The sequence below is a fragment of the Bos taurus genome, chromosome 6, assembly GCF_002263795.3.
Source record: "Bos taurus isolate L1 Dominette 01449 registration number 42190680 breed Hereford chromosome 6, ARS-UCD2.0, whole genome shotgun sequence".
Taxonomy (NCBI): Eukaryota; Metazoa; Chordata; class Mammalia; order Artiodactyla; family Bovidae; genus Bos; species Bos taurus.
In genome coordinates this window covers 57,143,420-57,720,135 of record NC_037333.1, presented here as the reverse complement: position 1 = coordinate 57,720,135, position 576,716 = coordinate 57,143,420, and the positions used below count along the sequence as shown (strand labels likewise).

Sequence of the window (576,716 nt, the reverse complement as noted above, 5' to 3'; positions counted from 1 at the left end):
CATTGCTGGGTCAAAGCACATATTTCAATGAAGGAATCACAGAATTTTAAAATCTAGCTCCCAGAGCTTGCCAAGTTTAAACTTCTAATTTTTCAAAGAGTGAAAACTCAGACCCAGAGGGACTGAATGCCTAAAGATGACTCAGTCAGGAAGCTGTGGAGCCAGGTCTGGAACCAGGAGTCCTGGCTCCCAGCCTGTTATTTTAAGTGCATCTTTCCATAGATTCACTATGGGCTTGGGTGATTCTCATTCGATTGTGGGAGTTTATAAAAAAAAACATTTAAGCCACAGCCACTTTAAAGATGGAGGATTTATAATGGGAATGTATCCACTAGGCCCACGTTTTAACAACACCTTCTTTCGAAGGGTTGGGACAGTGTCTGAAAGCTCTGTTTAGAGACCTGGTTACTTCAGAGGGAAAAGCAGAAATCTTAAGAAGTCATGCATAATCCATTTGCCTGGGAACACGAAGGGGACCTGAGAGCCAGCCCTGAAACCTTCGTATTTAAAGCAGTTGTCCGCAGACATAATGCCCTTAGCTTGATCAAAGGGCCGGGCCACACAATCCCAGGAACAGGAAGGCTGACAAGGGGGGAGGGTCCCTTTGTCCTGGAGGACTGAAGGCCTGGAATCCGGATGCCTAAGCAGGCAGGGCTGTGGGCCCATGCAGGGAGGGGCTGAGGCCCAACCTGTCCCCCAGATTCCTCCCCCTGCCCTCTGCAGACACCAAGAAGTCCCGCGGTCTCAGAGCCCTGCCCTCTCTCCGTCTCCTCTCACTCTTCTTCAGCTGTCAGTGAAAAGAATTCCCCCAGCCCAAAGGCTTTGCTTGAACGATTGCCCTTTCCTTCTGCAATCAGAAAAGGTAAGCGCCCCAGTTTAACTCTTTCTTAGGTCTTTCTCCCAGCACGTGGTTTCCTAACCAAATATTTCACGTATCGTTCGGGTCACATTCTTGACCTTGTTGTTTCAGGTGCCTGATAATTCTGGGCTAATAACAGCCCAGCCCGCACACTGGCGGCCACTCTCCCTTTCCTCCCGGGTCCCTGGACAGCTTTCCTGGGCCCATTTTTGTGCTGGCTTCTTCCTGGAGAATTGCTCTCCCCCTGCAGCCTCTCTTTATAAACGTGCCTGCACTGAAGGCTTACACCTCAGATTCCTGCCCCTGGTGCCTTTGGCCTGTTCATTATTTAATTTTTCTTTCAGACCCCTGTCTGTCTGGTAATGTCTGCATGCTGTGATTGTTTTCATTTTTCCAAGTCTCCAAACACCCATCGTGGACAGCCTTGAGGAGAAGCTTTTAAGGTGTAACACTTCCCCTGCGCCTGCGCAGATGGACACACAGAAGCGCATTAGGAAGATGCGCTTCAGACCCACCCACATTCTTCGAAGCACAGAATTTCAGTGATGAAAGGGCTTTAGGCACTGCCCTTTGACCTTATCAGCAACACCACCTTCATACCCGCTCTCCTGTTTTGCAAGTTGTTGGAAAGGGCCTTTATTTTTCTCCAGTTACTCAAACATATACACAGAAAGTAACTTCTGGTTACTTAGTGAGGGCCCCAAACCTGGTGGTTTGGGGTCCTTGTAAGAAGAGGGACTTGGGACACAGGCATGTGCAGAGGAAAACCATGAGAAGACACGGAGAAGAGAAGATGGACGTCTGCAAGCCAAGGTGGGAGACTTCAGATGAAACCAACCCTGCAGACACCTTAATCTCAGATTTCTGGCCTCCTGGTCTGTGAGAAAATAAATTTCCTTTGTTTAAGCCACCCAGACTGTGGTACTTTGTTATAGCAGCCCTAGAAAGCGAACACAAGCTTTAATATTCAAATGGTGTTAGTTCTATATGGACAATGAAATTAATCAAAGAGCACTTTCTGGGCAGGAAGTGGTTCTTCTGTCCCCGTATGGGTTTTTAGGTATGGAATTCTCGTTTGAGGACAAGCAGTAGATATTCAGCATGTGTTTATTGGGTACCTAGCACATGCCTGGCAGTGGGCAGAGACTCAGAAGTCAGTGACTCTGTCTAGATTCTAGATGAGGTTAGCATCTCACTCTGGCAATGGATGTGTGTTGATGTGGAGTCCCAAAGACACCTCCTCCCTAGGGCCTAATGGGTGCATCGTAACAAGGTTTTTCTTCTTTGGTTGCTAGACTGTTTGCTAAAGTATTGCTTTGTTCAGTCGCTAAGTTGTGTCCGACTCTTTGAGACACCATGGACTGCACGCCAGGCCTCCCTGTCCCTCACCATCTCCTGGAGTTCACCCAAGTTGATGTCCATTGAATCGGTGATGCCATCCAACCATCTCCTCCTCTGCTGCCCTCTTCTCCTTCTGCCTTCAATCCTTCCCAGGATCAGGGTCTTTTCCAATGAGTTGGCTCTTTGAATCAGGTGGCCAAAGTATGGGAGCTCTAGCTTTAGCATCCGTCCTTCCAATGAGTATTCAGGGTTGACTTCCCTTAGGGTTGACTGGTTTGATCTCCTTACCGTCCTAAAGTATTAAGTGCAACTATATAAAATTGTTGTTGTTTTTTAGCATAGGTTAAAAAGCCCTACTAAATACGAGTTTGCTAGACTGCATCCTGAAACAGAAAAAAGAGACTAGTGAAAAAAATTATGAAATCCAAATAAAATAGTTTGGTTAGTAGTAATGCACTAATACTAATTTTGTAGTATGCCAAGTGTGCCATGCTTATGTAATCTGTTAACACTGGGAGAAACAGTGGGTATATTCAGAATGCTTTCAGACAATTTTTGTAGCTTTTCTATAAATTTTTTTCCAAAATAGAAGTTCATTTTAAAAAATATTTGAATATTAACCATTTTACATAATTTGGTAAAGTCTAGAGGCCTTGAATATAAAGTAGATTGCTGACTCAATCTCCTAATTATACAGTAATGAGATTTATGTTTGAAATTTAAGTTTTACCTTTAGTTGTTTTAAAATGATTGACTAAGTATTTGTACCCTGGATGCCTGGTCAGTCTAGGTAAGAGAAGCACATAAGCTGACCTTCAAAGACAGAGAGCCCAGTGGCCACTACCGAGGGACTGTGTTGAGCAAGACCTGCTGTTCAGCTTCTCTGTCCTCCATGATTGTCTGAGAAAAAAGCCAATTTCTTGAGGACTCTATGCTACTGGAATGACTGAGTCTCCCTGCTCTTCTTGGCAGTCAGTGGGCACCCAACATGGCCTCATTCAAAAAGAGAATATCACTTTCAACTCCCTTCTTCAGCTGAGATCCTGTTTTTATTCCCCATCAGGTCATGAGAAGATAGAGGATTATGCTATACCCCTTTATGGGGAGTCTAGATTCTCCTTTAGAGGAAAAAAGAAAATTTATCCTTAATTTATCCCGACCAATACCACGTGAAATACTTGTTTTGTTCAGCTGGCAAGCATTTAAAATTTTTATGAATTATTTACTACACTTTTAAATTGGGAAGCCTCACAAAAGTATCTGGATATTAGGCTTTTCTTGAACCATCACAAATTCTAGCAACAGAGACCTGTATTCCTACATGGGAAAGATTGGCTGGAGCCAAGGAACCACTGTGCCCTTTCATTTCCCATATGTGCCCTCCATTTCCCATAATCCCACACAGCTCTTTCTATTCATATATGCTACTTGTTCCATGGCTTCAAGCATTTGAGCTTACAACCTAGATCAGTGCTTTTCAAACTACAGATTATGACCCCTTTGTGGGTCATGAAATCAGTATAGTAGATAGCCAACACTAAATGAAGGAAAAGGGGAAGAAAGGGAATGAGAAAGAAGAGGAAGAGGAAGAAATGGAAGCTATCAGAATTTACCACCTGCAGTAAGGGTTTGTTGTATTGGATGAAATTTTGTTTCTATGGTTTTTTGTGTTGCTTGCACATAGATTATATTAGAAAATGTATTTCTCCCTATGAGTTGCAATAACATGTTTGAAAGCCAAGACTAATGAAAATTTAAATAATTCAACTTTTTGGTTAAACAGTTAGTTTGCTATATTAGCGTACTCTTTGTGTAACAAAGTTTTTCCTTAAATTACCTGAATACATCAGGAGTGGGGCTTTATTTGTTATATAATCATAACTACAGAATTCAAACCAACATGATAATATCAGTTCAGTTCAGTTGATGAGTCATGTCTGACTCTTTGTGACCCCATGGACTGCAGCATGCCAGGCTTCCCTGTCTATCACCAACTCCCAGAGCTTGCTCAAATTCGTGTCCATCGAGTTGATGATGCCATCCAACCATCTCATCCTCTGTCGTCCCCTTCTCCTCTTGCCTTCAATCTTGCCCAACATCAGGGTCTTTTCCAATGAGTCAGTTCTTTGCATCAGGTGGCCAAAGTGTTGGAGCTTCAGCTTCAGCATCAGTCCTTCCAATGAATATTCAAGACTGGTTTCCTTTAGGACTGACTGATTGGATCTCCTTGCAGTCCATGGGACTCTCAAGAGTCTTCTCCAACACCACAGTTCAAAAGCATTAATTCTTCAGCACTCAGCTTTCTTTATAGTCCAACTCTCACATTCATACATGACTACTAGAAAAACCGTAGGTTTGACTAGATGGACCTTTGTTGGCAAAGTAATGTCTCTGCTTTTTAATATGCTATCTAGGTTGTTCATAGCTTTTCTTCAAGGAGCAAGCGTCTTTTAATTTCATGGCTGCAGTCACAATCTGCAGTGATTTTGGAGCCCAAGAAAATAAAGTCTGTCACTGTTTCCATTGTTTCCCCATCTATTTGCCATGAAGTGATGGGACCAGATGCCGTGACCTTAGTTTTTGAATGTTGAGTTTTATAACATGGATCCCTATGAATCCTTGTAAAAGATCTGTAATAAAGGAATAAAGCATCTAGTTGAAATGGAAGAAGAGATCAATCTTCTTGGTATTTTAAGACTTAATGATCTAAGACCTATAATCCACTAGATTGCATAGTTGCATGTTAGATCATATTAAATAATAATCGGACTTATTTACATAGATTTTGGGGGCTCCCCAGGTGGCACTAGTGGTAAAGAACCTGCCTGCTAATGCAGGAGACATAATACAGGTTCAATCCCTGGGTCAAGAGGATCCCCTGGAGGAGACATGGCAACACACTCCAGTATTCTTGCCTGGAAAATTCCATGGACAGAAGAGCCAGGCAGGCTACAGTCCGTGCAGTTGCAAAGAGTCAGACATGACTGAAACAACTTAGCACACACATTGATTTTTAGAGCAACTACTTTAGACTAGATCAGCACCATACAATAGAACTTCTGTCAGTGGAAAATTCTGTATCTGCCTTATACACTCGAGAAACAGCTAGCCACACATGGGTCTTCATTATTCAAAATGTACCAGTGTGACTGATGACCTGGATTTTTAATTTTAATCAACTTAAATTTAAGTAGCCACATGTGCGTGTTGGACAGCGTAGCTCTAGACTTTAGAATGTGTATCTTGAAAGAAGGTTGGCTCTTTTTCATTTTCCACACTAGAATGTCCATTGGCCTGATAGAATCATCTAATTCAGGCATTGAACCCTTAAGAGCAAGGCAGGCTGCCACTCAATATGCTCAGAACAGTTTACTTTTTTGGGTCCAGATCATTGCTAGAAACAAATTTATCCAGCTTCTACATATGAACCCTCCAAGTTCTTTTATTGTTGTTGTTCTTTTTTATTTATTTTTAATTGGACTATAATTGCTTTTAGTGTTGTACTAGTTTCTGCTGTATGGCAATGTGAATCAGCTATATGTATACATATATTCCCTCCCTCCTGAGCCTACCACCCCGCCATCAGGTTCTTATCCCCACTGATTTGTGCTTTTTCAGATTAAAAATTGCTTGAAGAAGATTATGTGATTTTTTAACTATACAGACAAAAATATAATAACTATTATTTAATAATTGCAATAGTAATAATAAAAGTAATAAATAGTAACAACAGTAGCAGCCACTTATTAAGTGCTTACTGTGTACTTGGTGGAGAAGGCAATGGCACCCTACTCCAGTACTCTTGCCTGGAAAATCCCATGGACGGAGGAGTGTGGTAGGCTGCAGTACTTGGTACTGTGAGAAGCACTTTGTATACCTTATCCCACTTATTCACATTAATTTCATGAGGGTGCATTATCCTATATGAAGAAATGATGCTTGTGAAGTTTATGTAATTTACAAGGTCACACAAGTATGAGTGAATGAGGCATAACGTGACTCTGGTTCTGTCTGCTACAAACCCCTTACTGTAACCACTGTGCTATCCCAGAGGATGCTAATAAACTGTGTTTTTCATCAGAACATTATTTCCTTGATAATAGCTGAGATAAATTATTGATGGCAGTGCTAGGCCAGGGCCTACCTCTTATGATTTCAAGGCATGTGCTCTCCACTGCGTTCCCCTTATCATAGAAGCTGCTTTGGCCATACTGCAGGAATTGGCCTGTATGTTGCACCGAGACAAGCATTTTTAAATTTGGGAACCCATTTCCTCTTTAATACTAAAAATTACATCTTGCTCTATTGGTCTGAAGAGGTCTTTCCTGGTGTCTCAGACAGTAGAGTCTGCCTGCAGTGTGGGAGACCCAGGTTCAATCCCTGGGTTGGGAAGATCCTCTGGAAAAGGGAACGGTAAACCCACTCCAGCAGTCTTGCCTGGAGAATTCCATGGACAGAAGAGCCTGGTGAGCTACAGTCCATGGGGTCTCAAAGAGCCAGACACAACTGAGCTATTAACATACACATACATTGGTATAAAGACAAATATATTAATAATCGATGTTAAACCATTTTCTTCTACCTGAAAGTCTTTTTCTTTGTGATTTTAAAAGAAATGGAAACATTTTATGAGCCCTGTGGTAGGTAGAATAATAACCCCCTCAAAGATGTCCATACCCTAATCTCAGAACGTCACTTTTTTGTGAATATGTTACTTTTATGGCCAAAGGAACACTGCAGCCATGATTAAGTTAAGAATCTTGAGATGGAAAGATTATCTTGGACTATTTGAGTGGATTGTGTAGAACTCCAAGGGTCCTAAAAGGAGAGTCAGAGAAGGAAATGGGATGACAGAAGCAGTGTGTTAGAGGGACACAACTTGAGCGAGACTCGACCGGCTTTGAAGATGGGAAGATGGAAGGGGCCACCAGTGAAGTTAGGCAGGCAGCAGTGTCTGGCCCCATTGCTGTGTAATGCAGGAAAGACAGAGATCGGGAGAATTTTTTTCACACTTTCAAGAAATCACAGGATTCAAAGTGATTGTGGAAGAGACTTCAAGCCCAACTAATAGGTGTCCCCCCCTTTTGTTTTTCCCTCAGAATGTCTGGAGACAATGAAACTGTTGGCTGGGATTGTTTACTTTCACCAGAGTTGGTGATTCTGATGCTCTGCAGAAACTATCAATACATGTGGGAGAGAATGAGCAGCATCCGGGAAAAGTGCCTGGATGAGGAGAGAAATAGAGACCAAGAAGGGAGAGGAGGCGGAAAGGCGCAAGCGCACTAACGGACCTGAGGATGTCAACAGGGAGGGAGAGAGGGATGTTTATAGAAAAAAGGAAGGGAGGAAGAAAGGGAAGGAAAGAAGCAAGCAGTCTGGGGTTTGAAGGGACCCAGGAGGAGAGGTGGGGAAAGAAAAGAGACAAAAAGCAAAGCAAGCAGTGAGCCTAAACTGAACTTCCTTTCTTTCCATAGCTGACACTGAGTAGAGCTGAACTTCACAGGCCAGAAGCCATCTGCGGCATCAGCCCAGTTCCACAGCACTGCCCCGGGCTGCGGGGCTGCACTCACGGGTCAGGGCGGAACGCAGCTGGAGACACCGAGGAACTCCCATATGGTCAGAGGCTCTGCTCTCTTTACACAAAGCTGCTATGGACATCAAAGTGGCTCCCTGTGACCCGTGGTGTTCACTGTTCAAGCTCAGAGGCCTCTCTTTCAGTCTCAGGCCATCTTTGTAACTGTTTAAACCGGTCATCTTTAGGGAAGTAGACCCTATGCCCAAATTTGTAATGATTTCTATGCTTTCCAGGGTGTGGGTTTTGTTTAGTTTACCGCCAATAGTCAGTTGGTTCTGGGTGATCTTTTCACCTCTTGGTGTCACTTAAAAAGAAGTTTTTTAAAAAGGAGACATTTCTTTATTTGTATATATGTATGCATACGTTGAATATGGAAACATTTTGTGGGTACATACACATACACACGTATACACACCCACACTCTCATAAGGCTTCCACATACAGTTTCTAGGAAACCAAGAACAAAGCATTGCAGGGTATTTCTGAATAATCCAGAGTCCCTCTTTCATTTCGACTTTTATTATCTTAGAGAGTATGTCTTTCAGTGAGATACATTTCTTAGCTCTCTAGACAATTTTCTGGGACCACACTTCGATAGGCCCCTCTTACGGTTTTTAATTTTACCCCTTTCAGTAGACTTTTGCACATATAATCATTCATTTCTGTAAGCTCTATCCCAGGAATTTTTTTTAAAACCAATTTTGCCCGTGTGGCTTTTAATTGTCCTCCCAAATTGTGTCTGGTATGCCGACGTCCTCCCCACACCCCCAGGTTTAGGCTTTCGGCTTTCTCAGTTCGTTCTTCCTCGGCTGACACTGGGTGGTCTCTCTGCCTTGTCTGGTCTTCGGGTATCACGAACAGCTCTGTTTTATGTTTTTCACACAGTTCACTTTTCAGTCTGGGCTTAGGGACTGAGATATTATTCCTTGTTCTTCTTTCTTAATGGCTTGTAATTTTTCACAGAGGATGACATTTAAGCTTTGTCACCTTGGGTATCAAATCTGTGCATAGATAAACAAACAGGACAGCAGTTACATAACTTCTTCAGTCTCATTTTACATATATATATATATATATATATATATATATATATATATATATATATTTCTCCTGCCCTGAAGCTAGGGGACAGAAGAGTTGATGTATTTTAATCTTCTCTTGGACGATTTATTTAACAAGTGCTTATACTGTCCTTACCATATTCCAGGCACTAGGGCACAATGCTTTCCAAATATGAGCCAATTCCATCCCCAGGACAACCTCCTGAGGATGGTGCTGAGATTCTTCATGTTATGTAGCTGGGGAAATGGTAGCACTAAGAAGTAAACTGCTGCTGTTGCTAAGTCACTTCAGTCGTGTCCAACTCTGTGTGACCCCATAGACAGCAGCCCACCAGGCTCCCCCGTCCCTGGGATTCTCCAGGCAAGAACACTGGAGTGAGTTGCCATTTCCTTCTGCAATGCATGAAAGTGAAAAGTGAAAGTGAAGTCGCTCAGTCATGTCCTACTCTTGCGACCCCATGGACTGCAGCCCACCAAGCTCCTCCATCCATGGGATTTTCCAAGCAAGAGTACTGGAGTGGGGTGCCATTGCCGTGTACAAAATCACATGTCCGATAAGCAGCAGGGTTGGGATTCAAATCCAGACATTCAGATACTGTATCCAGACTGTTAACCACGATATTATGGCGGGGAAATGGGGCATGAATTTCTTGCTTTAAGGCTTTCTGGTTAAGAATCCACTTGCCAATTCCCTGCAGGGGACATGGGTTCAATCCCTGATTGGGGAAGATTCCACATGCCTCAGAGCAACTAAGCCCATGCACCACAACTACTGAGGCTGTGCTCTGCAACAGGAGAAGCCTGCGATGAGAAGCCTGTGCACCTCAGCTAGACAGCAGCCCCATTTGCTGCAACTAGAGAAGGCTTGTCTGAAGCAACGAAGACCCGACATAGCCAAACTAAATAAATTGATTAATTAATTAAAAAGAAAAGACTTTCTAATGAGTCAGTTTAGTGTTTCCAGGACTAACATCAAATTTTGACTCTTTACATTAGACACAAATGCTTTTCTTTCTTTTTTCAAAATACTTGAGGAAAATTATTACAGCTTGTAGCAAATGAATGCAGAGTCCTATAATTCTGTGCAGGTATTTTATTTGCATCTTTCCCTTTTGAAGTCAGATGGTCTGAGTTCATTGTTCTGGAAAGTCTGATGGCATCTGTGCCTCTTTTCACCATATTACTGCTCTCCCTTCCCTCTCATCGCTTTTCATAAGTTTTTTCATCAACACACAAGGCCTGATTTATGTTTTGAGAGCCACACCCTTTTCAACAAAGCATACACAGATGCCATATATAAATGAAAAGTGACCTTTACCCATGAAAAGAATTTTGATGAATTGCAGGAAGTAATATACTGTGAAGGGAAAATACTTGTTTGATCTTTTTCTTTCTTTCTTTTTTTTAATGTAAATCACTTCCCATGAAGAACAATCTGAGTGTAATGAGGTTCTTTAAGTGGAGACTACAAAGACCCCCAGCATATTAGAGAATAATTTCATTTGTGCTGGTCTCTGACTTACTACTACTAATGGGGTGTGCATATCAGGGAAGCAGCAAGAAGTTGAGGGCTGATGAAGGAAATGATAAAAAGCATTTAGATTAGTCAATGACTATTTCTTGGTTACAAAACATGGGCTGGACTCTCCATAGCAATGTTTTCAGACTATAGACTGGGACCCATTAGTGGACTCTATGGTCAGTGTTAAAAGAAATTTTAAAAATTAAAAGAGAAGAATAGAAAATATCAGAATGCATGACACAGGAAAACAACAGATAGAGTTTTGTGAAACTTTTCTAAATGTGTGTGTATACAGAATGTCTATAATAAGCTGCAATGTAAACTGTCTCTCTTACTATGCATTACGTTCAAAAAGTGTTTGAAAAATACTGCTCTGTATTGAAGAGCAATACAATACAATACAATACATTGAAGAGCAATGGAAGTAGCCAAAGGCTTTTTCGCTACCATCTGAGAACGTGCACTACAAGACAGAATGAACTTTCTTGATGTTCTAAAGGTGTTAGGGGAATTCTATACAGGTGTTTCTGCAGGGAGTATTAGGAGAGAGGAATTGTAATAGGAGTAAGTGGCTCTACTCTTCTGGTTAGTGAGGGTGCATTTCTGAGATGAGGTCAAAGAAGGACTCTGAAGAGGGAGGTCAGAGTCTAAGGAGATAGGAAATGGTGGCTTTTCCAACCTCACAGGCTGGGAGAAGAAAACCCAAGTTGCAAATGGCTGATGAAGGTAGACTTGTGGAAATCTTCTAGTAGGATCGAAGGAGCAGGATCCAGGAGAGAACAAGATGAGGAGAGTGGATCTATAATTGCAAACTACATGTGTATTGGCCAAAACTGAACCATAGAGGTTTGCTTAGACTAGTCTGCTGTTTTTAAAATTAAGACGTTCTCACAAAGATTGGGATTTCCGGTTCCTCTAGAAAAGTAAGGCCTTGCTCCCCTCAGTCTGTACTCATACATGGGAGTAGTTGGCTGGTACTGATGAGCAGGCACTCCCTGTATGCTGTCCCATGGGATTGCCCCTAGTACATTCAGCTCTTAAAATTGAAATTTAATTGAAAGTTCAGTTTCAAGTAGCCATATTTCAAGTGTTTGATAGCCACATGTAACTGATGTCTACCATATTGGTCAGTACAGGTATAGACCATTTTTATCATCACAAAATTTCTATTGGACAATGTTGCTGTTAGATCCTGTGTGCCCACTAGTCACTGCTTTCCCCTCCTTGGGGTAGCCCCACTCCTTCCTGCTGTCTGCCTCACTCTTCAGGCATTTCTATTTGCAACTTATGTTCAGTTCAGTTCAGTTGCTCAGTTGTGTCTGACTCTTTGCGACCCCATGAATCACAGCACTCCAGGCCTCCCTGTCCATCACCAACTCCCGGGGTTCACTCAAACTCACGTCCATCGAGTCCGTGATGCCATCCAGCCATCTTATCCTCTGTCGTCCCCTTCTCCTCCTATCCCCAATCCCTCCCAGCGTCAGGGTCTTTTCCAAGGAGTCAACTCTTCACATGAGGTGGCCAAAGTACTGGAGTTTCAGCTTGAGCATCATTCCTTCCAAAGAACACTTAGGGCTGATCTCCTTCAGAATGGACTGGTTGGATCTCCGTGCAGTCCAAGGGACTCTCAAGAGTCTTCTCCAACACCACAGTTCAAAAGCATCAGTTCTTTGGTGCTCAACTTTCTTCACAGTCCAACTCTCACATCCATACATGACCACTGGAAAAACCATAGCCTTGACTAGACGAACCTTTGTTGGCAAAGTAATGTCTCTGCTTTACAATATGCTATCTAGGTTGGTCATAACTTTCCTTCCAAGGAGTAAGCGTCTTTTAATTGCATGGTTGCAGTCACCATCTGCAGTGATTTTGGAGCCCAAAAAAATAAAGTCTGACATTGTTTCCACTGTTTCCCCATCTATTTCCCATGAAGTGATGGGACCAGATGCCATGATCTTAGTTTTCTGAATGTTGAGCTTTAAGCCAACTTTTTCACTCTCCACTTTCACTTTCATCAAGAGGCTTTTTAGTTCCTCTTCACTTTCTGCCATATGGGTGGTGTTAGGTTGGCTAAAAAACTCTGTCAGTAAATTGTGGGAATTGAAACCTATCCTAGTTGATCACTGACTCACTGAAGTATCTTGAATTGAGTGTGTGTGTGAGTGTGTGTGTGTGTGTTCTTTGCAAAGGAAGGAGTAACATGAAAATGACAGAGACTGTGTTTGTGTAAATAGCATCTTATAAAGTTACTTGTACAGAAGAGTGGGTTTCAGTTAGAGTTCTGCATTAGAGGGAAAAACTGTAGAAAAATAAAACTGATTTTCTGTCGTCTGCAGCTGTGAATATACAGTGGGGGGGTCAGGGCAGAACCAAAAGGATCAAACCTGGTGACAGTAACTAACAATAAAGCAATGAAGAACTTGCCAGATAAAAATTAGCATCCCATTACAATGTGGGTGGGTAGAGTACCTTCTGACTCTCTCCAAATATTACAGGACTCAGGGAGACCTGACAATGACTGAGTTTATCTGATGAACATAGAAGGCCTGCTGAGGTAAATCAGACCTGAGAGAATTGTTTGGCTTTTGTCATGTTTGGCTGACAATTCTAAATTTACCATCTCAGCTTAAATATCCATATTATTTATGCAGGTACAGTCATTAAATATTCACCTTTGAGCTCAGTAACACACACACACACACACAAACACACATATCCTTTAATTTCCAATGCTGTTCCCAAGAATACAAGAGGGCAGAGGGCTTCTAGAGTCATTATATATTAACAAGTTAGGGGTTGTATTTTAGCCAATTTTAGTTATTTTTTCTATCTTGATTGCCTTGTCTTAAGCTCTTTTCCTGTGGAAGTGGGTGGAAAAGAGGAGAGAACCCTGAAATTCTTTGGGCAGTGAGAAAATTTTGTTTTTCAACCTGCATTTGTTCACTGGCATCACTACCTACATTTCCCCAGGTTCGCATATGAGAATAATTATTCCTCACTTCAGGAAATCCATTTTTAAAAAGTCCATTTGACTTCAAAGGATCCAGCACCCTTACTAGGGTCAGCTCAGCCGAGGAGACAGCTGGCAGGAACCCTTGCCCCGGGGCGAAACTGGACTTTCCTGGCTCCTTATCTCTTGGAGCTTGTGCTAGAGTCCTGGGAAGTCAGGGCTGTGCTCACCCAGTATAGGAATGTCTGTCCCTAAGGGCTGAAAGTAGGGGACAGCTCTGTCTTTCCTGGAGTCAAGACCAACTGCTTCAAACCCCCAGTGCCTTTTACAGGGGCAGTAAAAGGGCCCAGCACAGGGTCAGGGCAACTGCCATCCTGCCCAGATATGTGACCTTAGGTGAGTCTTTTAGCATCTATGAGTTTCTGTTTACTCAGGTGTATGGAAGCATTCAACTGAATCAGTCTCCCTTTTGATAAATATAAAAATCTCATGTCCTTATTGGATCTACATCACGGTCACTGCAAAATCAAACTTCCTCCTAAAGCATCAATAGAATTAGGATCAATGTTATACTTTGGTGAATAAAACAGAAAATGTTCACATTTGCACATGTGGTAAGAGTTAACTCTACTTAAGGGCCCCACACAGCACTTCTTAAATCATACTGGGCAGAAGAATCATTTGGAGAGGCTCATTTCAAATGCAGACTCCTGAGACTTCCCTGGTGATCCAGTGGTTAAGACTCTGAATTTTCACTACAGAGGACATGAGTTCAATCCCTAGTCGGGGAACTAGGGCCAAAATATAAATAAATTTTTAAAAATGAAAATTCCTGAGATTCTATAGCAGGTTTGGGGAGATGCTAGGAATTGCATGAACAATCACACAAGGTGATTCAGTGTCCAGAGGGGATATTTAGAGGAATCTTGGCACTGGCTCTAAGTTTCCAGATATAGAGAAACCATGTCAGTCATGTTCAGCACAGAATTCCAGTGCACCCCGTGCCTTGTAGGGAACTCAATGTTAGCCATATGCTTTGTTAATTTAATCCCTCTAATACTTTTTGGTAACATCCAAGAAGAACATGTCAAGTTTCTTTTGAGAGCAGTTATTTTTACCTAATTTGTTCACAGTTGTAGGTTCAGCGGGGAAGATATGCCTGGCACATTGAAGTCTCTTAGTAAACATTTATTTAGAGACTAGATGGCTATCTATTACACAATGATTAGAATTGCTCTTCATTTTCCAATTATGAAATTATGTTTCCATATAATTACCCTCTGCCTCCAGAGGGTAACTGTGGCCTCCCCCATCACCCAAACCCAGTGAGAATTTACAACCCAATTTTCTCCCCATCAAAGTGGAGGGATTTAAGAGCAGCATCTCAATGATGCTCCTAAAGCCCTAGCTCAGCCTTCCTTCCTGAAGAGGCCATAGCGTGGGAACCCTGCATCAACCCCCTCCACTCCCCTCTCCCGCCCATCATCACTAGCCTCCAGCAGCCTTCCCCAAAGCATACAGCTGCACCTGACCTCACGCTGCAGCATCATCACTAGCCTCCAGTAGCCTTCCCCAAAGCACACAGCTGCATCTGACCTCACGCTGCAGCACTGTAATCAATGAAGCTCATAAACTGCCTGAGGAAGGACACCCCAGTGTAATGAGCAGTCCCCCTGCCACCACTCCTGTGTGGCCGGCCACCACTCTATCATCAACACCTGCTGGCCCGCCTGCCCACCCCCACCCCCCAAAGGAGCAGTTCTGGCTCCTGAATCTGTGCTCTCAGCAACAAGCACAGTGCCCAGTGAAGGATGAAGGAAGACCAAGGTGGGGACCACAGGAAGGTAGGAGAGCAGAAAGTGGGGGGCTGCTTGCCCCTGGCAGGTTCAGAGGACACTTCCTCAGAGTGATCCTCTTGCCCTGAACTAAACTTGTCCACTCCTATTATTTTCCCAGCACATCCCATTCTTTTCTATCACTGCACAGTTAGCAACTGTCAATGGCACCCCACTCCAGTATTCTTGCCTGGAAAATTGGAGTCGGAGACGACTGAGTGACTTCACTTTCACTTTTCACTTTCATGCATTGCAGAAGGAAACGGCAACCCACTCCAGTGTTCTTGCCTGGAGAATCCCAGGGACGGGGGAGCCTGGTGGGCTGCCATCTATGGGGTCGCCCAGAGTCGGACACAACTGAAGCGACTTAGCAGCAACAGCAGCAACTGTACATTTACTAGATTCCCTTCTTATTTATTGTCTTTCCAACTAGATTGTAAAATCCATGGGGCAAACCCATGTCTATTCTATGCTCTACTCAGAATCTCAAAAAAAAAAAAAAAAAAAAAACCCCAAAACTTGTAGGTATCCAAAACATATATATTGAATGAAGGGGACAATATACCTAGTAATTTCCTGAAGCTACTCTGATCGATCCCTGCTCCAGGCAGGAAGTCTTGCTTCCTTCAGTTAGTCTTCCCCTCCACTCCTACCCTAGTTCCCCCAACAATGAGCAAACTTCCACACCAGAATGTGGGAGTGACAACTCTGGTTATTTCCCAGAGTGTAGGAGTGACAGTTTTGATTGGTTATTTGCTGGGGACACCTATCAACTGATACAAATAGTTTGCTGGTTGACACAGGGTCTTTAAAAATGACATGGTACTCCTGTATCAATAGAGATGATCTTACCTTGAAATTCATTTTTAAATGAATAAATCATAATAGCTCTCATTTCTGAACATTTACTCTGTGCCAAGTGCATAATGATATCCACTGTTTATGGAGCATATGTGCCAAGCACTTAAAATATATCACTTCATTGAAGCCTTACAAAACCAAAGACAGGTGCTATTATTGTCTTCATATTATAGCTAAGAGCTTGGATAAGTTAAGTCGTTTGCCCAGGGTCACAAAAGTAGTACATGATCAAGAAAGACCATCTCTCTCTCTTGCTGTCAGACTTCCAAATCTATGATCCATCTTCTGCTCTTTGCTCTGAAATCTGCTTTGAGGAAGAGGTCTACTCATCCCCAGTGGATATGATGAACAGAGGACATGAGGGAGGGACCAGGTAAGGAAAGGAAGAGAAGGCAGATTCCTACTTGGGCAGGAACTGTAATCTCCCCTTCATGAAAAAAAGGAAAGCTTCAGATCAGTTGAGGGACTCATTCCAATGGGCCAGGGTGGTAGGAGAAGTTTATGTTTTATTTATTTTTTTTAAGATTATTTGTGTGTGTGTGTGTTTATACCATTTTAAAAGTCTGTATTGAATTTGTTACAATATTGTTTCTGTTTAGTGTTTTGGTGTTTTGGCCTCAAGAGATGTGGGATCTTAGGTGCCTGACTAGGGATTGAACTTGCACCCCCTGCATTGGAAGGTGAAGTTTTAACCACTGGACTACCAGAGAAGTCCAAGGAGAAGTTCAAAGGTACAGATCCAGTCTTTCTGAGGCTCTGCTGTCACTTTAGATTTGCCCAAACGTGAACCCTGTTGCCTTACTCCAGTATCAGATGCCTTAGGGACAACAGTGGGCCCAAGTCTTCTTGTGCTTCATCCATCCTTAACAGGAGCACCCTACAGCATTGTGGCTGGGTAAGCAACTCTGCTTAGCAAGTGAACAAGAAATAGTACAATTCTGACATGTCTTCTCCTAAAGTCTTCACTGTGTCTCAAGGAAAGTGGCTGTTTCCAAGCATGTCCCAGAACACACAGCCTCAGCAATGCTTTTGTTTATCAGAAAGGTGAGGTGTTTATCAGAAAAGTGAGGTGTTTATCAGGAGGTGAGGCACCAGTGTTAGTTATGTCTTTGACTTTGCAGTTATACTTGAAGCATTAAAATAAGGAAATTTTACATATCTTTTTCTCCTTCCCATCTTCCTACCCTCCAAACTTACTTCTTTCTTCCCGTACTTACTCCCATTCTTCCTTCCTTCCTTTTTTCCTTTTTTTTTAAAAAAGAAAACATCAAAAGTTTGATGTCATTTGAAGACTAACATTGAACTGTCTTGACCTATTGAAAAGAGTCATTATGAAATTATGGATTCAACTATGCATTGATGAAACTTTTGACGAATATTTTTGTTGAACATAATTCTAGTTGCATTGATTTCTTACCAGGTGTTTTGGCTTAGTGTCTAAGATAGAGTTCTGATGGTCTCTCAGAACTGCTCTAGAAAGTTTTGTTTTAGTCAGCTGGGTTGCTCTAATGGAATATCATAGATTGAGTGGCTTATAAACAACAAATATTTGTTCCTCACAGTTCCGGAGGCTGAGAAGTCCAGGGGTCTGGCTGATTCAGTATCTGATGAGGATCCACTTTCTGGTTCATAGACAGCTGTCTTTTCCTTGTGTTCTTACCTGGCAGAGCGGCAAGGGAGCTCACCTCGGTCTCTATTATAAGGGCACTAATCTCATTCATGAGGGTCCTACCCTCATGACCTAATCACCTCCCAAAGGCCTCACCTCCAAATACCATCACTTTGGGAAGTAAATTTTAAGGTATGAATTTCCAGAGAGACAAAAACTTTCAGTGTACGACAAGTTCCTTCTCAATGGTTTAACTTTTTACTGTTCCTGGTGGCTCAGACGGTAAAGAATCCACCTGCAATGCAGGAGACCAGGGTTCTACCCATGGGTTGGAAAGATGCCTGGAGAAGGGAATGGTTACCCACTCCAATATTCTTGCTTGGACAATATCATGGACAGAAGAGCTTGGCATACAATCCATTGGGTTGCAAAACAACTAACTTAACTGTTAAGAAAGTCCAATTTTCAGATTGAAAGTCTTACTCTACTGCTCAAATTCCAGAGGAAACTCAAACTGTGTAAGAGAAACAGCAGGAAAAGCAAGCCACCTGGATCTGTGAATCTCAAGCTATTTCTGCAGGCCCCATCCCCTACTCCATCCCCCAAGCCCAGATTTTTCACTACTACATCACCAAAAGTATAGGCAATCAGTCAGTGAGTTTTCTGTCTTATAGGCTTAATCTGGGAGCCTGAGACCACCTGACCTTTAATTAGCAGCTATCAAGGGAAATAAAAAGGGAAATAAATATTAATAATATCTATTTTATAAAACATTCAATTTTGTTCACATGAATACTAATCAAAGCCTGCATAAAATTGTAGCACATCATGTTTGAGGAAAAGATGTGAGTTATAATAGATCCTATTTCCATAATTCTAACATGCTGTAATTTCCATCTGATGAAATGTAGCTATGAAATTAAAAGTGCCATTTTATGTGTGAAAGTTCTAAACCTGGAGTAGAAGTGGAGGAAGATATTTTTTAGAGTTTTGAAAAAGACTATAGAAAAATGATGGAAATATGAAGTGTTCTCTTGAAATTTATTAACAATTTAGGAGAAATAGTAAGAAAAGCAGTCAATTGCTTTTGATTGCTATGAGGGGGATAAAAGTCTTTAAAAATGTTATATTCCCAGCCCCTAGAACAGGGTCTGGCAAATAGTAGAGCCTCCATATTTTTTTTTTTAATGAATTTTTGAGTGCAAATTGGGGAAGAAGGCAGGAGGAAAAGGCAGAGCAGTCTAAGAACCATATTTCGTGAGAACACCAGTTTTCAAGAGGGAGGTGGTGTGAGGATCTGAGTGGGTATGATAGTTGGACCACAAAGGCAAGGTGTCTGTAGTAGTTTCTCAGGCTGTCATCACAAAGTATCATAAACTAGATGACTTTAAGAAAACCCAGAAATTTATTGCCTCATAATTATGGAGCTTAGAAGTCTAAAATCGAGGTGTCAGCAGAGTTGTGCTACATTTAAAACCTAAACAGCCATCTTTCCAGGCCTCATTCTAGCTTTAGGATGTTTAGATAGGCTCACAGTTTTCTGGCTTTATCCTTCTTATATGCCACAGATCTAGAATTGCTCTTTATATTATGTGGCCTAATAATAAGTTTTTGTTTTGCAAGAATAGCACAAAGAACTTTTTTTCCTGAACCATCTGAAAGTGAGCTGCCGACATAATGCCCCATCACCTTTGATATTTGAGTACAATTTTCCTCTACACAAAGACATGAATCACAGCACAACCATAAAAATCAGAAAATTAACATTGACACCACTACCACCTAATCCTCAGACCCACCTAGTTCCACCAACAATCTCAATGGGGTCCTTCAAACAAAAGGATATGATTTATGCTTACATGCTACATTGAATTGTCATGTTTCTTCTGTCATCTTCAGTGCAAAAAAATTCCTAGTCTTTCCTTAACTTTCATGACCTTAATACTTTTAAACCGGGCTCACCGGCCACATCCAGCCTGGTCACTCAGTTTTAGAAAGAATATTTTACCGGAACCCAGTTACATACGTTCATTTACATATTGCCTAAGGCTGATTTGGGGCTACAACAGCAGAGCTGAGTAGTTGTGACAGAGACCATATGGTGGGCAAAACCTACAATATTTACTTCTAGGCCCTCTATGGAAAATCTTTTTTGACCCTTGTGTGAGACAGTACTAGAAGGGAAGAAAAAGAAATGAAAAGAATAAATATCAGAAAGGAAGAACACTAGTTTTAGTGTATTTTATTGCTTTCATGGAAACTCCTAAGGAGTCTATAGAATAACTGCTAGAACTAATAATTGAATGTAGCAAAGCTGCAGAATATAAGGTAGGTACAAAAAAACCCAGTCTTGCTACTCTATGTAAGCAACAATTGGTAGACAATATTTTTAATTTCATTAAAATATTGTCAGGAAACATGCTTAGAAATAAATTAAAATGTGCAATCCTTCTACATCAAAAAAGAGAAAAAAATGCTGAGAGAAATTAAAGACTTAAATGGAAGTGAAAAGTGCAAGTCGCTTAGTTGTGTCCTACTCTTTGCAACCCCATGGACTGGGGCTTGCCAGGCTTCTCTGTCCATGGAATTCTCCAGGCAAGAATGCTGGAGCAGTAGCCATTCCCTTCTCTAGAGGATCTTCCCAAACCAGGGACTGAACGCAGGTCTCCTGCACTGCAGGCAGATGGCTTTACCATCTGAGCCACCAGGGAAGCCCAAAGACCTAAAGAAAAAGAGAGAAGTACTATATTCATATACTTAAGACTCAAGATTGATGAGATGTTAATACTAACCAAACTGACTATAGATTCAATGCTATCCCACTGAAAGTTCCAGCAGTATACTTTTAGAAATCAACAAGCCTATTCTAAAACTTATCTGAAAATTCAAAGAATCTAGAGTAGTCAAAATTATTTTGAAAGAGAAAAACCAAGTTAAGTGACTCATACATATGACTTCAAGATTATGATTTCAAGATTGTGACCAGCATTCAAATAGCTCCCAATCATCCCTGCTTGCTGATATTATCCTTGGGTGGTCCCTTCCCAGGTGATAACAGGTTGGTCTGTGTGGCCAAGAGTCTATGACAGAGTGATGATATGTTGGTTCCCAGATTAAGTTATGAAAGATATTGTGATCTCTCTCTCTTTCATTTCCTTCCCTCTCTTATTCTCTCTTTGACCACTTGTTCTGAGAGAAACCAGTCGGTCCTGAACAGTCCTATGGACAGCCCCACATGGTGAGGAACTGAAGCTCATGGCCACCAGCCAGCAAGAACCTGAGGCCTCTGTCAGCAGCCGCATTAGTGAACTTGGAAATAAACTCTGCAGGCCCTGCTCAGTCTTCCTATGACTGCAGTCCTGGCCAATAGTTTGACTACAAGCTCATGAGAGATTCTGAGATGGAACTACTCAGTTTAGGTGCTCTCACATTCCCAACTGTCAGAAATGGTGTGAAATAATTATTGTCTGTTGCTTTATGCTGCTAATTGTTGTAATGAGATAATTGTTATACAGCAATAGAAGACAAATGCAAAGACTTACATTTAACTTATAGTAATCGAGACAGTGTGGTATTGACATAAGGATTGAAAATAGCTCAATGGAACACAATAGAATTCAGAAATAGACCCACACATAAAGTCAATGGATTTTTGACCAAGGGACCAATATAATTCAAAGAGGGCAGTCTCTCCAAAGAATGGTGTTAGTAGACTCTTTGACATACCAACCACCAAAAATAATTCAAGGTAGGATACAGAGAATACCTTGGGGTGGGCAAAGATTTCTTAGACAGGCTGATGAATAAATAAAGATGTGGGATATACATATGAATATATTATTTGGCAATGAGAAAGAAGAAAATTCTGTCATTTTGATGATACGAGTGGATCCTGAAGACATAATGTTAAATGAAATAAGTCAGACAGAAAAAGACAAACATCATACAATATCACTTATGTGTGAAATTTTAAAAAGCCAAATTTATAGGAGCAGAGAGTAGATTAGTGGTTACCAAGAACTGGGGCTGGAAGAAATGGGGAGATCCTGGTCAAAGGGTACAAACTCCCATCTATAAGATGAGTAAGTTCTATGGATCTAATGTACATCGGGGGGACTATAGTTAACTGTGTGTGTGTATTTTCCTCCACATCTTAGCTCACCTACCAGGGATTGAACCCAGGTCCTCAGCAGTAAGAGCACAGAGTTTTAACCACTGGACCACTGGGGAATTTCCAACAATGTTTTATTATATGCTGGAAAGTTGCTTAAAGAGTAGATCTCAAATATTCTTTCCACAGAAAAGAAATGGTAATTATGTGAGGTGATGGAGGTGTTAACTAACTCTATTGTGGTAAACACTTCAAAATATATGTGTATAAAATCATCACATTATTTATCTTAAACTTACACAATATGAGGTCAATTATATCTCAATAAAACTAAGGGGAAAACCACATATGTCCACAAAGACTTGTACAAGAATGTTTATAACAACTTTGTCATAAATGGTAAAAACCTGGTAACAAGCTAAATGTCCCTAAACAATTGAAGGGTAAACACATTATCCTATATTTATACAAAGAAATACTACTCAGCAGTGCAAAGAAGCATATTAATGATACATACAACAAAAGTGAATGGATTTCAAAAACAGTATGCTGCATCAAAGAAAGCTAGACACAAAAGAGTACATACCTGATAATGCCATTTATATAAAGATCTACAGGTAAAACTAAGCTGCAGTGATGGAAATCAGAACAGCAAGGGGCTCTCGATGAGAGGTAACTGATGGAAGGGAACTGGAGAAAACTTCCTGGGGGATAAAAATGTTCTGTATGTTAATCCGGGTGCATGTATTTGTCAAAAAACTCACTCAGCTGTATACTTAGAATCTGAGCATTTTATTACATGTAAATAACCGTGCAAGAAGATGAATTTGAATGCTTTGACAGGGCAGGCACTTTATAGATCCTGGCTATTTATAGCACTGCAAACATACTAGTTGGTTTACATCAGTCCTGAGAGAGACCTAGAAAATGGGAGGAGTGTCGAATTGAGTCTTAAGAAGGAAAGGAGAGAATGGAGAAGGGAGCCATTCAAATGGAAAATAAACACAAACCAAAGAGGTTGAATATTCACTTGGCCTTGGGTCTTACATTGCCTTGGACTATTTTCCCCTTTTCTCTTTAAGATGAGATTTCAAACTCTTCAAGGGTGGTGATGCGTCTTATAAGACTTTGCATTTCTTATAACTCTAGCACTATTTTCTGAAGAGAGATAGAATTTGGTAATACCATAGAAAGAGAGAGAGGCAGCGAGCTGTGATTTCAAATACTTTTCAGTGAGTTTTTGCGTGTGTTTCCTGGAATGGTTGACTAACAAATTACATGAGAACCAGGACTGTTCTGTGTTTCCCAGTCGGGCTTGGTGTCTGGCACATGGAATAATGTATTTTCATTGATTAACTGAAGTGTACACTAGAGAGAAAAGTAAATGAGCTTCTCTCAAAGGCCTATTGTCTCTCCTCCCTCACCATCCCCCACAATCTCTCAGCAGTGGAAATCTTTAAGTATGCTTTTTGTTGTTTTACAGCCGTTTGCATTTAAACTGGGCGTATCTCTATCCCATTTTATTAGCTATTTCTCATACCAGCCCTGTGAGGTTAGCGCTGTTATCTGCATGTTACAGGCAAGGGCACTGGGAGGTGAAGCCATTTGCCCAGGTCAGGATCCACAATGAGCTGCTGGGAGGGGTGGGATGTGAGTGCACTGGTTCCCTCTCCAGCCAGCTTTGCTGGTCCAAAGAGTGTGTGGCTTCCAACAAGATAATAAATGTGGATTTTCTATACCAGACTTTGAAAACCATTTTAAAGACATTTATTCCAAGAAGAAAGAGATAGGATTGTAATTCTTTGGCCTGATTCCTTTTCCTGAGAATTTTTTAGCTACTGCCTGGCTGCCTGGGCTTCCCTGATGGCTCAGAGGTAAGAATCTGCCTGCAATGCAGGAGGCACAGGTGATGTGGGTTCGATCCTTAGGTGGGGAAGATCCCCTGGAGGAGGAAATGGCAACCCCCTCCAGTATTCTTGCAGGGAAACGCCATGGACAGGGTAGTCTGGAGAGCTATAGTCCATGGGGTCTCAAAGAATCAGACATGAATGAGCAACTAAGCACGCACACGAGGGCTGCCTAGGTTCAAGTTCTTTGAAATGACTCATTCTATCTAGAGATTCAGCACCTTTAGTTCCTACTCTAAACTGTTTATTTAACTTATATACAGAGTACATCATCAAAAACGCTGGGTTGGATGAAGCACAAACTGGAATCAAGATTGCCAGGAGAAATATCAATAACCTCAGATATGCAGATGACACCACCCTTATGGCAGAAAGTGAAGAGGAACTCAAAAGCCTCTTGATGAAAGTGAAAGTGGAGAGTGAAAAGGTTGGCTTAAAGCTCAACATTCAGAAAACGAAGATCAGGGCATCCGGTCCCATCACTTCATGGGAAATAGATGGGGAAACAGTGGAAACGGTGTCAGACTTTATTTTTCTGGGCTCCAAAGTCACTGCAGATGGTGACTGCAGCTATGAAATTAAAAGACGCTTACTCCTTGGAAGGAAAGTTATGTCCAACCTAGATAGCATATTCAAAAGCAGAGACATTACTTTGCCAACAAAGGTTCGTCTAGTCAAGGCTATGGTTTTTCCAGTGGTCATGTATGGATGTGAGAGTTGGACTGTGAAGAAAGCTGAGCACCGAAGAATGGATGCTTTTGAACTGTGGTGTTGGAGAAAACTCTTGAGAGTCCCTTGGACTGCAAGGAGATCCAACCAGTCCATTCTGAAGGAGATCAACCTGGGTGTTCTTTGGAAGAACTGATGCTAAAGCTGAAACTCCAGTACTTTGGCCACCTCATGTGAACAGTCGACTCATTGGAAAAGACTCTGATGCTGGGAGGGATTGGGGGCAAGAGGAGAAGGGGACGACAGAGGATGAGATAGCTGGATGGCATCACAGACTCGATGGACGTGAGTCTGAGAGAATTCCGGGAGTTGGTGATGGACAGGGAGGCCTGGCGTGCTGCGATTCATGGGGTCACAAAGAGTCAGACACGACTGAGTGACTGATCTGATCTGATCTGATCTGATCTATGGCAGAAAGCGAAGAAGAACTAAAGAGCCTCTTGATGAAAGTGAAAGAGAGTGAAAAAGTTGGCTTAAAACTCAACACTCAGAAAACTAAGATCATGGCATCTGGTCCCATCACTTCATGGGAAATAGATGGGGAAACAATAGAAACAGTGACAGACTTTATTTTTGGGGTCTGCAAAATCACTGTGGATAGTGACTGCAGCCGTGAAATTAAAAGATGCTTGCTCCTTGGAAGAAAAGCTATGACCAACCTAGACAACATGTTAAAAAACAGAGACATTACTTTGCCAACAAAGGTCCATCTAGTCGACCTATGGTTTTTCCAGTAGTCCTGTATGGATGTGAGAGTTGGACTACAAAGAACGCTGAGCACCGAAGAATTAATGCTTTTGAACTATGGTGTTGAAGAAGACTCTTGAGAGTCCCTTGGACGGCAAGGAGATCCAACCAGTCTATCCTAAAGGAAATCAGTCCTGAATGTTCATTGGAAAGATTAATGCTGAAGCTGAAACTCCAATACTTTGGCCACCTGATGCCAAGAACTGACTCATTGGAAAAGACCTTGATGCTGGGAAAGATTGAAGGCGGGAGGAGAAGGGAAAGACAGAGAATGAGATGGCTGGATGGCATCACCGACTCAACAGACATGAATTTGAGTAAACTCCAGGAGCTGGCTATGGACAGGGAGCCCTGGCGTACTGCAGTCCACGAGGTCGCAAAGAGTCAGACATGACTGAGCGACTGAACGGAACTGAACTGAGTTCCTGCTCAGATCCTCCATCTCCAGAAGTCCCCCTCCCTTTAGCAACCTCCCAGTAGAGCCCACCCAGATAGTATAACCTTAAACAATATTTTAATTGGAGTAAATTTTATAAAGTTGGAAGGGAATTTAGGGCTTATTTAATCAGGAAATATTTAATGTGGTTTGTTCAGTTCAGTCAAGTCACTCAGTCGTGTCTGACTCTTTGCAACAACCTGTCCATCACCGACTCCTGGAACTTGCTCAAACTCATGTCCATCACATTGGTGATGCCATCCAGCCATCTCATCCTCTATCATCCCCTCTCCTCCTGCTTTCAATCTTTCCCAGAATCAGAGTCTTTTCCAGTGAGTGAGTTCTTAACATCAGGTGGCCAAAGAACTGGAGCTTCAGCTTCAGCATCAGTCCTTCCAGTGAATATTCAGGATTAATTTCCTTTGTGATTGACTGGTTTGATCTCCTTTCAATCCAAGGGACTCTCAAGAGTCTTCTCCAATACCACAGTCCAAAAGCATCAATTCTTTGGCACTTAGCTTTCTTTATGGTCCAAGTCTCACATCCATACATGACTACTGGAAAAACCATAGTTTTGATTAGACAGACCTTTGTTGGCAAAGTAACGTCTCTGCTTTTTAACATGCTGTCTAGGTTGGTCATAGCCTTTCTTCCAAGGAGCAAGCATCTTTTAATTTCATGGCTGCAGTCACCATCTGCAGTGATTTTGAAGCCCCCAAAAATAAAGTCTGACACTGTTTCCACTGTTTCCCCATCTATTTCCCATGAAGTGATGGGACCAGATGCCATGATCTTCGTTTTCTGAATGTTGAGTTTTAAGCCAACTTTTTCACTCTTCTCTTTCACTTTCATCAAGAGGCTCTTTAGTTCTTCTTCGCTTTCTGCCTAAGGGTGGTGTCATCTGCATATCAAACTTCCATAAATCTAAAACATATGTAAAATTGTGAATCAGGATCCGTATAACTTTTTTCCCCCTTAGAAGATCAATCTTTCAGATAATTCTCGTTAAAAGTGGTCATGTCCCGAATGGACAGGAAAATTGAAGCAAAGTGAGTTTAGAGAACCTGCCTTAATTTTACACAGCCAGACAACTCCATCCAGACTCTCAATTCTCCAGGAAGACAGCAGAACTGACTTCTCGTGCTTCCTGGAACATGCATTTCATTTGAAGAATTAACACCCACAGGCTCTTTGACTCAGATACTTAGTTCTAAGAAACTGGTTTACCCCATATGGCATCCTTCATTAAGATAAAACCACCAGTCTTTTCCTTCAGCTGCATAAATCGGCTCTCCTGGAGGACAGTCAGCAGAGGGATGCAGGATTTCTGTGTCCTTTTCCTGAACGGAAGATGGAACATCAGCATTTCCAGAATTCCCGGTTCTGATACCACGGCCCAAGATGATCAGCGATCCTATTATCTCGTCACCAGCTGACTCCCTTCAGACACTGGATTCAATTAAGACAAATGGTTTTCAATCTAGTTTCACTTTAGATTTCCCCCAGGGGAAATTTTTCAAAATCCCCCTGCCCATGGCCAGCCTGCACCCTAGACCAATTAAATCCAACCTTCCAAAGAAAGGACACAATATAGAGTATTTTTTAAAGATATGATGCGTAGCTAAAGTTGAAAACCACTAATAAAAGCAAGAGAAAAAAACCGTACTGCTTAGACTCCTATTATGTACCAGGGTTTTACGTACACTAGCCCTTTTTCTCCTTCCAACTCAGAGAGGCTCTATAACTTTTCTAAAAATCACAGCTGGAAAGTGGCAAAGCATAGCTTTAAATCCAGGTCCTTGTAATTCCTGGATTTAAAGCTATACTTTCATTGTAGGAACATATGGCTTCCTGAAAGCTATCTATAAAACACAGATTCAGTGATGATCAAAGGAGTCACCATCAAGCACCTGGTACATAGGAGATGGGCCTGAATAATCTCTATTACTCATTTCTCTGCCTATTCATTTATCTAGAACGTTCCTTCTGGCCATGCTATGACATGACACCAAGACTTTAGGTTAGGGAACTTTGGGTTAACCTCAGCGACTACACAGTCATTACGCCTTCTTTATACATTAACCATCAGTTTCAGTTCAGTTGCTCAGTCGTGTCCGACTCTTTGCGACCCCATGAACCGCAGCACGCCAGGCCTCCCTGTCCATCACCAACTCCCGGAGTTCACTCAGACTCACGAACATCGAGTCTGTGATGCCATCCAGCCATCTCATCCTCTGTCATCCCCTTCTCCTCCTGCCCCCAATCCCTCCCAGCATCAGAGTCTTTTCCAATGAGTCAACTGTTCGCATGAGGTGGCCAAAGTACTGGAGTTTCAGCTTTAGCATCAGTTCTTCCAAAGAACACCCAGGTTGATCTCCTTTAGAATGGACTGTTTGGATCTCCTTGCAGTCCAAGGGACTCTCAAGAGTCTTCTCCAGCACCACAGTTTAAAAGCATCAATTCTTCGGCGCTCAGCCTTCTTCACAGTCCAACTCTCACATCCATACATGACCACAGGAAAAACCATAGCCTTGACTAGACGGACCTTTGTTGGCAAAGTAACGTCTCTGCTTTTGAATATGCTATCTAGGTTGGTCATAACTTTCCTTCCAAGGAGTAAGCATCTTTTAATTTCATGGCTGCAGTCACCATCTGCAGTGATTTTGGAGCCCCCAAAAATAAAGTCTGACACTGTTTCCACTGTTTCCCCATCTATTTCCCATGAAATGATGGGACCAGATGCCATGATCTTCATTTTCTGAATGTTGAGCTTTAAGCCAACTTTTTCACCCTCCTCTTTCACTTTCATCAAGAGGCTTTTTAGTTCCTCTTCACTTTCTGCCATAAGGGTGGTGTCATCTGCATATCTGAGGTTATTGATATTTCTCCCGGCAATCTTGATTCCAGCTTGTGCTTCTTCCAGGCCAGCGTTTCTCATGATGTACTCTGCATAGAAGTTAAATAAGCAGGGTGACAGTATACAGCCTTGATGTACTCCTTTTCCTATTTGGAACCAGTCTGTTGTTCCATGTCCAGTTCTAACTGTTGCTTCCTGACCTGCATATAGGTTTCTCAAGAGGCAGGTCAGGTGGGCTAGTATGCCCATTGGGATCCACATAGTCAAAGGCTTTGGCATGGTCAATAAAGCAGAAATAGATGTTTTTCTGGAACTCTCTTGCTTTTTCGATGATCCAGCGGATGTTGGCAATTTGATCTCTGGTTCCTCTGCCTTTTCTAAAACCAGCTTGAACATCAGGAAGTTCACGGTTCATGTATTGCTGAAGCCTGGCTTGGAGAATTTTGAGCATTACTTTACTAGTGTGTGAGATGAGTGCAATTGTGCAGTAGTTTGAGCATTCTTTGGCATTGCCTTTCTTTGGGATTGGAATGAAAACTGACCGTTTCCAGTCCTATGGCCACTGCTGAGTTTTCCAAAATTGCTGGCATATTGAGTGCGGCACTTTCACAGCATCATCTTTCAGGATTTGAAATAGCTCCACTGGAATTCCATCACCTCCACTAACTTTGTTCGTAGTGATGCTTTCTAAGGCCCACTTGACTTCCCATTCCAGGATGTCTGGCTCTAGGTCAGTGATCACACCATCGTGATTATCTGGGTTGTGAAGTTCTTTTTTGTACAGTTCTTCTGTGTATTCTTGCCATCTCTTCTTAATATCTTCTGCTTCTGTTAGGTCCATACCATTTCTGTCCTTTATCAAGCCCATCTTTGCATGAAATGTTCCCTTGGTATCTCTAATTTTCTTGAAAGATCTCTAGTCTTTCCCATTCTGTTGTTTTCCTCTATTTCTTTGCATTGATTGCTGAGGAAGGCTTTCTTATCTCTTCTTGCTATTCTTTGGAACTCTGCATTCAGATGTTTGTATCTTTCCTTTTCTCCTTTGCTTTTCGCTTCTCTTATTTTCACAGCTATTTGTAAGGCCTCCCCAGACTGCCATTTTGCTTTTTTGCGTTTCTTTTCCATGGAGATAGTCTTGATCCCTGTCTCCTGTACAATGTCACGAACCTCAGTCCACAGTTCATCAGGCACTCTATCAGATCTAGCCCCTTAAATCTATTTCTCACTTCCATTGTATAATCATAAGGGATTTGATTTAGGTCATACCTGAATGGTCTAGTGGTTTTCCCTACTTTCTTCAATTTAAGTCTGAATTTGGCAATAAGGAGCTCATGATCTGAGCCACAGTCAGCCCCTGGTCTTGCTTTTGCTGACTGTATAGAGCTTTTCCATCTTTGGCTGCAAAGAATATAATCAATCTGATTTTGGTGTTGACCATCTCGTGATGTCCATGTGTAGAGTCTTCTCTTGTGTTGTTGGAAGTGGGTGTTTGCTATGACCAGTGCATTTTCTTGGCAAAACTCTATAGTCTTTGCCCTGCTTCATTCTGTATTCCAAGGCCAAATTTGCCTGTTACTCCAGGTGTTTCTTGACTTCCTACTTTGCATTCCAGTCTCCTATAATGAAAAGGACGTCTGTTTTGGGTGTTAGTTCTAAAAGGTCTTGTAGGTCTTCACAGAACCGTTCAACTTCAGCTTCTTCAGTGTTACTGGTTGGGGCATAGACTTGGATTACTGTGATATTGAATGGTTTGCCTTGGAAATGAACAGAGATCATTCTGTCATTTTTGAGATTGCATCCAAGTACTGCATTTTGGACTCTTTTGTTGACCATGATGGCTACTCCATTTCTTCTAAGGGATTCCTGCCCACAGTAGTAGATATAATGGTCATCTGAGTTAAATTCACCCATTCCAGTCCATTTTAGTTCGCTGAATCCTAGAATATCTACATTCACTCTTGCCATCTCCTGTTTGACCACTTCCATTTGTCTTGATTCATGGATCTAACATTCCATGAATGTTCCTATGCAATATTGCTCTTTACAGCATTGGACCTTGCTTCTATCACCAATCACATCCACAACTGGGTATTGTTTTTGCTTTGGCTCCATCCCTTCATTCTTTCTGAAGTTATTTCTCCTCTGATCTCCAGTAGCATAATGTAACAGTAACCATGTTACTTTGTAATTTCATTGTATGGGATATTAGGTTTTAGGCCACTTAAATTGATGGACTATATATAAAAATATGTCTTTTTACCCATTGCAATCATGTTAAAGATGTTTTAATGCTCTGCAGTCAGACATGACTGAGTGCCTTCACTTTCACTTTTCATTTTCATGCATTGGAGAAGGAGAAGGCAACCAACTCCAGTGTTCTTGCCTGGAAAAATCCCGGGGACGGGGGAGCCTGGTGGGCTGCCGTCTATGGGGTCATACAGAGTCGGACACCACTGAAGCAACTTAGCAGCAGCAGCAGTCATTACTTCTCTCTTGTCATTATAGAATGGTATAATTCTCCATTTAACTCATGGAAAGTTAAAAAAACTAAGATGAAGACTTCTGATTCCATCATGGAAAATAGAAGGGGGAAAAGTGGAAGCAGTGACAAATTTTATTTTCTTGGGTTCCAAAATCACTACAAACAGTGCCTGCAGCCATAAAATTAAAAGACACTTGCTCTGTGGAAGGAACTATGGCAAACCTAGACAACGTATTAAAAAGCAGAGACATCACTTTGCTGACAAAGGTCCATATAGTTAAAGCTATGGTTTTTCAAGTAGTAATGCATGGATGTGAGAGTTGGACCATAAAGAAGTCTGAGAGCCAAAGAATTGATGTTTGGACTTGTGGTGCTAGAAAAGACACTTCAGAGTCCCTCAGACTGCAAGGAGATCAAACCAGTCAATCCTAAAGGAAATCAACCCTGAATATTCGTTGGAAGGATTATTGCTTAAGCTGACTGAGCTCCAGTACTTTGGCCACCTGATGTGAAGAGCAGACTCACTGGAAAAGACCCTGATACTTGGGAAGATTGAAAGCAAAAGGAGAAGGGGGTGGCAAAAGATGAGATGGTTAGATAGCATCCCTGACTCAATGGATGTGAATTCGAGCAAACTTGAAGAGATAGTGAAGGACAGGGAAGCCTGGTGTGCTGCAGTCCATGGGGTTGAAAAGGGTTGGACATGAGTTAGTGACTGAACAACACCAACAACAATGTTGGCTTTAGTGGCACTGCCCACTCACAAAGTTGAAACCTTGTATAACCAGATCATCTATCCATTCATCACTGTCTTCATAAGACTAGAACAGAGGCCTGTGCCCTAGTAATTCTGAAGTTTCCCCTTTTCTTCTAGTATATTTATGAGACTTGCAAATCATTAAAAAATGTTTTTCTGACTTGGTGACATTCATTCAAACAGGATATGAATGGGAGCAGGAGCTTTAAGACAAGATGCCTCCTTCATCGCTTGCATGCTCCAATGTGTACGACTCTTTGTGACCCCATGGACTGCAGCCCAGCAGGCTCCTCTGTCCATGGAATTTTCCAGGCAAGAATAATGGGGTGGGTTACCATTTCCTGTTGCAGGGGATCTTCCTGACCCAGGGATTGAACTCATGTCTCTGGCATCTTGTGCATTGGCAGATAGATCCTTTACAAACTCTACCACCTTGGAGGCCTCCTTGGAGTGGAACAAATGTTGGCACCTTCCAAGGAGGAAAGGAAATGACATTGTTCAGAATGCCTCCATCTGCTGACAGGTACTGAAGCGTTTGACTGAAGCAGTAATAGTAATGATAGCTAATGTTTACTGCAGCCTCTTAGTCCAGGCATTGTCTGAAGTGCATGTTGGTGAGAGAGAGAGCCAGGATTCAAACCCAGGCGGTCTGAATCCAGAATCTGGTTTCTAACTTCATGGTTATATTTTGGGAGCTACCAGTGGGCTGCAGGGATGCTAAAGAGGAAGTGGGGTCACCATGCTTTTATCCTTCCTTTGTCTTCCTTTTCTTCCCAATTATTGTTTACCAAGTTGAAGAAAATAAGGAAACCCCTAGACCATTCAGGTATGACCTGAATCAAATCCCTTAGGATTATACAGTGGAAGTGACAAATAGATTCAAGGGATTAGATCTGATAGACAGGGAGCCTGAAGAACTATGGACAGAGGTTCATGACATTGTATAGGAGGCAGTGATCAAGGCCATCCCCAAGAAAAAGGAGAGCAAAAAGGCAAAATGGTTGTCTGAGGAGGCCTTACACACAGCTATGAAAAGAAGAGAAGCGAAAAGCAAAGGAGAAAAGGAAAGATATACCCATCTGAATGTAGAGTTCCAAAGAATAGCAAGGAGAGATAAGAAAGCCTTCCTCAGTGATCAATGCAAAGAAATAGAGGAAAATAATAGAATGGGAAAGACTAGAGATTTCTTCAAGATAATTAAAGATACCAAGGGAACATTTCATGCAAAGATGGGCTTGATAAAGGACAGAAATGGTATGGACCTAACAGAAGCAGAAAATATTAAGAAGAGGTGGCAAGAATACACAGAACAACTATACAAAAAAGATCTTCATGACCCAGATAACCATGATAGTGTGATCACTCACCTATAGTCAGACATGCTGGCATGTGAAGTAAAGTGGGCCATAGGAAGCATCGCTACGAACAAAGCTAGTGGAGGTGATGGAATTTCAGTTGAGCTATTTCAGATCCTAAACAATGATGCTCTGAAAGTTCAGTTCAGTTAAGTTCAGTCACTCAGTCGTGTCCGACTCTTTGCGACCCCAATGAATCGCAGCACGCCAGGCCTTCCTGTCCATCACCAACTCCCGGAGTTCACTCAGACTCATGTCCATTGAGTCAGTGATGCCATCCAACCATCTCATCCTCTGTCGTCCCCTTCTCCTCCTGCCCCCAATCCCTCCCAGCATCAGAGTCTTTTCCAATGAGTCAACTCTTTGCATGAGGTGGTCAAAGTACTGGAGTTTCAGCTTGAGCATCATTCCTTCCGAAGAAATCCCAGGGCTGATCTCCTTCGGAATGGACTGGTTGGATCTCGTTGCAGTCCAAGGGACTCTCGAGAGTCTTCTCCAACACCACAGTTCAAAAGCATCAGTTCTTCGGTGCTCAGCCTTCTTCACAGTCCAACTCTCACATCCATACATGACCACTGGAAAAAGCATAGCCTTGACTAGACAGACCTTTGCTGGCAAAGTAATGTCTTTTCTTTTGAATATGCTATCCAGGTTGGTCATAACTTTCCTTCCAAGGAGTAAGCGTCTTTTAATTTCATGGCTGCAGTCACCATCTGCAGTGATTTTGGAGCCCCCAAAAATAAAGTCTGACACTGTTTCCACTCTTTCCCCATCTATTTCCCATGAAGTGATGGGACCAGTTGCCATGATCTTCGTTTTCTGAATGTTGAGCTTTAAGCCAACTTTTTCACTCTCCACTTTCACTTTCATCAAGAGGCTTTTGAGTTCCTCTTCACTTTCTGAAAGTGAAAGTGCTGCACTCAATATACCAACAAATTTGGAAAACTCAGCAGTGGCCACAGGATTGGAAAAGTTCAGGTTTCATTCCGATCCCAAAGAAAAGCAATTCCAAAGAATGTTCAAATTACCACACAATTGCACTCATCTCACATGCTAGCAAAGTAAGGCTCAAAATTCTCCAAGCCAGGCTCCAACAGTACATGAACCATGAACTTCCAGATGTTCAAGCTGGATTTAGAAAAGGCAGAGGAACCAGAGATCAAATTGCCAACACTGGTTGGATCATCGAAAAAGCAAGAGAGTTGCAGAAAAACATCTACTTCTGCTTTCTTGAGTATGCCAAAGCCTTTGACTGTGTGGATCACAACAAGCTGCAAAAAATTCTGAAAAAGATGGAAACACCAGACCACCTTACCTTCCTCCTGAGAAATCTGTATGCAGGTCAAGAAGCAACAGTTAGAACTGGACATGGAACAACAGACTGGTTCCAAATTGGGAAGGGCTCCGGTCCCATCACTTCATGGGAAATAGATGGAGAAACAGTGGAAACAGTGTCAGACTTTATTTTGGGGGGCTCAAAAATCACTGCAGATGGTGACTGCAGCCATGAAATTAAAAGACGCTTACTCCTTAGAAGGAAAGTTATATCCAACCTAGATAACATATTCAAAAGCAAAGACATTACTTTCCCAACAAAGGTCCGTCTAGTCAAGGCTATGGTTTTTCCTGTGGTCATGTATGGATGTGAGAGTTGGACTGTGAAGAAAGCTGAGCACCAAAGAATTGATGCTTTTGAACTGTGGTGTTGGAGAAGACTCTCGAAAGTCCTTTGGACTGCAAGGAGATCCAACCAGTCCATTCTGAAGGAGATTAGCCCAGGGTGTACTTTGGAAGGAATGATGCTAAAGCTTAAACTCCAGTACTTTGACCACCTCATGCGAAGAGTTGATTCATTGGAAAAGACTCTGATGCTGGGAGGGATTGGGGGCAGGAGGAGAAGGGGACGACAGAGGATGAGATGGCTGGATGGCATCACTGACTCGATGGACATGAGTCAGAGTGAACTCCGGGAGTTAGTGATGGACAGGGAGGCCTGGCGTGCTGTGATTCAATGGGGTCGCAAAGAGTCAGACACGACTGAGCGACTGAACTGAACTGAGAAGAATCTGGAGCGATCCATGTCTGGTGCTACTTCTAAGTGTGAAAACAATAGTATCTCATTTTTACTGAACGTTTTTTATATACCAGGTTGTTCTCAGCCCTTCACTGCGTGGTTGCATTTCATCGTATACCAGCTGCACATGGGTTTTAAAGTTTTACCATGGGTTTTAAGGGATTTCCAGGTGGCTCTAGTGGTAGTGGTAAAGAACCTATCTGCCAGTGCTGGAGACTTAAGAGACATGGGTTTAATTCTTGGGTCAGGAAGATCCCCTGGAGGAGGGCATCCAACCCGCTCCAGTATTCTTGCCTGGAGAATCCTATGGACAGAGGACCCTGGCTGGCTATGGTCCTTGGGGTCACAAAGAGTCAGACACGACTGAAGCGACTGAGCACACATGTACATGGTTGTTAAGTTGCAGGATAGTATTGTTCTGTTCTTCTTAAGATAATACAGAGCCAACCTGCCCCATTCTCCACCCTCCTTTCCCTTGTCATGTGTCTCAGAGGTTGGTTTTCTTGTACGATTCATCCAGGATTTCTTGTCCTTTGGCTTCCGGTCAGATTCAGTTAAAGTGTGTCCCCAGCAGAAGATGAGAGTTGGGTGTAGAGTTGTGTCCCCCCTGCTCTGAGCTTTGGCAATGGCTGGGCTTCTCTATCAGTGAGCAGGGCTCTTGTCAGGTAGCCACTCTCCCCCAGCTACAGATATCACCAGATCCCCATAAGAGCTTTTCCTTCTGCCCTTTCAGACCTGGGATGACTGTGACTTCCAGTCATTGATAATCTCTTGGTACTTTATCAGCCCCTGTTGCTGTCGTTCAGTCACTAAGCCATGTCTGACTCTTTGAGACCCCATGAACTGCAGCACGCCAGGCCAGGTTTCCTTATCCTTCACCATCTCCCGGAGCTTGCTCGAACTCGTGTCCATTGAGTCAGTGATGCCATCCAACCATCTCATCCCTTGTTGCCCCCTTCTCGTCTTGCCTTCAATCTTTCCCAGGATCAGTCTTTTCCAATGAGTCAGCTCTTTGCATCAGGTGGCCAAAGTATTGGAGCTTCAGCTTCAGCATTAGTCTTTCCAATGAATATTCAGGGTTGATTTCCTTTAGGATTGACTGGTTTGATCTCCTTGCTGTCCAAGTGACTCTCAAGAGTCTTCTCCAGTCCCTTAACCCTCCCCACATCCCTGTAAACAATTCTCCCCAGTTATCCCTTATAGAGTGCCACCTCTTTCCTACTGGTTTCTGGCTGATCCAGCTAGCACTTGAGAGCTTACACAGTGCCACTACCCCTTTATCTATTAGAGTAGCTGCTTTGAGTCAAGAAGCCCTAGTTATGAAACCCAGTTTGATCTCTTACTAGTTATATGATTTTAAGCAAGTTATTCAATCTCTCTGAGCTGTAGTTTACTTACTCACAAAATCAAAGATAATGGATTAGGGAGAATTAAAAATTATATGCAAACTAGCCCCATGTTCTGCGCATAACTGGTGATTAATAGAATTAGAAATGGCAGATACTGTCATGAAAGTATGTCAAACTTAATTATTAAATTAAAATAAATTAGTCTATAAACAGTCTATTAAACTGACAGACGGCTTTTTTAAAGATGATAATCCCCAGTATTGACAGTGATATAGGGGAAGGCACACACTACAAGTGAAATAATAAAATTCAGGGAAGCATTTCTGAAGGGCATTTTATCTATAGGTATATAAAGCTTTGCCAAGAAAATGCACTGGTCATAGCAAACACCCTCTTCCAACAACACAAGAGAAGACTCTATACATGGACATCACGAGATGGTCAACACCGAAATCAGATTGATTATATTCTTTGCAGCCAAAGATGGAGAAGCTCTATACAGTCAGCAAAAACAAGACCAGGAGCTGACTGTGGCTCAGACCATGAACTCCTTATTGCCAAATTCAGACTTAAATAGAAGAAAGTAGGGAAAACCACTAGACCATTCAGGTATGACCTAAATCAAATCCCTTATGATTATACAGTGGAAGTGAGAAATAGATTTAAGGGCCTAGATCTGATAGATAGAGTGCCTGATGAATTATGGACTGAGGTTCGTGACATTGAACAGGAGACAGGGATCAAGACCATCCCCATGGAAAAGAAACGCAAAAAAGCAAAATGGCTGTCTGGGGAGGCCTTACAAATAGCTGTGAAAATAAGAGAAGCGAAAAGCAAAGGAGAAAAGGAAAGATACAAACATCTGAATGCAGAGTTCCAAAGAATAGCAAGAAGAGATAAGAAAGCCTTCCTCAGCAATCAATGCAAAGAAATAGAGGAAAACAACAGAATGGGAAAGACTAGGGATCTCTTCAAGAAAATCAGAGATACCAAGGGAACATTTCATGCAAAGATGGGCTTGATAAAGGACAGAAATGGTATGGACCTAACAGAAGCAGAAGATATTAAGAAGAGATGGCAAGAATACACAGAAGAACTGTACAAAAAAGATCTTCACGACCCAGATAATCACGATGGTGTGATCACTGACCTAGAGCCAGACATCCTGGAATGGGAAGTCAAGTGGGCCTTAGAAAGCATCACTACGAACAAAGCTAGTGGAGGTGATGGAATTCCAGTTGAGCTATTCTAAATCCTGAAAGATGATGCTGTGAAAGTGCTGCATTCAACATGCCAGCAAATTTGGAAAATTCAGCAGTGGCCACAGGACTGGAAACGGTCAGTTTTCATTCCAATCCCAAAGAAAGGCAATGCCAAAGAATGCTCAAACTACTGCACAATTGCACTCATCTCACACACTAGTAAAGTAATGCTCAAAATTCTCCAAGCCAGGCTTCAGCAATACGTGAACCATGAACTTCCTGATGTTCAAGCTGGTTTTAGAAAAGGCAGAGGAACCAGAGATCAAATTGCCAACATCCACTGGATCATCGAAAAAGCGAGAGAGTTCCAGAAAAGCATCTATTTCTGCTTTATTGACTATGCCAAAGCCTTTGACTGTGTGGATCACAATAAACTGTGGAAAATTCTGAAAGAGCTGGGAATACCAGACCACCTGACCTGCCTCTTGAGAAATTTGTATGCAGGTCAGGAAGCAACAGTTAGAACTGGACATGGAACAACAGACTGGTTCCAAATAAGAAAAGGAGTTCATCAAGGCTGTATATTGTCACCCAGTTTATTTAACTTCTATGCAGAGTACATCATGAGAAACGCTGGACTGGAAGAAACACAAGCTGGAATCAAGACTGCCAGGAGAAATATCAATAACCTCAGATATGCAGATGACACCACCTTTATGGCAGAAAATGAAGAGGAACTAAAAAGCCTCTTGATGAAAGTGAAAGAGGAGGGTGAAAAAGTTGGCTTAAAGCTCAACATTCAGAAAACGAAGATCATGGCATCCGGTCCCACCACTTCATGGCAAGTAGATGGGGAAACAGTGGAAACATTGTCAGACTTTATTTTTCTGGGCTCCAAAATCACTGCAGATGGTCACTGCAGCCATGCAATTAAAAGACGCTTATTCGTTGGAAGGAAAGTTATGACCAACCTAGATAGCATATTCAAAAGCAGAGACATTACTTTGCCAACAAAGGTTTGTCTAGTCAAGGCTATGGTTTTTCCAGTGGTCATGTATGGATGTGAGAGTTGGACTGTGAAGAAAGCTGAGCGCCAAAGAATTGATGCTTTTGAACTGTGGTGTTGGAGAAGACTCTTGAGAGTCCCTTGGACTGCAAGGAGATCCAACCAGTCCATTCTGAAGGAGATCAGCCCTGGGATTTCTTTGGAAGGACTGATGCTAAAGCTGAAACTCCAGTACTTTGGCCACCTCATGCAAAGAGTTGACTCATTGGAAAAGACTCTGATGCTGGGAGGGATTGGGGGCAGGAGGAGAAGGGGACAACAGAGGATGAGATGGCTGGATGGCATCACTGACTCAATGGATGTGAGTCTGAGTGAACTCCGGGAGTTGGTGATGGACAGGGAGGCCTGGCGTGCTGCGGTTCATGGGGTCACAAAGAGTCAGGCACGACTGAGAGACTGATCTGATCTGATGTATTGGAATACAAATTTTGGTTATTTCTGGATGGTAGGAATATAGTTGATATTTTCCTCTGTTTTTTTTTTTCCCCCTGGATTTTCTGACTTTCCTACAAGGAACATGATACAGAACATTGTATGGAACATTGTGTAGATAGGATTGCTCTTGGCTACAAGTAACAAAAAGCCAAACTCAGTGGTTCAGTGGCTCAACAAAGTGAGGACCAAAGTCTGAAATTTTTATGGTTTTTCCTTCATGATCTTGATGCGTCCACAGCCCCTCCAGTCATCACATGTGTTTTCAGAGTACAAAACGGGACCAGAAGGACTTGTGCCTTTCTCAGGAAAACAAGAGCTTTCCCAGGGACTCCAGGACAGACTTACGTCCCACTGGCCAGACTGGTGCCACATGACTACGGCTAGCTGTAAAGCTGAAGAGAGAAGGGAGGTGGGAAATGGAGGTGAGTCAGCCCCTTTGCAACATCTGCCACAAACATAGATTGCTTTTGTCATAAAAAATAAAGGTTATTAAAACATTTCAAACAAAAAAAAATTTGGGGGGGGGGCGATTTACCTTAATGCCTCCTCTGCCACCCTCCCATCCACTCTGGCTGCAATAGCTAGAAAATCATATTCACTGAGCCAAAAGGGTGGGGAAGGATGAAGAAACTTGAGTGGAGGCTGCACCCTCTAGGTGGAGGGAGTGGAGAGATGGGCAGAGTGCCAGAGACCTGGGAAATCAGCCTGTTGCTTGTTCAGCCAGCTTCATCTAGGTGTCCCTGATCTGTGTGGCTACACAAAGCTTATCAACAGAGACTTTTGCAACGTCGATACTTTTGGCCCTGCTGTTATTTTGTAGTGTGCAGAGCTGGCTTTGGTAGTTCATCAAGCTTACTCTGGGCTCAGCAGGGCTTCCTAATGAGCATAAAGAACATGTTCATGACTCCTACTGAGAGACTGGACCCAGATTGCCTGGCTCTAGATCCTGGCTGTGCCACTTACCTGTTATGTGATCTTGGACCAGTTACTTAAGCAATCTATGTTTTGCTTCTTCAACTGTTAAATGGCAATAATAATAGTGTGCATTTCATAGGGTTGTTTTGAAAGGTTAGATGAGTCAGTATTTGTCAAATGCCTACAATGTACCTGTCACATGGTAAATGCTATGGAAGTATTTGTTTAGAAAATAAATGTAAGAAAGGCAGAAACAGCCATTGCTGTCTGGATCCTATTTGTTTGAAGTCACATCTTACATGACATAAATCTGAAACACCTAAAGCTACAAAGAAGGGCTGAATTTTTTTCCTGTTCCCTGCCAGCCACCCAACTTGGTCTCAGTAGGGAGCAGGGGAGGCAGAGGAGAACCCACAGGAAGCTAAGAGCTATGGAACACCTTCTGGGTGGTGTAGCAAGCAGTTCATTAAATCTTATGAGGCAGGTATATATTGTCTTCATTTTACAGGTGGGGAAACTGAGGCTCAGAGGAATGGAGTAATTAGGCCACAGTCATATGTTGGGATTCAACCCCATACCCTGAATGTTACATGTTAAGATATTTACACAGGGCAACTTTCCTGTACAAATCGTAAAAGGTTTAACATATACATCAATCCCTAGTTGAAAAAGACTTTGTACTTAAAAGACCCTATCACAAATCCTTCTGTAAAATGCTGTATTTATCTATATTTAATTTGGCAAATTTGAACTTTCATATATTGTGTTTTCTTACAATATATAGTGTGTCTCTCTTGTTTAAAAAATAAATTCCAAGGCTGAAACTCCAGCTAAAATTCTTTTGTAGGGTAGTGGGGAGGAAGGAGTGTTAGTGGACTTTTTTGCCCTTGTTTGTTTGTTTGTGTCTGTGTGTGTGTATGTGTTTTTTGAAGTGTAGAATATAGTATCCAAATATAGGATGTACCCTTGAAAACAGCTGAAGCTTATAACCCTTATTCCCATGTCTCAGGTGGCACCAGTGGTAAAGAACCCACCTGCCAAAGCAGGAGACATAAGAGATGTGGGTTTGATCCTTGGATCAGGAATATTCCCTGGAGAAGGGAATGGCAACCCACTCCAGTATTCTTGCCTGGAGAATCCCATAGACAGAGAAGCCTGGCAGGCTACAGTCCATGAGGTTGCAAAGAGTCGGACACGACCTAGGACACACACATAACCCTTATTAGCAATAAATGACCATTTTGTTGCCACTTCCAGGCATACTGTCTTGAAGCTCAAAGCCTGGCTTAAACCAGTTGAAATTGTGCATAACTAACATCATAAATATCTTGCAGGTCAAATTCCTCCATTCCTCCTCTCTGCAGTGTTAATGCCACCTTTGAAATGCCAGTTCCAAAGAGATGCAACCAGACATAGCTCAATGGTTTCCTTTGTGACTCTGATCAAGTTCAAGCAAAATGTAAATGTTTCAGGAGAGTTCTCTATTCTTGCCCTTTAAGAAAAAAAGAAAAAAAAAAAAAGATCTCTAAGCCCCACCCAACCCCACCCTTAGTTTCTAATGTTCTGGAGTCAGCAGTGCAAGAGACAGAGCCAAAATATAAAGAACTGAAAAGAAAATGGGCTTTTTTTTTTTTAAACTTTTGTTCCCAGCTCTTATACCCCACCTCCCCTAAATTGAAGTCCAGGGATCTGGGATCTATCTGTCCCTGACCTGTGCCACCTGGGGACCTCTCCCTGGCCTAGGGCCAGGCCTGTGCAGGCTGAAGTCCATTCCAGATCAACCCTTAAGGCCATCCAAGGGGAATTAACCCTTTCAAAAGGCAGGAGGTAACCTCCAACAGACCCACCTTCCTATTTCGAGTACTAATCTTTCCCCCTTTTATGCTTTTGGCTTCACAGTAGATCTCATTCTTCTGCCAGGAGGTTAGAGGGTGCAAACAGCCAAGAAGCAGCTGCAAGGAAGCTCTGAAGTGCCAATCTTGTAGGTAGGGCGACCGCCGCAGGCAGAAGAGACCAGGAGAGAGATTAAGTGAAACATTAGCCGTGGCCTTTTGGATTCAGTCCAGTGTCTTTCAATTATTTCTTTATGTGCTTTTGGTCCTGGGTTTATTTGGCATTGGACAGGCATCCATTAGAAGATTTCACAATGATTTGCCATGTTACAGTTCTAAACAGATGTGAACTTGTCACCAAAGGAAATTTATGTTTTACCATCTTCCCCCCCCCTTCTCCCTGGGGAGCTGCAGGGAAAAGCATTCCAAGCGAATTAATCAAAATGACTAGGTAATGCTCTAAAAATAATAAACGGTGTTGTAGTCTGGATCTCTTTCAAGTTTGAGCTTATTTTGTGAGCTTGAAGATCCATACATCACATCGCATGTATATATTTTTTATTAGAGTGAAGTGGGCAATTGCATAGTAACAGATAAGTTATTAAGACACATAAATGCAATTACTCTCATAACCCTGGGCTGCATTTTAACTAAGTTAATTAAGCAACTGGGCCAAGGAGGGGGCAAAGGGTAGGTGTCTTAATGATTCCTTAACTTGCCTGCAGAAGCCAGCTATGCAAATCAGGACAGGCTATGACTCTGAAATCAGGGCTGGACAGAAACGGAGGGGCAAGGTTAGAATAATAACAAAAAGGGAGAATAAATGCCGCCTCTTCTTGGGCTTCCCTCAGCTGCTAACATAAGTTACACAGTTGCTAGACAGAGGCAGGAGGACTGGAAGTTTTGGAAAACAGGTTCTATAAAGTCAGTGGATAATGAAAAAACAAACAAGCTGGTAACATTACTATCACCATATTTTCAAAATATCTTCCAAAAGCTCCAAAAGAATACTTTTATATTAAAACAAACAAGCAAACAAACAAAAACCTGTAGCAGGGTCCTGGGTTCTCCATCTTGGAATGAGATTAGATAAGCCTCAGGGTGAGATTGGGAAGAGAAATCCATACTGGAAAAAAGGAAAGCATGGATGATAAGATAGATTTTTTTCTTATTTTAACTGATGCAGTTTTTCAATTTTCAATTGGCCTCTTTTCCCTAATATATGTCCCAAATATCCAAGAGCAAGATATTCTCTAAAGATCTGTATCCAAACCACCCACAGCCCTCGATGAGAATTTACGTACATCAGGCAGGAGCTACTAAGCCCGTGTGACTGTGAGGAAAACGAGGAGCAAGGACTGCCCAGGTTTGTCTTGCATGCCCTTTGTCTCCAAATGCAAGCCCTGCTGTTATTAGGCTAAATTATCCACAAAGATAATTCCAACCTAAGAAGTCTCATCCAGCCTCAGAATGCTTGTTAGATAATTCCCAGGTCTTCATTCTCCAGAAACGACGGATTGCAGTGTTGCTAATCTCAACCTGCTTTAGCCGGCTTCCATTCATCATGGCTGGCAGCAGAGACTAGAGGGTTATGGGTAATTGAATTCCAGCCAACCTTCCAACCTAATTTAAGTCAACCCTTTGACCTCTTACCTGACCAAATCTGCTGCCAGAGTTAGTAAATAAATATTGTTTTTCCATTAAAAGAAGCTTTTTTGAATGCCTACTATGTGTCAGCTTTGTGCAACATATCCTTTATCTCACCTCATTCATTCATTCTGTCAACACTTTGGTGGGAACCCAGACACGAGGAATTAACAGATAGTGAAGATGAGTGTAAAGGTCATCTCAGGGTCGGTCTGGTGGGGGAAATGTGTGCTCTGCAGACACCCTGACTTCCTATCTTTGAAAGAAGATAAATCTTTAGCTCTGACAGAAAGCCTGAAACCTCTTGTGCACAGGAAAATGAAATGATAAACATTTCCCTTCTCTCAAAAAGAAGCCATGTAGGATCTTTGCAGTCCAAAGACTTCCATTCAAATCCTCCCTCCTCTGTATTTGACACACTGTGTCAGATATCTATTTAAGTTCTCTGGGCCTCATGTGATAAGGAGACCGGGGTGTGTTGTGGGGGAGGTGGAGGGGAAGGAGTAACAACCCTAACTGGCAAGGCTATTGTGAGGACTTGAGGATTAAGTGCCATACTGTGGAGGGGAGCTCCTTGTAAACTGTAAAGCTCCTCACAGGCAGGAGATTACTGCTAATAATTCTCACACACTGCTAAAACTACCAACCAGCTCTGAGACCATAACAGAAGGGCTTCTGATCGAACAGTAGACACTCTTATTTTAAATCATGGAAGCAAAAGTGTAATTTCTTGTGAAATTTGCTTCATTTATTTTCTTTGGTAAATCTCTGGGTCACCATCACATCTGCTGCCTGTATGTATGATCTGGGTTTTGTTGCCAGAAAGCGTTCTAACATTTCAAAAGCATTAGAAATCATGTTCCTGTACCTATTATTTCTCATCCTCAGTTAGAAACCAGCTCACCAGGGACTAGTCATGTTCGACTAGTTACCCCGCCCCCCACCTCAAGTCCATTCTAAAGCTGGCACTGAATGGCTACAGATAATATTCTTGGCAGCAAAATTTTTTTAGGAACAGTCAAGATCTGTTCAGGGAAAAAATTAATGTATTTGAATAATTTATTTTCCCTTTTTAATTCTAAAACGATACGAGGCCCTAAGATTTCACAAGCAGCCAGAGGATCCTGAACAGCCAGAGCTGCTGGGTTTAAATGGTAATGCTAATGGAATTATCAGCTGATGCTGGATAACTGTCGGCTGAATAATTACCCAGGCAAAGATGAGGTATCGCTGAAGATAAACAGTGAAGGAGGGACCTCAGTGTTTATTTTCCACGCTGCAGCTTAATCTCCTCCACTGTTTAACTTCATCAGCATCACTGCTAACCCCAGGGCCACACAATTTCACTTAAAAGAAGGAAATTAAATCACCAAAACATACATGCAATTGTAAACAGAGCTGCAGGAGATGTGGGCTGGGATGTTTTTGCTGCTATAGTCAATGGCAAACAACTGTTCCCTTTTACCGGCTCCTTCTCCATTGTGTGATGAAAAGGACAGCAACATTTACTGAGCATTCACCGTGGGGCCATGCTCTACATTAAGCATTTTCCATACATGGTTCTAGTTCATCTTCATGTGCAACAGAGTTAAGTACCAGTGGAGGGAGCTGGGTGTCAGAGAAGATAAGTAACTGGCCCAGGGTTCTAGGACTAGTGAGCAGTGGAGTAAGGCTTTCAATTCTGGTGGACCAGCTCCAGCTGTTCAAAGAAAAACACTGGAACACCCATGTTTCCCCATCTTGAGTCTGTTCTTGACTTCACAGATGAGTCCAGGCAGTTTTATGACTTCTACAGCTGCCCCATGCTATCTCTATTGGAAATGCTGCCAAATCTCCCGTCTGGTCCTACGTCTGGATTCTGTTTTATTGAGAAAGTATTTGCATCCAACCCCGTGTGGCCAGTCTTGAACTTTGTAACTCAATTCAGAAGGCCTTCACATTGGCCAAGTTCCCTGCCTTCTTCAGCCAGTCTGTAAGTAATCACTGCCTCCTTCTAGTAGGTTCTTCCCCCCAGAATGTATGAAAATAAATTTTTTTTAAACTAAAAGAATATTTCAGTGCACACGTGTTTATCCTCCACCAAATCCAACAATTGTTGTCGACATGCTGCCATATTTGATCAACTAATCAGTCAACTTTTCTATTTTTCTTTCTGAGCCATTGGGAAGTTAGCCTCAGAAATCGCTATGTCAGCCCAAAGCATCATTCAATGTGCATCTCCTAAGAATATAGAGCATTTCCTACAAGATCAGACCTGAGAAATTATAATTCCTTAATATCATCTATTATCTAGCTCAACGATAGATCTCTTAACCATTCTTTAACTTTTATGGATTTTTAAAAATTAATTTCACGCATGGTATTGGTAGTAATGTCTCTTTCAGTTCAGTTCAGTTCAGTCGCTCAGTCATGTCCGACTCTTTGCGACCCCATGAACCGAAGCACGCCAGGCCTCCCTGTCCATCACCAACTCCCGGAGTTCACTCAGACTCACGTCCATCGAGTCTGTGATGCCATCCAGCCATCTCATCCTCTGTCGTCCCCTTCTCCTCTTGCCCCCAATCCCTCCCAGCATCAGAGTCTTTTCCAGTGAGTCATCTTTTCGCATGAGGTGGCCAAAGTACTGGAGTTTCAGCTTTAGCATCAGTCCTTCCAAAGAAATCCCAGGGCTGATCTCCTTCAGAACGGACTGGTTGGATCTCCTTGCAGTCCAAGGGACTCTCAAGAGTCTTCTCCAACACCACAGTTCAAAAGCATCAATTCTTCGGTGCTCAGCCTTCTTCACAGTCCAATTCTCACATCCATACATGACCAGTCAGGAAAAACCATAGCCTTGACTAGACGGACCTTTGTTGGCAAAGTAATGTCTCTGCTTTTGAATATGCTATCTAGGTTGGTCATAACTTTCCTTCCAAGAAGTAAGCGTCTTTTAATTTCATGGCTGCAGTCACCATCTGCAGTGATTTTGGAGCCCCCCAAAAATAAAGTCTGACACTGTTTCCACTGTTTCCCCATCTATTTCCCATGAAGTGATGGGACGGGATGCCATAATCTTTGTTTTCTGAATGTTGAGCTTTAAGCCAACTTTTTCACTCTCCACTTTCACTTTCATCAAGAGGCTTTTTAGTTCCTCTTCACTTTCTGCCATGAGGGTGGTGTCATCTGCATATCTGAGGTTATTGATATTTCTCCCGGCAATCTTGATTCCAGCTTGTGCTTCTTCCAGTCCAGCGTTTCTCATGATGTACTCTGCATATAAGTTAAATAAGCAGGGTAGTCACTGGTAATCTGGAATCACCTCCGTCTCCATCTTTATTTTTTTCCTACACTACATTTAGTTTTCTAAGACTCTGTCTAGTATGGGCACAGCTGAATTGCTTCCTGTTCCTAAGGGTCTCTGCCAGTCTCTACTTTCAACTCTTATCCAACTGCTAGTGAGAAGGCAGCTCTAGACTTCCCATGTGGGATGGGCTTGGGGGTTGCAATGTAGTAATAAGGAGTGGGCGGGTGAGAGGACTTCTGCATAACAAAAGCATTTTAAAAGGCTTAAATTGTTGATTTATTTGACATGGCTGCTTCCCTTTCAGGTGATAAATGGTGAATGATACAGACTGAACAAACTGTCTACCTTCAAACCTCAGCTTTGCTACTTACAAGCTGTGTGACCTTGAACAAGTTATTTAACCTCTCAGTTACTCAGTCTTATTTTTTGTAAAATTTTTTTGTAAAATGGTGAATTAGAATAATGGAATCTAATTCACAGAGTTGGGCTGACACGAGTTGGTAAGCGCAGAGCAGTGAGAATCCTGCCTGGAACAGCATGCTATCCACACGTGTTAGCCATCATCATTATTGAGTCTTCCCTCATCTACTAACTTCCCTCTTTAGTCATTTCCTGGAACTGGAGCATCCAGAATCTCTGGCTGCCTGATAGTTTTACCCACTGCCATTCGATTTTTTAAAATTGATTCTGATTGACCTAGGGAACATATAGTTTGCCCTCAACCACATCCTCTTTCCTCTCTCCCTAATTCTCTGTTTTGTTTTTCTAATCAAATTCTTCAAAAAAAATATCCATTTGGTCCTCCTTTTTCCTATTATGTTATACGTCTGGAATAACTTCCTTACTTTTTGGACTGAGACATAGCTTCACCCTTTGATTTAAGATGCAATTACATCAGTTGTTTCTAGTCCAGGAAGTCTTTCTTGCTTAAGGGAAGGTCGAAGCCTCTTGGTTCCCATTCATTCTTTCGGTCAGACTGCCAGTCTTTCAGTGCACTTTGGGGCCCCCTATAAGGAACTGAGTCCTGGCTGAACACTGGAGTATACAGCAGTGAACTAGACCTCGTCCTCGATGTGGACAAATAACCAGCCAGCTACTCACAGTGATTCTGAATGGCAGGAAGGGATGGGTTGAAACAGGTAGTTCTGGACTCTCCCTGCACGTGGACCACACTAGAAGAAAAATTGCAAGAATGTTAATGGGTCCCTTTCTCCAAAGGTGTACTCTCCATTGTCCTGAAATTCTTGCCAGAGTACTTCTAGAGTGGCTAGTGTTGCTTCCTGTTTTTCTACAACTCCTTTCAACATTTCTAAACTCTTTTAAAGCTTCAGCTATTACTATTTCCATTAAAAAGTGTGTATTTTATTGGAATGACTGTTATAGCACAATAGCTTCATCTGAAGAATGGGGATAATACTAATACCTACCTTCCAGGACTGGCACAAACATTAAACGAGTTAATAGAAAAATGCTTAGAATGCAGTATAGATTTGTATGTTTGATAAATAAATAAAAATAAAGTTTGTTGAAATATCACAATGGAGTCAAAGAGAGTATGACTCAGAGCAGGTGAGTTTTGAGTGGGTTCAGGGGCCCTGACTCAAGGAGCAGATGAAGCAGGAAGCCTTTGAAGACATTAAGGAGAGGCCAGAAGAAAATCCAAGTATTAATTTTGACTACTTGAAAAAAAGTGTTTTTGGTTTTTTTTTTTCAATGTGGCCGCATGTACTTTCTTTATTCTGAGTTCTGGGCTCTAATAAACCACCTCCAAAACAAATACGCCATCATTTGGTGTGTTTCAAGAAAGAAACTTGCTGGGAGAAATAGTTTCCATGGATCTACTGAGTTTTGCACATCTTGTGAGGAGGGAGACTGACGCCCTTTGGGAATATCTTTTTGAGGATGCTTGTATAGTGAACAGCCTTGGAAGATAGAAATAGTGTCTCCCTCCAGTTTGAAGAGCAGAATGTTTGCTGCCATTATAAATGTTCAGGTTCCCTAAGCTCAGGTTCCTCCCCTGTAATGACGTTCCCATGACAACAGGATCATCTGGCCCTCTTCTCATCATCCTATGGGAACTGGGGGTCAGCTGACACAAAGGCTGATGCTCTGGTTGCTACTATTGCTGTGAGGAATAAACTGTTCTTTGTTTCTGAACCCAGAGTCTCAAACTTCTACTAACTCCCATGAAAATGCAGCAGACTAATTTGTTAGCTTGCAAGTAAGATAAATGGCAGCCCACTCCAGTGTTCTTGCCTGGAGAATCCCAGGGACGGGGGAACCTCATGGGCTGCCGTCTATGGGTCGCACAGAGTCGGACACGACTGAAGCGACTTAGCAGCAGCAGCAGCAGCAAGTAAGGTAAAGTCTCAGATCTTCAAGGTTCTTGACACAACTATTATTTACAGTCCAGGTTCCTTCTCCTCTCACAGTCCCTTGTTGGGCAAGCAGTCCTAGGTGGTTCTTGGGGAGTGGGTGGCCCAGGTCTCTATCACACGATCCTTCTGCTTGAATAGGACAAGCATGTGGATCAAAGGCAAACAATCTATGGGCTAGATAGTAGTCCATGAAGCGGTCTAACATGCAAGCTTTTTCCTTTGGTGATAATAATGACTAACTTCACCAATCAGGTCCTTTGTCTCAGGAATCTGAGCTTAGGATACAGAGAATCTGTCAGTTAAAGTGGAAGCAGCCATGGAGTGACCTGTAGAGGCAGACGCAAAGAGTTAACAGAGGCAGGCTAATGGCAGCTACTGGGACAGCAAGGAGTGTCAGTCAGTCAGGGCACAAGGAGGCATGCTGTCCCATTGTCTCCGAGAGCCCTGACCTCAAGGTCTCTCTGTGTCAGTCTGCTTGGGCTGCTGTAAGAAAATACCATAACTGGGCAGCTTGAAAGCCACAGAAACTTACTTCCCACACATCTGGAGGGTGGGAAATCTGAGATCCAGGTGGCAGCAGATTCAATGTCTGGTGAGAACCTGTTCTTTCATAGACAGCCGTCTCCTACTGTAACCTCACAGGCAGAAGGGGCAAGCTAGCTGTCTTTCACAAAGACACAAATCCTGATCACGATGGTCCTGCCCTAGTGATCTTATCCCCTCTCAAAGGCCCTGTCTTTTCACACCACCACTTCAAGAGGTAGGGTTCCAACATATGAATTTTGGAGGGGCACAGCTTTCAAACTGTATCTCTCTGTCTCCTGTCTTTCTTTTGGTGAAACTTGATTATTCAATGATTTCCCTACTCTTTGAAGCCGAGCAAAATGGCTAAGCTTTTTTGTTTGTTTTGTTTTTAGCTTTCCATCTTTCCTTTTAATAAAGCAGGGGAGACCTCACTGTCACATAATGGAATGATTACTGCCTCTCCCCAGCCCTTTCTCTTCCTCACTCAGACCAGATTACTATCTAAAAATGGTAACTCTGTTCTCTTCCCTCTTCCCCACTTCCTTCCCCTCTCCTTACCCTACCTAGTTCCTCCATCACTTCAGCCCCGTGTCCCATTTCAACAAGAATAACAAACTGTACATTTGACCTCCTTCCAAATGTGCCCATTTGAGATCACAGGCTTGTAAAAATGAAAGCTTGAGGGAGTCTTGCCTCTGTGACTTCCTTCTCCCTTTCTAACCCAGCAGAGCATTCCTGTTCAGTGACTCCCCAATAGCTCTGGGCTTATAATGTCCCAGTTTGCTGTGTTTTCTCTTTCTTCTTTTTGCCCCAATCTTTCTTTGTGTTGTCTGGCCCTCTCTGAGCCTCCCCACTGTCTCTTTTGTCAGTGGGAGGTTCATCCCAGCTCCTGGTGCTTGGTAGGCACACAATCACCATAAATTCCCAGACTCTTCACCCCAGCATTCTTTTTCTTCTGCCATCCTAACCCTTCTCTCCCACACTCTCTGCATCTCTTTTTACTCTTAAAATATATCTATGAAAAACCTAGAGAAAGAAAATAAAAGCAAAGACTAAAGAGTACTTAATAATTTTATTTTCTAAACAATAAAGAATACATAATGTGTGTTTTTTTGTAAATGGTTTTACAGATGACAGTGATAATCTAATAAGTGTTTATAGGACACATAATTGTGTATTTACAGCCTTCTGCTGTTTGAACATTTAAAGTTTTTACAAAGCAATCTGTACCACCAACACTCAGAATAGACATAATCTGGGGTGATTTAGGTTGGATCTGTTGTATAGCATTTTAGGGACTGATCCTAACACGATACTGTGGGGAAGTATTTGCTTTTCAAATAGTGTTCTTGTTGAAGTATGAGTCAGTTGGCTGAGATTAAGCCAAGGCTGGTGACAGCTACATGCATTTGGCAAACTCTTTGGGGGACAGAGTGGGAGGATGCAGGCCTAGTACGCAGAGACCATGTTCTCAGTGTCAAGTAGCAAGGTTCATGGGGTCTCTGGATCATCAGACAGACCTAATCCATCAAGAGACCAGGAATTTGAAACAGACAGACTCATCAAAAAAAAAATCAATAAAACACACAATGAGTTTTTCAAATGAACCAAATTATGTGTGAACATTGTAGAAACATTAGAAAACATAGCCAGGAAATTAATAAATAAAATTATCCATAATTTCACTACCCAGATATAACCACTGTTAACATTTTGATGTAGATCCAGTTTTATTTTCCATGTGTACTTATATTTTACACACATGCAAATGGGGAAAAATTCTCTTGCAGTTTAAAAAATTTTTTTTGCTTGCACTGTCTTGTGACCAAAAATTAGACATCCACAGCAAAAGGTTAAATGGTTACTTGGCATTTCACTGTGTGGACAGTCAAATGATCAAATAGATTAATAGGTAATTAACATATTTGATTATTTGGGTTGTTTTTAATTTTTCATTATTATAAATAGTGATGTCATGAACATCCTTGGACATTGAACATTTGCCTGACTATATCCTTGAGATAACGATCTAAAAAAGGAATTTCGAGGTCAAATGGCATGCAAATCTTCAGAGCTTAATTACCTACTACAACTATGAGCGCAGTGCTTAGTCGCTCAGTCTTATCTAACTCTTTGTGACCCCATGGACTGTAGTCTGCCAGGCTCCTCTCTCTATGGAATTTTCCAGGAAAGAATACTGGAGCAGGTTGCCATTTTCTACTCCAGGAGATGTTTCTGTCCCAGGGATGGAATCCCTGTCTCCTGCACTGGCAGGTGGATGCTTTACCACTGTGCTACCTGGAAAACCCTACTACAACAATACCTTCCAAAAAGTTTTAATCCATTACAGTTTCACCAGCAGTCACATTGGATTTTTGAGCAAAGCTTTCAGGCCAAGCTCAGTCCTAAGAAGGAGTTTGAGAATCACTTGCTGCTAAAAATCACAAGATGGCTTGAGGTAAGTGCAAAACGGAAAATACTGTTGTTCCTACAAGGCTCTTTGATGCTGTGACCTAGGTCAATTCTACCAAAAGGAAAAAATATCCTGTGTATGTAGACACAATATACACTGATCATGAAAGCAACCAAAACCCAGTGGTTTTCAAACTCTAAAGAAATAAACCCTGTCCAAGAATCCTTGGTCAGAAAAACAAGTTATCAAAGTAAGAGTATTCAATTTTCACAGCTGCATGACAAATTATCACACTTAGTAATTTAAAACAACACACATCTGCTATCTCACAGTTTCTTTAAGTCAGGAGTCTTGGCATACCTTATCTGGGATTTCTAAAAGGTTGTAGTTGAGATGGTAGCTAGGACTGGGTTCTCATCTAGAGAATCAGCCAGGAAAAGGTGGGCTTCTCAGCTCACTCCACTTACTGCTATAGGACTCATAGAAGCTTGATTCTTCAAAGCCAGCAAGGAGAGTAAGGCTTCACAGTGTATCTGCTAACAAGACAGAGTCTTACACAGTGTAACGTAATCATGACAGTGGCAGCCCATCCACTTTGCCATATAACAGAATCTAATTATGCCCATGGCACCCCACCACTTTTGCCATATTAGAAGCAAGTCATAGGTCCCAGCTACACTCAAAGGGAGGGAATTACACAAACACAGGAAAACCAAGATGTGGGGATCGTGAGGGCCACCCAAAGTCTCTTCATCATGGTAAACAACTCTGAAATTTCTCTCCTTAAAGTGCTTTCCACATGAGTAATCAAGGGGGCTGAAGATGGGAAAATGTAAAAATCTGAAACTCATCAGCCTAAAAATAGTCTTCCTATGTCTCTCATTTCAACTGGAGGTGAATGACACAACATTCTGTAAACAATCCCTGGCCCTGTGATAAATGTGGCATCATCGAAGGTGCACCCTGGAGCGAGTGGTTCATGTCTTCCTGGGAATTCAGTTCTACATCCCTATGACTCAGTTATTTTCTCCCAATTTTGTCTTGTGGAATGAGGTGGCTTATTCCCAAACCCATGTCATGATGACCATAGCTGAGACATTTTCCATGTGAAGTTGTGCTCACTATTCTTATGTCTCTAATTACTATCTCCCTGAAGACCTAGCCATGAGCCTCCACAGCCCTTTGAAGAATTTAAAAAGCACAAAGGGAGGTAGGCAGTTTAAAATGTTCTTCAAAAACATGATAGAAATCGTGTTATTAAAAATGGGCACTAAAGAATTTCCCCATCAATGTCCGCAATTTTATCTTCCTTTTCAAAACTCTAGGGAGAGTTTAGGTTGCATATTACACACCTTCTTTTAAATTTTTTAATTATTATTTTTTAATTTTTTATATATTTTTTTCTTAAATTTATCTTCTAATTGGAGGAAAATTGCTTTACAGTGATGTGCCATACAACAATGCAAACCAGCCATAATTATACATATAACCCCTCCCTTTTGAGCCTCTATTTTATTATTATTATTTCACACCTTCTTTGTAGTGCAGTCAATCACTACCTTCATTGTAAAGCAGCTATAACACAGCATTTTCTCAGGAAAACATTGTGCATTTCATGTATCTTCCCCTCATTGTCCACAATGAACATCATTTAAGATTGCATCAAAAAACCTTGGAGGAAGGGTAAGGGGAAAAGATCTCTTAAAACACTTAGCCTTACTCCCCTTCTTGTCTTCCAATTGGTTCCCTTTCCTGACCCATATTTAGAGAAAAACAAGCTGATGGCCCAGGGGAAAGTATGATAAATGACTGGAAGATAGTCAGCTTCAGTTACACAACACTGTACAGATTTTAAAGGCTTAAGTTCTATGTAACTGCGTCACTGTTCAGCTTATCCCTTCCAAGGGCTGTTGTTCAGTTACTCAGTCATGTTCGACTCTTTGCCACCCCATGGAATACAGCACTCCAGGCTTCCCTGTCCTTCACCATCTCCTGGAGCTTGCTCAAACTCACGTCCATTGAGTCAGTGATGCCATCCAACCATCTCATCCTCTGTCGTACCCTTCTCCTGCCTTCAATATTTCCCAGCATCAGGGTCTTTTCTAATGAGCCAGCCCAGGTGGCCAAAGTATTGGAACTTCAGCTTCAGCATCAATCCTTCCAATGAGTATTCAGGGTTGATTTCCTTTAGGATTGACTGGTTTGATCTCTTTGCAGTCCAAGGGACTCTCAAGAGTCTTCTCCAAGAACAGACGTATGGATGCAGGGAAAGGGGAGGAGAGGGTGAAATGTATGTAGAGAGTAACATGGAAACTTACATTGACATATGTAAAACAGACAGCCAATGGGAATTTGCTGTATGTCTCAGGGAACTCAAACAGGGGCTCTGTATCAGCTTAGAGGGGTGGAATGGGGAGGGAGATGGGAAGGAGATTCAAGAGGGAGGAGACATGTATACTTATGGCTGATTCATGTTGATCTTTGACAGAAAACCACAAAATTCTGTAAAGCAATTATCCTTCAATTTAAAAAATAAATTAATTAAAAAAGTTTTCTCCAACATTGCAGTTAAAAATCATCAATTCTTTGATGCTTAGCCTTCTTTATGGTCCAACTCTCACACCCATAAATGACTACTGGAAAAACCATAGCTTTGACTATGTGGACTTTTGTCGGCAAAGTAATGTCTCTGCTTTTTAATATGCTGTCTAGGTTGGTCATAGCTTTTCTTCCAAGGAGCAAACATCTTTTAATTTCATGGCTGCAATCACCATCTGCAGTGACTTTGGAGCCCAAGAAAATAAAGTCTGTTACTGTTTCCACTGTTTCCCCATCTATTTGCCATGAAGTGATGGGACCGGATGCCATGGTCTTAGTTTTTTGAACCAAGGCTAAATGTTGTAAGTGCACAGTGAAGATGGTGGGAGAAAAACATTTAATGTGTTCAAAGCCTATCCTCTTCCTCTTGCCTGCTTGGTTTCTTGCCCCCCACCCACTTATCTAAGGGAAAGAAAAGAATTGCAGAAAGATTTGCCAGAGAAACCAGACTGGGAAATAAAAGACTGTTCCCCAGAGGGTGGGGGTGGTGGGGAGTGGATCTAGCCCGGGACTGTGTTTGGGGAATTGAGATCTTCATTGACAGGCAAGATGAAACAGAAACCAGGAGAGAAACAGAATGCACTCAGATAAAAGTTTGGGAGGACCAGGAATTGGGTGGGAGGAAGTTAGGGCTGGGCAGGGGGTTTTAGTAACAGTGGCTCTAGAGCTTATACTTGGACTCTCTTCAATGTTTGAGGGAACTGTTAATGAAGATCAGTGATTCTATTTAGACTGGGTTTATTTAAGTGTTACATCACTCTGGTCCCCCAAAGCATGTATTATTACATGCAAGCACGTAGTATCATGACCTCTCTCCACCCCAGCATGATCTCTTCCAGCTGTCTTCACAAAATGCCACAAATTAGGTGGCTTAAAACAACACAAATGTACTATTCCACAGTTCTGGAAGCTAAAGTCCAAAAGCAAAATGTCAGCAGGGTCCTGATCCCCCTGAAACCTACAAAAGAATTCTTCCTTGCATCTTCCTAGCTTCTGGTGTTTGTTGGATATCCTTGGCATTTCTTGGCTTGCAAACACATCACTCCATTCACTGCCTCTATTATCACTTGTATTCTCTCTGTGTGTGTATATGTGTCCTCTGTGTCATCCCCTCATTATAAGGACACCAGCCATGTCAATTTAGGCAGTACTAGCCCCATAGGACCTCACCTTAGCTAATTACATCTGCAAAAACCCTGTTTCCAAATAAGAGCACATTCTGAGGTTCTGGGTGAACATGAGTTTTTTTGGGGGGGTGGGGGGAGCATTATTCAACTCAGAACAGATAAAACATAAAGAAACACACACATACACAAAGCTACTAACCAATTAAATTTAGTTTTCATACTCTAATGTGTTGTTTTAGAAACAAAGTCAGCGGTGTTCTGCTTGGGGAAGGAATTGTTCTGAAACCTTCAAGTTTTTATTTATCTGAAATCTTCCACAGGAAGGTGGAAAGGGTAAGAGACATTGGGATTGTGCACCAGAAGATGACTTCCAACCCCCTTAGCTGAGTCTTTCTTACAAGAACCTCATTCACCGAATGCCAGAAGATGCCTAAGACCATATTTTCATCAAATCAGGGAGCCTGTAAGATTCAGGACAGGTAAAATCCAGTCTCAGACTTGTCCCAGGCTCAGGTGTCCAAAAGAAAAAAGTAAGTTCTTAACTTTGTATAACTGACTCAATTGTCCTTAAGTGTCCCCTGACCCAGTGCCACTGACTGGTGAGAAGTGCTGGTGGAACTGAATTATAGTCCAACCTGGTAGACTCAGGCTATCCCAGGAAGCAGTCTTTTTGAGTGAGTCAGTTTTTCCAGTTTACATCACTCTCCCTGTTGCCTCTCCAAGACGGTATCTGGGCATGTGGGAAGCTCACAAATTTTGGGTCAGCTGGGGAGAGGGAGCCTTGCACTTCTCCATAGCCAGGAGCTAGCAAGTGTCTGCAGTGATGACTGATCTGCTATTAGCTCAGGCTGTTCAGAAGTCCACTGCTGAAGTGTGCATTTGGGGCCCTTGAGGTCTGGTCTCTCTGTTTGGACAAGGCTCAAGGTCCTCCCTGCTGACTCAGCCCCACCACAGTCCTCGTGGCACTCTAACGCACTGCTTCTCAAGACCTAGCTTGGCAGAGGGCCCTACCACATGCCCCAGCATGGCCACTGTTCCCCCCACAGGCACCAGGAGGCTCTCAAGAAGACAGAGGCGTATGGCCCCAATTGTCCCCTTCTGGGCCACTCCACCCATCTTTAATAATTCTCAGCTATATCCTCTGCACAGGACCAGGACTGCAGTGTGTGAATGACGTAAAAGAAATTATGTATTGCCACACTACCCTGGCTCGCTCCACCCTCTGAACCATGGATGGTTGGGGTGGGGGTCAGAGACTAGAGGTGGAGTAAATGCTTGAACATAAACAGGAAGACAGCAAGAGCTTTAAGAGAAAGTCACAGTACTCCCAACCCAATCCCAATATTACTGTGGGAAAATGTAGTCCATAATACTGGGGTGAGGGCAAAGCGTGGCACTGAAAAGACAAATCAGAAATGAAGCACTATGCCCTAGACCAGTGCTCTCCAATAGGATTTTCTGCAGAGATGGACATACTCTGTGTCTCTAATTGTCCCCTATGCAGTGGTTCCCCAACCTTTTTGGCATCAGGGACCAGTTTCATGGAAGACACTTTTTCTACAGACTGGGGTTGGGAGACGGTTTCAGGATGATTCAAGTGCATTACACTTATTATCCACTCTATTTCTGTTATTATTACATTAGCTCTGCCTCAGATCATCAGGCATTAGATCCTAGAGGTTGAGGACCCCTATACTATAGTAACCACTAGTCACATGTGGTTATTGAGCACTTTAAATGTGATTGGTGTCACTAAAGATATGAATTTTGAGCTTAGTTTATTTTTAATTAACTTAAAGCTAAATTTAGATAGCTTAAATCTTAACCTATATGTATCCCGAATCCCTTGGGTACTTTGGTGAAGCTCATGAACTCCTTCTTAAATTAATGTATAAAATAGATAGGATTATGATGGAAACCAACTAATTTTACATTTATGTGTTATTAGTCTTAAATTTCAGAGAAGGTGATGGCACCCCACTCCAGTACTCTTGCCTGGAAAATCCCATGGACGGAGGAGCCTGGTAGGCTGCTCCATGGGGTAGGAGTCCATGGGGGTCGCTAAGAGTTGGACACGACTGAGCGACTTCACTTTCACTTTTCACTTTCATGCATTGGAGAAGGAAATGGCAACCCACTCCAGTGTTCTTGCCTGGAGAATCCCAGGGATGGGGGGACCTGGGGGGCTGCCGTCTATGGGGTTGCACAGAGTTGGACACGACTGAAGCAACTTAGCAGCAGCAGCAGCAGCAATCTTAAATTTAAAGTTATTTTTAAAAAGGTTGGTAATATAGTACTCTATTTTCTTCTTTATTCATGCATTAAATATCAATCTAGCAGTGAGCCTAATCATCGCAATTGTGAACTAGTGATGAACATAAACAGTATTTTGAGGTCATGTAATGTGATATGAAAATGTCTATGACTTACATAGGTGATAAAGTCACAGATACCGCTAATACTGTTGTGGTTTGGGTTCAGTTAGGAGTTAGGGGGGAAAAAAAACAAGTACAACTTTTTCCCATCAATGTTTACAAACCTCCTGAATTCTCTTCACAGATCTGTTGAAGATACAGGAACGTATGCTAAAAATCCGTGCTCTAGACTTATGTAAACAAGACAGGTTGATGAGTTAGGTTGACACATTTGAAGAAATACTTATGGAATGCATTCTTTATGCCAGGTACCATTCTAGATGCTTGAGTTGCAGTTGTAAATAAGACAGACAAGTTGGAATTCTTGTGTGTTTTCAATAAGCTTATATTTCAGTAGAGAGGAAATATGATGAATCAATAATTCAATCATTTCAGATGGCAGGAAATGCTGTGAAGAGTACCTAACAGGTTGATCTGATAGAAAGTGACTCAGGGTGGCTATTTTAGATTGGGTGGTCAGCAAGGTCTCTAGAGAAACTGACATTTGAGTTGAGGCTTTAATGGAAGGATCCAGCCACATGAAATCTGGAGACAGCACCTTTTGAGCCTGGGAACAGTGAATAGAAAGGCCCTAGAGCTAAAGGGAGTTGGTGACGGGAGGAGCATAATCAACGAGAGAGAGCACCCTGGAATTGAGGTCAGAAAGATGGAGAGGGCCTGAGTCGGTGCTAGAATCTGTGAGTTGTCATCACATGTGGTAGGGAATTCAGATTTTATTCTAAGTCAACTCACAGTGAAAAATGGTTGCATGACCCTCTTGGTAAAGAATGGATGAAATGGGTAAGTGGAAGCAGGAAGTTCATGCAGGAGGCTGTTTAAGTCTTTCAAGTGCAAGGAGAAGGTAGCTGATGACTATGAAGTCACAATACAGAGAGAGAGGTGAACGTTTCCAAGTAGAGCTGATCAGCTACAGTTAGAGAGCACCAAGGAAAGAAAACATTTCCTGAGTGACTCAGGTAATGTGACTTACTGAGATGGAAGAATAGTGGGGGAAATTGATTTGGCACAGAATCAAGACATATTTTAGTTGTATTAATACCCTTTAGGTGTTGAAGTAAAGATGGTCGTATATATGAATTTGAAGCTCAGTGAAGAAGTTAAGACCATAAATGTTGGACTCACCATCATAGAGATGGTATTTTAGCCATGGATTGAGTGAGATCAAACAAGAACAGTGCTTATACAGAAAAGAATGGGTCTGATTTGAACCCTACGGAAAGCAAGTATTTAGAATTTTTAAAAATTATTTATTGTGCACCCTTTTTAGGTCTGTACTTTCAGGTTTTTGCATGTACCCTAAGGCACTTCCAACATTAGAGTGTATCTCTAACCCCAAACAGCCGCTCTGATAAATTATGTGGTAAAATGTGACCTCATAAGGCTTCTGAGAAAATGCAATTATCCTATTTACAAGGACCCATTCCCATACATCCCATAATAACGTCACAATGATGCTTCCATGGGCTCTTGTCATTCTATTTTGGTGAGTCCAGCATCTTTGAATCTCCTCCCTGCATTGGAAGAAGTCCCCACTTTGTGAGTTCTTCCTTCCTCTCTGGATTTCCTATAGTGCAGGCAGGTGACCTGGTTTCCACCCCAGACTTCCAGCAGGAAGCTAGAGGCATAAAGTTGCAGATTCTGACCCCCATCCATTCTGGAGAAGGTAGTTGCAGCCACATTCACTCTAGAGCCAGGAGTGACAGCTCTTAGTACTGTCAGTGATGCAGAATGTACAGGGGGAAGTAGAAGCATTTCCACTGGAGTTGTCTATGCAGTCATAGGGAATTTTTTTTTTAGCGCATTCTCCACGCTTGGTTTGCTGGCCTTCTTGGAAATTCTGTGATCCTTTTCTGCTAAACCAGTGTTGATATTTGGGTTTCCTAGGAAACAGACAGACAGAGATTTGTGTGCAGGAGGTTTTTGGGTGGAGCAGCCTCCAGGATCAACATCTGTGAAGGGTGAGGGATGCAGGATTGGGCAGTGGAAGAACTTGAATCGTCATCATCTGATCCTATGGGGAGCTCTAGACCTTGGGGGCTCTTCAGAGTTGCCCTGAATTGAGCTGAGGAGGCTAGAATTTTTTATCCCCATGACCTCCACTATCCAGTCACTGGACATAGGCTGTCCCAGGACGGGGCATATCCTTGGGTAAGGTGACTGTCAGGTTGAGAGCCATATCTAGCCAGAGATGCAGCAGAAACTGTCAGCCACCAGCACTTTCAATCTCCACAATGATCTTTACAGTTTGGAAAGCCATTATTCCCCAAAAATCTACTAATAATCTGCTGATTTTCTTCAAAGTTCGAATAAGAAATTGAGGCATAGAAATATTAAATGAACGATCGAAAGTGGTGGACATGAAACTCAAGCCTTAGTCTTCATAATTCCAAATCCTGTTACTTGGCCTGCACCATGTGGAATGATGCAGAGGAACAGACAAACCCTCAGGAACAGGCAAACTATCTAAGAACCAGAGTAAGGCCTGGTAGATTTAACATTTTGAGGCATATCACTTTGGAAGATTTTCTCAAGAACTCTCAGTCTAACCAGGATTTGGGACAATGGAGTCCAACTGGAACCTCCATTTGTAAAAGAGTCTTTCCCTATACTCCTGTGCAAAAAAAAAAAAAAAAGCAAACAGGACCACTAAACAGCAATCAAAGCCCCATGCTGGGTGTTATCTTTGATATGAAGCACCTATCCCTACTTTCACTTATGTTCCCTCCTAGGTTCCAAAATCACTGTGGATGGTGAATGCAGCCAAAAAATTAAAACATGCCTGTTCCTTGGAAGAAAAGTAGTGACAAAACCTAGACAGCATATTAAAAAGCAGAGACATTACTTTGCCTGCTGCTGCTGCTGCTAAGTCACTTCAGTCGTGTCTGACTCTGTGCGACCCCATAGACAGCAGCCCACCAGGCTCCGCCGTCTCCAGGCAAGAACACTGGAGTGGGTTGCCATTTCCTTCTCCAATGCATGAAAGTGAAAAAATAAAGTGAAGTCGCTCAGTCGTGTCCAACTCCTAGCGACCCCATGGACTGCAGCCCACCAGGCCCTTCCGTACTTTGCCTACAAACATCCATATGACCAAAGATATGGCTTTTCCAGTAGTCATGTATGGGGATGTGAGAGCTGGACAATAAACCAGCTGAGTGCTGAAGAACTGATGTCTTTGAACCATGGTGCTGGAGAAGACTCTTTAGAGTCCCTTGGACTGCAAGGAGATCAAACCAGACATTCCTAAAGGAAATCAACCCTGAAAGGACTGATGCTGAAGCTGAAGCTCCAATACTTTGGCCATCTGATGTGAAGAGCTGACTCATTGGAAAAGACCCTGATGCTAGGAAAGATTGAAGGCAGGAGGAGAAGGGGAGAGGATGAAATGGTTGGATGGCATCACCCACTCAATGGACATGAGTTTGAGCAAGCTCTGGGAGATGGTGAAGAACAGGGAAGCCTGGCATGCTGCAGTCCATAGGGTCACAAAGTCGGACAGGACTGAGCGACTAAGCAACAATGGCTAGGTTTCTGGGTGAGAGTTAAGGTCTGCCAGGGAAATGTACTTTCATGACGTTTGGAAGGCAGAAGAGAGAAGGTGACCATTTTCCTATAAATGAGACAGTGGACAAAAGGAAGGAGCAGCATCCAGACTCCGCATCTTCTGCCTGGTAATCGGTGGCAGGAACAGAGCTGGCATCAACAACAACCTTTTCCTGACCTACAGCTTATAGCTACAATTGTTGATTTTGAAGCCAAAGGGCCAGGAGATGTCCCCCGATTTCAACCTCTCCAGCCCTTCCAAGAATTTTGTTAGCACTTAATTTCCTATATTAAGCCAATGTCTCTTTCTGTTTGAAATATTTACTGTGGTTTTCTTTTTCCTGTGCAGAATCTCATCACACACCCCCAGGGTGAAGCCAGAGTCCCTGGCTTTGCTTCACACACCCACACAACTGACACAATTGGGGAAAGAAAGTTCTTACTGGAGAGAAACACAGAACAAACCAAGTCCCTAAATATGAGATGATTCTTCCAGGGAAACCAGTGACAATGGGTGGACTTGGAGCCTCGTCTTGCTGTCTGGATTATAATATTCAACCCTTCTGACCATGACATGTGGTGCCAGCATAGACCTATTCTTCGCCATGCAGCCACAGAGAGGTGAGGCATGAAATCCCACCAGGTGGTCAGGATACTTCCCAGCACACTGTGTTGATAAGATGCTTCTCTGATAAAGCAGATGTGCAGGCGCCCAAGACCACTGGCAATTAACCAAGTGTTGACGGCTCACGTGGTAAAGAATGCAAGAGACCTGGGTTTGATTCCTGGGTTGGGAAGATGCCCTGGAGAAATGAATGGCTACCCACTCCAGTATTCTTGCCTGGAGCATTCCAGGTTGGTGGGCTACAGTCCATGGTCGTACATGGACTGAGCAAAGAGTCATACATGACTGAGCGACTTTCACTCACTCACTCACTCAGCTAAAGTTGTAGGCACCAAAAGCAATGAATGAAGAACGCTTTACGCGCCTCAGGAATCCCATTCCCAAGAAATGGAGAAAAGTAATAAACTTTTAGAACTCAAAAATCACTTGGATTTGTAGCCATTAAAAGCCAAAAGACTTTTCAAATAAAGATGCCATTTTTAGAGGAGGACAGAGCCAAAGCTGCAAACAGTCTTTACAAATTCAAGCTTTAAACAAATATTCAAGGACTGACTGCACACAAATGCAGAACCTGGAAGACAGAAAGTGCTATGAAACTTGGTTGAATGATACACAATGAAAGAAAGGATTAAGGTAACGTGCAGGCACTCTTCCGTTTTTTAACAAGAATCACTGAAATATCCAGTTTCCACTTCATAAGGCTGTTGCTATGTTTCAGGCAACAGCTGGTCTCACTCTACTGCTGTGGGTACAATGAGTTCTAGTAAATCCTGTGTAATAGATGTATTCGTATGCTCCATCCTCTTAAAAATCTTAATTAGGGTGCTGTCTTTTAAGCAAAGCATTTATATAGTTACTTTATTGCGCTTGAATACAGTGTTAGCTTCAGTAGACTTAATATAATTGTATAGCATTGTTTTTTTTATCTCTTTACAATGAAGGGAATATTTTTTATCATCACTACAGAGTTATTCCCATGGATATTTAAGAACCATTGGTGCAAAGGTTTATGAATCTCTGTTGAGAAGGAAAAGACTTAAAGATATAGTAGATGGTGATAGTTTGGCCAGTTATTAACTTCTACAAACCTCAACTTCTTTGAGGTTGGGGTCAACATCTTCCTTGCCTACCTCATGAAGTAATTGAGAACACCAAATAAAATACTATACATAAAAGGGCTTTATAAAGAGCTATGTGCATTTCAAGGGTTGTGTGTATTTCAAGAGCTATTACCATACCCATAGAAGCTTCTGACCTTACACTCCACATGGAGATGATGCTGGTGCTGGAAATTTACAAGAATTAACGTAAAATTGGACTTTCAAGAGGCATGGGACTAGAGGGCAGAGAGAGCTTGGATTATTTAGAAAGATGATGGAGGATAAGCAGAGTCAAGATCCAAGGCATTTGGGGAACAAGGGACAAAAGACAAATGTGTGGTCAATTAGGCCTTAGCCAGGGTACACACTGACGTTCTGATACCACATCTGTGCCTCCTCTCCATGACGCCAAATTGTTTTTCAGGCCTCCACCCAACCAGCCTCACCCCAAACCTCATTCTTTCTTGCATCCGAGATCAAACAAACTATTCTTCATTTAAGCAAGTGGATGTTCTGAAAAACCCTCTCCATGTACTCCTACAGCACCAGGATTCCATTTATTGAGGTTGGATGTCCTATACCCTCTAACAAGTGGATAAAATGGAACTTGGCTGACATCAGGTTTCAGTTGCCCATGCACACACAGATATATCCTCAGCAGTGTAATTTTCAAAATTAAATGACAAGGATTTATGAAGGAGGCTCTAATGTCTTTTCAATAACACTACATTAACAGTACTCCAGTATGATCTGTATCATTTTCTTTATCATTATACATCATAGAACCAAAGGAATATTAGTCATTTTTCAAATTATGGAGTGAAATTGACTGTGTTGTCCACAATATATCTAATAAGAAAATGCAACTATTTTAAGTCCAGCTGTTTTATCTACTTCTTTTAAGTATACCAAAGTTTCATGTATTTGAAGTGTTTAGGCACAGAGGCAGTTGTACAGTAAAAAGATCACCATGTTTGAGGTCAAAAAATATAGTTTGAATATAATACCTAATAGTTGAGGAATTCTGAGCAAGTTACTCTATCCCCCTGGGCTGTAGTTTACCAAGCTCTTTTCATAAAATGGGGATGATAGCATTTACTTCACAGGGCAAGGATCAAATGAGATATTGTGGATGTAAGAGCTTTGAAAAATAATGTTCAGTTTGGTTCAGTCGCTTAGTCATGTCCCACTCTTTGCAACCCCATGGACTGAGGCACGCCAGCCTTCCCTATCACCAACTCCTGGAGCCTGCTCAAACTCATGTCCATCAAGTTGGGATACCATCCAACCATCTCATCCTTTGTCATCTCCTTCTCCTCCTGCCTTCAATTTTGTCCAGCATCAGGGTGTTTTCCAGTGAGTTAGTTCTTCACATCAGGTGCCCAAAGTACTGGAGCTTCAGCTTCAGCATTAGTCCTTCCAGTGAATATTTAGGAATTATTTCCTTTAGAACTGACTGGTTTCATCTCCTTGCAGTCTAAGGGATTCTCAAGAGTCTTCTCCAACACCACAGTTCAAAAGCATCAATTCTTCAGTGCTCAGTTTTCTTTATGGTCCAACTCTAACATCCATATATGACTACTGGAAAACCATAGCTTTGACTAGAGGGACCTTTGTTGACAAAGTAATGTCTCTGCTTTTTAATATGCTGTCTAGGTTGGTCATAGCTTTTCTTCCAAGGAGCAAGCATCTTTTGATTTCATGGCTGCAGTCACCATCTGCAGTGATTCTGGAGCCCAAGAAAATAAAGTCTGTCACTGTTTCCATGGTTTCCCCATCTATTTGCCATGAAGTGATGGGACTGGATGCCATGATCTTCGTTTTTTGAATGTTGAGTTTTAAGCCAGCCTTTTTGCTCTCTTTCACTTTCATCAAGAGGCCCCTCAGTTCCTCTTCTCTTTGTGCCTTAAGAGTGTTGTCATCTGCATATCTGAGGTTATTGATATTTCTCCCAGCAATCTTGATTCCAGCTTGTGCTTTATCCAGCCTGGTGTTTTCCATGATGTACTCTGCATGTAAGTTAAATAAGCAAATAATGTTAGGGCCTTTCCTTATTGATTGTGTGTTATAGTCACAGACAACTGTCCTATTTACAGATACAATTATGATATTGGAAACTCTCAAATATGTCCTTACCACAAACACTAATTTCAAAGTTTTTAGCTGAAGATCAAAATTAAGATCTATCCTTTCCTTCTTGGCTTCCCTCTTCCTGTCTCAAGTTTCAATATTTAATTGTGGTCATGCCTTTCTTGGCTAACATCTCGTTGAAGATCAAAACCCAGAGTCTCACTGACAATTTTAGGCCCACCTAACTGCTAGCCAGTTAGAGAGCCTTTTATATACCTCAGTATGTTCCTAAGAATCTAAGTCACAGGAAGAGTAGAGGGAAATGTGGAACAGTCTTGAAGCTCTGAGTGAATGGAAAAGGAACTCACAAGGGTTATAGCAAAATGTAAAAGCCAAATGGTTCTCTGTACATCAGTCTTACTGATTTCGAGGGTCCGTTTATCTATAAAAGCTCAAAATGGAATACCAAACTATTTCTTTTAATCCACTGGAGAGTAAAGGAAATGTTAATCCATTAATTAACCTGAAAGTTAAGTCAAAAAAAAAATGAAAATATATTTTCTGGCAGATGAAACCTACTAAGAGTCTGTTGAGGTTTGTGGGGAACCAATAACTAGCTCGGCTTTTTCTTGTGCATGCTCTGAACCTAGAAGTCAAACAAGAGGTTAAGACAGGTAGACAACCAAACCATCACCTTTATTATTGATAATATTAAATTTAAGAGCATGGCTAATCACTCTAAGTGGGCTTCCTAATTCTTTCTAACAGTTAAAAGCCTGCTTCATCTCTACATGCCACTGGGCTTCCCTCACTGCTGACTTATTCTGTGTCTGAGAGCAATAATGACTTGTTCTCTCTACAAGTGGGCTTCTTCCCAAGAGAAAGGGAAGAGGAAGGAATTCAAGAATGTATGCTCAGCCCTCAAATTCACCCTGAGGAAGAATAAAGGATGGAAAGCAGAATGTAATGCCAGTGGAAGTCCTTCCACATGGATGGAAAGATCAACGCCAGGAAAGAAGCATTCCTCTATAATACATCGACCATCTTTTTCAGCCAAAAGTAAATTTCTGTAAGAGGCATTAACTCTGAAATCCAAAATATCACACAACTGTACTTCTTAAAGATGATGATTTGGATGAAATATCCATATTTTAAGAATACTCATATATTGCAAAATGTTTGGTTGCCACATGTTTTAAGTTTCTTCTTACAGGGCTTTCTCCTCTAGGTTGTCTACTCTGCTGATTATAAAATCATCCATCAACTCAAGTCTAGTAAGACAAGGGTTGAAGAGCAGTTGGAAATAGAGGGACTGAAGTGATGGCTGGTTTCCAGATCACAGAGTCAAGGCTATGAAACACTTTGCAAGATGGCACATTTTTTTTTTCTCCCTCAGCCTGGATTACTTCGTACTGTTCCTGATTCTCCTGGCAGGAGTCCTGCTGAATTCAGGAAAACCATATGAAACCCATCCCGGGCATTGCCAAAATAAATTGTTAATCATATCAGATGTAGCACCAAAGAGTGCTCCATCGTAGGCAATTTTCTGTTCTGTAACTGTTCCCCTTGGTTTCATTCAGGATCTGCCAAGAGGAAAGGAAGCCCATATTGAACATGCCACATCTGGTTATCTGCCAGAGGAGAGAGAACAGCGGGGGATGCTCATGGGGTCAGAGCAAGGGTACTCTTAATACAAACGGGAGATGTTCATTACAGCCCAATTTCAAATATCCCTCTGGGGATATAAGAGTTTGGAATGCTCTACTCTATCTATTACAGCTTGAGAGTATGAGAATCTCATGAAAGTTCACTTTTCACAGAGTAGGGATGACCATCAGCATCTGTGCCTGCATGTCTCAAAAATGGCTTCTTTAAATACAAAAATTATTAAAAATTACTGCAATTGCTTCTGCTATCTGGTTCGATTAAATGGAAACAGGCTCACCTGAGCACTTAGTTATCTGGACTATCGTCTGTTTCTCCATTATGGGATAAAGAAAGAAGTAAATGATAACCAGAAATTTTTTTTTATAGAGCGAAAGCAGAATAGATAAGCAGCATCCAAAATCTGTCCTAGGGAAGACCACATTGACACATCTAACCTCATGATAATAGACCCTTGGAAAACAGATTAATACTTTTAAATTGAATCTGTACCCCTCTACATTTATAATTATGCTAGAGTTGTTGCAATGAGCAAGTAGAGGGGTTATGCAACTCTTGAATATTAATCATGGCATAGGACTTCTGTGTTTATCTAGGTGAGAAAAGTAACTGCTAGAGTTCAAACAACAAGAGAATTTTGTCCAGGCCTCAGGTTCCCAACTAAACAAACTCAGTATCCCTCTTTAGGCCTTCATTTTACTGAAGTTCAGCTACTTCAGAAAATAAAACATGAAGGTTGTTACACTGTCCTTCTAAAAACTTGTCTGTTCTAGGGACTCCCATCATGCCTATTTTAGATATAAATTTTTATTTCAGCTTTAATAAAGTAGGTTCTCTTCACCAAGCTTCATTTTTCCATGACTCATTTAAAGAGTGATTTATACATGCTCATTTGTTCCAAGTTAGGCATCTCCCTGCTTTTCTGAATTTGGAGAGGCTTCTTACCTGAACAGGGATCCTGAGTCCAAGTCTGAAGTAGAACTGTCATGGCAGAAAATTGCTGACATTCCTAAAGTCGATCTAAACATGTTGTCAGACCCAAGGGTTGGATTAACACCTGGAGATGGTTAACTAGTGAGGGAGGAGGAATATATTTAACAGAGTCTAAGGGAAAATGCATCCCAGCAAAGCAGACTGGATACAATTTTGCTATATTTTCAACATGAAACTTCCAAATTTGAAGTTTCAATCTACCAGTTCAAAGACTAGCAATGATTTTCCTGTGTGTGTGTGTGTGTGTGTGTGTGTGTGTGTGTGTGTGTGTGTGTGTGTGTGTGTGGTGGGGTGGGGGGATGTGCGGGGAGAAGGTGGACATTTTTGTGAAAAAATTCAGTTCAGTTCAATTCAGTCATTCAGTCGTGTCTGACTCTTTACGACCCCATGGACTTCAGCACGCCAGGCTTCCCTGTGCATCACCAACTCCAGAAGCCTACTCAAACTCATGCCCATTGCATCAGTGTGCCATCCAACCATCTCACCCTCTGTCATCCCCTTCTCCTCCTGCTTTCAATCTTTCCCAGCATGAGGATCTTTTCCAATGAGTCAGTTCTTCACATCAGGTGGCCAAAGTATTGGACTTTCAGCATCAGTCCTTCCAATGAATATTCAGGATTGATTTCCTTTAGGATTGACAGGTTGGATCTCCTTGCAGTCCATGGGACTCTCAACTGTGGTCTTCTCCAACACCACAGTTCAAAAGCATCAATTCTTCGGTGCTCAGCTTTCTTTAAAGTCCAACTCTCACATCCATACATACTACTGGGAAAACCATAGCTTTGACTAGATTGACCTTTGTTGGCAAAGTAATGTCTCTGCTTTTTAATATACTGTCTAGCTTGGTCATAGCTTTTCTTCCAAGGAACAAGTGTCTTTTAATTTCATGACTACAGTCATCATCTGCAGTGATTATGGAGCCCAAGAAAATAGTCTGTCACTGTTTCCACTGTTTCCCCATCTATTTGCCATGAAGTGATGGAACCAGATGCCATGATCTTAGTTTTCTGAATGTTGAGTTTTAAGCCAACTTTTTCACTCTCCTCTTTTACTTTCATCAAGAGGCTATTTAGTTCTTCGCTTTTGGCCATAAGGGTGTTGTCATCTGCATCTGAAGTTATTGATATTTCTCCTGGCAATCTTGATTCCAGCTTGTGCTTCATCCAGCCAAGCATTTCTCATGATGTACTCTGCATATAAGTTAAATAGGCAGGGTGACAATATACAGCCTTGATGTACTCCTTTCCCAATTTGGAACCAGTCTGTTGTTTCATGTCTAGTTCTAACTGTTGCTTCTTGACCTGCATACAGATTTCTCAGGAGGCAGGTAAAGTGGTCTGGTATTCCCATCACTTTAAGAATTTTCCACAGTTTGTTGTGATCCACGTAGTCAAAGGCTTTGGTGTAGTCAATAAAGCATAAGTAGATATTTTTCTCCAACTCTCTTGCTTTTTTGATGATCCAGTGGATGTTGGCAATTTGATCTCTGGATCGTATGCCTTTTCTAAATCCAGCTTGAACATCTGGAAGTTCATGGTTCCCGTACTATTGAAGCCTGGCTTGGAGAAGTTTGAACTTTACTTTCTTAGCATGTGAGATGAGTGCAATTGCGTGGTAGTTTGAACGTTCTTCGGCATTGCCTTTCTTTGGGATTGGAATGAAAACTGAACCTATTCCAGTCCTGTGGCCACTGCTGAGTTTTCCAAATTTGCTGGCATATTGAGTACAGCACTTTCACAGCATCACTCAACTTCTAGGATTTAAAATAGCTCAACTAGAATTCCATCACCTCCACTAGCTTTATTCTTAGTGATGCTTTCTGAGACTCATTTAACTTCGCATTCCAGGATGTCTGGCTCTAGGTGAGTGATCACACCATCGTGATTATCTGGGTCATGAAGACCTTTTTTTTTATAGTTCTTCTGTGTATTCTTGCCATCTCTTCTTAATATTTTCTGCTTCTGTTACGTCCATACCATTTCTGTCCTTTAAAGAACAAAAATAAAGGCAATTAAGAGATGACATGTTTGTTTTCTTATTGTTACTATGTGCTGAACCATTCTCAACAATGTTAGAGATAAAACTCCTTTACTCAAAAAAAAAAAATCTTTTATTAATCTAAGTTCTAAACATGTGCTATTGTTACTGTTGAGTTTAATAATACATAGATAAGCCTCAAATTGGAACACTGTTACTTATCCTTTAAAAAAAATTGTATGGGACTTCTCAGGTGGAGGGGTAGTAAGGCATCTGTCTGCCAGGGCAGGAGAAGCAAGAGACACTGGTTCAATCCCTGGGTCAGCAAGATCCCCCAGAGGAGGAAATAGCCCACTCCAATATTCTTGCCTGGAGAATCCCACGGACAGAGGAGAGCCTGGTGGGCTACAGTATATGGGGTCGCAAAGAGACATGACTGAGCCACTGAACACTGAAGACACTAAAAAAACTGAAACACTGCATTCCCCAGGAAGTTAGGTTGTAGAACTTCCAGTGATACAGCTACTCTTGACACGCTGGACACAGCTTACGGACAACATTCGTCTCAATGTAAGTTTATGGCTCAGAGTTATTGCCACTCCCTTTGGATACAGTTCTTTCTCTAGTACCTGTGATACAAAGTTCATCAGAGGAAAAATTTCACCGTGTTTTCTTCTGGCTATTATTGTCATTCATTTCATTTCATGATTATTCCTGAAAAAAATTTTCTCATTTGGGGAAGAAGTGTCTTGGAAGATGACCTGCTCTAAGCATCAAATATACCAAGTACACCACTTGGTTCTAAACCAAATACACAAGAGTGTTTCTACTCTGAAAAAGTACAAAAAGTGATCAAAGGAAAATAATGATTTATCTGTGGATGGATACATATTGATAAATGAACAAATCTTGTTTGTTATACAAAGATTTGATGTAGGGTCTTTTTTTTTTTAATGCCTACAATAAAATAGCAAAATGCAAACAAATCATTTAAAAATTAGGATGAGGATCCCTTAATAAAATTACTTCACAAGTACTAGTCTCAGTTCTTTAAAGGTAAAAATTATTTGACTTGTCATGGAACCCATACCACCTCAGGAAAGACAATTTCATGGCAGAACACATAGAAAGGTTTCAAGGAAGAGTTAACTGTGTACTCGATCTGTCTTAGGTAATGAAGTGCTTGGCATTGACTTTCCAGGCAGAGCAGATTTTAGTGCATGTGCTATTGTTACTGTTGAGTTTAATAATACATAGATAAGCCTCAAATTGGAACACTATGTTACTTATCCTTTAAAAAAATTGTATGGGACTTCTCAGGTCGTGCAGTGGTAAGGTATCTGTCTGCCAGTGCAGGAGAAGCAAGAGACACTGGTTCAACCCCTGGGTCAGCAAGATCCCCCAGAGGAGGAAATAGCCCACTCCAGTATTTGCTCCGACAATAGCAAATGTTCCAATATTCTAATAAAGAGCAAATCATTCCCCACACTTAGTTGAGACAAGTTCCAGGCAACTGGGTTAAGGATGAGTCAGGAGTGAGGAGAGTAGCTGAGACATTTTTATTTACTTAAAAGAATCATTTCACATGGCATCCCTGTGTTCATGAGGCATGTAGCATAGTGGTCCAGAGCATGGCTCTGAAGTCAGCTTCTGCATCAAAGCCTGGCTATGGCCACATAGCTTAATTTCCTCATCTGTCAAAGAGGGATAATAATACTAAGACCAACCTTATAATAATGTTGTTGTGAAGGTGATTGAATTATGCTGTTGTTATCACTCAGTAGTCGTGTACAGATGTGAGAGCTGGGTTGAGTGCCAAAGGCTGAGTGCCAAAGACTTGATGCTTTTGAATTGTGGTGCTGGAGAAGACTCCTGAGAGTCCCTTGGACTGCAAGGAGATCAAACTGGTCAATTCTAAAGGAAATCAACCCTGAATATTCATTGGAAGGACTGAAGCTGAAGCTGATCTCCAATAATTTGGTCACCTGATGAGAGGAGCCAACTCATTGGAAAAGACTCTGAAGCTGGGAAAGATGGAGGGCAGGAGAAGGGGGTGACAGAGAATGAGATGTTTGGATGGCATCACTAACTCAATGGACATGAGTTTGAGCAAACTCCAGGAGGTACGGAAGGACAGGAAAGCCTGGCGTGCTGCAGTCCATGAGGTCGCAAAGAGTCAGACATGACTGAACAAGGACAACAAGCACTTAAATACTCCTCATTCCCATTACTAGAAGCATTAAGATGGAGTTGAATCCTGACTCTCGACATGGAGTTACATTACACTACTTTACATGTTAACTCACCACATTACACACACATTTGAAAGTAAAATGAGAGATTCTGTTATGTTCCAGCTACTTGGTAAATTTAGAAACAAGGAAGTGGCCACTGCTCTCTTCTGTACTCTTGCACCCTGCCTTGAGAATAAGGGAGAAAACGGATACTCGAAAATAAATGATTAATATGTTTTGATCCAAGACCCAGTTCCAAGTATTTGGTAGTTATTACATTAGTTTCTGAGGGAAGCCATAAAAATTACCACACACTAAGTGGGTTAAAACAATAAAAATGCTTTAGCTTGCAGGTCAGGAGGCTAGAAGTCTGAAACCAAGGTTTCTGTTGGGTCTTATACCCTCCAGGAAAGAAGGTTCTACAGGAGAGACCCTCCTTGTTTCTTCCAGTTTGGGGTGGCTCCCAGCTATCCTTGCAGCTCTTTCTTTGGCTCGTAGCTGCCTTACTCCAATCTCTCCCTGTGTCATCACATGACCTTCTTCGCTCTGTGTGTGTGTCTGTGTCTTGACATGGCCGGTGACTGGATTTAGGGTCGATCTGGACCCATGTGACCTCATCTTGCTGCTGCTGCTGCTAAGTCGCTTCAGCCATGTCCGACTCTGTGCGACCCCACGAATTGCATATGCAAAGACCCTGCTTCCAGACAAGTTCGTGCGGCGAGCTTCACGTCCAATACTGTGGACACGAATTTCGGGAGACACTATCTAACCCAGCATAGCTATTTATGGTCACACTTTCCCAACTGTAGCTTCAGGTCATCACTATCTTTTATGTCCTAGTCTTCTGACTTTGGCACCCTCTCTGCTCCTCTCACTGTTAACTGTGCCTTGAGGCATAGCTACCTCACAAGGGAATGCTTTAGAAGCCCACTTCTGCACTGTTTTTACCTCTTTTTTGGCAAAGCAAAGCAGGAGCGAATAAATCTTCGCCTTGGAGCTGTGCTTTGCCACTTGGAACACTCTCCATTGGAAAAGGCAATATTTTCTCTTAGAAAATACATTTCAAGTTGCAAACAGTCAATTTAGAAACTATTTTTAGAAATGCTGTCAGCTCCACGTTGGGGGCTGCCTGTATTGTTAATGAGACATCACGCAGGGTTTTGGACTGTCATCAGAACCACAGCGGGAATCCAGCTTCAGTGTAATTGCTTCAGATAACTCTGTCTTTGATTTTTAAGAAATGAGTATCTTCATCAAATATAAAAATTTTATTCTGGGGAGACTCATAAAAATCAGTTCATTTATTAGATAAGATTCTAACCTGCATGCTAAGAATTCCAATATGATATTATTTAGTATGGGTTCTTCTAAAATCAGAGCCTGGGAGGTCTTACATCCAGGTGGTTAATTTGGGAGATGATCCTGGGAAGTAGGGGTGCGGGAACAAGGAGAGCAAGAGACAGGCAAAAGGAAAAGACAAAATGAAGTGCATGGTCAAGGTCACTGCTGTGTGTGAGAGAAGCTTGGTTGCCCAGGACTCTGGAGAACTGTAGAGAACACCTGCCCAAAATCATCCTCTCAAAAGACCAGAGGCTGGAGTACTTCCACAGGCCCTTCTCACCATCAAACGAGTTCTGCCTCTGGGCATCCTTCACACTTCTGATCTGTACCTGCCTGGGAGAAGGTGCTGGCAGTACATGACAAGGCTTCACTTCCACGTAACTGTGCACCAGGGCTGAGGATTCCCGTCAGAAGGGGGCCAGGGGAAGATTGCACAGGGACCAAAAGCATCTGCTGTATTGGAATTCCTTCTTTTCATCAAGGATGTTATCTTCACTCTGGTCATCACCTAAAAGCTAGCCACTCTATGAATTAGAAATGGCATACAGCGTATTTCTTTTACAAGTAAAAGGCAATTAAAGTATTTTTAGGTAGTATCGCATCAGCTCAGATGTGCTCAGCAGCAGTACAAGAAGATCCAAATCGGGATGGTGTGAAGAGAGGAACAGAGGCTGGTATGGCATTCTGTGCTGTGAGATAGCAACACTTTTAGCCTCACGAAGATAGCTGGGATCCTTCTGCAGGCTCACTTCTGCTGTGAGAAGCCTCATCAGGGACTCCTGGCAGGCTGGCCTGAGGGGGTGGGTTCCACAGCACCATTATAACTTGCTGAATTTAGCCAAGGAGGTGCTCCACCACTGAATGGAGACTTCGCCAGTGAAACTGCTGGAATGTTCACGTTCTCGGTACCCAGAGAGAATAGCCCGAAGAGTCTGAGCTTTGAGGAGGGGCAGCAAGGTAAAGTAGGGTCTCCTAGTAGCACAGCTCCAAGTGGTGGCCCAAACATTTGTCTTTATATGTACGAGATGCTTCTGTGCATGTGCAGCTACTGTAACCACCTAATGGCATCTGAGCTAGCTGTAGCATCTCTACTTTAACAGTGTATCTATAAATTATAGCTCCACATGGTTTTGAAATATTTTATGTGAATTTTTTTTGTTAGATGAGAAATCCATTTCTTATTAATCCAAAAAATTTTAGCACTAAATTGTCAATGACAAAAAAAAAAAAAATGAGCTGTGGAACTTACCAATACAATTTCAACTATTGTATTTTTAAATAGTCTTTTTTAATGATTTAACATTTCTTCAACTACTTTCACAAAATTTCTAGTCGACAGTTACATTCAAGTATTTGAAGATATCATTATTACAGATTACGGTCAGTAATTTCCATAAAGCATAAATCTCTGATTAAAATAAATTATGTTCACAAAAGCAAGTCTGAATTCCTCATTAAAATGTTTGAAATGCTATTATTTGGAAATTTTACATAAATTCTATATTCAATATATTCCCTCCTCAATGCATTTTATTTTCCATATAGTATAAGCTCTCATAGAACATCTATGCCAGCATATTATACAAACATTATCATTTTCTATGTGTACCATCTCATTAAAAAGAAGCAAGCATTTTGAAACAGGGCTATTTATTATCTCACATAAGAAGTTTGGAAGAAGTACAATTCTTGGTTTAATTTCATTAGATGCATAATGACATTAAGTGCCCACAGTTCTGTCTTGACCCTGCCATCCTCTGTAGCTTAGCTTCTGTTCCATTATATCCCTTCATGGTTGCATGCTGGCTGTAGCAATCTTGAGCATTATACCCTTATGCAATAATATCAGAATGTTGGAAGGAAGAGTGTCCTTTCTTCAGGCCCATCCCCAGGGCAAGAAAAGCTCTCATAGAAATTTCCTTGCAAACTTTCCATCACATCTCAATGATCAGAATTTATTCATGCCACTTCCCAGAAAATGAATTACCACATAAATCAGAATGTTCCATTGTAGGCCTCAGAAGTTGATCCTGGCTGATATCGAAGGAGAGGAAGTTTATAAAGGATATTGGTTTTGACTCACTAATAATCTTAGCACCATTAAAAGGAGGACCAGCCAAAGTGCACCTTACAATGAGGTGATACAAGTAACCAGCACATTCTGTGAAGTGTCCTTGCAAAATCATGAAATTGAACCTGAATATTATCAAGTCTCTAGGTCCAACTGGAGAAGGAAATGGCAACCCACTCCAGTATTCTTGCCTGGAGAATCCCAGGGACAGAGGAGCCTGGTGGGCTGCTGTCTATGGGGTCGCACAGAGTCGGACACGACTGAAGCCACTTAGCAGCAGCAGGTCCAACTACCAGTTTAAAGGAAACACTGGAGCTAGAGGAACTAGCTAACAGCACCACAAGGGGAAGATCAGCTGAATCTAGGATATAGGCCATTATTTGGGGCAAATGATTCACGTTTTCCAAGAAACCAATTGCATGGGGGGAAAAATGGAGGGAGGGAGACTGTTAGAATAAGAGACTTAGAAGACATGACAATCAAACTCAATAATGTGAACATTTTTGGATCCTGATTCAAGGAAGCTGACCATGAAATGACATATTTGAGACAACAAGGGAAATTCAGATAAACTGGATATTAGATGATATAAAGGACATTAGACAGTCTTCCCTGGTAGCTCAGACAGTGAAGAATCTCCCTACAGTGCAGGAGACCTGGGTTCAATCCCTGGGTTGGGAAGATCCTCTAGAGAAAGGAATGATAATCCACTCCGGTATTCTTGCCTGGAGAATTCCGTGGACAGAGGAGCCTAGTGGGCTATAGTCCATGGGGTTGCAAAGAGTCGAACATGACTGAGCAACTAACATTTGCTTTTGTCTAGCTTTTGATCTTTCTATAATACATTACAAAATGTTGAACAAATACTGAGTAGCTCATTGTATTTGGAGGAAGACCTAAGAGCTAGGCTTTAAGGTTATCCCTAACAACCAGTTCCCCAGACTATGTCTCAGAACTGGCGTGATAGGAGACAGCCTCAGTCACTCCACTCTCACTGAGCACCAGAGGAAACTGTTGCCTTTTCCGAACCAGGAACTGTCTTTAAAACTGGTACTTTTGACACTAAAAGACAGACATCTCAATTCCTCCTCAGAGTCAGCAAAAGACGGAAACATCACACATAGCCTGTTTCCTCATATTGCTCACTTTTGAATTGAAGTTTTATACAAGCACATCTGATGGGTGGAGTCTCTGCTGTGTCCTAGCTTCAAGAGAGTCTGAATTTAAGCCCTGACTGATACATGAGCAAGGCAGAATATGTAATACCAACATGTAGCATATCCCAATCTTCCTCAAATGTAGAAAGGCTATCCAAAAGATGATGGGTTCCCATGCCTAGTGCAGATGTCCACTATATCCTACACAATAATCACCATAGATTAAGATTCATCTTTCAGGCTGGAGAGAGACTCAGTCATCCCTGGTTTCAGAGGGCTTTCCAGCCCTCTGAATGGTACTAATGGTAAAGAGCCTGCCTGCCAAAGCAGGAGACCTAAGAGACACAGGTTTGATCCCTGGGTTGGGAAAATCCCCTGGAGGAGGAAATGGCAACCCATTTCAGCATTCTTGCCTAGAGAATCCCAGGGACAGAGGAGCCTGGTAAGCTACAGTCCATGGGGCCGCAAAGAGTCACACGTGACTGCAGAGACTAAACACCAACACCTGACTAATACAGGGTTCTAATGGCAAGGAAGAAAAGGGTTGGGATAGGGAGAGCCATGCAGGAGGTGGCTGCTGGGATGGTAACCCATAGTGATTGCCACAGATGTTAAAGAGTCAGTGTGATAGTTACCTTTGAAAGTGACCTGATCTGGAAATCAGATTTGTATGCTATCTGTATAGTCTTGGGGGCTTCCTCGGTGACTCACTGGTAAAGAATCTGCCTACAATGCAGGAGCTTCAGGAGACGCAGGTTTGATCCCCAGGTTGGGAAAATCCCCTGGAGGAGGGCATGGCAACCCACTCCAGTATTTTTGCCTGGAGAATTCCATGGACAGAGGAGCCTGGCAAGCTATAGTCCATGGGGTCGCAAAGAATCGGACACGACAGCGATTTAGCACAAAGGCATATGCATAGTCTTGGATTAGTTGCTTAGCCATTCTGCCTTTGAATCAAATGAGCAAGTTCGCTTAGCTCAGTGATATTCCCCTCTCCTCTCCACCTCCCACCCTCCCTTCCTCCTTCTCTCCATCTCTGAGGAATCCTAGGGAGCACTACACACTTTAAAAAATTACTTGACTAACTGATTTTTCAGTGAGTCCCCCTTCCCCCAACTCTAGTATTTTATTATTCAGTGACTCCTCTTTGGACCAATTTCTATTTCATATTTTGCTTTACATTAATAGAGCAAAGTTTTCTATGAAAAGAGTCAAATAGACTAGGGGCCACAGTAGCTCGGTTTCCTAACACTCCTCGGTGAATTATTTGTCTGTCCCTCGGTGTTCCAGGCAGTCAGACATTCAGGTGCTGAGATTGCCAGGATGTAGATTGAATACTTGCTGTGTTCATGCTTTCGTGTTATAAACTGTCTAGGAAGAGGCTCTGTCTAATTTCTCTTCATGTCTGTCAATCTCCCACAATGCCCTACACAGAGAAGGTGCCCAGGAACTGTTGGTAGATGATTTGTTGATATACGAACACAGTTTTAATGTTCTGAGCACTTTACACCTTATAAATCACTAGTACAATGGACAGTGACTAGGGAATGGGTTCCTTAGGGCTTCAGGAGAGGGAGGGGCCCCTTTGAGGCGATGAACACACAGAAGACACTCCAGAGGTGGCAAGTAAAGCTACATCTCTTACCATCTTCTCCACCTCCTACTCTGTGCCTTGGATCACTGGTTTTAAAACTCTTCCATTTATTTTCAAGAACCTTTATCCTTCCACCTCACCCATCTTCCATGAGCAGTCTAGCATGTGTCCTAGTTAGAATCAGTGCAAAAATACATGGATGAAATTCAAGACCAGTGTTGATGTAACTTGCATTTTTTCTTACAAGAATCAGACCTACCGGAAGACATTATGATGCCGTGAGATCTCTTTGATAATCTTGCTCATCATGAAGAAGAGAAAGAAGGAAGCAAAGGTTAAAAAAACTATTTAACATTCTGCAGTGGGTGGTCCTTTCAAATACAATTAGATTGACACAGTCTTCATCTCTTCTTCTATTTGCAAAAAGACTAATGTCCTCTAAGTTCATCGTGTCTGTCCTCTGCCTTTCAAACCACATTGAGGGTTTTATCAGGAAAGGAACGGATCCTCACTCCCTCCTGTAAATTATATAATTGGAAAGCAATAAATTTAAAGATCTAAAAGAACCACCATAGTGAAACAATAACTTACTCTAATTAATAACCATTTATGTCTCCCATTTGGTGAAGTGCTTTGGAAATGTAATCACCTTTTAGTTTAAAGCATATGCATTTTGTGAGTAGAAAATTATTTCATTTGTGAGAATGAGAATTAAATATGGCTTTTAATCAGCCTGGAGCTATTTAGGGCTAGAGGGACTTTAAAAATATTAGCAGTACTATGAATTTGCTACAGTTGTTTAAAAATCTTATCTTACCATAGATGACAATTTTTCCTTCTTTCTAATCAAGAGAAAATTAAACTTAAAGGATAAAAGTATGTACAATTATATAGTATTAAAGCAATTAGTGTTAAAATTCTCAAATGTTAGCATTATTTTTGAAAGTCTTGTCTTTATTCATGACTTGATGTTTTATGATTTATCATTTTAGGCAACATGTTGCTGTATTTAGAACTAGCCATCCAGGTACTGAGCTCCAACTATAGAAAATTTCTAAAGATATTGCTACCACTGATAAATTCACATTAATGACACTAATTGTTCGGTATCTGTCCTGCCAAGAACAAATGTCATTTTCTGAAAAGTTTAGAGATTGTCTTTTTCCTAACTTCAGACTACCTTGTAGAAATCTTTGTTTAAAATTTGCTTTTAATAAATGTGTGCTGTATCGGAGTTGGGAAGACATGGTGGTCTGCACACTGGGACAATAATATGTGGAAAGTTCTTTGTAAGCTTTTATTGGATTCTCACTATTAGTGTGGTCCAACCAGAATAGTAGTCTTTTTCCCTCCAATATTTTATTACAAAAAAATTCAACATACAGAGTAAGTTATACAGTTCTACGGTAAATCCCTCTATATCCCTCTCTAAACTCTATGATTAGTATTTTGCTATATTTGCAAAAAATAGTTATCACATAACTATTCATCTAGTCATCCCTCTATCCATCCATCAAGCTACTTTTTAAAATGAAAATCAGATTAAGTTACAAATAATAGTATACTCTCTTATAAATACTTCACTGTGCAAATAATAGCTGGAGTTCTCTATTTTGTTATGGAATTTTTGAAAAATATATGTATATCAAAATATGTAAATCTTCAGTACTTCATTTGATAAGTTTTGAGAAGTGCCTGTCTGTGTATCTGAATAGTTATTAAAATATAGAACATTATCATCACTGCAGAAAATTCTCTCTTGTCCTGTTCTAGTCAATCCCCTGCTGCTACTTCCCCACTCCGATTTAATCACTATTTGGATTTTTTTTCACCATGGAATAGCTTCTCCAGTTTTAGAACTTTGTATAAACGGAATCATCTATACATACTAAATGTATAAGGTTTCTGTTACTGAGCATAATTCTTTTGAGATTCATCCATTTCATAGCCTATTTAGTAGTTTGCTTCCTTTGTATTACGCTGTAGTATTTCTTTGTGTGAATTTATCAACTTTATCTCTTCTTCTGTTGGTGGTCATTTAGATTGTTTCCAGTCTGGGATTCTTGAATAAAGCTGCCTGTATAAAATTTTTGTTTTTCTTGTAGATCTATACTTCCATTTCTTCTAGTCCCTTAATGCCTCCAGAAAGGAATGTAGCTTTGATTTTCAACACCTTAATTTTAAATTTGGGTGCTTTAAGCCACTAAATTCCAAGTGATTTGTTATATGTGTGTGTGCTCGGTTGCTCAGTTGTGTCCAACTCTTTGCGACCCCATGGACTGTAGCCCACCAGACTCCTTTGCCCATGGGATTTTCCAGGCAAGAACACTGGAGTGGCTTGCCATTTCCTACTCCAGGGGGTCTTCCGGACCCAGGAATCAAACTTGTGTCTCTTGCACCTCCAGCGCTGGCAGGTGGATTCTTTACCAGTGTGCCACCTGGGAAGCATCATAGAAAACTAATACAGACTTTGGTACTAGGAAGTGAGGGTATTGTATCACAAATACCCTAAATTATAAAAGTGGCTTTGGAATTGGGCAATGGGCAGAGGCTGGAAGAACTTTTGAGGTGCAGGATTAGAAAGCATAGATTACTTTGAACAGATGGTTAGTAAAAATATGAGTGTTAAAGACTCTGCCACTGAGGGCTCAGAGGAAGTGGAGACTATGGTAGAGAAAACATGAATTGCCTTGAGAATGCCCAAATAGTTGTAAACAAATGATTAGCAGAAACAATGGGCTTTAAAGGCACTATTGATGAGTGGTCTGGAAGAATACATTATTGGGAACGAGAGAAAAGGAGGTCCTTATTATACAAGGCAGAAGTTCTGTCGACGTTCACCTGAACAACAGAAATTGTAAATGATAAAATTGTATTATTTTCCCAGAGGAGCTGTCTAAGCAGAATGTAAATGTGAAACTTGGTTTCTTCTTGATGCTAGTAGAGAACTATGAGAAGAAAGAGATAAACTGAAGTAAAAACTATTAAAAAGAAAATTAAAGGGAATCATAACTTGGAGATTTGGTAAATTATCAGCTGATTCAAATTGCAAAAAATGCTAGAAAATAAGAGATCCACTATCAAGAAGACATGCTCTAAAGATAAGAAGGGGGTGGCAAAGCAAGCTTTGCAAATGCTCCGTAAACATGTGAATCATTACCTATAATAAATCTCTTTTATATTCAATATATCTATAAATATTTCATTGGTTCTATTTCTCTGGAGAACCCAGAATTATATATAGTCATAATGTATTATTATTTTTTTATATATTACTGAATTAACTTTATAAACATTCTGTTAGAATGTCATGAAGGATATTGGTCAATAATTTTATTTCTAATATCTTTATCTGGCTTAGGTTTCAAGGTAGGCTAGCTTCATAAAACAAATTTTTGGAAAGAGTTTATCTAAGATCAGTTATTTATTTATTATTTAGTTCTTAAAAAATTGACCAAGTTCAGTAGCAAAATAATCTGACCCTGGAGTTTTCTTTGTGTAAAGATTTTAGAGAAAAATTCAGCTTTTCTAATGGAAATAGAGCTATTCATTTTTTCTATTTTCTCTTGTGTCAGTTTGGGAAAGTTGTATCTGAAGAAAAAATTTTTTGTTCTAAATTATCAAATTTATTGTGAATTGTGTCTAAAGCATCTCTTTTATTCTATTCATGTCTACAGGCTGTCTACTGCTATTCCGCCTTTAGTTCCTGATATTCATAATTTGCATTCTTTCTCCTTTATTCTTGATCAGTTTACAATGGTTTTACCAATTGTAGAAGGTTGAGGAAATAAAAATGATGCATAATTCAGAGAGCTTAGGTTTACTTGTGTACTAAGAACTGACATGTATTATTTCCCAATTTCTACTACTGTTAAGTCATTTCAGTTGTGTCCGACTCTGTGCGACCCCATAGATGGCAGCCCACCAGGCTCCCCCATCCCTGGGATTCTCCAGGCAAGAACACTGGAGTGGGTTGCCATTTCCTTCTCCAATGCATGAAAGTGAAAAAATAAAGTGAAGTCACTCAGTCGTGTCCAACTCCTAGCGACCCCATGGACTGCAGCCTACCAGGCTCCTCTGTCCATGGAATTTTCCAGGCAAGAGTACTGGAGTGGGGTGCCATTGCCTTCTCCTAATTTCTACTAAAGGATCATATAATAAAATATTTATTGCATGTAAAATCATACAACTATTTTCCTATTTCTCAGCCTTTCTCCATTTACTAATCTACAGAAAATAATGCAAGAGCAGATGAGTTATATGGAAAAAAAGCCATTGAGTTTGACCAAAACCTATCATTACAGCATCAAGATTAGGCAACATATCCTAGTGGTTAAGAGCTAAGCTTCTGGAAATCAGACAGACTTGTGTTTATATATTGGCTCTAGTGCCTGCTAGCTGAGGACTTTAAACAATTTACCTTATTCTTCCAAGCTCATAATGTTCCTAGGATTAAATAAAATAATACATGTAAAGCATTAAGTATAATTATTGACCCAATGTGTTCAAAGTATTTTAGGCTCTTATTTCTATCACTTTTTTGTTGTTGTCGTTCAGTTGCTAAGTTGTGTCTGACTCTTTGTGAACCCTTGGACTGCAGCACGCCAGGCTCCTCTGTCCTTCACTATCTCCCGGAGTTTGCTCAAATTCATGTCCACTGAGTCAGTGATGTTATCTAACCATCTCATACTCTACCACCCCTTTCTCCTATTGCCTTCAATCTTTCCCAGCATCAAGGTCTTTTCCAATGAGTCGGACCTTGATTCATGGACCTAACCTTCCAAGTTCCTATGCAATATCATTCTTTACAGCATTGGACTTTACTTTCACCACCAGACACATCCACAACTGAGCATCATTTCCGCTTTGGCCCAGCTGCTTCATTCTTTCTGGAGCTATTAGTAATTGCCCTCTGCTCTTCCCCAGTAGCATATTGGACACCTTCCAATTTGGGGGGACTCATCTCCTGGTGTCATATCTTTTTGTCTTTTCGTACTGTTCATAAGGTTCTCATGGAAAGAATACTGGAGTGGTTTACCATTTCCTTCTTCAGTGGACCAGGTTTTGTCAGAACTCTTCACTATGACCCGTCGGTCCTGGGTGGCCCTGCATGGTGTGGCTCACTGAGTTACACAAGCCCCTTCCCCACGACAAGCGTGTGATGATGAAGGGGTTTCTATCACTACCATCTCTATCACTAACCCAGTCGGATTTAATCTTAGATAACAGAGTTTAGCTTATTTTGTGTGTTTTTTTCCCCTCCTGTTATTCATTGTCTAAAGAATTTTTACTTCCTGTCCTAAAGTTTGTGAAATGCTGCTCAGCATTATTTTACTAGTACATGGTTGTAAATTATCTTGAGAGAAATTTTGACATCAAGTGGAATGTTGTCCTTGATTGATTGAAGAGATTTCTGTACCATTTCATTTGCATAGTTCTTTGGGGAAGAAGAGGGTATGACCAAGACTTTTTCCACGTGTTCTTGAAAATTATCTAAATAAGAACAAAAAGGACATTAAAATATAGCCCCAAGCAAACAGGAAACTGACTTTTTCTTTCGGGAACTTAGTCAAAAGCCAACTTTTTGTGGTTTCTGTGAAGGTTCCTCCCACAAAGTTCAGATATTCGTCTTACATTTTCAGTCTCTCTTTCCCTCATCTTCCAGGCTACCTGCAAAGACCTCAGCCCTTCATTCACCTCCCAGAAATAGCCTCCAAAGATGCCTGCACAGATTTTTTTTTTTATTCTTTATTTTTCTTACAAAACAGAATTTTTTCTTCTGTCTAAGATGAAGACAATCTCATAGAAATACCAGACAGCCACGCTGGCTTCAGGCAACTATAAATAATTTCCCTATCCACAACCAAATACAAGTATCTGGCATGCTGTTTATATAGCCCATTAATCATTATTTAGTCAAAGGAAGTGTCAAGCAATGGACAAGCCTGGACAGAAGATGCGTCTTTTGTGGAGAAACTCTTTTGCCTTGTTATACAACTACAGATATTTTATAGCCATCATGATTTAGGATAAGAATGTTAAGTTATGCTCAAACTCATGGCAAGCTTTTGACTTTAAAAAAGTGACAGAGCTGGGTCAATTTATTTGGAGAAAAAAAAAAGAGAACTTGAGGGGCACATACTGTTTGCTTTCCTCATTGCAAGTTCTTTTTTCTTTAAAAATATATATTCAACATGTTTTCATGTAATGTGAACCTGAGTGTGTAGATTGTTTTGTGATCTATTTTTTCACTTCTTTCCATTTTCTATACATAATAATACAGATTATATCAGTCCATTCTAAAGGAGATCAGTTCTGGGTGTTCATTGGAAGGACTGATGCTGAAGCTGAAACTCCAATACTTTGGCCACCTCATGCGAAGAGTTGACTCATTGGAAAAGACTCTGATGCTGGGAGGGATTGGGGGCAGGAGGAGAAGGGGACAACAGAGGATGAGATGGCTGGATGGCATCACCGACTCGATGGACATGAGTTTGAGTAAACTCTGGGAGTTGGTGATGGACAGGGAGGCCTGGCATGCTGCAATTCCTGGGGTCGAAAAGAGTTGGACACGACTGAGCGACTGAACTGAACTGAACTGAACTGAACAGATTATATATTTGTCATCATTGACTAAGGAGCAGTAAATCAGGTTACAATAATTTAGTGTGCTTAGCTATTCTCCTATTGGTGAGAATTTGAATCGTTTCTAATTTGCTAGCTACTATAACAGATATTGGACAAATAACAACTTCGTTAGGCTTCCTTGGTGGCTCAGACAGTAAAATCTGCCTGCAATGCAGGAGACTTGGGTTTGATCCCTGGGTCAGGAAGATCCCCTGGAGAACAGAATGGCAACCCATTCCAGTATTCTTTCCTGGAGAATCCCATGGACAGAGGAAACTTGTGGGCTACAATTCATGGAGTCACAGAGTCTGACACGACTGAGCGACTAACACTAACACTTACTTAAGGACTTCATTATCTTAATTATCCTCTCTCTTTTGGGGTTATTTTCTTTGTATATACTACCAACAGCTCTGTATATCATATTAAAACTTTCTTTTGGGGGGATGATCTGAAGGAAAGCTTTATTTTAAATTAATTCTTTGTAATCAGATTTTACTTCAAATATTTGAGCACTGGTTTATTTTTTACAACCACATTCCTTACTTTTATTCAACCTATGAGACATTCCAGAATCATAGAGTCAAAATAAGAACTTTGGAAATAGCTTATTCAACTATTACTATTGTACCTTACGTATTATACTAATCCCAATCCTCCCCCCTTTTTATAAATGAGGAAAGTGAGACCTGGAACAGAAACTCTGAGAGTGAAATGCTAGTACTTTCGTCTTGTATTTGAATATGACATTTTGCATTTTGAAAGTTTTACCTTGAACTATTACCTATAATTACCCCATTATATTGTCTCAATGGTCCCATGAAATTAAAAAGACAAACTTGTTGCCTTTTTAAAATTTTACTTTGATTTTTGGAGGAGACATTAAAACCTTAAAGTCACAGAGTTAACTTTTTTTTTAACTTTTTATTTTGTATTGGGGTATAGCCAATTAACAAACAATGTTGTGACAGTTTCAGATGAACAGCAAAGGGACTCAGCCATACATATACATTCTCCCCCAAACTCCCCTTCCATCCAGGCTGCCACATAACATTCAGCAGAGGTTCTCTGTGCTATACAGGAGGTCCTTGTTTGTTATCCATCACACAGTTAAGCCAGAATACAAACTCATTTTAGTGACTTCTTTTCCATGATTCTGTCCTCAAGACTACAAATATTCCAAAATTAGAAACATAAATTAATTCACATGTGTGGGAATGTTAACTTGCTACTTTTTATAACTGTTATAAAACTGTAGACTTTCCAACACTGGATTTTATCATTTCAAATATCTGATCATTAAAAACATTATTCTGATTAGATAAGTGGGCAGTTTATAATTTAGAAATTAATTTTGTAAAGTATTTATTGGGTGCCTTCTATATGTCAGACACTCTCCTCAGAACTAGGGATTCAGAAATAAGCAAAATAGACACAATCCTTGCCCTTATGGTTAATATACATTGAATTAAAATGTTCAACCTTACTAACAATCAAATGTGCACATATAGAAATGCAGCAACCATGTACTTTTAATTATTATTGTATCATATTAGCTCTTTAAAACAAAAAGAGAAAATGCTCAAGACTTCCAAGTGTGTACGAAACTGATATCTCATACACTAGATTAGAGGAACTCCAAGATAGAACCCTCTGCTGGGAAAGAAATTTTGCAATAGAAACAGAGCCTATGAAATGCCTATAGGTTTTGGTTCAGAAGTCTCACTCCTTGGAATCTTAACAGAAAATACTAGATGCACAAAGATATTCTTTTCAGAGATCTTCATAATAGTTTAACATTTTTTTAAAAGGAAGGATGATGATAAGAACAAGGAAGAAAAACATGAGGTATCCACACGATAGACTTAAATATCAACTTTCAGATAAGACATTTTAAATACTTTGTATAGGGGGAAAAAAAAAAGACTATGTAAAATGGCATAGTCAGTATGAATATGCCTCTCCTGGAAGGAGAAATATCAAAATGATAATATTATGGGTAGTTTATTTTTTACCTCCTGTTACATTTTTTGGTACTTTTTAGAGTTCAACAGCAAGATTTTATTACTCTTATCAACAGGAGAAAACTTTAGCTCTCCATCCCTCAACCCCCCTCCCCATACCCTCCCACTCACACTCACTGTATTCCCACCACCACCAAATAATGTCTTAGCCACAGCTGTATTTGTCTTTGTGGAGTTGCAGCACTGAAAATGCTAATGGGAAGAAAAGGGTACCAGAGGATGTGTGAGAACTGTGTTTTCTTTTTCTCAATTGTCATCTTATATTTAACTCTGAATAATTCTTTTCCCCTCTTTTATCATATTTGTGCCGGACTTACATATAACAGAGGTCCCCAAAGAGAATTTAAACATTAATGTTAGGTTAAAACTTCATCCTACTGCCTTTATACACTGGATCAGAGCCCACACGTATCATAAATGTACCTGAAGTTTCATTCAAACAGCTTTGCGCAACTAAAATTAATCTCTTACTGGGTAAGCGCCCTGTGTCCCTGATCCCATATTATCCTCCAGCCCTAGTCATCCAGAAAAGGTGGAAATGAATCCTAGCAAAAGGCTCAAAAAAACCTGCCAGATGCACAGGAGGAAATGTCTTTATTCAGCTTTGTCCACAGCTTTTCCATGAACTGCTGTGGGTTTATCTGGATGGAATGTTCCGTGCTGGCAATGGCAAGGTCAACTCAAGAGTTAAACCTGACCAGGTCAGAAATGTGCTAGGGAGTGGTCTGAGGGACTGGAGGGCGTGGAGGTGGTGGAGGGGGTGGGGGCTGGCAGGCACTCAGGGGGTTTGTGATCCTGTCCATCTGTTCTCAGGGCCTTGAGAGACTTCCGATGACCTGCCCCTCCTCTCTTCCAGTCGCTTCTGCTTGTCTTGATGCCAGATGCCATGGAGCTGTTAGGATCACTGATCTAAATGCAATGAAACAGTAGAACGAGTTTTGGTTACCGATGGAATTTCCACCCAGTAGCAATTTGTTGTTGATGCCTTCTGAATCCTTAAAGAAAAATCCTTAATAAGCTTATGTTTAATATTGCACTCAATTGGAAATATTAGCTAGGAAAGCCTAGCTCTGAAGGATTTAGATTATATATGTTTATTTCTTTTATTACTAATGCACATTTATATGTGTGCATTATTTAACAATTAGATTCAGAACAAAATATTATTATACTATATCATGTTGTATTATTGAGTGCATGCATGTTCAGTCACTTCAGTTGTGTCTGACTCTTTGTGACCCTATGGACCATAGCTCACCAGGCTCCTCTGTCCATGGGATTCTCCAGGCAAGAATACTGGAGTGGGTTGCCATGCCTTCCTCCTGTTGTATTATTATGTTATACTAAATAAAACCTTTAAGATGAAACTAATTCTCAATGCCCAAATAGTTTCCAAAAGAACATATTTAATATAAATCAACTTGGAACTCTGACAATGCACCTTGTATTGAGTAAGTTCTACTGAAATATTTGTATTCAACTGAAAAACATGCTAGAAAGAGTAGCAAGGAGTCAGGACGCTGTGTGAAAACTCTGGTCTGGCTAACCAGCTGCAGAATTTGGGGAAGAGTTTACTCTCCACCTTTGAGCCTCAGCTTCTGTATGTGTAAAATGAGATCATTGTAAAACAAGGACCTCAAAGTCTTCATCCAGCGTTCTGACACAGAGCTGATGGGCTGGGCTCTCAGGAGTCTATGTGTCATCCATGGTGGTTACTAAGGAAAGGAATTCCAGGGTCCACACTCTTGACTGCCTCTACTACATCTAAGCATGTGCTATTGATGATGCAAGAGTGTGTGTCCATGACTTCAGGCAAACATACATGTTCCAAAGACTAATAATAGTGAGACACAAGGAGGGACAGGAACCAGAGAGAAAAAGATGGTTCTGGGGTTGTGGGCAGGGCCAAACATCATTGAATAGAAGCACAGCATTGAGAGAAGCTAGCCTGAGCACCAGTCCCCATAGCAAGACCCTATCTCCTCTGCCATCCCTTAGAAAGGACCACTATAATCCACCCTCACCAAGAGTAAACAATTCCTTTATCCTCCATGATTTTGAGGTTGGGGCTTCCCTGGTAGCTCAGCTGGTAAAGAATTTGCTTGCAATGCAGCAGACCCTGGTTTGATTTCTGGGTCAGGAAGATCCCCTGGAGAAGGGATAGACTACCCACTCCAGTATTCTTGGGCTTCCCTGATGGCTCAAATGGTAAAGAATCTGCTTGCAGACCTCGATTTGATCCTTGGCTTGGGAAGATCCCCTGAAGGAGGGCATGGCAACCCATTCCAGTATCCTTGCCTGGAGAATCCCATGGACAGAGAAGCCTGGCAGGTTAAAGTCCATGCAATTGCAAAGAGTCGGACAAGACTGAGCAACTAAGCACGACACAGCACAAGATAAGAATCCCCCCCAACCCTCCTCCCCAGGGTTCATAACTGGCCCTTGAAATTCCAGCAGCAAAATACATATAGGCTTATGATGGTTTATTACAGTAGAATTATTCGTTTATTTCACCAGCTCTTGCTGGGCATCTTTTTATTGCCAGAAAGCTGTGGAGACTGGAGGCATAAAGAGGGTATAGTCCCTACCCTCAAGGATAGCAAAGACTTGCACATAACCATTAACTCCTTCTCAGTTCTATGGGATTTACAACGTGCAGTAGAGTCATCAGAGACATGATCATATGGTACCTACAGTGATGTCTTCTTACATCCATATACTATCTCCTGGGCCAGTTATGAAGTTGCTGACTTTCAGTGTGAAGTGCCCCCTTCTCTGCTCTGCAGCTGGGTTCCTGCAGACTGCAGCTCTTCTCTGCCAGAGGGCTCTGTGCTAGTTTCTGCCGTCATAGCTGCGAGGCTGAAAGAGGAAGAGCCTCGCTTTGTCTTGTCTGCCTCCTGGTCCTGGGAGTGTCACTCCAGCCAGGCTTCTTCACTCCAGAAGTGACAGTTCCTTCCCAGAGCAATAACTGAATCCAGTTTGCAGTTTTCCCAACACTTAGAATCCGCTTTGTGGAGTGGGCCGCCAGGACCACAGCTGGCAGTAGGCTTCGCCGAGTCTGGGTCCCACAGTCCTGGGAGCTCAGAGACACCAGCACCAGCAAGTAGCATCCACTCTTCAGAGGTCCAAGTTTCAGTTCCATGGGGCCTGCCCTCGTGATTTCTAAGTTTTAATCATGTAACCTCTTCCCTTTGTTTCCTCAGCCCTGGGGGCGGTAGCTACTTCCTGCAGTGACAACCTCCATGGTATCTGAGACTTCCCTTTTCATCTTTCACTTACCTGTGAACATCTCCAAATAAGGGATTTGGTTTCTGTCTCCTGATAAGACTCTAATGGATGAGACTCCTTAGATAAATTGAGAGTCAGGAGAGAGAAGAGTGAACATCATGAGTTTTGGAGTCACCCAGACCTAGATTTGAATTATGGTTCTGATCTTCCTGACCCAGGCGTGGAACCCGTGTCTCTTATATTTCATGCACTGGCAGGAGGGTTCTTTACCACTAGCGCCACCTGGGAATCCTTCTTATACTTTTAACAGCTACCTAATTCCTTCCAGCCTTGATTAGCTGCTAACAAAGATGGGGTTTCCAGCTGTCGTGAGGCTAGCTGAAGGTCTTGGCACAAATGGCCTGCTCAGTGATAGCAGCCGTAACCATTACCAGATTGTTAGCTTCTAAGGCCAAAGCCAAGGTCTTGTACATCTTACCATTCCCAACAGGATGTATCATAAATCTATTTATGTGAGATATACTTAATAAGGTGATACTGAATGAAAAAAGTACTTAAGCTATTCATGGATGAAGTGAAGTACTTAACTTGCACAGATCTAACATGAAACCCTTTGTGGTGGTCAGGTTTTATCTTGAAGTTATGGTTTAGAACATCTTTTTAAATTGCTATTTTAAAATAAAGAGTAGTGAATTGACCTGGATGATAAGAAAAGAAAATCTGTGTCATTCATTCTTCTATCAGCCTGGCAAGTTGTCTCAGAGCCTGACGAATAGGATGTCAGAATGTACCATAACTTCTAGAAAGAAGCCAAATTGGGTCGGCGAGTGACACATTTGGGGCTCTTCCCAGCTACAAAGCAGACACTAGTTTTGTTTTTTGTTTCATGGAATACGTCATAAAGAGAAAGATTTTGACAACTCATATAATCAGTGATATCTCTTCTGAGTGTTGAATTCAAGACTCTAATGTAAACCCTGAAAATGAACAAGGTCCCAAAGGAGTGTCCGGGGCCTTCGCAAGTCACTGTGGATAAAAGTCGTTCCAATGCCAGAGGGGAGAACAAAGCATCTATTCTTTTCAGTACAACAGATAGATAGACACCCAATCTGGGTAACGGCTGTGTACACAGGAGAAGGAGGAAGTCCGCAGTGCTTTCTTGTTTCACATTTAGGGTTGTGTGGGGTGGGGCCTGATAAAGGTATTTGCGTCTAAGTGTGGAAGGCTTCCCCAGTCCTGAAGGCCTGGATGGGGATGTGGAAGAACTCAGTTCATTCCAGAACATTGCCTTCCCACAAAAGCCTACAACATCTATAAAGAGAAAAACAGCTGCCCCAAGATCCTAAATCATTCGTTTCTCAAATAAGCCATGAATCTTAGCTAACCAGGGGTGCAGGTTTGAAAGAACCATAGTTTGCTATCCTCTTGAATGGCTTTCCTAGCCTTGAAGTAGCTTTTGATTTCTTTGTGAAACAGTGTGACCCTAAACACAGGAAAAGAGACTGCAGCATGCAGGAAGAACCGGAGAGCTAGTCATTCTGTTTCCAGAAGACTTTTCTTGTTTCCATCCATTTATTTGGGGGTTGGCCAAGGCCGTGTCCTCCAGAAAGCCTTTTCTGAGCATGCACCCTTCTCTTAGAGCAGGTGGGCATTGCAATGAACACAGAATCCCACCTGGACTGTGAGCCAGACACTGTGTTTGCTCTCTGACAGTCACACACACAACACACACACACACACTGCACAAAAGAGAGAGAGAAAGAAAGAGGAAGGAAGGAAGAAAGGAGGGAAGAGAGGGAAAGAAAGGAAGAGAGAAGGAAGGACAGAGACAGAGGGAGGGAAGCAGGAAGGAAGGGAGACAGGAGAAAGGAAAAGGAGGCAGATGGGAGAGAGGCAGGAAGAGAGAAAGAGAAAATTAAGAGAGACAGAATCATTCAGAAACAAAGTGTTCTCAGGCTGTGTGAGAAACAGCCATTTGTAGAGATCATTGCTACTACACAGACGGAGATTATCTTTTCTTGGATTAATCATTGCCCAGGCTGGAGGTGGAGCACCTGAACCATCTGCACAGAGCACCTGGGGAAATAAGTCTGGGTAACCTGTGAGGGTGAAGCGCTCTGACTGTGTCTTGGACGTTCATTAGGGTGTGGAGTCACCTTCGCTGCATTAATATGCTGCAAGCTAGGGCTTTACCCCTTGGTCTGGACACATGGCTGGTGGTGGTCCACCAGGATGCCAGGTTTACAAACAGAGACAGCAACTTTCAGCAAACTGGGGCCAGGGCAGAGATGGCAGTGAGGGGAAGATTACCAGATTAGATCAAAGCCAGAGGGGACCTCTAGCTGATGACTATGCTTCAGGCATGTTCAATGACAGCAGCTTGAAGGCCAGGCAAGGCACAGAGACCTGTGTACCCTTTAAGCTGAACCTGCACGTCGTCCGTGCCGCTGCTGCCAGTCCTCAGCTGGCTCTCAGTTATCTCAGGACACCAAATCTGTGCATCTCTGCCCCGCCATGCCCAGCCATTTCATTACCTTGTGGTTTCTTTTCCTCTTTGGTTTCCTAGCTACACTTCTTTCGAAAACTGTTAACTTTCTTAGTTAAATTAAGGTATAAAGGGAATGCTTACATCTTAGCTAGGTAATATAAAGAGAAAAAAAAGCACTCATACATAGACTAGGCATAAGTGAACATACAATCGTATGTCTGTACAGGCTTGGGAGCAGTGGAATGCTGTTCAGTCCCAAGTCTTTAACTAACAGCCTTAGACAGGAACTTCCCTGGTGATCCAGTGATTCCATGAAGGACGTGCAGGTTCGATCCCTGGTTGGGGAGCTAAGATCCCACCCACATGTCTTGCTGCCAAAACCCATAAAACAGAAGCAATATTGTAACAAACTCAATAAAGACTTTAAAAATGGTCCATATTAAAAAAAAAAAAAAAACAAACCCAAAATCAAAAAAAAAAAAAAAAAATAGCCTCAGACAAGTTAACCTCTCTGAGCCTTGATTTCCCTGTCTATTAAATGAGGGTGATAATCATACCCATTTCACAAGACTGTGATAATAAAGATCAAATAAGTTAACAGGATTGTGGTAGAGGCTGCTCCACGTCCATCTGTAATATCTATTCCCTCCTTTTTTCTAGTAATGAAGTTTTACCTGGATTCATGGCCATCTGAAGGAAAAATTACATCTCTGAGTGTCCCTGCAGTTAGTAATTCCATTTGACTCAGTTCTAACCAATGAGTTACACATGGGGCCATGGTGGTCAACTTTTAGGAAATGTCCTTAAGCTGGAAAAGAAATGCCTTCACATCTTCTTCTTTTCTTGCTCATTAGAATGTGGAAGTGATGGCTAGAGCTTGAGCAGCCTTCTTAGTCCAGTAGACAGTGCACTAACCATGGTGGAAGAGGCATCCTCAATATGAGGATTAGGAGAATATGTTGCCTCACCAATTTAGGGACAATGCCCTTTGTCAGCTCGGAAGCAGTTATGGAACGAGAACGACGCCCCTTTTCCCTAGGCAACATAATTCTCCTAAAAGAAAAGGGGGGAATGAGAGAGTCATTTCCTAGGCAGGTTGATAAGGAGTCTAAGGGTCCCCAAGGAGAGAGGGATCTGGAATTCTCAAGGAGGAAGAAAGGACAAACTTTTTTCCTTCTACATCCCTTAGGATTATATAACAATAATGTATCCTGCCTGAGGACAGTCTCTGGATTAAACCTTCTGGTTAATTCTGTTACCTTAAAATGTAGATTATGGGAGTAGGTCTGGTGAGGTCTTTACAACCTCCAGACATTCTTTGGATTCATTGGAGAGTATATAACTTCATTGCCTACACTAGCAAGCGGGTACTCTTTCTGCCCCCTTCTGATGCCTATGTCAGAAGCTTTCTCTATCTCCTTTATACTTTAATAAAACTTTATTACACACACACACACACACAAAAAAAAAAGAATAAAGAAGACTGGATTCCTGTAAAGTTTGAGGGTGCCATTATACAGCCCTTAAGTGCCTACTTTGGGATTCATTACAAAAGAGTAATGAACTAACTTTTGGAAAAAAAAAACAAAAAACAACATTTTGAGAGAGTCCTCAGGTACCATTACACTACAATCTAACTAGGGCTATAGAGTATGCAGAGTGATTAGAATAGGAGAGATCTTATTGTCATTTTTTCTGATTTTTAGGAAATACATATCAAAGTTCTCAAAATTACAGACATGAAGCAGATGGGTCAAGAGGGCCAAAGAGGGAGTATTGCTCTACCCCTCCATGACCTTGGCACCATTCCCAAGGCTATATGGATAGGACAAGAAATACAGTCTTTACCAGGCAGAGGCTATGGGCCACCAGCCAGAAGGGAGCACTCAGCCTCCTGGCCTCACTTTATCCCCACTGCTAATCCTCTTCTGCAAGCAGCAGTATGACCTGGAAAGGGGGAAAGGACAGAAAGTGCCCCCATGAACCACACAAACTTCGGACATCAGTAGACCTGAGTTTGTGCCCTGGCACCTCCATCCACTTGCTGTGTGACTTTGGGCTAGTTTCGAACCTCTCTGAGCTCCAGTGTCTTCACATCAAAATGGATCATGGGATATTACTCGCTCCTTGGCGTTGCTGTAAGACTTAAACAAAATGTCAAGTTTTGAACATAGTGCCTGACACATGATAAGTATTTGGTAAATGTTTAGATGTGAAACCTGAACTTCATCTCACCATTCCCAACCACAGCCACAGGCTTCATCCAGAACCATTTGAGTCTCTGCAGCAAGGACTCTTTCCCCAGCTGTGCCTTTTGCTCACTACTCTCTACACATAGCCCCATTGCTTCTTTCTGTCTCTCCTTATCTTCCACAGATTTTCCAGGCACCTTTAAGTCCTCCTTGACTCTCAGCCCGGGGCAGTCTCTCTCTCTTTTTCCTGGACGGTGCCAGCATTTGATGTCCAACCACTCATTAACATTTACTGCCTCAGATTGGTATTGAATTTCAAAGTGCGTGTCTCATCTTGCCAGCCTTACCTTATGCTCTACACGGGTGTGGCTCATGCCTGTTGCACCTTCTATCCCCTCAGCCCTTAACTCAATGAACACTTGCTGAGCAAGGAAACCAAACCCAATTATCCAGAGCCCTCTAACTAATTTCTCTTTTGGAGTCCTTTTTGAACCTACATGCCTATTGGGCGGGCTTCCCAGGTGGCACTAGTGGTAAAGAACTCACCTGACGTGGATTCTCTCTGGGTTGGAAAGATCCCCTGGAGGAGGGCATGGCAACCCACTCCAGTATCCTTGCCTGGATAATCCCATGGACAGCAGAGCCTGAAGGCTACAGTTCATGTGGTCACAAAGAGTCAGACAGGACTGAAGCAACTCAACATGCATGCATGCCTATCGGGCATCAGTGTTCCTCAGAGTTCAAAGCACATGGACAGTGGTGCCTTCCTGTGACATCATCAGGGGTTCAGTTACCTTTGCTCCTGAGCATCCAACTCAGGACCAATAGCACAGATTGCTTGGCTGACCCTGGTCAGTCATGGGGAATAAGAGGAAAGGTGAGAGAGGATTTCACTTAGAAGAAACTCATTACTCCAAACAAGTAAGATGATGTAGAGAAATGTTTTAGGGGTGGTAAGTCAATACTAATATTTGGAGTTTGGGAGCACATGGGATTTGTCTTTTGAAAGAAGAATACTGCGATGGAAGCCATCACTATTGTTTTGAATACGAGAATGCTTTTGTCTTTTAAAAATCTATTTATTCTTGACCGCACTGGGTCTGTGTTGCTGCCTGAGGCCTTTCTCTAGCTGTGGCAAGCCAGGGCTTCTCTCTTCTTGCCGAGCACGGGCTCTAGCATGCACGGGCTTCAGTAGTTGCTGCATGTGTGATCAGCTGCTCCCTAGCATATGGGATCTCAGCTCCGGGTGCTAAGTCGCTCCAGTTGTGTCTGACTCTATGTGACACCATGAGCCTGCCAGGCTCCTCTGTTCATGGGATTCTCCAGGCAAGAATACTGGAGTGGGTTGCTATGTCCTCCTCCAGGGGATTTTCCTGACCCAGGGACCGAACCTGCATCTCTTACACCTCCTGCAATGGCAGGCGGGTTCTCTACCACTAGCACTAGCTTGGATCAAACCTGTGTCCCTGCACTGGCAGACAGATTCTTAACCACTGGCCCATCAGGGAAGTCCCTGCATTTGTCTTTTTAAACAGGTATGCTGGACTTGTTTCGTGTGCACGCTGTCTCCAGTGCCTTAAGGGAATGAACAGAATGGCAAGAGCACTGAGCTGATCACTCTGGAACAGGGTTCCTCCCCGGGACCGGAGGCACTGCCTTCCTCCAAGGAAGCTGGAAAGATCCACAGGACTGTTAGGTCATCCCAGCTGCATGGTGGGACAGAAATATTACAAAAGGAATTCTCCCGCCATCACTATCGCTTTTCAGGTAATTGAGGACTCATTAGGGATGCTTGTTAACAATACAAATTCCCTCGTTTCTAACTCCAGCCTACCCACCCCCAGGGACTCAACAGGGCTATGGTACGACTCAGGAATCTGCATTTCCACCCAAACTTCAAGTGCTCTCGATGCAGGGCATGGCTCACAGACTACACTTTGAGAAACACTGCTTTAAAAGAAAGACCTTTCACTCTGAACAGGAGCCACTACTGCCTTCCCTCTTGCACCCCTTCCACCTTAGATGTGGCAATAATAAAGCAATGAGTTAATCATCTCAGTTAAAATGCAGACGGAGCAGTAATTTGAGTACAGTTTTGGACTAGAGACACTCCAGTTCTGGAGGTGTGTGGGTGGTTGGCCCTTTCAAGGCAACTTGCTCTGAAGGGTGGGTCAAAATGTTTTGGCGGGGGGGTGAAGGGCATGTCCTGGAAGTGCTCCCTAACTGTGGACAAGAGAAGGACATTGGCCACCAGCTGCTGTGGGAAGGTGACTCATCAGCCTATGTGGCAGTAACCACTGGCTGGCGGAATGACTCCCTTGGCCGTGGGGGGCCGTGGGGGAGGTGATGGCTGTGACTGGAGAGAGCAGTGCATTCCAGAGGAGAACCAGACCTCCTGCAAGGATGCCGATCTGTGCTGTCAGTCACCTTGGCAGCAACGGAGGAGGGAGAGGGAGGGGTAGATGAGCGGTCTCAGCAAGATGGCAGAGGCACCATTTAGTCATTGGTGTGAACAGCCTTATGTTCACTACCCCGGACTCACCCTGCCTCCTTCTCTCCCCCATCTCTAAATCCAATGACTAAATCTGGTCCATTCTGCACTTTAACGTCTTCCAGGTGCCCCCTCTACCACTACCTTTGTGTCACTGCCGTCATATACCACCCATCTTTCTCTTTCTGTGTATCCCCACCATTATGACCCAGGCTTGAGTCCTGTCATCGCTCACTTGGACTCCTGTCCCTGCTTCCTGCCTCCCTATCTCTAATCCATCCTTCCTACAGCCACCAATGTGTTCTCTCCAAAAGTGAAAATCCAAGCATAGCATTCCCTTACTTAAAATTCACAGCTAGAAGGGGAAAAAAAAATCCTCAGCTTACCACGGCTCAGTGGTTCTTGAACTTCACTGTGCCTCAGAATCGGAATCACCTGGGGGCTTGTTAAAACACAGCATGAGGCCCTAGCTGGAATGTTCTTCACTCTTCCACATCTTCCTCCTTTACCCACTGAATTCCTGACCCTATAATCTCTGTGAGGCCTTCTCCATCTCTTTGCCTTCATCCTCACTCCACCTCCCCCACCATCATCATCATCACCACCCACACATGTTGAGTGCTTGCTATGGTGCATTCCGTTGAATCATCACGGGAAAAAAAAAAAATCCATGATGTGGGTCCCATTATTCTTCCCATATAATAAAGGTGTTGAAACTGGGGCTCAGATAGGTTCAGAAACTTGGCCCAGTCAGACGACTAGAAAGCAGTGAAGTCAGAATTCAGTGCCTGGGCTCAGGATCCCAGCAAATATCAACTCATCCAGATGGAATTAAACCTTTCTTCCTCAATGCTCTCAGAACACTCTTCCTGTCACACATCTAAATCCACACACAACCAGGCTGAGTTATTTGAGGGTGGGTCTTCACCGTTGTTTCCTATGCCTAGCCCACAGAGCGAACTCCATGCTGAGTGAATTATGCGCACTGGAGTGCTGGCAAACGTAAATTTTTTGATGGGCCATAAGAAATGAGAAATATTCCAGATTACTTAAATTCCTTATAATACGCAAACTCAACATATAACATGCCAACAGGTACCGTTTCATATTGGGGATACACAAGTATCACTCTATATTAGGGGAAACCCTGAGACAAATGAAAATACAAAGAACATGATTGCCATTAAGTCGTCATTTTGACCTTTCCATCTTTTAGACATATTCAAAGTACATGGAGGTTTCTCTCTGGAATAGCATGATGGCAGAAGTGTTAATTTTACAGGAAAGTTTGGTTAAGTCTTTTCTACTGATGCAGAAAAATAACTTGAGAAGTCAGCATATTAAGCAAAAAAAAAAAAAAAAATTTACAGGAGTATGTGTTTAAGAGTGAAATTTCACATGTATTTGGAACCAAGGCTGAAACAATGCTTTCTGTAAATGAGCACCATTCACTAGAGAATACAACTTATCTTCCACATACAAATCCAAAGTATAAGCAAATGGCAACTTTTTGCTTCTCTCTTTTACTAGGAAGGAAATTGTTGCCAGCTAGCCCCCAGGGCATCTCTCCCCTGCTGCATCTTTGCTTTCCTGGGTTAAGACATTAGATTTTTGGTTAAGAAAGGGGAAAAAAATGAGAGAGTAAAAGTGACCTGTCGGCACTGATTTTCCAGAGCTAGGGCCTGCCTCATGGCTCCTCCCCATCTCACTCTGGGCTTGGGGCCACGCAGTGCCAAAGGTAGTGCTCCTTTTCCACCTGACTTCAAAGCCTTTGTCAAAACGAACCGTAAGTTAACAGGCTCTGTCAACATGGATGCCTCTTTGAAGGCACGTTAAGGCCAAGCGTCAAAGGCAGCTTGGAAGGCAGTGAAACAAGAGGGAAAGCCGCACCTCTCCCCTCCTGCAGTGTGCATTCTAACTCTCTTGCTACCAACTGTACAAAACCCTGTTCTCTCTAGGCTTTGGACCCAGAGTAGCTCACTGTCTGGGCCTCTGTGTCTTCTCCCTCCACTTAGAAGCAAAGCTTTCAGGCCTTCTGGGACCTGCTGAGGCCCGGAGCTGGGGCTCCTCCTTGGTGGCAATGGGGAAGCTTGGAGTTCCTTTCACCCAGTGGGCATAGAGGTGACTTCATTCTGCAACTCCCTGAGTCTGGTTTTCCCTTCCCTACAAGTCAGTAAGCACAAATCTGTGCAGAGAAGCCTGGAGTTCTAAGCATTCGCTCAGCAGAAGGGGAAAAAAAAAAAAACCAACATACCACTTTTCCAACCCAGCCCTGTTAAGGACATGGTCTCAGACATTTCCTGCCTGAGCCTCAGCGGCTTCCCTCCTCTTGCACACGTGCTCCCCCTACTGCCTGCTGCTGGCAACGCAACCCTGGCTCCAGGAGACCCAGGAACGCCCCAGCCTGGCCCTGGAAGAGCCATGTTGTAAGGCTGCAGTGGGACTGCCAAAAAATGAAACAGTAGATCCTTAAGAATTCTTCCATGGCTTCGGTGAAGGGCCCAGGCTAAGTCTTTACATTTCAAGAGTAAACTCTGTAATAAAGACTGAATAAACAAATCTTCCCTGAATAGAATTTTGCCAAGTAAATTAAATGTAGGCTTCCCTCTAAGAGTTAAATAAGTGAAAAGAGCTTTGGACTTGGATTGAGAATAGAGGACTCAGATTCAGGTTATGCTCCTTTTTTAAAAATGAGTGACCTTGGACTTAACCATTTTCAGTCTGTTTCTTCATCCATTATTTGGGCATATGGCTCATCTCTTAGTGTTGTGAAAAGTAAATGAAAGAATGTGAATGTGTGAGAAAAGTGTTTTATAACATAAAAATTTAATATGAGCTATTATTTTTTCCCTTCCAATGCAACACACACACACACACACACACACACACCTCCCTCTTTCATACATTTCAGTGGAAATGGTAGGGGGAGGCAATTTAAACCCCCAAAAGGAAGTAGGACAAGGAAGCTCAGTCACAAACAGGAAGTAACAGAAATGCCATCAGAAAAAATTGGCTCAAGCAAAAGAAAAAAAAGTCATAGGTTACGTTTTAAAGATCAAGTTAGACTTAGTTCATGATTTGGGGTGTTGCACAGCCCCCTAAGTTAGGGGGTTTTCAGAGATGATTAGGTAACTCTTTTGACCTTGATTTGACCTCACAAATGGGAATTCTCCGGGGCGTTTTTTGGATCTCTGTAGTTGGTAGGTTCCTGCCTTTTTAAATGTAGGTCTCTCCTCCTTTTCCCCTGCGGCCCTGGGAGGGGCCCAGCGCCCTGAGCTGGGGCCCCGCCCTCGCCCGCGCCCCGGAGCCGCCCTGCCTCCTCTCGGATTACTCCTCCCTTCCTGGCCTCACAAACTTGCCACATTGTAGGTTGGCTTCTGCAGGAAAAGTAAGAAAAGCAGTGCAGTGCCGGCGCACAAAGAAGTTTTACAGTGCTAGGGTTCAGGTCCAACTTTCCTTCCAAATTTTTGTTAAGAAGAGACAAAATCTTGGATATTTTCCTAGGAGGAAAAAAAAAAAAAAAAACAACCTAAAGGAAAACAAAATAACATGTCAGGACACATTGTGCTATTTATTTTCTTGTTTTTCCTCTCATTCTTGAAACTTCCCTTCAAAAATCTTACCACCTTTCTTGCCTCTTCCTTAATCTTGTGTGTTTTTAGCGTAGGGACAGAGAGGATTTGAAGCCTGAGGATTTGAAGCCTAAGGATTTTAAGCCAGAACCAAGGAGGAGGGCATGGCAACCCACTCTAGAATTTTGCCTGGAGAATCCCCCTGGACAGGGCAGCCTGCTGGGCTACAGTCCATGTGGTCGCAAAGAGTCGGACATGACTGAGGGACTAAGCACAGTATATGTCAAGCATTCCTAAATCTCGCCATCTGTTTGCAAAATCAGGGTTCCTTTTCTGGCCCAAATGAAGAGACTGGTTTCTGCCTTCTTTCCCCAGGCTTTTTAAATTAAACTACTCTTAAGCAAATTGCTTGAGGAAGGTGAGATTTGGAAAGTAAGGAGATCCATGTCCATCTAAGTGATTCAAGTTTAAGGATAGTGGCATCAGTTCAGTCGCTCAACAGCGTCCGACTCTGCCACCCCCATGGACTGCAGCACGCCAGGCCTCCCTGTCCATCACCAACTCCCAGAGTTTACTCAAACTCATGTCCATTGAGTTGGTGATGCCATCCAACCATCTCATCCTCTGTCATCCCCTTCTCCCGCTCCTGCCTTCAATCTTTTCCAGAATCAGGGTCTCTTCGAATCAGGTGGCCAAAGTATTGGAGTGTCAGCTTCAGCGTCAGTCCTTCCAATGAATATTCAGGACTGATCTCCTTCAGGATGGACTGGTTGGATCTCCTTGCAGTCCAAGGGACTCTCGGGAGTCTTCTCCAACACCACAGTTCAAAAGCATCAATTCTTCAGCGCTCAGCTTTCTTTAGAGTCCAACTCTCGCGTCCATACATGACCACTGGAAAAACCAAAGACGAACCTTTGTTGGCAAAGTAATGTCTCTGCTTTTTAATAGAAGGATAGTGCCGTAGAGACACAAATCCTAAAGACTGTCCCCTGTCTTGTTGCAAGTTTAGTGTACTTTGTGGCGGCCTCCGACTGTGTCTTGGTCTCCAGCTGTAGGTGTACATTTGGCAACTGTACTGTCAGGATGCTGATAATGGTATTTTCAAAGTGTTTTCACACTTGTGCTTCATAACAACCCCAGGAGCATGGTGAAGGGATGGAATTTGCTGCTGTTACAGACGAGGAAGTGAGGAGAAGGAGGGAAAAGTGATTTGTCCAAGGCCACTCAATTGGTTCCCTACAAAACCCAAACTAAGAGGTCAAGATCTTCCAAATATTACACTGGTATTTAACGCCCGGTTTGGAAATGATTACCAACAGGCTCTACAGGCTCTTGTTTATGCCAAAACAAACTGTCTTCATTTTTAAACTAGGGTAGCATGAACATTTAAATTAACTTTTTACAAATTATGTAAAGTGTGTATCATTAGCAAAGGGACTTAGAGGCCCTTTTCAATAGACAGTATTTTTTTTAATTAAAACTTCATTTTTAATAAATTTAGGGAGGGTATAATTCACTTACATGACTAAAAATTCACAGTCCTAAAGCCTAGTACACTTGGGAAATCTTGTTGCCACCTCCTCCCCCTTCATCTCTTTTCTCCACTTCTTCTCTCCCTCACTGGTAGGTATTTTTATTATCTTGAATCCTACCCCTGTTTCTTTAGGAAAATACAGATAAGTACAAATACATATTCCTATTCTTATGTATTTACAGTCTTAAAAAAGGGAACACTTTGAATTGGTTTTCTGGTTGTGGTGGTGGACTTTGCTAAACCATCTCTCTTTCCCCTGGGAAGCTCAGGGATCTGCAGACAATTCTAGTGTGAGAATCTAGAGGCTTCAGCTGGCTGTAGAGGTTTCAATTGGGTAGCTTTACCTGGTAAACCTAGGTCTTGCCCTCAACCAGAACCAGATGCAGCTGCTGCAACCCTGGGCTTCGATAACATACTACTACAGGACAACTAGTTGTTTCACAAGGAGAAAGTCATCTATATGCCCGAGTGAAACCCACATGATATGATGGCAATGTTTTAAGCAGTAATTGTCTGTTACTGTTGCTGGAAGGATGGTTAGTGACGAGTGCCATCACTATGGGACTCATTCTACTATGTCCCACTGTGACAAGGTCATAGTGCCTGACAGACAGAGGGGCCATCTCCAGTACACTCTCCAAGTAGGATTCTTCCACCAAAGGAGCTTTCGCATCCTTCCTGTCATCAGTGGCACTGAAAGAAAAATCAAAGATCAAACTCAGGCTATGGCAAGGAGGAAGATCAGGGGCTCTCTGAGAGCAGGAAATCCAGGCCAAGAGCCAAGCAATGGAAGGACCAGTGTAGGTCAGAGCACCTGGGCCATCACTGCTCTAGACTCAGGAAAAAAAAAGGCACAGACCAGACCAGCAAGTGCAGAGACTGGCCAGGAGTTTACAGCAGCTCCTCCTGAGGAGGGATGGGCATGCAACGGGGCCCCTCCAGGTTCTCTGTACCATTGACGGGACAGATGCTGAGGAGAGGGCTGACAGACATGCCATAGAATCATCTGCTGTCCCTTGTGTTCGTTTACTAGGGCTGCCACGACAAAGTGCCACAAGCTGGGTGACTTAAATTTCCGAGATGTATTGTCCTGCCGTAATGGAGGCTAGAAATTCAGGACCAAGATGTCTGCGGGGCTGGTTTCTCCTAAGGGTTAAGGGAGGAATCTGTTCTGGGACCCTCTCCTTGGCTTGTGGATGATCGTCTCTTCCTGTGTGTCTTCTCATCATCTTTCCTCTGTGTGTCTAAATGTGCCTCTTTTTATAAGGACACCAGTCATACTAGGTTAGAGCCCATCCTAAGAACCATTGTTTTAACTTGGCTACCTTTGGAAAGATCCTGTCTGTAAATAAGGTCACATTCTGAGGTACTGGGGGTTAGGACCCCAACATATTTCTTAGCTTTTAGGTTTTTAAAGAATTTATTTAAATTAAAACTTATAGCTTACTGTCAGCATTAATAGTAACATACAGTTAATAGTTTTCACCCTTTTAACTGGAAATACCAAAACTCAAGAGTTTCTAGAGTTGTTGGTGTAATTATTATTATTGTCATCATTATTATTTTATATGGTGCAATTACTATTAATAAAGATTTTTGATGTTGAATGTGAGAAATTTGAAAGCCCATATTCTATCTTTTCTATTCCCATGGTATTTCTCTGGGACCATAAATTTCAGAGAAAACTGTTTTCTGCGTTTATTTTATTGTGGTGGAATAGACTTATACATTTTGCCATCATAACCATTTATAAGTGTACGTTTCAATGCCATTAAATACGTTCATATTGTTGTGCACAGTCACCACCTTCCATTTCCAGAACTCTTCATTTTGGAAAACTCAAGTTTTAGACCCATTAAGTAAGAACTCCCCATTCCTCCCATCCACCAGCCCCTGGCAATCACCACACTACTTTCTGTCACTGTGGTTTGGACTACTCTAAGTACCTCACATAAGTGGAATCATGCAGTATTTCTGTTTATGTGACTAGCTTATTTCACTTAGTATAACGTCCTCAAGATTCATCTGTGTGGTAGCATACTGCAGAATTTTTTTCCTTTTTAAGGCTGAATAATATTCCATTGTTTGTATATATATATCACCTTTTATTTATGCATATCTTCATGTTTTAACTACTGTGAATAATGCTGTGATGAACATGGGTGGACAAATTTCTAAGACTCTGCTTTTAATCTGTTTGAATACATATCCAGAAGTAGAATTGCTAGATCATATGGTAATTCTATTTTTAAACATTTTAATTACTGTAAGTGATGCTGTGATGAACACGGGTGGACAAATCTCTCTTCAAAACTCTGTTTTAATTCATTTGGATGTATACCAAGTATTAGTAGAATTGCTAGATCACGTGGTAATTCTGTTTTTAATTTTTTGAAGAACACCCTACTGTTTTCCCAGCAGCTGTACCATTTTACATTCTCACCACCAGTGCACAATGATTCCATTTTCTCCGCATCCTGGCCAATGCTTATTTTCTTTTTGATAGTAGCCATCTCAACAGGTGTGAGGTGGTATCTCATTGAATTTTGGTTTGCTTTTCCCTGATGATGGTGATGAGCATCTTTTCACTCTTTTTCAGATCCACAAGAGTCCTCTCTATTTTCAGAGGTGTTGGCCTCACACCCCCATTTCAATATTGAGAACAAAGCTGTACAGTCTGTGGAAGTGGTGAATTAATTGGGCGTATTATGGTAAGTAGGAGGCAGTTTGAAACCCCTCTGCTTTCTCACTGGTTGCATATACACCAAGTCTAACACGATCTCATTGTGAAGAGTGGGTCCTGTCATTTTCAACAAATCCTTTCTTTGTTTTTATAAAGTCCAAAGCAGAAAAAAAAAAAGAGAGGAAATCCCTCCAACGTTTATGCTATAAACCACACTCCTTCACCACTCTCACCCCTCAGGACATACACCTCACCACTGGTGTTGAGATCCTGATGCCCAGATTGTACAAAATTGCATGCTCCTTTTACTCAGAAGAATGTTCTTTGCCTACAGTTTTTAAGACATACTAAGCTAAAATGTGCATATCACTCTATCTAGAGTTGGGCTTTTGGTGATGTGGTGTGGTTACTAATCACTTTACTTTTGTTTCTGTTAAACCTGGCCCGACATCTCGCTGAGACGCTGTGACAAACACTTTGGGTCCATGACTCGGCAGGACCAGGTGTGGCCGGGCCCACCCCTTGTCAGGCAGGCGAAGGCAGCCAAGCTCGCTCAGTTCAAACATGCTCGAGGGATTCGGCACCTGGAAATCCCCACAAAGCTAGTTCCATTCCAGATCTTTCTCAACACCCAGAGGAGAGAACACAAGAACTGATTGTCCTCACAAGATTTTCTGCCTGCAGTTCCATAGTCTAGGGGTTTGTGTGGGCCGAGGGTGGCTAGACACATTTACTTATTAGTGTAGGGGCTCAAGTCAGAAAGATGCCCTAGAGCTCAATGACCGAATGTTGCACCCTGGGATTCTGTGGGGTGATATTTAGAACAACGTGATCCCCAGCCTGTGGGTGCCAATGTCAAGCCCCTCCCCCAGGCTCAGCCCGATGGCCTATTTTCCATAGGACTTTGTGATTCTGGTTTCTTGTTGCTTCCTGTCGTTCTTGTTTTCCACATTTCTTGGGCTCCATCCAATGCTGAGTAATGATTCATAGCCAGAAGGCCCGAGGCGAGAAGCTGCCACTCCAAAGAGGGAGTAACTAACAGCTCCAGGCACCAACGGCGGGCCCCTCACCCGGCCCACAGGCTCCTGGCCTCTACGCGCCTACAGGAGGAGTTGGTGCAGGGTGGGGTGATTTGTTTTCTCTGGCGGGGCTGGGGAGAAGCGGGGGTGTGCCCAGCTGAACCTCCATCTCTGGTCTTCCCGGGAGAGGTCCCTTTGTACTTCACACACAAAATGTGATGTGCAACAGTCTCTCACTTCCCTTCCTTTCTCCTTCCCTGTCCCACCCACGCCAGGTTCTTCTTTGGAAGGATTTTACTCCAACATTGCCTTGCGGGGAAGGAAAGAAAGATCTGAAATCAGGGAGGGGGAACACAGTGACTTTCCTCATGTGCCCTGAGTCTGTGACATCCACTGGTCTCTGAGCTGGCCCCAACTCCTGTGGGGTGGACCCCCAGGGCTGGTATGGGAGTTCAGTGGGGCTGACAGAAGGCCTCAGGGAGGTGCCAGCCTTGAGAGTGAGCTCCCAACGGGCACTGTACGAGATTATGGCAGAGGTGAAGGCAGTACCGACAGCCAAAGTTCACTGAGTGCCTTCTGTGCGCCAGGTGATGTTCAATTTAACACTCCCAACAACCCTACGAGGTCCATGTAATCGCTGTTTCCATTTTGCCAGTGAAGACACTGAGTCACAGAGAGGTCAGGATCACACAGTGAACACAAGGCAGAGCTGGGGAGTTGTAGCCCTGGAAGTCCAGCTCTTGAGTTGACTCTCAGTCACAGCTCTATATTAACCAAGACATGGTATCCTTGTTCCTGTGTTACAAATGAGAAGACTGGGGAGTGGTGTGCTCTGTCCCACACTGCTAGGGGACACAGATGCCAGGCGCCTCCCGTCCAGTCCTGCCCACTCCTTTGTTGGGCGGGGAGGAGTTAAGGAGGGGTGGAGTCAGGATGTGACTGCTTCCTACTCGCCCTTCTCCACCCCAAGTTTCCACCTTCCTCCTGAAGCTTTGTGCTCTTGTTTCAGATGACAGGAAGCTACCAGAAAGAGAGCCAGATAGTGAGAAGCAGATGAGGAAATCAGAAACCTGCATTTGTCAATCTAGGAATCAGTCCAACACGTCTTATGGAACTGAAAGCTGGCTGCCCAGGTAAAGTGTCCAGATGCCCCAGGCAAAGGGAGGTGAACATTAGAGGAAGTTAGAGTTTCCAGAATGGTGAATGTTGGGTAGTAGAGAAAATAGAGAAGGCTAAGGTGTGACAGAAATGGGCTAGAATTAGATGCCCTAGATCTCTATGGTGGGAAGAGCCAGAGAGATTAATGAGTCCAACCTCTTATACACTATTATTAGTGAGAACTAACATTGCTTGGGCACTCCTGTGCCAGGCATTGTGCTAAGTGCTTTCCATGTGCCTATAACAATCCTATGATGCAGGTGCTATATTTGTCTTCACTAAGAAACTGAATCAAAAGTTAATTGGCCCAGTAAAAGGTAGATCAAGGCAGTCTCCCTCTCTCCAAAGCCCACATACTTTTGTACTCTTTAACATTTTATGATGAACCATTTTAAACATATACAAAATAGAGAGAATATTATAATGAAGCTCCATAATTTCACTGACCAGTTGCAATAATCATCAACACAAGACAGATCTTATTTCATCATTCATCCCTCATCTACCCTTCCAGTACTAGATTATTTTGAATCTCATACATATTATTTCTTATTGTATCATCCTATTGGTATCAGTGTATATTCTAATTGGTATCTCCAAGAAAAAAAGACTTTCTTAATGTAGCCATAATACCATTGTTGTAGCTAAAAAAATAACAAAAATTTCTTAATACCATCAAATATCCAAACATTGTTCAGATATCTCAGACTGTCCCCAGATGTTTTTTTAATAGTTGATTTATTTGAACTGGGATTAATAGTCTCTATATTAAAAATAGAAATACCATATTATCTGGCAATTTCAGTCCTGGGTATCTATCTGAAGAGAACAAAAACACTAACTCAGAAAGACACATGCACCCCGATGTTCATACCAGCCTTAGTTACAATTGCTAAGATATGGAATCAACCTAAGTGTCCATCAACAGATGAATGGATAAAGAAGATGTGATGTATGTATATATGTATGTATATATGTACAACATATACACACACACACACACACACAATGGAATACTACTAAATTATAAAAAAGAATTTCATAATTTGCAACAAGAATGGACTTGGGGAGTATTATGTTTACTGAAATAAGTCAGAGGGAGAAAGACAAATACTGTATGCATCACTTACATGTGGAATCTAAAAAATAAAGCTAGCGAATATAACAAAGAAGAAACAGACTCACGGATAGAGAGAACAACCAGGGTTACCAGTGTGGAGAGGAAAGTGGGAAGGGCAAGACAGAGTCAGGGGATTAAGAGATACAAACTACAATTAATATGTATAAAATAAATCAGATACAAAGATATATTGTGCAGCATAGGGAGTCTAGCCAATATTTTATATTAGCTATAAACAACTTTTAAAAATTGTGAATCACTATGAAGGAATGATGCTGAAGCTGAAACTCCAGTACTTTGGCCACCTCATGCGAAGAGTTGACTCATTGGAAAAGACTCTGATGCTGGGAGGGATTGGGGGCAAGAGGAGAAGGGGACGACAGAGGATGAGATGGCTGGATGGCATCACTGACTCGATGGACATGAGTCTGGGTGAACTCCCGGAGTTGGTGATGGACAGGGAGGCCTGGCGTGATTCATGGAGTTGCAAAGAGTCGGACACGACTGAGCGACTGATCTGATCTGATGGTATGCACTTTACACTTACATAATTTGTAGGTCAATTGTACCTCAATTAAAAAAAAAAAAGTCCCAACATTTGGTTGATACGTAAAGTCCCCTCCCTGCTGCCATTGTTGAAGAGACAGAGTCACTGGCCTTGTAAACTTTCTCACATTTTGGATTTTGCTGATTATATCCATTTGGTGTCATTTAACATGTTCCTCCATCCTCTGTACTTCCTGTAAACTGATAGTTAGATCTAGTGGTTTGATTAGATTCACATTTAATTGTTTGGCAAAGCCACTTCATAGGCAGTACATAGTCGCAGCCCTTATACTTACACCTACTTTTCTCCGGAAGACAAAAGGTCAAATCTAACTCAGGGTAGAGTCAGAAAAAAGCCAGAACCAGGATTGGAACTCAGTCTTCCAGCCCCCTGCCCTTCCACTCATCACTGGACTTGACTCTAGAATATTCTCTTTTACTAGGAGGACAGTTTGGCTGTCATTTAATCCTCTACCTCCTTCTCTAAGAGAAGCCAATAGAGGAGCAGTGGGAAAGTTCAAGCCTTTCTCTGGCACATGGTACTAGCTTAATTTTAAACATGATGGGAGGGAGGGGTCTCCTCAAGGCTGGATGGGGCTGTGTACCTTCTGCTTTTGCTGGAGGACTGGAAGCATTTCAGCCAGAAGTCTGGCATGGAAAGGAGATAGAGCTCCTTTCAAATATTGAGAACTAATTTACTTGAGTACTGATAGGAACATTTCATCTTTTTGACTTATCCATTTTCCTTGATAGAAAAGAAGTAAGTGAACACTCAGTGCTGGAGGCCTAATGAGGCACACAGAATTCCACTTGGGGGAAAAGGAAAGGAAGAGCTAGTGAAGATGGCAACCCTTCTGTGCATTTCAGCACAGGGAGCACTTTTTTTTTTCCTATTCCTGCTACACTGAGTATACAAATGTCAGAACCAAAATTGATTCAGATAACCAGAATTCTTCCCATTGCAATGGGAAGAAACCACCCTATACCGAAGATTGGACCAGGGAGAGGGGTTGGGGAGGAAAGATGACCTGAAGGCACAATTACAGTGAGCATTCACATTCATTGGACACTTAAAACACACTGGGAAGATTATATGCAGTATCTCACTGGGGCTTCCCTGGTGGCTCAGACAGTAAAGCGTCTGCCTGCAATGCGGGAGACCGGGGTTCGATCCCTGGGTTGGGAAGATCCCCTGAAGAAGGAAATGGCAACCCACTCCAGTACTCTTGCCTGGGAAATTTCATGGACAGAGGAGCCTTGTAGGCTATAGTCCATGGGGTCGCAAAGAGTCGGACACGACTGAGAGACTTCACTCACTCACTCACTCACTTAATCATCACAACAGCCCTGCAAGGTAAAACAGAGGTGCTTTAATCGAATCTGCAGGTGAGGAGGGATGTGAAATCTCACAGATACTATCAATGAGGCAGAATTCAAATCTCTGTCTTTCTCATATAGTGTCTGTAACTTAACCATTAGGTTACAAGGTCAGCCAAATGAAGATGGTGATTTGAGAGGGGCTAGAAATCCAGAGGGCTTCCCTGGTGACTCAGACGGTAAAAGAATCTGCCTGCATTGCAGGAGACCCAGGTTTAATTCCTGGGTTGGGAAGATCCCCTGGGGAAGGGAATGACTACCAATGCCAGTATTCTTGCCTGGAGAATTCAATGGACAGAGGATACAGTCCATGGGGTTGCAGAGTCAGACAGGACTAAGCAACTAACACTTTCACACTTTTTTCTGGGAATCTAGACAGGAGCTTCTATAGGGTTCAGGAATGGCTTGGATAAGGAACACAGGGGCCCCTAGCCTTGGGGGACAAGTCATCTGATATTTTAACACAGGTCTCTGAAGTTCATGAATCGAATTTTATGGACAGAGGGATGGGAAGCCTCCACAAGTAGTTGCCATAGAGAAGTGATAGGCACTCTCCTGCTCCCTCTCTGTCAAGTTTAAGGCTCCTAACTGGAAAGGATTATTGGGGTCACATCTGACACATGTAAAGCCTTGTGTAAATTTGAAAGTGACACCTCTTGAAGGGAGATAAATTGCAAAAGCTGCCCCTCTGGGAGGCCCCTTCTGCAAGAGTGCTATCTGTATAGGGCCCACTGCTTGGGCCAACGGTGGGTCGGATTTCAGCCCCCTTTATGGTCTCAGCCAAGCCGTAGAGTATGCAGCAGTCTCTCAAAGAGCCAAGCTGGTTTTCCACCCAACATGCTGTGTGTACACTTGTCAAGGCCAAGTGACCCTTGCTGAGCTGTTATCATCTTTTGGTGGTTGTTTCATGTGACTGTGGTCTCAAGTCAGCTCAGAAGAGGGCAGAACCCAATTACTAGATTACTCACGCTGCTGATTTTCTTTCTTTCTTTCTTTTTTAACCACATCCACAGCTGTGGCACATTCAATGCTGTGGCAGTCAAATTTCCCCTGTCTAACTCAAGAGGCCAGGTTCCCCCACCAAAGCCTCCAAGGGCCGCATGGTTCCCAGGCCTGAACCCTGCCTCCAACAAGGCCTCTTCTGGTCATCAGGTCCAGGTAGGCTAAGTGCAACCCTTCTCCAAAGCCTCCTCTGACTGTGCCAGCCCCTGCAGATATGCCTGTGAAAGCCTAACCGGCCTGCAGGGACACCTGTACTCCAGGCCAGCTTCAGGAGCAAATACTGGTGAAAGGAACACACACAGAGATGGGCTGACACGGCAGCTCCAGAGACCTACTTAGAGATCTTGGAGGGCCTCCTAGGGAGGTAGGGAGTGAAGGTAGCTCACCTTGTGGGCAAGGACACAGTGGAGGCACCAGGGAATTTTGTTTGTTTGCTGTTTTGTTTTGTTGCTGCTATTGTTTCATTTATTTTACCTTTTCTAATATATTTTAAAATTTTTCTAACTTTGTTTTTTACTTTTTGTTATTATTCTACTCTTTTCTGTTTGTGTCTTTTGTTTTTTGTTGTTGCTGCTTTTTTCTTTTGATATTTGTGTGTTGTTTTGTTTCATTTTGGTTTTTACTTCATTAAATTTTTATCTTTAAAAAATTTTTGTTTTTGCTTTTGTCATTTTTGGGTATTTGTCTTTTGTTCTCTTAGCTTTTCTTTTAGTTTTTTGTTTGTTGTTCAATTTTTGTTTTATGTTTAGGTTAGTTTTGTTTTTATTATTGGTTTTGGACTCTCATTTGTTTAGATGTCTTATTTTTTGCTTTCCCTTTTTTTTTGGTGTTGTTGGTTTGTTTTTTGTTTGCTTGGATTTGTTTTTATTATTTATCTATGGTTTTATTTCTGTTTTCCTTTCTTTTTTTGTTTCTGTGTTTGTTTTTGTTTGGTTGGCTTGGTTTTTATTATTTCCCTTGGGCTTTGTTTGTCTGCTATCTTTTATCCGCCCCCCCCCCAACCCCCCCGATGCTGCACATCTTGCAGGCCTTGATTCCCAGGCCCGGAATCAAGCTTGAGCCCCTGTAATGGGAGCACCAAGCTGCTGGACTACCAGAGAAGTTCAGGCCCCAGGGAATATTAATTGGTGTGAGTTCTCCCTGAGGTCCTCATCTCAGCACCAAGATAGGGCTTGACCCAACTACCTGCAAGGTCCAATTCTAGATGCCTCTGGCCAAACAATCAACAAGACAGGAACACAGCCCTACCTATCAACAAAAATGAGGTGATAGAGAAATATGTTACACATGAAGGAGCAAGGTAAAAACCTACAAGACCAAATAAATGAAGAGGAAATACCTGCAGTCTACCTGAAAAAGAATTCAGTATAATGATAGTAAAGATAATCCAAAATCTCAGAAACAGAATGGAAGCACAGATCAAGAAAATACAAGAAATGTTTAACAAGGACCTAGAGGAACTAAAGAACAAACAAATAGTGATGAATAGCACAATAACTGAAATGAAAAATATACTAGAAGGAGTCAATAGTAGAATAACTGAGGCAGAAGAACAAGTAGGTTAGCTAGAAAATAGAATGGTGAAAATAACTGCTGAGGAACAGGATAAAGAAAAAAGAATTTTAAAAATGAGAACTGTCTCAGAAACCTCAGGACAGCATTAAACACACCAACATTCAAATTAGTGGGGTCCCAGAAGAAGAAGAGAAAGGGTCTGAAAAAATATTTGAAGAGATTATAGTCCAAAACTTCCCTAAAATTGGAAAGAAAATAGTCACCCAAGTCCAGGAAGCACAAATAGTCTATACAGGATAAATCTAAGGAGAAACATGCTGAGACACATATTAATAAAACTAACAAAAATTAAATTTGAAGGAAAAATGTTAAAAGCAACAAGGGAAAAGCAATAAATAACATACATACAAGGGAATCCTCATAATATTATAAGCTGATTTCTCAGTAGAAACTCTGCAGGCCAGAGTAGCAGGAGTAGCAGGCTATATTTAAAGTGATGAAAGGCAAAAACCTATAACCAAGATTATTCTACCTAGCAAGGATATCATTCAGATTCTATAGAGAAATCAAAAGGTTTACAGACAAGCAAAAGCTAAGAGAATTCAGCACCATGCAACCAGCTTTACAACATATAGTAAAAGAACTTCTCTAGACGGGAAACACAAGGGAAGAAAAAGACCTACAAAAAAAACAAACCCCCCAAAATTAAGAAAATGGTAATAGGGACATACCTATCAAAACATTACCTTAAATTTAAAAGGATTAAATTCTCTAACCAAAATACACAGACTGGCTGAATAGACACAGAAACAAGAGCTGTATATATGCTATCTACAAGAGGTCCACTTCAGACCCATGGACATGTACAGACAGAAAGTGAGAGGATGGAAAAAGACATTCCATGCAAATGGAAATCAAAAGAAAGCTGGAGAAACAGTACTCATATCAGACAAAATAGACTTTAAAGATTGTTACAAGAGACAAGGAAGGACACCACATAATGATCAGGGGGTCAATCCAAGGAGAAAATATAAAAACTTACAAATATTTATGTACCCAACACAGGTGCACCTCAATACATAAAGTGAATGTAATAGCCATAAAAGGGGAAATCAACAGTCACAGAATAATAGTGACTTTAACATCCTACTTGTACTAATGGACAGATCATCCAGACAGAAAATTAATAAGGAAACACAAACTTTCAATGACACACTAGACCAGATAGACTTAATTCATGGTTATAGGACATTTCATCTGAAAGTAGCAGAATGCACTTTCTTCTCAAGCGTACATGAGACATTCTTCAGGATAGTCCCATCTTGTGTCACATATCAAGCCTCATTAAAGTTAAGAAAATTGAAATCATACTAAGCATTTTTTCTGACCATAGCCTATGAGATTAAAAATCAATTACAGGGGGAAAAAACCTGTAAAAAACACAAACACATAGAAGCTGAACTTCTGCTACTGCTGCTGCTACTAAGTCGCTTCAGTCGTGTCCAACTCTGTGCGACCCCATAGACTGGCAGCCCAACAGACTCCACCGTCCCTGGGATTCCCAGGCAAGAATACTGGAGTGCCATTTCCTTCTCCAATGCATGAAAGTGAAAAGTGAAAGTGAAGTCGCTCAGTCGTGTCTGACTCTTCGCGACCCCATGGACTGCAGCCCACCAGGCTCCTCCATCCATGGGATTCTCCAGGCAAGAGTACTGGAGTGGGGTGCCATTTTCCTTCTCCGGGGGATCTTCCCGTCCCAGTGATCAAACCCTGGTGTCCCACATTCCTGGCAGACGCTTTAACCTCTGAGAAGAAATCAAAGACAACAAAAAAAGATGGAGTGATATACCATGTTCTTAGATTGAAAAAAATTCAATATTGTGAAAATGACAGTGATACCCAAAGGAAACTACAGATTCAATGCAATCCTTATCAAATTATGCAATCCTTAGCAAATCCTTATAAAAAAGTCCTTATCAATGGCATTTGTCACAGAATTAGGACCAAAAGTTCTACAATTTGTGTGGAAACACAGAAGACCCTGAAGAGGAAAAGCCATCTTGAGAAAGAAAAATGAAGCAGGAGGGATCAGGCTCCCTGACTTCAGACTAGTCTATAGTAATTAAGACAGAAGGGCACTAGTGCAGAGTCACAGATGGACCTATCATATAGAGTGAAGGATTAGCCTATCATAGAGACTATCATATAGAGTGAAGTAAGTAAAAAGAGAACAAATATCATATATTAACATTATATATGAAATCTAGAAAAATGGTACAGATGAGCCTATTGGCAAAGCAGAAATAGAGACACAGGCATAAAGAACAAATATATGGACACCAAGGGGAAAGGTTTACTGAGCATGGCCCCGCCCATCAAACAAGACCCACTTTCCCGCACAGTCAGTCTTTCCCATCAGGAACCTTTCATAAGCCTCTTTTCCTTGGAGGGAAGACAGAATGAAAACCACAATCACAGAAAACTAATCAAAACAGTCACATGGAACACAGCCTTGTCTAACTCAGTGAAACTATGAGCCATGCCATGTAGGGCCACTCAAGACGGACAGGTCATGGTGGAGAGTTCTGACAACACGTGGTCCACTGGAGAAGGGAATGGCAAACCACTTCAGTATTCTTGCCTTGAGAACCCCATGAACAGTATGAAAAGGCAAAAAGATAGGACAATGAAAGACGAACTCCCCAGGTTGGTAGGTGCCCAATATGCTACTGAAGAAGAGTGGAGAAATAACTCCAGAAAGAACGAAGAGATGAAAACAACGCCCAGTTGTGGATGTGACTGGTGATGAAAGTAAAGTCTGATGCTGTAAAGAACAATATTACATAGGAACCTGAAATGTTAGGTCCATGAATCAAGGTAAATTGGAAGTGGTCAAACAGGAGATGGCAAGAGTGAACATAGACATTTTAGGAATCAGTGACAATACATATGGACATCACCAGGTAGTCAATACCAAAATCAGATTGATTATATTCTTTGAAGCTAAAGATGGAGAAGCTCTATACAGTCAGGTAAAACAAGACTGGGAGCTGACTGTGGCTCAGATCATGAACTCCTTATTGCCAAATTCAGACTTAAATTGAAGAAAGTAGGAAAAACCACTAGACCATTTAGGTATAGCCTAAATCAAATCCCTTACAATTATACAGTGGAAGTGACAAATAGATTCAAGGGATTAGATCTGATAGACAGAGTGCCTGATGAACTGTGGATGGAGGTTCGTGACATTGTACAGGAGACACGGATCAAGATCATCCCCAAGAAACATGCAAAAAGGCAAAATGGTTGTCTGACGAGGCCTTACAAATAACTGAGAAAAGAAGAGAAACTAAAGGCAAAGGAGAAAAGGAAAGGTATACCATTTGAATGCAGAGTTCCAAAGAATAGCAAGGAGAGATAAGAAAGCCTTCCTCAGTGATCAATGCAAAGAAATAGAGGAAAATAATAGAATGAGAAAGACTAGAGATCTTTTCAAGAAAATTAGAGATACCAATGTACCAAGGGAATATTTCATGCAAAGGTGGGCATGATAAAGGACAGAAATGGTATGGACCTAACAGAAGCAGAAGATATTAAGAAGAGGTGGCAAAATACACAGAAGAACTATACAAAAAAGATCTTCATGACCCAGATAACCACCATGGTGTAATCACCCACCTAGAGTCAGACATGCTGGAATGTGAAGTCAAGTGGGCCTTAGAAAGCATCACTATGAACAAAGCTAGTGGAGGTGATGAAATTCCAGTTGAGCTATTTCAAATCCTAAAAGATGATGCTGTGAGTGCTGCACTCAATATGTCAGCAAATTTGGAAAACTCAGCAGTGGCCACAGGACTGGAAAAGGTCAGTTTTCATTCCAATCCCAAAGAAAGGCAATGCCAAAGAATGCCCAAACTACCGCACAATTGCACTCATCTCACACGTTAGTAAAGTAATGCTCAAAATTCTCCAAGCCAGGCTCCAACAGTATATGAACTGTGAACTTCCAGATGTTCAAGCTGGTTTTAGAAAAGGCAGAGGAACCAGAGATCAAATTGCCAACATTGGTTGGATCATCGAAAAAGCAAGAGAGTTCCAGAAAAACATCTGCTTCAGCTTTATTGACTATGCCAAAGCCTTTGACTGTGTGGATCACAACAAGCTGTGGAAAATTCTGAAAGAGATGGGAATACCAGACCACCTGACCTGCCTCCTGAGAAATCTGTATGCAGGCCAAGAAGCAACCAGTTAGAACTGGACATGGAACAACATACTGGTTTCAAATCAGGGAAGTAGTATGTCAAGGCTGTATTTTCTCACCCTGCTTGTTAAACTTATATGCAGAGGACATCATGTGAAATGCCGGGCTGGATGAAGCTGGAATCAAGATTGCTGGGAGAAATATCAATAACCTCAGATATGCAGATGACACCACCCATATGGTGGAAAGCAAAGAGGAACTAAAAAGCCTCTTGATGAAAGTAAAAGAGGAGAGTGAAAAGTTGGCTTAAAACTCAACATTCAGGAAACTAAGATCTTGGCATCTGGTCCCATCACTTCATGGGAAATAGATGGGGAAACAATGGAAACAGTGAGAGACTTTATTTTTGAGGGGATTCCAAAATCACTGCAGATGGTGACTGCAGCTGTGAAATTTTTAAAAGACACTCGCTCCTTGGAAGAAAAGCTATGACCACACTAGACAGTATATTAAAAAGCAGAGACATTACTTTGCCGACAAAGATCCGTCTAGTCACGGCTATGGTTTTTCCAATAGTTATGTATGGATGTGAGAGTTGGACTATAAAGAAGTTGAGTACCAAAGCATTGATGCTTTTGAACTGTGGTGTTGGAGAAGACTCTTGAGAGTCCCTTGGACTGCAAGGAGATCAAACCTGTCAATACTAAAGGAAATCAGTCCTGAATATTCATTGGAAGGATTGATGCTGAAGCTGAAACTCCATTACTTTGGCCACCTAATGCAAAGAACTGATTCATTGGAAAATACTCTGATGCTGGGAAAGATTGAAGGCAGGAGGAGAAGGGGAAGACAGAGGATAAGATGGTTGAATGGCATCACCGACTTGATGGACATGAGTTTGAGCAAGCTCTGGGAGCTGGTGATGGATAGGGAATCTTGGCATGCTGCAGTCCATGGGATCTCAAATAGGACATGACTGAGCAACTTAACTGAACTGAAGAGGAAAGGGAGGATGAGATGAATTGGGAGATTTGGATTGACATGTATGTACTTCTACATATAACATATTTAACCAGTGAGAACCTACCATAACACAGGGAACTCTAGTCAATGCTCTGTGGTAACCTAAATCGAAAGGAAATTTTAAAAAGAGGGGATATATAAATATTTATGGGGTTTCCCTGGTGGCTCAGAATGTAAAGAATCTGCCTGAAATGCAGGAGACCTGTGTTGGCAAGATCTGGAGAAGGGAATGACTACCCACTCCAGTATTCTTCCCTGGAGAATTCTGTGAACAGGGGAGTCGGATGGGCTACAGTCCAGGGGGTCTCAAAGAGTGGAACCCAAATGACTAACTAACACTTTCACTTTCATGTATACTTAAGCTGATTCACTTTGCTATACAGCAGAAAATAACACCACATTGTAAAGAAACTATACTCCCCCTAATTTTTTAAAAATGCACAGAGTATTATAGTTACATTGCTTGAAAATAAAAAGTAGAGATGAAGTGAGTGTGATAGTCATTCAGTCATGTCTGACTCTTTGTGACCCCATGGACTGTAGCCTGCCAGGCTCCTCTGTCCATGGAATTCTCCAGGCAAGAATACTGGAGAGGGTTGCCATTTTCTTCTGCAGGGAGAGATGAAGGCTTAAATACAAAGAAAAAAAAAAAAAAAGAGGCCAGGCTGACAGTACTGTATATGTGACCATATTAATCTTTCTTTTTAATAGAGCTGATTAAGCTAAATGGCATATTTATGTCATTGGATTTTGTAAAAGAACATGAAAAACAACTGGCTTTTTATAAACATTTTTTTAATCATGCGAAAAGCTCAAGGTAAATATGAATCTGTACAAACTGTCAGGAAATAAATTTGGTTGTGACTTGGATATGGTCATTCCACTTTTGGAAATTAATAGTCAAGAAATTCTAAACAGAAAAGAAAAACAAAAAACTTCTTTTTATAAAGATATTCACTGCTGTATTATTTATAATAGGGAGCAAATAGAAATCAGCTGTTCTTTATGGTGAATTATGATATGTATTATGTAACAGTTTTACATAGTTTTTAGAACTTGTGCTTGTTAAATGACATAGATGCCTATCTTATTGCACGGGGAAAATATCAGGAAACATGTAAATATAAAGTATGGTCACAACTATGCCAGGCTTGCTTAAAAGACTTCAGAAAGATATACTAAAAGCTGTCTTATTAGACTAATGATAATAACGAACATTATCATATTTTTATTATGTACTGGGTATTGTTCGAAGTGACTTACATATATTAACTCAGTTTATCTGTGCAGCAACACCTTGAGGTAAGTACGACTATTATGATTCCATTTTACAGATGAAGGAACTGGGGCAGAGCATTAAGCAAGCTAACCAAGTCTCCTAGTGTGAACAAGGTCAAAGCTGAAAGAGAAATCCAGGAAGCCTCAATGGCCATGTCTCTTAGCTGTCAATCAGTTCATGGAAAAATAGAAAAAGGATAATGTGGAAAGATATCATTAAAAATGTTACATGCAACAGGGTGAGCCTGGGACATTTTGTCATAATAGAAAGCAAGGAAGCTGCAAAAGATTCGAGGGCTATCGTCAAGAGCACTCAAGAGCTAAATGGAAGAGGTTCCCCTCGCCTAAAGAAAATACTCCTGGGAATCAATAATGGTGGTGCATTGAAACACATCAATATTTTGAAACATATAGGTTTAATTATGCAGGAAGAAAAAGACCTGCATTGGTCCCTTTAGAGGAGCTAGGAAATAACTCATTATTTTGAAAACTGGTAAATAGAGGAAAAGTATTTGTACTGTACAGAACCTAGGGTTACTAAATTGTTGATGAGGGCAAATTTTTATTTATGGAAATATTCCAGATAATTCTGAGGAATTGAGGAATGAAGCAGAAATAGTAATTAGCACAATTTTTAACCCCCAATAAAATAATGGATTAGGCAGTAGATGCTAATGTTACAGAAAAAGACATAGCCAGAGTGCGTACTTATTTATGGAATTATCACATCACCATCTATGAAGTATTCAAGCTACACAAACAAAACGTGAATCAGTTGCATCTCTAGATGTGACTCTCAATTTATAAGAAATGCAGGAGACAGAGAAGTGCTTTAAATGACATGATGGGGAATGAAATTAGCAAAATCTAGTCTGGGAAAATTTATAGAACAGGATTGCAAGAAAAAAAGATGGAGAGTGGGGCCTTAGATATTAAAAGAGACTAATTGCAACAATCTCATCTGCATCCTATTTGGAGGAAAAATTCCTTAAAACATTTTTGAGACAATCAGAGAAATTCAAATACTGCTTGGATGTTTTATTGAATTAAGGGATTATTGATGCTTTTGAACTGTGGTGTTTGAGAAGACTCTTGAGAGTCCCTTGGACTGTAAGGAGATCCAACCTGTCAATACTAAAGGAAATCAGTCCTGAATATTCACTGGAAGGACTGATGCTGAAGCTGAAACTCCAATACTTTGGCCACTTGATGCAAAGAACTGACTCATTGGAAAAGACCCTGATGCTGGGAAAGATTGAAGGCAGGAGGAGAAGGTGATGACAGAGGATGAGATGGTTGGATGGCATCACAGACTCAATGGACATGAGTTTGAGCAAGATCCGAGAGTTAGTGATGGATAAGGAATCCTGGCATGCTGCAGTCTACGGGGATCACAAAGAGTCATACACGACTGAACTGAAGGGATTATTGTTCATTTTTTAAGTGTGATGATGATACTGTGTTATACTTTTTAAAAGAAGTCTTGTCTTTTAGAGATGTATTATTAAATATCTGTGGATGAAAATATATTATTTCTAGAATTCACTTTAATATGTTTCAATAGCAAGGGGGAAATGAATAAGGGATGGATGCAATAAAGATTGGCCATTGACTGAACGTTGTTGAAGCTGAGTGATGAGTACATACAGGCTGATCATACTCTTCTTTCTACTTTTATACAGGCTTTAATATCTCCGTAGTAAAATATTTTTAATGATACAAACATATCTTAAATTTGATCTTATATAAAGTATTTAAATATTTTACTGTAGAATTGAGGGCTAGTAGTAGGCAGTGAATGAAGGCATGGACTAAGGACCAGACTGCCTGGTTTGACCTTCAGTGCTATCACTTACCAGCTGTAAAATCTAGAGTAAGAAACTTGATATCACTCTATCTCAGGTTCCTCATTTGTAAAATGGGATTAACAATGCCACCTACTTAATACTTCATTGATTTAATATGACCAAAAAATGAGTAGAATTTCTCCAGTGTCTGAAACAGTTCATGGCACATACTGAGCAGGATATGAATTTAATATTTTTATTGAATTTCTTTTCTTTTTTGTCTATGGACATAAGAATCCTGAAAAATGTCTTCACTCATTTTGCATTTTATAAATATGACTCTGATCCCACTTCTGATCACCAACTCCAATTCTAACACCAACTAATGATCCTGGTACCAATTCCAGTATGTGGGAGTTCTCCCCACATATCCAAGCAATTACTGTTCAGATTCTATTCAACTCAGTTCTTACACTATTTGGGGAGAGCATATGAACCCGCAGGTTAAGGACTCAGTCCCATGAGATTGCCCACACACCCTCAACTTTAGATGCCAGTCATAAGTTCAGGCATGTTTCTGACCCACTGGCTATACGCTGATGTTTCCAACAACTCCCTCCTTGGGTTCAATGAATTTGCTAGAGTGACTTACAGAACTCAAGAGAAACATTCTACTTAGTAGACCACCAGTTCACTATAAAAGAATATAACTCAGGAATGGCCAGATGGAAGAGATGCATAGCTGGGGAGGTATGGGGAGAAGGCCCAGAGCTTTCATACCCTCCCCAGCTATGCACTCTCCCCAAGTGTCCATGTGTTCCCTGCCAGGAAGCTCTCCAAACGCCCTCCTTTTGGAGCTTCATTGCATAGGCATCATTGATTAAGTCATTGGCCATCGATGATTGAACTCAACCTCCAATCCTTCTCTCTTCCAGGAGGTCTTGGTGTGGGAGTAGAAGATTCTACCCTCTAATCACTTGGTTGATTGTCCCAACCAACCTCCATCCTTAGGCTACACAGGTGCTTCCCAAAAGTTTCCTCATTAATGTAACAAAAGGCACCTTTTCTACTCTCATCACTTAGCAAATTCCGAGGGTGCTAGGAGCTCTGTGCCAGAAATGTATTAATATTTCTCATTACTAATTTCAGTATAAATAACAATATTCACCTATTCAATCACTCACCCTAAATGTATCAGCTGCAATTTTCCAGTTTCTTTAAAATGGAGCAAGAATTCAAAGATACTGAGGGCAAATCCTGCTAGATTTTAATGTTACTTTCAGTCTTTTATAGTTGCTTGTCTACACCTAATCTGACAGTATTTTTTTTTTATCATGCCTCACTTTTATCAAGCCTTTCAAAGAAACTTGATTTTCTTAAGACTGTTCTTTCTGCATTGTATTTTTATTATTTACCTGATTCCTAATTACATTACAAATTTCTATTGCAACCATTTCAAATATGTCTGGGAACAAAGAAACTGGCTCTTGGTAAACAGACAACGCAACTGGTGGCAGACGTGCTCAGATGTTTTCTGAGAATGCCACTCGAACGTGTTAAGCGGGCTGAGGGCATCAGAAAAGTGCTTTACAGGTAGAGTGGAGGCTGCATCAGTCAATCTGGTGGGTTTATTAAGTGGAAATCAGTTAGGGAAACCTGGTATATACATGCCAACAGTGGCTGTGTTTGGGTAGCCCAGTCTTCCTTCTATTCCAATCTGTTTTAATGATTATGTGTGATAATTCCACAAAAATTAAAAAAAAAATCAGCACTTCAAGTTCTTGGTGGGGGGAAATACATATATAGTTAGCAAATCTATCCACAGAGGACTAGAATGTAAACACAAAGAAAATGTGCAGTGAATATTGGTCATCCAGACACTCTTGCATGCAAACAACAAGTGGCTGAATTCTACGAGCTTCCCGTAACTGATTTCCACTGTTCTTGTGGGAAGTGACAGTGAGGACCGCTGATGCTCAGACCCTAGGACAGTGTGTATATCAAACACTGCTGTTGCATGATGCCAATTCCTGAATGCTACAGCAGTCCAACTTCATACTCAGACGGTTCACACACTCTAATATTCACATTCTAGTTTCATTTTGACTTTAAAGTTACACAGAAACCAAATGATCAAAACTGCATTTCTTTCTAAATCTACATGCAAATTGTGAGGCAGGGATTCCCCTTGTCACTGGCATTCCTTTACAGAAAGGATGCTGGGCAACCTCAAGCACCGAAGATGTGAGCTGCCTGAATACCAATCCAATTTTGCTAAATTAGACATATCCTGTGTTTGCCCAAATTTCACAAAGCTCACTCTAGTCTGCTTCTCTGTGATATATGATGTTACTATGCTTTTTGATCAACTGTTAATTCTCACAGTCCTCCTTGAACAGGAGAGGAAGTGAGAGAGGTGTGTAGCTACTGCTGTATTCATTCTCATCACTTGACAGAGGGGGAAGCCAGAGTTACAAGTCAGATCTGTTTTTATCACCCTGGGGCATTCCGCATCTCTCCTCTGACTTGGAGACTTGATCGTAGGGGCACTTCATGAGAGGTGCTCACAAGAGAAATATTTGAACCAAACTCACCTCATTAACAGTGGCAGTGACAATGACCAACTTTGGAGCATTTAAAAATACAGGTGCAAGATACTGAATTTCGTTTTCTGTGCTATACAGTAGGTCCTTGTTATTGATCTATCTTATGTATGGTAGTATGTATCTGTTAATCCCAAGTTTTGAATTTTGATAACCTATAATGAAAATGTATACATGCATAAATATATTTATGTATAATTGTACATCTGAAATATTGTAAGTCAAATATATTTCAATTAAAAAGAAGGTACAAATACAATATAACATATACATATATATATATAGAGAGAGAGAGAGAGAGAGACTGAGAGAGGGTTTCCCTGGTGGCTCAGATGGTAAAGAGTCTACCTGCAATGCAGGAGACACAGGTTCAAACCCTGGGTTGGGAAGATCTCCTGGAGATGGGAATGACTATCCACTCCAGTATTCTTGGCTGGGGAATTCCATGGACAGAGGAGCCTAGTGGGCTACTGTCCATGGGGTCACATAAAGTTGTAGCCAGAACACACCAGTTCCCAGTCCTCATCACTTCACTACATGTTTCTAGAAGTCTGAGCCTGAAGTACTGTTCAGAGAGTCCTATTGCCTAACGAATTGTGCAGACCAAGTAGCCAACCTTGTCCCCAATCTCCTTAAGTGTAATGATGTCATTCACAGACAGTACATTCATATTTACATTTCATCAGGGGAATGTATTTCCTTGTTATCACAACGTTCCCTATGATAGCAAAGTCAAACAGAAAAATACACGGCAACTCCCTCTGAAGAAACCCCCTGCAGCTAACATTTCCCGCAACTTGCTCCACCTTACTCTGTTTTTCTTCTAATTGCCAGCAGATCATTCTTTCATATACTGAAAATTTGCTGGCATTATTCAAAATAACTCCAAACCACAAATATTTATTGGATTCATTCATTCACTTAAACAATTATTGGAGAATCACCAATAATTTATACAAGATGCATGAGAGCTAGGCTTGGAAAAGAAAGATTAGCATAGCAGTGCCATTTCTGAAGTCAAGGAAAAATGGTATCTGATTATGCAATCAGATACTTTTGAAATTATTGTTATTCTCATAGGACTCTATGCATATAATTATTGTGAGAATGTGAGAGTTTCTGCAATACAGAAATCCAGCTAAAGGCAGTCTAAAGCAATAACAGCAGAGTGTCACTATGGTTTCTTTGGAGTCCACAGGCAAGAAAGAATCCTAGAGAATTCCAAAAATGTAAGTTGCTTTAAGCCAAAGTCTAGAAAAAGAGGAACATTTATCAAAAATATATTCCTCCAATGCTATCTAAACTAAGCCCAGCTATTTGGTTTTCAATTTATTATTTCTCTCAGTCTAAAAAATAAAAATCTAATGAAATATAGATCAGAAGATGAAAATGAGGTCAGTGCTGCTTCTAGAAGATTGTTCTCAATAATTTCTCTTTGCACAGCATCTGTGCAGGGTAACTTTGCTGCTGTTATAGTTAAGAGGTGTTATGTATTTTCCCCTCCTTTAATCTGGGCCAGCTTTGCAAGCTGCTTTGGACTAATAGGGCTTCCCTGGTGGCTCATCTGGTAATGAATCCACCTGCAATGAGGAGGACCTGAGTTGGGAAGATTCCCCTGGTGGAGGGCATGGCAACCCATTCCAGTATTCTTGCTTGGAGAATCCCCATGGACAGAGGAGCCTGGTAGGCTACAGTCCGTGGAGTCGCAAAGACTTGGACAGGACTGAGCGACTAATCACACACCACAATATAATAGAATGTGATGGAAGTGATGCTGTGTGAGTTCCAGGCCAGGGCGTCACCAAGCCTTGTAGCTTTCTTAGAACACTCCCCTGAGACTTCCATGTATGAAAAACAGCTTAGATTATGGATGTTTAAGAAGCCACAAGGAGAAGCACTGCTAGGCCTGTGAGTGAGGCTGGCTGGACTTCCTAATCCACCTTCTGAGCTTCCAGCTGGTTGCAAACACATAGATAAGCCCAGGTGAAACCAATAGAAGAAAAGCTCAGGATGATTTATAAATTACTGTTGTTTTGAACCATATAAGTTAAAAAAATACATATATATATAATAATTTTTGTCATTCTAACCATTTTAAAATATACAATTCAGTTGTATTTAGTATACTCACAGTGCTGAGCAACCATCGCTATCATCTAGATCAATAATATTTTCATCACCCCACAGGGAACCTGTACCCATTAAGCAGTCGCTCTCCATCAGCCCCTCCCTCCAGCCCCTGAAAACAACTCATCTGTTTTCTATCTCCATGGATTTCCCTATTCTAGGTATTTCATATTCATATATGGCTTTTTGTGTCTGGCTTCTCATTTAGCATGATGTTTTCAAGTTTCATCCATATATTTTATGGCATATATCAGTAGTTCACAACTTTTTACAGTCAAATAATATTTCATTGTATGGACATACCAATTTGGTTTATCCATTCATGGATTAATGGACTTTTAGGTTATTTCTACTCTTTGGCTATTATAACTAATGCTGCTATGAATATTTGTATGTAAATTTTTGCTAGAATAACTGTTTTTCAAATGTCTTCAATTCTTCTGAGTTTATACCTAGGACTGGAATTGCTGGATACTATGGTAATTCTATATTTAATTTATTAAGGAATCACCAAATGAGTTTCCACAGCAGCAGGTTTCCATTTCGCATTTCCACTGGTAAATAGGAGGGTTCCAACTTCTCCACATCCTCTCTCCATAGCCTCAGCACCACCTGTTATTCTCTCTGTCTCTCTTACAGTCATCCAAGTGCATTGGAAATAGTATCTTACTATGCTTTCATTTTCATTTCCCTGATGACTACTGATGTTGTGCATCTTTTCATTTGTTTGTTGGCCATTTGTATATCTTTGGAAAAACAGCTGTGTCTACTCAAGCGCTTCATTTTTTAAATTGGGTTTCTTTTCTTTCTATTGTTGTGTTGTGAAAGTCTTTTACAAAGTCTGGGTGTTGTTCTGTCTCTCGGTCATGTCCAGCTCTTTGTGATCCCATGGACTGCAGCACACCAGGCTTCTCTGTCCTTCACCATCTCTAAGTCTGGATACTAGACCCTTATCAGATATATGACTTTAAAATATTTTCTCCCATTTTGTGGGTTGTATTTTAACTTTCTTGATAGTGTCTTTTTTGATGCACAAAAATTCTTAACTGTGGTGAAGTTCATTTTTTTTTTCTTGTGTTATTTGTAATTTGGTGTTATACTGAAGAAACTGATATCAAATTCAAGATCCTGAAGTTTTACCCCTATGTTTTCTTTTAAGACTTATGATTTTAGCTCTTATATTTAGGTCTTTGATCAATTTTGCATTAATTTTGTATATGATGTGATGTAAAGGTCCTACTTCTCTCTTTACATGTAGATTTCTAATTGTCCTAACACTAAGTGCTGAAGAGGCTATTCTTTCTTCATTAAGAAGAATAGTCTTAGAACTCTTGTCAAAAATTAATTTAATGAATCACTGATTTTGAGGCTGTTGTCATGTAGCAATAATTAACTGATACATTTCTTGACCGGGTGAAGTTCGCCTGGTGAATATAGTATATTCTGTGCTCATAATCATAATGTACCTCATCTTTCCTTGAAACTTTACAAATAAAATATGTAAGAATAATGGAAAATAAAATAATTTTTCCTTGACCATAAACACATCAAATAGATCATGAATGGAAAGTTAGCTTGCATCACATTTAAGGTTAATATTCTAGGAATGGCCACTTGTGACTTGATATCCGAGTTTCCAAAAATAGGGCTAACCTTCTAGGGTTTATATTCATTGTCTTTTGCTGTATACAAAATTACATCAAAACTTAGTAGCTTAAGACAATAATAAACAGTTACCTCATACAGTTTTTGTGGGCAAAGGAATTCAAGCATAGGGCTGATTGAATAACTTTGTGTTACATCAGCTGCTTTCTTCCAGATGAGTGATCCAAGAAAGCAAGACAGAACTTGCAAATACTTTTATAAGCTGGTCATGAATGTTATATAAAATCCTTTCAAAATATTTCTATTAATTACACAGATCAGCCCTTGCTCATTGTGGAAGGGGACTGACTATACAAGAGCATGAATTCCGGGAGAGAATCATGGAAGGCCATCTTAGAGATGGCTACCACAATCCATCCTCTGAATTATTCATGGCTTCTCACATGCAAAATATACTCACCTCCTTTCGAGGACCCCAAACTCTCATTTCATCATAGCATCAGCTTAAAGTCCAGACTCTCATCTCATCTAAAGCAGGTCCAATTCCTTGAGTAGAGTTAATCTTGATTTGAAGGCCTGTGAGCTTATATGCCCATCTCTCATCCTCCCAAAATCCAGTTTATAATGGTAGCATATGAGTGAAAAAACTACAGTGTGGAAAGGAGAGACCTACTAGAATCACCCCTCTCTCTCTGTGAAAGTCATTCAATTGTGTCAAACTCTTTGTGACCCCATGGACTATATGAACCGCACAGTCCATGGAATTCTCCAGGCCAGAATACTGGGGTGGATAAACTTTCCTTTCTCAAGGGAATCTTCCCAACCCAGGGATTGAACCCAGGTCTCCCACACTGCAGGCCAATTCTTTGCCAGCTGAGCCACCAGAGAAGCCCAAGAATACTGGAGTGGGTAGCTTATTTCTTCTCCAGTGAATCTTCCCAACCCAGGAATTGAACCAGGGTCTACCAGTGTCACTGGTCTGTGAAAATTCTGAAATTCAGCAGGGCATTTTTTCATAATTCCTTGATTGGGAGTTAAGTTTTGGTAATAATTCTCTGGCTACTGACTTCACCCTCTGGGCTCACGTTTTTGCCCTCTGAGGCATCATTCCCTTCCCAAAAAGGTTTACAGTTCAATAGCTTTCTCAGACTTCTTCCTGCCTATAAAGTTTGGGGTCCTTTTCTTCATTTTATATTATTTTTCTCTTTTTCAGCTCAAGCAGGAGATGGTTTTGCCAATACAGTACTATTCTCTTAAAACTTTTTCAATAATCTATAAATATTATTGATAGTCATTATATTAGTCAAAACCATGCCCACAAAACTCTTTGAGATAAGCACTTCTATATCTTAAGCGTCTATGAAGAATACCTGGGGACATCACCCTTAAGCTTGTTAGAAGCCCTGTTGTTTGACCCAACAGTTCTCTAAGACACTGACTTAGATCTTTCTAGATGTTAGCAAGGATTTTACAGGCACATCCTTGCCTTCATCTCTATATCAGGCTTTCCTGAGAGGCCTTGGATTTGATCTTTGCTCAGAAGTCATTTCTAAATTTTAGTGTCATTTGACATCTACAAAGGCTGGAAATTTTTCAAATCCAGAAATTCCAAGCTCTTTTCTGATTAACAATTCTCCTTTTAGCTTTTTGTCTTCTCTCACATTTTACAGCAAGGCTAAATCAGGGAGCACCTTTAATAATCTGCCTGGAAATCTCCTTAGCTAGATACCCTGGTTCACCAGATACTTATTCTTCTTTCCATGTTATCGCTGGCAATAACATTGCTAAACTTTCTGTTTCTATGCTGCAAGGGCTCCCTTTTCTCTGGTGTGCATTAACATTTTCCTCACTTTCCTCACCAGGAGCCTCCTCAAAGACCACCTGGCTTCCGAAATCTGTTCAAAACCATTTAGACCTTCACTTAACACTCTTCTCAAAATCTTTCTGGTTTCTACCCACTGTTTAAGCACAAAGCTTCTTCCACATTTTTGATTTTTGTTGCAGCAACATCCTACTTCCAGGTATAAAAATGTGTATTAGTTACTGTTTCTGTATAACAAATTACCCTAAAATTAGTAGCTTAAAGCAACAGTAAATGTTCATTAAAAAAAAAAAAAAAATGAAACTCACATAGTCTCTGTAGGAAGTTGGAAATTGCTGAAGCTGAGTAGTTCTGGCGTGGGATCTCCCATGAAGTTGCGGTCAAAATGTTGGCCAGGGATGCAACCATTTAAAGACTTGATTGGAGCTGGAGAATCCACTTTCAAGATGACTCACTCACATGGCTGGCAAAACTGTTGGTTGTTGGACAGAGGTCCAATTGCCATGTGACTCTCTTCATAGGGTGACTGAGTGTTCTCATGATATTGGCATGGGTCAGTGATCCAAGACAGCAAGGCAGAAACTGTACTATTTTTTATACTCTAGTCTCAGAAGTTACACACCATCACTTATTCTATTGGCCCCACAGACAAATTCTGATACAGTGTGGGAGGGAGACTACACAACGGCAGGAGGTGGGACTCATTGGGGCACATCTTGGAGACTGGCTGCCCCAGTATGTATATTTCATTCATGTGCTTATGTACTTCCATTGTGATATACCATTACTTTTTTCAACAAAGAGTTATTGAGTATCTACCATGCACATAGATCTTGGTACTAAAAAAAATACTGATTTCCAAAGCCTACAAAAACACTTCCTCTCATGATCTTAATTCCAAATGTAGAGAGACAGACAACAAGCAAATAAAAAACTATGTCAGATGGTGAAAAGTGCTATGAAGGGCAATCAAAGAAGGGCAGGGGTGTTGAGATAGCAAGGGGTGGGGTCAAGGATTGCACTTAAAATAACATGGTCAGGGAGAACTTCCTTGAGAAGGTGACATTTGATCAAAGATCTGAAGGCAGAGAGGGAGTGGTTTCTAGAAGAAGAGCTTTTCAAGACAAAGAGCAAGAACATGCAGAGACACTGGAGTGGCAGCATCTTTGAGATGTTGGAAGAATAGCAGAGGAGCCTGTGGGTCTGGAGCAGAATGAACAAAGGTGAGAGTACTGATGATGAGGCTCGAAATAGTGGGGAAGGATAGGGTTTATAGGCAACTGAAGGGACTTGAGCTTTTGTGCCAAGTGATTGGGGAAACAGTTCAAGGATTTCAAGCAAAAAAGTGACATGATTGGAATTAAGAATTAAACAGGATCACTAGTTGTTGTGCTGAAAAAAGATGAAGGAGTCTAGTACCTAGGTGATGGCGTGGATAAAGTTGACAAGAGACATGGAGTCTAGTAGCTAGGTGATGGAAAGGATAAAGTAGATTACAGAGGCCTGGACCAGGAAGCTGATAGATGTTGTGAAGTTGGCAGATGATACTTTGAAGGAAGAGTCAATGGCATTTGCTGATGAACTCAAGGTAGAGTAGAAAAGAAGAGCAGTCAGTAAGAAGTTTTGAGGTTTTGGTCTGAGCAAGGAGAATAATGGAGTTGCCTTTTATTAAGATAAGAAAAACAACAGTAGGTTGGGAGAGGGCTTGTAGATTAAGAGTTCTGTCTTGTACAAATTTAGTTTGAAATGTCTGTTAGACATCCAAGTGGAACTGTTAACTAAACAATTGGATATATATGTCTGGAATTTGGGGGAGCGAGTATAGCTAGAGATGAGGTCCAAAGATTAAATCCTATCACCCCATTGATAAGAGGTTGGGCAGAAGAGGAGGAATAAGCCAAGGTGACTAACAGATGGTGCAGCCAGGGAGCTGGAGGAAAATGGATCTAATGTGACATCTCAGAAGCAAAATGAAGGAAGAAGTTGTTTCATCAGATGCTCCACATACGGTATGTCAGGTAAGATGAGGACTGAGAATTGACCACTCGTCTTAATTCCTAAACTGGAGTTTAACAAACCAGTTTTTTAAATGATGTAGTGGCTTTTCCATTACCATGTATGTGATTATGTTTATATTTAATTTGAATTCTTTGTATAGTTAATAGCAAATGGAACTATGCACACACACACATACCCAGACACATAATTCAAGTTGTCCCTTGGAACCCATGGGGGATTGGTTCCAGGTCTTTCACAGATGCCAAAATCACAGATGCTCAAGTCTCTTATAAAATGGCATAGTATTTGCATATAACCTACTCATATCCTCCAGTATATTTTAAATATCTAGATTGCTTATAATCATATCTAGACTACTTAGAATTTTATTACCTAATAAAATGTAAATACTATGTAAATAGTTGCAGGTGCACAGCAAATTCAAGTTTTCCTTTTTGGAACTTTCTGAAACTTTTTCTGAATATTTTTGTTTTTGTTTTTTTTGAATATTTTTGATATATGGTTGGTTGAATCTGAGAATGCAGAACCCACGGATACAGGGGGCTAACTGTACTTATAAACATGTCCTTAGTCTAGTCAGTGAACCTAAATTGTACATTTCTTAGTATAAGCTAATGTGATCTTTCTTAACTGTAGACTCCAGCCTATGCCCTCATCACTCAATTATAAGCAAGCTATGCAATTTATAACATTCTTTAAAAGAATAAAGCAATCAGCTCAAGTGCCCCCTCAGGAAATGAATCAGCAGAGTGCCATCTATAGGAAAGCAAGCTAAGGATGTAGCCAAAAAAGTTAAAAGTATCTTTTTGCTGGAGTATTTGGAGTCTAAGTCATTGGCCTTATATGTGACTGAGAAGGCAGTGCCTGTAACAGTGAGCACAACAGCATGGAGATTTTCATGCACTGAGTCTATCCTAAGTTAACGTCTTGAATAAATGTTATAGGACAAATAATGACCTGGCTTAGTGGAGTCCTTACTTAGAATGTTGGGCTTTCCTGGTAGCTCAGACAGTAAAAAATCTGCTTGGAATGCAGGAGACTCAGGTTCAATCCCCAGGTCAGGAAGATCCCCTGGAGAAGGGCTACCCACTCCAGGATTCTTGCCTGGAGAATTCCATGAACAGAGGAGTCTGGGGGGCTACAGTCCATGTGGTCACAAAGAGTTGGACATGACTGAGCGACTAACACTTTCGCTTTTTTGCTTTACTTAGAATGTGAGCCATATGACTTATATGACATACAAAGTATGACTACATATTTCAAGAGTGGATTTTTTAAAAAACACTCAGAATTGAGATAGTTGCGAGAGTTTTGTCTTTCAAGAGAAAAAAATATATACTGATTCTAGTACTGCAAATATTTATCAGCTGGCATAGCCAAGTACCAACCAATCAATGGAGAGACTCAACCAATAAAAATACCCAATTAATTAAAACAAAAGGAAGTTGTAGGCAGCCTGTGTGTCCATTTTGGGGCAGCCTGGCTGTGATAGTCACCATCACTGCAGAGACTGTTTTTTAAATTCTCCACCTGGTACCTTAGATGCATTTACAACTCAGAATGCCAGTCATGATACGTATTACGGTGTGGCATAGCTTTTGATTCTGAATAGTAATTCTGTACTTGATCATAAACTCAGGTCACCAGAGCTGGACCCAAATGGTCTAGACTTTTTCCACATCTATTCAAAATAATGTTCATAGGTGATTTAAGTGAGTTTAGAAGAGAAGTTCCACAGGTGGAAAATTCTGGTGGGGCTCTGCATTTCCCCAGGCTCCCTCTATCCTCCTGGCCAGAAACAAGGTGATGGAAGTTGAAGTCTAAGAGTCAGGTTGGGTGAGGAGGGGCATCACTAGAGACATTACACACGTGAATCAACCAAATGGAGAGATAAAGTCCATAATTTGGAGTCACAAGGACATGCATCCCTCCAAGGGACCTCGTGAGAAAACAAGGGCAGGTCAGAGTGTTTCAGGTGTAGTCCTAGGATGCCTGCAACAAAAATTCCTACAGTGTTTCTTAAAAAGGCAGATTCCTGGGACCTGCCCCAGAACTAGTGAACAGAATCTTTGCAGGGCTGGGTTCTGCAATTTGCACCTGTCCTCCCGGTGAACTTCATGCAGGCTGAAGCATGAGAACCACTGAAACCTGGAAGAGGAATGAGATAAGGAGAGAAGTATTGACTGAGTCGGGGAGGGCAGGTGGCTGGACCCCTGGCACCACATAACAGGGTCAGTGTCGTGGACACCTTGCGTTTAAGAAAACCAACAACCTGACTCTGTGTGAATTAAAATCACATATGCAAGTTATATTTCACAGAGAAAGAGTGTAGTACATCGAAAAAGGCCTTAAGAGGTTTTCAGAGGCCTGGGGTATTTCTCTTTTTGGAGGTTTGAAAGTGAAAGTGAAAGTCGCTCAGTCCAACTCTTTGCAACCCCATGGACTATACAATTCATGGATCTCCAGGCCAGAATACTGGAGTAGGTAGCCTTTCCCTTTAGCCTTTCCCTTCTCCAGGGGACCTTCCCAACCCAGAGATCAAACCCAGGTCTCCTGCATTGCAGGTGGATTCTTTACCAGCTGAGCCACGAGGGAAGCCCAAGAATACTGGAGTGGGTAGCCTATCCCTTCTCCAGCGGATCTTCCCCACCCAGGAATCAAACCAGGGTCTCCTGCATTGCAGGCGGATTCTTTACCAACTGAGCTATGAGAGAAGCCTTTTTGGAGGCTTAAGAACTTTTAAAAATAAAGAAACAATGGTAGGAGATGGGCAAAATGGGTGAAGAGGGTCGAAAGGTACAATCTTCCAATTAAAAAATAAATAAGTCATGAGGCTGTAATGCATAGCATGGTGACTATAGTTATTAATACTGTATGGCATATTTGAAAATGGCTAAAAGCACAGATCTGAACATATTCTTATCACAAGAAAAACAATTTGCAGCTGTGTACATGATGGATGTTAACTAAACTTATTGTGGTGATCATTTTACAAGTATAGAAATATTGAATCATTAGGTTGTACACTTAAAATTATTGTAATACAATATTATGCATCAATTATGCCCCAATAGAAATAAATTAAATTTACAATGAAAAAAAGCAATTAAAAAATTTAATGCCAGAGGTATACATGTGTTCCCCTGTGGCGGATTCATTTTGATATTTGGCAAAACTAATACAATTATGTAAAGTTTAAAAATAAAATAAAATTAAAAAAAAAAATTTAATGCCAAAACAAAGTTACAAAACCTGTGATATATTTTACATGCATGCATGTAACAAATTAACGTTTGACAGCAGCCAAAACTAATAGTAATAAGTAAGTGAGAGAATACAATTTTCACACAGAATTTATTTTTAAAGTGTTAGTTTCTAATGCATCTAAAGTAGCAAGGTCTGGTTATACAGTAACAAAACAGTTTGAAAGCTATATGAAGGACAATTCTAAATCTTTCAGTGTGTTGCTTTGACTGTATCTGTTATAGTCTCTTTTGAGGGTAAAGAAAGAACGCTGGGACAGATGTACACTGTGCACAGGAGGTTCAAACCGCAGGCGCCAACACTCACCTTTCCACGGAGCCTGGTAATGATGAGCTCCCTGGGCTGAACTGATTCCTGGGACACCGCCTACAAGTGTGACCTTAGGCACTTCATTTCATATCCTGTTACACATTTTTCCCAGTCTGTAAAATGAAAGAAGATGATTGCTGAGGTTCTTCCCAGTTCTATTATCTATTATCTTTTCATCTGCTGTGGTCTATTTACTATGCATTTCTCCAATACCTCTCATCTCTTCCCAGAGTTTCTAGAATTTCCTTGGTGCCAGTCAACTGTGTAAAACTCACTTGTTCCTTTTATTACACTTCAATTCAGTCTCTTGCTCTGAGTTCTTTGTCAATGGTACAGCTCTTTAATAAACATTTCACATGCTGTCTCAATAATTGACAACTAATTAACAGGAAAGCTCTGCTGCTGGGGGCTGGTGATTTCAAAAAGAAATGAGCAGGAAAGTTGCTTTGCTTTCTGTCTCCACAAGCTCCTGCCGTTGTCATTGTAATATGTTGGAGATGGTGATCCCTTAATAGTGTGAACAATTTTACTAGAGACCTCTGCTGAAACTATCCATTTGCTATCAGAGGACCATATTGATCCTGAAGAACTGTCATTGAGTTCCAGAGTGCCTGTAAGAAATGGACAATAGGAAGTATGCTTCAGTCTGGGTTATTCCTTTCTCTGAGAAACACATTATAATCAAATGGAATCTAAGTGATTTCCTCCACTGCTCCTGCAGGCTGGAAACACTGACAAGGAATTTCCAGTAAAAAAAAAAAAAAATTAGCAACTGGTCCCTTTTCCAGATACTTCAGTTAATCTGTCCCCTTCTAAGATGCTTCTGGGTGTCCATTATGGCCCCCTCTTTGGAATTCCCTAATTTGCAAACGATATCATGTGGCCATGCTTCCCTGGCCACGGGAATAGGACCTAAAGAGACTCATCTCTTCATTGACCATTAAGACAGCTAGGCACAGGAGTTCTGTCCAGTGGAAGTACTGAATACATGTTCTGTTGGAGTGGTTTGGATGATGGGGAGAGACTCTGAAAAGGAGCTGCTAGTGACAGACACAACAGAAGCAGAGAAGGGAGCATAGGGTCTCCCCAGTGGCAAACCACTAGACTGGGTAGCAACAGACATGTGATAAGAGACCTGATGAGCGTGCTCTGAACCACAGCCAGTGCTCCATCATGGCCACTGCACAGAAAAGGGGAGCATTGCAAGTCTTCTTCATCAGGAGGGTAACCTGAGCATGCAGCTGAAGTTGCTACCACCATTGAGAGTCCAGTGCCAAGATTTTGCCAGGTCAAACACCACTTGCAGTCGGTAGGGTGAAACACTATGAGTCTCAACTTTATCCTCTGAAATAATAACACAAAAATATACCCACACTTACACACATTGATCAATATATTGCTGTTCAATTGCTAAATTGTGTCCAACTCTCTGAGACCCCATGGACTCCAGTACCCCAGGCTTCCATGTCCATCACCATCTCCTGGAGCTTGCTCAAACTCATTTCCATTGAGTTGGTGATGCCATCCAACCATCTCATGCTCTGTTGTCCCCTTTCAACTGATGCTGTGGTACTTTTTTAATAAAGAGAAAAACAAATAGAAGACTGTGCTGTTTCACTGGAACTGGTTGAGTGGTAAAAATGAAGACTAATGACCAAATTAAAGCAGAGGTTTAGTATCTGGAAAGGCTGACTCCTGATAGCAGTGTTTTTCATATTTACAGGTAGCTAGAAGCAGGAATTGAATGTCATTACTTTCTGTATGAATTTCTTGTAAGGCACACATGTTTTTGGTACCATACAAGAAATGGAAGGAAGGATGTTGTTTAGGGAGCAAAGAGTCCCCAAATAACCTAAACATATGCCATGAAAATGGTGGAATAAATAGTGGCTCACCCATACTGGTAATGTCCACCCATCAATTTTTTTTTTACTTTAAATTTTTAAAATTAATTTTTATTGGAGTATGGTTGGCTTTGCAATTTTGTGTTGGTTTCCACTGCACAGCAAAGTGAATCAGCTACACATATATATTTATCCCCTCCTTTTTGGATTTCCTTCCCATTTAGGTCACCACAGAAAATTGAGTCAAGTTTCCTATGCTATACAGTAGGTTCTCATTGGTTATTTTATACATAGTAGTGTATATATGTCAGTCCCAATCTCCCAATTCAACCCACCAATCAATTTTTAAAAGTGAGGTTGACCTACAGGTATGCCTATGGAATGTTTATAAGCTATATTGTTAAATAAAAGAATACTACACCACGATGTCCACTCAGCAGTCACCAGTCAGGGAGCTGATCTGTCTTTAGGTACCACGAGGGCAGAGAGAGTCCCCCAGTTTCCCTGCAGCATATAGACACCAACGTGGGGGAAAGAAAGGAAAGGACACACTCCAAAAGGACAGACTTATCCTGAGGATACTTTTTAGACCACCCCAGGTGATACCCATCTGAACTTGAAACAGAGTGTTTAAATGGAGAGGGGACTGTTTAACCCAGAAGAGACTGGAATGTTGCTTATTATCAAGTCTGGACTTTACTGGATACCCTGAGGGTGAGCCTTGTGAGGAGCTTAGAGCAGTTTTTTAGTATTTTTGTATTCTGTTTTATTTATGGCTATGCGAGGTCTTTGTTGCTGCATGAGAGCTTTCTCTAGTTGTGCCTAGAGGGGGCTGCTCTCTTCTTGCAGTGGATATTGGAAAAGACTCTGATGCTGGGAAAGATTGAGAGCAAAAGAGGGTGGAGGATGAGATGGTTAAATAGCATCGCTGACTCAATGGACATGAATTTGAGCAAACTCTGGGAGATAGTGGAGGACAGGGAGCCTGGCGTGCTGCAGTCCATGGGGTCACAAAGAGCTGGACATGTGAGCAACAACAACAGCATGAAGTGATAAAAAGACTCTCTGGGTCTAGAGCGATGAGATGTATTCAAATCTTTTTTCATCCACCAATCAGAAGTGTGCATTTGGGTGTCATTTGACCTTCCTGAGTTTCAGTTTCCTCACTAGAAAATGGAGATAACAACTTGTAATCCGCCATCCCACAGAGTTGTTAAGACAGAATGAAGAGAGACCATGCATATGTAGGAACACTGTAAGATGATGATGTGATGATGGTGATGCCCGTGGTTGGCATCTGAGATGCTTAGGTGCCTAGACTTAGATGCAAGGAGTGTCTTGGAAGCACAGGGGTGGAGCCAGCTCTTGCTGCCTTTGTAGCAGTTTCCCCAGTTCTTTACGTTCAGAATTCTGTGAGTACTCTGTAACACGCATGCTGTTTCTAAACAGTTATGAAACACGGGTGAAATGGAGACAATACATTCAGTGAATAAATTACTCTGCTAAGCGAAGCCAGGTCAACAACTTCTACTCTTCTTGCTCACCTAATTGACTTATCACCTAGTGTTCACAATTAGACTAGAAAGTCAGGAGAAAAGAGCTAACTTTTGCATGCTTGCAGATGCCAGGAATCTTACATACATCATTTTGGTTAAAAGTCACAGTGAGAGGGTCTAATTTCCATTCTACAGATGAGGAAACAGAGGCTTAGAAAGGCTTGGTCAAGATCACAGAGGAAGTGAGTAGAGGTCCCACCATGCATACCTGGAGCTGACTGTAACACCTGTGTTTTCCTTCTACTACAGCACTGTCTACCCAAAAGCCCAGCAGCTGACATGTGGGCCGATCTCTTTTTTAAATTACAAAAGTCTTTAATCCAACAGCATCCACCATCAGCATGCATGCATGCTCAGTCATGTCTAACTCTTTGCGACCCCATGGACTGTAGCCCACCAGGCTCCTCTGTCCATGGTATTCTCCAGGCAAGAATACTGGAATGGGTTGCCATTTCCTCCCCCAGAGGGTCTTCTTGACCCAGGGATCGAACCCCCGTTTCTTACATCTCCTGTATTGCAGGCAGATTCTTTACTACTGAGCCACTGGGGAAGCACTTTCACCATCTTATCACCATGGGTAAATCTTAATTTTCCACAGTAACAGAAAATTGGGACAACAGTCTGGATGATTAAAATCTCAAGTGTTTCTTTCCAACAGTTCCACTCTCTTCTTTCAATCTTAATTAATAACAAGGAATAAATTTGGCTGATTGATTTCCTTTTTCTATCCTCTGCTGTACAAAATCCCTCTTCAATTTTGGTGAAAGAAGCCAACAAGATGTGAGTAGACTGATCAAGGAAGCAGGAAGTCCACAGACGCTCCTCCAATTGGACTGCAGTCCCCAGGTAATCAAGGGTTGATTAAATAATTGGGATAGAATCTAATTAGGGCAGACTTTGCAAATGCCCAAAACCCTCCACAGCTAAAACTTAAGCTAGTTGTTTTCTACCTTGGATCCCAAGATACCTGGATTTTCACAAAAGAATAAGGCAAGGGACAGTTAGAAATCATTTTCAATATTTTAGCAAATCTAGCATCATTCACATATCTTCAGGTTAACAGACCAAAATACATGTTCAAGAATCTTGGCTTCAGGCTGGAGTTCAAGACAAATTCATATGAAATATAACTATCATTCAGTTCAGTTCAGTTGCTCAGTTGTGTCCGACTCTTTGCGATCCCATGGACTGCAGCATGCCAGGCTTCCCTGTCCATCACCAACTCCCAGAGCTTGCTCAAACTCATGTCCAATTGAGTTGGTGATGTCATCCAACCATTTCACCTTCAGCTTAATAATAAAGACAGCAAAAGCAACAATAAATATTAACTGAGCACTTTTTCTGTTCTAGGCACTTTATACTCATTTCAGTTGATGCTCAAAACAACCCAATAATGTAATAACATTCCCCTTCTCATAGATAAAGAACTGAGGCACAGAGAGGTTAAGTTCCTTGGCGAGAGTCCAAGCTCACACTGCTCACCACACGACAGGCCAATAAATTGAGAGACAAGTTGTTGGGGTAAGGAATAGTAACTTTATTTGGAAAGCCAACAGATGGAGAAGATGGTAGGCTAGTGTCCCAAAGAATTACTTAACTGGAGTTAGAATTTAAGGTTGTTTTATACTAAAAGTGGAAGGGTTGCTTGTTGCACATTTTTGCTGTTAGAATCCTTTGTTCTTACAGGTGTCCACTTAGGTAGGCCATGATGTTCCTGTAAACCTCCAACAAGACAAATGTTATTCTCTGTTCTGCAACATTTTATCTCTATATGAAAGGTCAGAGCCTTGAGAATGGAATATCCTGAATATTCCAGGCTACAGGCAATATTCTTAACTTGTAGCAAAAGCAATAGAAAACAATGGTTAAAGTAAGAGAAACATCCAATATGGAGTCATATTTGTTCTTCCTTATTACAGGTAGGCACAGCTAATAAGTGTAAGAACCTAGCTTCACTGGTTATTAGTTGTCTCCTGGTGATCAGAAGCTATGTTTGACAAGTACATATATATCTCTGAATAATATAACATGGAAGGAAAGGGGGAGATTTATTTTTACTACGTCAAGGCAGAAGAATAAGGAAAGGAAGTCCCTCACGGCAAAAAGTTTAATGAGAGCTGAGTTATGCCATTCTGATAATGAGAGTTACTCTCTGGGGCTAGTAGAACCTGAAGTGGCTTGTTGTTGTTCAGTTGTTAAGTTGTGTTTGACTCTTTGCGACCCCTTGAATTGCAGCACGCCAGGCTTTCCTGTCCTTTGCTATCTCCCAGAGTTTGCTCATGTCCATTGAGTCAGTGATGCCATCCAATCATTTCATCCTCTGTCACTCCTTTCTCCTCTTGCTCTCTATCTTTTCCAGCATCAGGGTCTTTTCTAATGAGTTGGCTCTTTGCATCATGTGGCCAAAGTATTGGAGCTTCAGCGTCAGCGCCAGTCCTTCCAATGGATATTCAGGATTGATTTCCTTTAGGATTGACTGCTTTGATCTCCTTGCTGTCGTCCAAGGGACACTCAAGAATCTTCTCCAACACCACAGTTTGAAAGCATCAATTCTTTGGCACTCAGCCTTCTCTATGGTCCAGCTGTCACAGTTCAGTTCAGTTCAGTGGCTCAGTCAAGTCTGACTCTTTGCGACCCCATGGACTGCAGCACACCAGAACCCCTTGTCCATCAACAACTCCCTTGAGCCTACTCAAACTCATGTCCATCGCGTTGGTGACGCCATTCAACCATCTCATCCTCTTCGTCCCCTTATCCTCTTGCCTTCAATCTTTCTCAGCATCAGGGTCTTATCCAATGAGTCAGTTCTTCCCATCAGGTGGCCAAAGTATTGGAGTTTCAGCTTCAGCATCAGTCCTTCCAATGAATATTCAGGACTGATTTCCTTTAGGATGGACTCGCTGGATCTCCTTGCAGTCCAAGGGACTCTCAAGAGTCTTCTCCAACACCACAGCTCAAAAGCATCAGTTCTTCAGTGCTCAGCTTTCTTTATATTCCAACTCTCACATCCATACATAACTACTGGAAAAACCATAGCCTTGACTAGATGGACCTTTGTTGGCAAAGTAAGGTCTCTGCTTTTTAATATGCTGTCTAGGTTGGTCATAGCTTTTCTTCCAAGGAGCAAGCATCTTCTAATTTCATGGCTGAAGTCACCATGCAGTGATTTTGGAGCCCCCCAAATAAAGTCTCTCTCTGTTTCCACTGTTTCCCCATTTATTTGCCATGAAGTAATGGGACCAGATGCCATAATCTTAGTTTTCTGAATGTTGAGCTTTAAGCCAACTTTTTCACTCTCCTCTTTCACTTTCATCAAGAGGCTCCTTGGTTCTTCACTTTCTACCACAAGGGTGGTGTCATCTGCATATCTGAGATATTGATATTTATCCCAGCAATCTTGATTCCAGCTTGTGCTTCATCCAGCCCAGCGTTTCTCATGATGTACTCTTCATATAAGTTGAATAAGCAGGGTGACAATATAGAGCTTTGACGTACTCCTTTCCTTATTTGGAACCAGTCTGTTGTTCCATGTCCAGTTATAACTGTTGCTTCCTGACCTGCATACAGATTTCTCAAGAGGCAGGTCAGGTGGTCTGGTATTCCCATCTCTTTCAGAATTTTCCAGTTTACTGTGATCCACACAGTCAAAGGCTTTGGCATAGTTAAGAAAGCAGAAATAGATGTATTTCTGGAACTCTCTTGCTTTTTTAATGACCCAGCAGATGTTGGCAATTTGATCTCTAGTTCCTCTGCCTTTTCTAAATCTAGTTTGAACATCTGGAAGTTCATGATTCATGTACTGTTGAAGCCTGGCTAGGAGAATTTTGACCATTCCTTTACTAGCGTGTGAGATGAGTCAATTGTGTGGTAGTTTGAGCATTCTTTGGCATTGCCTTTCTTTGGGATTGGAATGAAAACTGACCTTTTCCAGTCCTGTGGCCACTGCTGAGTTTTCCAAATTTGCTGGCATATTGAGTGTAGCACATTCACACCATCATCTTTTAGGATTTGAAATAGCTCAACTGGAATTCCATCACCTTCACTAGCTTTGTTCATAGTGATGCTTTGTTTGTTAGTGAAGTCAAGTAAGGTCCACTTGACTTCTCATTCCAGGATGTCTGGCTCTAGGTGAGTGATCATACCATCATGATTATCTGGGTCATGAAGATCTTTTTTGCATAGTTCTTCTGTGTATTCTTGCCACCTCTTCTGAATATCTTCTGCTTCTGTTAGGTTCATACCATTTCTGTCTTTTATCGAGCCCATCTTTGCATGAAATGTTCCCTTGGTATCTCTAATTTTCTTAAAGAGATCTCTAGTCTTTCCCATTCTATTGTTTTCCTCTATTTCTTTGCACTGATCACTGAGGAAGACTTTCTTATCTCTCCTTGCTAGTCTTTGGAACTCTGCATTCAAATGGGTATATCTTTCCTTTTCTCCTTTGCTTTTCACAGCTATTTGTAAGGCCTCCTCAGACAGCCATTTTGCTTTTTTGCATTTCTTTTTTTTAGGGATGGTCTTGATCCCTGTCTCTTGTACAATGTCACGAACCTCAGTCCATAGTTCATCAGGCACTCTGTGTATCAGATCTAATCCTTTGAATCTATTTGTCACTTCCACTGTAAGGGATTTGATTTAGGTCATACCTGAATGGTCTAGTGGTTTTCCCTACTTTCTTCAATTTAAGTCTGAATTTGGCAATAAGGAGTTCATGATCTGAGCCACAGTCAGCTCCTGGTCTTGTTTTTGCTGACTATATAGAGCTTCTCCATCTTGGGCTGCAAAGAATATAGTCAATCTGATTTCGGTGTTGACCATCTGGTAATGTCCATGTGTAGAGTCTTCTCTTGTGTTGGTGGAAGAGGGTATTTGCTATGACCAGTGCGTTCTCTTGGCAAAACTCTATTAGCCTTTGCCCTGCTTCATTCTGTACTCTAAGGCCAAATTTGCCTGTTACTCCAGGTGTTTCTTGACTTCCTACTTTTGCATTCCAGTCCCCTATAATGAAAAGGACATCTTTTTTGGGTGTTAGTTCTTAAAGGTTGTAGGTCTTCATAGAACCGTTCAAATTCAGCTTCTTCAGTATTTCTGGTTGGGACACAGTCTTGGATTACTGTGATATTGAATGGTTTGCCCTGGAAACGAACAGAGATCATTCTGTCATTTTTGAGATTTTATCCAAGTACTACATTTCGGACTCTTTGGATCACCAGAATGGCTACTCCATTTCTTCTAAGGGATTCTTGCCCACAGTAGTAGATATGATGGTCATTTGAGTTCAATTCACCCATTCCAGTCCATTTTAGTTTGCTGATTCCTAAAATGTCAACGTTCACCCTTGCCATCTCCTGTTTGACCACTTCCAATTTGCCTTGATTCATGGACCTAACATTCCAGGTTCCTATGCAATATTACTCTTTACAGCATCGGACTTTACTTCTAACACCAGTCACATACACAACTGGGTGTTGGTTTTGCTTTGACTCTGTCTCCTCATTCTTTCTGGAGTTACTTCTCCACTCTTATCCAGTAGCATATTGGGCACCTACCGACCTGAGGAGTTCTTTCAGTGTCCTATCTTTTTGCCTTTTCATACTGTTCATGGGGTTCCCAAGGCAAGAATACTAAAGTGGTTTGCCATTTCCTTCTCCAGTGGACTACATTTTGTCAGAAATCTCCATTATCACCTGTCTGTCTTGGGTAGCCCCACACAGCATGGCTCATAGCTTCACTGAGTTAAATAATGCTGTGGTCCATGTGATCAGATTGGTTAGTTTTCTGTGATTGTGGTTTTCAGTCTCTCTGCGCTCCGATGGAGAAGGATAAGAGGCTCATGGAAGCTTCCTGATGGGAGAGACTGACTGAGGGGGAAACTGGATCTTGTTCATTACTTTTCTAGTGTGTGAGATGAATGCAATTGTGCTAGTTTGAGCATTCTCAAATAACAGGGAGGGAACACAGCCCTGCCCATTGGCAGAAAATTGGATTAAAGATTTACTGAGCATGGCCCATCAGAACAAGACCCAGTTTCCCCCTCAGTCAGTCTCTCCCATCAGGAAACTTCCATAAGCTTCTTATTCTCCTCCATCAGAGGGCAGACAGACTGAAAACCACAATCACAGAAAACTAACCAGCTGTCACAGGTACTGGGAATTTTGGTTCCATCTGTATTGGAAGAGACCACCAAAGGTGTTACTAGTCAACTGAATCTTGAGAAGAGTATAATATTCAGAAAGCAGACACATGCAGAGCTAAAGTAGTTTCACTGCAAAGATGGAAGCAGGGTTGATTGCCTTTGTCCTAAGCCTACAATATTCACATTTCTTATATATCTATGAAAGAGACTTTATAGGTATCAGAAAGAACTTTTCAGCACAGCTTCCAAATCCCTTTTAATGAGAAGCAGTACAGTTGCTAGGAATGCCATCTTGGGAGCCAGACTATCTGGGTTCAAGTCCAGGCTCCTTACTAGCTGTGTAAGTGCCTCAGTTTTCCCATCTATACAACCCAGGTGGCAACCATAACACCTACCTGATAAGGTTGTTGTAGGGGTGAAAAGAATTGGTTTTTGTCCAGCACTCTAAACCTCTCCTGGCACACAAGAAGCACTGCACAGGTTTTAGCTAGTATTATTGTTGAATGAAGACATCTATGGAATCAGTAATGAAATCTGTGTCTGGCCTTTGAACAAATAAAAGTGATCAAATTGGGGGTTACGTTTACATCTAGGATGATGGAAGAACTTACTATTGGAAAGAGCACTTGGGAAGTTTCTAGAGCTGATTTTGTATTTTGTTTCTCAACCTGGGTGGTAATTACACAGGTATTCATTTTATAAAAATTGATTAAGCACTTCTCTGCCTGTGTGTGTGTGTGTGTGTGTGTGTGTGTTTCCAGTGTCCCATTAGAAAAAAACAAAGTAGATGAAGGAAAAGGAAGAAAGAGGAAGAAGAGTGGAGGAAGCAGAGAAAGAGGGAGAAGAAAGAGAAAAAGACGCTCTGTTCAGTGTGAGTCGTCCCTTCTCCCCCCACCATGACCAAGCACTTTTGCAGCAAATGCCTTTTCATAAAATACGTAAACCAAGGTTTGTTTTTAACTCATTTTTCAGGTGAGAAAACTCTGGCATGGAAAATGCTTATATAGCATCTTATTCAAAGTAAATGAATAGCTGAATTGAAGCACAATTCCTGAGGAACAGAATCTTAACCATCAATGTGCTGACAGGTCTACATGGAGCTGGTGAGTCCTAGGGCAGGGACTAGGAGAGGGACGTCATGAGCCCAGCTTGAAAACTAGACAGCCAGTGTGCATAGTCCGTGAATCACTGTACCCCTTCCAGGAGACGTCCAGAAGAATCGAAGTCTAGAGGAGAGCTACACACACACCATGCAAGAGGAGGTCCTCTTGTAGAGTAAGTTTTCTCTTGTAGGGAGTCTCTTTGTAGAGCATCAAAGAACAGTCATGAGTCTGAAAACATCTGAGTGGCCAACTTGTACGAGAGGAAGACTAAGGTCTCAGCAGGCCTGGAGAATTATCTTGACAACCTGCCCATCAGCAGAACTGGAGAGCATAAAGCTACTTCAGTTGGTGACACTTCCCCTAAAATCACTGTGGAGGGCAGGGTGGGCAATTCTGGTAGTTCGTGGTGACACTTTATGGCTACTTATCATCCTTAGCTCCAGAAAAGCAACTCCTGGCAAATTCCCACTGTCCATAACATCTCGTGCAGAAACCCTGCAGAAGTGACTGGTTAACTGAATACGGTTGGCCTTTTAGAGTTACAGGGACCTACAGAATCACACAGACCAATCAACTACTCCTTCCTGGAGAAAGGTCAGAGGCCAGTGAGGCAAGGGAACTCACTCAAGATTGCTTAGTTAATTAGACAGAGAGCCAGGAGAAGAATGCAAATGTTCTGCTCTGAGGAAAACTCCTGAAAAAGGCAGTGAGTCTTCATAATAAGACACATTTTCTCCAAAACTTGAGATAATAGTGTTTAAAATATTGGTAGGGGCTGCGTTAGGCCATAAATCTCAAAAACGAAGCTTATCTACCCAAAAATAAAAACATCAAATGCATAAGCTTTGGAGGTCTAAGAAAGATCTCAGGATTTATTCCCCCATCTCACCTCTGACTCCAGTTTTAAGAGTGCCACCCTGTATCAGGCAACTTCTAGAGATAAGGAGTGAGCAAGACAAAGGAAGCCCTGCCCTGATGAGCTCACAGATCAGGGAGGGAGAGAAAGAGAGAGAGGAAGACAGAGAGAGGTTGAATTAATAATTCTGTAAAAATGAAATTATTTGAAGAGAAAGCACAGTTTTCTAGAAGAGCAAGTAACAGGTGGATTATGCTAGAGGATGAAGGAGTTGGCTCTTGGTTTCATGTCTCACCCCTAGATGAACTTCTCAGATGTAGAACATTCTCTTACAGCCAAGTGTGGCCCAACAGTGAATACCACACCCTAGATGCTAGAGACACAGTGAATCCTAGGGGTGAGTATTATAGCCCCTAGGGACTAGGATGGACTACTCCAGCCCTCAGGGACAACTTAGACAATCTTTCAGAGAAACCTCCCAATCAACCATACATCCATAGCTCACCTTTGTAGAAAACATAATTTCTCATAGGTGGCAAAATGTTGTTTACTGGGAACACATCACTCTGCTGTTAACACAAATCAAAGGCATTCATTGGAATGTGGCCTGCATGAGGCTGGGGTTTTCTCTTTCTTGCTCTCCACTCTGTTCAGCATCTGGGAGACATCTGGACACAGGAGGTGCTGTCAAGCATGGCTTTGCAGGATGAATCCGCGCACTCGCATGAAGAATTTTCCCCATTCTGATCAGATCATGAAAATTAAAATCAGGAATGAAAGCACTAGCTCTGTGCCAGGGAACAACAGCAACAACAAAAAAGCAGGGGGAGTCAAATGGAAACAGGACAGTGATCAATTTATAAAAGAGCCACTTGGAAAGTCCCCCAGCTCTTCCCTTATTTCACACACAGGCCAGAGGTGAGCAAGTTCTGACAAGTCAACTCACCCTGCCTGGGAATCGTGAGTTGTTGTTTAGTTGCTATGTTGTGTCCAACCCTTTGTGACCCCATGGACTGTAGCCAGTCATGGGATTTCCCAGGCAAGAATATTGGAACAGGGTGTCATTTCCCCTTCCAGGGGCTCTTCCTGACCCAGGGATCGAACCTGTGTCTTCTGTGTTTCCTGCTGAGAGGCCTGAGCATTATTAGCGTTTATAATGTTTCCAAATGACACCAGTGCTTCTAGTCTGGGGACCGCACTTTGAAAGCCCTGGAGTGAATCGTATGCATGAAATTAATTCTGACTGGTGGAGAGGAAGGAGTCTTGAGGGATGGATAAGAGTTCATTAGACAGACAAAGCAAAAGAAAGGCTACTATGGGAAGAATTATGAACAAAGAGGCTGGAGGAGCTTGGTGGGGTGTGAGAAACCACAGGTGAGAAAGAAGCAGCTGGCAAATTCCAGAGTAAGTGCAGCAAACGGGGTAACAGGGAGGAAGCTGCTGCCATCTCCAAGGGAAAGGTCACAGACTCTACCCACTCTACTGAACTGGAGCAAATCCGTGGGGAGAGCAGGGCATTTCCGGAGCCCCAGTCCCAAGCACAGAGAGGCTGGCTGTGGGAAGGGCTGGGTCTCTCCTGCTTCATCTCTTCGGGAGCCTGAGCAGTATCACCCCGGGCCATCAATTGCATGCCATTCCCCAACCCCACCCCCCACTCTCCCCTCCTGCTCAGAATAAATCACAGGTTTTTGTTTTCTTCTTAGATGTCTGAGCTGAGGCCCACAGAATAGGTTTCCATTTGGACAGGGGCTCTTGACTCTGCCAGGCGAGGAGAAATTAGGTCAAGTTAATCACCGCTGATGTCATGAAAGCAGCTTTCCTAATGGGAGCCCTGATGGAGGGTGGGGTGGGGAAGATGCTGAGAACTCCACAGGCTGCTAAGAAGCTCTGGAGAAAGGTGGGTCCCTGGGCGGTGCCCGCCCAAGGCCTTTGAAATTCTATTCATGGAGTTTTACGACCACATGCAGTGAGTAAATTGCACCTGCAGGCAGCTGCCCTTTGCCTTCCCTGGCAAAGGGCGGTGGAATTCACACTAAAAACTTCTGTCAGAAGGTTAGTGCACAGGATTGGAGGACTAGAAGGAGATGGAGTTGGTCTGTCCCTGACCGTGTAGTGGGTCTTGTACACGGACTATACTGCAGCCCTCTGCTCAATTTCTCAGGGCCCTTTGCTGTGTTGGCACATGTCCCACTGCCCCTAAGCCACCCTCTCAGGGCAGTTTGGGCAGGTCTTTGGAGCACCTGAGTTCTTCAGGATGTTTCTAACCATGGCACTGAGTCCATGTAAAACTGGAATGGAGGTGGAGGTGACTTGTTGAGAGGTTATTTGTCATTTCCTTTTCAAGCAATTGTTTCCAAACACCTGTGCATGAACTAGTTCCCTCCGATTTTGTTTTAATTGGCTTAGAGTTTACTTACAATGTTGTGTTGGTTTCAGGTATACAGCAATAAGGCCATATCATATTGCAAATTGAAGTAATAAGATACCACTATACACCTAGTAGAATGGTCAAAATCCAAAATACTGACGAAACCAAGTGCTGGCGAGGATAAGGAGAAACAGGAACTCTCATGTATTGCTGGTGGGAATACAAAACAATACAACCAGAGTTGATCTGCTGTGCGCCTGAAACCATCACAACACTGTTTATCGGCTATACTCCAATATAAAAAAAGTTTTAAAAAATACAAAATAATATGGACAGTTTGGGAGAGAGTTTGGTGGTTTTCTTACAACATTAAACATATTCTTACCATACATTCCAGCAGTCACATTATTTGGTACTTACCCAAATGAACTGAAAACTTTTGGTGACACAAAAAACTCGATGCAAATGTTTATAGCGACTTTATATACAACTGACAAAGCTTGGGAGCAACCATGATGTCCTTCAATAGGTCAATGGATAAACTGTGGTATATCCAGAGAACAGAATATGATTCAATATTAAAAAAAAAAAAAAGAGCTATCAGGCCATGAAAAGGCATTGTTGTAGTTGTTGTTATTGCTTAGTTGCAAAGTCATGTCTGACTCTTTGTGACCCCATGGACTGTAGCCCCTGTAGCCAGGCGCCTCTGTCCATGGTATTTCCCAGGCGAGAATACTGGAGTGGGTTGGGCTATTTCCTTCTCCAGGAGATCTTCCCAATCCAGGGATTGAACCAGCATCTCCTACATTGGCAGGCATATTCTTTACCGCTAAGCCACCAGGGAAGTTCCATGAAAAGGCAGGAAGGAAACTTCAATCCATATTACTAAGTGCAAAAATTAAATCTGAAAAAGCTACATATTTATGATTCCAGCTATACAACATTGCGGAAAAGGCTAAATTATGGAGACAGCTAAAAGATTAGTGGTTGCCAAGTGGTTGAAGGGAAGGAGGAAAGATGAATAGGCAGAGCTCAGAGGATTTTTTGGGCAGTGAAACTATTCTATATGCTACTATAGTGGTGGATACCATCATCATACATTTGTCAAAAGCCATAGAATGAACACCACCAAGAGTGAACCCTAATGTAGACTATGAACTTTGACTGATAATTATGTGTCAAGATAGGTTCATTGGGGCTTTCCTTGTAGCTCAGCTGGTAAAGAATACGCTTGCTATGTGGGAGACATGGGTTCGATCCCTGGGTTGGGACGATCCCCTGGAAAAGGGCAAGGCTACCCACTCCAGCGTGCGTGTGTGCTAAATCTCTTCAGTTGTGTCTGACTCTTTGCAACCCTATGGACTGTAGCTCACCAGTCTCCTCTGTCCATAGGATTCTTCAGGAAAGAATATTGGAGTGGGTTGCCGTGCCCTTCTCCAGGGGATCTTCCCAACTGAGGGACTGAACTCGAGTCTCTTAAGTCTCCGGCACTGGAAGGCAGGTTCCTTACTGCTAATGCCACCTGGAAAGCCCTGCACATGTGTAGGGACAGGCATAGATAGAATATCTCTGTGCCTTCTGCTCAATTATGCTGTGAACTTGCGAATACTATAAACAGAAAGCTTATTAATTAAAAAACAGTGCAAAACCAGGCAACAGGCTGGATTTGGCCTGTGAGCCTGAATTTGCCGATCCCACTGTTGGGGCTTGTGTTTTTGCTTTCAAACTTCATTTGCATTCTGGGTAGCCACCATGCACAGCATGCAAATGGCTAGAAATGTTGGGGCAAACTGAATTGCCAAAGAAACCCATGGCCAGACAGTGGCCAGACACAGGGATGTTGTATGGAATCCGGCAGCTTTTTCTACCTGTAAGCAAGCTTCCTGGTCTTCAGGGCAAATGATAGCAGAGGGCCTTAGCGCGGAGAGAAGAATCAGGGGCCTCAGCTCCCAATAGGCAGCTCTTGGAGCATCTCAGCCCTGACACCAGTCCCCCAGGAGCCATCACTGAGTAAGTCAGCAATGGGTTAACAGCCAAACCCAAACTGAAGTTTTACCTCCACTGCACCTATAGAATAGCAAGCAGGGTCTGGATTAACATTTAAGAAAATAACCCCTGAGGACAGTGCTCTCTAATAAAAGAATCCTATTTCCACTCCACCCTCCACTTGCTTTTTTTTTTTTTAAGCAAGTCTGAAACTAGCTTAGAAGGCTGTCAAGTTATGAGTGAGTGATGAGTCAGATGTTAAACCAAACAAGTTTGCTCTCCTTGTGCTACTTGACACCTGCCTTAGCAATGAGGGTGGGGCTAGTGGAGAGGCCTCAGCAGCTGCGGCCCTGGGCAGACACAAGCAGACAAAGTCCATCCAGATCAAGGAGGCAGCCTCACCACCCCCAGCTTTGACATTGGCCTGGGTACTCTGTTCTTTAGAGTTTTGCTCTGAATTGTGTCATTGCTGACTCCTTCTTAAAGTAACTACTTAAGTAACTGCTACCCATGGACTGTAGCCTGCCGGGCTCCCCTGTCCATGGGATTCTCCAGGCCAGAATACTGGAGTGGGTAGCCTTCCCCTTCTCCAGGGGATTTTCCCAACCCAGGAATCAAACCCGGGTCTCCTGCATTGCAGGCAGATTCTTTACCATCTGAACTACCAGGGAAGACCAAGAATACTGGTGTGAGTAGCCTATTCCTTCTCCAGGGGATCTTCCTGTCCCAGGAATCGAACCGGAGTCTCCTGCATTGCAGCTGAGCTACCAGGGAAGCTCGAATAACTACTTAGACCTATAAAATATTCAATACCCCAGCCAGATGCTTAAACAAAGGAATGCCCTGGCAGCTGTGCCTTGAGAGGGCTGAGGTATTCGTGGGTTGAGAGGGCTGAGGTATTCATGGGAAGATTCACTCTATCTTCTTCCCCATCTCCTGTCAGCTAAGAGCAGTCCTCAAATATTAAATCTGGGAGTAAAGAAAAGAAGTTACATTTACTATATTAAATTAAAGAATGTTATATTACACTGGATCCTCACTTTGACTCTATGAGGTGGGTCTTATTCTCCCCATTTTATGGATGTGAAACTGAGGTTCAGAGAGATGATGATTATCCAATGACCCAAAGCTAGGAAGTGGCAGACCCAGGGATAGAACCCATCTCTCCTGTCTTCCGGGGCACAGCTCCCTCCACTGCACCAGCTGGGGAGTATCCCCACTTTTATCTCGAGCAGACTATGAGAATCCAGAAGTTTCTGGGAGAGTTGGAAAAGGCATAAATTTGGAGTGGCTCCAGAGTAATTGTGGGGAGCTAAATCAAATCCAACTTCGATACTACCATCCTATGAACTTAGTCTGCTGGGTTGGCTCCAAAGCAAAATGGAATTCTCAGACCCATGTCAGGTAATCAGGTTGAATTTGTTGAGTTGTTGAGATATAAACTGCATGATTCATCTTGCAGGCACTATAAGATGCAAATATTTATTACCTAAAGTTTTACTCATGATTACTCCTAGAGCTTAATGCCCAGATGGAGGACAGCTTGTTTACACTGAATGAACTGCAGTCCTGTGGGAGAAAATAGCCCTCCAGTACTCCCTATGAACTTTGACCTTATAAAAATGGCCCCAGTTCCCCGCCTCTCCTGTATCCATGTTGTCTGCAATGTGAAATTATAGCTGTTCCCATCCAAATGTAGAGTTTATTTCCCTGCTCCTTGCATCTGGGCTGGCCTTGTGATTTGCTTTAGCCAATAGGGAAAAAGCCACCTTTCTTGTGACTGGGCTAATAAATCAGGTTGGATCCTAATAGCAGACAGGATCTGAACTTCCTCTTGTTAATTATTCAGTCTGGTGGGCAATGTCCAGTCACCCCTTCTGCTCCCAATCTTGGTTTTATACTCTTATGGTCATGATGCTCTTAATGCCTGGCTACCTTAATTCTCAAATTGCCTGTACCCCCGACCTTTGATTTGGGTGCCTCCGGGGATAGCTTGAGGGCTGCTTGCATGAACATCCATATAGGTTCTGCTGGTCACCTACACTACCTTGCGTGTGGCTCCCAGACAAAGCCCAGTGCCTGAGCCCTGCTTTAGCCAATAGAATGTACCAGACGCGATGGTGTGCTGATTTCAAGTCTTATACACTCCGCTTGCTCTCTTTAAACTCTCTGCATCCATTGTGTAACAAGCTGGGGCCAGTCTTCTAGAGAATGATACCACGTGAAGCACAGACAAGCTATCATAGCTGATGCTGTCTTAGACAAGCTGGCCCCCATCTCATCTAGTAGATGATGACAGATACATGATTCAGACCAGTCAAGAGGATAAGAACTGCATAGATAAAGGCAAGTCCAATTCCTTCCCCTGGAATTGTGAGCTAAACAAATTTTGATTGTTTTAAGTCAGTTTAGTTAGTTTACAATAACTGTATGATACACTCAATAACTTTTTATAGGAATCCATCCCTAGAAATACAATCAGAAATTCCAACAAAATATGAAAAAGCTTCTCAGTGCTAATTATAATAGCAAAGCAATTTTTTAGAAACCTAAATAACAAGTAATAGGGGATTGGTAAAATAAATCTTGATATATCCATACAATGCAATTTTATTTTTTTATTTTTTATTTTTTTTTAGAGATCCATAAATGACCTGCACGGGCTTCCACTGCAGTTTTGAGAGTCTGTTTCTCCACTGGCTTTCTCATGTAAATGACAAGGCTTACGCTGAATTCTGGGTGAGGGAAGAATACAGGAGTGGGTAGCCATTCCCTTCTCCAGGGTATCTTCCTCACTCAGGAAATGAACCTGGGTATCCTGCATTTTATAAGTAGATTCTTTACCATATGAGCCACCAGGGAAGCCCCTCCCACCAAAATGATACACAGGCTTTCTTGGAGTGTACGTGTGTATGTGTGTGTGAGAGAGAGAGAGAGAAAACAAGTTGGAAAAAAAAAAAAAGAAGAAGAATGCAGGGGAGAGGGGGGGTTACCCCAGTAAAAAGAGAAAATATATTAAAGATTTCAACCCATGAAAAAAAACCTGATTTTAACACATACAATGCAATTTTACAGTACAGCTATTTAATGTAGAGAGATCAAACAGTTTATGGTACAGCCAACACTGCAGAGTACTCTGTAGGTATAAAAAACAAGTAACAGCAAAATAAGGACTATCTCAATACCCTATAGTGATCTCTAAGATATTGTATTAAAAAAAAGATTGAAAATGTATGCATATCTGGTCTGAGAAGTAGAAGGATGAATAGGCACAGAAGATTTTTTAGGGCAGTGACACCACTCTGTAATGACACTATTAATATAATGATGAATGAAGGTCATCATACATTTGTCCAAACCCATAGACTGTACATCATCAAGGGTGAAACTAAATGGAAACTATGGACTTTGGTGAAAATGATGTGTTAATGTAGGTTCATCAATTGAAACAAACGTGTCACTCTGGTGGGGGACGTTGAAGTGGAAGGGGTTGTACATGTGAGGGGATCGAGGGCATATGACAACTCTACTTTCCACTTGATTTTCCTGTGAACCTAATTCTGTTCTTTAAAAATTGTCTATTTTAAGTATGCATAACATCTAGAAAAAGGGAAGAGAGCAAATATGTATGTTTGCATATATTTTAAGACGCAGGAGAAGAACAAAGAAAGTTTTTAATGGTCATGCACAGGAGGGGGAGGAAATAAGGTAGAATGTACGGAAACAGAAGATGAACTTCTCTAATGTACCATGGTGTGTCAATTTGACTTAGGGACGTGTAAATATTGTGTAATTATGAAATAAAAGTGTATTACTTCCCTAAAGATAAAACCAAAATAAACTCCAAGAACCTAATAGTACATGGAATTGTTGACATAATAACAAAGAAGGCATTTTAAATGACTTTGAAACATACAAATTGACACCCAAGGAGATATAAACTAAGGCCAAAAAAGAGATAGAGAGTTATAAAAAAAATCTTTGTTTTCGGTAATTACTGTGGATGGTAATATAATTATTTTGAGGCTGTTGTGTATATATTATGGGATTAAAGCCTCAGGATAACTATGTTGGTGTTGTTAAGAACCAGGGAGGAATGAGATACAGATATTAGATCAAGGAGGTAAAGTTAAAAACTCATAGAATCCTGGAATTGAATTGCCAGTATTGGTATGCACTTTTGATGTATTTTATCCTTAACTAAAAAGCTCAACTCCAATGATTGAAAAGGCCTAAAAATAGTGATCAACCCAATAGCACTGAATACCCTTCATCCCCAGATTATGATCTCTAAATACCTTTTTGTATCAAAAGGACTCTTAAAGAAATGACTGACTCTAGGTCTAGATAAGAAATGTCTGAGATATAAGTATGAATATCTTAGAAAAATAAGGATGCTGTCAGATTACAAGGGTCATATTGTGAACAGACACAAGACCCAATCTGAAAAGGATCTCACTTGCCAAAGATGGGAAAATTTGAGCCTCAGTAAGGACTTTTATTGCAATAAACTACAATTCATGAGTTCATAATGATAATGATTTTTAAAAATTTATTGCTCCTATTAGCAGATACTAGAAACCACCTCATTTTAAAACAATTGGTAGAAAAGAATGAAGATTTATCTTACCTTTTCCTTACAAAATGTTCTTCAGAGTACCAAATAGTTGATAAGAGGAAGTTTATAGAATTATTTCAGCTAATACATGAAAAAAGGAATTCAAACATCATTATTTTACATTTTCTAAAAAATTTATAATCTGAGTGAAAATTATGAGTGGGGCTGACATCATAAAAAGAGTGACAACCAGACGTCATGGGCCTCCTCATGAAAGTTCCCAGCACCATCTATGAAGTATTGTTATCGAAAGAATCCAATCTGAATCTGATAGAGCCTCCAGTTCTGATTCCAGTTTACAGAAAATACAGGGGAAACTGGAATATGTCGAATGACATCACAGCAATGCAGTCAACAAAACCAGACCGGGGGACATTCTTTAGGACAGAGGATCCTCTTTCTTCAACTAATAAGTTGCAAAGAAAGTAAATACATAAATAAAAGAAGGAGAATCTGTACATTAAGAAGAGACTTATCAACTTGTTTCAGTAATGATAATAATTATGAAACAACTGGAGACATTTGTATCCTGGATAACAAAAAGTTGTTATCAAATTACGGTTGCCATTTGAAGGAAGGAATAGCACGAGTCATTGTTTATTGGGAATCCACCAAGTGCTCAGCATCATGTGAAGCACCAGACATTTAGTATCTCATTTAAGTCTTACAGCAACCCCAAGGATAGCAGCTATTGGTCTCACTCTTCAGTGAGACCTCAAAGGCATGAACTATTATTTCCAAGCCCGTTCAGCTACTCAACCACCAAAACTTGTGCTCACCTATGATCTACACTCATTTAACTCATTTGCTATTAGAGCAAAGCATTAGCTTCAGCCAAAATGTTTAACAGCCATGGAAATATTTGGTAAGTTATGGCAGATTCTCCCCGGGGAGTACTGTGGAGTAATGTAAGATGATAATTATGAAGACTTGGTAGCAATTTAAAAGTATGTTTATGATTAAGCAATCACAACATTTCACATGTATTCTAATTTTAACCACAGTTAAAGAATATGGAGTGCCAAATATTGAAAAGGAACAGGGTCAAATGACAGACTTATTGCCTTAGGGTGATGATACTTGGATACATTTTATTTTGACTTTGCAGTTTGTTCTTTAATGATAGGTTACTGTTACAATACAAACTATATTCTGATCCATGTTTTATTTCTTTAGGGTTCTGTTTTCTGTTGAGGTGGTCTATTAGTTTCCTATTGCCCTGTAACAAATTGCCACAAATTCTAGTGGGCTTCCTTTGTGGTTCAGCTGGTAGAGTCTGCCTGCAATTCAAGAGACTTGGGTTCGATCCGTGGGTGGGGAAGATCCCCTGGCGAAGGGAAAGGCTACCCACTCCAGTATTCCAGCCTGAAGAAGATTCCAGCCTGTATAGTCCGTGGAGTTGCAAAGAGTCAGACATGACTGAGTGACTTTCACTTTCATTTTTTTTAGTGGCTTAAAACAACACATTTATTATCTTATAGTTCTTGAAGTCAAAGTCCAAACTAAGTTTCTCCGGACTGAAATCAAGGTTATCAGCAGGCCTGAGTTTCTCCTGAAAGCTCTAGGGGTGAATTTGTTTCCTTGTTTTTACCAGCCCAGTGACTGCCCGCATTCCTTGCCTCAGGGCCCCTCCCTCCGTCTTCGAAGGCAGCAGTGTGGTGTTACCACTCATCCTTCTCTGCCTCTGCTTCCATCATTGCATCTTCTCTGACTGATTCTCTTGCCTCCCTCTTATAAGGACCCTTGTGATGACATTCAGCCTACATGGATAATCTAAGATAATCTCCCCATTTTGACAGACTCGACTTATTCACACCTGCAAAGTCCCTTTTACTCCATAAGGTAACACAGTCACATAGTTTCAGGAATTAGGACATGGACATCTTTGGGGGCCATTTTCATCTCCCACAGGTAGACCATTCATCTCACCATCCACTCTGTGCTCACATGTTGCTGAGTACAGTGTGTTCCTCTGTGATGCCAACAAGGTCTTAACCAAATGGAGAAATAAACAGTGCAAAAAGTAAGCATTGTAACGGGGCAGAGGACAGGTAAGTAGCCAGTGAGCACCCCTGGAACAGTGTGGAATCCTGGGGTCACATCCAGCATGCAGAGTCAGTGCTTTCTGGGAATCAGCAGAAATGGGGCTGCTTACATGTGTGGTCTTTGTGTAAGAACAGGTCAACTCCCATCAGTGTTTGGGAACCCTGCCCGGGTCAGCTGAGGCTGAGCAGTTATAAATAAATAAACAAACAGCTTCCCGTAACTGCAGGAGTCACAGTGTAAAGGGCTTTTGGAATTAGGAGTATGAAGCAGGAACTAGGATTTCTTGAAGTTACCCAGTGGCAGACAGGAATTTGAAGACAGATCTTGAAAGCTCACAGCTTGAAAAGTAGGCACCTGGGAGCCAGGAATTCCTCTGGGACAATCAAACCACTGTGTTGGGACAGCTGGGAGACATGTAACAAGAACCCAAATGTCAGTGTTTGGGGAACCAACAACATTGTTCAACTCTATCGCACAAGTGGTGATACTTATGCCTCCAAATCCTCTGGGGACTCTGGGGTTATGGAAAGTTTCTCTGGTTCTTCTCTTTTCCCCCACCATTTCCATCTGGGAGCTCCTTTTTCTTGAATTAGTCCAGTGAATGAGTTACCTTGCCACTGTCCACGGGCTGCCCAGGTGAGGGCACACAGCTTTTCTCCCTTGATTTCTCCAAAAACATCAACCATATAAGGCTCAAGTCTGAGGCTCAGAAAAGAATTATGGTACCAAAATTCTAAACAATTTTCAAATTGAACAATGGACTTTCCTATTCTTATAAACACTTCTGTCTCATTACTAGTAAATCCTCCACGTACTTCCATAAGCTTCTTATCCTTATTCATCAGAGGGCAGACAAAATGAAAACCACAATCACAGAAAACTAATCAAACTGATCACATGGACCACAGCCTTGTCTAACTCAGTGAAACTATGAGCCATGCCATGTAGGGCCACCCAAGACGGACAGGTCATGGTGGAGAGTTCTGACAAAACTTGGTCCACTGGAGAAGGGAATGGCAAACTACTTCAGTATTCTTGCCTTGAAAACCCCATTAACAGTATGAAAAGGCAAAAAGATAGGACACTGAAAGATGAACTCCCCAGGTCAGTAGGTGCCCAATATGCTACTGGAGATCAGTGGAGAAATAACTCCAGAAAGACTGAAGAGACAGAACCAAAGCGAAAAAAATGCCCAGTTGTTGATGTGACTGGTGATGGAAGTAAAGTCCAGTGCTGTAAAGACAATATGGCATAGAAACCTGGATCAAGGTAAATTGGAATCAAACAGGAGATGGCAAGAGTCAACATTGATATTTTAGGAATCAGTGAACTAAAATGGACTGGAATGGGTGAATTTAACTAAGATGACCTTTATTTCTACTACTGTGGGCAAGAATCCCTTAGAAGAAATGGAGTAGCCCTCATAGTCAACAAAAGAGTCCAAAGTGCAGTACTTGGATGCAATTTCAAAATATTGCTTTAGAGGACATGCCAGGTGGTCCAGTGGTTAAGACTTCGCCTTCCATTGCAGGGGTACGGGTTTGATTGGGATCCCCAGTCGAGGAGCTAGAATCCCACAGGCCACAGGGCAACTAAGCCCATAGGCTACAACAAAGACCCAGTACAGTCGAAAAATAAAATTAAATTAAAAAAAAAATCTTGCTTTAGACTTCCTTATTTTCTGTTTCCTGGATGCCACTCTGATTTCTTACCCTCAGACTCAATTCTACTCACTTTTTAATGCAGATGAATTGCTCTCTGCTAGATTCATTACTGTGCCCTGCCAAGCCCTGGGCATTCCACTCCAGGTGCTACCCTCTTAGCAGCAATGAAGAGTAGAAATAAGTTTTGAAATGTGACCTTTCTTCTCTATCTCCCTCTAGTCTCTGTGAGAGAAAGAGGTCACTACAGAGGTAGATTTCCTGTCTGAATGTATGCAGTTTCCTTAGGTGCTTTCTGTCTTAAATAGCAGTTCTCTTCTTCACATTATAGAGACAAGATGGGGAAAGGGCCGATTTAGGGACCCAAAGACCCAGTTTCCAGCTCCAGTGTTGCCAAGTGACCTTGCATAAGTCACTTCACTTCCCTGAGAGTTGGCTTCCTTGCTGTAAAGAGCCACAGTGATGTCGCAGAGCTGTTATGATGCTTACAGAAGAAAATACGTGGGAATCTTTAAAAGTGGTAGAAGGCTATGGACTAATGGAGGATTGTTATTAATGTTAGCAAGGAAGCTACTGTGTATGCAGTTGGCAATCAATCAACCAGAGAAGTGGCTGGTTGGTTAGTTGGTTTCCCACACTGCGTTTCAGAGCTGAGTGATACAGAAAACTAAAATGAGTTGACTCGATGACCAGTTCAGGCCACACTGATTTCAGAACTGGGCATTCCTGCTGTCAAAAGCAGACAAGGCCACCCACATGCAGAGGGTGATGGGGAAACTGTGGGTAATCTTGAGAGGCAACTGGCATTTTCCATAGTTTTTAGAAAAAACGAGAGAGTGACAATGTTACCAGCTGGACCCGTGTGGGGGCTGATGTCATGAGACTTGGAGTCTCTTGCCTTCTGAGTTGGGTCCAACCAATGGGAGAGATGAAAGTGTGGAAGAGTGAGGTCAAAGTATTGATTTCCTCAGCTCAGCCCTTTTACGGTTGCTGCCTGTTGCTACTTGAAGGTCACAGTGGTCCTCTGTACCCAGAGATTTCCTCCAGTGACCCATCTTTCTTCTTGCCCCTTCAGGCCAAGAGTAGTATCTGCTCCCCAAGGTTGCTAATCTATCCTGGTTCCTGCTTCATCTGTGGTCAGTTTCCCTTAAACTGTCCCTGTAAAATATTCTTCTTACTTACCCTATTTTGTATATTAGTGTCTTCTTGCTAAGACACTAACACACTTCTTTAAATCCATGACAGGCTAACAAAAAAGTTTAACGTGATAACACAAGAAAAATATTTTAAAATCTAGTTAATAGTCAATTGCAGTTAGAACCCCGAAAGATATGCAAAACAGAGCATAGGTTGCCAATGTAATATTCAGATTCCAGAAACAGCTCAGCCTGACATCACTGGCATTAGTTCTGTCCTGACTCATCTTGTGTGACAATCTCATCGTTTTGAAAATACTTGGACAAGGCCAGGTCACAGTGCCCAGCCATATCCTAGCTGTTGACAAAGACCTCTGGTTCCTTTTAGGATATTCGTCTTTCTTAATTGGAGTACCAGTTAGGAAACTTAATTTCTAAAAGAGTAGTTTTGATGCCAGACTAATGAAAGACATCTGTAGTGGGTTCTGTTTTATAAATGGGACACTCTCTCGTGTGCTTCCTTGCCAGGATTTTTGAAGACTGATGAAAAAGCAAATTCAGTAGATAGGTCTCTCATCCTCAGTTGGTTATCAAACAAGTACTATTGTCTACTGAGTGTAAGCATGGTATGTGCTAGAGCCAGGGTCCTGCTGGGAGGGAGAACAGAAGTGAAAATGTTGCTCCCTTTCCTTAAGGAATTTACAGTGTCATATACACACACACACACACACACACATATGCTTAGCCACTCAATCAGGTCTAACTCTTTGCGACCTCATGGACTGCAGGCCGCCAGGCTCCTTTGTCCATGGAATTTTCCAGGCAAAATTGGAGTGGATTGCCATTTCCTACTCCAGGGGATCTTCCTAACCCAGGGATCAAACCAGTGTCTTCTGTGTCCTGAATGTACACATATTCATCTAATGTAGGTATAAATAAAAATCTTTATATTTTGCTCAGTGTTGAGGCTAGATCTTGTGTGTCTGTCTGCATATCTGTCTACTTGCATGCCAAAAACAAAGGGCAGGTTTAGCAGCAGTGTGAATTAAGAAAAAATTATTGAGTTTCAGAATTAATTATATGAGTTTTACAGTTAATTATTTGAGTTAATTTGTTTAGCCATATGGTAAATTATTTCATCTTTCTAAAATTTCCACATCTGAAAAATACGTAAAATAAACAAAATATATTGAATATACAGATAGACACAGCTGCTATGAAGATTTGATGACTTGAGATAAACCAAGGAGCCTAGATTGAGCTGGCACTTTGGAGGCCTTCATAAAATGTCAGTTGCTCTCTCTTCCTTCAGAAAAAAATAGACTTTGAAATCTATTTTTATTAATAGCTTGTTTATAAAGGCTTTGTCCTGGAAGAGGGCATTGGAACCCACTGAAGTATTCTTGCCTAGAGAATTCCTTGGACAGAGAAGGCTGGTGGGCTATGGTCCATAGAGATGCAAAGAGTTAGACACAACTGAAGTGACTTAGCATGTGTGCATAAAGGCTTTGTGTAGAAGATGAATCTTTCAAAGAATTTTGACAGATAAGCAGGGGGCCAACAGAAATCATGACCTCTTCATATACTGCCAGAAAGGGAAAATCACAGAACTGGAAAAAGAAAAAAAAATCCCTATAAATGTTAGGCCACCCATTCTATTGCCTCTAGAGAGAATTAAGCTAGTCCAGAGAATACTCTTTTCCAAAGGAATTTCTAGAAATGTAGTTTCACAACCCACCTAGGTATTAGTATCTCTTGCTGCTGCTACTGCTGCTAAGTTGCTTCAGTCGTGTCCGACTCTGTGCGACCCCATAGACGGAAGCCCACCAGGCTCCCCTGTCCCTGGGATTCTCCAGGCAAGAACACTGGAGTGGGTTGCCATTTCCTTCTCCAATGCATGAAAGTGAAAAGTGAAAGGGAAGTCGCTCAGTCGTGTCCGATTCTTCGCGACCCCATGGACTGCAGCCCACCAGGCTCCTCCATCCATGGGATTTTCCAGGCAAAACTGCTGGAGTGGGGTGCCATCGCCTTCTCCTAGAACCACTCAAATTTACTCTTTAAACTCTTATCTTCAAGAACTTCTCACTACTATTCAATACAGATATTCACCTGAAATTTCAGTTCCACTGCCCCCTCCCCACCAAGCCTATGTCTCCTGAGATGGTGTAAAGTTGCTCACACTTCATACCATGGCTGTCTCCATTTCCTTTTTATCATTTGTACCTTTTGCTTTCCAGTCTTCAAGATGTTTTTTGTAGGAACCAGATTAACATGGGAAGGAGACTTTGGAAATAAGTTCAGCTTAAGTCCTGAGCTGCCTTAACCCTAGGGAAACTTTAAAATTATCACAGCTGGACTGACCACTTTGTTTAGAAGAGTTGGAAAGCCTCGAAAGCCAATTCACACACCTTCCATGACCGTGTGTGTGTGTGTGTGTGTGTAGGTTATGTGCAATCTGCTTGCCTCCTCAAGGATTGTACCTTCTGCAACAACCAATGAATTAGCCACTGACAAGGTGATCTCTGATGACTGCAACTACTGTTGTACCCAGAATTTCAAACATCATTTAAGCAATTCATTTCCAGTCCACAACACAGTTTATTTAGCAGGAAGGGACAGTGCCACTCTGTAAATCGGCAAGAGACTGAGGAAGAGCTGGCAGAGAAGGGCTTCCTTGTTTGTTTCCTGGGGGTGTGCCCTATGGACTGTGATAGTTAGGGGAAGGGTGGGGCCCACTAGACTGAAAATGATAGGAAAGGTGCTTTCCTGATTAATGAATTTTATTGGGGCAATCCTTTGATGTAAGGTAATTACCATCTGCTGAACTTCATTAACTAGACCTCATAAATGGCCGGCTAGGGCTCTAAAGGGAAGAGACAGTATTACAGCTTGCCCTGAAGCCCTTAACTGGAGACCATTCAAAGACCAGGTCCAAATGGTCATCTCAAATACAGAGATGTGCTTTTTCAATGAAACCATTTTTGGAAAGAAGGTATCTCTGATGCATGGCCCTCTTTGGGGTATCCAGTGAGCATTTAAGCCCCTGGGGCAGGCATATATGATTCTGACCCTCACTGAGTTTATTGTAATTGCCCATTGAATTACCTGTCTGCCCTGCTTGGCAATAACATGTTATAATTTCTACCACTGGGAAAGGATAGAGTGTTTTGAAATCACATGGCAAGGACAACTAATGAAATTAAGAAAGTCATGAGACGTTTCCCCAAGGAGGTGAGATCTCAGCCAAGATTTAAGGTGAGGCCGTCTAATCAAGCTGAATGATCAGGATGGCAATGCTACCTCCAGCATGGTTTACCAATCTGGTGCTTCTCAAACTTGAGTGAGCATTCAAATCACTGGGGAATCTTATTTAAACATGGATTCTGATTCAGTAGATCTTGGGGGCCATGAGATTCTCCCAGGTAATGGTACCAGTCCAAGGATTACTCTCTGAGTAGCAAGGTGCTACTCAGAAGGTGCTAGATGACCTTCTGAAGTACTCAGCTTCTCTATGCCTTAGTTTTCTAGTCTATAAAATGGGCTTCCAAAGGCTTGAGAAACATGGAAATGAATTCAGCTGTGGCATATTCTGACCTGATCACATTCCTGACAAATACTTGTTGATTGAACAAGAATCCCTAGAGATCTGTCAAACTGCCTTTCCTTCTATCTTATCAGTATTTTTTTCATCTGCTTATACAATTTTTTAAAAAGTCCTTTTCCTACTTCAGGTTTTATACTATTATTAGCTAGAGGATAGCTCCTAATATACGATGTATTATGCAAAAGAACAGAATTATTTAAAACATTAAAGTTCTTGAGCTGAAAATTCAAAAAATATTGTTGTTGTTGAGTCACCCAGTTGTATCGGACTCTTTGTGACCCCAAGGACTGTAGCCCTGCCAGGCTCCTCTTTTCATGGGATTTCCAGGATTTCCCACTGGAGTGGGTGCCATGCCCTCCTCCAGGGGATCTTCCTGACCCAGGGATGGAACACGAGTCTCCTGCATTGGCAACCAGATTTTTTAGCACTGAGCCACTAGGGAAGCCCTCAAAAGCTGTTGGTATCTTATAATTTTGGAAGTTAACTGATCCGTGGATACGTGCTATAATCCTGGAGCAGAATCAGGGCCCATGGATGCTAATTTCTTCACTCAGTGACAAGCATTTGGTAACATACAGCCTTCTTGCTATAATTAGCTTTCAGGTTAAACATCATAACATTTGTCTCAGAATTGCAAAATTTATACTTGCAATCAAACAGATGTTAAATTCAGGGGCTTCATGACTAACCGTGAAATTTACCCTTTTACTTTGACATCTTGGTTTTCCACAGCATCTCACCCAGGGCTTGAATCAGAGTGTGAAGGGAATTTTTGAAAAAGCACCCACGACTGGGGCAAACTGAGATGTGGGTGGGGTTCTTCTGAGATAAGAAAGTGATAGCAAAACAGGAGCAAATACAAGCCAAGCAGACTAAGTAAGGGAAATTATATATTTCACTGATAGGTTCACCAGAACTATTCTCTTTGAGAACACTTTGTTAATATTATTTTTTCTTATCTTTAAGACATTTCCAATCCTTTTGTTTTTATTTTAAAAAATTTATCTATAATTTTTTAAATTTACTTTTTATTGAAGTATGGTTGATATATATTATATATGTAAATATAGTGATCCACAATATTTAAAGTTCATTCTCCATTTATAGGTATTATAAAACATGTTGTACAATAGATCCTTGTAGCTTATTGTATACATAATAGTTTGTACCTCCAATCTCTCATTTGGGGTGTTTTTGAAAACTCCCATTTCTCAATTTCTGCCTGATTGCTTCTTCCATCTAATTCACACTCAGAATTAATTCTGAACAATGTATGAGAGTGAGAATAGGCTTCACCTACTTCGGTTAGAAGACACCATCCTTCCTCATTTATTGAGCTCCTACTATGTGCTAGGTGCCCTAATGGGCCCTGAGCAACCAGTGGTGTGTGTCTGCCTTCTTGGACTTTTTAGTCTAGTTGGGGAAGGTAGATGAAGGTAAACAAATAAGTACATAACTTGAACAATGTGCTCTGAAGGAGATAGGAGGAGTTCGGTGCCAGAGAACAATGGGCAGGGGAGGAGGGTGTGGTTGATTAGCAGGGCAGGGAGGATCTCATTCAGGGAGTAACACGAAAAACCTGAACTGAAGAATGAGCAGAGACCACTATGCTAAGTGTGGGAAACATGTTCTTGGCAAGGGAGCCGCGTGTGCCAAAGTCTGGAGTGTTCTAGAAACTTGTGAGTTTGTGCTTCTTCATAACCCAAACTAGCTTCCTGGGAGCCTTAATGTTCCTCTGTAGGAAAAGTCAAAATATAGTGCACAGAGATATTCTATGTGTGTGTGAGTTAACTGAGCAATTGTGTCTGACTCTTTGCAACCCAATGGACTGTAGCCTGCCAGGCTCCTCTGTCCATGAGATTCCCCAGGCAAGAATACTGGAATGGGTAGCCATTCCCTTCTCCAGGGAATCTTCCCAGCCCAGGGATCAAACCCAGGTGTTCTGCTTTGCAGGCAGATTCTTTACTGTCTGAGTCACCAGGGAAGCCCAGAGATATTTTATAGAGAGACTTATATGTTGTGATGATTAAGAGCATAAATCCTGAAGACATACCGATTTCTAGTTCTGCAGTTCACTAGCTGTGTATCCTTGTGCACATCATTAAATCTTCTCCAACTCAGTTTCCTCATCTATAAAACAGAGAATAGTAATAGCTCCCACCTTATAGGGTTGTTGGAAGGACAAAATGATGAACAGGTTAATACTTTCTGGTACATAGTAAGTGGTTGGTAATGCCAGCTCCTCTTAGAGGCAATTTTTAGAATATAAGAGAAGTAGGGTGCTGAAACCAACAAGGTAAAGTGCTAGGAAAGCACAGAGGCAGGAAAAAGAATTTCCACTGGAGGATATCATGGTGCAGGTAGCTTTTTAACTATATGTTAAAGGACAGAGAGATGTTGACTCTCTAAATGTGGTGAAAGCAAAATCAGCCACCAGGGGATCTTTCTCAGCTCCTCTTTTCCTTCATCTTTCACATCTAATTGATCATCAAGTCCTTTCTCTGATCACCCACCACTGCCTTTGACAGTGATCTTATCCAGACCACTGCGTTGACAATTGTCTTGTCACCTGTCTCCCTTCAGACCCGCACCCATGCCTGTGCTACACTTAGGACAACAATACAGGGCAATTGTCCCTATAAGGGCTTGTTTTCCCAGGAGCCTGAGCCTTCTCCCTAAGTTTGTGATTGAGTTCAGCTTTTGAGCTGAACTGCTATCCACTACTATTCCCCTCTGCATCCATCAGACTTCAGTCAGAATAAAAGAAGCCATTCTAGGTGTTTCCAAAAGTGGGAATTGAACACAGAAGACTGACTTGCAAGAGAAGAGCCAAAAAGCCAAGAGGGTTCTTTTTTTTAAAAGTAATTATTTTTAATTGGAGGGTGATTGCAGCCATGAAATTAAAAGATGCTTACTCCTTGGAAGGAAAGTTATGACCAACCTAGATAGCATATTCAAAAGCAGAGACATTACTTTGCCAACAAAGGTCCATCTAGTCAAGGCTATGGTTTTTCCAGTAGTCATGTATGGATGTGAGAGTTGGACTGTGAAGAAAGCTGAGCACTGAAGAATTGATGCTTTTGAACTGTGGTGTTGGAGAAGACTCTCAAGAGTCCCTTGGACTGCAAGGAGATCCAACCAGTCCATTCTGAAGGAGATTAGCCCTGGGATTTCTTTGGAAGGAATGATGCTAAAGCTGAAACTCCAGTACTTTGGCCACCTCATGCGAAGAGTTGGCTCATTGGAAAAGACTCTGGTGCTAGGAGGGATTAGGGGCAGGAGAAGAAAGGGATGACAGAGGATGAGATGGCTGGATGGCATCACCGACTTGATAGATGTGAGTCTGAGTGAACTCTGGGAGTTGGTGATGGACAGGGAGGCCTGGTGTGCTGCAATTCATGGGGTTGGTTGCAAAGAGTCAGACACAACTGAGTGACTGAACTGAACTGAATTACCTTATAATGTTGTGCAGGTTTTCACCATACATCAACATGAATCAACCATAGGTATAAACATGTCTCCTCTCTCTTGAGCCTCCCTCCCACCTCCCACCCCACTCCACCCCTCTAGGTTGTCACAGAGCACCAGGATGAGCTCCCTGCACTATACAGCAACTTCCCATTACTTATCTACTTTACACAGGTAATGTATATATTTCAATGCTACTCTCTCAACTTATCCCATCTTCTCCTTCCCCTGCTGTGTCCATAAGTCTGTTCTCTATGTCTGAGTCTCTATTCTTGCCCTACAAATAGGTTCATCAGTACCAGCTTTCTAGATTCTATATATATGCATTAATATGACACTTGTTTTTCTCTTTCTGACTTACTTCACTCTGTGTAACAGGCTCTAGGTTCATCCACCCCACTAGCACTGACTCAGATTCATTCCTTTTTATGGCTGAGTGATATTCCATTGTGTATATGTACCACAACTTAATCCATTCATCCAACAGGAGGTTTTAAGTAATTTAAACATTAGCATTTGCAAGAAGCTGCTAGCACTCTTGATGGGGGAAGGAGGTAGGGTGGCCAGAGCCCTAAAGCTGACACCGTGTGACCAGAGCTGAAATACAGCAGGAGCTGGAATGTGTGGAGGGGCTCTCCCACTGAGGAAATGGAGGAAGACAGCCTCTAAAGGAGACGCTGTTGGAAGCTGGAAGCTTGAAAACACTCTGGCTTCTCCCCAACTCCCTCCTGCCAGGCTTCTGCCAGTGTCTTCCAAGGGTGCCACTTGTCTGGAAGCCAAATGGCAAAGGAGACTGGGAAACGTAGTTGCCGGGACACAGTGCAGAGCCAGGGAGGCCGGGGAGGGGCACAGGGAGCAAGCAGACAACCAACCTGCAGTCACTCTTCTGATTCTCCTCCCACTGCTGCTGCTGCAGGTCTGAACTTGCTGTCCCCCAGCTCCCCTAAATGTAATCAGACCAGCTCCTTGACATCTACAGACTAAAGACCAAACTCTGCAGGGATGAAAAATAGCAATAAGAAGGTATCTGAGAGGCTGGTCAGAGGGGACCTCTGTGAGAACACCACCCCACAGCACCGCAGGTGAGATACGAGGCCCAGCGAGGGAAGGAAGCACCCTGCTCATCTCTCCTGGGGGTGAGAGTGTTGAATAGATTTGAGCACTGGTCCTGTTGGAACTTTTGGCTAGTGTTATCATTAAAAAAAAATAGGAAATGTTCATGTGCACATTTGAATCACTTTTGATACTTTTTGAGGTGCTTTCAGAAGCATCACCCAATTTTATCCTCACAACAGCAGGCAGGAGGACATTATTATATCTCATTAAAGCCACAAGTAAGCACAAGAGGCCAAGGAAGGAGAAGTGCTCAGCACAGGCCAATGACAGAGTGGTCCTTGAACTTGGGGGCCCTTATTCCTGATTGAAGTTGTTTACATCAGGCCCAGACCTGGGGTCTCAAACCTCTCAAAGTCCTTGCCGTCAGGATGTGGCCTCTACCCAAGGTTTTCAATACACAAAATGCTGATCAGAAATCACACATTAGCTAACTAAATGTGAGGTTGAGTTTTTCCTATTGGACTTAAGACCCCTTAGTTTGGTAAGTAAAGTTATCTGTGAGAAAAATGAATTATTAACTAATAAATTGTTTATTTAGTGGGAAGAAAAAAAAGTTCCCACACACGGGAAATGAAGAGAGCAGTAGGAGGTGGGGGAAGACAAGAAGCTCTGACATGGTTTTACACATTCCCCTTTATAAATTTCTCTTATGCTTTGTTTCTTGGTTAGAATTTTTCTGTCAAGCAGGGGCAAGATGAGAAAGGTTATGAAATGGGGATAAAATAGAGTAAAGAGAGCTTAAAATTAAACTTACAGAAATTGGTGCAAACTCTCTGAGGGACAATTTGATGACACCTGTATCAATATTCCTAAAAACGTGCCCTTCCTTTGAACCAGCAATGTCATTCCTAGGAATTTATCATAAAGAAATAAATCACAGTTACCCACAAAAATATATTTTTTAATTAAAAAAATATATATATTTTAATGTTCATTGCAGCTTGACTTGCAGTTGCAAGTATATTACAGCACCAAAGTGAAAAAATTATATATTACCTAATTCCAGTAAATTACCTAATTCCAGTAAATAGAGAATTTGTTAAATAATCTGTATTACATTCATACAACAGACTGTCCATTCATACAACAGGCCATGGAAAGTGATAGTACAGAGGAACATATAAATAAATCAAATTAAAAAATCAAAGTGAGCTACAAAAATTTATATCAAATTGATAATACATCTATATATACTATAATTACAGTTGAGTAATTTTTTCTTATCAATGTTATTTTCTAAACTTTCTACACTCATTTGATTTGGTTATCCTTTTCAGTGTGAAAAACACCTATTAATGTTATGGTAAAGGTGGATAATTATTTTAATCAGGTTTATTAAGGTATAGTCTGTATATATAGGAAAAAAATTACATTTTAGTATTTAGTCCTGTGAGTTTTGACAAATATATACAACATAATCAAGACACAAATTTTCCATCATTCCAAATAAGTTCCCTTGAGTCTCTCTGTAATCAGTTCCTTCTCCACTATCAATCACTGATCTGTTTTCTCTCGTATAAATAGAATCATATCATGTGTAACCTTTTGAATCTGACCTCTTTTACTTAGCATCAAATTTCAAAATTACACTCTTACATGAATTAGCAGTTCATGGTATGGATATAATATAATATGTATATCCATTCATGAGTTGATAGACATTTGAGTTGCTTTTAGTTTTGAGCTATTATGGATAAACCTGCTATAGATATTCTCATACAGGGTTTGGTATGGACATATGTTTTCATTTCATATACATTTCATAAATACTTGGAAGTGGAATTGCTGGGTCACATGGTAAGTGTATGTTTAGCTTTGTCAGAAATAGCCAAACTGTTTTCCAAAGTGACTGCACCATCCCAAGCTTCTCCAGCACTTGGAATTGCCAGGTTTTTTTGTTTGTTTGTTCATTCGTTAATGTTTTTTAAGTCCTTCTGATAGTATGCAGTGATCTTTTTTGGTTTTAACTTACATTATTTAATGAAAAATAGCATTAGGCATCTTTTCATGTACTTATTTGTATCTGTATCTCTTCTTTGGTGAAAAGTTTGTTCAGATCTCTCACTGTGTTTGCAGGGATTATTTCTTTTCTTATTTCTGAGTTAGAAGACTCTTCATTTGTTCTAGATGCCCATCCTTTATTGATATGCAGTTAGTAAATATTTTTCCCAGTTTCTGGCTTGTCTTTTAACAATATTTTTATTGTTTATTCTTTATTTTGATGAAGCTCAACTTATTAATTTTTATGAGCTGTACTTTTGTGTAGCATCTATCAAACGCTTACCTGCTGGCTCAGAGAGTAAAGCATCTGCCTGCAATATGGGAGACCCAGGTTCAATCCCTGGGTCAGGAAGACCCTCTGGAGAAGGAAATGGCAACCTACTCCAGGACCCTTGCCTGGAAAATCCCATGGACAGAGGAGACTGGTATGTTACAGTCCATGGGGTCTCAAAGAGTCAGACATGACTGAGTGACTTCACTTTGTGTAGTATCTGTGAAATTTTTAGCCCAAGCTCACAAAGATTTTTCTCCCATGTTTTCTTCTATAGTTTTATAGCTTTAGGTTTTACATTTTAGGTTTTTCTTCAGGTATGTATTTGCAAATATTTCCTCCCAATGTGTGCCCTGTTTTTCCAGCTTATCATATCTTTTGGTGAGAAAACATTTCCAGTTTTGATGAAGTAAAACCCAATTTTTATGGTTTGCATGAATGTTCTTACTCTTACACATACACACCACAAGCATTCTCTACCCCCGCCAACCTCCCTGCTTTCCTTTATCCCTTCCCCTTCCTTCCTCGCTCCCTGTCCTTCCTTTCAACTCTCCTCCCCCCCCTCCCCCCCCCCGCCCCGCCGCCTCCTTTCTCTCACAGAGAAAGCCCTAAGATATTTGCCAAGGGTGGTGTAATGCAACGGTCTATGAAAACCCAGCTCCTCTTGAGGGTTTCTGCACATTGTGGTTTTCCAGACACGAGTCAGAAGCATAGGGAGGTAGATGAGCAAACCCGGTAGACAAAAATCACCGAAAGATATATAAATAGCAGCCTGTGGTTCAGGGGATTATCAAACCCACACACTTTAAACCACTCTTCAAAGGTGAGGTGGGCACACACTTTTCCTCTTGTGCTTCAAAACTTAAAGGGGGGATTGCTCTGTGGAAATAAGTGAATATAAATAAGCTCATTATTACTTGGTTTTAAAGGGTATATTTCGACACTTTTCAATGCAAAAAATTGACTATGGAAGTTGAAACCTCGGTCAGTATAGCCCATTTCCCAGGGTAAGGGTGTGTTTGGACAGGTATCTTATTTCATGGATCAAAAAAGGCCAGAGCCACTTCACAAGTGTTTCATGACTTGCAAGAATTTGAGGTCTTAAGCTGACCTCCGTTTTACATAGTGTTTCATAGGAGTTAAGGGTCAATTAAAAAAAAAACAAAAACTATGAAAAGTATAATGTTTTGAACAAAAATACTTAAAATCAGTAATGAACTGGCTGAGAGAAAAATCAAAATGAAAAAATCCCTTATCCTTATGATATCATTTAAGAAGGAAAAAATTGAGGTCAAACATTAACTTTCATAGTACTCATGTTTCAGGAATCTCAGTATCCCTCTCTCTCTCTACCTTTGTCCTTTCTCTCAAACTTGGAATTGGCAAAAATAAAAAATAAGAGTAGGGCTTTGATAGGAAAATAACTTCCACATTCTCTTTCCTCTCCTCATGTGTAAACAGGAACAACCTCAGGACCCCTGAACAAAGAAATAAAGACAGCGATGCGCAAGGCAGCAAGCGGTACTGTGAGCACTGAGACTTTGAACAAACATCTACATTTACTGGGCTGTACTCTGTCTTGATACCTAGAAATGACAAGTGGAGGACAGAGGAAGGGAAAGAGCAGTGACACCCAATATGTTCTCCAGACCAATGAACTGTAGCACAGTTGGCTCCCCGTTTCTCTAGGACACTTTCCGAGTCTTAGAAAATGATTCAATACATGACAATTCACATTTCGTTCTGAATGTCTGGAACAAAGAAACCTATGGACAGGACATGAGCCAAAGAAATGGGTGTGGGCAGGCATTCAGGGCTTTACAATGACTCCTCATTATGGACCTTTTAATGACAGGACTCTTAAGCACTTTTGTAGAAGGATGAAGGCATAGGTGGGGCTAATAGTAAAAATCCTGCCTGTCGATGCAGGAGATGTAAGAGATGCAGGTTCTATCCGCAGGTCAGGAAGATCCCCTGGAGGAGGGAATGGCAACCCATTCCAGTATTCTTGCCTAGAGAATCCCCATGGACAGAGGAGCCTGGTGGGCTATAGTCCACAGAGTCACACAGAATCAGACACAACTAAAGTGACTTAGCGTGCACAGATGAAGGCATAGACCAGGCCTTCCTTGGGACTCTGTTGTCCCCACAGCTGCCATTTGGCACTTGGCATTTGCTGCCTTGAGTTATGGGTAACTGTCCTCATGGACATGACTTTTCTACTCTGGCTAAATCTTAAGTTCCCCAAGGGCAAGAATACCCACAGTGAAAGTGAAAGTCGCTCAGTCATGTCCGACTCTTTGCGACCCCATGGACTATACAGTCCATGGAATTCTCCAGTCCAGAATACTGGAATGGGTAGCCTTTCCCTTCTCCAGGAGATCTTACCCACCCAGGGATTGAACCCAGGTCTCCCTCATTGCAGGCAGATTCTTTACCAGCTGAGCCACAGGGGAAGCCCATCCCCCAGTACAGCACAGTAAATAAATGTTTACTGACTAACATTTATTGATATAAATAGAAGGGTATATACAGTTTCTGGAATTCCCAGGTGGTACTAGTGGTAAAGAGTCTGCCTGCCAGTGCAGGAGACACAAGAGACATGGGTTTGATCCCTGGGTTGAGAACATTCCCCTGGAGGAGGGCATGGCAACCCACTCTGGTAATCTTTCCTGGAGAATCCCATGGACAGAGGAGCCTGGTGGGCTATAGTCCATAGGATCACAAACAGTTGGACACGACTGAAGTGATTTAGCATGCATACAGTTTCTAAAAGATTTTAAAACAATATTCTCAGAAAACTCCTAGAATAAAAATACAAAATATTTGGACTCCTTCCATGATAGATAGTTGTTGTGGGTTTTTTTTTTTGTTTTTTTTTTTTGTGTACATGCCCATCCCAAACTCCCTAACTATCCCTTCCCCCATCCCTGCCCCCGGCAACCCTAAGCTCATTCTCAAAGTCTGAGTCTGTTTCTGTTTTGTAAATAAGTTCATTTATATCATTTCTTTTTAGATTCCATATATAATGGGGGTCATATATTTCCCTTCTCTGTCTGACTTCACTTAGTATGACACGTTCTAGGTCCTCCATGTTGCAGCTTTTTACATAGAATTTTAAAATTTTAGTGCCTGTGGCAACATTATCACAAGCATAACTTGTTTCCTTTACAACCCTATGCATAATGCATACATGCTCAGTCATGGCCGACTCTTTGTGACCCTATGTAGCCTTCCAGGCTCCTATGTCCATGGAATTTTCCAGGCAAGAATACTGGAGCGGGTTGTCATTTCCTACTCCATGAGATCTTCCCACCCCAGGGATTGAACTTGCTGCGTCTCTTGCATCTCCTGCACTGACAAGAGGATTCTTTACCACTCCACCAACTGGGAAGCCCTGTAAGTCTAAGCAAAAACCAATTTAAATTTTTGCATTTATATCCACCCTTAAAGCCATCAGATAAAAGGCACTGTTAACCTGATCTGTCCACATATGTAAAACGATTAAAACAGTGGCTGGCATACATGTGTGTGTTAGCAGTTATCACTGAAGATGTGGAAGATTAGATTATTGTTTACAAGTCTTTACTCTCTCCTTTAATGGAATTATATGTCCACATTCTGCCATGTGGCTTTGCTGTGCCTTCCAGAGTAGCTGTGAGGACAACATGAAAGTGTGTGTGAGTGTGTGTGTGTGTGTGTGTGTGTGTCCATATCTGAAACATAATATGTGCTTATTAAGAATTTGTTGGATGAATAAATGCTTAAACCTAAGGGGAAAAGAAACTTCCCTCTATGTCTTATAAATATCAGTACTGTAACCACCTCCTTTTCTTTGAAGGACATGTATTAGTGAGATATTGCTATGTTAATAGTGGATAACAAATACTTTACATAGCAATATATATATCTTCCTATCTAACTTTGAGCTTTATGATTTGCTTTAGCCAATGAAATATTAGCTGATATGATGCAATCAGAGGTTTTAAATGTACTTTTATAGCTTGGCTTGGCCTCTTAATTTTCTGAATCCATCATGACCAGTTTATGCCTCTGGTAGCTGTTGATCTCACAAGAGACTCGGGGAGCAAACTTAAACCCAAACTAAAATACAGCCATACAGTCAGCTCACAGACCCATGACTCAAAGATCTTGATGTTGTAAACCATTAAGGTTTTTAGAGTTGTTTGTTATAACAACAATAGCTGGCTAATATATAACCATCAAAGAAAAGGACATGGTCACAGTATTGAGATTCAGTGTGTATATATATATATCAATATCAATACTAGGAAATGTCAACCCACTCCAGGATTCTTGCCTGGGAAATCCCATGGACAGAGGAGCCTGACAAGCTACAGTCCATAGGGTCACATAGACTTGGACACAACTGAAGTGACTGAGTATGAATGTACACACACACACACATATATATATGTAAATATATTATAAAACATGTATAAAGATACAGATGATATCCTTTTATTCTTAAGTTTAAGTATTTATTCACTCAACAAATTCTTAATGAGCTCTTTTTATGTTCCAGACATGGTGATAGAGATTTTAAATTAACAATATTAAGACAAAACGGGCCCAAACAATGCAGAAGATTGTTTTAGCTTATTCTTCCACCCCATAGTGACTGGTGTTCAAATCCTTCTCCCCCATTTCACTCTTCAAATATTTAAACCCTCATACGAGGAAAGTTATGACCAACCTAGATAGCATATTCAAAAGCAGAGACATTACTTTGCCAACAAAGGTCCGTCTAGTCAAGGCTATGGTTTTTCCTGTGGTCATGTATGGATGTGAGAGTTGGACTGTGAAGAAAGCTGAGCGCTGAAGAATTGATGCTTTTGAACTGTGGTGTTGGAGAAGACTCTTGAGAGTCCCTTGGACTGCAAGGAGATCCAACCAGTCCATTCTGAAGGAGATTAGCCCTGGGATTTCTTTGGAAGGAATGATGCTGAAGCTGAAACTCCAGTACTTTGGCCACCTCATGCGAAGAGTTGACTCATTGGAAAAGACTCTGATGCTGGGAGGGATTGGGGGCAGGAGGAAAAAGGGACGACAGAGGATGAGATGGCTGGATGGCACCACTGACTCGATGGACGTGAGTCTGAGTGAACTCCGGGAGTTGGTGATGGACAGGGAGGCCTGGCGTGCTGCGATTCATGGGGTTGCAAAGAGTCGGACACGACTGAGCGACTGAACTGAACTGAACTGAACCCATCATATACACAGCCCTCTGAAATCCCTAAGGGCCACCTGCCACTTTCCCTAGACTGGGGGATTTCCAGCTGAGAATGGAAACTCTGTAGTCTCCTGCATCTTCTCAAGTGTCTGCGGCTGACTGTGATATGAACCTAGTTTGGGGAACTGCAGGACACTTGGCTGCTGCATGCCCACATGCTGCTTACTGTCCTGCCTGCCTGGCAGCACTCAGCATCCACGTTGCCATCTCTGACTCCAAGTATCCCAGAGCTGGAGCCAGATAGTTACTGAAATATCTCAACATTTAGCTCTTAACAGCCAAAGAATCAATATTTAACTTTTTTTTTTTTTTTTTAGCTCATCTTCCTCATGGGGCTTGGGTGCCAAGCAATGCTTGGGAAGGCCTCATCATGGAAACAGGAACAGAGAGAAAGATTTTGAAGGGTTGCTATTGGTAACCCCTACACCTGGGTCTTGATGCCTTCTGGTTGCAAAAAAAAAAAGAAAAACTGTGAAATACAGACTTCAGAGCAAGGAATTTTATTAGGAGTAAAGAGAAGCACTACAGAATCATAAAGACTATCAATTTACCAGGAAGACATAACAATCCTAAATGTATGTGCATTTAAAAACAGAGCTTCAAAATACATGGAACAAACATTAATAGAACAGAAAGGAGAAATAAATCTTCAATTGCAGCTGAAGGTTCCAACACTCTTCTCTCAGTAATCAATAGAATAAGCAGACAGAAAGTCACTAAAGCTAGAGAAGACCTGAATAACACTATCAATCAAGTTGACTTAACTGACATTTGTAAAAGACTCCAAAATGTCAGAATATATATTCTTTTCAAATACACATGAAGCATTCACTAAGGTAAACAGTGTACTCAGCCATAAAATACATTTCAATGAAATTTTCTAATTGAAATCATGCAAAGGATTCCTAAGACCTCACTGGGATTAAATCAGAAATCAATATCAGAAATACAGGTGAAAACTTCCCAAGTATTTGGAAATTAAACAACATGCTTCTAAATAGAAATAGATCAGAGAGGATTTCAGAAGAGGCATTAGAAAATATTTTGAGTCAAATGAAAACAAAAATAAAGCTTGAAAAAATTTGTAGGATGCAACCAAAGCAGAGATTAGAGGGAAATGTACAAAATTAAATGATTATATTAGGAATGAAAGGATGGAAATCAATTATCTAAGTGTTCCTCTTAAGAAGTTATAAAAAGAAGAAAACAATAAACCCAAAGCAAGAAGAAAGGAAATGATAAAGATAAGATCAGAAATTAATGAAACTAAAAGCTGATTCTTCATAAAGATCAATGCAATTTATAAGCATCTAGCTGCACTAATCAAGAGAAAAAGAAATGAGATGCAAATTACCAATATCAGAAATGAGAAAAGTTTTATCACTTCTCTTATAGATCTTTCTGTAGGCAGACATTAAAAGGAAAATAAGAGAATATTATGAAATATTTATGTTAATAAATTCGATAATTTGAATAAAACAGACCAGTTCCTTTAAAAGCACAAATTACCAATACTCATCAAATATAACCTCAGTAGCCCTATCCTTTGGAGAAGGCAATGGCACCCCACTCCAGTACTCTTGCCTGGAAAATCCCATGGGCGGAGGAGCCTGGTGGGCTGTAGTCCATGGGGTCGCTAAGAGTCGGACACGACTGAGCGACTTCCTTTTACTTTTCACTTTCATGCATTGGAGAAGGAAATGGCAACCCACTCCAGTGTTCTTGCCTGGAGAATCCCAGGGACGGGGGAGCCTGGTGGGCTTCTGTCTATGGGGTCGCACAGAGTCGGACACGACTGAAGCGACTTAGCAGCAGCAGCAGCAGCCCTATCCTTATTAATGAAACTGAATTTTTAGTTTAAGAACCTTCCCACAAAGGAAACTCCAAGTCCATATGGCTCCACTGGAATTCTACCAAACATTTAAGGAAGAAAAATACCAGTTCTACACAGACTTGCAGAAAATTGAAGAGGAAGTATTTCCAACTTACCCTATAAAGCCAGCTTTATTCTAATACAAAAACCAGACAAAGATATTTTAAGAAAAGAAAACTGCAGACAAAGATACAAAAATTCTAGACAAACTTTTAGCAAATCAATTCCAATAATATAAAAACAACATAATTTAGTAGAGTTTAGCCCAGGAAGGCAAGATTGGCCTAAAATTTGAAATTCACCACATTAACAAAAGGAAAACCATATGAGCATCTCAAAAGACTCAGAAAAAGCATTTTAACTCCAACATGCATTCCTGACAGAAATTCTCAGAAACTAGAAACCTAAATTTGATAAAGAGCAGCTATGAAAAACCTATGGCTAACATCTCACATAATAATGAGATAGTGAATGTTTTCTCCCTAAGATTAGGAAAAAGACAAGGGTGTCCAATCTCACTACTTCTATTCAATATTCTCTTGAAAGTACTAGCCAGTAAAATTAGACAAGAAAAAGAAATTATAGTTTTATACCCAGAATATAGGTATATTTCTCAAAAATCCATAATAAGAAAACAAAAGCCCAATTTTAAAAAGTGGACAGATGATTTGAACCAACACTGCTAAAAGGACATACAAATGGCAAATAAGCATATTGAACATCTTTTATGTTCAATATCACTAGCAGTAAAGGAAATAAATTAAAACTATAATGAGAAACCATGTCACACATCTTAGAATGGAAGATGTAACCACCGATATCAAGTGCTAGGGCTTCCCTGGTGGCTCAGATGGTAAAGAATCTATCTGCAATGCAAGAAACCCGGGTTCAGTCCCTGGGTTGGGAAGATCCCCTGGAGAAGGGAATGGCAACCCACTCCAGTATTCTTGCCTGGAGAATCCCCATGGACAGAGAGCCTGGTGGGCTACAGTCCTTGGGGTTGCAAAGAGTTGGACATGACTGACTAATACTTTCACTTTCAGTGAGGAGTTAGAGCAAGTTTAACTATCCTGTGTTGCTAGCAGGAGTGCAAAAATACAGCACTTTAAAGGAGTTTTGCAGTTCCTAATAAATTTACTTACCATATATTTGCCACATGACCCAGGAATTTCACCCTTAGGTATTTATCCCAGAGAAAAGAAAGCATAAGTATGTGAATACTTACAGTGGCTTGATTTTTAACAGTGAAAAACGTATTACAGCTCAAACACCCATTACCTAGTGTATGGTTAAACAAACTGCAGTACACCCATGGAATGGAGAACTGTTCACCAATAAAAAAGAGACCAACTCCTGATACATGAAACAACATGGATAAATGTCACACCCATTATGCGAAATGACTAAAGTCAGATTTAAAAGACCACAAATGTATCTTCCATTTATGTGCTATGCTTAGTCACTCAGTCGTGTCTAACTCTTTGTGACCCCATGGACTATAGCTCGCCAGGCTCCTCTGTGCATGGGATTCTCCAGGCAAAAATACTGAAATGGGTTGCCATACCCTCCTCCAGGGGATCTTCCCAACCCAGGAATCAAACCCAGGTCTCCTGCATTGCAGGCAAATTCTTGATGCTGTAAACTGAATGCTGTGTCCCCAAAATTCATATTAAATCTGAACCCCTGTGTGATGGTATTTGAAAGTGGGGCCTTGGGGAGATGATTAGGTCATGAGGGTGGAGCCCTCATGAATGAGATTAGTGCCCTTAAAAAAGGGACCTCAGAGAGCTCCCTTGCCTCTTCTGCCAGATGAAGACACAGCAAAATGCTGGCCATCTATGAACCTGAAAGTGGACTCTCACCAGATGCCGAATCTATTGGTGCCTTGATCTTGGGCTTCTCGGTCTCTTGAATTCTGAGAAATAATTTTCTGCTCTTTTTAAGCTACCTGGTTTACTTATTTGTTATAACAGTCCTGAATGAACTAGGATGGTGACCTCCGAAAAAGGCAAAATGTTGTAGAGACAAAAAAACAGACCACTGGTTGCCTGGGTTGGGTGAGGAGAGGGCTTGATTACAAAGGCACATGAAGGAATTTTTGTGGAGGGATGGAAATGTTCTTTCTCATTTATGGTGGCTACTTGGTCACGGTCAAGTTTAAAAAAAAACAAACAAACAGCTGGGCAGGGCTAGAGTTCAAACCTGCCTTCCCGTACTCAAAGAATCTGAGTGGGTTCCCTGTGAGCTGCCCGTGGGAAATCCATCAGGGCCGGTACTGGATCTCACCCCCTTCGTGTCCTTCAGTGTGGCCTAGTGAAGGAACACAGCTCACAGCCCCACTGTCAGCTCTGTCACTAACAGCTGTGTAGCTGTGGGCAAGTCACTTTCTTTTTCAGTCCTGTTTCCTCAGCTGTGACTTGCCCCGTGAGAACTATACACATCAAGCTTAGTCCGGCTCTCAGTTTCTCCGACATTCCCCAAGGTTCTTTCCTTGTGCTGGAGAGGATGGATGCACGGCCTCAGCAATTTAATCTGTCTAGCTTTGGAGTTTTAAGTGCTTTTTTCAGACTTCAGTTCATTGGCCCTCACAAAATCCTGTGAGGAAGCTAATTATCCCCATTTCATTGTTTAAGAAATGGCAACCCAGGAAGATTCATCAATGTTCCCCATCACAAAGTTGTCCCAAAAGGCAGAACCAGTGCTCCCATCTTTCCAGAGGCCCTGTCCCAACTCTGGGTAACATCAGCCACTGGGCTCCAGATCTGTCAACATGTCTCTCTGTCCTCCATTAGGTTTAGGGGTTTTATGAAAATGTTTTAAGTAGTCCAGCAGTTTTCTAGTTGGATAAGCAAACAACGGGCCAAACAGAATAGGGGATTTATAGGCTGTCATCAAGTCTGGTCTTCAGAGGTTGATGTCAACCTGGAATTCAAAGAGAACACACTGCTGCTGGCCCCAGTGCCTCACTAACAGGAAATCCATTTACAATATTGCATCCTTATTGCGTGCCAGGCACTGTTCTAAATGTTCTGTGTGTTCTCCTGCTTAGTCTTCCCAACCACCAGTGGGGTTACCATATGTAACCCCAAACTATACATGGGAACAGAGCTCTGAGAGATTTAAAGCTATGTTCCATGGCTTATGCTTCTCCTCCTACCCATCAACCAATGTGCATCTTTCAAGATCACAGAAAGATCTACTCCACTGAAGAAAGGAAACAAAGGAAGGGAACGAGTGGGAATAAGGGAGGAAGAGAACAGAAAGGCCCGCAGGCAGGTACAGATGAAAACAAAGCAAGATAAAAGTGAGCATCAGCTTCTCTATCAAGGCAGATGGTGGTTGCTTAAAAGACTTATGAAAGAGGCCCAGGAAATAGACCAAAGGAGAGAGGCTAAGTACTGTGTGGGAACCATCACTCCATCCCATGTCAGTGCACACACACACTGTCCAAGACCACTGATCATCCCAACATTACCTGCTTCATTCTTCACATCTGACAGCCCTGGCTTGTTTCACTTGCGTGTTTATTTTGTTTAAGTTCTGCTTGAAAGGGCTCTCCAAGAGAGGCGGAAGGGGAGGAGGAGCGGGGGAAACAACTCTTTAAAAGAGAGTTTAGTGATTAAAAAGGAGCCAAGATCAACAGCTCTGAGGGCTCCAGCAGCCCAGGAAGCCAGCGAAGCCCTGGAGTGGGTCTCCCTTTAAAATGCCACCACCACTGCCGTCCAGCCCTCCTCGCCCTCCTTCCTGTCCTCTCTCTGTGGCCGGTGGTGGTCACCCTTCACACCACAGGCTTTTCCTGTCACAGCTGACTTTGCTCTGGGTGAGAAAGTCTTTTTGAGATAGCATCTGCAGCGACCTCAAAACACAAGTCATCTTGTTGACCTCAAAGACAACAAAGCATCTGCTGGCCGAGCGCTTGGCATCTGTACTTCCCCTCCATCTCCCAGAGCTTAGTCAGCGTCAGGCACCTAGAGAGGCAATGGGGGTGTAGAAAAAAAGACTGGATGATGATCAGGAAGCCCAGGTTCCAGCTCCAGCTCCATCACTCACTAACCATGCGATCTCACACCACCCAGTCTTGGGGACTCAGATTATTTATCATGGGAGAGTGACATCTGTCCTGCCCACCTCACAGGGGTGCTGAGAGGGAGAAATGAGACAGGGCGTCTGAAAGTGCTTTCCACAAACATGAGGGAATGACAGGTACTCAAGGAAGGTTTGCTGCTTAACTGATGGCCTGAGTGACAGATGATGCTTCAGGCGACAAGGCTTCCCTGCCTTTTTGGAAACACTTTTCACCAGAAGCTACAGGATGATGGATGCAGTCTTCAGGGTCAAAGACATGATTACAAATGTCAAACTGGTTGAACACTGTGTTCTGGCCAAGGAGTTTCCCACTTGCTCCCTCCTCTAATGGAATTCCTGTCCCATTTAACACAGTGTGTCTGTGATGGAGTCTCTAATTAAAGACTTGCAAGAAAGATAAAAAGTCATTATGTCTCACTTTAGGAAGCACTCCTATTACTTAGGGCTTCCTGTGAGAGGCCCCTGAGGAATGTCTGTCTTCTGAGACTTGGCAAATCCACCAGCTTTTCTGGGCTTTTCTACACTTGGTCACCAACACACAGATGTTCTAAAGCTCTAAGTGCCCCTTTCAGCAACTACTGAGCCCGGTAAGCTTAATCCCAGGCTTCAGAAGAAGCTAAGAGAAAAGAATCAAGACCCATCCATCTTCTAGTACTTATAGAAAGAGCAAGCAAGTCACTCTTGGAGAAGGAGAATCAAGACATTGCATTAGGACTTCAGTGGATAAGAAATCCACCTGCCAATGCAGGGGACATGGATTCGATCCCTGATCTTCCAGGGAAGATCCCACATGCCTTGGGGCACCTAAGCCCATGTGCCACAACTACTGAGCCCATGCACCTAGAGCCTGTGCTCTGTAATGACAGAAGCCACCACAATAAGAAGCCTGTGCACTGCAAGGAAGAGTAACTCTTGATTGCTGCAACTAGAGAAAGCCCACGTGTAGCAACAAAGACCCAGCCTAATCAAAAATTAATTAATTAATTTTAAATATATATATTTTTAAAAGACTACATTAAGTAGGGGTGTGGGGAAAAGAGAAGTGAGTGGGGGAAAGAGAAGGGGCCCTCATTGCTGTGTTGACTTGTGTCTTAAAAGGTGAATGTGACTGCTGTATGGAGAATAAAGTGGGAGTGGAGCTGGGGCAGGGAGGTGGACTGGGGGTAGGGAGATGGTAAGGAAGCTATTGGGAGAGTTCAGTGGAGATATGATAAAGGGGAGGGCCAAAGTCAGCAGGTAAGCAATGAGAAGTTGTTGGGTTTGATGTACAGCTCAGAGATCTCTTGGAGGCTTGGAGCATCCTCTACCAGTCTCCATGTGTCAGGCCATTTGCTAAAGGTTTTCCCCTTAAGATCAAGAGTAAAGCAGGTGTAACCACTTTACCACTTATTTAACACTGTGTTGGAGATCTTAGCCAGTGTAATCAGGCAAAGAGAAAGAGGGGAATGAAGGAAGGAGGGAAAGAAGAAAGAAAAGGCATTAAGAATGGAAAGGAAGAAGTAAAATTGTCTCTTTTGAGTGGACACCAAGACCCTGTATGGAAAACATCCTAAGGCATCTATTTTTTAATTACTAAAATGGATAACTGAGTTTTATAAGGTTACAGGATAGAAGGGCAATATAAAAATTATATTTCTACATACTAGCAAAAAATGGCAATGGATGTAAAACAACCAAATTAGAATAGCATCAAAATAAAATATAGAGAGATCATTTTAACAAATTATGTGCAAGACTGGTATTAATACAATGAGATTTACAAATGTTCACTGAGAAAAAGCAAAGAGAAATGAAACAAATGTATTCATATACCACATTCTGGGGCTTCCCAGGTGGCGCTAGTGGTAAAGAACTCTCCTGTCAATGCAGGAGACTCAGGAGATGCAGGTTCGATCCCTTGGTTAGGAAGATCCCCTGGAGGAGGGCCTGGCAACCCACACCAGTATTCTTGCCTGGAGAATCCCATGGACAGAGGAGCCTGGGGGGCTACAGTCCATAGGGTCACAAAGAGTTGGACACGACTGAAGCGACTTAGCATACACGTACCACATTCATGAATTGAAGGATTCAAAAGTGTTGTCAGTTTTCTCCAAATTGGTCTCCAAGTGGATTCAACAAAGGCCAATCTGTATTTCAGCTGCCACTTTTGGTAGGAGATTACAAGCTAATGAAATTAAAAGACGCTAATCCCTTGGAAGAAAAGTATGACCAACCTAGACAGCATATTAAAAAGCAGAGACATTACTTTGCAACAAAGGTCTGTCCAGTCAAAGCTATGGTTTTTCCAGTAGTCATGTATGGATTTCAGAGTTGGACTCTAAAGAAAGCTGAGCGCCAAAGAATTGATGCTTTTGAACTGTGGTTTTGCAAAAGACTCTTGAGAGACCCTTGGACAGCAAGGAGATCCAACCAGTCCATCCTAAAGGAAATTAGTCCTGAATATTCATTGGAAGGACTGATGCTGAAGCTAAAAGTCCGATACTTTGGCCACCTGCTGGGAAAGATTGAAGGCGAGAGGAGAAGGGGATGACAGAGGATGAGATGGTTGGATGGCATCACCAACTCAATGGACATGAGTTTGAGTAAACTCTGGGAGTTGGCGATGGACAGGGAGACCTGGCGTGCTGCAGTCCATGGGATGGCAAAGAGTTGGACACAACCGAGTGACTGAACTGAACTGAACAAGCTAATTCTAAAATGTAAGGAAATACAATATATCTAGAATATCCAAAGCAATTGTTTAAAATAAGAACAAAGTTGGAGGCTTGCAGTATGAGATTTTAAGACTTACTGAAAAGCTACAGCAATTAAGAGAGCCTGGTATTGGCATAAGAATAGTCATGTAGACCAGTGCAACAAAACAGGGGGTACAGAAATCAGCCTACACAGATACGATTGATTGATTTTCAACAATTGATTTCCTATGGTGGAAAAAATAGATTTTTTAACACATAATGCTGAACAGCTGAATCATCACATGAAAAAAAAATGAACATTGACCCATAATTACACCATATCCCCAAATTAACTAGAAAAATTATTAGACACTAAAAGTATAAAACTTCTAGAAGAAAACCTGGGAATCCCAATGTAGGCAAAGATTTAGCAGGAGTCAGAAGAAAAAACTGAACTTCATCACAATTGAAAACTTTTGCTCCTCAAAATATGCCATTAATTAAAAGGCAATCCAGAGACAGGGAAAAAAGATTTGTAATATGTATTACTGACAAAGGACTCCAAGGTATATACAGAATTCTCAAACTCAGTAGAGTATTAACAAAATAACCCAATAAAAAGTAGTTAAAAGATCTGACTATTTACCAAAGAAAATTTTTTTAAAAATACCATGGCTTTTTCAATTCTGCCATTGTCCTCCTGGACTACACATGTACACACACACACACACACACTTTTTTTTACTGCTAAATTTTCACTTGTCTTTCCTAAGTCATACTCAAGGTACGTATCTTCCTTGGTAAATATGTAAATACTGCTGTCTATGAGCTTTTATCATTAGATGAAGAACTTGCCTCACATTATTATCATTGTCCATTTCAGGATCTATTTCCTCCACTTAAATGTGAACCCCTTAAAGGAGAAGATTGTGGTTTCTTTATCTTGTTATCTCTATCACCTAGCACAGGCCACAGCATGAATAGGTGCTTAATACATTTTTGTAAATGGAGGGGAAAAAAATTCCTTCCTTACTTCCTGGAATGCACTTTACATCTTGATCTTATTATTTTTGTTAAATTGGGCTCTTTGAGGGAATAAGGAATCCTAGATCCATGAGATCATCACATTTTAGAGCTCAGAGGATCTTGAAGTTTATAAATTGTGTCCTGCAAACCTGAGGGGGTTCCTCAGAAACCATCTGCAAGGGCTGAAGGACACTCCTCTGTAATCTCATTCTAAGGGATGCATATTATTCTATCGTTGCTGCTGCTGCTGCTAATTCACTTCAGTCGTGTCCGACTCTGTGCGACCCCATAGACAGCAGCCCACTAGGCTCCTCTGTCCCTGGGATTCTTCAGGCAAGAATACTGGAGTGGGTTGCCATTTCCTTCTCTGTTGGGGTTTATTAAAAATTACTTTGAAAAATCCCTCCTGTTATAAATTCAGATGTTTGTCAAGATTTTATGTTTATGTTTGATACTAGAATGAACCTCTTGCATGTTTAATAATTTCTATAATTATTTAAGTCTAATAGTCTATTATTAGATCCATCCCAACTCCATCCCCTTCCTACCACTGACTGTGGTATCATTGTTATTTGAAGCCAAGTAATTAGTGCATCAGCCAAATGTTACTTCCTCCTTGGGATTCAGTAATCAGTGATCTTTCATTAGTTTTTACTCTGCAGTGTCACATAAAACACACGCCTTCCTTTGTCTCCCTCAGTTCTTTATCCACTTCCTCTAAACACCTCTGCACATCTGTCTCTATCCCACCCGCTACGGATTTGAGTATAACACCAGAGGTAACAGATGCAGGAGAGGTGAGAAAGTCCTCTCTGTGGGTTTAAAAAATAAAATACAAAATAAAATAAAAGCCCATCTCAAGGAAAAAATGCAACATGTGCGATCCTCCCAAATTTTGGAAACATGTGGAGAGGTTTAGATAGAAAAAGTAGGGGTTATTATTCTAGTAAAATTTGATTATGAAAAATGTTCTGAAAGAGGACACTGAAAATTTGTTGGGTTGTGTTACCAAAGGGATTTTCATCACTGCAAATGAGACATAGGAAGAATAGAACAGCAACATTTTTAAAAATTATACATATTTTTATGTGTTCTCAGGAGAAAAACCGTATTTTCCTAGAAGAGCAAAAAAAAATTACTTTCACACCATAAAGTATTATAACGCACATCTACTATAGAAATTGCAGTAGTTTGGATAAGAAAAAAGAAAAATGGAATTATTTTTATATATCTTATATATATTCACATATCTTTTTTAGAATTAATAATTTTCAATCAATTCACAGTCATCTTTCCAGGCTTCTTTCTGTGTGTTTGTGTGTGTGTGTGTGTGTGTATGTATGTGTGTGTGTGTAACCAAAATGGGATCAAAGTGACATAGAATCTGTTTTCCCCTCTGTAAACCACACCTTGAACATCCCAATGTAATTCATATTCTTCATATTCATATAGCATCTATTCATATCTAGCAAAATTTCTTTCACCAATCCCCTACGCACTGAATATATAGGTTGTTTCTCATTTGGAACCATTATAACAAACTCTACAGTGAACATTCTTATACCTACAGCTTCAACAATTGCCCTAATTATTTAAGATGCTGCTGCTGCTGCTAAGTCACTTCAGTCGTGTCCGACTCTGTGCGACCCCATAGCCAGAAGCCCACCAGGCTCCCCCGTCCCTGGGATTCTCCAGGCAAGAACACTGGAGTGGGTTGCCATTACCTTCTCTGAATTATTTAAGATAAATTACTTGAAATAGCATTCTGGGTCAAAGGATATGTAAAAAACTTGAAAAAATTCCCTTATTCTTATTCCACAAAAGATAATCTTTTAAGTTTTATGACAGGCCTCCATCAGCACATATGACTCTTCTGGACTTGGCTCCATGTGAGTTCCTGGTTAGTTAAATGATTTTGGTTGTTAAACTCATGATTGCCAAACTACAAGTATGTTTGTGCTGCATATGATTCACCTAACACAGGTTTTTCCTTCTACCAAAAACCCCTGGGAGGTTGGCATTTCCTGCAGCCTGTTTCACCCTAACTTAGTCATGGTTGCTAAGTCCTGCCTTCCTGGCTTCTGCCTCCTAGTGGATGTGTGCGCTTAGAATCTTGCTGCCCCTGAATCTCTAATCTCTCAGCACCAAATTCTGTCTTTTAAATCCAGAGCATTTTCCACTGGGAAATCTTCCATTAGTTTGTTTCTGCCCATGTTTGTAACAGCTTGTAATTTGGCCACCTGGCCAATTTCATCAAGATGTTTATATCTGATGGATCGTCAATAAAGATTAAATGGGCAGCAAGTAAGCTGACCTCCCTGGTCCCACCCATGGCTCCACCCTGTGTCAGTTTCATCCTTGGATTTCATGACACTTCCATGCTTTCTAATTTTCATGTGACCACACTTTGGCTGAAGAAGCTGGGCTCCATGGTCACACCACACTTTGATCACACATTTCCCCAGACTCTTAAATGACCCCGTGGGCTGGAAGGCCTCCATATACCTTTCCATCTCCAAACCCTGCCTTCTCTAGCTTGCTCTATATTCAGGAAGGTCACTGGGACAGCCTGCTTCAAAAGACTTCACAGCCGTCTGGCATCCAGTTGTGTTTAGCCAACTGGGAGCCCTGCAGGGGAGGGAGGGCAGGGTAGCCTCTCAGCTCCCTTCCTCAGAACCGATGCCCAGCCCTTCCACCAATAGTCACTGCCTTGTCAGGAAGCCCTCGTCACACAGCTCTCTCCAGGTCCCCCACCCACACCCTCTCCTTGCCCTTTTCCTCCTAGGAATGGTCACAGCCCTTTCCTACCATTCCTGGGCTCTCTATGCAACCCCTGTGGTTGCCCTCACCCTGCTCATCCCTTGAAAATAATGTCTTTATTAAATTCTCCTTGACTTACCCAATAGGAAAGTGTCATCTCTTCTCTACTGGGACCATGACTGATACACCATGTAACACGGCCAGCCCTTGGATGAGGCTACTACAGGGCTGGGCTGGACTCTGTTGAGGTCCATCACCTCTGCTTGCAGACAGATTGCAATGAGGCCAAGTGCCTTCTGGAACTGAACCTCATATCCTCTCAGATCCATAAACATGTAGCTCTTTTGGAGTTCTTACCATTTTTTGATACAAAAGAAGACTTTGAAATTCTCTTGACAAGAACTGTTTCAGATGTTCCAGCATTTTCCATTTATACATTTAACAACAAATATTCACCGAGCACTTCCTATGTGCAGACACTGAGCCAGACTCACCTGGGGCAGACGCACACGTCAGAGTGTGAGAATAAGCTGGAACACGAGACCAGCAACCCTGGATGCTCTGCAGAGAAATCGCTTCTCACAAAAAGAGTGACCTTTTGTTCTATGTTTCAACTGGTTGAAGGCCAGTACCCCTTCTTTCTGGAGGTCTCTAGTCGACATTCCATGATATCCTAAAAGAACGTCACTCTCAGAAATATAAGAAGACAGGAAGGGAGAGCCTCAGTTTCTTTGTATTCAAAGCTTCGCCCTGAGCACCCACAATCCTGTCTGTCCTGTCTCCAGGGGTTGTCACCAGCCTGCCACTCACCCTGCCTCTGCTCTCTCCAAGCCTGTCACCCTCTCACACCTGACCTGCCCCAGCCCCAGCTGCAAGGTGTGTGTGTCCCAACATGCCACAGCCGTTACCCCAGTGCCCCCTTTCTTCTTCCCGATCTGGTCTCACTCTCAGTTCATTAATTCTGGAGACTGAACCTCAGACTCGGCTGCCTCTATCATCAATCACCCCTCAGGCAGTGAAATCGGTATTTCTCTTCAACCTTCCAGGTCTTTGATTCTTGCCTTCTTTTGGCGAGTCTGACCTAGCTCATCTCTGGCTTTTCTTGTCCCATACCACCTTACGGAGCACCTGCTTTCATAGTTCTGGTCTCTTAAAGCCCAACTCCTCCCCCACCCGTTCCCAAACTCCAACAGTTCTTTTTTCAGCCTCTTCTAATGTCTCTTCTTCAGATGCCCTGAAAAACCAATTCTCTTCCTTTTCTTTATTCTCTACTCTCTTTTTTGTGCCTTTTCTCCTTTCCTTCTCTACATTTTCGCCTCTCACTCTTCCTTAAAAGAGTTACAGGAATTCCTTGCTCTGAAAAATATTTTCCTGGGAATTTGTATGTAATTAAAGTTTGTAACATTTGAAATTTGGACAACATGTTCCAAATCATCATGTGATGCTGATAGTAATAAGAGCTTCCAATTACTACGTTTGCTACATACGAGGCACTGTACTGTGAACTTTATACACATCAGCTAATTTAATCCTTACAGAAGCCCTTGGAATAAGTAAATATTATCATTCTGCCCAGTTTACAGTCAAGAAAACGGAAGCTAAGAGAGGTGCAGGGACTTGCCAAAGGCCACACAGCAAATGGCAGAGCTCAGGCTTCAACACTGGCCTGCTGGATTCCAAATCCCAGCCTTCTTGCCCTCATCGCCTCACTAGTTAAAGTAATCCCATTGTAATTTCCCTTGAAAGGATCAAGCTTCTGCAACAGAAAGAGCCCCTCCCCAACTACCCAAACTGTAAGTTTAAACCTTTATATAAGGAACCTCCCTCGGCGAGACACACCCATCCTTCTTATGAAGTGAAGTGAAGTGAAGTGAAGTCACTCAGTCTGACTCTTTGCGACCCCATGGACTTAGCCTACCAGGCTTCTCTGTCCATGGACTTTTCCAGGCAATAGTCCTGGAGTGGCTTGCCATCTCCTTCTCCAGGGGATCTTGCCGACTGAACCCGGGTCCATCGCATTGTAGACAGGCACTTTACCATCTGAGCCACCAGGGAAGTCTAATCCTTCTTATGGGGTGGGGGAAATCTCCCAGGTGACACCTCCTATTTACTGTCCTTCCACAGCTGGTCCTGTACCACCGGGCATGGCAGTGGGTGGAGAGCCATCCAAACCACCTCTTTATATCCTGTCACTGACAGGTCCTCCCCAGGATGATTCCGTCAGCTGATCTGCCTGCCTGACAGAGCCATCACAAAGGACAGCAGCAAACATTCGACTTTGACTAGGGTTAGAGCTTCTACTGTGGAGAAGGCAATGGCACCCCACTCCAGTACTCTTGCCTGGAAAATCCCATGGGCAGAGGAGCCTGGTAGGCTGCAGTCCATGGGGTCTTGAAGAGTCGGACACGACTGAGCGACTTCACTTTCACTTTTCACTTTCATGCATTGGAGAAGGAAATGGCAACCCACTCCAGTGTTCTTGCCTGGAGAATCCCAGGGTTGGGGGAGCCTGGTGGGCTGCCGTCTATGGGGTCGCACAGAGTCGGACACGACTGAAGCAACTTAGCAGCAGCAGCAGCAGCAGAGCTTCTAGTGATATGCAACCTCTGTCTGGTCTGTGTTTCTAAAAGAATGGCTTTTGTGGCTCAGGTGGTGAAGAATCTGCCTGCAGTGCAGGAGACCCAGGTTCAACCCCTGGGTTGGGAAGATCCCCTGGAGAAGGAAATGGCTACCCACTCTAGTATTCTTGCCTGGAGAATTCCATGGACAGAGGAGCCTGGTGGGCTACAGTCCATGAGTCACAAAGAGTTGGACACAACTGAACTAACACTTTCATTTTCTTTATAAAAAGCAGATGCAAATGGAGAAAGACCAGGTACCTAGTTAAACTAAGCCATGATAGTTCAATTATTCATTCAACAAACACACGCCAAGTGTCAATGTTCCTGGGAAAGAGCAAGGTATTGGGCTCTCTCTTCCCAGGGGTTTATACATCCATCAGCAGAAGGAATAAAAATATTCTGTGTACCAGTGGTCAACTGTATTACAATTAAGCAAACATTTACTTTGCTCTTCCCTCTCACTCCCTCAATTTCTGTCCCATTGACTGGGGACTTGGCCATGTAAAATACTTTTGTGAATAGAATGTGGGCCACAGTGATTGCCAGTTCCAAGTGAAGCCTTGAAGAGGCATTGCAAATGTCTGCTGGCTGTCTTGAACACCTGCCCTCCTAAATGGAAACACTGCTGGCCAATGGGGGCTGTTCGTTCAGCCCAGGTCCCAAAATAAGAAGATACATGGGGACAGTCCTAAACCACAGCACAACTCACAGCACTGACACAACACACAGCAAATAATTTACACTTGTTATTGAAGGCCATTAAGAACTTGAGGTTGTTTGTTACACAGCATTATTGCAATAAAAACTGGCAAATCCATTCCTATACAGAGCTATATTTCAAACCTCCCTCTGGTATTTTTCTTGCTTTTTAAATTGAAATCTACAGCACCCTACAAAGCAGACACATTGCTTTGCCAACAAAGGTCTGTCTAGTCAAGACTATGGTTTTTCCACTGGTCATGTATGGATGTGAGAGCTGGACTGTGAAGAAAGCTGAGTGCTGAAGAATTGATGCTTTTGAAGTGTGGTGTTGGAGAAGACTCTTGAGAGTCCCTTGGACTGCAAGGAGATCCAACCAGTCCATTCTGAAGGAGATCAGCCCTGGGTGTTCTTTGGAAGGACTGATGCTGAAGCTGAAACTCCAATACTTTGGCCACCTCATGTGAAGAGTTGACTCATTGGAAAAGACTCTGATTCTGGGAGGGATAGGGGGCAGGAGGAGAAGGGGACGACAGAGGATGAGATGGCTGGATGGCATTACTGACTCCATGGACGTGAGTTTGAGTGAATTCCGGGAACTGGTGATGGACAGGGAGGCCTGGTGTGCTTCACTTCATGGGGTTGCAAAGAGTCGGACACGACTGAGCAACTGAACTGAACTGATAGGTGATGAGTTTCACTGATCCATCCAAGGTATTTGCAGAACGACTAGTAAGGTGAGGAAAGCAGTCTGAACAAAAGTTACTGATTTACACATCATAGAACATACCTGCAGAAACCCCAGATACCCAACAGCAGCCCTTCTACAGACAGTACTGCTAATCACTGCTACCCACAGACACCTTATTTTCTGTTGTTCATTATCAATTTCTAAAGTTAACATTAGCCACATCAAGAGCAAGTACTTGTTTAAATACTCTGAAAGCTACAAATGAATTGAATGTCTATAATCCAAGACTAAGGCAAGTCAGGAAGACAGGAAACTGGGTACTGTGGCTTAGAGGCCTCTCCAGTCACCATGTGGTACAATATAGATGTTCAATCTTCTTTTAATTTCCTTTAGTTCAACGAATATTTATTGAACATGTCCTATGTACAAAGGGAAGAAGGCATGGTTCCTACCCTCAACTCATTAGCTTACCATCTCAAGGGAAGGAGGAATATTTACATAACCATAATTAAAGACAACACACCTAAAGTATTTTGAAGGAGTGCGGAAATGTTGCCAGGGTTGGCTTCAAAAAAGAGAAGCACGGCATCCAATCTGAGGAGGTCAAGAAAAAAGAACGTTTCAAATATAAGGAACTAAGGTGCAGGGGTTGAATGGGATAGAATATGAACGATTGAGAGAGTCAATAGGAAGATCAGGAAAGTCCACACAGCGCACAGCCTTCAAGACCAGGCTGTTGAATTTATAGCCAAACCCAAGAATGACTGAACACGCAACGAGATTCATCACGTCCATTTTGACTAGGCCCTTCTCTGGCCCCCAAGATTGAGTTTTTCTGAGAACTTCAAGTTATGAACAGCTGGAGCCTCCACAAAAACAACCAGTGGTAAAAGGTGCCAGTGAGAGGTAAAGATGACAGCAAGACGGTTTCCGTGAGAACAGGCACGCTGAGCAGGTGTTTTCACAGTCTAGACACCGTCCGTCCCGCTGAGGGAAGAGGGATCAAGCAGTGGGGTGGGCCGTCCTGAACCTCACTTACCCTTGACAATGGGGTCTGGCCTCTCCAGGAAGCAGCATCCCTATAGGCTGCTTGTGGCAGGGTAGGGCAGGGCAGGGCCCCCCTCCCTCCCCCACCCTAAACCCTCCCCCACCCTCCCCCACTCCCACGCCTCTTCCCCAGGCTGCACCTGGCCTCCAGCCTCACCTGCCCCACCTAGTTACACCCAAGACTCTACCTGGCCAGAAAACACATCACTATCAGGCAATTACGAAACAAGATGAAGAAACTCCAGCTGTACTAGGTTTCTGGCTGCACTCAGCTAAGCTGCTCCAGTGCCCTCGATATGCCTCTAGCTTTCTGCTCCCGCCCTATCAGAGCCATCTGTTCGTGGGTTCTTCCCCACTGGGCCATACACTGTGCGGGGACTGTCACCTTTGGGTCCAGTGCCTAGTCCCTGGATAGCACCTGTTAAATAACAGCAGCACCCGCCTTTCTGTGTATTAAAATGCTTTTTCTCCACCCGCTCTGACATATTATTTCACTGAATCCTTGAAACAACCCAACCCTACTGAGCGGTTATTATTATCCTCAATTTGTAAACAGGGAACTTGAAACTCAGGAAGATTAAGTAATCCCTCCAAGATCATGCAGCTAAGAAGTAGAGACGCTGAGATCTATCTGAGGTCAGGCCCTTCTCATAGAAGTGGGTTTATATGCATTGTGTATGTGTTAGTTGCTCAGATGTGTCCTACTCTTTGCAACCCCAAGGCCTGAGGCTCACCAGGTTCCTCGGTCCATGGGATTTCCCAGGCAAGAATACTGGCTTGGGTTACCACTCACTTCTCTAGGGGATCTTCCCAACCCAGAGATTGAACCCAGGTCTTCCATATTATGGGCAGACTCTTTACCACCTGAGCCACCAGGGATAAACTAGGTCTCGGGAAAAATAAAACAGAACTTCCTCACTAGATTGATCATTTGGAAGAAAAACTTCTTCGAGGGTTGATACTTGGGAAATTCCCCCTTGGCTGGTGTTTGGCAGAGACATACAGGGCCTGTCTTTATTGTCTTGATAACCTGAAACGGAATATGAGTGTCTCAGGTGGGAGTATAGGGAACTGACAGGAATAACTCTGTAACTCAGAGTTACACATGCCAAGGCAGATGAGAACTTCCCCAAGAAAGCCAAGGGCAGGGGCCTGGACAAGGGATAGCGATTTGTAGGCAGGCCTGACACACCTGTTGGGAACTCTGCAGGGGCCTCAGCCACGTGCACAAGTTCAGAGGACAGCACTGATGGGAGAAGGGTAGAGGCTGGCTCAGACGGAAACTTAAATTACCGGCTAGAGGTTAATGGGAATCTGAGCTAAGAAGATTGCCTGCTAGCACTAACATATTCAAGAGGGCATTTGTCTCAGGGAAGCCTTTTCAATCCATGGAGGAATTAGTCCAAAACCTAGGTTGTTCCCTAAAAAGAAACTACACCCTAACACTGCCATACAATGACCAGCGCCTGTGGAACCACGTTCCACAGGCCAGCATCCAGGCACATCGTGAGGGCTGTGTGAAACAGCTGGGTTTCCTGGCATAGCGACCCTGGGTCAGGAGCTGTAGATAAAGAGGATGACTCTGGACTCTCACCCTGGACTTGAGCAAGGGCACACAGGGATCCACCCTGCTGACACCAGTCTCCACCACCTGGCTCATCAGGATGAAATTATTTTTGTTTGCAGCTCCACCCACGGCTCCACCTCAAGAAATAGTAGGTAACAGCATCCAGCCTGGTCTGACCCCTGTCACAAGGCACTCAGAGCACACACAGGTCTCTAGACAGACCCAAGAGACCAAGGCTTCTACAGAAATCAAGGCGGACACTGGGAAAGCCTGCACAGAGGGAGGGGCCTTGGGCCTCAAAGCATTTCCTTCTCCCTCTACCTGAAGACCAGTTAGGGACCTAGTGAATGATTTACAACTAGACTATTTATACAAAGGAGAGCATTAACTTTCTGGATCACTCATCCACAATAAATAATGAAATGCAAGATTCCGTAAGGCTTAAAAGATAAATCAGGCAATAGGTTAATAACTGTGATTTTTTTTTAAAAAAAACCTTTGCCTAAATTCAGACTTGAAAGAAGTTAGCCACGTTAAATGAAAGGCTGGCATTTTCTTAGATAAGCTAGAAGCTCAATAACATCAGATGACAGTTCAGCGTAGGTACTCAGGTAAGGATGGGGAGCCAGTCTGCACCAGAATCCTAGACCGACCCACCTCCTTCCCTCCCCCTCATCCCATAAAGAAAGCAATGGAAAGTGGCAAAGTCAGGTCACTCGTTTCCAAATGATCCTGCTTTAAGAACGCAGGATAAATGTTAAAATAGATTAATTTAGCAAACATATTGGCAAGAACTTTGTCTTTGTGAGTTTTGCTGAGTTAAACTGTTTTCAATTAACATTGTTTTTCAACTGCACTGATTTGGAGCCAGGCTTGGAATATTTATCTTTCTTTTCCCAGCAGGAACTGCTTCTTATGCTTACTTCATTAACAGTTATGAGTCTAAAATCAATTGACTAATATGAAATGTCAGAGGAGAAAATTGGGGTCAGCAGGGTAATGCTGCCCTCTTGAATATGTTTCCAGTCTTGGAAAAACCAGTCACAGAAGTCATAATACTGTGGGTCTTGGCTCTACCCATATGGCACACTGGTCATATCAGAAATGAGGACGGATCACCCAAGCTAAGAACTGATATTTGGCTTACGTGCTCTGTTGTGGCCAGCCTACTGCCCGTAGTTGTACAGTGTGTGGCCTGTACAACCAGACAATGCAGGACTGGGGATGGTCTTCCCAGTTGTGTATGTCTGGTATGTTTCTGATTGGCTGGTGCTCTTGCTGGTCGTTAAAGGTTGTTTCTAGCATTCTGTCAAGGGCCAAGACCCTGCTGCTTACAGAGACTCCTTTACTGAGGTCATTTTTTGCTCATTTTCCCCCTATCTCTGGGGCTTGCTTAAAAGTACCCCCCTACCAGTTTGGAGTGGGAATGCTGGTAAGTGTTCAGTCTGTACATAGTCACTTCCTCCTTCTCTTCTGGCCATGGCCCCCATCTACCTGGTATCTCCCAACCAGAGATTTTCTGTTTTTCCTGAGAACAAACTTCCAAATGCCTTTCAGGGGAGCATGATCTCAGAGGGATGGGTTGGGGAAGGTGATGTGGATCCAAAATTTCTCAAAAAGGTTTCACCCCACTTCCTACATTAGCTCCTCTTTCATGATAGTTCCAGAAACATCTATGCCTTTTGCACAGGTTAGTTAGCAGTGTTCCCCATTGCCAGTTTGAGTTTTTTCCAATCTGCTAAGTCAGCTAGTACATGTCCATCTTTTGTTCAACTTCAGAAATTATGTTGCCGTGTCTCTTCTCCTATTCCCTATGTCCTTGTGAGTTCATTCTTTTAAAAAAAAAAAACTCTTGTCATTTTAGTTGGGTTTGGGGAGAAAGTTAATCTAGATGAGTATGCTGAGTCCACCATCTGAAATTCATGCCAGAATACAGTTTTTAGACCTAGCTACACATCCAAGATTTCCAAACTTTTAATTTTAAGTAATATTACTATATTAGACTGGGCTTCCCTGATGGCTCAGGAGGTAAAGAACCTGTTTGCAATACAAGAGACCTGGGTTTGATTCCTGGGTCATGAAGATCTCCTGGAGAAGGGAATGGCAACCCACTCAAACATTCTTGCCTGCAGAATCCCATGAACAGAAGAGCCTGGTGGGCTAGAGTCCATGGGGTCTCAATAAGTTGGACACGACTGGGCAATTAACACACTATATTAGACATTTTAGCAATATAAACTCTGAAAGAATCTTTAAGTTCAGTTCAGTTGCTCAGTCGTGTCCAACTCTTTGCGACCCCATGAACCGCAGCACGCCAGGCCTCCCTGTCCATTACCAACTCCTGGAGTTTGCCCAAACTCATGTCCATTGAGTAAGTGATGCCATCTAACCATCTCATCCTCTATGGTTCTCTTTTCTACCTGCCTTGAATCTTTCTCAACATCAGGGTCTTTTCAAATGAGTCAGCTCTCCGCATCAGGTGGCCAAAATATTGGAGTTTCAGCTTCAGCATCAGTCCTTCCAATGACCACCCAGGACTGATTTCCTTTAAGATGGACTGGTTGGATCTCCTTGCAGTCCAAGGGACTCTCAAGAGTCTTCTCCAACACCACAGTTCAAAAGCATCAATTCTTTGGTGCTCAGCTATTTTTATAGTCCAACTCTCACTTCCATACATGACTACTGGAAAAACCATAGCCTTGACTAGCCAGATCTTTGTTGACAAAGTAATATCTCTGCTTTTTAATATGCTGTCTAGGTTGGTCATAATTTTTCTTCCAAGAAGTAAGTGTCTTTTAATTTCATGGCTGCATTTGCCAACTGCAGTGATTTTGGAGCCCAAAAAACTAAAGTCAGCCACTGTTTCCCCATCTATTTGCCATGAAGTGATGGGACTAGATGCCATGATCTTAGTTTTCTGAATGTTGAGCTTTAAGCCAACTTTTTCACTCTTCTCTTTCACTTTCATCAATAGGCTCTTTAGTTCTTCACTTTCTGCCATAAGGGTGGTGTCATCTGCATATCTGAGGTTTTTGATATTTCTCCTGGCAGTCTTGATTCCAGCTTGTGCTTCTTCCAGCCCAGCGTTTCTCATGATGTACTCTGCATAGAAGTTAAATAAGCAGGGTGACAATATACAGCCTTGACAGACTCCTTTTCCTATTTGGAACCAGTCTGTTGTTCCGTGTCCAGTTCTAACTGCTGCTTCCTGACCTGCATATAGGTTTCTCAAGAGGCAGGTCAGGTGGTCTGGTATTCCCATCTCTTTCAGAATTTTCCAGTTTACTGTGATCCACACAGTCAAAGGCTTTGGCATAGTCAAGAAAGCAGAAATAGATGTTTTTCTGGAACTCTCTTGCTTTTTCGATGATCCAGCAAATGTTGGCAATTTGATCTCTGGTTCCTCTGCCTTTTCTAAAACCAGCTTGAATATCTGAAAGTTCATGATTCATGTACTGTCGAAGCCTGGCTTGGAGAATTTTGAGCATTACTTTACTAACGTGTGAGATGAGTGCAATTGTGTGGTAGTTGAGCATGCTTTGGCATTGCCTTGCTTTGGGATTGGAATGAAAACTGATCTTTTCCAATCCTGTGGCCACTGCTGAGTTTTCCAAATTTGCTGGCATATTGAGTGCAGCAATTTCACAGCATCATCTTTTAGGATTTGAAATAGTTCAACTGGAATTCCATCACCTCCACTAGCTTTGTTCATAGTGATACTTCCTAAGGCCCACTTGACTTCACATTCCAGGATGACTGGCTCTAGGCGAGTGATAACACGATCGTGATTATCTGGGTCGTGAAGATCTTTTTTGTACAGTTCTTCTGTGTATTCTTGCCACCTCTTCTTAATATCTTCTGCTTCTGTTAGGCCCATACCATTTCTGTCTTTTATTGAGCCCATCTTTGCATGAAATGTTCCCTTGGTATCTCTAATTTTCTTGAAGAGATCTCTAGTCTTTCCCATTCTGTTGTTTTCCTCTATTTCTTTGCACTGATCACTGAGAAAGGCTATCTTATCTCTCCTTGCTAGTCTTTGGAACTCTGCATTCAAATGGGTATATCTTTCCTTTTCTCTTTTGCTTTTTGCTTCTCTTCTTTTCACAGCTATTTTTAAGGCCTCCCCAGACAGCCATTTTGCTTTTTCGCATTTCTTTTTCTTGGGGATGGTCTTGATCCCTGTCTCCTATACAATGTCATGAACTTCTGCCCATAGTTCATCAGGCACTCTGTGTATCAGATCTAATCCTTTGAATCTATTTGTCACTTCCCCTGTAAGGGATTTGATTTAGGTCATACCTTAATGGTCTAGTGGTTTTCCCTATTTTCTTTAATTTAAGTCTGAATTTGGCAATAAGGAGTTCATGATCTGAGCCACAGTCAGCTTCTGGTCTTGTTTTTGCTGACTATATAGAGCTTCTCCATCTTTGGGTGCAAAGAATATAATCAATCTGATTTCAGTGTTGATCATCTGGTAATGTCCATGTGGAGTCTTCTCTTGTATTGTTGGAATAGGGTATTTGCTATGACCAGTGTGTTCTCTTGGCAAAACTCTATTAGCCTCTGCCCTGCTTCATTCTGTACTCTAAGGCCAAATTTGCCTCTTACTCCAGGTATTTCTTGACTTCCTACTTTTGCATTCCAGTCCCCTATAATGAAAAGGACACCTTTTTGGGGGTATTAGTTCTGAAAGGTCTTGTAAGTCTTCATAGAACCATTCAACTTCAGGTTCTTCAGTATTACTGGTCAGGGCATAGACTTGGATTACCATGATATTGAATGGTTTGCCTTGGAAACGAACAGAGATCATTCTGTCATTTTTGAGACTACATCCAAGTACTGCAGTTTGGACTCTTTTGTTGACTATGGCTACTCCATTTCTTCTAAGGGATTCTGCCCACAATAGTAGATATAATGGTCATCTGAGTTAAATTCACTCATTACAGTCCATCTTAGTTCGCTGATTCCTAGAATGTTGATGTTCACTCTTGCTATCTCCTGTTTGACCACTTTCAATTTACCTTGATTCATGTCCAAGGTAAGAGAAACCCAAGTAAGACTGTAGGCCCTGAGAGAGGGCATCAGAGGGCAGACAGACTGAAACCACAGTCACAGACAACTAGCCAATCTGATCACATGGACCACAGCCTTGTCTAACTCAATGAAACTAAGCCATGCCGTGTGGGGCCACCCAAGATGGACAAGTCATGGTGGAGAGGTCTCACACAATGTGGTCCACTGGAGAAGGGAATGGCAAACTACTTCAGTATTCTTGCCTTGAGAACCCCATGAACAGTATGAAAAGGCAAAAAGATAGGACACTGAAAGATGAACTCCCCAGGTCAATAGGTGCCCAATATGCTACTGGAGATCAGTGGAGAAATAACTCCAGAAAAAATGAAGGATGGAGCCAAAGCAAAAACAATACCCAGTTGTGGATGTGACTGGTGATAGAAGTAAGGTCCGATGCTGTAAAGAGCAATATTGCATAGGAACCTGGAACGTTAGGTCCATGAATCAAGGCAAATTGGAAGTGGTCAAACAGGAGATGGCAAGAATGAACGTTGACATTCTAGGAATCGGCAAACTAAGATGGACTGGAAGGGGTGAATTTAACTCAGATGAAAGAATGTTTAAGAGTTTTTAAATTATTATTACTGCTCTTGTTGTTGTAGCGTTAAAAAATAAGAGAATCTGAAAGACTTGAAATACAAATCAGAGTTCCTAAACTATTGGTGAAACTGTTTGAAATCTCATGAGAACATTGGATCTTCCTAGTGGTGTCTAGTGGAGAAGGAAATGGCAACTCACTCCAGTGTTCTTGCCTGGAGAATCCCAGGGACGGGGGAGCCTGGTGGGCTGCCATCTATGGGGTCGCACAGAGTCGGACACGACTGAAGTGACTTAGGAGGAGGAGGAGTGGTGTCTAGAGCAGAGTGTCAGCCTCTTGCTTGGAGAGTGTGGATCAGTTACAATGATAGCCAGCAGTAAGGTTGTGTGTGTGTGTGTCTGAACAAGCTCAAATATGGAACAGCTATTTATTCTGACATAGTTGGAAGTTGGGAAAGATCATTAGGATGTTGCACACAGAAACATGTCAATGGCATAAGTTGTTGACCTACTCCAAGAGAAGACTCACTCGGTTGGCCATGGATGTTCTCCCATTCTCTTGAGAAAATAAAACAGAAGACCTGGCCCATTTATTGTAGAAATGAGAGAAGGACTCAACTCACAGCTGGGTTTGCCCTACCCTATGCTCCATAGCCTTTTCCTTCATTTCTTAGACCCCAACAACTGCTGCAGGAGACAGCATCCTATTACACCCATCCAGAAAGTTACACTCCATACTGTATGGAGTTCATTCAGCCAGGATTTACTGAGTTCCTACCATGTACTGGGATCAGTTCCAAGTCAAGCAAACAAAAGAAAGTCTCTGCTTTCATAGAGCATTTATTTAAGTGGGTGGTAAAAATAATACAGCAGACAAATGTATATGTATTATAGTAACTGTGAAGGACTAAGAAATTTGAAAAGAATAGTTTTAGATAGAGGGTAAGGAATGGCCTCTCTGAGGAAAGTGAAAGAAACTGAAAGTGTCAGTTGCTCAGTCATGCCTGACTCTTTGTGACCCCATGGACTGCAGCCCGCCAGGCTCCTCTTTCCACGGAATTCTCAAGGCAAGAATACTGGAGTGGGTTGCCATTTCCTGCTCCAGAGGATCTTCCCGACCCAGGGATTGAACCCAGATCTCCTGCATTGCAGGCAGATTCTTTGCCATCGGGGCCACCAGGTGGCTGAATAGCTAAAGAAAGAGCCTTCTAAGGGGAAAGTAGAAAGTGGGACCTGCGGCAGGATCCTAAACAGCCAGCATGTGTAAGAAACAGAAAAATGCAGTGAAAGTTTTAGAAGAGGAAATATTCCTGGCTGGGATGGTCGAGGCCGTCTCCTCAGAGGAGGAGCTGTGTGAGCTAGGCATTAAAGAAATGAGTAGATTTCCTTTGAGAGAAGATCTAGGTGAGGGAAACTTTTATGTTGGGAGACTTTATACTAATATTCCTCAGCCTTTTAAGTTCCTGCTTTCTTGGCTGGAGAGTAGGGTAATAAGAGAAATGCTTTTTGGGGTACATGCTGGCAGCTAGTGGATAAATAAGTTCTGGAGAGTCAATATGCAGTATAAGAATACAGACAACAATATTATGTCATAATCATAAAGCTAGCTGAGACTAAATCTTAATCATTTTCCACCACACACACACAAAAATGGTAATTATGTGATGTGATAATTAACCACAGCTACACATTACAATATAGAAATGTTTCAAGTGATGTGTTATACATCTTAAATACACACAAGGTTGTCTGTCAAATATGTTTCCATTTAAATAAGTCGTTGAAAGAAAGAAGTCATGCTTTTTTTCAATAAGCATGAAAAAGCCGTATCCTCATTTAATGTTATTTAAATCTCAAAATAAATATCAACCCTTAAAACAAACTGAAGTCATTAAAGAAAACGAAGTCCTTAAACTAAATTCTAACCTCCCAACTCACTCTCTCTGCTTCCCTAGTCACCCAGTTCTTATTAAGGGAACAAGTAATATGAAGGTGATCCATTCCAAAACCAGAGGACTATGAACTAAACATCTACCATCCGTCCTCCCCACAGCATTCCAAGCAGTTACACAGATGCACACACACGCACACACAATGCTAGGCAATGCAGTGAAGATAAACAGGAGAGAGCAGGGCACACACTGTTTCTGACAGGAAGAAGCATCCCAGAGAAACTGATAATCAGAGTTATATTTTCTAGCCCAAATTCAAGCTGACTTTACCTAGAACTAGTAACTTGGCAAGAGTACCTCTAGAGACTGCCTCTTTCCACCAGTAAATGTGAAAAGAGTTTGAAGAGTAGAGAACATAACATTTGCCACAAGGAGAGCAAACATGTTTAAAGAGAGGTGCCTGACTTTATCAGAAGTGCAAAATGGCCTGTCGTGGGTCTAGACTGCTCAGTGATGCGCTAGCAGGCCATGGAATCAAAGGGACTTTTATCTGAAACACTCAGTGGAGGCCCTGTTGTGACAAGCCTCAGTCCGGAGCAAACAGAGGCCAACTGAACTTCTTCCTCAAACCAGAGGAAGGAAGGCAGCCTCCAGATCCACTTTTGTGGAGAAGACCCACTGATCATGGCCTTCTCTCACTGCAACATGAAACAAGGGGCATTAGAACTCCACCACACAAATAAAAGGGCTCCCCAGGTGGCACAGTGGTAAAGAATCTGCCTGCCAATGCAGGAGACACAAGAGACACAGGTTCAATCCCTGGGTCTGGAAGATTCCCCTGGAGAAGGAAATGGCAAGCCATTCCAGTATTCTTGTTTGGGAAATCCCATGGACAGAGGAGCCTAGTGGGCTACAGTCCATGGGGCTGCAAAAGAATTGGACTCAGCGACTAAGCACTCATGCACACACCCAAATAAACACAGGGCTCACTTATGTGTCTAATGGTTAACACAAGGTGCAAATGCCATGGATCATATGGGTTAATTCGGAGAGAAAACACACGCAATCGTGTCATTAATCATTGACTCAAAATCTTAACTCCCACGACAGGCACAGTTCTGAGACTTTCTTCTGGAAAGCAGTAATAAAGGAGATTGGTGCCAGACTGAGTTCCTAGAAGCTTTTTAATGAGGAAAGATTGCTGATGTCATAGATCTAATGTTGGCAATTAAGCTTCAAGGGTTAAATAAATGCACTGGCCTGGTGTATTTTCCTAAAAACCCCTATAGTCAATAGTGCCATAAGTTGGAATTGTGTTGCACAAAGGCAGATGATTCGAACTGTTGCAGAGAAAGTTCACAAGAGTTCAACGTTGAACTTGGCAGGCCAAGGCAGGACACTTTGGCACTTCCACAGATTTGGATTTCAGTTCCCTAAACTTGCCCTCAGGATTTTATTCTCCAGAGGATGGGTTGGCAGCAAGAAGGCTCCTTTGGGATTGATTTAGCAGCTCCTACACCTTCTTTACAATTTTACAGCCTATTGTACCTGGGAAGAAAGACGGTTCCATGGAAGTAAATCAAGTCTTATGGTGTTTGATATTTTCTGCTAACCTTATAAAGCTCTCCCTGTAACCCCATTAATTTTTGGAGCATGTATGAGGAACTTTAGGAAGAGCTGATTTGGAGACCATAACTGGGTTAAGCATACTTTTCTGGGTTTTTTCAAAAAGTCAAATCATTTTTATCCTCCAGGCTTCACAACACAGGAAAAACAGCCTTTAAAAAGGGAGAGAGGGTGGGATTGGGGGACATTTCAGGGAGTGGTACAATCTGCCATCTGCCACACAGAATAGATGTGGCGTCAATATTACTGGTTCACTGCTGCCAACAGAGTGAAATATAAGATTTTTCTCATTTTGACTCTTTTTAAAAAATTATAGTTGAATTTTTAAATATGTTTTTATTTATTTGGTTGCACCAGTCATAGCTGCAGCATGTGGGATCTCTACTCGTGACATGTGAATTCTAATTTGCAGATCTAGTTCCCTGGTCAGGAAGGAAATCATTACCCTCTACACTCTCCCCCCACCATTCTCACAGATCTGCCTGTTCAAATATAATGCTTTTTTTCCCCTAATTAATCCATTATTCTAGAATGACTTTTCCATGACTCCCATGGAAAATTCATCTCTCCCTCTCCTATATTCCCTTTGTGTTTTGAGTTACCCTCTAATGGGACAAAAGAAAGTCAATTTTACATAAAAGTTAGCATATATCTGCTTCCCTAAGGATATTAAACATCCTTTGGATCATCAAGAAAGCAAGAGAGTTCCAGAAAAACATCTACTTCCGCTTTATTGACTACACCAAAGCCTTTGACTGTGTGGATAACAACAAACTGTGGAAAATTCTGAAAGAGATGGGAATACCAGACCACCTTACCTGCCTCCTGAGAAATCTGTATGCAGGTCAAGAAGCAACAGTTAGAACTGGATATGGAACACCAGACTGGTTCAAAATTGGGAAAGGAGTATGTCAAGGCTATACATTGTCACCCTGCTTATTTAACTTATATGCGGAGTACATCATGAGAAACGCTGGACTGGATGAAACACAAGCTGGAATAAAGATTGCTGGGAGAAATATCAATAACCTCATGACACCACCCTTATGTCAGAAAGTGAAGAAGAATTAAAGAGCCTCTTTGCCGGGGTCCAGCCCCGGCTGATCCAGGGTATTCGAAGGAGAGACGGCGTAGGCGAAGATCAGGAAACAATTGCTTAATTAAACGTTAATTAAGGATATAAAGAGTAATAGATTAAGGATAGCTCAGTGAGGAAATTCAGTGGAGAAAAGAGGCTGAAATAAGGATAGCTCAGTGAGGAAATTCAGTGGAGAAAAGAGGCTGAATAATTCAGCCAGAAGGTAAGAGAAAGAACGACATGGTGAGACCAAGTTTCGGTGAACAAGGCCCGCACTTTATTTTCCAAAGTAGTTTTTATACCTTAAGTTATGCATAGAGGATAATGGGGGAAGGGGTAGAGTCTTGCAGCAAGCCAGGCTTTCTTCCTGCAAACTTATCATATGCAAAAGCTTAGGTGATTTGCGTCATCTTCTGGCCCGGAGGCCTGTTAACATTTTAAGACCCTTTCTTCAGAAAACTTATTTTTCTCTAAAGGTGATTGGTCAGGAGCCACCCTCCAAAAGCACTAGATAAAGTTGCATTCCTACAGAGCAAAGGTGTGGTGGGCTATAACAAGAAAAAGAATTAACTCAAGGGTCCCAGGTTACAAACATTAAAGCTACTATTTACACCAATTATATTAATCAATACACTGCCAGGGACACAGCAGGTAAGGGATATGGAGACTTAGCAGCAAACATTGGCCCAACAAGTGAAAATCCCCTCACCAATACAATTTCTAATCAATCTTTCAACTGCTCAAAGGAATCTGTATTTAGACAGTTTAGAACATCTCATGCCTATCACAGTTTGGAGGCTCTGAGCAATCACATGTGGCCGGAAAAACCTATTCAGGCAGGCTAGAGGACTTCCAAGGGAGTTTGTAGGTTGAAACACTGTCACACTCAGGAATTATTAACTGGAGCTGTAAGCTAACTCTTTTTTTCAGAGAGAGGTAGTGAGGGACAGCCCCCGGTAAAGTCAGAGGTGTAGGTGAAAGCACAAAGCAGAAAGTAGGCAGACTCTGGTTTTGGGGGTAGATGGGGGACTCCTGAGGCTTGATCCCGCCTTTGCGTATGCCGAGCCTCCTTCCTCATGACCTTTGTCATGGGTGGAGTTCCTCACGCTGGCTACCGGCAGTGATAGAATTCCAGTTGAGCTATTCCAGATCCTGAAAGATGATGCTGTGGAAAGTGCTGCACTCAATATGCCATATGCAATATGCACTCAATATGCAATATGCCGGCTCCCGGCACTTCTTGATGAAAGTAAAGGAGGATAGTGAAGAAGTTGGCTTAAAACTCAACATTCAGAAAACTAAGATCATGGCATCTAGTCCCATCACTTCATGGCAAATAGATGGGGAAACAATGGAAACAATGAGAGACTATTTTGGGGAGCTCCAAAATCACTGCAGATGGTGACAGCAGCCATGAAGACAGCATATTAAAAAGCAGAGGCATTACCTTGCCAACAAAGGTCCATCTAGTCAAAGCTATGGTTTTTCCATTAGTCATGTATGGATGTAAGAGTTGGACTATGAAGAAAGCTGAGCGTCAAAGAATTGATGCTTTTGAACTGTGGTGTTGGAGAAGACTCTTGAGAGTCCCTTGGACTGCAAGGAGATCAAACCAGTCAATCCTAAAGGAAATCAGTCTTGAGTATTCATTGGAAGGATTGATGCTGAAGCTTAAAATCCAATACTTTGCCCACCTGATACAAAGAACTGACTCACTGGAAGAGACCCTGATACTGGGCAAGATTGAAGGCTGGAGGAGAAGGGGACAACAGAAGATGAGATGGTTGGATAGCATCACTGACTCAATGGACATGAGTCTGAGTAAACTCCAAGAGTTGGTAAAGGACAGGGAAGCCTGGAGTGCTGCCATCCATGGGGTCATGAAGAGTCAGACATGACTAAACGACTAAATTGAACTGAAGGATATTAAACACAGATGAAAACTAATGCATTTATGGGTTCCTGACAATGCCTACCAGCACGCTCTGTGCAAAGTAAATGTTTAAAATTATGTATTGACTCTACTAGAAGAAAAGAAGTCCCAAACCTCTTTAGCAATGTGAGCATGCCAACAGAGAAGGGGAAAACCTCACTCTACATAGTGTTTTTTTTTAAAGTTTTTCTTTTTATTCTTGAGCAAGAGCAGCACAGCTAATAACCAATACCCTGAACAACTCTAATTAATCTGGGATCCACTGGAAGGGTCTGGGAGAACTTTCAGGAGTCCAGCAAGCCCAGTGTGGAGATGGATGGCAAACTCCAGGAAGTTTTGGTGTCTTTACTTTGTGTCTCCTCTCCAACTCCTCCTTTTCATTTGGTTTGTTTATGTAATCCAGAACATCAGCAAATACACTTCACAAGGTCAATCATTCCATCAATAACTGAAGCCTGGCCATGAGACAATTCCCCACCCAGTGAACTTTATTCAGCCAAACTCACTGTTGGAGCAGAGAAACAATCTTAAAAATAATGCAATGCAGAAAAGCAAACAAATATAATAAATATATATACCAATAAGTATATCTTTCAAATTGTGGTACTGGAGAAGATTCTTGAAAGTCCCTTGGACTGCAAGGAGACCAAACCAGTCAATCCTAAAGGATATTAACCCTTAATATTCATTGGAAGGACTCATGCTGAAGCTCCAATACTTTGGTCACCTGATTCAAAGAGCTTACTCATTGAAAAAGACCCTGATGCTGGGAAAGATTAAGGACAAGAGGAGAAGACAGTGACAGAGGATGAGATGGTTAGATGGCATCATCAACTCAATGGACATGAGTTTGAGCAAATTCCAGGAGATGGTGTAGGACAGGGAAGGCTGGTGTGCTATAGTCCATGGGGTTGCAAAGAGTCAGACATGACTGAGCAACTTAACAACAACAAAATGTATCTTACAAAGGATAGAAAGCCAAGAGAAGAAGAGAGGTAGAGAACTTGTGTCCGAAGGCTGTGTAGCATAAAGTTGGAAATATAGGTTTGGGATCAAAGCTCTAACACTTTTGAACCTTGTAACCTTGGATGAGACATTTAATTTCTCCATGTCTCACTCTGTTCCCTTCTTTAAAAAATAGAGAAAATACCAGCTCCAATCTGATAGACTTCTATGAGGATGAAATATGCTATTTATATGCAAAGGGCTTGGAACAGTGACTGGCACATAGTAAGATTTCAACGATGCTATCATGATTATAACTAAAATTCTACAAGGGTTGTGTCTATGAAATTTGAGAAAAGCACAGGTCTTTGAGTTAGAAGACAAGAGTGACATTCCATCTCTGCCCTTGAACAAGCTATGTGAACTTGGGACTGTCCTATCACCCCTTTGAGCTTTCATTTCCTCATCCATACTTGGACTTGGAACTCTCAAGTCCTACCCTCTTTCTGGGGAAGGGAAGGGCACTTTCTTATCAGCCTCTCTCCTCTTCCTTCAACCCTCCCCCTGGGCTCCAGGTCATCTTGTAGTGACATCAGCTGTCCTCCAGGATATTGTGCAGGTCCCAGGTGTAATGTCATCACACTTCGGTCAGTTCTCACTGGTGGGTCCATTTGCCTGAAGCAGATTCGCTTGCCATTGTCAGAACTGATTCTATCCAATTACAAAGCATAGTTCCTTCACCTCATTGTCTAATATCCAGGTTGGGGATCCAACTGTAAGGACCTCTCTTCCAATGGCTCTGGGGCCCTCTTTGCTATGACCTACAATCCTAAGGTTGACAAACACTTTTCAAACTGGGATTGAAAACCAGAAGAAGCTCAAAAATAAAAGTAAATATATTTAACCATGTAAATATATTTACTTATTTGTGAGTCAAAAAAAATTAGTAGGAAAATAATAGATTCAGGATAAACCGTAACACACGTGACAGACCAAAGATTAGCATCTGTAATATAAAAAGAGCATTTACAAACTGGCACCAAAAACATGGACAACTTAGAAAAATACAGAGAAGATAGTAAATGGACAATTCAGAAAAAGAGCTAATCCAAATAACAAAATTACTTAGATCAATTACATCTAGGGAAATAATGAGACATCACTTTACTCCCATTAAATGCCAAGAGATTTTTAAATTGAAAACATCAAGTGACTATGGGATGGAGTAAAAACTCTGGGCTACAGTGAAGAGGGTATTCTCATACACCTCTGATTGAAGAGTAAATTATGATAGCCTTTTTAGAAACATTCTGACCATGTCTATTAAAATTTAATAAATATCACATCCCTCTAATCCTTCAATTCCACTCTTGAGAATCTATCCCACAAACATAAAACCACCAGTACAAAGGACAAGTTTGCAGGAATATTTATAATAACCTTGTTTGTTGTGACAAACCTGGAAATGATGCCCAGCAGTAGGGGAATGACTATAAATTATGTGTATCTACACAAAAGGAGATCTTTTACCACCATTAAAAGAATGAATGAGAGCTTGATCAATTGATGTAAAGGATTTCCATAAGGCATACTGAATACAAAAACACAAGTGTGTATGTTATTCTTGTAAAGTAAATAATGGCAAATCTTCATGTGTATGATTCATAACAATCTTCATTTGTAGGATTACATGTGCATGGAGAAAAATCTAGAGGTCACCCTGGGCTATAACATGTTAACTCAGTGGAGGCCGAGGCACGTGGTTGATGAACAAGAAGAGATGAGGTAAAGCTCAGGAGAGGGGAATCGAGCAGCAAATGACAAGAAAAAAAAATCCTCTTGGATATGTTCACATTTATTAAAAAATCATATGTGTTTGTGTATATAAATAAACTAAAATTTTATTATTGAAAAGTTTAACTGGGAAAAAAGTGACAGCTTCTGACCACTTTTGTCTCATCATCAGGGAGAAGCCTGTCCTGTTAGCCTGGTCTAAGACAAGGCCCTCCTTGTGTGTGTGTATGTGTGTGTGTGTACACCTGTGTGTGTGTGTACGTGTGTCTGTGTGTGTGTGTGTAAGGGGGGGTAGGAGAGGGACACTCAGAACTTCTCAGAGCAGTGAGCAGGGAGTTTGCTTTATATTCACCTCTCCTCTTATTCCTTCCCTCTCCCCAAATTCCACTCCCCTGCCTTTCCAGACAGAAGCAACAGAGACAGTGTACATGAAACAGCATCTGCTAGTGAGGCAATGAAGGATCATCAATATCAGCAGTAAAAAGGGTTCTTTATTGTTTGGAGGTACAATCTGAAGCATATGAAGCCACTGCAGAAGACCCAAGGATCAGAGGCAGATCCTGGAATTCAAAGCCAGAAGCCTGGTGCAAAAGACAAAGAAGCCCCAGGGAGGAGAAGAGGGAAACAGCAAACCTTAGTGACTTCTATTTCTATCAGCAGAGCAGACCCAGACACCCCGAGCAAGCCTCCCACTAAAACAGGTAACATGCTAATACAACATTAACAAATGTACCTTTATAAATGTATCACTGAGCTGGTAAGAAAAGGACTCTTCAGAGTCCAGAAATAAAGTAAAGATAAGAATTTAGATAGGTAATTCACTTTGCTCTTGGGGGCTTAAGTCAAACCCTGGTGTCATTGAACTTTTGTTTGAACAATGGGAACTCAAAAGCTAAGTTTCATGCAAGAAAAGAAGCATAGGAAGTCCTGCCTTGTAGAACTGAGATATTACAGACCAGCACTGTTAGTGTACAAATAAACCTACCTCACAAAAGCTGAAATAATATTAAAAGTAGAAATTTATAAAGTTAAATATAAACATACAACAGTGAGGATCAATTAATCAGGTTCTCTGAAAAAGTACAATAAAGTTGACAAGCCTCTGGCAATACTGATCAAAAAAGAAAAAAAGCAATCATTTTTAAAAATCATATTATGAATGAAAGAGTAAACTATAGTTGCTGCAGATATTTAAAAGATAGGGTTTTATAAAGAGATTTGTGCCCCATATTAAACAGGTGAAATAGAAAAAAGTTAGAAAATATAAAGTACTAAAATATTACCCAAAAGAGAAAAAAATAATACTTTTATGAAAAATTTAAAAATTAAATCCTCTAGTTAAAAAAAAAATCAAACATATCATTCCAATCTTAGATAAATTCTTCTACAGAATAGAAGAACAGATAGCTCTTTCCATTTAATGAGGCTGGTATACCCCATACAAACAACCAAGGATAGTTTGGAGAAAGATAACAAGACAAATTTACTCATGAACATGAATACGAAAGCCTAAACAGAACATTAGAAAACTGAATCCACCAATAAATGATTAAAAAAAAAGACAATACAATAGAATAAATTGACTACATTCACAGATCAAAAAAAATCTCATGATAATCTTAATAGATGCAGAAAAGCACTCAATAAAATTCAACATCTATCACGATAAGAAAAATTAAGTAAACTAGGCAAAGAAAAAAATGCTATTTTTAAACCTATCACAAACATAATGGTAAATGGTGAATGCACAAAACTCAATGGCCAGGAGCCATTTCCTTCAAGAATAGGGCCATGGTGACAATCTTCACTATTACCATCTCCATTCAGCATCACCCAGGAGATCCTGGCCAGCACAAGACAGAAAAAACCCAGAAGAGAAATAATCTTCTGTGGACCCACCCAAAGCTGACTTTCTGTAAAAAACAGGTGACAAAAGGGAGGAAGTTGTAAAGTATCTTCCGCATGCTATGTAAATTCAAGTGCTGCTAACTGAGACATCACACACAGCATGGCATTTTTGGAGGTACGTGTATAGAAGGTCCATAGGCCTGGCCAATATTACAGCAAACTAAAGAGTAATATCTGGGGACACGAAAGGCTATTGGAAATTGTTGAAATATCATACTGTATCCAGCCTTAGTGAATCACAACACTCCATAGGACCAACTCAACTCTATGAGTGTAGGAACCACAGAGCTCTTACTTTTCACTCTTCTGCCAGAACCACAGCCTGCCCACATACAGTTTAATCAAGTTAGAGACTATTCCCCTGGCCTCTCATACATAAACAGTTGCTAGAAACAAACAAGAAAGAAACATCCTTGTGCAAAATAAAACCACTTTTCAAGCAACATATCTGTTCTCATGGACATAATCTGAGATATTCTCAGCTTTCCCCAGAACTTAAGCATTTCTATCCAAGAGTATGGGATTCCATCAGAGAAGCAAAAAGTTGGGAGAAGAGACTCCTTTGGCCATAAAACAATTACAAGCCTTTCATGGTACATGAAATAATGCAAGTAAAATTCAAAGCAGTATGCCTATATCAGTCTTATTTTTATAACTGTTTATTCCATGTCATTGTCTACTTCAAAATAGAACTTCCCCTCACCCCTTCAAAGTTGTTTCTTATCTTTCATCTGAAAAATATCTGTAATTTCTAAAATTTCTCAACTTTGACAGTCTTTAGACTCTGAACAAAGCAAGACTTTCTGTAATAATTAGGTTCCCAAACCTGGGGGATTTTGGTACTTCTCTCAGCTTAAATTCTGGGGTAGCTTGAATTTCCTTCCTCTTTCTCTTCCACATTTTGCTTCCTTGATCTTTGCATTTGGGGAAATTCTTTCCTCTCCCTGAGTCCTATGTCATAGTCTTTCATTGGTTTTAAAAAAAATGTCTTATCTTTCCCACCACCACCGTCATCCCCACGTTCCCTTTCTGGTTCTATTTTCCAGAGTCCTTGTATCATCCCAAGGATAATGACAGAAAACATGCTGGACCAGAGTTAGGAGACCATGATTTCATGGCAATCTCTCTTCCAAGTGTACAAAGAAGATGTTTGAGTTGGATATGAAAGGTCCTGGGTTAAAGTCTTAGCTCTGATATTTACCAGTTTATCTCAATTGGACAAGGTTCCCAGGTGGCTCAGTGGTAAAGAAATATATAAATTATATATTTATATAATATAAATATTATATTAATATAAATATTAATTTCCAGTGTGCCAAGTCACTTATGCGTGTTAAGTCACTTCAGTTGTGTCCAACTCTTTGTGACCCCATGGACTATAGTCCACCAGGCTCTTCTGTCCATGGGATTCTCCAGGCAAGAATACTAGAGTGGGTTGCTGTTTTCTTCTCCAGGGTATCTTCCCAATCCAGGGATTGAGCCCGCATCTCTCAGGTCTCCTGCCCTCTATGTAGGGCTTCCCATGTGGCACTAATGGTAAAGAACCCACCTGCCAAAGCAGGAGATGTAAAGAGATGTGCGTTTGATTCCTGGAGTGGGGCATGGAAACCACTCCAGTGTTCTTGCCTGGAGAATCCCATGGACAGAGGAGCCTGGTGGGCTACAGTCCATAGGGTTGCAATGAGTTGAACACAACTGAAGCGACTTAGCATGCATATATATATCATGTCTTCTTTATCCGTTCATCTATCGATGGACACTTGAGTTGCTTCCATATCTTGGCTATTGTAAATAATGCTGCAATGACCATAGGGATGAATGTATCTTCTCAAATTACTATTTTAATTTTCTTCAGCTAAATACTTAAGAGTGAAATTGCTGGATCATATGGTAATTCTATTTTTAATTTTTTGAGGGAACTCTATATTGTTTTCCACAGTGGCTGCACCAGTTTACATTCCTACCAACAATGCGGGAGGGTTTCCTTTTCTCTACATATTCACCAACACTTACTATTTGTGGTCTTTTTGATGGTAACCATTCTGACAGATGGGAGATGATATATTATTGTGCTTTTAATTTGCATATTCCTGATGATGTTCAAGCTGGTTTTAGAAAAGGAAGAGGAACCAGAGATCAAATTGCCAACATCCGCTGGATCATGGAAAAAGCAAGAGAGTTCCAGAAAAACATCTATTTCTGCTTTATTGACTATGCCAAAGCCTTTGACTGTGTGGATCACAATCAACTGTGGAAAATTCTGAAAGAGATGGGAATACCAGACCACCTGATCTGCCTCTTGAGAAATTTGTATGCAGGTCAGGAAGCAACAGTTAGAACTGGACATGGAACAACAGACTGGTTCCAGATAGGAAAAGGAGTCCATCAAGGCTGTATATTGTCACCCTGTTTATTTAACTTCTATGCAGAGTACATCATGAGAAATGCTGGACTGGAAGAAACACAAGCTGGAATCAAGAATGACGGGAGAAATATCAAAACCCTCAGATATGCAGATGACACCACCCTTATGGCAGAAAGTGAAGAGGAACTAAAAAGCCTCTTGATGAAAGTGAAAGTGGAGAGTGGAAAAGTTGGCTTAAAGCTCAACATTCAGAAAATGAAGATCATGGCATCCGGTCCCACCACTTCATGGGAAATAGATGGGGAAACAGTGGAAACAGTGTCAGACTTTATTTTTCTGGGCTCCAAAATCACTGCAGATGGTGACTGCAGCCATGAAATAAAAAGATGCTTACTCCTTGGAAGGAAAGTTATGACCAACCTAGATAGCATATTCAAAAGCAGAGACATTACTTTGCCAACAAAGGTTCGTCTAGTCAAGGCTATGGTTTTTCCTGTGGTCATGTATGGATGTGAGAGTTGGACTGTGAAGAAAGCTGAGCGCTGAAGAATTGATGCTTTTGAACTGTAGTGTTGGAGAAGACTCTTGAGAGTCCCTTGGACTGCAAGGAGATCCAACCAGTCCATTCTGAAGGAGATCAGCCCTGGGATTTCTTTGGAAGGAATGATGCTAAAGCTGAAACTCCAGTACTTTGGCCACCTCATGCGAAGAGTTGACTCATTGGAAAAGACTCTGATGCTGGGAGGGATTGGGGGCAAGAGGAGAAGGGGACGACAGAGGATGAGATGGCTGGATGGCATCACTGACTCAATGGACATGAGTCTCAGTGAACTCTGGGAGTTGGTGATGGACAGGGAGGCCTGGCGTGCTGCGATTCATGGGGTTGCAAAGAGTCGGACACGACTGAGCGACTGATCTGATCTGATGATTAGTGATGTTGAACATCTTTTCATGTGCCTGTTGGTCATCTGTATATCTTCTTTGGAGGAACATGCTGATTTTTTATTCTTTGCTCAAAATTTTGTAAACCATCACGAGTCTTTTTTGAGTTAACCCCTAGAGTCTCCTTTTTTACATCTAATTTGTATGATCCTAAGAATATGCTTTGTTGTTCTGCTGCCCTGGAATTTTAAGAGACCCTTCCACAAGCTTCCTTCCAGTTTTCCTGAATGTTCTTGGAGGTTTGTATTGAGGTACCTTAGCCTCTGAGGCTTTGCTGCAGATCTGGGGAGTGACTACCCCTTCCTAAAACTGTTAGTCGCTTAGTCATGTCCGATTCTTTGTGACCTCATGGACTGTAGCCCTCCTCTGTCTCTGGAATTCTCCAGGCAAGAATATTGGAGTGGGTAGCCATTCCTTTCTCCAGGGGATCTTCCCAACTCAGTGTTCAAATGCTAGTCTTCCTGCAGGCAGCTTCTTCACCATCTGAGCCACCAGCCACCTTTCTGAAGGGAGAAGCATACTGGAGCTAGAATTTCCTCAAAGCACCAAGATTCTTCTAATTCTGATTTATTGGCTTGGAGTAAGCAAAACACAGAGCTGGCTATTGAAAGTTCTGAGTTTAGAACAGTCTCTAGCATGTGGAACTCTCCTGGGTCTCCAGGCAAGTCTCCTCCCAGGCACGACCTCTTTTTAGAATGGAGCACACCTTATCTGAAATGAAAGGATGTCTGGAGTGTGCACTTCCACCCCGCTCCATCTACCCTGTTGATGCGGGAATTCTCAGTCTTTTCCTGCTCCATTCTCTCACCCACCACTAATCCTGCCCACACCGCTTTACACCATCTTGCTCTCCACCAGGAAACCAATGAGCCAATGTCTGGTAGGTCTGATCATCTCCTATTTCCTCAGGGCCCCCTCACACTTGGTTCCTGAGGTCCCCAGAGGTTCTCCCCTGGCCAGCATGTCTTAGCCACTGATTCTCTGTTTATCCTTATGACAGCTCTTTTGACAGGACTGACTTTCCTACATATCAGATTCCACCGGAGCCACCACCTGTAAGATCGTATAACCAAATGGCTAAGAGCCCAAGCTCCAAATACAGAAATATCTGTGCTGGAAACAATAAGGGGCGGGGGGGGGGGGGGGGGGGGAATCCTCCAGCTGCCATTTACTGGCTCTGTCATCTCAGTCAAGTTTTTTCAACCTTCGAAGGCTCAACCACCTCACCTTGTGACATGGATATAAAATTAAATCTTAATGTAATTATGTGTTAATTATATGTGTCTCAGCTGGGTCACAGTGCCCAGATACCTGATCAAACACTATTCTGGATGTTTCTGTGAGGATGCTTTGGAATGAGATTAATGTTTAAATGAGTAGAATTGGAGTAAACAAGGTTGCCCACTATATATGGGTGGGCTCTTTCTGTCAGGTAAAAACCTAAACAGAACAAAAAGACTGACTGATCAAAGGTTACTTCCATCAGTAGGTGACCTTCAGACTTCAATTGCAACCTCAAGTCTTCAGCTGAAAACTCCTCAAGTCCTCAGGAGTCTCCAGCGTGCAGGCCCACCCCACAGATTTCAGACTTGTCAGCTTCCCATGAACTAATCTTTAAACACTCTCCCCTGGCCCATAGATAGATAGAGAGATGATAGATAGATTAGTTCAGTTCAGTCGCTCAGTTGTGTCCAACTCTTTGTGACCGCATTGATTGCAGCATGCCAGGCTTCCCTGTCCATCACCAACTCCTGGAGCTTGCTCAAACTCATGTCCATCGAGTCGGTGATGCCATCCAACTGTCTCATTCTCTGTTGTCCCCTTCTCGTCCGGCCTTCAACCTTTCCCAGCATCAGAGGCTTTTAGATATATATATATATATCTTGGACAGCAAGAAGATCCAACCAGTCCATCCTAAAGGAAATTGGTTCTGAATATTCATTGGAAAGACTGATGCTAAAGCTGAAAATCCAATATTTTGGCCACCTGATGTGAAGAACTGACTCATTTGAAAAGACCCTGACACTGGGAAAGATTGAAGGTAGGAGGAGGAGACAACAGAGGATGAGATGGTTGGATGGCATTACCGACTTGACAGACATGAGTTTGAGTAAACTCCGGGAGTTGGTGATGGACAAGGAGGCCTGGTGTGCTGCAGTCCATGGGGTCACAAAGAGTTAGACATGACTGAGCAACTGAACTGAACTGATACCATATAGGGGACTTCTCTGGAGGTCCAGTGGTCAGGATTCTGCACTGCCAATGCAGCGGACAAGGGTTTGATCCCTGGTCAGGGCACTAGATTCCACATGCCAAGTGACAAGGCCAAAAGATTTTCTAAAAAAGAAATATACTGTATATAGTAGATACAGATATATTATACTTGTTATATATCTATGCCTGTGTGCATACTAAATAGCTTCAGTCATGTCTGACTCTTTACGACCTCATGAACTGTAGCCTGCCCAGCTCCTCTGTCTATGGGATTCTCCAGGCAAGAATACTGGAGTGGGTTGCCATGCCCTCCGTCAGGGGATCTTCCTGACACAGGGATCGAACCCTCATCTCTGACATCTTCTGCACTAGAAGGCAGATTTTTTACCACTAGTGCCAACTGGGAAGCCTGTTGTATATCTATATCTGTATCTATATCTCTATATACACACACATACATTCTGTTGCTGTTTCTTTTCTGCATAACTCTGAGTGACATCGTCCCTCATTGGGTTCCTGTAAGATTATATGAGACAAGGTTTATACAAGGAAAACCACTTGCCTGGTTGTACAAATCTCCAATGAAATGAGAAAAAGGGACAAATGATTCCAGCCGGCTCATTTCTTCCTTCCTGTCTACTCCTGGAGCCCAGTGCCCCTGGATGCTGATACGGTCTTATCCAGTGCTGCTGTCCCCTATACAGACTGCAAGTAGACGAGGGACCCAGGTTCAGGATGAAGAGGACGAATGACAACCACCCTGTCCACAGCATCCTGGGAGCAAAGTCAACCATTTCAGAGCCATGGGCTTAGGTGTCCCCATAAGGTACCTGCAGCTTTGGGGACCACGTTGGCCACCTTTAGCTCCTTCTATAACTAGGAAAGGCCCAGCTTACTCTAAGGCCCCTAGGAGTTAGATCAGCCTAGAGAGATGGACTACTAGCTTCAAGATCCCAACCGTAAACCCTCTCCAGATTCTCAGACTCACTGGCCAGGCCACCATAGGCCAAAAGTAAAAGCTCTAACAGTAGGTGCTAAATCAACAGGGCCTAAGAGGAAGCGAGGAAGATAGAAATACATTTTCTGAAAGGTGAGCCCTTATACATTTTAACTGCCTTTTATTTACTTAGAGTCTGGAAACCTGGCCCTGCTGGGGCCTCGGCCAGACCAAACACAGCCTCCCTGCAGCCACAGCTCTCCCACACAGGCCCTAATGGAGGGCAAGAGCCTCGAACACGTCCTCCCCTTCCCCTGGCAGGCTGCTTCCTGGGAGTGGCAGCTCTAGGTTTCTGCTCGGATTATTGTTTTGCTTGAACAACCTCTGCTTTTACAAACAGAACCAAGCCACTTGGAAGTCGCTTCTGGAGCTCCATCCCAGACCACTGTATTGTTTTCGTTTCCTGTACCTCTGAACTTCCTTGTCTTAATGTTATCTTACAGCCCCGGCGCCGCTGGTCAGCAGGCGGGGTGATATGCCATCCTTTGGCATCAATGGAAATGTTTCATTCAGCTTCTAATCGCGGTCCCTCTAAGCGGCCCTTTGGTAGTTGTGTCGCTAGTTAGGAGTGAATGTCACAGCAGTGCTTGACTTTAGACGAGGTAGATATTTTTCAGATAGGCTGCCCCATGTTGAAACTGGTTTGTGTAGGAAGTGGGAGTGTGCCATCCGGAGAGGTGGAGATAGAAGCCTGAACCTCCCTTTTGCCTGGTTCTCCTAAGTCAGGTGAGTTATCAAAACCCCAGGAGCACCTGGCCCCACCCTGACAGCCCCTGAGTCGCCTCCCCACTCCAGTGGACAAGCTGCCTAAGCTGCTCCTTCCACGCTCAACCTGAAAACCCTCCTTCCATCATCACCACAGACTTGAAGCCTCACTGCAGACACTCACGACACAGTGCCAGACAGAGGGGAAATCAATAGTTCATATTGTCTCTCAGACCTCCCTGGTTATAGATTTCAGAGACATAACATGTGAGGAAATGGCTAGTGGTGATTTGAAAACATTATTCATCAAAAGGCTCGTTCTTATTTCTGAAATGTTAAACGATAAGGGGGGGAGGTAAGTGTTTAAAATGAATAAAATACAATATCATAAACGTGGTAGCATTCTAGTCGCTAAATTATTTGTTTGGGGTACAAGGCATAGCTATACTTATATTCTTAATCGTGTTGAAGACTATGAAAACTCAATAATATATTACATTTTAATTATGTTTTACACTTTATAACTTATGTGAAAAGACTTTATACTCAAACTTCCTCCTTCATCCATCCAAGAAAAACCTTGAAGTTGCCAACCTGATTTTCCTCCTCTGTCCAAGGAAAATTCCTTCTTCCTGGGAGAGAAGCTACTGGTGGCTCAGCGGTAAAGAGCCTGCCTGTGATGCAGGTGATGCAGGAGACACAGGTTCGATCCCTGGGTTGGGAAGATCCCCTGGAGGAGGGCATGGCAACCCACTCAGTGTTCTTGCCTGGAGAATCCTATGGACAGAGGAGCCTAGTGGGCTACAGTCCATGGGGTTGCAAAGAATCAGACACAACTGAAATGACTGAGCACATACAGGAGAGAAGCTAAGTTAATTTCATAAAGAAGGGAGAGTGTGAAGAAAAGGAGAAAAATATCCGCACAGGAGGTGGAAAACAAGGTTTGGGTGGGGGATGGGGGAGACCTAAGGGGTCAAGGGCATGAAGTCTGTACCTGTGAGGAAATGGGATTTTCTGTGTGTTAAGTGCTTAGATTTGTTTTCTAGTCCCTCAGGAGACATAAGGAAAGAATGGAATTCTTTTTTAATTACTTTTGGCTATTCAACTGTGCTTCTTGAGTAATGATGCCATTTTGGGACTGAACCACTTGGCTCCAGGGTTTTAAGGTTTACATGAACAGTGATTCTGTGATGTGGCAGAGTAAAAATCTTTATCCCTTACTATTGAGAAGAAAATTTAATCTCAGATTTGTTAAATGATTTTGTCCAAAGGCTTCAAGAAGTAACAGAAACGAGAACCAAATCCAAATTTTCTGATTCCCAATTCACTGGTCTTTCCCTGTGCTCCTGCAATAAAGTGTTTAAAGTGTAATTTTTTTTAATGTTGTTGTTCAGTCACTAAGTTGTGTTCGACTCTTTGCAACCCCATGAAATGCAGCATGCCAGGCTTCCCTGTCCTTCACTGTCTCCTGGAGTTTGCTCAAACTCATGTGATAATGCTATCTAACCATCTCATTCTCTGTCACTCCCTTCTCCTCCAGCATCTTTCCCAGCATCAGGGTCTTTTCCAATAAATCGGCTCTTTGCATCCAGTGGCCAAAGTATTGGAGCTTCAGTTTCAGCATCAGTCCTTACAATGATTATTCAGGGTTGATTCCTTTAGGATTGATTGGTTTGATCTCCTTGTAGTCCAAGGGACTCTCAAGCATCTTCTTCAGCACCACAATTCCAAAGGATCAATTCTTCTTTGGTGCTCAGCCTTTTTTTATGGTCCAACTCTCAAACCCATATATGACTACTGGAAAAACCATAGTTTTGACTATACGGACCTTTGTTGGCAAAGTGATGTCTCTGCTTTTTAATATGTTGTCTAGGTTGGTCATAGTTTTTCTTCCAAGGAACAAGTGTCTTTTAATTTCATGGCTGTAGTCACCATCTGCAGTGATTTTAGAGCCCAAGAAAATAAAATCTGTCATTGTTTCCACTTTTTCTCCATCTATTTGCCATGAAGTGATGGGACCAGATGCCATGATCTTAGTTTTTTGAATGTTGAGTTTTAAGCTAACTTCTTCACTCTCCTCTTTCATCAAGAGACTCTTTAGTTCCTCTTGGCTTTCTGCCATTAGAATGGTATCATCTGCATATCTGAGGTTGCTGATATTTCTACTGGCAATCTTGATTCCAGCTTGTAAGTCATCCAGCCCGGTATTTTGCATGATGTACTCTGCACAGAAGCTAAATAAGCAGGGTGACAATATACACCTTGACGTACTCCCTTCCCAGTTTTGAACTGGTCTATTGTTCCATGTCTGGTTCTAACCATTGCTTCTTGTCCTGCATACAGGTTTCTCGGGAGGCAGGTAACGTGGACTGGTATTCCCATCTCTTTAAGAATTTTCCACAATTTCCCACTATTCTTGAAGAATATTCAAAGGCTTTAGCATGGTCAATGAACTAGAATTAGATGTTTTCTTCTGGAATTCTCTTGCTTTTTCTATTATCCAATGGATGTTGGCAATTTGATCTCTGGTTCCTCTGCCTTTTCTAAATCCAGATTGTACATCTGGAAGTTCTCAGTCCATGTATTGCTGAAGCCTAACTTGAAGGATTTTGAGTAGTAATCAATTTTTCACTAAGCAAATACACAATTCTTCATGGTAGAAGGAGCCATGTCAGTTCAGAGATGTAATTAAAAAAAAACCCACTTCAGTTAAGATTTTAAAAGTAAATTGAATGTGTTCATATATTTGAACCAAATGTTCAACTGAATTTGTACATTATCCTCAAAACTTAGTATATCTATAGATTGCCAATCATGACACTATTAACAGTGATATTAGGGCCTCCCTGGTGGCTCAGTGTTAAAGAATCCACATGCCAATGCAGAAGACACAGTTTGATCCCTGGTTCAGGAAGATCCCACATGCTGAGGAGGAGCTAAGCCTGTGTGCCACAACTATTAAGCCAGTGCTCTGAGCCCCAGAGCTGCAACCACTGAGCCTATGCACCATAATTACTGAAGGCCAGCCATGTGCCTAGAGCCCATGCTCTACAACAAGAGAAACCACTGCAGTGAGAAGCCCACACACTGCCACTAGAGAATAGCCCCAGCATACCACAAATAGAGAAAAACCCACTCAGCAAAGAAGACACAGCATAGCCATAAATAAACAAATCCTTTTTTAAAAATGATATTAAAAAGAGCTGGGTATGTCAACTTCACACTAAATATTTACCAAAGAGAAATGAAAGTGTATGTCCATACAAAGAATTGTATGCCAATGTTCATAGCAACATTATCCACAACAGTCAAAAAGTGGAAATAATCCAAATGTCTATCAATTGGTGATAAATGAACAAAAGGTTGTATATCCATACAACAGAACACTATTCAGCAATTAAAAGGAATAAAATGCTGATACATGCTACAACATAGAGGAAATTTAGATACTAAGTGAAAAAAGACAGACATAAAAGACTACATATGTTCTACGATTCCATTTATATAAAATACCTAGAAAACATAAATCTATCGAAACAGAAAGTAGATTAGTGGTTGCCTGAGGTTGGGATTGGGAGAGTGGGCTGAGAAATCTTCTTGGGCTGATGGAAATGCTCTTCATCTGGATTATGGTAATGGTTGCATAACTGTTCATTTACTAAAATTTTGTACACTTAACATGGACACATTTTATGAGGTACAAAAATTGTACCTCAACAAAGTTGTTAAAAGGAGGAGGAGAAGGAAGAAGTGTCCTACTATGATGAAACTCAGAAAAATTAATTAGAAAGAGGAGAGAAATGGGTGAGGCTGGCTTACATGGGCAGGACTGTTGACCATAGGAGTAGAGTTAAAGGAACATAGTGCATGCTGGCATATGCAAAATGTGGGCTGTGATTATGCAATGAATGGTAATCCAGAGAGGAGGACAGGTATTCAACAGAAAGGCAAAGTTTGGAATGCTAAGCTAAAGGACCAACATCAAGGTTTAATGTCCATTAATATAAATTCAAGAGCTTATGAGATTTTATGGAGTCCACTATCAGAAACCAACCTGTAGGGAAGATGAGGATACATAGGTCCAGACCATTATGTTTTGCTGGCCTCACTGAAGCATTCTGGATAAAATCCTTACTGTAGCAAATGTTTGATACATTAATATCTACTGTTATACAAAAAATGAATCAGATTTATAATCTATTAACCTAGAAATGTTCCATTCTTGCCCTCGGTAAGTGCTTGGTATTTGAATATAGTTTAAAATATATTGCTTTGAAAATGCTTTATTTGCTTTTACTTTTATGATGGATGAAATCATGTGTCTTGTTTAAAATAGAGTTTTATGGTGTCAAATGAGTAAACTTCTGTTGACAAAAATTTCAAAACCCAAAAGAAACACCTGGTCCTCGTAAAGATGAAAACAGACAGAGGAGAGTGTTAAGATTCTAGGTAAACAGGGGCTTCCTTATATCACGCAGAAGATAAAGGGACTTAAAGAAGAATGCAACAGTGAGGAAGAGATCTACAAAAGCATGGGCTCCCAACACTTTCTGCGCCTTCCTCCACCCTGCCTCTCTTCCAGTCCACCCACCATACCTCCCAAGAAGTAAAGGAAAAGAGAGGAGTTACTCAATGTCTCTGCCTGCCTGGCTGGATGACTCTAAAAAAGCTAAGTTCACACCTTCTGCAGTATTAGGAAGTTCCCACAAGGTGCAGCAGAACAAACATGACTGACCAGGTGTGGACATTTCCAGAAGAATCTTAATCCACCTGAGCCTTCTGCATTACTGAAACCAACACTTATATCCAGAAAGTGTAAGAGCGCAGTGACAGTGTTTAAGACAATCACGGTCGTGATCCTGCAGCAGCCGCAGACCTCCCGACTCTGAAGATGAACTGCAATCTATTAGGATCTTCTATGCAGCCATGAAATTAAAAGACACTTGCTCCTTGGAAGAAAAGTCATGACCAACCTAGACAGCATATTAAAAAGCAGAAACATTACTTCGCTGACAAAGGTCCATCTAGTCAAAGCTATGGTTTTTCCAGTAGTCATGTATGGATGTGAGAGTCGGACTACAAAGAAAGCTGAGTGCCAAAGAATTGATGCTTTTGAATTGTGGTGTTGGAGAAGACTCTTGAGAGTCCCTTGGAATGCAAGGAGATTCAACCAGTCCATCCTAAAGGAAATCAGTTCTGAATATTCATTGGAAAGATTGGTGCTGAAGCTGAAACTCCAATATTTTGGCCACCTGATGCGAAGAACTGACTCATTTGAAAAGACCCTGATTCTGGGAAAGATTGAAGGCAGGAGGAGAAGGGGATGACAGAGGATGAGATGGTTGGATGGCATTACCAACTCAATGGACTTGAGTTTGAGTAGGCTTCAGGAGTTGGTGATGAACAGGGAGGCCTGGTGTGCTGCAGTCCATGGGGTCTCAAAAGTTGGACACAACTGAGCAATTGAACTGAAATGAACTGAATGAGCCAGGCAATGTGTCACATGTTTTACACGCATCATCTCACATAATCCTCACTGCTAGCCTCTAAGATTCTCATTGTCAGTCTCCCCTTTTATAGAAAATTAAACTGAGTCTGGGAGAGGCTTAGTTTCCTTTCCCAAGGGTACACAATTAATTAGTAGGATTTCTAAGCTCATGTCTTCTCTATCATGCCATGGGTACCCCAGAATCAGACCAGGAGTTGGTGGCTTTATGAGAGTCAGGAGCCAAGTTCACATTCCTGTTCTTCTGCCCTAGGTGGATGAGCTTACCATCACTCAGGGGAGGCCAGGCTGAGGAAGTATCAGGGTGGAGGTGATTGACAGCCCTGTCAAGGAGTCAGGCTGCCCTCACAGATGTGGGACCTGGGAGTAATGCTGAGAGAGGTCCAGTGGCCTTTGGTACATCGGGGTCTCTCTCCCAACCTGTGTAATTAAAAAAAATATGTTTCTATTCATTTTCTCTTATTTGTTTCCCCATTTTAAAGAGTATAGAATGTGGAATTGGAAAAACCAGGATTTAAACCTGAGGGCTCTGCAGTGCATTGTTCATTGATCTTAGGGAATTTACTTAAGCCCCAAGTCTGGCCTAAAATGAGGATGATTGGCCATACCTACCACACAAAGTTGTTTAGAGATTTAAACAAGATCATTCTCCAGAGAAGGGCTTTATAGGGTGCTACATACGTTCATTATTGTTCTAAAATTTGGGACCCTTTCATTTTTTGTAAGAGCTGCTGCTGCTGCTAAGTTGCTCAGTCGTGTTCGACTCTGTGCGACCCCATAGACGGCAGCCCACCAGGCTCCCCTGTCCCTGGGATTCTCCAGGCAACAACATTGGAGTGGGTTGCCATTTCCTTCTCCAGTGCATGAAAGTGAAAAGTGGAAGTGAAGTCGCTCAGTCGCATCTGACTCCTAGCGACCCCATGGACTGCAACCTACCAGGCTCCTCCACCCATGGGATTTTCCAGGCAAGAGTACTGGAGTGGAGCGCCATCGCCTTCTCCGTTTGTAAGAGCTGCTCCCCCTCAGTTTATGGCACTCACCAATTTTGTAAACCAGCCTCCTGTGTCTTCATCCAAGTTGTTTAGAGAGATGAGGGGATGTGGGTGGGGGCAACAGGATCTGGCTGAGGTCAGAGCTCTATTATTTAATAGCAACAGCCTCCCTCAAGCTGTCATTAATCAGCACATCTGATTAATGACAGCATAATTTTTTAATTTAGCTATTTTAATAGCTAATCTATTTGTCCTAAATCTGCCTGTGTTTCCCAATCTTCTGAAAGAGATCATGAAAGGATCTGTCAAGCCCCTTGAAATCTGGATGCTACCTTCACAATCCTTCCTTGATCTGTTAGTCCAATTTTTTAACAAAGGAAATCAGATTTACTAGACCAATTTTATCCTCACTGAGCTCGTGGCACTCCCTACAGATCATCTTTAGACATGCCCACAAGCCACGTGTTCTAAATTTGTTCTAGAATGTTCTAGGGAAGGTATCCCTCCTCAGGGTAATGGGTCTTGGGAGAATCCGGATGGCACATCAAGTTGGTAAGGAGAGCAGAGCTCAGGCACCAGGTTTTGTTTGGGAGCCATATGCAAGGAGGTGCAGGGGACTGGCAGGAATTCATGTGGGTATTTATGCAAGTAGTCTTCAAGTCATCCATGGCGGGACACAAATAAAAAATCCAGGGTACAGGCAAGTTGAGAATTAAGGCAGCCAGGCATTAAGAGCATCAAGGCCACGAGAGTAAAACCAAGACTGGGAGCAGAAAGGGTAAGTGAATATCACCCACCAGGCTGAGTGATTAGCAAGAGGAAGTTCAGATGAACTCCACCCATCTCCTACCAGTGTCCAACCTGACTTATTAACCCAGACACAAGAAGTATGGCTTGTTCCCTAGGCCTTTTTTTTTAAAAAAAAAAAACAAACAAGGCATTCATCCTTGACACAAAATGAAACTGAAGCTTATATAAAGTTTCAGGAGCCCACTTTCTCCCACTTCTTGAAAATGCTTCTATTTGTGTGTGTCTAGTCTTCTGGTTATTTCCTTCTCACCCACAGTTTTTAGAAAACTGCCAGCAGCTCCCCTTCCATCACACTTGATAGTTATCTCACTAGAGTTGAATCAAGGCTGAGAATATGGACTTTGGCTGCCAAACAGGCCTGGGTGCAAGTTCCTGACAGGCTATTTACTTCTATGAGACTTTGAGCTACTACCCAATTTGAGCCTAAATTTTCTCATTGACAAATAGAGATGACCCTAATCCTACCACGTAGAATTGTTGTGAGGCTTCAGTGTGATAGCATATGTAAAGCACGGAGCACAATGCTGCCCACCAAGCTCGGTCCACACATCCCTCTAGTCAATTGCATCATAAATCTCTATTGCTCTCTCCTGTAGGGATGGATATCCTTTGCCATCTACCTTTGCAGTTCACCCCACTAGAGACAACATGTACCTTCCATCCCGTTAGTGTTGGGTTTGGCTGGCACGTGATTGGTTTCAGCCAATAGAATTGTTCAGAAGGGACAATGAGTACCCTCCCCGAGAATACAGGTTATTTGACTTTGTCTCCACCTTTTGTTCATTCATTCACATTTATGTGGCACCTGACGTGCCAGGCACTGTTGTAGGCCCTGGCAATCTAGTGGCCTTATGAGGCAAATAAAGCCACTACTCTCATGGAGCTTACATTCTAGAGAAGTAGATAATGAATAGGAGAACAATGAATAACCTAGATAATTCCACACAGCAGTCAATGCTATGAAGTAAACCCATGAAGGATAATGAGATGGGGGGTGAGGGGTGGGCAGGGGGCCCAGGGGCCAGGGCAGTCCTCATTGAAATAGTGACACTCTGTTCTCCAAACAGCAAAAATGTCCCTCTCTAGTCCTTGTTCCATGTTCGCCCAGAGATCATTCTGTCTTCAACACTTTAGCAAGTTGATTTTTCTTCTTTCCTTAACCACCTGCTGATCTTGGTATAGATTCAAGTGACTCTTCTAAATGCAACCCCGGTGTCATCTTCCCCCCTCTGTGCCTGTCTGGATTCTATGAGCTACCTTGGGCAGCCACATCCACCTTTTTAGGCACCACCTCCGTTTCTTCCTCCCTGACTCCATTTTTAATTCCATACATAGTAGGGGTTCCTTTTTTGAGGGCTCACAACTTGTCATGCCATCTTCCCTTGAAGAACCTTACACTGATCTCATCTTTGGACACTTTGAAACTGCTTCTTTGTAGCCCACAATATTTGACTCTCCCTCCAGTCCTCTTCCTGACTGTTAAGAACCTAAATGAGAGGACGCTTTCATGGTCTTTGCCCACATCAACCTCAGCCTTCTTCGTGGGCCAGAGGACAGTTCACACGAGCATTTGGCCTCACCCCAGACAGGTGATATCATCGGGTAGTTTTTTGAGGAGACGATGTGCAAGCTGAGCATCCAAAGATGAATGCGGGAAGACTTGCAAAGAGTCAGAACGGAGGCAGAGGGAAGAAAGGTCACATCAGGGAGAAGGAGCTGCATCCACAAAGGCCCTGAGGTGGGAAAGACAGCGGGTTTGAGGAACTGAAATGAGTCTGCTGTGTGGAGCCTTGCACAGTGGGGCAGGGCACGTGCAGAAGGGGAAGTTAGGGGGCAGTTCATTGTCTTGGACCTTTGTCCACTAGTGGACTAACCACGACTATTAAACAAGCCTGAAATTCTGCTGCAAAAGGGTAAATCTGTGATTTGATGGGGTGGAATTTGTTGGCACAGATACTTTCAAAATACCTCTTTGTTTTAGGACTGGTTCATGGAAATCCACGGTAGGTTAAATAAAAGTATCTGATAGAATGAAATGAGAAAGACCATCGATCACTGTTCAGATGGCTCTTTATTTGCTCTGATAAAGAAAGGAACTTGGTGAAGAGGTTGGGTGGAAGCGGCAGACATCAACATAGCCCTCCTCTGGGCTGGAAGAAAGAAAGGGATAAACATATGCTAAGTGAAGTAAGTCAGACAGAGAAAGACACATATTATATGTCATCACTCATATATGGAACCTAAAAAAAAGTACAAATGAGTTTATTTACAAAACAGAAACAAACTCACTGACATAGAAAACAAACCTATGGTTACCGAAGGGGGAGGGGAGTTAGTAAATTAGAAGTATGTGAATAACAGACACACACTACACATAAAATAGACAAGCAGCAAGGATTTACTGTATAACACAGAAATTTTGTGTGTGGGGGCTTTCTCTAGCTGTGGTGCTTGGGCTTCTCATTGCAGCCCCTTCTCTTGTTGTAGAGCACAGGCTCTAGGCGCATGGGTTTCAGCAGTTGTGGTTCCTGGGCTCTAGAGGACAGGCTCAATAGTTGTGGCACACTGGCTTAGTTATTCCTCCATATGTGAGATCTTCCTGGATCAGGGATTGAACCCATGTCTCCTGCATCAGTAGACAGATTCTTTACCACTCAGCCACCAGGGAAGCCCAACACAAGAAATTATATTCAATATCATGTAATAACCTATAATAGAAAATAATCTGAAATATATATGCTACTGCTGCTGCTGCTAAGTCACTTCAGTCATGTCTGACTCTGTGCAACCCCATAGACAGCAGCCCACCAGGCTCTGCCATCCCTGGGATTTTCCAGGCAAGAACACTGGAGTGGGTTGCCATTGCCTTCTCCATGAAATATATATATATATATATATATACACGCAAATGACTCACTTCCCTGCATACCTGAACTAACACAATATTGTAAATCAACTGTACTTCAATTAAAAAAAAAAAGAATGGTGTAAGCATACTGCACTTGCCTGTGTGTGTGTGCGTGACGGGGTCAAGGAGAGCAAGGGCAGTGCAAAATAAAGCAAAACCTCCGAAGAAAAAGCAGATGGACTGGAAACAGGGTAATAAAAACATTCTCACACCCACTCAACCAATCATGTGATCCTCAGTGATAGAGGTAAATGAGGGCGCAGGGTAGAACAGGCGTCACAGGAGGTATGGTGTGGCCAGAGGTATGGTGTGGGGACATCTGTGTAGCTCACTGGGTAAGAGGCAGGCCTGTGACCTCCCCCACCAAGCGTAGCAGCTGGTAAATCACCTATTAGATCGATGGCATCAAGTGCAATGTGGCTTGGACAAGGCTCCATGTTTTTTTAAGTTTCCTCAAAGCCCGAAGTCAGTATAGAGCTCTCTGAATTCCCCAGGGTAGATGGCGCAGCTAGAGCAGCTCCTGGCACTGCCTGCCCTGGGACCAGTTTCCTTCTTTTTGGAGCTCCTCCAGGAGAGAAAAGAGAGGACTCAACTCTGTCCTTTCTGTGCAGGAGACTTTCCTTTCTTAGAGACTTTTGAAGAGGCTGAAGAAAGCTTGAGATTTGGTGGCATGTGCACTTAACTCCTCCACAGACGTCCCCTGCCCCAGCATGGAGCACACCAAATTTACTAATCATGTATTGACTCAATTTGGACAAAACTTAAGCTAAAATAAGACATTCTCTGTGCTGTTTAAGAAGCAGTCTCAGTGTATCTGACAAGTTTTTTCAATATATTTTTACTTCTGTGTTTTTATTGAGATACAGTTGACATCCAGCACTGTATAAGTTTAAGGTGTACAGCATAATGATCTGACTTCCGTACTTCACAAAATGGCTTCCCTGGTGGCTCAGATGGTAAAGAAACTGCCTGCAATGCTCCCAGGTTTGATCCCTGGGTAAGGAAGATCCCTTGGAGAAGGGAATGACTATCCACTCCAATATTCTTGCCTGGAGAACCCCATGGACAGAGAATCCTGGCAGGATACAGTCCACAGGATCGCAGAGAGTCAGACACGACTGAGTGACTAACACCCACATTGCAAAATGATCACAATATGTTTAGCAAAACCCATCAGCTCATAGAGATACAAAATAAAAGAAATAGAAAAAAAAATCCTTTTCTTATGAGGAGAACCCTTAGGATTTACTCTCTTAACAACTTTCATATATAACATCGAGCCATATTAATTGTATTTATCATGTTGTACAACACATCTGTAGTACTGATTTATCCTGTAAATAGAAACTTGTACCTTTTGACTGCTTTCATCCAGTTTTTCTTTCCCCCACCCCCTGACACTGGTAACCACACATCTGATCTCTTTTTCTATGTATTTGTTTGCTCTTGAAGTATGATTGACCTGCAACACTTCCAGAAAAACATCTATTTCTGCTTTATTGACTATGCCAAAGCCTTTGACTGCGTGGATCACAATAAACTGTGGAAAATTCTGAAAGAGATGGGAATACCAGACTACCTGATCTGCCTCTTGAGAAATTTGTATGCAGGTCAGGAAGCAACAGTTAGAACTGGACATGGAACAACAGACTGGTTCCAAATAAGAAAAGGAGTACATCAAGGCTGTATATTGTCACCCTGCTTATTTAACTTCTATGCAGAGTATATCATGAGAAACGCTGGACTGGAAGAAGCACAAGCTGGAATCAAGATTGCCGGGAGAAATCTCGATAACCTCAGATATGCAGATGACACCACCCTCATGGCAGAAAGTGAAGAGGAACTAAAAAGCCTCTTGATGAAGGTGAAAGTGGAGAGTGAAAAAGTTGGCTTAAAGCTCAACATTCAGAAAACGAAGATCATGGCATCTGGTCCCATCACTTCATGGGAAATAGATGGTGATACAGTGGAAACAGTGTCAGACTTTATTTTTCTGGGCTCCAAAATCACTGCAGATGATGACTGCAGCCATGAAATTAAAAGACGCTTACTCCTTGGAAGGAAAGTTATGACCAACCTAGATAGCATATTCAAAAGCAAAGACATTACTTTGCCAATAAAGGTTCATCTAGTCAAGGCTATGGTTTTTCCTGTGGTCATGTATGGATGTGAGAGTTGGACTGTGAAGAAGGCTGAGCGCCGAAGAATTGATGCTTTTGAACTGTGGTGTTGGAGAAGGCTCTTGAGAGTCCCTTGGACTTCAAGGAGATCCAACCAGTTTGTTCTACAGGAGATCAGCCCTGGGATTTCTTTGGAAGGAATGATGCTAAAGCTGAAACTCCAGTACTTTGGCCACCTCATGCGAAGAGTTGACTCATTGGAAAAGACTCTGATGCTGGGAGGGATTGGGGGCAAGAGGAGAAGGGGACGACAGAGGATGAGATGGCTGGATGGCATCACTGACTCAATGGACGTGAGTCTCAGTGAACTCCCGGAGTTGGTGATGGACAGGGAGGCCTGGTGTGCTGTGATTCATGGGGTCACAAAGTGTCGGACATGACTGAGCGACTGATCTTATCTGATCTGATCTGATACATTTCAAAATGGTCAGCAGAATAAGTCTCGTTGCCATCTCTGACAACTTTTAATTAGAAATATCTCTCAAAAATATTTTTCAAAATTTCAAAACATCAAGCCCTCCATGATCCCACCAAGCTCACCCGATCTTTTCCACTTTTGCCACACCTGACTAGGACCTGTCCACAGCCATCGTCTGGCTCCCACTTTGTTGCTTCTTGCTTGTCCTTGTAGCACATTTCTACACAAATGCAGTGCCTCCTAACCCACATGTCTCTGTCATCTCTGCAATTACCACTTTCGAAGTTACTTCCACATTTGTTAAGAAAAATATAGTTCTTTTCTCCTTCAGCAGTTATGAGGTCATGTTTTGAAATCAGATAGGCCTGGAGTCAAACCTTCATTTTGCCAAATACCATCCGGGCCACTTTGGCTGAACAGTCCTCTGAAAGTGTCAGTTTCCTCATCCATGAAACATGAGACAAGAACCCTTACCTCCCAGAGTGGCTACAAGGATTAAATTGGGATACTAAATACAACCAGCCCTTAGCATCCACAGGGGATTGTTTCCAGGACCCCCTCACGTACCAAAATCCATGAATGCTCAAGGGCCCTCTGACAATCGGTGTATTTACAGTCAATCGGCCATGCCCGGAGATAGGGAGAGCTGGTTGGGTATTTTCCACAAGCTGGGTATTTAGTGTAAGCTCAACATGGAGATGGGATCATAGTAAGTAAATGGAAGCTGCCTTGCTATTAGCATTATTTTTTTTATCATTCTCCTTTAGAAACTTCAAACAGGATATATCACGACACAGAGGACCTCTAAGTATAAATCCCTTCTAAGTTTCTCAGTAATGTTCAACACCATTGTCCGCCTCCTTGAGAAGAGCCAGAAGGGCTTCAGTCAGCTCAGTTCAGTCACTCAGTTGCGCCTGACTCTTTGCAACCCTATGGACTGCAGCATGCCAGGCTTCCCTGTCCATCACCAACTCCTGGAGCCTACTCAAACTCATGTCCGTCATGTTGGTGATGCCATCCAACCATCTCATTCTCTGTCATCCCCTTCTCCTCCCGCCTTCAATCTTTCCCAGCATCAGGGTCTTTTCAAATGACTAGGTTCTTCACATCAGGTGGCCAAAGTATGGGAGTTTCAGCTTCAGCATCAGTCTTTCCAATGAATATTCAGCTCTGATTTCTTTTAGGATGAACTGGTTTGATCTCCTTGCAGTCCAAGGGACTCTCAAGAGTCTTCTCCAACACCACAGTTCAAAAACATCAAGAGTCCCTTGGACTGCAAGGAGATTCAACATGTCCATTCTAAAGGAGATCAGCCCTGGGTGTTCTTTGGAAGGAGTGATGCTAAGGCTGAAACTCCAGTACTTTGGCCACCTCATGCGAAGAGTTGACTCATTGGAAAAGACTCTGATGCTGGGAGGGATTGGGGGCAGGAGGAGAAGGGGACAACAGAGGATGAGATGGCTGGATGGCATCACCAACTTGATGGATGTGAGTTTGAGTGAACTCCAGAAGTTGGTGATGAACAGGGAGGCCTGGTGTGCTGTGGTTTATGGGGTCGCAGAGAGTTGGACACAACTGAGCAACTGAACTGAATTGAACTTATGGGACCAGATGCTGTGATCTTCATTTTCTGAATGTTGAGTTTTAAGCCAACTTCTTCACTCTCCTCCTTCACTTTCATCAAGAGACTAATTTTTCCTTCACTTTCTGCCAAAAGGGTGGTGTCATCTGCGTATCTGAGGTTACTGATATTTCTCCCGGCAATCTTGATTCCAGATTGTGCTTCATCCAGCCCTGCATTTCACATGATGTACTCTGCATATAAGTTAAATAAGCAGGATGACAATGTACAGCCTTGATATATTCCTTTCCCAATTTTGAACCAGTCTATTGTTCCATGTCCAGTTCTAACTGTTGCTTCTTGACCTGCATACAGATTTCTTAGGGAGCAGGGAAGGTGGTCTGGTATTCCCATCTCTTTAAGAATACAGCTTGTGATGATCCATGCAGACAAAGGCTTTGGCATAGTCAATAAAGCAAAAGTATATGTTTTTCTGGAACTCTCTTGCTTTTTCGATGATCCAGCAGATGTTGGCGATTTGATCTCTGGCTCCTCTGTCTTTTCTAAATCCAGCTTGAACATCTGGAAGTTCACGGTTCATGTACTGTTGAAGCCTGGCTTGGAGAATTTTGAGCATTACTTTACTAGCGTGTGAGATGAGTGCAAATGTGCAGCATTTGAACATTATTTGGCATTGCCTTCCTTTGGGATTGGAATGAAAACTGACCGTTTCCAGTCCTGTGGCCACTGCTGAGTTTTCCAAATTTGCTGGCATATTGAGTGTAGCACTTTCACAGCATTGTCTTTTAGGATTTGAAATAGCTTAACTGGAATTCCATCACCTCCATTAGCTTTGTTCACAGTGATGCTTCCTAAGACCTATTTGACTTCACATTCCAGGATGTCTGGCTCTAGGTGAGTGATCACACCATCATGGTTATCTGGGTTATGAAGATCTTTTTTGTATAGTTCTTCTGTGTATTGTTGCCACCTCTTCCTAATATCTTCTGTTTCTGTTAGATCCATACCATTTCTGTCCTTTATCATTCCCATCTTTTCATGAAAAGTTCCCTTGGTATCTCTAATTTTCTTGAAGAGATCTCTAGTCTTTCCAATTATATTCTTTTCTTCTATTTCTTTGCACTGATTGCTGAGGAAAGCTTTCTTATCTCTCCTTGCTATTCTTTGGAACTTTGCATTCAAATGGTATACCTTTCCTTTTCTCCTTTGCCTTTATCTTCTCTTCTTTTCTCACCTATTTGTAAGGCCTTGTCAGACAACCATTTTGCCTTTTTGCCTTTCTTTTTCTTGGGGATGGTCTTGATCCCTGCCTCCTATACAGTGTCATGAACCTCTGTCCATAGTTCTTCAGGCACTCTATCAGATCTAGTCCCTTGAATCTATTTGTCACTTCCACTGTATAATCATAAGGTACTTGATTTAGGTCATACCTGAATGATCTAGTGGTTTTCCCTACTTTCTTCAATTTTAGTCTGAATTTGGCAATAAGGAGTTTATGATCTGAGCCACAGTCAGCTCCCAGTCTTGTTTTTGCTGACTGTGTAGAGCTCCATCTTTGGGTGCAAAGAATATAATCAATCTGATATTGGTATTGACTATCTGGTGATGTCCATGTGTAGAGTCTTCTCTTGTATTGTTGGGAGAGGGTGAGAAAAGGAACCAGAAGGGCTTGGGGGAGGTCTCCTTCCCAAAATAGACTGAAGAGGTGCCCAGGCACTCACTCCACATCACAGGACCCACCCCACCCCCTACCCTTGGTTTCCTTCCCCAACAGGGATTTACCTGTCCTAATCCTCTGGGGTCCATGTATCACCACTTTTGTAAAGCCGTATTAAGGCTCTAAAGATGCCAAAGCATTCATTAGTTCCCTGAAGCAAAAACATTTGCCAACGCTTCCTGTCTAAACTAGCTCAGAAAAGCAGGTCCTTTACAAACAGGAAGCATTCCCCCCAACAGGGGTTCTTGCCTCTTCATAGTCTGTTTCTCCAGGCCACTGATGCAGGTTGACTCTTTTGCCAAAATGAAGGGTGACTTCTCTTCATGAAGTACCCAGAGGTATTTGATACCTAATGTGATGACAGTAGGTTGTATATGTGTATAAAATGGCTAATTGGACAGTTATTATTTCTGTAGGGAGAGGAAAAGTGAGTCAGTTTAATTCTCTTCTGCAAATCAATTATTAAGCACTCATTTGAGTACTTTTTATTGAACAATTTTTGTGTGTTAGATGCTGAGAAGGATACTAATCAGGCAGAGAAGCCACTTCTGGATACTGACAGCCTAATAAGAGAGCCAGTGTGGGTAGGGCACATGTAGATGATGCTGTTAATGTGCTGTACTCAATGTGCCAGCAAAGTTGGAAAACTCAGCAGTGACCTCAGGACTGGAAAAGGTCAGTTTTCATTCCAATCCCAAAGAAGGGCAACGCCAAAGAGTGTTCAAAGTGAAAGTGAAAGTCCCTCAGTCGTGTCTGACTCTTTGAGACTCTATGGACTATACAGTCCATGGAATTCTCCAGGCCAGAATATTGGAGTGCATAGCCTTTCTCTTCTCCAGGGGATCTTCCCAACCCAGGGATTGAACCCAGGTCTTCCATATTGCAGGCGGATTCTTTACCAGCTGAGCCACAAGAGAAGCTCAAGAGTACTGGAGGGGGTAGCCTATCCCTTCTCCAGCGTATCTTCCCAACCCAGGAATTGAACTACCATACAATTACACTCATTTCACACACTAGCATGGTAATGCTCAAAATCCTTCAAGCTATACATAAACAGTACGTGAACCAAGAGCACAAAATACTTTGGAAAATTCTTAAAGAGATGGGAATACCAGACCAACTTACTTGCCTCCTGAGAAACCTGTATGCAGGTCAAGAAACAACAGTTAGAACCAGACATGGAACAGCAGACTGGTTCAAAATTGGGAAAGGAGTACATCAAGGTTGTATATTGTCACCCTGCTTATTCAACTTATATGCAGAGTATATCATGCAAAATTCTGGGCTAGATGAAGCTCAAGCTGGAATCGAGATTTCCAGGAGAAATATCAATAACCTAAGACATGCAGATGATACCATCCTTATGGCAGAAAACCAAGAGGAACTAAAGAGCCTCTTGATGAAAGTGAGAGAGGAGAGTGAAAAAGCTGGCTTAAAACTCAACATTAAAAAAAACTAAGATCACAGAATCTGGTCCCATCACTTCATGGCAAATAGATGGGAAACAATGGAAGCAGTGACAATGGAAACAGTTATTGTCTTGGGCTCCAAAATCATTGCAGATGGTGACTGAAATTAAAAAGATGCTTGCTCCTTGGAAGAAAAGCTATGACAAACCTAGGCAGCATATTAAAATGCAGAGACATCACTTTGCTGACAAAGGTCCATCTAGTCAAAGCTATGGTTTTTCCAGTAGTCATGTATAGATGTGAGAGTTGGACCATAAAGAAGGCTGAGCATTGAAGAATGATGCTTTTTAACTGTGGTGCTAGAGAAGACTCTTGAGAATCCCTTGGACTGCAAGGAGATCAAACTAGTCAGTCCTAAAGAAAATCAACCCTGAATATTCATTGGAAGGGCCGATGCTGAAGCTGAAGCTCCACTACGTTGGCCACCTGATGCAAAGAGGTGACTCACTGGAAAAGACCCTGATGCTGGGAAAGATTGAGAGCAGGAGGAGACAGAGATGACAGAGGATGAGATGACTGGATGGCATCACTGATTTAATGGACATGAGTTTGAGCAAACTCCAGGAGGTAGTGAAGGACAGGGAAACCTGGAGCGCTGCAATCCATGGAGTCCCAAAGAGTCGGACAAAACTGAACAACAACAATACCTATGTATGTACATGTATACTAACACGCACATATGAGCACAAGGAATAGACAATAATCTCAGAGGAAATGTTTAGATCGTGTTACAGGAGTCAGACAAGGAACCCATTCCCTCCAGCTGAGACCTGATCTCACCACCCTACTTGCTATCACAACCTGCCTAACCCCCATACTTCCAACCTGCCTCTTCCTGCTTTCCCAGGGCACTTATCACCCTGTAGTGCATCATACAAGTTATTTATTTATTGTTTTCTTATCTTTCACCACCACTAGGATGTAATCTCTCTCCATAAAGGCAGAGATCGTTGTCTGTTTTGATGGAGCCCAAGTGCCCAGAATAGAACCCAGCAGATGAGTAAGAACCAAATGATTTTCCCTCAGTGCAAGGCTTCCCTGGTGGCTCAGACAGTAAAGAATCTGCCTGCAGCACAGGAGACCTGGGTTTCATCCCTGGGTCAGGAAGATTCCCTGGAAAAGGAAATGGCAACTCACTCCAGTACTCTTGCCTGGAGAATTCCACGGACAGAGGAGCCTAGCACTACAGTCCATGGGGTCCCAAAGAGTCAGACAAGACTGAGTGGCTGGGCAGAAACACACACAATGCAAGGGAGGCAGAACAGGTGTGAGAGACAGCCATGCCTCCATCCATTCATTGAATAAGCATCTACTGAGCATCTCTCTATGCCCAGCGCTATGCTAGTCCCTGGAGATGTAAAGAAAGGAAATCCTCTAACCTCATTAGGGCCTGGCAACCTGGACAGAGGACAAGAGCTTCCTGTTTAGATAAACAGTGTGAGCAAAGGCTCCAGAGGCAGAAGTGTTAAAGCAGGTGGAAAGCAGGGTGTGATGTGGACTTCCTGGGAATAAAGCTGAAGTCACAGCTGGTGCCAAGGTCGGGAAGTGAGAACCCCTGACAAAGAAATCCGTGCTGACAGCTGAACCCTTGCAATCCTCAGTGATACAGCTCCAATTCTAAATAATTCCCTTCAATACGGACATAAGACTCCATCAAAGCCAAATAAATCAGACTTAATCCAAGAGGTGGAAAGTGAGACAGCAGGAATGCACAGAGCTCTCTGCCTTACAGCCTGTGTCGTTTTCATGCTTCCTGCTTTTCTTGTCTTCAAGACACAGAGGAATGGGTTCACCCATGCAGACCCACACAGAACACATTTCCAAGTTTGCACAGATCATCCCAGTCAAGAGAGGAGAAGGCCAGGTCGAGTGAATACACATGCCTGGCTCTTGGATTGCCCAGTCACCTTGAGAGGAATAAGGATTTTGTATTCAAGCAGCACGTTTCTGGAAAGATAAGGGTGGGCTATAGCTCCAAGACACTGTGCAACTCCCGTCATCCCAGGCCTGAGTACAACCATTACTGGGCCTTCTGAGTACCGAGCTTAGAGCCAGGCACTGGGGGAAGTCAGAAAAGAAGTAGAAGAGAGAGTCTGAAAAGTTCACATCTGACCCAAAATAAGGAGGAAGCAGATGCTATAAAAATAGATGCTTATAGGCACAGTTAGATTGGATGGCTATACTGAGCTCTGGAAAAAAAAAAAAAATAGCCTGTAAAAATAATCCTGTTATACACCGACTCTCTCCTATATATAGCAAATACAAATAATCATCCACTTCCCCAGTTCATCTCTTTCCCGAGTCTTTGCTTTTCAATGTTGTGTCCTCTTGAGAGCTAACCTTACAAGCAAGAGTTCTAGCGCCCATCAGAGAGGAATGTCTAGCCATCATGGTGAGCTGGCGGTCCCTGCAGGGGGAGAGGACATCACAGAGGGGTTTTGTGGGGACTGGGTGATTCATTCACAGAGTGGATGTCAGGCCACTCGGGCGAAATCAGAAGCTTGCATTCCAATTGCTGGTGCTACTGGGCTCCCACTCCTGTTCCCTGGGGCCCCAGAGTACCCTCTGAACATTCCCACCTCCCCACCCCCGGCACCTGCTTTGGAGTTCCTTAACAGCATCACTGTAAAATGCCAGGGTCACAGTGGGAAGAAGCCACTTACACTGTGTGTAAAGGTGTGTAAAGAAAACAAGTGTTCAGGTGATCACGTGGTCCCAGGTCCGACATACTGTCAAGGCCCATCTGTGGAGGGCCTTGTGAGGCCCGTCTGTGAACCTGTCTCTCTTCCTCTAAGCAGCTCAGCCACGGAAATAAACCCCCACCACACCTCAGCACGGCTGACTGACAGGGCTGCTGCTAGGAATGTGTAGAGAGAGGGGCCAGGCAGACAGGAGGGATCACTCTTCAGATGACTTCAGAGGACTACGTGCTAAGAGATTTCCAAGCCGAGTCTTGTCAGGAAACACAACCTGGTGTTAAGCCTTGTAATTCTACCCAAGAAGCCTCATTTCCAATTTCTTTTTAATTGTTTCCTCCCTCTGTCCTCTAATGGGAGCAATTTAAGTCACTCTGATGCCCCACTAACAGCCTACTGGATGACAACAGCCCAGAAAAGAGAAGACATTCCAAAAATAGAAAACCACAGTGAAAAATGCCTGCTTAGAGTTTCATTAAGTCTCAGATAGCAAGACCACTCCCTGAATTGTTCATTGAATTTTTCGGAACGTAAGGGGATCTGAAATAGCAGTGGAGTATATTTCTGGTGACTTTCCGGCTGCTCCAGACAAGGGGTGTGGGTCCGGTCATCTGTCCAGTAAACATGCCTTGAGTGCCTGCCCCATGTTAGGCATTGACCAGAGCTAATAGCTGATATCTGATGGACCTCTCCGGGCCAGATCCTAGGCCAGTGCTTTTGTAGGCTATATTATTTAATGTAATCTTCCCAAATATCTATAAGCATCCTTCCATTATGACTCCCAATTTATGATCAGCATAATGAAGGCACTTAGAGATTAAGTCATTTTCTCCAAAAACGCAGAGCTGAATCCTGGAAAAGCCAGGATGAAATCCACTTCAGTTTCCAGTTTTAACTGCTACACTCCAGGGCCCCTAAGAAAGATGTACAAGGAAGATTGTGCAACTTGCCCTGAAAGTCCGTTTCAGGCTTTACCATCAGAAAGTCCCTTAGAGCAAACTCAAATGTCTCCCACTTCCCTTCCAGTGTATTTCCTCCTGCTTAGCTCCAAGCAAAGCTGGAGAAGAACCAGGCGGGGCAACTTCTGAGAAGCGAGAGGAAGGAAGGGGTGGTCCCAGCCCCACACTGGAGGGGAGAATGCATTCCTTCTACCCGGAACTACAGCCCCTCCAGCCCCTCTGCGGAGCCCTAGTTACATCCTGGTTACTTCTCCTTTATACCCTCAGAGAGCAAAAGGTTCATTCTGCAGATAAGTCAGAATTCTGCCTCTGTTGCAACACTTCTGGCATTTTGTCAATCTGACCCCGCTCCCGTCAAGGACAAACAGAGATTTTACGTTCATTAGAGAAGAGGCCCTTGGGTCAGAAGTGCATTTCTGCCTTGGAACCCTCACCAACCTGGGGGCTCAGTTCTGCTCAGCACTGGTTAACACCACAACCTTAAGCAGCTCTCTGGTTCCACAGAACACAGGACACAGCTGAAACCCAAGATGCTGTGTGCTATAGCGCCGCCCACCAGCTCCCTGGGCCTGGGATGGGGCCCGGGGAACTTGCATTTCTAACAATTTCCCAGGTGATGCTGGTGCTGCTGATTCGGGAACTCTATGGCTTCCTGATAATTTTCTGCAGAATTCTTGGCGCTGTGTTAGCACCAGCTGCACCATTCTTATAAATCCTGGCTCCAAACACAATTCCTACAATCTCAGGAGCACAGATATGTGAATGAGCTGAGAGGCAGAGGGAATGCAGAAATGAGGATGCTGAGCCCAGGCTGAATGGGCATTTAAGAATAAAGCTCTTAAGGCCTGGAGGGCAGAATACCGAATGGAGCTGAGAGGGCTTTCCACCTCCTTGCTAAGGGTACTGGAATTGGTCTGGGCAAAGCCAGCCCTGCCAGCCCAGCTCAGCTCAGACCTGCCCGAGGCACTCATTCCTTCCTCAGGAGGGAGCCCACTTACCTTCCAGCCACAGCTCAGTGGCTGAATTCACATTCCTTTCCCTGGGAAAGCAGGACTTCCCAGGTGGCTCAGTGGTAAAAAAAAAAAAAAAAAAAAATCCACCTGCCAATGCAGGAGATGCCAGGAGACATGGTTTTAATCCCTGGGTTGGGAAGATCCCTTGGAATAGGAAATGGCAACCCACTCCAGTATTCTTGTCTGGAGAAATCCCATGGACAGAGTCCTGGTGGGCTACAGTCCAGGGGGTCGCAAAGCGTCGGACACCACTAAGCGCGCACGCAGGCAGGCGCACACTCTGGAAAAGAAGGGACATCTCTCTGCCTTGCCTACCAGCTCATCAGCACCTTTCCCGAAAGTCTTGGTTGGACCCTGGGTTTCAGGATAAATCGATGAAAGGAAGGGATCCTGCCTCTCATCTGCAATCACTGATCCTTCTGGAAAGCCTGGAGGTCAGGAGCCTGACACAGTCCACCCAGGGACTCAATCTCCTCTTGTCTTACACAGCGGGGCTTCACTCTCGTCATTTCCTCTGAATAGAAATCCCTTTGTCTTTGGCCTCCCAGTGAACTCCCAGTCTTCCTTCCAAACTCATCTCAGGCCTTTTGCCTATGGAAAGCCGTCCCTCAGCACCAAGCAGAGTCTGTCATTCCTTCCCCTATGCCTTGACTGCACTGCATTGCAAGCTTCCATGCTGTTTACGAATCTGAGCGACAGGAGAGGAATTACCGGCCTCTAAGTATCCCCAGCTTGGCTGCCCTCTCCTTACCAGCTACAGAGGCTCTTCCACTCAGCTTCCACCTCTCTTTCTGTTCTGAGCATGGCAATCTCCCTTTCCAGGATTCTTCTTTGTTGTGATATAGAATCAAAGTTGGGGAGAGAAAACTAAGAGAAGAAAGAGGTGTTTAGAAGACATGAGAGATATAAGGACTAGGACTAGAAAGACATTTTCTCTAAAATAGAGAAAGGAAAAATAGAATAAATTGGGACAGCTTTCTGGGGGGAGTTGAAGGAAGAATGCCAAGGCGGGCTGAGGGTGTAAGGAAGCGGATAGAAAAGGGAAGCGGTTATATTGAGAGTAACTCTGGATGTCCACGAAGACTCTATTTACTGAGTTTAAAAGTACAAGTAATGGACTTGAATTACTCTGAAGTGTCTTTTGGTTGCTGGGGCCCTCTCTCTGATGCTGCTCTAGGACTGGACCACAGGAGTTTCGCTTTCGTTGGGTTGCATCCTCGGGTTTCTCCTGTCTTTCACTTTGCTGTTCTCAGGGTCTGGCACAGAGCCTGGTGCATAAGAAATGCGCAGAGAAGTTCAGCTTTTTTCCCCTCCTTTCTTTGCTTCTGTCAACCTTGAGCAGCCCATGAGGCTGAAATGATGGCAGAAGGGAGCAGGAGCTGACAGGACAGCTTGGGGGAGAGAGGCAACTAAAACGTCCCACTAAATCTCCCTGGACGGAGCGAGAACCAGCCGCACACTGCTGATCTTGGCTGGGAGCCCACCATTTACCAGCCCCCTCCGGGCCTCTAGGGTATGGCTAATTAAAGACATGGTTACTCATTTCATTCCCAAGTCGCTATTTAAGGAAGTAGAATCATGCCATTCCTATAAGGCCTCTGACCCTACCCTAGAGGCAAACAATGCCAGGGCTTGTCTGAGTGGCTGTAAGTACAGAGCTGTTGGGAGAGGCTGGGAGGGGGCGGAGGAGCGGGGAGACAGCAGGCCCTACCGCTGGACCGGCAGCTGGATGCTCCCTCCCTCGACGTCCTCCTCTCTCCCTCCCCCTAAGGGGCTAGGATCTTGTGACCACCCTCCCTGAGCCCACTGCCAGGGCAACTCCTGTGTTTTCTGGACACAGAGTCACACAGCTGACTCAGAAAAAAAGCACTAACAATCTCCTTTTGGATTTCAAGTAGCAGCAACTCGGAGCATCTGAGATTTTTCAGTTGTTTTTTAAGATGTGAAGAAAACATTGCTTTTAATCAGCAGACTTGCTGAGATCTGCTGTATGTCAGGCCCAGTGCTAAGCACTGGGAAGGGGAATGAATAAAATTAAGCAAGTGTTGCTCTGAAAGAGTGTCCAATCTGATAGATGAAAGAGATGCATAAACAAATACATTACACTAATGTGGAATAAATGTAAAAGTAGAGTTTTGTACTATGCACACTACAGAGAAAGTGGTGATAACCTGTAATTGGTAGGCAAAGAAATGTGTGTGGAGCAGGGGTGGGGGTGGGGAGATTTGAGATGAGTTTTGAGGTACAAATAGGAGTTCATCAAGTAAAGGGAAGAACACCCCTAGCAGAGGCAAAGCATATTCAAAGTCATTTAAATCATGGAGAAATGAGTTGAATCCATGAGTTTCAATGGGTTTCAAACTTTGCTAACAAATATCTCATACAGAATAAGTCACATTAAAGTGAATAGGTTAGTCTGAAGCATCCAGTACAAGTATGGATTTTTAAAAATTTGTTATTGAGAATTAATTGACATAAAGCATCATATTAATTTCAAGAAGCCTGTAATTTCTTAGACTTTCTAAAAACAATTTTAAACTGTGCAAAATTATGCATTATGGTTTATAAGAGTCTCATGTTTTGACATTAAGATTTTCAATTTCTAGTAAGATTATTCAACTTTCCAAACATAGATGGTCAAATAAATTGATCCCCCATGTAGGGAGAATCTCCACATGGATCTCTTGAGAGAGAGAAAGGCAGTTTGTAACCAGTGTGAGAACTAGAAAGCCTTTAAAAGAGGGTTGGAGACCAGAGCTCTGTCTCTGACTGTACAAGTGATTTTTCACTCTCATATTTAGGTGTTGGCTGGGTTTGACCACAGTTACAGCATTTTCCAAACACTCTTAGAGAAGTAAGTTTGTCCTGGTGTCTGATGAGGCTGTCCTGGTTTTTGCAGGAATGGGGTTGTTCTTCTCACCCTTGCCCAGGCCACCACCCTCTGGGCTATGGGTATGTGGCTGGGGTGTGGTACCCAAGGAAAGAGATCACAGGCTAGGAAGGCCATGATTACCGCCTGCAGAGTTCAGAACACAGAGGGAGATATTTGTGCTAGAACGTTTCAAGAACGTTTCAAACAGCAAATTTAACATTCACACTTTCTTACAGGATAGGGAACCCTCGCATTTCATGCTCAGTATCAAGGGGAAGGCACAGTGCAATCTTGGAGAGGGTCACGGGAGCCACGGGGAGCCCGTCTTCCCCAGGAGTAGGAGAATGAGGCAGCTCACCAGGTACCATGTAACAACCCTTAATTTAATGATGTTGGAGGAAAACTGAAGGGAGATCTATTTTGTTTCAATACAAGCCAGGCTCTGAGGAGTGCTTGTGTGATAACAGCAATGTTTCTCCTTCCTTACAGTGGGACATATGAAATTAACTGCAAACAGCAGGTTGGACTATAAAGGACAGGAAGACAGGGTGTCTGGACCCTGCAAAGAATCTTCACATGCACTGACTGAACAATAAATACAGTTTATTTATTTAAATAAAATAGCTTCCCATTTGATTCCAGTTTTGTACCAAGAGCCAAGTGTTTCTGTATCAAAGGCAAGCAGGTGGATGTCCACACTTCCAGTTCCAGCCAGCAATGCTGACATGCCCCAGGTGAGGTCAAAGGTTGAATTGTATCCCCCTACCACTGGAATCTTTTTGTTGAGGTCCTAACCCCCAGGACTTCAGAAAGTGGCCTTATTTGGATATTCAGTCTTTGCAGATGCAATTAAGATAAAGTCAGACCAGAGTAGGGTGGGCCCCTCCTGCACTACGACTGGTCCCCTCGTAAACAGAGGGAAACAGACACACATATGGGTAGAACACCCTGTGAACAGGAAGGCAGAGATCAGCGAGATGCATCATGTGAAGACTGCCAGCAAAGCAGCAGAAGCTAGGAGCGAGGCTTGAGACAGATCCTGCCTCACCGCCTAGAGGGCACCGGCCCGGCGACACTTTGATCTTGGACTTCTAAACTCTGAAACTGTGACACAGTGAATGTCTGTTGTGTATACCACCCAGTCAGTGGGCCTTTGTTACGGCAGCTCCAGCGAATTGATGCAGGGGTGGGAACTGTCCTCAAGGAAACCTAACAGAAGTTCAACAACAAAGGTTCAAAGTAGATTAAAAGCAAAAACAAAAATCAAAAGCAGAATCTCTCCTGGTAATGAAAGACTTGGAAATCATTGGAAACTATTCAGAAACTGAGAGTACCAGTGTTTTAGTTTTTCTTTCTTTCTTTCTTTTTTAATGCACTTAACACTGCTGCAGGAAGCATCATAAATCTCCTCAATGAACAGTCCCAATCTGCTGATAGCTGGTGAGAAAGTAACTGGCTGTTTTTGTGTAAAAGCGCCTATGCTTCTTTCACAGCCATGTTCATTTTAGCCTGTCAGGCCAAGAGGAGACAATTGCATTAAATCACCTGGCAACTTCAATGCTCTCCTTTTTGGCATCAAAGAAGACTTTCCCTTTAATCAATTAGAAACCTGAGGTCTCCCTGACAAGTGCATAAACCTTAGAATTAGGGGGCAGCCAAGAGCTGGATTCAATAGGTGACCTTTTGCATGCAAGCTTCTGGAGGACCCTTCTGGTGGACCCTGGCAGAGGAACCCAAGAGGTGTCATTTTCAGTTGCCAAGTTGTGTCTGACTCTTTTCAGCCCCATGGACTGCAGCATGCCAGACTTCCCTGTCCTTCACTATCTCCTGGATTTTGCTCAAATTCATGTCCATTGAGTTAGTGATGCCATCAAACCATCTCATTCTCTGTTGCCCCCTTCTCCTCCTGTCTTCAGTCTTTCCCAGTATTAGTGTCACGGTGATTGAGGCATGCCCTTGATCATGCCCCTTAACAGTGACCTGTAAAACTCCCACCAGATACTGAGTCCTCTGAGGGAAAGGACTGTGTCCCTTACACCTCACCACAGGTCCTATTTTCATGATGGTGCCATTGAATCCTCCTACTCAAGCCCTTCTTGGGGTACCAAGAGTCTTCTTCCTCACCTGATTCCCGTATAATGGGACAAGGATAAACAGAGAGCTCAAAGCCTATAGGATCTGGGAGAAGGCAGGAAATGAACATCTTAACAAGGCATTCATGACTATTTTCAGGGTCACACAAGCCAGGTAAAAAGATGATAAATGGAAATTTAATTAGGGTCAGTGAAAGGGTAATGGGTGTTGAACTTAGAAATGAATTTTTCTTTTTGAAGATGTGGAAAGAACCTTGGAGTCCTTTGGATCTTCTGACCTACAGAAATGGTTTTCTAATTGAAGAGCCTGAGACTCATCTTCCCACATAAGAGGTGAGCAGATCTAGGGAGCTTTAGATAAGGCTCTTAGAATAAATGCAAATGAAAGAAATGAATGTCTTCCGCCCTGACAGCTCTTCTCAGGTCCCCTCCTACTCTAGGACTTTCCGGAGGGTAGACGTGGAGGGGGAAAAAAATATTCAAATATGCAATCGATTGTTCAATCCCAAGTCAGTTTCATTTTCTAGCTCTCTGGCAGTCTGCTTGCTGTATCAACGATCACACTCCAGTTCCCTAGATGTGCCCCTGTTTGGATACGCAACACCCGGTACCTTTCTAGGCTGGGCCCTGCTCCTCCACTGGCTGCTGGGTCTCTGCTGCTGAGAGAGGCCTTGTGTAAAGAGCTTCCATAACAACGTCTCAGATTCCAGTCCGAATCCTTCCCTACTGCAGGTTACTTGACTCTGCAAGACTTGGCTTCCTCTTCTTAGAATGGAGATCAAATGAGTGATGAGAGCAGCTTCGTGGTCTCCTTGTGAGGACCCAAAGGAAGAATAAATTTGATAAATAGAGCTTGTGAGATACTGTGTCAGGAGAATGAGAAGTAAAGCAAGGTCCTGTTATGCTCCTTGCTTGCTTGTTAAGTCGTCTCAGTAGTGTCCGATTCTTTGCAATCCCATGGACTGTAGCCCACCAGGCTCCTCTGTCCATGGGATTCTCCAGGCAAGAATACTGGAATGGGTTGCCGTGCCGTCCTCCATGGGGTCTTCCCAACCCAGGGATTGAACTGGCATCTCTTATGTCTCCCACACTGCAGGAGGGTTCTTTACCACTGAGCCACAGAGGAAGCCCCTTCTGCTCCTAAGAGATAATAAGTAAAACCCCTGGTGCACTGAGGTAGGTGCTCAATAAAAGGGCCTCCAGTTATCTGCCCTGCAGCTTAGCTGAGGGTCTGATCCTTCTCCCCTGTCCATATGAAAACAGACAGGGAATGAGCCCAGTGGTCTGTTCCCCGGGCCCTGTCTCCTCTGGAGGTAAACCTGAGCATAGGCTCCTGTGCTTGCCTTCCGAGGAGGCAGCTAATGCTGACAGAGAATGAAAGAGGCAGAAGTCTAGCCCTTTCCCATTTGAGAGAATCAAATGAAGGAAGCTCTGTGTGCTGGAGTTTAGCTCTAATGGGTACAAATGAGTTGAGTGTGGACCACTTGTAGATGTGATGCTACAGCCTGAGGATGAAGAAATGAGACGCTTGGTCCCTCCAAGCCTCTCTCCATCTCCATGCGCCAGTTTAAGAACGCAAGCTGTCTTTCAATACATTCCTAACAAACTGTCACAATTCCGTATTTTATTATACTATTTTGTTTGACTTTTATTTTAACAAAAAGATTTATGTGTGTCAAAGAAAAGTACACTGTTTTTTTCTCTCTCTTAATTCCTAAATCTCATCGGCTTTTAAGATGGAATTAATGTCAGTAATATAAACAGGAAGTGGCTGTCTTTTTAAGTGACTAAATAAAGTCAACCACTTTCTCATTGAGATAATTTGACAACAGTTTTTAAGTCCTAGAGAAGAACTTGTTTTTCAATTGACTAATTAAAACCCACTTAATCTAATAAAGTGGATTCTCTACGGACCCCCATAACAGAGAAAATCAATCTGAATTGAGCTATAATATAAACATAGAGTAAATAAACTGCATTTTGTGAGGAGAAAAAGCATGCTATAGGTGCTAATTCTCACTTATCCACACCAGCTCCGTAACGGACTCCAAGAGCTGTATTTATAGACACGTCTGCACTCCCCACCCCCAACGCCCCCACTTTGACAGGGAGCCGTCTTCTCTAGTTAGGAACTGGGAAGCCAGATCCCCTCATGATGGCTGGTGATGTTTCTCCTATGGGAAGACGGCATTCACTTTCTGCTCCTTCTTCCAGGTCAAAGTGATCTTGTTGTTATGACACTTCCTCTCCTATCCGGCAGTTTCCCTTTGAAAAATGAGACCATTCAGTCCAACGAGCTTTGCCCGTGCCTTCGAAGGAAGCTTGGGGTGGAGCAGAGACCGGCTCTGTCTGGTCGTCCTCCCACACAAGAGGATATGGCGCAAAAGTCTCTCTCCAGGGACTCGCTGAAGAGTAGCTGACACCAGAGTGCACTGTCATCTGAGTTATGGGGCCTCTGAGTAAGAACATGCTCCTTAGAAAGTCACATGTATGTGTTATGTATATATGTATCTGCAAAGATACAGCTATGACTATCTCTATTTGTTCAAGAAAGAAGCCTCAAATTGAGGCCAACAAACATTTCCCTAGGCCCTCGATGCCTCAAAGAAACTTGCTTTAATTAATAGATCAGAATAGTTAGTATTTAATGTATCAAATAAATGGATGATAGATACCTAGATACACTGATGGACAGATAAATGGATAGATTGATAGATACATAAATAGATTAGTTGGACCTAAGTTTATACCAATTCCTGGCTGAAGGAGCCAGTATTGTTCTGTGCTGAGCTGCTCAGTTGTGTCTGACTCTTTGCGACCCCATGGACTGCAGCCTGCCAGTATCCTCTGTCAGGGATTCTCCAGGGAAGAATACTGGAATGGGTTGCCATATCCTCCTCCAAGGTATGTTCCCAACCCGGGGATTGAACCCAGGTCTCCCGCATTGCAGGCAGATTCTTCACCGTCTGAGCCACCAGGGAAGCCGGGACCCAGTACTAAGTTTCCCTAGATCTAAATTTGTGTGTGTGTGTGTTCAGTCATGTACAACTCTTTGCGACCCCACAGACTGTAGCCCGCCAGGATCTCTATCCATGAAATTTTCCAGGCAAGAAATACTGGAGTGGGTTGCCATTTCCTATTCCAGGGCATCTTCCTGACCCAGGGATTAAACCTAAGTCTTTTGCATCTCCTACATTGGCAGGGGGATTCTTTACCACCGTGTCACCTGGGAAGCCCCAAACCTAAATGTACAAGTCTGTAAAATGGGTTTGATTACCTCTCTGTTTGGTTTCCAGGCATAAATGAATGAATGCATGTAAAATACTTATTAAAATAACTGCCATGAAGTAAGCTTCAATAAGAAGGAACCATCACTGATTTCATTCTTGGTGGAGAACAGTTCATTTGGGGGCATCTTTAGCAGTAGCAGCAGTTGAGAGTTCAGATTTCGGAACTGCAGGGAGACACAGTGGTTTTATGGGAAGGCTCTGATATACCTATGTGTAAATGGATACTTTCTGCAACAATGCACAGCTTAAGTGGGGCCTGTCACCTGGTGGTCAGACGTTTCTTGAGGGTGAGACAGTACTGCCAGGGAACCCAGCTTGATTTCCTGGTTCAAAAATCACACCTGTGAAACTCGATCCAGGTGGGAAATTCTTCTGGCTGTTTCGGCTAAAGCCATGGTTCACTATCAAGTTATGTCTCTGGGTCACTCTGAGGTCATCTTTTTAATTAATGTAACAGCCAAGGAAGGGCACAAAATCTCGCTGCTTAGCCTTCGCCTACAAGTCCATCGCAGCAGCTCTCGCATGTTGACTGAACATGTACTTGGTGCTAGCAGCCTTGTGGTCATCAGTTTCTTTAATCTTCCAACAAGCCTTCAACAACCCTCCATCAGGGCAGCTGCAATAATCCCCATTTAAAGATGAAAAATATCAGGCTTGCAATGTCCAAGATCACAGCTAGCAAGTGGAACCAACACTGCAGGTAAATAGGGGGCTCTTGCCACCAGGCTGTGCTTCACAGAAAACCATTCATCCTGTTTTGCTCTCCTGTGTCATGTGTGTGGACTTTGCATCTGAGAACAGACAGAGGTTTAAAATTCTCATTTTTCTCACCTGCTAAAGAGAAGCACAGCCTGTCATAAGGCTCAACCTTGCTCCAGGCTCTCCAGATTCTTCCTCCAATCCTCTTTATAGAGCATCTAATCTCCCTTTACCCCCACAATACCTGCTCAGGATTCTTCCTGGCCTCTCAAAAAACAACTGGCAACCAGCAACTAGCTTGAATCCCTTTAGTTTGGCTGCTGCTGCTGCTGCTGCTAAGTCGCTTCAGTCGTGTCCGACTCTGTGTGACCCCATAGATGGCAGCCCACCAGGCTCTGCCGTCCCTGGGATTCTCCAGGCAAGAACACTGGAGTGGGTTGCCATTTCCTTTTCCAACGCGTGAAAGTGAAAAGTGAAAGTGAACTCGCTCAGTCGTGTCCAACTCTTCGCGACCCCATGGACTGCAGCCTATCAGGCTCCTCCGTCCATGAGTTTTTCCAAGTAAGAGTACTGGAGTGGGTTGCCATTGCCTTCTCGGTTAGTCTGGCTAAGACGCCCCTTTTCAGGGGACCTGGTTGGAGCAAGAGTGCCACCTGCTGGAATATCTGAGTCACTGCCAACATATGTTCCTTGGGCCAACGTGGACAGGCAGGCGGAGGGGGGCTTAAGCCTAGCCAAGGAATCAAGCAGTGTTCACAGAAATACCTCAGCAGGGTCCAGGCACCAACTTACTGACACTTGGTGTTTAGTTGTTCAGTTGTATCTGACTCTTTTGTGACCCCATGAACTCTAGCCCGCCAGGCTCCTCTGTCCATGGGATTTCTCAGGCAAGAATACGGGAGTGGGTCGCCATTCCCTTCTCCAGGAGAATCGTCCCCACCCAAGGACTGAACCCGTGTCTCCTGCAGTTGGCAGGCAGGTTTTTTACCACTGAGCTACCAGGGAAGCCCAGACACTGACACTCAAGGTCTTATTCAAATACAAGTTTGGGACTTTAAGGCTGTGCATTTCTTGTTTCCAAATAGGGGCTGGGATGAGGGTGGGGCAAGTGGGGCAGGGCCATGCCAGTACAGTACATCCCATCTTTGTTGAAAATTGTGAAATTGTATTCATCATGGATTTTTGCATTTATTTTGACTTTTTAAAGTGCATTAAAATATTACATATCTTGTGACTGAATTGTTTGGCACCCTCTCCTTTATGATTTATACCCACTGCAAAGGTTTCATTTGCCTCATGCTAGTATCAGCCCTGCTGAAGCCTTCTGCAAAAGGATTCAGTTTCCTTTCCGAGCTCTGTCTGTAGATGAGCTACACTCAGAGTCTCTAAGCTGAATGCCCACATCAGGGCCAGTCCCCATGCAGCTCTGTGTCCACACTGGGTTTTTCCAATCCCCAGACCCACAGCCTGAGTTCAGGTGGGGCTGGGGGCGGTTCTTTATCTGTAGTGTGTGGGAGGGTTTCGGACGGGGGATGGTTCTCAAAACACTTGAAATTTTATGGGAAAACTATGTGCATTTTCTGGGGAGATGGCTTATCGCCCTCCTTCATTCTCCAAGGAGGCTTGACCCCATAAGGGATAAGACTCAAAACAGCCTTCATCAAGAGTCTATGCAGGAAAAAGCAACAAGAAATGTCTTCCCACGTCTGCCCTGGTAAAATGAATGTCAATCATTAGACCTGATCTGTGGTCTATAAATGGTGTTGGGCGACCCTGATACAAAGATTCAAGGGTTCTCAGAGTTTGGAGGAAGGAGAAATTCCTCTCTCGATAAACTGGAATCTCAGCTGCTGCTGAGAACTGGATAGTCCACGTTGCCCTCTTTAATTTTCACTCCCTGCTCTGAAAACCTCTCAACCTTGCCATTGTTCTCAGGCAAAGCTCTTTTGCAAGCTCCAGGCTCTTCCACCCTCCTGGCATCCTTAACCCATCCTTCAAGATCAAATTTCTCCACATTCTCAGGCAGGGCTAGGCTCTTACACATTCCCGTTACCCTGCAGATGACTTTTCTAGATTGATTTGCATATTGATCTACCTTGCCCACAAGGCTGTGAGTCCCAGAGTGCAGGAATCGAGTCTTGTTTGTTTTCATAGCCCCAGTTCTTGGCAGAGTCAGTGTGTTAAAAAAAAAAAAAAGTTAGATGGATGAATAAATAAATAGATCTGTGAATGAATGAACAATACATCCCCCCCGCCCAAGCCTTCTTGTGCTGGATGAGGAAAGTGAGACTCCCATAGACACTAGAAGGTCAGTGGGCCTGAGCTGAGCAGGGGCTCCCCCAGGAGCCCCACCCAGACCAGCTGCAGGCCACCCCACCCCCACCCCCCAGCTGTGCACTGAGTCAGAGCCCTTAGCAGTCACTCTAGAGCCAGCCACTTGCCCTGCTTTTCCTTCCTTTAGCTGCTCCTGGTTCAGAGCATGAAGTAGGGAGACAACTAACCAGGGGAATTCGGAGATAAGAAAGTGATCCCTGCAGTGGCCAGCTGTCCCCCTTACAGGGTCTGGAAAACCTGAATCTTCTCCGTGGTTCTCTGCCTTCCCATAGTGAAGACCTAAATGAAAAAACTATTTGACACCTCCAAACTTCCTTCAACAGAAGGGGACAGAGTCACATTTCTTGCCCAGAAATACACTGTCCATGAACCTAAACAGCTCGTTTTCCTCTACTTCCTTTCAGCCGAATTAGATTCATCAGAAGTCTGATAAAATCTCTGGACTGACAAGCACCCCAAGCGCGGCTGGTCACGACACTTTTCAGAAACTGGAGAGAGAGCTGGGAGAAGGGCGGCAACACCAGCTGCTTCTGCTCCTACTCTGAAGGCGGACAGGCCTCCCAGGGAAAGCCTGGGCCCGAACACAGCTGTGGTCGTTACTGAATCTGCAGGCTTGCCACAGACTGGAGAAAAACTTCAAACGACTGAGCAGACTTTTCTGTGGTCTGCTGAACGGGGCTGGCTTCTCCTTGTGTTTTGGTTCCTTCTGGTGGCGAGCCCCCCACCCACCCCAGCAGGGCTTCCTCAGCTCGGGCTGCCTTCCTCAGAGAGCCACAGGAGACCCCTGTAGCCCCCCTACCCCACCCCACATTCTCCCCCAAGAGCTCTCCTCAATGAAACCAAAAAACAAAAAAATTCTTTAATATAGGTAAATCCAGAAAGGGCTTCCCTGGTGGCTCAGATGGTAAAGAACCCACCTGCCAACGCAGGAGACCTAGGTTCGATCCCTGGTGGGGAAGATCCTCTGGAGAAGGAAATGGCATCCCACTCCAGTATTCTTTCTGGGAAATCCCTTGGACAGAGGAGCCTGGTGGCCTACAGTCCATGGGGTCACAAAGAGTCAGACATGACTGAGAGATTAAACAACAACAACAACAATCCAGAAAACACTCAGGGTCTTGAGTCATGACATTGTAAGCAGCTGTTGGACCTTCTCTTGTCCACTTCTCAGAATCACTGGTCCCTTCTCCGAAGAACACAAAAGCCCACACAGGAAAAGGGAGGGCTGTCCCAAATTTACAGCTGGGAAAAGGGAAATCTGTTACTGTTTGTCCTCAAATGTTCACCGGCTCCAAACTCCCCACCTCTTCCTGAAGTCGGGTAGAAACTGGCCACTTGTTCCGACCCCGAGGTTCTCTGTCCTGTGTCTTTTCTGTTCCCCTAAATCTTAGATCTCTTTCTGTTCCCTTTTGTACCTACTAACTAACAAATATTGATTGACCAATAGTAGGCTAGAAACCCTAAAGCCAACGTAAAACCAAGGGCATTTTTATAAAAATAGAAACCATTTAGGAAGTGTTACTACCAACCAGGCTCTTTGTTTAATATTTAATCCTCCCTGCCATCCTGTAAGATGTGTTTTTATTCCATTTTTCAGATGAGAAATGGAGGCTTGGAAGGATTCTGGGGGTGCAAACAGCTTTTCAGGGGTGGAATTAAGATTCCGAGACTGACTTGCAAAGCTTTGCCTTCCATCACTGGAGTTTCCAGTGTTTCCACAAATGGCCCAGGGAAGTTTTCACTCACTGTCACAAAGGCCCCACGGGATCAGGTATGCTAAGTCATTTCAGCTGTGTCTGATTCTTTGCGACTCTATGGACTGTAGGCCTCCAGGCTCCTCTCTCCCTGGGATTCTCCAGGCAAGATCAGCGGAGTGGGTTGCCATGCCCTCCTCCAGGGGATCTTCCCAACCCAGGGATCGAACCCACATCTCTTATGTCTCCTGCACTGGCAAGCAGGATCTTTACCACTAGTGCCACCAAGAGATCAGGATGCTGTGCAAAATGCAGCCAGGCCCAGAGCAAGGAGGGGCTCCCTGTGTGCTAGAGGTGTCCGTGCGTTTCCTGGCAGGGCTTCATGTACTGCCCAGAACAAGCCCTCTTTCCTACGGTTCTGCTATTCCCTCCTAACCAGGCCCAGCTCTTCTCACTCCGGTCCACCTTGGGTGGGTATCAGACCAATCCTTCCTTTGTCTCCTTCATCTAACCGGCCCTGGGCTGGGAGCATGGCACAGTGTGGTGGCTCTGAGGATGTATGTGACTGCTGACGCTCCCCACAATCATGCCCTTACCTGATAACTCTGAACCTATTCCAGCACTGTCTACTCTGGAAGACAGACTGGACCTCGGAATCCTTCTTAACACAGCATTCCAGGCCTAGCCACTACCAATCAATCAGCATTGCTTCTGAGATTAAGCCTATTGGTCATTATTGGCACTAGAAGTAACCAATATAACTTAATTTCCGTTTCCTTCTATCCTTCCTCCGGTGTTCCCTAGCATTTCTGGGATGGATGGTGGGACAGATGTATGGATGATAAAGGGAAACTGAGTTCTCAGCTTAAGAGGAACATTGGTTGGCGCCACTCTTAAATCTGCTGATTTAACCCAGTGCCGGTGCCTCCATGACAAAACTTGCCCCGGCATGAAGCATATTTTGTGGTATTTGTTACAGGAACTCGTGAGATTCCTGGGTCATTCAGAGGCCATGGAGGATCCTCAACGTCAGCACTTTGCTTCTCACTCAATCTCATTTCCTCCCCCTCTAACATATGTTTGAGCTTAGAAACATCCAGCCACCCCATACTTCCTTCTTTTTTAAAGCTCAAGCTGACAAGAGAAGTTTCTTCTCCCCTTCACCTTTATTTTTTTCTTATGCAGGGAATAAATACAGCTCCACTGTGGAGTATATAGAAATGGCCAGTTAAAAGCTTCTGTGTCTTTCAAGCCATCAGCATCTTTAACTTACGCCATTAGCTGCCTACAGGTTCTGAATCATTTCGTGTTTTCCCAAGGCCCTTTCAGAATCTCTGGCTTCTGGTTTTGAACCAATCCAGTGATGGTGATATCAAGATAGTCCTTCCCTTAGCAAAATACCACTCAGTGTTCGAGAGGAAGGAAATGTTAAGAAATTCTTTTTCAAGAGATGTCGAAGAAGAGTATAACAGCTCTTATAAAGCAACATTTTTGAGATTTGAGTTCAAGTAAATCAGAAGCATCTGGATTGTGTGCTGTTAAAACATGTTTTGGTTCCCCTAGGGAGGAAAAAATACTTGGAAAATATACCTTTTATAAAATGACATGTATTGGAAAATATAGCTAAAGATTTTTCAGAAAACCTAAATGTAGCAGAGATGGTCCAACCCTAGTTATAAATATCCTGGAACCAGCTGGGGAGTAAAATTAGGTGGTGAAATGATTGTATCATTTGTTATTCCAAGCTGGAAATGACATATTTCTTGTATATTTCTAAAAAAGAAAAATGCTGTACTGAGGTCTATGAGATGAGATTTGCTTTTGTTGTCTTTGATTTGATATTCATTATGATAATAATTATTTTCACTGACCTCCCAGACCATGAATGATAAAAATGCAGAGGTAAAGAGAGGTCCCTGGGGCCAGACTCTGCCCCCACTAGCCATGGGATCTTGGGCAAGTTCATTCACCTCTCTGTGCCCTAATTTCACCTGGAAAGTGATAATGATGATGATGATAGCAATAATTGCTGCACTTAGAATAAATGTTGTCTTCCCTCGTGGCTCAGCAGTAAAGAATCTGCCTGCCAATGCAGGAGACTCGAGTTCAATCCCTGGGTTGGGAAGATACCCTGGAGAAGGAAATGGCAACTCACTCCAGCATTCTTGCCTGGAGAATCCCATGGACAGAGGAGCCTGGTGGGCTGCAGTCCATGGGGTCGAAAAGAGTCGGACACAACTGAAGTGCCAGCACACACAGAATGAATACCTGGTACATAGGGAGTTCTCAGTGTTAGCTGGTGTTATTTGTCATCCTGTCTAGAAGATTCTGCCACTAGAGAACTCTGTGTTTCAGTCACTCACTTCAAAACCTAACAAACCTTTAGCTAGCCTGCCACAGGAAAAAATGAAATGAAATGAAAATGAGGCTATTACAATCAACCTTGTGAGCATGTGTACTAAGTCACTTCAGTCGTGTCCAATACTTTGCAACCCTATGGACTATAGCCTGCCAGGCTCCTCTGTCCATGGGATTCTCTGGGCAAGAATACTGCAGTGAGTGGCCATGCCCTCCTCTAGGGGATCTTCCCAACCTAGGGGCTTAACCTGAGTTTCTTATGTTTCCTGTATCAGCAGCCAGGTTCTTTACTGCTAAGCCACCAAGGAAGCCCACAATTGACCTTACAGAAATAAAAAGATTAGAATACTGTGAATAACTGCATGCCAACAAATTAGATAACCTAGACGAAATGGCAGGTTCTCATAAACACAATGCACAAGTTGCTTCAAGAGATTCAAGAAGAAATTTAAAAAACCACAACAGACCTCTAACAAGTAAAGAAATTAAATCAGTAATCAGAAAAATTCTAAACACAAAAAGACCAGGACCAGATATATTCACAGATGATTTCTACTAAACAGTTGAATAAAAATGAACACTATTCCTTCTCAAATTTTTCCAAAAAATAGAAGAGAAGGAAACACTTTCTAACTCATTGATTCTATGAAGCCAGATAGATACCAAATTTATTACTCTTATACCAAAATTCTTGGCTCATTTCATTCAAAAGTCTACCCTCCTTGACTCTTCTACACACACACAGAGGCAGTTATTCCCTCTTCCCAATTTGTTTGTTGTTTTTATAGGACTTATAATGGCTGATATATATTTATTCACTTATGTATTTGCTGACTCTCTTGTCTTATATGATGTAAGCTTCATCAAAGCAGAGAATTGGGGGTTTTTCCCACTGTTGAATTCTCCGTACTTAGGATAGTGCTGCTGCTGCTGCTGCTGCTAAGTCGCTTCAGTCGTGTCCGACTCTGTGCCACCCCATAGACGGCAGCCCACCAAGCTCCCCCATCCCTGGGATTCTCCAGGCAAGAACACTGGAGTGGGTTGCCATTTCCTTCTCCAAGGATAGTGCTAACCACATAATAGTTGCTCATAAAAATGAACTGAATGAATAAATAAGTTGCCTAATCATTCTTTCACAGTGAAAGAATAGAGGGAAAACTAGTGAAGGATCTAGGGATTACAGAATTCCAGGACCCAGCTGATGAGAAGAAAATAAGCCTTCAAAGGCAGATAACCCAGAAAGTATTGTGTCAGGAAAACCAAGAGAAATGAGATTTCTGAAAAGCAGCGATGGTGAGAAATCAGATACAACAGGACAGAAGTGTCCACGGGGTTGAGCTGTGTGATATCACTGGCCACTTGTGACGGTCAAAAGCCGGGCTGCTTTGAAGGGTGGATGAGGGGAGGTGGTACATTCTAACAACGTACTGAAACAAAGAAGAAGGCACAGAGATAGGGAAGCTACTGGAAGAGGGTAAGACAATGGAGGATATTGTGTTTAAGTAGGAAAGACCTTACGTCAAAAAGCCAACGGAAGGAACCAAATTGAGAAAAAAGAAGTTGAATGTTGAGAAGAGGCAAGTTTCCCAGGGGAGTCATAGGAACCAGATCAGAGGACTTGCCTAACAAAGGGCAACATCTCCTACACCTCAGACTGCGGACAAAAAAAGACTCCAGGAAATCCAGCCCTGGAGAGCCAATGTGCCTCACCCATGCACCCCAACCAGGATCCAGGGCTCCTGACACCCAGTTCAGTGCTCTGTTTACAATATAGTTTTTCTCTCTTGCTCAAATTAGGGTGATCAAGGGGCAGTGCAGAGGTGAGAAGAATAGAAACTAAAGATGATGAGTAGAAAATGCCGACTGTACTAGCCTTTAGCATTGAAGACTGTTGGAGACAAGGTGCTCCTGTCCCTGTGGTGGGTGCCCCCTTAGCACAGCGGTCTTCCTGCAGCCCCCACTCACTCCTCCCAGGAGGTGGAGGGACTTCCCTGATTGGTGAACCTGCAGGGAGAAACTGAGCCTGAAGGCCTGGCCCCTTCCTATCTCTTCTTCCTTTTAGGAAATAGCAAAAAAGACATGCTCTAGATGGCTTTCCATCCCACGGGAAGCAGAGCAGGAAATCTTCACTCACCCCACCCTATGCGGAGGCCAGTGGTGGTCCAGCTCTGCCTGTGGCCAGATGGGCAGTCCTGCCAATATTTGGCCCCACAATTAGGAGATCCGTTTGCCCACAGATGTATTCTACCTTCTCCCATGTCAGCTTTATCAGTCAGAAAGATGATAGTTTGGTCTCCATCTGCCTTTCTCCTTTGTCTTTTTTTTCTTCAATGAGTTTAGCAAAAGATGAAGAAGAAGGAGGCTAATGACTCCAACAGAAATTATGCTACTAATGTTGGCTTATGAAGCAATCATTATATTCATGGTATTGTTGTTGTTGCTCAGTTGCTAAGTTGTGTCCCACTATTTGCAGCCCTGTGGACTGCAGCATGCCAGGCTTCCCTGTCCTTCACTATCTCCTAGAGCTTGCTCAAACTCATGTCCATTGAGTCAGTGATGCCATCCATCTATCTCATCCTTTGTCACCTCCTTCTCCTCCTTCCCTCAATCTTTCCCAGTATCAGGGTCTTTTCCAATGAGTTTGCTGTTCACATAAGGTGGCCAAAGTTTTGGAGCTTCAGCATTAGTCCTTCCAATGAATATTCAGGGTTGATTTCCTTTAGGATTGACTGGTTCGATCTTGCTGTCCAACGGACTCTCAAGAGTCTTCTCCAGCAAAAATGATTCAAAGACCAAAAAAACCAAACAAACCATAAAACACAATAGGAATATCTTCTGGTGTAATGCAAACAATGAATATGCATTCTTGTTGGAGAAGATCATACATAGTGTAGAATGAAAGCCTGATTCCTTTCATGAGTGTGGAAAACCCCCAAGGACCTGCTTTCTTAATTCAGCTGGATCAGAGAAATCATGGCTGATAACGTTTCAACTCTGTTCAGGGTTCCACTATTCTCCATCTGGAAACAGCCATGGCTACACCCACAATTTCAAAATTGAAAAAATGACCCAGAATCATCACTGCATTTGAAGAAGCTGCAGAGCAATAACCATGCTGCGAGGGCCAGAGAGAAATCTGCCAACGTACATTCTTTGCTGATGAGAAAAATGCATCAGCAACTGTAAAACTTGGTGTTGGCACCATATTTAGCCATGGATCCAACCTTCAACTCCCTTCTCTCCAACTTTTCCAGTGCCAAACACTTGATCCTAATCATCATTTCAGAAACAGTCACTCTCACCTTCTCCAATGACTTCAGTCTCCATATTTCAAATTGAAAAATACTGACCTTGACTGTACAACATCTCTCTGCTGCTCCTAAATGGCTATTTGGAAATTTACCAAATAATCTTAAGCCTATCAGTGAGGACAAAGATTATCAGTGAAATCCCTCTTGCAATTTTGTTTGCAAACTATCTTAAGAAACGAAGGAGCTGGGAATTGTTCAAAGACTTTATGGCACATTGGAATCCATGGGGGTCAGAAGTCCAGGGTGGAAAAATAGACAGAAGAAACCCTGCAAAACTCAGAGTAGGGCTGTGTAGTCCCGCTACCACCCAGGTCCCGTGATGAATGGCTCCCCCAACCTCGCAGCCATTGCTCAAAGTTCCCAGAGAATCTGGCCCCCTGTTTCCAAGCATCCAACAATCCTCCACCACCACACACTTCAAAAAACAGTCCATGGCAGGAAATTCTCTATAAGGAAGAAGGAGTGCTATTAGAATGGTGGGATTGGAACTTCCTGGTGGTCCAGTGGATAAGACTCCTTTGCTGTCAATGCAGAGGGCCTGAGTTGGATCCCACATGCCACAATGAAGATCAAAGATCTCAGGTATTGCAACTGAGACCCAGTGCAACCAAATAAATAAGTATTTTTTAAATGGTGGGATTGGGTGTCAGGGGTTGGGGGGGTGTGGTGCACAAATCTGGGGAAGTGCCCCCCATACCTGGGCCCTGATGGGGAATCCTATATCAATTCAGTGGCTTAATTTATTACCAAACCAAACTGGAATCCACTCATCTATGCACCTTAAAGCCAATCTACTGACACCAGGTTGTGGTGAAAGAAAGCGCAACATTTGTTACAGGGCACCAAGCAAGGAATTCAGGACAGCTAGTGCTGAAAACACCCAACTCCCCAATGGGTTTCAGCAAAGCATTTTTTAAAGGCCAATTGAGGGAGGAGAGACCCAGGGTATGCAGTCAGCTCATGCACAATTCTCTGATTGGTTGATGGTATGGTAATGAAGCAGTGTCACAGGGATTAATGTTGTCACTTCTTAGGCACTTGTAGGCTTGGGGTCCATGTGCTCACATTTGATCATCAAGTAGTTCAGTTCAGTTCAGTCACTCAGTCATGTCCAACTGTTTGCAACCCCATGACTGCAGCATACTAGGCTTCCTTGTCCATCACTAACTCCCAGAGCTTGCTTAAACTCATGTCCATTGAGTCGGTGATGCCATCCAACCATCTCATCTTGCAGTTAATTTTCACATCTGTAAAACAACGCAGGAAATATGCATCAAATACTATTATCTAGCTTCTTCAGAGCGGAGAAGGCAATGGCACCCCACTCCAGTACTCTTGCCTGGAAAATCCCATGGATGGAGGAGCCTGGAAGGCTGCAGTCCATGGGGTCGCTGAGGGTCGGACACGACTAAGCGACTTCACTTTCACTTTTCATTTTCATGCATTGGAGAAGGAAATGGCAACCCACTCCAGTATTCTTGCCTGGAGAATCCCAGGGACGGGGGAGCCTGGTGGGCTGCTGTCTATGGGGTCGCACAGAGTTGGACATGACTGAAGTGACTTAGCAGTAGCAGCAGCTTCTTCAGAGAGGAGCTACAGCAGAGGATATAGGGGAGGGGTTTGTTCCGGGAAGGCCCATTAGGGTCCTGCCAGGTTACAGATTCATTCAAGGCTGTTTGTTGGTGGTGATCCTGGAGCTCCCATAGATTCAAAGATCATGCACTACATAACGACTGGGCCTAAATGGGTGAGGACGCATTGTTGAACTAAACAGACAGCCACTGCCTTTATGCTGCTCACAGCCTCCTTAAATCGTCCACCTCAATTGACAAACCACTGAACCCATCCTTGTCATGATGAGCCCATAGCTGCTATATAACAGTCCTATCCAACCTCAGCCCTGGTCTCATGGAAAGTCATGGGTAGAAGGACACCATTGGTACAGGCTTGGAACACTGAGGACTGAGATCTCGGAGTTCAATTCATCTGCAAATTAAAAAGTGAGCTACAAAAAAAAAAAAAAAAAAGTGAGCTACATGTGCAAGGAGAGACAAAATGTGCTAAAGTCACAGATCGCCAGTTGGTGACCTGGCAGAGTGAGAAGACAGCAACCTAGCCTGCTGGAAACTTTGTACTGAATTTCTGATATTGGCATATGGTAGTTCAAATACATAAACATTCCCATTTCAGCAGATTCATTTGTGAGAATAATAATTCTCTTTTCAGAGAAATAGCTGAGCTGCGTGTGTGTATGTCTGTATGTAGATGTGCTAACTAGCAAGCAAGAAGAGTTCACTTTTTCCCTGTTTTTCGTCTAGATATCGACAATGGTTAATGTCAAGGAAGAATTACAAGCCCCAGGGGCTTCTGCATCTAATTCTCTAAATTATTTATCTGCACAGTCTTGGGGAAATTACTTCTCTGAGGTTTGTTCTCTGAGGTCTGATGAGATTTTCCTCATCTGTAATATGAGAATAACTATATCTACCATTTTTAATGCACTTATCTTGTGCCAGGCATGATGCTAAAAATTTTAAGTATATTATATAGTTTAACTTGCTCCCCTAAATCCATTGAGGTTTTACTTATACTGATTTTACAAATGAAAATTCAGACACAGCAGTGAAGTAACTTGCATAAGGTTATAAGGCTGGCAAATGTAAAACAGACAAGATTTTAACCAGGGATGTCTGATCCTCAAGCCCAACCCTTCCAACACCTCATTCTACTACCTTTTTGCAGTGTGTTTCTGGTAGGATAGGTTCAGTCGCAGATGACCAAAAAACACAAAATTCTCTCTCACAATTTTCAGGGACTGCAACTTCTTCATGGTACTTTATCATTGTCAACAATGTCAACCTCTTGATCTAAAATGGTTGCTCACATCCAGCAATCATGTCCATATTCCAGTCAGCATAGAAGGGAAAAGGCAGAAAAAGGCATGTTTGTCCCTGTTAGGGATGCTTCCTGAAACTTGTACACAGCACTTCTGCTTATATCCCATTGACCACATGGGCATGCACAGAAAAACACGCAAGAAAAACTGGGCTATGTACTTACTGAAGGAAGTCATGTACCTAGCTACCAAAAAAAAAAAAAAGTGCAATTTTATTATTAAGGAAGAAGAGAAGAATGGATGCTGGAGGTCAGTCTCCAGGGTTATTGAACATATGAGGGATCAGTTCAGTTCAGTCGCTCAGTCATGTCCGACTCTTTGTGATCCCATGAACTGCAGCACACCAGGCTTCCCTGTCCATCATCAACTCCTGGAGCTTACTCAAACTCATGTCCATCGTGTCAGTGATGCCATCCAACCATCTCATCCTCTGTCGTCCCTTTCTCCTCCCGTCTTCAATCTTTCCCAGCATCAGGGTCTTTTCCAATGAGTTTGTTCTTCACATCAGGTGGCCATAGTATTGGAGCTTCAGCTTCAGCATCAGTCCTTCCAATGAATATTCAGGACTGGTTCCCTTTAGGATGGACTGGTTGGATCTCCTTGCAGTCCAAGGGACTCTCAAGGGTCTTCTCCAACACCATAGTTCAAAAGCATCAATTCTTTGGTGCTCAGCTTTCTTTATAGTCCAACTCTCACATCCATGCATGACCACTGGAAAAACCATACCTTTGACAAGACGGACCCTGTATGAGGTACACTAGTATGATACCTAGTAGGTATTTTGAACCTAGCACTGCTTGCTATGTATTAATATTGACCTATATCTTGAGTCCTGTGGAACACATGCATAAAATCAGGAGTTCAAATCAGACGGGGAAAGGTCACAGGAAAAGGGTAGGAGAAGGATACATTTTAAAATCACCATATTATGTCCTGGGACCTCCAGTTTCACTCACACCAAAGTGCCACCTTTGCTCATTTGCAGCATCCCTGGGACTGTGTGGAATTTAATAATGAGTAGATGCCCCTGCTGCCATCCTTAGATGAGCCAGTCCTCACCACATGATCTGCTGGGTGATGCTATCACAGGTGACTCTCGGTAAATAATTTCTACAGCAGCCGTTAATGGAAATGCAGTTTTCATTACAGTAAGAAATTGAAATCTCAGCCAGCCTCTGCGGGTGCCGTCTGACCCATCCCTCACTTCTCATCAGACAGTGTGTTTTCGTTTCCCCATGATTAACCTTTATCATGAAGGGTAGAGGGGACGGGGTAATTGAAATCCTCAGGAAATCTTCACATCACACTGCCATTGAACGATCTTCCTCAGCCATCCTGAAACCAGGACTCTGAGTAAGTAGGAAAGGACCACTTTTAATTTGAGGTGGAGATTTTATCTAGTATGGAAGGTTCCAGATGGCTGCCCTGAGTTGAAGTGACAGACACGCAGCTGGTCTGGAAGGGGAAATAGGAAGGAGAGAGAGAGAGAGAAGTCCTGGCATCAAGGGACCCATGTCGTTGAAAAGTTCATGAACTTTTTGGACAACTTCCCTTGGGTAGGACAGACATATCTGGGGCATGAGTACGGGGACTGCCTCTCCAGCGCAAAGTGTATCTTCAACTCAGTGTGGCTTTTGCTCTTGGAAACGCAAATGATCTGTGGCTGCACAAATTTTCTCCCTTGTTAAAACTGAGCTGAATAGGATGTAAAGCTGCTCCCTCAGAAGCCCCTTTCCGCTGAACTCTGGGTCATTGTCCCTCAGCTCCTGATCTCTCAGAGGCTCCGTTTCCTTCCCTGTCACTGCTGGCTCCTCCCTTGCAGCTTCTATTTTTGCGCCACCCCCTTGACAGAGTAAGCAAGAAGCTGATAGATCAGCGACAGAGAGAACATCTGCTCAGCAACGCAAGTCAAGGCATTCAGTGTCCTAAGTTTGTTGAGAAAGCAAAAGAGCACGGGGCATCCTCCATTCGGCAAAGGCCTGCCCTGCTTACAACTTAAAGTCCCTGTTGTTTTTTTTTCTGTCACAGCTTATCATAGGACCAAATGTGTCCTGGCTGCCATTTTCTTAGCCCAGAACTGATCCTGTATCAACTATGTGCACATGATTTCCAGAAGGGAAACCATTGTCAACTCAGGAAGAAGGGAAAGTTTGATTTTAGCAGACAGCCAGAAGCAAAGGCTTCCTGCCTGTTGCAGCCATGACCAATTCAACATGGAGCACTGATATGAAGATCCTTCCAGAGAGCCAAGGACGCTCAAGACATTCCAAGGAGGATTATTGCCATACCCCTCACTTATTCATTCATGTGTTCTCAAATACTTCTTCTTGCTCAGTCTCTCTCTTTTAGGGGATGCCTGTTGTCCCACGACTGGCAGAAGTTCATGGGCACGGGAGTAAATCCACCTGTTCAGCTCTTGGAGGCCATCCTACTGGGATTCCAGGTTGGGGTCATTTCACCAGTCAGTTGGATTCAAGTTCACTCTCCAAATCTGAAAGCTTCTTCATCCCCACTCTTACCCTTGAATCGTGTTTCATTTGCATCTGACATTTGAGCCTTTAATACTAGGACCAACAGGAGACCCTCAGCATCTGACTTGTTTTCACCTTTTCCTTTTGCATCTCTGAATCCATTGAAACCGCTTGATGCCCCTCCATGCGACCATTCTTCTTGGCCTCCTGCTAAAGGCAGGCCAGAAGTGCCAGAGGTCAGATAGTGAGCCAAAGAAAGATAGAACCACAGATTGTAGATTTCAGACTTTTAAGGAAATTTGGAGACCATCCATCCTTGTCGCATTACAGAGGGGAAGGCCAAGGTCAAGACCATGCACTAACCCATGGAGACCAAACCTCTTTCTAGTTCAGGGCTCCCTCTGATGTGCCCAGCGTGCCTGATGAATGCTGACTGATTTGTACCCAATGACAATACCCAGCGCTAGAGTTCCCACCATCACGGGAAGACATCAAAGAGAGGCAAATGTAGAACGACTGACAGAGGAGAAGGGGCGGGAAACTTTTTTTAATCTGTGGACATCTGGTACTACCATTTGAGTGAAAGTGTTAGTCTCTCAGCTGTGTCTGACTCTTTGCAGCCCCGTGGACTGTATCCTTGGTCCATGGAATTCTGCAGGCGAGAATTCTGGAGAGGATAGCTATTGCCTCTTCCAGGGGATCTTCCCAACCCAGGGATCAAACATGGGTCTCCTGAATTGCAGGGGGATTCCTTACCATCTGAGCCACAAGGGAAGCCATACTACTATTAGCCTATTCACAAGAGTGAATTGCTGAATGGATCTGAAGGACGGGGAGGGAAACTAAGCTTTGGAACCAGCCAACACGGGGCTAAGTGCCAGCTTTCACACTTTCTAGCTGTGTTGCTTAACCTTTCTGTGCTTTGGTTTATTCATCTGTAAAATGGAGATACTATCTACTAGTATAAGGTCTACTAGGTAAAGATTTACCCTACCCACCCCCAAACATCTATGTAATTCTTTATTTGAGAATTATGTCTTAAGTCACAGAATTTTAGTGTAAGAGGGAATCCTGGTGTGCATGAGTCCATTCCAGAGTTATGCCTAGCTTACTGTAAGCTTGATGGTGCATTCACGGTCAAACTGTTAATAAGATACAGCTTCAATCTCTCGATTCCTATGTCTGAAGTCAAAACCAATCATGAAATTAAATGTTCCTGCCATGTTTTGTGACGACAGAACTTCAGACAGAAGTTTTAAATAAATACCCATGGATGGGGTCTGCCAGCTCTACCCACCTCATCAGTGGTTGTGAGCATTAATTGAGATAATAAATGTAAAATACATAGGACTTCAGTGCAAGGACATTGGAAGGGATATTTAAATGTTAGCAATGGATGTTACTTTGGTACAGAGCAAGGGGAGTGTCCCAAGACCAGATGAGGGCCTGTGGGAAAGCTAGTGTGGCTTGGTCTTGGGCCCGAAGGCACGGACAGAGCCCAGAAGATAGGGGCTTGCCGTTACACCTTTGGCAGCCCAGGAACTGGGGCAGGAGTCACGTGAGACCACCCAGAGAGCTGGAGAACTTCAGCCTGGATCAAGGGAGCCACAGGAGACAGGGGCCCAGCTGGAGGCCTCTGCAGAGCCCGTGCCAGGCCCGGCTTTCATCATCTGCCAGGCCACCCCGTGGAGGCCAGCTGCCGGCCCAGAGGGCTTCGGCCACCCAGCCACGTGAGAACACTCTTATTCCCTTACCTCTCCCCTTTCTGGGCTTCACTCCAGGCATGCAGGGAAACAGCAGCTAGCAAGGGGAGGAGGTGGGCCAAGGGAGAGGAGAGGAAAAGGACCATGCCCCTTTTCCCAGGGCAGGTTTCCAGGACCAGGCCGGTCGGAGTCATGGGAAGAGGGGAGGCTAAAGGCTCAGCTGCAGAGTTTTAATGGTTACTTGGGACTTGGAATGCTAAAATCTGAAGTGAGCCTACTTTTTGCAGCTCAAGGGACTTTTTTAATTACCTGACTGTGACAGTAATTTCCTTAAGTTGTCCAAGTCATCACTGGGTGTAGAAGGCTTCTGTTGCTATCAAAAAAAATTTTAAGAGATAATAGGGAACCCCATAAAACTCAGATCTGCCCTTCCTAATCTTCTGGAGTAGATAGATGATAGATTAGGTGTGTAGATAAATGATAGATAGATAGATAGGAGAGTTACATTTTGTTCACAAACTGTTTCATGCTTTTCCAGTGTTGCCATTAAAACACTGATCATTACAACATGGTGTTAATAGCCATGCTGGCTGTACAAGTTATTTTTCTAGATAACCACTTCCCACTAAGAGGACCCACTTTTATTCTCTTGTGCATTCACTGAATTAAAAGTAATCTGGAGACTTCTTTTTAAACTTCATTGCACAAATGATAGCTTTACTTTCTATAATCCTTTCACTCCCTCAAGCCCAGTAATGTACATTATACAGGCCAATATTACTGTGAACTCCACTCAAGCTTACATTGTGATCACTGACTCCTGATGTCTTCAAACCGTAGAGTCCTGCTACACAGTTTTTCATGGTCCTTGAGGCCTTCCTCCATCACCCTCTACTGACAACCTGCACAGATTCCATTTAGTCAGTTCACCACTCATTTATTCATTAATTCATCACTTATTGAGTTGGCTACCTTTTTCATACCAACCACCCTGTGGGTGCTAGAGATATGACCTTAAAAATGGAATGATACACAGTCCCTGCCCTCAAGGCAGCTACCATCTACTATTCTGTGATTCAGTGGATATGAAAACATTGTGATAACAAGTGACAAGGACAATGACGGCATTATAGGCAAGGTTCAGCAGGAGCACAGGAGGGAGGAACTGACTCTCTTTGGTGATAGGTCAGATCAGCTGCACTGAAGAGAACACCATGGAACTGGAAGGATCAGCAGGACTTTCCCAGGCAGCTGAGAGGGGTGGGGCAGGTGGAGGGGACAGTCGGGAAACACCAGCTAGAAGAGGCAAGAAAGGATTCTCTTCCACATGTTTCAGAGGGAGCATGGCCCTGCTGACACCTTGCTTTCAGACTTCTGGTTTGCAGTATTTGGTTACAGCATCCCCGAGAAATGGATACAGGCTTCCAGGTGGCACTGTCCTGTTGAAAGGGGTGGATGAGGTGAGACCAGTCTTCTTCCAAAAGCCCAAGGAGATACATGTGAAACTAACACAACGTTGTCGATCAATTATACTTCAATACAAATAAATTGATTATTTTTTTAAGACATAATGTGTTAGTCACTCAGTTGTGTCCGACTCTGTGTGACCCCATGCACTGTAGCCTGCCAGGCTTCTCTGTCTGTGGAATTCTCCAGGCAAGAATACTGGAGTGGATTGCCACTCCCTCCTCCAGAGAAACTTCCCAACCCAGGGATCGAACCCTGGTCTCCTTCCTCACGGGCATATTCTTTACCGTTTGAGCTACAGGAAAGTCTCCAAGCCCAAGAAGAGATTACTAAGGACACAGAGCGCACTGGGGCGTGTACTGGAAGAGATTGATTCTGCCCAGAGTGGAGAAGAGAAAAGGATTGGACAGGGAAACTTCAAGATGAAGATAACATTTGAAGATGGCATTGAAGAATCTTTTTGTCTCTTGGCTGATGATAAACTCCTGGGAGCCCAGTCCACAAATTCATACAAGTATTTGACAGATATTTATCCCGCACTTTGTGTTAGGCTCTGTGCTAGGCTCTGAGAATAGATTGGTGAGCAAAACAGGCACAGCCCCTACTCTCATGCAATGAGTCATCTGAGGGGGAGACAGACTAGTGTTCGTGAATACAAACAACTACCCAGAAAAAAAAATGTAAGCATCACTCGGATAAGTGATATGAAAGACAATTACCAAGTGTTAAGAGAACATATTGCAAGGAAGTTGTTCAAGGCTGGAGGCTGTGAAAGCCTTTTTGAGGAAGTGATGTTTGAGCTGTAATTCAAAGTAAATGAGTTAATTTGAGGTGAGGAGGGAAGGGAGGAGACAGCCCAGGCAAAGCCTCAGAAGGGAAGAAGGGTGACTGCTGTGGATTTGAGGATCTGAAAGATAGCCAGCGTCACTGCAGGACAGAAAGGGAGGGACTGTTGACACTGGGGGCAGGCAGCAGCCATAGCCTTGAAGGGTTTAGTGTTCATCCCCCAAGTAACAGATGAAAGGGAAAGGCAGTCAGTGAATTTCAGCTCGAGGGCCAAGAGACAAGATCAGATTTGAGGGGCGGTTTACTGTTGTTTGGGGCTTCCTTGGTGGCTCAGAGGTTAAAGCATCTGCCTGCAATGTGGGAGACCCGGGTTCGATCCCTGGTTTGGGAAGATGCCCTGGAGAAGGAAATGGCAACCCACTCCAGTACTCTTGCCTGGAGAATCCCATTGAGGGAGGAGCCCGGTGGGCTACAGTCCACAGGGTCACAAAGAGTCAGATACGACTGAGCGACTTCACTTCACTTCACTTACTGTTGTTTAGATCACCTTAATGAGAATGGTGGGAGAAAGTCAAGAATGAAAGCAAAAAAAAAAATTTAAGAAACTCTTGCACCTGTCCAAGTGGATGGTGGCTTGAAAAAGGTGGTTGTGAGACTTCCCTGGTGGTCCAGTGGTTAAGAATTGCCTTCCAGTGCAAGGGATACAGGTTCGATCCCTGTTTAGGGAACTAAGATCCCACATGCTGCAAGTCAACTAAGCCCAAGCACCACAACCCAGTACAGCCAAAAAACAACAAAACAAACAAGGTGGAAACAATGAAGAATGTAGGTTTAAGAAGTGTTTCTCTAGGCAAACAATGAATGAATGAATGAAACCAAGGTGTTTATCTACAGCTATTTCATATTCTTCTCTATCTTCATGTTTTAAGCCACTACTTCTCTGAAAAGTGGCATTGATGTCTCCATATGAAACATCTTGACATCTGATAATGAAGATTCAGACAAGAAGAAGGGTGCATTAAGTGGTGTTCTGGGAGATGGTGAGGCTCTCTCCAGTTAGGGAAAGGGAAGAAGAGAGAAGAGACGCTAGACTCCTGAACACTTTGATAAGCCGTGGAGGACCCAAGGCAAGGACCTATCTGAAGAAAGGGATGTCTACATTACCTGCCAGCCAGTAAGCTTCTCTCATCTGACATTCTCCAAGAAGCCTGACTCACAGGCATGGAGCTTAGAGGTAACATAACGTACAATTGAGCTCCCTAAGGCATCCAGTATCCTATCATTTTGCCTTTTTATACTGTTCATGGGGTTCTCAAGGCAAGAATACTGAAGTGGTTTGCCATTCCCTTCTCCAGCGGAGAAACGCTGGGCTGGAAGAAGCACAAGCTGGAATCAAGATTGCCAGGAGAAATATCAATAACCTCAGATATGCAGATGACACCACCCTTATGGCAGTAAGTGAAGAGGAACTCAAAAGCCTCTTGATGAAAGTGAAAGAGGAGAGTGAAAAAGTTGGCTTAAAGCTCAACATTCAGAAAACTAAGATCATGGCATCTGGTCCCATCACTTCATGGGAAATAGATGGGGAAACAGTGAAAACAGTGTCAGACTTTATTTTTCTGGGCTCCAAAATCACTACAGATGGTGACTGCAGCCATGAAATTAAAAGACGCTTACTCCTTGGAAGAAAAGTTATGACCAACCTAGACAGCATATTCAAAAGCAGAGACATTACTTTGCCAACAAAGGTCCATCTAGTCAAGGCTATGGTATTTCTAGTAGTCATGTATGGATGTGAGAGTTGGACTGTGAAGAAAGGTGAGTGCCGAAGAATTGATGCTTTTGAGCTGTGGTGTTGGAGAAGACTCTTGAGAGTCCCTTGGACTGCAAGGAGATCCAACCAGTCCATTCTGAAGGAGATCAGCCCTGGGATTTCTTTGGAAGGAATGATGCTAAAGCTGAAACTCCAGTACTTTGGCCACCTCATGAGAAGAGTTGACTCATTGGAAAAGACTCTGATGCTGGGAGGGATTGGGGGCAGGAGGAGAAGGGGACGACGAGGATGAGATGGCTGGATGGCATCACCGACTCAATGGACGTGAGTCTAAGTGAACACCGGGAGTTGGTGATGGACAGGGAGGCCTGGCATGCTGCAATTCATGGGGTCACAAAGAGTCAGACACGACTGAGCGACTGAACTGAACTGAACTGAACTGAAGGCATCCAGTGTTATTACCTAGAAAGCCCCAAAGTTTCTATAGTCATATTTTCCTGGAATGCATAGGGTTTGAATTGTTCACTCAGTGGGGTACCTAAGATGCTGCATTAGGTGGGCTGCATATTCCTTTCCTCCTCCATCACGCTAGGGAAGGATGCAGGTCAGAGGGGAGAAAGGCAACCAGCCATCTTTGAACACCTATAGTGTCTCACAACTGATCAAATCTGAAGACAATGGGAGAACTGCTTCACGTCTTACCCTCTTACTATACAGTTCAATAGGTTCTGGAATGAACTCTAGTTTTAATTTAAAATGAACAATACATTTTCATCCTAATTAATCACACAACCAAAGCTACTTATGAAGTGAACAGATGACTCAGTATTTGTTCAATAATGACATCATATTCGCATCTTTGCCCTAATTCTAATGACTTCAAGTTCCTCTTGCCAAACAGCAGAATCTGAGCCCTCCTTTAGAATTTTCCTGTTCTTCTTGAGCAGTCCCAAAAAGGTAAGAGTCTCTTGGCCAAAGGAACTGCACAGGACCATCAGTTGGCTTTTTCTGGAGAAAAATCCACAGAGAGGACCCTTAAGGAAACCTCGCCGTCACCACTGCTGACAGGGCTGAGACTGTTAAGAGCCCTGGGCATGTCCACAGAGAAGTGTTACTTACTCATTTACTCTTTTCACTAACTACGTCAGAGCTTCAGTCCCCATCTACCCAGACACACACACACACACACACAAATGCAAATCATCACATACATAGAGAAGGAGCCAAAAGGTCCCACACCAAGGATTCTAATAGTGGTGATGACTCCTGGAGCATGCGTGTTTGGATGTTTCTTGCTTTTGTCTGCTGACATACTCACTTGCTTTGCTTTTTCACTGTCATTTCATCTTGTCATGATCTTTCTGTTATGTATTAGTAAATATTTTGTATTTTATTATGTGGTACTTTCATTTTTAAATATCGTTTTAGGTAGCAACATTCAGCTGGTAATTGGAAGCCTTGCAATTTCTTTGGTCTTCCTGTAAGGTGCATTGAAACTTCAGAAACGGTTCTTTGCATGTTATCTGGCTTTGTGTTTCAGTCTAATATGAAAGCTGGCATCTGCGGGCCCTCACTGTGTGCCACGCACTGTGCCAAGCGCTGCCTGTGTGTTGGGCCACACCACCCTCCCCAGAATCCTGGGTGGGCGCTGTAACCCGCACTTCACCGATGAGGAAGCAGCACTTCAGAGTGGATGTGCTCTACACAGCAGCACGGTCAGTGCCGGGTGCCGGGTTCCTGGTGCAGAGACCCAAGTTGTGTGGGAGCCAGGAGGTCTAGAGCTCTTCCGGGGGCATCGGTTAGGGCACTGGTCTGGGGGCTTCCTCAGGCACTGGCTGGCTACACTCCCCACCCTCAGGGAAACCTCTCTCCTCTTCTCCCAAGCTCCCAAATCATGGAAGAAACAGGGAAGGGCTGGCTCCTCTGTGGAAATGTGCCCACTCCCCACCCACAGGCAGAAAGTCAGCAAAACTCAGCCAGCCGGAGTCCTGCCAAGCCCGCCCCACCCATCCTCCTGTAAGAGCTTAAGTCAACCGGCCCAGAAAAATCAGACAGGCCATCTTGGGATAGAGAAAGGAAAAACCCTGCAGCTGCCACCTAATTGGCATTCTAAACAGCTAGAAGCCTCCAAGCCCGAAAATGAATTAAATAAGACTTTTTTCCCCTTCAGGGTGGAGTACAGCCTCCAGGTTTCCACCCAAGTCACACCCTAGCAGCAGCTATTTATAATATCTAAATGCCAGATAGAACCTGCCGAGTGAAACAGAAACCAGAGGCCTGGACAACAAAGGCCCTCGGAGCAGATGCAAACCCCGAGGGAGGCAGCGTGTGGGGACTGGGCCAGGGGCAGGGCCCTCAGGCCCCGCGGGCGGCTGGCCAACCCTCCCACCCAAGTGGCGCCTCCCCAGCCAGCAGAGACCTTCAGAGAGCCCGCTGGTGGATGCTTCTCCTACATCCCACAGCCCGAGGCACAGGTTGGGTGCTGGGCAGGGACTCGGGCTGTACCTGATTGATTGGGAGTGGCCAGCACTGGAGCGGAGAAGGCAATGGCAACCCACTCCAGTACTCTTGCCTGGAAAATCCCATGGACTGAGGAGCCTGGTAGGCTGCAGGCCATGGGGTCTCTAGGAGTCAGACACGACTGAGGGACTCCACTTTCACTTTTCACTTTTATGCACTGGAGAAGGAAATGGCAACGCGCTCCAGTGTTTTTGCCTGGAGAATCCCAGGGACAGAGGAGCCTGGCGGGCTGCCGGCTACGGGGTAGTACAGAGTCGGACACGACTGAAGTGACTTAGCAGCAGCAGCAGCAGCAGCAGCAGCCCTGGAAGGGGCCAGACCCAGCACCTGGGGTGGAGCCCTAGGTCCAAGCAGAGGCTGGAATCAGGAAGAACGTGGTGGTTCAGGGAACAGAAGCAGGGGGTGAGGCAAACCCCTGATTTCCTCTTCGTACCCCATGTGATTTTCTGCCTCTTTTTTAACCCCCAGGGGACTCTGGCTCCTTCTGTGTGAAACACAGGCAGTAGTTCTAACAACTGAATGGGATATTTGAGAACACTGAGTAGACAGTAAGTCCTTAGAGGATAGATCCGCAGCATTGAAGCGGCAGTTGTTCCTACTGGACTTTTTCACCCAGATACAAAAATGCCTCTGTGCTGGCTGCTGGCTGGACCAAGGACTTGCCAGGCAAGCACAGGTCCCTCTCCTCCTGGAGGGCTGACAGGCCAGGAGACGGATCACATCAGAGGCTTCCAATTCCTTCCCCTAGTGTATCAATGCAGACTGGAAAGCTGACGAGCTAAACGGGCACCTGAGTAAAACCCACTTAGTATCTGGCTACTCCTGCCACCCTGGTCCCGCTGATCAGCTAGTGAGTTAAAGCAGTTTCTCCCAAAATGAAAAGCCCTTCTCTCCTTCTCTGATGAAATAAACACCCCCCCCACCCCACCCTCCACCCCCCACCCATCTCAGTGCAGCTCCACTCTGCTTTTCTCTAGGAACATCGACCCTCACACCACACTGAAGTTTCTTTCTGAGTTTCTAGGGTACCGCTGTCCTATGGAAATGTGATGTGGACCTCATAGGTCATTTAAAGTGTTCCAGCAACTTCACAAAAGAAAGTAAAAACAGATGACACTAATAGTTTTATTTAACCCAGTATATCGAAAATAGTATCATTTCAAAATGTGATCCATATAAACATTAGTTCTTGTTGTTCAGTCACTAAGTCGTGTCCGACTCTTTGCAAACCCACAGACTGCAGCACACTAGGCTTCCCTGTCCTTCACCAACTCCCAGAGCTTGCTCAAACTCATATCCATTGAGTCTGTGGTGCCTTCCAACCATCTCATTATCTGTCTCCCCCTTCTCCTCCTGCCTTCAATCTTTCCCAGCATGAGTCTTTTGCAATGAGTCAGCTCTTCACATGCATCAGGTGGCCCAAGTATTGTAGCTTCAGCTTCAGCGTCAGTCCTTCCAGTGAATATTCAGAGTTGATTTCCTTTAGGACTCACTGGTTTGATCTCCAAGGGACTCTCAAGAGTCTTCTCTAGCACCACAGTTCAAAAGGATCCATTCTTCGGTGCTCAGCCTTCTTTATGGTCCAACTCTCACATCTGTACATGACCACTGGAAAAACCATACCTTTGACTATATGGACCTTTGTTGGCAAAGTAATGTCTCTGCTTTTTCATACACTGTCTAGGTTTGTCATAGCTTTTCTTCCAAGGAGAAAGCGTCTTTTACTTTTGTGGCTGCAGTCACCGTCTGCAGTGATCTTGGAGCCCCTCAAAATGAAATCTGTAAGAGGGTGTTTTACAGAGTCTTGTGTGCATTTTATCCTGATAGTACATCTCAGTTCCCTCTAGCTACATCTCAAGTACTTGGCCTGCACATGTGGCTGGTGGTGACTGAATTGGATGGCACATCCTAGAGCATTTGCTTGACTTACCGTTGAGTTGTGTTGGGGACTCCAGCTTGAGGCTTTGATGCCAGCTGCTCTGAGGCTCTGATAATTGTAGGCATGTCGAGAGAGAAGCAAGTTCTGTTGCAGGCCAGTGTGAGGAGTCTGGTGAGAGAGACTGCCCTCTGTTTTCTCATAGCCAGTCCCCCGACAGTTTGGATATTAGTCTTGGGGTGGGGATGGGTCATGGGCACTGTGAACAAAACATAGAAAGCTGGGAATTCTCTGGTGGTCCAGTGGTTGGAGTCTGCACTTTCACTGCCAAGGGCCTGGATTCCATCCCTGGTTAGGAAACTAAGATCCTAAAAGACACATGATGTGACCAAAAAAAAAAAGCCAGTTGCCCTCAAAAGAGCAGACAGCTGAGCTTCAAACACCCACCTCTTCAGAGGAGGTCGTTTCCTCACCTCTCTCCAAGCTCTTGAAGCTGGAGTGAAGGCTGGCGTCCGGCTATTACCCCTGAGGAATAAAAGGAGCCTCCTGGGGAAGGGGCCTCATGGGGAAAGAAACAGGAATAAAGAAGAGTGAAAGCGAAGACCTTCAGACCACCAGCTGCAAGGGCATTGACAGCCTTTTCACACAGTCCCAGAAAAGCTTCTTTGGTTTCCAGAATGTCTGCTTGTGGCCTCTGAAAATTCAGCGAGGCTCTGCCTGTGAGAAATAGTTTCCAAGACATCACATGAAAAATATTTTCTGTTGAGGACCTAAGCTCAGTGAGGTCTGATCCTACCCATGAACACCGAGGAAGGCACTCCCTGACTGGGAGCTGCTGGCAGCTCCACTTGCCCCCATCAAACCCCAGGGTTATGATGCCTGTCTTGTGCAGAAAATTTGAGAACCTTCTGGAAAACCCTGGGAGAGGCCAAGATGGGACTTTGCGGCTGGTGCCTACCAGTCCTGAAGCTGGGGAGCCGACCTGTGGTTTTGCACAGGTCCCCACCCTGCCGGAGCCGCTGGTTTCTGGCACAGCCCTAGAGGCGTCCCGAGCCTGGGTTTGGCACAGCTTTCCCAGGCATTCGCCCTCTCTGTTGACTGCCCGTAATACGAACTGCCAAGCCAGTTACTGAAAGGATTTGGAATCTGAGGAGTAACACAATCACCACCTATGCTTTAGGCGAATTTATGGGAACAGTCTGAACAAAATGACCCCTTCCAAACAACCTGGAGTGAGTGCAGCCCTGCCCTGACAGAAGCACCACTTCCTGCAAAGTTGAGCCAGTGGGCAAAGTTGGGCACCCACTGATGTTGTCTGGGCTACTGTCATGTCCATCCGAAAAAAGATCACAATGTCCCAGAAGACACGTCCCAGAGAAATCGCTGCAGCACACTCTCCTGAAAAAAAATGTTCCTTCTTATCAGCACGCACGTGTGTGCTAAGTTGCTTCAGTCATGTCCAGCTCCTTGCGTCCCTATGAATTATAGCCTGCTGCTCCTCTGTCCATGGGATTCTTCAGGCAAGAATACTGGAGTGGGTTGCCATTCCCTTCTCCAGGGGATCTTCCCAAACCTGGTCTCTTAATGGCTCCTGCATTGGCAGGCGGGATCTTTACCACTAGCACCACCCGTGAGGCTCTCTTATCACCATGAAATCATAAAAATTAAAATGCTGAGAAAAAGAGTTTCTTTTGATTACTGGCCTTTTATGGATAACAGGAAACTGGTTTTGTTTTAACCAGCTGCTGGTTTAACCAGATGTTGAAAATCTCTGTCCCGTGGACCAAGGCCTGGCCTGTTTTTAATCCAAAGGACCCTGCCAGGTTATACGGTACAGTGATTCCAGACGGCACGGACCAGCACTGTAGGGCACACTGAATCACCCCTGCTTCCTGGCCTGCCACTGGCTGCTGTCATTCTGCTTCTGTTTGGTGTTAGCCAGACCCTTCAGATGAGTTCATTTCACTGTAGTTATGTCCTCTTTCCCTAATATCTAAGCATAACACTTCAGTTAGGGCTCAAGTTAACCAGGTTCCACTTGAAAAGTGGCTCTAGCTAGAGAAAAATGTTTCTGGCTCACGTCTAGCCCCTGACCACATTTTGACCATGGGATGACTTTAGCATTCACTTGGCAAGGGCACTTCCATTTGGCTCCCTATGAAGTCACCGAAATTCTAGTTATTTCTGGAGTGTGTGATTGCCTGGTTTATTTGTGAGAACTATCCATCAGGGCTGAGCTATTTTGTTTCTGGAACCGCTTGTGTGATCACAGTTATGAAATGTTTATTTTCTTAGATCGGCTTAAGCTGATAAGGCATTTTTGAGCCATTAAGAATCTTGTAAGTCAAGATTGTTTAGATAGGAGATGATTTTTCTGATGGGGGTAAATCAGATGAATCACGGTCTCTCCCTTGATTGGGCTATTATGTTAAAGGGGTGTGACTGTCACATGCTCCTTTGAGAAATGGTGTTGCCTCCTTAGGAAGATCGGCTGCCAGCCCACTCTTTCTCCTCTGACTCACACCCCAGCTGCAACCCAAGGATCTAGAGAGATGAGGCCACCCTGGAGAGGTAAAGGGTCAACTGTGAATGTCAGATAGGGCCACAGGGTCTACTGGCAACCACACTGGGTGCAAGAAGCCCAGAGAAAATATTCCAAATTAATGAGCACTGCAGAAGCTCATGGACTTAAAGGCTCGGCACAAATCTATCTCAAGACAGGCCTTGTACTCACAAATCTTGCTTTCCTGTGGCAAACAGAGAAGGAAATAAATATGCCTTCTGCTGTCGAGAGCACTGAGTAACAAGGACAGAGAAGCAGAATACAGGGGGAGGAGGTATAGGGAGGAGGGGGCAGGGGGTACCTGTCAGGCAGGGCAGCTCTCTCTGAGGAGTAACTCAAATGGAGAGAAGACACCAGTGCTTCCAAAGCAGGGCGGGTAGGGGGTGCAAATGCCCTGAGGAGGGAGTGTGCTGGCCACCAGAAGAGCAGAGAGGGGGTGTGTCTGGAGGGGCAGGTGAGGAGTGGGGAGAGAGCGGGGAGGGCTCAGAGCTGGAGAGCCTCTCAGTAGAGCTGCAGGCCATCCTGACGTGCATTCTTTCTGCCTCCTCCAGTCATGAAATCCTCCACCATCTTGGCAGGGCTTGCACGCCTCTGCTAGTGACCACATCTTCCAGCCTCTAGTGCAATGGAGTGTGGCCACACCATTAAGTTTTTGCCAACGGACCGTAACTGGAAACAGGTTCTGCTGTGTCCCGGTTCGGTGCTCACAGACCAGGCAGTGTTCCTCACTCCCCTTCATCCTTTCTTACAGGTGGAACCCAGCCCTGGTGTTAGGGTGTCACTTGGTCCACATAGATCAGGGAAGGCCTAGGCAAAGGTTTGAAAAGTGGGGTCCCTAGACCTGCAATGTCAGCATCCCCTGGAAACATATAGAGATGCACATGGTGGGGGGAAGGGGACCCCAGACCCACTGAATTAGAAACTTTGGGGGTGGGGCTCAGCAATCTGTGTTTTAACACACCCTCCAGGGGATTCTGATAACACTCAGGTCTCCAAACCACCGCAGGCTTTCTCATCACAGGCAAGGTTGAACTGCGGGCACAAGCCGCTTTGTTGTGGGGGCTGTCTGTGCCCTGTGGAGCGTTCGGCAGCAGCTCCGGCCTCTACCCACTAGAACCCAGGGGCACACACCCTTCCTCTGCCCTACAGGTTACCACCCAAAATGTTCCCATGCACATTTCCTGTAGTAAGTGTTATCAACTCTTGGGAGAAGAGACAAGAAGCTAATAAAAGCGATTGCCTTTGGGTGCTGTATTGAGGGAGTTTTGAGGGATGTGCTTTTATTTGGTATGTTTCTACTGTGTGCTTGAGTCTTTACCCTGTGTGTTGCTAAAATAAATCTCTAGGCCCAAGGTGGAGTCACTCCTTTCCAGGGTGCCCCATTAGCAATCTGAAATTTGAGAACATTCATGTCCCTGAGAAGGCAGGGTGTCCAGTCGGCCAGTCCCCAAAGGCCAAGCCCATTCTGGGCCTTCTCACTCCCCAAAAGGGTGGGAACTTCGCCTCAGCTAATCAGATATTTTCTATTTGTCTCATCCTTGTTTATTCTTTATCCTATAAAAGCTTCTTGAGATTGCCCATTTTGTGAAGTGTTAAATGTAGTTTGTATTGTCTAAATTGTCTTCTTTAATCACTTTTAAATAGGGTGTTACAATAACGGGGAAGAAATGTTTTAGAAAGACTACATATCGAAAGAGTGGAAACTAGGTTTCTTCACCACAGTTTTGACACCAACTCCAGCGTGTGTGAGTTTTCCCAGGCGATTCATGGAAGCCTGCAGGGTGTCCTACAGCTCAAATCCTTTCTAACACCACCTGGAGAGAGCATCAGACCCCACAGGTTAGGGACTCAGATGCCACCTGCGAGTCCAGGCAGTCACCTGTACTTCTGACTGACTCTCGACTGGAGGTTCTCACGACTGCATCCTTGGGTTCAGTTAATTTAATAGAGGGGCTCACAGAACTCAGGAAACCAGTTTCCTTACTAGATGACTGACATATCATTAAAGGATACGACTCAGGAACAACTAGCTGGAAGAGATGCACAGGGCAAGAGAGAAAGGGAGTCAGGGAATGGGGCTCCCAGTCCTCGCCGAGCACCCCACTCTCCCTCAGTTCCCATGTTCTCAGCGACTGGAAGCTCTCAGAATCTCATCCTTTTGGGTTTTTGTGGAGGCTTCATTATGTAGGCATAACTGATTAAATCATTGCCCATAGGTGATTGACTCAACCTCCATTCCCTCTCCCCTCCCTGAAAATCAGGGGTTTGCAGCTGAAAGTTCTAACTTTCATTCCTGGTTGGTTCCTCTGGCAACCAGCCCCCCTCAGGTGGGTTCCAAAATTCACCTCATTAACATAACAAATAACGTCTTTATTAGCTTCAATTCAGGAAATTCCAAGGGTTTTAGGAGCGTTGCTTGAAGATCAAACACATATGTCTTATTATAAATCACCATATCACACTGACTACAGGGCTTCTCAGCATCCATAACTCATGCTAACACATTTTTAATCCCTAAAGGTAGCCGAATCCTGGAAATGGCATGCCTCAGAACACTTCTGGAAGCACCGACCTGGCCAACACTGCTGAACCCTCACCATCCAGGAGAGAGTTGAAGGTGGCCAATGCTGGGCATTTTACCAGTAAAATACAGTAAAACAAATACTGGCAAATTAGTTACCGGTAAAACACAGGCTGGTCCTTCCACCCAGGTGAACAATGTGCCCTGAGATATGACGCTCCTTTCAGCAACTTTGGGTCATCCTCGGGGTAGTACATTCTTGAGAGGAGTCCCGCAGGGAGTCACGGTCTTTCTGGTTATACCTCACTTTGGGGATGAACCACCTGTAAGTTCCCCAGGAGCTGGAGGCAGGGGGACTTGGAGGGCTACGGCCCTCTGCACCCCATTCCCCTTCCTTGTCCCTTTCTTGGCTTTATAGGCTCTCTCCTGGCTTCTTTGCCTTCTCTTGTCCCCTCCAGATATTGAGGCAGATGCTTTTCCACCTCCTCACCTGCTCCTTTTAGGGGATGGGGAGGAGGGAGGTAAGAGAGGATGACATTTTAAATTCTAGTAATGATTTTACTATTTATCCCAAAGGTCCCCAGGCATACAGCACACCTAGTGATCTATCAGGGCTTCCCTGGTGGCTCAGACAGTAGAGAATCTGCCTAAAATGCGGGAGACCTGGGTTCAATCCCTGGGTTGGGAAGATCCCCTAGAGGAGGGCATTGCAACCCACTCCAGTATTATTGACTGGAGAATTCCGATAGACAGAGGAGCCTGGCAGGCTACAGTCCTTGAGGTCGCAAAGAGTCAGACACGACTGAGCGACTAAGCACACAGTGATCTATCAAAAGCACTGGAAGTTAACCGAACCAACCCTTCAACTGTTGCTACTCAACCAATAATGGTGACCATTCTGTAGCTGCAAACACATCAAATCCTAATCATTTCTTTCCTCACTAAATGAGTTGCTGCTGCTGCTGCTGCTAAGTCACTTCAGTCGTGTCCGAGTCTGTGTGACCCCATAGATGGCAGCCCACCAGGCTCCCCCGTCCCTGGGATTCTCCAGGCAAGAACACTGGAGTGGGTCGCCGTTTCCTTCTCCAACGCATGAAAGTGAAAAGGGAAAATGAAGTCGCTCAGTCGAGTCCGACTCTTAGCGACCCCATGGACTGCAGCCTACCAGGCTCCTCCATCCACGGGATTTTCCAGGCAAGAATACTGGAGTGGGGTGCCATTGCCTTCTCCACTAAATGAGTTAATAGTCATCTAAAGGGCTCATAACAGGGCCTGGCATGTGGTGACTGCTGGTTTTGTTTTGTTTAGCCATTATTATATCATCATACTCTACATTCAACATTTCTCACTATTTAACAGCCTCTGGAATTATCCAGACGTTCAGTGAACAGCATTATAGCATGAATGTGGAAAGAAGAGATAAGCATGTGACTGGACCCACAAAGTAAGTAAGATTTCCACAGCAGTAGGAAAATGAGGATAGAACCATAGGGACTTCCCTCAAAGTCCAGTGGTTAAGACTCCAACTTCTACTGCAAAAGCACGGGTTCCAACCCTGTTTGAGGAATTAAGATCCCTCATACTGAGCTATGCAGTCAAAAACACACACTGTAGATCCACAGAGCTGTAGATAATGAGATCCTCTCACAGCCATGGATGCTAACTCAGGTGTCTCCCATTTTGTACTGCTCCAGTGTGACTTCCTCCACCCACAAGCAAGTGGTTCTCAAATTTTGGCACAGGTCAGAATCCCTTGGAATCCCTCAGATGCTTGCTAAAAAGACCATCGGCTCCACCCTCCTGAGTTTCTGAATTAATAGGTTGGGGTAGATCCGGAGAATTTGCATCTGAAACAGATTTTCAGATGCTGCTGACGCTCTTCTTTGGGAACCACTGCCCTTCGTGTTAACTTAGACCCTGGCATTTAAATAAACCTTTTGCTCAGATCAGGGCACGGGTCCAGCTTGTCACCATTCATCAAGGTCCTGTCATTCATTGTGTTTGTTTTGCAGCACCTTTGCTTGTGAGAGGCATGCCCCCTTCTACAGGTCCTTGTACAGGTCACTGATGAAAATGTGAACCGGACTGGCAAAGGACAAAATCCAGGTCAGGTTAATTAAAACCCTGCTTTAGGTTCAACCCATCATAATTACAGCGGTAGTTCTCAATCCTGATTAAACTTTAACATCACAGGGGAAGGTTAAAAAACAACCAAAAAAACAATTAAAAAAAAAAAAATCTCTCCAAGTGATTCTAATGTGCAACCAGGGCTGAGAACCGCCATCCAGAGATCTTATAGGTTTAACTTGTTGCTGCTGCTGCTGCTAAGTCGCTTCAGTCGTGTCCGACTCTGTGCGACCCCATAGACGGCAGCCCACCAGGCTCCCCTGTCCCTGGGATTCTCCAGGCAAGAACACTGGAGTGGGTTGCCATTTCCTTCTCCAATGTATGAAAGTAAAAAGTGAAAGTGAAGTCACTCAGTCGTGTCCGACTCCTAGCGACCCCATGGACTGCAACCTACCAGGTTCCTCCATCCATGGGATTTTCCAGGCAAGAGTACTGGAGTGGGGTGCCATTAATTTGTTAAATCAACCCAATTGAGCTGTCCTGCCCACGTAGTTTCATTTAAGCTATTGTGTGGGATGTTGTCAAAACCTTTGCTGACATCATGTGTGTTTTTCCACAGCTGGATCATTGCTCTTTCAAAACCATAAAATTATATTGGGCTAGCATGACATGGTTTTAGGGAATCATACAAACTTTAAAGATCAGATTTAAATATGTTTATAGTTGTTGAGGGCTTTTGCCTGGGGTTGATGTCAAGCTCACAGAATTGTATCCATTTAGTTTATATAATCCCAATGTAATATGTGTGTTCTGCTCAGTTGTGTCTGGCTCTTTGCAACCCCATGGGCTGTAGCCAGCCAGGCTCCTCTGTCCATGGGATTTTCCAGGCAAGAGTACTGGGGTGGGTTGTCATGTCCTCCTACAGGGGATATTCCAGACCCAGGGATTGAACCTGCATCTCTTGCATCTCCTGCATTGGCAGGCAGGTTCTTTACCACTGCGCCACCTGGGAAGCTCCCAGTGTAATGATATTTAACATTTATTGCTTGTTGACTTTGTCTCAGCCACAGTGCTTAGTGCTCTTTTTAAATATCCAATCCTACAAAATAGATACTGTTATTTCTATTTTACAGATGTGAAATCAAGTTTCAATTTTAGCTGACTCCAGGGCTCGTGCTTTTAAATACTAGCTGTTGCTTCCATTTTTAATTGCGAGACACCATCTTGTTCTTCAAATGTTTTATGATGTCTTACAAGGATGCTAAAGATATGAGGAAGCATGAAATAAATAACTGGAATAAAGACAGACCAGAGAGAAGCAAAATGAACTGTGGATCAGAACAAAATGTTTGAGCATTTGCTAACTGCAGGGTCACTGGTTTGGCTTTGAGTGTTCTGAAAAGTCAAAATAGGAACACATGTTCAATTGCTCAGTCAGCACTGAACGCAAACATTGCTCAGGAGAAGTATCTGGGAAACCCGGGGCTTCTTAAAGATGATACTGAGGATTAAAGGAATGTCTGCAAAAACATCCTCATGATCTATGCAGACAAGAGTGTCACAGGACTCAGTGAACCACAATTTATACCATCCACTTCCTCCCTCATAAAAAAACAAACAGAATTTTGGCTTGCTTTATACTTCTTCAAAAATTTCTTCATTCCCATTTCCAGTACCTTTCCCATCACTAATCACTCACTCCAAAAGAAGATTAATAACCACCATGCAAGTCTTGGCTCACATTTTCTCAGTACTCCAGAATGTAATAATAATAGTTGGAGTAGTTAGGATTTCTTTTTACAGTTTCACAGTTTCTTGGCTCACCTTTCCTTTTGGATTCTCGTGCATGAAATCACACCTGACTTTAAGGAATGAGGTTTCCCCTTGCATGAAGTCGATGTGCTATTTCCCAGGCGGCTGTCAGGTCTGCAGGTGAGGTTAGCGTGAACGGGAATAACAAGGTGCCCGTCACAGTGCCAGTGCACCGGCCCATCCCTCCATGCAGCTTGATAATGTGGAGTCAAGAACAGCAGATTCCCTCGTGTCAGTTGAAACCAGTGATGAGACCCATAATTTGTCACTTACCTGTATGAGACTATACAGTAATGGGAGTTTTATCTTGAAAGATATCAGTGTTTTCTTGCCATCTGAAAAAGACATGATGTTAAGCGTGCTGGGATTTTTGAAAGGAGATCTGTTGACACAAGACTGATGGTTAGGATAGAATCATGCATGATTTGGAAAGTACTCTGTCATCTTCTAACATTAAGCCATGTAACTCCTCTTTAGCTGGTTCCTTATCCTTCAGATCCCACCTTGAGTACCGGCTCCTCAGCTGAGCCTTCTCTGACAGCTCTGAATAGGCAGTCCTCGTCCCTTGATGATTTTTTGTTTACTTATTTCAGTCAGTAAACATTCCCTATTCTGCTACACAGAAGGGCAGCAGGACTTCCCTTGTGGTCTCAGGGCCTAGATCAGGGTTTGGTTCATAGCAGGGGCACTGTAACCACCTGCTGGAAAGAGTGAAAACAGCCAAACAGGTGGCTGTGGAGTCAGGCTCTGAGGAGCATGTTGGGACCAAGTCTACATCATGAGAAGAGAGTGAGGCTGCTCTGATATCAGGAGTGATCACAGAAACATAAAGGGTGAAGGAGAGGGCTCCTGAAGGAAAAGCTCATTTCATCATTCCTGATAATCAACATGAACAGATGATTAGAGCAAATGAAATTTAGGAGTAAAGGTGATTGCCATGTGCCTCAGAGGAAGGAAAATGGAACACGAAATCCTCAGTGGGAAGTACAGGAAGAGCTGAGGTGGGCAGAACATTGCCATATACGTCAACCTGCCCCCTCCCACATCCACCAAGCACACTTTCCTCCACTTCCCTCACGCGAGGCTTCACCATCTGCACTGATTCCCTTGAGATGGTGCCCCAGGATCACCCAGCAGGGGCTAAGAACCAAAGCCACAGGGTCAGCTTTTCCTACAGTTGGAAGAAACGAGGAATACAATTAGAGGTTTAGGAAGAACCACTATCAAGAACAGCAGAAAGAAGACACCTAAAACACAGACCCACATAACGAATGAGGTGGAAACAACAGCAGGAAGATGTAGCCAAAAGAGCGAGGAGAAGCAGGCAAATCTAAGGGGGATGAAGAATGCTGCAACCCTGTCTCCCCGTGGCCCTGTCAGGCATCCAGGCTAAGCCTGTGGTTCCACACACACGTGAAGCTCCTCTCTGCTCCACACAGCCGAGCACTCCTCAGGCCCCTGCAGGACATCGGGAAAGGGGCACAGGGAGGGGGCAGGGGCAGGCGGCAGGCAGCCATGGACAAGGAAGACCCTGCACCAGTGCCTCCACCCCCGCCCTGTTACGGAGAGCACTGGGCTAGGAAAGGGAAAGCACAAAAAAAGACTACTGAGAATGTGCCATGGAAAGGGCTTTGTCCGAAAAGGATGCTTGGTGTGTTATTGTTTAGGTCATCTCTTAACCAAAAATTACATGCACGTTTACTTAAACGATCTTGGAAATGCTTTTATAACTTGTTCAAAGCTTTCCAAATGAAGAGTTTGAGTGTTTTTTAGTCCTTGATTAAAAATATAAAAGTCTAACACATTTTAATTAGTTCACATTAATCTGCCTTAGAGAAAGATGAAAATTTACTAGCCAGGTGTTCACAAAAAGCCTTTGCATAATTGATGAGTACATGTGAACTAATGCACAGCCTGACTTACTGTGACCAGCAGTGCCCTTTCTCCATTTAGAGGTTGGAAGCCATCTTTTTTTCAGCCATGACAGTGCACTCAAACCAACCATCACACTAGGCTGAACTTGGAAACTGACATTGGAATTACTGTGTCACGGTCTTAAAACAATATTTAAAATGAAGTGTTTATTGTTCTCCTTAAAGACACTGGATATCAACTTTTTAATCGTTAGTATTTTTAAACTATTTTGTTTCACCTCATTTAAAACTTCTATCTTATATAATTTAGTGAAACTTTAAAATAAATATTCAGATAATGATATAAATTCAAACGACTTGCTAATAAGGGTTTACAACCAAAAGTTGATTATTCACTTTAGAGATATGAAAGCAGTTAATCTATGAAGTGTAAGTACTAAGAACATTCTTTTTCATCTTTTGTTACCAATTTTAATTAATAACTGCTGTAGCTGCTCCATACCCAAGCTCTTATATTTCCCTAATCATTCTGATCGTTTCTAAAGATAGCAACAAAAAACTTTACCTACTGGGAAGTTCCACTTCTTAAAAACCAAAGGCAACTCTGTGATCTTTTTTTTTAACATGGCAATACAAGGGTTTTAGAAGTCTAAAGTAAAAAAAGAAATGACTGTCAAGAACAAAGGTTGGACCCAATTAATTGAAACCTGTTGCAGTAGCATTTCTCTGCCACACATAGACAGACTGGGGAGTGCCTCTGTTTTTTTTTTGTGGGGGGTGTTTTTTTAAATTATTTATTTTGGCTGCAATGGTTCTTCAGTGCTTCTCTAGTTGTGGTTTGAGGGCTTCTCGTTGCGATGGCTTCTCTTGTTGTGGTCACAGGATCCAGGTGCGAGGGCTTCAGTAACTGTGGCACACAGGCTCAGTAGTTGAGGCATACAGGGCCCAGCTGCTCTGAGGCTCATGGGATCTTTCTGGACCAGGGATGGAACGCGTGTCTCCTGCATTGGCAGATGGATTCTCAACCACTGGACCATTGGGAAGTCCTCCCCTCTGGTTTTAACTCAGGACAAATTAAGGACCCCTGGAGACTCCATATCTCAGGAGAGAACCTGAGTTGGGCTCCTTACTATACAGATCACCCTTCTAGAAAGTGAAGCAGACCTTTCCTTGCCTTGAACTTTAATGCCATCAGAAGTGATTTGCAGAACTCACTGGAATTAAAGCTGGGTGATGTGAATTATTAACTAGTCGGTCAGGAGACTGAGGATCCCCCTGACCCTGCAGGCAACCATTAGCTGAAGCTCTCTTCTCAGTTTTTCCCTCTGTAAAATTAGATAGAAAATGATTTTCCAGTATGAAACAGAAGGTTCTTTCCAATCTGAGATATTTTGAGCTATCCCAAACCCTTAAAGTAGTTTCCATTTAGGACAATATGGCCAGTAAATTATTTTTACATTGCAAGTTTCTGGATCTTAACCTGTAGAATGTTTGGTCACACTTGATAGAGGGAAGTTTCATACAGGGGTTTCCCCTATGGCTCAGCAGGTTAAAGAATCTGCCTTCCAACACAGGAGATGAAGATTTGATCCCTGGGTGGCAAAGGTCCCCTGGAGGAGGAAATGGCAACCCACTCCAGTATTCTTGCCTGGAGAATCCATGGACAGAAGAGCCTGATGGGCTACAGTCCATGGGGTCACAAAGAATCAGACAAGACTGAGCATATGGCACAACAATGATAGAGGAAAGGAGATGGAAGGCTGGGGTGTTCCGACATGTCAGCTGTGGTTCCTGCAGTTTTTAAGTCTTCAATGTCATACTATCAGCGACAAAGTCAAAACCAGTCTATGAATTTTAATCCTACGGATCACAAATCATATATACTTAGCTGGAGGGCCTCCGTCGAATGACTCACATATGCATGCTCTCATTCAGGTTAGGCAGGTTCCAAAATTAATTGTCCTGGTTTGTATTACATCAGTTTGGTTAAGCCAGGACTACTTTTCCCTGTGTCCCCTTGCCTCACGGTTCTAAATTAGAATTAACTCAAAGACATGCTTGTGTGATTTTTAAAAGGTAAAGTGAAGCCAGGGCCACTTTTCTCTGAAGGGCATCAGTCAAGTACGGTGACAGACAGGCATGAGGTGTCTGTGTCGATTTGTCCTCGTTCTCCACCTCCAGCTCTTCTTCCCGTGTTCTGACCTTGAGCAATTACCGAGGCTGGCTCCAATCCCACCTCCAAACACTGGCTGTAGATGCAGAGGTGGTCACTGCGTGGTGGCCACAGCTGCCCCCGAGCCCTCACCCTCCGCCCAGGCCTATGTCAGCACCTACATGCGTTCTGCCTCTCAGAAGGGCCTTCTGAGTTCTCATGAGCACCTCCTTCTGCACCTTCCCCTCTGCAGCTTCTCGCACAGTAGTATTTTCTCTTATTCTGGTAACAACTCCTGCATCCTACAGCCCTCAGAGCAATCTTTTTCCCCCAATTCACCAACCGAACACAGATCCCCAAATGAACACTGTTGTACTATCTACGTGTGACTCCTCACAGGGCCCCCAACTGAGTGTTCTGCCTCACAGGGTGCTTCCTGGGGATTCAAGGTCTTCCGTCTGAGAGGGTATGCTGCCGCTGCTGCTGCTAAGTCGCTTCAGTCATGTCCGACTCTGTGTGACCCCATAGGGTCACCCACCAGGCTCTCCCATCCCTGGGATTCTCCAGGCAAGAACACTGGAGTGGGTTGCCATTTCCTTCTCCAGTGCATGAAAGTGAAAAGTGAAAGTGAAGTCGCTCAGTTGTGTCCGACTCCTATCAACCCCATGGACTGCAGCCTACCAGGCTCCTCCATCCATGGGATTTGCCAGGCAAGAGTACTGGAGTGGGGTGCCATTGCCTTCTCCCTGAGAGGGTATACATTTTATCAAAAGACAGACAACCTACAAGTGCACACGAGTGTGTGCATACAGTTGTGTGTTGGGGAAAAACACAACAGGAAACTTTCTTAGTTTAAAAACTTGCCTCTGTGAATCCTCAGGCAATGATGTGAACCATGACTTTTATCTGTCCCCAGCTAAGACACAGGTGACTGTCCAACCTGTAAACACAGGCCCGTGTCCACTGTCCTCTCCACCCAGCGCCATCTCATGACAGCACCCATTGGCACATACCACGGATGAGTCTGGTCTGAGCAGCCCTACTATGTACACAGAGTAGAGGTGTCACACTTGGGGAGCAATACTTGAAAAACAAGACACCAATCCCTCAGAGAACTCACTGCTGGTTAGGGAACAGTCACACTCTGACCCACAGGTGTTCACATACATGCTAAGTCACTTCATTCATGTCCAAATCTTTGCAACCCTATGGACCATAGCCCGCTATGCTCCTTTGTCCATGGACTTTTCCAAGCAAGAACACTGGAGTGGGTTGCCATGCCCTCCTCCAGGGGATCTTCCTGACCCAGGGATTGAACCCACATCTCTTACGTCTCCTGCACCGGCAGGCAATTACCGAGGCTGGCTTCTTCACCACTAGTGCCACCTGGGGTGGTCCTTCAGCCTTTTGCTGAAAAGCAAAAACCCAACATTAAAAAAAAAACAGAAACGCATAAAAGTATGAGTATGAATTATTTGTTTTATTGCTTTGTATCTTATTTAATGCAGAGTTGATGTTTTTGAGTAATGGTAATAAGATGTCCAAAATTCAACATTATTAAACATTCAAACAGTAAAGAATGTGGGAAAAAGATCTCACATGTTAACTCTGCTAAATTATAGCTGGTGGAACAATTCATAATAAAGGCTATAGGCTTGTCATCATGGTTTATGACACGGGCAACGGTAGAGAGTCCCGGTGTCAACCAGCTGTGTAGGCACCAGGGGTGGCACGTGTGCCTCCCTTGGAAACATCTGGAAAGATCTAGAAAGGCTCCGGGTATAAAAACCCTTCCTTTCACCTCAGGCTTGAAAGACACACCCACCACAGAGGGTGTCAAAGAACTCCTGTGGAATAGAAGTGGTTATGATGATAAAGACCAGAAATGGTTCTGCTGTCAAGAAGTGAACTTGCCTACACGTCCCCTCTCTAATCTACCGCCCGCTCTAGCATGTCATGAGCAAGGGCCTCAGGTGGCGACCAGATGACACCAGGCAGCGGCCTTTGGATGGCTGAAGGCACTGGATCTCCTCATCCTGAGGGAGTGGGTCACTGGGTTGTGAGTTACATTCAACACACACATCCTACCACGAAAAACTGCTCTCAGCTGCCATACATTTGATGTAATTCCAGGCTGAAAAGTCTGAAGACTTTAAAACCCCAGAATGTCTGGGGCCCCTGAAAGTCCTGACGTGCTGGGCAACTTTAGCAAGGAATCTGATTCCCAAGGGGTGGAGGCTCGAAGGGACACAGGCTGCTCACATCACATGGCAGCACAACATAAATACGTGACTCTACAGTGTGGATAGGAGACACCACAGTGAAATAATAAATACTTCAAAATCTACAGCTGTCAGTCACACGCTGGCCATACCCGGGTACAGTCTAAAAACTGGTGATTTTCCCATAAAAACATGTATCTACAGTGAATGTGACCAATACTTAATAAGGGCTAAGCAAAAACATATGAAAACTATTCTTCAAAGACAAACTTCATTAAATATCAAGCATAGTGACCAAATTTAAGATGTCAAATTTAAGTAAATCACTTTTGATTTTTCCCAGGGGTCATTTGGGGTTTCCGCAACAAGAATGGTCAAGGGCCAACTGCACCCCACCGGTGATGCTGAGGGTGTAAGTCATGCAGACCCTCTTGGAAGAACAATGGACACATCTTTGCCAGAGGAAGCATACCTCCAGCCTCTTCATTCTCTGAAATACCAGAGAACAAATGCCCTTTACAGACACAGTGATGCTGAAAAAGAAAGCAACAAAGAAACATAAAGGTGCATTTATTCGAGTCCATGCCATCTAATCTACTGAGTACAGTAATTAAGACTGGAAAAGGGAAGAATTAAACTTAAACAACAACAAAAACACGGGGACGTTCGTCCCCTGCATTGTGAGTCAGTTCAGAAGAATGTGTGTGCTGGCAAGCCAGTCTCCTCCCTGAGAAGCACGCTTCGTTCTCCGTTCTCCTCCAGCATTTTCATCTCTCTCAGTTAAGGCCTGGACAGTGTCAGGGTGGTGGCCACACCTGTTCTGGAGCTGTGGGCTGGCAGGAGCTGGGCCCCAGGCCATCAGTCACCTGAGGGCTTGGGCAGTGTGGGGTCAGACTCCTGGCTGCCCAGCTCTGCCGTCTGCCTCCGGAGCTGCTCCACCGTCTGCAGCAGGGCTGACCTCTCCAGCTCCAAGGCCAGGGTCGCCTGCTTCAGCTTGCTCTCGCTAGTCAGGAGCTTCTCAACAGTGGCTTCCAGGCTCTGGATCCTCCCATTGGCGACCTGGAGAATAAAAGAAGACATGTGAATGTAACTGCCTGGGAGACGGTGGGAGATCCATTGTGTGCTCCGCTGTCCAGCCTTGGGGGAACTGTGGAGCCTAATTCTGGCAGAGACACACCTTTCCGCATTTATTATCACTTCTGGCCACAAAAGACTCTATTTCTGAGGCTCCCTCAAGGGTGGGCTGGGCCATCCGGAGGCCCTCCAACGTCTTTTTCCTCTGTGTGGCTACTCTGGAAGCCACACGTGGAGACAGTGGCTTCCCAGTGCGGAGGAAGCCTGGTCCCCGAGTTGCCTACTGGAGACGGCTGGGAAATGGTCCAAGACTGCTTCGTGGAGACGAGGTGGTGAGTGTACAGTGCTGAGTGTACAGTGCTGAGCCCTGGGATCCAGGGTGCTGTTACTGCAGCACAGTCTGCCTGCTCTGACAAACACAGGCAGCTACAGGTGCACACTGGTCTTAGACAGACCATCCAAATGGTTTCTATGTGAAGGCCCACGTAAGAACAGCTCTCTAACCTGAACCTTTTGTTTTCCCTCCAGTACCAACAACCGGCATTTCCCCCAGAACGTGTGGAGCGCCCAGGGGACTGAGCTCTGCTAAGAGGGTCACATGTGTGGCCTCACTGACCAGACACCAGCCGTGTCCCCACTCCCCCCAGTCTGTATCCTCAACACTCAGTCAGTGTCTGGAGTCGTGTCCCCACTCCCCCCAGTCTGTATCCTCAACACTCAGTCAGTGTCTGGCAGCCCTTCCAGGCGCTTCTCTCTAGCAACGGACTCTCCTCCTCTTTTGAGTCCTCTTGGACAGGCTTCCCAGGCAACCACAGAATTGGCTCCAGCTGTCCGCTGCATCCCCCCACATTCAGGCCCAGAGTCTGCAAGGCACTGCTCTGGCTCACTCATCCGCCCAGCCCTCTTTGTGTCCCCATGGACTAAATGGTGTTTTTTTCCCCCTCATTTTCAAAACAAGGGAAACAGTTTTTTGAGCAAGGTAACACCTGTGCCAGACAGACAATTTATGACTCAAAGCTGAGCTCCAGCTGTGACACTGGAACACTCAAAACAGAAAGAAAAAAGGCCTGAGACCCTAAGTCTGTCAGTTACCGGGCAGCAGGTAGTCACACTCAGGGGCTAAGTCCGAGCAGCCCTCTCAGACCCTCATACTCCTGCCCACAGTCAAGGCCTACAGCCGGTCCCACCTTATCTCCTCCAGGGACCACTCCTGCTGAGGCCATGGCACTCCCAGGGGTACCTGCCAGCTTAGCAGTGAGCTGGTATGCATGGTTGTTTACTGTTTGGCATGAATGTCAGGTCTCCTCCTCAATCAGACTGAAGCTCTCTCACCCTGCATGTGGGTCTGATCTCCCATAGGCACCCAGCTCACAGACACTCAGTGACTCAATGATTATTATGAAAAACGCACATCCCTTATCATACGGCAGTATCAGGCGTGTCTATGCAATTGTCTCATGTGTGCTGCTGGACAAAAGAGGTTAGACAGTTTAGTCTCCAGCTGCCAGAGGACAATCTTCAGTGTTCAACAAGAAAATAAATGGGGTTTTGGTATGTCCAACTATATGAATGGAACGGAGTCAAAACACAGGTCAACTTTGATAGTTTGGGGAAAAAAACAAAGATTTATGTTGGAAAATTAAGTAATGCACTGAACACCTATCCCTGGGCTCCGAAAACTGTTTTAAAAAATAAAAAGAAAAAAAGGAAGAGAGTCTCATAGAACTTCTGTGGTCTGGCTGAAAGATAGTAATTCCATGTGACTCAGAGGGTAAAGGGAAGACTACACTCAGGCCCCCACAAACTAACTTGCCATAATCCCTAGCACAACTCTTTGAACATCTGTTGTTACTAATTACCGCCTGATGCCTTTCTGGAGGGCTATAGAAGTTGGAGCAGTTTTTCACAACTCCTCTCCTCACAAGGAGTGAAGTTCACAGTATCATGGAAGCAGCACCAAATTACCTCCCCTTTTTACCACAATCCCACGTGGGTATCAGCCTAGTAAAATCAACCTTCTATTGGAGTGCTATTTTAACAAGACAAATGCTTCTAACGGAGATCTGAGCTTTCCATCCTGCTGTATTTCAGGGATCAGCTGTTTGTCTGGAGGGATTTAAAATTCCCACCTACACTGCAGGTCCTTACGTGCAAGACAAGGTTCTTTGTCCCCTGGCGCCTCCCCTTCAGGTTACAGCTGAGATCCCCCTGGAGAAATCACACCCAGACTCAGTCATTTTCACAGTTAGGATATCTCTATCTTAGGGGAACACAAAGCCGACTTTGAGAATGTGACTGGGAGTCAGGACTGGGTAGGCTAAGCCTTTTCTTTGTTCCTCTACAGTAACTATCTACTAGGTTGTACTGGCATAAAATCCCTGCTGGGAAGAGTACATTTTAGACAAGGGTTGACTGATTAAGCTCCCAAATGCTGGCCTTTCTCCCATCACTGCCAAGTTTGCATCTGCAAAGCAGCAACTTTTTAGGCAGAAAAATAAGAGGCTTAGATCAGGACGGAAAGCTTATTCTAAGGACAGCCTAGAACACCACAGAATACATATTTTGAAAATAATACAAATTTTTCTCCACAGTAGCTCAAAAGTAATTTTTAAACCCCACCTCCACCAACAGACACATTTCCATAACAATGATAGCTGTACCACCGATTAGATCATGACACTTAAAAAGCAGATGATACGGTTACTTTACTCCATCTGATTGGTGGAGGAGTCGTGCAGAGCAGTAAGGTAATTTTCTGTCCTTGTCACATAAATGAGGAAATCAGAGCAGATGGGTGACAGTGGGTGACACTGGATCTGGCAAGACCTGGGTCTCTGGTCTGCATCTCTGTGCTCACTCCCTCTTGCCCTCCAGCATATGCGATCTGGGTATGTCCCCACCCACATTTATGCAGGCCAAGATGGAAACTTCCAGAGGGGAGAATTGTGCCCTTCGTGAACCTAACTTTTGTATTTGTACCAAGGACTCACAATTATGATCACAGCTCTGGTTTATTCTGTTATTCCTCACTTGATGTCACTTTGAGGACCTAGCTGGTTTTGCTCCTGAAAGCTCCTGCCTTTGATTCTCCCATCATTATTCAAAGCACAATGGCTGGTGTTTGGTTAATAGAACCAGAGCGCCGTGGACCCAAGCTCAGTTCTTGGCACACCTCCTGAAAGGGTAAGTGTAGAAACAGTCTCTCAGAAAGTTCCAGGACAGTCCGACCTTAGCAAAGGATAATCTGTCTGCTCCCTGACAAACCGGAACAGCTCTCCTGGGCCACCTTTGATCCCAACTACAAACAGAGCAGAAAGGGCCTCCAGCGGCGGGAAGCTCAGCCTGCGGGCCTCTGGTGAGTTAATGAACCACCACATGCTCAAGGCTCAGGTGGCGGCCTTGTAAACATGCCCTACCTGCAGCTGTTCAAGGAGGTCAAGGTTCTGTTTGCGTAAGCTGCTGTTGGTCTTCTCTAGTTTGTCCATTCTTTGGTTGTCACTGAGAGGAGAAGAATCGATAAGCTCTTCCTGAAGCACGTGGTACTCAACTTCATAAGCTTGTAACTGTTTCGAGATGTCCGTCTCAAACACCTGTTTCACAGAAAAGTCATCAGGCATTGGAAATGAGAAAAATCACACACACACACTCACACTCTCTCACACACATGTGACCATGTCAGTGGGTATCCACTGAGCACCTACTCTGCACCCAGTGCTATTTAGTGATAAACACAGAAAACTCTCTGAATGGAGAAGAGAATAATTTTACTTGGGAAGAGAGAATTTAAGGAGCATTTGGAAATAAACTGAGAGAAACAATAAGTATAGGGCTTTCGTGGTGGCTCAGTGGTAAAAGAATCCATCTGCTAATGCAGGAGACTTGGGTTTGATCTGTCAGTCAGAAAGATCCCCTGGAGAAGGAAATGGCAACCCAGTTCAATATTCTTGCCTGAAAAATTCCATGGACTGAGGAGCCTGGTAGGCTACAGTCCACAGGGCCACAAAGCGTAAGACATGTCCTAGTGACTCAACAACAACAATTGTCAGTGTAGGTCTCTGATGCCATTTTTCAAAGGCAAAACCTTATTTTTTTAAAAGCTTAAAAGAGTTTCTTTTTAATTCTTATCTCAGTATTCAGATCTTTTTTCTCTGAAAATTCTATTAGATACATCAACTATGGGTCAACGACAGAATAAAACAAAAGAATCACAGCCCTACTTGCCCAGTCACCAGGTCAAAGTTTAATTATAGTTCAGCTGGGTTTTCAGAGTTACAAGAACAGCTAAGTAATGGAACTGTTTACTGAAAAACCCTTTTCTGCACATAAGAGATGAAGAAATGAGCCAAAACCCAAATGTTACCCACATAGATGAGTGAATATGAAACAATGCCTGACTTGCCTTTCTTCTTATAATAGTAACAGTCATGAAAAAAACCACTCGTGTGAAAAACAACCCCAAAGTGCACAAGTGAGTGAGCTGTTCATGTTTGTACTTTCTCTTGGTGAGTGAGCTGGACCGAGGCAGGGCCGAAGAGGGAAGGGGTCCGAAGGCAGAGGCTGCTGCCGCCCCAGGCGTGAAACCCCGGCACACATCTGAGAATTCAGTCACCATGTAAGAAAAACCAGCACGATCAGAACACACGTTTAGAGAATGAAATTAGTATTTTCAAGGGCAGAAACTGCCTCTTCACAGCATTTCCTTAAGAAAGAAACTCCAACACAGTTAAAATCAATGAAAAACTCATTTCCCTGGACGGCATCCTCTTAGCATTTAAACATGAATGAGCCCTATCTTTCCTGAAATCAATTTTAAAAATCCATGTTTACTTTTTCACCATTCCCAGAAATTTTCTCTTCCTTGAGATAAACTTTTCCACTTCCTGGCTTTCAATTTAATTCAGTGGCTAATACTAATCAGGCACAAAAGTCACTCCAGGACAAAAAAAACAGAACACATTCCATTTGTGATGTGTGTGTGCATGTGTAGCTGACTGGATTGACCTGATTCTCTCCTGTCCATCAGAGTGACCCTGAGCTCAGCAGGGATTATCATCTCTGTTCCACAGTCAAGAAAACTGACCCAGGAGCTTTCAGACAGCCCTCTAATGGGAGCTTGGCTGGCAACTCCCTGAATGACCATGAATAAGTTACCTGACCTTTCCCGGCCTCAGTTCCTGGCCTCCCCCATGGGCTGATAACCCCTACCTCCCAGCATCTGTGGGAATCGTGAGACACACACCTGGCAAGCTGAGCTAAGGGATCTGCTTCCCACACTTATCATGAAACCCCTCGCATCCATGCTTGTGCTGCAATGAATGGCAGAGGCTGCCACACCATGGAGCCTCTGACTAGCTCAGCACAAAGGCTGCACACACGCAAACCAAGACATTCATGTGTAATCACAAATACAGTCCGGGATAAATGCCACGCGCACACACACATCTCTTTTTTCACCCAGGTTTCTAAGTGAGGTCCTAACCTGGAACACCCGGGGATGAAACCTTGGGCCTTTGATGCAGAGGGGCTGAGGTCAGGGGCTCTCGGCTGTGCACAGGGCGGAGTGCTCTCGCAGGCCCCCATTAATCCCGAGGAACCATCCCAGGTCACAGGCATCTCTGTTTAATTGCATCACCACCTCCTGGTGCCAAAACACACACAGCCTTGCAGTCATGCCCAGAAATCTATCCCCGACTGCGGCAGCACGCAGCTGGCAGTGACAGCGCCTGGTCCTCCAAGGGTGTTTTTTCACATTGCTGTATATTCTTCAAAACCGCAATTATAAATGGCTTCGTGGTATTCTATCAAGTTGATGCATCAATAATCATGTTAATCCAGTCATCGAATGTTGGCTATCTAGTTACTTGCAAGTTTCTGTTATAAATGACAACTCTAAACATCTTCATATGTACTGCTTTTCCCATATTTTGGCTTATTTCCTAAGCATGCATTCCAAGAAATGGGATTACTGAATCAAAGGATACGAATATTTTACTGGCTTATGATACACACTGCCAAATTGCTTCCCGAATGGGAATAATCAACACACAATGCCACTAGCAACATTAAGAATGTGCCAGACACAGTACACCCTTGGCATTGGGTACTGGCCTTAAAATGTTTCATTCTGTTAATCTAGGCAGGTAAAGAATTATACCTTATTTACATTTAAATTATGCACAAAGCTACATACTTCCCCAGCTATTATTAATCTGCTCTATGAGTCTCCTTTAGTGAACTCCTTTGCATTCTTGGCTCATCTGCTATTGGACACTCAGTGTCTTTTTCTCTCTGCTGTCTGTGGACACTACAATGAAGCCATCAACCTTGACGGCAACAGAACCAGTCACATACTTTCCACCCTCCCCACCCCCACACCCTTCCCCCCAGCCGGGGTGGTGGGGGGCGGTCTCAATGGTGCAGCATCTGCCCAGGTATCAAAATAAAGGGGTTCAATGTCTGTGGGGAATTTAAAAATAGTAATAAACCTAACTGAAAGTTGGTCTGCTTTTTATTATCACCACAATGCAAGCAATTCTCAACAATGCCAGGGGTAAAGGACGCCTCCCCACCATATCCCTACCCTCTTGGTATGGCAGCGATTAGCCTTTTAACAAACTTTCAACAGCACAACCTGCCCGAGCCGCGAGGACTCCTCCCAAGGCAGAAGGGGCAGCCTCACCACTGTGATTCTGAAGAGCATCTTCTGAACAAGGGAGCTTTGGCGAGATGCCGATTTCTCTCCTACCAGCTCAAGCAGAACCGAGACCTGTCTGGCGTGTTTACGATGGAGTCACCCATTGCAGCCTTTCCAAGGTGTGTGTGGCTCCCCCGGGGAACTTGCTGAAAGGCAGATTCTGACTCAGCAGGTCTCGGGGGGCGGGCCTGGATTCTGCGTAAGTTCTATGCAGTAGGACAATGGTACCGGTCAGGAGCCCACTTGAGGCAGGGCCTGCAGGATGCTGAATGTGGGCTATGGGTTCCATCCTCCCGACCCCCCTCCCCTACAACCTTCCTTGCACTGACCTGAGGCTGCAGGGCACGTGCTGTGATGAGACAGCCCTGACCTCCCTTCCCTTCCTTTCTGTTTATTCCCAGGGCTTCCCCCTTCCTGAGAGAGGGTTGTTAAGGCTTACGTTCAACTGAACTAAGTCACGCTGAGCAGCTGCCCCAGAGCCCCTTGCCGCAGTGCCCTGGACCCTGTCAGCTCTGGGCCGGCCTCTCGGCGGCGGCTCTGAGCCTGTCTGTGTTGAGCGGGAGCTGCAGGGCTCCGTCCTTGGTGACTCTGCCCACCCTGGATGCAGACTGTGTCCCAGAGGCTCAAGTTGAGGTTTCCACAGAGAAGGCATTTAGTGAAACACAGCTCGTCTATCACAGGGGTGCACCCGGCTCCATCCCTTCTCACACAGGACAATTAACTCAGCCACGTGCAAGGAACACAGTACCATTTCCACCCTGCAGGCTCTCCAAAGGTGTACCTCTAAGCTGAAATTGAGACTAGAGCACCCTCTGCAGGAAGGGGAGGGGCAGCGAGAAAACAGAAAGCTTGACAGCCCACAGAGGTCAAGCTCCAGATGGACCGTGTGGGAGGGGAGAAGGGCCAGAGCTGCCTGGTACCGTGAATCTGGTTTCCCAGCGAGACCTGTGACAGGCTGAAAACCTGGACCTCAGAAGCAGATGCTGTGTCCCTACATGCCACATCCAATCCCCCACCTCCCCCCAAGAAAGCTGAAGCCGTGCCTAGAACGTCTCTCACCCTGTGCCTTTGCACGTGCTATAACTGCGGGACAGTTGACTGCAGCTCGTGCACCAGGGCTGTCCCACCGCATGCTTTGCAAACAAAGCTTTATTTCAACACAGTCACTTCACTCCACACACACACTGGCTCTGGCCACTTTCAGGCTCCAGAGACTGAGCTGACCTCATGTGACCTTATGGCCCACAAAGCCTGAAATACTTTCTCCCTGGCCCTGTGTGGAAAAGGCCTGCTGCTGCTAAGTCGCTTCAGTCGTGTCTGACTCTGTGTGACCCCACAGATGGCAACCCACCAGGCTCCTCCGCCCATGGGATTTTCTAGGCAAAAGTACTGGAGTGGGGTGCCATTGCCTTCTCCGAAAGAGAGTAAATGCTTGGCAAGGTCAGAAAGGAAAGCATCACAGGGTGGAGGATTCTGTCTTAACGGACAATACAGCAAAACTCTTGATTAAATGATACCTGGAGGCACTTGGTGGAGCTGAGTAGTTGCTAAAGCATTTGCCATGAGAGAGCCTCAGTCTGAAACAACATCTTTCCACTTCTTGGCCATGTGACTGTGGGCCAGCTAATTAACCACTCTGAACCCTAGGTTTCTCATGAGTTAAAACCAGATGTCTTCTCAGGAGGTCATGACTGAATAAGATCAGGTGTATATATGCAGAGTTGCTCAGAACCTGGCAAAAAGTAGGGCGTTGATAAGTCAGAGCGATTCACACTGAGAGGAGGGCGCCAGGGAAGTAAAAGCCTCTCTTGAGAAGAAAGTGCAGAGTTGAAAAGCGCTGCTCCTTCACAAGTAAATGAAACGTGCAGAGACCCAAAGCGGCACCGGGGCAAAACCCTCTCTCTCTCTCAGGCCAGACGTGCCTCCTTCTCTGGGCTCAGCACTGAAGGAGGAGCAGCAAATGGAACCACAAACTGCTGCGTGTGTGCGTGCAGCCCACCACTCTCAGACGAGCAGGAATTCTCAGACTTTTTAAAAACATATCTTTATTTCACTATTTGTTTTAACATAATTGCTGTAAGTGTTGGGCTTATGAGAGGCCCGGCTGCTGAGTCTGTGGTGGCCCAGTGCTGAGATCCCTTCCGCAGCACTCAGCCATCTGGCCTCGGGACACTTTCAAGGGTGACCTTGCCTTCTGCAAGGCAGTTCAGCCCTGCATGGTCAGCAACCATTACTGGAAGAGCCTTCCTGACACAGAGTCACAATCTGCTCCCACTCCTACCCAGCTGCAGTTCCCAAGTCACTTCACTCTCAACCTCTTAACATTTCAGAGAGTGATACATGCATACATGCAATTCTACTGCACACAGAAACCAGAGGTATGGGGCCACAGATGTGGAACTGAGTACTATTCACAAACACACACATCATGAAACAAACTTAAAGAATATACACTCTTTATCACAACTTCATAGCAAGATATTTTAGAAGATTCCAATTAATGCCATTCAGCACAAAAATCAAAGCACTCATTTTACAAAAGCCCACAAGGAATAAAAAGCTATGAATTTTGGAAGAACAAATGATGAGGGGTGAAGCCTCTTAACTGTAAGAAATTACAGTTACAATTCTTACAAACTTTAAGAAATTGTGCTGGATGTCACACTCACAGCACATGCACACTCAGACACACACTTAGTCATGGAACAAGGCCTTGAGCTGTGCCTCCTATAAGCTACTCAGGACTTGGTAGGTCCTGAGTGGTAGGAAACGGACAGAGAGCGGAAGGGAGAGAAAGAGAAAGAAAAGGAAGGAAGGAAGGAATTCAGCTTCTGAACATCCAGGATTATGGAGCTTCTGGAAGGTCCAGACTGAACCATACCTGACTGATAGTCTTCTCCATCTGCACCAAGCCCAGGTTGGGTAGTGTGCTTTTTATAAAGTCAACTATGGTTTCTAGGTTTTCATGCTGCAGAATCAAGGGCTTATGGCTTCCCAGCAGACTTAAAGCCACTTTAAATATGACCTCTGATCCCTGAAGAAAGATCATATCTGGGAAAACACAGAAAAGCCAGAAGTTAATATGGACCCAGTTGCTGATAAAATGATACACTGTCCCCTTTCACACACACTGAAAAGCGGGACAGTGGGAAACACAACCCTAAATTACAAGATCCTGACATTTCAGATAGGGTTGTCAAGATAATACTAAGAAAACAATGTATGCAAACATACTGCTAAAATTTTGTCACAGGTTCAGATCTTTTTTTTCACTCTGAAAATATACTAAATTCAAACACACTTCAAAAGTTGAACTGTGAAAAAGAAAACTTTTAATTAGTCTGTTTTTCCAGAAATTCTCTGGATTTCAAAGGAGTTATTACTAAAACACATGTTTTCATGGGTAAAACAAAGATTTGTATACTCTACCCTAATTTCTGATGCTGCAAGTGAAAAAAATACCCATTTTCCTCTGCTTTGAAATAAGGAGTTTAGAGATGTAAAGATCTCTAAAAACTGTAAAAAGCCTACACCATTGCAAAAGTACATTATTAAATACAAGTATACTGCTTGTTTAACTTATATGCAGAGTACATCATGAGAAATGCTGGGCTAGATGAAGCACAAGCTGGAATCAAGATTGCCGGAAGAAATACCAATAACCTCAGATATGCAGATGACATCACCCTTATGGCAGAAAGCGAAGAACTAAAGAGCCTCTTGATGAAAGTGAAAAAAAAGAGTGAAAAAATTGGCTTAAAACTCAACATTCAGAAAACTAAGATCATGGCATCTGGTCCCAACACTTCATGGCAAATAGATGGGGAAACAATGGAAACAGTGAGAGATTTTTATTTTGGGGGGCTCCAAGCTGGTTTTAGAAAAGACAGAGGAACCAGAGATCAGATTACCAACATCCGCTGGATCACTGAAAAAGCAAGATAGTTCCAGAAAAACATCTATTTCTGCTTTCTTGACTATGCCAAAGCCTTTGACTGTGTGGATCACAATAAACTGTGGAAAATTCTGAAAGAGATGGGAATACCAGACCACCTGACCTGCCTCTTGAGAAACATGTATGCAGGTCAAGAAGCAACAATTAGAACTGGACATGGAACAACACACTGGTTCCAAATAGGAAAAGGAGTCTGTCAAGGCTGTATATTGTCACCCTGCTTATTTAACTTATATGCAGAGTACATCATGAGCAACGCTGGGCTGGAGGAAGCACAAGCTGGAATCAAGATTGCCAGGAGAAATATCAAGAACCTCAGATATGCAGATGACACCACCCTTACGGCAGAAAGTGAAGAGGAACTAAAAAGCCTCTTGATGAAAGTGAAAGAGGAGAGTGAAAAAGTTGGCTTAAAGCTCAACATTCAGAAAATGAAGATCATGGCATCTGGTCCCATCACTTCATGGGAAATAGATGGGGAAACAGTGGAAACAGTGTCAGACTTCATTTTTCTGGGCTCCAAAATCACTGCAGATGGTGACTGCAGCCATGAAATTAAAAGATGCTTGCTCCTTGGAAGGAAAGTTATGACCAACCTAGACAGCATATTAAAAAGCAGAGATATTACTTTGCCAACAAAGGTCCGTCTAGTCAAGGCTATGGTTTTTCCTGTGGTCATGTATGGATGTGAGAGTTGGATATAAAGAAAGCTGAGCACCGAAGAACTGATGCTTTTGAACTGTGGTGTTGGAGAAGACATTTGAGAGTCCCTTGGACTGCAAGGATATCCCACCAGTCCATCCTAAGGGAAATCAGTCCTGAATATTCATTGGAAGGACTGATGCTGAAGCTGAAGCTCCAATACTTTGGCCACCTGGTGTGAAGAACTGACTCCTTGGAAAAGACCCTGATGCTAGTAAAGACTGAAGGTGGGATGAGAAGGGGATGAAACAGGATGAGATGGTTGGATGGCATCATTGATGCAATGGACATGAGTCTTGGTAAGCTCTGGGAGTTGGTGATGGGCAGGGAGGCCTGGCGTGCTGCAGTCCATGGGGTTGCAAAGAGTCAGACACTACTGAGCAAATGAACTGAATGAAATAAAAAATTTTTTTCACTCTGAAGAATTCAAAGAACTTTATCAGAGTTATTTTCTAGTTCTTGCCATTTTTTGCCTTAGAATGGCTGGCAAATGCTAACGATTCCCGCATTGACTATGCACAGAGGGGAGGCAAGAGGCTGCTGTCAGCCCACCCTCGCTCTCCCTTCCCCAGAGGTGAAGCCATTCAAAAAAGAGACTCCAATGCCCTGGGGCTCAAGTATAGAACTAGTAACTCACTGTTGGGTGACTAAGTTTGGGAAAGTGACCTAACTACTGGAATAATAATGTAAGAAGAAATAGAATTTTAAAAGACAGGGGCATAAATCTAATTAGAGGCAAAAAATTTTCTTTTTTTTTTAGGGTGGGGGGAGCTGCAGGCGAATGGAAGAGACAAGGCAGCTATAAATGCCATCAAGTGAAGGAGGACAGAAGCAGGGGAGAGAGTATGCCCCAAGCAAAGGTGGCTGCAGAGCCTGACCTTGAAGAACCCATAGAAACTCCCCAGATAAGAAATCAGGGAGTAATACTCTGAGCAGAAGGAAAAGCAGGTGGAAATGTAGAAGGGGGTGAAAGCACACAGGAGCCTGGAGGAGCAGTTAAGGTGCGAGTACCTTATTCTCCCTCCAGAAAGTTCAAAAATTAAGTAACTTTTAATTAATAGTACAGAAAATGTTACCTATAAATCCACTGCCCCAATCCAGCTATTGTCATTTCTGCCCATCTCCCAATTATTAAACACTTACAGACTGGAATTTAAAAACACAATAATCTCCTTGGAAAAGTGAGTTGATTTTCTGCATTTGAACATCCCTGCACGAAGAAGTGAGCTGTGAAGGCTTCCAGCAGCGTGGCAGGAGCCCCGCTCACAACCTCATGGCCAACTCTCCTTTTTTGAGCCACCAACAAAACAGGCAAAGGGGTTTAGCTGGCAGGAGAGGGAACCTAAAATTCAGCTGACTCCACCACTTTGCAAACTGCTTGCTGAGAACACTGCAAATAACTACTTTGCTTTTAAGACGCTTCAGCAGCCCTATTATCATGTTAACCTATATGGGCACTCTATTTGAAACTCCCCATGAAACAGAAGTTCAATTTTCCTGTGGGGGAAAATGATCAACTCCAGGCACATGGCCAGTTAGGTGAACTTACCCTGCATCTCTTTTGCAGCCACCGTCGTCTTTGTCTAGGGTGATCCCTCTCCTGCACTTTCTCTGGGAGGCTGCAGTCCTCCCACTGTGAATCCCCCACATCCCTCCCAGGATCGGGTAGGAGGGAGATGAACGAGGACAGCAGCCTTGCCTCAGAACAACCGCACAGACTCTGTGAAGACTCACTTCTTCACCACGGTATCACGTTACCCTGAAGAGCTGTTTCTCCAGGCCACCCAAACAACCTTGTTTTCCAGTCTCTTTTAGTCCTGAAGCCTCTCAGAATCCTTCCCTACGTTACAGGTGGCTTTTGTGTTTTGCCAAACTTTCCGTTTTTATATTCCACCTCCTCTCTCATCTAACTTGGCAAAATGCCCTAGAGAAAACATCTGGAGCCTAATAATAGCATAGCTGCCACCTCCAGCAGGAGCAAGAATGGTCCTATTTTTCAGACTTTTCCCCCAAAGATAGATGTTAGAAGATGAAAAGAACAAGCATCTCTCCCAGGAGGGCCCCTCTGCACCCAAAGAGGAAAAATACAGGAGGGGGCGATTCCACATTATGTGACACCCAGAAGAGTATGATGAGCACAGGCTCATCACAGCTCGACGTGAAGGTCAAGCACAGGCATTACTGGCAGCTGTCCCTCCAAGAAGTGCATACTTAACTAGAGGTAAAAAGTAAACTCAAAGTGTTGGCTACTCAGTCGCATCCGACTCTTTGCAACCCCATGGACTGTAGCCCACCAGGCTCCTCTGTCCATGGGATTCTCCAGGCAAGAATACTGGAGTGGGTTGCCATGCCCTTCTCCAGGGGATCTTCCCAACCCAGGGATTGAACCCAGGTTTCCCCCATTGCCCCATTGCAGGCAGATTCTTTACCAGCCTGAGTCACAACTATTAACCTATATATGGGCTATGTTGACCGCAAACTGAGATAGATTCCTTTACTTACATATAAAATGCTGCTGCTAAGTCGCTTCAATCATGTCCGACTCTGTGCGACCCCATAGATGGCAGCCCACCAGGCTCCCCCGTCCCTGGGATTCTCTAACCAAGAACACTGGAGTGGGTTGCCGTTTCCTTCTCCAACACATGAAAGTGAAAAGTGAAAGTGAAGTCGCTCAGTCGTGTCTGACTCCTAATGACCCCATGGACTGCAGCCCACCAGGCTCCTGTGTCCATGGAATTTTCCAGGCAAGAGTACTGGAGTGGGGTGCCATTGCCTTCTTTGATATAAAATGCTGAATAGTTAACAAAAGTTCACGTGTTTTTAGGTTTATCCAGGCCTAAATGCCTATAATGAAATGGCCTCAGACCAAAAAAGCCTACTGTGAATGGTAGGCTTTGGGATTTAAAATGAAGCTATCCACTATCATGGAGCTAAGTCACCCATGTTAAATACAGAAACGGTTTTTTAAAAACCTATCTTTTCTAGGAAACCTACTAATAAAATGGTTCGTTTTTAAGTATTGGTAGAGGAAACAGTGATATCACAAGACAACGCTGCCCGAAGTCCCCACGTCCTGCCTATAATCTCAGGAGCCCTGAGCCCTTTAGCCAGCAGGACACGGGGTTGGCAGGATCCAGGAATCATAGACACTGACATTGTTATGCATAATATATGAGAAACTCTGAGACCCACCTCTGACTGCACAGTATGGAGAAGATGACCCTGCTTTTGTGGCTTTAGCTTTATTTAGGAAGTCATTAGGATGAGCTTCATGCTCTAGAGCCCAGGAATTGCAGCTACTAAAGCCCGCACACCTTAGAGCCTGTGCTCCACAAGAGAAACCACAAGGAGAAGCCTGTGTCCCGCAGCTAAAGAGCAGCCCCGACTCACCCCAACCAGAGAAAAGTCTGCACAGCAACGAAGACCCAGCACAACCAATAAGTACATAAATAAAGTTAAAAAAAAAAACAGCACAGGTTTTTAAGTTATCAAGTGACTCAACAGAAATGGTACTTAAAACCACTCGGTATGTGATGATGATCAATTCTTTAATAACCGCTTTCTCCACAATAAACAGATAAAAAGAACTGTCAGAGTCACCACTTCATCCTGAAGCAGGGAAAGCAGACTGTACTGGAGCTGACTGTTCACAGCGCCTCACTCAGCTGCTATCCCTGCCACGTCAAGGCAGACTTTTACATTTTTAAGTTTTAATTTCTTTAAATTGAAGCATAATTGACAAGGAGGCAGTTTTCAGACTTTACATGTGAACATTTATTTAACTTTGACAGAGACAATCTTCTTGAAAAGTAAATTGAGAAAAGGGGAGATGGTTTGAAATGTGACCCACCTATGGTCACAAGGGCAGAAGGTTGAGGTGGGGCCTGTGAGAACAGACCGTGAGTCAGTGATACAGAGGTACTTTCAAGAGCTGGGCCGCAGAGGAAGCAAATAGAGCCAAGAGCCAAGGATAGAAGAGGAGAGAGGAGGAGGAAGAGGAGATGCAGAAGAAGCCCAGAAAGAAGAGTGGCCCAGAAGTCCCCGGCCGAGAAGTCTTAAGGAGCTGTCAGTGAGCAAGCCCTGGGCCAGAGAGGTGGAGGAAGACAACTCAGGAGAAATGTCTCTGGACCACGCACCCGGCTCCTCGGTCTAGCCTTCAGGACATCTGCTCCAGTGAGAGCCTGGCAGGAGGAAATCGGACATTATTCCCACAAGAAGGCATGGAGGGGTGGCCCTGATCATCAGAAATCAAGCAGGTCCTGAAACTCACAGAACTCAACCTCCTCACTAAATGAAAATGACAACATCCTGTTCCTGCAGATACAGGTCTGAAAATAAGAACCACAGCTATGGAGAAACCATACCCAGTTCCCATCGAATCTGAGAACCCAGGTTCTGCAAGCAGCCTCACACACACTCACCAAAGACTCTGGCGACGAAGCCCAGGGGGAACTGTGAGGCAAACACGGTGAGGAACCAGGGCGCAGCATAGAGGCTGGGGCCAATCTCATGCTCCTCCAGGTGGTTGTAGAGGTCCCTGTGGTAGTCGTGGAGCAGCCTCGAGAGCTGGTACATCTGGATCTGCAGGGACACACATAGGGTCTCAGGGAGGCAGCAGCCTCCATCCCCACTTGGAGAGGAAAGAGAAGGACCATGAGACTGGCCACATGGCTCCCTAGACCCTGCCCTCAGTTCTCTCTTGTCCAGCCAGTGCTCGCCGGGGCTGCTGCCACAAGGCTGGGGCTGGCCGGCACTCAGGGCAGGGCTCCTCAGCTAAGAGATGTTCCACATCTGCCTCATGAAAATGATCTGTAAGTTCTCTTACAAATACATGTTATTAGCGAAACTCAAAGCTAGGAGAGTTGGAGATAAAAAGCCAGCCTCTGGCAGAGAGTAAAGGGGGAGGGAAGCATTCTGTAGCAGGAACCTACTGAACCTGTTCCCGTAGTAAGTTCCTGCTGAATCCCCCCAACCCCTCCAGAGGCAGGACAAGTGTGACTTCTTCAGGTTTATAACACAGGTGAGTTAAAGTAAGATGACAAGGGTTTATCTCAAGATGGAGAAAATAACTTGTCCAACTGGGCTGGACCCAGGGTGGCAGGGGCTCAGGGATGGGGGTGGGGGGGGGTCCCTGGCAGAGGAAATAGCAAATACACTGGGAGGTGGGACTCAGACTACCTGAAGGTGGATTCAAAGAGAAAAGGTAAAAGTAAGGGCCCTGGAGAATCCCAGGGACCGGGGAGCCTCGTGGGCTGCCGTCTATGGGGTCGCACAGAGTCGGACACGACTGAAGCGACTTAGCAGCAGCAGCAGCAAGGGCCCTGGAGTCAGACAGGCCTGGGTTTACATCCCAGCTCTGCCACCTGCTACTGTGTGACCTGCTCAGATTATTTACTATGTAACTTTTCTGAGCCTTAGCTTTCCTGTTATAAGCTGGGATCAACACTGCCTTCCTGAGGGTGGAGGAGGTAAATAAATGCCTATGAACCACCTGGTGTAAGGCTAGCACAGAGTAAGTTCTCAGCAGTGACACATGCTACAATGTTAACTGATGGTGGGAAATTTCCTTAGATACACTTGGAAAGGGATCATAAACATGTTTATTTTAGCATTCAACTTTATCACAGGCAGAAGGAAGGCTTTCTACCTGTAAAATAATCATGTCCGGCCGATATTGTTTCCGCAGTCCCATGTCAAACATCAGAAACTTGAGCATGTTAAACGCCTCTTCTTCACCCATATGAAGCAGCAGGATGCCTGCTACAAAGCTGAGACCTTGGCAATAGCCCACTTCTTGGTCTAGAAGCGAGTAGGCCTTCAGGATGTTGTAAAGTGACAGCTGCCCTGCTCCTAGCTGAGCAGAGTAGTACGGATGTGTTGGAAAGGTTCGCCCTGTAAAAACAAAACACATTAGCTGTAAGTTTTTAAAAAGAAAGTCTATTGAACCAGAAATCCAATGTGCTTCAAGTTAAAGCAACAGACCTTTACAAGTGGGATCATGTCATAAATCAGCTCTGTAAACAAAGTCAGCTGGTTGTGCTTGGAACAACTTTTTGTTCTTTGCAATTAAAAAATCAGCAATTAATCACGCTTTCAGGTGAAAGAAATGAGAACCACCTTCAGGCCTGCAGATATTTGGATTTCAATCTATAACAGAAAGAAAACTGTGCATCCTCTCAATAGGCATCTGCTCTCCAGAGACCTGTGGTTCTCTACTGCATCCCATGCCAGCACCAGCGCCCTGCCCCACCACGCCCTGATCAGCTCTCCCCAGACTACTTGTTTCCCTGCAAGTGCTTCACACAACTCACACATTTCTACACAGTAAGTCGCCTACATACAGATGAGTTTCATTTCGAGAGAGCGTGCATAAGTTCAATTTGTTTGTAAGTACAACAAAGTTAGTCTAGGTCCCCAACTAACACTATCGGCTGTACAGTGCTGTACTATAATAGGTGTATAAACTTTTCACAGAAATAATAAACAAAAACACAAACATTTTTAATCTAACAGTGCAGTACCTTGAAAAGTACAGTATAAGAGCTGGCATACAAGGGCTGGCATTGAGTGAACAGGTAAGAAGAGTTACTGACTGGAGGAGGGAGAGGAGGTGGGGGATGGCAGAGCTAAAGGATCGTCAGCAATAGGAGAAGGAGGGCAAGCTGCAATTTCACTCATGGCTGACACTGATGGTACAGGTTCTGGTTCCTTGGTTGAACCAGATCCACATCTGCATCTTTGAAAGTTCATAACTTGAAGCTTTGTATATGGGCGACTTACTGTACTTTTAAACCATAGGCAGTACTCTGATACACATTGGGGAGCAGCAGGCATTTTCTTTTGTACAAAACAGTCGCCTCTCAAAACGAGGTTAAAATAAAATGCTCTCAACATCCTGATTTTCACAAAAAGCTGGTACTCAGACAAAATGTAAAGATTTCTTTTGTTCTGGAGGCCTGTGAGGTTGACACCTGTCAAATCCCACCTCCCCCTCCCATTCTGGAATGTGACTGATGGGGAAGTGTGTTTCCAGGGAGCAGAAAAGTGCCTGAAGAAAGAGATGCTCAGTTGGGGCCACGCACGGACCCAGGTGAGAATTAATGGCCTCGTCAAAGGCAGAAGTGCACCAAAGCCACGAGGGAAACATTCACCTTGATTATTCAGTTTCAGCAAAGGGAGGAAGATACATTCCAGTGTTCTTCCCCAGCTCTGTGAGAAAGCATTTCATCAATCCAGATTGGTTTACCTGAACTTAATTTAAGGGAAAGCGTTAGTCGCTCAGTTGTGTCCGACTCTGCAACCCCATGGACTGTAGCCCATCACACTCCATGGGATTTCCCAGGCAAGAATATGATTTATGAGGACAGCAATAACCTTTTCTGATTTCCTGTCCTGTGTTCATCTTTCCTGCTGCTCTACCTCTCTCCGCAGCAAACCTTCCCCAACATGCCCTGCACACATTACCCCACTGCTGGAAAGCCATCAGCAGGCCCCCATGGGGCTCCACACGCTCCCATCCTCGCCTACCCTCCTGGCCTCACGCTCTGCTGCAGGGTTAACCTGGGAACAGCTCTTCCCACCCCGGTTCCATGGAGTGGGAGCACAGTGTATCTCTGCCCTGCCCTGCCCGCACCCAGCCCCAACTCTCTTTGGGTCTCCAACAGGAAAGGGTGGCAGAACACACAGGAGTTGTGTGTTCCTGGAGGAACACCGGGAAAGGTTTAATTATTTTAAACTTTGATCTGTCGGTGTTACCGTTTTTGCTCATCAGTCGCCTTCTCGTATTAGAGAAGGGCCCCCACACCTCCTGATCTTTAGTCGTTAGTCCAGTCAGCCAAATCTTCCCTGCCGCAGTCTTAGGGACCAGCCCTGACGTTCTTGATGAAGGAAAGCTGTCTGCACCAGCCTGAACAGGGCTCCTGTGTGTTCCTTGGGATTCTCAAGTGTCATTTCCTGAGACAGCAAGACAGGCCCTGAGCCTCTGGGCCCAGGCCCAGGGAGAGTCAGGCCTCCGGTTTCTGACTGAGAGAGGAATGGCTGTCCAGCCGACATGAATGCAGCCCGTGTTTTACATTAACTTGTACTTGGGAAGACAATGCCTTCCTGTATTTACCTAACATGGTAAATATTGATAGAAATGATCCATGTCAAAAAGGCCCTTTGGGCTTCTCAGTTGTGCTTAAGAGTGAAGGAATCCTGAGATCCAGGGCTTGGGAACAACTGCTCTAGATATATATCATGGCTCACACACTCTAGGCAAAGGGAGAGGGCAGGGACCAGGTTACACGTTTGTGGATAATCACAGCTATGTAATCCAGAACTGAGGTCTGCAGCCTTCAGCCCTAACTGAGAAGGTCCTCTGCTAACACTGGGAAGGAAAAAAACTTCTCTCATCTTCTAAAGACCGTACATGTGTAGCTGATCTGCAGCAGGTGAACCCTGGGCAGTGCACACACAGGACATGTGTCCACATCCCACTTGATCATACAGAGGACACCCACAAGGCTGCTCAGGCTGCACTGGGCTGCAAGAGTTGACAAGTTTCTTTCCTTTGATTTTTTTTTCACAAAGAGCCTGGAGATTTCTGCCTCTCTAGGGAGGGGTACCGACAAACTAGCAATCTTACTGTGGAGTTTGGTTTCCTCATGCGCAGAAGGAAAAGTAACCTTACAACCACGTGAGCACTGAGGCTCCCTCCTGGCTGAGAACGGTGATGCCGAGATCTCACAGTGCTGCATTTAACTCGGAGCAGAATGTGAGTTATGACTGGAGGAAAAATGCCCTTCGAATGAAGCCTCACAATTTTAATAAAAAAAAAAACTCAGTCATCAGTTGTTCAGTGTCTGCTTCCCCGCTAGAACACAGGCTCCTAGAGTGAGGGGAGGCACCATATACGCTTGAGACGCATCTGTGGCTCACCACCAAACGGCATGGGTGGGCGGGGGATTAAGAAGGCAGAGCTCTCCTGCACGCAGACTACTTTTAGAACCAGCTGTCTCAGTCCAGTGACTGAGCTGGAACTGGCTCCCACAGGCCTGTGCATATCTCTGCTCAACCCCATGATCAATGACAGCAAATTAGTAGCTCAGATTAGCCAAAGTGAATGTTTACACCAAGGAAATCTATAAATGTTGACATCAGGGCTTCTTTTGAGGGGTCTGGGGGAGCTGGCTGTCGCCAGCACAGCCCTGACTGGCTGGAAGGGTATAGGGAGATGTTAGATCACTGAGAGAGAGCAAGGGAAGTCACCCCATTTTATTTCTTTACCATCTACATTTAGTTACATCATTTTGAGATTAAACAGGATATTTAGAATGATCAAATAAACATGAAATCATGATATGCTCTGGCTATAAGAGGCTATGGCAGACCATTTGGAATAATGCATGTAGCTTTTTGTGTATGTGTACAGCTTTTGTTGCAAGATATTAAGACTTGAGTTGTGATCGTTCAACTGACCTCCCTAAGGCGAAGTCCCCAAGTGGACAAGAAGGTGTGTTATGGAAAAAGATTGCCGCAGGACAAATCCTAGGTACTTTCCTGTCCTTTGCCATTAATGTTTTTTAGTTTTTCTCATGGGACTTAAACCCAAAGATGAAACAGAAAGTTGTGCTCACCACCAGCATCCCTCTGCTGGTCATGAACAGCCCCGTGTACTCCTCAAAGCACACTACATGCGGCTCCTGGCAGCAAGGCCAGGCAGGGGAGGAGCGAAGCCCTTCCCTGTCCTTCTATGGTAGGGCATCTTCAATACTCTCAGCTGATCCTTCATTTCAGAGGTTTGTCTCCTCACCTTGAAGGGTTCTAAAAAAACAAAGAGAAAATTCTCTCGTGTAACCCCTGGATTATAGTTCCTTTTCTTCTAGATACCAGGCAGGTTTTATATCTTAAATGTGTTAAGTGGAAGCACAAATCAATGACAGCTGCCATGCTGGCTTCTTGACTCAAATAGATCTTTGAATATGTGCTTTGCCTCTCACTGAAGCTTGGACATGCCCAAACCTGCTTAGGGAGCACTGTTAAGACAGTCTCTGCAAGTCCATCAAAAAGTGCTATCTGTGGTCATGGAAAGACTCATCAGACCTCTGCAGGGTATGTAAAGCAAGCCACCACTTTACTGACATCCTGTAAAACATATTAAAATAACAAGTGATCAATGTGGGGGTGGATCAGGAGCAGTTTCTAATCGGGAAACTGCTCTAATCGGGACCACTGCCCTCTGATTCAGTGGTGTCCCTCCATTTCTGGACCTGGTCCAGTGTTGCTCTGGCCAAGCCTCCGATCGTGGGGAAGGCTGGACAGCCTCCTTGGGGAAGCCCTGATGGCAGGATGCCTGGGAGAGGAGCAGCTGACAGGGCGGAGGGTGATGTGGAGCCTGAGGGGGGGGGGTTCTCCAGCTTGCTGCTCCGTGTCCCCCATAGCCACGTGTGGCCACGACTAGACGGGAGGCACAGCCAGAGGCCAGGATGCTGGCAGCAGAGATTGTCCATCCAGGATGGACAGCCAGGGAAGAGAAAGGTTGCGATTGCCTGAGGGCAGCACAGTTGCAGCAGCTGCAGCCAGGCCGAGAGGGTGGGGCAGCCCCCAAACTAAGGCCCAGCGTGGCTTGCTCAGGGTCACCTGCTGCTGTTTTCTCCTGGCTGGGTGGGGCCAACTCTAACGACGTTCCCCCACCTAACCAGAGGAGGGCATAGCTGTGCTGGTCCACAGCGGGCACAGCCAAGACAGAGAGGAGCCATACGGTGTCCTGGAGGTGCCATGATACAGAGACTAAGAAGACCAAGGTTCTAGCACTTTCTGCCATAAGCAGCAGCCTGTAACTTGGGCAAAGCACATCACCTCCGAAGTGGAAATTATGTACACCTTCATACAGGGTTGTGTAAAGCTGAAATTCAACAAAGCTAGTGAATATGGTTTACAAACTGCAAAACACTGCCCGACCATTCAATTGTTGTTCAGTCACTCAGTTGTGTCCATCTCTTACTGACCCTGTTGGGGCCACTGGGAGGGCAATAGGGAGTAAACCCCCTCCTCACAGACGGCAAACAAATCGGAAGGAAAGGTCAGGTTGTCTCAGATTAACAATAGCGCCTGAACCTGCATGTTGTAATTGTTAATTCTTCCGTGCCTGCATGTTGTAAAACATTACTAACGTGTAACCAGTCATGCAGAGCAGGGGTATATAAAACCAAGTCCTCCGAAATCACTGAGGGGACCCACTGTCGTAATAAACTGTACTCCACTGTCTTAAGTGTCTTCTGAGGAGTGTTTTGCAACTCTGGATTCTACAACATTTCTGGTGTGTTGGCCGGGAAGCCCTTGGAGAGATAGGCCCATTGAGCCTCCGCCTGTGACTCGCTGGGACGAGAGCCTTGGGAAGGGGAAGGTGTCTCCTCCCTCGGATCAGCTCTTGTTTTAGTGACTTGTCTTTCTAGGCAGACTTCATGAGACTGTGGACGACAGAAGGGAAGCACGCAGGTAGGTCCCTCTGTAATAGTGGAAGGAGGGAGCTGATCAACCCCTTGGGGCTGGATGAGTCTAAGGTGGCTGTGTCCTCCTAGGCTCAGTGGGTAACTTACTGAAATAACTAAAACTCTGATAACTGAATCTGTGCTGATTGTTTGTCAACACAAATTTTTATTTTCTGGTTTCCAAGCGACCGTCCCCTTTGCCACAATACCCTCCTGTTCTTAGGGATTCAGGGACCTCCCGAACATTGTTTAGGACCGGACTGGGAATGTAGCTCTGGATGTACATTTGTCTGCACCAACCCGTGATAAGATAGATCTGGATTTTGCCAGGATCAGACTTGTGCAAGGAGGAGTACGTAGAAGCCTTAATTGATTGGATTTGGCTGGCTGCTGACAGAGAACCATGAGAGGTACTATCACTGAAAGACTTAGTAGGTAAGGCCCTTTGCACCCAGGTCATAGCCGAGGTAAAGGGGCAGTTGTCGTGCTCCTCTGAGTGGAGACATCAGTGGTGGCTGGGGTACAACAAGACCGTGGCAAAAGAGTGACGAAACAGAAGTTGGACTTGCTGTAAGTGATAGAAGGAAAGTGAAAAGTAGGATGGGTAGCGGAGAATCCAAGCCAACCGCTCCTGAATGCATGATTAAAAACTTCCAAAAGGGCTTTGGAGGAGACTATGGTATAAAGTTAACCCCAGACAAGCTTGAAACCTTCTGTGAGATAGACTGGCCATCCTTTGGGGTGAGGTGGCTCTCAGAGGGAACCCTAGTATTGGACAAAGTTCAGGCTGTGTACTCTGTGGTAACCGGACAGCCAAGCCACCCAGACCAGTTCCTGTACATTGACTCATGGCTACTAACTGCACAAACCCCCTTGGGCCCAGATATGTTATCTTGGAAAAGGAGAAAGCAAGGTTTTTCTGGTGCAGGCAGAACCCAAGCAAGAAAAGTTAAAGGAAATATATTATGATTCGGAGGAGGAACTCCCACCTTCCCCTCCATACTGCGGAACACGAAGGGGACCCCCAGAACAAGAGGGAGGGCGAGAGAGGAGGGAGACTTTCCTTCTCTGCCTCCCCCAGTGGAGGAGGTTTCTCTCCCTCTTACTGTGCCAACATTATACCCACCCTTCCCCTGTTTAGAAGAGGGAAAAAGGGAGAGCCAAGTGTTTGGAGGTGGCTGAGGTCTACAAAGGAACCTTAAGAGAGAGAGGTTTTGCAAATGCCTCTCAGGGAGGTCCACGTGGCTGGTGGGGCCAGATGGACACATCCATCCTGGCCCCACTGCTCTTTACTATCAGCCGTTCTCTACCACGGGTCTCTTGAAAAGGCACACCCCTCCCTATTCTGAGAAGCCGCAAGGTATGATTCATCTAATGGAGACTATTTTCAGGATCTATCGACCAGTGTAGATGACACAGCCCAGCTTCTCCTCACCCTCTTCAGAATGGAAACGAGACACTGGACCCTCACAAAGGCACGTAAGTGACTCTGAGAAACGCACCAGAGGGCCAACTGGACCCTGAAAGTGGGGCCCGAGAAGCCACTCCTGACACAAGACCAGACTGGGACTTCAATACTGACCGAGGTAAGCAATCCTTGGAACGGCATAAGATGGCCATTATACAAGACCTCAAGAAGGGGGCTCGCAAGCCTACTAACATGGCCAAGACTAACGTCGTGATCCAAAAGGCAGACGGGACTCCCACAGAGTTTTATGAGAGGCTGTGTGAGGCCGTTTGACGATACACCCCCTTTGACCCAGAGACCCCTGAAAACCAAAGGCTCATAAATGCCACCCTTGTGACCCAGTCGTATCCAGGTATTAGAAGGAAACTCCCAAAAATGGAGGGGTTCTTGGATCTTACCAGCACCCAAATGAAAGAAATCGCTGACAAGGTTTTTGTCAATCGGGATCAGGAAACTATAAAAGAGGCCGAGAAAAAACAGAAGGAGAGTGGCAGAAGGTCCTGTCAAAAGACAGCTCTCCTGGCAGCTGTGCTGGGCCGCCGGATCTCAATAAGCAGCCAGCTGCTACCAAGGGAAGATGAATGGACACTGCATCAGTCATCAGCAGCGGGGAACCCCGGAACCCCTAACAAGGCTGTTTCCTGAAGTATGGGCTGAAAGTAACCGCCCTGGACTAGCGAAAAACCACCATCCAGTAATAAGAGTTAAAGGTGAGGGCCCAGCCCATAAGGAAAAAACAATGTTCTATACCACTGGCTGCCAGGGAGGGAATCAAGCTCCTCATTGACAGGCTGAAGGTAGCAGGCGTACTGGAACATCGATCACCACGGAACACCCCTATCCTCCCGGTGAAGATGGACGGGGAAAAGAGTATCAGCAAGTTCAGGACTTGAGGTTAGTAAATGAGGCGACAGTGACCTTACACCCAAATGTCCCTAACCCCTATACTCTGCTAATGCCTCCTAATGTCCAGTATTTTACCTGTCTGGACTTGAAAGGTGCTTTCTTTTGTACAAGAGTGGCTCCAATTAGCCAAAGAATTTTTGCTTTCTAATGGGAAGACCCTAAGACGCGTCAGAAGACCCAGCCGACTTGGACTCAGCTGCCACAAGGATATAAAATTCCCCTATGATATTTGGGGAAGCCCTGGCAACACATCTCCTCTCCTTCCCATCGGATGCTACCAAGTGTCAGATCCTACAAGTGGATGACCTACTCCTGATGGCAGAGACTTGTTCTCAATGCTGGGAAGGAACTAAGACTCCCCTGGGCCTGCTGGGCCAGGCTGGATATCAAGTATCATGGAAAAAGGCCCAGATCTGCCAGACTGAAGTAAAGTTCCTGGGGTTTGTTATAAAGCAAAGCAGGTGTGCCTTGGGCTTAGAATGAAAACAGGTGATCAATCAGACAAGCCAGCCTACTACCAAAATGCAAGTGAGAGAAATTTTGGGAGCCGTAGGGTTTTGCCAGATCTGGATACCTGGCTTTTCACAAATAGCTAATCAAGAACTTTATTGTGAAAGTCCCCACATAAAGGTGCAACCACCCAGCAACTTATCTGCCAATGAGCCAAGGCCCTCCCAACCATGACTGTGAGGAGATGCTAGAGGAAGTCTTTTCTAGCTCACCGGACCTCAGAGATGTCCCCTTAAGTCAACCAGCTGAGACTTACAACACAGATGGGACCAACTGCCTGGGACGGGACACAGGAAAACTAAAGATGTGGTAACCACAAAGGATACAGTTGTCAAGGCAGGGTGACTCCCCACACACTGGTGGGCTCAACGAGCAGAGCTCTGGGCACTTATACGAGCCCTAAAAGTGGCTAAAAGAAAGAAGGTAAATAAATATACATACTGACTCATGGTATTCCTTCACTACCTTACATGTACACGGAGCCATAAATAATGAAAGGGGGAAATTAACTGCAACTGGCAAGGAGATAAAAAGTAAAGAGGAAACTCTGCTTCTGTTGTAAGCAGTGTGGGAATCCACTGCAGGGGCAGTAATACCCTCTAGGGGCCACCAAAGGGCAGACACACCTCAGGCAAAAGGGAACTGTCCGGCCGATCGAATGGCAAAGCAAGCAGCCACCCAGGACAATATAGCAACCAAACTTATGGTAACACCTGTGGTGTCTAGCCTACTAAACACCCAAGTGGCCCCAGTCTATGGCAAGGAAGAAACCAGCTGCGCACGAACTGAGCAGGGAATGCTGTGGGAGGACGTATGGTGGAAACTCTCAGATGGGAGACTTTTCGACCCCTCTAGGTTGGCATTTCAACTGGTTACGGATTTCCATCAATCCATCCATTTCAGAAAAACAAAGACTTGCGAGATTTTAGACCGCTATTTTGTCATACCACGTCTAACAGCCTTGTGTGCAGATGTAAGCCTCCGATGCATAACCTATGCCAAAAATAACCGGTGCCAAAAATAACCCAGCTCCCAAGGAGACCGTGCCTCCTGGAATACAATTAAAGAGGACCCCTCCATTTGAAGATCTAGAAGTGGACTTCACCGAGGTAAAGCCATGCCGAGGATACAAATATTTGCTGGTAATGGTATGTACAGTTAGAACTGGACATGGAACAACAGACTGGTTCCAAATAGGAAAAGGAGAACGTCAAGGCTGTATATTGTCACCCTGTTTAACTTATATGCAGAGTACATCATGAGAAACGCTGGACTGGAGGAAGCACAAGCTGGAATCAAGATTGCCGGGAGAAATATCAATAACCTCAGATATGCAGATGACACCACCCTTATGGCAGAAAGTGAAGAGGAACTAAAAAGCCTCTTGATGAAAGTGAAAGAGGAGAGTGAAAAAGTTGGCTTAAAGCTCAACATTCCGAAAACAAAGATCATGGCATCTGGTCCCATCACTTCATGGGAAATAGATGGGGAAACAGTGGAAACAGTGTCAGACTTTATTTTTCTGGGCTCCAAAATCACTGCAGATGGTGACTGAAGCCATGAAATAAAAAGATGCTTACTCCTTGGAAGGAAGTTATGACCAACCTAGATAGCATATTCAAAAGCAGAGACATTACTTTGCCAACCAAGGTCCGTCTACTCAAGGCTATGGTTTTTCCAGTGGTCATGTATAGATGTGAGAGTTGGACTGTGAAGAAAGCTGAACGCCGAAGAATTGATGCTTTTGAACTGTGGTGTTGGAGAAGACTCTTGAGAGTCCCTTGGACTGCAAGGAGATCCAACCAGTCCATTCTGAAGGAGATCAACCCTGGGTTTTCTTTGGAAGGAATGATGCTAAAGCTGAAACTCCAATACTTTGGCCACCTCATGCGAAGAGTTGATTCATTGGAAAAGAGTCTGATACTGGGAGGGATTGGGGGGAGGAGGAGAAGGGGATGACAGAGGATGAGATGGCTGGATGGCATCACCGACTCGATGGACATGAGTTTGGGTGAACTCTGGGAGTTGGTGATGGACAGGGAGGCCTGGTGTGGTGCGATTCATGGGGTCACAAGGAGTCGGACACAACTGAGCGACTGAACTGAACTGAACTGAATGGTATGTACTTTTACGAGATGGGTGGAAGCTTACCCCACCAAGACTGAAGCAAAGGAAGTGGCCCAATGTATGCTGAGAGACATCATTCCTAGATTTGGGTTCCCTCTGAGTATAGGATCAGATAATGGACCAGCATTTGTGCCTGAGTTACCCCAACTGGTTTGCAAAGAAACTACATTCAGCGTAGAGGCCACAAAGCTCCACAATGGTTGAGAGAATGAACCAGACTATCAAGGTGACTTTGGCAAAATGGATGCACAAAACTGGCACCCCCTGGATGGACATGCTGCCATGAGTGTTAACGAGGGTCAGGATGACCCCCTAGTCACATGGGTATTCCCCCTATGAGATAATATTTGGGAGGCTTCCCCCAGTTATTTGGGAAGTAAAGGGAAATTTATTACAAAGAGGAAGGATGGAGATGTCTCGGCATCTAGAACAGTTAGGGAAGGTGATCCATGACATCACCCTCTATGTTCAGGAGAGAACTCCATTTTCTCTTGGCACTAATGTACACCCATACTCACCAGAAGATTTAGTATGGGTAAAGGATTGGGAGCGGCAGACGCTCTCCTGTTCGGCATGACGACCTTACCAGGACTACAAACTCAGGATAATGTGTTCCTGTCCTGGGCCCACTCGTATGGGAACTTCTATAATACTTTTAACTGTTGGGTTTGTGGGGCCACACCTTTGTCGGTGATGGGTGGACTTCCTTGGTGGGTGTCTCCCTTGCACAGAGGGAACTTTAGCCCCCTCTGGTCGTTCTTGAGACAACGAGAAACGTTTCTTCCTTTGAACTCACAACCTGTCGATTCTTTCTTGGTGTAGCCTGGACTCTAACCAAATTAATTAAGGCCATGAGGTGACATTTGAGGTAAAAGCTATGTCTAATGGTAATCCTCCTTTTTGGTCATCAGTATTTTCTTGGATCAAAGGTGATTGGTGGAAAAATCTTTTTGTGATTATTCTGTTAATCACTGTATTATTTAGGCCTTGAATTCTCCAATGTATAACTCAGTGTGTAACCTCTAGACTGACAGCTTTGCTACAGCTACATTGTCCCTGGGCACAATAATGACCCATGACCAATACCCATCCTTAGTTAAAGATAAGATGAGCATCAAGAGGGGGAAATGTTGGGGCCACTGGGAAGAGGGCCAAGAGGGATTAAACCCCTGCCTCACAGATGGCATGGGGCAATGGCACCCCACTCCAGTACTCTTGCCTGGAAAATCCCATGGATGGAGGAGCCTGGTAGGCTGCAGTCCATGGGGTCACTAAGAGTTGGACACGACTGAGTGACTTCACTTTCACTTTTCACTTTCATGCACCGGAGAAGGAAATGGCAACCCACTCCAGTGTTCTTGCCTGGAGAATCCCAGGGACGGGGGAGCTTGGTGGGCTGCCGTCTGTGGGGTCACACAGAGTCGGACACGACTGAAGCGACTTAGCAGCAGCAGTACAGATGGCAAACAGAAACTGGAAGTAAAGGTCAGGCTGTCTCAGATTAACGACAGCACCTGCACCTGCATGTTGTAATTGTTAATTCTTCCGCACCTGCACGTTGTAAAACTAACGACTAACGTGTAACCAGTCATGTTGTGGCTTAAAACTCAACATGCAAAAACGAAGATCATGGCATCCGGGCCCATCACTTCATGGCAAATAGATGGGGAAACAATGCAAACAGTGACAGACTTTATTTTGGGGGGCTTCAAAATCACTGTAGATGGAGACTGCAGCCATGAAATTAAAAGATACTTGCTCTTTGGAAGAAAAGCTATGACCCACCTAGATAGCATATTAAAAAGCAGAGACATTACTTTGCCAACAAAGGTCCGTCTAGTCAAAGCTATGGTTTTTCCAGTAGTCATGTATGGATGTGAGAGTTGGACTATAAAGAAAGCTGAGTGCCAAAGAATTGATGTTTTTGAACTGTGGTGTTGGAGAAGACTCTTGAGAGTCCCTTGGACTGCAAGGAGATCCAACCAGTCCATTCTAAAGGAAATCAGTCCTGAATATTCATTGGAAGGACTGAGGCTGAAGCTGAAGCTCCAATACTCTGGCCACCTGATGTGAAGAACTGACTCCTTGGAAAAGACCCTGATGCTGGGAAAGATTGAAGGTGGAAGGAGAAGGGGACAACAGAGGATGAGATGGTTGGATGGCATCACCGACTTGATGGACGTGAGTTTGAGCAAGCTCCTGGAGTTGGTGATGGACAGGGAAGCCTGGTGTGCTACAGTCCATGCGGTCACAAAGAGTCAGACACGACTGAGCCACTGAACTGAACCAGTCAAGTAGCAGGGGGTATAAAACCAAGTCCTCCGAAATCACTGGGTCCTTATTGGGAACCGATTGCCCTTGGACCCACTGGTGTTATAAACTGTACTCCACTAGTCTGAGTGTCCTCAAGAGGAGTGTTTTGCAACTCCGGATTCTATAACAACCCCATGGACTGCAGCACACCACGCTTCCCTGTCCTTCACTATCTCCTAGAGTTTGCTCAAACTCAAGTCCATTGAGTCAGTGATGCCACCCACCCATCTCAATTTCTGTCACCATTCAATACAAAGTCTATTATTCTCACTCTTGAAAGGAAAAAAATGTTGCAAAGACTGATTAGATTAATAGCTAATTTCAGAAAATAAAGCAAAAAGCTAAAAAAACAAAAATCCTTGCAAAGCCAAAATACTTCCAACCAACAAGCATTCTGTTCTCTTGGCCAGGATATGGATGTTACTTTTAAAGAAAAACTGAAACATGATTTGTTTTTGCTCTGCTGCTCCACACACCTTTCTTGGGCCTTGAATGAGTCACAGTGCAGACAAAATAAGAAGTGTAGACAAAACAACTGACTTGGCAAATACCACGTTGTGAGAAGTGAGGGGGGACCAATGGACAGTCTGGAGGAACCTCTAGGCGTGGCCTCCCTGAACCCAGCAGAGCCGGCCGGGCAGCAGGGCACCCGGGCCTCCACTGGGTCTGGGCCAACACTTCGCTTCTCCGGATCTAAGGGAAGAGGGGAGGCTGGCCCTGGAGGAAGCCTGGAGAGACGCACAGATGTTACCATTACCAGGGAAATGCACTGTTGGAAACAGGTTCTCTGGGGCCTTGGGGGGTGCTGAGGGGCATCCAAACTGGGGGCTGTGATGGGAAAGAAGTGAGGTGGAGAGACGAGGCCACACTATCATCAGGAGGGGAGTGGGGGCGGGTGCAGCTAGTCTTCCAGGGTGCAAAGGGTGAGGGTGGGAGATGGGCAGGGAGGGAGGAGAGAGACCGTGAGAGTGCAGCCTAGCCCTGCCCTGGAGAAAAGGCCTAGATTCTGGCTCGCTTGTGCAGACCCTCTGCCAACTAGAGGAAAGGCAGCCACGGGCCCTGGGAAGGGAGGTGTCAAGGGGGACTGTGCAAACACTCCCCGGGGGAAGAGCCCCGCCCTCATGCTGATCCAGCCTTTTCTCCCCTCTGCAGAGAAGTAACTGTGTAGCATCCACAGAACAAGGAGAAGGGTATTCACTGAAGGGATCTGAGGGAAAAAAACATTCAAGAACCAGGACGGCTCCTCCCTTCCAGAGTGGTGTGGGGGGTGGGGGGGAGAGGTGGCGGGGTGGAGACACAGAGACGTCTGTGTACTCCTTCCTCCCTTTCAACCTCCTACCCCAAATTTATTTTTTTCTTCATTTCACATGATAGGAATATGATGTCATGTTTTCTGTTACTCATCGCATTAGCAAACACAGTTACTGCCAATTTACAGAACTGCTTTCTTGGGGTCAGTGGGCCAAATGGGCTCCTGCCCCAGGCCTTGCACGCTCACTGTCCCCAAGTTACAATCACGGCCCATCAGCATCACCCTCCGCCCAGCTAGCATGGGGCTCCTAGGAGTGTGTGGGGCTCCTGGGCAGAGGGCCTGAGGGATGGAGGGACCCACTACAGCCCAGAGCCAGAGCAGGTTTAGGTCCTGGCAGGCAGCTGTGTGACCGTGCTCAGCACTTGACCTCTCTGTGCCTTGGAAACTGTCCTCATCTCTTAGAGAGGGTTCAGGGCCAATTTCCCAAGGCTGCGGTGAGGGTCACGGGAGATTGGGAGGCCAGCACCATGCTTCAGTCAACATCAAGAGACTTAACTGAGTATCTACTATGCGATAGGCTCTGTCCGAGGGGCTGGGGTACAATGGCCAATGGCCCCAGTCTAGCCCACAGCGGGAGGCCTGCAGCCCACTGGGGAGAAAGGCAATAAAAAGGCACTGCCACCTAGCTGAGCGCAGTGCGGGCCAGGAGCAGAGACCTGCAGCCCCAGCGCTCAGCGGCGCACCAGCTCTGCTATGTGGGCAGGTCACCTAACCTCTCTGCATTTCAGTGTCCTCAACTCCACACAAGGGCAGGAGGAAGGACATGTCCCTGATTGCACTGTGAGGACTGAAGAAAGCAGTTTAAGTAACTTCACCCAACATCCAAGGGAAAGCTAAGTATTAACTTTAATAATAATGGTAACTGTAATAATACTAAATAAGTCTGCTGAGCAGAGTATAGAGGGTAAGACAGAGGCAGAGGCACCTGACCCAGCCTGAAGGTGGGAGAAGAGGCTATCTCAGGGACAGTCTCAGAGATGACATTCAGACTTAGGCCTGAAGGGGAACATTTATGAAGCCGACCCTGATGAACTGCAGTGCTGTTGGATAGAGAAGCCTCGGTATTGCCCAGCCCAGTTCATGTCAACTGGAGGGAAAGGTCCTGCCTCCCCCTGGCCGCTGTGCTAAGGAATCTGTGAGTCAGGCCTTGATGGGACCCCTGACCCAGCCTGGGGAGCCCCAGAGCAACAGCACACAGAGTAAATGTTTCAGAAGCAGGACCATGTGCTCTAGAAGCAGCTGGGCCTGGAGGCCAAGGAGTTCCCCAGGAGCCCTGCTGCCCACGGGGACAGAGGCCCCAGGGGGAAGCAGAGGCAGGAAGGATGCACTGCTCAGCTGTCTCCTGGAAATGCTTACAGTATAGTCAGTGATTTGGTAAATACACAACCACACTTACTGTGACCACATCCTACCCTCTGAATGTTTATCTCAGAGTTAACTGGATGACCCGGTAAAGTGGGGGGTCTCACAAATTGCTTTCAAGATTTTTTTTTCTAAATTTTTCTAATAAATTCTGTTTGTAAACCACAGAGACTAGGGTAGCTCCTATAACTAAACATAGCCTCGGCTCTGACACTTGCGTTTCCAGGCTGTGTGTTTGGTTGACCATAACCCCTCCTATCAACCTCCAAGTCACTGAACTGGAGCCTGGGGGAAACCAGGGCCTGCACAGTGGCTGCTTGCCTCGCCACAGAGCGAACAAGCCACCAGGCACAGGGGGAGGTTTTTATACCTGAGAAGACATTTGTGATGACTTCAGGGCTTTTTTACTTGAAAATCTTAGCAGTAAATTGTGACTGCTAAACCTAAAGGCAGACCGCTCAATAACTCGGACGGTCTCTTCAGGTTTTCCGAGTGAGTACGGCTTCCATCTCCATGTCACGTTGACTGCAGGCTTACCAAGGTCGATGAGAATGGCGTGCTGCTGGGAGGTGAGCTGCTTTAAGAGCTCTTTGTAGGGCGTGTCCTTGGGCTGCTGTTTGCAGGGAAACGGGTGCTTCAGGTGGTACTGCTCCGCCAAGAATTTCCAGATTTCACCCCGGTGGTGTCGCGGCACACCTTCAAGACGAGGGGTGGGAAAAAGACAGACTTCAGGTACAGAATACAACTAAGTGATGAAATGAGGTATGTCTCACTCTACTGATTCAGCTTCTTGTTCCACTGTGAATTAACGGCACAGAAATGGAAATAAAACAACCAAAATTCTGTCCTATTTGGTCCCTTCCTTCCTCCACGCCCGCTGCCATTCTTCCCTTACCTCCCCGACACCCTCCTACCTTCCAAGTATGTGTGTACTGTGTTTGGACTCTGTTTGGACTGTGCCAAACTCTGCAATAAACTGATGAAAGACATGAAAATCCCTAACTAGTACCAATTAACAATGTCCTCAGGAAGTAACTGCAAGCATGTGAAACGACACTGCAAAACGTGATCTCAGAGAAGGGACAGAAGCAAACTAGTGAGTTTGGATGAAGGAGATGAAGGTTTCCTGGATTCCTTCACTGGTGCTAAGACTCAAGAGCAAAAGAAGAGAGAAGTCAAGTCAGAGGAAGGGAACTGCTAGTGTTTGCCCGGACCTCCGAGGACACAGCGCACATGTGGGAGGAGCAGGCAGGTGGCAGTCAGGCTAGACAGGGCTTCACTAGAGGTCAAACTGAGAGCAGGAAACCTGCACTTTATGTGGCAGCTGAAAGGAATCACCGAATGCTTTGAAGCGGGGGAAGGAGTAGCTGAATCAAAGCTGAGATTCTGGAATACTGACTGGACATCTTTCTGCAAGGGTGGGCTGGAGGAAGCGGTCAGATGCTAGACAGGGGATAGTCGGCATGAACGTGCCCTGGTAGGCATTCAACGTGGACCTGAAAGCAAGAAAAATTACCTAGGAGCCTCTTCCTAATATTTTAGATGTGACTGAGCTGAATACTCAGAGTGTTGCTAAAATGCTATCTAACAGAAGTTCTCTTCAAGTCAATGAGGGCTCATTAGAAAAAGTGACTGTTTTGAATCAAATTCTTGTGTTCATGACTCCGCTGTTTCAAGGCCCAGATGTGGAAATGGGAAGACCAAGAAAATAGCAGGATAAGACACCAAACCCTTCTCATTCCTGAAAGGAGAGCTCGCCAGAGAAAGGGAGCCTCTGACTCAGGGATTAATTTTTCCATCCAGAAAAAGCATGTGAGGACTGTGTAGCCTTCCCTGCCCCTCAGGGACCTACCCAGGAAGGCTACTCGCCAGTCTGCTAAGCCTTCTCTCAGAGCAGTGCTACTCCAGGCAAGAGCAGCAGTTAATCCTCCCCAGGAGGTGACCAGGTGCTGTCACTGGTCCACACACTTCACGTCATCCCCACAACCTGCTGTGGGGAACGCGATGATATCCCACATGGTGAGGAGGAGGAAAGAGAGGCCCCCTGCTGAGCAGAGATGCCCCAGTGGGTTGGTGGCAGCCCAGGGACAGTAACCGCCATTTTCTCTTGAAGTCCTCACTGCTGGACAAGCTGCTACTCACAAGGATAATGGGGAGAATATTTTATGTTCCTACCTGGCAATTAATAATAAAATCATCATTTGTGGATCTGAACCAGAGAGTCAGTTTCATTTATAACAGACCCACAGGAACTCTTTAGAAAGCACTGCTCAGCCATCTCCTGGAAAGACTTTATAGTCAGTGATTTGGTTTTACACAGTGGAAGAAAAACATGACCACACTTGTGACCACATCCTACCCTCTGAATGTTTATCTCAAGAGTTAACTGGATGACCCTGTGAAGCAGGTTGAATGGTGACCTCCAAAAAGGTATGTCCACATCCTGATCACCAGAAGCTCTGAGTGTTACCTTATTCGGGAAAAGGGTCTTTGCAGATATAATTAAGTTAGGCAAAGACCTTGAAATGAGATCATCCTGGGTGATCATTACCCAGGTGGTCCCTATATCCAATGACAATATCTTTAGAAGACAAGAGGAGGAGGTGCCACATCCATGGAGGCAGAGACAAAGCGTTGTGGCCACAGACAAGCAGTGCTGACGGCCACCAGGAGCCTGAAGAGGCCGGGCACGGCCTGCCCACGCCGGCTTCAGACATCTGGCTTCCAACATGAGAGAAGACTTTCTGTTGTTTTAGCCACGAATTTTGTTATCAAGTGTTATGGCGGCAACAGAAAACTAATGTATTCTGTTACCTGGCTTTTTATATTATTCTATTTCTTTTCTCCCTACTATTCCTGCTCAGATGTTTCTCAAGGGGAAAGGTGAGTATAGACACATACAAACCTCATATTTCAGACCATATTAGAAGTAAATGTAGGCTGAAAAAATAGTCAGCATGTTAAATGATTAATAGTGGGGCTTTCAACAAAACATTCCTGTCAAACTGGGAAATATGCCAAGTTATGAGAGGACCAATTTCCCCTTAGTACTAAATCATTCCCATTATCTTATCAAACTTTTATTTGGGGGAGGAAACAAGCATTGGCTGTCACTGACAGTGCCACAGACTCTGGAGTTTAAGGAAAGCTCACATTGTATGATTTAGAAACGAAGGGTCATGCAAACTGGTGCCAATGTTTTTGGTAAGAATGATCTTCAACACTCTGCCCCAAAACCGAGGAGGCTCGGTTTTGCCTCCACTCCTGACCCCAGAGAGAACCCCGGCAGTGGACCAGGCCTACAGGCAAGAGGCCTCCCTCCCTCCGTATTAAATACTTTTACAGTTTTACTGCCTTTACTGCTCATTACTTATATGGGGGGGGGGGGGGGACAATCTTCTGAAAATAAAGAGATATAAAGAAGAAAGTGAAAAACCACCCCTTACTAGAGGTAACACACAATTCACCACCCAAAGCAGGAAGCTTCTGACAGTGAAGGGGAGGAAGGCTATCAATTACTGTACTTGGACAGGTGGAAAAGCAAGAGCATGCTGGGCAACCCAGATACATGGCCATCCTCGCTGTAACTTGGGCGTCTGCAAACACGCCACGTACAGTGACGGAGACACAGAGCAGCACATGAGGCCGTGCTGTCCTTTCTCACTCAACTGACCTCAGACATCTTTTACATCAGTTAATACAAATCTACTGTGCTATTTTCAAGGAATATGATGTGGGTGTGGCCATGTGGTTGGGTTTTTCGGTCATTAAATGATGCCACAGTCAACACTCTTCCCACTGCCGTATATGTTTACTGATTAATTTCTAGAATGGGTTTCTACACGTGGCAGTGCTGGGGCAAAAGTAAGCAGGGACTGCACCTATCTCACATCGCCAGCTGCTCAGGAAGCCTCTTGGCCTCTGCAATGCCACTCCTAGAAAACTGTGGTCCAGGTTCTAAAACTCTACCTTGCCACCTTTGGAGAAATCATTTAAACCCAAAGTAAACCTTGAATTATTTAAAATTCCCTATAATTCTTCCTCATACCAAGTTGACACCCTAAAATCCCACCATCCTGATCCAACTTTAACTTGGGACATTTATAAATCTCTCTACTTCTGCCACTTAGGGGTCTTTAGATCATCAAGAAGAAAGGCCTTGTTACCCACACAAGGCATGTTTTTATTTCAAGGGTTTGTAAGTGACTTGGCCTCTACCTCAAAGATTCAAGGTGAAGTTCTGATTTGATCTCTTTTTATAATAACTCTGAGTTAGGAGATGGACTGTGGTTATCTGTTTGGAGGTGTTAGATCTCATATGTTGAAACCAGCTGAACAACTGACAAATAACAACTTCCTTTTACAATTAGTAAAAGGAATAGTAATAATCCTTTTACAATTAGTGATACAATATTCCTGGCACAGAAAGTGATGTGGCAGCTCACCTCAGTATAAACTGTCCAATCCTCTATCGTCAGCTTCATCATGTAGGTTCTGGATACTGTGCTGAGTTCAGTCGTGTCTGACTCTTTGCAACCCCATGGACTGTAGCACACCCGGTTCCTCTGTCCATGGAATTTTCCAGGCAAGAATACTGGAGTGGGTTGCCATGCCCTTCTCCAGGGGCTCTTCCTGACCAAGTACCTAGAGTACTTCTATTTGGTTCCTCTTGTAAATGCATGATGAAAACCACTATATGTCCAGGTGCCAGGCTCCTAAGAGGCTCAAACATTTGGACTGCTGTCACAGAACCGTGCAATTTACCTACGCAAAAGTAAAGCCACCTGAAGACTTTCATCTAGTCAACAGTGCAAAGGGAAAGACTGGACTCATTCTTTTCTCTGGTTTCTTTTTTCAAAATGGCGATCTGGGGCTAGCTGGTGCAATGGTAAGCCTCCAGCAACCATTGCTGCACAAAGAATATAAGACCTAGAAGAAAGCTGTGAGATCCTCTGTGGGGTCCACACCTCTCATTCTGGAAGCCAGAGGCCAGAAAGATTAGGACAACTGCCACAGGCCACTGTGGCCGATACAGGACCCGAGTCCTCAGCATCCACGACAGCACGGCCGAGGCCTAGTTCAACCTTGGGTAGCATCAATGGTGGAGAGAACTCTAGCAGCCTGGGATGCAACCTACTCTGTGGTCCTGGGCCCATAACTCAACATCTCTAGGTCCAAGTCTCCTTAACCATATAAAGGGGAAAGTTATAACTAGTGGTAACTCATATACTATTACTAAAACTTAAGCTGTCAAAACTCAGATAAAGGTTAGATAATACCTAATAGAGAGACCATAGTAGAAAAGCTGCTTTGCTCCATTTACTCGCAGAGATAAATAATGCATGTGCAACTTGGTTTACTGAATTGCTGACGCAGCCAGAAGATAAAATTTACCACCCTTATTCTAACCACCTGGTTATTCACGCCCAGACTGCCAAGACTTCAGGAGCACTAGAACTAGGTTAGACTCAGGAAACTTCCCATCTTGCCCACAGATATTAACACACATTTTAAAATAAATAGTTTTGTGTTACTTGAATACTAACAATCATTGAAGAAGAATCTATTGATTCTAAGCTCTAAAATGGAAGTCAAGCTACCTCCAGTTTTTTCTTTTGAAATGTTCCAATGAAGGACCAGTTTTTTCTTTTTAAATGTTCCAATCCTTACAGACTGATACTTTGATAAAATACAGTGAATTAGCAATGGGAAAAAAATAAGACTGACAAAATATACAAGACCACTTTTTTCCACTAGGATCACTGTCAAATCATGGGGGAAGTTTCTAGATGCCGAGTCTCAAGTTCTGCACTTACCTTGGATAAGCAACTGTTCAGACCAGCACCCAGTCAGCAGATCACATGGAAAACACAGGCTCCCCACACTCCACAGCCTTTCAGCAGAACACACAACTGCAGTGGCTCCTCACAACAGCCACTGTCGTCACCCACATCTCACACATGTGTAAAGTGAGGCTCAGAGAGGTTAAGCCATTTGCCTAAGATCACTCTGCAAAGTAACTGGTAGAAGCGCAATCCCAACCCAAGTCTCCCTGCCTGAAGTCTGGGCTGGACACTGTGACCTGCGGAGAGCACCCAGACAGAAGGTACACAACTCGTTGTCAGTTTACTATTTAACTCTGTATCATCACATCACTATACAGCTTGTAGGCAACTGTGCCCTTAGGTGTACATTTTTCTTCTTCCTGTTTCCTTAATTAATTTAAGAGAAATCGTAAAGTAGAGAAATGGTAATTTAAGAGAAATTGTGATGAAGACATCTGGAAATAGATCAGGTAAAGATATGATAAATAGGAGAGAGATGGCCACTGAAATTGAACCTAAAAAATTTTTTTTATTCCATACTTCTCCCCAGTCATCAATGAGGGGTGAGGCCAACTGGACTGATTCCCAGTTAGGCTTACCTTGGCCAACAGCCGAGTGCATTTTTTCCATGTCAAACTTAATTTTTGATCTTCCTGGAGTGCTAAGTATCTTTTCCCACACTGTAGTCACTTCTTTAAGACAGGGAGTGATTTCTTCATAATCAAGCTTTAGGCGCTTGTTCAGCAAATCATTCTCAGAGGCTAGAACAGACAATTTAAGAGCACGTTAGTGAGTTATAGCTACATGTCTCCTGTCTCACAGCAAGGCTGCCTGCTTATCACCACCACTGAGATGCCTGCAGCCAGCTTAACAGGTCCAAGGTGAAGACCGGTCCGCTTCTGCCCCCCACCCCAGCTTTCTTATCAAGGAAAAAGCTATATACCCAGGAGGCATCCCTGATTCCTCTTATTCCTTCATCCCCGATGGATTTTGTTGGTTCTACTGCTAAAATATACTATACTTATCCAATCCTATCCATCTCCATAGCTACCCTATTAACTATAAACATGTCAAAGGCAAGAACTGTGTGTTAGAATTCCTAGTGCCTGGCAGGATTAGATCTCAACAAAACTTCACCTAAACTAGGAGAGGCTCTCAGAGGAGAGTTCCTTCTTCAGTTCAGTTCAGTCGTTCAGTTGTGTCCGACTCTTTGCAACCCCATGAATTGCAGCACGCCAGGCCTCCCTGTCCATCACCAACTCCTGGAGTTCACTCAGACTCACATCCATTGATTCAATGATGCCATCCAGCCATCTCATCCTCTGTCGTCCCCTTCTCCTCCTGCCCCCAATCCCTCCCGGCATCAGAGTCTTATCCAATGAGTCAACTCTTTGCATGAGGTGGCCAAAGTACTGGAGTTTCAGCTTTAGCATCATTCCTTCCAAAGAACACCCAGGGCTGATCTCCTTCAGAATGGACTGGTTGGATCTCCTTGCAGTCCAGGGGACTCTTCAAGAGTCTTCTCCAACACCACAGTTCAAAAGCATCAATTCTTTGGCGCTCAGCTTTCTTCACAGTCCAACTCTCACACCCATACATGACCAGTGGAAAAACCATAGCCTTGACTAGACAGACCTTTGTTTGCAAAGTAATGTCTCTGCTTTTGAATATGCTATCTAGGTTGGTCATAACCTTCCTTCCAAGGAGTAAGCGTCTTTTAATTTCATGGCTGCAGTCACCATCTGCAGTGATTTTGGAGCCCCAAAAAATAAAGTCTGACACTGTTTCCACTGTTTCCCCATCTATTTCCCATGAAGTGATGGGACCAGATGCCATGATCTTCATTTTCTGAATGTTAAGCTTTAAGCCAACTTTTTCACTCTCCTCTTTCACTTTCATCAAGAGGCTTTAGTTCCTCTTCACTTTCTGCCATAAGGGTGGTGTCATCTGCATATCTGAGCTTATTGATATTTCTCCTGACAATCTTGATTCCAGCTTATGCTTCTTCCAGCCCAGCGTTTCTCATGATGCACTCTGTATACAAGTTAAATAAGCAGGGTGACAATATACAGCCTTGCCGTACTCCTTTTCCTATTTGGAACTAGTCTGTCGTTCCATGTCCAGTTTTAACCGTTGTTTCCTGACCAGCATATAGGTTTCTCAAGAGGCAGGTCAGGTGGTCTGGTATTCCCATCTCTTTCAGACTTTTCCACAGTTTATTGTGATCCACACAGTCAAAGGCTTTGGCATAGTCAATAAAGCAGAAATAGATATTTTTCTGGAACTCTCTTGCTTTTTCGATGATCCAGCGGATGTTGGCAATTTGATCTCTGGTTCCTCTGCCTTTTCTAAAACCAGCTTGAACATCTGGAAGTTCATGGTTCACATATTGCTGAAGCCAGTTCTTTCTTACTTGGAGCCAAACCTCCTTTAAGTATTGATAATGTCTACCCTTGCTCATGTTTCTGCTGCCTGGGGCTGAACAGAATAAATCTACCTTTTTCACATGGCATCTTCTCAAATATATGAAGACAGTTACTACTTCCTACCTTTTTCAGCTTACAGGTCCATTAGGAAGAATTCTACCTGAATCACCAAACTGGAGATGGGGGATCAATAGAAGAAAAGAAACGTAACTGAGCATTCTAAGAAGGACTAAAGCTGACAGCCTTACTCCCACCAAACCACGAATTCCTATTCAGACTACAGGGGTAATGCTGTCAGTCCCCCACCCATTCCACAGCACATCCCCCATCTGGACTGGGAGTTTAGTGGGAAAGCAGGTAGGAGACATAGCTAAGCAGGGGCCAGTATACAGGCTTCTGCAGAGCTGCTGAACTTGTCTTCTTTATGACAATAATAAACAAATACTGTATGTCTTCAGTACTTTACATTTAGTAACATTTAATGTTAACACTCTGAGGTAGGTTTTTTAATGTTTCTTCAATAATATTTAAAACAACATTTTTATTTATTAATTGACAGATAATTGCTTTACAATTTTATGTTAGTTTCTGCCATACATCAACATGAATCTGAGGCAGGGTTTTTTTTTTGAATGAGCAGACTGGGCTCAACACCCAAGGCCCAAGCAGAAAGCATAGTGGGCCTAAGCCCCCCGCCTTTCTCTACTGTTCTCCAACACACTGCAGAACCTGCTGTGATGAATGATACATTGTTTTCTAGGGATGTATCAATTAGGAGCCTTAAATATTTGATAGAATCCAGTGGAGCTGTTTGGACCTAGAGTTTTCTTTGTGTGAAAGATTTTTAATACAAATTTTATCTCTTTAACAGATATAGGGCCATTCAGACTTTTTTTTTTCTTATTTCAATTTTGATAAATTGCATCTTTCAATAAGTTTGTCCATTTCATCTCAGTTCTTTAGTTTATTGGCAAAGAGTTCTTCTTAGTCCCAGAAACACTGAAAGTCAGTGTGCACCTCGAATAAGTCTGCTCTCCCCTGACCCCATAAACACACACTCCCTAGCCCAAATCTTAATTCTGGAGAAGACCGAGGTTGAGCAGGTTCATTACTTTGTCCAGGGCAGCAGAGTAGGATGTGCTGGGTACAGGATTTTTGCACCCTGAATTATTTTTTAAATAGGAATTACCGCTATTTCGTTGAGTTGCTCCTGTAAAGATTAAGTGAGATGAAATACACTTAAATTGTTCAGTCTCTCGGTTGTGTCTGACTCTTTGCGACTGCATGGACTACAGCAATGCCAGGCTTCCCTGGCCTTCACCAACATTCAGAAAACTAAGATCATGGCATCTGGTCCCATCACTTCATGGCAAATAGATAGGGAAACAATGGAAACAGTGAGAGACTTTATTTTGGGGGGCTCCAAAATCAATGCAGATGGTGACAGCAGCCATGAAATTAAAAGATACTTGCTCCTTAGAAGAAAAGTTATGACCATTTTAGACAGCACATTAAAAAGCAGAGACATTACTTTGCTAACAAAGGTCCATCTAATCAAACCTATGGTTTTTCCAATAGTCATATATGGATGTGAGAGTTGGACTACAAAGAAACCTGAGCGCTGAAGAATTGATGCTTTTGAACTGTGGTGTGGGAGAAGACTCTTGAGAGTCCCTTGGACAGCAAGGACATCCAACCAGTCCATTCTAAAGGAAATCAGTCCTGACTATTCATTGGAAGGACTGATGCTGAAGCTGAAACTCCAGTACTTTGGCCACCTGATGTGAAGAACTGACTCATCTGAAAAGACCCTGATGCTGGGAAAGAATGAAGGTGGGAGAAGAAGGGCATGACAAAGGATGAGATGGTTGGATGGCACCACCGACTCAATGGACATGAATTTGAGTAAGCTCCAGGAGTTGATAATGGACAGGGAAGCCTGGTGTGCTGCAGTCCATGGGGTCACAAAGAGTCGGACATGACTGAGCGACTGAACTGAACTGAACTGAACTTCACAGATAAGATACTCCTCTGACTGCTGCCATCTCTTGAAAGCTTAGGAAGGGAAGGAAGGCTAAGGGGCTGGGAGGCTGAAACTTGTAGAGATTTTAGAAAAACTACACTATCTAATTCTTTTATAACAAACGTAGTATTTGTTTAACCAGGAAAAAAAAAACTTAAAAAAAATATCTTCAATTATAATTCAATTAAAACTCAAACTTCATTGTGTTACCATTATACAGATAACCACGATGATGTGCAGAGTCAGACATCCTGGAATGAAGTCACCTGGGCATTAGGAAGCATTACTACAAACAAAGCTAAAGCTAGTGGAGGTGATGGAATTCCAGCTGAGTTACTTCAAATCCTAAAGGATGGTGCTGTTAAAGTGCTGAACTCATTATGCCAGCAAATTTAGAAAACTCAACAGTGGCCACAGGACTGGAAAAGGTCAGTTTTCTTCCCAATCCCAAAGAAAGGCAATGCCAAAGAATGTTCAAACTACTGTACAATTGCACTCATTTCACACGCTAGCAAGAGGATGTTCAAAATCCTTCAAGCTAGGCTTCAACAGTATGTGAAGTGAGAACTTCCAGATGTACAAGCTGGATTTAGAAAAGACAGAGAAACAAGAGATCAAATTGCCAGCATCTGCTGGATCATAGAGAAAGCAAGGGAATTCCAAAAAACATCTTCTACTTCACTGACTATGCTAAAACCTTTGACTGTGTGGATTACAGAGTGGAAAGGACAAAAGAACAAACTGTGGAATATTCTTAATGAGATTGGAATATGAGACCACATTACCTGCCTCCTGAGAAACCTGTAAGCAGAACAAGAGCAACAGTTAGCACTGGACATGGAACAACAGACTGGTTCCAAATTGGGACAGGAGTATGTCAAGGCTGTATACTGTCACCCTGCCAATTTAACTTCCATGAAGAGTACATCATGAGAAATGCTGGACTGGATGAAGCACAAGCTGGAATCAAGATTGCAGGGAGAAATATCAATAACTTCAGACATGCAGATGATACCACTTCAAGAGCAGAAAGTGAAGAAGAACTAAAGAACGTCTTGATAAAGGTGAAAGAGGATAATGAAAAAGTTGGCTTAAAACTCAACATTCAAAAAAACTAAGAACATGGTATCCAGTCCTATCACTTCATGGCAAATACATGGGGAAAATGTGGAGTTAGATTTCATTTTCTTGGGCTCCAAAATCAATGCAGACAGTGACTGCAGCCACAAAATTAAAAGACGCTTGCCCCTTGGAGGAATAGCTGTAACAAACCTAGACAGTGTATTAAAAAGCAAAGACATCACTTTGCTGACAAAGGTCCATACAGTCAAAGCTATGGTTTTTCCAGCAGTCATGTATGGATGTAAGAGTTGGACCATAAAGAAGGCTGAGCACTGATGGATTGATGTTTTCAAACTGTGGTGTTGGAGAAGACTCTTGAGAGTCCCTTGGACTGCAAGGAGATCAAACCAGTCAATCCTAATGCAAAGCAACCCTGAATAATCACTGGAAGGACTGACGCTGAAGCTCCAATACTTCGGCCATCTGATGTGAAGAGCTGACTCGGTGGAAAAGACCCTGATGCTGGGAAGGACTGAGGGCAGAAGGAGACAGGGATGACAGAGGATGGGATGGTTGGATGGCATCACTGACTCAAAGGACATGAGTTTGCGCAAACTCAGGGAGAGAGTAAAGGACAGGGAAGCCTGGCGTGCCGCAGCTCATGGGCTCACAAAGTGTCAGAAAGGACTTAGCAACTGAACAACAAGTATCTGCAACATTAAGTATATGGCTCATTCCAAAAGCAATATAGTGCTGACCAAAACCCACAGTTGTGGTGAGTCACCCTACTGTCCAGCATCAGGCTGCTCCATCATGCATAACTGGGGGAGATGGCCTTGCAAAGGGTGCTGCAGAGGACTGTGGGCCCATGAGAGAGGCCTTGCATTTCAGTCCCAACACCACTGAAAATCAGCTGTTTAACTTTGAGGAAAGCACAATTCAGCCTCCAATGGTCAACAAGTAAGTGAAGTAGGTTCAGACAACAGGGTTTGATTCTTTCTTGGATGTAATGCTCCAAGAATAGTAATAAATATTTGATCCATGCATTCCGAAGCCAATAAAAAGCCTTAACCATGGGGAAAAACTCCTTGTATATGTTCCTCTAATTTCTTTCCCAAAGAGCATGCAATTCAGCCTGAACCCTTAATCAACTGCAAGTCTCTCCCAGCTACAAAAAAAAAAAAAAAAAATAGAATAGAATGATTCTAGTGAATTTCTGGCTGGTTTTTGTCAAATCTTGCTTTTGCATTTAATAATAAGGTTCTGCACCCCTGTCACCCCAAGAAAACCTACTAAATGTTTTTAGATGATTCATGATCAGGCTCTTATTGGTGATTATTTTCCTCAGCAATACAGGTACTGTACACACTGACACAACGCTTCCTAAATGATATTTAGGAAGTTTATTATGCTTTCACCACTAAAGTATGTTGGACTTCATAGAGCTAAGGAAAGAAATAGACTCAAACAGTAACAATATGAGACCACACAGGATAGAACTCTGCTGGGTAAAATAAGGAAGCAGCAAATGAGGATGCCGGCAAGGGCTACTGACTCAATGCAACACCTGGCAAGGTGTTCTGGTACCTCAGGGAACCCTTCCCCACCCATTCTAGCTGGCCTGGTCATCACTTGCACAGCTTCACAAAAACTCTGCCTCTGTGGCAATCTGATCCTGTATCATCAACCACAGTCATGATTCCTCCCCACATTCCCAAGAAGCCAGCCAGTATCCTTTACATTTTATAACTACGTTCTGAGTTCCTGCAGCTGCCATCTGCAAGAAGACTGGATAGGATACGTGTCAAGGTTTATGGGCTACGTGATGAATATAATTGCCTTTCAGCTTTTTAACAAAAGTCCCAACCAACATCCAATGACTCTAAGTGCTCTGCTCCAAAGCTGTCATTTAGTTGATGGAACACTCAGTGATACCATCACTATCAAATCTCTTTTAGACATCTGCTTTTAGAATTACTTTCAAGAACATGCAACAAAATGATAGAAAAACAGAGTTGGGAGAAAACTTAGCATTCGCTGCTATAAAATCCCCTCACCATGGAATCTCTTTCCACAGTAGCCTCATGGGACGAGCTGTCTTTCTCAGCTTCAATACTGGGTACTGGAGAGGCCACGGCACCCATGAATAGACCATTCCAACCATTCAACTATTCTTATCAAAAGGTCTTATTACTTTGTATTTGACTCCTTGCTTTTGGTCAAAGATGATATACTCATTTGGACAATGAACCTTATTCATCAGATTTGCTGTCTTAACTTTGAGTTCTATAAAAACGTTACAATAAAAGATGAAGATCTGCAGTCAAGGAGCAAGTTCAATGAAACAGGAAGTAACTCCCAAACTGCTCTGGACAGGGTCAGCATGTACAACCCTCTCTTTTAAAGAGTATGTTCAGATTTCTCAACCAAAATCCTCCTTATTTTACATTCAGGGAGCTCTCTGTACTCCAAGACCCATGTTCTTTCCATTATACTACCAGGGTACATAAAACATAGCTTCTCAGCTACTTTGAAAATAATACTTATTGATTCAAATGACTATTGGAATCAGGAAATGAACAAAATCTAAACTTCAGACTTCATGTCTCAATTTGGCACTAACATAACCCTAGAGCTGTTCTGAGCCTCAGTTTTCTCTTCAGGCTACTACCTAACTTCTGGAGTTGTCACCAGGATTAAGTGAGTTAGTCTATATAAAACCTGAATATCAATACAGGTAGAACTCAGCTAACCTGAAGTCTAGATCTCTGTTTTTCAGGTTACCTGCAACTCACTAAAAAAGTACAGAGTGAGGTTATGAACTGTAATGATTTATGTAGGATCTGTTCACACCTAATACCCAGGCAAAGACTACAGCAGAAGACAAAGCAGGGACAAAGAGAGAGAAAACAAAAGACACTTTTTCAGAGAGTTAAAGCTGACATTTGAAGGATGCCTCTCAGAAGATTCAACTTAATACAATGGGTGCAATTATCATTAAATCTCCCGAAAGTAAAAGGTATTAACTTTACTTTAAAAAAGTAAAATAGGCATTTAATATGTACATTTATGTATGTTGGAGTACCTTGCTTTTTTTTTTAATAACACCTCTATGTCTGATGTGTCTCACTTTAGAGTCAGGACCAATTAAACCACCATCAGGCCAGTTTAGTGTTAAAAAAAGAAAACCAACCTTGCAGTTTTTGGTTTTCTTTCTCCATCCTGAGCAGCAATATCTGTTGTAGAATGGCCTTTTGCCACAGCTCCCGAAGTTCATGAGATGTTCTTTTCTTTTCCTCTGGGACCGGGCCAAAGGGTCCATCTTCACAAACTGGTTCTAGTGGAGATCGTGGGGGAAGCTCTCCCAACTCTGAGTAATCTGAGGAGGCAAAAGGACATTTCAGGATGGTCAGTTTTATTTTTTCCTTTTCTTCCTTTTTATTTATTTTTTTTAAGTGAAGTACAGTTGCTGTACAGTATTATACGTTGGCTTCCCAGGTGGTACAGTGGTAAAGAATCCGCCTGCCAGTGCAAGAGACGCAGCTTCGATCCCTGGGTCGAGGAGATCCCCTGGGATCACAGCATGGCAACCCACTCCAGTATTCTTGCCTGGGAAATCCCAAGGACAGAGGAGTTTGGCAGGCTACAGTTCACGGGACTGCAGAGTCGGACACAACTGAGCACGTACACGTTACAGGTGTATAATATAGTGATTCACAGTTTTTAGAGGTTATACTCCATTTATAGTTCATACAAAGTACTGGCTATATTCCCTGTGTGGTACAATATATTCTTGTAGTTTATTTTATACATATTAGTTTGGACCCCTTATCCTCCTCCCCTTCATCCCACCTCCCCCTGAACCACTAAGTTTGTTCTCTGTGAGTCTTTTTTTATTATATTTATTAGTTTATTGTATTTTTTGGATTATACACACAAAGGAAATCATACAGTTTTCATCTTTCTCTGATTTATTTCACTTAGCATAATACCCTCCAAGCCCATCCCTTGTTGCAGCAAATGACAAAAATTCATCCTTTTTTATGACTGAGAGGTATTCCATTGTATACATATACCACATCCAGAATGGCCATTTTTCAATAAAAAATTATATTTAAACATAGTCCCTAATCAGAAAATTCTGCTCATTCAGATATTAACAATGACATTACTAAATTTAAAATTCAAGTTTTACTATGAATTGAAAAACTACACCTGAGCCACAAACATCTAACAAGTTATACTGCTACATCAAATAGTAAGAAGTCACAGCATCTGGGGAAATCTTCAAAGACACCTACTTTGTAAGGTATAATATTTTACCTTTTTCTGAATTAATGACTATGTGATTGATAACCACAGCAAACTTTCATATAGTGTTCACTCTGATCCAAATTGTTCTGCAGGTTTTATGTATGTAATTCATTTACCTCTCAACCACCCTAAGATGCAGGTATGGTAACTGTTCAGTTCTAAAGAGAAACAAATGGAAGCACAGGCAGTTACGTGCCTTGCCCAAGGCCACACAGCTAGGAAGCAGTTAGAGCCAGGGTTGGAACCCAAGCAGTCTGGCTTTCATGTACATTCCTGACCACTGTATTATAAGGCTAGGTGCTTTAAAAGAAGATTAAAACTTTTCATCTTTAATTGCCAATAGTAACAATGACCATTAATAGTTCCTCTACCAAGCACTGGGCACCATGTCAGGTGTTTCATATGGACAGACTTCTTTCATCCTGATGCCAACTCCAGAAGGCAAGTATCAGCCTGAAGAGAAAGCTATGGCTCAGAGAAGCCAGGTAATTTGTCCAGGGTGAAACAGTAAGTTCATGCTTTCTATAGATACCCCTACAAGGGGCTTCCCTGGTGGCTCAACTGGTAAAGAATCTGCCTGCAATGAAGAAGACCCAGGCTCGACCCCTGGGTCGGGAAGATCCTCTGGAAACAGGAATGGCAACCCACTCCAGTATTCTTGCCTGGAAAATCCCATGGGGAGAGGAGCCTGGAGGGCTACAGTTCATGGGGTTGCAAAGAGTCAGACATGACTGAGTGATTACCACTTTTACAATTCAAATGTCTCTTATGACATCAATTTTCAAATTTCTATTTCTTAGCTGAAATCTCTTTACAGATCAAGAATTTGTACCTTTCCCAACTGCAGACATGATGTTGCTGGTGCAGTGTTACTGTAACCAATACCTTATAGACACACAGAGAACATCCCAGTGGCTCACCATGAAAGTAGTGATGAAGAGCTGCATTAAGTTCCCCTACAAGCGGACCTCATCTGACTCAGTGCATTCTTAACACATGCAGTGAAAAGCCTGTGCATGCAACCTGAGCCTCACAACCACCCACCAGACAACACACTCTCTTCCATCCAATGGCTCTAACACTATTCCATGTTATATCTAATTTACAGAACGGTCATCACCATTGCCTTTTATCTAAAGCTGGGTTTGTTTTCCTGCTGTGAAATCATGCATAAGCCACAAAATGCTTAATTTCCTAATATAAGTTGTTCACCTTAACTCCTCTTAAAAATGTTGGATTGAAAAAATAATAATAAGCCATTAAGAGTACTTATCACATTTTTATTTACACTTATTTCGTTGTGAGCCTATTAAACAAATGAACTAAAATTGTACTTTTTTGGAGGTAAGAAATAATAGACCATTTAGGAACGTTACAGGATGCTCAGTGTAATGGTCAATTTAAAAGCAGGAATCAAAACTATCTATATTGTATGGTCTCAATTTTGTAAATATTATGAGAGGCAGACATTTCAGTGATTAATAGGTCAGGCTCTGGAGTCAGGATGCCTGGCTTTTAATGGTTTTAATCAACACCCTGCATGTGTAGATTTTGTGATCTTTAGCAAGTTTCTTAACCTCTTTGAGCCTCCATTTCCCAATCTTTCAAGTGGGAATAATAGCCCCTCCCTCATAATGGTGTTACAGGGACTGAGTCAACACATACATACAAACCACCTAAAACAGGGTCCAACACACAGGAATATAGGGAATGCTACCTCCTATTGTTGGCTACCACATATTAAGGGCACACAAAAAATACTAGCAGGAAACACATCAAAATTTAGTCCCTCAACTGTAAGCTCAGAGAAGGTTAGAACTTTGCCTTCTTGTCCATGAGGGTCTGTCCAGCACCATGCAGTCCCTGGCAACCAACAGGTGCTTGATAAATAATAGCTGAGTAAGAGATTGGCAGGTTCTGGGTTTGGTGTGATTGCCATTCATCTTTGTATTTCCTGAAAGTTTTCTAAAATTTATAATAATAAACATTTTTATAACAAAAAATTAAAGAAAATACTGCAAACCTGTTCTGATTTAAATCAAAGGTTGAAAAAATGTTCTCTTGCAAAACACTTAGAAGACAACTCCCCTCTCACAACCTGTATACTTAAGAGGGGCACTCATGACTGAACATAATACAGTCTAAATTAATCTCCTTTTCAAAAGGAACTGTAGTCAGTATTATTAATCTTATTCTGCAGCACGAAATCTTCCCCTTGAGCCCTTCTCTTTTTCTGTTCTTTGTTCTCTTCTTTCACCATCTTGGCTGCTGACACTCTGCTGGACCCTGCAGTTATGATTCAAGTTCTGCTTTATCTCATACTGGAAGTATTTACCCTTCCTCTGGTTCATAAAAGATTCTTGTTTCCAAAAAGTAATTCTTGTGAGCTGTCAGGGGTGATGCGGCAGGCGCAGGAGCGGTGGGTAGGGCCGAATTTCAGACAACCTTTACGTGTATATAGAAAAAAACCAGGGACCGCCCTGTCACCTGAGCATTCAGTGTACTGAACCTGAAGTCCCATCCTTAAACTCTACCAGTAAGATGAGGACTCAACTCTCGTGGTCTCCTTCCTCAAACCGCATCCTTCCTGTCTGCCACAGCCTTTCTCCTTTTCAGTGTCCTAAAGATTCCTACTATGTTAACTTTCAAATTGTGGGAGAATGAACAGGGCAGTGTGCCTCAAGCTGGGCTGATGGAACGTGTCTAGGAATTCTGGCTATTCGGTCCCCAGACCCACCTACTCTTTGCCAACTAGGCTGCCGACAGGAACCACAGTCTACAGAAGCTTATGACACTCCAGGTTCTGCTATTTTCCTATTCAAAGAAATCAGATTTGCAGAGTCCAAGCACTGTCTGGTGATGATGACTGTGAGGTTAAGACATAAATTGCCTCCCTAGGGTTCTCTGTAAAAAGCAGAGGCATTACTTTGCCGACAAAGGTCCATCTAGTCCAGTAGTCGTGTTATGGATATGAGAGTTGGACTATAAAGAAAGTTGAACGCCAAAGAACTGATGCTTTTGAACTGTGGTTTTGGAGAAAACTCTTGAAAAGTACCATGGACGGCAAGGAGATCAAACCAGTCAATTCTAAAGGCAATCAGTCCTGAATATTCATTGGAAGGACTGATGCTTAAGCTCTGATAAGCTTTGGCCACCTGATGCAAAGAGCCATCTCACTAGAAAAGACCCTGATGCTAGGAAAGATTGAAGGCAGGAGGAGAAGGGGATGACAGAAGACAAGCTGGTTGAATGACATTACTGACTCAATGGACATGAGCTTGAGCAAACTCTGGGAGATGGTCAAGGACAGGGAAGCCTGGTGTGCTGCAGTCCATGGGGTCGCAGAGAGTTGGACACAACTGAGCAACTGAACAACAAAAGGGTTCTCTACTTTAGCCTTCTTTTTCTTTTTATTTATCACAGCTCAGTTCGTTGAGCTTTTACCATGTGATGAGTCCTTGGCACAGATAAGCCTGTTTGATTGTCACGACCACTTTAAGAGGTAGGTGATGGTATCCCCTTTCTACAGGCAAAATAAATAAGGTGCAGTGAGGTTTTATAACGTGGCCAAGGTCACACCTCTGCTAAGAGTCAGAGCCACAGTATGAATGGAGATATATTTTCCTCCAAGTAAAAAATGCTTACCCAGTGCCTAACTTTCAGACACACATGGGTATCCTGCAGAAATGCAGATTTCGACTCAGTCAGTCTGAGGGGAGCCTGAGAGTCTGCATTTCCATCAAGCTCCCAGGGGATGCCACCACCGGTGGTCTCAAAACACACTTGGAAAACTGGGCTCCACACCACATTTTTACTGTTCACCCCCTCCTGTGACCCTAGGTACTTATTATCATGTCAGTTCTTCCTTTTCTTTGGCTGTTCTATGGCCCATAGAACATAGTCCGTGTTGCCATCAGCTGCCTGAACTCAGGCTTTCACACGTGGTTGGAGCTCATCCCAATCCTGGTCAGGGTACCAAGGCCCAGTGCAGAACACAATGGATTATGAGCACTAGTGTGATCTAACTAAATAAAGGCTAATCCGCTATACAGTTCAGCAAATAAACCTAACGATTTACAGCAGGGTGTCTCACCGGCAGGACCACTGACACTTTGGGCTAATTCTTTGTCACAGAGGACTGTTCTGTGCATTACAGAATGTTTACAAGCATCCCTGGGCACTACTTACTAGAGGATAGTAATATCCACTCATGCCAGCACTAACAATCAAAAACACCCAGACAACACTAAATGCCCACTGGGGACAAGGGAGGACAAAATCACCTCCAGTGAGAACCTGAATCAGAATAAAATACCCATCACTTAGTCGCTCCTAAACCCTGGGAAGGGGTAAAATACCCCCTTCACCAAGTTTATTTTATGTGATAACAATTACTGGTGTTCTAATCTCTAACAGTTTTTAAAAATATACTATCTTTTGTTCATATTAACAGTAACCTAGCTACTAGTAATTTACAAAAAGGGGATAGTCAAACATTTGTTTATTATAAATGGGACCTGGCTAATCTCATCAATGGAAAAAGATCCAGATCTGGGACAAGGCTATATTTGGTGATCACTCAGGTGTGTGCATGCGTGGCTGGGGCGCAGCTGCGTGAGGAGTACACCCATGTATGCAGGGGTTGACTGGAATGGCAGGGTGAGGATAACAACATGAAAATGTTGGACAACTGCTGGCTTGCTTTTATTATTAGGACCTTGCTCTAATAATAAACATATGCATGAGTTAACTTGCATAGTTCCTAAGCTGTTGACACCAGAATTTGTTGAGTCCTTTATATGTACCCAGGATATGATGTGCTTGGTGGTCTGAGAGAGGCTTTGATGTTTCTAATATTCTCCAGTACAATGTGGGGACCTTGCTTCTGTCCTCGACTTATGTTCTTGCTGAGGGGCAGCCACCCAGAGGCTCAGGTGGAAGAGGGTGGCTTAGTGCAGAGAGGCAGAGCTGGCCGCCCCACCCCCAGGCCAGCTTGGTCAGTCCCTCTCTGTAAACCTCTGCAAACAGGCACACCTTCTGGGTTCCAGCCCCTCAGGGCAAAATGTGAGAAATGGCATTCACCTCTGATCAACCTAACTGCGGAGACCACAGGCACCGACAGACGTCTTCCTAAAGCCTGCAAAGCCACACAGCCACAGGGCTGCAGGAACAGGTCAGTCTGGGGCTGGTTTGTACTATTCTGACATCTCCTATAAGGACAGGATGGCGAGGGCTTAAATTATGTAGACGCTCAGCAACAATAGCCTTCAATGGGTTCTAAGAATTGTTAAATCAGCCATAATTTAGGGCCCCTAAGAGACAGCTGCCTCTACCTAAATCACTGGCATAACCTTCTCAGTAGAGTCATAAACATGATCTATGCCGGTGTGTCAATACTGTTGATGCCAATTTGTTCTTCAGCTGCTCTGTGCTGCCACATCCTCTCTGCACACACACGTGTGGGGAAGAACATTATGGAGGAAAAGGAACGTGTGTGCCTGGCCTCACACCTGTCCAGCCTCCGGCTCTGTGAAGTCCAGAATACAAGGAGGGCTCCTTTCTTGCAGTTTAACAAGACACTGATTTCAAGTTTGAACTGCAATTCTCCTCCTTTTAAAGACATGACATTAAATGATGCGTTAAGTACCCCTGTAAGAAAGAGGAGCTGCCAGAAGAAAATGAAGAGACAGACCTTCTAAGAGACAGTACTCACCAATATTCTGCTTTTAATTCTTATCCCACGATAGAGCATTATATAACTATCTCCATCCCTTTTGAAAAATCCTGATTTCCCATGCCAAAAGAGAAAGAAAATGTTTAAAATTCCAGTTACTCTCAAACCTCTGTTTTAACTATGTCCCACAGACCTTGGAAACAAGAATTAAAACTGAACATTTAATCTTTGGAGAAAAGTTAACAACAACAGGGATTAACACCTGCAACATCTGTTGTACCAAAAGCTGAAGAAAATTTCTTAGAAAAAACAAAAGGAATGTGTAGATTTAAGAAAGAAACAGGCGGTCCTTGAATGAATGCTGTCAAACTGTTTACAAAGCGCAAACCTCACCCCTCCCACAACAGAACACAGATGTCAGGGGAGCAGAGATATCGGCGGTCCCTGCTGTACTCCATGCCTGGGAAAACAGCAGACACACACAGGAAAGTCACCAACAAATGAATTCATCTCTCTGCACCCTACCCTGACTTCTTTGGATGCTTTATGGAAAATAATTAAAATAAAAACAAACTTGCTATTTTTCTACAGTTGCATTATATGAGGTGGCTCAGTGGTAAAGAACTTGCCTGCAATGCAGGAGATGCAGTTTGATCCCTGAGTTGGGAAGATGCCCTGGAGGAAGGCATGGCAATCCACTCCAGTATTCTATCCTAGAAAGTACGTGCCCTGGAGGAAGGCATGGCAACCCACTCCAGTATTCTTGCCTGGAGAATCCCAGTGACAGAGGAGCTTGGCGGGCTCCGGCCCATGGGGTTGCAAAGAGTCAGACATGACTGAAGCAACTTGAGTACAAGAAAAAAGCATTTTTAAGAAACATTCATTTTTTAAAAACCAGTATTTTTAAGTTTTTGACACCTGCTACTAGAAATCCAGAAGCCCTATGATACAGTCCCTCAAATGTCAAGGATGACTGAGAGAAGTACACGACTGCTAAGAAATACAAAGGGTACAAGAAGTTTAGCAAAGAAAATGAATTTCTCCTGTGCATCAAGTCAAGGCCTTGGGCCCTGGAGCCAGATGTCTGGGGTCAAATCCCAGCTCCACCACTAACCTAGCTACTTAACCTCAAACAGGTGGTCTGAACACTTGACACTTGCACCCTCACATGCAAAATTTGCACCAGAGTGCCTCTCAGAGGATTAGCATGAGCATTCAACGTAGATGCTTCCCCGGTGGCTCAGATGGTAAAGAATCTGACTGCAATGCAAGAGACCTGGGTTTGCTCTGTGGGTCAGGGAAGAACCCCTGGAGAAGGAAATGACAACCCACTCCAGTATTCTTGGCTGGAGAATTCCATGGACAGAGGAGCCTGGCGGACTACAGTCCATGGGGTTGCAAAGAGTCGGACACGACTCAGGGACTAACACCTCCTGAATATGCAAGTGTGTGGACAGGGAAGCCTGGCACAAAGGAAGCATTCGATAAAATATCAGCTGTCGTTCTTAATAACATCAGGTTGCTGGAACTGGTGGTTGTGCTTTAAGGACAAGTAATACTCAGATGTGTGGAAATAAGAAGAGCCATTTCCTATAAGAGCAGAACAACAAGAAATGCAGGTGAGCATTATGCACTGAGCCATTCTGCTAATGACCAGACGGTGCACATACAAACAGAAGAATGGTCGTGCCCAGGTTATCGACAGCCTGACTGGTTTATTTATGTATTAATTAGTGGGAATGATGGAAGGATTGGGGCTCTTACAATTTCTTAAAAAATTTATGTCATTTATGCATTCTTCAGCCCTGGAAGGATACCCCAGCCATCAGGGTATGCAGAGCTTAGCAGCTCTGACAAATGAAGGGCTATTATGAAACAATGTGGAGAAGTGCTGGGGTGGGGAAGGGAGTAAGCTCTAAAGACAGAACAGGGAGCCTACCTCTGCCTGAGATGGGGTGCAGTGGAGTGAGGGATGGAATAGGGAGGCAAACACACAATTTTTTTTAAGCAGCCAAGAAATGCAGAAACTGGAAACAAATGCAAGAGCCCTACATATCTCTGTCCCTGTGACTTCCCAAAGTAGGCATGTGGGGTTGAGTTTCCAAGGGTCTGTGAAGATGACTTTTGGACTCAGTCTGGTGAGGGGCTGTGACGACAGCTCATGGAGAAGCAAGAAGGCACAGGGTGATGCAAGTCCAGGGAGGAGAGCCGGGCAGAGGCAGAAGATGACTGAGGGAGTGAAGGTGCACGCAGGCACTCCTGGGGAGCCTGGGGGGCCTCCCTCTGGGGCTGAGCTGTGAGAGCTCAGGGTGAAGCACTGCCCCCCCGTAGCGGGAGGAAGTGCCTGGGAAAGTCAAGGCCTACAGAAGCTTGAAAAGAACCAAAAAAATGCTGCAAACATGTGAATTTTTATTTAGCGCCCTGGATAAATTATCCTTTCAAAGAATGGCATTTATTTTTGCATCTGCAAGGGAGATGATAATATGCTTTTTGGAGGGATCGAAGGTCGTCAGGACTCCCATTTCTTGATTAAAGACAACAAAACCCAGGGATCAAACCCAGGTTTCCCGCATTGCAGGCGGATTCTTTACCAACTGAGCCACAAGGGAAGCCCAAGAATACTGGAGTGGGTAGCCTATCCCTTCTCCAGCAGATCTTCCCAACCCAGGAATCAACTCGGGGTCTCCTGCATTGCAGGCGGATTCTTTACCAACTGAGCTATCAGGGAAGCCCCAACAAAACTATGAAGAGGAACAAATACTCAGTCTCAGTGGGAATATGAAATGTTCATCTTCGTCATAGTTTCATCTCTCCTGTTACCATTTACATAACCTTGAATTTCAAATTGTGGTTCCTGCAGTTTTATGAGACACAGTAAGGTGGAAAAGCACACCACCACCAAAGGCCTTTGTGGGGGGTGTGTTGGTGGGGGGGTGCGTCCGGACCAGGCCTGCCCCCCAGGGGACGCTCCTGCTCACCTGCCTTCCCTGCCCTGCCCTGAGGGAATCCTCAGCACTTGCAGGAGCACAGGAATGTGGGGCTGAAAGGGACACTAGAGGATGACTTAGCTCAAGTCCCCTCCTTTTCCAATGGGGAAAGTGAGGCTCCAACAATTCACCCCCAGCACTTACTCTGCGCCAGGCAGCATGCTTCATGAGTACCCATATATCTCACCCTCCCAGCCGCCCGATAGGCCTCGGTGACAAAGGTCTGAGACACAGAGCTGACATGCTGGTGGAGCTGGGCTGGCTCATCCCAGTGCCTTGGGGTGAAAGGAATGAACAGAGAGGGAAACAAGGCCCTGATTACACGTGTGCTGCCCCTGACCAACCCAGAAAGCAGTCCCTTGACCGCTCCATGCCTCAGCTTCCTCGTCCACAGCGTACAACAGCATCTGCCTCCGACAGCTCTAAGGCAGGGAATATGTGACAATCCCTTGAGAGCACTGACAGCAGTACTGGGCCAGGGGTACATGCTGAACTGCACATCACTGTGATCATTATTTTATCATTTTAATCTAAAGCTGGGAAAATCTTTGTGTTGTTTAGACTTTTCCACAATCAGACTGGGGCTGGGGATAAAAAAGACGACTGGCTGACTGAAGGATACTGGGGAAGAGAGACACATACTCTATGAAGAAAATAACAGCATGGTCCCAGGTCTCCAGGGCTGTGTCCGGAACCCATGGTCATGAGAGGAGCAAGCACTGGAGAGGCCTGGCCACTCTCAGGATGGCTGCATGGCCTTTCTGGCCTTTCTTTGTGTGGCTGACTCCCTTCCTCCTCCTCCAGAGCTCAGCTGAGGTCATGCCCCCTGAGAAGACTCCTCCGGTCACTCCCAAGCCTCCCAGGTCCTTTATGCTCCCTCAGCAAACGTCAGCAGAGCTGCTAAGATTCTGAGAATGGTATGCTGGGGCGGGGGGGGTGGGGGGGGGGCGGTGGTGGGGGGCGGTGGGGGGGGTGCGGCTGACAGTCATGCAAGAGCAGCTCACAGGAGTAGGAGGTCACAGCAGCCTGCAGCATCTTGGGAAATGTGAAGCAGGAGGGAGAGAAGTCAGGAAGGACGGTCTAGGTGGAGGGGACAAGGGAGAACAGGCAGAGGAGGAGGAAGGAACACCGAGAGCTCCAGGCAGCGCACAGTTCCAGGCCCAGGTGACTGGGGCTCAGCTCTTTTCAGCAGTTTTATTTTCAATTTTAAGAAAAACTATTTTTAAAACTTTATATAAACTTTACATGTAGCTATCTAAATGGAGACATCTGACATTTATGTAGATGAAACTTTTTATATAAAATATGAACATTACAAATTGCAGTGTTAATCATCCAGGGACCAATCATGCATTTAGTTCATTCTGAGAACAACAATGAAATGAACCAACTGCTGTCCCCAAGGAGACAGCTGAGGAGGCCACCATGACAGGTCAGTATGTCAAGTGGCAGGACAAGAGCCCACAGGGGTGGCCAAGGCGCAGAGGGCTGTGATGGAAGACCCACCTCTAGGAGAGGTGCCCCTAGGCTGCCCCTTCCATTGGGGTGGGGCAAGGGCAGTGGTGGAGGGGATGGCCAGGCACTAAATCCTGCAGGTGACCAGGAATGCCACTCCCTGCAAAGGGAAGAAATTAAAATGACACATCGCGATGAATTCCTGGGGAGTTTTGAGCAGTTCCATGTCACTCTGGGAAAGTTAGTGCGAGTTGGGGTCTAGAAGGAGGGCATACAGATTGTAAGAAATGAGTCTGGTCAAACAGTGAAGGATCTCCTGTGCTAAATAAGTAGGACTGCCATCCTGACCGAAGCTCCAGAGCAGAGGTGAGAAAACAACTAGCCCGTGAACATTTACCACGTGGGGATTTGCCCCAGCTGCTACCTGAGCCCTTAAGAGTTTGTCCACATGGATTTTTAAAAAGGGATAGGACCACCCAGGAGAAGGCAATGGCAACCCACTCCAGTACTCTTGCCTGGAAAATCCCATGAATGGAGGAGCCTGGTAGACTACAGTCCATGGGGTCACTAAGAGTCGGGCACGACTGAGCGACTTCACTTTCACTTTTCACTTTCACGCATTGGAGAAGGAAATGGCAACCCACTCCAGTGTTCTTGCCTGGAGAATCCCAGGGACAGGGGAGCCTGGTGGGCTGCCATCTATGGGATCGCACAGAGTTGGACACGACTGAAGCAATTTAGCAGCAGCAGCAGCAGGACCACCCAACATTCACCACTCACATGGTTGACCCTCCAAGATGAGAGCTGCTGGTCAAGCCCACACTGCTTGGACCTCACTGTGGGTGTCCAGGAGGAGATGTCTCCCTGATCCCACTGCCCACACCAGCATGTGGGGTCACTGTCAGCAGAACCCAGGCTATGGGTTCAGTCCACAGGAGTAGTTCTCACAGTGAGGTCTGCAGACCAGCAGCATCAGTATCACCTCACTTGTTGACTTGTTAGAACTGCAGATTCTCGGTCCCACCTTAGACCTACTGGATCACAAACTGGGGGGGGGGGGTGGGACCCAGCAACCTGGGTTTCTGATGACTGGAACACTTACTTTAGGTTATAGGTTTACCTTAATTGGTGGTTTCATAAAACACTTGGGAATAGGAGTACTTTTCAAATAAATTATTTCAAATTAATTCAGCAATGACTCCATCCATTATGGATGACTGATTATTAAATAAAAATTTTTAATGTAACACAGCTTGCTTTGCAAACACCAAGACCAACCTTGTTTTTATCTTTGTCAAAGGCAATTGTTTATAATTAATACCATTTCGTAGGAAATGCATTAGAAAGTGGTCCCTCCCTGCTAACCCAGATCAACTACCCACACAATTAGTGATAATACATTTTCTTGCAGAAAACTCCCAAATACGAACATAAATAGTCAGAAACACAGACCAATGAGTCATCTGACACAAACAGAAAACTATACAACAGATAAGCTCATGATTTCTCTCCTGTTTTTTAATCATCTGCACAAAAGCAGCTCCTTTGTTTACCACGTGTCTTCCAGTGCCTCCTCCCAGCAGGCCAGCCCCAGCCACCCCACCTGAGGGCGAGGGGCCTTTCTGCACCTCTGTCTTCCTGGGCAGGTGAAAAGAAGCCTAGAGAGGAAACCACCATCCTCGCTGCAAATCCCCCCTCACCACAACACAGGGTGTCAGGGGGATCAGGCCACGGCCTGGTGAGAGTAGATGGGCTGCATATGGAGTGCTGGTTTCCAAACTGTACCCCAGGACGCTCCGCATGCAAGGTCCACGTGGGGGTGCCAGGAGAGGCATGGGGAGCAGAGTGGTCTTAGCTGAGGGTACTGCAACAAAGTGCCAACAATGGGTTGCAGAGACAACAAATGCTCATTTCTCCCAGTTCTGGAGGCTGGGAATGCCAGGTGCTTGAGGAATGCCTTCCTCCGGGTCTGCCTCCTCCCTGCTGTACCCTTCATATCACAGAGACAGAACTCTGGTCTCTCCCTTTTTTTTCACTTATAAGAAAGGAAAGCACTAATCCCAACTTGGAGGCTCTACCTTTTGTTTAGTCACTAAGTTGTGTCTGACTCTTCTGTGACTGTCCAACTCTTTTGTGACCCCCATGGACTGTCATCCGCCAGCTTCCTCTGTCCATGGGATTTGGACAAGAATACTGGACTGGGCTGCCATTTCCTCCTCCAGAGGATCTTCCTGACCCAGGGATCGAACCCAAGTCTCCTGTACTGGTAGGCAGATTCTTTAGCACTCAACATAAATTACTCATGCTTTTCAAAATGTTCATCTTAAAAACAAACAAAATCCCATGTATCTCTAGGTTTACTAAGATCAGTTAGCTACAAACAGTTAAGTTCAACCCAGGAAGCACACCCCTCCCTCCAACCCCTCCTGGAGGCCACCCAGCAGGCTTTAGACACTTGTGCAGAGAAAAGAGACACGAAGCTGTGACCACAGCAGACACTACACATGATGACTTGCCACACAGCGACAGAGCCACTGCCAGCACCAACGACACGGGGGACGAGACTCCAGCGAAGACGTACATGTCTTGCAAATCACATCCTTCTTCAGCTGGGGGACCCTAAGCTGCAGAAACACCTTCCAGCTTTTGGTCTGTTGGTCCCAATATCATTGACTATACTTTTGAATTCACTGGGGGTTTCAGGATGAATGCCAGGCTGTCAAAGGTGCCCAGGGACTTCTTTAATATAGCGGTCACAGGCGATGGTGTTCTTTCCGTAAGTGATCTGCATCTGGCTCCTCATCAGGACACGTTCATCAGTCTTCAAGTTGGCTGACAACGCAGACACAGGCTCCTTTGAAGCCAAACTCCCTGATGATGACTTTCTCTCCCTTCCAAAGTCATTTATGAAGTGTTTCCTTCTATAACTTGAAATTTCTTTGTTAACTGTAGACCTCATTTCATCTTCTTCCACTATACTTGCCCAGTCTGAACATCTGGAACCTTATCTAAACCTAGTTACCTCTCTGAGGAGGCCCCACCTCCAAATGCCAACACACAGGGTATGAGGGCTTCAACATACGAATTTAGGGGAGACATAAACATCCAGTTCATAGCAGGAGTACATGTGGTTCTACATTACCCTTCCACTCCGTTTCAGCATAGCAGGTCTGATTTAATGTTTTATACGACCTCTTTAAAATTTCCTTAAAAAAGAGATCAGCGGAAAAAAAAAAAAAAAAAGGAAATAAAGGAAAAGTTCTGAAAGCACAGATAACAAGGTTTTATTATGACCTAAAGGAACAGACAGGTATTTTGAGTCTTGGTGGATTGGCAAAATCCAAATTTGTAAGGAGAAGGGAAGACCCAGAGATCAGAACAAGGGATCTACTTGAACCTGCCATCTATGCCATGATCGTGGAGACTGTCCTGGGCTGTCATATGGTGTCTATTATAAGCCAGGTCCTGAGCTGGACTTAGAAGTGGACCGTCACCTAGGCTACATCTTATCCTGCCACAGGAAGCAGATTTGGAAGTTTCTTCCACCCCAAAAAGCTGCAAGATACCACCCGGCACACACTCAACAAACACATGCTTCTAAGTCCCCATAAGACTGTGGATGAACCCATCTTTCAACTAAAATCACTTGAACGCTTGTAAGATGATGAAGAAAAACAGGACAACTCCACAGCCTCAAGACATGAGACAAACACAAATTTTCAATATAAGATTGGAGAAAATACACTCAAGGCAAGAAAGTACTAAAGTTATGTGAAAGAATCAAGAGTTAAGACAGTTTCTGTCACAGAGACTTTTATAATATTGATGGACAGATTTACTGTTACTTAATTTGTACTTAAATAATACTTAGAAAGCTTGGAGTAGAAAGGATCATTTTATCCTGATAAAGTTATAACTTCCAAATCATTAAGGTTCATGCCACAAAACAGCACTGCATCAACACAAGATGATAACCAAAACCCTCCAGGGAATTGAAAAGGGTCTTTCCCTCTGCAGCCACAGCTTTCCGATTCAAACCTGAACTAGGCTATATCCACACTCAGTAGTTCCCATCCTTTTTTCTTCCTGACTACACCTCATGCTCCTTTATCTAGCATTAAACCCGATGCCTGGGACAGCATTCCACATACAACTTCACACTCAGAATCTCTGTATGTTAATTATATAGACCTCCCTCCTCCGGTCACTGGCAGAGGATGGATCTTGCATGTAAATTTTGGACTTTCACTTGAAAACAATATCAGCTCCTTGATGATGTGATGATAGAGACTGAGGTACAGAGCCCCTGTGAGAAGAGGGTAGAGGTCCGAGATCCGACCCTGAGGGGTTGTGCATGAGGAGGAAGGCAGGGACAATAAAAGGAGCCATGAAAAGAGAGGAGACAGAGAGCTGCCTCAGTGGCGTCCAGTCTTGAGGGACCAGGAAAATCATAAAATGGTGATTTACAAGAAGGGAAGCCCTATTTTTTTTTACCTTCTGACTCAGGTGAAGACTTTTAGGAGTGCTGACTGGCTTTTTTCCCCACAAAAAGGGTATTACTTCAACTGACTGCAGAGAAATTAGAGACACTAAAAATATGAAAGGAGAAAAAAAAAAAAGGACAAGAGTTACTGACAACCCCACTTCCCAAAGCTAAGTGCTCTTCATGGTCTCTGCTTTCATTGAATGTGCAGACGTGGCTTCTAGATTTTTGTCAGCACTGCACTCTGTCCACAACCGCCCTTTGGAGCCACCACGATGGAGCACAGGGTCTGCGCCCTGAGGCGAGCAGACGGTGGGATCCTGACCCCAGGCCTGCACAAAGGGTTGGGTGTGCTGGGCACACTCAGCACTCACCTCCAGAGAGGAGCGCTGGAAATCACTCAACTAGAAATAATCAGGATGAGAGTCACATTCCAGTCCCGTCATCCCCAGAGAGAAGCTGGTGAGATGGAGGGAACTGTTGGGAAGCGGGAGGAGAGTAGAATGGGAGGTAGAGGGGATGTGTGGCCAAGGGGAAAGTTCAGAGGGACAGTGGGAGGACAGGTCCCAGAGGCAGGACAAATGGTCCATGAAGGCGGCGGGGGAGCCTCACTGGGCTATGCCTGCACGAGGCCCTGCAGTGAACTCTGACTCAGTCAGCGAGCGGGAGGAACTGCTAGAAGCCCTCCCTCCTGCCTCTCCTGCAACTGTGACTAAATAATCATCTCCCCCACCCATCCCATTACACAATGCTTATCTGGATGTGATCTAAGGTCGGAATCCATGAAAGGAAGTTCATGACTAAAAAAGTTAGGAAATACTTGTATGCCTTTCTCGGGAGAGGGGATGGGGAAGTCCACGGTATGAAATAAGAAGTTTAAAATAGTGAGCCCAGTCCTTCCCTCGACCCCACACAATGCTCATCGGGTTATATGTGGAAATATGACCTGTCCACCTGGAAAGCCCCAGCCTCACTGCCTCCCTTATAAGGGCTGTGTCCTGAGAGAAATCAGCCTGAGAAGCGGCATTCTTCCTGGGGATCCACAACCCTTGGGCAGTGGGGAAACTTGGGTTTTGGCTTTAGTCAAGTTTTGAGTTTTGATGTTTTCAACTAGAAAATGGAAACTATACAATCACTGAGATGTCTCCCTGCCCTTAAGAGTCAGTACACTGGTACTCATTCAAAACTTCAATAGATTTCAAACAGTTCCTCAGTTTATAAATCACATAACTTAAAGTGGACATATCAAGTTCAAATGTTCTTTGAAAGCTGATGCTGTAGTAAGCAAATTTTAAGACTATTACCATGATTCACTGTGCCCAAAAACTTATTAAAGGGGAAACTGTGCGATTCTCTGACCATCACTGAATGTGATAAATGTTGGCACACTGAAGAGTTCTGGTGAGTAAGTGAGAGGTGTTACATATGCACAGGACAAAACAGAGAGGGGAGAAACTGACTGCTGTGCTTGAGCAAACAAAGCAATCTGGTCAAGACTTACCTACCTGCCACTCCAGAGGACAGATACTTTTTGAAACATCCTGGCAGAACACAGAGAAACCAGGTAATGCACACTCAGTTTAATTTCAAGGAAGGTCAGCCCAGGGGGAAATTGACCCTCTGAAGCCTGGCAACCGTGGGCGTGGCTGGCCAGGTCACAGCTCACTGCAGCTGTCAACTTCCAGGACATCTTGAAAGCCACATGCTGTCTAACCTCTTGCCGGGATGATTTTAAAGAGTGAAACATCTGTGACTAATTTCTTCATAATGATTCCTGGTCTTTTGTCTCTCTCATCAAGAGAGTTTGAAGAGAAACCAGTCCCTTGCATCCATCAGCACTACTGGCCCATGGTTTTTCCATCTCTGAATTGAGAGCACGGGGCCACTCAGTGAGATGGCACCTGGGGTGGAGCAGGTTCCTAAGGACCCAGGTTTCCTCTGGCTGTGACTTCGGACGATGACAAACATTCTGCCAAAAAGCTGAAGCCATTGTGCAAACCACCAGCGCACGGCCCAGGATGCCAGATGTTCTTTTTGGTAATATGAGTGTCCTCCATATAACACAGAGTCTCTGACTGTCCCAGCACAACCTTTCGCTGGTCCTAGAAGTCTAGTGATGATCAAAGGGAAGGTGGTAGGGGTGGAATTAAAAGCGGCTGCCATTTGCGGAGGGGACTGAGAAGGCAGCTATTTTCATTTCCTTCAAAACCCTCTTAGGAACAGACCACTCTATCATGGAGCACTAGCTCCCATTTCTTGGGTCCTTCCACAGAAGTTGCTGAACATCCCTAACTCTCTGAAGTGGGTACTAATACCATATCCATGAGATCGCTGAGGATTCTGTGGCAACTGCCTTTGGTCAAACAGCTACAAATGGAGGGGCCAGGACTGAAGCCAAGAACGGTCTGATTTTAAAATTCATTCCTTTCAACTCAGCAACAACAAAAAATCAAATAACTCAATTTAGAAATGGGCGAAGGATGTGAATAGACATTTCTCCCAAGATGATACACAAATGGCCAACAAGCATATGAGAAGATGCTCAATATCACTAATCATTACAGAAACGCAAATCAAAACCACCACGAGATATCACTTCATATTCATCAGGATGTCTACTTCAAAAAAAAAGAAAACACAAGTGTTGGTGAGGACGTGGACAAACTGGAACTCTTGGGCACTGCTGGTGGGAACGTAAAGTGGCGCATCTGCTGCAGAAAACAGCATGGCAGTTCCTCAAAAGATTAAAAACAGAACTACCATGCAGCCAAACAATTCCATTTCTAGGTACATATCCAAAAGAATTGAGAGCAGGATCGTGGAAGGATATCCGCATACCCATGATCAAGGCATTGTTATTCACAACAGCCAAGAGATACAAACAACCTAACAGCCATGACAGAAGAACAGTTAAACAAAATGTACTATATACATATAATGGAATAGTATTCAGCCTTAAAAAGGAAATATGCTTTAACATGGATGTACCTTGGGAACACTATGCTAAGTAAAAGAAGCCAGTCCCAGAAGGACAGATACTGTATGATTCCCATTGACATGAAGTAACTGAAGTAATCGAACTCATAGAAACAGAAAGTAGAGTGATGGCTGGCAGGGGAGGTGGGAAGGAGGAATGGGGGCTACTGTTCAAGGGTACAGAATTTCAGTTTTGCAAGTTTAGAAAGTCCTACAGGCCCAAGACACAACAATATGAGTATACTTAACAACTATACACTGAAAAATGCTTAAGATGATATATTTTGTGTTACATGTTTTTATTTTTCTTTTTTTACCACAATTCAAAATTTAAAACCATTTTTTGAAAATCCACACTGTTAAGCAGGATGTTACAGCCAACTCTCCAGTCAATCACTTCTGAAATTATTCACAACCCTAATCCCCCCAAGCAGCCAGGAGCCTTGTGCAAGCAGATGCATTACAACAGGAGTCATCAACTGGCCCTGAGTCTCACTTGCTTCTACCTCACAACACATCAACAAAACAAAGGACCACTGGGCCCAGTTTTAAAACTCTGGCAACTCAGAAAGGGCAGGTATGGAAGGAGTGTTGATGTAAAATGAAGATCTGAGATTCCAGGATATCATCCCAAAGGTCATTCCAATTCAGAAACATGAAACCACAACATTCCCAGGCCCTGTCCCTGCCCCACAGACCTGTGAGGGTTTTCCAGGGCATGCACGTTTGCCTCATTAAGCCCTGCATTCATTATGCAATACTGCCTCTCATAGAAGGAGACAGTTAAAGCTCACTCCTCTTACAGAGGAATAAGGTGTGGTAGCAAGCCTGAGGTCCTAGAGGGGAGAAGCAACGGGGCGCTCGCAGATCAGACCCATCCGCTCCAGGGCTCCAACCAGGATGCTCTGGGACTGGCCAAAACCGGGTGCTGACCCTGAACACCATCCTAAACACAACGCACAGGAAGGCTCCTGTGGGCATGATGGTCTTTGAGCCTCAGTCTTACCTGGAAAATGAGGTGCTGAATTAAGAACCCCTAGTCCTTCTAACTGGAGAAGGCAATGGCAACCCACTCCAGTACTCTTGCCTGGAAAATCCCATGGATGGAGGAGCCTGGTAGGCTGCAGTCCATGGGGTTGCTAAGAGTCGGACACGACTGGGCAACTTCACTTTCACTTTTCACTTTCATGCACTGGAGGAGGAAATGGCAACCCACTCCAGTGTTTTTGCCTGGAGAATCCCAGGGACGGTGGGGCCTGGTGGGCTGCCTTCTATGGGGTCGCACAGAGTCGGACACGACTGAAGTGACTTAGCAGCAGCAGCAGCAGCAGCAACACTCCTTCTAACATGAAAAGCTCCAAATAATCTAAACTACCAACAATATCAAGGAGACTTTGGTGAGCTCCACAGAACTTGGTATCGTAACAGGAGTATGAAGTATTTAAGCAAAAAATAAAAAAGCCTTTTTACCCACCATCCAAAAGTCTGTAATCTAAGAAGAAACCAATGCAGACACATGTGCCAAAGAGAATGGGGACAGAACTACACCATTCCAGAAGGAGTGAGGTAGCAAAAGGATGATAATGAAATCATTCCTGACCCACAGCTGGTAGGAAAATTATGAATCACAACCAAAGGGAGAGGCTAAGGGTAGGATAGCCAGGGACTGTGGCAGTGACCTAGAGTTGATATTAATATGGGTACACAAGAAGGCAAAAGACAAAAGCAAAAGCCTCCACGGAGAAGCATCTAGAGGGAGATGACCTGGGTCACCATGCCACTACAAACAGACACCATGATATGCTGGCTTTTCTGTATCACTGACATTACTTCTTCAGGGGAAAAAAAAAAAACATTATCAGAAAATGACTTCAACCACAGAGTTTAAACTTTAACAAACTATGTTATTTTAGAAATAGAACACACTGATTTGGAATAACTTATCAATTACAATTTCAGAAAAATAGTTTTCAGTTGTATGTAAAGAGCAATTGGAGATGATAGAACGTAGTATCTTTTAAGCTACCAGAAATAGAAGTGAAGGTTCCATGGGTTTTATATTTCTTAATTTAAATTTCATTTTTAAAATCAATTTCCAAACTATGCTTTGAAACTATGTTGTTGTTCAGTCATTAAGTCACATCTGACTGTGATCCCCTGGGCTGCAGCATGCTAGGCTTTCCTGTCCTTCACCATCTCCCGGAGCTTGCTCAAACTCAAGGCCCTTGAGTCAATGATGCCACCTAACCATCTTGTCCTCTGTTGCCCTCTTCTCCTCCTGCCTTCAATCCTTCCCAGCATAGGGGTTTTTCCGATGAGTTGACTCTTCCCATCAGGTGGCCAAAGTATTGGAGCTTCAGCATCAGTCCTTCCAATGAATATTCAGGACTGATTGCCTTTAGGATTGACTGGTTTGATCTCCTTGCTGTCTAAGAAACTCTAAAGAGTCTTCTCCAGCACCACGGTTCAAAAGCATCAATTCTTCGGCACTCAGCCTTCTTTATGGTCCAACTCTCACATCCATACATGACTACTGGAAAAAACCATAGCTTTGACTATTGAGACCTTTGTTGGCAAAGTGATGTCTCTGCTTTTTAATATGCTGTCTAGGTTTGTCATAGCTTTTCTTCCGAGACTATAAATATCCTGAAATCTTATCTCTGCTGGGACCAGAGAAATCTGAAATCTCAGTAAGCATTAGGAAACAAGGTGCTTTGGGAGCTCCTTCTTGGGTAGGTGAGCAGTGGTGTAAGTGGCCCCTTGGGAGCAGAGGTTTCTGAGACAGGTGACAGCAGTGGCAGGAAGGTCAAGAAGAATTCTTCAAATGAAGACCGGGTATCTCTAACCTTTAGGCTTGATTTCTGCAAATTAAGGCTGTCAGTTTCGCAATGCATATTACTGGTCATGCCAAGTCTAATAATTCAATAGAAGAAGGGGGGTGGGGAATTGCCAAATGATGACCTGTAGCTTAAGCCCACAAAAGAGAAGTGATTTTATAACTGCGCCCATTTCCAATAAATCTGAATACTCACTACCATCATGATTTGTGATAGAAACGTGCTTCCATTTTAACCTCCATAAGGCTAAATACATACTGACTATTTAAAACAAACGTTTTGCCTACCACCAAAATGTCACTACATCATAAAAGTGAAAAAGAGAAATGGGAAAAATATCACTGATGACTAAAACTTGTGAAAACTTTTATCAGTATGCTTTCTTTGTATTTTTTCCATGTATATGTTATTTTTTACACAGTGAGTAGCTAACAATAAAATACCCATATTTGGTCAACATTCCAAAATTGTAAAGCCCTGCACCCAACAGAAACTGAGCACCAGCTATGAACCTAGCCCTGTGTCAGGTCGCAGAACCAGGACACAACAGTGTCCCTGCCTCACAGAGCTGGAACTGGGTTTCAGAAATAAGCCCCCGAAGGGTGCAGCACTGAGAGGGCCCGGAGGCTGGCTCTCACACACACCGTGTATCTGAGGTCCCAGGGAGCTCAGCATGGCTCACCAGCCTGACCTCCTTCAGGGACCCTGACCACTTTTGGTTGTTCAGTTGCATCAAAACTATTTGCTCTAAGAATTCCAAATTCTTATTACTGGGTAAATATATCAATCAAGCCACATCCCCAGCAGAGAAATCTTTGACAGAAAGTTACTCAGTTTCTTTCCATCCCAGTACTTCTGGTAGTAAGAAACTTACATACTTACCCACACACAATTTCACCTACTTTCAGATGACCATTAACTGTTAACAAGCTACTGAGTCCCTGTTACTTCCACCATCCTGGTTTTGCCTGTGGTGGGTGAGCAGTATAATTAACAAGAACACACTGACTTGTGGTGGCTGGAGGCTGTGCCCTCTCCTCCCCACAGCCCCGGTGATACCTTAGGTGGGTCCCCATTGCTGGGCTGGTACCAGGCTTCCCCCACTCCTTCCTGGATGAGCTACGATGAGTTGGGCCAGTCAGCTCTGGGAAAAATCTAGAGTAAAACACAGATAGGCAGCCAGTAACTGGAGGCCTCTGGAGCTAAGAGGTCATATGGACTCGGGGGCTGGCTGACTACAGTGACAAACAAGCTGGGAAGGCTGGTATGAAGAATGAAGAGGAGACCAGGAAAAAAAGAAGAATTACATGATCCCAAAGAGAGGGAGTCAGAGAGACTTCCTGGGTTCCTGACAGTGACCTAGTTCCTGGCTCTTGCCCTTATCCTGATTTTTATGAGCCACCATCTGATTAAGCTGCTTGAGTCATATTCTAATTCTTGCAACTAAGTGATCACTGGTTGACTAAGACAGGCTAATACTCATCTGTTTTCTGAGCATCCTCTGAGCACTGCATCTATGCAGTGGGCCTCTGAGGACAGCCAAGAGTGAGAAAGAACTTTCTCTCAAGAAGCTAGTTCTTGCTGCTGTTGCTCACTCAACTAGCTAGGTAGAAAAAGCAAGAACAGAACTTAATTAGGAAAAACAGACAGGTTGGTGATACTAATCAATTAGGTTTTGTTTAATGAAAAGAGAACCACAATTCTAGTTCATTCTACCACTGACTATCTGTTTGACCTTAAGTGGGCCCCTGTGTCTCTCTCAGTCTGCTTCTTCATCTGGAAAATAAGGAATATGGAATGGACAATTTTCAAAGTTCCGACTTACTTTCAAGATTCCTTGAAAGGAGTGGACTCAACTCCTATATACCCAGTAACGATCATTTTAGAAGCAAGGTGAGTTGCAGAATATCCTGCCTCAGCCCAAAGTCTACTCCTTGAGTGGCGAGGGCACACAGAACAAGCACCACCCGTAAAGTGCCGTGCCTGCGGTTCCGAGAGGAGTCAGGGCAAAGGGAGACCTCTGAGGGGCCCATGAGAACGTGCACAAGGGCAGAGCTGTACTCTCCAGCACATGGCCATTAGCCACACGTGCCTTCTGAGCACCTGAAATGGGCTGAGGGTGTGAAATTAAACATCTACGTTCAAGCTTAAACAGCTCTACGTAGCTAGTGGCTACCATACTGGACAGTACGGATCAGATCTGAAGGTTGGGACAAAGAACCACAAGACAAAGCAAGCACCAGTCTAATAGGGACAAACACAAACCTTAAGGAATAGCGGGAAAGCAGAAGCTGACCGCGCCTACAGAAAAGAAGTCACGGTGACCTGGAAGTGGACGGACGGAAAGGATAAGGAACTGGTCAGTGCCAGAGTGTGGGCAGAGGAGCTTCTGCGCTGCATGAAGCAGGACAGCACACCAGGGGCGGAGAAACACTAGGCCCAGGCAAGGTTCCCTCCACGTCCACTCTACCTTCATCCGGAGCGCATCGCACAAGGTGGCTGCATGCTCAGCCAAGAACCAGTGTCGCCCAGCTGCCACATAGCCACAGGTGACCAGGACACACACAGAAGTCTTCCAGTGACTCTGGAACAGCCTGCTCTCTTGATATGGAGGGATCACTCTGCTGTCCTCACTGCTTGCTCCTTCACTGTGCTCGGAGCTGTAGGGGAAGCCCAAGGCGGAGCAGCCACGCTGTGACCAGAAGGCACCCAAGAGGATGAAACAGAAAAGTAGAAAGGACCCCAGCCTCCTGGGAACATCACGGAGCCAGGGAACCACCTCGCCTTATCATCATCCAGACTTCCTGTTGAGAAAAATAAACCTACCTCCCCCCAACCCCCAGTCACACCAGTGTGGCAGGGTCTCCAGTACATTCAGTCAGACGCAATCTCTAAGTGATGTCAAAAATCTGGTGCCTGGAGGGGAGGGGCTGAACATGGTAGAAACGGCCGCAGAGAGGAAACTAGGCAAATGAATGGAAACCCGGTAACTTTGCCATGTGCTGCTGAAACATCTGGTCTAACGGTGCACAGCCTGCCACACACTGGGACAGACACCAGGTGTGACTGAGACAGCAGTGTTAGGGACAACGGGAGAAAACTCCCAAGAGGCGGTGCAGAGATGTCTCTTAGGGAGAATGGTGAACCAAAACCACACCAGCCACTCTGCAAACGGAAACAGAAGATATACCCCTTTGTTAATGCAGGTATCCCCACCGATGGCTTCTAATCTAATAAGCCCCACGATCTGAAGCCTTGTGGGGCAGAAACAGCCAACTGTTTCTATATCCCGCCCAAGTCTTGGCAACAGGACACCAAGAGGAAAAAGAAAAATGTCCCTTCCGTAACTTCAGGGAAGATGCTACTGCAAGAGAATTCCAAAAACCAAACCACAGAGGAAAGACCATAACCTCTCATCGCCAGAACTGTCCCTAATCGAAAGTTCCTAAGCTAACACACCTGGACAGGAAGTGAAGCACAATACTTCAACTTTCTGTGGGAAACCCACTATTCTCACAAGTATAAAATGTGTACTTGGGGTTCCAAGCTATTTTCAGAATTATATAAGACCGTAATTACAGTGTTCCTACTTTGGTGAATGATGTTTAAAATCTTGTTAGTACTTATTCTGCAAATATTTTCACTTACATGAAAGTGATACAACAAATTCACTTGGAAAAAAATCCACTCAGGAAGCACTTCAACGTATCCCTGTGTTTTCTCTCTGAATTTTACAAAACCAAGAGTGTGCTGAGTTCACCTACAGCTCGAAGGCTGGGGCTACTTGGTCACATCTGCTGGGACCGCCCTGCCTCACTCCCTCCAGTAGGGACATTTTTTCATTTAAATAAATGAATTTAATAGAAACCATTCAACTAAGAAGACTCTAATTCTATTTTTCACAAATTAGAGTTACCAGTAAATAATGCCCAAAACATGCACTGTATTAACAAGAGTTAACATTTAATTCTTAACTCTTGGATGGCATCACTGACTCAAGGGACATGAGTTTCAGCAAACTCCGGGAGATGGTGAAGGACAGGGAAGCCTAGCATACTGCAGTCCATGGGGTCGCAAAGTCAGACACAACTGAGCAACTGAACAACATTTAATTCTAGAATACTTTCCACATAAGAACTGTTCTTTCACTCGAAGGCAGCTTATTACTACACAGACCCTAACTTCAGTGAGTAAACCAGTCAAAACTCTTGATAATTTATTCCTAAAACTGTCAAGAGCTCCCTACTGTGATTAAGAGACTGGATTTAGAATACAGCCAACCTGATTGGGGGCTTCCCTGGTAGCTCAGCTGGTAAAGAATCTGCCTGCAATTATGGAGACCCTAGTTTGATTCTGAGGTCGGGAAAATCCCCTGGAAAAGGGATAGGTTGCCACTCCAGTATTCTTAGGCTTCCCTGGGGGCTCAGACAGTAAAGAATCTGCCTACAGTGCAAGAGACCTGGGCTCAATCCCTGGGTTGGGAAGATCCCCTGGAGGAGGGCATGGCAACCCACTCCAGTATTGTTGCCTGCAAAATCTCCATGGACAGAGGAAAGTGGCGGGCTACAGTCCATGGGATTGCGAAGAGTCGGACACAACTGAGCAAGTAAGCACAGCACAGCACAGCTTGATTGGAATCGCAGCTGTGAGAACTAAGTGCTGTGGAGCTACGGGCACGTTATCCAATATTTCTAGCCTCCTCTCCTCGAAAATATCGGGCATAGTACTGACTGCATAGAGTCAGTGTGAGAATTACCATCTAACTCTGTGAAAGTGCAAACACTAATGCTCAATACATGATAAGGATAATTTCAATGGCTACTATTGATGTTTGGTGAGTTTTATTGCAAACAAGATGGGATTTATTGGTTATTTCATAATCCGCCATAGAACATATTTCTAATTTTCAACTCACTTATTATACTAACAACCACTCGGGGCTTTTTGGCATGAGTTTAAATCAGAATAGGATGTACCCCTGCCCATCAGCTGCTGCAGCTTGCGACATTCAGAGGACCTCAAAGTGTGGTCCCCAGAACTTGTAAGCATTGCACAACCTTAGGCTCCACCAAGAAACTTCAGGAATGAGGAACAGCATTCTGTGTTTCCGTAACTTCTCCAAGGGATTCCGGGCACACAGTCTGAGGATGGTAGAAAGAAATGCAGCCCTGGGCCAATGTTGCTGACCTGGAATGGGAGAGCTGTGGGAGCCCGGACGCAACCCCACACTCACACTCTCCCCTCAGTCTGCAGGGGAAGAAAGGCAAACAAGGCCAGCAGTACAGAGGCTCACCCACCCTCACTGGCCCAACCATCCCCAAGGTCAGAATTACGAGTGACAACTCAAACCCCCCAGAGAAGGAGCTTCCATACTCACCATTAAAACCCTTTCTCAGTGTGTGACCACACAACACTAAGCACATGAAAGTTCACAGGCGCATTAGAGCCAAAGGTAAATGACTGTATTTGAGGTCTGTCTATATAATGGAGTAGTAGTAACTGACCGTATAGAAGAATGAAGCGCTGATACGCACATAACACGATGCACCCTGAAAACACTGCTAAATGGAAGAAGCCCCACACGTCACATATTGCATGACTCTGTTTATATACAATGTCCAGAACAGGTACATCTACAGAGACAGAAAGATGATGGGTGGTTGTCTCGGGTTTAGGGGAAAGGGGAGTGGTTTTGGGAAGTGACAGCTATGGCTTTCTTCCTGGGGGACAAAAAGTATTTTAAAATTAGACTGCAGCAATGGTTCCACAACCCTGTAAATACAGAAAAAGATATTGTATACTTTAAATGGGTGAACTGTATAATATATGAATTTTAGCTCAATAAAGCTGTTTTTTTTAAAAAAACAAAAACAAAAACAAAAAACAAAACCCCCAAACACGAGTTTCTTGCCAAGGACTCCTCTTTAAGCTAATCTAAACTTCCCAGGCAGCGGTGTCCCAGCTGTAGAGTAGCAGTGAGTAGGGTGAGGAAGGTGGGCCCCTAGGATGCAAAATATAAAGGAGGCACTCACTGTCAGGGTCATGTGTGCACAGGGTCCATACTTGCAGGGCCCTAAAAGTGAGTGCCTCCTTAAAATTTGCACTCGGAGCATGTGACTGCCTCACCCTAGTCCTGCCCCAATTTTGAGGCTGTTTCAAGTTCAGGTATGTCTACAGATTATATCCCCCTGAGAACAGTTTCAAACTACCTACCATTTCCTTGTTTTATAAATGTCAGTGGCTCCCCAGTATCCACAGATTAAAGTTCAAAGATGACAGATCAAGATCTTTGACTCTGGATTCTAATCCTGAAGGCACACAGGCTCTGAGAGTTAGATGAGCCCTGAGGAGGAGTTTCCAGGGCACTGTAAGCAGGATTCGCACCCCAGTCTCCCGACTCCAGGACCTTGGGTGCCCAAGCCCTTGGCCCTCCGTCCCCTTCCTACCAACAGCAGAGACTGAACTTTTGTCTCTGCATCACCACCAACCCTCAGAGCCAACCTCTGCATAAAGTGTAACGACTGACTGTTTAAATGCCAACGGTTGACTAGGAAAGGCTCAATCAGGCTAATTTACAACTGATATCAGGCCTCAAAAACAGCAGACTGAGGTCAAGTCTGGCCATTCACTGTGGCTTCCCCACCTATAACGATGTACCAAAAAGCACAATTAAAGGAGAAAAATCTCGTAGCTTCAAACTATTGAAATTCATGAACAGTCCATTCCTGGCATGCAGTATTTTATCTTGAACCTAGTCTTTATTGACCACAGAAAAGCAAAATTATATGGAAAGTAGGTTAAGAACAATCTTAGAAAGCCTTGTGTCTCTGGCAATCAGGGACTATTTTTCTCTTCCTTGTTTTGCCCGCTCCCTAAAACCTTGTGGAAAATGAAAGAAAAACATCTTGATTTCAGAAGGTACTCTCCTTACTCAAATAAGCTGCAAATCAGTGAGGAAGGTACATACTATAACAAAAACAAGACCAAAAACAAAAACACGGGAAAAAAGAAAGCACACTTTTCTGGGATTGAAAAAAGAAAGAAGGGCCAGCAAGACACAGGGAGCAACACTGCCACCAAGTGGTAACAGTGCCTCAAGTCATCCTCTTCAGTTCAGTTCAGTTCAGTCACTCAGTCGTGTCTGACTCTTTGCGACCCCATGAATCGCAGCACGCCAGGCCTCCCTGTCCATCACCAATTCCTCGAGTTCACTCAGACTCACGTCCATCGAGTCAGTGATGCCATCCAGCCATCTCATCCTCTGTTGTCCCCTTCTCCTCCTGCCCCCTATCCCTCCCAACATCAAGTCTTTTCCAATGAGTCAACTCTTCACATGAGGTGGCCAGAGTACTGGAGTTTCAGCTTCAGCATCATTCCTTCCAAAGAAATCCCAGGGCTGATCTCCTTCAGAATGGACTGGTTGGATCTCCTTGTAGTCATTCTCTTACATTTAACTAAAACAGCAGTTCCACAATTAGAATGTTTTGGGTGGGTTTAAAAAGATAGGAGGATTCAAGCCCATCCCCACCCCTTGAGATGATGAGAGCATAGGGGCAGCTGTGGCCCACATACTAAGTTTCCCCGTGTGGCTGATACACAGTGAATGGTGAGAACTGGGGATCAAAACAAAGGATCACTGTGACGCTTACAGGTTCCAGTTAAGTCCTACTTGCAGTTATTCTACTTATACCATCTGTTACAATTTCCCAATGGCATATAAATTCTTGAAAATTTGCCATGAACAATATAAAATAAATCATAGTACAACAGTTTCTACATTTTTCAAGATATAAAATAGTCATTATGAAGATTCTGATTATACTCCTTGGTTTTGCCATTACTATTTACATCTAATATCTAATCCAACTGACTTAACTGTGTCATAAATCAGGCATATTGACACAGCTATACTCACAACACAAAAACCCTTTGAACTTCAGCTTCACTGGATTAGTTACTTATACAATGGGTTTCAAATCAATAAGTCTGATCTATATTAGATGAGTTTTCTTTTTCCTTTTTTAAAACAAGACATGTAAAAATTTGACTCCTTCTATTGTTGGCAAAATTGGTAAATGCACAGTATAACCTGAGATGCTTAAATGAAAGGCATTGAACCAAGACTAAAATTGTTCCTTGGCACACAGAGGTAAGTAATTTCCTCCTTCCATAGTTGGGAGTTACCTAAAAAATCATTTCTTAACAACAAATAATTCTTTTTTTTTTTTTGTATGAAACACTAGGAGGAAAAACCATGGACTATTTCTACTACTGAACATCTAGTCAGAAGTTGATTTTCAGCATTTTTTGTAGGCCTGACGATTAGGTCAGAGCCCACAGCTAAGAAAACAAACACCTGCACAGCCTCTGTTCCCGGGGCCGCCCAGGAAACAAAGCTCGGCTGCGAGCGGAGCAGCAGGGACGAGGCAGACGCCATATGTTTAGCTTCACTTGGCACGCTGTCAGACTCTTCTTTATCCCTATTACCACATGTTTTGTATCACTCCATTTTCCCACCAGATCAACTCTTTGCGTCTCCAGGCAGCACAAATCCTCTCAAAAAATCTAGGTCACTTATGACCTAGATTTATTTGAGGTCCGACACACGTGGGTGACGCCTCGGGTCATCTACATGAGGAGACACACACAGGAGTCCTGACCAAGGACTAGACGGTCTGGGCTGGATGGACCACCGTCGCGGTTCTAAGTGCCTGCACTCACAGTGGGCCAGTATCATCAGTATCACCAGGGAGCCTGTCAGAAACTGAGACCCTCTGGCCCCACCAGATCCAGACACCAGAATCGGCCTTTAGGGGATCACCAGACACCTGTGAGCACAATGGTAGTTTGTGAAGTGCTGTTCTAGGTCATGATCTGGAGAAAGCCACATAACCTACAGGTATGTTCACTCCCAGCTGAGAGATGACAGCATCCCTGCCGCCTGTACCTTCAGGGCAGGCCCGTGGTGGGGACCAATGGTGGGAAGGCTTTGAAAGTGACAAAGGGCCGTTATACAGACATGAGCAACACGGGACAGCTATGTCTGCCCTAAAAGTGCAGCCTTAAACACATCCAACCTGCAGGGCTCTGCCCTGTAACAGATTTCACTGAACGCCCACACCACCCTCAGTCATCAAGTTTACAGTTTACCAAGTATGGACCTTCCACATACCCAGTCTCTCACAAACCTTTCACCCAAAGAACTGGTAACACAAAGAAGAGAGAATGCCTTTTCCCTAGGGGTCCTGGGGCACCAGCCATGAGTGGCCATAAATTCAGACCATCAGTGAAAACTCTGCTTTAAGTGTAAAACACTACACAGCTTTTAGTATTCCACTTTATGATCTACCTATGTTTGTCTTATCACAAAAAAGTCTGCCTCACCAAGTCTTCAAGTACAAACTGGTGACGTCCTACTTTTACCGCAGTTTCCCTGTGATGCAGTGGTGCTGCTGACATGACCTACCAGCTGAAAAGCAGAGAGCCCCCATCCCCTCCACTGCCTCTGGGGGTCAGAATGGAAATCACCCTGCTGGACTCTGCTAAAATAACTTCAAGTGGGAATCCCTACAAGAAACCAACTGGTCTATGTTGAGTTTAAAAAAAAAAAAAAAAAAAAACCAGCCTGGGATTTAGGAATATTTATGATGGATCTACTAAATATTTCTAAATAAATTTCAAAATGTAAAATAACTGAAGTCCACCAACTTCAGACAGGTCTCCGAACATAAAGTTCAGATACCTGCAACTCAATTATTTCATAGGGATTTTGTGCAAAGTCACACACCCCTGAGTATAGGACAAGCTGACTCTCGGGCAGTATTTGCTCAGTCTAATCTCCCTGCCTCTGTCCACACTGCCTGGCCTTGTCCTTTCCCCTCTCTTTACAATATATTTAGTTGGAGTCACACTCCCTAGTCACCGACACATTTCTCTCCAGGTTTTAGCCCATCTGTACAAATCAGGGGAACCTTCCTGGTGGTCCGCTGGTTGAGACTCCGTGCTTCCAAAGCAGAGGGTTCAATCTCTGGTCAGAACCCATACCTGTCCCAACTTGCCATGGGGTGTGGCCAAAAATTTTGTTTTAATTTTTAAATCAGAACCCCAAAATTATAGAAAATTTTATTTATCCTTCACTTATCTTTACTGCTCTGCAAATACCATGGTTTTTAAATTACGAGTTTGCTTTATTAGTATTTTATAAGTGGGACAAAATAGATGGGACAGTACAAATACCCGTTTCAAGTTTTTTTTTACCTGGAACAAAGGTTAACTTGTCTGTTTAACTGAAGTTTGCAGTACCAGAATATAAATACAAAGTAGTCACAGTTGCTCTGAGCGCCTAAAACACTGTAAAAGGCATTTGCTAAGTGCGCCTTACAAGCAGACTTTTGTGTCCCTCATGCCACGGGTTGAAGACACTGGGGCTGCCTCGGGTCCCCCCACAAGAGGAGCAGACAGACACCCAGAGGCACCCCTGACAGCACACACTCTGCCTGGCACGGTGTGGTTGATGCAGGGATCTCTGGGGCCCTCAACTGCCTGTGGATCTGGAGGTCTCATGCTGCTGCTGCTGCTGCTGCTAAGTCACTTCAGTCGTGTCCGACTCTGTGCGACCCCATAGACGGCAGCCCACCAGGCTCCCCCGTCCCTGGGATTCTCCAGGCAAGAACAGTGGAGTGGGTTGCCATTTCCTTCTCCAATGCATAAAAGTGAAAAGTGAAAGTGAAGTCGCTCAGTCGTGTTAGACTCTTTGTGACCCCATGGACTGTAGCCCACCAGGCTCCTCTGTCCATGGGACCTTCCAGGCAAGAGTACTGGAGTGGGGTGCCATTGTCTTCTCCGGAGGTCTCATAGCTGGAGGTAAACACACAGAGGGTATGTGAGCCCAAGTGGTCCCAGGCCACAGTGGAAACACTGCTCTCTGTACCTTAAGGTTGGGAAGCAGACAGTGGCAGAGAATAAAGACGATCCGTCAGAAGAAAATTCAGACAGATATAAAGAGATCAACCTCCCTCCCAGCACACCCTAGTCCCAGGGCTAACATGTGGGGAGGGAAGGTGATTAACTGAAGGCAAGCCTGTATGTCAAAATGCTCTGAAACGTGTTGCTGCCTGGCCAGCAATGGGACAGAGGGACAGACTGAAAACAAACACCCCATGCAGAGAGAAGCAGGCCCACAGCGCCACACCCAACTTCCAGCCTGGGGTGCGGTTTCATGGGAGCCGTGGGGCACAGGCCCATGGCTCCAGTCCTGCCCACCAGTTCTGTGCTTTGGGTAAGATGACTTAAACCACTCCAAGCCTCTGCTCCCTCATCTGTGAAACTGGTGTAATAAGAACACCGACCTTCATAAGGTTGACTGGGAATTAAAGGAAACAACTCATGTAGAGCACTGGCCAAAAATAAGGGTGATAATTATCACAGCAAGTCAAGAGTTGTGTTTTTATTTTCTCTTCTCTATTTTATATGCAGAGTTCCTACCATATAATTTAAAAGGCAGCATTTCTTAATTCTGTAAGAGCAAAAAGGACATAAGCAGGAAGAAGCAGGGAGTTGAGAAATCACTAAGGACCAAGTATTATGTTTGTAAGAATCTGAGCAAGTTACTTGTCTTCCCTTAGAAGTCATGGAGCCTGGGGGCTGGAGGAACCTGATGATAAAGATAATACTTAAGCAAATAACCAGAATATGTTTCAAAGTGAGAAATGCTATGGAAAAAATCACGATAAGGAGACGAGGAATATCTGAAGGGATGGGGGTGCAACTTGAAGTACAGTGGCTGCTGCAGCCTCAGTGAAAAGATGATGTTCAGCAATAATCTGAAGCAGGTTGGGGGGTTATTCATGGGGGTTGTCGGGGGGTGGTGAGGGGGATGGGGAGAAAGCATTCCAGGCAGAGGGAACAGCCCGAGCACAGGCCTCAGCAGGGAGCCCACATGGCGAGCATGAGGGTTCCAAGCAGAAGCCTCTCTCAGAGAGGCCAGGAGGACACTGCGCCGTGACGGTCACCCAACGCAGCATCAGGGTCCCTGGGACACCTTCCTGCAGGAGGCAGTGGTAAAGCCAACAGCAGCTGCATAGTCTGGGCCCTGACAAGTCAGTGAGGACGGCAGCGTAGGAGCAGAGGGCAGAGCCTGCGGCCCGCAGTATTGTTCCATCACGGAGAGACACCGAGGGCAAGCCTCGTTAACTTTACACAGCTTGCCACAAGGCACTGGCCACCAGCGCGAGCTTCAAGACCACCCTCAAAGGACTGGATGATGCTGTAGCACTTCACAGGTACGAACTAGATAAACACTACCTTAGAAATCTTTCTCCATCAAGACCAGCTAGGACTTGGTCCAATTTTGAAATAACAGTTCATGCCCCAGAGGACAAGATATGGTAAGAGCCAAGAATGTGAGTTAATCACCTAAAGCAGAGAGAGGCTACGAAAGTGACCTTAATTACCTAAAGAGGATTGCACTGCATGGGTGGGAGACGGAGGGATGCAGAGCTGGGTTCTGGGTCCCTCGGGGGCCAACTATGCTCAGCGACAGGACTCTGACTAGAGTGGACTCGGCAGTAACACCGTGCTGGGGCGAAGGACTGAGGGCAGTCAGCCTGGAGAAGACTTTCAGAGGAAGCAGCAACCCCATGACCCTCTGTCATATGAAGAAAGGAAGTGCAAGTAAGTGCATTCTGTGTGGCTCAGAGACCAGGAGGAAGGAGGGATGGAACCACAGGGAGACAGGATGTGGCTCCACCTAAGGAAGCTTATTTGAAAGCTTAGAACCACTCCAGAGTGGGCCAGGCTGCTTCACACCGTCGTCCACGGCCCGTATCACACTCCTGGCCACTGCGCTGAGTGTTTAAACACACTGTCAGTACGTGTTACACATCTGAATACACTAAAGACATACACACTTCGAGCCCACCAGTCCCCACATAATACAGCCACGGCCACACGGGGGCCCTGTTGTCAAACAGCGGAACTCCATGTCTGGCATTATTGTTATCCTGTTGTTGCGATCACAAAGCACAGCTCAGGGTCCCCTCCTGGGCCTCCTTCCCTCTGGTCCCTTCTCTGCCCCCATCTTCCACTCCCCCAAACGAAGGAAGAGCCCTCTGCAGCAGGGGGGCCTGTTCACAGCATCCTGGCCAGAAGGCTTGGCCACCAGCTCACCACGATCGCAGACAATCAAAACCCTGACTGCTCAGCCCAGAGCTCCCCCAGAGCTCCAGCGGCAGGAAGCCCCCTGCTGGAGGGGCCGAGGCCAGAGCAGCTTCCAGTGGGACCACCAGAGTGACTTCCACACAAGAGTGGTGACTATACCAGATATATTTGCACCACTGATTTTTTCTAACATTATGAATTCTGAACACTTTTCACACTGTCAGTAAAAACAACACACTCCCTTATTTCAATCAGTGTGGCAAGAGGCCTAATGAATACAGCATCGAAGGTGAGAAATTAGATAGGCTGTTCCAGACCATGGCCCCCAGGGTATAAGCTGGGGCCTGGACCAGGCACTCTGCTCCTGCTGTCACAGGCAGCTACCTGAGTGAGCTCTCAGTCTTTCCCTCAATTCTCTCCCTAAGTGCATCCTCATAACCATTCAGACCATGTCAAAGAGACTACCTCTGTACTTTCCTACAAACAAGGAGGTGACCCTGGGGGCCTGGCAGGCGGATACTGGGGTGCTATTTTGAGCACCATTTCCAGAAGGGGAGATGGACACACCAAGCGCTCGGTTCCCAGTTCCCTGGAGACCATGCTGCCAGGTGTGCAGGGTATTGGATGGATCTGCCCAGTGTTCTGACCTCTGGGGCAATAACCACGGATTCCATCTCATCCCCTGCATGCTTCTGGCCAGCTGTTTCAGAGTGTCCAGAAGTCACCCAAAAATGCTGTCTCCTATAAAGACCATCGTAAGACTACAACGTGGAGTTAATTATCCATTTCTTACAACATTTCCAGACAAAACTGATTTAAAAGTTTCCTGCTTAACTTTCAAAGGGAGAATTCAGACACAGACAGAGGCGTTCCGCCCATCCCTTTTCTAGGTGCTGGGGCGACACAGGATCACACACTCTCATGCTGCCCACAGTGCCGTCTCGCCCAATTTATCTTGGGGTTCTCCAGAGGACCGAGTGTACACCAGCACTGACTCAGGTCCCCCCAGACACCGACTAGGAGATAGGAGTGTCCGTCCTGTCCAGAAACTCGGGTTATTTCCAACACCAGAGCAGAGTGGCACCAGGGTGGGGCCTGAAGAAAGAGGCCAGAGCTCCAACCAGGAGCTGTGCCTTTTATCTGCCTGGTGAAATGGCCACCACCCTTCTATCGCCACCTACCCTAGCAGACCCCTCTGCCTTAGAATTTTAAGAAAAGAATTTTTTTAAAAGGAGAGAACTAGATTACACAATCTGGCTGTTGAACATTAGTAGGCAATCTACAACATGAAAATAAAATCTTTAAAACTTTCTAAAATGACAGATTGAAATAAATTCAGTTTACTAAAAAAAATTTTAAATCACACTGAATTAATAAATCATGTTCCCTTACACTGTTCCTGCCAGGAAACATCGGTATAGGAACCTAAACACATCAGTGCTCCAAACTCAACAATGGTAACAAAAATGCTCCCACTTTACATTTGACATGCCTTTAGGCTTTCAAAGTACTTTCACATTTATAATTTAATGTAATTCCACGAGATAGGAAGAGCCAACACTACTGTGACCATTTTATAATCATAGAACTAAGTACAAATGAAGTTACATGTTTTACATCACAAAGCTAGCTGAGCCCAAACCTGGTTCTTGTTTAATCTGGCAGAAGATTCAGGATCCAAATTAACATTAAGAACTCTGGGGGGGGGAGTGGTGGGGGGTAAGAGAGAAGAAACCACAGCGAGCGGGGAGGGAACAGGGAGAAAGGCTTCCTCCAATAGTCACACCGCCTCCCAAGACAGTTACATGGAACCTAGTCTGAAAACCCTCAGATTAGCCTTGGCTGTGTCCTAAGAGACAAAAAGCAGCGTGAGTCTACACTACAGGCAATCTTGAAATCTGAGGAATTCAAGTAATCTTTGGAGAGCGACTGTTTCGCTGTGCTTTTGTAACACTTTCTGATTAGGAATATTAAGGAAAGCAAATATCTATTGTTCAAAGTTTATGACCTCACTGGGCAAAGAAAAATCTTAATTTTAGTCAATGGAACTTCATTTAAACTCCTCTTTCACATTATAACTCAACATGCAAAAGCCTAAAAATAAACTTTAGCACATTCTATACCACTCGCAATGCAAGTGGAAAAGAACTCGCCTCCCAACACAGGACATTAAGAGACGCAGGTTGGATTCCTGGGTCAGGAAGATCCCCTGGAGAAGTGTATGGCAACCCACTCCAGTATTCTTGCCTGGAAAATCCCATGGACAGAGGAGCCTGACAGGCTATGGTCCATAGGGTTGCAAAGAGTTGGACACAACTGAAGTGACTTAGCATGAACACGCACATAGGTATACCTTGTTTTACTGTGCTTATTAGCTTTACTGTTCTTCACAGATACTGCATTTTTTTAGAAACTGAATGTTTGTGGCAACCTTGAATTATCAGATGATGGTTAGCATTTTTAGCAATCAAGGTTTTTTTTAGCTGAGGTATATGTGTCTTTTTTAGACATAATGCTATTGTACACTTAAAAGACTGCACTGTAATGTCTACTCTATACTACAGTGTAAACATAACCTTTATGTGCACTGAGAAATCAAAAAATTCATGTGATTCGCTTTACTGAGATATTCTTCTTATTGCATCTCTGAGGTCTGCATGCATTTCTTTGGAGGGCACAAAGATGATGAGAAAGAGTCCTCCCGTGACACCAGACCGATGGACAGCAATCAACAAGGCACAAGGCAGCACAAGTGTGACCAGTGGGGTGGCGGTACCTCAAAAACCCACCATGTTAAGGCAGGGTGTAAACTGACACCTTGATTGCAGAGGGAGAAAACAGACAAGCCTGGGAACGTATCAGGAAGAGAAGAAAGGATATGGGGGATTCGAGTTGAGCTCCCAACATTCCCTGGGGGGGCAGGGCAGGGGTAGTCACAGAGGCTCAGCAGAAGCACTGTTTGTAACACAAGGTGTTGTAAGCTGCTGAATGCTATTACAGGCTTCCAGGAATGTGGGATCCTCTGAAAACAGTGACAGGCATTGGCATTTGAACTTCCTAACCTGGGAACTTTAAAATCGGGGGATGATTTTAACTTGAAATCTCATTTCACCTCTTCTTTCACCAAACACGAAACTCAAGCCGGAATCCAGGCTCACATGCGGGGTGGGCCTCACCTTCGTATCTTTTGGGGGACTCGCAGGCCTTCTGGGGGGTGGCTACCCGAAGGAAGATCTGCTGCCTCCACGAGTGTCTCCGTGTCTTCACAGGGGTCCTGCTGGCATCGCTGATGTGGTCGGCTTTGGACTCAAAGTCCCTAAAATTAAAGACAGTTGTTTATGACTGGTGGGGAGATACAAGCAGGTATTTTAGCTTGACTTTTTGTCTTTTTTAACCGAGCACTAAATTATAAATTATCTCTGTACAAGCAAATATAACTAGATAATCACAGGTGTCAATCAAGCTGGTGGCGGGGCAGCAGTCCTACAGAACTGCTTTCTGAAAGGGTGCTCTTTATGGTAGACTATGGTTACATGTCCTTAATTTATTTTTATTGTAAAAATATTACAAACTCCACTCCATGGACCTTAGCTTCCAACTAGGCCTCTCTTGATGCCACTTTAGAAAAGAAAAATGGCCTAAAGGTGGGGGGGGGGGGCGCCGTCACCAGGTTCACAACTTCCCCTAGTCTGTGTGTGAGAAGATCTCCTTAGCATAGCCGTATGTCTCCAAGCATCACCTCAAAAAATAACTAAATAAATAGATTACACAGAACCAGCAAGGGCAATAATGATGCAGTTACTTGCTAATGATGACTTTTAATACCCGTATGTTTTAAATGACAAAACAAAGTATATTTTTCAATATACATAAATAACAATTTTCCTATTCATAGGACAACGTGGGGAACCCTTGTAGGTTGCACCTGAATTTATACCCACAACTGAACAAGCATCTGAACTTACAGACCAAACATCCTGACTGATTTATTGGCAGCCATATATGCTTATCTAGAAATACCTCTATCACTCAGAGAAATGGTTAAGACTTCCTCTAATTTTCTGAAAATAACAAAATATAAATAAACTAATTCTAGTCAAAATTGGGTAGCAAGTTGATTCCATATTTTTTAAATTACATTCAGTAAGAAAAAAAGTGTAAGAAAAAAGATATAATAGATCTAGTGAAAATGACTTTGGAAATGGCAAAAGAACAGCTAAAAAAATCCCTGTGTCTAACAAGCAACATATACACCCAGACTTGATGTATCTAAATTGAACCCTACCTTTGAGTGTTCATAAAGTCAGAGGTGTTATTTTCATCTACAGGAGCCAGAAATTTTAGAAAATTTGGCACAGAGGAAGAGGAATGAAGTTTTTTCCGCAGGGCATTACGGTAGGAGATGCTGAGAGTATGGTTGAAAAAAGAGTTTAGGGTAAACACAAACACACAAACTGTAAAACAAAACCTTCAAAACAGAAGACACATTTTATACATCTAATGATAAGAAAATTAAAGCAAGTAAGAAGTCAAAAACAGTTTACAAATGAGATTTAACTTTCATTTTCAGTCGAATAAAATTCTACTATTTTAAATGAAAGGAATCAATGAACTAATTAACATCAGTCCAATCAGTTACACAAGATGAATAAATTCTAAAGATCTGCTGTGCAACACTGTGCCTGCAGTTTACAATGCAGTGCCCGTATAGTTAGTAATATGTGAATACATGAAAAATGTGTTGAGGATAGATCTCATTTTAAGCATTCTGACCAAATAAAAACAAAACCACAGCAATAAAATTCAGTCCATCATCCAAAGTGATTCTTTCTTTTCGAAGTAGAAAAATAATTTTTCTAAATTAATGAGGAAGTTTCTGAAATGGCACAAATTGCAACTTATATAATCAAGCACATTGCCGTTAAACCTGTGTGTGTGTGTGTGTGTGTGTGTGTGTGTGTGTGTATGTACACACACCAGAGCAGGGGAATGTGAAAAGAAGTATCACATCTTGCCCTCAAGATTGTTTTCACAACAATTTTGAGGGAATTAATCAATGGTAAAATTAAATGGATTCAAATGATAGACTGAAAATAAGAAAAGCACAACCAAACAAGCACACACACACACACACACACACACACACACACACGCGGTGGCCCCGGGGTCCTGTGTGGACATGCAGCACACCCTCTCTGCGTGACCATCCTGGGAAGACCAACGACACTGCACTTGCCATGCGGGCGGCTCACCTCTTTGGCACGGCATTCCCACTCTGTTCTCCACTCGGGTTATGTTTGAGGTACTTAAAAAAATTAGGCGAGGAGGCGGAGGGGTTAAGACGAGGTGGAGGAGCAGGAGCTGAAGACTGACCTGAGGGACTTTGAGACTCGCCAACAGGTGGACAATTCCCACTAAACAGCAAGTAGAGAGAGGCAGGGGAGTTAGAGGGAGGGGGAAGGAGCCACACCGGAAAAGCAGAGGACACATGGACACAGGAACTGTCAGTCAGTGGGTGCGCTCCTCTTCAGCACCCTCATCCCCACTGGTAAAGCAGCTCAGTCAAGAGGGCGCCATGAAAGGTCCTGCCTGATCACGTCCCACACTCGGAATGACCCCAAGACATCCATTTCCTCCACTCCCTTCTTAGGATCTGACAGGGAAAAAAAATTAATTAAAAGCAAAGGAAAGCAAAACAAAATCCAGAGTTTTAGAAATACATCTCTCTTCAAAATGAATAATAAGCTGCCTTGAATGTCAAAGTCTCATTTCCTGTGCATAAGTGAGCAGAGAGGTCATGAAGGGTCACGCAGAGCAGAAGAGACATGCTGCAGGGAGACGGGGAGGACAGTCCCACGTCCTCTCACCATCCACACCAAACACAACCCTACAGGAAGCTGCGTTCTTCGGGGAGAAGGGAAATGGACGGTCAGGAATTCTAATTTCCTGCCACCTCCGGCTTGTGTGAAACAGCAGGCTTTAGCAAGAGGACTAAGAACCTCCAGACAGGAAGGTTTCCATCATCGCTGAAATGCCAGAAAAAGAGGGATGGGAGTGCAGTGGAGAGGCAGAACAAAAGAAGCGTGTGCACGGGGTTTTAAGAAACATGATGAGAACCCATAAAGCCTCAAACTATGCTTGTCGTGACTCCATGGGTAAAGAATCCGCCTGCAGTGCAGGAGACAGAGGAGATGCAGGTTCGATCCCTGCATTGGGAAGATCCCCTGGAGGAGAAAATGGCAACCCCCTCCAGTATTCTTGCCTGGAAAATTCCATGGACAGAGAAGCCTGGCGGGCTACAGTCTACGGGGTTGCAAAGAGTTAAACACAACTGATCACATGGCACATTCATCTCTAGAACATCACAGAATTGAGTATTAGCTTCTGAAGCAGGTCATGCTTTGGGATCACAGGTATCCAGCCAAAGTCCAAAAAACCACATAACTATTTTCAATAGTTATGAAAATAAAAGCTGAAAGATTATGAAAACAAAGCTGAAAGATTCCACAGCCTCATCCGAGATTGCTAGCACATGTCGTCCTTCACCAGCAACGTATCAGAGCGCCTCCCCACCCCGTGTGGACATGACATGTCCTGGTTTCTGTTGTCACTGGTCAGAGGGAGGCAGCGGCTGTACACAGGTGCGGCCTGTTTCATATTTACAAGGTGAGAAGCTTCGGATTTTTGAAGTGATTTTTACAGACACCCGTGTCCATCATGTCTCTGACACGTGAGGTCAAATTAACTGCCATGGGACCCCTGAAGGAAGTGGAACTTCTGCTGCTGTACTGCTGACCCAGCTCTAGAAGCAGGACATTCCAACTGCTCACTACGGCAATTTATTAAAATCAGTAAGTGTTACTGCAAGAATCCAGAATTCTCACATTGGAGGTGATTTTCGAGACCATCTATTCCAATCATGTCCTGCAGTGAAGTCAAATAACTCTGCCAGTCAGGGACAGAGTCCCCACATCACTGTGGCCCAGGCCCCCACCTTCAAACGAGTACTTTCCTGCCCACCTGCTCGCTGCTCTCCTCTAGGCTAGTGGCAGAGTTCCCAGTCACGGCTGCCTCTCAGACCGCTACGCATCTCAAGGGCCATTTCTGCTCATCTTATCTGCTTCCTCACAGTCCCTGCACTTGGACAAGTCATGGGTATCTCTTACAACTACATCTCTCCCAAGAGAGGAAGGTGAGAGAGACACGTTACTCTTTTTAAGCCAAGAGTGAAACCGGACTCAGGTTTCTTTTTCGCTCAACAGACATGCCTGGGATGCACATACCTGGCAGTAACATATGCCCCAGCTATTCATACAACAAATCTACATTTTCAACAAATCTTACTTTCGTTCATGAGGCGTCTCTGTGCTCACTGAGTGATACCTCACAAGTTTCCTTTGCGAGACCCCTGGAGACCCTCGCACCAGCTGTGGAGGCTCCTGGCATTCCACGGGAACATGACTCAGGGTGTTGGCGCGCCTTCGGAAGCCCTGCTTGGGCGAGAGCAGGGCTGGCTCTTCTGTGAGTTGGCTCTCTGAGTCACTGGACAGGTCGTCCGAGGAGCCGAGGAGCCTGAAGCAGCTCTCGGAGATGGGCAAGGCCTCCTTTTCATAGCCAGACGGCTCCTGGTAGCAGACAGACAGCAGATCAGACGTATCACAGGGCACTGGTGGCATTTACAAATCTCTGATTCCAGTGGCAGGAAAACATTTCAATATGTAAGCACATCTTCTGGTCATAATGCCATCCAGAGGCCACCAAAAAAGGCAATAAAGGCCCATTAAGTGCCTCCTCCTTGGCGGAGACAAAATGCTAGTGTGCAGGACAAACAGGAAACTGCCCAAGCGCAAGTGTGAAGAACATAAATTACAACAAGTAACTGCCCTAAGCAAAGCCAAAACAGTTCTCTTTGCAGAAAACAAAGCTCTTCCCTACTGCCTATAACAGGTCTAGTGAGTGCTGTGTAACCTGTCTGCACTGTTTAAACAAATCAACTTCTTTATCTGGGCCAAGGGTGTTCATACATGTTTAAAACTCTCTGAATTTGAGCTAATGTTTGGATTTAACTGGGTGATCTTGAGTGTTTAAAATTACATCCCACATTATTCTTAGATATGGAAAATCTCTCTCTAGGCACTTATTGACATGATTCAGGGAAAATCACTTAACTTTTTCCTGCACTTCAATTTCCTCATCTGTGAAAGGGTACAGTGAAAATTTATCTCACTGGGTTTCAGGATTAAGCAAGATAATACAACCAAAAGTACTTGTCCACTGTAAAATGTTATGTAAATATAAGTTATTATTTTATTAGGCACTCAGTGAATTTCCTGAGTGAGTCCTCAAACATTTGTTAGGACTCACAACAATATTTTAATATCATAGGCTGTCAGGACGCATACTTTTTCAAAGGAATGAACTATCACCACTCACACTTAGCATTGCATGCCCAGGATGTGGCCAAGGGGGTAATGGTGAGGGGGAAGCGGGGATATATTTTTCTCAAATCAAAAAGTACAAAATAAGAAGTATACCAGCTTGTCCCTACTGAAATTGCTAGAAGGGATGAATAAGTCAACATGAAAAGAGCGAATGCATCGAATGGTGGACTGGAGAATCTAAATTCCATCTGTTCATCTGACCTGTAACTGAATGCCTCTTAAATAAGAGGCATTAAGGATTTTAATTTTTTTATTAAATTTATGTTTATTAAGGAGAGAGGTTAAAAGCACTTAATGTAACAGAAATTAGATTTAAAAAGCTTAACTCCCAATACCTTATGAAATGTTAATCACTCTAACTGTAATGTAAATTTTTCATTCTTTAGGACTCTACAGTTACAAAGATTCTTTAAAGGTTTAAAAATGTGTCTAAGACAATCCACCATGAAAACCTATTCATCTCAATTCTCATTAACATCCCTCCAAATTATGTGAAAGAGTTACCCTTTAGCTTCATATGACACCTGAAAGGTCAATGGATGTTCAAAGAACATAGTGATACCAATTTAGCAGTTTGCCATAAACTTTTTAAAACAACAGAAAATACCAGTATGTATCATACACTGTTTACAGTAAATATTGTTTTGTAAAATTTTAATTTTATGTGTGAGCATGTATGTACGTGTGTTTGTGAACCATTTCACAATGTTGTTATGGTCTAAAAACTTGGAAAGCCACATGCCCAAAGGGGAGCTCAAGGCAACTTTGATTCCTGTGGTAAGGGGCTGGCCTCCACAACAACTCCTCCTCTTCCCATTCCAGGGCACTCTGCCCTCCCCAGCATAAAACCCGAAATCCACTTTGCTGGTGGTTAAAAAGGTGAGCTAACCAGGATTAAGTATGTTTGTGTGTGTGTGTGTGTGTGTGTGTGTGTGTAATTTTATTTTATTTTTAAACTTTACATAATTGTATTAGTTTTGCCAAATATCAATATGAATCCCCCACAGGTATACATGTGTTCCCCATCCTGAACCCTCCTCCCTCCTCCCTCCCCATACCATCCCTCTGGGTTGTCCCAGTGCACTGTTTGTGTGTTTAAAAGGCAAAAAATGAAAACAGCGACATCATAGACACAGGTTTGTTACCAAAAAGAACGGTTGGCTTGCTTATCATCACAAAGCTGTGCTTGGTGGCAGACATGGAAGGGTGAGGCTTATTTACAAAAATCGTGATGCTTAATGATAATCACAGAGTCAGCTAAAGGACACAAGAATTTAAGCTGCATACTTCTCAAAATTCATAAGCTCATGTTTGAGGTTTTCCCAATTTAAATTATTTTTAATGTATTTCATTCAGATTTCATTGGAAAATCTACTAAAGAAAGAAATCCACTGATTGCCTTGTGATTAACTAGATCTCAGTGGCCTGAAATTGTGCGTTTAGCTCTTTGCTATGGCAGAGCCTTCTGCTTCACTAAGCACAACTTGTGTGTCAGAGTAGATCTGCACGACCAGCCTTCCACCTGCATCATGAAGTCTGGAAGCACCAAAAGTTTCATGATGGCAGCTGTGAGGCTTCTCTGGTTCCTTCTGATAGGCCCTGTGTAGAGGAGACGAGCAAGACCCATTTGTTGGTTTCTTCAGGGTGTCATATAAGAAGAAACGTGCTTACTTTGCTGGTGTTACTGAACATGCTAGACACGGAGCTGTCCAGATCCAAACTGGCTGAGTGTTCCTGGAGGCCTCTGGCTTTATTACCCTATGGAAACAAAAGCCGTCAAGTTATGACTCCTGAGGCTTTTGCAAAGACATTTGCTAGAAGCAATCTAGTCTATTTAATAAGCTCAGGAAAAGTACATCTGAGAAATGCTGCTGAGCATATATGTGCATTAAGACAATCAACATTTCTTTTTTTGTTTTTTTAAACCAACCTAAACATTCCAAAGCACCCTGAAGATTAGTCATTTGACAGGAATGATGGGCAGGAGAGGAGACAGTGCATCTAGAAGAAAAGCAAGCGCTGAGTGTGCACACTCAACAACTCTCCTCTTAGTCACACAGCATGGTGAACTGCCAGCCTAGGACACGCAAACCACCATCTCTCCGTTTGGGAGCTCTCAAAGGCAGGCCCACTCCAACTCCAGTTTTGTAAATGAACCGCTTTTAATGATCTGTAAGGATGCTGTATAATTCTCAGAAACATCTTCGCACAAAATAAAATTTAACAAAAAAAGTTTCAATTGGAGTGCTTTGTGAAATAAAAGAGAACCATAAGAAGATACTGAAAGTTCCAGAAAGGTGTGAAACTTTTGAGACATTTGTTAAAGAACTCCCAGATTGGTATATATGTTCTTCCATATGTTTCTTCCTGTAGAGTTCCCAGTCACAAATTTTTTCTGTAAAGTGCCAGATTAGTAACCTCTTAGGCTTTATGGACCATGTGGTATCCATGGCAATGACTCAACTCTGCAGAAAAGTATCCTGAGACAATAGGTAGCTGTGTTGCAATAAAACTTTATTTACAAAAGCAGGAAGTAGGAGACTTTATAGCGGTCCAGTGGTTAAGACTCTGCCCTTACAATGTAGTGGGGCTCAGGTTCGATTCCTGGTTGGGGAACTGCTGCTGCTGCTGCTGCTAAGTCACTTCAGTCGTGTCCGACTCTGTGCGACCCCACAGACAGCAGCCCACCAGGCTTCCCCGTCCTTGGGATTCTCCAGGCAAGAACACTGGAGTGGGTTGCTATTTCCTTCTCCAATGCATGAAAGTGAAAAGTGAAAGTGAAGTCTCTTGGTTGTGTCCGACTCTTCGCAACCCCATGGACTGTATGTAGCCTTCCAGGCTCCTCTGTCCATGGGATTTTCCATGGACAAGGGAAGAGAACTGGAGTGGGGTGCCACTGCCTTCTCTGTTGGGGAACTAAGATCCCCCCCCACCCCACACACACAAAAACAACCAGGAGGTGAATGGCATTTGATCCCCAAGGGCCATGGTTTGCAGATCCTGCTATAAACAGTTCCAGACACATAACAACAGCAGCTAACATAGACAGTTTTTAAACTGTACCTAGTGACGATAGGGAAACTGGAACCCACACCTCAGTGTATCTAACCCATGCTCTTTACAGGGACTGGCCAACAAATAACATTCCTCTGGGAGCCAAAAATTCCAATTGAATATAATACAAAAGAGCAGAGAATTTTTTAACTCTAAGTTATAAACTGAATTTTAAGGGTAGATAACATTTTTCTAACACTGAGAAGACACGAACAAGGCTTTACACTTCTATACTCTATGATGAACACTGATGGAATGAAAGCAAAGAACTAAATTTCATGCTCTCTCAAAAAGGGATTTAACTGAAATTAGGAGGAATTATGTCACTTACCCGAGACAAAATACTTTCTAAAGATTCTGTTAAAGACCTCTTCGCTTTGTTTTTCAGCATATCTAGCCTAAATCGAGTGGCACTTGATGGTAATTCGCTTCCAATATTCTCTGCTGCAATCTGTGACGTCTAAAAAGTGAAACAATTGAAAGTTAAGCCACTTAGGTCTTCCTTCCCTCCTCCTTTCCTTCCTTTTTAAAGGACTGAAAAATTTCTAGGATGCATCTTTTTGATCCTAGGTCATATTCTTTCTGTGACTTCATCTGCTCCTTGGTGACATGACTGCAAGTCTGGGAAATAACTTTGCCTCAAAGAGTTGCACTACCCACTCCAAACAAAACAGGGAAAAGCACTTAGAAACCAATCAGTTCACAAAGAGTTTAGAGCTCAGGCTCTGCAGATGGATCAGAGACATGTCATTCACTAGCTATGGGATTGTGCAAGTTACTTTCTCTGAGCCACAATTTCCTCTTCTGTAAATTGAAACCAACCTCAAGATCTAATCATAGGACTTTGTTATGAGATTAAAACAGGTAAAGCATGTAAAACAATGGGCACAGCTTCCAGTACAAAGGGGACTGTGATTAGCTTTTCAGATTAAAGTAACAGCTTACTTTTGGGGGTGATTCAGAGGGTGAGACAAAAAAAATCTAATCAACTGAAGAATCCATCCTGCCTACAATAATCTCTTCATCCCCCCCAACAGGGTTCTTTTTCCTCTCTCCTATGGTTTCCATCATCTCATCATTCACTGTCCTCTGCAACCCAGTCTCTCCCTTAACTGACCATAACATGAAATGACAACATAAAAGTCTGTCAATCACAAAATCAAATTTAGTCTTACTTATTAGAGCTATGCTTACCAAACAAACAAACAAAATAAATAAATAAAATTCTCTAGATTAAACTGTTTCTTCTATGGATTCTTACCTGAATGCTTCCTGCTAGATGATGATTTTGTTAGAAAAACACACAACCGCATCCTCTATTACTCTAAACACCAACTATCCTTTGTTGTTATATATTTCAAGCATACAGAAAAGTGTGCAGATTAATACCTTAAAAGCCTTCATACCACCCCTAGCTTTGGCTAAGTTAACATTTTGCAGGTGTTGAGAAGAACAATAACGAGCACAGGCTCTGGCATTCACTCAAAAAATTATATATCCTGGGTGAGTGTGTTATTAGTCACAGTTTGGTCCTGTGCAATCATTTACCAAGAATTAGAACCCATCCAGGCTCAAGTCAGTCTCTAGAGCTAAGAGAATTACCCACAAAGAACCCACAGGGGCTTGCATTTGACTCAACACCAGTTTACTCCTAAGAAGTTGAAGACTTGCTTTCAACCAAAGTTTTCACAAAGGAGAAGCAGTTTGAATAATTTTGGTACATAAAGAAAATACTGGCTAAAAGACTGGCAGCATGTAGAAGATCCTTCAGAGACAGAAGAAAAACTACACTGTGGTTTTCTTTTTATAAACCAAGCCATAAAAATCTCTGTATACTTAATTAAATGCTTCTTCTAGTCTCCTCTATGGTCTAAAAAGGTTCTTTTCTATGTCTATCACCATAATTCAAATGTAATCTGAAAATACAATCTTTGGAAAATAGTTCACATTTAGAAAATAACACAGTCCTTGTTTATTTTAAACTAAGCATCTAGAAGTTTCTCCTTTGAAGCTGATGCTGGTTTTTGGATAAGCTTCTTCTTTGGGGCTCCAGAGTGACTTGTACTGCAGTCCCCATACTGCCCATGCCAAGACTGAGGGGTGAACTCTAAGCAAGAACATTTGGAGCCAAGGTTTAAATTCTGAAGCTAGGATGAAGTTCTCAGCTCAGAACCCACCATCCAGGGGTGTCACAGAGTATCCACCAGCAGCCTTGTTCACAATAACCAGCACCTAAAGTTAACTTTGGCATCCATCAAAAGGAGAATGGAGAAACAAACTGCGCTGCTGATGCAATGGAATAAAAAGGAACATACTACTGATTTATGCAACAACAAGGATGAATATAAAAAATATCCTTTTTTTTCCCAACTCCACACCCCCAGTATGCTAAGTAAAACAGAAGCTCTGTATCTGAACAGCATATAAACCAGGCTAATACTGTATGCGATTTATCAGTAGTGCTATCTTACATCCACACTGCATTTTTAGTAGAAAGAATTTCCAGGCACTGTATGTAATTGTGAAAGAAGCTGTACAATGTCACCCTCATTTTATCAGGGAGAAAGGTGAGATGACAGGCCTGGATCCTTGCAGCTCAAGGAGCTCATTCAGGTTGCAGCATTCACTCAATGCCCTACTCTAGTCCCGTGTCAGAAGACCACTCTGCCGCCACCACGATGACACAGACAGAAACTCACCTCACCTTTTACAAGCACTGTCTAGGCATTTCCAAATTTTCCCTACATGTGTAACAAGTGAAAATAAATTGCAGAGAGGAAAAGAGGTTTCAAAGCTTCAGAAAATCCCCAAGACTGTTCTACAGAGTGTCCTGGTGAAATCAGACAAAGAGAAAAAATGCCATACCTGTTTTATCTCCCCAATATGGATGTGAACTTTTTGCTTCTCTTCATATAAACATCTCAGGAAAGAAATAATCAATTCATTCTCTCGTTGCTCATTTCTTGGTCTCAATTTCTTAAGGTTAAAAAAAAGAGAATATTTTACATTAATTTTTAATTGTCACCAAGACTGCTAAACCATTCATTTGAAAATGCTAGCTTCCACCATCGACCAGTGCTTTTACCCAATCATCTCACTAGGGGGCACCAATGATCCTAAAAGTGAAGATAATTTTTAAAAAGAAACAATGAAGCCAGTGGGCCAGATTTGGCTTCTGACCTCTGATGTCCTTCTACCTAAAACAAACATTTCACATCAGATAGAGGCATAGTTAAAATATTTAATAAATACTCTTAAAAACATCAGAAAAGGACAAGAGCCATGATGCCTGCACATTTATAAACTCTTACGCTTAGGGAAGTAGAAAGGAAAATAGCAACTGATGCAGGGTCATGGCTCCTTTCACATATCAAACATGTTCATCAGGAAGCATTTTCTGGGAGCCCCAAAAGGCATACACTTGCACACAAAATTTCATGGCACAGACTCAACTTTTTTTTTCTCGTATTTTAAAAATTCTTTGCACTCCTTTTATTTTTCGGGCAAGGTAGTGGCAAAACACACTGACCTAGAAATCAGGTCATGTAGGTTCAAGGTGCTGCCCGGAAAAGGGATCAAAGGAAACTCATTTAAGCTCAGCCTCTCTGTCTGTTCAAATGAAGATTATGCATGCAATACACTCCAAGGTCTCCTCCAGCTCCCAGACTCTTTGGACTTGAAACACCAGAGTTCGTGTTTAGAAGACCATCTAATTTAATGTATTCAATTATTTTCCCTGAATATGAAGCATACAAAACTGAATTACTCCGGAGATACACAAAGCCTGCAGTTTATAAACTTTTATATATATATAATGACAGTTTTCCACTGCCCTGCCTCTTCTCTCTCCCTACCCCAACCCTCTAGCTTGCCCTTTAAAACCAAGTCTGGGTGTATAATAAGCAGATCAACTACACAAGCATCTGAGGCTGAATCAAGGCTGTTCTGAGCAGCCCAGCTAACTAAGGAACAAGTTTACCTGTGTCATAGACTCGAAAGAGAGCAGAGGTAACACCTAACCCAGACCTTCTAACATTCCCTCCCTTAAATGCAAAGATCATTTTAAATAAGCTGTTCCTGCCACTCAAGGAAATGGTAGTAAATGATCAGAAGAATTAACCCTGAAGTAAACTACAGACTTCAGTTACCATGTCAATACTGGCTCAATTGTCATAAAGGTACCACTCTAAGACAAGTCATTAATAGGAAAAACTGGCTTGAGGAGGGGGAAGGGGCATGAGAAGTTTTATGGGAACTCTCTGTATTTCCACCCACTTTTTCTGTAAAACTACTCTAAAAAATAAGTCTATTTAAAAAAAAAAAACTGCAAGAAAGAGAAGCAGACGGGAATTACGAAGCCTCTGAGCAGCTACTCGAGAGCTGACCCATTCTTTCTTTTCCTAATCTTCAGTGAAACTTTTGGGCACTCTCACAAGAAAATCTGTATTTTCCTTGGAGAAAATTCTTCACAATTAATTATTTCCAATATCAAAATAGCCGAAGAATGCAGCAGTAAGAGAGGAGCATTATTAGTACACCCTCTTTTCCTCAATATATACATGAAAGAAACTACTGGAATGGACAGAAAATGAGACTAAATTGAGCACAGTGTACTCCCACAGCTGCTGGTCTATGCAAGACACAGGCCAGCGAGACACCGCACCACGGAGCTCATGAAACACCACGGGGGAAAGACACTAAGGCTGAGAAGATCGTGTCTGTGGTGTCACACAAGGTCAAGAAATAAACGCTTCCTTACAATAACTGAAACGTGACTACGGGCTACCCTTCCATTGAGTGAAGTCCCTTGAATGCCTCCCAGGGAACTTCACCATTCTCCAAAGGGGAAAATCATTATGTCCTGTAGGTGACTTAATCTCATAAACATTCATGAGTCCGAGAGACAGGTCTAAGGAAACTAATGGGGAATCAAGTTGGATAATATCGCTTTGCAGTCAAAATTAACTTGCTTATTCAAAGTTAACCTATGGTCAGGTCAAGAATCAGGATGCCGGTTACCTGGGGCAGGACCAAGGTGGGGCTCTGAGGCTGGAAATGCTCTATTTCCTAACCTGTGTGTTGCTGCAAGGTGTATTCATCTTATAAAAATTCACTGAAATACAGTCAAAATTTTATAATAAAGTTGTTAAATATATTTACTATATATAATAACTATAAACCTTTAAAACTGATATACTATATATTATATATTATGTATAATATGTAATTATATAGCATATATAATTATATATTGTATGTAATAACTATAAACCTTTAAAAACTGAGGTATAATTATATACAACATATAATTATATATAATATATATTACTTATATATATATGCATTATGTATGTAATATCTATAAACCTTTAAAAACTGTGAATCACTACATTGTACACCTGAAACTCAAGTACTATTATACATCAACTATACCTCAAAGAAAATTTATTTCATTGACCTACACACCACTGATTTGTATGCTTTTCTATCATTAGTTAATTTTTTAAGAAAGAACAATACAAAACAATTGCCTGTTAAAAGTAACAAAGCCAATTTTGTTATATGTTTTTAACCTCCTTTCTATGAGGCGTGGGGCTATAAACCAGTTATAAAAGCAATATGAGAGTCAGTTTCCAACACTGTCTACGAATACCAGCATGCTGAGAAGGTCTATGGTCTTCTGAGGAGTCTACTTAAAATGCTTAGTTGGACAACAACATCTTTTTAAAAAATTATAATGAAATCTTATACAAATAATTTTAAAACTGTGGAAAAATCCACCTAAGTCCCTATATATTCTGTTCAAGAGGGGGAAAAAAGCTCCTCTAGCTATTAATCTTTAACTTGTAAAGTCATGTCATGTTATTTAATTCATTATCAGCATTTATTGAGTATACATCTATTTGGTTTACCTACTCAGTTGAGTATTAAGTCATTCCTTGAAATACACTCAATCAGATGAAGAGAATTTGACATCTGAGACATTTTCTTTACTAGCCCTATTCAGCTTGAAAGCAACTTCTCCCCAGGACAACCGATGTGGACTCAGCACAGCCGGCCAGCACAAGGACAGAGCCAGATCCTGCCAGCAGGGAGGCTTCTCACATGTCCACTTAGACGTGTTTGGAAACTGTACATTTCAAAAAGGTCATAAATAAAAAAAAGTGGCTCTGCAGTGTCATGAGTTCTCTTAGAGAAGGGTTAGCACATCCACATGCCCATCTGGCACCAAGGCCTCCTCTCAGAGCTCAGAGTCAAAGCCAGCTTGTTGGCAGCAGTGATAAACCTCAGCATCATTTGCATAGTAATTAATTTATTTTCCTTTATGGTTCCACTTGGGTTGCACTTTTATTTCCCCATGAAACATTTACTTACAAAAACAATGAATATGTAAGCTTTGTGCTTAGTTGCTCAGTCGTGTCCAACTCTTTGCGACCCTGTGGACTATAGCCCACCAGGCTCCTCCCTGCCCATAGAGATTCTCCAAGCAAGAACACTGGAGTGGGTTGCCATGACTTCCTCCACGGGATCTTCTCAATCCAGGGATTGAATCCAGGTCTCCCACACTGCAGGCAGATTCTTTACCATCTGAGCCACCGGGGAAGCCCAGTGTATGCTTTAAGTACAATTATTTCAATAGTAATTACATTTGTTTTATAAAGACTTGCCCTTGGAGAATTCCTCAGAAACAACTTTTCTCCAGAAAAAACTGAAAGGAAAAATATTAACCATTCTATTTATAAGAGGTCTCATGACACTGCAAAGCCACTTTTTCCTTATGATCCATTCAAAATGCATGATTTTCAAATGCATTAGCAGGCACTACTACCTAAAAAGAAACTAGTGACTTGGTTTATATAATATTTTATATAAAACAAAAACAGTCATTGAGGAAATAACAAGACTATCAATAAGCCATCAGAAGACGAGATCCATGTGAAGTGTGTATTATTCAAAGAAGAGTTACACCTACAAGGGTGAAGGACAAACTACAAGCTGGTTATGCAAAGCCAATGAACAATATGACTTCTTTTTGGTCTTTAATCAAAAATTACAGAACCTGCTACAACAACACATAGGGATCCCAGTATATTAACTAAATGAATTTTTTGAAGCAAACTTCTGTCCCTAATTTTCTCTAAAGTCTCTTTGTTATAATATATTGGAGTGTCTCTAACTCACATGCATCAAAGAGAACCTCAGAACCACATCTATCAGGAACCTGTCACTGCTGCAGAACAATAGCTGGGGTGTTACCTTCCCTGATTCACCACACTGTTTGGGGGAAAGTTACACAGTGCTGTCTAAATGAAAAAGAAAGCAAAGTCACATTAGGGAAGGAATGAATCCTCTATGCTTGCTAAAGAGACTTGATGGCACTACAACAAAGTAAGCCAGCAAAAAGGCCCCAGCTCCCATCACAAATGCATTATCAATCAGAAGCAAATTGTCCATCTATTTAAGAATTCTAAGTACCAATCACATTAAGTCTGTCTGAGAATACTGTGTACTTAGAACTCTAAAGATTCTTTAAGAAAATTAAGTAGTGCCTCGATTCAGAAGAACACAAGAAAATTTAAGAACAACTGATAATTGTGAAAATAACATTCTAAGCTATTTATAAAATTCAAACTCTTTCTAATTTTACTGCAGAAGACCAAGGAAAGGAGAACTGAGAACATGTGATTAAAAAGAAAAAGACAATTCTTTAATTTCTCACTCTTAACAGAAAACAGATCATGGGTCCTGTCTGTAGCCTTTTCCCCAGTGAGGAGGAAGAAAAAACTGACAACCTAGACTTAATGGCCTTCTTGCTTTGTTTGAAGACCCCTCTATGTGCAAAGCCCCCGCCACTCTCCTCACAAGACACTTAGGCTTTGTTCTGCTGTGATCGCCTCCCGAGAAAAAGTGCCAGGAAACCACAGAAAACGTCCCTTTGCAAAAGCAGACATGACATTTTTGATGAGCTCATCAAAGATTCATAATGAACGGACTACAGGCAGACCAGCACACAGAGCGTGGTCTCCCTGAGATACATGCATCTAAATGCAAGGATGAGAGCGAGTTTCCAGGGTTAAAGCAGGAAACCAATGAGCTTGGGTTTTGTCCTATATTTTGTTTTTATGTTTAGATTTGATATACTATATAGTGTAGGCAACATTTAAATGTATTTTCAAAACTGAAAAAAAAAAGAGCGAGGAGGGAAACTTATGTTCAAGTTCATGTACAAAATGTTATATCCTTAAGATTCCCACACTGAGGTCTGAAATCCTGAGTGGAACGGAGCTGGCATAAGTCTCTGGGGAAAGCAGTGCTCAGGGACCAAAGTCCAGGGTCCTCTGTATCCCAGGCTGAGGCTCATTCTACTTTATAATTTCCTTCCTCTCATTCCTTAAGAGAGCACTCCCCTGGGTTAGTAGTTTTCACACAAAAGCCAAGTTCTCACAGGAGTCTGCAATACTGACCTTGCCCTTGTCCCGAGACTGTTAATGCTCAAACCAAGAGGAACTCAGGCCCACTTCCTCAGGGCTCCAACAGGTCTGCTTTGCTATTTTTTATGATAACATTCCACAGAGAAGATGCCTTTTTCCGCCCCACCCCCTTTCTGGAAATTAAAAACCAGTACTGTACCTGAACCTCCTCAAAAATAGTTGCTTGCTCCTGATTAGTTAATGTTGTCAGGTGCTTCTGGAGTTCTAGTTTGGTTTTGGAAGAATTCATTCCTATTAAGAAAAAAGAGAGACCTGAGAACACACTCCGTAACAGTCAGGAGGTAGAGTTAACACCTTCCATTCCCACTCCCTCTCTTACATGCCTTCCCTCCCTCTCTAGGCATCGGAGGTCTTATGGAAATTCTAATCAATAACAATGTCAGTGATGAGGACACTGACAACAAGTAACAGTTTTTGACTGAGCCCTCATGTGCTAGACGCCCACTTAAATGTCAGGTGTGTATCATTTCATTTTATACTAGAACCACCTGACGAAGAGGGCTTGGTTAGCCCCATTTTACAGTTTAAGAAAACTGAGACCCAGAGAGCTCACAAGACTCCGGAAGTCCAACACACTGGACTCTACCTCAGCCTCGTGTGGCTCCAAATCATTTTTCTTTCTACCACTACTCCATGTTAAAATATCGCACACAACTGGAACACTGTCCTCAGAAAATGATAAAACCTCATGAGTGTTTATATGTAAACTAGACAATCTCCCCTGGAGAAGGAAATGGCAACCCACTCCTCTCCTCAAGCAGGGAACTTGGTGGGCTACAGCCTATGGGGTTGCAAAGAGTCAGATACGACTGAGCGACTTCACTTTCACTTCACTGTCCCTATCCACTCGCCAGCCCATTTCCTCCTGAGGGTGAGCCGCTGGGCCAGGCTCTAGGCCAGATTTATCCTCATAATGAGGATGGCCAGACGCGCATCTCAGAAATCAAGAACAGGGACTTGGAAATCAGGCTTCTGTTTTACAGATGAGTTTGCCAAGGTCCAGAGAAGCCAGGCAACTGACAGGTCAGGAGGCCAATTAGCAGCCAAGCCTGTCTGTCCCAGAGCCAGCACTCCCTGCTTTCCCTGCCACAGAAGGCAGGGGCCCCACCCTTCTCAGCAAGCAGTGGCGAGGCCACTGCCCCAGCTCAAACCACTGCAGCTTCTAGAAGTCCTTCCAGAGGTACTCCCCCACCACCTTTTTTTTGGCCAAGAAAACCCTAAACGGCCACCATAAAAATAAAAGCCAGTATTTTTTTTAATGACTGCTGTGCCACTTTATGGAACACTGCACAATCTCATCTAACCCTCAGCATAATCCTGAAAGTGGGCACTATATACAGTAATCCCAAGGTCCATAGGTGAAGAAACTGAGGCACAATCAAGTCAAATACTTTGTCCAGTGTCATCATCTACGTAAGGGACAGAGTGAGTATCTGACCCACATTGATCTGCCTCCAGAGACCACTCCAGAACACTCCACTGCCTCCCTTAATCCACACACAGTCAAGTCACCTGACCCCGGTGACTTCAATACCAAAGTGAACTGCTCAGTGAAATAAGTCAGGCAGAAAAAGACAAGTACGGCAGATTTTCACTTATATGTGGAATCTAAAACACAAATATAACAAGACACAAATAGACTCACAAAGAACAAGCTAGTGGCCGTAGGGCAGAAGGGAAGGGCAAAATAAGTGAAGGGGACTAAGATGTACCAGCGGATTAAACTACCCGTTATAATATAAATAAGTCACAGGGATGTGATGTATGGCAAACGGAATGCAGTCAATAATGTTATGATGACACTGTGTGGTACAGAAGATACAAAAATACTGAATCACCACGTTGCACACAGACACTAATAATATTGGAAGTCAACTATTCTTCAATTTAAAAGAGAGAAGTGATTAAAGGTGCAGAAAGGACAGCTCGATTTGTCAGAGCACAGTTTATTCAGCTACTCCTCTGGCAAGCTGTCAGGTCACACCAGCCAGGGAAACAGCGATGCCTTCACTGCACTAACTCCTTACAGGCTGAATCGAAACACTGTTTACAGTTATGAGCAAAATTAGCACTCAGAAGTCATTAAATAAAAATCCTCCCTGCATCTGGATGTCAATGATACCGTCCAAGCATCCTCTCGCGGACACATCTGTACTGTTTGATGAAACATTCACATACGGAGAAAAACCTCAAGAAGAGTTAGGCTCATTACACATACTTCTAACAACCTCAGGTGAAATCATACAATACAGTCCACTCTTCATATTCAGCAGGTATGCAGAGATCCGTAGACAGGTCTATCCTCGCCTTCAGGAGCTCTCAATTCATTAAGTCCTTTCTGCCCCATCTCAAATCAAAGCTGATCCTCCAGCCTCCACGCCTACTCTCCACTGTGCACCCTCCGTGGGGCTTCTCAACACTTTCAGCCGCTCCTGGGGGTTTCTGCAGCAAGAAGGCAGCATTCCCCACGTGATGCCAAAGGTTTTACAGGAGAGAAGGGCAGCAAGTCAGTCTGCCTTCATGCTGGCCGCCAGAAAAGGCTCTTATTAAAGGGAGCACTGATGAATAGTTTTGCTTTGCCGAAGGCAAATTTACTTGGAGAGCAAAAGGAAACCTCAGTTCAACTTTTTCTTTTTAGTGAAAGTGTAATTTATGCCAGAATTCCCAAAATGTTCCTCTAAACTTTAAAATAAGCAAAATGCTATATAAATACTAGCAGTTGTAGAGAGTCCAAACACAGAATCTGTACAGCTGCCCCTCTTATGTGTTTTAAGTGTCCAATGGCACCCACAAGTACAGTCTATTTATTCTACTTTATGGATTCCAGAGCATATTAACTACATCAGTTGATTAAGGAAACAGTCTTTAAGTCTTTCTTTTTGTGGCCATGTCATTCATTGTTCCTCTCCACTGTTTATGATGTTCTTGGCCAGATCATAACTTCCTATTAGAACCACTGTTATGGGTACATACAATGAGCTTTAATAAACGATTTCATTCTCCTTGGGGATTCCCTGGTAGCTCAGATGGTAAAGAATCTGCCTGCAATGCGGGAGAACTGGGTTGGATCCCTGGGTAGGGATGCAATCTAGCAAAATATAAGAACCTGAAACTAACTATCCATAAAATAATCAGCATCTCCCTTACTAAGGACGGCTGTAATAATGTGCCATCGATGCTTTAGAAGTGCTTCCCATCACGTAGGCAAAACTTACCCTCCCCAGTCTTCTAATTGTGCTAGTTAATGGATGTTTTTACATTAGCATAGCTTTCTGCTTTGCTTGGATCTTATCCAGTAAAAAGATGAATTAAATAATCACTCTGAAACTACAGCAGCAAAATCCCTACCATAATTAAACTTTTCAGGTATAGCTCTCTGAAAGCTAAGCCAGACCAAAGAAAGATTTGTCAAGTGGAACTCTGGAACCCTTCCAGCTCCTGCAGGTCAGAATCTGCTTTATCTTCAAGGCCGAAGTCACTGCAGGCTTCTTAACAAGCTCATAGGGGACACTGCCGTCATCGTTTACCTTATCTCACAACCACTAAGGAAAGAACTAGTGATGCCCTCAGATGGGATCTCTTGTTAAAGCACAACTTTCCTTGTTCCCAGATATATTTTGTATCATGTCAGCAAAGAGGAACAACTAGGAAAACATGATTGACAATGTTAATCATTTTGATCCATTTTAAACAGCACTGGAATGCCAGCAAGTGAACCTTGAAGACCTTAAGATCACGTCAATTTGTCTTTAAAAAGGGAAATCAGATACCACTTCACATCCATCAGGATGGTTATCATCCCCAAGCCCCAGAAAGTCGGTTTGCTTATCCCTCAAATGTGCAGTAATCCCTTTTCCTTCCACAAAGTGGTGAGGATTAAATGGATGATAATACATGTTAAAGAAAACAGTACAGTGCCAGGCATATCTTAAGCATGGAAATCATAACATTTATTGCAGTTTCTCCCCAAGCCAAATTCCTAGAAAAACTTGGAGCAATACTTCCTGTGCTCTTTCTCACTGGCTCCTCAACTGCAACCTGCCCTCTGGCCATTCCTCACCATTAAAACTGCTCTGGAAGAAGCTATCATTGACCTTGTAACGGACTCTTTGCGTGTCCAACTCTGCAACCCCACAGAATGCAGCTCACCAGGCTCCTCTGTCCATGGGATTTCCCAGGCAAGAATACTAGAGCAGGTTCCCATTTCCTTCTCCAGGGGATCTTTCCTACCCAGGGATCAAACCTGGGTTTCCTGCATTGCAGGAGAGCTGCAGTGAGCCACCAGGGAAGCCATGCAATCGGCTCACTCAGTGGTAATTCTTACCTCTCATCTTACTAGATCCCTCCTTGGCAGCCAACTGAACACTCACCCCACCATGATTAACAGCGCAACTCGTCTTGTGCCCTCTGTTCCCCTAACTCTTCCACCCTCCTCCGGGCCCCTCGAGGGGAGATGGTAGCACCTGATATACAGAGGACATCCATCCATGACCCCTGTAACTAACATTGGCCTCCGTGGGACACAACCTTCCAACGAATTTGCCCAGGACCCTGAACTGCCCACCCCACCCCGCCCCGGCTCACCCTCGATCCGCTCGCAGAGCTTGTGCAGGCCCTGCAGGGGGCAGCCCTCACACAGCTGGGCTGGCGCCTTGGCTGTCTGCTGCACAGCAGCCACCGTGAAGGCCTGCTTCAAGGTCATCATGATCTCATCCACCTGATCAGAGACGACAGAGAGCAGAAAGTCCATTTAAAATGATCTGGCAGAGATTTCAGGACTCTGTGGAAAGACCCAGTACTTAAGATTCTTCTGGACTGTTAGTCACAGGTTAATGGATAATAATCATTAAGAACCACTAGGATTATACATAGTCTAGAAACACTACAAATGCTCAAGGCTTTTCAAGGAGATAAGGTAAAAACTAGATGCAAATTAAATACTGAACGAAAACCAACTCTTCTGATCAAAAGTCCAAAATGACTTTTGAAAGATGCTAAAGCAGAGGGTGAAAGTGAGCAGGCCTTTAAGCATGATGAACATTGAAAATGTGCACCCAAGTAAGTCTCAAGTGTATATTAACTGGTTATTAAATAGTCACAAAAGTATAATGAAAACCAAGTAATTTGTCAGTGAAGCCACATAGTTTTGCTATGTAAAGAAATCAGTGAGGCTGACATCCCCTGTAGACGAGATTTCAAGGTAAGAAGAGCCCCTTCTCACTTACCAGAGCTTCATTTGTGCACTGAAACACGTAACAGACGAAATGAAAGCCTCCACCTCCGGAAGACTCACGGCAGATGAACCCAAAGTGGTCCACATGTCTAATACCCTGTGGAAGGCAGGGAAAGAGCAAGAATGGTAAGCTGTACCCAGAGGAGGCACCACTGCCACACGCGCAGCTGAAGACTCACACAGCACGGTTTTAAAGGACACTGTGAAATTACTGTTTTCCAGATGTTTTAAATATCTAAAAACATCTTTCAAATATGAAGTTCTACTAAAATGTTACTACTCTGACTATTCCTACAAGCAGGATCTGAAAACCAGAGCTTTTATCCTCATTTTAGTAGTGAGAGGAAGTGGAGAAAAGCTGACACAGAAAAATGAGAACTTTTCTTGAGTATTAAGGAAAAAGTAAATGAGAGATTAACAAAGAAACACAACTGTACACATACACAAGCAAACACACGTAGACACAAAAATTAAAGGAAAGGATTTAAAATATTTGTACTCCTAAAATAACAAACAAGTAAATCCTGAAGTAAACTGGTAGGAGGAATGAGTCAAAAGTTATACACATAACGAACAGAGGTACTTTCAAACATAAGATATTAAGGCCAAAGCTGTATCAGTTTCCTAAGAGCTCTTTTTAATAAATATTAATATGTATACTTGTTTTGAAAGTATCAGCTAAGAACCACCTTAATACAGATAAGATAGCACCTCCTAAAAGCACCAGCATGCAGAGTGTTGACAGCTTGAAGGGCAGGTGATCATGTAAACTTGTAAACATCCTTTAGGAATTAACAAAATTACCATATGAAAAAGCAAATATTTAATATTACCATTTCAAGAGAAATACAAGCAAATCAAGATAAAATGTCTATGGAGAATCTCACTTTCAGGTCAAATATTTCCCAATAAACGAGCAATCACTGACACATCCTGGCACTGCCATCAATGTTCTCCAACAGCAAGTTAAGCATGTGCAAGAGGTTACTCCAAAGGAGAATATGATTTGGAAAAAACATTTTATTTGTAAATGGTTCTCTAGTCGATCTTATGCATGAACGTCATTTTCACCTTTGGGGGGAAAATTCCCTATTGAATCATTACATAGATCACATTATAAATCAACAATGAGAGTTTCATTATATCTTACTAATTTTGAGAAAATGAAAATGAGAAAATGATTTCAGACTTTTTAAAACTACCCAAATAGTAACACATTTTTGCTAGGAAGATTCTGAGTAAAAAGTTGTCATAGCTCATTATAACTGACAGATTCCCCAAATCTCTCTATGAAACACACCCAGGAGATTTTCAGGAAAGAACTCAAGTAGACACTGTACTCTAAGGAAAAATCCTCAAAGGTAGTCATTATTTATTATATTTTAAGGAAGAAGAAATAATGATCCTGGTATCTCAAAAGTCATGAATTTTTAGAAAGTAAAAATAAGTATTTAAAAAAATACATTAGTGTGTATGAATGTATATATAAATATGCATACAGACGCACATACACCTGGAAACCATGACTGTGGACCATTACTACCAATGACTGGGAAAAAAGGAAAAGGAGACCTTCTTTCTCCAGTTAAGTTATGGTCACTAAAAGCAAAAATTTTAATTTCAAAATTATATTTTGCCTTAATATACAAAAGGAAATGCAAGATCACAAACCCAGCACTTAGAAAGCATACATCTTGTAACCTTAGCTACTTCGGTTGAATGACAGACAGTAAAATAATTCATTAAAAAAATGCAACTGCAGTTGAGCTGATAACCCACGTCCATTTACCTGAGAGCAAAAGGATATCTCCTTAAAATTTTTCTGCAACGCTATTTTTTTGGTGTCAGGACTGATGAGGTAAACTTCAGATTGACCAATCTTAAAGACAAAGAAAGAAAGAAACTAGCTTTGCATGAACACTGAATTCAGATTTATTACACACACTTTCTCATTTCATGACCTAGGGAAATAAAGAATCAATGGCTCAAGCTCCTACTGAGCAGGGACCATATCATGTAGAAGACCACTTCCAGGTCACACTCTATTCTACAGGCTTCGGGTAGGAGACAACCATCAGTGTGTTCACCTTCATCAGGCAGCAGTCTTGAGGTGAGAGGACCAAATATCTCAAAGTTAGTCACGAAGCCTCAGGTTCCCACAGCTCCCCTTTGTAAGAAAGAGAGGTTTCTGCATAAGTGAATCTCCAAGGATAGAGGAGCTTCTCTTTTAAAATTTCCAGGACACTTTCTAATGATCAGAAAAGTCTTCTTAAATTATTGTTTAAAATCTACCAATTGTTGAGTACATACTGTGTTAGGTACTCACTCCTGCTTACCTGACTTCCTAAAAAAGCTAACAGTGCGAGCACAAACTAACATTGTCTTACAGACGAGGGTCAGCCTAACAGATCTCCGTTAGAGCAGAGGACTGTGTCGCAATAACCATAGTTAACTGTGCAGCTTCCCTCCCTCCCCTGCTGCTCCCTGAACCCAGGATGCTCCTCTAGCTGGCCACAATGACACTTCTGCTCAGTGACTATCACTGCCTTCAGAAAGCCCTGATTCCCCAGAAGCCCTCACAGCATCCTTTGCAGCATTTATCACAATTTTAGTGAGACAATTACTCATACAATCAGTTGTCAGTCTCTCACTGGAATCTAAATTTCACGTGGGCAGAGATCATGCCTGTCCTGTTCATTGTTGTATTTCTAGCATGTTGCAAGTGACCCTGTGGATAGCATTTACACAATAAGTACTTGAAAATAAATGCACTAAGCAGCTTTCCCAATGATAACAAGAGGTTTTGGTGGTTTTTTTTTTTTTTTTTTTAAATACAGATCACACATTACAACACCAGTCTGACTGCCAACGTAGCACTCTTTTCAGTATATTAGGTCAACCATGAAAAGAGGAAGAAATCGGCCCTCTGACACTCCATCTTGATTTCAAACCTGTATATCTACACAGCCAGCTTCCTCATCACTTGGCCCTGAGTTAGGCACGGAAATGTTACCTTGCTCTCTCCCTAAACTCTCAGTCAGCCTTAGGCCAAAGAAGAGACAGAGGAGGCTGAGAACAATCTGTTTCCCATATTGCAGAGGCCAGCTCACTAGGGAGCCAGCTGAGTCCCATCAGCTCAGACCCAGAGGACTCCCAGGACAGCAACCTTTCCAGAACAGCTGGGATCAGCCTGGAACCCAGGAGCCTCAACAGCCAGGGACAGCCTCCTGTCCATGCCTTTTCTGGCATTTGGCTCACTGTCAGTTTATCAAATTATTTCTAGAAAAGAGTAAGCAACTGGCTAAACTAATACTGTAGTTTGGGTATCAATTTCAAATATCATGTTATCCCCAATTACCCAGGTAACAAAGTGTAAGTAGTTTTACAAATTAATAAAAATAATAAAGAAGGGGTATTTTCCAAAAAATTTTGCTGAAATATATTACTTGAAATAAGTTAAAAAAAAAAACAAAAAACCTTCTGGAGCCTCTTTTACACACATTAATTGATCCACATTGAAAAGATGTCTTCACCACCACATGGGAGGCAGATAAAAATCATACAGGATGTAAGATAGATTCTGTTTGTTACCCCCTGATGATTCCCAAGGCTAATAGGGACTAAATAAGGATTCTATCCTGACAAAAGAATTATTCAGAATCAAAATATACGGATTCACACATAAATCCAAAAGCAATTCACAGATAATCTTTGTTCGACTAAGCAGATTTTCTTTTGAACACAAAGGCCAGATTGGGGATGTGCAGGAGGCTTGATAATATTTTACCGTGAAGAGCATAGTTCGATTTTCCTCAATATCTGTCGGCTGCACAATATTGTGTCCACTAATCAGGTGGTTCTCGATGTCGCTCTCCTCAAAAGAGCTGAAGAAACTACTACTCCGCAGGCCTGCATCCTGAAACTCCTTTCGGAAAGCCAAGGAGCGCAGCCCGGGCTGCGAGAAGGACTTGCGCATCGGCCGCGGGCCCCGCTCCCCATCCCCCGGTGGCTGCAGTGCAGACCGGGACTGATCCGAGGAGAAGCCACCGCTCACGTGACTGAAGCCTTCGATGCACTCATCGATCAGGGCGGGTGGAGCCTTCCTGTGCGCCACGGCCACGCGGCCGCAGAACAGCACCTCGAACTTCTTGGCGAATGTGTCATCGAACTCCGAAGGGCAGCGGAGCTCCTCCTGGCGGGCGATCTTCCCAGCCTGCCGGATGGAACTGATGATCTCAGGCACCTGCCGGGAAAGGAAGGAATGTCATTTGGAACCTGCTGTGGTTGGGCTTCCCTGGTAGCTTAGCTGGAAAAGAATCCGCCAGTAATGCAGGAGACCCGGTTCCATCCCTGGGTTGGAAAGATCCCCTGGAGAAGGGAATGGCTACCCACTCCAGTATTCTTGCCTGGAGAATCCCTTGGACAGAGGAGCCTGGTAGGCTACACACATACGTGGGGTAGCAAAGAGTCGGACAGGACTGAGTGACTAAGCCCAGCACAGCACAGTGGTTGGGATGCACAGGGCCTGCGACCACAGGAGCCACGTCATGCTCCCCACATCCATGCACTGCATATTTCATCACACGGGGCCAAAGGAGAAACCCACAGAGGTCCGGACCAGGAGAGGGAAAGGCACAACCTTCACAGAGAAGAGAAGGAGAGCAGTATTTATTAAGCATCCCTTAACATGCCAGGGATATGCTAGGGGATTCATGTGCCTGCAAGCTTAAGTAATAAGTCCACAGACACAGCAAGTTAAATCCAGGCTGGTCCCCCCACTCCAGAGCCAAAGGTCTTCTCCGAGAAGCTGTCACTCTCCCTTCAAAAGGTCTGTCACCAAAACAGTATGCAGTTATTCTAGATTGCATGGCAGTACGTCTTGGCAGCGCATCAAGTCTTCTAAATAAATGACAGGATGAGGATAACGAGACTGAAATTACCTTACACAACCTTTCTTCTAATCATAACATCATTATTTTCTCTAATGACAACTGACAGTTTATTCCTCAGTTTTATATTCCCTAATAGCTGAACAGTATTGACTACATAGCTCGGAGGTTTTAATCGAGGAATCAGCAACCCATGACAGTATCATTATCAAGGCAACACAGTGCGGCTTCTTCCCACTGAGCTTCTAAAGCCTTCGGCTCCTAATGCAGTCGTGGTCAAGAGAATGAACAAGAGCCTCATGTAGTATCGTCAGCCTGACTGCCATACCCTCTCGTCATTAGCTTCCGACAAGATCCTTCAAAGAAGCCAGAAAGAGAGGAGTCTTCCACAGAATGAATAAGCACGTGTCTGATCATCTGGAAGACGTACAGCCACAGCACTAACACAAGACAGGCGTGAATGCATTTTCATAAGGAAGGGCCTAGCTTTTGATATGACCTATTAAATAACACCCAAAGCCATTTTTTCCTTTTCCCTTTCTAAGAAAATCCAATTGAACACCCAATACCCATAGACCCATTTCTTTTTAATAACATTACAGAAGGAAAAGAAAACCAAACCCTTTTCAATTTAGGTCAAAGATCAATACATACAGTAAAGGGAGGTGGTTTCAGTAGATCTGAAAAAACTTATATTCTGTGTTCACAACATAATCCCCAAAGACCCAACTCAAAAGACTTTTCTCTGTGATTTCATATCATGCACACCTTAAAGACAAGCTCTGCTGAAAAGATTAAGATATATCCTTTCAAGGTACTTTATCATACAAAAAGTCAAAACATCTTTAGACATATTTTATATTTTAAAAAATTAATTCCTGAAGCATAAGACCTAATGACACTGAGGAAGCCAGAATTTCAACGTCAAGCATCCACATGCACTGAGTATTGCACAGCTTGGGCTGTGGCTCATTCCTCTATGTACAAATAATTACACATCTTGCAAAGGACTAAAAGTTATTCATAAATATAAAAGACAGGACAGAAAGAAAGAAGTAGAAAGTCTAAATTTCATTCACACATTTGCCAAACAGTCACGACAGGACCTTGGCAAAAACAGCCTCAGTTTTTCTCTCTTGGTGGGGGCCGGGGGGGAATTCTTAAAAGATTTTTCAGGTAAAAGTTGTTTCTGTGAGCATAAAGAATAATGACTTTTACAAAAAAGAAAAACAGTTCATGCAAATAAAAGATGCTTTTCTAAGCAAATGGGTAAAATTTTTTATCAGGAGTCATGTGAATCCTCCTAATTACTAACCCCACTCTCTGAACAGGAAATTCAAAGCTTACTCAGTCTTTTGAGGCTTCTTAAAATACCGGACATTTCTGTATGCTGGGTCTTCCCACTGCATCGGAATGAGTAACGGTGTCTTTCATTACATATCAAAGGGGAGAGAAAATGTGTGAAGTCATATGAATTTATGGTGACTCGGTAATAAAGTACAAACACAAGCAAGACACAAATTAGAGAACTTGCTTTTTCCGTCTCTTCACAATGTCAGAAGAGGCTAAAGAGTACATGGGTCCTAGGCAGACAGAGTTGTGCTGTGGTCCTTTTCCCAGCCACCAATCTTTTTCCTATCCTTTAATCAGAATCTTCAAAAGATAATGCTTTAGTCAAAAACCAGTGCCTCCCTCTCCCTGAGCTGGTAAGCTGTGTGAATATGGGTATAAAGGAGATAACTGGGCTTAGAAAAATCTCAGGGATCCTGACAAGATACAGCGATTTCAAAATATTTGAAGGCATATTACCAAACACAGTTTCAACAATAAATTGTAAACAGTTTAAAATCCAACATTTTAAAAACATTTCTGTAAGTCATTCAGGTATACTAAGAGACTAAATAAAAAATGAGCTCCACTTATGTCTGAAATGAAGTGAAGTGAAAGTCAGTCTCTAACTCTTTGGACCCCATGGACTATACAGTCCTTGGAATTCTCTAGGCCAGAATACTGGAGTGGGCAGCCTTTCCCTTCTCCAGGGGATCTTCCCACACCAGGTATCAAACCCAGGTGTCCTGCATTGCAGGCAGATTCTTTACCAGCTGAGCCACAAGGGAAGCCCCCATTTATGTCTAATTTTGCAAAACTTTGATAGTTTAGTTCTCTTTACCAGAACAGACCTGGGTACTGCTTTTTGAAAAATGAAGGCATATGACAAACCCACAGCTAATGTCATACACAACAGTGAAAAGCTCAAAGTATTCACTCTAAGATCAGGAACAAGATAAGGATACCCACTTTCACCACTTTCATTCAACATAGTTTTAGAAGTCCTAGCCAAAGCAAGCAAAGAAAAAGAAAATAAAAAGGAATCCAAACTGGAAAATAAGAAAACTGTCACTGTTTGCAGATGACATAATACCATACATAGAAAATCCTAAAGATGCTACTAGAAAACTACTAGAGCTCACTAATGCTCTAGTAGAAATCCATAAAGTTTCAGGTTACAAAGTTAATACACAGAAATCTGTTGCATCTCTATACACTAACAACAAAATATCAGAAAAAGAAACTAAGGAAACAATTCCATTTACCATTGAATCAAAAAAAAAAAATACAATACTGAAAAATAAACATACCTAAGGTGGCAAAAAACCTGTACTCCATAAACTTTAAGACACTGATGAAAGAAACTGAAGACAATGCAGACAGATGGAAAGATATACTGTTATTGGACTGGAAGAATCAATATACTTAAAATGATTATACTACCCAAGGCAATCTACAGATGCAATTCAATCCCTATCAAACTACTAATGATATTTTTCACAGAAGTAGAATAATTATATATATAATCATATTAATACATATACATATATATATATATAATGGAATACCACTCAGCCAGAAAAAAGAATTAAAGTTTACTATTTGCAGTAACATGGATGGACTTGGAGGGCATTATGCTAAGTGAAAGAAAACAGAGAAATCACCTATATGTGTGTGGTATCAATTTTATGTGAAGTTTAATAAAATGGGGATTCTCTGGTGGCTCAGTTGGTAAAGAATCCTGCAACGCAGGAGACTGGGTTCAATCCCTGGGTGGGGAAGATCCCCTGGAGGAGGGCATAGCAACCCACTCCAGTATTCTTGCCTGGAGAATCCCATGGACAGAGGAGTCTGGCAGGCTGTGTCCATGGGGTCGCAAGAGTCAGACACGACTGGGCACACACACACAGAATACAACAAACTAGTAAATATTAAAAAAAAAAAAAAAAACAAGTAGATACACAGATACAGAGAACAAACTAGCGGTTACCAGTGAGGAGTGGGGAAAGGAGTAATAAAGGTAGGAGAGAAAGGGCGTAAGATGGACTCAAGAATGTACTGTACTGTACAACACAGGGGATATAGCCAACATTTTGTAATAACTGTAAATGGAAAGTAGTCTTTTAAAATTGCATAATTTTTAAAAAAATGAAGGCCTCATGTCCACATATGATGAAATCCTGAATTCTCTATTCTTTATAATTCTGTCCTGGACTCACCTACACTATTGTAACATAAGGGAAGTGAGTCATTTATTTCATTTTATTTCCAAATGTGATCCTAGGTATAACTGGATGCCAAGAGGCAGGGATTCAGAAGTGTGAGATGAACACAAGATAGCCCTGCCTGAGAAGGGAGTGGGGCCTGGAGGAAGGTTTGGTTAGAATCTTTACAGTAACTGAGATGGGGTCTGCTGGGAACCTGAACTAAGCAGCAAGCACTGCAAGAGAAAAAAAGGCTGCAGGAAAGATTCTGGAAGACAGACTCACAAGACCTGGTGACTACCTGGATGGGGGAGCTGGAGGCATGGGAGACTGCATGGGACTCACAGATGCTCTGGCTTAGGCTTCTTCATTAGGGAATACAGAAGCAGCAGGTCTGGGGAGAGATTACAGTGAGCTCCCCTCCTGTCCATGTTGAGTACGACCAGAAGGACTTGAAAGTAAAGACATGTGGTGGGCAGCTGAACAAGCCAGCCTGCAGTCCAAGACAGGAGATCTCGACTGGACATCAACAGCCCATGTATACAGATGGGAGGTGGCTGATGCCCTGACAACAGAAAAAGGGAAAGTAAAGGAAGTGAGCTAAGATGGTACGTTAGGATACACCAACATTTCAGGTATAAAGAAACTGAGGGATCACGGCAGAGAAGCAGGAGGATAGGCAAGCAGCAAGATGCCAGAGGTGGCGAGGGAAACAAGCCCTCCTTCTTGGGGTGTGGGGCGGGGGCGCTGAGTGAGAATAAACAGAGGACTGAGTCGGGTCTGCTGGAGTTGGCAGCTTGTGTAAAACATAAAGCAGGGATGCCCACAATGACCCTCCAAAACAAGCAAGCAACGGAAAAATGTCTCAAGGTGAAACTTCTAGTCTATGAGAACGTATACTTCAAGTTACAATATTTACTGCAAATACACAGACGCTTTAAGGGCAAATATGCTGAGGTCAGTAGTGTTTATTCCCACTGATATGATCTGGGTACTTTTAATAAAAATCTTTTTTTAGTCACAGCAATAATATCTACGTCATTTCTGACCGCAGATAAAGTAAATCAAAACTAATGGCAGCAAAAACAAGAATCTGAAAAGCATTTTGCTGAGATAAATTCATAAGGATTTCAGATTTGGTTTTCTTCTTTTAACAATGGGCATTGCAATAAAAATGTTAACTGAAATGAACTGCCAATAATGAAGAAACAAGTTCTGTTTTAAACGTATAAAAAATTTATTGAACTACTCTTCTGTCAACCTATTTGAGTTTATGCTAAAGGTCATTTTTACGTCTGCACTTCTTTCACAGCCCAAATAAGTTTCTTTTGAATTCACATACTAATAAATGCACAGTACAGTATGAAGTTTCTGTAGCAGGCTTGTGAATACTGTTTTATAACTAGTCAGAAAATGGTAATCTAAGAGAATTAAAATACTCATTTTTGCAAATAAAATCCTTATTTAAACCTTTGGGTCAAATTTCTTTTTAAAGATTTGAGGATTTTAAAGGATTATAAACACATTGCAAGTGTAATTTTATTCACAAGGACTTGGGAAAGAGCCCTTGAAACATTATTGAGGATGAAAAGCCATTTTACTGAACATTTACACTTGTGATTTTCTGCCAACTAGTAATAAATAAAATATTAAAAACCGTGTTTTGCCCATTGGATGAAATGTTCACTCACTACAAGGAGTTAAAATGAGCAGTTCGAATAGAAAACAATCATTTCAGATAATTATTTCCCAGAAGAAACAGACTTGTTTTGTTTTGTTTTCGTTGGTAATAAGTGGTCATTTGTATTTGTTGGTCACAAACAAGTAAATAGGGAAAGAAAATGAAATTAAACCATGTCTTCATGAACTCTGTCGTATCTGCCTTGAATTTCACAAAACACTTAAGAAAATATCTTCTTACTAGTGCTCGATACTTCGATTATTTAAAGAGAATAAGACTGCTGTCTGATATTCTCGACATGACACATGTGAGCATTCCTATCATTCAACAGTTTGACCTATCAAGACTAGATTCCAAATAAAGATGTGAATACACCGCATACAGTGAAGAAGATGAGCCTGCTCCTGACCTGAGCAGAGGGTCGAGTGCAGGGAGGAAGAGACTTGTCGGAATGTGTGGCTTTCAATGTGCACTGCAGAAGCCTGGTCCCTGGGAGAGGTCTGGCGCGGCTCTTCCCAGGGAACCGATGCCCCTGCTCCCGCTGTGAGCTTACAGTTAGCCAAAGGTCAGATGAATGCGCTACATCTTCCTGACAGAGAGATCAGATGTGCTGTGATCTGGCTGGGGAAGCACCTGGCATCTCAAAAACGCTGATGACCGCTGGCCCCTAACGCAGCCCTCACACCCTGGGTCAGGACTGCCTCATCTGTCTAGTCTCCGGTTAAAACAGAAGTAGTAGCATTCAGCCGCCCTGGTTCTAATATGACAAACTGGATAAACTCTCTTCTTCGTAGCTTTTAAACCTCGTGGAATGATCAGTGCAAACACAAAACCCAGCACCATACTATAAAATGAATCGTTTGAAAGGTTCCCTACAACTTTCTGGCTAAACCAGCACTTTTCTACAAACACTTAAAACAATGAGAATAAAATCCAACTTAGGAAGTGATTTAATAGCTGCAGGAGCTAACACAAGAAGGTGGGAGAAGATAGCACTGTAAGAGTATGAAACTGCTTTGTAACTTTTCTAAAACAGTTTTTTAAAGCTAAGACATTCTGAATGGTCAGCATAAACACTGACAGAAGTCACTAAAAGATCAACCTGGGAACTTAAGTCCTCAAAATCTAAACCTCTTCATTTAATGCACTGATTTGTAACTCAAATGCACACTAGAGAGGCAGATAAACCTTTAAAACGAGTGACTTTTATCTAGTTTTCATCAGTCTAGATGAAGCAGTCTGTGGAGGTGGGGCCCTGGCACCTGCAGTTTTCAGAAACATCTAAGAGCTCTCAGGAGCAGAATTCCTGATGTACCACCTGTCCTCTGTCATCCCGGAGGTAAGGAAGACGCTCCTCACCCTGCCCACTACATCATCACACCCAAAATCCATGGGATTCTTAAGAACCTAGGCAAACTGTGAACAGCAGTGAAGCAGCCCAACTCACAGATCCAGACCCTGCTTACAGCAGAGATGAACAAACTAGTGAAGTCAAAAACACAAAACTCACCCCACGGATATCTGGCAAGCTATGTATACCATTTAAGGGCAAATCTGACTTGCAAATAAATTCATTGTATTTCAGAAGTCTCAAACTATTAAATACAGGAGAGCAAGTGCCTTGTAAGAAACACTACTCTATATTTTTGACCAAATATTAGAAACATCAAAATAATGTCTCCAAGATTAAGAAACATTCACAAATATAATGAACCAGCAGTTTACCACAGCAATCATCCCGTATGAGTTCTGCATGTTACACAATCTTTGAAAAAGGACTCTCGGGTCCCTTTTCTACAAAACAGGGGAACTAAAACATGTAAATATGCTACAAGTAACTATTAAAAAAAAAAAAGTGCTATTTCCTTCTCCAGGACACAAGTCAAAATCGGTTTCAATAAATGATGCCCTGAATGTAAATAAATGGAGTTAGAACAACACCCTAACACCATGCACAAAAAATAAACTCAAAATGGCTTAAAGACTTAAACATAAAACATGATACCATAAAACTCCTAGAAGACAGCATAAGCAAAACATTTTCTACGTAAATTGTATCAATGTTTTTATTAAGTCAGTCTCCCAAGGCAATAGGAATAAAAACAAAAACAAATGGAACCTAATCAAACTTACAAGCTTTTGTACAGCAAAGGAAACCATTAAAAAAAAAAAAGACAACCAATGGAATGGGAGAAAATACTTACAAATGATGCAACAGACAAAGGCTTAATCTCCAAAATATACAAATAGCTCATAACAACTCAACAATAAAAAAACAACTCACTCAAAGAATGGGCAGAAGACCGTAAGAGACATTTCTCCAAAGAAGGCATACAGGTGGCCAGGAGGCATATGAAAAGATGCTCAACATCACTAATTATTAGCGAAATGCAAATCAGAACTACAGTGAGGTACCACCTCACACCAGTCAGAATGACTATCATTAAAAAGTCTACAAATAACAAATGCTGGAGAGGGTGTGGAGAAAAGGGAACCCTCCTACACTGTAGGTGGGAATGGAAATTGGTGTAGTCACTATAGAGGCTCCTCGAAAAACTAAACATAGAGCTACCATAGAATCCAGCAATCCCACCCCTGGGCATTTACCTGGACAAAGCTATCATTCAAAAAGATACATGCACCCCTGTGTTCATAGCAGCACTCTCCACAATAGCCAAAACATGGAAACAACGTAAACGCCCATCAACAGATGAATGGATACAGAAGATGCAATGCACACATACAGAAAAGAACGAAATAACCCACCTGCAGAAACAAGGATATAACCAGAGACTCCCATACTAAGTGAAGGCAGTCAGAAAAAGACAACTACCATAGGACACCACTTACATGCGGAATTTAAAACACGGCACAGATGAACCTATCTATAAAACAGAAAGACTCAGACACAGGGAACAGACTTGGGGCTGCCAAGCGGGGAGGGAGAGAGAGGGCCTGGGAGTTTGGGGCTGGAAGATTCGAACTATTACATTTAGAATGGATAAACAACTAAAATCCTAACGTATAACACAAGGAACTATATTCAATATCCTGTGATAAATCATGATGGAAAAGAACATGAAAAAACAATGTATATATGTATCTAACTGAGTCATTTTGCTATACAACAGAGATTGGCACGACATTGTAAATCAACTCTACTTTAACAGGAAAAAATATGCCCTTTTGAAACTGTCACTGAGAAGAGATCTTCAATAAAGGACTGTTTGGTCACATAGTATGCGTTTATCAACAAAACAGGGAAACCAGCTAGAGCACTGGGCACCAATACTGCTTTGTTTCTACCTAAAATCACTCAGGACCAAACATTAAACTCATTAAAATTGATTTCCAAGCTAATGAGTGCCCATGTATTATCTTTTCATGTCCAAATCAATAATCTTAGAGGAAAGGAGACTATGGACCTTCTATTAAGTGACAGACACATGAGTGCTTTTCACTGTTCTCCTTTATTTCTCAAAAGTCCTTGAAAATCTCAGAGCAGTTAAAACGCTAGTGGCCTGCAGTATGAAAATAAACACGCTATTGTCTATGCAGTAACAGGGGTAAATACAGACACCACACTGAGTGAAAGCAACAGGTATAAAAGAATCACATGGTACAATTCCATTTTTGCCAAATTTCAAAAACAGGAAAAACTAAACTATGACAAATAGGAAGCAGAATAGGGATTATCTCTGGAGGAGGGAGAACTTTGAGGGGGCTATGATGGGGCCTTCTGGGCTACTGTTTATTGATCTGTTTGCCAGCTATATAAGATTATTCAAACTGTAAAGTCACTGAGTATATGATTTATATATAATTTTATTTGGTACACTTCAATGAAGATTTTACCAAAAAGAAATATTTTTGCAGGCATGATTCAATACAATTGAGAAGGGGACAGTGGCTCAGACGGTAAAGAATCTGACTGCAATGCAGAAGACCCAGGTTCGATCCCTGGGTCAGGAAGATCCCCTAGAGAAGGAAATGGCAACCCAACCAGTATCCTGCCTGGAGAATTCCATGGACAGAAGAGCCTGGAGAGCTACGGTCCATGGGGTCTCAGAGTCAGATATGACTGAGCGACAAACACTTTCAACAACTAGACCAATGTTACCCAGCTAATAAGGAAAGGAGCCAGATGGAATCAACCTGATGCTAGACACAGCCTCTTTCTACCACACCAAGCCTTCACTCTCAAGTCACACAGACACCCTAGTCCCTGGCAGGTGGGGAGTCGGGGGGTGGGGAGCAGTGGGGGGTTCACATGTTCTTTGCTTTGGTTTGGGAGTTTGGGGCTTTGTTTTGGTCTTACATGGAATCCATCCCCCTTGTTTCTAATAATAATCAGTACCTCATCCCACTCCCATTCCAGTAGTTAGGTAGGACACACAGGCCCACATAAACCACAGTTCATGAGTGGGCTGGCAACCCCAGACCAAGCTGACCAGCACACTATTAATGACTCCACAAGCCCCACCACCACCACCCCTACCGGCCCTGTAATTAGTTCAGGGTTGGGTACGTAACTCCATTCCAGACCAATGACTGCTAGACTTAGGTGGTTTATGGAATTGACGGGGGGCAGGCGGGGGGGGGGGGGGGGGAGCAGGAATAAAACCTGCTATTGCTTTAGACAGTGATTCTCAAACAGGGGCAATTCTGCCCCACCCCTCCTCACCCAGGGGCTATCTGGCAATGTGTGGGGACATTTCTGGTTGTTACAAATGGAGGGTGAGCAGTACCACTGACACTGGATGGTCGAGGCCAGGGACGCTGCTGCACACCCTACAATGCACAGAGCAGGCTCCCCCGCAAAGAATCATCTGGCCAAAAATGTCAGCAGCGCCAAGATTGAGAAATCTTGCTTGTGAACTTAGTTCCGCGGGTATAAGCCTGGAACTGCAGGTGCCATCACACATAAATGCATGCCAGAGAGTTCCGCAGGAGGTGCAACAAAGACAGGAAGGGAGAGAACAGAAGCAAGAGGGTGAAAACGATGGCTGAGGGCCTGGATCCAGCTATCCCTGAAGTCTTATCAATCTCATTCTTATATCAATAAATTTTTGGATAATCCCATTTTATACTGTCACTTGAACAGAGAGTCCTGTTCACACTCCCAATATGTATAAAGTTCCAGTCTCTCAATCATGTCTGACTCTTTATGACCCCATGGACTGCCATGGAATTCTTCAGGCAATACTGGAGTGGGCTGCCTTTTCCTTTTCCAGGGGATCTTCCCAACCCAGGGATCGAACCTGGGTTTCCCACACTGCAGGCAGATTCTTTACCTTCTGAGCCACCAGGGAAGCCCTAACCTTATGCCAAATTCTATGGGGAATACAAAGATAGGAACACATAAATCTCCTTCAGGGAACCTACAATCTAAACAAAGAAAATAAACAAGTATGAAAATAACTAAACAATGTGGAACAGCAATCCAGGAGCAGTAGTGCTAAGGAGGTTACAAGGATAGGGAAATACAGACGCAGTATAGAATATATTTCAAATAACTTATTAAGAGCAAACAGGATGATCTATATATTCACCAAACTCTACCCTTCTTAGAATAAAGCCAGCTACCAAAGACCCTCCAAACTGGCTCTATTTTTTTCCCTATAAAAAAAGTGAATATATAAAATTTTAGATCACATCAACAACTGTTGAGAAAGAGCCAAAGTAAAACTCATATCTGAATGACTTGTTTACACATTACTGCTCTATCCACTTATCTCCCTGCTATGAAAGATGAGAAAGGACTCACATGTAATGCAAAAGAACGAAGAAACAGGACCACAACACATGGGTTATTTGCAAAGTAGCTACACAATGCCTCGTACACAGGTCTAAATGCTTCACTCAAAGATGACTCTGCTTCTCTCGAAAGGTCATCTCCCCCTTGCACCAGACTGGGAGTGGGACTGGTGCCCACCCTGGGTGACTGGGGCACTGGAGCATCACGCGGCCTGCCCTCTCTCCAGAATACACAGCCTCCTTCACTGCCGGTAAGCACAACCACCTCAATGAAAAACAAAGCAAAGGAATCTCCTGGGCTTCAGCAAGATCTCTAAGGGCCGGACTTAATTTCTTAGGCAAAAGATTGGTTCCCTCCCCCAAAGGAAAACAATGAGTAAAGGAGAACGCCCTGTGCCCAGTACAGGGCTCTGATCCACAGCAACAAGCAGCAGCTGTCCCCATGGAGGATGTGCTTGTGTCTCAGAACATGGGCAACCCAGGGTGAGCCTAAGAACAGCATCACGCATGCCATACAAAGGCCAGGCAGGGCTGCTCCCCACCTGAGCGCACGGTCTCACCCTGTTAATCAAATCAGGGCTGTACTTCCGTGTGATGGGTGACAGCCCAGGCTGTGGATAACCAGCCCCAGAGACTGTCTTACAGTCTCACTCTTTGTGCTTAAGACAAACTGAATAGAGTCAGTTTATCAGGATCAAGGCAGCTATTGGAAAATGCAGGTTTTTCTCTCAAATTCTTCCCCTCTCTCTCCAACCCCCCGCCCCCCATTCTAAGAGGAAGATAAGCATGTGTTTTTCCCTCTGGGATGCATCCTTCATATGTACCCTCTGTTCCTGGAGTCCCTGGGGCCTCCACTCCAGGAAGCACCAGTCCAAGCACGGCTATGACTAAGACAGTGCAGGCTGACAGTTGCTAGGCAGAAGGGACAGAAACGAGGGACACCTATCCCCTGCCTCTGACTACCTTCCAGGGCCAAGGTCAGGGCCTTCCTCCTGGGTCCGAGCCAGGAGCAAGCCGGTCTGTGGCAGCTTGCCTTAATAGGAAAGGGCCAACCTCCAGAACCAAGAAGCAGCAAGTACTAACTGTCTTCCCACTTTTCAATAATTCAGCCTCCTTCTAAAACACAGCAGCAGAATGTATTCTTTAGTCATCTTTCATTCCCAATAACAAGCTTAATAAATATCCACATAAAAGAAAAATACAGAAAAACTTAAAATTGCCTATAATCCCAAGCCCAGAAATGTCACAGTCAATATTTTTTTCTTAGCTGTGGTTTCTTGCATACACTAAATGGTCATTGCATACACTAAATTAAAAAAAAAAAAAAAAAAAAGGAGGGGTGTGGATCACAGTGTTCTGCATTTATCATCATGGGCATACGGTCAACCCATTCTAGAACCATCTCCCTCCCCATCACTACACAATGCAAATAATAACAGCAAATAATCATAATCTCTTCAGGATCCAATTTCAATTAATCTCACACTAGCTGTCAAGAACTCTGGCCCCATCAGAAGCTATTCTGGCAAATGTGCGATGAGCATCCCAAACTTTGCATCCACTGCCGAGACCCCTACTTGTGTCAAGAGCATGAAGTTTTTGTACACATGGGGAGAGGCGGGAAGGTAATCAGGAGAGAGGAGAATGAACCCAGTATTCCTTTTTAAGTCAGAGAGAAACATTCCATTCAGAGGAAGAAAGAGGAGATAGCCTATCTGGGAGCAAAACGGAAACAGAATAACCTTCGAAAAGATAGACAAGGTCAGCCCTAAGGCCTGCCCCAGCTGAAGCCATGAATCTACTGCAATGACAGATCCTGCAGGCAATTCTGGAATGGGAATGCCAAAATAAGCTCCAAAATCTTGCCAGTGTGAGCAAGACATCCAGCTTCTTAGAACTCAGCATCCTACCTCGCAGGCTGTTTTGAGGAGAAAATTAAACAATGTGAAAGTTGTTAGTGTAGCACCTACCACACATTAGCTTCCAACAAATGCCATCTGTGACCTTCACATTTGCCAAGTAATGAAAAGGTCAACTCTCAATTAAAGTAACAGCAACTGCAGGCAATGAGCTTGCTATTATTCCAACTGCCTTTCAGTACAGAACTGGTAATAAATGACAAAAATTTATTGTATATCAGCTAGCCACAGATAATGCCAATCACATTTTTTGGAAATGTGACCGAATTTCCAAACATCCCATAGGCAAGAGAACTCCCCCCCATTACACCCCACTCCTAACTTGCCAGCAATCCCAAATACCTAAGAATAGCAAAGCTCTGATTCAAACGGAGCTGGGGAAGGACATCCCTTCTCCTTCCTTCTGCCAGCACTGAGGGGTCACAAGGCCCACAGGAACAGAGTGAAAACCACCAGCTTACAAAACTACATATGTCTGAGAGTGGCAGGCAGTTCCGTAGCACATTCAGGACAGCCCCATAAACTTCGGAGCATAAAACACCGAAACGCTTGAATGACAGCTCTAAGAGAGCAGAATTACTGTCTATTTTGCTCACTGTTATAGCCTGAAGTGTCCAGGACAGTGCCTGGCACAGAGCAAGTATTCAGTAAGTTTGCTCAATGTATGCGTGACTGCAATTGAAAATGAAAATTTAGTGATTTCAAGGTTTTTAAGTGATAAGAAATATCTCAAGTAGACCTTAGAAGAGAAACCATGATAAACCTGTAGGATCTCCAACACAATGCCTGTGCATAGTATGCATGCAACAAATATTTGCAGAAGGAACGAATGCTGTAAAAATAGCAAACCAGAAACAGAGACTAAATCCTTTTGGATTAAAAGATTTTTCTAGACAGCTGAGGGCTGCCCCTTTAAGTGCTTAAGCTATTTTTATTTTAACCATTTTTGGATAGGAATCATTTACTGTATTTTTTCAAAGGCGATAGAGAATGTACTTTTAACACTTTCTTTTTTGTGGTGAGCATATATTACAACGACCACAAGAGCTACTGAGGCTGTGAAAAGCTCCGTGCTAGTATGGCTTAGGGCAACAGACAAGGCTGTGGGAATGAGAGACGGTATCTCAGCTTTTAATTACATAGCCCACCTTCCCACCAGTCCTCCCAAAACAGACGCTGGCATGCTTTGAAATGCACCCCAGGAACCAAAGCAGAAGCTCCTAAACTCACAGTGTCACAGACTCCCTCTGACAAAATCCTACAGACCCTTCTCAGAGTAAGATTTTTAAATGCCATAAAACAGAACACAAGACAATACAAAAGAATTACACCAAAAGGGAATTATCCAAACAATTATGACATAGCATTATGTGCTTCTCACCATGCTTAACTAGGTCCAGTGGCAAATCGTGTAACTACTGAAACTCAAAGTAATGATGAGCATATTTGGTATTTTTGAAAAATGTGTAACAACTATAACACAATATGAAAATAACTGATTTTATTGGTGTTATTGTCATAGGAGTTGCCAGTGCTAATGGGAGGCGGGAGGGTGAGAACTCATAACTGAAGATGTTAAACTGCAGTTAGAGATTAGTGGAAACAAAGGTGAATTTTTCTTTCGTCCAAGCTCATGAACCTCCCCCGACCCCCAACTTCCATCCTTCGATTTCAGGATAAGGATCCTTGGACTAAACGAAGCAGGCGGGGTGGGGGATAGGACCAGCTACAGTTAAACATAAGATCACCACCAGCCATCTCTCTCGGGACCATGGTGTGAATATATTGTATATATAAATAATAAAACAAAGTCGCTGCACCATTCCAGTGCAAACGTAAGTCTAGCTGTAAATGGGAAAGCTACACCAGAAGCCATAACCATCCAAGTCTACAAAGGGAAATTACAATGTTACGATGCAGTCAAGAAGGGAAGCAAAATCTAAATGGGTTAAAACTCCAAGTGTCCATTAGAGTTATGGAATTAATTTCTACATAATGCAAATACTTCATCAATATAAAAACATTAGAACTCTTTTCAAATGTTACAAAGACTCAATTTTAGTTTGATGTGATACACTGCCTAGCTAGTCCTTGATTATGACAATTTGGTCTAATATACAAACAGATGAAAATAATTTTTTACGTCAGCTTCAAGTTATCCCTGCCAATGGGAGAGTAGAAAAATATGACAAACACCTTTAAATCCTTATTTCAAGAAACTGTCATTTAGATTGCAGCTCACATTTGACACTGCAAGCAAGCAAGGGAGGCTTTACTCTAGAATGTTCTTCCATCAACTCTCTACTAGCATCTGCTGATTCTTCCAGGCCCAGTCCAATCACCTCCACTCCCACGGGCCTGGCCCCCTGGTATACAGGTCACAGCCCTAACACTTCAGGCTGGGAACAGGGTGTTGTTTGGTTCATTTCTGTGGGCCCTGCAGGCCCATATCAGTGTTTACTAAACACAAAGACTTTAAAGAGACAAATGAATAGCTTTTTTCTGTTTCTCCACCTTAAAGTATAAAGTATATAATGTAACCTAATAAACCTCAATTTAAATATGTGTGTATTCAGTCACTCAGTCATGTCCAACTATTTGTGACCCTAAGGACTGCAGTCCACCACGCTCCTCCGTCCATGGGATTCTCCAGGCAGGAATGCTGGAGTGAGCTGCCATTACCTCTTCCAGGGGATCTTCCCAACCCAGAGATTGAACCCATGTCTCTTGCATTTCCTGTACTGGCAGGCAAGTTCTTTACCACTGAGTCCCCTGGGAATCCCCCAATTTAAATATATTTACTTGAAAATACACCAATGTCAGGAAAGAAAACTGTATAGGTTAAAATGAAAGACAAATAACAAAATGACTGTTTTCAAATCTTACCTATTATCTGGTAAAGAAAGTGTGACACCAACATTTCATATAATCACACAAACACTATCGAGGGAAAAGCTGAACTTCTGAGACCTTCACTGGATCGAGTAGTTTAATACTGTACTTATGGAAGCCCACTGTGCTTCACACAGATTCTCTCACTGAATCTTCACACCAACCCTCTGAGGAAAACCCCACTATTTCCATTTCACAGAAGCACAGACTCTTCTGGATAAGTGCTGGGCACTGGGGCTGTCAATGAATGTGACCGTCTAAGTGGGGCCAGAAATGCAGTACTTTTTAGGAAACCAGGAGCTGGAGGCCACAGGAGTTGCACTGACCTCAGCTCCCTGGGAGGGGAGGGGAGGACCAGAGGAGAGGCGCCTCCAAGGAATCGAGGCTGGTGGGGAGAGCCACAGAGGAGCTCTCCCGCCCAGCTCACACCTGGAGAACGAACAGGTGAGGCTGGGCCAGCAGCTTCCAACAGATCATGGGGCTGCTGTGGACAGAGTGGGTTTGACGGACAAAGTAACAGCAGGAGGATGGTGTGCAAAAGGATGTTGAAGTGGAAATGCCTTCGTTACCTGCCCTCACCCCCACGCAGAGGCTCAGTCCCAAAGGCGAGGGCCTTGTCACCCCAGGGCCTGGCTCTGTTCCTCACATCAGACTGAGTAAATGAGCCCATTGAAAATGTAGCCTCTGAGCAGGAAGAAATGTCAGCTAGGGCGGAGGCAATACAAATGGAGAGAAAAAAATGAGGTAAAATAAAGCACGCTAGGGAAGGTAATGGCACCCCACTCCAGTACTCTTGCCTGGAAAATCCCACGGACGGAGGAGTCTGGTGGGCTGCAGTCCATGGGGTCACTAGGAGTCGGACACAACTGAGCAACTTCACTTTCACTTTTCACTTTGATGCACTGGAGAAGGAAATGGCAACCCACTCCAGTGTTCTTGCCTGGAGAATCCCAGGGACGGGGGAGCCTGGTGGGCTGCCATCTATGGGGTCGCACAGAGTCGGAGACAACAGAAGAGACTTAGCAGCAGCAGCAGCAGGGAAGGTAAAAAGGGGAGTATCAGTAATTCACTGGGTGTGGGAGTTGACTGGCAGGTGGTAGAACCACCCACAAAAACAAACAAAAAAAAAAACCCAGACATTTGAAAAGAAATTACAATTCACTATTTAGTCATACGACATCTCTTTTCAAAGAGACTTTATTTCTGAAGGAAAGGTAGAAATTGTGCAGGTAGCATATGCTGCACCCCAGAGAACAAGGTGCCTCCTCATTCACCCAGTCCATTCTGGCATTCTGGGCCAAAATTCTGACAGATTTTTGTGAAGAGCTATTATTTCTTCTACTTATTTTCAGCAAAAGAGATGCAATTTTAAACCGTGCTTATCACCAAAAAAGATCTGGAAGGAACTGCCCATGGTTATCTCTGGGTAGCAGAATTAAGGTGGTTTGTTATTTTTGCTTATCACATGTTATTGTTATATATTTACGTACATTGCTTTTGCAACTTCAAAAAAAGGTTAATTTTTAAAAGAGTACATTTTTCTCAAACTTTAAGAAAGTTTAAAGGTTACTGTCCAATTGCATTAGATAAAGGCTTCCAGGGACAAAATTCTTTGGAGGAAAAAAAACCTCTTCATTTTAAATATGTGATAGTTATTTTCAATGTACAATTTTGGCATACATTTCTAAAGTGCCCCCAAATGTTTCACCACAGAACAAAACTTAAGTCATGAGATACAATCTAAAAACTAAACTTCCACATCCATAGGAACTAAAAACAAACAATATTCAAAAGACTGCCTTTTTATATGTATAGGCAATTATTTAAGATAAAAACTATGATAATAGTAAGAACTGGCCTGTTTAATGACACTGACAGTTCAAATTTGGGTTTAGATAAACGATTAGCCCTCTTAACCAGATAGCAGTGCTACTTCGGAGGACTTGCAGTAAAATCAATGTAATTCAAATTATAACACTTGTGGATTCAGTATGGAACCACCTCGACAACATCAATATTAATTTCTTTAAACACAAAATAATTTATAGCATAGGGCTATCCTCTGCATAGCGCTTTTGTTCAACTTACTGAAAGCCAAAAACCCCTGTCTACCGCCTACCTCAGAGACAAAAAGCTACAGACGGCAGACTTTGGTACACACAAGTGTGGGCTGGACCTCAGGCTCTGCCTGCCCTGTGGGCTGGATGAGCTTGTGCAGTGTGCAACATGCACACAACACGCATACCTGGCGGCCCAACCATAGGCCTGTCACCGGCATCTGTGAGACCCATGGTAGTCTCCAGGAGCATGTCAGAAATTTAAACTTAGTAATGCATGATTGCCAGACTCAACTGCCAGAAGGGGTTCTGGTATGACTTATAAATATTAATTATAAGTCATATTATTTATAGTTCTTAAATTCTGTACCACATTAGCTCTCACAGCATTAAGGGCGTTCTTGAACAAAATCTATCACGTATATTCAAGAATTTTGAACTTCATTCAGGTGAGTGGTAGAAACAGGACTTTTCTCGCATATCATCTCAGTCCTTTTCTTGAAATTGACTATACTCACCAAGGGGCCATCCCTTTTCTTTAACCTTGATCAATAGACACATTAGAACTTTGGCCAATAAAGGATATTAGTTAGAACTGACCTTATTATATATTTCTCATCTAACATATTTTATATTTTATGTTTACCAAGTGTAACAATAACAATACTATTAGCTGGTCCTTGATTTTTCTCAGAAGTTATGTTAGACAACTTCAGTAAATGTTTTAAAAACTCAGACTGTATCCTGGCACAGGATAGCTCAAAGGTAGAGTAAAAGAGGTAACACTGAAAGACTGGAATTGACATATATACACTATTATACATAAAATAGATACTAAACTAATAAGGACCTACTGTTAGTCAAAGGTATGGTTTTTCCAGTAGTGATATATGAATGTGAGAGCTGGACCATAGAAAAGGCTGAGCACTGAAGAACTGATGCTTTGGAACTGTGGTGCTAAAGAAGACTTTTGAAAGTTCCCTGGACAGCAAGGAGATCAAACCAGTCAATCCTAAAGGAAATCAACCCTGAATTTCATTGGAAGGACTGATACTGAAGCTCCAGCAACAGTTTTTGGCCACTGGAAAAGAGCAGACTCACTGGAAAATATCCTAAAGCTGGGAAAGTTTGAATGCAAAAGGAGAAAGAGGTGGCAGAGGATGAGATGGTTAGATACCATCACCCCATCACCGGCTCAATAAACATGAATTTGAGCAAACTCCGGGAGATACTGGAGGACAGAGGAGCCTGGAGTGCTACAGTCCATGCATGGCATTGCAACAAGTCGGACAAGACTGAGCAACTGAACAACACAGGGAACTCTACTCAACACTCTGTAGTGGCCTGCATGGGAAAAGAATCTTAATGAGAGTGGATATATGTGTATGCATAACTGATTCACTTTGTAGGACACCTGAAACTAACAGATTGTAAATCAACTATACTCATATTTAAAAAAATTTTTTTGAAGCAGAATTAAGTGGCAAATACTTTCTTCCTCAATTTAGAGATGAAGGAAATCAATCCCAAACATGTACACAAGACAAATATGAACCGTGCAAAGCTGCAGGTAGAATGAAGTTCTTCAAGTGTCAATTCCTAACCAGCCCCAGCCCTCAGCTAACGTTTCTCCTCCTTCCTAACCCACTAACCCTTCTGGTTTGTGAGAAAGAAAATCTGATCTTGTCCAAGAAACCAACCATCCCTCCACTGGCAGTTTCCTCAAGACCAGCTACTCATGTGTCACATTGAAGGGAATAAACTGCAGTTCTCTTTAAATCACTTCTAGTTCCAAAATCCTACTATACAAACAAATTGGCTAATCAAATGAAAAAATATATATTTTTTAAATCCCAATATCAGGAATGTGGTGCTATGTATAAAACATTTACATAAGTTGAAAAAAAACCCTCAACTGGGTAGGTACCCACGGGGTAGATACAGCATGCCAAAAGTTCATGTGAAAAAGATTTAAAGATTTCAGTTGACTGTAAGCCCAGGATAAGCCAACAGAACAGCCTGGATACCAGAAGAAGGAAAAAAGAACAAAAAACTCATGACAATAGGAGAAATGTTATCCTGACATTAAAGAGGCCATGGCCCCACCATCCACCCCGCTCATCAGGCCACACAGCAAGTTTCAGTTTCAGAAGACCTTAAAAGCAGAGGTAGTAAGAATGGCAAGGTGCCTGCAAATCCATGAATAGAGCCTGGGGGACCAAGCCATGAGCTTATAGCTCAGGCAGAAAAACAGAATACATGCCACTGCCTTAGCAAGCAGGTCGAAGGGAAAAACATGGGCTTCAAGGTGAGACACAGTGAGAGAGAGCTCTGCTCAAGTGTAGAAGGGTGGGGGCATCTTGGGATGCTGAGCCTCCTGGAAGGGATGGGAGCACAGCTTCAGGGTTCAGAGCCTAGGGCCCCCTTACAGACAGGCACCAGGACCACCTACTCCAGGCGCCCCCAAAGCAGCACTTCCCCCGGCTAGAATTGGACAGAGTAGTTCCTCCTCCCCGCCTGCACCCCACCAGGTTCCTCTACTGACTGAAACTTCATTAGCCCAGATATTTTACAATCAGGAACATTCCTAGAGAACCAACACTGAAACCAAGGCTGACAAGAGATAAAGGCGTAGGTGTGCCAGCCAAGAGCTGCTGCTAGGAATGTGTTCAAGGCTTTGTTGTTTCTCTCGTGCCAAGGGGACAGCTAGTATGTGAGAAGCTTCCCAGCCTAACCTACCACAGACTGATCCCATGATAAAGGAACAATCATTCCACCTACCAAGCAGGAACTACAGTCTCTGAATCCAAAAGACATTTTCAAATGTGGGATTTCATCTTGATTTACAAAGAGGAGAAAAACAAGCCCCACAGGGAGGGAAAAGGTGAAGAAATTTTGTTGATGTAATCCCCTCCTTTAGACTAGTACAGTCTAAAGACTGGAACAGTAAAAGACACCTCCATTTCAGGCATCTCAGAGAAAACTATTATGTTCTGCTTTTCTCTCTACTCTCTCTCCAGGAACCTCACCCACTCCCCCAAGGTGAACAAAGATACTTTAGCATAACCCTGAACTCTTTCCTAAACTTGACTCAACTTTTTTTTTTTTGGTGAAACAAGTTTGACTTAAATTTCTTTTTTTTTTTTTTAAGCCCTCCTCGGCCCCAGACCGGGAGGACGGAAGAGAAGGGGTTTCTAGCGGTCCCGGCAGCGGGAGGGGGAGGCGGCTGCCCCGGGTGCCAGGCTCTCCGAGCGCAGCACTCCGCGGCGCGCCGACACCCCCTCCCCCAGCCGGCTGCCTCTTGACTTAAATTTCTAATCACCTCTCTGAGAATCGCCCAGACTTTGGGCACGCTGACCTTAAAACATCCAAATCAAGCTCATTCTCTTTGCCCTAAAACAGGTCTCTCTCATTTCCTTGTTTCCCAACTGCTTTCCAGGCAACTGGTGTGAAAACCTGCTAAGTGCCCTCTACTCTTCTCTCTTTCTCCATTTTTCAGTAAGCCATCAGGATACAGTCTCTCTCACTAGGTGCCAAAACCTAGTTTTGGCTAAAAAACCCTCAAGCACTGGTCTAGGCCTATACTTCACTCAGATCACAGCAAGACCCTCATCCTTCCCCCAGCCCCGCCTCTGGCTTCTAGCAGTACTCCCCTCCCACACTCTCCACTGGCAGCCTCCTCTTTCACTCAACCAACTGTCCAGGGCTTCTCTCCAATGTCTACCGTAACACTGATCCCCCCAGCCTGACCCGCAGAGCCTCCACACCGGGGCATGAACGCTCCGACAGGCCAAGCTCGGTTTGGCAGGGAGGGTCACAGCTCCACTCACACACGTCCCTGGCCTTTGCTCATTTGGAAGTCCGCCTACATGCCTTTGCTCACTCGAGCTGCTTCTTCCATCCAAGCACTCCCTCTCACCCCTGGATGCAACTCTCAGACCACTCATTTCATCTGTTCATTTTCTCAGGAAACGAAGCCCCAGGGGCCTGGAATGACAGGCATCAGGTCACAGGCTGGGCTAGACAGAGCTGACCTCTCTCCCTTTAGGGCTTTTTCCCTAGATCACACCAGGTCCCCATGATTTGCTTTTTAAAAAAAGATGAAATAAATACCTTGGCTTGAAATGTCTTAATTAGACTAAACTTCTAAGCCCACCAAATTAAAAAAAAAAAAAAAAAAAAGGCACAGTGCCCACATTTCCAGTAACTTGGGGATTTCCCTTAAAAGACTCACAAGCCCTGCTGGCTGCACTTTCCAGTTTAACCACTAAGACTATGTGGATGTGAAAGCTCTGGCGCCCAGCCTGGGGTCTGCCCCAAGGACCTGAGAGCAGATTCACCTTGCCCCTACAGAGAGGAGCCAGTTGTACTCTACAGCCTCTGTTTATTCAATCAGGGTTAAAACCAAAAAAATTGTTAGATCTACAGAGCCCTGAAAACCTGCTGAAAGAGGGGCTCCAGGACACTGCAGGCTTTCATAACACCTACATCCAAACCACATCTCTGGCTCCTGTCGGGAGGGACAATACTTAAGATGTGTACGACCGGTTCCGACTATGCCTGCTGATTAAAGTCAACAGTGAGACTGTCAAGTAGGATTTACTGCATTTTGAAAATTATGACCTCCATGGACCAGAAGGCTACTCATGTGTTGAGAGCCCCAGCCCCAGCCCACTTGATTGTGAGACTTCTGTGCACAGACCACTGCACACACCTACCCGCCCTCCCCTCTGAGAGCCAGGAATTACATCTTTCTCATCCTGGCATCTGTGTCCCAAGTGCCAGGTTCAGAGAAGACACACCACCAGTGTGTGCTGACTGACACTGAACTTGAAAAAAAAGCTGGATTTCTTGGCCAAGAATGTCTGGAAATACCACAGGACTCCCCGAATAGTGTGGTAATTGCAAAATAATTAATACAGAGTTGTATGCTTTGGTTGTCTAGCACAGTGACCTCTTGCTCTGGGGCAAAAAACCCAGAGATTACATCTCAAGTAGTCTAAGCACTATAGAATGGGTAAAATCACACCCTGTAATGATGCTCTTTCAGTTACACTAAAACTGCGTGATACACCGTCACTGAGACTCCAGCGTACTTGACATTCTCATGTACTCCCTTCATTCCTCTTCAAATGCAGGAACAGTACTACGGCTATTTTTAGAACTATAAAAGGGTTCTGACCATACCAAAAGCACTAGCAAACTTCATGTTCATTACACAATCCATTTAGTAATAATCAAAACACAAAGAGCCACAAACTCATTACTCATAAGCAAGTTTTTGGTTTGCACTTCTGAAGTCACATTATACAATCAAAGCTCTAATATTTCAAATCTGGAAACTTACATGTGTAAGAAAGCAAAAAACCTGACACAATAGAGACCATAATAGACCTGTGCAAAATGTCCCTAAGCAAATATTGTCTCAAAGATCTTAGGATTTATTTTCACCTAATGACTGATTTCCTCTGGGTCCACCCTGTGAAAAGAACTTCCGCAAAATACCATTTGGCTGATTCTTATCTGCCTACAATTATGAACTCTGCTAAACAAATAAACTTCCTTCCCATTTTTAAAGTTTTTCCAAAATTGGAGAATCGACATCTTTGGGGGTCACACTATTTTCTGAACTTGAAATAGCACTGGCAATGAAGGAATTCTTCACAGTATTTTGAGACAAGAAAAGGACTTCAGAAAGGGTGGCACAGCTGCTCCCTACCTCTATTTTAGGGAAGGGGAAGTCAAGGCACAATTGTCCCGCTGGGTCAGGTCACAGAGATGGCTGGTGGCAGAGGCCAGCCTAATTTTCTCTGTCCTGTTATTCCCTTATTGGAGCTAAATGACTTGTGACCTAAAAAGCATTATGATCTTGTTCTGCACAAGTGAATCAGGACTTATGTTTAATTCATGCAGAATGTGATAAAACAACAGGAAAAAAAAAAACCCCTTGATACCAAGGTGAGTACCCAGTGATGCAAAGAGCTCTGGTCTGAGTCAGAACACCTTGCATTAATCTCAGTTGTCACTTCAGGGAAACCACCTCATCTCTGGAGGACCCAATGTTTTCATCTTTCAGAAAAGGGAACGGAACTAATAAGCAACTGTGAAAGTCATCTCCATCTCTAAATGCAATGAAAAAGATGATGGTGATGCCTCACACTCAGTAAGTGCTTGATCTGAGCCAGACGTTGTTCTAAGTATCTTATGTGGGTAAATCCTCAACAGCCTGGAAGATGGCTCTTAGCCCCATTTTGAAGATGAACACATTCATGCTTTAAGAGAACTTATGTGTCCAAGGTGGCACCTCCACTGGGAACAGATGGAGAGGAGATCCATCCAGGCCAGTGGGTCCAGAGGCCCTCTCTTCCTTATCAGAGGTAGACAGTCTAAGATGACCGCCCTGACTTGCAATAACAAGAGATATTTCAAACTGAGAACAATCATTGAGATCATTCAACATGATGTCCTATGAGACCAAAGGTCAAGGCCCAGGGAAGTACAACTCTGATGTATGAGTCAAATTCAATGGAAACGTATGACTCCATCCACCCCACTGCCTGGACCAGCCCACTCTAAAGAGTGCTCGACAGTGTACATTCACTCACCTCATCTCATGTGACACCCAAGCAGAATTGCACGGTTGGCAGCAGAGCAGAGGTTACCATTCCCATGGCATTGAGCCAAGACTAAACAGCAACACCAGCAAACCTGGGCCTCCAAGCCACACCTTCAGCTTCCTGTCTGGTGTCCTGTCGCTGGCTGGAGGAGATGCCACTACGGTAGGAAGCTCTGGAATAATTCTTAACATAAAGAGCACTTTCCAGTAATCTCAATAGCTATGACAAGCTGCCTAACTTCTCTGAATTCAGTTTCTTCATACACTTTTCCCAACAAGGAGGAAAGAAGGAATAATACCACTACTTCCAGGATTCCCTGGAAGCTGACTACTCTCAACATAATAGCTAGCACATATTAACTGCTCAGAAATGTAATAATCTCTTCCTTCCTATGGCTGCACTAATGTTATAAATCTACTCTGTAAGTAATGCTTCTCTGAGAAAACTCGCTCTTTCTTACTGGAGGAGAAGAGCTATAGCATACACACCTGCCTCGTCTTCCACAGGACACCCTCTTGGTAGTGGGAGCCCAGGACTGGGAGGTATGTCACCTCACTGGACTTTGGCAACTTCCACTCTCTTCAAATAATCAGAACCTGGTTTCTTCCTGTACAAAGTTCACAGAACTGGTCAAGCCTCCCAGGCTCTTGAACATCTACGCCAATGACACTCTTTCATATGTTAGAGAATCTCCATCCACCTCAACAGACTACTCAATTTATGCCTCTTTTCTTTGCCTATTTCCTTGCAGGCCCCTTGATCTACTCTGAAATGCACATGCGTACACTCAGGTAGCTAACCAAAATATTCTCAATGACAGTCTACTGATAGACATGCATACTTTTGATTTTAGTAAAATAATTTAGAGAGAAAGTACAAACAAATCAGCAGGACATTAACAAAGCGTGCAAAAAACCCAGGGATCCGGGACCTTGAGTTTAAGTTCTACCATAACAAGATATGTGATCTTGTTCAAATAAAGTCACCTTGTTCAAATGAAGCCCTGGGTCTCAGTTTCCTCATGTAGAAAAGGGAAAATGGCTTTCCATTCCAGTATAACCAGCATGACCACCATACCACAGTTATCAATAGGTGTGTCCACGCGCTCGGATGTGCTGGATGAAAGAAGAGAGTCACTCTTAATTCTGCATCTCCTGGTATCTGGGTAATTTACTTAACAGGACCTGTCTTCCTTAAGGTTAAAAAAAAAATCACTGGTCTCAAAAGCAAAGCAAACAGAGTTAGAGAGCAGCCCTGAAAAATACTAAAATATGATGGAAAACTACCAAGAGTATATCCTAACTTTTTTCAATCATGTTTCTTTAAAGACTTAGTTCAAATATCCTCTCCTCTCAAGTCTCCCTGACTCCCTGTGCATATCTGTATTATCACACTAAATTCAACTATCTTCATAGGCGTCCTCTTCCTGCTAAACTGCAAGCTGCTCAAAGGCTAAGCCTGTGTCCTGTCTCCTCTGGATCCACGGCACCTACCACCACGCATTCACAAAAACCATGAACTACAAACTCAACCACATTTTAAATAGTTTACATTTGCAGACAGTCTTCATAATTTCTTATGCAAAATTTGACATTCCATTTGAAAATAAGACCTATAAAAAAGAGATACAGATAAATACAAAACACATTATTAATTTTACAGATGAAAAAGGCTCAGCCCAGCTCAAAGTGAACAAGGCCTGTGAGTCTAATTCCATCGCAACATGTAACAGACAAAAAATACTCTGCAGAAGTACCAAAGTGCACGATAACGAAGGAAATTTTTTTCATCACATTTTTCTTATAAATCTAACAAAGTAGTGTAGATTGCTAATTCATCAATCTTTCAAAAGCAAATACAGAGGTAACAGAAATAATAACAGAAAGGTACTTAAGTCTAAAGACACAAATAGAACCGAATAAATTTTTTTGCTTTTCTGTAACTTTTATAAATGTTCCTGAATACCAATGTATATTATGAAATAAAATTTAAAAAGACTATTATTTCTACTCCTTAAAAGTTATCAAAAGAAAGAAAGGGTTCCACATCATGTATCAATAGGGAAATGCAAATTAAAGCAACAAAGAGATATTATTATACATCTATCTGAATGGCCACAATCTGGAACACTGGCAATACTAAACACTGACAAGGATGTGGAGTAAAAGGAACTCTCACTCACTGCTGGTGGGAATGCAAAATGGTATGGCCACTCTGGAGAACAGTTTGGCAGCTTCTTAGAAAACTAAACTTACTCTCACCATATGATCCCACACTCCTTCTCCCTGATGTTTACCCAAAAAAAGCTGAAAGCGTATGTCCATACAAAAACTGACACAAAGATGTTTATAGCAGCTTATTCATAACCGCCAAAACTTGGAAGCAACTGAGAGGTCCTTCTGTAGACGAATAAACTGGTACATCCAGACAATGAGATATTATTCAGTACTAAGAAATGAATGATCAAGCCATGAAAGACACTGAAGAAACTTATATGTACATTACTAAGCGAAGGAAGCCAATCTGAAAAGAATGAATACTTTTAGGATTTCAATTATACAACATTTTGGAAAAGGCAAAACTATAAATATTGGCAGTTGCCAGGGGCTGGAAGAAGGGATGAAAAGCATTGCACAGAGAATTTTTAGGGCAGTGAAACTATTCATTGTGATATTACAGATACATATGATTACACACTTATCCAAACGCATGGAATGTACAACCCTAATAATGAACCACAGTGTAAACTATGGACTTTGGGTGATAATGATATATCAATGCAAGTTCATCAATTGTGACAAATGTACCACACTGATTAGGGATACTGATAACAGGGGAGGCTGTTGCATGTGTGGGAACTGTATCTTCTCCTCAATATTGCCATGAACTTAAAATTGCGCAAAAAATAAATCTATCCAAAAAAACAAAGCAGGAGATTTGAATCTACTTTTCAATAACAATTTGATGCCTAGTTCATTATATTATCCTAATGGTATTTGGGGCGAAGTTAAATATACTGAAAAAGAGGAAAGGTCATCAAAGTATTTTTTTAATTTAATAAACTGAACAGGGATTTCCCCAGAGTTCCAAAGGTTAGGATGCCACACTCTCACTGATGACAGTGTGGGTTCAATGCCTGGTCAGGGAGCTAAGATTCTACAAGCTGTGGGGTGCGGCCAAAAATGAAAAAAAATAATAAACTGAAGAATTCATATGTAAAATGTTCAAAATTTTTAAAAGGTGCAAGAATATGCAATGCAAATTTTTCCTTCCACTCTTGTTCTCCAGACACCCAATTTCAAAGTTGCTGAGTTTTTTTAAGTCTTATTTCATAGAACACTATTTCCACTACTGTCCTCCCATATAACGTGACTATTCTGAAGTCACAGCATTTGTTTCAAAAAATACGAGCAACTCCTATGTCTAATAGTAGGTATAAAAGGAAATATTTAAATTGAGAACCTTCCTACTCAAAATGTGGTCCCCAGATGGGCAGTATCAGCATCATCACCTGTGAGAAGCTTGTTGCAAATGCAGAATCTTGAGTTCCATCCCAGACCTGCTAAAGCAGAACTATTTAATACTTTTCAAAAAGATGCCCAACTGATTTGTACACACTGGTATACATGACAACACCACCTCTGTTTTCACAGAGTGTACAAGCTAAGAAGATAAAATACTTAAATAATTGCAATGCATGATACACAGACTAGACCCCACAGCTACGAGAGTCTGGGGACTGATCAGTTTTGGTCTCTAATGGTTCCCACTATCGCAAGTAAAATGCCAACTCCTCTGAAGGGGTCTGTATGCCACGCACATCCTGGGCCCTGCACATCTGTTCAGCTCTCCCTCTGCTACTCCCTATAGCAGATTTCCTGCCCGTCTACAAACAGCCTGTCACTGAGGCTCCTCCAACGTGCCTGCACGCCTCTGAACATGCTACCCGAACCACTTTGCACCCCTGAGCTTCCTGGCTACCTCCCCCTTGGGCGCCTTCGGGAGGGGGCAGGAGCCCCTCCCTGCTCTCCCATGGCACAGCACAGCTGGCTGATGTCTACCCTCCCCTGCCAGAGGAGCTCCTGTAGTTATTTTCTATCCAGTTCAGTATGCTCATCCAATGAATGAATGAATGAGTAATCAGAGATGCTTCAGAGAAGGCGTCACCATCAAAAGGACTCAGATGGTCAGAAATGGAAGATCAGAGAAGAGGCACATTTAAGGCTAAGATTGGATTAGGCAATCTATCTAGGAGAACAAACTATAATTTACTTTCTTTCTCATTATGATATCTGCTCCAGGCAGTGTTTCGTTGTGGATTAGATAGGGTTTCTATCCCTGCTTTTCTCCCTTCTCTCATTGAAAAATCAACCTGTGCCCAAATTATTGTCATTCTCAGTAACCAGAGCTCCCCAAGCACAGAGAGAGGCTGTAGCCACCACTGCTCAAACACCCCCACAGGAGCTTGATGGGGGCCATACCAGTTCTGCTTAGCAGAGGCAGCAAATTTTTCAAATTCAAGGAGTGGTTTGGCTATGACAAGTTCTTCCCTCTTCATTAAACTCAAACATGCACTAATTAAAAGTAATTTAAATCTACAGACCAAAAAATATGGTAATACATCTTTTAAAATTTTCCATCTCAACCTAGGACATAATCTCAGCAACAAACCAACATCAGGCTGACTTTAAGCAAGACAGCAATACTGCCACCTATATACTAGCTCTAGTCAGAGTCTCACCTTACAGGAAGGCTGCTGTGCACCAGTTAACAGAAGAGCAAGTCCAACTGGTCAGAGGCACCCAAGGTGGGCTGATCCAGTCTGCAGGAAACCTCAAAGGTAAGTAAATAAGCCGAATGCCAGGACCCAACTGTGCCTGCAAGCTGTGGTTAGCAGCAGCTGAGCAAAGAACAAATTGTGCTTGTATTCAATACAGAAGAAGCAATTTGCTACTCAGTCATTTGCACCAATCTCAGACACCGGGTCACAGTCATTCCAGAAGACAGAGAATAATTACATATCCAAGGCATCACTACCACCTCCTGAACCACACCAGCCTCATAAGCGGTCCCCCTGGCTTCCCAAAGCAGACATCACTCCTAGCTTTCACACCCACAGCACTTAGAAGCAACCCCTGCACAGCACCCTGGAACCCTCTACAGTCTGGCCCACATCAGCCCTTCCTGACTCACGACCCAGCTCTCTCAGGCATCACCTGCCTTCCTCCTGCTGCTGTACCAGGCCCACCTACAGGCCTTGTTCCCTGCTGGCCTCTCTTCCTGGTACTTCTTTAGGGACCTATTACCACTCAGGTGAAATGCCACCTCAGCCCCAGGCACTCCCCACCAAACCTACCTTGTTAACTTTCCTTCCTAACACTCACCACCATCTGCAATTATTACAGTTATTTATTTGCTTCCTTCACTGCTGTCTCTCCTGTCTAGAATTTGAGTCATGAAAACAGGGGCCTGGTGTGCCTGTTCACTGCTCAATCTCAGGTCCTCAATCAACACCTGGCACATAGTAGGTGCTTAGTAACTAGATCCGTGTTGAATACATTTGTTAACTTGTTGAATGAATAATGGCTATAAACCCAGGTTCTAAGCAAGGTCAAAATAAGAAAAAGCCTGGTTTTACATAAAATATATATTAGTGATTGAGTATGAATTTACAAAAGGACTCCTTTCCTAATATATTTTTAAATATTACAAAGCATCAGTGTGTACACTTTTTAAAAGATAAACTTTTAGTGCAAAATGAGCTAACTCCTCCAGGGCATGAATAGTGAGTGCCTGGTGCACAGATGGCACTCACTAAGTATCTGCTGAATATATACAGAAGCATTGGAGAATAGCTTAATACAAGGCATGAGCTACATGAAACTCGACTTGGATTTGAAAACAGCAAATTTGGCTATATTTAGCTCCCATTTTCTATTTTATCTGACAAATTGACATGTACATTTTAAATCCACTAATTTGAGATACTAGCAGTAATCTTAGCCATTGTTTTTATAGGCAGTAGAGATCCAAGGAAGTTCAGAAAATTATCTGGCAGTTCTGTTGCTGTTAGTCTTCACAAACAGGGAAGTAGACGCATAGAAATACTCAATAGATTACTCAGAACTGCCAGGGATGTCTGTGGATTTAATATAAAAATCACAGAGCTTGAGAAATTTGTTTTTATTTAACGGTGTAATCTACATAAAAACTCTGGTATCCCTGATGAAAGACTAATCAAGAAATCATACCTCAAAAAAATACAATAAAATAAAGAAATCACACCTCCATAAACCTGGCTCCATTTTCAATATAATGCACACCTGCCTTAATGCTCCAAGACATGTCTAATATTTAAAAGGTATGTTAATTTTTCTTTTAACAGATAATCTCTTTGAAATAAAATTCTTCCCTTTTTTGGCTTTATTCGTACATGATAAAATGACTCTCTCTACATGTTCAGTATTCACACACTATTAATGCATCACCAAAGAAAACCAAATTCAAGTTCAGGTCACCACCTGCATCAAGTAACAGACATCTACTCCCAAGTAACAGACATCTATTCCCCTTCTTCTTCGCTAACAGATGTTGGGCTGCAAATTACAAAGGTCAAATTAGGAATTTTTAATAGATGTGCAAGCGATTGTGTGAGGTGTGTGCTCGCGTGCATTTGTGAGATCTTGAAGGGTCATTCTAAAATCTAACATAAATGCACTTTGGGAGTAGGCACATTCTGTACCGTATCTGTGCCTCGTTTCTACTTTTTTTGTTTTGTTTTCTTTTTTTTTTTTTATTGTCACTAGTTACTTCGTTTCTACTTTTAAAACATTTCCTAGTCTATAAGGCAAAGTGTGTTAATGACTTGTCTCTTAACTGAACACCAAATAGGTTCCATAGAAAGCCATTCTTATAATTATAACCCCAAGAAATGAACTTTCAAACAGTAACTTCATATTCTAAAAGTGCTCACAGAATAACACAGTCTACAAAAATCAGTTATAGGGTGCAATTTACAATAGCACAAGACCTAGAAATGAAATACAAAAGAATAACATTTCTTAAAATTATGCTGACAACTGATAACTTTGCTCCAAAAACATTTCATAGTTGTTTGCTATTGTTCTGTAGTTTAAACAATTTTGGAATAACATGATTCAGAACTTAGATCAAGTTGGTCACATGCTGTTCATTTTTTACATGAACTTTTCAAAAGTACTGCCAGTTGTGGAAAGCTGACAATCCTTACAAAATCCTTGATTTTTTTTTTTTTTAATAAGGCTTTGGTTTGCCGTTTTCAAAGTTCACCACACTCCTATAGTGTAAAGCATCTTATATTGTATGCTTTAGGAAAGTACATAAAACTATAAAACAGTATTAGCAGTAAGGTTTTTTTAGATTTACCTCTTGATTTTGAAATAAAACAAGTCTTTTTTTTTTTTTTCTTACTCCTTTTGGCCTTACAGTATAATTTTTTTTTTTCTTACTCCTTTTGGCCTTACAGTATAACAGTATAGTAATATTGGGTTGGCCAAAAAGTTTGTTCGGGTTTTTCCATGCGATGTCACCAAAAAACGAACTTTTTTGCCCAACCCAATATAGAAGCAGATTCAAATCCTCAACCTAGAATGAGTAACAGAATACTCAGGCAACACACCCTGAATTACTTTTTAAATCATATGACATTTTTAAACTTCAGCATTATTTGGAAAAGCCAACAAGTTATCACTTCAAGCCAGAAAATCTGGGCATTATCAATTTGTCTTCAGTACAAAACTGCTTCACAACGACTCAAAACACGTTTGAAAGTCACTTCACTTTTACTACTAGCTGTGTTTCAGCAACTGAAGATTCTGGTGGGCAAGAGGAGACAGTAGGATATAGTACCTGTCTAATAACTAGTGTTATCTGGTTCCTGCGTCTCTATTTTATTATCACTTACATGACAGGCAAAGCCTATCGGCCTCATATAAAGGTATTTGTAAAAATGTACTTTTAACACTCTAAAAGCACTGCATCATAACTAGACGTACCACCACCTATTATTTGTAAAGGGTCACAGAACGGCTAACGGGTTCTCTCAGTGAGTTTAATTTAATTGCTCAACCAACTTGCCATACACCAAGAGCGAGCCCTGCGAAGGGGCTGGCAGAGAGAGGAGCCCGCTGGACTCGAGAAAGGTGCCCCATTAGCCCGCCGGCCTGTAGAGGCTTCAAGAGTTGCATCGTTCAAAGCACACAACACCTGGCACTCTGGGAGGATATTATTCTATCACTGCCTTCTCAAACTGGTGGGAACTCTAGAAATCCACTCCAATCCCTTCATTTTTGGAATAGCAGAATTGGCCTGGACTTGTAACGCTTAGTGATTCTGAAGGCGCCAATGTTCTGAAAATAAAACTTCAAAGAAATAAAAAACTTAGATTTAAAATTCAGACCCCCCGCAAACCTGCCCTTGAAAACCAGGGAGTTAAAGACAAAAGACAGACATCTTCTAAGCGCACCGAGTTCAGCCTCCGGGCATCCTCCGTGCACGGTCCCGACAACCGAGCACAAACCTGTCTGTATAGGGGATGCTGACACGCGAGGTCCCGCCGCCTGGACACGCCTCGCGGGGAATCCGGGGCGCGCTGGGGGCCGCAGAAGCCCACCCGCCCGGTGTCGAGCCTCACTCTCCCCACCTGTGAACTGGGCGTGAGGCCCCTGGCTCTTTCTCCCCACAGGGAAGAAAGTCTAATGAATGAGAACCACCTGGTGAGCGACCCGGACCGCGCTGGCCGCTCTCCGGACGCGGTCCCCGAGCAAGGGGCGCCCCTCGCCGCGGTCCGATCCCACCCCCACCAAGCTGCAGACCCCCAGCGGCCCGGACGCCCGGCAGCCCCACGGTTACCAAGGTTCCCCGAGCCACGCCCGCCGGGACGCTAGCTCCCGGGCGGTCCGCTACCGTAACGGGCGCCGGCCCGACGCCGCCTACCTTGGCCACCCAGCTGAACAATGGTGACATCGCGGGCCGGGCGGCGGCTCGTCGCCCGCAGCTCCCGCTCACTCCCTCCGCCGGCCCGAGCGGCGGCGGGCAGCCAGGAGCGGGCTCGGAGCGCGGCGGGGCCGGGGCATGGCTCCCCCCTCGGTGGTGGCGGCGGTGGCGGCGGCGGACTCCTCCCCGCTCGTCACTGCCCGGAGAGGTCGCGCCCGCGGGGCTGCCCAGCCGAGGAAAGGGAAGTGGGTGGGGAGAGCGGGGGAGGGGAGCGGAGGGGAGGGAGCGCGGCCGACCCCGCCCCCACCCCGCCCACCCCCACGCTCGCCTCGCGGCGGGAAGTTGGGACCCGCGGGGGTCGCCCTCCTCCGGGACGCCCCCGGCTGCGCGGGTATCGGGGGAGGGGTCGTAAACCCTGAGGGCTTAGGGACGCGGCTTTCTAGGCCTTCGGGGTCCGTTTGGCCCAACTTTGAAAAAACTAGGAATTCCTCTCCCAGAGGTTTGATGAAAGCCCCAGAGCCGGAGCCGACACAAAACCCGCCCAACTTTCCAGGGGTTACCCCCACCCCCATGGCTTTGCTTCCTAAACGCTCCAGATTGCTAGTAACAAAAGGCCTAGTGTTTCCCTAACTCCTAATACCTTTATATAATCAAAGGTGGTTTTCTTGTAGTCAGAAAACTCAAATGTTGAGACTAGAGAAGGCGCGGTGGAGAAAGAACCTTCAGTTCCTGCCAGCCTGGAGATTTCAGCAACGTGAGACATGTTGGTTTCACCAGTTTTCTTCTCTCCAAGGCAAGATGATAAGCCGTGTAGTCACTTTATTGCTACAAAGGTTAAGCTGAGTTTCAAACTCAGACACCCAAGAGCTGCACATTAAAAAAAAAAAGAAAAAAGGCTAAAGGTCACAATGTGTAAATATAGATATATGTGTCATATGGAGCCACTCACTGAATGCCTCAGACCAAGTAGCCACCCTAGAACCAGAATTCTGATTCTTTCCTTTTTTATATTAATTGTGCCCTATCTTCATGGGGGGCTTCCCCATGGCTCAGTTGTAAAGAATCTGCCTGCCAATGCAGGAGACTGGGGTTCCATCCCCGGGTCAGGAAGATGGAGAAAGAAATGGCAACCCACTCCAGTATTCTTGCCTGGGAAATCCCATGGACAGAGGAGCCTGGCGGGCTACAGTCCCTGGGGTGGCAAAAGAGTTGAACATAAGTAGAGACTAAACAACAGTCTTCATGGGACATTTTTATGGCGTTTCCCAAATGCCTGTCATCTTGAGTTAGATGGGTATATTCATTATTTATCGCTACATGACAAATTACCCCAAAACTTAGAAACTGAGAACAGCAGTTTCTGTGGGTCAAAAATCCAGCAGCATCTTAGCTGGGCACCTCTGGCTCCAGGTCTGTAGCTGGGTCTGCAGGCATCTCAAGACCGAGCTGGAACTGAAGCATCCACTTACAAGCTCACACACAGTTGTTCCCAAGATTCAGTTCGTTGCAGGCTCTTGGGCTCAGGGTCTCAGTTTCTTGCTGCAGCATATGGTTCTCCCCATAAAACTGCTCACAGAATGACAGCTTGCGCACCCCCAGGATCCAAGAAAGAGCAGGTGTCCAAGAAGGAAGTCAATGGTTTTGTAAACCACAGAAGTGACATCCCAAAACTTCTGCAGCATTCAGTCTAATCTACACTCAAGGCAAGGGTATGAGGGCATAAATACCAAGAAGACCACACAAAAGGAAAGGGTGTCTTCTTTTTCTTCTCCCAGGTGGGGTGCATGGGAACAAGATAAATGATAAAGTCATGGTGAATGTCAAGAGTGACATCATTCTAACAAAGCCTACCTGGCTACTTGAAAAGAGCCTTCAGAGCATCTTTGTTGCTTAGTCGATAAGTCGTGTACAATTCTTTTGCGACCCCATGGACTGTAGCCCACCAGGCTCCTCTGTCCATGGGATTTCCCAGGCAAGCATATTTGACTGGGTTGCCATTTCCTTCTCCAGGGGATCTTCCCAACCCAGGAATGGAATCAGAGTTTCCTGCATCTGGCAGGAATTCCTGTATTGGAATACAGGAATCTATTCCTGTGTTGGCAGGTGGATTCTTTACCACTGAGCCACCAGGGAAGCCTTTGGAACATCTTGCTGCTGCTGCTGCTAAGTCGCTTCAGTCGTGTCTGACTCTGTGTGACCCCATAGACAGCAGCCCACCAGGCTCCCCTGTCCCTGGGATTCTCCAGGCAAGAACACTGGAGTGGGTTGCCATTTCCTTCTCCAATGCATGAAAGTGTAAAGTGAAAGTGAAGTCGCTCAGTCATGTCCGACTCAGTGATCCCATGGACTGCAGCCTACCAGGCTCCTCCGCCCATGGGATTTTCCAGGCAAGAGTACTGGAGTGGGGTGCCATTGCCTTCACCGTTGGAATATCTTCAGTTCAGTTCAGTTCAGTCGCTCAGTTGTGTCCAACTCTTTGTGACCCCATGAATCAGCACGCCAGGCCTCCCTGTCCATCACCAACTCCCGGGGTTTACTCAAATTCATGTCCATCGAGTCGGTGAGTTAGGGAAGTGCTATTCTTTCATTCATTTCAGCAGTAACGTTCCCTAGAGGTGGAAAGGGGGAGTGCATTTGCAACCATCTAACTAAATCTTTCCGTGTTATCACATTACTTCCCCCAAGCAAGCAGAAGAGATAGAGCCTGAGAGCTCCATTTAAGTGAGAGCCTTTATGGTCCCTACAGCCTTGCTACTCAAAGTGTGGTCTGTGGATCAGCTGCCTCAGCATCACCTGGCAATTTGTTAGAAATGCAGATACTTGGACCCTGCCCTAATCCCATCCTACAGAGTCACAAGCTTCATTTTACCATGACTCCAAGAGGCTAGGATGCACATAAAGTTTGAAATGCACTAGAATATGAGACACATTGGCCTTAAAATAATGTAACTGCAAACAGTTGAGAGACCAGCTAAAACTGTCCCTCATCTCTGTGATGGTCTGAACTAGCTCAGCAGAGAGACACCTAGTGAGCTAAGGGAAGCAACATCATTTTGCTGGGAGTGGATGAGCAGCTGAGGACCAGCAGGACAAGCTGGATGGATGACAAATGTCACCCTGCATCATCACTCCAATCCCCAGCCTGAGCTCTATGAAAACGACTAGGATTGAGAAGCAACTCAAGGGGAACCCTGAGTGTACTCAGAGGGGAACCTGAAATGTACTAAGGAAACCTGAATTACCTCCAACCGACTGAGATAAACTTTCTGCTTCTATGGCAGGAGGCAGGAAGGCAAAAATAGAGAAATTACCTTAAATTTAGAAAATTGAACTTCTTGCCAAAAAAAAAAAAAAAATTAAGACTAAATCCTGAATATGATAGAAAGGAATGAGTGTGGGCAGGTGAAATAGGGATATCCAGGCTTCACTGTTTAAACCTGGATCCAAGTACACACACATCAGGATGGAGTCTCCTGCAGCTCCTGGTTTGCACTTGCCTAAACCTTACATTGGCCACCTGATGTGAAGAGCTGACTCATCTGAAAAGACCCTGATGCTGGGAAAGATTGAGGGTAGAAGGAGAAGGGAATGACAGAGGATGAGATGGTTGGATGGCATCACTGACTCAATGGACATGGGTTTGGGTGGATTCTGGGAGTTGGTGATGGACAGGGAGGCCTGGCATGCTGCAGTTCATGGGGTTGCAAAGAGTCAGATATGACTGAGTGACTGAACTGAACTGAACTGAAACCTTACATGATTTTAGACTCAAGAGAGGTCTCCATCTGTTCCAGGTGTCCTGCTTGATCCAGCATTGGGCAGAATCACTCATTTCAAGGGAATCTAAGAACCTTTCTGATGGATGGACTTGATAGTAACATGTGGGGCTGTAAGGCTAAATATTACATGTATGTATGCACACTCAGTTGTGCCCAACTGTTTGTGACCCTATGGACTGTAGCCCACCAGGCTCCTCTATCCGTGGAACTTCCCTGGCAAGAATACTGGAGTGCGTTACCATTTCTTTCTCCAGAGGATCTTCCCAACCCACGGATCAAACCCATATCTCTTGCATCTCCTGCACTGGCAGGTAGGTTCTTTACCAGCTAAGTTCTTAATTCCCTGCCAACATGTACTTTGCCAACAAAAACTCTGTTATAATCTGGAAGTTCGTTAAGGGGAAACTGTTAACATCAGACAAGCTAACAGATCTCACATTCAAAACGATTTTCCTTAAAATATTACGTTTCCTCCCATATGAAAAAGGTATCCTCCTCTAAGAAATTGTATATTCCCCCAGGGAAGGACTGAACATAGAGGGGGCATGGATAATTTTTAATAGCTCCCCGGTGATGCCCTTTCAGCCAGAATTGAGAATACTTACAGATACTTACAGACAGAATAATCATTGCTCAAAGATGCTGATGGTTCTCTAGAGTCACCTGTGCTGCCAAGGCGGTTGGGTGAGGAAGGAGGGCAGATGATTTGGCTGTTTGTGGCAGGGTTGAATTCTCAAAGACCTTAAGGGGCAGGCAGGTCATATTCATGTGTGAAGAGGGCCAAGTGTGAGACAATAAGGAACAAATGAACTGTGGCAATGTGGAGAATGAGTACTCGATTATTAAAGCTCTCCACCCAGCCAAGCAAATGTGTAACCCGAATGAATTCAGCAGGAGAGGTGTTATCGGTGTTGACCTCTGGATTTACTTAAAACTTGGAGGAGTGTGGTGTGTGTGTGTGTGTGTGTGATTCTGTTTATTAGCCAGGATTGAGAACCACTTCCATAATTCTCAATCCTGGATCCTTTATTTTAAAAAATAACTTCCGTGCTCTTTGGAGAGCAACAGGCTATCCAAATAAGACTGAAGAGGTGTAAACAAGTAGGATCTACAGAACACCCAGGACCAATTTCCAGGTAAGTTTAAAAGGAAGCTTATGGCTTCCCTGATGGCACATTAAAGAATCTGCCAGCAATTAGGGAGACCTGGGTTTGATCCCCAGTTTGGGAAGATCCCCTGGAAAAGGGAATGGCTATTCATTACAGTATTCTTGCCTGGAGAATTCCATGGACAGAGGAGCCTGGCAGGCCACAGTCCATGGGGTCACAAAGAGTCGGACACTTTCACTTTCACTTTCACTTGAATGTCTCATCATCTCAGTTTTCCTGAGACATTAAAGGAGGGCTAAAAAGAGGAAACTCAGAAACTGGAAGAGTTGCTCATTGACTAAACTTGATCATAATTTCCCAAATAAGCCTGACACTGCTGCCCTTTTGCCATGTTCCTCCTTTGAAAAGGAGCAAGGGGCAAGGACAGCAAAACCTCCTGAGAGTCCAGGAGGAGATGCTGGCAGGCTCCTCTCCCACACCTGAAACGTGGAGGGTACAGAAGTTGGAAACTTGCAGAAGCATGACCCCACTCTGCAGCCTGTTCCTCCCCACCACAAGACCCGGTTAAAAACAGAGTCATTGTCATACCAACTCCGGGAGGAAACTCAACTTGGTTTCAAGAGAATGAGAACCACTTTGCACTTGGTAACTCGGGTGCTGACAGCAGTTACAATGTGTTTGGTTTGATTGTTTCTCCCACAACACTATGCTATTCTGGGACACCAGCTGAGCATCCTACAATTCAACTCAATTCTGACATTATCTACTCCCACCCTGACTTCAGACACCAATTGCAAGTCCAGGTTGTCACCTGTGCTTCTGACCAACTGGTTATAGATTGGAGGTTCCTGCAACCCCTCCTTGGCTTCAGTTAATTTGCTGAGTGGTTCACAGAACTCAGGGAAACATCTGACTTACTAGAGCATCAATTTATATAAAAGGATGTAACTCAGGAACAGCCAAAGGAAAGAGAAACACAGGGCAAGCTATGGGGAAATGGGGTGAACCTCCCATGCTCTTTCTAGGCACACTACTCTCGTCAAATCTGTTACCTGTTAATCAACTTGGAAGTTCTTCAAATCCCATCCTTCTGGGGTTTTATGGAGGCTTCATACACAGGCATGATTGACCTCTTCATTGGCCTTTGGCCATTGTAATCATTCTCCCCCTCCTCTCTCTTCTGTAGAGTTCAGGGGGTGGGACCTTCTAATCGCAAGGTTGGTTCCCCTAGCAACCAGCCTCGATCCCTAGAGGACCTAGGGACTTTCCAAAAGTCACCTTATTAACATAACAAAAGACACCTTTATCACTCTCTAAACAGGAAATTCCAAGGGTTTTAGTGGTTCTGTGTCTGGAAAGGTGGACAAAGACCAAAAGTAAATTGCTTATGATAAATCACAATATCACAGCAACTGATCAAGAATTTATTCAGTTTGTGAATATTCCTTAGCACCTATGGAGTACAGCAACACGTGTCCTAACAAGGAATAGCAAAAATGATCAAACCCGAAGCATGCCCTGAATATGCATAGGAAGTAGCAGGAGAGAGTGAACAATGTCAAGGGAAGGGCCCAAGTGAAGCTCCGTGGAGTTCCAAAGGAATGAAAAATAACTTCTGGCCACAAAGGAAGAACCAGCGTCCTGACAGAAGCCATCAGGACTTCTATGGATGATGATGAAGGAGTGGGTTTTCCACTGGCATGAAGGATTGATGTTCATCTCTGGAAATCAAGCCATACCAGGACAGATAGGATAGAAGTCAAAGCTCACACTGCAGAAAGAGCATTTTAGTAAATGGCAGTTTGGAGGTGTGCAGTCACGCCTCTCTGGCATAAAAGTTTGTTTCCAGAAAAAGTATTTTCAAAGGATACTAGCAAATCCAGAAATGTCATGAAAAGAGTGTCTCCTTATGAACTGAAAACATATGTCCATGAAAAAAAGCTCATATATGAATGTTTTCACAGTAGCATTATTGTAATGGCTAAAAAGTCGAAACAACCCAAATGTCCATCAACTGACAAATGGATAGTGTGCCCACACAACAGAATATTATTTGGCCATAAAAAGTGATAAAGTACCAATGCATGCTACAACATAAATGGACCTTGAAAACATTATACCACATGAAAGAACCTAGACGCAAAGAACTATATATTGTATATGATGGTGGTGGTGGTGGTGGTTTAGTCACATAGTAGCGTCCAGCTCCTTGCAATCCCATGGGTTGGGGCCTGCCAGGCTCCTCTGTTCATGGGATTTCTCAAGCAAGAATACTGGAGTGGCTTGCCATTCCTTTCTCCAAGGGATCTTCCCTACCCAGGTCTCCTGCATTGCCGGATTCTTGACTGACTGAGCGGCCATGCTGAGACATATATTGTATGGTTCCATTTATAAGAAATTTTCAAATAGACAAATCCAAAAAGACAGAAAGTAGATTTGTGGTTTACAGGGATTGAGAGGAAAATGAGGAGAGATTGCTAATGATTATGGATTTTTTTTTTTTTTTTGAGGTGATGAAAATACTTTGGAATTAGACAGTGGTGATGGTTACACAATTTTGTGAGTATACTAAAGCCCCAAATTCCATGGTCTGTGAATTACAGCTCAATTTTTTAAATCCCTCTATGTGATCATGGTTTAATGACTTATATAATGTTTAATGGTTTAGATAAATTAATTTCCTGAGCTTGTATAACAATGGAACCTATACTTCAAAGGGCTAATTTCGGAATTAAATGAGATACATATAAAGCACACAGCCTGAATCCTTGCACATAGTAGGTGCTCAGGAAATGTCAGCTGATGTTGGGGGCGGGGCGTAGAGGAGGAGGAAGAGGTGAAGAGAGGAAAGAAGAAACTTGGGCGATGGCAGCCGTAACTGCTGTAGCTTAATGATGGGTATAAGTAAGTCTTAGTCTCTCAGTCGTATCCGATTCTTTTCGACCCCATAGATACTGTAGCCTGCCAGGCTCCTCTGTCCATGGGATTCTACAGGCAAGAATACTGGAGTGGGTAGCCATTCCCTTCTCCAGGGGATCTTCCCAACCCAGGGATCAAACCTGGGTCGCCTTCATTGCAGGCAGATTCTTTACTATCTGAGCCAGCAGCGAAGCCAATGATGAGTATGTGTGATGGTTAATTTTCATGTGTCATTAAGAGCTGCCCAGACAGCTGGTTGACATTATTTCTGGGTGTGTCTGCGGCATTCGAGTTAAGAAGGTCACCCTCACCAATGTTCGGTAGACATTATCCCCTCCATTGAGGTGCTGAATAGAACAGAAAGGTAGAGGAAGGAGGAATGCGCTCACTCTCTCTCTCTCTCTCTCTCTCTCTCGCTCTCTCGCTCTCTCACTCTGCTTGAGCTGAAACCTTCATCTCCTCCTGCCCTCAGACCTCAGTGCTTCTGGTCCTCAGGCCTTTAGACTCAGACCAGGATATACTTACACCATCAGCCCTCCCAACTCTCAGGCCTTCAGACTTGTACTGAAATACACCACTGGTTTTCCTGGTTCTCCAGCTTGCAGACAGCAGATCATGGGGCTTCTCAGGCTCCATAACCACGTGAGCCAGTTCCTATAATAAATCTCCCCTTATATAGCTCTCTAATATACCCTATAGGTTCTGTTTCTCCAGAGAAGGCTAATACAGCGTGACTACTATAAATACAGAAATAGAACACAAGTGATGGGCTGGAGATCTCACGCTCATGGCTGGGTTTATAGACAAACAGTTGAGAGTAAAGAAGAGATTGTGTGTCAGCCAAAACTAATTCTGGAACAGGTGGGCCCCCCAACATCTCTCAATATTTTCCTCTCCCTTTTTATGGGTTGCTATGTCTAACAGTATGACTGTGCTCCACTTGTTACTTTCACTCTATAAGGCATACCGTGAATCGTCCAAGTTTTGCTGGTAAATTCCCGTCATTCTGGGCAGAGACTTGGTGTGCACAAGCATTACTAGCCTGTCACACTTTCAGAAAGTTCAGATATTCCTTCCTAAGAAATGGATTCTGCTCACTCACACTGCTCATCCATCATTTCTCTTCCCCGAACATCCTGTGTGTCATTACCTATTGACAGCTCTTGCTTTCTCTCAAGCACAAACATGTACTCACATTTTAAATGATTCAACATAGGGTCTCTGGGTGGCAAGACTGAATATCTGAAGACCAGCCTCAGAGCAAAGGATGCTCAATAAACTGGTGAATGAATGAAAGAAAGTACAGAGTGGAAGAATAAATCTTGTGCAAACATTTAGATTTAGACAACAAATTCAGGGGAAAGGCTGAAGAACACTCTACTTTGATAGAGCTGTGTCAGTGTTTAAATTAAGGTCTCTAACCTTATGTTTTGATTTTGTGCATCAAGTTGTAGTTTCTTATTAGCCAGAATAACAACAAACAAATTTAAAAGAACATTTTTAAATTTCTTAAGCGCCAGTCACCTTCACTACATTGCAAAATTAAAAGCTGGTTGAGAATTCCCTGGTTGTCCAGTGGTTAGGGCTTTCCTGGTAGCTTATACAGTAATAATGTGCCTGAGATGCAGGAGAACAGGGTTTGATCCCCAGGTTGGGAAGATCCCCTGGAGAGGGAATTGGCAACCCACTACGGTATTCTTGCCTGGGAAATCCCTTGGACAGAGGAGCCTGGTGGGCTACAGTCCATGGGGTTACAAAGAGTTGAGCACAAATGAACAACTAACATTTTCTTTTTCTTTCCAGTGGTTAGGATTCTGTGCTTCCACTGCCAGAGGCTTGGGTTCAATCCCTGGTCAGGGACTGCATGCTATGCCAGAAGGTCAAAAAAGAAAAAAAAGCTGGCTGAAGCCCTGCTAGAAATTCTAAGTCTTGCAGTGTAAAAAGGGAACCACTGAACTTGTAACTCTAGAGCTGTATGGTGAACCAGACAGTAACAAATCCCTCCAAGAATAAAGCTCACATCAGTGAACTTTCTCAAGATGCCTTTTTTTCTCTCAGTACTCAGCAGTCTAATTAAAACAGAAACTTCCTTTATGACACAAAGTTCTCTCTTCAGTAGAAAGAACAATCAATATGTCATTGTGACATTTCACAACTAGCTAAATTAATATATTTTGCTATTTAAATTTCTGTTCCCATCTCAATATTTTCCTTAATATATGCAGTAACTGTGTTCACTTTTTAGCTGGTAAGGCATTCCAAAAATAGAAACAGTGTTTCTCTATTTTTAGCTCAGTCTGTAAAGTTTAAGCAAATAATCTTCTTTCCAAAGTACTCCACACACATGTTTCAAATTCATGGAAAAACCCAGTGGCAATGAGCTCATAAAAGAAAACAGTGAAAAGTTGGAGTCAAAAGATTTTTGATATCCTCACCCTGTGTTACAACTCAACATAGACACTCAGCTTCCAACTCAGACATTTTAATTATAATTTCTAATAGGAACATGAAAAACACTACTTAGTACAGCACTAATTACACTGAAAAATAACTTCTTTTTCTACACTAAAAGTTATGTTTCTCCTTAAAAAGTAGACTAAAAACCATCAGTTCCTACTTCCTGGTCAAATATATTAGTGAATAAAAATCACACCAAGACTTCCTTTCCCCCTTTTCTCATACTAAATCATAATTTCCTTTTTCCTCCCAAAAAGGCCGTTTACTCTGTCCTTGATTAGAATGACTTCCCACTTGTAAAATGATGTGTTTGTTCACTTTCATCCATTTAAACGTGTCATCTTTCAGTCAAGCAATCGAACTCCTTATTATTTGCCCAACTAAGTTGAAAACTTATGCTCACACAAAAGCCTGCATACCAATGTTTATAGCAGCTTTATTTCATAATTGGTGAACGAATAAATAAACTGTGGAATATATTGACAATGGAATATGATTCAGTGTTAAAAATAAATGAGTGATGAAGCCATGAAAAGACATGGAGGAACCTTAAACATACATTACTAAGTGAAAGACATCAATCTGAAAAGGCTACATACTGTATGATTCCAACTATATGTGATACTCTAAGAAAAGCAAAACTGTAGAGGCAGTAAAAAGATCCGTGGTTACCAGGGGCTGAGGATAGGAGAGAAGGGGCGAGTAACCAGGGCACAGATGATTTTTAGGCAGTGATAATACTTTGTATGATACTATAGTGATGAATGGCTCAGCAATAAAGAATCCACCTTCAGTGGTTCAATCTCTGGGTTGGGAAGATCCCCTGGAGAAGGAAATGGCAATCCACTCCCATATTCTTGCCTGGGAAATCCCCTGAACAGAGGAGCCTGGTGGGCTAGAGTCCCTGGGGTTGAAAAGAGTCCGACATGACTTAGCAACTAAACACAACACAACAACATAATGATGAGTACAAGTCATTATATATTTGACCAAACCCATAGAATGTACAACACTGAGAGTGAATCCTAACGTGAATTCTGGACGTCAGGGGACAGTGGTGTGTCAGTGAAGGTTTGCCAATTGTTATAACTGTTTTACTCTGGTGAGGGATGCTGACAGTTGGAGGCAGGGTCATGATTGTATGGGGGCAGGGGCCATATGAGAAATACCACCTGCTCAATTTTGCTGTGAACCTAAAACCAATAAAGAATCTGCTGGCAATGCAGGAGACCCAGGTTCAATCCCTGGGTTGGAAAGATCTCTTGGAGAAGGAAATGGCTACCCACTCCAGTATTCTTGCCTGGAGAATCCCATGGACAGAGGAGCCTGGCAGGTTACAGGCCATAGGGTCGCAAAGAGTAGGACATGACTAACGCTTTGGCACTTTGCCACTACAACTATTCTTTAAAAACTTTTGAAAAAAATCAAGTTTTAAACATCACTGAAACTTTCTGTCAACGTTCTCAGTGTTTTGTGTGCATGCTCCCATATTTTGGAACAGAACTGCACACCTTGAAAGAGATAAAATGCCTCTTCGTGTCAGAGTCCTATGCCTGGTACACAGGCATGCACCTCCACACAGTCATGCAAAAAAAAAGTCATATGTGTTTCCTCACCAGGGCTTGAGATTCTGAAAAAGATTCCACCAAGCTATTATACCAATCCTGGCTCTGCTCAGCCGAGTTTTCAGGTGCACAGGACAAACGTGCTTTCCAGAAGCTAAGATCCACGTGCTACAGTCTTAGGTCCACGCCCCTCCAAAAACTCTAAAGATAAAAGGTCTCTCTGGGCTCACTGCTTAGCAAAAGAATGCATAGGTTGTAAAATAAACCAGCACCTGCATCCTGGTCTGTACACACAGCTGGGGAAGGTACATCACTCATGTTGGCTTTGATAGGAGATGCAAAGGCTGAGAAGATACAAGAAGAAGGAAGTGGCTTCTCTTTTCTATTTGTGTTGGAATCACCTTCCGTTTCTCAAATGCGTATCAGTGGAGAAGCCTAAAATATGGCTCTTGTCATCCGGAGTTTTTCAAACACAGTACAGGTTATGCTTTGGGGGAAGTGAAGATGGATTCAACCTTCAGTTGAGGGTCAGGATTCATCTTAAATGGTCAGAATGAATTGCACCCAGCCCTTGGAGCCTTTCTGTCTGTGCAGGGAGTGTGGTTTTGGAGACAGCCCAACAGGAGGAACAGGGCGTTGGTGTCCAAGTGTGCGCAGCTAGCTTCCACCTGCTCACGACTGGCTGTGTGACCTCAGGCAGCTATCATTGCATTTCTGGACCTGTTTGCACCTTGTAAATTTTTAAAATATAATTTTAGTGTATGTGCTGCCAAAGCAAGCACTTTTAAAATATAATTTTAAAATTTTATTTTATCTTTGATTCACGCCACTTGGCATGTGGGATGCTAGTTTGCGGACCAGGGACTGAGCCCACGCCCCTTGCCTTGGGAGCATGAAGTCCCCACCTTGTAAATTTTTGGAGGTTGGGTTCCTTCTAAACTTCCCTTAGGAATGCGATGGAATATATTCTAATTTAAATGCCCATGGTGGGTTTGTGACTGGCAGCCTTAGCTCAGGGTCAAGGTAGAACGGAAACATACCTGCTTCCCAATCTCAAGGTCATAATTGGAAATTTCCAACTTAGAACGTTTGCAAAACCTACAGTTAGTTTACCTCAGGGGAGAAGATGACAAAAAAGAATGCCTACAACACAATGGCAGGGGTCACCTGCTTCCTGTCTGAGGTACCCTTCTCCAAGGTCAAGGGTCAGGAAGGAACAACACCCACTGAGCCCTTATTACATGCCATGTGTTTTCATATATTCTCATGAACCCTCACAACTCCAAAGCCCTGGGGGCTGGACCTCCCAGAGCCTGGGGGGTCAGACCTCTCCCTGCAGAACTGTAGGGGCAGAACTTCTGCCCCGCTGTGTCCAGAAGGTGAGACCTCTGTCCCAGTGGGACTGGAGGGCAGAGAATCAAGCCAAAGGGGCTTGTTCTAAAGCATTAAGGCTTTAGATCTCATGGAGTTGGCCTGGTATCTTGGACTTACTTGGGCCCTATCAACCCCTTTCTTCTCTCTGATTTCTCTCTTTCAAAACAGCGTTGTCTATCCTATGCCTGTCCCACCACTGTTCTTTGGAAACACATAACTTGCTTGATTTCACAGGTTCATGGCTGGAGAGAAATTTGTCTCAGGATGAGTCATACCTCGAATATCACCCATGTCTGATTTGGATGATATTCAGATGACACTTTGGACTTTTGAGTTGACAGTGGGATGTAATAAATGAATTTATTACAAAAGACATGAATTTGGGGGCATCAGGGACAGAATGCTACGGAATGAATTGTTTACATACTCCCCACATTGCTATGTTAAAACCAAATTCCCCAGGGTCTCTGGGGGTGATTAGGTCGTGAAGGTGAAGCCCTCATGAATGGGATTAATGCCCTTATAAAAGAGACCCCAAAGTGATCTTTCTTCCCTTCCACCACATGAGGTTACAGCAAAAAGCCTGTCGTCTATGAACCAGAAAGCCAGCTCTCACAAGACACCAAATCTTCAGCTAGGATGTCTCAGCCTCTAGACCTGTGAGAAATAAACTGCTGCTGTTCATAAGTTACTCAGTCTGTGGTATTTTTGTTACAGCAGCTCGAATGGACTAAGACTAACAATAGTAGTAGAACATGTGTATGGAGTGTCTACTGTCTACTGGCCACTGCTAACACTAGCAAACCTTTGACGTGCATTCATTAAGGATCAGGCATCGTTCTAAGCATCTACAGTGCACAAGGCTGGGACCAGGATTACTCTGCTTCTGATGGCAAACTGAACAGGTAAAACCAGGATACAGGCTGAAACACTATGCCAACCTAACCACTTTACTACCCTAATTATTATCTCAAAACTAAGATGCAGGCTGTTATTTATTGTTTTGCAAGCAAGGAAGTAGAAGTCGAGCAAGGTAAAAATCAATCCTTCACCCAAGGTCTTACTTGGTTAGAGCTGAGGCTGTCTTTGCAATGTCAAGAAAGCAAATGGCCCTAAGTGCTATCAACACAGGACTCTGTGCTCTAAGATTTCGGGGATCTAGTCTGGCCAAGAAAGGTTCTGGGGAGAGTTACCAGCTTGCAGCCAACAGGCTCTGTCAAGGGCAGAAGTTTTGGAGCCAGGGGCTGAGCCAGTGCCAACTAGGCTAGGGGGAGGTGGGCTTGAAATGGCAGCAAATTTTAATGAATCAACAATTGAATGAGAGAGGAAGGGAGGGAAAAGAGGCTAGTTCTCTTTGAGTCTGAGGGAGAAGGGCCCTTTCTGAGGGTACAGCGGGGCCAGGGGTTAGTAAGAAGGAAGAGAGGCTGCAGTGGGCTGCCCCACAAGGCCACCTGACCTGAACCCAGGGCAAACCGGGGATTATGCGGCTGCATGTGGGGGAGGCTGGAGCAGCGGTCCTTCCTGTGAAAAGCTGGCCTGACTGATGGGCTGGGGAACCTCACCTCCCAGTGCCCAAGAAATTCAGCTGGGATGCAGTGTGGCCCCTGCACAGCTTAATGAGAACCTGATTCTTGGATTGGGTATATCTGTGGGTCCAGAAAAAGGTTTCCTTACATGAAAAACATCACCCTTCCCTTCCCCTCCATGGGCCCACAGCTGGCCAAATCCGAGAAAGCAGCACAGAGCTCCTCGACGTCAACAAACTCTGCTTTATAGTTTCAGCCCAACAAACAGTGATTTCAGGTATCTGACTATGGCCCTCCATGTGCACAGCAAGGGAACTTAAGCCACTGAAATATCCATGAATTCACACACAGTCACTTGATAAATACTACGGCGCACATTCACACAGCTGTCCCTAGGGATGCCACAGTAAAGACGCTGCCTGTGCCCAAAGGAATGTCATAGGGTCCAGTAGGCCCACAGAAGCAGCAAACAGGACACGGCATGACCAAGTGAGAAGTGCTGCTAGAAGGAAAAGGCACGGTGCTAAGAGAGCATACAGAGAAGCCTGTAACCCAACCCTGGGGAAGGGGGCACCCTCTAAGACAGCTGAAGGGTTTAAGAACACACCCGAAGGCCAAGTGAAAACTAGCCACTGGGGGATAAAAGGGGAGGAAGACGATCCCTAAACTGCTAAACTGCAAAGGAGTAGACGTTGATACTGGACTTTTTATTACATATAGCATTCTTATTTTCTAAGGTGTTTTTTAAAAAAGTATAAAATACATCAAAACATTAAATAGAATAATATGACAGATACTTAGGTAGATACTACTAGTTTTAATAATTTTAAATATTTTGTATGTATGTGTGTGTGTGTATGCATAGGGCTTCCCAGGTGGCTTAGTGGTAAAGAATCCACCTGCAAAGCCACAGACTTGGGTTTGATCCCTGGGTTGGGAAGATCCCTTGGAGAAGGAAATGACAACCCATCCCAGTATTCTTGCCTGGAGAATCCCATGAACAGAGGAACGTGGTGGACTATAGTCATGGGGTCGCATGGGGTCGCAGAGTTGGATACAATGACTAAACAGCAGCAGCAGCAAAAATAGATATTTTTTTAAAGAAGTAAAATGTTACTTTTAGAGCTCTTCTCCTCCATCCCCAAAGGTAACTATCATCCTGCACTGGGTATAACTTTCCCTATGTTTTCATTTATTGATACTATAGGTATCAATCCACAAACAATAGAAAGTAGCATTTTGTGATTTTTGAAGTTTTTCCTACATGGTATCATAGTATATACATTCTTTTAGGAATTGCCTGTTTATATTCAACATTGTGTTATTCTAACTGCTGAATAATATTCAGTTGTATTAAGTTGCATGATTATTACACAATTCTCTCTTCCCTTTTTGATGGACATTTAAAGTTTTACCTCACCTCCCACCTTTTTTTTTTCCTTGCCATAACAGTAAACATCCTTGTACTTGTCTCCTTGTGCACATTCCATGATGTATGCCTAGAAATGGCATTGCTGGGTTAAGGGTATTCTCATCTCCAGCGCGACTGCACACGGCCGTAATCTGCTGCAGAACCACTGTGCCAATTTACATTCCCACCTACATACTTATGTTCCTGTTTCCTCATGTCCTCACCAATCCTGATGTTAACAAGCTCTTAAATTTTGCTAATCTAATGAGTGCGACATGTTATTTTTTCCCTTTAATCTGCCTTTCCCTAGTTGCTAGTGAGTAGTCCACCTTTTTATATGTCAAATGGCTATTCAGGTTTCCTCTGCTCATTGCCTCTTCACATTGTCAGGCCATTTTCTACTGGGTTGTCTTTTTTAAAAGACTGGTTTGTAGAAATCCATTAGATATTCTGGATATTAATTCTTACCAGTTGTTGTTTGACTTGACAATTACTCAGAAACAATACTATTAAGAGAATCAGTTAAAAGATGAGTGTAGTCTCTTAAATATGGGTACCTTCAACCAAACGATTTTTATTGACTTTAGCAGAGGATCTGGCTTGTATTTTCTTAATGGTTTCATATCTCATGGCCTAGGGCAGCATATGCAAACAGATGTTTAAAAAGAAGAGTTCACATTCATTGCTGAAGAGGTACCTACATTAAATGATTAACTACTGTCCTGGAAATGTTAAAGACCCTCAGAGAAGCTGCAAGCCCTATGATGACCACAGACACACTTTAAATTAAAGACCAGATTATCATTTGATTTAGGGTGATTTTTTAAATGTTTTCATTTTTGTTCAAATTTTGTTTAATGTGTTTTCTTGAATTCAATTTAGAATTTGACTTTTTATCATACCTCATAACAATCCTGAAAAAGTCAGTAATAACATAACCAAAAATTATCACAACTATTAACATCCTCATAACTAAATCCAAAGACTGGAAAGTTATCATCCTCTTAAATCTCTTTATTTACAGGTGATGAAACTGAAGTTTGAGAGGCCAAGAAAGTTACTCATTCATTCATTCAACAAATATTTATTAAACTTCTACTCTAACAAATATCATTTAGGTGCTTACTATGTATTAAGCTAAGAATTTCATCTAAATTTAGATATTAAATATTTAAACAGAATTTAGACATATTTAGTGTCTCTGATGATGACTTTAAGAGGTAAAATTTTGGAAGTTAAATAGCTTGCATAGTCCGTGGTCCATCAGTGAAGGAGGCAAGATTAACACCCCAGGATTCTGATGCCAGCAGGGCTTCCAACCTTGTCATAGGATATGCCTACGGTGCTTGCTGTGAGTTTGAAACACAGAGATATGCATCCTACAGGAAAGCAGGGCCCTGGCATTCACACAATATCATATCCTCTTTCATAGATGAAATTCAGATCTTCTGGTGAAGCGGGCAATGGATAGAGGATGGGCAGGAGCCTATGCCCTCAGGTAATAGAAATGCATCCTTGTGTGGGCCATTGAGCCAAGACAAAGATTACTAATGTAGAGAACCCACCGTGAAATCAGCTCTGGGAGAAGAGTAAGTACTTAGTCTTCTTGGTGAGCCAATCAGACAAGAGCCCCCATGAGGGGCTCACAGTCTAGTAGAGGAGACAAGCTATAAGCATATCAGGGAACCAGTGAAATAAATAATTACAAAGTGTGGTTAAGGGCCATGAAGGAAGGGAACAAGGTAATGTGAAGGAAGGCTTGTGGGCCAGGGACTTATTTTAGAATGTGTAGTCAATAGGCTTCTATTAACACTAAAACAGAGACCTATGTGAGTTAGCCATAGCACGAGTTGGGAGAAAAGCATGTGCAAAAGCTCTGTGAAAGGGAGGCAAAAAGTATCTCTGTGAGTACCACAGGGAGAGTCAGGTAGCAAACGGCTTGAGATAAAAGCAAGGGACAGATTATTCAAAGCCCTGAAGGCTACGGTAAGGAGCTGGAATCTACTCTAAATATAATGGGAAACTATTGGTGGGTTAAGTAGTGGAATTACGTGATTAAATCCTTTACTCAGTCACTCTGATCATTAAATGGAGAATGGAATACTGGGGTCAGAGATGGGAATAAGAGACCAGTTCGCTAGTTAGGAGGCCATCATGACGGCGGCTTGGATTAGGATAGTGTCAGTGAAAGTTGACAGAAGCAGATGGATTCAAGACATATTTTGGAAACAGAACCAACAGGGCTTACAAAATGGATGGACGGTAGGGTATGAGTGAGAGAGAGAAATCAAGGATGACCTTTAGATTGAAAAAAACTGTGAATAAGGAACTGCTTACAATTACTTCTCCAGTGTTTTATGATCTGTCTTGAATTTTTTAACTTCACAGACTTCCAAGGAGAAATGTGAGGGGGACAGAAGGTCACAACACAGTGATTCTTCTACAACGAACGGTATGGCGGTCTGGGACTGAGACCCTGTATCTCTTCCAGAGGTCAACTTTGTGCATCCTTTAGTTGGGAAGGCATCTGGACCCGTGGCCTCTGGCTGCTTCAAGTGGTCCTTCAGCAAACACATCCAGTTAGCTGTTTGTGAAATGAGATATTCAGAGACATAACTACCACCTGCTTTTTAGTAGCAGCAAAAAAACTACTCACACACGCAATAAATACCAACTCCTGATCTAGAAAGCTCACTAAATTCTAGAATTCAGCAACCACGGAGTAACTCTGTAGGCTTCTCCAGTTATGTAGACTGACATTAGACACATACCAGAATTTTGTATAGAATCCCAGGCTGTTTGTAAAGCTCCTCTAACTTCGAACACATTAGAAGCAACATGAGAATTCATGCATATTATTTAACCACGCAGATAATTTAAGATAATCAATGTTAGTCCAAGTTGCAAATATGTTTCCTATTTTTTTTTCAGCATTCCACTTCACTCTCCATCTTCTCTTAATTAGCACCTTTGGTTTCTAGGACCTCCTTAAGGCTTCTATCTGATTCTTGCAAGACTGGGAAGAGCTGACAAGGGAAGCTCTTGACCTGACCCTGGCCGTTTCACCTTTATCCTTTGTTGTTGCCTGTCTCCTGATTTCTCTGCAGGAGCAGACCTTGTTCATACCTCATCCAAAGTAGGAGCCTGGGTCTGGAAACAGGGTAGAACCTGGGGACAGCTCCGGGAGAATAAGAAGGAACATGACCCACTTTATATTTACGTAGAATGTTCATTAAAGCAGAAATTGTTGTGGTAATAACTAACTCATGTAGCTGGAGCATGACCTGGGAGCCGCAAAGTGGGCAGGCTCAGGTTGGACAAAGCTGCAAAGGGGTCTCAGCACAGCTTACTGTGAGCCTGGGGACTCGGGCAAGTTTATTTAACATCCAAGCCCTATTTCCCAATCATAAAATGGAGGTAACACCCATCCTGCAGGCATTTGAAGTGATCAAAAATACTTAGGTAAAGTACAGGGCAACCAATCAATAAACAGCAGCATTTATAGCATTTCCTAATTTATAATGAACTTTTGCATACACGGTTTCACTTCTTACTAACCTGACTAAATCCAAGTCTTCCATTTTTGGCTAAAGCAACACCCCAGTGTTCTTCTAACTGTGAAGGGCCAAATATTTTCACCCTGACTTCCCTCTTGTGCTGACTTTGATTATTGGGAGCAGAAATTTAACACTTAGTGTTAGAGTAATAGAGCCTTGTCTAGGCTCAGCAGTGACATCATAGGTGGTAAAGTCTGGGCACAGGATATAGAGGTGTGGTGATGGCCACACCCATTTGCCAACCCTCTTCCAACCCAGTCCAGCCTCTTGATTCATAGCAGCAAAGGGTCACTTCTGTTTCTAAGGCTTAGAGGTAAGTTGAAGGCAGCTTTGGTGGGAGTTCTTTCAGTTCAGTGATAAACATGCTTGTTCTCCAGTGCATTCCAGGAATCTTTGACCCATCACCACATGTGTGTCTGTATTTGAGTCTACAGTCAAATATATACCTGTTTCTTTGCATAAGGCCCATTTCAAAGGCAAAAGGCATTGAAAGGTATTAATAGAACTCTTACTTCTAACCCAAAACAACTAGCTAGGAAGTGAGAGTCATGATCTGGACCTGGGGTATTGGCGAGTGACTGATTAAACAGCAACATGGAGCATGTGAACTCAAGTACCATTAGAGGTCAGGCAGCATGTGTATAAATGTGAAACGCCAGGTGGAAGGCAACAGGGAGTGGGGAGGCTAGCGAACAGAGTGTACATGCCAATCCGAAGGCATTCAAATGGAATTGCTTTGCTTCAAACACTATGGTTGACAAATTTAAAGTCTACAGGCTGCCCATCTGCCACCTTGCACCACTGTACCACTAATAGAACCTTTGCTAATTGCTTTCATTCAAAATATTTTGACATTCTTTTTTTTTTTTTTACGATTTATTGTATCAGCTCCTTTTTATTTTTACAAGATTTGCTTCTAAGATATTTTATGTAAATGTTTTCTTATGTCTAAATACAGCTTCATGCAAATAGGGTTTACGACCAAACAGCTAATATAGCTACCCATTCTTTTTTCTTTTTGGCTGTGCTGGGTCTCAGTTGTGGTATGTGGGATGTTTAGCTGTCACACAAGTGCTTAGTTGGGGCATGCAGGATCTCATTCCCTGACGGGACTGAACCCAGGCCTCATACATTAGGAGTAGAATCTTAACCACTGGACCACCAGGGAAGTCCCTACATATTCTGTTTTTTAAAAAATAGCCTTAAAACTGTTCTCTAAATTTGGGCAAAAATAAAGTAAAAATTTGTTGTTGTTGTCATTTAGTCACTAAGTTGTGTCTGATTGTTTTTTGACCCCATGAACTGTAGCCCGCTAGGCTCCTAGGTCCATGGGATTTCCCAGGCAAAAATATTGGTGTGGGTTGCCATTTTCTTCTCCAGGGGATCTTCCAGATCCAGGGATCAAATCCATTTATCCTGTACTGGCAGGCGGGTTTTTTTTTTAACCAGACCCATCCTAAAGAAGGGACAGACTGGTTGTGTCCAGAGGTGTGAAAGCAAATCTAATCCAGGAAAGCTCTCTGGAGGAGGCAGTATTTGAGCTAGGAGAGATGGAAGGAATACTTTTCTTAAGCAAAGGAAAAAAGAAAAAACCTCTTCAGGTAAAACAAACAAAGGTGAGCAAAAAGAGGAAAGCTGGGCTCTTCCAGAAAAATAAACAGTCTTATTTTGTTGCAGAATAGAACACAAAATCTTGGCATTAGAAAGCAAAGTCCAAAAAATCATCTGAGACCAGATGGGCAAGGCCTCTGACTGCCAAACTAAGGAGTTTGGCATTTATTGGCTGGGGAGTGGGAGGTGGACAGGCCAGAAGGCTTCAGAGATAAAATGGCCTGATCAGAGAATGGGTTTTCTAGAAGATACATCTGCCTCTTTGATTTTACAGACCCTTTCTTAAGCATGATTTTTTTCCTAGACAACTTCAATCTGAAAAAAAAAAATGTCATTCTTCTCAGCATGTTTTTAAAAGTAAACTTGGTCACCATAAATGTATAGGAGAAAAGGAGACATAGAAACTAGCAGCAAATCCAGCAAACATGCCCATCTGTTTCTGGGACTCTTAGTAGAGATCAGCAAAAATAGCTTTTTAAAAACATGGAACTATGGCTGAAATCATATTTTCCAGCGTAGGTTTCCACTAGTGACTACTTATAATTTTATTTTCTGGCATTTTCCATAAAATATACCATCACTAGCACACCATGAAAAGCTATCATCTGTTCCATTATAAATGCAAAGAATTAAAAAGGAAGGGTAAGAGGAAGGGAGGAGAGGAGGAAAATGATACATGGCTTGTCAGGAAATGTAAATCAAATGTCAAAATCGACCTTTTCAAAGTAATGATGAAGAAAAAGAAAAACATCAAACAATCTGTTCAGAACTTTTATGAAAAAGTGGTGTAGGGTAAAAGCACAACAGGGTTTGGAGTCAGAAAAGCTCTTTTGGAATCTCCACTCTCTCCTTTTATTACTACCTTCTTGTGATGAGGTAAATTTCCTCCTTTCTAAAATGGTGATATAATTTATTACTTTAATGGTTGTGAGGGATAAAAGCGTCACCCAGTGTCATGGATCATATGTATTTGCCTCTTTCTCTCCTTTGGAAAGTAAGGGATGTGCCTGTTGTATGATGGGGCTGTGGCCATGGGGATTGCATAAAGGCAACAGCTGCTTGAGTTCTCCCAACCTCCAAAGGGAGTCTAAACATCCATTTGGTCAGCTTGGGCCTGCATACAAGGGAGAGAGGCAGTGATGCCAATAACACCAAGGACCAGGTGACAATAATCACTTTGGCTTCACTGTGGCAGGCATCGAGTGACCTCTCTGGGGGGAATTCATGACTGTACTTCCCCTTTCTCTAGATTAGTATTAATTAATATTAAGTAAATATTAAAACTGGTTGGCCCCCTTGAGAATACCATATGAAATTTATCTCATCAGAAGAAGGTAGTAATAAAAGGAGAGAGTGGAGATTCCAAAAGAGCTTTTCTGACTCCAAGGAGGAAAGGCACAGAAGGGAGGTACAGGGGAAAAAAAAAAAAACATTTGGAGATTTCAAATGTGTTAAAGCACAGTGAGAATAATCTGCTGGAAACACATTCATTTACAAATATTTATTGAGCACCTATTTGGGCATGCTGTGCAGGCTGTGAGGATATATCTATTAACGAAACAAACAAAAAAATCCCTGCCCTCACAAAACTTATATCCTGGTGAAGAAAGACAATGAACAAAACAATAAATGCACGGTAGATTAAAAGCTCACGAGAAGCACATGCTGTAAATTTTAATCTACACACACGAATAGAAAAAGAGGAGATGCGCCACGGCTTCGGTAGCGACCGCCTCTCTACGCGGGTGGGAGCTTCGCCAGCCCCCGCCCCCAGGAGACCGTTGCAGTCGGCCAGCCCCTGCACCTTGGTAACCATGTGTGACCGAAAGGCCGTAATCAAGAATGCTCATATGTCGGAGGAGATGCAACAGGACTCGGTGGAGTGTGCTACTCAGGCATTGGAAAAGTATCGAGAAGGACATTGCGGCCCATATCAAGAAGGAGTTTGACAAGAAGTACAGCCCCACCTGGCACTGCATCGTGGGGAGGAACTTCGGTAGTTATGTGACACATGAAACCAAACACTTCATCTACTTCTACCTGGGCCAAGTGGCCATTCTCCTGTTCAAATCTGGTTAAAAGCATGGGCTGTGCCACACACCCAGTGATCCATCCAAAAACAAGGACTGCAGCCTAAATTCCAAATACCAGAGACTGCAGTCTTCAGCCTTGCCTAAGGGAACACCTCCATCTTTGAACCTTTATTGTGTTTTGTACAGGGCATTCTCCATACTAGTTTGTGGTTATAAAGCAATTAGTAAAACAAAAAAAGAAAAAGAGAAGGTGCAAACTTTAAGCCAGAATCCTCCTGTGTTAACACTGGGGATTCTTCGAATTCTGGCCACACACGACAAATAAAGGGCAAGGATTTTTGTGGAAAAGAGTGACAGTGGAAATTACACGCTGCAGACTAATACGAATTTATCATTCTGAAAAAGAGAAAGGAGAGAAGTGTGTATGTGCATTGGAACCTCTGGGTATTCTGAATTACCTTAAGGAGAAAATTGGGGGAGGGTGCACATTTCCAGCAGCAAGATGGAGAGGGCAATTTCTTTTTTACTTTTTATAATTTCTTAAATTTATCAGGTTACAAATGATTCTTAAATTCCTTGGGCTTTACAGTATTTTTCAAATAAATACAAAAATAGTTAAAGAGGGATGAATGAGTTCTCTATGTACTAACACAAAAATCAGTTTGCGATCCATAAAGTGGAAAATCTAAGTTACAGAGCTTTGTAACTTGTGATCACATGTATGTAATACATAGTTTTTTTATAATGGCAACTCCCGTTAGACAACTTATTTATCCCGCCGAAGTCTCAGTGACTCACCTCTGAGCCCTTCCCTTTTTTACCGCCCGCATACAGCATCACTAAGTAATGGCTTCTGTCTTGGAGTGGCCTTCCAAATGTATCCCTTCTTTCCATTCCACAGCCTGTCGCTGTCCTAGGTCAGCTGTCATCACCTCTCACTTGAACAACTGCATAATAAACCTCCTTACTGGCCTCAGTACCTGCACCACAGACTAGATTTGCTTCTCAAAACATCAACCCCCCCTTGATTCTCCAATGACCACTGTGGATCAAGTCCAGTCTTGGCATGGCTTCCAACACTCTTCTAAATCTGGCCTATCCTACCAGCAGTAGGCAATGATTCCTGTCTAATAATGGTTTCCTCCACCCCTCTTTACTAGCAGAACCCTAATTTTGTGCAATTAATGAACAGAGACTCTTGATCTCAGGCTTAGCCCCAAGGGATATGCTATGGGTTGACACATAGCAGGCAATCCACTTTTTTTTTTTTTTTTTTAACTAAATGAACAAATGGTATAAATCAACCATATTTATACCATTCCTCTTCCCAAATGATTACAATTTTACAAGTCAACATGTAACCCTGTTCTGGCCAATGAGATACTACAAGTATGTCCCATCCTTCCTGTTTGGAACTCACTTGTGCAAAGAGCTACAGCAGCCATCTTGGAACCATGAGGTCACTGAGAATAAGGCTAAAAAAATTGACGTGCTAACTCTGGCAAAATGTAATGAGATGAAAGCTTACGTTATTGATGATATAGATCCAGTGACTCTGGAATTGCTTACCTCCAAATCCTAAGATAAAAGCCTGTGTTGGGACTTCCCTGGTGGTCCAGTGGTTGAGAATCTGCCCTTCAGTGCCGGGGATGCAGGTTCAATCCCTGGTCAGGGAACTAAGATCCCACATGCTTCAAGGCATCTGAGCCTATGAGCTGCAACTAAAGCCCCAATGCCATGCTACAACTAAGACCCGTTGAATCCAAAAATAAATACATATATTTAAAAAATAAATAAATAAATAAAATTATAAAAAATAAATAAATAAAATAAAAGCCTATGTTATTGATGATCCAGAGTGGTAGATCCAACCACTCTGAAACTGCTTACCTCCAAATTCTTATTAAAGGATATATCAAAATATCTTTATTGCCTAAATTGGACTTTAATATGCCTATGAATCACTTGGAAATATCATTAAAATGAAAATTCTGATTCAGTAGATTTGAGGTGGGGCCTGAGACTCTGCTTCAATAACACTCCCAGATGATGCTGCTTTCCAAGGACCACATTTAGAGAAATGAGGCTGTAAACCGCTACAGACTGGACACTCCATTACTTTTAGCTGGGTTGAAAGGTATGAATGCTAAATTTCAGCTAAATTACTTTTACCTGAACTTATCCTTACTGCCCACTGTCCCTCCCCACATACCAAGCTAACTACACTAACCATCCAAACTTCTCAACACATACGAAAAGCCTCCTGGGCCTGCCTCAGCTCATCCTTTACTTGAAGGAGCGCCTGTAGATTTTACCACTATTCCACCCATCAGCCTGGGTCACTTTTTTCACTCATTAATTTTATTTGCACTTACTCCCATATATGTTTCTCTAGGGTATTTTATTTCTCTAGGGTCTGGAGAAGGCAATGGCAACCCACTCCAGTGTTCTTGCCTGGAGAATTCCAGGGACAGGGGAGCCTGGTGGGCTGCCGTCTATGGGGTCACACAGAGTCGGACACGACTGAAGAGACTTAGCAGCAGCAGCAGCAGCAGGGTCTTTTATTCAAGTAATTATTAAACAATTACAGCGACTTGTTAAATAGACAAGATGATTTTGAAAGACTTGAAATTTAATTGCAAAACTGTTGAATTCCCTGGTAGATTTTATATATTATATTATGGTTGTGTTCCATTTCAGTAGCATGGAAATTAAAAACCACATAAACAGTGTTCTATTGCCAGTAATGACATGCATGTGTCTCTCCTTGATTAACGTTTAATTGCACATGGCACATCAACAAATTTTTTATCTTCTGATATTAATATGCATCAGCTTGAAACTGAGCTCATAAGAATTTTTCATGCTCACTCTCAGATTACAAACACCATCTCTCTCTTATCTCCCCAAGAAATTCCTACCTGATTCTATTTCATTAATTATCAATACGCTTTTCATAGCACCATGTATTTTTAAAAAATATTACTCTGAAATTTAACATTCATACCTTTCGGCCCATACTTGCCAGAAGAGGCCTCCAGTGACTCGATTAGAATGCAAGTTATGTCAAGTGTCGGGATAGGAGAAGGCTGAAGGAGATGAGTACCGCAGCTGTCACAGACAGCACATCAATCAGCACATGACGGCTGCACACCATCAATCAGATGTGCTGATATGCTTTGATTTCCACTGTAAATGAGCATAATTTATCTGCCGCCCCAATCAAGCCAACACCATCACAAAATCTGTGCAAACAAGGACATCAGGGATAACTGAAAAAGCAGGACTCCAGAGATGGAGGTTTTTATTCAAATTCTACCAATGACTGTGCACAAGAATATCACCTTTCCCCTTGCCCCTCAGTACCCCACTTCCCCCACCAAATCAGCAGAACTTAAAGTCACACATTGTAAAAGTGAAAATCCAAACTACTTTATGGGGACTTTCCTGGTGGTTCAGTGGCTAAGACTCTGCACTCCTAATGCAGGGGGTCTGGATTTGATTCCTGCTCAGGGCACTAGATCCCACATGCCATAACTAAGAGCTCAAATGCAGCAACTAAAGATCTTGCATACCACAGTGAAGATCAAAGATCCTGTGTGCCCCAACTAAGACCTGGAACACTCAAATAAAATTTTAAAAATAAATATTAATAAATAAATAAAACTACCCTGTGACATCCACAACTGATTCAGCAAAGACCAAAACAAAAATCTCAAAGAACAGTGTGAGGACACTGGTATGAATAATCTCAGGGCCCCTGGTATGAGCTGGAAGCCACCAGGCGACAAGTAACCGCAGGCTCTGTGACAGTCTCAGCCTTGCCAACACTGCTAGCATTGTTGTTTTCCAGGTAAATCTTTCCCACCTTCCTCTTCCTTCAAATTCCACTACATTAATGGTGAACAGTTATAATCCAATGAAAGGATCATTCATAGTCTAAGAACTCTTAGGTATAATATGTAGATTTGTGTCCTGGCAGAGCAGGGTGGCATGGTAAAGTACATATGCATTATCATCTGAATCTGAACTTCATGTTAATATTCTGAAAGCTAAAACTCATAACTTACTGCCTTGCTTGTCCAGACAAAGACTGTGATCTCTTTCTAGATCTTCAGTACTTAACTGCTCTTGGACAAATACTATAACCACTTTACAGGTCCTAAGTGCTTTACTGAGCAGATACCCTGAGCTCTTTAAAATATTTATTTTGAACATCCCTTTCAAATACCCTTTTTGAAGTCTGTTAATTTATAACCATAAAGTCCACTTTCCCCTCTTGCTAAGTGTCATTATATCTTGTCTTCTCTAGCTGAGGGTCATGAGGCCCTTCCCCGATTGCTGACCAAATAATTTGATATGTTTTGACATAGGAACGTATCTGTGAAACCAATGCAATTTACCAAATATTTCCATAACCCCCTTAAATTCTTGTGCCCCTTTGCAACCCATTCCTCCTTCTGCCCTATCCCCAAGCAACCACTAAACCACAGATTTGTTTTCTTCACTAAAGATTAGTTTGCATTTTGGGGGTTTTATATAAATGGAATGATAGAGCATATATTCTTTTTATCAGTGAGGGGAGAGCCTGTCTTATTCAGTAAATGATTTTGAGGTTTTCCACACTGCTATGTGCATCCTTTTTATTGTGAATAGCATTTTACTTGCCACCTGTTGATGGACATCCGGGTTGTTTTGAGTTTCTAGGCTGTTTTCCATTTTTGGCTATCACACACAAAGCTGCTAGGGGCATTGGTACACAAGGCTTTGTGGAGACATGTGTTTTTGTTCTCATGTAGATTCCTATTACTGTACTGAAAGTTTGCAAAAACCCGGTAGCACACTTGGCTTGTGGTTCGTGGGCTGAGAAGACAACTAGCTTTGGCAACACCACAACTTCCACTCCACACACCCTCTCCAGACAGCACTGGCCCCCTGCTCCCTCCACGGCTCCCGCTGCAGCCACAGCAACTCGACTTCCTCCTTCTCTGCCAATGCCTCTAATTCTTTTCCTTGACCCTTCAACGCCCTAGTCATGGTCTAGCCTCTCCCTGGCGAAATGACAGACCGGTTTCCTTCCTATTCAGACAAAACAAAGGGATTGTTTTAACAGATTCATATATGGGCTTTTCCAACGTTTCTAATCTATTTAGATTGGCTGTATAACAGTCAAGACACCAAAGCAAGCACCAGTTAAATTCAAAGTAAGATATCAAAGTGTATCACTTTCACCTATCTTTACGTTACCACTTTAACTGGCACCTTCTTTTAGAAAGCCAGTGTTTCTTGGCATAAACAAAATATTATGGCTTTGTGTCATATTTGTTCCAGCTTCACTGTAGACACGTTGGAAAATTATAATTTTAATGAAGGCCTGTCTTTGTTGTCAACACTCAAAATGTCCACGTTTCCAAATGAATCACAGCTGACTTTTTTTTTGGCTGTAATTCCAAGATGAAATTGTCTCACTGAATCCACATTTAAAAATTTCAGCCCATATCTGTTCACCAGATTCTATCCAAAAGACCTAAAATGTATGCCATTTCACAACTGTGAAATAGAACTGCTACCAGTTTAGGTACCAATATAGCACCTAAGTTTAGACTTACATAAAGGCTTTGTATGGGAATCCTGGATGTCACATTATAATCTTTTGGTATCTGTTCCCTTTTGTGTAGAAACACTGTGGACTGCTTGGTAAGGAAGAAGCATAAGGCAGGGTTCAAAAATTACATACGTAATCTTTTGTAGCAGTAAACCTATGACAACACAGAGCAAAGCAGGCTGGACCAGGGTGCTGGCTTTTGCTCCTAGGTTCTTCCGAGATCACACTGAATACCAGCCCAAGGCTTTACTTTGGGACCAAACTCGATGACCAATTTGGGTCAGCCATGCAACAACCTGAGATATATTTATTAAGATGCACTTAAGTATTTTATTTCGTTTACAATTTTAACATATTTTTTCATGTATTTCTTACAAGTAAGATTTTAAAAAACCAGTCTCACTTTGTTAAAATTCAAATCACTTATTTGAGCCCCAGTTCTCTGTCTTTGTGTGTAACTGTCTGACATATAAAAGTCTTAGTTTTGCCTGGCCAACCCCTTCCTGGAGTTATAGACCAGTCAACCACCAACCCAACAAGGAAAATTAACAGCTACATGCCCAGAATAACTTCCCTAGAGGTCAGTTGAGAATGGGTTGGTTCTAGAACTTTGCTTCTTTAAAATCAGCAAAATACTATTTCAGATAATTTGGGTTTTGGGTTTTTTTAGACAAAATTTAATTTTTTCTTTTTTCCAACTATATTGAATATAACTTACATACAACATTGTATGTTTAAGGTATACAAATGATTTCAATATAGATAGATAGATAGATAAATGATTACTACAATAAGTTTAGTTAAGACCCATCAAAATTTTTGTTTTCTTAAGAACAGAACACTCTGCAAGCGACATCCTGAACAGGAAGACGTTCCTTTGGCCCTCAAATTGAGACAGGCTGGGACCTGGGACCCCATGCTTCAATGCTGCAGTGCTTGCACCTGGACACATCTCCCCACCAGCGACAAAATACAAAGAAACTGTACGGAACTGTTACAGCCCATAACTGCAGGCATGGGCTATTAGGGCAAATTCTGGACGAAAGATACAAAGAGACCAAAAAGCCCAACAGCCACTTCTGAAGAGCTTGGAGCAAAGCAGGCTACTTACTCTGCATGCCCCCTGCACATAACACCACCTAAGAGGTGGACAAAACACCCAAGGCAGCCCTCCAGCCCGACCCTGGACACACCCTACCCTCTGCCCATATAAGGAACCAGCTTGCTCCCCACAGTAAGAAAACAAGCAAGGGAACCTATTGTTTCTTCTCCTTCCCTCTGAAGCTGGGGCCCCAATAAACCTTCGCTGAATTTCTTGTCCGGCCTCTAATCAACTTCTATTGATTAAGGAGGCCAAGAACCCTGGTGAGTAACAAAACTTGGTCAAAAGCAGGAGTACCTTTTCTCCAACAAAGCCCAAATTTTGCTTACCCACCAAAATGACACACACCATTACATCACTGATTTCTCCCAAGCAAGAAATACTCCCAGTAATAACTAACTAAGCACAAGCAAAGCAAATGACTTGCCCTTCATTAGGCAGGTAGCCCCTCTCCAGGAATATGAACCCACAGCAATGCCACATAACCCAGACTAAGAGTCCAAGTAAAAAATATCTGACTATAAGCTTTACATGTAAATTCTAAGCAACTTCATAATGATGAAGTCCAACCCTGTACAGTTTAAGAAACAATTCTGATCCAAGAAGTCTCTTGAAGAAGAACCTATTTCCAACTGATAAGTGTGGTTATATCTTGGTATAGAATGGGGATTGGGAAGTAGAGGGACTTAACACTTTATACTTTACCCATATCTGAATTATTTGAAATTTTATAATTAGCATTTATTATAATTACATGTTTTAAATGAAAAAATACTTTCCTTGGTTCTGAATTTTTTTCTCCAGCCCTCCCATATTGGACATAAAGCATTTTTAGGCTGCCTAGCATCAAATGACTGTCTTATTTAGGGAGAAATTCTCAAATAGGTGGCAGCATGGCCCCCTCTGCTGACGGGGGACAAATATTCACACTCTCTCCCTTTCTGGCAATCAACGTTGGCTCTGCCAGACAACCACTCCTGTCTGGGATCTGAACCTCGAAGGGGTAAATTCAGGTCATAGGGTCAGTGAGATCGACTCATAAGGAGGGCAGTGTCACTGAAGTCCAGCGGGGCCACAGCTCACAGCCAGTGGTGGGAATGTGGCGGACACTGGCTTCTGGTAGCAGGGGTGTCAGAGTGGTGTCCTTAGCAAGTATTCCTGTGCTACAACCTCGGCCATGGTCCCGCCTGCCTGGCTCCCCTTGGTTGCTGCTCATTTGTGAGGCTGGATTATCTTGGTCTTTATGTTGATTCTGAGAATTATCCTATATCCTTTCAATAAATTCTTTTTCTGCTTATGTCAGCCAGGGTTGATTCCTGGAGCCAAGAATTGTGACCCAGAATTTGTCCATTCATTCAGCCAATAAAGTATTTTATTTTTCCCTTTTTTTTTTTTTTTTTGGTCATGCCACACAGCTTGTGGGATCTTAGTTGCCAGACCAGGGACCACACCCGTGCCCCCTGCAGTGGAAGTGTGGAGCCCTAACCATTAGACCACCAGGGAAGTTCCCCAACAAAGTATTTAACTGCCTAATATGTGCCCAATACTGTTCTAGGCACAGGGATTCTGCTGTGAACAAAATTAAAATCCATTCGCTCGAGGAGGTTATAGCCCAGAGGATCTCATTTCTTCCTGGCCCTGACCTTCCTTTGCCTTTCTCTGGAAGCCTGTTTTAATTTGATACTACCCCTCTAGCCCTAAGCCAAGCCAAGCCAAGCTGGTTTTTCTCAGTTTCCTTTGACATTAAGAAGCAAGGACATTTTCATGTCCTCCTGGCCTTGCTCTTGAGTTCAGGCCAGAACTATGGTTTTGACACCACGCTCAGTCATTCATGGTCATTTCCTAAGCATCTGCCAGCACCTAGACTATTTGAGACACTCTGCTAGGAGTTGAGTCACATGTTGAAGCAGTCACTGCCCTCAGAGACATTACAGTGAGGCAGCAAAGACAGACAACGGACATTTCAGGAAGCTATAAAGGGTGATGTGCGCCAGGGAAAAGAAAGCCTGCTGCCCCGGAATATACAACAGGAACACCTTACCTGCTTTAGGAGGCAGCCAGGGAAGGCTTCCCGGGGGAAGTGAGTTTTAAGCTGAGACATGAGGGATGATTTAAAGTCAGACAGCTGAAGAGGATAGAGAGCAGAACAGTCAGAAGGAACAACAGGGACTTCCCTGGGGGTCCAGTGGCTAAGACCCCACCCTCCCAATGCAGGGGGCAAGGGTTCAATTCCTCATCAGCTAGATCCCACATGCTGCAAGTAAGACCTGGTGTGGCCAAATAAATAAATAATTTTTTAAAAGAAGGAACAACACATGCAATATACCAGAAGCAAGAGAGGGCACAGCACGTAGAGAAAATGGAAGGAGTTCAGTATGGTGGGGACAAGAAACATAGGCACTTGTGAGGGAGGGACAGTGGATAAGGTGAGGCTGGAGAGGCAGATAAAGAGCCTTACTGGCACTCCACTCCCAGAACAATCAGAAGCCATCTGCTGAGGAGCTCAAGCAGAGGTGGCAACAGAAGGGTATATTGTTGGTTCTGCAAATTAGAAAGATCACCACATGTCAGGTGGAATGAACTGGGGAGGGGAAATACAGAGACATCAGGATTATTTTAGGGCTCACCAAGAGTTCAGAATAGAAAAACTATACTCCAGGTGGCACAGTGGTAAAGAATCCGCCTGCCAATGCAGGAGATGCAGGAGATGCCAGTTTGGTCCGTGGGTTGGGAAGATCCCCTGGAGAAGGAAATGGCAACCCACTCCAGTATCATTGCCTGGAAAATTCCATGGACAGAGGATCCTGGTGGGCCATAGTCCATGGGATCTCAAAGAGTCAGATACGACTGAGTGACTGAGCATGCATGTAAGAACTAGTAGGGGCAGGAGAGATGAAAAGAAGCAGGAATAGTCAAGGGACATGTATTGGGTACAGTCAAAAAGATTTTCTGAGTGGTGGGTGGATATGAGGTGAATAAGGAGAGAGAGGAGTCACAGATGACACCTAGGTGTCTGATTTGTGTAGCCAGGTGGACAGGAGGCCTTCAACCAAAAACAAACAAAATGCTGAAGAGGAAATGACTTTAGTTTGCTTGTTCATGTTCAAAGTGACCAAGGAGAACTGCCTGATTGGCAGCTACAGATGTGGGCCTAGATTTCTGTGCAGAGATACGAGATAGAGGACGGGAGCTAGGATCACATGGGCAATGACTGAGGTCTGGGAGTAGTGAGAAGCCCATGCGGTTGATATAGTCATGGAGTGGGCTGTATTATTCTTATAAAGATTCATTGCCCCTTCCTGGGGGGAGATTCAACTTTGCTACCTTGATGTTGCCACATGACTTGTTTTGACCAATGATATGCAAGTGAAATGACATAGATCACCTCCTTCTGTACAGAAAGCTGATCTTTAAGGTCAGCGCAGCGTTCTCCATGGGGCTTCCCAGGTGGCGCTAGTGGTAAAGAACCTGCCTGCCAATGCAGGAGACACAGGAGACCTGAGTTCTATTCCTGGGTCCGGAACATTTCCTGGAGGAGGGCATGGCAATCCACTCCAATATTCTTGCCTGGAAAATCCCATGGACAGAAGAGCCTTGTGGGCCGCAGTCCATAGTATCACATAGAGTCAGACATGACTGAAGCGACTAAGCACACATGCATGCAGGGTTCTCCATAGTTTCTTTTCTATCTGCTATGATGAGCAGCAACATTCCAGAGAGAGGCTGCATGGTCAGCCTGGACCTCGGAATAAAGATTTCGAGTAACCAAGTGATAGGCAATTCATAATGAATGCATAGCTAGAACAAGAAATAAGTGTTGTTATAAGGCACTGAGATTTGTTTGTTACTGCAGCAAAACCAAACCTACTCTGACTGACATAGGTGGGAAGAGAAGCAAGCAGGTCTGTGGCAGAAACCTGCAGAAAAGCAACATTTATCAGCCGATAAAGTGGAGCCTACAGAGAAAGCCCACTCTTGCCCTAGCTTCCGACTCACAGAAACCTCTGCAAATTAACTCTTGCATTCACCTCTGGCTTACCTTGTTTTTGGTCTTTGGCCTGGGGGTCATCTGGGCAGCCTGATGTCCATTTGCTCCTGGCACAGGCCCAGGGACCCCTTGCACTGTGGTGTCCATGCCTCTTCTGACTCATCCTGAGCTTCTGGGCTTGATTCCTGGATGTGACTCCAGACCAACAGCTGTTCTGCCAGTTGACCTTTCCAGGTTCCAATCAGTCTGATTCTTGTCTTCTCACTCACATTGCCTGCCCCCTGCCCCCGACTGCACCACCCCGCACAAACTGACATGTGTAAGTGTCTTCATTTACACTGAGCACATGCAACACGGGCGACTTCTGCTCTTCTTTGACCTGGGACAGGCTCTTCCACAGGCCGCCTGCTCTCCCACCTTCTAGGCTCCTTTTACCATGGATCAGGATTGAGAGTGCCACCATCTATTTAGAAGCCCTTTTTCCCAAATGAATAGGACTATGCCACTTCTGTGGTTTTGGTCCAGTCCTCAAACCAGAGGTAACCAGTTTGCCAGGACAATTACGATCAGCATTAAGGTCAAGATAGAGAAACATATCTATCTTTTCTTAAGTTTACCCATTGTTCAACGTTTTGTACATTTTGTTCACAACATTAGCTACTAACATTAATTGAAAGTTTATTAGGAGATTTCCCTGGTGGCCCCCAGTACTCTTGTCTGGAAAATCCCATGGATAGAAGAGCCTGGCAGGCTATAGTCCATAGGGTCGCAAAGAGTCGGACACGACTAAGCACGAACACTGGCACTGCCTAGAGGCCCAGTGGTAAAGAATGCATCTTGCAAAGCAGGGGACGCAGGTTTGACCCCTGGTCAGGGACTATGATCCCACAGGCTGCAAAGTAACTAAGCCCACACACCACAACTACTGAGTCCACAAACCACAACTTGAGAGTCCATGCGCCACATGCAAAAATTCTGCGTGACAACTTATTAGATGGCAGACAACGTGCTAAATATTTAACATACCATTTATTTTGTTTCTCACAGTCAGTCTAAGAATAGTATTATTTTTTCTATTTTACAAGTGGTAAAACAGATTTTAAAAGTTCACATATTTGCCTGAGAAAACACAGCCAATACCAGTAGGGTTGAAAGTTTGCCTAACTCCTAAGTCCTTGTTTTCTACTCTTCTGCTATATGTGTGTGTGTTGAGATATATATGTATGTGTGTGTGTATTTACTGGCGTGTGTGTGTATGTATATATGTGTGTGTGTGTGTATGTATATATACACACACACACACATATGGTGGTGATGGTTTAGTCACTAAGTTATGTCCTACTCTACTCTTGCAACCCCATGGACTGTAGCCCATCAGGCTCCTCTGTCCAAGCGATTCCCCAGGCAAGAATACTGAAGTGGGTCACTATTTCCTTCTCCAGGGGATCTTCCCAATCCAGGGACTGAACTGAAGTCTGCTGCATTGCAGACTGATTCTATACTAACTGAGTCACTAAGGAAGCCTACATATGTATAATGTGTATGTATATGTACACATATATACCTATGTGAGTCTACTGGCATATATGTGTATGTTTATTATAAACGTGGGCTTCCCTGGTGGCTCAGAGGTTAAAGCGTCTGCCTGCAATGTGGGAGACCCGGGTTTGATCCCTGGGTTGGGAGATCCCCTGGAGAAGGAAATGGTAACCCACTCCCCTATTCTTGCCTGGTGAATCCCATGGACGGAGAAGCCTGGTAGGCTACAGTCCATGGGGTTGCAAAGAGTCGGACACGACTGAACAACTTCACCTTCACCTTCATAGATAAATATGTGTAAGGATGTGTATATATACATGTAGGTGTGCATATAACTATATGTGTATATATGTTTATGTGTGTTCATGAGTATATACATGTGTGTATATCTATCTATAGGTATAAAAATCTTCCAAGCTCAGGTTAGAAAGTATGGAAGGTAATATATTGTGTTTTAACCACCTGGTATAACACCCAGTACAATATAATATTTCAATAGAAGTTTTAACTCTTAAATTTATTATGTTTTGAGTTTCTTAAATAAACTCTTTTAAAATTATATTTTACACTAAAGTCATTTAGAAATTGTTTTCTGAGAGCAGGAAGCCAGGAGTACTGGGTTCCAGTCCTGGCTCTGCCGCTGTCTGGCAGCACATAGCTTCTCTGAGTCAAAGTTTCCTATCTGTAGATTTCTCTGGCAGTCCAGTGGTTAAGACTCGGTGCTCCGAATGCAGGGGGTATGGGTTCAATCCCTGATCAGGGTAGTAAGATCTCACACACTGCATGGCAAAAAAAAAAGTACTAAAAGTGCCTAAAAACAAAATCAAATGACAAAGTTCCCTATCTACAAAATGAAGGAGTTTGACTTGATGCCTTATCAGGGTTGTTCCCGCTCAGAAGACTTAAAATGTCAAATCAAATCACTTTTAAAAGAATAGCTTTATATTTAAAGTAGATTTGATGTTCTAGTGCCTTTTTTCCATCCTAAAAGCCTTGTAAAATTATTTTCCCCAAGTATCAATGAGAACAATAAAAGTTGATTTCATATGACCTCCAGTTTAACGAATGCACTAAAGCAGTACGATTATGAAACATCACTGGTAATTCTTAGTGTCCCACATCAATTAAAAGCTCAGAAATGGAAAAGACTGCATATTCTCTCTACGTTTAGTGGGCTAGATAGACAATGCACCATGAAAGGAATCAGTTACAGAGACCCGACAGAAGCTATTTCTGTAAAGGGCAAACTAAGGTCCAGTCTCAACATATCCTTTGGAAATGCCTGGGAGTTAGGTTCCAGAGACCTCACCGAAGATTCAACTGTTTATTCTGGCAAAAGCCCACAATTGCAATATTTAGCTGTCACTGGGGAGAAAACAATGACAGAGGAGCTGAAGACTTTCTCAGATGATTCCAAAGTTGTCAGTCAAAATCCTATCAACTGAAGTCAATGGAGAAACAAAAAGAAACAGTTACAGAACGTTTAGATCTAATTTATTATTTCAAAATTGATTTCTCTATCCTGGTCATTTCCTATCATCAGGGCAAAGTGAATTAGATTCAAGGCACAGGAAGGAGTAACAGTATTTTACATTAAAGGATAAGTCTCAAAAACATTGGGTGTGAATGAGTTAGAATAGAAAATAATGAGTGGAGAAGAGAAAGGTTGGGGGTACTGGGGACAACAGGACTTCATTCTCCGGAATCTGTGTGACAATTGAAAACAAAATACCTATGTACCTACAGTGGTGCATCGTGTGCCTGCTCACTCGCTCAGTTGTGTCTGACTCTTTGCAACCTCATGGACTGTAGCTCACCAGAAGCCTCTGTCCACGGAATTTTCCGGGCCAGGATATTGGAATGGGTTCTCAATTCCTTCTCCAGGGGATTTTTTCTGACCCAGGAATCAAACCTGCGCCTCCTGCATCTCCTGCATTGCAGGTGGATTCTTTACCACGGAGTCACCTAGGAAGCCCTGCCTATGGCGGAAAATGGCCTAAAGTTGGCATAGAAGAAATGGTAATGGCCATCGTTATTCTTATACAGGCCACTATCACAAAGTCTCCAAACGCATTCTTTCTCCATATGAAAGGAAGAGTACTCAGAGTATAAGTCAGTATGATTTTCTCTCCCTTTGTTGGAGGAAGTTTTATTTTGTGTGAATGTGCCTAATTTCTTATCTTTTCATCACTTATACAGGCAAACTTTGGAGATACTGCAGATTCAATTAGATACCACCACAAAAAGCAAATATCACAATAAGGCAGGTCACACGATTTTTTCGACTTCCCGGTGAGTATAAACGTATATGGGGAAAAAAGGTATATGATATACTGATAGTCTATTAAGTGTGCAATAGCATCATGTCTAAAAAAATGTATATTCCTTAATATTTCTGGTCACACCCTGCAACATATGAGATCTTAGTTCCCCAACCGGGGGTTGAAGCTGTGCCCTTGGCTGGACTGCCGACCACTGGACTGCCAGGGAATTCCCTGCATTCACTCTTTTTGTAGATAATATCAAACTATTTTCCCAGCACTACCCCACCCAGCTTTTTTCCCTCTTCTATTCTTTTCTAAGACGCTTTGGTACTCTTCTCCAGAAGGTCAGTTACTACCTCTTAATTGAATACAATAGACTCATTGACTTATTTCACGTTAGGAGGATTAGAGAAGACATTTTCTTCATGAATTCCTATGCAAGTCCAGGTCCTCCTCAGACACTAAAGGGTTTTTTTTTTTTTTTTGGCCACAGAAACATAATTTGTGGGATCCAGGGATTGAGCCCTGGGGCCACGGCAGTGAAAGCAGAGTCTTAACCACTGGACCGCTAAGGAATTCCCCAGGTATTACAGTTGATCTAAGCCTAGTTAAGCCTTCATGTATACCTTATGCCAATGATGCTATCTTCTGCACACTATGAAAAAAACAGTTTTCCCTTTTCCTGTTGATGGTCAGAAAGCCAGGAGCCAAATTTACCCATTGGCAGTAGGTAAATAGTTCAGTGTTCCTAGAGTATGTCTACACCACACAGTAGGGGTCCCTGGGGACACGTGTTAGCAACGTGGGTGTCAGAATTCCTTTGGGGAGGCCAAGGAACTGCATTTTAAACAAATATTCACACCAAGAGACCACTGCACACTAAATTTTGAAACCTCTGGTGTAATGCTATCAATAGATGACACTGCATTTTAGCTTTCATGTCTGACTCAACACCCTTACCACTGTGTTCTTCCCTCGATACCCATTTTTTTTTTTAAAGAATATTTATTTACTTTTAGCTGCGTTGGGTGTCTGTTTCTGCATGTGAGCTTTCTCTAGTTGTGGCCGGCGGGAGCCACTCTCCAGCTGCCATGTGAAGGCTTCTCACCGCGGTGGTCTTTCTCGTTGTGGAGCAGGTGCTAGAATGCATGGGCTCAGTAGCTGTGGCTCATGGGCTCAGCCACCCCACGACATGTGGGATCCTCCCAGACCAGGGCAAACCAGTGTCCCCTGAAGTACAAGGTGGGCCCTCAACCACTGGATCCCCAGGGAAACCCCTGTCACCCAATGTTTAATCCACGGACTACTGTCGTGTTTTATGTGTACCTATCAATCACCCACGATCATTTCTGGTTCAGGAGGTGGACTGGCTGATAAACTGATAAATGCTTAACCAGATATACAGAAAGAAAAAGTTTCTCTGGTGTCCCGTAACTACAGATACCACTAGTCACTTATGAAATGATCAAAAAGAGATGAGAAAGAGACAAACTACTGGATACAGCTTTACATTTTATATTTAGCCATCTTATAGTTTCATCATGACAAATTTAAAGGACCAATAGATGGGTTTTGACTAGCACTCCAGAAATAAATTCTTTGTTTCCCGCTCACAGTTCCCAAACCAAGCCTAAGGACTGTTCAGAAAGAGCTCACAGCACTTCAGGTAATCCTACCTGGGGTTTGCATGACCTTGAATTTCAAAATGTTACTTGTTAAAAATAACTACTGTAGTGTAAAAAAGGAAACTAACTGGCCATCATCAACTTCTCAAAGTTATGATGATGCTCCTTTCTTCAGTAGAAGGGACTGGAATAGCAGAAAATTGAGTTCCTTCTATTTCAGCTCAGATTCCGGCCACCCACAGAGGAACATGCAGCATTCCTGATCAGAGCGGCCAGTTTTCAATCCTGTGCCAAAAAGAGCCGGAGAGAAAACTGGCACAGGTCGTCTGTTTATTGTGCACAGACAAGCTGCAAAAACAAGATCTAAATTTTCTGAAGTTTACCCACTGCAAGGGCTGGCTGCTTTATGCACAGAGGAAGAGAGCAGGCAGAGTCCAAACAAACTGTGCAAGAAGCAGAACAGAGCAGAGAATCTTGCCACAGGGATAGAGGAAGAGTAGCAGAAACAACCAGGCAACAGTACTGGAGTGGGTGCCATTGCCTTCTCCCAACAAACTGAAAAATCAGATGTAACAGGAAGAAATATTTGGGTTCTACTATTTATTAGGGCTTCCCTGGTGGCTCAGTGGTAAAGAATCCACCTACAATGCAGGAACCAAAGGAAACGTGGGTTCGATCCCTGGATTGTGAAGATACCCTGGAGGAGGGCATGGCAACCCACACCAGTATTCTTGCCTGGAGAATCCCATGGACAAAGGAGCCTGGTGGGCTACAGTCCTTGAGATCACAAAGAGTCGGACATGACTAAAGCGACCTAGCATGGCACAGCCCTTACTATGCTTACTTTGATTCTGACAAATACATGCCATCTAGAAAAGAAAACTCCTAGGGTAAGTCAATGATCAAAAGTGTGCAAAACAGATCACCACTCTGTTTTAAAACATTTAAACATTTGGTATTTGTCATTGTTGGATTTTATCACAATTTGCTTGGGCAAAGCATTAAAAAATTAATACTACATTATAAAAATGCCCACCTAAATTTTGTCTGGCTTCCAGAAGGTAATCATACAGTATCTTTCATGTAATAGTCAATGCTTATATGCTAGTAGCTCTTACTGTGTGTCAGGCCCTATGCTAAGCGCTTCACATATATTAACTCATTTCATCATTAGAACAATGCAGAATAGTGGTATTATTATTATTCCCATTTTACAAATGAGGAAACTGAGGCACAGTTTCTCACTATCTTTCAGCTCTAGAGTGCAGCTTTTTAATCACACTCAACATACATACAGCAGTCATTACCATTTTGGGGGTTATAGTGATCTGAATTTCATCCTGCTACTAAGTCGCTTCAGTCGTGTCTAACTGTGTGCGACCCCATAGACAGCAGCCCACCAGGCTCCCCCGTCCCTGGGATTCTCCAGGCAAGAGTAGTGGAGTGTGGTGCCATTGCCTTCTCCACTTGAGAGTGTGTATATATACAGTTAGGAATTTCATCCTAACTATATATATATATATATATATATATATATATATATATATATATATAAATATATCATATATTAACATATAATTAATTTTAATAAGTATTATAATTCATATATATATATATATTTGCTGCACCACATGGCTTGCAGAATCTCAGTTCCCTGATAAGGGATTGAACCAGGGCCATGGCAATAAAAGCCCAGAATCCTAACTACTAGACCACGAGGGTACTCCTATCTTACCCATATTTTTGAAGGTGAATTACCAGATAAAAACATAATGATTTGTATGTTTATGTAAGTACTTCAGTTGACATGAGCTTCCCTGGTGGCTCAGCAGTAAAGAATCCACCTGCAATGCAGGAGACATGAGTTCGATCCCTGGGTCAGGAAGATCCCCTGGAGAAGGAAATGGCAACCCACTTCAATATCTTTGTCTGGGAATCCCATGCACAGAGGAGCCTGGAGGGCTACAGTCCACGGGGTTGCAAAAGAGTTGGATACGATTTAGTGACTAAACAACAACAAGCTCAATTGATGCTGTATCCCGCTTATTCAAAAAATTATACTGCATTTGCGTAACAGCACAAAGACTGTTTCTAACATGAAAAATTCATCCACCAACAATGTAACTGCTGCTTTTGCTTTTATGCAAACATCACCGTGGTAAAGCAAAAATTAGGAGTGCTTAGTATAGCTGAAGCCATATATCAGCGTGCCCCAGACCAAGAAAATATCAGTTACACAGCAATAGCTATAAGAGAGAAACTCTTCAGGAGTAGCTGAAGAGAAGGAAAGGCTTGAGACCAAGTCTAAGAACCAAAATCCAAAGAAGAAATAGAACTTGTTTTAGCAGAAGGAGAGTGGACTTCAGCTTCAAATGAAAAATATAAAATTAGAAATGAGGGGAGTTTTAGGTGGTTTTGGAGGCTCCAGTTGATGTGTCTGCAAATACACGAGGAGTCTGCTTATTAGAATGGCTGCAAATTCAGTAATTACACAGTGATATTTCAAGTAGCTGTAGACAAAACAACTTCCAATAAATTCAGCGGAGACTTCTGAGAGTTCTAGTCTCTAAAAGACAGAGTTGATGGTGGCAGTGGCCAAAGAGAAGGTGAGAAGCAGGTAGTTTTCCATGGGGGCCAGGCTTGGATACTAAGAGCTCGATAAATACATGTCAAGTTGAGGACCACATACCCAGGGCTCACCTAGAGTGGGGGCTGCATCACCTAGATCTAGAATATCTACAGCCTCTACATCCCTGGAGAGGCATGAGCCTCAAAAGGGCAAAGCCAGGACCACTACACAGAGTTCTGTGTGTTGTTCACTGAACAAGGATGCTTGGCCGGGAAGAAAGTGGAAAGTGCATTCAGTACCGTTTTTCTGTCCACATTGTACAGCACAGCTACCTCCTGCCACAGGAAGCAAGGGGTGCCTTTTTCTAATTTGGACAAGGTGACATATGACTTTAGCAGCTCTGGAGAGCAGTGAAATAAGAAGGAGCCACCACAACCTGACCGACAGGTATGGGAGGCCGTGGGAGGCCATGGAGGCACCAAGGGAAGGAATCTGCATCCTGATGCTCGCTGCCAGGATCCGCCATCTTCTTGGGAGGCCTCCCTCTCTGTTTTCCTCACACAGAACCTTTCTTCAAAAGCACACACATTCCTTCCACATAGTTAAAGTTCATGCTGACAGATTAGGAAGCATTTCCTTCTAATGATGATGGATAATCAAAGAGCCATTACAGGGCACCATCTGGCAAATTCTGCAGGATGAATGCCTTTCAAATAGGAAGACATAAATCTGCAGTCAGAGAACTGAGTAATTTAAACACAGTAGAGGCAGCTGAGGGATAGGGGATCTTCAGGGACTGATTTCTCCCCTTTGTTTTACAGAGTAAAATGATAACAAACTACTTCGATTGGTAGTGGTTCAGTCACTAAGTTGCGTCAGACTTGTTTTTGACCCCATGGACTACAGCCCGTCAGGCACCTCTGTACATGGGATTTCCCAGGCAAGAATACTGGAGTGGGTTGTCATTCCCTTCTCCAGGGAGATGTTCCTGACCCAGGGATCGAACCCAGGTCTCCTGCATTACAGGCAGATTCTTTACTGACTGAGCCACCAAGGAAGCTCCCTAGTGGGGGATAATAAGGCATTTTATTAGCTTAGTTTAAACTTTCATTAAAAAATCACCTCTGAATAGCTTGATTATAGGGTGATTTCTGTTTTCTTTGCTCTATGTTTCCATAATTTTCCCAAGTTGTCTGTAATGATTATGTGTCATTTTCATAATCAGAAGAAATACATATATATATATATTTTCCCCCCGCCTTGTTTCCTTGTTTCCTCTACCTCCAGAAAGGACTGGATTCATCCAGGAAAGCAGCTCTAAAAAAGCCTGGCAGGACTGATCACTGTCTGGGCAAGAATAAAGTCCAGTGATATAAATGGAGAAGATAACACTCAGTGCATGAAAGACGGGCCAGGCACCTTCACTTCCCATGAAGCCCAGGCCAGGCTTCATAGAACAGGGTGACTGTATCTCCTCTCAATTCACTAACAAGCACCCCAGGCGTGATGAACACGTGATTATGTACTCCAGCATTTGATCCAACGCCTGACACACAGTATCTGCTCCAGATGTGCTTTTTGAAGAAACTGGGGATGATTTTATAGAAGCCTCAGCATTCCCAACTAAGATCACAGCCTCTGGAGTCCAACAGGTATGGTTGTTTATGGAAAAGGATAAGCCTTTGCTCATGGTAAATTCTCTGAGCCTCAGTTTCCTTCACTTTAAGGTAGGAATAATAATACTACCTCATAAAGTTGTGAATACTAAATAAAATAATGAACATAAAATACATATAGCACAGTGCCTGGCACATACAAAGTGCTGGGTCGATCCGATGGTTCTACTTCTGTGTATATACCCGAAAGAACTGAAATCAGGGCTTCATTCAAAGGGGTACTTGTGTATCAGTGTTCATAGCAGCATGACTCACAGTAGTCAGAAGGTAGAGATGGAAATAGTATGTATCAATAGCACACAAAACATGCGATGTACACACAGTGGAATACTATTCAGCCTTAAGGAGGAACGAAATTCTGATACATGCTACAACATAGATAAACCTTGAAAATAATATGCTAAGTGAAATAAGTTAGTTACAAAAGAAAAAAAATTATATGATCCTATTTATAGGAGATGCACACATCAGGCAAATTCATGAAGAACACGCAGAATGGAGGCTGCCAGGGGAAGGGAGAAGTTGGGAGTTATTTTTATTGGCTACAGAGTTTCTGTTTGTGATGATGAAAACATCCTGGAAATGAACAGAGGTGATAGCTGCTCAACAGTAAAGGTACTTATTGCCACTGGTTGTATATATAATAATGGTTAAAATAGTGAATCTTATGTATATTTTATCACAATTAAAAAAGTGCTGGGTTAATGGCAAAAAACTTCTTCTGTCATTATTAATAATAGTAATAGTTCATTCAAAGTGCAGGCAGCTCATAACTTCTAAGTCCTGACTCCTAGAAGAGTTAGGACAGACTTCCCTGGTGGCCCAGTGATCGAGACTCTGGGCTTCCACTGCAAGGGGCATGATTTTGATCCCTGGTTGAGGAACAAAGATAATGAACACCTCGAAATGTGGTCAAAGAAATAATAGAAATTATATATTAGAAAAAGAGTGATGAGAAAATATCCCATGAGAGGGTTTGGTGAGGGACAACAGGGAAGGAAGGAATCACCAAGGTATGGCAAACTTGAAGAGGCCCAGCGTAAGACTGGTCTGAAGCAAATCCTAGAAAATTTGAGGGTCAAAGTTGGTGAGTCAGATCAAGACACAGGGGAGAAACGGAGCTACAGAAAGGAAAATATTAAATAAGGCCCTTGTGGTTGCAACTGCCACTCAAGAGGATTGAACGTAGCTGGGGACTTTATTGGCTTGTGCACCTCAAGTGCAGGGAGAGCTCCAGCTCCAGGCAGGCTGCATCTCATGAGCAAATGACATCATCATGATCCAGCCATCCATCTATCACTGGGCTGCTTCCATGCTGTCTTCCTTCTCCCAGGCCCTTCCCAGGCAGGGGCCACATGGTCCCTGGCAGCTGCAGCTGAGAGGTTGTTTTTCCAAGATTGACTCTGGTTTTCATGGCTTGGATCACAAACCCACCCCTGAACCAACTGTTGAGGCCAAGGTAACAGAATATGCTGATCAGCCATGAGTCTCCTGAGTGTGCCATATGGAGGGGCTGCTGACAGAATAAGGAAGAAGACATGCTGCTCTGGCAAAAAGACTGAATGTCTACCAACAGCAGACAGGAGTGGGAACAAAGTGAGGGAGTCATAGGCAATTACCACAGAGGAGACTGGAGGGTGTGCGGTTTAGTTTTATTGCTTACCTGCAATTAGCAATGGATGAATCAGGATGGTTTAAAGGGACAGGATCATATTCAGCTATGGGCCAGAGCTCCTCCTGTACTGAGTTTCAACAGGGTTGTATGAATCTCATCAATATTCCCACTCTGCAGTTAAGAGTCGTGCAGTGAAAATCAGGAGGTTGGTTTCTAGTGCCGAGACACACCAAAGAGCAGTGAAACTGACATAAGACACACATCTGTCTGAGCTTCTGATGTGGTACTAGTAGTAAAGGACACATCTGCCAAAGCAGGACGCACAGGAGATGTGGGTTCCATCCCTGGGTTGGGAAGATCCTCCGGAGGAGGGCATGGCAAACCACTCTGGTATTTTTGCCTGGAGAATTCCATGGACAGAAGAGCCTGGAGGGCCACAGTCCATATGGTCACAAAGAGTCAGACACGACTGAAGTGACTTGGCACACATACTATTAATAATAACATACATCTCTCTGAGCCTCAGTTTCCTCAGTACAGAAAGAGGTTTTGAGGACTTTGCTGGTCGTTCAGTGGCTAAGACCCCAATGCAAGGGGCCTGAGTTTGACCCCTGGTCAGGGAACTAGATCCCACATGCTGCCACCAGGACCTGATGCAGCCAAATAAAGAAATATTCAATAAGAGAGAGAGAGAGAGGAGGAATTTCAAGGCATCTATGACCTCAAGTCTGAGCCTCAATCCTAAACAACTATAATTCAGTTAAAATGCCAACTCAAAGGGTGGGTGAGCATATTATATATGGTGATATATATGTGAAAGCATTTTGTAAATTATGAAGAGGCATATCATTTAGTTACAGTTTTTAAGGTCAAAAGATAGGTGAGGTTAAAAAAAAAGGATGGGCTTGAATGGAGATAAGTTGGAAAAGGAAATAAAACTAGGCCAGGCAGAATGAAAATTTCATAATTTGTATCTAGCTGTAAGGATGTGAGAGTTGGACCATAAAGAAGCACTGAAGAATTGATGCTTTCAAATTGTGGTGCTAGAGAAAACTCTTGAGAGTCCCTTGTACTGCAAGGAGATCAAACCAATTAATCCTAAAGGAAATCAACCCTGAATATTCATTGAAAGGACTGATGCTAAAACAGAAGCTCCAGTACTTTGGCCACCTTATGTGAAGAGCCAACACATTGGAAAAGACCGTGATGCTGGGAAAGATTAAGGGCAGGAGAAGAAGGGGATGACAGAAGATGAGATGTTTGGATGGCATCATCGATTCAATGGACATGAGTTTGAGCAAGCTGCGGGAGATAGCGAAGGACACGGAAGCCCGGCACGCTGCAGTCCATGGGGTCGCAAAGAGTCGGACTGACTTAGTGACTAAACAACAATCTTTACTTCACTACTGCTCTTGACACTGCTGTCCTAATCTTCATTTTGAAACTTCCTGTGCCTTGGCTCTGGGGACACCACTACCACACGAGTCTCCTCTTATCTTAATCCCCTTTTGGGGCTCCCCTTTCCCTACCCACCCTCGGAAACAATCACATCCGCGGTGCTCCTTTCTCCTTGGATGTTGTCAACCACGCTCACAGTCCTGACTCCGTGGCCATGCCCCTGCTACGTATCTCTAGCCTGGATCGTTCTCTGAGCTTCAGCCCACTGCACATCACTCCAATCATTCCAATACCCCATATCCCCAAATGGAAGCTTCCTCTCCCTCAACCTTCTCCCTAGTCACCCTTTCCCCATCTCAGGCAGTCACAAGGTGAGACCTCACCTCCCTCCTCCCTCGTCTTTTTGGCCATGCCCCACCTCACACTCTTCCTTGCTCTGGGCCTTGTCTCTTCACGTGATTCTCAGTCCTCCTTAAAGATTCAGCTCACACGTCGGCTTCTTCAAGATGACTTTCCCAAACCCCTGGATTGAGGAGAAGAGTCCATCTAGTGCCCTGTGCATAACTACCTCCTGACTTTTTACCAGATATTACAGAAGCATCTGCCTGGAACTGTCCTCCAAATTCCCGTCCACCCTCACCTAAGTTCCCCCTAGGTTCTTCAAAGGCATAGGCTGCTTTTATCTCTTATGCCTGGCACAGTGTTCAGTTCATACTGACTGAATTAAACCAATCTTTACCAATTGCACACCCCAGGTGGCGCTGTGGTAAAGAACCTGAATGCCAATGCCGGAGACACAAGGGACTCCGGTTAGATCCCTGGGTCAGGAAGATCCCCTGGTGGAGGAAATGGCAACCCACTCCAGTATTCTTGCCTGGGAAATGCCATGGACAGAGGAGCCTGGCAAGCTACAGCCTGTGGGGTCTCAAGAAGAGACATAGCATGTATGCATCACTAGTTGTGATGAGGCCAAATAAGAACATTCTGCTTGCAATGAAAAGAATTTGTTGGGGAAATCTGTAGTGGTCCAGTGGTTAGGACTCTGAATTTTCACTGCCGTGGCTCTGGTTCAGTCCTTGGTCAAGGAGCTAATATACTGCAAGCCATGGGGTGCAGACAAAAAAAAACAAAAAAAGAATCTGTTATTTTTTAAGAGTCAGTATAGATATTTTAATCCAAGCACTCAGCACTGATGAAGTCGGAGAAGGGGAGGCTCAAACATCAAAACTATGAAAGAGAGGATGCAGCAGATTCTAAATTTACACTAGGTTATTTATTTTGAGAACTACGCACATGCATTTTTTAACCAGTGATCACATTTTGAGTCTTAAATAGGAGCAGTTGTTTTTTTTTCTAGTAGTTAACCACATAGAAACTGCCTAACAAATTAAAATCTATAATCTTAAAATTATTTGGGTTACTGTTTCTTTTGAAACTTTGATTTCCAAGATACACATTTTCAGTCTAAAAAAAGAAAGAGAGGGTAAGACTTCACGCTTCCATGTAGGGATCATTTTCTTTTGCATCTCTTACCCTGTTGCTGACATTTGCAATAAGAAGTAAAATATCATCTAAAGCCTTTAAAGGAAAAGTTATTGAACAATTATGTTGAATTATGCTAATTAGCAGTTTGAAGTATTAAATATGTCAGAAATGTAATAAGAAATTTAAAATAGTATATGTTGTCTATCTATTTTTAAAAATAGCATCATTTAAAGTTAGTTGATAGATGAAGTATTCATTGGTACATCTGGTTTTGGATACTGATCAAAGATGGTAAGGCTAGCTTTACACAGAAAATGCCAGAAACGCTCCATGATGGCATTGGCCTGTTCACTTATTTTAAACAGAAAAGCTAAAAGAAACATCTCAAATCTTATTTAGTGTAATTTTATTTTCCTCTTAAAACACAAATGCCAAATACAGTCAAAAATATAAAACAATTTTTCTTTTTCCCTTCTGCATTGTAAAAGTCAGTGGTAGTCACCTCATTTATTACGAGCAGTCCTGAGAAAACCCAGAATATAGTGTAAGTGGAAGGAGAAAGGCAAAAACAGATTTCAGAAATCCAAGTGTTATAAATGAAGCTTTGAGAACGGAAAGCACATGGCTGTGACACTTACGCACACGCATGTGCAATTTATCTCCAGTTGTTTGTTTTTTTTAAGCTGTGAATCCCATTAAAGCATGCCATCATAATTAAAATATGATCTGGCTCCAAATTTAACATCAAGGAACTAACACAGGGCAACTACGGGCTCCAAGCCATGCCTGCTGCTATGAGGATCATATTCAAAGTATTCTTAGTCTATTTTTTGAGGAGGCAGCATTGTTTCTATTAATCTGTATTAACTAACTATAACTGCTTAGAAGCAGACACAAAGCTATGCAAGATTTTGGTTACAGAGAAAACTATAACAAAGACAGGAAAATGGGGAAAATCTAAAAGACCATTAATAGGGGCTTGACTAAATTATGGTACATCCATATATAGGCCAGATGGCAGCAGGGATCATTCTGCCATTTGGGAGATTTAAATCAGATCAAAATCTCTTCTCATGAGGAAAGAGAAATCCAGCATCCACCCCAAATTCTCCAGGGGTTCCTGGGAGTCCACAGCTCCTTCTGTTCCCTCTGCCTCTGGATTCCAGCCCCCAGGGAACACTGGCTCTCTTTCCTCTCCTTCTTTTTATCACTCATAACTCATTCCTTCTCTGTTCACTGAACCACACAGTTCTTTTTTGTTGATGTCCACAAATAATGTTCACACCTCTTATGTGTCAGGGACTCTAATATCTGTTTGGGGATATTAGCAAGGGAAGGCCATGGTGGGAGAAAGACAGACAGAAAAATTACTGCAACATAATCAACATAGCAACTAACTAAAACAAGGCTTCCTATCCTTAGAAGACCCTGGTTATTCTTCCAACTTCGCCATCAAAAACAGGAATTTCGTTTTGGCCTCAGCTTCCCATCCTGTTGAGGCTTAGCTTTCTTTAAAATCCTTTTTGTTTTTATTGTTGTCATTTTTATTTGGGGAATTTTATTTTATTTATTTTTTTGGCTGCACCTTGAAGCTTGCAGAATCTTAGTTCCCTGACCAGAGGTTAAACCCGTGCCTCCTGCAGAGGAAGCATGGAGTACTAACTACTGGACCATGAGGAAATTCCCTATTTGAGGATTTTATCTCAGTATTGTTCTTCTTGTATCTTTTTTTTTTTTTTCTCACAGCTTTATTGAGGTATCAGATCAGATCAAATCAGTCGCTCAGTTGTGTCCGACTCTTTGCAACCCCATGAATCGCAGCATGCCAGGCCTCCCTGTCCATCACCAACTCCCGGAGTTCACTCAGACTCACATCCAGCGAGTCAGTGATGCCATCCAGCCATCTCATCCTCTGGCGTCCCCTTCTCCTCCTGCCCCCAATCCCGCCCAGCATCAGAGTCTTTTCCAATGAGTCAACACTTAGCATGAGGTGGCCAAAGTACTGGAGTTTCAGCTTCAGCATCATTCCTTCCAAAGAAATCCCAGGGCTGATCTCCTTCAGAATGGACTGGTTGGATCTCCTTGCAGTCCAAGGGACTCTCAAGAGTCTTCTCCAACACCACAGTTCAAAAGCATCAATTCTTCAGCCCTCAGCCTTCTTCACAGTCCAACTCTCACATCCATACATGACCACAGGAAAAACCATAGCCTTGACTAGAGGAAACTTTGTTGGCAAAGTAATGTCTCTGCTTTTCAATATGCTATCCAGGTTGGTCATAGCTTTCCTTCCAAGGAGTAAGCGTCTTTTAATTTCATGGCTGCAACACCATCTGCAGTGATTTTGGAGCCCAGAAAAATAAAGTCTGACACTGTTTCCACTGTTTCCCCATCTATTTCCCACGAAGTGATGGGACTGGATGCCATGATCTTAGTTTTCTGAATGTTGAGCTTTAAGCCAACTTTTTCACTCTCCACTTTCACTTTCATCAAGAGGCTTTTGAGTTCCTCTTCACTTTCTGCCATAAGGGTGGTGTCATCTGCATATCTAAAGTTCTTGATATTTCTCCCGGCATTCTTGATTCCAGCTTGTGTTTCTTCCAGTCCAGCGTTTCTCATGATGTACTCTGCATACAAGTTAAATAAACAGGGTGACAATATACAGCCTTGACGAACTCCTTTTCCTATTTGGAACCAGTCTTTGTTCCATGTCCAGTTCTAACTGTTGCTTCCTGACCTGCATACAAATTTCTCAAGAGGCAGATCAGGTGGTCTGGTATTCCCATCTCTTTCAGAATTTCCCACAGTTTATTGTGATCCACACAGTCAAAGGCTTTGGCATAGTCAATAAAGCAGAAATAGATGTTTTTCTGGAACTCTCTTGCTTTTTCCATGATCCAACGGATGTTGGCAATTTGATTTCTGGTTCCTCTGCCTTTTCTAAAACCAGCTTGAACATCTGGAAGTTCACGGTTCACATATTGCTGAAGCCTGGCTTGGAGAATTTTCAACATTACTTTACTAGCGTATGAGATGAGTGCAATTGTGCGGTAGTTGGAGCATTCTTTGGCATTGCCTTTTTTTGGGATTGGAATGAAAACTGACCTTTTCCAGGCCTGTGGCCACTGCTGAGTTTTCCAAATTTGCTGGCATATTGAGTGCAGCACTTTCACAGCATCATCTTTCAGGATTTGGAATAGCTCAACTGGAATTCCATCACCTCCACTAGCTTTGTTCGTAGTGATGCTTTCTAAGGCCCACTTGACTTCACATTCCAGGATGTCTGGCTGTATGTCAGTGATCACACCATTGTGATTATCTGGGTCTTGAAGATCTTTTTTGTACAGTTCTTCTGTGTATTCTTGCCATCTCTTCTTAATATCTCCTGCTTCTGTTCAGTCCATACCATTTCTGTCCTTTATCGAGCCCATCTTTGCATGAAATGTTCCTTTGGTATCTCTGATTTTCTTGAAGAGATCCCTAGTCTTTCCCATTCTGTTGTTTTCCTTTATTTCTTTGCATTGATTGCTGAAGAAGGCTTTCTTATCTCTTCTTGCTATTCTTTGGAACTCTGCATTCAGATGTTTATAGTTGACATTTAATGCTGCAGAAGTTTAAGGTGTACATCATGCTGATTTGATACACATATGTTACAAAATATTACCACTATAGGTTAGTTAAAACCTCCATCTTATCATGTAATTACCATATTTTTTGTGTGTGTGTGTGGTGAGAACATTTAAGATCTATTCTCTCAGTAACTTATAAGTATATAAGTATTAGTAACTATAATGACACGCTGTACACTAGATACCCAGAATTTATTCATCTTTTAACTGGAAGTTTATATTCATTGATGGGGTTCCCTGGTGGCTCAGATGGTTAAGAATCTGCCTGCAATGTGGGAGACCTGAGTTCGATCCCTGGGTTGGAAAGATCCCCTGGAGAAGGGAACTGGTACCCAGTCTAGTATTCTGGCCTGAAGAATTCCATCGACCGTATAGTCCATGAGGTGGCAAAGTGTCAGACATGACTGAGTGACTTTCACTTTATACTCACTGACTGACATCTCTCTATTTCGCTCACCCTCAGCTCGTGGTAACCACCACTGTACTCTCTGTTTCAATGACTTTGGCTTTTTTAAATCCCCTATGTAAGCGATATCACACAGTATTTGTCTTTCTCTAACTTATTTCACTTAGCATCATGCCCTCAAGATCCATCCATGTTGTCACAAATTACAGAATTTCCTTCTTTCTCATGACCGAGTAATATCCCATTGTATCTGTGTACCTTGTCTTCTTTACCCTTTCATCTGCTAATGGACACACAGCGGTTTCCATATCTTAGCTATTGTGAGTAACTGCTGCAATGAACATGGGAGCAGAAATACTGGGATCTTGTTTTCATTTCCTTTGTATATATACCCAGAGGTGGGATTGCTGGATCACACAGTAGTACTGTTTTTAATTTTCCAAGAAACCTCCATACTGTTTTCCATGCGGCTGAACCAACTTCCATTCCACCAACAGTGCACAGGGTTTCCTCTTCTCCAAGCCAACACTGATCTTTTGTCTTTTTGATGACAACCATTCTAACAGGTGTGAGATGATATCTTATCGTGGTTTTTCTTTGCATTTCCCTGATATTAGTGATCCTGAGCACCTTTTCATGTACCTGCTGACCATCTGTATGTCTTCTTTAGAAAAATGTCTACTGAGTTCCTCTATTCATTTTTGTTTTTTTTTAAAGACCTCATTCAGCATCATGATCAGACTATTACATTTAGCAATCAACAGCATGGGTGCAAAAAAAAATCTACATTAAAACTCTTTGTTGGAATGCTTTATACTTTTCAGAGAACAGAAACTAAAATAATCTGTTACACAATTAGTCACAAGTACAGTCCTAGAGTTTTTTGCCCATACACGTGAGTATTGTCTAAAACATGTCTTCTTTGTAGCACAGCCCCTGCCACCACTGTGCTTGGCTGAGTTCACAAATCTGCTATAACCTGTAGCTTCCCTGTCACTTCTGTGGCTCTCCTCTCCTGCTAAGCATTGTTTCCTGGCAATAATTAAAACCTTCTGCCAATGCCATAGCTACTGCTGTGCTGGAACCACCATAGCCACCTTGGCTTCATGGTTTGGCAAAGTATTGGCCTCCACCACCTCAGGAGCCAGAACTTCTGTCTCCAAAGTTTTCTTCTTTCATGGGTCCAACATTTGAATATTGATTGTTGTAACTGCCAAAATCATTGCAGCTTCTGCCACCTCCAAAATTGCTTTCATCATTACCAAATCCATTATAACCATCCCCACTGCCACCATATCTGCCACCACCACGGCTGCCACCAAAGCCACCTTGACCACAGAAGCTTCCTCCATGACCAAAGTTGTCATTCCCGCCAAAACCACCTCCATGACCACCACCAAAGTTTCCAGAACCACTTTGACCTCTCTGGTTGGATGAAGCACTAGCCATCTCTTGCTCAGACAGGACTTTTCTCACTTCACAGTTGTGGCCATTCACATTGTGGGATTTGTGAATGACAGTCTTGTCTACGGAGTCATGGTCATCGGAGGTTACAAAAGCAAAGCCTCTCTTTTTGCCAATACCTCAGTCGGTCATGATTTCAATCACTTCAATTTTCCCATACTGTTCAAAATAATCTCCCAGGTGATGTTCTTCAGTGTCTTCTTTAATACCACCAACAAAAATCTTTTTCACAGGTAAGTGGGCACCAGGTCTTTGCGAATCTCCTCTTGAGACTGCCCTCTTTGGTTCCACAACTCTTCTGTCCACCCTGGGTGGCCTTGCACTCATGACTGCATCCACCTCCTCCACCGTGGCATATGTGACAAACCCGAAGCCCCTGGAGCGCTTGGTGTTTGGATCCCTCATTACCACACAGTCTGTGAGCATTCCCCAATGCTCAACATGGCTCCTCAGACTCTCATCAGTTGTTTCAAAGCTCAATCCTCCAGTGAAGAGCTTCCATAGCTGTTTGGGCTCTTTGAGAGACTCTGACTTAAACATGACGGCAGTGAAGTGGGGGTGGGGGGGAGACTTCAACAATGCTTTCTCGGTGGTGTCCGTGGGCAGAGAGCCTCTACTCATTTTTTAATCAAAATTTTTTCTCTTGAGAGGTATGAGTACTTTGTATACTTTAGATATTAACCCATTACCAAATATATACTTTGCAAATAATTTCTCCCATTCTATAGGTTGTCTTTTCATTTTATTAATTGTTTTGCTGTGCAGAAGCTTTTTAGTTTGATGTAGTCCAACTTGCTTATCTTCGCTTTTGTTGCTCCAAATCTCGTTTCTTTCTAATGATAGACAGATCAGACATCTCTGAGTCACCTCCAGCCCATCCTGGTCATGCTCTTTTTTCATAACCAAAATGGTTCATCAAAGCTAAACAAAGCTGATGCTGTCACTTTCTACCAATCGTGAAGCTAGCCTTTCCTTTCTCCCTGCTGCACAAAACTGCAGTCATGCAAAAGAACACATCTCTACCATTATAAAAAATGTCTAAAATATAACTATAGCTATAGCTAATTGTGTGTGTCTGTGTGTGTATGTATGTATGTGTATATATACAGCTTCCTGGGTAGCTAAGCTGGCAAAGAATCCGCCTGCAATGCAGGAGACCCCAGTTCAATTCCTGGGTCAGGAAGTTCCCCTAGAGAAGGGATGGGCTACTCACTCCAGTATTCTTGGGCTCCCCTGGTGGCTCAGACCGTAAACAATCCACCTGCAATGTAGGAGACCTGGGTTTGATCTCCGGGTTAGGAAGATCCCCTGGAGGAAGGCATGGTAACCCATTTCCGTATTCTTGCCTGAAAAATCCCCATGGACAGAGGAGCCTGGCGGGCTACAGTCCATGGGATTGTCAAGAGTCGGACATGACTGAGTGACTAAGCACAGCACAGCATATATATATATGTATATGTATATGTATATGTATATTCTGGAGGAGGGCATGGCAACCCACTCCAGTATTCTTGCCTAGAGAATACCCATGGCAGAAGAGCCTGATGGGCTACAGTCCATGGGGACTGAGGGACTAAGCACAGCACACACACACACACACACACATATATAAATATATATATATATATAGACAGGGAGATCAAAAGGGAGACTGAGTTTAAAAAGATATGTGGGGTCTTCCCTGGAGGCTCAGTGGTGAAGAATCCGCCTATCAAGGCAGGAGACATGGGTTCAATCCTTGATCCGGGAAGATCCCACATGCCATGGAACAACTAAGCCTGTTAGCCACAACTGCTGAGCCTGTGCTCTTGAGCCTAGGAATTGCAACTACCAAGCCCACACACCCTGCAGCCCATGCTCCACAACAGGAGGAGCCTGAGCACTGCAACTAGAGAACAGTCCCCATTTGCCACAACTACAGAGAAGTCTGCACAGCAACAAAGATCCAGCACAGCCATAAATAAATAAATAAAATTATTTTTTTAAAGATAAGTGTAGAAAGGAATATATAAATTGATTACATATAAACACATTTGTTTATATAATAAAAGAATAAAATCTATAAGGCTATACACCAATCCGTTCATTACTGTTGATTTCTCTCTAGGAGGTGGGACTAAGGGAGAACTTTTAACTGTAACTGTATTGTACTATTTTTTTATATTCAGCATAAATGCCTTTATAATCAGAAAAACATTTTATTTGGGGGGAAAAAAGTTTATGCCAAAAAAGATGGGCTCAAATCACAGCCAAAGGGAAGGGATTTAACCTATATACCACAAAATTACTGAGAAGTAGACTACTCAGCTTTAATGAAATCTTTCCCACAATTCTCATCAATAATGCCCCTAAATTTTGTGTTCATCAAATCCAGAGAACTGTGCAACAGAACAGAGAGGCAGTGAATATTATCATGAACAAAGACTCTGAGGGGAAAAACACTCAGTAGGGATAGGAAGAGAGCGATGGTGTCTAAGACTGAAATTCTGGCTGAACAAGAGAAATCTGTATTGATGAGGAAGGAAAGGAAGAACAAGGAAATAAACTATTAATAATATGGCTGCATAGGGAGATTCCAGAAGAGATTTGGCCAAAACATTAAAAATAAAAAAGGAGGACCACACCCTCCAAGAACAAATACAAAAGGTAACATCCACTCATACATTCATGAAGCAACCCCCTGTAGCAGGCATGGTTCAGGTGCCAGGGTCTAGCCTGGAACAAGACGGGCAAGGGCCCTGTTGTCTTGTTGCTCCGGCAGGTCAGGGTTCTGTAAACAAGGAAGCATACAAACCATCAAGATAGTTCCAGATGATGATAAGTATTACAAAAACATTTTGTAGGGCTTCCCAGGTGGCGCTAGTGGTAAAGAACCTGCCTGCCAATGCAGGCGATGTAAGACATGTGGGTTTGATCCCTGGGTCGGGAAGATCCCCTAAAGAAGGAAATAGCAACCCATTCCAGTATTCTTTCCTGGAGAATCCCCACGGACAGAGGAGTCTGGGGACTACAGTCCATAGGGTCGCAAGAGTCGGACACAACTTAGGACTAAACCACCACCACCACAAAGACATTAAAATCTAATGAAGTGTCAGTGATTGGTGTGGGAGTACTTTTGACTGGGAGGCTTGAGGATGAGGCTGAATTGAGTTCATAACAGTCTAAGGAACCAACCACATGAAGAGCTGGGAGCAGAGCTCTCCAGGGAGAGGCAACAACAAATGCAGAGACCTCGTGTGAAGAAGGAGGTTGTCACATTTCAGCCATGTGAACACCAGGGTGGCTGGGGTCCAAAGAGCACTGAAAAGAGTGTGGGAAATGAGGTCCATGTGGAAACTCTAGCAGAAATACAGGATTTTAGTCCAAGTACATCAGGAAGTCCTTAGAGAGGTTTTTCAGCAGGAATTGGTAGCTATTCTAGAGGTGCTCTGGATGCTAGCTTGGTGGAAAGAAGAAGCAAGAAAGGAGACAGGAAGAAAAGTTAGGAAGTACTGCAACATTCCACATGAGAGATAGTGGAGTCGTGGCCTCAGGATTAGCCATGGAATCAGAGCAATGACAGATTTGGAATGGGTCTTGAATAATTTGGATGACAGTGTGAAGGAAAGAGAGAAATCTAGGAGAAAGATGACTCCTAGATTTTGGCTGTAGCAACTGCCATTGTCACTTAAGAGCTGCAGAAGACTGGAAAAACCACAGGTTGGTGGGCAGTAAATTCAAGAGTTCTACTTTAACCATGCTGAGTTCAAAATGCCTATTTAATGGCTAAGTAGAAGTCAAGCTCAGAGTTGGATAGATGAGTCTGGAACTCACTGGTGAGTCTAAGCAATAAATTAACTTTCAGAGTCTCCATCAAATAGGTGGTATTTACTGCTATGATGAGTTCATCTGGAAAGCGTGTCAAAGAGAGAAATGCAGAAGACAGTCTCAGATCAGATCAGATCAGATCAGTCGCTCAGTCATGTTTGACTCTTTGCAACCCCATGAATCGCAGCACGCCAGGCCTCCCTGTCCATCACCAACTCCCAGAGTTCACTCAGACTCACGTCCAGCGAGTCAGTGATGCCATCCAGCCATCTCATCCTCTGGCGTCCCCTTTTCCTCTTGCCCCCAATCCGTCCCAGCATCAGAGTCTTTTCCAACGAGTCAACTCTTCACATGAGGTGGCCAAAGTACTGGAGTTTCAGCTTTAGCATCATTCCTTCCAAAGAAATCCCAGGGCTGATCTCCTTCAGAATGGACTGGTTGGATCTCCTTGCAGTCCAAGGGACTCCCAAGAGTCTTCTCCAACACCACAGTTCAAAAGCATCAATTATTCAGCGCTCACCCTTCTTCACAGTCCAACTCTCACATCCATACATGACCACAGGAAAAACCATAGCCTTGACTAGACGAACCTTTGTTGGCAAAGTAATGTCTCTGCTTTTCAATATGCTATCTAGGTTGGTCATAACTTTCCTTCCAAGGAGTAAGCATCTTTTAATTTCATGGCTGCAGTCACCATCTGCAGTGATTTTGGAGCCCAGAAAAATAAAGTCTGACACTGTTTCCACTGTTTCCCCGTCTATTTCCCATGAAGTGGTGGGACCGGATGCCATGATCTTCGTTTTCTGAATGTTGAGCTTTAAGCCAACTTTTTCACTCTCCACTTTCACTTTCATCAACAGGCTTTTGAGTTCCTCTTCACTTTCTGCCATAAGGGTGGTGTCATCTCAAGGGACGTACAACTCAGAATTAAGAAGAGGAAAAACCAACTAAGGAGACTGTGTAGAAACCACTATTAGAGGCAAAGGGAAAACAGCAGGTTGTGATTTTCCAAAAGCCAAGAGAAGAGAATGTTTTAAGACAGAAGAAACAATGTCTTGTCAACTACATCGAAGTTACTGGATGAGAGAAGTACAGAGAAGGGACAACCAGATTTCACAAGCTACAAGTGACTAGTGACATGTAGGAGCCATCAGATCAAGACAGAAGCCCAGTTGGTAAACCAAGGAAAAAAATGGGGATTTCCCTGGTGATCCAGTGGTTAAGAATCCACTTTCCAACACAGGGAACATGAGTTCCATCTCTGGTCTGGAAATATTCCACATACTGTGAAGCAACTAAGCCTGTGAGCTGACTTGTGAAGTCTGATTCCTAGAGCCCAGGCTCCACAAGAGAAACCACCACAATGAGAAGCCCTCACTCTTCAACTAGAGAGTGGCCCCCCGCTCACCGCAACTAGAGAAAGCCCACGTGCAGCAATGAAGACCCAGCACAGCCAAAAATAAATTTAAAAATATTTAAAGCAAATACCTTCCACTTAAACAAATTTTTTAAAAAAATAAAATGGGCGAGTAGAAGCAAAGGTAGCCACCATGGCAACTCTTGAAAAACGGAGCAGAATATTGGACCAGTTACTGGAGGAAGCTGGGATGTGAAATGGGGCTAGAGGATGGCTTGTTTTTAAGACGGGCGATACCAATACTTAGAAGACCAAGCAAAAGCAGACCAAGAATTTCAGTTCTGTGTTATTTTTCATATCATTCTTTAGGAACCAAGCAGATCAGCATCAGTAGGACAGGAAGTCTTATCTGACTTTCTCTTCCATTGCTGCTGCTGCTAAGTTGCTTCAGTCGTGTCCGACTCTGTGACCCCATAGACGGCAGCCCACCAGGCTCCCCCGTCCCTGGGATTCTCCAGGCAAGAACTCTGGAGTGGGGTGCTATTTCCTTCTCCAATGCATGAAAGCGAAAAGTGAAAGTGAAGTCGCTCAGTTGTGTCCGACTCGCAGCGACCCCAGGGATTGCAGCCTACCAGGCTCCTCCACCCATGGGATTTTCCAGGCAAGAGTACTGGAGTGGGTTGCCATTGCCTTCTTTTCAGTTAGAGGCCAATAAACAGACTATTAAAAATTTTCTGGGTACTGGAGAGGAAAGTGATCGGAAGACATCAACATGGGTTTAGCAGAAATGAACCACTTCATATAATACTTATGGATCAAGACACTGCTTGATTTTTTACACGACCACTGTGACAGCCTCCTAACTGATCTCCCTCTTCTATCTCATCTCTCTACTTCAAAATCTGAAAACAAATCTAGTTATTTCACTTTCCGAATACCTCTCATGGCTGACATAGCACAACCTTTTTAAGAAAAATACCCAATATCCTTAACAAGGCAGATCAAGCCCTATAAAATCTGACTCCAGTTTTTCCTTCCTGTCACATCTCTGACCGTGCAATTTGCAAAACATCACATCATAGCAGCTCCAGCCACAATGGACAACTCTGTACACCTTTGTCCCACTTTGGCTTGATGTGCTCAATCCCCTACTTGTCCATGAGTGCGTACTAAGTCACTTCAGTTGTGTCTGACTCTTTGCGACCCCATGGATTATAGCCTGTCAGGCTCCTCTGTCCATGGAATTCTCCAGGCAAGAATACTGGAGTGGGTTGCCATGCCCTCCTCCTGGGGATCTTCCCAATCCAGGGATTGAACTTGTGTCTCGTATGTCCCCTGCACTGGCAGGCGAGTTCTTTACCACTAGCGCCACCACTTAGGACGTCCATTCAATCTGCACCAAACTCATCAGCCTGGGAAATATCTAGAGGATCTTCAAAACCCACTCAAATGTCTTCCAAATTACATTTGGAAGGTCCCTCCAGAAGACAGAGCTATGACGAAGAACTAAACATTTCAGGAAACAACTTCATTCCAGTGTAAGAGATTTAGGGACAATTCAGTTTTCTGAAACAAAAGGGGACGTTGTCAGGTACCATGTGTGGACACAGGAAGTGATGACTTGCCAGGTGAAACCTCCAGCCATGTCCATTGTTCAATACGACCCACGTAATTATTTGATGGCTATCATTGTCAGGAGGAGCCAAAAGTCAGCCTCTAGAAATTTCTCTTGTTTCTAGTTCTGCCCTCTGAAGCAATTGAGAAATTGTCTACTTCATTTTGTATACAGCAGCTTTTCACATAGCTTCAGGCACTCATTATGAGTATACTAGGCCTCCTCACGGTCTCTCAAATTTGCTCTTTTATAACTTACAGATGTTTGCTAACTCCCAGCCGTGCAGCCTTCAGAATCTATATTTGGCATATAAAGCATCATGCTACTTCTTAAGGGGACAATCATGGCTTACTTGACTTTGAACCCTAGCACCCAGCCACATAAATGTACATTAGTTGCATTTCAAAGAAAGAATTAATGTAAAATCTGTAACATTTCAAATACATCACTTGAGCACAGGAAAGGATGACTTCTGATGTTCTGCTGAAATTGAAAGCAGCTCCTTTCCTGCCCTGAAGTCACATGTGAGTTTTCTGGTACATCCTGCATCGAAGTCCTCCCCTAAGCCCCATTCCTAATCCAGCCTCTTCTGAGACTTTCTCTGAACGGGGCTTAGTCTCCAGTTGGCTTGCTCTGGTTGGTGGTTCAGGATCACAGGCTGCAATTAGTGTGGTGGACACTGAACCATCCAGAAGGGGGAAAAGCACTCAAAAAAAAGAAAAATTAGAAACAAGAGATTTATCTCTTTCACCATATTCCAAACTAGCAGCCCTCAGAGTTCTTAACCACTGTAATATGTACCTAGAATTAAAAACAGGTCCTAGTGTTTAATGTGATTTTTTTTTAAAATAACTTTGAGCAAAATTCTATCACTAACAAATAGAAAGCAGCAAAGGAAAACAGAAAATCTGAACTCACTCTGTGATAAACATTCAAATTATTTCCGGAAATCTTTTCTAGGTAGCTTCTCCAAGGCTGACTAGTACAAGATGCAAGCTACATATGTAATTCAAAATTTTCTTGTAGGCACATTCATAAAGATACAGCAAAAGATGAAATTAATTTTATTATTATATTTGATTTAACCCAATATATAGAAAATATTATGATTCAACATGCAACCAAAATAGAAAATTATTGAGATATTTTCCATTCCTCTTTTCCAACCAAGTCTTTGAAATCCACTGTTTTAACACTCACAGCACATTTCAGATCAGACCTGCCACACTCCAAGTTCTCAACAGCCGCAGACAACTACCAATGGCCGTCCTGGACACTGGAGGTCTAGGCTATAAATAAGTTCTTCTAAGACACAAGTCAACTTTAGGTTCACGACACTTGTAAAGTCTATTCTTAGGAACAGATTTTTATTATAAACATAATTACCAATGCAAAGCAATCAGGGGAAAATGCAAAGCTATAAAAAGTGATATGCATTGAAAATAGATGTCTAAAGAAATTATCTAGACACCGATCACAAGGCGGATGCTTCTGAAACCCTCAGACTCATCTCTCAAAGTAAAAAATATATTGCATAATCAATCCTGTGTCATGGACCCAAACCTTCCAACAAATACTTTGGAGTTCATGCAGTCCAGGACATTCTTTTTATAGATGAAAAAGAGTCCCTGCCAATCCCTGTACCAAGCAACCGGCTTCTGTCTAGTGTGACAGACAGTCAAGTGTTGATGGGTTGACTCAGACACACTGCTCCATGCACCCATGCCCTGGGTCATAGCCACTGAGTGGGCCCCCAGATGAAATCTTACATAACAACCAGGATGGGATAAAAGATGCCACGTGGCAATTTTAACATCCATGAAAAAATCCTCCAAAACATATGCCACATAGCCTTCTCAGAACCATTCCCTGAGTAGCAAAGAAAGACTCTTGTCTGATATTTAAAATTATGAACACTCAACGCAAAAAGGCGCTAGATTGGAAGAGCTGCAAAATCATATTATGCTCTTCAGAATAATCACCCTCAGGAACAAAAACACTCCAGCTCAGTGTTATAATTTCGATCTTCACTCCAGCAAAGAAAGGAAGTAATGAGCCAGCAAATATAACAGCCAAGCAAGAGATGCCATCGAAGCCAGCCTCTATTGAAAATCCTGAAATAAATGATGCATATTTTAAGTCACTAACTTAAAATTCCAAGCAGATGGGGAATTATTAAGACAAATGAATGATGGGTAAAAGTGCAACCGGAACAAAGCTATGATCAAAACCAAAATTTTTTAAATTGTTAATTAAATCATAAAATTCAGCCAAAGCAACTTGGGCTTATATAAGGGACTTAAGTATTAAACCTGCTAATCACAGGAAAATAACTTTAGACCACCTTTTCAATTGATATGCAACATAATGAATCCAGAGAGGCTCGGTGGGGTAGCAGTCCATCAGTTACTGAGAAAGATGGTGTGCTTAGAGGGTCTCATGTGAGAATACATTGGTTCTGTACCAGAAATTTCAAAAGGAAACGTTTATTGTTCTTAAATTAAATTCACCAATAGTTAAGCACTCTTCAAACAAGCAGTATGTGAGCCCACAGAGTTCAGCCTCGGATATAGCTCACTTTCAAGACATGCGGTTTCATTGCCAAAAATCATAGAAAAGGAAACCCATTCTTTCAAAGGACACTGACATTCTCTCAATCATGCCTTCCTCAGCAGCACTTAGAAAAGTCTTTCTAGAAGTAGACTTCTTTCTAGACCTTCCCATGCAGTCACCCCAGCTCCTCTATCCCTTACCCCATGCTCCTTTGGCATACTTTGCTGTCCTCCTCATCCCTAAGGTTTTAGTACTTCATAATTTTCCAGCAAAAGATAACATTTCCTCCTTAGAAAAGGGAGAAATGAAGCTAGCAAGATTCTAGTAAATCCACAATGCTCTTAGGGAGGGTGGGGGAGGGGAAGCTCTGCTCATTCATGACATCCGTCACAGTTACGAAACCCCCATGTTGTGCCCAGACTGGACAGACTGTTGTGCCCAGATGAGCCCTAACTAAAATGTTTGAAAATCCAGGACAGGTTACAAGTATAAGTCAGCTGAAGAAGAGTGGGTCCTTATAGCAAAACTACTCCCACACACCCCAATTTCTGCCTTACCCCGGGTCCCATGAACTGTCCATTCCCTCACCTAACACCAGCCTACACTTCTCCTCCATTTATTACTGGCTCAATAATCCTTGTCATTCCTCATTCAAAATCCATTCTTTCCATTCATTGACATAAAACAGCAACATACACAGTCAGAAGCCCCAGCCCAACACTTCCACTGCCTGCAACTCAGTGCTGGAAATTCTTTTAAAGGAAGCAGAGCTTTTTACTTTGTGGATTTTTTAAAGAAAATTAAAAAAAAAAAAAAGAATTAAAATGTAAATACTCTTCCGAGTGATCTAAAGTAACACTCAAGTGAGTGGCCAAGCTGATGTTCTTCTTAGAAGAAACAAAGCTGAAGAACTGGAGAAGGAAAGAATATTGAGATAATTCTCTTAGACTTTATGCTTTTCCTAGGGCTGAGTCCAGGAGGAACTCTTGATTTCTTCGTCATGTGATGGGGTAAAGACCTACTCAGGGTCACCCACGTAGCTATTTGTCTTCCAGAGTGGATTTTTAAAATTTCCTGCCATGGATTCTAACTTTAAACTTTAACTCAGAACCTTATGCTACTGTGTCCACATGTGTTTGGAGGGGTGTTCTTGGATGCTATGAGAAAAATGTAATCCATGGTTCAATAAATTTAGAAACTTAATGGACAAATGTACAGTTAAAGAGTGGAATAGAAAACATATTGTTTCCCTAATACAACAGTTTTTAGAGTGTGGTCTGTATAATTCAGTGAACCAATATTTTCTGAATAACCACTGTATTATGTTACAGAATCATTCATGCTTAAAATATTCATTAAAGCACAAGACAGACTAATGGATTTTAATACAACAAAGTGCAAAAAGTACTTTGATATGGTTCCAGATTGCACACTGCAACAAACCTTTAAGAAACTGCATCTGAAAAAAAAAAAAAAGAAAGAAACTGCATCTGTGTAGTTTATGTACAGCATTAAAGAAAAATATCCATAATTTTCTAAAAAGGCTCAAAAATATTTCTCCATTTTCCTAGTTCATATCCATGTGAAGCCAAATTTTCTTAATAGGCTCAACCAAAACAACATATCACAAACAGAATGAGTGGAGAAGTAGCTGAGAATTAATAGTTGACCACTAATCCAGATATGAAAGAGATTTGCAAAAAACCAAGCAAACAAAATTAAACAATGCCAGTTTTATCACTAAAATTTTGGGGAAAATACAATTGTTTTTACAAAAAAATATTATTCAGGCTAACACATAGAGAATTTACTATCACTTTTTAAATTAATACCTTTATAAAATCTCTGTTTTAATTTCTAATATAGTCTAAGTATTAATAGATACAACCCACATTAATGCTCTTTGGGATACTGAATAATTTTTAAGAATGAAAAGCATCTTCAGATCAAAAAGTCTGAGATGCTGCCCTAATGTATTTTGATCATGGAGGCCCTTCTCTGTGGAACATCTTGGGTATATTCTATGAAGCATACAGTGGGAAACACAGTCTCATGCTATGCTTATAAAACTATTCCCTATCACGTCTCTTCTCAGACCTTCTTCAGTAAGTTAATCTATATGCTGTTCAAAGATTTCTTCTCATCTCACACGGTGGTTTTGTCCTTATGATTCTGGCAGTAAATGCATATATTCTCCTCTGGCAAACACAGGTGGATACTGATCTCACTTATTTAGAAGAGGGCTAATAGCATTATTTATCTGAGCAAACATTACAAATAGTCTGGAGAAATAATGACACAGGTTAACTTGCTCCCACAGCAGATAATGCTCTGCGATAAGATAGGGTGCCAGGATGACCCAAGAACACAGCATCGTGCCAGCTAGAATCGGTGCCAGTTTGCTTCACCATTCAGTTTTCAACAAGAGAATCACTGATTGAGATGCCTATGCTACAAATTACTCTTTTATGAAACAAGCGGGATGATAGCAATTTATTACTCTGAGTACTGGCAATTTGTGTTTGTAAAAATTGTAAGCAAGCCAAAGATAACTTAAGGATGGATTCATATTTCTACCGTGGCTTTTTAGAACATAGAGTGAGGTCAATTCTCTACTTTCAGCACGACTCGAAGCCCTAGTTCCAGAATTTAGTTATAAATCTCTTCTTCCTGTCAGGTAGCTGAATGACTGGCTGGAAGCCTGTTCTCAGATGGCTATAAAAGATTTTGGGAAAGAGTCAGAAGTATAAAGTACTGAACAGCTATTCCGTGCAGAGACTGCCCCCAAGGAAACAGTCCTTATATAGAGCTGGCGTGGAGAACAGGCTGTACAGTCCTCTAATTTTCATTCTGGAATTTGCCCAAATAAGAGCACCATTAAGGTCACTTATGCAGTTTTGTTTTGTTTTTGTTTTTTTTTTAGTGTCTGGTTTATAAAAATGTTGCTCAAGGTTGACCAGGATTGTATCCTGAGAGCTGAAGATGCTCATCTTGGTCTTTTTGTTTTTGCTTAAGATTTGAAATGGAATTAGTGTAAAATCTGCTTCTGATAAAACTTTCTTTAATTAAAATTTTTATTGGCATTAATGCTTACTAGTTTCAGGTCCCATTCTAGTTCATGTAGTCCTCCCAGCAGCTCTCTGAGACAGAGACTATAATTACCCCATTTTACAGATAAAGAAACAGACTCAGTGTTGGCTAAGGCCACTGACTTTATAGATGGTAGACAGGACTGGAGTCTAGGAAGTCAGTCCCTCTGAGCTCTGAACCAGGCTGCGCTCCCACCTGAGATTCATGAACAATAACATCAACTGCTTTTTAATAAGAAGATATCCAATTCTCTATGTAAAATAGTGGTTTTAAAATCCAGGTGAGCCATTATTTCAAAAAGCCTTCCTTATACTCCGGTGTGTTGAACTCCATTCTCTGAGTTCCTGACACACATCCTGGCCACAGACTGAGTTGTGTTTAACTGCCTGGCGAAAACCTTGAATTTTAAAATGAGGTTTGTGCACCCTGGAGGGTATGAAAAAAAAAAACAAAACAGTGTGGTGTAGGGACAAAACATTAGCATTTCTCTTTATAGTTACTGACATTTTTTTTAATTGGAGGATAATTGCTTTACAATGTTGTGTTAGTTTCCACTGTACAACAACATGAATCAGCCGTGAATCCGCAGTAAGCATATATACAGCACCTCCCTCCTCACCTCCCTCCCACCCTGCCAGTTCCATCCCTCTAGGTCATCACGGAGTACCAAGCTGAGTTCCCAGTGCTGGACAGAAGCTTCCCACTAGCTATCTATTTTATACAAGGTAGTGTATGCATGTTAATGCTATGTTTACCCCAAGGATTGGCATTAGCATCCTCAGAGTCTGCCTCGGTGCGTGTGGAAACAGCCACATAGGCCCCCCACACAGGCACACAAGGCACTCAAGACGAGCGTGGGCACTCCTCACCAGCAGAGTTAACACCCTCCCCTGCTTGTCAGCTTCCTGAAGCTGTACCAAATCTCAGTTTACATAGGCACAATTGAGAAAGAGGCTGTCAGGATTATATTTTCAACCATACCTAAACTAACTCTCACAAAACAGCCAAGTGGCTTCAAAGGAGTCCTGCAGAGAACTGCAAACAAATGCTAACAACAATATAAGCACAAATAAACAAGAAAATAGTAGAGCTGGTGATATTTTTATCATTTCTTTTATAATATTCTTCTCAGCCATATCATGAGATATAACAACAACAAGCCAGTGAGGATAGACTTGAAGGTGGCCAAAAGAAACAAAACAAAACGAAAAACAACTGAAAGTATCAAAACTTAGATTCATAGCCACTACTCTTTATGAATGGTCTCTGCCTAAGTGAACATGATACTTTGGGAAACTGGCTAATAAGACTCTTAGACAGCTTACAAATAAATATATTTTTGTTAACAGCATCAAGAACATAAAACTCGCTGATCTAGAACTTTGCTACTCAAAGTGCAACCTGCAAAGGGGCAGTGCCCACATCATCTGTCAACTTGTTAGAAATGCAGTCTCAGGGTCCATCCCAGACCTACTGGATCATATTTTGCATTCCCCAGGTCATTCATGGGCACATTTCCGCTTGAGAAGCACTGCTCAGGACACACATCTTAAATGATCTGAATCCTAGTGGTTCAGCTCTTCTGTATACGTTTCGAAAGATTTCTCTGTTGAATTTTTGAACTCATAAACTTCTCATTTTAATAAAATATCTATTATCAAATGATCTTAAAGATTATAAAGAAACCATCCCCATAAACCAAAATCCAGTGAAATAATCTTGTATAATGGCAGCATTAGCTCCTTATTAATTCAGTACACATAAATGCTCTAACCCCATACAACAAAGACCTTCCAGCCACACCCATCTTTTTAATCCCCACCTCCACTTACTTTTGTTTGATCATCGGCTTTGAACACATAGCAGATACTCTGCTGATTGGCTGCATCATTTTTAATCAGACAAGCAAAATAACTTGGGTCGTGACTATTGTGAATCAGTTTGTGAACTCGTTGAGGCTTACACTCGAAGATACTGGAACAGATCAATGGATCCCATTGTTGACTTTTTCCTGGCTCAGGCTCACATCTCAATCCAGAGGGCGAAACACAAAGGCGGACTGGCTTGGTGCCAGGCTCCTTTTTGGAAGACTGCCCGCTGAGCCTTCGCACCTCTGCCACCACCCACGGCAGCATGGGCATGGTAGTCAGAGAATGCACAGGCAAGGAGCCCACCAGCTGGAGGCCGAAGTCCACGGAGACCTCGTTAGGGAATGGGTGTTTCCTTGCTGTGAAGGTTATTGGTTCCATGTTGGGAAAGGTCTGGAAACTCAGCAAAACGTTGCCACTGTTTTTCTATTTTAGACCAAGCAATCTATTTCACATGCTTCTGAATCCTGTGGGAGAAAAACAGAGGCATTAGAATTTAATGAAGTCATGGCAATAGCTACTTTCAAAGAGATTATTTCAGCACTTGAGAGTCTGAAACCCAAATAGATGAAGAAATGGATATTAGCTCAAATAAGCTGCTCTGCCTAGAAAGAGCTTTCTTTAAATTGTATTACATATAAAACCTAAAAATGCTGTAACTGTCACACTCACTACGGGTTACAAAGCTCCCAGTGGGAGACTCCTGTTAAACACAAGCCTCATAGAGCCAACAGAGGCCAGCTCCATAGAAAGTAATATAGTGCTGCTTGGACGGCTTTAAACCCTACTGTATTATTTAACGTACATTACAAGACATTTTTTTAAGATGACTGAATTCAGTACTGGTGGCTCCCCCGAAATAAGTAATCTTGCAAGAAAAAAGTCAGCTATCTATCATGACAGTCTATTGAACTGGACTAGTTTTCAACAACTGACCTTATCACTTATGATACCCCTGGATTTTTAAAGGCTCTCCCCAATGTAGCCCAGAGGTTCTGAATCACGAATTCAAATTCCATTAACACATACTTGGTGACTATTACATTCTAAACACCATCACAAATATTTTGTTTCATTCATGTACTATACACACCCCGTGTCTCTTCTCATCAATAGAGGGTGTTTTTTGTACGAGATTCAAACTCACTCAAGGGGTAATTTTCCCTTCTCTATGGGTGACTTTCAACAACCACATTTGATGTATCGTAGCTTACTCCTTGGAAGAAAAGTTATGACCAAACTAGATAGTATACTGAAAAGCAGAGACATTACTTTGCAAAAAAAGGTCCGTCTAGTCAAGGCTATGGTTTTTCCTGTGGTCATGTATGGATGTGAGAGTTGGACTGTGAAGAAGGCTGAGTGCCGAAGAATTGATGCTTTTGAACTGTGGTGTTGGAGAAGACTCTTGAGAGTCCCTTGGACTGCAAGGAGATCCAACCAGTCCATTCTAAAAGAGATCAGCCCTGGGTGTTCTTTGGAAGGAATGATGCTAAAGCTGAAACTCCAGTACTTTGGCCACCTCATGCGAAGAGTTGACCCATTGGAAAAGACTCTGACGCTGGGAGGGATTGGGGGCAGGAGGAAAAGGGGACGACAGAGGATGAGATGGCTGGATGGCATCACTGACTCGCTGGACGTGAGTCTGAGTGAACTCTGGGAGATGGTGATGGACAGGGAGGCCTTGTGTGCTGTGATTCATGGGGTTGCAAAGAGTCGGACCCAACTGAGTGACTGAACTGAACTGAACTGAACTGAGTGCCCTTATAAGAGACTTAGAGAGCTCTCTTTCCACTTCTACCACGCGAGGACACAGGGAAAAGTGAGCAGTCTATGAACTAGGAAGCCAGCCATCACAAGATTCTGAATCTGCCAGCACCTTGATCTTGGGCTTCCCATCCTCCAGAACTGTAAGAAATCAGTTTCCATTGTTTATAGACTACCCAGTCTGTGATATTCGGTGACAGCAGCTTGAATGAACTAAGATAGTCATTCAAATCCGTTCTTTACTCTATTACTACTTCTTAACTGACTTTACATCTAAATAAATCTAACTTTTTTCTCAACTGGAGAAAAGGTGCCCCCACACTCAATCCAGCCTTCTTGTATTTCTGAGAGTAACTCAACCAACACATACAATTGATCATATCACTCTTCTGCTAAATCCTTAATCACAGCCCCCATAAAATCTACTCTTTGACATGGCATATAGGATCTCTTCAGAATCTGGACCTTTCCATATCTCCAACCATGTATACTCCTCTACAATGCAGCTTTGGGAGCTTTCCAGGTGGTGCAGTGGTAAAGAATCCAGCTGCCAATGCAAGAGACGCAAGAGATGCAGGTTCAATCCCTGGGTTGGGAAGATCCCCTGGAGTAGAAACTGGCAACTAGTTCCAGTATTCTTGCCTGGAAAGTTCCATGGACAGAGGAGCCTGGTGGGCTAAAGTCCATGGGGTTACAAAGAGTCAAACATAACTGAGAGACTGAGCACGCACGCATATGCACATGCAGCTTTTGGCTCTGAAGATAAGTAACTGGACACGGTTCCCCACATGAGATGGGATTTCTCGTGCCTGTGTGCCACAGCGCATACTGTTCTCTCTGTCAGGAACATAATACCTGTCATGAACTGTAGAGAGCCCGAGAGTTTACCCTGCTTGCAAACTTACAAGTCAGGCTGCCACAAGTTAGCCTCCTGATAGAAGACATGCGACTCCCAGGTCAGACTAAGGATAATTTATTACTCAGAGCAATAGCAGTAGCCACAGAGGCAGCATTGTGGCTGGCTCCCTGACCTTCAGTTCCCACAGGCCAGGTGACATCTGTATCCACAGTGGGTTACAGGAGAGGCACCTGAGATTTGGAAGCCTGACTATTTTATAATAAGGAGTAAGCATGTCTGTCCTTAAATTCTAGAGTGTCTTCCAGAGAGGGACACTATTTCTATCTTCTTTGGCTGTTTGCTATTGAAAAAAATCGAAAAGGTGATCCAGAACAAAGCAGTCGGTCCCTCTGCTCATAAAATAGCATCATGGACAACCCAAGGAGACTCTCCCAATGAAATGAAAAAAATAGGATCATTGACAACCCAAGGAGACTCTTCCAATGACCCCACTCTTGTCCTCTAACCTAATCCCAACTCACAGACAAGTCCTAGTTCAAGCAACTGTCACCTCTCTCACCCATGGTGATCCGGGGCAGCCGCCGTGACCTGCTGCACTTGTACCTAAACGTCTGAATAGGTGTCCCTAAACAAGTCTATCAGCGTCTTAAGCTCATGAGGTTTGGGGTTTCTGAAATCGGTATTCAAATTCTAAACCATTTCCAAACTGCAACTGAAGCCTGTTCTTTTTACTCTTATGTTTACTATGTGACATATATGCATATATCCAAAGAATGAATTTTTATAATTAATTTGAACATGGCTAAAAGCTAATTTTTTAATTTTAGATGTTTCAAAGTTTAGAAATAAGCCCATATTTTATTTAGAGTGCTAATATATTTCATAAAAGTGTATTCCCTATCTCTTTTCTTTTAAAGTAAAGCTTCTCTTGATGATGAAAACAGACTTAAAGCTCATATAACCCCATTAATAAAGGTCTCTCCTTTTTTTCTTTCTCTCACCTACAGGTGAAAGTGGCATTAAATGTCTAGCTCAGCTTCCACTCCTGTAACTGAATCTGCTTCAAGTTCTAACCGTTGACAGCTGCTAATCCCAAGACATGTTTAAAGAAGTGACTAGAATTATTACAAAGGATAGACCCAAGATCTATCAATGAGAATAGATGAGGCAGCTATTAATATGGTGGCAACCAGTGTAGCAGAATTACTTTCAGTTTTCTTGTGAGGGAATACAAGAATGCTTCTGCTGCTACTGCTAGTCGCTTCAGTCGTGTCCGACTCTGTGCGACCCCATAGACGGCAGCCCACCAGGCTCCCCAATCCCTGGGATTCTCCAGGCAAGAACACTGGAGTGGGTTGCCATTCCCTTCTCCAATGCATGAAAGTGAAAAGTGAAAGTGAAGTCTCTCAGTCGTGTCCGACTCTTAGTGACCCCATGGACTGCAGCCCACCAGGCTCCTCCGTCCATGGGATTTTCCAGGCAAGAGTACTGGAGTGGGGTGCCATTGCCTTCTCTGGAATACAAGCATAAAGCAAAACAATTACACAATCGAGTCATTTCGATTATTTGGTAAATAGTCATCAAATTGGTCCTGCAATTTCACTGTCAAAACTATTTGGATGCCTCAGATTTTCACTTTTCAACCAGGAAGGGCACATGTTAGTTTCTCTGTAAAAAACAGATTGGACCTTAACACCTTAACACTGTCAATAAACTATCAAATCGTAAGTTCTACTTCAGATAGAGTCCTAATTATTTATAAGTAATTCAGATTCTGCTGACATAAGATTCATGGTAACTTAGATTCGGTGAATAACTAATGTTCAATGAAAAGTTACATAAAACAGAAGAACCATTCAAACAATCCTAACAAACCATCAGATTATTTTTAAGCCATCTCAGTCCACATCACATGCATGTAACCTGTGACCATCCTTGCGGCCTCAGGGAGAACCATCTATTCCAGGAAGTCTCCTGTGCTTCATGTCTCAGAAATACTCTGGTCTATTATTCTGGTGAGCATCTAATAGTCATGTTCTCAACAGCAGAGTCATCTGTGCAGAAGTCCTACCCCTCCTAGAGATCTTCTGTGTTCTACAACAACTCCTGCCCACCACAACCATTAACCATGGTGGGACCCAAAACACAAAGACACTCTTTTATCAGAATAGTCCAATAACCTTGTTTTTGAGTCCTGCCATGATAAATACCTCTGGAAGCATGTATATAAAATCACAAAATTTTAAAGCTAGAAAGGTCCTTTAAAGCCACTCAAATTTCTTTCTTACATGCAGGAAATGAGGAAACTGAAGAAGCTAAATGGTTTGTCCAAGTTTGGTGACAGAATTAGGACAATACAAGTCCCTGACTCCCTTCCAAGCGTGGCAAAGAACCTGTTTTCTTACAAAACACTTTCAAGTGTGAAGTTGAGAAAACAAATTACTTTTCTAAATCTCAAGTTTACTCTTACAAAAGGATGGAACAAGACCATCCCCAAGTTTTCTTCTGTCTCTAAAATCTGGTGAATCTCATTTTCATAATGTAAAATACCAAATGTCCCTGAGACTGTGTGGGGATAGAAAGCTGCTCCGATCTTCCCTTAAGGAATATAAATGTGGGAGAGGTGCATGAAGACAGCCTGGGGTTTATTGATCAAGAAGCGAGAAAGGGGATGGTGGGAGTTAGCTGGCTGCCATTGGGAGTGCCCTCTCATCCCAGCACCCATCCACTCCCTCCCTCCCAGTTAACCACAGGGAGTAGGATGGGGACTTTCCTGTAACCAGCCATAAACTGCAGCCCCTACCTTCTCAGACGCTGGTGGGAGGGGAGGAGAGTGAGATAGATGGATGAAGGGAGGGCTATTGGAAGCTTCTAGCTCCAGGCCAGGTTAGGAACCAGTCGATACTGATTAGCTGACAGGGACCTGCCAGAGAGACAGGAAACCCCCAAGGACACTCATTTCCCCTTGAGAATCAACAACCTTTTTTTTTTTTTTTTTTCTGTTCTTTACTCTAGATGGAGTAGCTTGCAGCTGAGCAGGATTATTCTGCCACTTGAATACTCTAATCGCATGCAGTGAGATCACTGGCTTGGCTTGGCTATTTGTCCATTTCCTGCACAGAATCCCATCCAATCTGAGAAGTGTGATGCTCACTCAGGAATTGCTCATAGGTCCCCAAAATCTTTGAAGCAGTCAGCTATTTCACCAGCATGGCTATTTCACTGACTGGCTCCTGGAGCTAATGGTTCTAACCTTTACTTCATCGAGGACGCTCCAGTACCTGGCTTTGCCTCTCTAACTTGACACATAAAGTAATGCTGTTTTGAATGACTTCCTTCCTATATAAATCAGAGATAATTCAAGCCTAGTCCTTTAGAATGTCACTGTCACTTCCTGTATTCTCTTCCACGGTATTGCCCAGGATAAAAGGGTGGGGTGGGATCATCCTAGTTGGCCTGTAGGGGTTATGTCTAACCTTCCCTCCTGCATGGCTGCTGTAAGTTATTCTCCTAAAAGTACCAGAGTTAACTGTTAACACATAATTACACTTACCTGTGAGTCTGTTAACAGGTTTTGCACTCACAATAGCCCTGACCAATAAAGACCATTATTACCATATCTGAATAAGAACTATTATGGACTATAATTATCATTATCAGCTCCAGTTTAATGATGAGAGACGTTAAGGAAGTTGCTGGCACAGAGAAGTGAGGTCACTTGCCCAAGGTCATACTAGCAGCGAGTGGCAGAAGCAGGATTCAGACCCAGGTCTTTCCACTCCAGAGTCAGTATTACCTATTAACTAGTATTGGATATTGGAGAAGGCAATGGCACCCCACTCCAGTACTCTTGCCTGGAAAATCCCATGGATGGAGGAGCCTGGAAGGCTGCAGTCCATGGGGTTGCTAAGAGTCAGGCACGACAAAGCAACTTCATTTTCACTTTTCACTTTCATGCATTGCAGAAAGAAATGGCAACCCACTCCAGTGTTCTTGCCTGGAGAATCCCAGGGATGGGGGAGCCTGGTGGGCTGCCGTCTACGGGGTCGCACAGAGTCGGACACGACTGAAGCGACTTAGCAGCAGTATTGCATATTACACATATGCTCTTCTGTGTTCTTACAGCTCTCACAAGAGTCTTTTCATCATCCCCATTTTATATAAGTGTCCTCTAGCTAGTAAATAAGGAAGGCAGGATTTGAATCCAGACCGCCCATGTGCCCAAATTTCTGTTCTTTGCAATCTGACAGTATCTCCAGATGCAAGTAACACTAAACTATCATTCTAGTAGACAAGCAGGGTTATTTTTCTACCTAAATTTGACAATAGTAATCTATATCTGAGGACTTCCCAGGTGGCTCAGTGGTAAAGAGTCTGCCTGTCAATGCAGGAGCCACAGGAGACTCGGGTTCAGTCTCTGGGTTGGGAAGAGCCCCTGGAGAAGGAAACAGCAATCCACTCCAGTATTCTTGTCGGAAGAATCCCATGGACAGAGAAACCTGGAGGGCTACAGTCCATGCGATTGCAAAGAGTTGGAGAGGACTGAATGACTGAGCATGCATGCATGCAACCTAAATCTAGTGTGAAGATGATATGCTCAAACTGTAAAAGTCAATATAATTATAGCAATAAGCAATATACATTGTGTGCTCACTACCAAGCATTGTTCTAAGCACTTTACACGTATAATTCACTAAGTTTGACAACTAACCCATAAGGTCCCCTCTCTGGAAGTTTAGATTCACTGATTATGTTTGTGTGTGTGTGTGTGTATATATATATATGTATATATATATATATATATATATAATGTGTTGTTAAATGGGTACATCTTCTTTTTAAGAGCAAAAAATAGCTGCTTCTTGTCTCAAAGGAAACAGGCACACTCAAAATTAAATGCATCTTTGCTGGTACTAAAACATATTTCCTACATTCTGCACAGCTTCACTGAAACCTAAGTGTCAAGAACATTTCACATGGCCCCAGTATGACCAATCATTTTCTAAACATCTGAAACCTGAACAGGGACACACTGATCTTAAATCTAAGAATCCATCGAATGGAAATCTTGGCCTGAAAATGTCAAAAACCCTGAGAATGGAAAACTTCATATATTTTGTGAAGAATCTGGTTTAAAAATATTTTTATTCGAATGTGGAAAGCAAGCAATGAAAATAAAAGTCAGCAAAGGTGTTCATAATCTGTACTGAAAGCCTAAATCCTTTGCCATCACCAAAGGGATACAAACCTAACATTCCTTGGTTTCTGAGTGGACTCACAGCCATTTTAATGAACAGATTTTACTTCTCCAAGTCACAGAAAAAAGAGGGCCTGGAAGATAAATCAAGTGTGGGGATGAATGAGGCTATTAAATTTGAGAAGAGCAGGAGAACAGACAAGAAAAAGGTCAAAGGGAACTATGCCAGGGCACCCACCCATGAGCACACCTACGTAAGCCCCCAAGGGGGATGATACACGTGCTAGATCACCTGGAGAATCTGAAGAGTGGAGACTGGGGACCCTCAGACAAATGCTGTGAAGACAGTAAAAGGGCCTGAAGAGTTGTCATTTGGTGAGATAAAATTTAAAGCCTATTCAAAGGTGGAATCTGCAAGCAGCATCCCCACTCTGGGCGCCATCATGAATGAAGATGCTGGGGAACAGGTACATGTCATACTGCCTGCCACTGGTACATCCTAGAAGCTCCCACAAGATCTGGGACTGAAAGGAGCCACCCACCAACACCTGGCTGTGCACAGGGGTACATCTGGTTGCTACTGTAGCCCTTCTGGTGAAGGTCACCTTCTAGGGAGTCTTCAGGTGACACTTAATGTGTCCCGGGAAGTAGGACACAGAGATTGTCAACGGCTGGATGATAAGGGAAGTGGGGAAAGCCGAATAATTTCTTCAGAGTTGCCCTTTTCTTCCTCAAACATCTGGTACCGTCCCAATATCATATAGGACAAAAGGTCAATACTGACATGGCTGCACCAAACCAGAAATATGACCATAGACAGAGGAGAAATCTCCAGAGCTCTCAGTAGGAAAGATAAAGGCAGACTAAGCAGAGAGTTCCATTTTCAAAACTTTATTTTGATGCTAATATGCTAATAATTTATAACTACACCAGTGAATTTTTTCCCCTGTTTTACTGGTCTGCCAGTGGCTGGACAAGTCCACAGAAAGGCATTTATTTTAATGATTGTTTGATGATTTCAGGCACTGCTTTGAGCCACACTTAGTCCCTTTTATATTTCTTTGCACTCAGTTGATACTGTGGTCTCAGGATACTGCACTGTCTTCACTACAGGAAATCTCCCCTAAACATTTCACACAGTGCCCTTTAATTCACAGCTGCACTCACTATCCACTAGCTCAGGTTTTATCAACAGGATACGGTAGAGAAATTTGGAGAGCAAGCACTTTTTATGGCCTTATTTCCCTATACCTTGTTAGAAAAAAAAAAAAGAAGCAGGCAGATTCGAGACTGCCACAGCTTTCCACTTGAAACAACTATAAAATATCTGTTTACAAAAGCAGTCAATCCTATTTTATGCAAACTTTTTCATCCAATGTCCTTATTTCTTAAGACAGTCTTCAAGGTTCCCAGGAAAGAGCTGTTCAGTTCAGTTCAGTTGCTCAGTTATGTCCAGCTCTTTGTGACCCCATGAACTGCAGCATGCCAGGCTTCTAAAACTGTCCATCATCAACTCCCAGAGTTTGCGCAGAGCTAAGCAGGAGACATACCTCCTCCCAAGCAAGAGAAGCCACATCAACTCTACAAAATCGTGTGGAACCCAGCTGCTTCCGGGATCCCTAACCAAGATGGTAATAGAACATCATGTGTTCAGAAACATAAAGAGTTGTCATGCAAGGTGGATTCCCAGCCCCTTAAAACAACTCTCCTGTTCACTCCTGAGGTCAACCCCTCCCACCCACAGCAGGTTCCCAAAGCACAAGGAAATCCAGAGGTGGCCATGCTTCTACTTCTACCAATCTCATCTCCAGTCTTTGGAGGAGAAGGAACTGCAGTTGTCCCAAAGAAGGGATTTTTTTTTTTTTTTTAAATCAAGGACTCTGCAGTTCAGTTTAAGCACAGAGTAAAAGGTTTAGACATTTGGACTTCTAGAGATAGCTGAGTTTCCTAGATGTGACCTATTTAAGCCAGGTCACTTTTATTAACTTTGCTGTAAAGCAGAAACTAACACAACATTGTAAAGCAAGTATACGCCAATAAAAAATAATTTTAATAGGTAATTTTAAAATGCTCTTTCAAAGTCTAATTATACAGTATCAGTAAGTAAAATCACCCAATTATCTAAAAGGAAGAATGAATGACCTACGAAGTGAATGAATACCCATTAATTCATGCAGGGCACTCAGAATCAAACTGTTTGATGGGAGGAACAATCATCACTTTCGATTTCTTTTCCTTTTAAAGTAACTTTCAGAGAATAATCTATTTTAAATGAAATAGCCACAAGTAAAGCCGCCTCTAGGTGGACTCCAAAAAAAAAATGACATCTCTTTTAAGCACACACACACCTTAAACCCACAACAACAACTCGTGGCGAAGTTAGAGGGGTCTCATAATCACAGACAGATCAGGAAGCTGCTAGAAACAAGTAAGCAGGGTTTCAAAATGACTGGTACAGGATGTGCCCATAGAAAGAAATGTTGCGCGCGCCGGTGGAGCTGCCAAGTTGCTACTGCGAAGTACCCTGAACTTTTAAAGGGTGGCCTGGGGTTACTCTGACCGCCCTCCCCCAGTTTGGTCGCCTTACAAACACACTAGCCCTAGAAATATTTGGCGGGAGGGGCGAGGACGGAGATGCGAAGACCGCGAGCAGGAGTGGAGGGAGGGGCAAAGGGAGGGTGCCTGCGGGAGCTCCCGGGTCGCTCTGAACTTGAAGGTTTCGCTTTCGTCCAACTAGGGGACAACGAGGTGGCAATCAACTTCCTCTCCCGAGACACCCCCTGCGCGACAAGGACAGCAGGAACGCCCCTGGAGTACCCGAGCCCAGCTTTTCCGCCGGCCCGGGAGCGCAGGGGCCTGCAGGAGGTAGGGGACGGCCGGGATGCCCCGGGAGGAGGCGGCGGGGTGTCGTGGGCGAGGCCCCAGGAAGCGCCTACCTGTGCCGCGGCGCGCTCAGAGCCCGGAACCCGGCCGGGGCGCGCAGGTGTTCGGGGGTAGCCCGGGGACGGCCTGGGCAGGCGGGGCGCGCATCGTGGCTGCAGGCTGCTCTCTTCCAGCCGCGGGGACTGGCAGGACTCCCGCCTCTTCTCCAGTCGGCGGGTCCAGCGGCGGCGGCGGCAGCAACAGGCACCGAGGCGCAGGAACGCCGGCGGCCGCAGCGGCGGCGGAGGAGGAGGTGTCTGCGCGCGGCTCGCGTTTCCTCCTCCCCGGCAGGGCGAGCGCGGGGGAGGCGAGGGGAGGGCTGAACCCGGGATCTCCCAACTCGGTCCCCAGGGACCTAAGAGGGGGACGCGATGCCCCCTCCCTCCCCACAGCGCCGTGTGACTCTGCTCGAGCGGCATGGCCGAGACGGGCGAGTCACTCGCCGGCAACAGCTGCTGCAGTGCGGTCCACCGCCGTCTCCCTCCCCTCCCTGTCTCTCCCTTCCCGGGCGGTCCATCCTCAACCTGCTCCCGGGCAGCCAGCCTCAGCCCCGAGAGGTGTCGGGGCGCCGCCGCACCAGCCCCAGAGCAGGGTCTTGGCCAGACGAATACCCTGGGCTCCGGGGACGCGAAACCCCGCGCCTGATTAAAGCCCTCGAGGAGGGATGTGCGGTCCAACCCTGAGCTTAGCAGCCTATTTATAGCAGGTGGCACTGCCAGCCGCGCTCCGGGCCTGCGGGGCTCTCAGCAGGTGGCACTGCCAGCCCGCTCTTCACTGCCCTGCGGTAGCCTCGCCTCCTCTCTCCGAAATGGACAGGGTGAAAACTGCACAGAACACAGGAAGGTGGCCAAGCCTCCTGGAGGCTCTTCCAGACATTACCCCTTCTTCCCGTCCTAGTCAGGGAGTGAATTGAGGCACGGGCATCCTCTGGGGCTGAATCAAGGAATCGGGGAACAGCTTAAGTGTCTTTTCCTATTAAACACCCGTAAACCCATTTCCGAACAACTGCGGAATGACGCAGGGGCTAGACTGCCTTTTCCCCTTCCTGATGGTCCAGAGGCGCGCGCGCGCACTCACACACACCCCCTATCTCTCTCTCCCTCCCTCCCCCCCCCCCGCCCCCACACACACCTCCGTGTGCCTACCCTCTCTCTCACACACCCTTTATCTGTCTCGCTCTCTCTCACACACACACACCCCCCTCCGTGAGCCCACCCTCGAGTCAGATTTGGGGAAGTTAGTTCTCAGCTGCCTTGTAGAGTGTAAGGAGAGACACCAGGGAGATGTAAGACGTCTGAGAAAGCAGGCTCCTAGGGTTAGGAGATGGCAGGGTTCAGGAAACAGGCAAACCTCCTAAATCCCTGTCTTACCAGGTAAATTTCACGCCCCACGGCTGGGACAGCGATCTGAGGGAAGTGGGGAACTGAGCAGAGAGAGAAGGGTAGGAACAAGAGGAGGATGGTCGTGGGGCAGATGAGAGGGGGCTGGGCGGCAACGGAAGGGGGAGACATCTTTCAGGATTTTTTGCTTAGTGTAACTGCAAGCTGACTTTAGGGAAGTGGCTGAATTTGAACTGCAGGGTTGGATGTGAACCCACATTCCAGCTCCACCACTCAGTTTGGCTTAGGCAAGCTGCTGGACCTCTGGTCTCCATTCTTTTTACCTGTTAAATGGGACCAATATACACTTTATAAGAGCACTGTGAGGATATAATGGGAAAGTGTATGTAAAGTGCTTAGCACAGTGGCACATGCGTGGACCTCAAGTAGTGGCAGCAGCTATTGTTACCCTGGCTCAGGATGCAAATACAGGTTCAAGGTTCTCCCCTCCCTCCTCGCCGCCTTCTCCCTCCAGGAACAGTGAGTTGCTAGGAGCTGAGGAGGCATTTGGAGGAGTCTTTTTGATCAGGACTGCCTTATGGTCCCTGATCCCATTCCTCTGGATCCTCACATACAAGGGAGTTATATTTGGGTAAGATACAAATTTTTATCCGCAGCTTGATTTAAAACTCATCATACTGGTAACTCTTATTCATTGAGGGGGCTAGTCTATTGGGGGCATTATGGAAGCCACTTTATATGTATTGTCTCTAATCCTTGCAAAAACTCCTCAGGGCAGAGATGATTAAATCCAGAGGTTAATGCCTCTTGGGGTCACAGAGCTAGTAAGTTCTGGGATCTAGAGCTAAAGCCCCATGTAACACACTTTCCCTCTGGCCACTGTGTAGCTCTCTTATAGCACTCAGCTTGCTCTTTATTATAATGCAAATTGTTTATGTACTTAGCCTCAAATCTTTTTTTTTTAAAGATAAGGAATATATACAGATGTATACAATGATTAGAATGTTTATTGGGTTATGAAAATTGTTCTTCATTAAATTATAAGACCAGATATACCAGCAGAGTCTGGCGGGCTACAGTCCATGGGGTTGCAAAGAGTTGGACTTGGAAAAAAAAAAAAAAAGAGTTGGACTTGACTGAGCACTCATACATACACACACACTCACCAGTTAAACCATACTGTTACGTCTTGGATCACACCATAATTATTTCCTATCTTCATCTCCAACTTACTCATACAGTTCTCATCCCCTCTCTGCAGCAGCCTGCTGAGTACACTTACTTCCAGAGTGCTAGATGTCAAGACAGGCACACTCATCCAATTTCATTGACATCCCCAAACTGTCTTTCATACATAACCAGTCAGCTGATGGTTGAAACTATTACCTAACTACCTTAGTCAGGTCAAGACTAGACACTTGCACACAGAGCATCCTGGCCAGAACTCCTTCTATCCTGCCCTTCACTCCCTTTGCTTTTCCTCATTAACTCCCTCTACCCCCACTCCACCCACACCCGAAGTCCCAGAGTGCAGCCAAGCTTCAGTACATGTAGACAGCCAGATGGAGTGCTAATCAGGCCACAAGGGTAGGAAGTGGGAGGGGTGGGGGACAGAGGCAGGCCTAGGCCCCTTGTCTCTCATATTATTCTTTTCCTCCTTGCTACTTAGGTCTAGCAAGTTGTAGCTCAGAGATTAACAACTTAGTGGCAAATAATCATTTCCCTGACCCTATAACCTGAGTTAGGGAAGGATCATAACCTTGTGAGAAGCAGTACTTTCTGTATTACTTTTCCAGCTCCTGGGGTCAGTTACTGCCCTGGGGGTAATCATGAGAGATTTTATAGTATCTTTAGCTTCCTGGAGAAAGAACTCCCTTTATGATATGTGGTAAAGATTTTCAAATTTTTTTTTGCTATAAAGCACTATCTCAGAAAGTAGAGGAGAGCCTGTCATCCACCTCATTGGCACTCATTTCTAGCAGCAGCTATGGAAGAAATAAAAAAGGGGACTTTGAGACTAACGGTGTTCTTGGGATGGCAGGATAAAGACTGTTGAACAGGGAGGGTGCATCCACATGCATAGCAGAAGGGTAGGAGGGACCACTCAGTTCTCATCTGCAATGCCATCACTCTAGGAGGGAAGCGGCTCCCTCCCCATGTCACATAGACAGGAGACTCCCAGCAGGACTGGTACACCGTCAGGGGAGAGGCCGGGCCACGGGGCATCGGTGATGACAAAAGAGAGCTCTGTGGGGCCCAGGCTGGTAGTTCTTTGAGTCACCAATAACAAAACTAAGTAGGGAATGGACCAAACACTGTTGTGACTCTGCTTCGAACCCCTGATTCTCCACCTGAAATCCTACTATGGATCATCTTGGAGGGACTTCCTCTATAGATTCTTTCCTAATTTAGTCCTTTGCACAGTAATTAGTTGTTCATTGCCCATGACCAGAAACATGAATATCAGCTTTCAGATGGCTTCAGAGCTCTAAAAAACTGTCACCCACTGGCACCATTATCTCAAGTGGGAGGCCCAGAGGCCAAAAGAAAACAAAGGCCCCTTTACTTTTAAAAAGTTAAGGGAACTATGGGACTTGCCTGACAGTCCAGTGGTTAAGATTCCATGCTTCCAATGCAGGGAACATGGATTTGATCCCTGATCCAAGGAACCAAGATCCCACACTCTGTATGTGAAAGTCACTCAGTTGTGTCCAACTCTTTGTGACCCAATGGACTATACAGTCCATGGAGTTTTCCAGGCCAGAAAACTGGAGTGGTTAGCCTTTTCCAGGGGATCTTCCCAACCCAGGAATTGAAACGGGGACTCCTGCATTGTAGGCGGATTCTTTACCAGCTGAGCTATCAGGGAAGCCACACATGCTATATAGTGTGGCCAAAAAAAATGTTTTTAATGATTAAAAAAAAAAAAGTTAAAGTAACCATGTATAAATCTAGAATGAAAAGCCTTGTATTAATGTAGAAAAGAGAACTTTAATACTCATTATTACATCTATTAGTGACTTGTTTAAATGTTTATATTAGTTGGAAATTCAAACTCATTATTGCTATGATATATTTTCACCTAACTTCCAAATATACATAATAAGGTAAGAGTTTTTAACTAGTGAGTCTGTTTCCAAAATTGGTATAAAGGCAAGAAGTTAAAATTGTATTGGACAGAACCTGGGATAGTAAGGTGGCCCACTGGGGACACTTGCTCCCACTGATCAGTGGTGGCTCCCCAGAACCCTTGGTGGAAAAGGTTTCTGAGGCGTCTGAGCTTACTGGGAACAGCTCCTCCATGGTGAAGCAGGATCTGCCTGGAGCTGGGAGGAGGTGGCATCAGCACCAATGCTGGGTAACTTGCCAATCCTGCCAACCTGATGCATGACTGTTAGCATCTAAACAGGATGTAAGTCATGCGCAAGTATCTTTACTAACTGTAAGAAACAGTCTTCACAAACACAGAAATGGATTGAAGTCAAGATCAAAGAGTACCTTACATTGGCTTGCCTATAAGGGCCTTTAAATTGCTTTCTCAAAGGCCTGAGAATCAATAAAACATAGTGGAGTAAAAAAGTAAATGAAATGAACAGATAACCAAAGTAGATTTTGAAATTTCACCTATTTATAAACAAAAATGTTACTATTCTTGAGAACTCGTGCTTGCAGTGGACGAGACAGCATAAACCCATGTGCTACGTGCTAGAGCCCCAGCGTGGCTGCCGGGAGAGCCTCGTCTCCTTTTATAGACAAAGCAGCTAGAACTCTGGGCACTGGTTCCACTTCCCTTTTCAGCTCCTGCTCCTACTTGTTAAATCATTGCTCTTCACAAGCAGCTGCCCCACCCCACAAATCTCTCTGATTATATCCAGTGTTTCCTGGGGCTTCCCTCTTCCCACCTGCCCTGGGCCATCAAGCACAAAGCTGAGCAAGTGTTCAATAGCATGTCACCTTTCGTTGTATCTACATTTGTCTAAGTCTCTGAGAATCTCTTTGTAAATTGTCAGTGTTATGGATCTCAGGGATGTTACCCAGACTGGTGAGATAACTGAACTTCCAGCACCGTGAGACCCCCCTCCCCACTTCATTTGATCCCAAATACCATTCTGACCTTGCTGGTACTTGATGTGTAATCTCACCTAGAGAAGGCAGCAGTCAGCTAACTGGTCTCCTTGCTGCTGCCCTTGCCACCCTACAGTGTATTCTCAGTATAGCAGCCAAGTGAATCTGATAAAATATTAGTTGAGCCATGTTACTGCTCTACTTAGAATCCTCCCACGGCTTCCCAGAACTCCCAGAGTAAAAGCCAAAGTCCTTATAATGGTTTAGGGAGCCTTATGGAATCCTCTGCTCTCTCCGACCCTACACCACTACCTCTGATTTTATGGTCTGCTACCAGTCTTGGTTCACTCTGCTCAAGCCATATTGGCCTTGCTGCTGCTCGAACCTGTCAGGGACAGTCCTGCCACCAAGCCTCTGCACTCACTATTCCCTCTGCTGGTCATGCTTTTCCCTTAAATGTTCACATTGCCCCCCTACTTACTGCACCTTCTTTCACCTTTGCTTAAATACTACCTACTTGGGACTTCCTTCATGGTCCAGTAGTTAAGAATCTACCTGCCAATGCAGGGGATGTGGGTTCGGTCCCTAGTTGGGCAACTAAGATCCCACGAGCCCAGAGGCAACTGTTCACCGAAACAACATAAAAAGATCCCATGTGCTGCAACGAAGACCCGATGCAGCCAAATAAAGTAGATAAATAGTTGTTTAAGTTTTCTTAAAAACTAAATACCACCTTCTCCATGAGGCCTTCTCTGACCAACCTTTTGAAAATAGAAACACACACACTTCTTATCCTATTTTATATTTCTTCAGAGCATTTATCACCCTCTAATATACTGTGTTAGTCACTTGTATTTCTTATTTGTCATCTGTTTCCACCTGGCTCCCCCACTATGTGGGCAGAAAATTTTTCCTGTTTTGTTCATAGCTGTATCTCCAGTGCATAGAACAGAGCTCAGCAACATAATGGGAATTCAATAAATATGTGCAGAATGGATGAAAATAGCTTGTAACACATGACATTTGTGAGCTCTTGCATAGCTATGTAATACTTCCTTAGGTTAGAAACTTTTTAAGTTTCCCTCTGTTTATCCCTTGTGCCCTCATCAAGTTTGTCAGCTGTCCTAAGAGGTATGTCCTTCCTCCCCCAAAGTGAGCTGATGGTTAAAGCATATGACTCCTTGTTTAATCATCAACACAGGATCGGATTTCCAGATATATGGCATGAGGATCGCAACGACTTGGAACAACTGAGAATTCATCCACATTCGGTGTTCATCAAAAATTTAGTTAAGAAGATCATTTTGGAAAACTTTCTGAAAGATACACAGTCCACGGGCCCTCTAAAATCTGTATCCCCTAAAATCAGTTCCTATCTCAGATCAACCCAAATGAAGAGTAGTTACCTGGACTATATCCAGAAAAATTTCTTTTATCCAATTGTATTTTGGCATGACCCCATTTGGCCATATTAGAGGGATACATTTGATACAAATGCCTTTTTCAGTCTGAGAGATTGGTTTTTTAAAAAATAAGTATTTATTTTTACTTATTTGGCTGCATCAGGTCTTAGTTGCGGTATATGGGGTTTAGTTCCCCACCCAGGATTCAAACCTGAGCCCCCTGCATTGGAAATATGGAATCTTAACCGCTGGATTATTAGGCAAGTCCCTGAGATATTATTCAGTGCCTCACGTGATGTCCTTTCAGGCAGAATCCAGGAAGTATTTTCTCTCAAGACTCTGCCGGGAATAACTGTTCTTTCTTTGAGTGACTAGTTTTATCTTCATCCCTGGCCTGACTAATGGGCTCTAGGGGTTCATTGTTTGGCAGGTATCCAGGTTATTTTGTATCAAGTCACAAGTACCCATTCTAAGCCCTTGCCAGCTTGTGCCAATTTTCATCCATTCACGACAAAATAGGAATAACAGTGTATAGTTTCGTAAGACTCAAGTGGGCTGTCCTGAGGTCACATTCTTCCCACTTTGTAGGTATTAACAAAAGAAAGTCTTTCTTTAATGAAATGATGGTGAGCATCAATGGTAGGAGCTTTTGTTTGCTTGTTTTAGTTTTGTTTTTTGATGTCTTTACCTGGTAAAAGAAAATGATAGCATGCTTTGTCAGTTCCCAGTCTGTGGGAGAATTTTCCTGGTTCAGAAAATTCAAAGTCTTAGAAGCGCTGGTTTTCTACCTGACTCCTAATTTCATTCAGCTTCACTTACTTTCTCTTCCTTTAGTCCCATTTTCTTATTTGCTTAGTGTTAAATTTTCTCTTGCCTTACATCATTTAAGCCCCCTCCATGCATTTCTGGAATGGCAACCCACTCCAGTATTCTTGCCTGGAGAATCCCAGGGACGGGGGAGCCTGGTGGGCTGCCGTCTATGGGGTCACACAGAGTCGGACACAACTGACGTGACTTAGCAGCAGCAGCAACAGCAGGCATTTCTGGAATCTAGCAGGCATGAATGAACATATGAGTGAATGAGTGAATGAAAGACCAGACAAAGGACATATCAGCCTGCTTGGCTCAGCCTACAGCTCCATACTGCACCAAATGCTTTCCCTCATCATCACCTGGCATGTTATTTGCAAGTGCATAATGCTTTGTAATTGACATCTTATTAATCTTCTCAGTAGCCCTCAAAGTGAAGTCGCTCAGTCATGTCCAACTCTTTGAGACTCCATGGACACCAGGCTCCTCCGTCCTTGGGATTTTCTAGGCAAGAGTACTGGAGTGGGTTGCCATTTCCTTCTCCAGAGAATCTTCCCAACCTAGGGATCGAACCCAGGTCTCCCTCATTGTAGACAGACGCTTTACCGTCTGAGCCACCAGGGAAATGTTATTTCCCTCCTTTCCCTCATTATATATAATGCATAAAGAGATTTATACTTAGAACATTTGAATCTTCCTAAGGCAGAATGCTGTGGGGGGGAAATTGGAATTTTAACCTAGATGTTCTACCTCCAAGTCTAATTTTCTTCCCTGTACCATATTGTTGTCATTGTTCAGTCACTAAGTCATGTCTGACTCTTTGCCACCCTGGCAGAGTACCCTATCAAGCTCCTCTGTCCATGGGATTTCCCAGACAAGAATACTGGAATGAGTTGCCATTTCCTTCTGCAGGGGATCTTCCTGACCCAGGGATTGAACCTGAGTCTTCTGTATTGCAGGCGGATTCTTTACCACTGAGCCACTGGGGAAAACCCCGTACAATTTTACTGGCTTTTAAATGACTGTTTTTGAGGGCAGTAGAGTACAAGAGTTGTGTGGTTTAAGAAGATATAAGGAGAGCCTGGTTATTTCCCTGGCTTTCAGAATAACCTTCCTTGATGAAAGATGTTCTGTGGGAGGACTGAGCTTCTGCTGGGCTCTTCTGGCCCCTTCCCTTTAGCTTGGGGGAATGCCCACTGAACCGAGTCAGGGTTTCCCCTTATCAGTGCATACTGAAGAAATGTGATGCCGGGTAGACTCCTTTTGACCACTTATTTTTTCTCTTGCCTAGTAATTCCTATTGTGCAACAACATTATAGTGGGAGCTTGCTTCATTACTTAGTAATTTCCTTTAACAGTAGAGCTGAACTAGAGACATTCAACCCTCTTCTCGTTTTCCTGTTGCTAAATATAAAACGTAAGATGAAGTTCTCCTGTTATTCAAATAAAAGGAACTTGAGTCCTTAAAATTGAAGCTTAGAGAAAAAACTAAGAGGGAATTAGAATTTACCAAGATGCCAAGATTGGCAGGTATGTACCACAAAGGCTTAGAAGAATCAACCAGCAGAGAGATTTGTTCATTAGTGATTCTTTCTCTGGACTTGGACTAGGCACTGAAGTGATATAAGCAAATATGAGATGTCATCCCGGTCTTCAAGACCCTTCAGTTCAGATCAGTTCAGTTGCTCAGTCGTGTCCGACTCTTTGCAACCCCATGAATCGCAGCACGCCAGGCCTCCCTGTCCATCACCAACTCCCGGAGTTCACTCAAACTCATGTCCATGGAGTCGGTGATGCCATCCAGCCATCTCATCCTCTGTCGTCCCCTTCTCCTCCTGCCCCCAATCCCTCTCAGCATCGGGACCCTTATGCTCTTCTAATTAATGGTCAACAACTTTCTTGAGAGCCCATTTAGTAAATAATTTAGCCTTTGCAGGTTATTCTTTCTCTGTCCCAACTTTCATCTTTGTCATTGTAGTGCAAAAGTAGCCATAACAACATGTAAGCAAATGAATATAGTTGTATTCTAGTGAGTAAGGGCACTGCCATTGGAATTTCATGAATTTTTACATATCAGGAATTATTATTCTTAAAACATTTTTTCCCAATCATTTAAAAGTGTAAGAATTACTATGTCAAACTAAAAATTCCCTCAAAGGAAACAATCTACACAACGAAAATTCCCCCTAAGGAATGGGGAAACATTTGCAAACCATATATCGGGTAAGGGGTTTATATGTGCTTCATTATTAGCATACTGAATAACAAAATCTGACCACAGGTTGAATACGGTCTAATAACTATCACGATTTTGTAGTGATGAGTATGAATGATAGTCTGAGATACCTGTGGCAGCTGAAATGTAAAACATAGGTGATTTCTATTGATGACAAAGTCGCAGGGCCTGATGACACTGTTGTGGCACTGATGACACTATTGCCTTCATTTATAATTAGAAGAAAACCTAAATCTTGGTCAGAGCTTCTGGAAGTAATTTTAAAAATGTTTCTTGTTTTCTGTCCAAGTTCACTGTTTCTCTGCATTCTACGCACAGAATCACTGGAGAAACTTTGATCTCAGGTTAAGAGCTCTTGGGAAGTCAAAGAGAATGTGGGGAAATGGGGAAGTTAGAAGGCCCTCATCTTTGAGAACACAATTTTAATAGAGATGAGAAGACAAGGGAAACTGAAGGGCATTGATTCAGCAATGTTGGTTCCCAAAATGTCTCCCAAATGCAAGGGCAGGGAGAGACTGAAGAAAGAGGCCAGACAGGCTAATTCAATGGCTGTTGCCTTAAGTCACTCATTTTTGAGGTGGTTTCATATGAAGCAAACCTAACTAATGCAGGGGGTAATGTATTTTCCAAATTTATATTTCCTGGCAATTTTCCATGTTCCACAAGTTCTCCAAGATTAATGCACTGTGTGTTAAGATAACATCTACAACTATTCTTAGTATCCAGAGAGATTCTTTCGAGTTGTATTTTTTTAGTGTCATCCTGGGCTTCAAAAATTCATTTGTACTTGGCATGCTACAAGATCACACGTGGACCTCAATGCCTACTGTTTCACAATTCATTTCTTCCTATAACCAGTGACAAGACTCCACAAATATGTGTTAAATTACCCTTTAACATTCCATAACCACAGAAGTTTCTTTAGGTTTGAATGTTCTTCTGAAGAAAGAACCCATTCTTGTCACAGTGATCAGCCTCAGGCAGCCATGGATCACTGCCTAGCTTTGTAAACTTAGACAAATTACTTAACTGACTTATTTTGGTTCTCAGTGTTTCCACCTATGAGGTGAGAATAAAAATAACTGTACTTACCTTACAATGTTGTCAACAGAATTCGAGTTAGTAAAGGGCTTTCCAGTTGGTGCAGTGTGGGAAACACAAGGGTGTGATCCCTGGGTTGGGAAGATGCTCTGGAGTAGGAAATGGCAACCTGTTCCAGTATTCTTGCCTGGAAAATTCCACGGACAGAAGAGCCTGGCAGGTTATAGTCCATGGGGTCGCAAAGAGTCAGATGCGACTGAGCAGCACATAGCTCAAAAGTTAAGTACTTAGAATCTGGTGTGTAGCAGAGCGGCCATATTGTTATATTTCAGTGTTCCAATTTCTCTGCTTTATCTTCCTGTCTGGACTTATCAGTTTTCTTTCCTCTTTCATCTCTCTGTAGGGAGAACAGGATACTAACCTAATAGGCTATTTCAAGTAACCCTAATCTTTTTGGAAATTCAGACTCCAGGAATTCAGCATTTATGCTGCTTCAGAAGCAGTGTAATGATTGCTATAAAGAAAAAGTCGGAAACATTTTTCCCTTTCAAATGGTCAAAGTTTTTCCAGCAAGGACTGGAAAGTGTCTTCAAAGCCGGTAACATTTTCAAGTTAAAATTTTACAACTTAAAAGTCTTTCAAAATTCCATTGGGCCCTGTTCCTCCTTAATGAGGTTTTGCTGGGTGGTAGTGGGGTGCTCAGGAAAGCCCAGCCAGGGCTGGGCCAGCATGTGGAGTGAGCAAGTGTTCAGGAGGCTCAGAACTCAAATAGACATTAGTGCTAGATAAAATGGAACAAAGTGTGTTTAAATGTATAGTTGAATTCTAAATAAAATATATTTCCTACATGTTAAAAAAAATTGTCCTTTATAAACTGAGAAAACCAGAAAGCAACCACTGGGGACCTATGGCCTGAGGGAGGTATGAGACCAGGTGTGGGTCTCGAGGGCTGGGGTATAACATATCACACACACACACACACACACACACACACACACGCACACACACCACCGACGGGTGCTTGGAAATGTGGCCCTGGACTGGTAGGAGGCAGGGAGTTGGAACTGACCCAGTTGTTTTGTTTTTTTATTTTTTCTCCTCTAATAGTTTTATTGGGTCCTTTTTTCTAGTTTCTTGTTCTTATTCATGGTATCCTATCTTAATCCCAGTGCCCAAGACATCTGTAAAGGACTGTGCCTCTGTGAAAAGGAAACCAGAAAAAAACTGTACTCTCTGATCCAGAATCAGAGAAACATGTAGTTTGCTTGAGACACTGGGTGGAGATGGGAGATGGGCTGGGGATCACAGGTGAGGAGAGTGGGTTCTTGATCAAAATTCAAAATCTGTGTCACATGAGTGTATAAAATGGATTTACGCTCACAAGTTGTGTGGGATTCAAAGTTAATAAAAGTAACATAAAAACTCATCACCAATTTTGTTAGAAGAGTTACAAATATCTTCTCCCAAACTGTGGGTTGTCTTTTAGTTCTATTTATAATGGCTTTTATTATACAAATGTGGTTGACTCTTTTGCTTTATGGTTTGGGTTTTTAATTCCTCCTTTAAGAAATCCTTCTCTACCATGATATCATAGAGACAATCTCCTACAATTAATTTCTTCTAAAATTTTTTTTAGCCTGCAACAGGTAGTTTTAAAAAATATTTATTTAATTGAAGTATAGTTGATTTACAATGTTGTGAATTTCTTCTCAGAATTTTTAAGTGTTCACATTAGATCTTGAATCCAACTACAAGTTAATTTTCCATATGGCTTTGGATATGGTTTGAGGTAGGGATCTAATTTTAGTTTTTCCATCTGGATAGTTATTTGTTCCAGAGTTTTTAACTCAATAGTTTTCCCTTACAGATAGATTTATCATGCCATGTTGGTCATACACCAATTTCTTCTACATACATGTGATTATTTGCTATTTCCTTCCATTGGTTTGTCTGTTCATCTCTCTGCCAAATTTATTACTGTATCTTTATAATAAATCCTAATATTTGGTAGTATAACTTCCCTCTTCGTATTGTTATGAACTGTGAAGAGTCTGAGAATTTATCTGTTTGCAAGCTAATGAGTTAGCCTGTCACTGATTCATGGATACAAGCAGAAGACATGTGAGGCTGGTGAGTCAGAGGCAAAGGACTGTGTTGCTTACAGCACAGCAGGCAGCACAAGCTGTACATTCACCTCAGTTACCCTTGTCCCCAAGTTCCACAAAAATCAAATCTGAATCAGATCAAGCTTCTCTGTCTTCCATACCACCTTACATGACCTGTAGGGCACAAAGAAACATGTTAAACACACAATGAGGAGGCAGTTAGAGAAATTCACAATGTGGGAAACCCTATGGGACAAATCATTCAGTTTGGAATAGATTTAAAAAGAAAAAAAAAAGGATGAAGAATTTACATATTAAAAGATATTTTAAGAGACCTATTAACCAAATGCAGTAAGTGGATACTATTTGAACCCTGATTCCAACAAAGAGAGGCTTTCCTGGTGGCTCAGATGGTAAAGAATCTGCCTGCAATGCAGGAGGTGCTGGAGATATGGGTTCAACCCCTGGGTCAGGAAGATCCCCTGGAGAAGGGAATGGCTACCCTCTCCAGTATTCTTGGCTGGAGAATCTCATGGACAGAGGAGACTGGTGGGCTGCTATAGTCCATGGGGTTGCAAGGAGTCAGACACAACTGAGTGAATAACAAACTTTTTTTTTCAAGTAAAGACTAAATAGCACATTTGAGACAAATGACTGGTTTGCACATTGACTACATAATTGATGATGTTAAGTTGTAAACACTTTAAAGTGTTAACAAAAGTACTTTGGTGGTATGTGTGTGTGTGTGTGAGTCAGTATGTCCTTATCTTTTATAGATATATCAGATCAGATCAGATCAGATCAATCGCTCAGTCATGTCCGACTCTTTGTAACCCCATGAATCGCAGCACGCCAGGCCTCCCTGTCCATCACCAACTCCCAGAGTTCACTCAGACTCACGTCCATCGAGTCAGTGATGCCATCCAGCCATCTCATCCTCTGGCGTCCCCTTCTCCTCCTGCCCCCAATCCCTCCCAGCATCAGAGTCTTTTCCAATGAGTCAACACTTCGCATGAGGTGGCCAAAGTACTGGAGTTTCAGCTTTAGCATCATTCCTTCCAAAGAAATCCCAGGGCTGATCTCCTTCAGAATGGACTGGTTGGATCTCCTTGCAGTCCAAGGGACTCTCAAGAGTCTTCTCCAACACCACAGTTCAAAAGCATCAATTCTTCAGCCCTCAGCCTTCTTCACAGTCCAACTCTCACATCCATACATGACCACTGGAAAAACCATAGCCTTGACTAGACGGACCTTTGTTGGCAAAGTAATGTCTCTGCTTTTCAATATGCTAAGTTGGTCATAACTTTCCTTCCACGGAGTAAGCGTCTTTTAATTTCATGGCTGCAGTCACCATCTGCAGTGATTTTAGAGCCCCCCAAAATAAAGTCTGACACTGTTTCCACTGTTTCCCCATCTATTTCCCATGAAGTGATGGGACCAGATGCCGTGATCTTTGTTTTCTGAATGTTGAGCTTTAAGCCAACTTTTTCACTCTCCACTCTCACTTTCATCAAGAGGCTTTTTAGTTCCTCTTCACTTTCTGCCATAAGGGTGGTGTCATCTGCATATCTGAGATTATTGATATTTCTCCTGGCAATCTTGATTCCAGCTGAAATAATTACAGATACAAAGATAGGTAAGGGATCTACTTCAGAATTGTCCTGTAGAGAGATAGGGCAAGAGGGAGATTTCAATGTAATGGGATTGGCCATGATTTGCTACAGCTGGGTGATGGGCATTGGGAGGCTCATTGTATGATTCTTGGTACACATTTGAAATTTTCTGTAAGTTTGAAAAGGAAAGGGGGAAAGTCACATGTTAAAATCACCAAAGACTCCAGGCAGGTATTTTGAGGTGGCTGTTGTACAGGTTAGACTGGAGGAACTAACTGAATCTGGGGATCTGAGGAACTAACTGAAGAGGAAAAACAGATTCGGAGTTGGCTACGCTGATCTAATTTGAGGGCATCTGAGTAGGAGAGCCCAAGGAGGCAGGCGGTAATATAGGATTGGAACTTGGGAGAAAAGTCTGTAGTCCTGCACTTAGGACAATTACAGCTTTGAGCATAAAGGCGCTTTCAGAGGGCAGAGAATGGATGATTCCACCTCAGGGAATGAACCGACTTGGGATTCAGAAGGAAAAAATAAGGAAGCCTGCTGGACTAGCAAAGAAGTTATCTCAAGTTAGCTCAAGCCTCCACCTAAAGTTTACTTTTGTTTTAGGAACACTTTTCAGCTATGGAGCTACATTTCACTCTTGCCACCTAGAGATTTAAGTAAAATAGCCAAGGTGAAATAGTTCAGAACAATGTATTTGAAGGACACAATCAGGTCTCGTCATCTCTGTAAACTGCAACCGTAACTTTCCTTTGGAAGTTGCACAACGCTGCTCTGAAATGGTTTCAAATGATTATTTGACCTGGAGCCAAATCTTTTTTTTTTTTTTTGGGGAGCCAAATCTTGACTCTGGGTGCCTGAGTCCGTTATGGACCAGGTTTGCAGCAAACACCAAAAGTGGCTTTCATTGGACACAAATGGGAAGTGGCTAGTGTTTCGAAAATTTTAATTTCACGGACCTACACAAGTAAGCCAGGCCAAGAAGAACTAGATTCCCCAACACTGCTCTCCACCCTGGTCACCATGTGCTCATGTTGGAGAGCCTCATCTCTCCAGACAGCTATCTTTCTCCTCCAGTGAATCTGAGTAGTTACTGCCCTGTGCTTACATGGGGCGGAGAAGGCAATGGCAACCCACTCTAGTACTCTTGCCTGGAAAATCCCATGGGCGGAGGAGCCTGGTAGGCTGCAGTCCATGGGGTTGCACAGAGTCAGACAAGACTGAAGCGACTTACCAGCAGCAGCAGCAGCAGCAGCAGCTTACATGGGGAAGTGTCTAGAAGGAGCGTTATTTTAATTCTTGCTTCCCATCTGTCTAGAGTGTGACATCTTGCTTTCAATAGTTGAGTTACTCAACACAAAGTGTGTTGGTAGCAAGAACAGGACAGAGGGATGATGCAGGGAAATGGCATGCAAACAGCCTCCCAGAGTCAAATTATTTTGAACAAAAATGTTAGGGGTTTGAATTTGATGTTCTTGAGAAAGACAAGGCCAAAAGGGGATATCACAGAACTGCCTGCCCATAATTCAATCCCATGACTATTGCAATGCAGCAATCATGTGTCCATATGGATTTCCTCGGCTAGACTACTTGAGGTCCCAAATGCAAGCTTATTATCACTATCCAGAAAAGTGCCTGGCTCATAGCAAAATTCAAGCATGACTCAATCAGTGAACATATAATGAATGCACAAATAGTTCTGAGGAAGTAGAAATTATAAATACGATTTAGATGCCATCCTCTCAAAATCTCTTTAAAGTAGCACACATGCATTTGCTTCATTACTTAACTATTTCTTTTTAAAACCATGTTTCCAGTGTCAAGAAATAATAATACTTTCCTTTAATAGCATGATGATAGAATTAAATCAATGGGACAAATTAATGAGAGGTAATGACAATGTTTCTTATGGGAGAGAAGAATAAAGGTCTCTTGATTTCAGAAACACCACGAAGAAAAAACCAAAACAGTTGGCCTGCATTTCCTCCTACAAGTCAGACTTTCATTCTTCACTTGGGATTTGTTCTTTCCAGGCACCAAGAGAAGATGGACAGCCATCCCTACATCAAATTGTACTGTCTTCCCCAAGCAGGCTCAGCTAGAAGGCAGAGGGGGCTGCTACACAGCGCTCAGCCGCCATTTCTGCCTTCCACCCCTGCAGAGCATGCAGATGTTTCCTGACATCTGCATGTCACCCAGTTCTACCTTTCTCATACCCAATTTCAGCACCCCTACCCTCCCTCTAGGCTATAAGGTTAGGTGGGATAGGAACCTAAGGCTGCCTGTCTCTGTGGTACAAAATGTTTTCCTCCATCTCAGATGTTAGGTCTTTTAAGAGGGCTGCTGCTGCTGCTGCTGCTGTCACTTCAGCCGTGTCTGACTCTGTGCGACCCCATAGACAGCAGCCCACTAGGCTCCTCTGTCCCTGGGATTCTCCAGGCAAGAACACTGGAGTGGGTTTGCCATTTCCTTTTCCAATGCATGAAGGTGAAAAGTGAAAGTGAAGTCGCTCAGTCGTGCCCAACTCTTAGCGACCCCATGGACTGCAGCCTACCAGGATCCTCTGTCCATGGGATTTTCCAGGCAAGAATACTGGAGTGGGTTGCCACTGCTAGTTAAGCATTCTGCCAAACAGAACTGCTGATGATTTTTTATTGCTGATGGTGCCCTTAATGGATTTTTATATAAAGACCTGCAGCATGAAATGACCTCAGAGACCATTTAGTAAAATCTCTTTATTTTAAAAATGACAAAATTATCACCCCAAGTCCATGGTTTACATTAGTATTCATTTTTGGTTATGTACGTTCTATGGATTAGGACAAATGTATGTATAATGACATGTATTCACTATGATAGTATCAATACAGAAAAATTTTTTTACTGCCATTAAAATCCTCTGTGCTCTGCCTACTATTCCTCACTCCTTCACTGATCTTTTTCTTGTTTCCACACTTCAGATGATAATGATGCATTAATTTAGGTTCACTGATGGTAACAAATGTATCACTCTGGCGGGGAGGGGGGGGGGCGCGTGGGGGGCGGGTGTTGAGAATTGGGGAGGCTGGCATGCCTCAGGGCAAGGTGGGTATGAGACATCTCTGTATCTTCCTCTCAATTTTTTCTCTGAACCTAGAACTGCCCTAACAAAAAAAATAACAAAGTCGTAAAAAATAACAAAATGGAGACTTTGGGAGGCTAAGTGACCTGCCCAAGGTCACAGAGCTGGTTCCCAGTGGACCAAGACTAGAATGCAGGGGCCTGATGTTGCAAGTTTTATGCACCGCACATTGCTACCCTGCATCCCATAATAACAATAAAAAGTCAAGAGATACTTGGAAATAGAGGAGGATCTCCTCTAGGTCCAACTGAATCACCCACTTGCTGCTCATGGGGAGAAGTGGGGCAGGTACTAAAATTTACATCTGGGTTCTGTTTTAACACCCCCCACCCAACCCCAACCACACACACCCTGGCACCTCCACACTTCTGCTCTTGCTGTGCTCTGCCTGGAAGACTTCCTTCTCCATCTTCAGCTGCTACTTGCTCCTGAAGGTGAAGCCTCCTCTGGGCAGAAACTCAGTCATAGAATACTGTAAATACTGTGTAAATACTGTACTCAATGGTTGCTTATTAGCCCTCCAATTAGACCCTGAGCTCCGTTAAGCAGGACTAGATCTTAAATTACCTTCGCATTTCCAGAGACAAACTCTGGGATGGAGTACCATTTATGTGCTCAGATCTAAAATTTCTTTTTTCCAGAGTACAGTTTAAGACTAGAAAACATTATCAAACAAAAATAAATATTGCTTCTACAATGAAGCAGCTGATAGAATATATGGAATATTGTACGTTTAAGAGTGCTGGTAGGGGACAAACTATGTTATTATGAGGATATACAGATATTCTTTCCTTCACATTAGAAACATGATTGACAACAGAACTGTAGTTTTTCGTTGTTCTGAAACTGCTAATAACCATTTAAAAATAATAGGTAATCATTTGCTTTAAAAATAAAAGGATCATACAAAATATATAAAGTATATAAAGAACAGTTTGGTCCTTGGTCATGGTACTTGCTGGGAGTCATTTTGGAAGGTTATAAGGCCATCAGTGATGAGGAGGCACAGATCAAATAATGAACCTGGAAACGTCTGGTTTTACATTGTGATCACATAAAAACAAGGTCAGTCACGAAGTTATTGCTTATAATCCCTGATACTTTATGATATTTGGCAAAACTAATACAATTATGTAAAGTTTAAAAAAAAAAAAATCCTTGCTACTTTAGGACTAAGATTACATTTAAATGTACTAAAGCAAAAAAAAAAAAAAAAATTACAATAATCTACTTTGCAAGTGTCAAATAACCAACTGTTTGATTCAAGATTTTAAAAAAGGAAATGAACACACACCACACAAAGATGGTTAACCTGTTTTTTCCGACCACCTACACAATGTATAATAGTGCATAATTAGAAATAAATTTTAGGTCAAAAAACTTCACCTTTTTAAAGTATCTTTTGCTCTACTTTATAGGTTCCTGTGATTTGTATTTTCCCTAAAACACAACATTTGCTCTGTTCATTTATCTCATAAGGACTTGACAGAAATGCAAATATATGCATATATAAAAGTGGCTAGCTTAGATATGACAGCCCAGAATTTAGTAATTGTATAGGCTTTATGGCTGTTTCACTTACATATAAAATGAATTTTAGAGGACAAACATATTTGGTATTTATTCTAATGAAAGCTTATTAATCACAACATGTTTTTTGAAGGTTAATTATTTTTAAAACCTTCATTTTTTAAATTCAGATGATGTCCAGGCTCAGCCTTTTAAAAGGAATGTTGGTTTGTTAGATTGGGCCATCTTTCTTTATTTCCCTTAACATCCAAACATAAAATAAGGAGGAATGTAGGTCTATTAAACAATAAAATACTTGTAGCAATACTTTAAATTATTTGGCCCTCAAAAACATTGCTTAAGAAATCAAGTTCAGCTTAGTTGTCAGTTCAGTTCAGTCACTCAGTCGTATCTGACTCTTTCCGACCCCATGAACTGCAGCACGCCAGGCCTCCCTGTCCATCACCAACTCCCGGAGTTTACTCAGACTCACATCCATCGAGTCAGTGATGCCATCCAGCCATCTCATCCTCTGTTGTCCCCTTCTCCTCCTGCCCCCAATCTCTCCCAGCATCAGAGTCTTTTCCAATGAGTCAACTCTTCCCATGAGGTGGCCAAAGTACTGGAGTTTCAGCTTTAGCATCATTCCTTCCAAAGAAATCCCAGGGCTGATTTCCTTCAGAACAGACTGGTTGGATCTCCTTGAAGTCCAAGGGACTCTCAAGAGTCTTCTCCAACACCACAGTTCAAAAGCATCAATTCTTCGGCACTCAGCTTTCTTCACAGTCCAACTCTCACATCCATACATGGCCACAGGAAAAACCATAGCCTTGATTAGACGGACCTTTGTTGGCAAAGTAATGTCTCTGCTTTTGAATATGCTATCTAGGTTGGTCATAACTTTGCTTCCAAGGAGTAAGCGTCTTTTAATTTCATGACTGCAGTCACCCTCTGCAGTGATTTTGGAGCCCAGAAAAATAAAGTCTGACACTGTTTCCACTGTTTCCCCATCTATTTCCCATGAAGTGATGGGACCAGATGCCAATGATCTTAGTTTTCTGAATGTTGAGCGTTAAGCCAACTTTTCACTCTCCTCTTTCATTTTCATCAAGAGGCTTTTGAGTTCCTCTTCACTTTCTGCCATAAGGGTGGTGTCATCTGCATATCTGAGGTTATTGATATTTCTCCCTGCAATCTTGATTCCAGCTTGTGCTTCTTCCAGCCCAGCGTTTCTCATGATGTACTCTGCATAGAAGTTAAATAAGCAGGGTGACAATGTACAGCCTTGACGTACTCCTTTTCCTATTTGGAACCAGTCTGTTGTTCCATGTCCAGTTCTAACTGTTGCTTCCTGATCTGCATATAGGTTTCTCAAGAGGCAGGTCAGGTGGTCTGGTATTCCTATCTCTTTCAGAATTTTCCACAGTTTATTGTGATCCACACAGTCGAAGGCTTTGGCATAGTCAATAAAGCAGAAATAGATGTTTTTCTGGAACTCTCTTGCTTTTTTGGTGATCCAGCAGATGTTGGCAATTTACTCTCTGGTTCCTCTGCCTTTTCTAAAACCAGCTTGAACATCTGAAAGTTCACAGTTCACGTATTGCTGAAGCCTGGCTTGGAGAATTTTGAGCATTACTTTACCAACGTGTGAGATGAGTACAATTGTGCGGTAGTTTGAGCATTCTTTGGCATTGCCTTTCTTTGGGATTGGAATGAAAACTGACCTTTTCCAGTCCTGTGGCCACTGCTGAGTTTTCCAAATATGCTGGGATATTGGGTGAAGCACTTTCACAGCATCATCTTTCAGGATTTGAAATAGCTCAACTGGAATTCTATCACCTCCACTAGCTTTGTTCGTAGTGATGTTGTCTAAAGCCCACTGGACTTCACATTCCAGGATGTCTGCCTCTAGCTGAGTGATCACACCATCATGATTATCTGGGTTGTGAAGATCTTTTTTGTATAGTTCTTCTGTGTATTCCTGCCACCTCTTCTTAATATCTTTTGCTTCTGTTAGGTCCATACCATTTCTGTCCTTTATTGAGGCCATCTTCGCATGAAATGTTCCCTTGGTATCTCTAATTTTCTTGAAGAGATCTCTAGTCTTTCCCATTCTGTTGTTTTCCTCTATTTCTTTGCACTGATCACTGAAGAACACTTTCTTATCTCTTCTTGCTATTCTTTGGAACTCTGCATTCAGATGCTTATATCTTTCCTTTTCTCCTTTGCTTTTTGCTTCTCTTCTTTTCACAGCTATGTGTTACGCCTCCTCAGACAGCCATTTTGCTTTTTTGCATTTCTCTTCCATGGGGATGGTCTTGATCCCTGTCTCCTATACAATGTCACGAACCTCCGATCATAGTTCATCAGGCACTCTATCTATTAGATCTAGTCCCTTAAATCTATTTCTCACTTCCGCTGTATAATCATAAGGGATTTGATTTAGGTCATACCTGAGTGGTCTAGTGGTTTTCCCTACTTTCTTCAATTTAAGTCTGAATTTGGCAATAAGGAGTTAATGATCTGAGCCACAGTCAGCTCCTGGTCTTGTTTTTGTTGACTGTATAGAGCTTCTTCATCTTTGGCTGCAAAGAATATAATCAGTCTGATTTCGGTGTTGACCATCTGGTAATGTCCATGTGTAGAGTCTTCTCTTGTGTTGTTGGAAGAGGGTGTTTGCTATGACCAGTGTATTTTCTTGGCAAAACTCTATTAGCCTTTGCCCTGCTTCATTCTGTATTCCAAGGCCAAATTTGCCTGTTACTCCAGGTGTTTCTTGACTTCTTACTTTTGCATTCCAGTCCCCTATAATGAAAAGGACATCTTTTTTGGGTGTTAGTTCTAAAAGGTCTTGTAGGTCTTCATAGAACCATTCAACTTCAGCTTCTTCAGCGTTACTGGTTGGGGCATAGACTTGGATTACTGTGATATTGAATGGTTTGCCTTGGAAACGAACAGAGATCATTCTGTCATTTTTGAGACCGCATTCAAGTACTGCATTTCAGACTCTATTGTTGGCCACGATGGCAACTCCATTTCTTCTAAGGGATTCCTGCCCGCAGTAGTAGATATAATTGTCATCTAAGTTAAATTCACCCATTCCAGTCCATTTTAGTTCGCTGATTCCTAGAATGTCGACGTTCACTCTGGATCTGCTACTGGAGATCAGTGGAGAAAATAACTCCAGAAAGAATGAAGGGATGGAGCCAAAGCAAAAATAATACCCAGTTGTGGATGTGACTGGTGATAGAAGCAAGGTCCGATGCTGTAAAGAGCAGTATTGCATAGGAACCTGGAATGTCAGGTCCATGAATCAAGGCAAATTGGAAGTGGTCAAACAGGAGATGGCAAGAGTGAACGTCGACATTCTAGGAATCAGCTTAGTTGTAGGTAAATGTAATTATGTCCGAGGCTGGGATGGTTTACTCTCCTTTTGGCTGGAGGTTATACTTTTGTGGCTGGAAAAAATGCTCTTCAACAGCACTAACTAGTTCATCTAGTTCTTTCTTCAGCTGCTCGGGATCACTGCAAAATAAGGGGGAAAAAAATTCCAGGTCAGTGGATTATTCTGGAGCATGTTTTAAACACTCCCAATATCAAGCAACACTGATATTTACTCTTAAGTGAAGAGTTAAATCAGACAGAACTCCAGTTACTTAAGCATGGGAACACATCTGTGGCATGGATAAAAAGTCCATGAGACAATATTCATTATTTTCCCCAAAGGCTTCCCCAAGGTCTCTACTATAAACAAAACCACACCTTTGCACTTCTCATAAGAATTTTTTTTTTTTTTGGCCATGTGAGGCATGTTGGATCTTAGTTCCCTGACCAAGGATTGAACCCCTGCCCCCTGCACTGGAAGTGCAGAGTCTTACCACTGGGCCACCAGGGAAGTCCCATAAGAATTTTCAAAACACACAATCTGTAGCCTAGCGTCCCTAAAAGTCCTGCAGGGTCCATACCTAACAGTGCAGAGAAAACTTTCATGACTCCAGTTGTCATTAAATCCCATTGAACTGTTATAGATATTTCCCGCAAGTCCTTGGTCTTGCAGGACATGACTGTTCCTGATCCTGTCTGTCTTCAAACTATTGGGAGCTTGGCTGAAGCCTCAGCTATAAAGCCTTCCCAGGATGGAAGAGATGGTGAGCCTCCTGGTGGGCCTCCTGGTCACTCACCAGGAACTCAGACTCCGAATCTTTTTAATTTTACTTTGGGAACAAAAAAGTCACAACTAAAGTTAGTGTGGAAATCTAGGGAACTAGATCTCTTTAACAAAATCAAGACTTTAAGCACGTGAAAAATACTCATTTATGTGCAAACAATTGGAGGATTGTTTAATAGATAAAACAGACTTATAATTAGACATTGTGTCTAATTTATGTGTCAGACTTATGTATCAGGCTACTAGCTGATGTGAGTTACTATATTTAAAACCAAGAAGTTCAATAAAAGAAATTTAAATCCCTCAATTCAAACTTTTAATACTTTATACCTGACCATCTTTAACAAAATGGGCAATCTGTGTAATTAGTTAAGATCATCCTTGCATTGCAACAGTTAACCAGTAAAACTAAAACAATCCATTTTATTACAGACAGTAATTCTGGCTCTATTACTTACTAGCTCTGTGCCCTTGGGCGAGTGACTTGACCTTTCAAAGGCCCAGATTCCTCTCTTGTAAAACTGAAATAAAAGACTATCCTCTCAAGAGAGTTGTTGTATAGATTGAGATAAATTATATAAAGCAATTAGCACAACCTGGCCCAAAAACCTCAATAAATGTAGCTATCATTATAATTATTTTTATCCCCATTGGTAACATATAAAGTAATTATGCTTCATAAATATATATGAATTATACAAGTCTTTTTTTCCTTCTCCAAAAATGTGCTTTGAGGAAAATAACAGTTCTCAGGAAGGCACACTGGCTAATAATTACTGTGCGTTTTTTTTTTTTTTTAAACAATATCCATTAAACTAAAACTCATCAATGAATTTAATTTACTATGTATCTCCTGCTGGTTTTGTTTATCTGTTAGAATCCTGCTTGACATAATTATTACCTAATTTTTGAGACAGTAAGAGAGGTTCTTTGTTCTTAGGAGATGAGTATTAAAGTCTGCAACGTATTTTCAAATGGCTGAGAAAAATATGAGAGCAAATATTGCCAAACACTAGCGACTGCTGAGACTAGGTTGGGGAGGCAAACTATGGCTTTCGGCCTGTTTGAGTAGTTTTATTGGGAAATAGCCACGACCACTCTTTTATGTCTGTGGGTGCTTTCCATCCACAACAGTAGAGCTGCATGCTTGTAACAAGGATTGTGTGTAAACCTAAAATAGTTACTATTTGGCTCTTTACAGAAAGTTTGCCAACCCCTAGTCTATATGAGGAGTATGTGCTTATTCACTACACTATTTCTACATTTCTATAGGTTTGAAATTTTTCAAAATAAAAAGTTGGACAAAACTAAAGACGTCAAGGGAATTCCCTGGTGGTCCAGTGGTTTAGGACTCCGTGCTTTGACTGGCGAGGGTGCAGATTCAAACCCTGGTCATGGAACTAAGATCTCACAAGTCGTGCGGCATGGCCAACCACCCCCGCCCCCCCCAAAAAACCAATAGTAATAATAAAAAAAACCAAAGACATCAACCCCAACAAAAAATTTTAAAGGTAGTACTTATATTTGAAAAAAGATTTTCAATTCTAAAGAGTTAGTGGGTTGTGGAATTCTACAAATGAATAGAATTCATGATATAAAATATATTAATAATATTTAGCATTATCAGAAAATAAGGAAACCTTAGCCATGGGTTTATGGCTGTTGTGATAGGTATGTTGATGCCTTGCTTGAGTCCAGACATCATATCTATGGACTAACGTCCCAGTTTTCTGATCCTGTCTGTCTTCAAACTATTGGGAGCTTGGCTGAAGCCTTGTGTGTAAGACCTTCCCAGGATAGAAGAGATGGGGAGCCTCCTAGTGGGCCTGCTGGTCACTCACCAAGAACTCAGATCCCCTGTTTATCTTTTTAATTTTACTCTGGGAACAAAAAGGTCACAATTAAAGTATAAACAAAAATCTAGGGAACTAGATCTCTTTATCGAAATCAAGATTTTAAGCATGTGGAAAATACTCATTTATGTGCAAACAACTGGAGGGTTGATAATAGATAAAACAGACTTATAATTAGACATTTCTCAATGACGATAATAAAACGGCAAAGTTTCCAAGTATCTTCATCAATTTAGAAACTAATATTTGAATTTAAGTCCACTCAATAAGCCATGTAAAAAATGTAAATACTATAGACCCTTGAGTAGTAAGTTGTATTGTTATTTATAAAAGAAAGTTTTTTTTAAAAAAACATTACATATATTTTCACAGGATAATGAAAAGGAAAAGATAAATATATAGAGAAAATAGATCTTTTTGTTTTTTAAATTTTTTGTCCATGCTGCATGGCATGTGGGATCTTAGCTACCCAACCAAGGATCAAACTTGAACCTCCTGCAGCAGAAGTGCAGTTTTAACTACAGGATCACCAGGGAAATTCCCTGAATATAGATCTTTAAATTGGACTTAATGTTCATTTGTTTTCAAAACAGTGAGTCACAGAAATATGGAAACACTAAGTAAGAATGAGAATGAGAATTATTCAGAAGATTCAGGGCTCATTTGGATGTAGCTTGCTATTTCCTTTATGATAAACTCCCCGACAGGTGAATATTCTGAGTTCTTGTACTCAAGGTTTATAGTTTTGTTTTACTATTTCTTGCTTTGCTGCTGGCACTCACTTCTCCCTGATTACGGAAAGTCTAACTGCAACACATCTTCCCCAGCCCCTCTAACCTGCTACATTTAATCTGTTATTGGCTGGCTAATTTAGGATGCTCAGAAAATTTCCTTTGCTCTTATTTCCACATAATGAAAATTTGGTTCACAAGCCAGAAAAACCCTCTGATCAATGCTCTGGGGTGTATGTGCCATTACCACCTAGACAGACTTATGCTGTCCACTACAGCAGCCACTAGTAACACGTGGCTATGGTGCACTTGCAATGTGGCTGGTGCAAATAAGGAACTGAACTGAAATTTCAAATTGCATATGTGGCTCATATTTTATTTCTGTTGGATAGCACTGACTTAACTCACTTTAAAAAAAAATTTCCTGATTTTGAACTGTATTCTGAATAGAGAAGTGAAAGCTAAGCGACTGTTAAATGTGTACTATTACATTTACATATGCTAGCTACATGTACCATGGCTGATACAGTTCCAAATGTTACAGGTGTTGGAAACTGAGTGACTCAAACCCTTTCAGTTCAGTCGCTCAGTCGTGTCCAATCTTTGCGACCCCATGGACTGCAGCACGCCAGGCTTCCCTGTCCATCACCAATTCCCAGAGCTTACTCAAACTCATGTCTGTCGAGTCAGTGATGCCATCCAACCACCTCATCCTCTGTCAACCCCTTCTCTTCCTGCCTTCAATTTTTCCCAGCATCAGGATCTTTTTCACTTAGTCAGTTCTTCGCAGCAGGTGGCCAAAGTATTGAAGTTTCAGCTTCAGCATCAGTCCTTCCAATGAATATTCAGGACTGATTTCCTTTAGGATTGACTGGTTTGATCTCCTTGCAGTCCAAGGGACTCTCAAGAGTCTTTTCCAACACCACAGTTCAAAGGCATCAATTCTTTGGCACTCAGCTTTCTTTATAGTCCAAACTTTTACAAAGTCACAAAACATGACCTTGAAGCTACTAGACTGTCAGCTCTTTGGCGGTAAGGACACTTTCTGCTGTGACTCTTTATCTTCCCCCAAACCCAGCATGACTTACACACGATGGATGCTCAAAGATATTTGTTGAATGGATTTGTAATTGATTGGATGGATTTCATTAATTTCATTAATTTAATCCACTAATTCATTAATGGATTTTAATTCATTTGTACCAGGGACATGGAGAAAAAGTCACTGGTGCCAGCCTCAAATAAAAAGTACTAGAAAAAGGAAATTTTATTGATATTACTGAAATTAGGAAGTTTCCCATGCAGGGAAATTTTAGAAGGAAATAAGTAGGAAGTAAGCACTCCTGTTTCTCAACACTTCAAACAGCTGTTAAAATCACAATACTGCTGCAGGTTCTGAAACAACATTCTTACTTAAACTACATACTGGACAGATGAGCTATTTTACTTAGTGTCTGCAGAGAATTTAGGAAGTTTAAGGAATAAAAACTACAGCTGCTGCCATCCATACCTATTTCCAGGTGGGGCGCACAGTTCCAAATAGTACTTGATTTTGGGCTCTGTCCCACTGGTCCGCATGGTGGCCACGCCTCCATTAGCAAAGCTAAAGGTGATCATTTGGCTGCTTTTACTAGTCGGGAGAATCTAGGAATTAATTTTCATGTTATAAATTTATTAGTAAGTAGCAACGTAAGTTGTTTTTTACCTAACTAATATTTTTCCTCAAATAAGCAAGAAAGTAAATGCAAAAAAAAGAACACATTTGAGGAAGTTAGAAAATGTACTCGGTATAAATGAAATAAATAATAATAAGGCAATTTGTGAAAATAAAGTAACTTTGTATACTACTTTTTACCTCTGTAGTTTTATTAAAGCTACTAAAAGTTTTTCTAAAATCAAAAGACACCCTTTCACAATAAATTGTTTTAAACCGATTAATAATGCATTACAAAACCCCACAAAACAATGAAATAGGCTTATTTCACTTTCAAAAGCTTCTGGTATATGTATCATGGCTGACTGCTCTTCAAACTCTACTAAAGTGACCAAAGTATTAAAATAAAAAAGCACGCAAGGGCAAAGCAGCAGCAGCTGTTGAGGGGTCTGCCAAACAATCATGGCAGTCAGAAACCAGATGAAGGGGCGGAAGGAGCCTGCTGGAACACAGGACAATGAGCAGGGGGCGCCTACAACAGGCAGACGAGAACTGAGTCAGGATGCTCTGCAGAACCCTGGCAGAGCTCACTAACCAGGGCACCAGGTACTGCAAAGGGCAGGCGTGAGGCAAAGGCAGACAAAGGCAGCATCTGAAAGGAGCTATTCGATCCTCCCAGATCCTCAACTTCTGCCCATGTGGTCAACAAACCACCTCATCAGGAGACGCCTTAAATCTCTGGTATAACTGAAACAGAAGAGCTTAGAAGTTGGGGACACTGGGCATCATGGAAGGCAGGGCATGGAGAAAACTGAAAGTAACTCAGAGTCCCCACACTGGACACTAGCACCCCTCGTCCCAGGTCCCATGGACCTCTCCTCCACTTCCAGGGACTCAGCATCCCAGCTTATTACCCTTAGACAGGAGACTAGGGTGACAGCGAGGCGTCCCCAGAAGACCTTGAAGGAAATAAAGACAATTCATAGGAAGAAAGATCTACATTAAAAAAAAGCTGTAATTAATATCCTTAATAGAGATATGATATACATGAAACAAGATATTACTTTTAATAGAGGAAAAAGAGCTGAAATGTTCAAAGAAGCAGACATTTAATGTTGAGGTAATCTCCCCAAAAGTAGGAAAGGAAGACACAGATGGACAACGGGAAGACAGAAACTTTGAAAGTAGAACATCACTCCAGGAGGGTCAGCATCTAAGAACTTGTCAAGAAGAACTTGTCAAGAAGGGGAGAACAGAAAATTTGAGGGAAAAGGTTATTTGGAAAACAACCATCCAGCCCCCTTCTTTGAAAAAATTCAAGAGTTTCTCAGGACGGAAAAAAATGACTCCATAGGCCAACAAAGACCAACCAAGTGTCCAGAAAAATGAAAGAAAGGAGGCCCATACTAAAAGCTTATCACTGAAATTCTGAACCCAAGGTTTAGTGGAATGTTCCTAATACTTTCCACAGAGGAAAAAACAATTGCATAGAAAGGACTGAATGAGTATAGCATCCTTATCCCTGGATGCAGCACACAGCAGGTCCCAGCTATTTCCTGAATAAATGAATGATGGATGCTCCAGAGCTTAACAAACATGGAGCAATGCTTTCAAATCTGTGAGTCAACAAAGTGTGCAGGTAGAGCAAGACATTTTCAGACCTAAACACCTCTAAAAATTTACCTCTATTCACTTCTTCTTAGGAAGATACTAGAAAATGTGATTTAGGAAGCTAATTATAAAAAGGGGTCCAGGAGCAAGGGATATAACCCCAGAGAGTAGTGAAGAGCATCCCCAGGATGACAGCTGGGCATTCAACCCGGAGAGCAGTGGGCCCTCCCCAGGGAAAGCGGCCAGGAGGGAGGCCATTGGAAACAAGATGGAGCCAACAGAAGCACGGAATCACTGGACTAGGTAGAAAACCCTACTGAAAGCTGTTTGAAGGATGTGGGAAGAACTGGTGAGGAATACATAGAAATCCATGCAGATGAAAGAACAAAGCAGCTATTAATTACAGAAAAAATAATTCTTTATACAATGTAAGGGGAACCTAAGCAAAGTACACTACTCAGCTAAGCAGAAAACAATAGCTACTAGTCCTCATAATACAAGCTTGGAATCTGATGTTGCCAAAACCTGTGGTACAAACAAATGTACTGCAGGCACAGGGGAGAAGAGTTGTGAATGTCGCAACTCTAAGAACCAAATCCCTATTTCCATCATGTTGTTACGTTAGGTCGCTTTAGTACTGTCTGACTCTTTGCGACCCTATGGAGTATAGCTTGCCAGGCTCTTCTGTCCATGCGATTTTCCGGGCAAGAATACTGGAGTGGGGTTGCCATTTCCTCCTCCAATCTCCATCATAGAAAATTAATAAAGCCTAACACTGATAAGTCAAAGCATCACCACATGAGCATGTTATTTAGAAATCTGGTGGTAAATACCAGAGAAACAACTGAGAGGGAAGGTGGTTTTCTTGACACATGGCAATGAAATGGTAGGAGGTAGAACTGCCAAGTTTCTTCATAACCCTTTAATACTATTTGCCTTTTAAAAACATATTGTGTGCAGATGTAAATTAAAAAATATAAAAAGGAGAATATTAAAGCAAATGTCCAGCATCTCATAGGGATATTCTTACTCTTCTTCCCCTACCCACTTGCCATAGTTAGCAATACTATCTTCTGCCATATTTGTGCCTTCTTTTGACTCCAGTTGGGGATCCACATGGCAGGAAGAATTTGAACTCATGTGCTATAGCTAACAACTCCCATATGAATGAATGAATTAGTGTTAGTTGCTCAGTCATGTGCAACTCTGTGCAACCCCATGAACTATAGCCTGCCACATTCCTCTGTCCATGGAATTCTCCAAGCAAGTACACTGGAGTGAGTAGCCATTCCTTTCTCCAGGGGATCTTCCCGACCCAGGGATTGAGCCTGGGTATCCTACTCTGCAGGTGGATTCTTTACCATTTGAGCCACCAGGGAAGCCCCAACAACTCCCATATAGTCAGAGAATAGGGTAAAACTAAGGAGGAAGCTAACAGTAGTTCTCAAGGCTGGACGAGTAACATCAGCATCAGCAGGGCACTTATTAGAAAGGCAGACAAGGGGTGGGCTGCAGCGCTCAGTGTTTTAACCTGGCCACTAGGTGATTCTGGTGTTTTTTCAAGTTCAGCTGCTGAAAGAGAGGAAAAGCCAGATGTGCAATCAGAAGACCCAGATTCTACCCAGACCATCACCAATTAGCTTCTAACCATAGGCAGGTCTTACACTTCTGAGTGTAGTCATCCCTCGGCACCCATGGAGGGTGCCAGGAGCCCCTGCAGATACCAAAATCCACAGATGCTTGAGTCCATTATATACACTAGTGTAGTAAGTTGACCCTCGGGGTTTATGATGTGAAACCCTAAGATACCCAGAGCCGACTGTATCGATTTCCTGCTGTGTTAAAAGATGGCATGGGCTGAGATGACTAGTGAGAATCCCTGTAGTTTTAGCTCATGTTTTAAAATTATCTCTATATTTTAATAGCTTATTTATAATAATGCCTAAAATCAGCTTCAATTAATTATATGATTAAATAGGTTGAACTATTCAAAGCACAGTGAAAAAGTAAATCGAGAAGACTTTAACTGATAAAAAACATTACTTACAGCTTTTTTATCAGGTTCGTTATCATCATAGCCAGTTGTAAGGTCCCTAATGTGAGAAATCTCAAATCTGCCACAAGTTTTTGGATAATTACTCTTCCCATCATAGTTTCTAAGGTTTTCAAATAATTGTTTAATAGTTTCTTGATCATGGCAGATAAAATACGAAGCTCTGGTGATATGGTAGCCATACCTATCAATACAAACATGGTTACATGCAAATGAGGGACAAATAATTGGGCACAGTGTACACTGAACATGTATCTATCAAACAGTATATTCTAAAACAAACAACCATGACTAATTTCAAAGGAGTAATTCAGCATTAAATAAAGAGGTCCAACAATCTACACCAGGAATCACTGCCCTGCTGTGTGGCCCTCAGTCTCTGTTTGTAAGTAAAAGTTTTATCATTGGAATACAGCCACGTCATGCCCATTACCTTGTGTCTGGTTGCTTTTGCACTAGAAAGGCAGAAATAAGTAATTGCTACAAAGACTAAATAGATGTTTAATGAACACATTTAGTCTTTTTCAACACTGGACATTTAAAAAATCACATTCTTCCCTTAGCCATTTCTGCAGCTAACGTTCTCATTTATTAAGGATTAACGTCATCATGAATGGTAATTACTATTAACTGCTTAAGTAGCAAAAGGAAAAGGTGATCTCTTATTTAGTTTTCATACGAAATAGAATTCATAACTAAAGCAAGAGCATCAGAAAGAATATGAGTATCGGGTGCACAAGAAGAGAGTAAAACATTAAAAAATATTCCTGTGTGGGGATGCATGTTAATTGTATCCACTGTGATCATTTCACAATATAGACATACACTGAATCACTGTGTTGTATACCTGAACTGATAAAAAAAAATTACTTCAATTAAATAGTCAATAGAAACTTACTCAACATAGATGGCTTTTAGCTGCTGAGACAAAGACAAATTCTTGGTTGCTAGAAAGCTGGCCAACTCTGCAGTTATGACGGCAGCGCTGACTCCATCTTTGTCCAGCACGAAAGGGCAGCACATATATCCTGCAGAAACACGAGTCATACACATATCCTGAGGATTGGGTCCTTTTACACACTTAGGATACACACATCTATATGCATCCTGCCTATTGCATGAGAGGTTGTCAAGGATGTAAATGATTCTCATTCACCACCATTGTATTTAAGAATCTAGCCCAGTGCCTAGCGGGTCTTCACGAAGTATTTGTTGAGTACAAACTACTATGTATAAAATAAATGATATATAAGGATGCATTGTACAACACAAGGAGTCTAGCCAATATTTTATAATAACTATAAATGAAGTATAGTCTATAAAAGTATTGAATCACTATGTTGTAAACCTGAAACTAATATAATATGGATGTGCTCAGATGCTCAGTTGTGTCCAACTCTTCGCAACCGCATGGACTGTATTCTGCAAGGCTTATCTGTCCATGGGATTCTCCAGGAAAGAATACTAGAATGGGTTGCCATGCCCTCCAGGGATCCATGCCCTCCATAATAGATCAGCCCAGGGATTGAGCCCTCATCTCTTAGGTCTCCTGCACTGGCAGGCAGGTTCTTTACCTGTGCCACCTGGGAAGCCCTCAGGTCAGTTCAGTTCAGTCGCTCAGTCGTGTCCAACTCTTTGTGACTCCATGGACTGCAGTACGCCAGGCTTCCCTGTCCATCACCAACTCCAGGAGCTTACTCAAACTCATGTCCATTGAGTTGGTGATGCCATCCAACCATCTCATCCTCTGTCATCCCATTCTCCTGCCTTCAATCTTCCCAGCATCAGGGTCTTTTCAAATGAGTCAGTTCTTCGCATCAGGTGGCCTAACTATTGGAGTTTCAGCTTCAGCATCAATCCTTCTAATGAATATTCAAGACTGATTTCCTCTAGGATGGACTGGTTGGATCTCCTTGCAGTCCAAGGGACTCTCAAGAGTCTTCTCCAACACCACAGTTCAAAAGCATCAATTCTTCAGCACTCAGATTTCTTCATAGTCCAACTCTCACATCCATACATGACTACTGGAAAAACCACAGCTTTGACTAGGATGGACCTTTGTTGGCAAAGTAATGTCTCTGCTTTTTAACATGCTGTCTAGGTTGGTCACAACTTTTCTTCCAAGGAGTAAGTACCTTTTAATTTCATGACTGCAGTCACCATCTGCAGTGGTTTTGGAGCCCCCCAAAATAAAGTCAGCCACTGTTTCCACTGTTTCCCCATCTATTTGCCATGAAGTGATGGGACCGGATGCCATGATCTTAGTTTTCTGAATGTTGAACTTTAAGCCAACTTTTTCACTCTCCTCTTTCACTTTCATCAAGAGGCTCTTTAGTTCTTCTTTGCTTTCTGCTATAAGTGTGGTGGCATGTGCTTATCTGAGGTTATTGATAGTTCTCCCTGCAATCTTGATTCCAGCTTGTGCTTCATCCAGCCCAGCATTTCTCATGATGTACTCTGAATATAAGTTAAATAAGCAGGGAAGCCCTCAACTATGCTTTAATTTAAAAAAAAAAAAAAAAAGGAACAAAAAGAGGAAGTATTTGTTGAATAAACTGTAAGGAGAGTCTCCCTTCTAGACAAAATGTCCTCATTTTCCAGGTCTAGCCCTTCAGCTCACACAAAATTGTTTCTAATTGCTCGAGTCGATGCTTATTCTGTCTTCTCTGAATTCCCATAGTTTTTGCCAGTACCTGATTCACCTTGACAGTGAGCCTCTACTCTTTTGTGTGGTTACTAACCTCACCTATATAAACTACTGTAGGCTAACATCAGTTCATCCATTTCCTTCAGGGTCCATATGTAATTGATAAGCAAAAAATATTTGATAAACAAATTTTGGGGCTTCCCAGGTAGCACTAGTGGTAAAAAAAAATCACCTGCTAATGCAAGAGACATAAGAGATGAAGGTTCAATCCCTGGGTCAGGAAGATCCCCTGGAGGAGGGCATGACAACCCACTCCAGTATTCTTGCCTAGAGGATCCCATGGACAGAGGAGCCTGGTGGGCTATGGTCCATATGGTTGCAAAGAGTTGGACACGACTGAAGCAACTTAGCACACACATAGTAACTTTTACTAAATAAACAGCTAAAATATCCCCAGCACAAACATTTGCATTTCACGTTTCTATTGCTGGCTCTCTTTTTCGCTCATTTATAGTGATTATTTAAGACAAGTGTTTTCCCATCATCCTGGCTGGTTCTTTCAGGTGATACTCACTCTGATGGAAGTCCTACAACTGTGGCTTCTCCTTTCTTCTGGACATATCTCTGCAGGGCACTCTCTGACGGGCAATGAACTATATGTGCCCTGATACCAATACCACAGTAAGGAAATACCACAGCTCCCCAAGTAGGAGGATTTTCTTAAGCTACTACAGCCAAGTACAAAACACAACTATTCACAGTCATCAGGGGAGAGGATTCACTTCCTTACATGAATGGCTTGATTATTTGTGAGATATTCTTTTCAGCTAAAAAAAAATCTGTGACACAAACTCTGGGATTTGACAGTTCAGCATTTGCAGAGGGTCACAGAAGAAAAGCAAACTGCATGCTTCTGTTTCATTGTTATTCTTTGAACCCAAATCCAAATCTTTGCCCGTTTATTTGCATTCTATAAATTAACTGATCACGTGATTATGGTGCTCAACTCTTACCAATAGCTTCTTCAAATGCAAATAGGACATTTTTCCCCTGGTCTATCAGCTGTTTGGCTCGATTTCCCATCCACTTAAAGCCAGTTAATGTTTCCTAAAAGGATAATCCAAGAGAGAAGAAATGCCTTAGACTTTCTCCAGAGCAAAAGAAAGGGAAAGGGGCAACTCTCCCAAACACTATACCTCGAAGTGAAAGCCCTCCTTCAAGGCGATGGCTCGCAGGATTTTGGAAGAGACGGTGCTGGACAACATGTATAAGTTTTGGAGGGCGCTGTGATCTTGGTTCTTTTCTTTCCAAGAAGTAAAGAGCCACCAGCCCAGGAGGGCCCCCAACTCATTGCCTGAAAACACTTTCCATTTGCCACTGAAAGAAAAAACCACCTATGCATGACAATAATCTTAAGAGAGTGCTTAACTGTAAGCGGCAAATATGGACAGAACAATTAAGCCAAACAAGGCTCCAAGGGGCCTCTGCAGGACTGTTCTCACTATTCTTTCTTGTTGTTGTTGTTCTCATTATTCTTGTTCACATAACAGAAGTGTGGCTACCACTGCACAAACATCTGAGCAGCTACCGTGTCTCAGCCAGTTTGCCTAGACAAACATCTATCTTTGAAAATTTTTAAGTATGTCAATGATGACACAGAAATGCTTTTATCTCAGTCTTCAGCAAAGGCTTTGGTTTTAAACATAACAGATACATGCTGGCAAGATGCCCCCCAAGTATAATAGCTTATATATTTCAATTTTTTGCCCAGCACTGCAGATTCTGAGAGAGAGCTTACCATTCCTTAAGATTCAGCACAGTACTCACAGTCTGGACACCAGAGAACAGGCCTGCAACGGTCCCTTTGTGAAGTCAAGGTGGTTACAAGCATACCTCACATGTGATCATGTAGCACCTCAGCTTACATTTCTAAACACTGACACAGAATTGAACCTGTTTTGTCATAAGTGAAAGTCTTAACCCTTTGGCAGCACCAAACTGTCCCCAAACATCACACATGCTGTTTGACCTGCAAAACTACTTGGAGGCTGTGTACTTTTCAACTTTCCTCCTAATCCATCACTGCTCTGTGCAAACTCTACAGTCACACTTATCTCAAGCATTGCAGCACCCCACAGGCATGCTCTCTGGTCTCAGTTCAGTCAGTCAGTTTAGTCGCCCAGTTATGTCTGACTCTTGGCGACCCCATGAAACACAGCACACCAAGCCTCCCTGTCCATCACCAACTCCCGGAGTTCACCCAAACCCATGTCCATTGAGTCAGTGATGCCATTCAACCATCTCATCCTCTGTTGTCCCCTTGTCCTCCTGTCCTCAATCTTTCCCAGCATCAGGGTCTTTTCAAATGAGTCAGCTCTTCACATCAGGTAGCCAAAGTATTGGAGTTTCAGCTTCAACATCAGTTCTACCAATGAACACCCAGGACTGATCTCCTTGCAGTCCAAGGGACTCTCAAGAGTCTTCTCCAACACCACAGTTCAAAAGCATCAATTCTTCGGCACTCAGCTTTCTTTATAGTCCAACTCTCACATCCATACATGACCACTGCAAAAACCATAGCCTTAACTAGATGGACCTTTGTTGGCAAAGTAATGTCTGCTTTTTAACATGCTATCTAGGTTGGTCATAACTTTCCTTCCAAGGAGTAAGCATCTTTTAATTTCATGGCTGCAACACCATCTGCAGTGATTTTGGAGCCCAGAAAAATAAAGTCTGACACTGTTTCCACTGTTTCCCCATCTATTTCCCATGAAGTGATGGGACCGGATGCCATGATCTTAGTTTTCTGAATGTCGAACTTTAAGCCAACTTTTTCATCTCCTCTTTCACTTTCATCAAGAGGCTCTTTAGTTCTTCTTTACTTTCTGCCACAAGGGTGGTGTCATCTGCATATCTAAGGATATTGATATTTCTCCCAGCATCTTGATTCCAGCTTGTGCTTCCTCCAGCCCAGTGTTTCTCATGATGTACTCTGCATAGAAGTTAAATAAGCAGGGTGACAATATACAGACTTGATGTACTCCTTTTCCTATTTGGAACCAGTCTGTTGTTCCATGTCCAGTTCTAACTGTTGCTTCCTGACCTGCATACAGGTTTCTTAAGGGGTAGGTCAGGTGGTCTGGTATTCCCATCTCTTTCAGAATTTTCCACAGTTTATTGTGATCCACACAGTCAAAGGCTTTGGCATAGTCAAGAAAGCAGAAATAGATGTTTTTCTGGAACTCTCTTGCTTTTTCCATGATCTAGCAGATGTTGGCAATTTGATCTCTGGTTCCTCTGCCTTTTCTAAAACCAGCTTGAACATCTGGAAGTTCACGGTTCACATATTGCTAAAGCCTGGCTTGGAGAATTTTAAGCATTACTTTACTAGCGTGTGAGATGAGTGCGCTTGTGAGGTAGTTTGAGCATTCTTTGGCATTGCCTTTCTTTGGGATTCAACATGGCATTGAAGGTCTGGCTCCTCATCAAACCTTGCCAAGTGCTGACCTTTAAAGCCAGCACCAAACAAAGTACTTTGCCCTCATTAGGTACTGAGTCACTAATTAACGATAAAAGGGGGATGGTAACAAGTAAGTTCAATACCAAATACACACTGGCTGGCTGACCCCACATTGTGCTTGCCGGACCTGTGGCCCCTGGACTGGTACTTCCTCTACGTCAGAGGATCTGACAGAGGTTCAGTGAGATGATCATTTGCAAGATAATTGGGAAACATTTCCAAATACATCCGGTCTCTCCAGAAACATCTGAGTGACACTATATCACACATTATGCAGGTAATCACAATTTATTGTACCTGTCTTGCTTTTCTGCCACAGCAAGTCTATCAGCATCTGGGTCATTTGCTAAAATGATTTTGGCCTTGATTTTGTCAGCCAAAGCAAAAGACAAAGTCTGAAAAAGAGAGAAAAAGAAGAGAAAAAGATCACTCCAACCAAGAACTGAGCACACTACAGTCTTCAAAAATATTCAGTTCTTTAAGAACTAAAAGAGGTCTTTTCCCAAACCAAGACTGAATCCTATTTCTGGAACTGGTCTTGGTTGGTCACATACTACTTCCTAAGTCAGAGGTCAGATAACGAGAGCATCAACGGACGACCCACGTGTGCCAGTGGGACTCGCCTAACATCTGACTGTGTTTGTGGCTGGCCTGGTTATTTCCAAGCCTGGCCCTGTGATCAACCTCACAGACAAACCAAAATTGACTCTCTGAGTATAACTGTTACCCTAACCTTTAAAAAGTTTAAGTGGGGGCTTCTTTGATGGTCCAGCAGCTAAGACTCTGTGCCCCCACTGCAGGGGGCCTGGTTTAATCACTGGTCAGGGAACTAGATCCCACATGTTGCAACTAAGATCTGGGGCAGCCAAGTAAATAAATACTAAAAATAAATAAAATAAAAAGCTTAAAGGAACCATAATTTAAATAGCAACTTTTTCATATCAAAAAAATGTCAACTGAGTGATAAAAATTGTGTGACAAACCTCCATTCTATTATTGTTTCTTTTTGGCATTAAGAAGCACAGTAAACTAAATGAAACTAAATTAATTAAATTGAATGTAAAGCATCATTTTAAATTTGCGAGCAATTTCAGCTTTCACATCCTGATGCTTAACACATCTGATTTGAAAGTTCTTTTAAGAAATGGATAACTAATAAATTAAATTTACAGTGACGAAATTAATTTTTGTTTGGCACAATGAAAACACACAAAAAACTTCTTTTACTCCAAAGTAATAGTTTTGAATTATATTCAAGATAAATTTTATAATTAAAAAAAGTCAAGTTACCAAGACACCTTTACCCTCTTCGGGATTCGGGTATTTCACTGTTGGGAACTCAGGATCAGGGTCCTTCTGTTCGGAAACAGCCTCGGGAGGAACAAAGTCGAATGCCTTGAAAGCCGACTGCACGAAGCTGTGACCCACACCATGGACAGAGGTATGCACGAACTTCACCTTGGTCTCCTTGTTCACAGCCCTAGAAACAGACACATGGAGAATGAGAAGAAACACAAGCATGGCTCTCAAAACGAAAGGTTTGCAAAATATCAAGGAACCAGATACCTAAGAACATAAGATTTCAAAATAATAAGAATGTATAAGACAACTGAGTGTCTTTCAAAATTCTATTAAAAAAAAAAAGAAAGAAAGCTTTTTCACTCTCTTCCAAACATACACGCTCCCACAACACATTGTTTTAAATTTCACTCTGTAGTTACTTCCTGCAAATCCGATTACTTTTGGATTTTGTTTCATGCTACAACTTTCACACCTACAGCGGGTTCCAAGAAGGACTCCCAGCTGGCCCATGGCAGTACCTACCCACAGCAGTGCCAGCTCCAGGGCTTCAACTATTCCCTACCATCTTCACATATGATTTTCAAAATGTCCCTTTGAACACAATGTGATGGAACTTCCCATATATAGATGTATAACTAATAAAACATTTTCTTTGTCAAGTAACAATCCTATTTAGCAAAGTACTCTGATTGAGGGACTTAATGTAGAATAAAAATAACATCAAAATTAACAGCAGAAGTTATAGAAAATGTAAATACAAAGTGTTAAAAAATTCCAGCTATCTGACTGCTAGGTTCTAAGGTAGTGTGCACTTCTTTTGGCAATGAGTAAATGGACAAGGTCTTCCTTAAGACAACGATAGTTTAAAACAAACATATCTTTGAAAACAGATACATCTAGAAAAATAAATATGCAAGATTAGTGAGAACAAATCTGGAAAAGATAGAATTCAGAAGTTGATCCAATTTGAATTGGGAAATATGTGAGAAGCAGTAAGGCTTAGTGGTTAACATGATTTGGAGACAGATTCTAAATTTAAATCCTGGAGATCTGCTACTTTTATTTGGCTGCCCTGGGTTTTAGTTGTAACACACAGGATCTTCGATCTTTGTCACAGCACGTGAGATCTTTAGTTGTGGCATGTGGGATCTAGTTCCCTGACCAGAGATCAAACCCGGGCCCCCTGCATTGGGAGCGTGAAGTCTCAGCCACTGGACCACTAGGAAAGTCCCTAGAGCTCTGCCACTGCTAAGCTGTGTGACTGTTGCTTATTTTCTGTGACCTCTCTGAGTTACAGTTTTCTCATCTATAAAATGGCAATATATCAGAACCTACCCTCAGCATTACTGTGATGATTAAAATGAGATGAATTAATTAGTACAAAGGAAGGGAATATAGCAGTTATCTGATAGATAATAGCACTTAAATTCTGTTAGAAATTGTCTGATTAAAGGTGGTATTTCCAATTAGTCAAAGAAAAATAGATTCCTCAGTTTAATATGTTAGTACAACTGCACTTTTTAGAAAGAATTTAATCTGCTTTCCTACTTTATGCCTCATACAAAATTAAAAATAACTAAGAATTCAAAAGATTTAAACATTGCAAAATGTGGACTTCCCTGGAATACAGTGGTTAGGACTCTGTGCTTCCACTGCAGGGGACACAGATTTGATTCCTGGCTCGGGAACTAAAATCTCACATGTCATGTGGCATGGCCAAAAACAAAACACTGCAAAATGTAAACATGAAAGCTTTAAAGTAAAACAAGAGTTGTGCTTTTTTAAAAAATAGTCTTGGTATAGTGAAATCTTTTTAAGTATGACACAAAACCCAGAAGTAGGCAATTAAAAGTTTCAATGAAAAAATCCAAAGGTAACAACAGATGGGAAAACAATATTTGAAATAAACAAAGACTAGTTTTTCTGTACAAGCAAAGAGGTTTCACAAATGCAAAAAAAGAACAAATACTTAGAAAAATATAGGTTAAATAAAGATAAAAATATTCATAATTAAAAATGTAAATAAAGTTAGGTATTGCTTTCATGTAGCAAACTGGGAGAGAGGAGACATTTCATAATACTCAGTGTAGGTAAGAATGTGTGTGGATCATATACTGTTATCATATTCTGTTGGTGAGAACTTCAGCTAGTATAACATTTCTAAGAGCAATTTTTTAATCATTATTAACTTTATAAATGCATATATAATTCTGATGCCTGCACTGTATCTTTTTTTTTGTGCCCCGCATATCTTGTGGGATCTTAGTTCCCCAACCAAGAACCAAAGCCCTGCCCTCCATAGTGAAAGCGCACAGTTCTAACCACCACTAGGACCATCAGTTCAGTTCAGTTCAGTTGCTCAGTCACGTCCAACTCTTTGCGACCCCATGAATCGCAGCACGCCAGGCCTCCCTGTCCATCACCAACTCCCAGAGTTTACTCAAACTCACATCCATCGAGTCTGTGATGCCATCAGGACATTCCATCTACCGTGTATTTTTTTGAATACTCTTATACACACACACACACCAATACTCAAGGAACCGTGCTCAAAGTTGCAGACTGGCGCTACTTGGTGAATAGCAGAAAACTAGAAACCCTTAGTCTTTATGAAGTTCAGTAAGAGGGACAGAAGGAACATGCACAGATGAGTTTTGTTTGGATTACAGACCATTTTTAAATGGTCCCCAACATTTAAAAATTAGAGAATTTCATATACAAAAATCTAGGTTTCCAGTTTCTCTTAGGAGAAAAAAATCAGATAACTGGTAATGCGGGATCCATGTTTGCACATGGTAACACCAATGGCATGGCAGCTCCCTTCAGGTGGGGTGGGGCTTCCACATTCCATACAGGAGCTGCCACTCCCAGACGGTTCAGCAAATACAATACTAGAGACAACCCTAAAGTTCTGCTGCTTAACCATCAGTGGTTCCTTCCTAAGGGGACAATCAGGAGTGATGGGACCCTCAGCATACTAGGGCAGGACAACCCTTCACTCAGCTCCTCTGCTTCCTGTCCATGAGCATCACATCTGTGTCACGGGGTTAAACAGACTGGTACAGTAGCCATTAAAACACAATGGTCAGGACTAATGGGAGCTAATACAGAAAGGTATCCATGACAAATTAACCAGAGGGGAAAAGGCATAGAATAAGACACATGCACTCTATATTCTTAGTTACGATTTGGAAATACTAATATATTACATGTATATATGTTTATATATGAAATGAAAATTTCTGGGAAGATAAAAAAAGTCAACATTTTCTTTTTTTTAATATAAATTTATTTAATTGGACTCTCCTTTTTCTCAACATTTTCTATTTGACACCTTCCAACAAGCTTTTTTTTTACATACATATATAAAAGTATGCACACATACACACATATATAGATATATGTATATATATTATACACACACACACACGGCTTTCCTGGTGGCTCAGACAGTAAAGTGTCTGCCTGCAATTCAGGTGACCCAGGTTCGAACCCTAGGTCGGGAATATCCCCTGGAGAAGGAAATGCAAACCAACTCCAGTACTCCTGCCTGCAAAATCCTATGGACAGAGGACCTGGGTAGCCTATGGGGTTGCAAAGAGTTGGACGTGACTGAGTGACTTCACTTTCTTTCTTTACATGCACATATACATATATATGAATCTACAACAGAGGTCAGAAAACCACAGCCTGTGGGCTAGCCACCTGCTTCTACAGTCATAGGATCTACCACTGAGCTATGCCCCTGAAACCCATTTTTATAAACTTTTTTTTAACACAGCTATGTTTGTTGTTCATTCATTTCCATATTATCTATGGCTGCTTTCTTGCAAACACAGAGTTGGGTAGTTGAGCAACACAGTGGCTCACAAAGCCAAAAGTATTCACTATCTTTCTAAGAAAAGTTGCCAACCCCTCATCTATAGCCTCTTAAGTCAGATGCAATAACAGTATATGGAGTATAGAATACCGGTTGAGGACAAAAATGTAATGAAAACATAATTTGGTTGAATCACATTAATTTAACTCACTTGAGGTGAGTTTCCAACCCATTTACCTGTGAAAACAGTATTTTTTAAGGTCTTCAAAATAGTCTTTATTGATGGAAGCGCTTGGGTCATGTAGGAGCAGACTGCCATTGAGTACAGAATCGTCCCAGGCTTGAGGCCACGGTTCTAGATTTTCTTCAATAGCCTGTGAAATCCCTTTATCATGAGGAGAGATGATCTGAGCCCCATTATCCCAATAGACCTGGAGAACATGGGAACATATCCAGACGGTTTAGAGTTCATCCATTCCCTGTGCTCCCAAGGCACAGACTTCAGATGGAAGGACATAAGTATGGAGAGAAAAATAAAAATACCTTATAACCATTATCCTGCTTTGGATTGTGAGACGCAGTTATCATGATTCCAGCACAAAGTTTCAAATGTGATACTGTGTAGGGCTGTAATATAGTAGGAAACAAGAACAATTTGAAGCAAAATATTAGATATATTTAAAAGGTCTATCATACATTGTTTGTACCATTTTCCCTTTAATAAACGTAATATATAAATATCATAATGTGTCATACAATATTTTTGTGCCACATCCAAGGAGTATACTCTGATTACCCTTAAAACTAACTCACTGCTCAAAATTTTGTGATGTGTACCCTAAGTAAGAAAGGCAAGTATTTTCCTGTGTATCTTTTTATCCTATCTTCTCCTTGGTGAAGGTAGAAAATTCTTTACACAGTATGATGCTCTGACTCTCCAATGCACATTCTTTTAAGCCTTCTGCTTAGGAAGGAAGCTTATGGCTTCAGTTTATTCTCTCCAATTGCATCCTCTGCTCTTCTTTCCCTGATTTGCTTTTAAATAAAAGGTTGAGGAAATGTGAACAACATGGAGAGAGCTCTCAGAGCTTGCATTTATCTCCCACTCCAGGGCTGACTGTCCCGCTCTTGTATTTCTACGTAGCTCCCATCTTTATAAGACTACTTCCCCACATGGGGAGAGGATCCCCTATGGCTACACCTGAGGTTTAGTCTACACAGGGAGCCTGAAATTCTACCTGTCTGTCCCCCTCTACCCTCCCACCAAAAATCACTGTGGTCACTTGCCCCTCTAGGAGGTATCTCATGTTCCCCAGGTGTCCTGGAGCAAAGAAAAAGGGAGAATTACTCCACTCCTTGGGCCAGTGATCATGAGACACTTATTTAATTCATGTCTGATATAAAAACAATAGCTACCAACATTAATATAGTACAGAAGACCAAGGATGCCTGAACACATTGCAGTTTTTCCATCAAACAGTAAAATTTGAGCCACATCTGGATGTGACACTGAGCATCTGCTGGGATATTTACAAGCTAGGAGGAGCTGCACTTACCTGTCAGTGCACTAGAGACAGTAAACGCAAAGCTAGTGGAGATTACTTCTGTATTTATACACTCTCATTTCTACTTGATGGAAGTAAGTGCATTTGAATTATGTTTTTGGTTTAATTTCTAAAAACATATATTTTGAGCATCTGGCCCTACTCTTAAAAGTTCATTCTACTTAAAAGGAACAGCTGTCGTAGTACCTGTTATCCTTTTCTTTAGATTCTGTTACAATAGGAATTTGATAAAAATCTTACTAAAACATGCCAAGCATGCTTCTGGTACTGGCTATGAATAGGATTTAGAGTGAAACACTCATATATAAAAAGTTGGTACACCAATTTGTCAAAAATTTCATGGTAAGATATGGTTTGAGGTGAATTCAGATTTAGATCCCAGAAGTTTCCTAATTGCGGTAGCTGAGAAAAAGAACACAAACCAAATTAAAAAGCAAAAAGACAAACAGACAAAAGACATTCTGCTAACCAGCTAAAATATCTTCTGAATGCAAGCAAAAGAAAAAATGAACTAAAAAAAAGAAATAAATTCTGATGAATCAAAAGTTGAACACCAGAGAAATATTACTAGGGTGTGGGAGGAACATTCCTGGAGAGGTAAGTCTTGATAAAAGGCAAGGAGCCCTTCTGTCTTTCAAACAACTGAATCCCAAGAGCCCTAAAGATGGTAAAACCTGGCCATGTTCCACCCCTGATCCTGGGACAGGAAATTATAAAAGCAAACACTTACCACAAAAGGGGTTGGGGTTATATCAGAAAAGAGGTACACTGGAATCCCCTGGCTGATAAACGTGGTTGCAGCAAGTCGGGCAAATCTGGAAATACAGAGTGACCGGGGAGAAAAGGAGAGTAGAGCTGTCAGGAGAGCAGGTGACAACAGAGAAGAAAATGAAGGTCCAACCATTTATTTTTTTATATTTATTTGACCGCCCCAGGTCTCAGTTGCAGCACTCCAGATCTTTAGGTGTGGCATCCAAGCTCTTAGTTGTGGCATGTGGGATCTAGTTCCCTGATCTGGGATCAAACCCAGGCCCCCTGCATTGGGAGCATGGAGTCTAGCCAGTGGACCACCAGGGAAGTCCCCCAACCGTTTCTTTAGACTGAGAACAGCAGCCAGATCGATGAAAACCTTAATTGTACTCTACTGGCAGAGAACATTAAACCTGGAGGAACCTAAGGAGTCATTTCATTCCACCCCTTTGTTTAAGAGAAATGGGACTAAAGTTGAGAAAGGCCAGATGACTTGTCCCATGTCCACCGGGCACACAGCAGCTAAGCCAGGCTGCACCCAAGTCTCTCAGCTCTCTTCCACCTCAGCGGGTCTCAGCCAAGGGCGGTCCTGCTCCCACGGGACACCTGAATCATCTGGAGACAATTTTGGTTGTCACCGGGGTATGCTGCTAGTGGTAGCTGGCGGATGGAGGCCAGGGATGCTGCTAAGCATCCCACACTGCACAGGGCAGTGCCTGTAATGAAGAGTTATCTGGCCCTGTACCAAGTCGCATGGCACCAGGCAGAACGGAGAAGTCTCTACAGCTGTCACTGCCCAGGATACGCCATGAAGACTAGTGTTTGATTCAGTGTTGTCCTCTACAAAACACACGGCACACTGCTGTGAGTGTGAGATATACGTGGGATACACGTCTGTATATGATACATATACATCTTGGCTCCTTTCAGCTCTTAAAAGATGACAAATTTTTGACACTTTGACATATTTCTCAATTTCCACAGCATCTGGCTTAGGGCAGGACACAGAACATGGCAGCAAGTCTTTCTTCATGCTTAAAGTATTTCATCACAATTTACTTCCAATAAACAATTTACTTCCAATGAACAATATTACACTATTAGAGGATTAAACAAAGTATTTGATCATTCTCTCAAATATTTCTTGAGCACTAACTGCATGGAACACTATTTTGGGAGCTGGCTAGGGCAAAAACAGCAAATCTTTAACAACTCAGGCATTAAAATTCCTAGAATTAAGAGTAATACAAAAATGATTTTGACAATTTAAAAAATGCCCCTATATAGGAGAAAGTAAAAAAACAACAAATTTTAGCAAAAATAATTTAAATAAAAACCTGAATTAGATACATATTGCATTCACTAAAAGGTACAAAAGTCACTTTTGCAACCTCAGGAAATGACATTGTTCACATAAGCTATCAAGAGGAAGTGTTACAGCAAAAAAGAGGGTCATATGACATGATTATGACCAGTGATGGGCAAACTCCAGGCATTCTGTAAATAAAGTTTTACAAAACTTTACTCAGTCATGAATTGTTCATGGCTGTTTTCATGCTACATGGCAGAGCGGTGTGGTTGTAACGGAGACTGTGCCGCCTACAGTGTGTAAGATACTGACTATTTGCCCTTTAGGGAAAAAGTTTGCTGACCCCTGGTGCCAGCCTCTTTATGTTTAAATTGTGGTACCTTCTCTCACTTTATGATCTCAGAGCAAAAAGTACATAGATTACAGGTTTTGTGAGGACTAAATAAGTAAATACCTAGGTGCCTAACTTGCATTCAGCACTTGAATGATTCTAGCATCGCTGCCACCACCACACCACCATCACCACCGCTACCACCACCGCTACCATCATCATCATCACCACCATCACCATCATCATCACCACCACCATCACCATCATCATCACCACCATCACCATCACCATCTGCCTATAGCCACAAAAGACAGTCTCATTGGTTTGGGAATGTTACAACAATGCACTTTGCAATGGGCATTTAAGAATGAGAAGAAGCTCATGAGGCTTATAAATAGTAGAAGAAAAAAATTTCATAAAAGGAAAAAAAGTGAAGAGAAATAATGCTGCTGTTGTTCAGTTGCCCAGTCGTGTCCGACTCCTTGAGACCCCATGGACTGCCATACGACAGGCCTCTCTGTCCCTCACCATCTCCTGAAGTTTTGCCCAAGTTCATGTCCATTGCATCCAGCCATCTAAATCCTCTGACGCCCTCTTCTACTTCTGCCTTCAATCTTTCCCAAAATCAGGGACTTTTCCAACAAGTCAGCTGTTTGCATCAGATGACCAAAATACTGGAGTTTCAACTTCGACATCATTCCTTCCAACAAGTATTCAGGGTTGATTTTCCTTAAGATTGACTGATTTGATCTCCTTGCTGTCCAACGGACTCTCAGGAGTCTTCTCCAGCACCATAGTTCAAAGGCATTGAGACTGGAGATATCAAGGGAACATTTTGCCCAAGGATGGGCACAATAAATGACAAACAGTAGAGATCCCAGCAGACGCTGAAGAGATCAAGAAGGGAAGGAAAAAATACATGGAAGAACCGTATTGAAAAGATCCAGATGAACTGGATGACAATGATGGTGTGGTCAGCCACCCAGAGCCAGACATTCTGGAGAGCAAAGTCAAGTGGGCCTTACAAAGCACTGCTGTTAATAAAGCTAGTGTATGCAACAGAATTCCAGTAGAACTATTCAAAACCCTCAAGGATGATGCCATCAAGGTGCTGCATTCAATATGTCAGCAAATCTGGAAGACCAAGCAGTGACCACAGGATTGGACAAGCTCAATTCTCATCCCAATTCCCAAAAAGGGTAGACGAAAGAATGTGCTAACCACTGGACAATTGCACCCATCGCCCATGCTATTAAGGTCACGCTTAAAATCTTGCATGCTAGGCTTCAGCATTATGTGAACCAAGAACTTTCAGATGTCTAAGCTGGATTTAGAAAAGGAAGAGGAACCAGAAATAATACTGCCATTTACAAAAAATTGCCTTAGATAGGTATTAAGTTCTACATTGTCTAAATAATTACATTTTCTTAACCCAAACATAAAACCAGAATTCTTAAAAGTTACAAACAGAATCTACCCATCTTTTTTATAGTTAAGCAATATAGCTGACAAATGTATTTAACGCCAACCCATTGAAATGGTGATTACAAATAAAACTACAAAATACACGACAAAAATATAGTTTCCTGAACATGAATATCTTTACGTACCTTCTGCTGCTGCCTCCACTTGCTGGATGGGCTCGAGCATCAAAGCTGATCACAACACCTCTTTGCTTCAGGTCACTGAATTGTTTTTCTAGGTACCTGCAAAATCCCTAAAAAACACCCATGAATTAAAAGACTATATACGTTTTAACACACCAAACCAAAAATTGATCAAGTTTTCTCTGCTTCCACAAGAGAACACTGTAGCAGGAGAGAAATCCCTCAGTAACTAAGTGAACTGCACAATAGGAAAACAACAGCTTTATTTATTTTCTATCTGTATGTATCAGGTACTGTGTTGGACACTTAGCGTTTATTATCAGTAATCCCAGATCAACTTGGCCAAGAAATCCCATTTTACAGATGGAAAAGCTAGAACTTTCAATGACTGGCCCAGTTTCAGATACACAAATAGCAGAGCCTAGATTTGTACCTGCAAGCCATGAAATTAAAAGAGGCCTGCTCCTTGGAAGAAAAGCTCTGACAAACCTAGAGAGCACACTAAAAAGCAGAGATATTATTTTGCCGACAAAGGTCCATCTAGTCAAAGCTACGGTTTTTCCAGTAGTCATGTATGGATGTGAGAGTTGGACCATAAAGAAGGCTGAGCACCGAAGAATTGATACTTTTGAACCATGGTGTTGGAGAAGACTCTTGAGAGTCCCTTGGACTGCAAGGAGATCAAACCAGTCCATTCTGAAGGAAATCAACCCTGAATATTCATTGGAAGGACAGATGCTAAAGTTGAAGCTCCACTACTTTGGCCACCTGATGCAAACCACTGATTCATTTGAAAAGACCCTGATCCTGGGAAGATTGAAGGCAGGAGGAGAAGGGGACAACAGAGGATGAGACGGTTGCACGGCATCACTGACTCGATGGACATGAGTTTGAGTAAGCTCCGGGAATTGGTGATGGACAGGGAAGGCTGGCATGCTGCAGTCCATGGGGTCACAAAGAGTCGGACACGACTGAGTGACTGAACAACAACAGACTTGTGCCTGGGTCTGGTTAGAGGTGGTTCAGTGCTAAATTAAAAGTACACAGAATCTGTGGGCTTAGACCACCACTTGTGGGCAAATGACAAGTTCCTTAATCTCTCAGTGCCTCAGTTTTCTCTTCTGTAAAATGGGAACAGTACCTACTTCTAAGGACTGCACGAGGACTAACTGAGTTAAGACATGCCATGAGCTAAGAATCCAACACCAAGGATGCACTGTGTGTTTGCTGCCACGAGCATTATTTTTACGGTCATTTTCCTTCAAAGCTTGCACCCATCTTATACAAATCTAAAATCTCTGAGGACAAGGAGGTGTTTCAGATATTTCAACTTGCTCTATATAAAGAAAAGTAAAAGAAATTCAACACAGTTTGTAAGATTTTGTCAGTTAAAAGATCTAAACTCGTTCTGTTTGTGAAATTATTTTCCAGCAGACAGATCTTAAGGAGGCTCTATCAGTCCACTATTATACAAATAGAAATTGTGCAGAGTTTGGGCTATTCCCATCCACCTAGCAATGGTCGAACACACAATTCCTGCATCTTAGTGGGTACAGTAACATCACCTCAGTCTGAAATATGGACGATTAGAAAACTGTGAACTTTGACTTCAAGAGGTTTTGATTACTGGACAAAATAGGTTTATTACAGGAATAAAAAGAACTCTGGTTGATTGCGTTATAATCACGGTTCATATTACTTGTTTCACTTTGATTAAAGGAAGTCATAAAATGAAACGTAACTCTTGTTTTTGGTAGGGCAATATTTCACAGCTTTGTTGCCAGAGTGGTGCCAGTTTAGAAAGCCTTTAGCTTTTCTTGTACAAAAATACTGCATTGGGCAAATCTTCTGAAGCTTCTGAGGGATGCAAAGTAACAAGCACACATGGGAGCTGTTTTTGTGGGGTTCCTAGAAGGTACAATGGCACCCCACTCCAGTACTCTTGCCTGGAAAATCCCATAGATGGAGGAGCCTGGTAGGCTGCAGTCCAAGGGCTCGCTGAGGGTCGGACACGACTGAGCGACTTCACTTTGACTTTTCACTTTCATGCATTGGAGAAGGAAATGGCAACCCACTCCAGTATTCTTGCCTAGAGAATCCCAGGGATGGGGGAGCCTGGTGGGCTGCCGTCTATGGGGTCGCACAGAGTCGGACACGACTGAAGCGACGTAGCAGCAGCAGTAGAAGGTACACAGATGCTCACACTCTAAGGCTTCCCATAGTGATAGTGCTCTTTCTCTGGCCGTGGTGGACCCCTGAGGTACGGCCCGTGTTCAAGAGGGTTAAAAGCATTCAGTTCAGTTCAGTCATTCAGTCATGTCCAACTCTGCGACCCCATGGACTACAGCACACCAGGCTTCCCTGTCCATCACCAACTCCCGGAGCTTACTCAAACTCATGTCCATCGAGTCGGTGATGCCATCCAGCCATCTCATCCTCTGTTGTCCCCTTCTCCTCCTGCCTTCAATCTTTCCCAGGGTCAGGGTCTTTTCAAATGAGTCAGCTCTTCGCATCAGGTGGCCAAAGTATTGAAGTTTCAGCTTCAGCATCAGTCCTTCCAATGAATATTCAAGACTGATTTCCTTTAAGATTGACTCATTGGATCTTCTTGCAGTCCAAGGGACTCTCAGGAGTCTTCTCCAACACCACAGTTCAAAAGCATCAATTCTTCCGTGCTCAGCTTTCTTTATAGTGCAAATCTCACATCCATATATGACTACTGGAAAAACCATAGCTTTGACAGACCTTTGTTGGTAAAGTAATGTCTCTGCTTTTTAATATGCTGTCTAGGTTGGTCATAGCTTTTCTTCCAAGGTGCAAGCATCTTTTAATTTCATGGCTGCATTCCCTGTTGTCAATGATTTTGGAGCCCAAGAAAATAAAGTCTGTCACTGTTTCCATTTTTTCCCCATCTATTTGCCATGAAGTGATGGGACTGGATGCCATGATCTTAGTTTTTGAGTATTGAATTTTAAGCCAGCTTTTTCACTCTCTTCTTTCACCTTCATCAAGAGGATGAAGTTCCTCTTCTCTTTCTGCCATAAGGGTAGTGTCAGATACTTAAAACTAAGATACTTTAGACTAAAGCACTCAGCCTTAGTCTAAAAGCCCTATTGTCTTCAAAGGGCTCTAAAAAACTCTAGGGCCTGCTGAGGTTGAGTACCTGAGGGCACAACTAAGAGAAGGGGATGCTTTTTCCACAGAAAAGACTCACTGAAGGATCAAAATATGATCGTAAAACAGAAGAAATACCCTCTATATAGCTTCCAAAGGTTAAACTAAACCAATATGGAAAAGCTACAGAAAGACAGATTTGGCTCAAAATAAAGAAACCGTTCTTAAATGAGAATGATCCAAAGATAGGATGGCTATTTCAGAAGACAATGAATTCTCCATCACTGATGTGTCAGGCTCAGTTAAGGAACCTAACAGGAAATGATAACTGCCAGCAATGAGGCAAACAATACAAAAATTTCCCTCTAGTCTCTATCCTGTTTCCCACCGGGATATTCCTGACTCACATCCACCAGCCTCTTAAATACAACCAGATGACTCTGGGGCACCAATAGGACAAGAGTCCACACAAGGGACCAGCAAGCAGGGAGTGTTCAGAAGACTCCAGCCTCCACACCAGCCCATGTGATGCCAAAAGCAGCCGCCCCACTAAGCCCTACCCACATTACAGATCTGTGAGCAAAATAAACGTGGTTGTTGTTTAAAACCACCGTGCTTCATGTGATTCGTTGTACAGTTCTAGTAACAGAGCAAAGGGCAACCTTATCCATCAGCGTGATCCCATGTTACCCATAAACTAGAATGAGATTTCCAGGCTCACTTTATTCCAAGTCTTCCCTCCAGAAAGATCTCAGGGAGCCCTACTGCTTAACAGGTTATGTGTAGCCAGTGGTTTCCAGGGCAATTCAGGACCTTATGCAAGATTTCTTTCTTAGGATTTTGCTAGAACATGTCCAACTCTGTCTTTTTAAGTACACGTAAAGTACACATAATCACCAGTAGCTAATTTTCCCAGCCTTTTCTTTCCCGGACTAAAATGACCTTCATTTTTAACATGTCCCAGCAGCTGAAGAAACAGAACGACCTGTTCCACTTCATTTCCCTCACAGACAGAACTCTCAACACTCAGTGGCAGCTGTTTTGTCAAAGGCTTCATCTTTATTCCTAAAAGCTGAATGTAGCCCCGATAGTAAAATTCACAAATAAAGGCAAGGAAACTCAGCAATAATTTCCAACTATACTATAAATTAGGAGAAGGCAATGGCACCCCACTCCAGTACTCTTGCCTGGAAGATCCCATGGACGGAGGAGCCTGGTAGGCTGCAGTCCTTGGTGTCGCTAAGAGTCGGGGACAACTGAGAGACTTCATTTTCACTTTTCACTTTCATGCATGGAGAATCCCAGGGACAGAGGAGCCTAGTGGGCTGCCATCTATGGGGTCACACAGAGTCGGACACGACTGAAGTGACTTAGCAGCAGTAGCATACTATAAATTAAAACTAAACAGAACTAATAACTCTTGGTTATTCTGGCAGTTAAAAAAAGTTTAAACACTGCTATCTGTACAACCATAACAAAAGTTATAAAAACATAAAAGTCCGTCGGTTTAGTTGGTGAATTTGCACTGGAATGAAGCACCATGAGGGAATCTGTCTGTTTTAGTCATTATTATATTCCTGATGTCTGGCACCTAATAAATCTCTGTGAAATGAATAAATGAATGAATGAATTTCAAAACAATGCTGCTTCCACGGACTGTACAAGCCTAACTTTATGGAGTAAATGTGTGACACCCTGTGCCGAAGCAAACCCACCAGATTATTCCATAATGAAACCAAATTAGGTCTATCAAATACAAAAGGTGCCTGGAGTTAAATTAATTAAAAGAGGAGGCCATTGGACTGAGGTGGCTTTAATGCCCTAGGAGCCTACTAAGCAAGCCAAAACCTAACCTCATAAAAGCCTCAAGGTGAAGAATTCATAACTGAAGAACAGCCAATCACAAACAGCCAGCTAAGCCTTCCCAAATATGGCACCCACTTGAGCTGGAGCCAATCTATTCATTTCCTTGCTTTGTTTCTGCCTCTCCTCTATAAAAGTCTTTCCCCTAGTTCCTGTCAGTGGGGTGCTCTGAGGGGGAGCAGACTATGTGACCCTAAAACATGTCACTCTTGCATGTGGATCATTTTGAGCTGAGGCAATCAAGAGCCGGCAGACCAAAGAAAAACTTTTACCTCTTCCTTAGCTACCTAAAAGAATTCAGATAAGAAGCCTGATCCTGAAAGAGAGCTATTACCAGAGATAACTTTAAATCTGAAAGACCTATCTATATGGCAGGCAAATATCTACCAAACATCTCCTTTTCTACTGTCCTATGGACAGTAGAAAAAACCATATATATATATATATACATATAAATATATATATATTTGAAAAGTCAATCTGTCATTCTCCACTTTGAAGCTTCAACTGCTAGATTTGCCCTTGGGTCTCAGTGAGTTTATGGGGCTCCTATATGTATATAATTAAACTTGTTTACTCTTGTTAATCTGTCTTATGCCAATTTAATTAACAGACCAACCAAAGAATCTAGAAGTGTACAGAAAAAAGATTTTCTCCCCAACAGTTCCTAACTACTTTCAGTTTAGAACTGCTTGATTCGAATAGATTTTTGCTCAAATAAATTCTTAATAAATTTAATATGCTTCAGTTTATTTTTTAACACTGGGAAAATGTTAAGAATTAAGAAGTATAAAAATATGGTACCTGTGTTGTCTGAATGATGGTCAAGTCATTCATATGAGAAATTCCTGCTCCCATAGCAGCTCTGAGGCCAGCTGTCCCAAATTCCATTCGAGCGCTAAAACATTTTTGCAGTTCTTCTGTATTACCTGCTGCAATGAGTTGTTTCACTGACGCCAGAGTTAAAGGATTCTGCAAAACAGGGATGTATATGCCATTCCTGTTATTCACCTGACTATATCACCAGATATAGTCAGGTGAATAACATAATGAAAAAGCTGAAAAGAAAAAACAACCAACCAACCCACAATAATTCTAACCTACAGGAGAAAAAAGTACATATGTATGTGTTTGAAAAGAATATATATATATATACACATACATATACATATTGTCATTGCTGTTCTTCAGCCGCTAAGTCATGTCTGACTCTTTTGCAACCGCATGGACTGCAGCCCATGGACTGGAGCCACCAGGCTCCTCTGTCTATGGGGTTTTCCAGGCAAGAATACTGGAGTGGGTTGCCATTTCTTTCTCTAGAGGATCTTCCCACACCAGGGATCAAGCCCATGTCTCCTGCATTGGCAGGTGGATTCTTTACCACCGAGCCACCAGGGAAGCCCACATATACATATACACACACGTATAGGCTTTTCAGTTTTATGAGGCTTTTGAAATTTGAAATATCAAGTTGGTCTTTTAAAAGTTATAATGTGTGACACTGCGATATAATAAGAAATACATGAGACTTCCCTGGCAGTCCAGTGGTTAAGACTCTACACTTTCAATGTAGGGGGTGTGGGTTCAATCCCTAATTAGCAAACTAAGATCCCACATACTGCATGGTGTGAACAAAAATTTTTTTTTTAATTAAGAAATATATATTTATTGTTCCTGAGACGGTAAAGACTCTGTGTACGATGAGGGAGACCTGGGTTTGATCCCTGGGTTGGGAAGATCCCCTGGAAAAGAGAATGGCAACCCACTCCAGTATTCTTGCCTGAAGAATTCCATGGACAGAGGAGCCTGGCAGGCTACAGTTCATGGGGTCGAAAAGAGCTGGACAGGACTAAGTGACTAACACTTTATTGTTCCTAGTTTCTAGCAAAGAGGTCATAAAACCCTGAATGATTAGGATGAAAGTTGCATCTTCTGTTATTTATAATAAATCTCTTTCGTCCATATCTGAGTTTATCCTAATGAGGTGACTACTGGAACCAACCAAGTGATCAGCTGATGGGAACTTTCAACTCCATCCTCCCCTGAATTCTAACAAGGGGAGGGGCTGGAGATTAAGATTAATAACCAGTAGCCAATAATATCAGAGAAGGCAATGGCAACCCACTCCAGTGTTCTTGCCTGGAGAATCCCAGGGACGGGGGAGCCTGGTGGGCTGCCGTCTATGGGGTCACACACAGTCGGACATGACTGAAGTGACTTAGCAGCAGCAGTAGCAGCCAATAATTTAATTAATCACATCTATGTAAAGGCACTGAAGCTCTGCACCTCTTCCCACCATACCTTGCCCTATGGATCTCTTTCAGTTGACTGTTCTTGGGTTGTGTCCTTCATTAAAAAGAATTGGTAATAATAAGTAAAGTGCCTTCCAGAGTTCTGTAAGCTATCCTAGAAAATCACCAAACCCTAGAAGGGGGTCATGAGACCCCCCCGGTTTACTGCTGCTTGGTCAGAAGTATGGGTGATAATGTGGGGCTTCTGTGGGTATCTTAAGTGGGAGCAATCTTGTGGGATGGACCCCTTAAGCGGGGTCGGTGGGGGGCAGGGTCTACACTAACTCTGGGTAGTTAGTGTCACGGTTGAGTTAAACTGAAACCCAGTTGATGTTCACAGAAAAATGAGAACTTGTTTGGTGTGAAAAACTCAAACATTTTGTGTCTGAAGTATTACGAGTACAAGGAAATCGGTTTTCCTTTATAACATAAGTGTTACTTTCTTCCCTACAAAGGTAAGCACTTTTGGAGAAACGGGATCAATACACAGGTTTTGGGGTCTAAGACTCAGAATGGAATCCCAGCCACATCATTATCCAACAAATTTATACTGTTGGGCAGAATGTCTAGTTTCTTGAATTCTGAGTTTCTTCATCTCTAAAATATGAACAACCTATAACCTTCCTTACAAGGTGGTTCTGAGGTGGTTTATAAAACACCCTTTTCTGTCTGGCATCTAGTAATAATCAAATGTTCATTTTCTTCCCTAATATCTTCAAATTTTCCTAGAGTGATAAGCTTATATAATTTAAATCAAAACACTACTTTGGTAGTATTTTGGTCTTTTAAAAATTATAATGTGTGATCCTGTGATATAATAAGAAATACATGAGACTTCCCTGGCAGTCAAATTTGAATCTTGCACTAACTACAATAGACAGGCAACTAACAAAACCCCCATCTTATAGATGGAGAAGCCTCAGATATAGTGTCTTGCTTAAACTGCATGAAAAGCATTAACTTAGTACCTTTTCTGTTACATTGACTGCTTCAAATGGACACTCACATGAATCATTCATTTTTTTGGTACAACGGTTACACAAAATGTTAAGAATGGAGAAAAATGACAATTACATTAATTTCACATCAAACTTTTAAATTAAGAATTCAGGGTAACAAACTTTATTTCTATCTTCCAGCTACCATCTCAAGTAGACAAACATGCAGGCAAAACATGGCCACATAATTAAACTTTGAAATGCTACTGAAATAAAACACTGGTTTTCTGGAATTAAGCCCACATTTTCAGATTGTTCCAGATTCAACAAGAAACAAGTGAAAGCCCATTTTCTTAGTTAAAAGCAATAGCCACTGACCACAGAGCACAGGCTGACCTATCAGATTGTCAGGTGCCCCCAAGTTAGGGCTCAGTTCTGGAATGTAAAAGCGGTTCAACAGATATTTGCGGAGGGAATGAGAAAACACAGAGACTTCAAGGTCATACTCAATACCCGGTAATTCTTTCATTCACAGTGTAGACTTGGAAAATCCTAATTGACTTTCAATATCTCTAAAAGACCAAATAGCCAGAGAGAAACCAAAGGAGGCAGAAAGACAAGAATAAAAAATCAGGAGGTCAGTGGAGACCAGAATAAGATGTGCAAATGACACGTGTGTCAGGGTCCAAAGGAATGGGGATGGAGGCACTTTGGAAATGCTGGAGGGTACCTGCTGGGTGCCTCACCACCCTTGGGGCAATCAGACCAGAGTGCTGCAATGCTTTTAGCTGGCCTCAAGTTCCCTCTGGGTGCCTGTCTCAAGTCAAAGAAGAAACTGAGAAAGGGAAGAACAAGAGGAGTGGCAGAAATTTAAAAATAAGAAAAACACTCCCTCACTTCTATCTAGTGAGGTACTCTCTGTATACACAGATACAACATTTTGTAGAAACTGGATTTTTATTTCTTCAAAGGGAAAGTTTTATGAAACTAATTCATTACCAATTATGACTTTAAAAGATTTCTACTCACTGCCAGTTACTGAGTTATCAGAAATGGGGGCTTTTCCCTCCTCCAAAGAATTATAAGAAAAAGGAGTTGCCCATAGCATCCAGAAACAGTCTGTACTGGCATTTCCTGGGCAGGGACGGGAGGGTGAAGGGGAAGTCCTCACTGACTCAATATCCCAGGCCTCTACCACTGTGCAGGCTTATGGACCATGCAAGTTAGTGAAGAAGTGGGCAGCACCTGCTATGTGATTTGCTGGGGCCTGCAAAACAAAAAAGGAACTCCTTGTTAAAAATATTTTTAAAAATTTTAAAGTGGGACAGAATATTAAACCAAGTGCTGGGCCCTCCGAGGAGAACAGGTTCTGTGCAACCCAGTGAATCTCTTGTCTTTGAAGTCAGCCCTGGAGACAGACATTGGTAAATAAACCCACAAGCAAGTGTTTTTGTTTTTGGCCAATCTCTGTAAGGGGTATGAGGGAAAAGAACAGTATGTTTAAGGAGAGTATTAGAAAGAAATAATTCACCCTTGGGAGCCAGGGAAGGCCTCTCTACATAAGCCACATTTAAATTCAGACCTGAAACAGGAGAAACAAGTTTAGCAGAAGAGAGCCAGAGGAAATATCTAGGAATGCAAACAGGTGCAAGAGACAGAACAAATAGGAAGTGAGTAACCCAGGTTAGAAAGGAGACTGGGAATGGTGTCTGGAGCTGAGTCCCTGCTCCAACACCTCAGAGAGTGAAAAGCTGGGGTGCTGTGTCCAAGGGGCTCCCCATCTTCTTCCCAGCAAAGTCAGAGACCTGAGAAAAACGCCAGAAGCCAAGCGGGCCCAACGGAAAGCACCTATATTGGCAACCAAGCGCCTGGGAATGCCGCTCTGCCAAGTCCCCAGGAGCCTGAGGGACAGCGGGAACCATTTTGGGTCGCTGGGGGACGCACCGCCGACTGCAGAGGGCGGGCCCCGCGGGCAGAGTGGCAGGAACTCGCGGTCGCCTCTATCAGAGGAGGCCCCCGGAGCCCGGCTCGCTCCCCTACTCCTGGCTCGCCGGACCGCAGGTCTGGTTGCGGAACAACCTTTCCGGGCCTACTTGGAATGGGCCACAAACCAGCCACACCGACGAGGCCTGGCGGCCGCCCCTTATCCTTCTGGCAGGACCCGCTCGGCCTTGCGGGGTGGGCGGTGAGGGAAGGAAGCACTTTCACTCACCACAGGAAAGGGGATCCCGAACCTCCCCCGGTCGCTCGCGGCCCCAAGGGACCCCCTCACCTTGTCCCATCTCAGCCACTGGGCCGTCTCCTGGTCCAGCCGGGAGTCCATGCCTGCGTCGCCGCCTCCCGGAGCCCTCGTCGCAGCTGCCGCCGCCAACGCCGCCACCTCCAACCGCGCTGCCACCACCAAGTTCAGGAGGTGGCAAGACCTTCCTTCCGGCGGGGCGGGGAGAGGCGGGGGCAGGGCGGGGAGATCCGGCTCGGGAGCCACCAGCGTCCCGGAGGAAAATGACTCGCTCGCCTTAAGAGCACGCCTCCTGGCGGTGTGCCTGCGCGCCTGGGCGGGGGAGAGGGAGGCGGGGCAGCGGGATAGAAGTGTGGGGATGGAGGTGGGGCTGCCGAAAGCTCAAGAGGTTACTCCTGTTCCTGGTGGCTCAGACAGTAAAGTGTCTGTCTGCAATGCAGGAGACCCGGTTCGATCCCTGGGTTGGGAAGATCCCCTGGCGAAAGAAATGGCAGCCCACTTCAGTATTCTTGCCTGGAAAATCCCATGGACAGCAGAGCCTGGTAGGCTACTGTCCGTGGGATCGCAAAGAGTCGGACACGACTGAGTCACTTCACTTCACTTCACACTTAAGCCATTCATTCAGGTCCTACTGAGCTCCAGGCACCGGGTCGGGAGCCGGGATCCGAGCACCGGTAAACCCAGAGAGGAGCCTAAAAATTATGCAGAAATTCTGAGGGTCAAGAATAACCGAGAAAAATCTTGAAGATTAGGTGGGACGATTAAGATAGATAGATGGTGAGACAGAATGGAGAGTCCAGAAACAAGTCTACCCGTGTGGACGTGTGTGTGTGTGTTTGTGCTCAGTCGTGTCGGACTCTGCGACTCCATGGACTATGGCCCGCCAAGCTTCTCTCTCCATGGGACTTTTCAGTCAAGAAGACTGGAGTGGGTTGCCGGTTCCTCTAGGGTATCTTCCCGACCCAGAGATCCAACCCATGTCTTCTGAGTCTCCTGCATTGGTAGGCAAATTCTTTACCACTAAGCCACAGTTCATTTATTTCAGAGGTGGCGCTGCAGAGCACGGGGAAAGATTGGTATTTTCAGTTAATGGTGCTAGGTCAATTGGATATCTATGGAGGAAGAAGAAAAAAGAAACTTGAGCCCCTCCCTCACATCACATCTCATATAAATATGCATTCCAGATTAGTTGTAGATCTAAGTGTGAAATGTACAATGAAATTTCTTGAAACTAATGAGTTATCTTCATGATCTTAGGACCACTAACCCATAAAGGTGGAGAAGAAAATGGCAACCCACTCCAGCATTCTTGCCTGGAGAATCCCATGGGCAGAGGAACCTGTCAGGCTACAGTCCATGGGGTCCCAAGAGTCCCACATGACTTAGTGACTAAACCAACCAACCCACCCATAAAGGAGATGCATGCAGTGAGCATGAAAATGTATATGCAAGAATGTCTCTAACGTCATTATTCGTAATGGCTCCCAAATGTCCATCAACAATACAATAGATAAATACATTGTAGTATATTCATTCAATGATATAGGCAAAGTATGGTCTATTCATACAGCAGGGAAAAAGAAATATTGTACACATTATAGATACGGCTCACAAACATTATGTTGAATGAAGGGCTCCCCACCCCCAATATTGGCTTATTCCTCATATATGAAATTCTAAAATAGGTAAAAATATAACGAAAGGAAACAGATCAATCGTGTCCAAGAATTGGGGGTAGGGAGAGCAGTTGTTTACAAAGGGCACAAGGGAATTTGTGGAG

At 43.0% G+C, this 576,716-nt stretch overlaps 2 protein-coding genes, 6 long non-coding RNA genes and 2 pseudogenes across 20 annotated transcripts in view; 6 read left to right on the top strand and 4 right to left on the bottom strand.

The window, feature by feature from the left end:
* The window catches only part of LOC112447066 (uncharacterized), a 3,786-nt gene extending 2,017 nt beyond the window's left edge, over positions 1–1,769 (top strand). The window contains exons 1-2 of the long non-coding RNA XR_003035129.2: positions 1–862; positions 1,204–1,769. The exon at positions 1–862 is cut by the window's left edge and continues 2,017 nt beyond it. This is a non-coding gene — a long non-coding RNA (uncharacterized lncRNA). The remainder of the gene's footprint in view (positions 863–1,203) is intronic.
* Positions 1,770–86,171: 84,402 nt separating this feature from the next.
* Positions 86,172–90,539, bottom strand: LOC101907152 (uncharacterized). The gene is made up of 2 exons (XR_234947.5): positions 89,986–90,539; positions 86,172–88,200 (listed from the first exon to the last, which is right to left on the bottom strand). It is a non-coding gene; the product is annotated as an uncharacterized lncRNA (long non-coding RNA).
* Positions 90,540–105,394: 14,855 nt separating this feature from the next.
* On the top strand, positions 105,395–121,397 carry LOC112447065 (uncharacterized). The gene is made up of 3 exons (XR_003035128.2): positions 105,395–105,507; positions 107,508–107,631; positions 119,775–121,397. It is a non-coding gene; the product is annotated as an uncharacterized lncRNA (long non-coding RNA).
* Positions 121,398–278,228: 156,831 nt separating this feature from the next.
* LOC104972737 (uncharacterized) lies at positions 278,229–284,067 on the top strand. Its single transcript, XR_003035126.2, has 3 exons — positions 278,229–278,297; positions 280,810–280,906; positions 284,011–284,067. It is a non-coding gene; the product is annotated as an uncharacterized lncRNA (long non-coding RNA).
* A 6,107-nt stretch (positions 284,068–290,174) lies between these two features.
* On the bottom strand, positions 290,175–516,579 carry TBC1D1 (TBC1 domain family member 1). Of its 13 annotated transcripts, none has more exons than XM_005207835.5 (22): positions 516,339–516,579; positions 505,547–506,049; positions 403,059–403,514; positions 401,061–401,150; positions 399,264–399,368; positions 398,623–398,755; positions 394,178–394,269; positions 388,412–388,522; positions 385,878–386,006; positions 384,164–384,250; positions 381,396–381,676; positions 379,304–379,465; positions 378,337–378,456; positions 377,228–377,367; positions 339,361–339,546; positions 331,256–331,417; positions 325,369–325,527; positions 309,010–309,254; positions 307,784–307,943; positions 301,587–301,756; positions 295,428–295,601; positions 291,491–291,996 (listed from the first exon to the last, which is right to left on the bottom strand). In XM_005207835.5, exons 2-22 carry the CDS (start codon positions 505,961–505,963, stop codon positions 291,796–291,798), a joined length of 3,780 nt encoding a protein of 1,259 aa, XP_005207892.1. In that variant the 5' UTR covers positions 505,964–506,049; positions 516,339–516,579; the 3' UTR covers positions 291,491–291,795. The 13 variants fall into 13 exon arrangements, with proteins under 13 accessions (NP_001159996.1, XP_005207892.1, XP_005207893.1 ...); XM_005207836.5 differs by having other exon boundaries at positions 381,435–381,676; XM_059887349.1 differs by lacking the exon at positions 379,304–379,465.
* Positions 291,996–294,058, top strand: LOC132345498 (uncharacterized). Its single transcript, XR_009494863.1, has 2 exons — positions 291,996–292,343; positions 292,540–294,058. It is a non-coding gene; the product is annotated as an uncharacterized lncRNA (long non-coding RNA).
* LOC132345499 (uncharacterized) lies at positions 440,921–447,635 on the top strand. Its single transcript, XR_009494865.1, has 3 exons — positions 440,921–441,679; positions 444,988–445,036; positions 447,200–447,635. It is a non-coding gene; the product is annotated as an uncharacterized lncRNA (long non-coding RNA).
* LOC781379 (dynein light chain 1, cytoplasmic-like) lies at positions 460,599–461,101 on the top strand (annotated as a pseudogene).
* On the bottom strand, positions 478,634–505,633 carry LOC132345497 (heterogeneous nuclear ribonucleoprotein A1-like; annotated as a pseudogene).
* A 21,215-nt stretch (positions 516,580–537,794) lies between the features above and the next one.
* PGM2 (phosphoglucomutase 2) lies at positions 537,795–575,096 on the bottom strand. Its single transcript, NM_001304966.1, has 14 exons — positions 574,970–575,096; positions 570,273–570,440; positions 564,495–564,601; positions 561,225–561,309; positions 559,473–559,556; positions 559,167–559,360; positions 555,098–555,287; positions 554,105–554,202; positions 551,484–551,664; positions 551,301–551,394; positions 548,539–548,668; positions 547,635–547,824; positions 543,833–543,966; positions 537,795–539,095 (listed from the first exon to the last, which is right to left on the bottom strand). The coding sequence occupies exons 1-14, from the start codon at positions 575,018–575,020 to the stop codon at positions 538,993–538,995; spliced, it is 1,809 nt and encodes a 602-aa protein (NP_001291895.1). The 5' UTR covers positions 575,021–575,096; the 3' UTR covers positions 537,795–538,992.
* Between the last annotated feature and the right edge of the window lie 1,620 nt (positions 575,097–576,716).

Coding starts and splice junctions, on each gene's coding strand:
- PGM2 (NM_001304966.1), bottom strand. CDS start 575,020: ATGGACTCCCGGCTGGACCAGGAGACGGCCCAGTGGCTGAGATGGGAC. Junction 548,669..551,300: donor TGCATTTGAAGAAGCTATTG/GTAAGAGTTGAG, acceptor GTGTTTCTGCAG/GATATATGTGCTGCCCTTTC. Junction 547,825..548,538: donor CTAAAAGCCATCTATGTTGA/GTAAGTTTCTAT, acceptor TTGTATTGATAG/GTATGGCTACCATATCACCA.
- TBC1D1 (XM_005207835.5), bottom strand. CDS start 505,963: ATGGAACCAATAACCTTCACAGCAAGGAAACACCCATTCCCTAACGAG. Junction 403,515..505,546: donor AAGCCGATGATCAAACAAAA/GTAAGTGGAGGT, acceptor CTTTCCCGGCAG/GTGCCTGAGATCATCAGTTC. Junction 325,528..331,255: donor GCACTCGGCTGTTGGCCAAG/GTAAGCCTAACT, acceptor CTCGTCTTGAAG/GTGTGCCGCGACACCACCGG.